At 39.1% G+C, this 576,716-nt stretch overlaps 13 protein-coding genes, 1 long non-coding RNA gene and 1 other non-coding gene across 57 annotated transcripts in view; 7 read left to right on the forward strand and 8 right to left on the reverse strand.

The window, feature by feature from the left end:
* Nucleotides 1-6,599: 6,599 nt before the first annotated feature.
* On the forward strand, nt 6,600-61,999 carry FNBP1L (formin binding protein 1 like). Of its 4 annotated transcripts, none has more exons than XM_038143810.1 (17): nt 6,600-6,821; nt 33,829-33,944; nt 40,523-40,576; nt 42,039-42,186; nt 42,599-42,661; nt 43,927-44,031; nt 45,283-45,411; nt 46,988-47,134; nt 47,869-48,072; nt 50,393-50,551; nt 54,005-54,019; nt 56,065-56,174; nt 56,771-56,903; nt 57,357-57,451; nt 57,949-58,097; nt 58,479-58,637; nt 59,678-61,999. In XM_038143810.1, exons 1-17 carry the CDS (start codon nt 6,798-6,800, stop codon nt 59,683-59,685), a joined length of 1,818 nt encoding a protein of 605 aa, XP_037999738.1. In that variant the 5' UTR covers nt 6,600-6,797; the 3' UTR covers nt 59,686-61,999. The 4 variants fall into 4 exon arrangements, with proteins under 4 accessions (XP_037999738.1, XP_037999737.1, XP_037999739.1 ...); XM_038143812.1 differs by lacking the exons at nt 6,600-6,821; nt 59,678-61,999 and adding exons at nt 7,158-8,149; nt 41,508-41,775 and having other exon boundaries at nt 58,479-58,816; XM_038143809.1 differs by having other exon boundaries at nt 58,479-61,999.
* Nucleotides 62,000-62,443: 444 nt separating this feature from the next.
* Nucleotides 62,444-152,915, reverse strand: BCAR3 (BCAR3 adaptor protein, NSP family member). Of its 12 annotated transcripts, XM_038143795.1 has the most exons (15): nt 149,005-150,307; nt 144,428-145,326; nt 126,687-126,801; nt 125,635-125,749; nt 109,186-109,510; nt 97,549-97,588; nt 73,572-73,700; nt 72,040-72,482; nt 71,379-71,479; nt 68,975-69,609; nt 66,184-66,299; nt 65,486-65,657; nt 65,179-65,302; nt 64,088-64,300; nt 62,444-63,301 (listed from the first exon to the last, which is right to left on the reverse strand). In XM_038143795.1, exons 3-15 carry the CDS (start codon nt 126,771-126,773, stop codon nt 63,114-63,116), a joined length of 2,688 nt encoding a protein of 895 aa, XP_037999723.1. In that variant the 5' UTR covers nt 126,774-126,801; nt 144,428-145,326; nt 149,005-150,307; the 3' UTR covers nt 62,444-63,113. The 12 variants fall into 12 exon arrangements, with proteins under 12 accessions (XP_037999723.1, XP_037999725.1, XP_037999728.1 ...); XM_038143797.1 differs by lacking the exons at nt 144,428-145,326; nt 149,005-150,307 and adding an exon at nt 152,900-152,915; XM_038143800.1 differs by lacking the exons at nt 125,635-125,749; nt 126,687-126,801 and having other exon boundaries at nt 144,428-144,530; nt 145,046-145,326; nt 149,005-149,151.
* On the forward strand, nt 149,323-152,635 carry LOC119703684. The gene is made up of 2 exons (XR_005257686.1): nt 149,323-151,880; nt 152,286-152,635. It is a non-coding gene; the product is annotated as an uncharacterized LOC119703684 (long non-coding RNA).
* Nucleotides 152,721-152,806, forward strand: TRNAR-UCU. The gene is given in 2 exon segments: nt 152,721-152,757; nt 152,771-152,806. It is a non-coding gene; the product is annotated as a tRNA-Arg (tRNA).
* A 3,213-nt stretch (nt 152,916-156,128) lies between the features above and the next one.
* On the reverse strand, nt 156,129-164,770 carry DNTTIP2 (deoxynucleotidyltransferase terminal interacting protein 2). The gene is made up of 7 exons (XM_038143808.1): nt 164,210-164,770; nt 161,836-163,556; nt 160,213-160,351; nt 159,453-159,548; nt 158,914-159,078; nt 157,637-157,746; nt 156,129-156,281 (listed from the first exon to the last, which is right to left on the reverse strand). The coding sequence occupies exons 1-7, from the start codon at nt 164,309-164,311 to the stop codon at nt 156,188-156,190; spliced, it is 2,427 nt and encodes an 808-aa protein (XP_037999736.1). The 5' UTR covers nt 164,312-164,770; the 3' UTR covers nt 156,129-156,187.
* Nucleotides 164,771-166,479: 1,709 nt separating this feature from the next.
* On the reverse strand, nt 166,480-176,915 carry GCLM (glutamate-cysteine ligase modifier subunit). The gene is made up of 7 exons (XM_038143813.1): nt 176,598-176,915; nt 173,925-173,990; nt 172,276-172,360; nt 171,479-171,535; nt 170,018-170,220; nt 168,400-168,514; nt 166,480-166,656 (listed from the first exon to the last, which is right to left on the reverse strand). Exons 1-7 carry the CDS (start codon nt 176,715-176,717, stop codon nt 166,487-166,489), a joined length of 816 nt encoding a protein of 271 aa, XP_037999741.1. The 5' UTR covers nt 176,718-176,915; the 3' UTR covers nt 166,480-166,486.
* Nucleotides 175,720-201,546, forward strand: TECR (trans-2,3-enoyl-CoA reductase). Of its 6 annotated transcripts, none has more exons than XM_038143819.1 (14): nt 175,720-175,924; nt 184,386-184,504; nt 188,256-188,306; nt 188,788-188,839; nt 189,169-189,213; nt 190,550-190,653; nt 192,715-192,830; nt 192,939-193,044; nt 196,703-196,775; nt 196,867-196,910; nt 198,246-198,303; nt 198,812-198,900; nt 199,897-199,942; nt 200,038-201,546. In XM_038143819.1, exons 4-14 carry the CDS (start codon nt 188,824-188,826, stop codon nt 200,163-200,165), a joined length of 825 nt encoding a protein of 274 aa, XP_037999747.1. In that variant the 5' UTR covers nt 175,720-175,924; nt 184,386-184,504; nt 188,256-188,306; nt 188,788-188,823; the 3' UTR covers nt 200,166-201,546. The 6 variants fall into 6 exon arrangements, with proteins under 6 accessions (XP_037999747.1, XP_037999746.1, XP_037999743.1 ...); XM_038143820.1 differs by lacking the exon at nt 175,720-175,924 and adding an exon at nt 177,427-178,850; XM_038143818.1 differs by lacking the exon at nt 184,386-184,504.
* Nucleotides 201,223-270,280, reverse strand: ABCA4 (ATP binding cassette subfamily A member 4). 4 transcript variants are annotated; one of them, XM_038143783.1, is made up of 51 exons: nt 269,496-270,280; nt 264,610-264,746; nt 264,096-264,188; nt 261,553-261,646; nt 260,896-261,037; nt 258,727-258,866; nt 255,877-256,004; nt 251,381-251,578; nt 248,755-248,844; nt 248,131-248,371; nt 246,581-246,720; nt 245,357-245,473; nt 244,404-244,601; nt 241,051-241,256; nt 240,108-240,284; nt 237,481-237,703; nt 235,523-235,744; nt 233,945-234,149; nt 231,527-231,625; nt 230,352-230,576; nt 227,780-227,957; nt 226,345-226,476; nt 225,600-225,739; nt 224,501-224,638; nt 224,053-224,240; nt 223,000-223,090; nt 222,558-222,763; nt 222,077-222,125; nt 221,320-221,561; nt 220,766-220,890; nt 220,033-220,131; nt 218,816-219,005; nt 216,494-216,588; nt 215,558-215,590; nt 214,318-214,423; nt 214,152-214,226; nt 213,503-213,672; nt 212,383-212,560; nt 210,882-210,997; nt 210,062-210,209; nt 209,619-209,742; nt 208,769-208,898; nt 207,757-207,877; nt 207,527-207,589; nt 207,309-207,415; nt 206,239-206,380; nt 205,554-205,688; nt 204,274-204,377; nt 204,094-204,186; nt 203,494-203,743; nt 201,223-202,653 (listed from the first exon to the last, which is right to left on the reverse strand). In XM_038143783.1, exons 3-51 carry the CDS (start codon nt 264,159-264,161, stop codon nt 202,531-202,533), a joined length of 7,002 nt encoding a protein of 2,333 aa, XP_037999711.1. In that variant the 5' UTR covers nt 264,162-264,188; nt 264,610-264,746; nt 269,496-270,280; the 3' UTR covers nt 201,223-202,530. The 4 variants fall into 4 exon arrangements, with proteins under 4 accessions (XP_037999711.1, XP_037999713.1, XP_037999709.1 ...); XM_038143785.1 differs by lacking the exon at nt 269,496-270,280 and adding an exon at nt 269,280-269,485 and having other exon boundaries at nt 230,445-230,576; XM_038143781.1 differs by lacking the exon at nt 269,496-270,280 and adding an exon at nt 269,280-269,485.
* A 1,278-nt stretch (nt 270,281-271,558) lies between these two features.
* Nucleotides 271,559-321,686, reverse strand: ARHGAP29 (Rho GTPase activating protein 29). 9 transcript variants are annotated; one of them, XM_038143788.1, is made up of 23 exons: nt 321,560-321,686; nt 318,522-318,867; nt 297,796-297,939; nt 290,513-290,609; nt 290,084-290,156; nt 286,207-286,267; nt 285,574-285,711; nt 285,223-285,287; nt 284,671-284,781; nt 284,479-284,559; nt 283,995-284,183; nt 283,621-283,758; nt 282,165-282,355; nt 280,175-280,341; nt 279,527-279,652; nt 279,256-279,354; nt 277,574-277,737; nt 277,154-277,342; nt 276,875-277,012; nt 275,701-275,933; nt 274,627-274,933; nt 274,354-274,462; nt 271,559-273,411 (listed from the first exon to the last, which is right to left on the reverse strand). In XM_038143788.1, the coding sequence occupies exons 2-23, from the start codon at nt 318,781-318,783 to the stop codon at nt 272,513-272,515; spliced, it is 3,981 nt and encodes a 1,326-aa protein (XP_037999716.1). In that variant the 5' UTR covers nt 318,784-318,867; nt 321,560-321,686; the 3' UTR covers nt 271,559-272,512. The 9 variants fall into 9 exon arrangements, with proteins under 9 accessions (XP_037999716.1, XP_037999720.1, XP_037999718.1 ...); XM_038143792.1 differs by having other exon boundaries at nt 271,559-273,357; nt 279,527-279,655; XM_038143790.1 differs by having other exon boundaries at nt 271,560-273,411; nt 274,354-274,459.
* Nucleotides 321,687-346,168: 24,482 nt separating this feature from the next.
* Nucleotides 346,169-374,784, forward strand: ABCD3 (ATP binding cassette subfamily D member 3). 2 transcript variants are annotated; one of them, XM_038144610.1, is made up of 23 exons: nt 346,169-346,558; nt 356,347-356,383; nt 358,427-358,525; nt 359,977-360,065; nt 360,930-360,999; nt 361,753-361,850; nt 362,422-362,545; nt 363,466-363,522; nt 364,654-364,796; nt 365,127-365,196; nt 365,628-365,697; nt 365,821-365,918; nt 365,997-366,088; nt 366,556-366,644; nt 366,733-366,805; nt 367,791-367,854; nt 368,216-368,293; nt 368,383-368,448; nt 368,551-368,640; nt 368,885-369,004; nt 369,439-369,543; nt 370,881-370,937; nt 371,736-374,784. In XM_038144610.1, exons 1-23 carry the CDS (start codon nt 346,446-346,448, stop codon nt 371,811-371,813), a joined length of 1,980 nt encoding a protein of 659 aa, XP_038000538.1. In that variant the 5' UTR covers nt 346,169-346,445; the 3' UTR covers nt 371,814-374,784. The 2 variants fall into 2 exon arrangements, with proteins under 2 accessions (XP_038000538.1, XP_038000537.1); XM_038144609.1 differs by having other exon boundaries at nt 346,175-346,558; nt 358,424-358,525.
* A 4,501-nt stretch (nt 374,785-379,285) lies between these two features.
* F3 (coagulation factor III, tissue factor) lies at nt 379,286-389,945 on the reverse strand. Its single transcript, XM_038144620.1, is given in 7 exon segments — nt 379,286-384,425; nt 385,573-385,732; nt 385,844-386,025; nt 386,408-386,592; nt 388,408-388,522; nt 389,442-389,511; nt 389,513-389,945. Coding segments are annotated over 7 exon segments (1,143 nt in total). The 5' UTR covers nt 389,795-389,945; the 3' UTR covers nt 379,286-384,276.
* Nucleotides 389,946-390,031: 86 nt separating this feature from the next.
* On the forward strand, nt 390,032-481,812 carry SLC44A3 (solute carrier family 44 member 3). Of its 9 annotated transcripts, none has more exons than XM_038144615.1 (16): nt 390,032-390,162; nt 444,134-444,241; nt 445,933-446,075; nt 446,513-446,649; nt 448,100-448,193; nt 449,598-449,767; nt 450,296-450,385; nt 451,026-451,150; nt 452,831-453,017; nt 460,937-461,102; nt 465,689-465,845; nt 468,326-468,403; nt 477,669-477,806; nt 478,255-478,491; nt 480,281-480,379; nt 481,563-481,812. In XM_038144615.1, the coding sequence occupies exons 3-16, from the start codon at nt 445,933-445,935 to the stop codon at nt 481,566-481,568; spliced, it is 1,827 nt and encodes a 608-aa protein (XP_038000543.1). In that variant the 5' UTR covers nt 390,032-390,162; nt 444,134-444,241; the 3' UTR covers nt 481,569-481,812. The 9 variants fall into 9 exon arrangements, with proteins under 9 accessions (XP_038000543.1, XP_038000547.1, XP_038000539.1 ...); XM_038144619.1 differs by having other exon boundaries at nt 390,038-390,162; nt 444,134-444,191; XM_038144611.1 differs by lacking the exon at nt 390,032-390,162 and adding an exon at nt 443,728-443,783.
* A 2,964-nt stretch (nt 481,813-484,776) lies between these two features.
* CNN3 (calponin 3) lies at nt 484,777-508,512 on the reverse strand. 2 transcript variants are annotated; one of them, XM_038144621.1, is made up of 7 exons: nt 508,317-508,512; nt 489,745-489,866; nt 489,241-489,307; nt 487,897-488,034; nt 487,321-487,437; nt 486,451-486,597; nt 484,777-485,884 (listed from the first exon to the last, which is right to left on the reverse strand). In XM_038144621.1, the coding sequence occupies exons 1-7, from the start codon at nt 508,371-508,373 to the stop codon at nt 485,537-485,539; spliced, it is 996 nt and encodes a 331-aa protein (XP_038000549.1). In that variant the 5' UTR covers nt 508,374-508,512; the 3' UTR covers nt 484,777-485,536. The 2 variants fall into 2 exon arrangements, with proteins under 2 accessions (XP_038000549.1, XP_038000551.1); XM_038144623.1 differs by lacking the exon at nt 508,317-508,512 and adding an exon at nt 508,076-508,262.
* A 13,981-nt stretch (nt 508,513-522,493) lies between these two features.
* On the reverse strand, nt 522,494-550,472 carry ALG14 (ALG14 UDP-N-acetylglucosaminyltransferase subunit). Its single transcript, XM_038144821.1, has 4 exons — nt 542,788-550,472; nt 540,350-540,501; nt 535,882-536,004; nt 522,494-523,033 (listed from the first exon to the last, which is right to left on the reverse strand). The coding sequence occupies exons 1-4, from the start codon at nt 542,918-542,920 to the stop codon at nt 522,803-522,805; spliced, it is 639 nt and encodes a 212-aa protein (XP_038000749.1). The 5' UTR covers nt 542,921-550,472; the 3' UTR covers nt 522,494-522,802.
* Nucleotides 550,473-557,128: 6,656 nt separating this feature from the next.
* TLCD4 (TLC domain containing 4) overlaps nt 557,129-576,716 on the forward strand; it is a 20,794-nt gene continuing 1,206 nt past the window's right edge. Inside the window, exons 1-6 of one of the 3 annotated variants that reach the window (XM_038143963.1) lie at nt 557,129-557,377; nt 562,310-562,475; nt 567,035-567,124; nt 569,990-570,048; nt 571,890-571,984; nt 573,924-573,997. In XM_038143963.1, the coding sequence (XP_037999891.1) occupies nt 562,321-562,475; nt 567,035-567,124; nt 569,990-570,048; nt 571,890-571,984; nt 573,924-573,997 (473 nt within the window). In that variant the 5' untranslated portion in view covers nt 557,129-557,377; nt 562,310-562,320. Of the gene's footprint in view, nt 557,378-557,474; nt 557,769-559,942; nt 560,800-562,309; nt 562,476-567,034; nt 567,125-569,989; nt 570,049-571,889; nt 571,985-573,923; nt 573,998-576,716 lie in introns of those variants that run through there. The other 2 variants (XM_038143964.1, XM_038143965.1) reach the window with 2 other exon arrangements.

Below are 576,716 nucleotides of genomic sequence, written 5' to 3' on the forward strand. Positions count from 1 at the left end.
AAATTGAGTCAATTTTTTTATTTGGTGCTGAAAATAGTGCATTTTCTAAAGTGAAAAAAAAGACACAGAAAATAAGGACACAGTAACTTCTTTTTGTGGATTAGGTATTAAGGACACAAAGTAGCAACACAACCCTTACGTTCTGTGTCTTTAATTGTTTGAAGTTTATCAGCTGATGAGATCTGAACATAAGGAGAGTTCTCAAGATGGTGGTAAATCCAAAGGGGAAAGCCTTGGCTACTAGAGGATGAGTGTGTTGGGGATGGAAAAGAACAGTCTCAATAAGTTGTGTATATTCTTCCATTTGCATGTAACCTTGTCTCAAAGGGAAAAGCATACATAGACAAAGGGATGTGGAGGAAAAGTCTCTTACTAGGATGCAATTGGCTGTTGGATTTGATCTGCCTTTGAAATCCAAAGAGCAAGCACTGCGCTTTGTATTTTGTTAAATAGCGCTTCAAAGGTGTAATGTCACAAAACCAAAATTCTTTCATCATTAAGTGATTTCTTTATTTTTGGTTTTGTTCCTCTGGGATTATTTGAAAATTTCTACCATTAGTCTCTGATCAGAATCTAGCTTGGAACAAATAAAAATGATAAACTGAGTTGTAGCTATCTTTACTACTGTGATATGGAGACACAGAAATGTAAATAATTATTTGCTTAGTATAAATAAATCAGGATTTATTTCCTGATTCCTATTCTTTTAATGTGATTAATAGCGGGAAGGAAAGAGTTTTCTTTGACACGTGAATAACTTTTGAGTTTCCCTACAGATTGTGATCCTTTGGATTTTTTTCCATGCATCAGTTAAATGTGGTATAATGCAATGGACATCAACTTTCTTATGAAAGAAGGAGGAACCACCCCAGACATAAAATAAGGGAAGTACACGTGAAATTAAACCCCTGGCCACAGAAATGAAATCCTTTAAGGGAGAGAAGTGACGACCTGCATTTGCACGGAAGGTAGGACACTCGAGGGGTGTTGGCGCTCTCGGTTTCCCGTTAGTGTGACTCGCCGGCGTTCAGTGGGACCAGCGGCAGCAGCAGGCGCTGCGTGCCCAGGGCTGGCGCTGCCGGCAGGCGGCTGTCGAGCCCAGGACACGGCTTTGGGCTGTGTGTGCCCGAGCCGCTGGGGGTGACCCGAGCCGCTCAGTGCTGATCATGCGAGAGCCGGTTCTAAATTAAAACTCGCTAGGGAGATTAAACAGTAACTTAGCGTGCCGAGCGTAAGGCAGATTTTTCACTGCACATACATTTGTTTCTGATTGTAATTCAAAGTCAGAGGATAGTAAAATATTGCTTAGCAAGTCTTAAAATGGGTGGGGCTGATCCTTTGCTACACATTCATCCGCTATTCATTTTTCTACAGCTTGAATTAGTACCACGACAGTCTCCATCTTTCATTATTGATATGTATGTCATCCATACACTCTGCTTGAAAGCTGCTATTGATGCTATTGAACGGCAGTGACTGTTCAAGTTTTGGTTATTATCCAAAGGCTATAATCTTTATGCCTGCAGATAATATGGTAATGAAAAGAATTGAATATAGAATTCACCGTGGCCATACTTAACTCTGCACATTAGCTACACCTTGGTGTTATTTTAATTTAAAATAACGTGCACGGAAGGGGTTGGTGGGAGAATAGAGGAGAAATGAGTTAGGTGAACTGGAGGTAACAGAAATTAAGGTAGCAAAGCCATTTATGGTTATGCTTTGATATAATTTTGAAGGGATGCACAGTGGAAGCAAACGGATTTATACTATTCAAGCAGGCAATGAAAGCATTAGAGAGTTGAAAATCATATTTTAAAGTAATGATTTTTGTGTGTTCCCTGATATTTTGTAATTGTCCAGCCTCTGGGTTGGGATACAGTTTATGTTATCAAAAGGAAATGCTGAATTATCATGTGATAGTCTTGTTTCACTGGGAAAAAAAATAAATGGCTGTGAAATAAGGCTGTTTGTACTTATAATATTGCTAGTTGATGCTGATTGACAACACGTTTTCTCTGCTACATATGGCAAGGAAAGATGTGCTCTTGGTTATAGTGCAGGCAAAAAAAAGTGAGCACAGGATGTTTTGTAAAGGCAGATGGAAGTTCTCATTTTTCCTCCTATTTATAGCTGGTGTTTGTAGTGTCCTTTCAGTTCTGTTATCCAATTACTGTTGATGTATTTCTGTTTGCTGAGATGAGAGGGAAAAGAAAGGCTTGTTTCTTTCTTTTGCTATGTAAAATTCATTTCAGTACAGGAACTGGACAGGAAAAGATGGAGGGGTACAGTTCTTCCCTCAAAAATTCAGAAATAAGAGAAAAATTAGAATTAGGGCATTCCAAGCAGTGGCTGAATTTGCACTAATAAATGAAAATTTCCTTCTGCCTTGAAGCAGAAGGTCTAACTAATGTGGTCTAACTAATAAGTTTCCTGGTAATTTTCTGCTTTAAATAAAAAACAAATCAGTACTCAGAGTAAAACCTTAAGTTTATTTTGCCTAATAGTTGAAATATGAACTGAGTGGTAGTAAGTCTCTAGGCAGATGCTGAGCTCCCAACGCTTTGCATTCTGCTGGTTATGGTTAACCAGGCTCTGGGAGACACAGGAAGTCTGTGGGGAGCTGGCTACAAGCTGAAGTGTAAGGACATCCATTCTTTTGTCTCAAAGTGTTTCCTGAGCTGTGAAGTAATGATTACCCACTCACCACATGGAAGTGTTATGAACATCAATATTTTTTAAAATTAGAGCCCTTAGAGTGCTGGTGATGGAGGAAATACATGTGTAAAGGAAGGGGGGAGCTAAATTCTTTTGGTTTTGAAGCATTAAGAGATAATACAGTTTTTGCAACCCTTCTTATTTTTTGTGGAGTAAAAATCCAATTTTAATATGACAAAGAGACTGCTGGCTAGCAGAGAAAAGGATTAATGGCACCTCACACTGAGAGAGAGATATTTGGAAGTAATTTGTTTGGTCCTGCTGAGTTTTGTGGTAGTGGAAAGCTAAGCTGCTTCTGTCTTTAGAAAGTGCGCCCACAGGGAGTGCCAGACAGCTTTTCTGCCACTCTAAATTAATGATTGAGATTGTTTTTCTGCCAAGATAATATCCTTAGGTACACTTGGAAACTCAAGTAGATTCTGTTGAAAAGTGAACAGAATTAACAAAATACACAACTACTGTAATAATTAGAATTATATGGATTCAGTCCAAATGCATAATTGGGCAGTTTTCTTTTAAAATCTGCATTATTGAGTCAATGCGGGGGGAAACATCTAAATATAAAAGTAAATTTTCTGTCATCATCTGCCAGAAGCAGCTAGTGGTTTACAAGGATATTAGAACTATGCAATCTATCATAAAGCCTTTGCTGCTTGTAACATTACTTGAATATGTCTTTAATATGTTCTTGAGTCCCTTTGGTTGCATCCCCTCCTTCAAATGATGATTTTAAGGATGTGACTAGAAGAAAAAAATCTTTAGGATAATATTTGTTTACTTATTTCTAGGCTTAGGGTCAGTTGCATTCCCTGATAATGGAAACAATGTCACAATTCTAAGTGATTCATTTTACCGTTTCTGGTAGTATCCCGCAGAGATGTGGTAGACTCTTCCCCTTGTCTTACAGCTTGCTCATTTCACATCCTCAACTGCTAAACTGGAGGAGAGCTCAGGATTTATATGGGAATCTCCTAAAGCAAGAGTGTGCTTAAGCAGGAAAAGGGGTAACAGTGACTGATGTCAGATTTCTCATGAAGCTGAAGTGGTAAGTATTATGCTGCAAAGACCTCTGCTTTACCTTCAATCAATTAAAATTTGTTTCAGTCACATGGTCTTGAATTCCAAATCTTAAAATAATTTGTCTAAATGCTTTTTGTCTCTTAACTTCAAATACGTTACTTGTGTAGCTTATTGTGATCTATAATCTTTACTGACTGACTTTTAGTTAAGTAAGGGTGAAATGCACATCTCTGTGTACCTGATACATATATGTGCTTCTGTTTTTGGAAGAAATATGGGTTAAAAGCAAACTAGAAATCAGAAAGCTATTTTGAAAATAGTTGTGCCCATATTTAAATTCAAACACTAATAACACCACTGAAATATGTTGGGAAGAAATAGGCTTTGCACTTGACTTTTTGGAATCTCCTTCATCCTTTGAGGCAGACTTTGTACTAATTCTCTACAAAATGAGAATCACAATGCCTGCATAAACACTAGGTTGGTTCCCAGAAACAGTATGTTACTGTGTACAGTTTCTAATCAGCCTGACTTCCCAAGTCTAAGTGTTAACCTCCAAAGATGAATAATTAGCCAGACTGCAGCAGTGCTGCGCTGCAGTGATAGTCTCCTATTCTGGTGCTAGCTTGTTCAACGCCTGCTCAGGAGTATCTTTTGATTGCTCCTCTTTATCATGTGCATGTGCTCTTAAAAGGCAGGTACAGCCCAGAGCTGCTGTGCTAACACCTGTCCTATTTTAGAGTATTTCAGAGCAGCCTCTCAATCAGTTCTGGAGGTTGTGAAGTTACTCAGAATCTCTGGAACATCCTGCAGCCCCCGATGCTTGCTTTGCCTTTGGGTTTGTGAAGGTGTTTTTCAGGGAGAGCTGCCTGGAAAGAAGGAATCCTGTTTGTCCTGGGAAAACTTCTCTCATTGCTATATTAGGCTTTTTAAGCATTACTGAGTAGCTAAATATTGTATTAATGTATCCATGATATAGACTGCAGTTTGCTTCTCCTAAAATGTCAACAAATCATCAGAAAACATTTGATTTTGTTATATTGCTCCAAATAGAAAACAAATTCCAACTATTTACTCCTATTTGCAGAAATAGGAGTAATTAATTAATTCTTAAATTAGAGTTAAGTGAAAGAAATATCAATCATGTATCAATCAACCAACCATAAATATACATAGATAAATATATTTATATGATGCATTGAAACTCTATTGATGTATATTTAATGCAATGAAAGGCCAGTATTTAAATTTGAGTGTCAATTAAGTGCCTGATTTCCAAAGCTTCTGACTCCATAGATTTAGAACTTAGGATCAATTTTCCAGCAAATTAATTTCCAATACTTTATTGGGGCTTCCAAAGTTGAAAATTTTAGCTCAAAAGTTGTTTTTCTAGGGTTCATTTTTAGTTGTCTAAACTGAAACAATTGCAAATCTGAATTTTCCTGAAATAATCAGGAAGTGAAAAATCCTGCCAACAAATTTCAAATTCACATCAAGACTCTTGCCTCTAGTGTCTACTAAAGGTTCAGTGTACATTTGTTTCTCAAAGTGCCCCTTAAAAAAACAAAATAAAGTGCCATACCAGGCATCCAAGACCAAAGCTGCCCAAATTGTTGCATGCATTTATAAATCTTGGTTGGGACACAGTGCAGTATGGATTACTGTGTGATTAAAATTATTACATGTGCAGCAAGTTATAGGCATTAATTTACAAGAGATACATTGAAGGCATGTAAAATGAACAAATTCTTTTGATTTTTACTTAATTGTGTTTTGAACACATGTTCTTTCATTATATCATCTGATTATATTTTTTTAAGATTGTATAAAAATATGTGACAAGCTGGTAGCTAAACAAAAGGCTGATTGATCTTTCTAGCATTTAACAGACATAGGTTTTTTGCCAATTCTGGAAGCGATGTAAGTTGAGTGAATTTAAACAAGTAAACTATGAAAATGCTTAATAAATGTTTCTGCTTCATTACCCAAATCCTCAATATATGTTCTGCTTGCTAAATATTTTCAGCAATTAATACAATCTACCAAATGAGTTCATGTGCCAGACTTCAACTGTTTGTGCCCACATGTGGAGTCTCATCTTCAGAAACTAAAATGTGGAGGGTTCATGACTGGAAAATAGAACTAAACCTACATTGTGATGCCAAGGCACATTACCTGAAAGGGGACTTGGAAATCAAAAAATGATTGGATTTAAGTAATTTTTGTTTTATGCTATAGAGACTTAGCAGTATTTATTATTATTACATTGAATTTTTATCCCACCTTATAAAAATTATTTCTGAGGAAAAAAGGAGAGGAAAATTTAAAAATTCATGCCCTCAGAGGGGAATTTAATTCAGGTGGCTTTCAAAACATTTGCTTTCTATTAGTAGCTTTGTTACACTTTGGTGGAAAAAATAATCTTTGACAAGGATTTAACACCTGTCCTTTTGTAGTTGCTGAGGAAACTCCCTGTTGCAGTCAATACGATTCATCCAAGTACTCTATCAAAATGAGCTTTTTTTCCCTCAGTTGCCTACCTCACCTTCCCTAACATCTCAATTTGTGATTTACATACAGAGCTGTGATGTAAACAATACAAAAATCGTTGTTTACGTCTGTGTGTCGGCGCGGTGCCCGGTGAGGAGGGGGCGAGCGGGGACCCGGCCGCTGCCGGCCGTGACTCAGCGCTTTGGGGAGGCCTCGCAGCCGGCCGGGACAAAGCCCCGGGGCCTCGCCGTCGCCTCGTTAATGAGTAACGAGCGGGGCCGCTCCGGGCGCGACACCTTCGCCCCGCGGCCGCTCGGGGCTCCCGGGCCGCGCCGGCCGCTCCCGTCCCGGCCCCGCCGCTCCAGCCGGACCCGCCCCTCTCCCAGTCTCCTCCGCGGCTCCCCCTCCCGAGCCAGGCGGAGCTGGAGCTGGGAGCGACGTCGTTCCTCGCCGCCGCTTCTCCCCGGTGACCGAGGGCACCGGCGCCGCCTGGGGGGCCCCGTTCTCCGGCCGCCGCCCGACGCCTCATCCCCGCCTCTGCCGGAGCCGGCACTGCCCGCGGAGCAGCCATGAGCTGGGGCACGGAGCTGTGGGTGAGTCTCGGCTCGCCTCTCATTGTGTCTGAGATTCGCCGCCTTCCCTTGTCTGCTCGGGCGGCTGCCCCGGGGAGGCGCGGAGCGGCCGGAGCCGAGGCGCCGCGCTTTGTTCGGCGCAGGGGCGGCGGGCAGGGGCTCGGGGCGGGGCGGGGGTCCGGCGCTGGCGGAGGGCGGCGGCGCTGGGCCGGGGGCCGCGGCGGGGCGGCAGCGCCGCGTCCGGGGTGCGGTGCGCGCGCGCCGCCTGCGCGGCCATGGCGCTCCCCGGGGCGGCCCCTCGCCCTCCGCCCGCCCGGCGCGGTCACGGCGGGACGGGCGCTTTGTGTGCGGCCGGGGGAGCGCCGCGCTCGGGGCCCGGCGGCGCGGCCCTCACCGTGCTCCCGGCGCGGCTCGGGGCGGGGTCCCGGCGCGGCTCGGGCAGCGGCCCGCGCCGGGCAGCCTCGGGGCGGCGGCACAGCTGCTGCAACCCCGAAAAGCGCCGGGCTGCTCAGACGAGCAAAACGATTTCAGTTGCCGGCCCTAACTAGACGCAGCTACTGTAGCTTTGTCTCTGAGAGTACCGCAGAATATTGGCTAACCCCGCATTGTGTTCGTTTTAAATACGAAGAATTGGCAGTAACGAGACAGGCAGTTTCTGTCTCGCGGTAGGTCTTTTCTTAGAGCTCCCCTCTTCCCTCCGAAGGCTCTTTGGCCGTGCCGAGGACGGCAGAGAGGGGCTTGTCCCGGGGGAGTGCCGGAGCGAGGCACGGCGGTGTCTGCTCGCAGTGGCGGGCGGTTGGATCTCCTCTGCCAGCTTCCCTGCTGCCGGAGCTAACGCTGATCGTGGGAATGCTTAGGCATGGAAAAGAATAGTACCAAGGATTGTTTAACGTCCCCGCTTTAAACGCCGCCTGCCCTGCATTTATTTGCTTTTAAAGACTGTGAAGCAGAGACTTTTGTGCTAAGGAAAAAAAAAAATGCAGAAAGCTAAACGTTGCAGCTTCAAGTCTGGTCCCGGAACTCTTAATCTGGACCTAGCCTTACAGGTTTTTTCTTTTTTTTTTTTCTTTTTCTTTTTTTCTTCAGCGTTGAATTAAATACCTTTATCAGTGTTTTGTAGCGCAGGGCCATTAGTCTCCAGAGGAGCAAAGATCTGCTCCACGCCGAGACGAGTGGTTGCCCGAGGAGCCGGGGCAGCCGTGGCGCTGCGGGCGGCGTGGCTGGGTGGGGCGCGGGGACTGGGAGTGCCCGCGGAGCTCCTGAAGCCACCTGAATTAAGTTGTGTCTGATTATGCAAAATGAGGATGTAATAGCATCACGTGTACTACGCGGAGAAGCCTGATTTAAAGGTATTTAGGGGTTACTTTCGTGTTTTGCATAGTACCTTGTACTTTACTGGGATTTGTATTCACGATGAGAATTCAGAATACGCTTTTTAAGTACTGATGACGTGCTGTAGCAGGGCTGAAATCTAAAACTGTTGCGACTGTGGCAGTGAGGAGTAAGTAAAAGCTGTGATTTGTATTGGCCACACAAGAGTGTGTGTGCAGCTCATGCCTGTGTGAATTTCAGGTGAGGGGTGCATGTCACTTCAGAGGAGTGGGGTGAGCACTGACTGTAAGCACTCAAATGCATTGCTTTAGAAAAGCACATTTGCAGATGTGCTTACTCACATCTGCTCATTTTTGTAGCCTCTTAATTGTTGGGTTTTTTTTGGTTCTGCTTGTAAATGACAGTTGAAGGTTTTATACTCTGTCTTGTGGTCAGTTTTGTATGAAAGTGCTTGTCTTTGTCCTGTGTTTAAGAAACATATTCAAAAAGATGGATTTTGATCTCAGACTTCCTTTTAATGATAGCCATTTAACTCATGGTGTTTTGAAGCTAGCTGAAGTTTATTTTGACCTACTATATTTCTTTTCTCCTTAGTCACTAATTCTTATGCATTAGTTGGAAGAAATAATGCCAGAATTTTAAGCTAAAAGTTTTACAGCAATACTTTTATTTTAGCAAAATTTAATGTATTCTTTGCTTAATACCTGGAGATGACCTGCAACTCTACACTGAGGTAACTTCCTGCATAAAATGGTCTGTTTGTAACTATGTAACTAGACTTTGACAATGCAAGTTTTTGCTTTGTGGGGTACCTTAAAATTTTTTTAAAATTGAATTTAATCATACTTTAAAAAATCGACTTGAATTAAAGTGGTTTCTTAGTTGGAAGAATATTCAGTGCTTCACTTATTGTAAAAAGTATTAAACTTTAATTGTTGTAACAACTTGCACTGGGCAAGTAAAGATTACTTTTTGGAGATCTGGCACAAAATCAAATTCATTAAGAATTATCTTAAATCTAGGTTAAAAACACAAGGAAAAACAGTATTGTGGGTCTTTATCTGAACAAGATAAAAATAAATTCTTAGGCATATTTGTGTTCTGGTGTAGCAATTCCTCCATCATTCCCGAGCTGTTTAGTGTTTATTGATGGCAGCAGGGGCACGAGGTGTTCAGTCCCCGGGTGCAGAGAACTCTTCTGCTCAGGTTTTCTGGACACCTCATTGGGCCTAAAGCTCTCCTTCATTAGTGCTTTCAGCTCATAAAGAGGAATTTTTCAGGGTTAAGTTTGGTATCTAGATCATAATTTTAAAAAACATTTGCACTTACAATATATGCTTTGCTAATTCGTTGAAGCAAATTTGATGGTTCTGTATTAGGCTTTTTTAATATCTCCTTAACGCTGCCTTCTTACGTTGTATCTCTTCAGGCTGTTTTTTGATATTTTATGCTGATTCACAGTTCTGAGGATTTTTAAAATTTGTTCTGGAGTTTTATACTGTATGCTATTTTGGATACAGTAAAAACTGAGCATAGATGGATATAGAAACAAGTAAGGAGCCAGAAGAAAAAATGGGGGATAAAGAAAGCAACTCATGTCTGGTATTTATGAGGTAATTATTAAATACAGCAATTCTGTTATTGAAATTATACATATGCTAATTAAATGGTTACATCAGAGGCAGGACAAAGGAAAGATTTTCTTTGATTGGCCAGTATTTTCTAATTCTTTAAATTAGGTAGCTGTTTGTTTTTCAAGCATTTTTTTTTTTTAATGAGTACACCACCATCCTCTGGAGTGTGCATTGTACCAAATGTGTATGTCTTGATTAGACTAAAGCACATGGTGCTTTTCACTGTGTCTTGGCCAAAAAGCATGCTCATTGTTGTGTTTCTTTTGATAGCATTATATGAAATAATGTAAATTAATAATAACAAAATAAATGTCAAATCACATAGACCATCCTGTGATTAGAACTGTTTCATTCCACAACATTTTCTGTGCTGTGGGAAATGTGGCCTCCTTTTCTGCTTTCTTACTACAATAGAAAATTTTGATTATGCTTTGAAAGTAGTATTCAACAAATAGTTTTATTCTAATTGGTGTGTGAGTCTTTGTGGTCACTCTGTAGCAAGTTCCTTATGGTACAACCACACAGGACTCAAGATACTTTGGTGAACTGCTTTGCATAATATTCTCTGAAGGGTTAGAACAGAGTAGAGAGCACTGGCAAGTCTTGTCTAATTCAGTTGAAATAGATTTTAATATTGGGTGCCAAATTTTCCTATCTCTGATATACAATTCCTTCGTAGATAACGTTTGTAAAGCAGTAATCGTCTGAAGAAAGGTGGCACAAGAAAGTAATCACAAAATAGCATTGCTGCACTTCATTAGTAATAGAAAATTGCTCCTGTTTATTTAGATACAGATACTTTTCAGAATTAACTTTTTGGAGTTTGTCATGCTTTTTTCAAATGCTGCACCCTTATGTTCACCTCATGAGCAGAAGGGTTTATACATTGAAGTTGTTAGATTTGCATTTTTGCTTTATAAAGTGCCCTGACTTCTGTCACACTGTGCGGCAGTATCCAAGGCAAGAATAGATAGATGGGACTAAAATTGGGGTGGGGTTTAGTAACTTTAAATATTTGGAAATAAAAATGATAGATTATGATATGTTTAAGAATCTTCTCAGCATGAGCATCTCTTCAGTGTGTATGTTTCTTACATCTGGAGTTCTTTTTGTGGTGGGCGTGAAGTGTACAAATAGCATTAACATACAATATTTAAAAAATACATCTGGCTATTGCCATCTTGGGTTATTGTGCTGTTAAATCAAATATGTAGTGCATTTGCTTTGATGCTAAAGGCTTACTAAGCTTTGGAGACTGGAGTGTAGCTGATAATGAAGTTCTTGGTGTAATGAGAGGAGACAGTGTGATTGGCACTCTGAAGTGGCTTCTTTGGAAATTAATTAAAGAGTTTGTGCTGTCTCTTTAAAAAAAAAACCAACCAGGAAGGATATTTTTTAACTTTGGATGCACGTTCTGTTGTTCCAACCCCTGTGAACTCCTTAATAGCAGTTGGCAGAAAAAGAGTTTGAATACCATGTCAGAACATTTTCAGTCTGTAGAACCAGTCTAGCCATCTGTTTCTCACCTCTTGATAAATATTTAAAACAGAAATTTTGCTGAGGGCTTTTTGTGCTGAGATTTCATGATTAAAAAGAAATGGCTATAGAAGATTTAATGATACTATTGTTGTGAGCTCCTTGGGGCCAGAAGCACACCATCTTTTATAATTAAGAAACCACTGGCACTGTAGAGTAGTATTTTAGAAATTAGTTATGTTGGACCAAAGAAAGATCAAAGTATATTTGGTGATGTGCTCTTTTTAATCTTTCTTTAAACAAAATTCATTCTGTGCATAAACGGAAGTTCTGTTATTAAAAATATTAAATAACTTGGTTGCATCAGTAGTTTTTCAAAAGCTGTTAAAAATTTCTTATGCTTTCAGTCCTGCTTTCAGACATTGTTTCCTTCTTGCTTTAAAATCTTAGTCTTTTTGTAAAAAAAAATCATGTGGTGATGTTGTCTAATCTTAAAAGTTGTCAAGTGTAATTATATTTGAAAAACATCCACAGAATGTAAATATGAAAGAGTTAGCTTCAAAAAGTAGCTATGATGTAGCATACTTCTGTTGTAGTAATTTATTGTATTTTTGTTCACTAGATTAGAAAATTTATTTTTAGCTAAATGGAAGTTTTTTTTTTGAAGCAAAAAAAGTTTTTCTCTTGAAACTGAGAAACCTTTCTGAACTGTTAATGTGGATGTGGTTTGTAGTTAGTAGCATTGTTAATACACATGAAAAACCACTGTAAATAATGCTAAATATCAAGTCATATCCCATATGGAAGTTCTTACGTGCTTTTGCATCTTAATATTTTGTAAGCTTACTTTCCAGTGTGCTAACATACACTCTGTTAAAGACAATACTCTATTTAACAGGGGGACGTTTGAGAGATGGAACGTGGATTTTTTTTTCGTCCCAATTTCTCCATCAACTTGAGGCAAAGATTGCAAACAGTACTCTGTATAGATTCTCTTCAGTGGGTACTCTTGCTGCTGTGGCCTGCCAATGTGTGCAAGGAATGTGTCTTGTGGCTGAAGTATAAGATTACAGTGTTTTCCAGATGCATGGGATGGTTACACGTTTCCCCTGTGTTGGGTGACATGCTGGATAAAATGCCTGATCGCTGGGAGGTTCCAGTCTTTCACAAGCAGTGTTGTGTGGCTTACCTCAGCCTTGGGAAGACCTGAGATTTCCAGCTAGAAAGTTATGTAAGGACCAAATATTTGGTTATTGAAAGTGTAGTTACTTTTGGCTTCGGTGTGAAAACAATTGTACTGAGTTCTAGTTGGAAATGTTTGTCCATATTTTTCCAGCAATTGTCTAGTTCATAAACATCTGACCTTTTTACTGTTTTTTCCAGGAAGGGGTGTGTCATAGTCATGAGACTCTATCAGTTTGGATTTGATGTTGATCACAATTTGAGAACGCGTACATGTGTCTTTGACTGTCTGTTTAGAAAGTGGGGTGTTTTGAGTTTTGAAAGCTTTCTCATCTGATATCTGTTAAAAAGGCATGTGATTTTATTTATGGCCCCACTTGTTTATGTACTTGGAAGTGTATATGCTTTTCAGTGAAGCTTGTACAAACATACGTGGGACTCTACTAATCTGGAAATTCTGAACACTGGAAAAGTATTGCTGTCTTGTAAAAGATGTATGCAGTATCCTTGTTGATAGTACAAAATCTGAGAGTTGCCTGTATCAAGATTTTAAAAGCTGCAGCTCTCATTTGATTTCCTGAGTGAGAATAGCAAAAAGGTTGTTGGAGACTGCAGGATCTTTATCTCAGCCAAGCTGAGGATTTCTTTAAAATGTGAATCTGTCAAAATAGTGATCTTTGGAATGGCAAATCCCTCAGAATTTGTGATGGAAAAAATCATGGGAAGATAAAAGTCTGTTGGCAATGTGCTCATGAGCTGAGGGTTGCCCCAGGAGGTATGATTGGTGCTTTCAGCTGTTTGCAGGTAAATGCTGGAAGAGAGAAGGTTTGTTGTTATTGCTTGTGTAGTCACTGATGCTGTAGACATGTACTGATATCTAAAAGTTAATTAGTGTTGTATTTATGTTAGTTCTTACGCTGGATTGATCTGGATGAGACCCTCATTTGTTAATGTAGCATCTTTAAATACTGTAGTCCTTACATTTGCAGAGCACTTTTTAGTGTTCATGGTAAAGCTAGTAATTGAGTAACATGGGGTGTTTTATTTTTTTGTGGAGGGGAAGTTATTTAATGCAATTCAGATTAAATTTTCATTGTTCATGCAACACGTGTGCATACTTTTTAAAGAACTGGAGTTTTTTTGGTAGAGAAAAGAATTCCCTGAAGTCCAGATATGTTCAGCTTTTTCCTTGTAATGGTGAACAAACTGTTCAGTGAAAGCTGAAATTCCAGTCAGATTGTTTCATTTTGCCCCTAGTGAGTTTACGTACCCCAGTCCCAGTGCTCTCTTGGCAGAAGGTTTAGAGGTTTGTCTTCAGATGTATGTCAGTGCTTCAGCTGGATGGGAAAAGAAGGGAAAAAAAAGTATTATACTAATGAAAGCCTTCTGGTTTTCATTAAAATGCAGACCCTCTGCACTGACTTTGTTTATGGAATTATCTGCAATAAGTTTCTGTGTTGCTGGGGTTTTTTTCAGCTACAAGTTCTAGTCTAAGAGGAGAGTGGAAAGAGTATTACATATAAGATTCACTAATACCTTTTCTTTTTTTTTTTTTTTTTCAGTCAGAACTTTGCTTCTGCTTTGTCATTTGCAATGAACAGGGCATTGGACTAATTAAACTGTTTTCTGGCATCATGCTTTGTGTATTTCCCTGTAGTTTTTATTACTGTTTCCATCTTTTGAAGGAGAAACACAGTCTTACTGGGAGCTAAAAAGCTAATATTGCAGGACCTGAATTTTTCTTGGGCTTTAATGTGGAACTCTTGTGTTGTCTTGGGGAAATAAACTTTTTTGATCCCTGTTAGCTTGGTTGTAAAATTTGATTATGCTTTGTTTGTTTTAATCAGATTAATGTCATAGCAATATTTGTAGAATACTTTACCATTTTTTATGTGTAGGGCTAATATGGTGTTTTAAAATGTTGAAGGTAACCTGTGCACTTTGATCCTGGTTTTGGAGGGGGTAGAGTTAATTTACTAAGTAATAGCTGGTACAGTTGCTGTGATTTGGATACTCACAAATGTTTGTTCCTGGGGCAGGTACCGTGTGAATCGCTTCTTCCTGGCTGGTACACAAGAAATAGTACAACATGCTTTTTTGTAGTTCCATATTAAGTAAATGATACTTTTTTGGCATCATACAATGAAATTACATCCACTGGATTTGAGTTTGGAGTTATTTAAGTACTAAAGAACTTCTGAAATATGACAGCAATTGCACTGGAGAGTTGAGAGGCAGCCTTAACTTTTGGCATACTTGAGGTAACCAGATGTGAGTGCAGGTGATGAAGATGGGTGTGCCTTTTGGATCTCCATCGGCAGTGTAAATCCTTTGTAAAGAGAGCATTTAATTGCTGGATTCTTTCTCATGATGGACGCCCAATTCGAGTGGGTGTGAAAACCTCACTTTGTATATTCTGGTTGGTGGAGTAATTGGAGGGTGTTTTCTTTGAATATGTGTATGCTTCTTGTACATTTTATTTTTACCCCAGATGCCTCATTTCTTTCAGAGGAGGTCAGTAATGTTTTACTTTTCTAGTACTGTCTTCAAATAAGCATTTAGTCTAGGTGGCATGGGGTTTTTTTGTGGCAGTGAGTGGGAAAATAATTGATGTGTGTGAACCCCAGACAAGACCTGTGCTCCAATGCAGTTGGCTGTCTCTACAGCAGGGGAATACTCTGGAGGAGGAAATTGTAATATTTTTAATATCCAACACTTTTTAATTAATACAATAATTGAATAAAGTGTTCCTCCTTCAGCTATCTGTTGTGGCATCTAATTGTCCTACATTTCCCCCCCGTATTTATGTGATACAAGTCACAATTGGAGGAATATTTAGGGTATTTGACATTTGTAATCAATCATGGGAGTGTATTTTATGTTTGTATTTACATAGGACCTAGTACTATTAGTCACAGAGTGTCCTTGTGTTGTGCAGCATTCTGCACAAACTCAGTATGAACAGCATCCTCAGTCCAGTTAACTTGGAGTTCCAGCAGGGGCTGGCTCACGCAGTGGTGGTGCCAGATGAGAGTTGTGTGAACCCCAGACCTGTTCAGCACAGTGGGCAGTGATCTCGGCTGCAGCCTCCTCGCTTTGGGTGAGCCTTGCAAGCACAGGGTAGCAGTGGGCGGACCTTTGTCATGTTTGCAGGGGATGAGCACCCAAACAGTCTAAGAGAATGCAGGAAATACTTGTTGAAAAGTACAAGGGAGTGTTGGTGTCTCAAGAGAAGCAAACAATAATCCTTTGGTATGATGAGGTAATAAGCGGGAATCAGCCAGCAATGCCCTTGGAAGTGAGGTTAAGAAGCTAATGCTTGATGTGATAGAGATAATGCACCCAGATAGTGCTGGGTGAAAAACATGTGGGTGAAAGGATAATCTCTCAGTACCAGAGAACAGGATGTGGTGTGGTGGAGAAATGAGATGGGTAGAGAATGCCTAAAGATTGCAGATATTGGAATGGCTAGAAAGAGACTGATTAACAATTTCTCCTTTTTCTTTTCTTTCTTTTTTTTAAACAAGTTTTAGGATGGACATAGATTTGAGATTCAGGAAAGAAGTCAAATAGGTGAAAGAAAGGTTAAAATTTGAGACTTTACTGGCTTATGCCTTTTACAGTAAAGTGCAGTAGCTGCAAAGATATGATGTGCATTATATACTTTTAAATGAAATGTTTTTTCTTAGTTTTTCCGTGAAAACAACTTCAAATTTGTGGTTAGTAAATGGAAAACTGTTTGGAGGTCCACTAAGGATGACTGATAAAACAGTTTTTGTTCTATGGAGTCAAATGTGGGTTCCCTCATGCCCCTACTGCCTACTTTATTTGGACCCTAATAATGCAGGTACTCATTTACATATTTAGTTTTACCAATGCTTGTTCATTTTATGAGCCAAGATCTCACAGGATCAGTGAAACTCATTAATGTGTGTGAGACTAAATACTGTATTATCAGGAAATTTTCTAAGCCTTGTTCTCTTTTTGAGAAAGGGAATATTTGCAAACTAGCTCTACCTTATTTAAATCAGCAACAATTACTGATGTTATTTTCTTTAATTTAATGGATCTTTTAAATTAGTTTGACTGCTGTGAACTGTGAGTTAGAAGAACAAGGATGTGTACTTGGATTTATGAATGGCAAAAATTTTATTTTCGGAGTATCTATAATTTATTTAAGGAAAAGCTTTATCTCAGTAAATGTGGTTTTTATTATCTGAGAAATTGGCTAAACAACACATGATGACATTCAAGATCTGTGCAATATGGTCAAGGTGTTAAAATTTTTTTGGAGGAGGGCAAGAAAAGGATGAACTTGTCTTGAAAAGTTCTCCAGCATGTTGTAATAAAATGGTAAAAACCGGACTGGAATATCTGGTTAAGTTTCGTGTCCAAGAAGATGGCGTGTTTAAAGAGGAAAAATTAATTTCTTGAAAATAAATAGTAATTTACCAGGAAAATCCAAATGTTTGGGATTTTTCTACATTATAGTAATGTGAGTAGAATTTAGACTGTACAGTTCCATGAAACTTAACTAGAAGTGTCACCATGTGAGGCAAGCTGAGCAGTTTTGTGAAGTATTCTGGCTCTGCATGATACTCAAATATTTACTCCTGCAGCAAGAGGTGTGGTGGTCTGATTAAGTGTTTAGGTTGAGATTGAGGAGACTGGGTTGTGGGTTATTTGTTTTGGTTTACCTTGATTGCTTCTTTGTTTTGTAAAAGTTGTGAGATCTTTTGTGTTATTTCTGCTAACGTTTTGCAATCACATAAACCAGGTCTTTTAACTTATCTCCCCACGTTTGAGACCCTGTTAATATTAAGACTTCTCTTTAATAGCAAGGGTAACTTCTTTCCAAAACAGCTTTTTAAGAAACACATTCACTTTGGTATTGGTGCTAGGGAGAATAATTAGCATCTTTCCAGGAACAGCGATGCAGTTCCTCCTGTGCTAGCCTAGCGCTTGAGAGATCCAAGTGGATTTCCCCAAGTTCCAGCTTTATGTTGTGCATTCTATGAGAGAAGCAGTGAGGTAAGAGTAGCTGAGTGCAACAAGAAGTTTTTATTGGAAGAGACATCCACTTAGTGGATTGGAATTGGAGTTTTGTAAAACCAGGGATTGTCTCTGTCTATTAAACTGCAGTAGGCGCAAACAAACGCGGTGTTAAGCAGAGTGTGCTACCTTCTCTTCCTGCTTGGATGTCTTAGCCCCCAGTGACTTCCAATTATTTATTATCCAATTTTATTTAGTTCTGCGGGGTTGTCATTCAGTTTCACCAAAATCTTAATAATCAAACTGAAATAATTTTCTTAAAAGAGTTAAAATAATCTTAAAGATGAGATGCCGGTGGTATTTAAGCTTAGTGATTCTTAGATGAATTGTTTTTCCATGTTCTGTCTGCTTTATACTTCAAGGCTGTAATTGTGGGCTGTGTAATGAATACATTTTGTCATCATTTGTAGAAAATCCCTTGCAATTTTTGAGAAAACATGTAATTGTCTTAAGGTGGTTGTGCTGAATGGCCAGGATTCATGCTTTTTACAATAATGAGGTAACCATGAAACATCAGTGCTCCAAACTCAAATTTCAACCTTGAGTTTTAATTCTGAAAGGAGAGCTTCTACAAATCTTTATGCACATATTAGGTGGGAATACTGCTGTTAGTTTATATGTACTGGATGCTGGGAAATGTGAATTTTAAGATCTTATATGTAAATGTTTCATATGATCTTGATAGACTATTTGTAGTACTTTGTATTTAGCATTTCAACTAGTAATCATGCAGGCATAATCAGACTGTAAGTCAAACCTGAAACTTGTGGCTTTCCTGACTGCTTTTCTTCATTATGTCATTGGAAAAGAGGTTTTTGCTGACTTGTGTTCATTTGTGGGAAGAGGATCATGCTCCCGTATCTCCCTAGTTAATCTTAACAGCTTGGATGTTGCCTGTTATCCTTTCAGGGCTGTTATCACTGACTGTGTTATGAAGACAGCATAGCTTTTCATAATATTGAAATACCTTTTCATAATGTTCTTCCTGTCCTTTCTTAATCAGTGTAAAGCAATGTTTCACGTGTTGTAGAGGGATTTTTGTGTTTTAAGGGAAATGGTGAATTTTAAAGCATTTCTTTAACAGCACTTTGCAGTGCTGATTTTTCATTTGTTTTCAGTTGATTTAAATTATCTCTAAGTGACACAGTATGTAGCTTAACCTCATTGTAAGAAATATTTTTAAAAATATTACTGTATTTTGCAGACTGATAAGAGCACTTGAAAAATATAACTAAAAATCTATGCATTCCTGCTGTAGTAGAGGGGTTTGAGGTTTTGCTTGTACTTGGATCCTTTATCTTTCAATAATTTCTGCCACTAAAGCTAATCCAATAGTAAATTTGTAGCAGGAAATGGCATCCTAACATCTTAAATGGCTTTCTTTTTTTACCATCAGATTCTGCTTGTCTTTGTTCTGAAAACAGTGTATTCTCATCTTAATTTGCTAGAGGCTCCTAACAATTTACTTGCTCCATTTTTAGTTTGTTTAGACTATCTTATGTATTTTTTATTCATGATCTTTCTTCCCTTTGGTGTTACAATTCATTCAGTTGCTTCAGCAGTATTAGTTTCTGTATTCTGCTTAGTATTAACTTCTATTTTATGAGGAAAAGACATGGATAAAGAGGATGACAAGTTAACAGTGAAGAACTACGTTTAGGCTAAGTTATTTGTAGGTCATCTTCTGTGGTACAGCATGCTTTCTGATGTGTGCACTTTTCTTCTGGGCTTTGTATGATGTGTGTTTATCACCTCTATAACATGGTACAAAACATCTGCAGCACTTGTAGAAGTGTTGCTGAAGGCTTTCATGTTAGTATTTCAGAAGGCTTTCATAGTCAATATTTCCATATGAGGAACCCTTTTCAGTAGCTGTCATTGCTGTAACTTTTTTGAGTGGAAACAATGGTAAATATGTTTTAGATAGTGCTTAAATGTGCAGTTTATGAGATTATCTTTTGACTTTAAGGATATATTAAAAGACATTTCTAGTAAAGCTGTATTTAATACCAGATGACACGAAAGGTAGAATTTCTTATCCAATTACATTCATCTGGCTGGAAACTGTTTACTGTTTCAGGTGAAAGTAGTTTATTTGAATTACATTTGGTGTGCTGTTGTCCTACATTAATATTAGGAATCCCAAGTTACATCTTGGAAAAACACCTTTAGTCAATATTTTCTCCTCAATTTTATGTGTCTGAATTCATGTCAGTATTTGCCTACTAGCTGTGCATTTACTGATGATGTGGCCCAGTTCAACTGCTACTCAGGATTCTGCTGTAGTTTCTGGGAATCTGCTTGTTTCTGTTAGAGTTCCTTACCTATTACACCTGCTTATTGCAAAAACCTATTACTAGTTTATACATTAGGGTTGTAAAAATTAGAAGAATTGTTTCCAAGATACATGAATTCAGAAATCAGAGATGACTGTGCAGATGTTGGGGTAAGTGTATTGTGTAGTCTCTCTAATTCTTTGTTCAAGTGGGGAAAACTTTTGCATCATGAGTGAAAAACATTTTAATTAGCATCTTAGTTGAGTTTGGAATCCTTGATGTGAAATGTTTGCAATAATCTTGAGCAACAAAATTCTGTGTCAATCAGATACATGGCTTAGTTAAAACGTATTATTGTTATCTCAGCATGATTTTAACATGGAAGTAAAACAAGTGGCACTCATGTTGGTGACAGCCATTTAAGGTGGGTGCTGAGAACTACAACAGTTTAGAGAACATTAAATTATTTCTAAATTGCTCTCGTGTTACTGTTGATTGTCTCTATGAAGTAACTAGTTGATACATTTGTTTGTATGAATGAGCTGGTTTGTGGAATACTAGAAATTTGAATGTTTATTTTGTGCTACTATGTATTCTTGAAAGGCATAAAAGTTTTTGATTGTATGTATGTAACCAGAAAAAAAAGAAACTTTAGTTTTATTATCAGGAGTGTACTCTAATTGCAGCAGGTTGATAGCAAATGAGTTTTTCCAGCCTAATGGACTAATGCCAAATGTGTGCCAGCCTCATGGACTAATGCCACTAGTTCAGGGCACATCTCATGTCAGTTGATTCATGCTTATATAGATGAAATCTAGTTTGAAAACTGAATTTTTAACAATTACAGTAAAACCAAGTCCAGTAGAACTTTGGGAACTCAAAAAAAAAAATAAAATTAAGTATAGGCTTTCATTTTACAATTTAGGAAATACCAAGAACTAACCCGTGTTCCATGACATTAACGTCAGGGTTATATTGTTTAAGTGATTTGGGCTCAAGTCTAATTCTCTGGATGATTCAGATGGGAAGGTCAAATTGTAAGCAATAATCATTCTCTTCTATATTTCTCTCCTTACAGAAGTCTTTCTAAACTGTACAAAGTTATTTTCAATTCACAGAAGAGTGAAGTTGCATCAGAGTTAAGAAACAGAAGAAATCTAGCATTCTGAAAAATTGCATTGAGAATGTAATTGCTAAAGTGCTGTTTCAGGGTACTGCTGAGAAGTTAATATAAAATATTCTCAACTTCTACTTTATCCAGTTTTGCTGCCTTTGTTTCAGTGTACTAATCTGCTTTGTAACTGGGTAGTGGATATTCTTAATCTTGATGTAAAATACTTCATGTATTTCAGTTTATCAGTTAAGTATTTTGCTTATGCTTTTTTATGATATGAAAACAAATGTTTTCACAATTAACCTTGGGATTTTTAATGCAATTTGTGCATTCTGCTCCCATAAAAGAGTAATAATTTTGCATATTCTTATAAAGCATTTTAGGACATCTGGGAAGTTAATCCTCTTTGTGACTGTTTTGTGATATGGTATGTGATACCATAAGAGGAGCACTCAAAATTTAGTGAAATATATTTTGATAAATGATCTTTTGAATGTTTTAAATATTTAGTATTTCTCTGAGGCTGATGGGGACTGTATAATCAAATAGTTTCCTTTCCAAATCATTCTCTTCGGGAAAAAAAAGTAGTCGACTGGTGAGTGTCTTTAATTTTCCATAGATGCTAAAGATGCACTGAATTCAGAATGCTGCTACACATTAATGAATTACATTTAATTTTAGTTTCATTAATTTTCTTTCTAAAAGATATGGACGGTTTTACACAATGATATGTAATGACATAAAAAATTAAAAAAGAGATAGCTGGGGAAAAGGCCCTTGTTATAATTTTTTCTACCACAAAATCATGGTGGTTTTTTGATTACAAGTTGGCATGCTTTAATCACTGATTTTTAAATGTTTTTGTTAAGATACTACTTGTCAAGGCTCCCCAGATATGAAACATCAATTTCAGCGTTTTATTAAATCAAGCCAGTAATGTTAAAAACAAAGCTGAAACTCCCATGTGCAATTAGACGGTTTCAGTTTTATACTCAATGTAATAAAAGATATAACAGTTTTATGCAGTATGAAAGAAACGGGTTTTGATTTTCTCATTATGTCATGTTTTATTCAATATTTGAGGCTGTTTGTCAAAATTTCTTTAGTGTTTCTTTGACAGTTCCTAGACCATTGCTTCTTTACAGAGTTTTATCCCGGTGTTGGCCTCTCCTCCCAGCTTTGTGTCACCAGCAAACATGCTGAGGAGGCATCTGCCCTCTCATGCAGCTCACTGGTAACTAAATATACATGAAATACTGGGCCCAGTTTTGACCCTCGAGGTCCAGTCACAGATAAAGTACTGAGATTTGGCACTTGTTCATCTATACTGTTCAGATCTCCACTGGATTTTAGTGTGAATACCCTTCTATTTTTATCAGTTTAGTCAGGAAGGAAATAACTGCTTCTGCTGAAGTACCTTTTAATTTCTACATTGACTATTCATTTGACTCTCAAAAAAAAATTTGCTCTCAAACAAGAAGTTGATGTGGTCTGGGGTCACTATTGCCAGTGTGACCCTGTGGTTCATGTTTATTTCTGTCCTGAATATGAGTACTGAATTGCTTCAGAAGTATGGACACTGATTATGCTGTAAATTTGCTGGCTTTCAGTGTGGAGCTCCTGAAGTGGCGCAGAATGTATTTATGCACTCCACAGTCTTTTTAATATGGTGGATTACAGAAACAGTATGAAAAATGAGCTGTTAAGAGATTGGACTTGGTAGACGTTTTGTAAAGAATGAGGAACCTAGCTATGATGGTTCAAAAGTGTGGGTTTTCTTCTCAGAACGCTGGAGTTTGTACTCAGCTTTTGTGTATGCAACTTCAGTGTTCAAATATGCTGTAATAGGGTTGTTTTACCTTTTTAAAATTGTAACTTTTTTAATGGAAGTGCACTTACGGTTAAATTACATCACTCTTCTTGTTTGCTTTGTAATTTAAGGAAAAATATCTTATTAACCAAGGGAAACAGTATGTGGTTTTGTGCTATTTGATTTATCAGAGGAAGTACATTTCTACTAGAAATAAAGGTTTTATGAATCATGTTATTCTTACAATACAGATTATGATTCCAAAGGCTGTGGTGAAATATAGGAGGATTTTACTGTGTATTTCTAGGCTCATATCTTGAAAACTCTGAGAGAAACTGATACACGGCACAATTGCATTACATTTTAATGTTATCTGAATCACAAAATCTTGAAAAATTCCACTGTTTTGAAGGTGCCAGTAATAACATCTGGTTTTAGTTTAAATTCTTTATTCAGTTATGTTAATGTTACTACAAATTTTCCCTCTATAACAATGAGTACAGTAGATTCCATTGCAAATAAAGGATGTGGGGGGTGGTGGTGGTTTTCATTTTGTTTTGAGTTTTTGGATTTGGGTGTTGTTTTGTTGATTCTGGGGTTTGTGTGTGTGTTCGGTTTTTCTGTCAGGATATTTATTTGTGTCTGAAATAATGTTCCAAAGAGTAGAGGAAGGCTCTAATTTACTGCCATGTTAATTTCTTCTTAAGTGTATGGATCTGGTTTTGTAATCAAGTTTGAAAAGTATTTACTGTTGTTAGCAAGATATTTGTGAAGGGAAAAAGATGTGGCTACTATAGTCTTTCTCTTGAACACTGAAGTGTATTTACAGGTGACACTGGAACGGGAAGTTCACTTTTCAGTAGGACTTGTTACAGAAAAATCTTGTTCATTGGGTTGACAGAACAAACAGCATATGGCAAATCAGTCAACAGCCTTCCAGTTCTGTAACTATTTACGTAACTGGTCCCATGATCTCTGGTTTTCTGAAGTCCTGAACAATGTCTGCTCCCTTTTAGTGGGGAGTGTGCTCAGAACAGCCCATGGTGATTAACTCTGTTAGTATTTGCAGCCCTTCCTACACCATAAAAGGCTAATGATTTAATTCAATAAAATTCAAGGGCTGATCAAAATACCTATGTATAGGAATCTTACTCTGAGTGGTTTAGAAGAGCAAATATTTGTTTACAAGCTATGAAGTTACAGTTTTGTCTTTTGAATATCAATAGCAACAAATGTAAGGTTTATGCCTTTGTTTTAAATCTGTCTGATGGGAGCTGGTAGTAACACTGGAACCTTCTCAGATTCCAGCTGCATTCACTATAGCTTCTGCATGTAGGAGGAAAGAGAAGTTGAGACAGTTTATCAGAGTTTTGTCTGGGTCTCTGTTTGGAGCTAAAAGATTCATGTTAGAAGAAGAACCACTATTTATTACTCCTGTACCAAGTTGTTGTAGGTTTACTGGGTATTGTAATTACAACTATTTTGAGAAATTACCTTAAAGTTAAGAGCAGGATATGTTTGTTATATTCTTGTGCTGTAAGTTTTATTTCATGAGCTTATTTTTCACTCCAGTTGCTGTGTAGAAATAGTGTCATGAAATGGGTTTTATAGGGAGCTGTTGACAAGAGTTTAAGATTCTAAATAATGTGCACATTCATTAAATACATATGAGGAAAGTTATAAGGAATATACCATGGATATATATACCTTGCTTTCTGTGTTAAAATGAAGTTCTACTGGTCATACTCAGTGCCTGGATTCTGTATAGATATTTTTACACTATATTTGCCCCCACTGTCAGAATCATAAACAATATGATTCAACCCATAGGTTCTTTTCTTTCTCACTCTACTATTGAGACAAAGCCTAAAGATGCATCTTTTAAGTGTGAAACACACGAACACTTGTCTGCGTTGGATTTCTCCACCGTATTTGCTAAACAGTTTATAACTTTTAAGTCAGTTGAAAATGGTATCCTACAGTCTACTTAATAGCTGAGCAGATAAATACAGGGAAGTGATATTTGGACGACAGGGAAGTTGCCATTCTCCCTTCTTTTTCACCTCCCCCATCTGGCAGAAAGTACTTCCTTGTTTTAAATTTGTATCAGGCATCTTGGCTTTTTGATGAGTTCAGAGCTGTGACCCTGTTACAGTTTTAAACTGTAGTAAAGTCTATAGAATAGCCTCTAACTAATATGCATTCTAATTTATTTTGAATGTCACATTTCAATTCAGTAAAACTCACTAAATAGTGCAGTGTAAGGTGGTATTGCAGCTGGACATGTTATAATACAGTTGGTACAGAGTTTTGTGTGCACATGCAGGTCTTCTTTCTGAATTTGTGATGTAGGGCATCTCAGTGTTTTGTAATATTCCATGTGCAAACCTTCTATCCTTCCCTATTGCTTTGCTTTGTAACATCGAGATTACTCCCTTCTTGACTTGAGTGCACTGTTCACTCCCTTAATGTCTGGAGAGGAAAAAAACAGTGCAGACTCTGCTTGTTAGATGCTATGCAGACTGGCCAGAGCAGGAATTTAACCCTTCACTGAAGAAGTTGTCAGTAGGTGAGATCCCTTTCTTGTTTGTACAAGTTTTGAAAAAACAGATCCTCCAGAATGCAAAACCAGATTGAGTCCCGTGTGCAAGAACTGGGGAGTGTCAGAGTTGCTTGCTCAGTCAGTCTCCTGTGGATGCATTTTTAATAATATTGTGGAAGTATCTGTAGTTGGTGGAGAGGCATTTAAAAGTTTTGAAAGGTTTCAGTAGTTTCATCAAGGGTTCTTTAATCATTAAAACTTTAAAACATTCACCTTGTACATAGAGTGTCAAGTCATATAATAATATTTTGTAACTGAAAAACTAAATGATTGTTTACACAGTTTTTCAAAAATAAGTCTTGCTGAGTGTTTTCCAAGGCAGATAATGTGTTCTTGCAGATTTTTAGGCTACAATTAATCATGCAGTAAATGTGCTGGTTTTGCACAGAACTTCTGCTTCACACGAGGCCTCACGTGGCTGTTGGTCATACAGCAAATTCCGTATTCTGCTACTTCATTGATTTATAGCCTCACTGCTTTATAATCTGTTATTCTAGTGTTACTGGAAAGATGGGATTTTCTCCAGATATTTCTTATAACAAGCAACAGCATCTCTAAGCATTGTACAAACAGTAGTAGCATTTTTTTACTGTGATGCATGATATTGCACTTACTTCATTTAGGGTTAAACATAGTCTTCCTGTCTCCTATTTCAAGTGACATAACTACGACTAAAATGTACTTATGCTTCAGTCTGTTTATTAACAACCTTTGGCCATTCCCAGAAGACTCAGGAAGTGCCTGTTTTCTGGCTTGGCTATGGTGAAAATAAGATTTCTTGGTGTTTAGGGGAATGGACATAATTATATCCTTTGTATATATGTAAGGCAAGTGTAATACTGTCCCTGTGTTAAGATGGCAACTATTTTAATCCAATAATGCTTGAAAATACATGGTTTGTGATCTGCTGTTCTCTTGGATAGTGATGTCTGAAAATGGTCTGTTTTAAGTTAGTGTGGGAATTAAGTGTAAAATAGAATGTGTTTCAGAATTAAGCGTTGGTTCAAATGCAGACAAAACTCAAGTATTCTAACAATCACTATTAAAAACATATGTGAAAAAAATCTGGTTAAGTTTCTTTTAAAAAAATTCTTCCTAATTAAAAGTTGAATGAAATTAAGGGGATGATTGAAAGCTAAGTGAATGGCTTCTGATCCAGTTTACAAAGTAGGATTTTCTGATCTATATTTTATGTATGCTTGTATTCTAGTGATACTTACTTCACATGAGTGTTTGTGTGTGTTTGTATTTTTCTCAAGTGGTGGTGGTAAGGGAGTCCTTACTGACTGCTTGGGACACCGTCCTTACCTCCTTCCTAGCTTGTAGGTAAAGATGTTACAGCAGATACACACTGACAGTGGGGAGCCTGTTCATTGACAAGCACAATGTGAAGAGGCTGTGATGGGTAGCAGAGAGGAAGGAGGCCTGGAAATGTGTTCTGGCTACTACACACTGTGTTGGTAGAACTTCCTGGGGAGGAAGATGCGTGGTGTGTTTAGGGAATAGCCCTCCCTGCAGTGTGTGGCAGGCTGTGGGACTACAGAGTGGGGTCATCTGAGTGGAGCAGAGAGCACTCCTGTAGCTACTGCACAGAAGTGATGTTTTCCTTACTTCAGTTTGCATCATGATGCAGTGAGGCAGATCTACTGTTCTAGTTCTTATGAATGTGACCATTTGTTAAGAATCTGAAGAATTCTGGAGATTATTCATTAATAGGGCACATAGGAGTGGTTGTTGAGATATCCTCTGTGGCAGCGTGTTCCTTTCCTCTCTTGTCTTGACGGTGATGTTCCTTGTCCCATTTGTGAACTCTTTCAATCAGTTTGCTCTGCTGGTAGGAAACTCTTGCTGGTAAAATCTAATGCTTAGTCCAGCTCTCATCCATTCAGTGGCATGGGTGAACTAGGGTGCACAGCTGTAATCTCTAATGTTTTTCAGCTGATCTCTTAATCTCTAGAAGCAGAACTTGATTCTTTTGTAATTATGGCTGCTCATTTAAAAAGCAGTCTAAAATGTTTCCACAAATATTCTGTCTGTGGCAGATTCCTGCTCTTTCCTGGAAACTAAATGCATCACACCTGTGAAGTTGTTAGGTCTCAAACAAGACATCCCCTCCAGCCAGACCTGACTTTCATCTAGAGTTTCCAAAGCAGTTTCTTTGCTGCTGGTCTGGGGACATGTTTATGGAGAAAAAGAGTCTTTGCTTTCTCTTCCTCAATTGCAGCTCTCCTTTTTTAGCTTTGCTTTAGAAAGCTGACTTACTGTGTGCATTATCTTACAGCGTGGCTGCATCTCCAGTGGTTCAGTACTTTTTTGAGCTTTTTGCTCACTTTATCCTGCAAATGTTTCTCTAATCATAGAAATTGACTTTTTGAAATTAAAGTTGACAGTGATACTGCTTTTCAAAAATATATACTAAAACTTAACAGGCAAATAGATTTTTCATACTGTGTTGATACTACAAATTTATTAATTCTTTATTAATCAGAGTAGTCTTTTGTACAGCTAAAAGTGATTTTTAAATTCCTATTGTTTTCCTTTTGCATATTAAGCACTACACATTTCTAGCAGAGTTGCTTTTTAAAATATTTTCAGGCTACAACATAGTGTACTGTTAATAGCAGTGTCTTAATTTTTGCAAGCAAAGTAGCTCCATGTCCTGAGGGCCAACCTACAAACTGTTGGCCCTCAACCTACAAACCTACAAACTGTTTTCTGAAATTCTTTTTAGGAATTATTCCTCTTTTCATGACTCAAAAAGGCTAGCAGATTTTCTTCATAGTATCCTGTACATAGGCCTGTACAATCAGTAGCGAACTTCTGTTTTAATATGAAACTAAAATGTGAAGTACTGTTTATGTGTATGAATGTGTAACTTCTTTTCCCATCTTTATCTGAGTGCTTCTGCTTTATTTCCAGTGTCACTATGCCTTTTGATGTTGCCATCCTGAACCTTCTAATTGATATTAATCTTGTAGTCTGTAAAATACTTAGCCTTTAAGTTTGCTCACAGCACATTTTTTCTCTCTCAACTGTAATACCTAGATTGTTTTCAGAGAGGAATGAGGTACAATTTACAGATTAGTCTGGAGCTACAATCCAGGACTTGTAGAAAGCAGAAAAGCAAAACACTTTCTTTTTTGTTCTTGATATAGAAACAGCTCTTTGTTCGTTTTCAGACGTGAAGCTAACAGGGTGTTTTGAAAAGATAAAGTACTGTTTAGCTGGAAGCAGCTTTTGTCTGCCTGGTTAGAAGAAGCACATTGCAGTTGCAAGAAAAAAGAAAGACTAGACCAAATTGATAATTATGAAAACAAACAGGCAGGAATACAGAGGAATGATAATCAGTTCAGACAGTAAAATAAAAGAGCTATTATCCAAAGATAGAAAAGGAAGCAGGAATGCATAAAGATAGAGACAAAAGTAGAAACCCAAAACAGACAGTGAAGATGTATCCACGAAGAGAAACTGAAATGTATTGTCAGAAGTAGATTAGTGTGACATGCTCTAATTAAAATACAATTTTCTAATTACCTTGTCCGGAAGACAAATAGGGAAAAGTATAGTATATTATACTGGTAAGTTGTCATTAATATATTCATTTATAATTATGGTTCCCATAACTTTTAATGTAGCACATCAGGTAGTTCTTTGTACAAACACTGCAAGATATTTATTTTGTTTTGTTTCATTTTTTGAAAGAAAGACATTTTCTTGGAGATACCTCCAAGTAAAACGGTGAATAATTCGATGGCCTTGATCATTATCTAAAAATAAAAAAATAAAACCCAAGCTGCATAATATTTCATAATTCAGCTATTTAATAAGAGTTTTATAAAATCTCAATATGTTAAATAGTCACTTAATAATGTTTTGTAACTTAAAATATTTAACTTTTTGAATAGAGTTGGGTGTTATGAAGCAGTCTGTTTTTCTTCTGCAGTGCTGCTCATGCAGGCAAAAAAAGACATTATGCAAAATTTAACCTATTATTTAAATTTATCCATAATTCAGGTTCATTTGATAAAGCCTTATGGGCATAAATGGAGTAAACAAGAACTGCTAAGATGGGTATTAAGTTAACTAATCACCCCCATTTTCTCACTTGGCTTTCTGTGGACTTATATTTTTGTGGTTAAGTAAGTCATGGCTTTTCCTAAGGTGATAATAAAATACAGTATTGGTGATAAGATAATAAAATACAAATGCACTGGGGCTTTTTTGATGCCAAGTGTTTTGATTTTTTTTTTCCCTGAACCAAGACCTGGTTGCTGCTTTTCCATGCTCTGAATACTGTCATAATACATATTTCCTTATACCAACCTGCATAAGGGTTAAGAATTTAGAGAGCAAAAGACAGGGTTGAGTTTTTAATCTCCCACTCACTGACTTGGAAGTTTAGACTGGCTGTGCAGCCTGGACAACAAAGAATTGGGAAAAAAAAAATCTCATCTTGAGCCAGTGTTTCAGAAGTGCAAATAAGATTACTTGGGTCCAACTGCAGACTAGAATTGTGGTCAGATAAAAGTATGGAAGTAATGATGAACAGTTGAGTCAATAGAGAATTAAATGATGGTAGAATAATTAATGCAAAGTATCCTCATTTCAAATAAAATGTTTTATTAAGTAGCTATTGCAGATGTAATTAATTGAGATAGGTTTCTAAAATTGTAAGTCAATGTACTTCAATGTTTAATGTGAGTCTTAAAACTTTCAGCTGTATTGTCTGGAGGTCAGTGAAATGGGAGACTAATTTGAAAGCAATTCAATGTTAATGCAGTTAGCTAGTTTACATACTGTAAAGGAATAAATTAGTGATTTTTTTTTTTACAGAATGATACCACAATCCTAGCTTTAAATGCAAGTAGAATTGCTTTCTGAAGTTCATGAAAGCTGGGAACGTTAACCCTGTAAAGATCTTAATCTTGTTGAATGCCTTTTATTTGAAACTCCCACACTAGTCCAGTGTCTGGACTGGTAGCTTTGGGAAGACTAAATGTCCAGTATTTATGCTGTAGCATGCTCATCCCTCTGAAGAGATCTCCCATGTTTTCCTTTTATTGGTTCTTAAGGCTTGTTTGGAGAAAAAACAAGTGTCAGTAAGAGGAGGAGGGCAAATCTCAAGTTCAACCCAGGAGAGTCTGTTGTGTCTTGGATGCAGGTTTGAGTCAGGTTCACTCTTGGCTTTGATGCTTCAGCTGCTATCTTTGTAAAGCTTCCTGGTATCTGCAAACACATGATAAGTTTAGAGCTGCAAACCTGGAGTGTTTATAACATTGATGTGTGGTTCCAGTAAATAATCTTGAAGTAAAATTTAGGTAGGTGACATTTGTTTGGAATAGTCTGTTTTGACCTACTACAAACTTCTTGTCAAGTGTCAGATTTGTTTGTTTGTAATGGAGAGGCTTTGGACTACGTTCCACTTTTGAGTGGGCAGTTTCTACATAGGGCAACCATCCATTAGCTGACCTTAATCACTTTAATAATAGTCAGCTGCAGTTTTAATAAAGTTTTTTACAAAAATTTTCTGCTCAGCTGGCAGGGGGTGTGGGCAGTTACTAGACAAACAGCAATATATATGCACTTGGAAATATTGTTGAGAGCATACTTCATTATCAAGCGTAGATAGCCAGATGTTGTAGGATGTGATTTTTTAAATAAAGTTTTGCTGATCTCTAGTTAATGCAGTTTTAATATTTCTTATAAAGGAGGTAGCCAAATTGCTATGCTGATGTATTTATTTTGAAATTACAGACTGAAATTTTATTGGAACTATTTGGTCTATTTTCTTGTCTGTACAGCATTGCCTGATTTTTCACAATTTTTTTTCCATTGAAGACTTCTGTTGTATCTCAGTGCATTAGTTTGATTTCCTTTGTAGCAGTCTGGAAGATTTGCTGTTTGTGTTCTGGTACAAAAAGGAAGCTTTTTGCTTTATCAAGGCCCAGAGCTCAAATGTGAGCTTCTGGAGAGAGAATGATAGTAAATAAGTAAATTTGTGACTCCCCTCTGGAAGCCTTTCTGGAAAGGCCAGGCCTTTTTGCTTATTTGCTGCTGTTGCCTTTATCTTTTGCTCATTTATCTCAGTGGCTTTACAGAACAGTGTAAGGTGATTCTTATGGCCGCAGACTTTCATTCACTGCTTTGTTGCTTATAGAGAATTTGAAAAACTGTGAAGCTTGTGGGATAATCCAACAAAGCTGTCTTTGCACAGAACATACTGTTTCTAGAATCACATGAAGAAGAGGAATTGAGGGGAAAAAAGAGTTTTTGTTATATGATTAGTGATGAAATCCTTGTAGTAAAGCATGATAGCTTGTCAAATGTAATTTTCATATTAACAGCAGATCTTGAAGGAAGTTTGAGCAGTAGAGTCCTTTTTTGTTTCAACAAAATATTTGGAAAGCCACTGTCTCTGGTTGCATGTTTGGAAACATAAGTAATGTGGTGTTCCCTAATGTTAATGAAACCTTAGCAGCAAATGAGAGCTTTGTGGTCTAAAGAGCTTAAGTAGGACAGCAAAGGCTTTGTTCTGCTGTGTGCTGAAGGAAGTCAGTTCTTTTTAATGGTATTAGGTATTGACTTCATGCCAGAAGCATCTTTTACAAACTACTTTTGGATGCTAGGTTAATCTTGTAAGAGTAGTTACACAAATGAGTGAAGTGTAAAAAAGAAAGGCTTCTTGAGATTGACGTGTTTTTACACATATTTACAAATGTGGTTTGATGCCATAGCCTGGTAGTTGTCTGCCTATTCCCCCACTCAAACCATGCATGTGCAGCTTCTCTAAAAGCAGTAGCAGAAATGTCACTTTATTTGGCATAAGCTATTTCGAGTGGAAATGTCCAGTTGGTGCAAAGTGCACATTATCAGAATAATGCAAGATACAGGCCATGGTTTCCCAAATACATTGAAATCTTGTCTTGAGTCCCTCTCCAACATCTCTTGGCTGTTTCTGTGGTGAAACGTCAGGGAAAGTGGTTGTGATTTTGGTGGCGAGAGTGCTGCAGAGGCTGGTGGTAGAACAGGATGGATGCTTTTCGTGGCAGTACTTGCATGCCATTGGACTGAAGTGTTCAAGGCACTAATGGCTGTGGTTGTTAGTCCATGGTGTAGGATACTGGGACCTGCAAGGCAGCATTTGAAAGCAACCTTAATCTTGTTACGTTATTTTTATTTTCATTGGTTATATAGCTGTATTCACCTGGTGTCTCTTTAAGTGAATATGTGTTCCCTGAGTCTTGCAGCATTTTAGGCATTTTTTGATTTAGCTGTAGATCATCCTACTGGATATTGAAATTGAACTTAAGTTGTTAGTGCTAAAACTCTACATCATTCATTACGTTCAGGCAAGCCACTGAGTGTGCAAGAGATAGCCTCTGATAAACAGCCTTCAGAGCTTTTTTTGTGCAAGTTAATTAAACTTTGAACTTAATTGCTTCCTTATATTTTTTTTCTTTTTATTTTGATTTTTAGTTTTTAAGTTTACTGTGAAATGTGTTTGGATTTAGCCTCTACAGGATGCAAACTTTGATGTTTCAGTTACTTGCTTTTTTGGATTACTAAATTACTGCTAATTTTAAATGCTATTGTAAGCTGAAAATCCTTGATTTTTTTCACTCTGGTGGGTTATTGTAACTTAAAATGCAAGTATGTGTTAGACAAAAAATATTTGCTAGGCAGTATTTTGTGCCTTTGTTTTCTCCTGCCTAATTGTTAACCCTCATATTTCCATTTGTTTTTTGACTTTCAGCTTGTGCTAATTAGTGTATCCTCCACCTATTGATCAGTACAGAGTGCGATGAAAGATTGGTTTTGAAGATGGTTTAATGTATTAAAAATTCCCCAAGTTGTTTTTCTTTTTTGGAAATGTAGTTTATTTTTTGTTGTTTCTTCTTTTTGTTTTGTGCCTTTAGTTTGCTATAACTTTCTGAATTACTAAGGACAGGTTTGCTTTCTTTGGAATCTCCTGTTAGAGCTGATCATGAGCTGTGTATATAGTTTTGATTTAATAAATGTTTTTGATATGCAGACTACTCCCAAATTTAGTCATGCTGCTAAAATTTGTTATTTTTCTTTCAGTAGGTAATCCTAAGAGTGAAAGTAATTTTTTGTATCCAAGCAAATTATAACTTACTGTGTTTCAAAGCTGCTAGACATTTCTTCTGTGAGCTGTCTCTTATTTATCTAATAGTGATCTTTGGTTGGGTCTGTTATCTTAGTGGAAAAGATGCACTTTTGAAATAAAGGGTGTTGAAAAGAAAGAAAGATTTGCATTGTGAAAATGATAAAAGGCTGCTTACAGCTTGATATGCAAGTATTTAGAGCTGTTTGTATAAAAGAGGCAGATCTGTTTGTGTGCATGAAACCTGCTGTTCTGGTATACATGGCTGACACATAAATACACATTTGACTGATTTATAACTTGAATGACTTCTACCCAGTAGCCAGCATTCCCTCAGAGCACAGCTTATAAATAAACGGTGTGTAAATCTGGTGCTGCCGTGGTTCTTAACTAATTCTGGGTTTTGTTTCCTTTTGTTTTTAAAGGATCAGTTTGATAACTTGGACAAGCATACACAGTGGGGCATTGACTTCTTGGAGAAATACGCAAAATTTGTAAAAGAAAGGATAGAAATTGAGCAAAACTATGCAAAACAACTGAGGTAAGGTTTTTTTTTTCCTTTGCAAGTGGATCTTAAAATTTACTTAAAATCACTGTATCACTTGGTGGGCAAATATGTAATGTTGTGATGAATGACTGTTTTTCATTTACAGAGTAAATTAGATCACTAGCTTTTTTTCACAACAGACTAGTCTAAAACTGAAAATTATCATTGGGTGTGCACTTGCTTGCTTGTTTTTGCCTTCTCTCCCACTCTTGTCTCCCACCCACCCTTCAGATCTTTGAACTAAAAAGGCTTAAGGCTTAAAATTAAAGATTCAAAACAAGGAAAACCATAGTGATTTTTCTGTACTGACTGTCAGCATTTTTGCTGTAAAGTGCATTGTCTGTATCTACACTTGAGAGTGTGTGTGTGCCTCTGCTACTAATTAATTTCTCATGTTGAACTGGCAAGAGCTACATTACATTGTGTTAAGAAATCTGATTGAAATAATTGAGTTGAACTTGAGAAAACAACAAGACCTTCCTGTCCTTAAAGCACACCCTTTCCATAGCAGGTCTTGTCCCTTTGGGTGAGACTGTAAGCCAGCCACCCTTTGTCTTACCTCTCTTCTGTAGCTGCCAAGTGAAACATCTTTTAGGCCCAATAAGAATTTCCCTTCAGGGATCATACAAGAAGAGAAATGGCTGCTTCAGAATAAAGTTATTTCTTCAGAATAAAGTAGGTTAATTTTTACTAACGGTGCACTTAGTGCTTGAAGAATAAAATTGAAAGTGAGACCCTCTTGTGAACTTGGCCTTCACTGCCATCTTTGCCTTCGCCTCATCTTTACTGTCCTGAATTCCTGTGGGGATTCAACTGAAGCTGCAAGCCTACCCTTGTCAGTCTGAAACTGATAGCAACTTCTCTCCTGTGGATTCTTCCATCATTTGCAAACCAGATTGTCACTAGATAGAGAGCTGAGAAATCCTTCCTCGTTAATACAGTAATGAGGTTCCCAGCTGAGGATATGGATGTTCTGTATCTGGGCTGCTCATTTCCTTTTTGATTTCTTTATCAGTTTCTTTTCATCCAGTTGTATATATTCACCTAACAAAATAACCCATTGTTTTACTGAAGGAATTTTTCCTTGGAAGGAAGAAAATAAATACCACTTTTCCAAAGCTATTATAGAAGAACTTGAGGAGGTAAAGGAAAGTGGGAAGCATGCACAGCACAGTTTGCAGCCCTGTTTTGATTTGTTTTCAGTTGTCTGCTAAAAAATAGAGATCTATTTTATTTCTACAGATCTCTATCAAGATATTTTTCTTAAATAGTATTAACAAATGCCATTTTACTTAATTTTATTTAAAGGTTCATTCCACAGCTAGCAAGATGAGACACCACATTATTACTTCAGGATTTGACTAAAAATAGGAAATTTTCTCTGTTCAGCATTTTACTCTGGGTAAAACTATTGATTTTTCTCGAAGTGTCTTTCAAAAATGAAAGAGTTTTGTCAAGTACCCCTTCTGTCAGAGGACTGGAGTGACTGTCCCTGTGCAGTAAGTATGACAGTTCTGGGAAGCACAGGTCTTGCTGCACACATGTTATACAGTGCATGCATGCACTTCCTGCCTGCTTCCCACCAGGGTCTGGACAGCACACACATCAGAGGGTGACTGATTTTCTGCCAGTAGACCAGTTCATGAGTTTCTCTTTGATATTCTTGCATATATATTGTTTGGAGGAGCCTTTACTCTTTAGTAATGAACTGTCTCATGATAACAACTTGATTTCAGCCATCGTTGCTCCTGAGGACACTCGCTGTTTTTAATTATGTAACATAGTGATGAGGCCCAGGGGAGATTGAGATCAAGCAAAATTGTCACCTTCATAAGAGTTAGCCAGCCTGCATCTTGCTCTTGGGAAGTTCTGAGAGAGAAGATCATGTGGGACGGACTGTGGTAATTTTAATATTGGCAGCATATGGCCTGTGAGATAGACATTAATATCTCTAATGAAAATTTATAGTATATCACTGTTTCTTCCTTTTGTAATGGAAAACAATCTGAAAAGGAGTGTTTGAGACTCTTTTCATGATGAACTTTATTACTGAGATTAATACTGGTCTTGGTTAGTAGAGTATAAACAGTACAGCAAGTGGTCACCTCTTGGTAGTTCTGTGGCTCTCTTAGTACTTGGATGGGAGACCAAGGAAAGCCAAGTTTAGTCAGGACATACAGCTAGTGGTGGTATTTTTTTACTGTCTTGATTTTAGTGTGGACCATGAACATCCTGTTGAGATCATTGATGGATCTTATTCTCATAGACTTAAACCCAAGGATGAAAGCTTGAGTGAACTTTTCGTAACTGTTTTCACTTACTAGAGTCAGTGTCCTGGCAGAAATTCACATTCACTTTGTGTATACCCTTGGCATTTTGAAACCTTTATTTTTCTTTATACTGTCACAACTTAGTGATGAGCCTTTCCCAGGTGCAACAGCCCTTCCAGGTCTTTCTTCTAGGAGAGGGCAGGTGATGCATGTACAGCATGTGAGGGGCTGTTTGAGCTCCTCATATAGTCTTACTGTATGCAGGTATTGCATCTCATGGTTACAAGTAATTCCAGAAGTGATAACTTTTCCAAGTGCTGGTTTTAGGTTACAAATAATTCTTTACTATTCTTCTTTGATACTGAAAAAAATACAAGAAAAATTGGGGAATCCTCAAATGTCTGTGGGGGGAAAAAAGACACCCTAGACAGCTTGTCTTGTCTTTACCTGCAACATAATGTGTTCTGAAACAAAAAATGAAGTGTAATTTGATTTTGTTTGAGCTAACTCAAAAGGAAAATCTAGGGTTTTGTGTGGTGTAGGTCTCAGCTAATGTATTGTGTTACCACAAAGTTTGTGAAGGTTTTTAGAGGCTGTTACTGAGTTACAGGGATGTGAATCTAGACAAAGATATTGCAGGGTACCTTAACACATTCCATTTTCATGATATGACTGTTTAATTTGTTTTTATTTTGTAATTGGAAAAAATGAGATTTAGTATGTGCCAAACTACTGGGCTCTAGACTGAATATTTAAATTGAATTCTCAGATGCTGTTTTTGACCAGCATTCTTTCTTAAAAGGGGCAATGTGAAGGTCTGTTTTGTTCCACATCATTACACACAAAATAATTCTGGAGGTTCACTCCCTTTTAATCCTGTCTAAAGCATTATGACACTCGAGCAGACAGAGGAGTTCCACTTTCTGTGATGTTAGGCAGAAATACAAGTTTTACCTGCAGCTGGGAATGAAACTGCCTAACAAAATAACCCATATAAAATAAAATTCCTGAATATGGTCAGCTTCTTTATTGTTGGTTTAAAGCAGATAGCTATGATTGTTCCTAAGCTGTTTGTTGCCCATTAAAATTGTGCATTGTGATCTCTGGAGATACCGGGTTACTCTGATCAAATCTGTTTTTCATGTTCCTTCTGCATACTGTTGTGTTTAAGTGATATTTTTATAAATACAGTATGAATATATGCATCTGTCTAGTTAAACTGAAACAGTTTCCACATTTTTATGTGCATAATCTTGGAAAGATTTTTGAAAATAGGTGTAAGCTCAAATACAAAGCCGGCTACACAGATTATCACCACGTGTGATCATTTCTCAAAAATCTCTTCCTTTGATTGGAGCTGAGATTTTACACTGCTCGTTACTATTCAAATATGGTTTTGGCAGGGTTTTTTTAATAGTCCTGTTGCTATAAACTAAACATGTGATTTCTTAATGGTTCCAAGGATATTCAGCTTTGTGAACTCAAAGTCCAGGTTACACTTTTTTTTAAGATTGATTGCTCCAGTGTTTCTGATGAGATGTTACTAAACACAGTTATTGTTACTGTTTTCACCCAGTCCATGATACTGATGTGCAGTCACTGAAGACATCAGAATTGTATAGAAACCAATACTTTACATATAAATAGGAAATGCTTTTAAGTACTTACTGCAATTTTAGCTACTTATAAAAGCAAAAAAAGTTTGTGACCAGGCTCATTTGTAATATGATATAGGGGCTGTAGTGATTTAGTATAAGCAGATACCATGGTACCTGAGCTGCTTCCTTAATAGAAATTGTGCTGTGCTGATGCTGCTGCTTCTGTTCTTTATGTGCTGTATTAATTGACCGAAGAAAATTTAGTTTTGAGTTGAAAAAACCAGTTTTTAACACATCTGTAAAATTTTGTGTAGATGTTCTATGTACGTGACCTTAAGTAATTTTTATCAGCTGAAGTGCTTTTTGAAACTTCTGCCTAGGTGATTGAGGTGGTACTTCTCTTAAAAATCGGGTTCCTGTCTCACTGGTGTTGACCTGAGACCAATTTATACCAAGAAGTGGGGTTAATAAAATTGCAGGAGCAGCACAATTGGATGTGGTTATTCCTGTGTAAAATCTGCTTCCAGATGGCTGGCTGTAAGAGTGTGATAGAAGCCATCAAAACTTTCCTACCAAAGAGAATTAAAGTGTCATCAGCTGCACTTTTCATAGGAAGCAAAGGTTAATTCTATAGATGTTTTTCTGTTCTGATGATCAGCAGTTATTTGTACAATTTTCTTATAAACTAGTCCAGATCCATATCTGAATTCTGAGAATTAGGCATGGATTTAGACTGAAATGTCAGAGGATGTTATGCCCCCTTATAAGTGTCAGCTGACTCCTCTTTGAAAGAACACTTCACTCCTCAAATCCATGCTCATACTGGCTGCTTGTCAACCTGTGCTTTTCAACAATTCAAATTTAATATCTCTGTTTTGATTAGGGGTTGGTATTCACTTATTGGAAAAGCTATCTATTCATAATTATTCACATGAACACTGTCTTTTTCTTTGACCTTTAAAATCTGCATTTGCTTGCATTTCTTATTTATTGCCATTGATTACTGTACCTTGTGCTGTTAAATCCTGATCACAGTGTCTCAAACCTGTGTGTTCCTTTGATCCAAAGGTAGATGGGATTGACTAATGAATCTGGCAGTTATTAGGAGAAGGGATTATATGATATTTATGTCTTTCTAGAAATAGTAAACAATTGCAATAAAGAGTGAAACCAGAACAAAAATCAGCATGGTAGTAAATAGTCTGTATTTATGACCCTTCCCTCCTGCTGTTTTTAAACTGTATGGCTTTAGTAAGTAATTTATTTTCTCATTTTTAACAGCTCTGAAAATCTTCCCTTGAAAAGGCTCATGCATGGTTGCTTAGCTACAGCATTGTATGTGTATTATGCATTTCACCTTCTGAATAAAAATAAGATGAATTTTAGGAATTTCCTATTCATTAATAAGCACTGAGGAACAAAGCAGAAATGTAAGAGAAAATGGAACACAGGAAATTTACTTAGTGAATTTTTTTTTCCTATTTTGTTATGCATTTTCCTAAAAATGTCTGCATTTAATCCCTACCAAGTAGAATGTTACAATAGGCAGTGGGTTCTGGGGATAGAGAGAAGAGATTCTTACTTGAACTTCAATAAGCAGGTTCCTATAAACTGTATAGATAATTTTTTATTAAAGAGTCAGTGATTATTCTCTTTCTTAGTACATATTGATATACAAAGGACCTGACTTTCTTATAATAGTTGTTTGGTTTTTTTTGTTGTAGTCTCAGAGGGTATAAAAATAGGCAAAAGATCCAAGTTTACTATTTCCACACCAACTCCCTGCTCATATTCTGGTGTATACTTTGTGACTGGACATAATTTCACTTTGTGGGCTTTTGTACCATAGAGATGACTTCCAGATAAGTGGATTTGAGAAGTTGTACAGGGTTATTTTAGATGAAAGAAGAATTAGCACCTTTGTTTTAATGGTAAGGTAGTTCATAATTGTAACAACTAAAGTCACGGAGAGAGAGTGAGGTGAAATACATAACATGCATGCCAGATTTTTTTCTCCTAGAATCTTCTCTTAACTCCTCCATTCCTTTTTTTCCTGCATTCTATGATAAGCAGGTCATTTAATATCAATGTTTTCAAAAATTGGACTGTAATAATGTGCTAAGTGCTGGTCCTGTGGATTCTAGAGATTTGCTTGGTCTCTAAAATCTGGGTATTTGCAATGCTGATGGTAGGACAAAGTGTAAAATCTCTTTTCTGAAAAGACATGTTGCCTCTCCTGTGCTGGACAAATTCTTATTAAAGATCTGGAAAAACTGTGGTTAAAATCTTTGACCTGAATCTACGCTCAGAGCTCCCTTCAGGAGTGGAGCTCTGTGCTGGTGGCGCGGCACACAGGGTGCACTGTCTGTGTGACACAGTGGTCGTGCGTTGGCCTTGTCCTCGTCTGCTGCTGCCTTCTGCATGCAGGAATGGGATGTTAAATAACAAACTCTTCCTTTCCTTGTCTAGTCGCTGCAGTAGAAGTTTGAAAATATTTGCAAATTGCTCTAGGTCAGAGTGGTGTAAAACTTTGATAATACTGTACATTTCAGCCTTGTGTTATCTAAAGGACCCTTATAAGCTGACAGAGGGAATAGATTTGTTCATAGAACATTAAACAGAAACAATTTGCTCATGCAGTTTTCTATGTGTGACTTCTCAAAAGAGATTATAAAATACGATCTTTTTTGTTCTTCTTTAATAGAAATCTGGTTAAGAAGTACTGCCCTAAACGCTCACCAAAAGATGAGGAACCCAGGTAAAAATGTCCATTTCAAGTTCTGTATGTAAAAAGTGAAAACTAACAGTATATGCTGTCCTTTTATGGATTTTTTTCAAGATAAAATATTTAATTGGTGATGATAACAAAAGAATTGTGCTTGGCTTCTTACAGTTCTGCTATAATTCTCAAGCATGTTTACTTCTATTGGTATTTAAATGTAGTAGACATGGCAGGCTGTACTTGCTCGCTTCCAAAATAATCTTTAGGTAACTTAAATTTTGAAAGCAGAAGTCTAGCTTACTATGTACAGACTAGTATTGTTTTTTAAAGAAAAGCATGTGTGTGTCCTTAGGCTTTAGTTTTTTGCTTAGTAATAGAGATTTTCAGTGCATTTTTATGGCAATACAAATGTAGCTATGCATCTCTATAGTGAGACATGAGTGTACACAAATTGTCATGTTATGGGCAAGAGGAGCTCTTAAAATGCTGACTTGCTTTGACTCCGAAGACAAAATAAGTGGATGTCTGCTGGTGGAGGAATACTTTGTGCTAAACAACTTTATTTATCAGAAGTGTGCTTGTTTTGCTGTCCATTCCATAGCCATTTAAAAATTTATTTGAAAAAGCACTGTACTTTTTTTCTTTAGGGGTAAGTCTTAGGAAATAAAACAAGTGGACAAGTTTCAGGTTGCAGCCAGAGCACATTCTGTGCAGAGTGCCTGAGAATTCACAGTAGGATTTCCTCTAGCTCTTTTAACTATGTAAAGATTCTGGACCTGAGGGAATAGGCTTTCCAGTGCTAGAGTGGCATTTGAAATTCCCAAAAGCCAAGCCTATGGAGATGGCAGTATTCCACAATTAAAAGAGAGAAAGATGTATATTTTAATGTGGTGCCTGTTTTTTTTTTCCTTTCTTCCCTTCCACACACATTTTCTACCCTTTGCCCCTCCTCTTCCCCCCTTTTTAGTGCCAGCCATAGTGGCACCTTACTTCCAGCCAAGAGGTGGGCAGGCAAACAGGCAGCTGTCTCCAGAGCTGATAGCAAACTTGTTCTGTAGAATCCATCGGCATGCATAGGAGTGGGATGATTGGCATGTTCCACCCTCGAGACTACCAAGCACATCATCTCTGCAGCAAGCTCAGCCTCCGAGCCTAGGGACGTATGTATCCCTTCCCGAGCTCAGGCCCCTCCCGGGGCAGCTTAGGAGATACCACTATACCACAGGGCTTGCCAGGTAGTATTCTTCTTCTTTCTTTTCCATCCACAAACCCCATGTTCTTGTGAAACGTTTTTGAAGAGACGTTGCAACATATAGTACATGCTAGGCTTAACATAGGCTTTCCCAGCTTGTGTTGCTACTCTAACTCAATTAGCATTAAAACAAGGTTTATTGTCAAATGTCTATGATTTTTTTATTTAATCAGGAGTACAGACTATATTGAAATAAGTACATTTTAAAAAGCTGTCTAACTTTTGTGTGTGTGTGCTTTCTGTCAGGTTTACTTCGTGTATTGCCTTTTTTAACATCCTCAACGAGCTGAATGACTATGCAGGACAGCGAGAAGTAGTTGCAGAAGAAATGGGACACAGAGTGTATGGAGAATTGATGAGATATTCTCATGATCTGAAAACTGAGAGAAAAATGGTAATTTCTGTGGTTTTAAATTTGAAAATAGCATATCAAGATGTATGTCTTTTAGTGAACCGATCTATTTGTTTACCCATTTTGATGAACATGGCAATACATAGGTTTTGTGATACATTTATAAAACACATTTAAGGTTTTTCTATAATATATAATGTTATATACTATAATACAGTTATTAAACCTAAAAATTATTATATTGGGAAGACAGGGTTTGCTAGTAACTTTTTTTTTTTCCAATGTACCACAGTATCTGTGATACAAGTCTTTCATGTTAAGTAGTGTCTTCCAAAGAGTATGGGTAGCTTGTGGAAGATACTGTACATCATAGGCTGTCAGCTAGGGCAGGGACTAATTAATGGCAATAATACTAAAAATATAAGCAAATTTAATTTATTTGTGGTGTTTTTAGCATCTTCAGGAAGGGCGAAAGGCTCAGCAGTATCTGGACATGTGCTGGAAACAGATGGATAATGTGAGTTTGTGTTTGGATTTTATTCCTGTTGAACTTAAATAAGATATACTGGCTGTAAGTAGAATTGTTTTCATCTGTCTTGCTTAGATTTAATACTTAGGTATATTACTGAATGTCCCAGTAGTTTAGTAACATAATACAGTTCAATGTATTTATAGTTCCCTGATTAAAAAAATCTCCTGTGAACAGCTTCTGTGTTTATGTTTGAGAGAAGCCTTGGGTTTTGTCCAGCATAACTAGCATAAAGGAATCTGGTTTTAACATGGGTACAGACTTTGGTTGCTTCTCCTTGGGCTACTAAAAATGATAGTTTATTTATATGAAGATGAAATCTAAAGTCACTGAATTTGACTTTAGCTTGAGGGCTTGTTCCAAGGTATATTCAAGAATACCACTATAGACTATTGTATTTTCAGGAGATGGAATTACTGTTTAACAGATAAATGCAGGAAGTGAATGTCTCTAGGACAGACTATAAGCTTCTTTTTCTTGAAACAAATGCTTTTAAAGATAAGAAAATATAAAATTCAACCAAGTCCGTTCAAGATGCATTCTGATATTCTGTTGTCTTGTCTTAAAAAAATTATTATACCTTTGATTCAGATTATTGTGAAGCAGTGCTAGAGAAGTGAATTTCTGTTTTGTTCTTGTGGTCCCAGATGAGCAGGGTCTTGCTTCCCTGTCATGTCAGAGTTTAATTCATCATCAGAGGATCAGAACAGAAGCATATGTGGTAGCTTTAGATGTTATCTCTTCACCAAGATAGTTTGCACAGCTCAGCTCAAGCAATACAGTGCTTTACATTTACCTGAGTGCAGAGTCAGTCTTTTAAATATATTTAGATGCCTTTAAGGGACACACTAACCTCAGTTGCCTGACTTTGCTGTGAAGCAGGAGCTCAGTGTCTCAGTTGCAGTTTCTCTCTAGAGATGTGAACTTCTGCAATAATTTTTCTACAGCAGTTGTCTTGACAACAGCCACATATAGAGAACATCAAGTATATTGAATGCTGTTGTCTGTGCTACCTACAGCTGTGCCACTTGACATGAATACTGATGATGATTGTAGTGTAGATACGTCCTTCAGACTGCCTTCAAAATAATTTAGTTGACCTAGTTGCTGTGCTAACAATGTGTGCTCCTTTAAAGGGACTTAATGAATTTAAGATACTTAAATGGAAGCTTTGATATTTAGAATTCAGAATTAATGTACAAAACCAAATGGGAGTAGTGGCTGTTGAAGCAGTAAATTTGTGCCTTTTGTAGAGCAAAAAGAAATTTGAGAGAGAATGCAGAGAGGCAGAGAAGGCACAGCAAAGCTATGAACGACTGGACAATGACACTAATGCGACAAAGGCTGATGTTGAGAAGGTAAGGGTGTGGTGGCTTTTCTTTACTTTATTATCAGTTGTATTTCATGTACATGTTAATCATCAGTACTGAAACAATATTCATTGAATGTGTAACATTGTGTATAAAATAGCCTTACTTGTTACCTGCAAAATCAAAGTTCCAGTGTAAGACGTGTAAGACAGCACATGAAAGGAGGGTGCTTCAGAATCAGAATGGTTTGGTTGGAATGGACCTTGAGGACTCCCCTGCCATGGGCAGGGAAGCTTCCACTAGACCAGGTTGCTCAGAGCCCCATCCAACCTGGCCTTGAACACTGCCAGGGATGGGGCATCCACAGCTGCTCTGGGCAGCCTGTTCCAGTGCCTCACCAACCTCATAGTGAAGAATTTTTTCCTAATGTTGAATCTGAACCTGCCCTCTATGAGTTTAAAATCATTCCCCCTTGCCCAATCACTACCTGCCCTTGTGAAAAGTCCCTCTCCAGCTCTCTTTAGGTACTGGAAGGGGCTCTGAAGTGTCCCCAGAGCCTTTGCTTCTCCAGGCTGAAAATCTCCACATCTCAGCCTGTCTTTATAGGAGAGATGCTCCAGTCCTCTGATGATCTTTATGTCCTCCTTTGGACTCTTCCCAGCAGGTTCATTTCCTTCCTGTGCTGAGGGCGCTCCAGGTGGCGTCTCAGGAGGACTGAGCAGAGGGGCAGAGGCAGCTCCCTTGACCTGCTGGCCATCCTGCTTTTGGTGGCTGTTCTTTAGGGAAAAGCCCAGGATAGGGTTGGCTTTGTGGGCTGTGAGTGCACATTGCAAGGGCGCCCAGGTCCTTCTCCTCAGGGCTGCTCTCAGTCCATTCTCTCCCAGCCTGTGCTAGTGCTTGGGATCACTCCAACTCACAGGCAGGACCTGGCACTTGGCCTTGTTAAAGTTCATGAGAGTCCCTCTGGATGGCTGTGCTGACTGTCTGCCTTGAACTGGCAGCTGTCTGCTCTTTGGTACCTTGTGGTTTGTAGGATCAGTCGCTTCTGTGGGTTTTAGGATACACATTTAAGCAGTCTGGCTAAGGGAGCTACAGTGATCATTGCTTTCTCTGTATGTAACAAATGAGGTTTTGGAGTGTCAGTATATGTCAAGTCTCACATTCTTTATGTTTTAGTTATAAGGATGTTGGTTTTTATGACTTGTGATTACTGTTCTTGCACAGTTGATAAAATAACATAATGCTGTGTGTCATTGAGGAGTACAAGGCATGTTTAACCTGGTAACACTTCCCTACTAGGCTAAGCAGCAGTTAAACCTGCGCACACACATGGCTGATGAGAACAAAAATGAATATGCTGCACAACTACAGAATTTTAATGGAGAACAGCACAAACACTACTACATTGTCATTCCTCAGATTTACAAGGTAAAAGAATTAATAGATAAAGTATGTCTAATCCTTTTCTAAAGAAGAAGTAGACTTTAAAATAAAAACTCTGTTTTTTGGATGTTAGTGGATCATTTTATCAAGAAATTACCATAATCTTGAGACAACTTGTGTTTTTTCATGAGACTGCTTAGCATACTAATGCTTAGATTTCTAAGTAAAATGCTTGGTTTTGTTTTCTCTAAGTTTTTTATACTTTGTCGACTCTTTGTTTAAGTATTTCTGAAAGGGTCTGGAACTGATACTGAGACAGGGAGTGAGGAAATGGAAGGTGGAACACTGGGCTTATTTGAAGGTATTCAACGTAAATATGCTTGATATTTTCCAGCAGCACAGGTCAGTTCGCATTTAAAAAAAAAATCCTTACTTGAAGGTCTAGAATTCACAGGAGAAAATTACCTTGGCTTATTAAAGAATTTTCTAATATTTTAACTGTTGAGCAGCACCACAGTAGGTCTGACTTTACCCACTGATCCAAGAACTGCAGTCAGCTCCCAGGAGAAACAGGTTGATCACTTTTGTAGCTTGTACCAGACTTTTGCTTTACTGCCTTTATTTCTCCAGGGTTAAGATCCATTATCATTGTAAGATATTACTCATATTTTTTGAACTCTACAGTAAGAGCAGAAAGGCCTAGTCCTGTTTTCTCTTGGGACTACACTTTTATTACCTCATTGCAAGTGTTTGGTGACATGCTATGGGAAAACCTTGGAGAAGGGTTGAGCACATCTAGGTGGTTGTTTTGTCTTGGTGAGACAAAATTGAATATTGTTTGAGACATCTGCCTCAGTGTAGATAGAGGAAAGATCCAACTTCTTACCCAGTTTTTGACAACTATTGGTATATGTTTTACTGATTTTTGGTTTCGTTTGGGGTGTTTTCCACATTCAGGTGAAAAGCCCAGAGCTGTTATCTTAAGAATATTTCTCTTGAATTTATTCTTTTCTTTGTTCTGTTCCAGTAAACTTTGATTGCAAATCTTATGTAATGGTATTCTTCTCTTTATTTTCTTGCACACTGCTAAAGGAAATGGTTTGTATTTCAAATCAGAGTGTCTAAACTGCAGATAATTTTAATTGTTCTTACTTTTCCTATATTTTAAACAATTGGTATTGCTTGGAAGGTATAATAATAAAAGCAACATGGATATCTTTAACGCCAGAGAGGAATTGCTTGGAACTAGAAGGAGAGTGAGGAGATGTAGAAATCAGTAAAATTTCTTCACTGTGGTTTTCATTTTTGCATAAAACAAATACTTCAAACAGTTGCCTGTAAACACAGTGTTTACATGTGCTTTATAAAAGAAAAAGTCCCATCCACGAGATGATTTTTAGAAATCAAAGAGCATGAAGTCTTCATAACTATTGTACTGGGCATCCTAAGACTGTGTCTGAAAGGACTTTTAAGTTCTGGTTTTTTAAGCAAATAAAAATACTGAGACAGCATAGAAATTCTGTCTCACACTGTGGTGACCACAGTAACTGCATATGTCAGGGTTGAGGAGGAAAAAAATCAGCAAATGAAATCTTTATTTTATCTTTCTTTGCACTTGCAGCAACTTCAAGAAATGGATGAAAGAAGAACTATCAAACTTAGTGAATGTTACAAAGGCTTTGCTGACTCTGAGCGCAAGGTTATTCCGATTATCTCAAAATGCTTAGAAGGGATGATCCTTGCAGCAAAATCAGTTGATGAACATAGAGTAAGTAGAACTGAGTAACTTTTTAAAGTGTGAGCAATTTAACTGCTACAGAAGCTGTGAAGAGGGGAAGGACTGACTTAGCTTGTACAGTTATCTTTCTGTTGGCAAATATTTGCTTCATAAGTGTTGTGACTTCCATTTCAGCAGGAGGGACCGCTTCTGCTGTTGTTGTCTGCTCTCTTTCTGCTTTATTGATTTACTGTAATCTGAATATCTCTGACACATTCTCATTGGGTGTGATTTTGGACACATTATTTTGGTTATTCTGAAATATCCTGCAAGACCATGGTCAGTATTTTCCCCTGCTTGTGTCATTAAAACCTATAAAGGGTGTTAAGTTAACAAAGTATTCATTCTGTGTCCTGCTTGACTGTAGCAGGTTCTGTCCTATTTTATCTTACTACATCTGGTTTCTTAGTTCTGTCTTCATTTCAGTGCCAATGTTAAAAGATTAAAAGGTGGAAAGTAGTTTGGCCCTGTTTTAAATTTGTGGTAACCCTTGGGAAGTATTTGCTGGGATATTCTGAATAGCAGAGTATGCTTTGCTATACACTCAGGGACACTGCTGAGATAAAAGAATGTTATTATCTTCACTTGCTCTATCCAAAAGTGTGTGTTTTGAGCTCACTCTTACCTTCTGTGCATCTCTGCAATTAAATGGAAAATTTGTCTCCATTTTTTCTCTCTGGTTCTTGATGGGTTTGCTTTTTAAACTCCCAATGTCCTGTTTTTAGGACTCTCAACTAGTGATAGACTGCTTCAAATCTGGGTTTGAGCCTCCTGGAGATTTTCCATTTGAAGACTACAGTCAGAATATTTACAGAACTATCTCTGATGGAACCATCAGTACACCAAAGCAAGAGGGAATGAGAATTGATACAAAAACTACAGTTGGCAAGGCTAAAGGAAAGCTGTGGCTATTTGGAAAGAAACCAAAGGTAACAATTAAGAAATTACTATTTGGAAAATTAAAATTTGAACATTGAGAGTGCATGGAAGCAGCAACTAATGTAGTTTTAAAAAATCTTCCCCTTGCCTGCCCATGTCTTTTAAAGTATGTGTAAGGAGATCAGAAGGTTTCAGTAGGTTTGAATACTTACCATGTTAAAAATCAAGTTGTCACTGGGGAAGTTTTTCAGTTTTTTTCCAGTAATTTGTGTCTGGGAGCATTTTTAATAGTTATTTGAGAAAAGTAGCTTTCCATGACTGTAATGTTTCTAAGATTCTGTAAAGACTTTCTGTGGTTGAATAGGAAAGGTATTAATTGTGAATGTAAAAATAAGGAGAGGGGAGAGTGTGCTTTGGAATTGGGCAGACTTCAGATCTGTTTGTTATGGCACAAAAAGCAACCTCCTTCTAAATGTCACATTTAGATGTAGAAGTATAGGTTTTTATTACACCTGCTGCAAGTTTTGAAAACTCCTGAGGTTTCTCTGAAAACATGAAAGTTTTTCTGTCACTGGTAAAATATGCAGTGGAAGCTCCATAAAGGCAAATGTCCTAGAAGAAATATTACTAGGAAATAGGTAAAAATATTGCAATGCTCAAGAAAAAATTGAAAGCATTGAAATTACTGGTTTGTTTTCTTATGAGTTACAATTAACACTTTCTGTGCAAGATGCCTTCGTGGATCAACAGAAGATGGTAGTACATGTATTAGCTAAATAAATGAATGGAGCATGTACATATTTAAATTTATTTATCTTTATTTAATACTGGAGCATATCAGTGAGCTGTTTTAATGATTCACACAAATTTTTGTGAGGTTATTTTAAATGCTCCAAGCCAGTTTCTGTCATTTATTACAGGAAACTATTCTTAGGCCTTCTTAATGGTAGAATTTATTTTCCAGTTGATAGTATTCTGAGAAAGTAGGTCTTTACAGAAAGGAAGGATACAGCTGATTCTTTATTCCATCCTCAGTATATTACTTAACTCCAGCTGTGTGTTAAAACTGATTGCTTACTTCTCATGCAATATAATTAATGATTCATAGCATGCATTAATACATGGACATATATACTGCATTTGTCTGCAGAGGTGGGTGAGATTAGGCCTGTTCTGAAATTAGATCACAATTGCCAGTTTGACCGCAAGACATCTTTCTGAGAGTTTGGAGAGTTATGTAAATGTGCACTGGCTTCAGCCTGGACCTTGGCTTTTACTGTAGTTGTAAGAAATCCCTTAGTGTGAGGACAGCTGAAATAAGCTGACAAGACTCTCCCTACTCTTTCTTCTCCCCAGTTCACTCACTGTGTGTAGCACTCAGGGAGTCAGCCTTACTGCTTTCTCTATGGAGTCACAGGTGTGACGTGTGTGTGTATATACTACATTCATCTCTTCCCTGAGGACCTGGATGAAATGAAAGATTTTGTCCCTGATTTTCACTTGCTTTTGGGGAGGATGGAGGAGCGCTCTACAAAATAGATGCTGGAAGCAAAATATTTACTGAAAGATACATATTTAATTCCAAATACTATTCACAGGTTTTAAAATATATTCTTAAATTATCTATTATACAATCAGCTGGTTTACTACAGCTAGGGTATTCATGGGGGTCTTTGGACCTTCATTTAGCTGAAACTATGGCTGGTCTTGACTTCCAGGTATTTCTTTATCTGTTTTTAATGTCAAAGACATAAAAGCCTTTTGTAAAGGGAATGAGTTGTGTAGCAGTGGAAATAGAGGAAAATTGACTGGGCAAGAATAGCAGAGGTATCAGAGACAAAAAATGAGAGAAGCAATTTGAAAAAAAGGGGAGGAGGTTCTTGGGGTGATATTAAGAATGCCATGCAGCCATTGTGGCAGTCCAGCTTGACTGCAGAATTTGAGAGCACTTTTTGTTTTAGTCATTCTCCATAGATGTACCAGATAATTCTGGTTTGGCTAACCTGGTAGGGTACCTCAATATGTAGGAGGAAGTAGCAAGCAGGAATGCTTGAGCTTCCAGGATGATTATAACTAAATTGGCAATAGCAGAGCTGTTTTAAGAAAAGAGGGAGCTTTGGGATCTTGTTAGGATCTTGGGGCAGTGTTGAGGCTAAAGCTTCCTTCCTTCTCTGCAGCAACCCATAACTCTGAAGATTAATTAATGGCAGAAACCTTTTAAACCAAATACAGTTGTAGTATAAATGTGTCTGAAACGTTACAACCTGTTTCTGTGTTGGATGGAAATTTTATTTTTGTAAGACAGAATTTTCATTTTAAAATCACTTTGAACATTTGGCTTATTTATTGCTTTCTTTATTTCCACATTAGCCACAATCCCCACCCCTAACCCCTACTAGTTTATACACATCCAGTACTCCTAATGGGTCCCAGTATCCCATATTCTCCATTGAACCAGTGCATTATTGCATGAGTGACATAAAAACAGGGAAGCCCAGAATTCCTTCTTTCAGAAGCCTCAAAAGAGGGGTAAGTTTGATAACAAGTTGAAAATGCATGATGGGCTATGAGCAGTGTGTTTGTGATGTGGCTTTTCTAATGCTCTTCACCCTCATTATAAGGCTTACTTAGTTAAAAGTAACACTTCAGCCATGAGGTCACTTTTAGGATACTTTGTTTCATACTATTCAGAAGTTACCAACAGATTGAAAAGAAATTAAAATAGAAATATTCTTTATCGCATTTGAAATGCTCATACCTAAAAAAAGGTGTTATAAAGAGGGTGCTCAGCATGTGTTTGATACCTTTTTTCATTGTTGTTCACATTCACAAATGTTTTCCTACCATCATGTAACATATTTTTGCAGTAATTAATCATTGGATGTACAGTGACCACAAAAATCATCTGACAGATGCGATGTCTTATTTGCTGACTTTGAAAATAGTGGAAGTCGATTATGAGACACTGAACTAAGAAGGGGGAATTCAGTTCCTTTGGTGCATCAAATGCTATAGCTTATGGTGATGGCAGATTTTGAAATACTGATTATTCAAAAACATTACAGCATTAATGTGTTTTCGGATTAATTAGTTGCTCTTGTTTGTCCTAGTTTCTTTTGGGTAGAATTATTGAAAAAATTACTACCAAATGCCACAGAGACTTATCGATAAATTTACTAATACAGTGGCATATTCTGCAAATAGAATTTGTCTGGAAGCCAGTGGAAGGCAAATATGAAGTGGTTTCCTAGCAACATTTATGGTGCTAGTGATAAATGTACTGGCATTTTCCTGTTATGTCAGAAAAGCACAGGCTGCCCAGTTTATGTTGTTTACTGGTATTTATTCATCCAAATAAAAAGGTAATTGGATGCATTTGATTGTATATAATGAATATTTTTTTGGTATTTCAAGACTATAAAAACTTGCTATCTCATGTGCATCAAGAGTGGTTGACTGTTGTTGACATACTGTGGAGATCAAGGTACAACAATGCTCTGTTGCAGTAAAGGTACAATTTAGAGGCTCCCTCGTCATTGTGAAGCAGAATGAGTTACAGTTAAAACTTTATTTATCTTCAGGTCATGTTGTGGCATCTAATTTCAGGTCCCTAGATACCTTGGAAAGAGCCTTTCTAGCACTGCCATTTTTTAGAAAATACTTCATTGCTCTAAGTCTGTATGGTGGGCACATCTCCTTTCCCTTCGGAGTCATTAGATCATAATTTGGTCTGGTTGTGAAGGTAGTGCCTCTTCTTTTACTCAGTGAGGAGCTGCCTGGATTAGGTAGTTGTTGGAATGGCACAGGCCTGGATTGCACTTTGATTTTGTTGATCACTAGAAGCATTGACCCCTGCCTCACAAATCATCACCTTGTACTAGCAGTAGTTCTGGAACCTCTTTCGAAGGGAAAGATCCTCTAACTACTACAGAGTGCTAATGGAAAATGAAACTATATCTTTACTGATTTTTAAATACATTCTTTGTGTTCTAAAATTGAATAAATATTTTCTTTAATGTAAATTTATTAATTCTTTAACATTAGGAAGCTTCACTAGGGTCCTACAGATCTAGACTCACTCCAACGTGCCATAATATTAAAGACTTCATCTCTGTAAAATCTTCAAGAATGAGCATTTAATTTACATATATTCTGAATTTGCTTGCAAGCATTTTAACAAACACCACATTATTGCATATTTTTAAAGTCTTTTGAATTTAAATGTATTCTGGACTAGTAATAGATTTTTTTTGAATGTCATTGGTCAGTCTTATCTTTATAATATACAAAGATTAAATGCTTAATAGTATATGATGCTGTTTCCCAAGTGTTTTTTCCCTGGAAAATTATTTCCAAGTGGTGCTGAGATGCAGAAATACTAAACCATAGAATCATAGGAAGGTTTGGTTTGGAAGGGACCTCAAAGATCGTGTCATTCCAACCCCCTGCCATGGGCAGGGAAGCTTCCACTAGACCAGGTTGCTCAGAGCCCCATCCAGCCTGGCCCTGAACCTGCCAGGGATGGGGCATCCACAGCTGCTCTGGGCAGCCTGTTCCAGTGCCTCACCACCCTCTGAATATAGAATTTCTTTCTAACATCTAATCTAAACCTGTCTTCTTTCAGTTAAAAAATGTTCCCCTCTGTCCTGTGACCATCTGCCCACGTGAAATGGTACTCAGTTTGCTTCTGCTGAGCTTTATCCCAGAGCTGGCATCGATCAGCCAGTGAAGCATCCTGGTCATTTTAACATGCCCTGTACAAGATCTCACTCAAGGTGCTGGAGATCACAGACCCGGTGTCCCTCCACTCTGTGCTTCACACAGTTCATTTTCCTGTCATTTTCCAGAGCAAGAGCAGCAAACAGTAGCTGTAGAGTAGGTTATTGAAAGAAGGTGTAAGCCACTGTAGCTTTCTGTGTTAGTGCTGCTGGTACCTCCTGCTGCTTCTCCTTTGGAATCTTAACAATTCCAGACAGTGTTAGTGCTTATGAGAGGTCTGTGCTTGATGCCACTTAGTACATAAAATATCTGCATTATCAGCAGTGATCTGTAAACCTTAACAGAGTTTTATTGGAAGACTCTTTCTGAAGGGAACAGGAAGTTTGTTTGTGTCATTTTGCACCTCTGGACTTCGAGATTCCTACCAGAGTATCGTTTGTAAAGGTGCTTTACTTCTCTCATTGCTAGAAATTCTAATGTCATGCATGTGCCCCAAGCAGCAGCCTCAAAAATTGCTCAGGGTCAAAAGTGAAGTTGAGATATCTAAGTTGCTTGGTGTTTCTCTGGAAAGGGTTGTCCAAATCATTAAAAGCATGGTAGAGCTTCAAAGTGCTGTGAATGTTAAAGCCAAGATTCAGCTCCTGGCACCCATGTTTTGCTTCTTCTAAGGATAAAGTCCTTATTCTTTAAATGTATTTATTTTTATCTGGACTAAAACAATTTTAGATAACAACAATGACCCAAAAGCTGTTTTCAGAAAGTAAAATTACTTCTGGACTTTAAAAATGTCTTTGTTTAGTCTAGATATGCTGTGATAATAAACGAAATACATTGCAAAAACTACATTTGTAAGAGTGATTGCAGAGAATTTTGAGCTATCATTAACAAATTTTTTGTATATGGCTGATCAGTCCATCATCATCAAATTCTGCTATTTTGTGTAATGTTGGCTCTGTGTGTGTTTCTTTTCCTACAACAGAAGGCTCAGCCCTTTATTCAGAACGTCAAAATTCAAAAGTTTAATGAAGTTGTGTGTTAAAATTTTGTAAGTAAAAAGTACCCATTATCACCTAGTATTTTTAATCAGTAATTATTAAAGCAATTATTTTCTTGTGCTTATAGTAAAATGTATTTTTTATAAATGAAAAAGTCAATCCTTAAGTGATTTTTAAAAATACATTTTTAGGCATTAGTCACTTTTGTAACTGGTCATTGCATGTAAATAATTTCCCGTTTCTTTCTGTTTTCAAATGAACTGTGCAGTGGTCGGTGAAGATGGTAAGCCCGTGTGCTGATCTGTCTGCTGTACTTCTGCTAAAATAGCATGAATATAATCTTCTGAGAGTGTTTCCATATCATAACTGCTTTAAGTCAGGTGCTGAAATACATCTCCAGATTTCCACTCATATGCACAGTCTTCTAAATCATCCATGCTTAATGTAAGGCAATTAAACTTGTGATCTGGGTGCAACCAAATCTGCAGTTTTGGACTTTTAGAGTTGACCAGAATTCACAAGTTGGTCATGATGTAAATACTTGGTGATTTTTCTTTGTTAGGAAAATTGTTTAAGCAGCATAAAATATGTATATGAAAAGATTATAAAATTTGTGTAAAGAGAAAATACTGACTACTACACTCCTTTGAATTTGGAAGAAAAATTTGCAGGGGAGGACCTTTATGCTTAGAAATACAGGAAACTGTTACAATAAATAAAATCGTGCCTTAATCAATATTGTATTGCAGGGTAAATCAGCAAAAATTCACAAAAAGACCTCTGTTCTTCTGATTCCTTTTTAGGATACTCTGGTTTAAACCAACCTGTAAGGAAGAATGATAGAGAGGACATGATTGTATTTTTGTTTCTTTGTAGTGTATTCCACTTAGCAGTGTTTTCTTGGGAGACTTTCTGAAGGGAATAGGAAGTTTGTTTATGACATTTTTCATCTCTGGACTTTGAGACTATACAAAGTGTGTATTCTTCTTCCTCCAGAAAGAAAACACTTGTTTTATTTTGAAAACATCCTATATTGATTTTCCTTCTTTTATCATGTCTTGTATTCCCTTCTTAATAAGTCATGAGATCGATTTTACAAGTGCAGAAAAGTTGAGGGGCTACGAAGATCTTAAGAGGAGGTGTTGGAAACTTGGCATCTGAGTCTAAGGCTTGTGTCAAAATCTGAACAGTCAAGTTTCTGTAAACTTCCTTCTTGACAAAAGAAATGCTGGCCAGTTTGGTTTGCCTCCATGGAGGGTTACTGGAATGGCAAGCGGGTTTCTTGGGTGAAAACCAACTTCCTTAGGCAAATGGGATCACAAAAAAACAACAAAAAAACAACAAACCAAACCTTTGGTAAGACATGTACCGTATTTCCTTCTTAACACTGTCAGTGTCTGTCACCCTGAGGGGAAGAGTTTTCACAACAAACTTGCAAGATACATAAAAATCTCTTCCCGTGCATTTCATACCCAGGCCCTTCTATCCTGCTTATTATAATCTTAGTACAAGTTTGCCAGCAAGTTTGCAGGTTTGGGTTCATGACAGTAGGTGGTCTTAAATTTGCTGGTTTATGATTTTTTTTAAAGTTTGGGAAGTAAGAGGGTTTTTTCCCCTCCCTGAAGTTTTTTGGTTGTTGGGGGTTTTTTTTGTGGTTTTTTTTTTTCTGTAAAAAAAGTGACTTGGAATATTTGAGTAAGTTCTGAGTCAAATAAACAAATTTAAGTAATAATTTTGATATTACAAAGGTTTTTTCTGTGCTCTGTGAACCAGTTTTACTTGAGGTAAAATTCATCAGAACTTTGTAAATTTTAATATGTTTTCTAGGATTGCTAAAGTTCTGGAAGAGAACTAAAATGGTGCTTTGGAGCAAAGATCCAAAATACATTATTTTTCTTTTGATACCATCCAAATGACTACAGAACACAGCCCAGAGAAACAAACAATTTTTATATATGTATATAATTATTACATACACATCTTAGATTTTTGTTCCGACTCAAAGTATTCTGTCCTTTCTTAATCTTCTTTAAGTGCAGTGGATGTAAGAGGAGGTATATGACTTCAGAAAAATAAAGTCTAGAAATTTTCAGTTACCTCTGTGAGCCAACTGCTACAGAAGGCAGAAAGCACCTTGACTGAGTGACTCCACTCTGGCAGCGAGAACGTGCATTTATTCTGTGCAGTCTTTTGTAGAGCTGTCTGTCAAGTAGAGTTTTTAAGAAGGTCCATCTGCTTCCAGTGAGCACTGTCCATGTGTGGGTATGTCAGTTCAGCTGCCCAGACCTGTGCGTGTGGTAGCTTGCTTCATAGTGTTTCTGCTTGCAGGGCCCTGCACTAGAAGATTTCAGCCATCTCCCTCCTGAACAAAGACGCAAGAAACTGCAGCAGAGAATTGATGAACTTAACAGAGAGCTACAGAAGGAAACTGACCAAAAGTGAGTGCATTTTCTGGGGGGTTCTGTCATGGTTTTCTCTCTGTTTTTTTTGACATCCTCTACCTAAGCCAACAGTGCTCAAAAGCTAGGAGACAGGCTATTCATAAACCTTTTAAAATTCATAGTTTATTGTACGTAGGTTCTGTTAATATTGCTTCCTCCTGCTTTACTGTAATACTCATTTTGATTCTAATACTGCATAGGGAGCATTGGCTCTAAAATTGTGTGTTAGAAGATGTGTGCATTAAAATTGTGTGTTAAAAGTTGAGCAAGATAGTGGCAACTTCGTGCTTTAAGAACAGAATATGACCAGTATTTAGGAAATTGTATTTAACAAACAGCATGGAAAACAGTACTGAGAATGGACAGGTAAGAGTCAACAGCTGGAGACCTTTTGTGCCTGTGCACAAGACAAGAAAGGAGGCAGAGGGCTAAGATGATAGAATGGGAGAAGGATTTAGGTATGATGTGAGAACAGCAGTTCCTCGTTGCTGTACTTGATATCAAATCACAGTTCAGGATCTCATACACATTATTTTAGCTTTAATGAATCAATACTGCTATATTAATTATTGTAATGGTTTGTATGTTTGTAGAGATGCCCTCATCAAGATGAAGGATGTTTATGAAAAAAATCCGCAGATGGGTGATCCAAGCAGTTTGCAACCAAAATTAACTGAGACTATGAGCAATATGGACCGTCTTCGGATGGAAATACACAAGAATGAGGTTAGATTCTAAAACAGTTTCTTGGAAAATGTAACTGATTGGTACAATTGTACTTTGCCTTACAAATTTTAAATACAGCACCCAGAAAAACTACTTGATTGAAGAACAGACGTCCTGATACAATTTTTTGTGGGGTGCGGTATTTTCAAGTATGTTCATCTAGCCAGAATAAAGATGTACAATAGTAAAGATGTAAACTGTTCAGAAGAATATATTATTACTCACTTATTCTGAAATTTACATGTAATTAAAGATTTTTTCCTTAGCCTAGTATGGAGCGTAGGCTAAGCATAAACGATAGGCTCATGCTTTGTGTGAAGTAATCATGAGACTTGACATCTGACCGCAATCTCTGTGCGGCTGTGAGCTGTCTGCAGTTCAATGCATTTGTTAAATGTGTTGGTTTAGAATCAGTTTTTCTTTGACACCCATATTTGCCTTTTTTCCCCCAAGGCCTGGCTCTCTGAAGTTGAAGGTAAAGTAGCAGCCAGAAGCGACAGGCGGCACAGCAGCGACATCAACCACCTTGTCACCCAGGGCCGAGAGAGGTCACTATTCTGTCTCTACTGCTTTAGATCCTGTGCTAGAGTCTGTACAGCTCTCTTTAGATTACAGGAGTGATGGGTGTTACTTACCCTCCTCGAGTGGATAAATTTCCTTTCCTTCTAAAGGAAAATCTTAACTGGTTCTGACTTCTAAAGGTCTCTTCCTGCCATTCCGGTAACATATAAAAATAGTCTAATTGAAACACCTCCTCATTAAATAGCAGTGTCTTTTAAACCTGTCTTATTCCATTGCATAAGGCTCACTAGTTTTCCTTGTTCTGTGGAGACAGGTATGTCAAATTTATGTTTGTCTCTCAAGTAGAATTCAGTCTAAGCTTTTGCTAGAGTTTTTTCAGTAAATCACTTCTGACAGGGTGCTAACTGCTAATAGGAATTCCAAAGCAATATCCGTGACCTGCCCTTTCTGTGATGCACAGATGTTGTAAGTTTTGGAGCTAAGAACTCCTCAGAGTCCTCATGCTCCCATCATTGCATTGTAGCCCCGAAGGGAGTTACACGGATGATGCCAACCAGGAAGTTCGTGGCCCACCACAGCAACACGCTCACCCCAATGAGTTTGATGATGAGTTTGAAGATGATGATCCATTACCAGCTATAGGGCATTGCAAGGCAATATATCCCTTTGATGGTAAGGTTAACCACATGCACTGACATTCTTCGACTGTGAGGCATGGATGATTTGTTATAAAGACAGGTAAAATGATTTAAAACAAATTACATGTGTGAGTAACTAACTGCTTAAAAGATCAGTGATGATACTTTATAAATTACTTTAATTCATGAGCAGTACTTGTGCTGTTTTAAGATAAATATTAGCACAGCTATTGGAAAATATTCAGCTTTACAAATTGGGACTGTGTTTTTTTCTAAGTCTGTTTGGCCATATGTTCTCTTGCACAGATTTTTCATGCTTCCTGTTTGTATAAAATTTGGAAACTATGCCTTGGGAAAAAGATGACTTGAAATTCTGTCTGAACAGTAAGATTTCTTTGCCTCTTGTTCTTCCCAGGTCATAATGAAGGCACCCTAGCAATGAAAGAAGGGGAAATTTTGTACATTATTGAGGAGGACAAAGGAGATGGGTGGACAAGAGCTCGAAGACAAAATGGAGAGGAAGGCTATGTGCCAACATCATATATAGATGTAACGCTAGAGAAAAACAGCAAAGGTGCAGTAACCTATATCTAACAGTAAAACGGGCAGCTCTCAGTTGTACATTCCCCAGGGAAAATAGTGGAAAAATTGTAAGTTATACAGGCTCATGGAAAGAATTACAGAATCAGAAGTCAGCAATGATCTGTTGTTTGCATGGGGAGTTAGCTCTTTTAGAGATGACCACATTAAATTATGCATCTTACACTGGTCTGTAATTTTGACCAATGTCTTCTGCTTTCCTGCTTTACAAAGCACTAAATCCAATTCAGCTATTGAACTGAAAAAGACCAAGATTCCTCCTTGTTCTGTGGAATTCTTAGTTTTTATAGAGAACTGAAAAAATACTTAACTTTTAAAGATCTCTAAGATTTACTGTTCCCACTTTCATGACTTAAACCGTATTCTTAAAACAGAGATATTTTTCCTCTAATAACTAACTGAACTCAGTTACTGAAAATTATTAATTTCCTTCCTTAGCAAATACTTGGCAGCTTTCACTTCTTAAACAGGAAAATGTTTTCTGATTCTGAAAGTTCAACAAAAATACTCAGGAAAAAACATTACGCTTAAGAAGGACAGAAAGTCCACTGACCTGTCTCCTTCCTTTTCAGTACTTGTAATGTAGAATGTTCTGTATTGGACATGATGTCATTGTTTTAACTCTAGATACCTTGAACAAACAAAAAAAGATCACATGTAATGCTTGATGTCTTACTGGAAACTCTCTGCTCCTGATAAGGGAATGATTTTATATTCTTAATCTGTGCCTGTAAACTAAGTCTTTGAATTGTATTGTCTTTAGTCTGAAGACAGTGTCTTAAATGTACAGTAATTCTCCTCATTGTTAAATCACTGAGGATTGGAAACTGCATTGCACAACTTGACTACTGGGGGAAAAAAAGCTGATTTTGTATTTCTAATGAGAGTTTTGTGGAATTAAGTAGAAGGCTAACGTTTAGCCACTGAGAATGGCCTGTTAGAACTGAGCACGCTTCTCTGTCTTCTAAAGGCCTTCAGTAACTTTGTTCTTTTCTTTTTCCTCTTGGACTGCAGGTTCCTGAAGCGGGTTTCTGAGAAAATGGGCGAGATCTTGAAGGAGGTTACATGCAGCTGCTGGGGGGGTGGGGGTGGGGAGGGGAGGGGTACTAGACTGGGAGGCCCAAGGGACAAGCTAGTTGCATGAATGCATGCAGACATACATTTAGTAGTCACTAACATCTTAGCATCTCCATATATAGGTAAGGATGTATTACAAAATCTTCAATTTGTGCAGGAAAATAGAGTTCCATTACCAGAGCAAAAAGGCTACTGCTCCTAAAATTGCTTTATTTTCGGTATCTGAGGTTGTCCCAGGTGCACAAACTATATTTTAGCTTGTGCTAAATTTTGATTTTCTCAATGATGCTCATTTCCAACTCACTTTATTGGCAGTCATTTAGAGCCCTGTGTCAGTTATCAGTCTGCCTGTGCCACCTCCATGCTCGCCGTTAACCTCCTCCTGCATGCCTAGGACAGTCAGGCATGTTCTGTGTAACACTTTGCCATCATTGCTCATCTTGTTTTGTAACAAATCATTTTCTTTAAATATCTTCAGCACTAGAGTTTCATCCCAGTATCCATGTATGCTGCTATAACAATACCACTGCAACCATCATTACATTCCAGATGTTTGGCATAACTGATAAGCGACCGTAAGGTATTTTATTAATTTGGGGGAACAATGCATCTCAGCTCTAGCCTACAATGCAATCAAGAGAAACTCCTAGAACTGTGGTCCACCTTCAGCCCTTCAGTAACCTGTTGTGAGCACTGACAGCCTGGAGCACAACCAGAGGATTCACCACTGCAAGTTAATGACTGTTTTCAGAAGTCAACCACTTGCCATTCAACTGCTGCCTTAAACTAGAGTGCCTAAATCTGTTGTTTGCCAACACTACCACTTACAGTATCCCACAAAGGGCTTTGTGTCTCAGCTCTTTTCACAGTGCTGCAGCTGCTGAGGTAGCCACGGTAGGTGTTTTCTAGAGCTCTACTTTACTGGAGACATGGTGCATCCATGAATTTTATACATTGAAATGTGTATCTCTTCATTTGACTTAAATATTTTTTTAAAAGATTTTTATGGAAACTGTCTTTTAGTTTTTCACTTATGACGTTCCAATTTCAATTACTGCAGTGCTAGTCCATTTCCAGGTGATGATGCTTCATTGTATGGACCAGGTGACATTGAGTGATACTTCGTAATGATCTTTGTGCACTTTTACTTGTAAACAATTGAAATTTGGATATGTTTATACGTGTAAATATAGTTGTCTGCAGTGCCCCTATTGCTTATGTTGTCTTGCCTCCCATTTGTGGTTCTATTAATAAATACATCATATCTGATTGATTAGGGTGATAAGAATTAGACTAGAGATGTTGGGGGGAGGGATACTTACATCAACACAAGCTTGTCAGCTTAGCCACCTGCTGTTTGGCAGTGTATTATGGAATAATAATTAAAACATCCTGTTTTTCTGGGGTCTGAAGCAACAGGTGGATGCAGCAGTGCTGGATTCTTTTTCATTTCAGTGTTATTAGGAAGTGTACTACCAGTAAAACTGAATTTGAGTGAATTGTGTAGAGGTTTATTCCTTTCGTTATGTATACCACTATTACACAGCTTGACCTAGTGTATTATGGGGCCTATTAAACTCTAAAGTTTAGATTTTTGGAGCTTGTATACAGGGTTATTTATATAATAATGTGACATTACTCAATACTGACAAAACTACTTAGGTAGTTTTTTGGGTTTGGGCTTTTTGGGGGGGGTTGTTGGGATTGGAGTTTTTTTTTCTTTTCTTTCTTTTTTTTTTTTTTTAAATTTAGTACTTTTTTATTTTGGAGAAAACTCAGTGATCCTTGTGGGTCCCTTCCAACCCAGCATATTCTGTGATTCTGTAATTCTGTGAAGAGAAAGAAATGTGATCTGTGTATTTTCTGGTTAAGGGCCTGTGGTCTGCCTGGCTGACAGCCTTGGAGGTCAGTAATAACACTTCCTGGTAAAAGACTAAATGTTCTTTTCACACTACTGTTTGTTTTTCTGAAACCAGGATTTGCTTCCTTTGGAGGCAGGTTGCTTTCAAGAGGGATAGTGCAACTTGTATGAGGGTTATTAAACATAGGAAAAAGCATTTGTACTTGCACAGCTTATAAATCACTTACTCTAAAATTCTGAACGTGACTTGTCTTAAAGAATCAGACATTTTCCAGTAATTTTTTAATCCTTTTTGTGCACATGTTGATTTCCTAAATGTTAAATGCTTTGTTTAAAAATAGTGTTCTCTGTTGAGAATATTTTCATGGAATAAAAAAATCTTTTCATGGTCTACGTAATTAGCTTCCCCCTTTGTTTTCTGTTAAGACTGACAGGCACATGTTCAGTATGAGGTCTGTAAAGTCTTGTTCTGGACGTAAAAACCTCTGTAGCTGTGATTGTAGCTAGGAGGAACAGATCTGGTGTTGGTTTTGTCATCAGCCTACTCCAGTGCTCTAAGTAACATCTCACTCCAGAAATAGGCTTACCAACAACAAGCACTTGCAGCTCTGACTTAAATATTGTTCAATATCTCAGGACAACCCTTTGTCACCAGTTCTGTATATAACAAAGCGGGATTTGCTGCTAAGACTCTTTGTATAATGAACTGTGTGCATGCTGATTTGCTATAAAAAAAGTGGTAACACCTTATGCTTTGTCTTTATCCAAGGAAAAAGTACTTACCAAAGTGATTCACCTCAGTAAATGAAGCAAGTTTAATACATACATACACCCACATTTACTCATGTCTGAAAGCATTTTAATTAGCTGGATTGTTTGTTCTTGCCATTTCATCATTCCTTCCTGGCAGCATAGCTGTTGTGCAGGCCCCAGCGAAAGCTGAAGTACTACAGAGGCTGTCTTAAAAACCGGGGAAGTTGTCCCAGCACATACACAGACTGCTTTCATAGGCACAGTGAAGTCTGAGCCTTCTGGTTACAGATAAAAGATCATTTCTGCAACTTGTAGTGTTTCTGTAATTTGTAAATATGCAAATTATTTTCCATAAAGAGACACTTCACAATTCTATCTACAATGGTTTTTATATTCACTAAAGGAATATTATACAACAAATTTTCTGCCATGTCAGATAATTAATCTATCATTTTATTTACACTATTTGCTTCATCTTAATATTAAGATGCCAATGCCCTTACTCCTTGGCATCATTAAAACATTGCAACTTTGGGGAAATAAAGGGATAACCTAACCGCTTAGAGGGATCAGTAAATGACTTGGTGACACAGTAAATAAATAATTTGTTTAGAAATCAGTAGTTTTAAAACAAGTGTGCATTGTGCAGATAAAAGTTCTAAACATCTTGTGAAATGCAAGAAGTTTGTGCAGTATCAAATTGCCATAAGAATGCTAAGGTTATTTCAAGTATATCACTTAAATAGCGTTTCCAGAGTCTTATATACTTAATTGTTCCACCAGCTTCACGGGAGGAGGTTCCAGTTTTCGGGAAAGTGCAGTTAAGATCCGGCTAAATTTCTCATATCTTTCACTTTGATTAACTTGTGCTCCTTTGCTGCCCCAGAGCAGTCTCATTTGAAATTCTGTCTTGAAGATTTCACTCAGCTCTTCATCTGGCTGGAAACCTAGTAGGTAAGAAGAATCCCACAGTATCACCACCAGGCAAATTTTTTTATTCTGTTGAAATGGCTTTTAAACTGTCGTCTCTCCAAATAAGCTGTAGTGCACTGGGTTCTGTTTGCACAATGATTTTAACAAGCTCATAAAACAGTGAAAAAAACCTTTCCAGATTTGACATTCTAGTAACCCTGATGGCTCTAAGGACACTGGGATAGGCTAGCTGTGCTCAGTTCTAATGTCTAGAACTGTCATTGTAGTCAGACCTTAAATATAATTACTGATGCTGCCTGCAGAAATTACTGTGTTTCTCCCCACTCCCTTAACTTTTCCACTGCAAGTTTGAACAGTAAAGTCACATTGTTAACATGCTGCTGCTTTCTGGCCGTAAGTGGTCACAATCTCAGTGCTGCAACTTGCACTGTTGTAAAGACTCTTAGGGTCGTATTTTAATTGTAATAATCAGAGTAGGAATTTTATATTGTACAGAAGACAGGAAGTGATCCTCAGTCTGTACTGTACTTCTGTTCAGTTGCCAGAAGGGTCAGCATATTGAGTCATGAGAACTTTGAGTATGTTTAGCAAAAATGCTTGCTGGAGAGCTGTAGTGATGAGTAATTGACTGTGTGCTTTTAAACAATATTAATGTTGTCCTCAGACTGAATTTCCTGCAGGACATTTACTGCTCTCTCAGCTCCTGCCAAAGAGGAGAAGAATTTCTCTCTCTGACATGCAGGGGCACGTGGGCAGGCACACAGCTCCAGCTGGTGTGGCAGTGCAGCAGCCTCTCCTACCTTGCAGCAGCTGCTCTGCCGTCAGGCGGAAGGTCTCGGCGTGCTGGGCGATCAGGCGAGCTGTGCCCAAGTGCCTGAGCATTATTTCACCACTTTGGTCACTGCTTTCCCACAGCTCCATGCCTTCAAAAACAACAGCTTGGCGCTCCATCAAGGTAACAAGAGGCATCAGCAGTGGCACTGTTATGTTGTTCTGTGGAGCACTGATAGTTTCTGGAATAGAGTAATGATCATCCATCTCGTATCATCAGACATTATTGTTAATTGAAGAAGGTACTGTAACTGCAGTGTCCTTTTTTAAGTTGGAACTACTATTTGTCTTCCATCTTTCAAATGGAGGACAAATAGCCTTCAAAAACCTTACCTTAAATATACCTGTCATACCAAGTTCCAGTGAACTGGTTGGGGAAGAAGATCAACACCAACTGGTGTTGGAAAGCTGCAGTTGCTAGAGGGGAAAGTTCTGCTGAATTACTAGACAGTGGCAGAGATTTTAAACGTTTTCAAAATTGGTCATTCCAATTAAAAAATACCCAAGCAGCTAAAAAGTTTTCACTGTCTAGCTGTTCTCTTGGAGAAATGTTCTGAGAAATTGTTTTCTCTGCCTTGTGTCCCTCTAGAAACTAGAGCTACAGTGAATCTGCCACAGGGGCACCTAATCTGACCAGAATTACCTAACCCATTCTTTTTATTTGAGGATTCATCCTCTGATCTAATAGACAAAGCTAATAAGAAGCAAAATCTGCCAGAGGAGAGATTTTTTTTTCCCTGGGTTTTTTTTTTTTTTTTTTTTTTTTTTTTTTTTTTTTGGGAAGATGATGCAATGTTTCAGTTTCTGCTCAACACACAGGAAGTAGGGATGTGGGAAGAATGTTATATTCTGCAGGGATACAGGCAACACAAACACATACTGATGTTTGGCTGGCAGACTCTTTGCTTCTGTTCATAATCATATGGCATTATACAAGTTTACATAATTTTAAGGTACAATGCACAGCTATGGAAAGAGCAGCTGCCTTATCTCCCCACACAGGAAATCAGTAAGGAGAGGGTTAAAATGCCAAGTAGAAACCCGTGTCACTCATACTCACTAGTCCACTCATCTTGTCCTTCATGCAAAGCTTTGCAAGATGGTTTCAGCTGTTTTTCATACATAATGGCAGTCTGGGTATAACAGTGTCTTAGAGCCGTCCAGGTTTGTTCTAATCTACTGACCTGTTTGTGCAAAACAGAGAATAGCCATTATCGGGTCCACAGCAGGAAAAGTACACTGCTAGTCACAAAGTCATGGAGGAGTCATGAAGACTATTCTGATCTTCTCTCTAGTCTTGAAGAAATTGCTCAAATTAAATAAGCCATCAAACAACTCCACATTTTGGAACATAAATAGATTTTTACCTGTGGCATTTCCAGTGCTTTCATAATGGCAGAAAATCCATATAAATCCCCTAGTGACTCCTTCAGCTCCACAGCAACTTGGATGATCCTGTTTAGTGTTGCTGCTCGATCTTCTACATTTCCTGTGCAACCCAAGATGTCAACAGCTATTCCTATTGCCATGGTATTGTGCCTGTAAGTGAAACAATTCATGCAACCAGTTACGAATTATTAAATTTACATGTGTTCAAAGATCAGTTCAAAGGTGAATTTTTATCTCTGTGTTCCCCCTTAACTTGTGCAGAGGTTTTTCAGAAACCTTTGCTAATAATTTTTTACTTTGTTAGATCCTCTAGCCTCTTCCCACATGCAGAAGAATACTAACCTTTCAGTCTCCTCCACACACACTTACAAGCTCAGATAGATTACAGGTCCCCTGAATTTTAATTTCCTTCAGTCTGTAAAGGACAGCTGATGGCATTCAGCTGGTGCTGCTTTCAACACCTTTCACCTTTCCCTCTACTACATGGGACAGTTGCCTTATGACCTTAAGGAATCCTTTCCTAATCAAAACGAATGTACATACCATCCCAGAAATAATCTGTACATGTGAATTCAGGAAACATGCAGGAGAGCATTCTTGAAGGAAATGAGGACAGTGCAGCCATGCTTTGAGCTTCTGGCCGTCTGCCCTGGCAGTGAGGAACAGGAACACTTACCTCTCAATCAGGTCAAGGCGCAGCTGATGTCCGTAAGGCAAGGTGATCAGTTCAAGACCAGAGTTCCCTCCCATATTCCTCCTCATCTCTTCAGAAACTTCTACTATCCTTGCCACCTGTCAAGTGCAAAAAACTCTGCATGAGTTTTAAAACTAACATTAAAAAAACCCCAAAAAACTCTAGCCACAGAGAATTCTCCATGTAAGTGCATGGCATACAGAGCTAAGTGTACAGCATGCAACATTGTAATACAGGCATTTAACCTATGCATGTTCAGTGCCTTACACAAAAAAGCCAAGGAAATATTTTTTTTAAAATGATACAGCCATCAGAAAACATAAAAGGTGTAACCAAAATGCTTTACCAAACTCCATCCTCTGCTTCCAGAAAGGAATTACTATGCAGGTTCCAGGAAATGCAGTGCACTCTCAGCCTGATCCTTGTCAGAGAGGCACTGTTCTTTGCCTTAAGGACATACACGCTTGCTTTGCCTTTTTCCTTTCTAAAAAAACTACTGCCCAGAACATTTTTGGTTACACCACAGGGTCCTAAAGATGAATTAGATTCATAAAAGTTCGTAAAGATGAATTAGAAAAAGGACTAAGAAGGACACAATGTTGAGTAGCTAAGGAAGTCAGTGTGTGAAAGCTGACACCCTTACCAATTTGTCTTTGCCTTTTAAACATATTGTATTAGCTACTGGTTATCTCAACAGCAATTATAATTGCTAATAATAAGCAAAACCACATGAATATGATGGTGTAGGATTCTCTGCTGGTTTAAGGCCTGTAAACATATTTACTAACCAATCTGCCTGCAATATTCTGGTTATCACCCATCAGCAGGCTTTTTTTGGCTACGAAACAATGAAAGTGATCTGGGCTGCACAACAAGCCTCGCCAGTACAAAACAGCACTGTAGAAAAACCTGTTTCACTTCTAGAGAAGCAGGAGTGATGTGAAGCCCCTGGAGACACTGATTGCTAGTCCATCACAGGTATGCAAGTGGCAAACACTCACCTCATCACCATATGGGGGATTCTTTATTTGAAATGTCATTATTTAAAAGGCAAACTGAACTACTGATGACACACAGGATACATGAACTTTAGCTTGGGATCTCAGTACCAAGCATTCATTCTGGCCCAATTCACAGGCCAATCTCATTGCATCATGCAGTTCTTATCAGAGCAGTCTATGCAACAAGTTGCCAGGAAATGACAGGCATTGGCTCAGCACTTGGAGGTGAACATCAAACAGACTTCTCTACTTGTCCCAGCTAGTTACTGTTCCTGCTCCAAAATCCAAAAATCTGTTTATGCAAAGCCCTCCAATGACTCTTAATTAATTCCAGCAGGCTACTTGGTGCCTTAGCTCCATTGCAAAGTTTACAGTATTTAAAATAAGGAGTCTAATAATGAGCTAATTGAATATTATATACATACATATAAACTCACTACTTCTCTAAGGCATGCATATATCCTATGCCTTTAAGCAACATACTCTTTAACAATATTTAAAGATAAATTAGGGTGGGCGGGCAGAAGGAAAAAGTGAATTTTGAAACTAAAATGTTAGAGAATGCTGTTAATATTCTTGGAACCACAGTAACGAAATCTCAATCTACCACTTCTGAGAAGAGTGAGGAGTTGTGGAACTGAGTTCTTCTGAGTCACCTTGTCTGCATGAAGCCTCACTTAGCAGCAGCCAGCAGTGCTACTGAGGAAGGCAAAAGCTGTGTTTGCTGTTGGCAGGCCCCCAGCAGCTGGCAGGACTCACACACTCGGCTGCTCCAGGGAACTGCCCCCTCCTCAGACCTTCAGAGTCCATCAGTGCAGCAGCACCAGCAGAGTGCTACTGCTGTGCTGCTTCTGGAGCATCACCACTCCCACTTCCCTTCCTGTCTGCAGTGGAGCTGCCCGGTAAGTAGCCATGTGTTTCACTTCTCAAGCTCTTCTTAAAAAGACTAAAACTGCCAAAGCCCAACAAAGCTTGGGGGTTAGATACCCACCACAGCATTTGGTTGCTGTAGCTGCTCTGCAGCAGGTACAGCACTCAGTCACACCAGCAAAGTCATGCAGATTTTAATGCAGTTACATTTCTTTAATTACACAAAGTCATCATCTCATTAGGAGATGGTTCTCCTGTCTTCCTGATCCATTAGCTGATCTGGCAGCTGACCAAAAGTCTACAATGTGAAAAACAGTTCTTTGTGGGTTTTTACATCTTTCTGAGCAATTCCACCAGCACAATTCTCTCACAGGAGAGAAGAGCACAAGTCCTGCTCGCTATTTTCCCACACCACCTACCCAGCTGCAAGAGAGGAACTCAGACAAAGATTAAAAGAGCAGCTGGTTTTAGAAGTTAAATATTTAATTCCACTGAACATTGTATGTAATAACCATGTGGCAACCAGGTAATGTCTGCCTGCTCTTTGCCCTAACCAGCAATTTCCTGTTAGCAGCTCTCCCCACAGTGCTTTACAGCACAGAGAGCTCTTCCTCCAATACAGGAGAAAGGCTGAATCACAGCTATGCAGCAACTGACAGGATTTAAAAGACATAGGGAACTTCAAGAACTTGAATCTACAGTCAAGCATGATGAGAGAGCTTTAGTCCAAAGAGTTTGTGAATATTCTTATTCTTCAAATGGAAAACAAACACTCTAAAAATTCCTGCAAGCAATACAAACATTACATTAGCTGCAAATCTTCCCATCATTCTGTTCAGATCAGTCCTTTAAAAAGTCTAAATTGGCACAACATCAAATAAAATACATGATTTTTTTTTTACCTTGCAGTCCATTCTAAGAATATGCTGTGCAATAATCTTTGGGTTATTGTTGGTGAAGAGCTCCTTAACTCTTCTTAACATGGATGTTTCCAATGGCTTGTTTTCAGGAGGAAGTAGTTTGGATTCAAAATCATTCGGTTTAAAACTAGACACTGTCTCATAAACAGGTGCAGAAAAGATGCTGTCTTCTTCAGCCACCTGAACTGAAGCTTCTAAAGGATCTGCAGGGTTCATTGCAGGATCATCATCAAGGATCAAATAGCTTGTTTCAGAGTTCCTGAATGCTGCCCTCTCCTTTCGTGTCAGATGTTCCACATAGCTGTTTTTCTGACACAAGGGTTGTTTTGCTGCTGTAGGATGTCTGTCAGGGTTTAGTTCACAGTAGTGTCCTTCAGAGCTGTGGGAAGCCAAAGGAGAATCTGGGGGCTTCATCAGGGGGGCTTTGCTGGGTTTAGGTGGAGGCTTTGGACAGAGCTGACTGTCTGATCCTCTAAGAGCTTCCCCTAGCTGTGACTCTGAGGTGACTTTCTGAACAATTGTGGGGCTTAGAGATGGTTCACTGCCTGTTCTAAATGCAGGTGAACTTGGACAGGAGTTTGCATCTGCTTCAGGTAATCGAGATGGATGTCTTGAACCTGCAGGGGAAAACAGTGTTTTAGAAGGCCAAAATACATACAATTCCTGGTGCCCGTGCCAGGGTTATCTCCTAATGCTATTTCCTAAGGATAATATTGACAGATCATGTCAATTATTTGCTGGCAAAATTGTGTATTTTGAGGAATAACCTAGCCAGCAAATTGCATTCGCTTGCTGATCCTCCCAAAATCCCAAATACATGGAACAGCTGCGCCATAGTATTATTCTGTGGTAATGCTGACAATACTTCCAGTCCCTGCTGCATACATAGGCTATCCTGTCAGAGCTGGATGGCCTCCATGGCTTGGAATAGGAGGTTTCTTTGTAACCTGATCTAAGCTATAAAAACAGCAACTTCCAGCTGTATCACATAAAAGATGAGTCATTTCTGAGAATGACAAGTTTGAGATGAAAGCACAACTTCCCAAAGTCAAGCCTGAACCTGAACTAAGGTATGGAAGGAATGAACTTCAGAAATGCTAATCTTTTAGTGAAACAGAGCTAGTTTGAAGAGCTGGATCCATATACTTCTGTGTATTTATGCCTCATCCTGTAGCTGCTGCATATGCAAACCTCATCCAGCATCTGATTTGGGATTGAGTCCTGTGTCAGACATTCCCAATCTGCAATTCTTGGTGCATTTGCTGGTATTTACAGCAAAGTGGCCAGTTGCATCGTGTGGGTGTTACTGCTTGGTAACAGATATAAAACAAAAACTCCAAATCACAGGCTGTCACCACCATTCAGCAATATGATAACAGGACCTGCTCAAAAGGTCCTATGACAAAATGCATAGCAGAACTCTTCAGGCTGTTGTAGTACCAAAATAAAAGTATCTGCAGCTATGGATTGGAATAATCAATTCAAATAGAGGGACAGAAACTTGCCTTATAAATGTCTGTCCATCCCACTGTTAAAACACAAGAGCACACTCTTTCTATCAAAATACAGTCTCACTGTACAAATATTTAATATTCTCTTTGTCATGAGAACTCTTCCTACAATAGGCATGAAGAATTTTAACAGTACCATATTCAAAACAAGCAGCCTTGGAAGTCAATACTAGTTTGTCCACAAGGGAAGAGATGCATTATTGCAAGCTTCTATACACAAGTGTGTTAGTATGGAAACAACTGCTTAAACCTTTGAAGAATGTGAGGAATAAAATGCCCCAAGTGTTGTGACACCCTGGATCCCTTGCTTAGGATGACAGTGGCCATAGAACCAGACAGCAGCAAAAGGAATAAAAAGCAAAAGGATGGAGGGTAGAGAGACTGAGGGAGATGAAAGAACAGAACTGAGTACAAAAGCCATGGCAGTGTTTTTCTTCTAGTGAGGAACATAACCTCATCTGCATAGTTTACCCTGAGAAAAAGTGGTTACCAGAATTTCTATGAAACACCACTTCTACTTAAAAATGTTTTGTCAGAAAGACATGAATGAAACAAGTCAGTTCTTGTCAAGCAAAAGTGAGGAAACGTAATACCATAAAAAAAGGTATTAATGCCAACCACAGCTGTCATTTTTTTGGTGTGGAAGCCTGCGGAGTTGCATGCTAAGGTTCTCAATTATCTGGTGCATAGTAAATAAAAATCCTGTTCCAGTGACTTGAAGAGAAGCAGTGTGTTAACACAGCTTACAGTGGCCATTAAATATAATGTATTTACAGTACTCAGAACATTCAGCAGTCTCACTTCGGTCTGAAGAGTAACAGGCCACCTAGACACACACCGATTCTAAGTATGAAACTTCTAATTACAAAACATACCTATTAGCAGATAGCTCTCTGACTGGTGAGCCTTTAAAGGGAATCTTTTCTCCAGCACATGATCCAAACTAGCTGGCTGGCTACCACTTTTTTCTTTGTTTCTAGGATAAACAAAAATGCAAACAAAAACATATCACTTAAACATAGCACTTAAAATACAGGTCTAACTGCCAGAATATATCATAACCAGTGCAAGGATCATTAGCTTTCCATAAGCTTGGGCAGCTTATGATAATAAAAGGTACTTCATTTATTCATAAACTGCTGTTGTAGTGGCAGTGAAATGGGCTATCCTATGTGTCACCCTGCAGCATTTATGAAGGTATTTCCTTTCTAATGGATACTGAAATTAGCATCCATTATCCCACACTTGGAGTTTTTATTTCAGGAGTCAACTATGGAAAAACAGACTTCTCTGGAGCAGTAGCAAGATGTTATTTTAATCCTTTGGTCAGGATTTGCCAAGTCACTGCAGTGCTGTTGTGCTTCCAGAGTCTACATTTGCTCTCACTTTGTGGATTTGCTGATCCTTTGCTAAAAATCAGCAAACCCTTATGCCTAGTATTCCATCTCAAATCAGAGTGAAAACTCACATCACCTCCACCAGGAGCTGATACACTTACTCCATTTCCTTTCCATAAGGACAGCAAAATTAAGGTACCTCAGAAGATTTCCTCTGGTTATGCTCTGCTCTGGGGACTGCATGCTGGATATTCCAAGACTCAGCCTTTTTGAACTTTCCATTTTTCCTCCAGGGGTGCTTGGCTCTTTTTGTTGGACTGGAGTTACACCATATTTTTCTTCTAGACACCTGAGAGGCACAGTCCTGTTGATAGGCTGAAAAATAATGGCTCCACTCTGCTTTGATATTGGTGTGCGGTTCCCAACGTAGTATCTGACTAAGCCAGGGACAGTGTCAAAACTTTCCAGTTCAAACTGATACTGAACACGACAGTAGGCTTCATTGAGTCTTAGAACTGTTTTGTTGATTTTAAAATGCTGGGGGGTATTTTTCCACTGACAGGTAAGAACAAAGTTCCCAGGACTGGAGAGAGAATCCCTAATCAGAAAATCTCCATCTCTCTGAACTAGGCCTTCTGCCACCTTTGAGGAAAAAGAATTACATAAAAAAATTATTTTCAGAATCAGAAAACAATACATTACAACAAAATATTCTTAAACACAGGGATTAATTTGGCTACTCTGTGAGAATACACAAAGTCACAAATACAAAGCAAAGCATGAAGTGTGGTAGAAGAATTATGTCTCCAATTCCTAATTAAAAGCTCATCCCACAACAAAAATCTGAAAGGGCTTCTTGGAGGGAGCCAGCAGCCAGAAGCTGACCCACTTTTGCATGTGCATTTCTTCCAGTTTGCTAATAGAAAATAAGGCATGAAGGGAAAGCAGTGACCCAGGATTTTAAGTTTAAAGCATCTGAATGTAGTCACACTGAAGTTTAGAAGCCATTAATACCAGATCCTGGATTCTGCCTTTTCATTGTTACCTTATATGACAGAAGCTTTCATTTTTTTATTCTTTGTGAGCACTGCATGTAAATACTACTGATTAGGAAGAATCAGAGACACCCTGTTTTTCTGTTTGGAGTTAGTCCTCTCATGAGATAAAAAGGACGCCAAGAACCACGAGTGGCAGCTGAGCCGGCCCTGCCCCGGGGCTCAGGGAAGCCCGCAGGGGGAGCTCCAGCGGCTCTGGAAGCTCCGACCCAACCTCAGCCTTACCATGGCTGTAACTGCGACTGCAAGGACCAAAATGTAAGTGACTGAATCGATTTTGCTGCAGTTTTTTCTTCCTCTCCCCCAAGTTCCAAGCGCAATAAAGGAAATAAATAACATTTTAACTTTCATTAAGAATACTGAACCAAATTATTGTCAGTGTTCTCTGAACAGTATGTGATCATAGTATTCTTATACAGAGCTTAAATTCCATTTCCAGATTTACTCAGTGCACAAAAATCCTGAAATAGACCCCCGCCAAAAAGACCCCCCCAGGGTCTGCTCTGAATCCTTCCTCTGCCTCATTTTATGCCGAGCTGTGACAAATACCATAGCTTTCATACAAATAGGCTTTATGTTCCAACGAAATTAATTCAGAGATGTGTACAGCACATCAGTGAAATTCTGCTTGTCTGTAAAAGCTCAAAGCACACTTGGCAGAGCAAGGAGCACGTACCTGCCGGGGAATACGTCCGTGGTACCAGGCATGGCTACGCAAGTCTTCACTACTCAGCTGCAGCTCTTCCTCTAACTCCTTCTTCAGCTTTTCCGGGCTGTTGTCCATAACTTGCCTCTCCCTAGAAAACTGCAATAAAAGATTAAAAGCTTCAACTGTGCCAAGTTTAGTGATTAACATTTTACCTGGGTTATAACTTCCATCATATGACCTGCACTGGAATGCAGGTGCTGCTTTCAGCAGGCTGGCATGGCTTTGCTCTCCAGATTGTGTTTGCAAAGCCCAGCATTCTGTGAGATAACATGTGATTGTTCTACACCGCACGGAACGGAGCAAAGTGTTCTGCCTGTGCACCAAACTAATAACGACACACCTACAAAGTCACTTCTCTTACTTCCTCTTTCCAATAAGAATTCTAACTATATCCAAAAAAATGGAGCCGGACCCAAATGCCCTGCTCCACTATTCTTCCTGTTTAAACTTCCATTTTAAATTCAGATTCTTTCCCAGCAGCCCCCTTTGAACCCATCTAGTTAAGTACATTCCAAATGCATCAAGACAGGCTAAGCTGGACACATTTAGTTGTTCAATATTTCTGTTGCCAAAGAACCCATTTGCCAAAGTAAAAGTGCAATCTTAAAGGGCTTACTCCTAATGGTCATTAAATCTCCAAATCCAAGATGCTCCCTTCCTAAAGGACAAAAGCTCTTGTTGCCCCTTAGCACTAAAGGCATGAGTTTTGCTTGAAGGTATCTCCATCACCATTATATAGCTACTACACAATTTTCTGGAAAATTTGTCTTCATTTCTTTTTGGAGCACAGCTTTCATGCTGGCCCACTCTGGCTGGCTAATCCTTATGGATGCAGTGCTGCTAACAGTGAGGTGCAGGATCTTCTCTGGAGTAGCCACATTCTCTTTCATAAGCACTCAGAGGAGGGAGTACCTTGAACTTCCTTTCATTCTCCAAGGGCTGGGACTCCAGCCCATCTTTGTTGTGCTGAAAAGTTTCAAAAGCCTGAGAACACATTCGACACTGATCAAAGAATCAGAGTATACCCTCTCTACAGAGAAAGACCATTAAAAAAAAAAGAAAAAAAGAGGAATAAGGAGAGAGAGAGGGGGCCTCCAGCAAAATGCAGCGTTTTGCTCCTGTGCATTATGGATTTTTTTCTGAGGCCTGGATATGAGCCAAAGCTCATGGGTTCCTTTAACTGACACACTGATTCAAATGAGGAACACATGCATTATTTAAAAAAGAGCTGGGAAGGCTTGCCCACCAATTCCTGTTCTTTCCACGAATTTCTTCTTCACAGTGAATACTCACAGCACCTAACCGTGGGAGCAGGTGGCACACATTTAACACTTCTTTCAACGACCCTCCCTGCAATTTCAGGCAGACTGAATTACAACAGATTACCAGACAGCAGATTTTTGGTGGAATAATGCCAGAGGAGGCATCCTGCTGCCAAGATAATTTAAACATGCTGGGAGCCCAGAGAAATTCTGAGATAAATTATTCTCTCTGCTTTTCTCAGAGAAAACTAAGGCTTCTCTTAGGCAAACACTAGTAGCTAACATAGAAAGGCAGAAGATAAAAATAAGCTGGTAAAGAATCACTTTTCACCTTAGCTTCCTTTCTGTGAGCCAGAATAGGGTGTTATTTGTCCATACAAACCTGGTTCAGAATGGACAAGCACTTTCAACAAGGAGCAAATTCTTTGTGCTTTTGTACATTAAGGTTTTGCATCGACTCCTTCCAAGCTTTATGAGAAGACTGTGCAGAAAGAAACCATGCTGCTAGAGAAAGAAGACTTTCACTGAAAGGGCTCATTCATAAACCCATGTACAACATCAAGAGGTGAAGTTACTGAATGTTCAAGGAATCACAGAAGAGGCCTGGTGAGGACTGAAGTCCAAAAGCATATTGAAGTGTCAAAACATAGTCAGGGAAGGCCAAAAATGCCCCCTCCACTCCAACCCCTTGTGACCTATCAGACCAGCACAGGTGAAGGACCTCTGACACACACCTATCACTTGTATTTCCCAACTCAAATGGCTGGGAACGCATTTAAAGCTGACTGGCAATGATTCTAAAATTACCAGCCCTTTCACCACCATGTCTTAGAGAATGATAGCAAGTATTGTAGCATCTACATAAGCTGTAGGTAGAGTGAAGAGCACACAAACTGAGCTGAGGCTTTTCAAAAGCAACTTTTCCCCTGACTGCACAAGGAAGTGGCTGGGGAACTTTTAAAATACCCCCTCCAGGGTAAACAAAAACATCCAGCTGCAATGGTGTAACAAGATCTTGAAGTCAGATCTGAGAGGAACTACTACTTTAATATGAATCATATTTAAGGTTTCAAAAGATGCTTTTGATTGAATGGAGATCTTAAAGAACCCAAAGCTACTACAGAAATTGTTATCATCTTTCCAAAAGCATCTCGCTGTATCTCAGTGGTAGGCAGAGTTACTGAAATTAGAACAGACTATGGGATACAAAGGCAATTTGCTTAGGAGAGTTATACTTTTAGCCCACAAAAAGAACTATTAGGATGAAGAACCAAAGACCCATATATGATGAAATGGACTAGTTTCATCCATGCTACTGACATGAGTTATCTTAAAAACACCAGGATGATCTACTTAGAGATACATATTAATTACATATACAGCATAGAAACCTAGCATTTCTTCTAGTGGTTGAATGGATTTTTCATCGCTCAAATGAAGTTAATGAGACATATATTGAACTTGAACTACATCTAACAACACAGCAAGAAAAATATTTAAGGCACCCAAACCAACTAAATTGTTAACATTCATAATTACTGGTTTGTTAAAAACCCTCTCCACTATCATCTACCACATGGAATATACTCTGATTGCCAGAGAGGTTGGACATCTGCTGAGATGAAGCAAACATGCTTAAATAACCTTTGTGCAACTCAGAACTTAGTGAAAGAACTCCAGTGGCTAGCAGAAATCCCAGCAGACACAAGAGAAAAACTGCCTAGGTAAGCAAGTTCAGTAATAGCATGTCTTCCTGGACAGTTTTTTATTCACTGAGAGTGATTTCTTACAGAACTTAGTAAAAGAGAACGGTGACTGATGAACTGTCTGTAATCTCACCAGCCAACACCTTTCTATGCTACACTCTACACCCAAGGCCTCTGCTCTGCAAGAATCTCTGCATACACTGAACTCCACATCATGCAAGACTCAAAAATCACTCCAGGCACAGCCTGTGCAAGCATGTGAGCCCGTAAATAAAGAAGAGGATGGGCTTACAACAATTATTAGCCATGCCAGTGGGGTTTCTTTCAAAAGAAAAGGTGACTTATTCCACATAGCATGATGCAGATGCTTCAGCCTCATTTCCCAACAGCACCCAAATAGCACCCAATGGGCAGCAATGGTAGGCTGTAAATTTGCACTAACTTTATAGTGACAAACTTCACTTAGTACCATCTCCCTGTTTTATTTCTTTGCCTAAGACACCTTGTTGGCTCCTACTCCATGACAGAAAGAAAGCTGAACTTACATCTGCAACTAGATAGCGTAGTGGAAGGTAAAAAGAAATTTTAAAATAATCTAGGGAAAAATGGAAGACTTCCATGTATTTTGCAACAAAACATGATTGAAGCAACACAGGGAAGCTTCCAGCTTAAATACTTTGAGATCTTTAACAGTAACAACCCTGTCAGATATCCCTGGAATAAAAAAGCAAATCAAGTCAGCAGTCACTGTTTTCAAATACAGATGCTTTTCCTGGCCTACAAAGAACTCCCTGTCAGTGTGTGCTTTCCAGAACTGTTTGTTCACAGTTTAGTTGCATTGTTTCCAGTCCTGGTGCTATTTTAAGATATTTCTGCCATGCTGTGCTTTTGTGAACAGACCTGTTTTGTGAACAGGTCCTTAAAATAAAAATACATAACTACCTAGTATAACTAGGTAGTATAACTACCAATATTATCACCCTCTGGCAAAAACCCTCAAGCCTACTTACATACGCTGTGGAAAACCTAGAGAGCCAAGACTTTAGAAGGAGGGAAAAAATTTCAGTCAATAGTTATGAACTAAGAAACCCCTTGGCAGTTTATTATATTTCACAAAGGATTTCTACTTCAGGGCCATTAATCTAATAGCAAACTGTGCTTACAGATGTAACAAGCTGTCCTTAATGTTACATATTACTTTTTTTTTTCCCAGGCATATGCAAATCTAGCATACCAAAACCTGGAAAATATCAAAGTTTAAGGAAACAAAACATCAAACTATGATCTCATTTAGGGTAAATTGGAAGAGGACTTTACTTACCTACCACAATATCCTCTGCCTCTGAAATTTGTCAATGTATTTGAATGGCAATTTCTCACAATAATCTGCTGCTTATGTATCCAAGGGGTTACTTTCATGTGAGTGTTTGGCACTCTTTGAAGGCAACTCGCTATACCAAGCTCTTGTGTCAACCATCCTAATGGAATTTTTCACATTAGATTGTGCTGAATAATCTGCTGTATGGGCTGGTAGTAAACAAAGAGAAGTCCCACAGTAATTTCTGTATTGATATTAATTAATTCCTCTCTAAGGGGATGATGTGTTTGGTTTATTTATTTATTAATTTATTATTTATGTGTTTTGGGTTTTTTGTTTGGTTGTGGATTTTTTTCTTCTTCTTTTTTTTTTTTCCCTAAAATAATTTGATTTATGAGGGAAAGGCTTTTAATTTTAGACACCGTTTGGAAGTGGTCCAAAATCTGTCATGCTAGAGCCCCTCATTCAGCTCAGATGAAGCCAAAAGTCACATCATCTCTCTCTGTATCCCTCTGGCAAAGTATTATTTACGCAAAGCACAGCCAAGGTCTGTTACGGGTACAAGACTAAAGGGGGCCACATTCCCATCCAGTCTTAATTACTTCCTGGTGCTTTACACAGCTCTGCCAGGTGACAATTAAATGAGCCCAACAGGCAACCTTGGAACCACCTGATTTCCTGTTGCCTTGAAGGTTTCAAGAAAAAAAGAAAAAGAAATGGTTATTAGGGATAAATGAGAACAGCTTTGTGAAAACTGAAGTGTGGTCTGAGGAAGAAAGTCAAGTCCATACCTTTCCCAAAATTTTAGTACTTTATTTAAAGTTTTAATAAATGTACTGAATCCATCTAAACCAAACACATTTAAGATTTCTCGTCAATCCACCTTTTCTCCAACACTGGAGGCCTGCTATGTTTGCTTAAGTATGCCATGAATGCTGAACTGTGACTTTCTGACTGGGTAAAATCACTGGGCCCTACAGATCCTCCAAACAAATGAGGAGATGGGAGAAACTTTGTGATTAATGAAAAACTTAAATTTTGTGAGATTTACGTAGCTTTTAGCCAAGTGGATAATTTAACAGAAAGACCAATCGACAGAAAATATGAAGGGGACACTGGGGCAAGAACAGGAAACACCAGGAGGGAAGACAATCGTATGAAACAAGAAAGAAGGGAGAGGACACACAGACACTGGACACCAAGAACATCTGGAAAAGTGAAAAAGAAGGAAATGTCTCTAATTCCAAGCCACTAGAGAGCAGTCAACTTGTTCATACAGAAAATTAACATTTTATTGTCAAAGTTCCAATTCTGGATCAATGTAATTCACTGGCTGCAGAGATCCTTTCAGTCTTGAATCAGTCTTTAATCCTGTGCCCTTGTGATCCTAACCAGACTGCCTGTCCCTATGAATACAAACATTTAAAAATATACAATTACATGAATTTATAAGGAGTACAATGTATATAATTTCACTTATAACTCTACTAACTGGCCACCAAACACAACACACTTGCACTGAGCATTTACATGTAGAACCAAATGCTCCAATATTGTTCAAAAACATTCTTGTCAGTCTTATTTTCTCCTGTACAGAAAAGCAGCATCATTGGCCAAGGCCTTACAAAACAAAAACAGACGGTGATTTCTGAATAGCTTTTGTTTGAGAAAGAACTAACTGGAAAAAGGGAATTTCTAAACACAGGAATCCATTTTCTGATTGACTTGGAAATTGAACCAAAGCTGGTGAAACATTCTTCACAGAGGCAGCTTTCTCTAACCTTCCAGAGGGCACAAAGTTCACACAGGACTACAGCAAGTGCGGTGTTAAGTAAGAGGAGGTACAGAATGGGTGACTCAGAGATGAATAAATACAGGACAATGACAATTTTGAAGCCACCAGGTTTCTGCATGCTTCTTTAAGTAACTGGTGACAACTTTTGAGGTCACTGATGAAAAGATAACAAATTGTCCTGAAAACTTTCCCCAGGACTGCAATGGCTGTTTACAAATCAAATAAACTCCATCATGTGCATGTTCTCGCTCTGCTGCTATGAACAACAGAAGATGCCTGCATTCACAGGAAGGCAAATTTTTCCTGGTTTTGGCTGTTATAGAGTTAATTTCTTCTCAGGAGCTGGTACAGCGCAGTGTTTTGGATTCAGTATGAGAACAATGCTGATAACACACTGATGTTTTGATTGTTGCTAAGTCATGTCTATCCTAAGTTAAGGACTTTCTTTGTGTCTCATGCTGTGCCAGTGAGGAGGTGCACAAAAAGCTGGGAGGGAGCACTGACATGTCAGGCGACCTAAATCGGCCAAAGGGATACTGCACACCACAGAACATCATGGCCATTATGTAAAATGGGGAATTACCTTGAATCAGGGCTGACAGGAGTTCAGGGACAGGGTCTGACATCAGTCAGTGGGTGGTGAACAACTGTATTGTGCATCACTTGGGTTTTTTTCCTCTTTCATTATTATTATTCACTAGTATTACTATATTTTACTTCATTTCAATTAATAAACTGTTCTTTTGTCAACTTAGAAGCTTTAGTTCTGATTCTCCTCTCCATTCTGCTGGGGTGGGGTGGGTGAGTGGCTGTGTGGTGCACAGCTGTCAGCTGGGCTCATGACAACTAATAAGCAAGATACTTATTTAGAATGAGGGAACTAAAAAAAGTCCTTTAGTGCAAAGATCAGTTTAATGTTAAGTGAAGGTAACGGGAAAACTTAATTCTAGTGGATTCAACAACCATTTTCCAGTACACCACCACACTTATAAAAAATCCTGATATTTCTATATAACCACATTCAGAGCTAGGAGAGCTTCATTTCTGGAATCAGACCCTGAGAAGTCCTGAGTTGAATGTTAGTCAAATCATAATTCCCCACTCAGTGACCCTAGAGATTTGCATTTCCAAACGTAAATTATGTTCGCAGTTATGTAAGGGTTTTTTTTTGTTTTGTTTTAATCTGAGACATACCTAAATAATAGGTACTACCAAGAAATTAAATGCATAAATACCTACTGAAGAATATTCCATTCCCATCAAACAGAAGTCACTAACAGAGCACCAGTGGACCCTGTGCTACATATTTATGATAGAAGATAATCAAACGTCTACTGCAGGGTAACTATAAAATTACCATGGGAAATTGAAAAGAATTTTATAAGACTCATCAAAACTCAAACTCAGCAACAAGACAATGGGAAATCAGAGTTCAGGGAGCTATACAAAATTTCACATAATTTTGAGCAGTCAGTGTTTTCACATCTGCCCCACTCCAACAATAACAAATCTAACATTGAAACGGCAGAGCAATAACACTGAGTGGTGATTACATGTAACTCACGTGTTATCAAACCCAGCTGCCTCCACACACATGCTGAAACTGGATATACAGAGCCTGAGGATGCCAGTGAACAGATTTAGATCACTGCACACTGAAGAAATATTAATTAAGATCTACTATCTATAAAAAGTGTTAGCAATTCACCCAAGATAAGAGATGGCACTAGCAGTAAGGAGCTGCTTATGGCAGGCTTCTTACGCACGTCACATTCACAGCATTAGTACATTACTCACTGATGTGCTACATCATCGTGCTGGAAGTTATAAACTTGGCAGCCCTGATAACTGGAGTGGCTTTCCCCTTTTGTGGAGCTTCAGCTGAGGGTGAATCATAGCAGAGAATTAAGAATGAAAATACTTGAACTTCAAGGCCCTTCCCCCTCTGATCATGACAACCATACCAACTAGTACTAAAAAAACCCTGTCTTGTGACGAAGTTGATTTCATTAATTTAGATTTTTTAAATCACTATTTATCACTGATTTAGTCTTACTTTACTTCTCCTCTTCCCAAAAAATGCAAATTTAAAGAAAAATATTTTGGCTTGGAAGTGGCACAAGTCACAATTTAGTATTTTCTCTTCGCTCTCTTCTTTTTTAAACACAAACAGGAGCCCGCTTGCCTTGAAGTTTGTCTATTTCCCTCAGTGTAAGAGCTGACCTTAAAAGTAAATAGCTATAAAAAAACAAATGGGATCATTAAAGGTACTGACACATGATGACTGAAGAATGAGTTGATCCAAGTTCAGATGTTCTGCACTGATCATTATATTTTCTATTAATGCATGGGAAAATAAACCAAATATCTGCTGTTGAGACCTCAGTTTCACACACTAAAATGAGTGCTCAAATGCTGTACTGCTTCCTGTGCTTTGCTGGGACACAACAAGGCATCTCTGAGATTGGCCACACACTGCTTTCAATTAAATTGGATAACATAATGAATTTATCTCAATGCAGAAGAAAGTCTGAATCTCTCAGAGTAGTTGAGAACTTCAGCGTGTTTATTTATGGGTCAACTTGGTATTTCATGACACCTGTAATTACTATTAAAACCAAGAATTAACTTTATCTAATTACACAAACTGATTTTGCCTGATTTTTTTAATTAAAAAAATAATTATGAAAAAAATTAAAAGCTGATGACTTCATTTCATGCTATCTTACTGTTCCCAGCATCCTAGGCCCTTTAGCATTTCACAGAATCCAAACCATTGGGCCTCAAGGTTCAGACCTTACTTGATTTGACCCCCAGCTGTTTCCACACCTACAGCCACTTTCTCTTGAGCAAACGCACCCAGTTCCCCACCATCCAAACTTCAAATAGCAGTTCATCAAATTTAACTACTGCTAAATCTGCTTGCTGGAACACATGCATTCTAATCTATTTTAAATGCTGCAAATCTCTTTAAATAGAACATTATTTTTGACAGATCCCAACTGTAATTTGTTTTTACATAAAAGGCTTTATTTTTCACCCTCCATACAGCAAACACTATTAATGTTTCAGTTTCTCTAGAGACTATATGGATTAGACTAAATGGAAAGTTGCCATGACAACAGCACCGTTATTTTAGGTATTAGAAATTCATGCCAAGTTAAATAAAGGGCATATGCCTGGTCAAGAACAAGTTTTCTAACTGCTCTGACAGACAACAACAAACCCCAATGTCATTTAAAAAGTTCTAGAACTGGAGAATTAAGCCTTAAAACAAGAATGAAAATCAATTACAGCACAATAGAGCATCTTCAGCATTTTACTGTGATGATCATTGCTGACATATGTCCCAGGCAGAAGAAGCCAATCTGACCAGAATCACTTTTTCAGAGTGCCCAAAAGACTGAGCCCCTCACCCCACTTTCAGAAATGGACAGTTATAAGGCTACATCACTGAAGGTAAGAGAAGGGGACAGCTATTCCCAACTTTTAAGTGATTCCATCAAAGTTTGAAAGCCATGGCCAGAAGACAGCAACCTTCACATCCTTCTTCACTGCAAGTGCTCCATGGTGTTAAAGAACAATTCACATGGTAATCTTAAATAAAAAGATTTAAAAGTGTAACTCACAGATCATCAAAAGTAGTTAGATGTCCCACATGACTACACTTCCCAAGTCACTGAGACACTTCTGTTACTGTGACTCAAAATTATTATAAAGGCTTTTCCTGTACTTACAGTGCCTATGGAGCATTTTTGCATAAAGTAAATTATGTCCTTGCTCATGGCAGGAGGATTGCATTAGATGACCTTCAAAGACTACTTCCAACCCGAATCTTCCTAGGAGTATATGATTTTGTGTATCTTGCAATTAAAAAACATCTAAAATATAAGGACAAATCTAAAACTGTCTGAAGCATTTAAGAAATACCTGCAATCCTGAGCACAATTACCTGTGTTTTCCTCACATATGTGAAAAAAGTTAGGGAACCAGATGGTCTGATCAGTTAAACTCTGAAAAGTTGAAAATTTGCTAAAATCCTCCTCAGCAAGTCTCTTACAAGGGCATTTTTACTTAGTCCCTAAACATAAAGACAGCCAGCTTCAGACTCACAAAACAGCAAGTTGTTCAAGCTTCTCTGAGACAACAGTGAATTGTAAAGGTGTTCTTTAAAAAGAGAAACACTTTGTACCCAACCACGCTATAAAAACAAACACGTGTAAACAAAAACTGACTAGCACACACTGCAGTTGAAAAAGAGCACCTACCTTGACTCTGATAATAGACTTACGATGATAAAAGCAGCAAAGTGCTGCAATCAGCATTTGAAAAACATTATAATCCTTCGGCATTTTCAGTTCTGCTGCCTGTGGTTCCTCAAGACTGAAGATAAACAGTCACTACTAGCAGTGCTCTGAGGTTCAGCAAGCTCTTCAGTGTCACCACTGCCTACCGGTGCTGCTACACCCCCCTACTCACGTATCAGTCTGGGACACTTTCCACAGCTGAAGCTGATACCATCAATTCAGGGACCGCTGGCACGCTGGCTTCCAGCACGCCATACAGAGAGTGCCAGAATCCTCATGTGATCTGTTCCACTCACCAGTGAAATCCTAGCTCCTCTATCTTGGTACCCCCTGCCTCAGAGATGCGTTTAAGGCATCAGCACGAGCCAAACTTCTCTTCTTGATGAGTTACAATACCTGACTGTCTCCCAGCACTGATAAAGGATTAATCAGTTGCTCCAGCTCAATCATGCAACATCTCTGCCTGCATCATCAATTATACACACATAAAAGAAAAAAAAAAAAGAGGAAAAGCAGTTGATTACTGTTTGACAACTGTAAGAACTGAGCTTTGGCAACCAAGGGAAATGGTAAATCTGTTTATTTTTAATTAGGAAGCTTCTGGCAGACAGTCCTTGAAAAAAATGGCAAGAAACCAACCCTGTAAACATTGTCAGCGTCATTGTCAGGTAACCAAGGTACCTTCAGTATTTAAAACTCTCAGTGGACAGCTTTATCTTGGTGATAGTCCCATGGCATTGTGCAAACTGCCTGAGAAAGAAAGAACTCAATTCATGAACACGTCTGAGCTGGCAACGTAAAAGTAAGCACCACAACAAAATAAAAAGCAGCAGTTTTATTTATGCCTGTGATTCCATTCTCTTGGACAGCACAGTCCATAGCTTACTGACCAGTCAGCAAACTGCTCATCAGCAAAGAATCTGCCTGACATACCTCGAGGCTCTCTCAAGAACCAGGGCAAAAAAAGAGGCAAACAACTTGGGTAATTGTAACTGTAAGAGACAAGACACCACCTCCATAGCAGCCTAGTTGAGATCTGGTGAAAGGAAACCAAATGGACTAGACTGAGGAGTACAAGACAGCCTGTAACACTTAAGAATAAGAAACTTTGAAGAGATCAATTACTACTTGGGTGGTACCAAAAATTATGGAAGTCACAGATATTTCAGATCTCGGATTAAGAATAAATTAATCCCAAGGAGTGGTTAAAATGAATAGTTACTTGTCTTTTTCATCCGCAACAAGTATATTACATAATTAGAAGGACTCACATTAAATACTTACTGATGGCCTCAGGTATTACTTGCAAGGTGCCTCTCACCTAATAACAGAGTACTTCCTTCCCACACTGACTGAACAATGGCAAGTGCCCTCAGTGCCTGCATCCAGCAGTAGAACTGGTGCACAAACCAAGCAGCAGCACTGAGAAAAGACATAAAATGTGCACTGCCTTTCAAGGAAAATGGGATGGAGTGCCTATCTGAAAAGAAGAGGAAACCTCAGTGTTGATAACAAGGAAACGGAAGTGTGATGTGTAAAGTTCTCTTACCTATCTGATCATGGAAGGCTTGCAGGTACCTACCACCGGGTTAAGCACCAAGCCCAGAATGCTCATAAAGGCAGCCAGACTACTTGGCCTTGAATGTGTAGGAGATGTTATGCCAGAGACTCTTCTGAGAAAAGGAAAACAACACAGGAATAAAAGAACAGAACATTAAATGGACTGCTAAGTAATAAAGCTGGCAAGAAAAAAGACTGACCAGAAAAGAAGCTGAAAATACTGACTTTGAAGATGAAGTCCTGCTTAAAAGTACTCAAGCAATGAATAAGTAGATAATATGACAGGAATGTGAAAGTACCCTCCATTTCTTTTTGCACTGTGCTGCAGTGTATTTTAATTTACTTTGAGTTATTTTTCCACTTTAGGAACTCCACAGGATTGCTTTAGCAGGTAGCTAGAGAAGAAAAGATTAAAAGATACCCTGCAAAACTTCAAACAAAAAAGCCTCAACTGTGATGCCTCTTTCTTGACTGAAATTTTCTGGTACTGTGGCAGGACATCTCATAAAGGATTATATTTTTAAATAATATTAATCAAAAGTTCTCATAGTAACACCCTAATCCAATTTTAACACTGGAAGGGCAGGCAGGAGGGATGATAAAAAGGGAAATGAAATTGAAGACATCAGTCAAGGTGTTTTTGCTTTCCAGTGCTGGCAAGACAGTATTAGTATCACATACTAAGGTTTCACTTGCAAGACCATGAACAGAAACTATCAAGACAAGCAACACAAACAGTAGGTGACAAGAAGGGCCCTGAGGATGACTTAGCTATTTTGGCAGCAGAAACAACTGACTTAGCAGTGCAAATAAGGTGGACCACTTCTGCTCTGAAAAGAATTAGAAGTTCCAAAGAGGAGTTCTCTGTGGGGTTGGGGAAAAAAAGGACAGGAATACTATGACCCATCAATGTGTAAACCTACACTGAAATTTGAACAAAGGTTCTCATCCATCACCAAGAATAAAACCCCCCACATTTTCATAAAAAAGGAGGATTGGTGTGGCAGGTCTAATAGAAATGGTAACTGCCAGTTCCTTATTTCCTGTCTGCAATGAAATAAAGAATCAAAAATTATGTATGTTGAGAGAATGCCAGAAAAAATGAACCCTAAAAACAAATACTGTACAATTCCATACAGCAGCTGCTGATGCTTTTTATCAACAGTGTAACTGATAGGAAAAAGGATACTTTATTAAATAGTAAATTTTAAATGTTTTAAAAATTAAATTAATGGGAATTTTATTTTTATTAAGATTAGTATAACTTCTGTCTAGATAGCTCAATGAATGGATGACAACCTTTGCAAGACACTGTGATTCAGAAGTATGAAAATTAATCTCAAAGAGTACGTGAGAAACCTCTGGGTGATAGAGTATGGTATGTCCTGCACTGATGGCTATCATGACTGAGGACAGCCTTCAGGCTGCTCCAGTTATGCTTCATACATAGGTAAGGATTTGCATTTTTAAATATTGACTCAGAGAAAGAAAGGATGGCTTAGTCACATATTCACTCCCCTGGCCTTCAATTTTTTGCTTTTACTTTGGGTCCTTGGACTCTGCACGTGAGAAACAAACCTGTTTATGGTACTTTAGAAACATCAAATACAATCCTTTTGCTAAGTCATCTACTGATGTATTTTAAATGCCCTCCAGCACCAAAAGGTTAACAATCAGCTTTATTTCTTTGTTTTCAAAGATTCTTCCTAGAATCTTAAATTGTCTGATAATCCCTTCATCATTTCTGTGGATGACTGGCTAGATTATGTTTCATAATTTTGATAACCAAGCTTAATAACAAAGGATTTTTAAGTTCTTAAAATCCATGGCCACATGAGTTCAAGGACACTTGAACATATATTCTGTATTGAGCTCCTAACAGCCCATTAGGAACAGAAATTAAGGAGTCTCTGCTAACCCCATCTGTTATTACAAGGCCTCTAAAGTTATTTAGGATAGTTTCATGGTATAATTTAAATTACCCAGTGTTCCCTTGACACACCTACACTGTGTCCAGCTTGCTCACAGCACATTGCATATGCAGGAGTTTGAGGTGCTCACACAGGATAGTGTGAACCAGCTCACAGGGAATCTTCTTAGGCTGCTTTAATCATACTGGTCAAACAAGAAAAAACCAAAATGGCTTCAAGATTTTAAGTGGCTCAAGTAAAGCAACCACACTCCTTGAAAATATAAATGCTTGAAAACTCACAAGCAGTCTGAAGTTACCAAAACAGTCTCCAGAGCTACAAGAGGTTATTTTGAACCAAGTATCAGTCATGGTCATGGGAGTGCTCAGAATTCACACACAGAATTATGATGATTGTGATTTCATATTAGAGAAAGAGAAATAATTTCAGACTAAATTAGATGAGGGAATTGTTGGCCAGCCACTTTGCTTTGCACTGCTCTATTCATTTAAGCATTCAAATCAGCCTAACAATATTCAGTAAAACACATGTAATGCTTTACATTTCACTGCACTAAATGGAAGTAAACAATGCAGGCAGGAAGCCAGCTGTAAATGAAAGAAGCACTGTACAAGGGTCAAGAGCACAAATCTGATTAGATCCAGCCCAGAGCCAGCCCTGAGCACTGCTGCTGAACGAGTGACGTCCCACGGACATGTCCCCATTACACAGGGCATGACCTATGGTCTAAGTGCCTATGGCTACAAAATGGCAGCTCTGGGGTTGTAGTAAAGAAAACAGGAAAAAAATTTGAAAGAAAAAACCCAAAGAAAATAAAGTAACTTAAATCCTCAGTTGAAACATTTTTCATTTAATACATGAGAGTTTTTGCCAAAACTAATTGTTTGTTCTTTTTAATGTAAGGAAAAGTCAGTAAACGAGGGACAACTGATAAAGAATTTGTCCATGCAAACATCTTCACAATGCCCACTCCCAGTCAGTTTTAGCAGTAAGTCCTAAAGATATGGCACATCACCTCTAACAAAGCTCAGGGGGCAGATGCCTTCATATACAGGTAGGGCCCAACTTTACAGCTGAACACTTATTAAAGTGTAGAATAAGTGGAAGAAAGGGGATAACAACACTGTCAGAAGGCTTTTTATCTGTTCCTTACTCAAATGTCTACAGGCACATAAAGTCCCATCTCCCAGCTCATGTCCTACCATTCCTGTCTCAATTCTTAACAGAACTGACTCTTTCATGTTCTCTGAGATAACCTCACTTCCTGCACGCTGCTGTTGGTGCAGCGTCTGGTCATAAATCAACAGATAGAGCTGCAGCTGTAATTACCCTTGTTTGCATTGCAAGGTGTGGTGTGGGAGAGGTCAGCTTAATTTCTTCCTCCTTTCTATCGTGGTTCCGTGAGGCAGTCTCAGAAATACACTGTAGTTGTACAGGAATAGTGAGAAAACAGCATTTGCATCTATTTAGTTTACACTGCTGCTTGAATAAATCTCTTTGAAAATCTGCCTTGTATAAAAACCCAGGTCTGCAGGTACAAGAAATAAATGCCCCACCTGCTTATGAGCTTCCTACTAGGTCTTAATTTGCACTTTGAGACATCCAAATGCCTTTGAGATTCAGATGTTTTAGTAATAAAAGATAAAATTTTTTCAAAGTAATCTGGCAGTAGGTCTGTCTTTCCTAGTAGACACCTCCCTATGATGAATCCACCAGCAGGTTTAATTGAGCCTACCAAAAACTAGCACAAGTATTCTTGAGCTCCACCTACTGTCTGCCAACCCACGTACAAACATGAAATAATTTTGTAACGCCTCACCTATTCCTTCAATTTGTTCCTTGGATTGGGAAAAAAAAAATTATGAAAAGGCGTGAATTTCCTTTTCTTTCAGAATTAGTTCACAGTATATGGGTAACACCATCTTCTCTTTTCTGCTGACTTAGCTGTCATTAGTCTAACTAACTTTGTTGGCTAGCATACCAGAGTTGTCTTGCATATAAAAATAAGGCATTAAGACAATTGTTAACTTCAGACTTCTGTATTTGAAAGTCTCCCCAGTCCTGTCAGAGTTAAGTGCTTGTTTGTGTGAGATTTAAACCAGTTCTAAATTTAACAGAAAGATGAGAAAAATGTGTTACTTCTCCAGGGTAAGCAGACACCTTTAAAATATCAGCTAATTATCTAAAACTCCTGAATAGCCTAAAATAATTCCCTTTTATACAGAGGATGTATATTTTGGATGTGCAGCACTCAAAAAGAAAACTTACAAGTCACTTGGGCTCTGTCACAGCTTGGCTTTTCAAAAGTCTTTCAATGTTTTACCAACAAAAGGATTTGAGGACATGGAGGCAAATGACCTCTAGGTATTCTAGACAAGCAACATAACATTATGCTCCATTATTTGTGCAGATGTTTATTTTCTACAAATACGCGACATACAAAAATGTCAGGCCAACCTGCTCCTTTGACAGCACACAGCAGTAGATGTGAAATGCTCCAATGCTCCTCCTGCTGCCCTCTCTGCAGGCTAAACTGTATGTCAGTGTGTCTTCAAGACAGACACACACAATGGACTAGCCTTATTTTAAAAATTATCTGTAAACACAGCTCTGAGAGATGAGGAACTTTACCTCTCTAGGCTTTATCAGTAAGAAGACCTAAAATGCTTAATGAAAAAAAAAATCATCATCATCATCATCTGCTCTCCACACATTATATACTCACTCCCCCTTGTGGCTCATGAGCTTACAGACAGTGAAAGATCAACAGTCAGGTGTTGCATGGAGTTAAATATAAACAACTGACAGCTTTTGCTATTAGTCCATCTCCAAAACGATGAAAACTATAAACCAGGCCCCTTTTTAACCCTCTTTCTTTAAAAAGTAAATGCACATCACCACCTACCCATATTTGCTTTTACTGACACACACATTTTAACTTGGGTATATTATCAAAAGACCAGGGTGGATGGGGCCCTGAGAAATACGGTGAAAGATGTGAAAGATGCCCCTGCACAAGGCAGGGCATTGTAGCTAGGGGTCTTCTGAGGTCCCTGCTAACCCAAACCATTCTGTGATAACTCTCAGCATTTGAGAGCCACTGGGATTAATATTTTGGAGAAAACTGGTAATTATTTTAAAAACAAGTTTCACAAGATCACTAGAGATAAAATAGGACCCATTTTCTTGTACCCCAGGACTTCTATCCCATGTTTCAGATTCAGACCTTTCCAGTTTATGTTTCTCATCTATAAATAAGACCTGTAGTAGTCACTGATCCTCTAACAAAGGTATTGAAAAGTTCAACTAAGTAGCTACTGCCACCAGTGTTACTATTGGTGCCAAGGAAATTAGAGCAAAGTAATTTTATAGTTTTCAACTCAAATATCAGTGCATGTAGTGGTTTTTGAGGACTCTAGACCAGATGTCACTTGAGAGTTAATGAGTAATAACAGAAGAAGTAGAATACAGACATTAACTGGGTCAAATCCATGGTAGGATAACATGTAAGATTAACCATTAACATGCACAGAGAGGATGCTTGCTGCTCTAAGAATTTTCAGCATTTTATATTTACTAAAGCACCCTCAGCATTACAGAAGATGCTCCCATAAGCAAAATACAATAAACTCAATTTCAGCATCAGGAGAGGGGAATGTACTGCTAAAAGACTTCATAATGAAGGCCAGAATAATCAGAAAGCCACTATCCACTTGACTCAATCAATATAAGGATTGTCATTCAAAAAGAAAAAAATATTCCTTCTCACAGTACACTAACTTCCCTCACCCCGATCCACAAAACCCCAAAAAACCAAGAGAACCCACAAACCCCACCAACCACAGAAAAACCCAGATCTCAGAGCTAACCAGGACATTCAGGAATTGGGGGCTGGGAAAGAGCAAATAGCTCCTAACAGGAACAGGCTAACTTGGGGTTTACTGCTCTAGGGAAACATGAACTAGGACAGTAGACTGAAAGTGCATTGTCTTGCAGAGCTGCAGAGTCATACTTCTTGCATAATTTACTGCAAGCACAGCTCACATTTTATTCATCACTTTGCAGCCAATACATAACAGAACTGCTGACTCAACCTTATTTTCAGAGACTAGCTTGTTGGTCAAACAAAATTCAACATGAGAAAATACTGAAACTTGGGTGTTATATGACACCACTAATTATGAGTACCTGTATTATACCAAATAAGATAAGTTTTCTTTAACTCTAAATGAACAGGGTAAGATTCCCACCATGATTTCAGGGTAATGAAATACTTTATAGCTGCTGAATTTCAACAACCTATATAGCTCCTTAATTACTTTTTAAAATTTTTTTCCTGGGCTGATGAAATTGTTTTAGGAACAATTATCATACATACTTAAAGAAACAGTTGCCCCTTTTAAGCAGAGAGAGGGCAGACACAGTAAAAAACAAGCCTAGTATAAGGCTGAAAAAAAAGTTTCTACCACCTGAAATTTTACTATCACCAGAACAGGACTAAAAGACAAGGTTCTTTGTCCAACTTATTGCAACAGTGCAAACTTATTCCACCAGAAAATTAAATATAGTTTATGAATAGAAGACAGAGGAACAAAACCAATCAAAAAACCTCAAACCAAACCTGCCCCCTTCAAAACAAACAAACAAACAAAAAACAAACCCAAAACCAACAAAAAAACCAAAACCCCCAAAACCAAACCCCTATGTGCAAAATATCATATTTAGGAAAAAATTTTCCACAATAACAATTAAAAGATCATTAGACTAATCTAGTTTGTGAGGTAGAGCAGATCATTTTGGGATCATAAGGAATCTCTTTTGTTGGAAGTTTTGGACAAATCAGAACATCTATTCTGACGATCTCAGGGACACCCTGACCAAAAGAAAAAAAAAAAAAAAAAAAAAAAAGGTCAACTTTCCTCTAGGACCTACTTCTATAAGGTAATGACAGTGAGGAGGGGAAAAAATCCACACCCCCCCCTCCAGTTCTGTGCCTCTTGAGAAAAGGCAATCAACTCCCAACAGTCAGGCTCCTATGAGAGTTACACAGAAATTATTATGAAATGTGATTTGAATAACCATGACTTGATTAAAAATATCCAGTCAAGTGCTCTTTTCCAGCAGAGGGCAGTGCACAACCAGCAACCACCCCTCAAAAATCAAACCGAAGGTTTCATTGAGACTGAAAATTACATGTATTTAACATTAGATTGGCTCTAACAGAATCTTTTATGTCTGAATCACACAGCTTACATACAAGAGGCAACTGCTGTGGAATGTTTGTGAAGCTTCGGTTCCTGCTATGCAGAGAAACATAAAAAAAGAGGAAATGTGTCTGTCGGAAGCCTTACTGACATCACTGATGATCTCTGAGTCAGATGACAAATCCGTAGTGACAGAGATGTGTAAAGTCCAAGTTGGCTACATGGGTATACTGCTTGTCTCCTCAAAAAACCCATTCCACCTGATAACTGCACCCTCTGTGATACTGTTGTCCTTGCTGCAGTTGCAAAACGTGTGGAACAGTCCTTAAACCACCCTACGGACTCAAAAAGAACCTCCTGATCATGTGGTGCCTTAGTTCAGGCATTCCTCCCGGCTCTGCTACTTGCTGCTGTCAGCCAAGGCAGAAACCCAACAAACTTTCTGCTCACAAGCCCCAGCTCGCATCTCAACAGGCAAGTCTCTGCAGGATGTGATACACAGCAGAGCTGCAAGGCACTGCACTTGGCAAGCTTTCCAGGGAGGTGGGGATTTCTCTGATATATTTCCATGTCTAAAAAAAACCTGCTTGCAAGGAAATTTCACTGTCATCAGGAAAAATTATTTCCCAAACTGTGGCTACTTGTCATGCTGACACAGATTTTTTTTCCTAAACTTTCATACACACATATAAACTTTACTTTTGATCACCCTCTCACCATAGTATCTTTAGCCAGTAGAATTGTGAGACTCAAACACCCATGCCTATATTGGATTGGCATCCACAATATTAGGAATCTGTGCAATTAACTATACAAACTTCATCAATAAATCTCACAACTTGACCTAATTTCCCTGAAGTTGAATTAAATCCACAAAATTGTCTTATTTTGCAAAGCTATAGATAATGATAACACACTGGAATTTCATCAGAATTTTATTTTCAGTTGCACTAACCAAATCCATGATGAATGACAGTAATTTCTATCACAATCTGCTTTCTAACAAAATCAAGGAAGAGTAAAAATAGAGGGAAAAATTAATGCTGTGGGGCTGAGACAAACAAGAATCCTTCAACAGAGCTCCACAAAAAACCCTTTTTGTGCAGCTGGAACTTCCTTAAATCAGCAACCGTTTTTTTCCAGTCTGAATTTAAATATAAACTTCCCTCATGACCATGCTGAGCAGACAGTCATAAATTTTGTACATTTTCCACTAATGGAATAAATAAGTCCAAAACTTCAGGCCATAATAATATTTATCAACTCACTGCTGATATGTATTTCTGTAATTATTAAGTACTATTTCCAGAGGAAATGCTTGAAAGGTTTCCCTGACAGGAAGAGAGAAATCTCTCTTTTTTTCTTTTCACCCTGATATAGCTTCAATGATTACAGCACAGATTTCTATAAAAGGATCCTGAAGTATTTATAGTGAATAGGAATGGGACAGAAAGCTATCTTTGGTTCACATGAATTTGATCAAAATGACTCATAAAAAGTTCTCTGACACAGTCTAATCTGCCAGCACTTGATTCTTTCTCCCTTACTGCAGGAATCTGTTCTGTGGATGTGCAGACTCAGGGTGTGGGAAGAACCTGCAGAGGCTACCAATGGATCTATTATTTGGTTCATAAAACTTGTAAAAATCTCACAGAATGTACAACGTGCTATTGTGTCCCTGAATCTCTTTCATGAATCGGGTAGCAGCCTGACTCAAAGCAGTCTGGCCTGTTTTCACTTCCACCATAAAAGGGTTTTTTTTGAAAGAGCCATTTAACTGTGACCATGGTTTCAGCAGCACTGTGAATACAAAGGAAGAGTTGAAGCCATATGGACACTTCAGTATACTCAGACTCCAGCAAATCAGTACATTTTTCATCCCCCCGTCAGAACTTGCTTTTGCATAATCAGCTCTCTTTATATACTGAATGAACTAATACATCAACATTCAAGATGTAGTAAACTGCAACTTGTGAGCAATGTAATTTAAAGAATTAGAAACCACAATTCATCTGTAGAGAACATTCTCTTAAAAATATTTATAATCAGTATTTTCTGTCTGGTATCTTGAGCAGAATAAAACAGCAGAAAAAACAGTTTATTTTGCCTTTCCTCTGGTCAGAGTATTTCTGAATACAAGGATTTATTTATACTACTTTCAGTCACCAGATTTCAGCAAGTAAAGGTTTGTTAAAAAGGAAAGTGCTACACTCAGCTCGGAAGTTTACCATCTGTCTGCTTGTAGTCACTACAGCCACAACAGACTTGATGACGTTCTCCTCACTGTGAGCCAGCACACAACCAAAACCAGCACACCAGTCTGAGCCCAGGTCTTTCTGTAAAACTGCTTTTTAAACCTAGCTGGTTTGAAACTAGCTGCTTGTCTTGAAGAAGAGTAGGTGTGACGGTATAGCCTGATAAAGTGGATCAGTTATGAGAATGGCACTTATTTGAATTATCAATATAGCCACCTCCAATTAGGGTGTCAGGAGCAACAGGACTGGGGCTGCTCCCCAGGGGAACACTGAGAGCACAGGGTGGGCAATGTGCTCACAGCAAGGTGCAGATCCACAGCACCCAGACCCAACCAAGGTGAGCAGATGATGACACCAACAGGTCCTATCATATTCCACAGAGCCTCAGGCAAGAGAGGAAGCAGGCCAGGTATAGAGTCTGTCCTGGGCTTCCCCCACAGCAGTAGGAAACAGGACTGGGGCAGAAACACTCTCTGAACAACTGAGGCAGGGTCTGAAGGCCTGGCCTCATGCAGCCTTCAGTGCCGTGGGTGTGGGTGGAGATCCCAAGTGAGGCTGCCAGGGACACCTGAGAACAATTAATGTCCTCAGGGCCCTGACACAGTACAATTTACTTGGGACTGTAACTCTTGGGTAGAATTGCCAGCAGCCAAACTACCCTAACAAAACTTAAATTTGTGCCACGTATTACTTTCAAGATAATGCAATTCTTTAAAGGCAAATGAATCCAAAGTCTCTCCTCTCTTTCCAGCTTGAATAGCAACATGAGAGAAACAAGAATCAGTATCAAGACTTAACAATTACCATGTACAATTAGTTCCAGTGTGAGTTATGTATGAGTGACACATCACTCCTGCTTCATACTCAAGTTTATATGTGTTTTCATTCAGTAAATCAACCCTTCTCTGTTGAGAGACAACACTAACTATATTTTTCTGTGCACTAGAAAATATAAATGTGCTACTCAGAACTTTCATATCCTGAACCAGCAAAATATGACTCCCAAAAGTGCTCTTGCTGTTTTCTCCCTCTTCTCTTACTATCTCTTTTTCAATTTAAGGTATTCTTTTACCACTTAAGCAACATCTGTCAAAGCCTACCTGGCTAGCTCAAACTACATATGTACAGATTACACACCAAAGAGACTTGTGCAAATGGCAAGGGTGGTATAAACATGCTGCAGAAATCTATTTTTTCTGCTTGAGAAGGTTAGTGTTCAACAGTTTATACCTGTCACCATTTGAGGATCTGAAAAATTTATCAACATTAAGATAACAGTTACATTATGGTAAGTTACAGAAAACAATGAACTTGCTAAAACAGAAGCCAACAAAAGGAGTCCAAGATCCTGTTGGTATGAATTCACCCACAATTTTAACAGTTAAGGTTAACTGATAAAAAAAAGTTAGAGGTAACTGATGAGAGACTTCCTTTATTTACGATTGACTGATTTCTGTGTAAGAACACATTTTTAGCAGCAGTTTTATTAGCAACCCAGACTTTTACAGACAAAAAAAATGTTTTGGGGAGTTATATTTATAAGAAAGACTTTTCTGCATATTTTTTGAAGTTGTAGTTTGACAGTTCTTGTCTAGAATTCCTTTTAATAAAACGACTGAACTAGGATCCAAACTTGAAGTTCACTAAAGGCAGGGATATAGACAGGAAAACTGAAAAAGGAAGGGGAAGAGAAGGGATTGGTAACCCTTGTGTTCTCCCTTATAAGTCTCTTTTCCCCAGGCTTTCCTCCTCAACATCAAAGTTTTAATAACTAAGCTTAGCACCACTGCTGTTGACAAGAGTCCAAGACAAGCTTCTACCAGGAAAGTTGAAAAGACCAGAAACCACATTTATAATACAGAACTTGCTGAAACAAGACAAGACACATATTGATGAACTGGCACATGATACCTCTGCCTTCTACTCAGTCACATTATTAAAACTGTTGCAGTGTACTCAGTACAGCACAGTGCGAGACAGTAAATTAAATACAGCAATTAACATGTCCACCACTTCATTGCCTCTGGCATCCTCTCTTCCACAGTGCTCTTGAGAAGGCTTTTGACCTTCTCTTCCCTACCATATCCCAACTTCAGGCTAGGATTGAGGCCAGGGACCTCCCAACACTGAACTACCTGTTCAGAGCAGAAATACAGCAGCTGTTCTGAGAATCTCCTGTGGCAGCCACTTCTTGGAGCAGAAATTAATTTTTACCTGTAATTTTAGTAAGTATAGTGCTAAAACTGTAAACCTAAATTTGACATTTTTATTATGTTTTCAGATGTGTTTCTTTACTTCCCCAGAAATCCATAAGCAAAAAATACAACTTTTAATCTGCTAACCAAAGTATGAATTTAGGCAGTCATCATGTAACTGTAAAGAAACCCCATATAAAAATGCAAGCTACACCCAAAGTACAATGCCCACAAGTATTTCACTGAAGTTGTAAGAAAACAGTCTGACTGTTCATATTTAAATTCATATTTAGCTTCTCTGTACCAAAAGACAGACAGCTGCACTATTTACCTACAAGTAATTGCGAATGCTCTGTCAATACTGGGTATAGACCAAATAAAATATTTTGAGGGAAGGAAACAGTACCTTACCTTAACATATTCCAGCATAGGATCCAGAATATTCTGATCTCTGTAAGGAAATGGTACCAGGAGAGAAGGACAGAGAAAAAAAAAAACAAACAAAAAAATGGTAAGTCCAAATATAACCTCATACTGAAGAGATGCATTAACATGAGCAATATGCTACTTGGTTCACATTAAAATCCTTGTTGAAACTTGTGTGTTAAAGCTTTATAGCCTATGCTATCTCATTTTAACAAATATATAAATCACTGGTTTCTTCTAGAAGGACATGTAGTGGAGCCAATAGTACTTAATTTGAGAAATAAAGTTAATGATACCATTTTAAGCAAATTAAAAAAACCAACTTGACATTTCAACAGATGGCTGGAATACTTACTTGCCACCCAAAATATCTGAAGTAAATTTAAAAGAGAGCTCTCCCAATTGCTTTTGAATTTATTTCTTTGCTTTTATGTTTTCCCATTTAAGCTACTGCCTCTGATAGCACTGGGAGGGCACTGCTTACAGGAAGTAGAAAGTACTACATTCACTTTCTATATATACAAAGAAGAAGTTCTCAAAATAATAATAATTTCAGCATCACAATTATCTGAACATCAGATAGTCAGGTCATTGCCCTAATCCTTTGATACTCAAGTTTTAGTGTGGTTCCTTAACAGCTTTTAATCCAGAATACCAGAATACTGAGCCTCCCCCATAAAATGATGGTGCTCAATTGTTCAGGCTGTATCATGTGTTTCATATTATCTCAGTATTTATCAAGGGTCAAATTGCATTCTCAACTGATGTTTTAAAAAGCTGGACTCAATGGAAATAGAATTTGGACCATTTGAAACTTTTTCCTATGCAATATACAAAGAAGGATCAGCTTGATAACTGTATGAGCATGTACAAGCATAGCAGACAACAAGGGGTGAAGCATAGAGGAAAAAGAAAAAAAGCTTTGAAACACAAGAGATGTTTTCCTTCTCAATACTTTTAAATTTGACTGGGAAAAAAAATCCCATTTTTAATCAGTGCAGCAAAATCATTAAGCATGCCCGATTTCTTCTCCCATTCAAATGATCTGTGGGAAGTTGTTCCAGTACCAAATGCTACTGAAAAACTTTTCAGTTTAGTTCTTCACCTGCCTGTGGAATCTTTCAGGACAAAGGGTCTACCAGCACAGCATATGCAACACACTCTGAAAGAACAAACACACTTACTCTGGCAGCAAACATGTCTTGTTATGGTCTGCACTCCTGCAGACCAGCCTTCCTACTGACTCCACTGTTCCTTTCCACCTTCTGCTACCAGGCAAACCTTCTCTGGGACAGATCAAGCCAAAGCAAAATGAAAGAGGTAGAAAAGCTTCAAGACAAAACAGTTTATTTACTGGTATATAAAGCAGGACATGCAGAAGAGAGGAGAGGAAGTAGTGACCTGCATTCCTTTCAGCATCCACGTGACAAAAGTGCTTTGAAAATGTTTGGCTTTGGGAAATGGATGGTGTAACAAGTATCTGCACAAGAACTGTAGTATTTAATCTGGTAAGCAGATAATGTATGAAATGTACAAAACCCTGCCATTCATCCTGAGTCATACAGAAAGATGTTTATGTTGGAGCGCTGTTCATCTCAGGTACCTGTCTCCAAGCTGATCTACTCTCTCTTGCCCATCTTCCCTTGTTCATCTCGGTGCAAATTTTATGAAGTTATTTTCCAGGAATGGTAAACTTTCATTGATGTGCAGTGACTAATAGTAAAGATCAACTACTGCATTTTCCTGTCATCTGACTCCACCCCAATACTATGACATTACATACAGAAAACCAGATTAAGCAGTTAGCCCAAATAACTAGAAGGCAACCAAACCGAACTAACTCCTGAATCTCAGTTAGCAATGATGTTTCTTTATGCCATGGGCTACCAGTGAAGGGCATCTATGTTGTCATGAAGTTACGAAAAATATAAAGTATGTTTTTTCTTTCCATTTTCCCTCTCAAAGAATCTTAAAAAAATATGAACCCACATTCTCACTTATTATATTAGAAGATCTGTAGAAAAAAAATTTAATACTTTCAGATGACTAACAGATCAGAAGAAAGAGAGTAGGAGGTTCTACCATCTCTCAGAATCAATTTAACTGGAGGTTAGTTTCAATAATATTTTCTTATCTTTCATCAGATTTTATTACCTTTCAAATAATGCTAATGTTTGTCTTCATAAAAAGCTCAGACTTACAGCTGTATTCATTTGCACCTGTTTACCTACAATATTTATGTATTAGAGTCTGCACATAAGTCAACCAGTCCTGTGTAAACTGTGGGTTCACAGTTTTATTGTTATTGGATTTTATTATGCATTTTGGTTTCCTAATAATCAGATAAGACCTACTTCCACTCAGATAAAAAGCCTATTTAATACAGAATGATGTCCCAGGAACAGAGAAGTCATCAGAAGACTCAAGCTGAGGTAAGTATGCAGTAGGACACTTGGCTTCATGCTCTTTCTGCACCCATTCTGCCACAGAAAGGAATTTGAGAGGGATGCAAGCAGATTCCTACATCTATTTTGGGTATTGCTATTGCTGCCACCTCTTGCTATCACCTCATTTCATGACAAAACAGAACCTCTTTCCAGCATGTTTTTACTTATAGGAACAAAAAAGAAGAAAAAAAGCACCTGACTTGCTACATGCAATTAAGCCATTCTCCTGAGTAGTGTAAATCCTCTGTTGCCTCCACACACACAAGGTCTGTGTGGAAACTGTGGAAGCAAAAACACTCCTCCAGTAATATCTGACCAGAATCTTAGCCCTCATGATTCTGAGGCTTTTCCTAGCCAAAAACACATTCTCTCTAGAGACTGACATCTGACAACCCCTTTTTCAATGCTGGCTAATCTTGCAGACATACAACCCTTTAATCTGTCCCTGGTAGTCCGTGGAAATGATCTCAATTTCTTTTTACTCCATTTTCAAGATTCTTATCAAGATTCTTATGTGCTTTTTTTCATGTATGGGTTTCTTGCTGTTACAGCCAAGAAAATACACAGAGCTTGCAAACAAGGGTGGTGCTTCAGCTAACCCAGAAAAAGATGAAGGCAAGAAAACAAAAAACATGAAGTTGCTCTTTTGCTTCCCTCTTCTTCTCCCCATAGCAACATTTGCTGCAACAATGAAGAGTTTGTCATTGGTGTCATACTGGTTGGCATTGACTGTCTATGAGCAAGGAGTGATACATTTGACCACTATGAGAAACAACATAACTTCCCAGAAAATAGGAATTACCATTGTACAAGGACCCCTTCAAAATATAACTTGAGCTGACTGAGATGAGAAAAGGGGACAGAATTCAGTTGTTATTGGATGCTATTTCTCTACTTCCCAGCGCATCTGAATGATAGCCACATGTGTGGGGAGAATGAAAAGATCTTTTTTTCATGGTGAAGTTGTCACCATAAACAGTCACTGGCTAAAACGAAGGAAAAAAAATCACTATAAGCAACTTGAATCTTACTTCTGGTATGGCAAACTAAACACTGTCATACTGCCAGCTTCAAATCCTGCGTGGATTTGAAGACAATGAGCAACCAAACACGAAAACTGGGTAAAGAAAACCTTAACATCCTGGTAACTAGTCACTCTTCTAAAATATTTGATAAAAGTCTTACATACTCACAATCAATGCTGGAATTGAAAAGCTGATTCCTGGCGTTCAATCCCAACATCCATTATTCAGTTTAGTGAGTGCTAGAGAATAGCCAGCATCTCAGTAACTCAGACATCATCTGTTTCTCAAACTCTGCAGTTTGTCCAATAGTTCTCTATAGCTCTGCTTCAATAAAAAGTCTTTAAGCAGATATGCTGTAATCTTTAGCTGTTTGATTATATGAAAACCTCCACCTTTCTAACAGTGTACATTACCTCCTCTCATTCTTGGTGCCATAAAAAATCCTGCAAACCTTTACACACTAAGCTATAGGAAGCATCTGCATTTTCCAGGCCCTTGGCATCCTCACAGAACAATTATAAATTAGCTGTGATAAGTTTAACAAAATTTAAGCGCAGACAGAACAGTATCATCAAGTTGCCTAAATCCTCCCTATCATTCAACTCCTATATAAATATTCCTGCAGTGGTAGAAACTGCTGATTGGCCCTGAGTCAGCTTTGAGCTATTTCATGCTTTTATAACTGTGGGAAAAACATGGGGACACATTGCCAGTATTTGATACATGAAAATATATTTGCCCATTTATTTTAAAGTGACTTTTCCTGGGGACATTTTCAAAAGCATCTCCTTTCTACCCCACTGAAAGAGAAATAATGAGAACTATCTTCTCAATAGTTCCAACATCAATGGTGCCAATGCCAAATCTGAGTAAAGACAATAGAGGTTCAAAGGGAGCCTGAGACCCTGAAAATGTACCAAGCTGTTGCATGGCTGCTAACACAGACAGCACTGCTGTTAAGCGACCAGATGGATCACATGCCTTCTTCACTTTGTGTCTTTGAAATCTCTCCATCTCTGTAGATTTTTGACATACACACTACTTAAGTATGAAGGTGCAAGTTGGAGCATGCTGGACATGGCGTGTTTCAGTGTATGTAGCAGAGACAGATTTTATTTGTACTGCAAACTAGAGTAAAAGATCCACTGATTTTATCCCCCAGCAGCTTCTGCTTCACACACGCACTTCTGCTGCATTCCTAAGGGCATTCCGCCCTTCTGCCTACAGCTGCACAGCACCATGGACATGACTCACTCAAACACCAGTGGAAACAAGTGCAAACTGCTATGACTAACTGTGTGATGACCTGCAGCTCACACAAGAACAGCAGGGACCCAGTAATTAAAACTCCAGAAGAGATCCAATGTACTTAATTTCCTTGAATTAAATAAAATCTCAATCCTATTTGTTCAGAATGCCCAAGCAGAGAGAATATTGCAGCACTTTACTTTTACCACCTCAATCTGCATTCCTGCAACTTGCTCCTGTTTACCTACTGCAGCAGAAAAATTTACACAACTTTTTCTATTTTTTCCAGAAGAATTTCTGTTTCTGCATCACACACCAGTCTCTACAGCCTGGTCAAAAGCTCAGACTAGCCACCTCCATTCTTTTTCCTCTATTTTCCTTAACATTTAGGCCCACCACAGCCAAAACTCTGTCCTTCAAAGCCCTTCTTAAATCTTTTATCCCAAGACCTAGTCTATGAAAGTAATGGTTGGGCAGCAAGACTATTGCTTATCCAAAACAGACACTGTAACTACAAACTGGTTTATATATGTGCTGTTTCCTGTTGACTTATATCTTCAGCCGGTAGTTCTTTACAGTGAGTGTTTCAGTTGCTGTGCAGTTATCCTGAATCCAGCGTGACAAAATTTTAATATAACCTTAGAAAAGATAACCTTTTAATATAACCTTACAAAATGAATGCGTATATTCCAAAAAAACCCGCTGACAAATGTTCAGTAGAATCAGAGTCTCCATTAATTAATCTGAAGTGCATCTAATTCTGGGTACATTTTTTTCACAAAGTATGGTTTTCCACCTGGCTAAGATGTCTTTCAGGAATGTGTATTTGGACTGAAGCATAGGAATGCTAATACTATTAGCATTCTTTGGCACTGAAGAGGAGGATAGTGGGAGGGAGAATTGTCCTCCCTGTCTGTTCCCTTAGCCCACTAACAAAGCTCACCACATCAGATGCCTTTCTGCATTGAATATGGCAAGTAAGCATTAGGGATATGCTCCCCTATGTAACATTTAACTACTATTTAGAGCATAAAAGGGACAGAAATGAAACCAAATGCTCACATATGAACAGGAGGCAGGATGAGGAAGCAATATAGCACTTGGTACAATTGAATAGGGCACTCCATAACACTTACAAAAGAGACCAGCAAACAGCAGAGCCAGGGAAGGAACTTTGGGTGTGATGGAAGGAGAAATTCAAGAAACTTTCCACTACCATATGGTGTCCTCTGCTCAAAGAAGAATCAGCCAGAAAAAATAAAAGTTTTCAGGAAGTTTTTGAAAAACAACACTGACCAATTGTGATAGGGGCTTTGAGGGATTTGGGCTCAAGTTTACCTGGCAAGTTGTTCATTAACAATAAGGTCGTGATCCCACAATTAATTTCAAATGATGATACAACTGTGTTCATCCCATAAGGAACTTCAGCTCCGCTGCTCAGAAGCTGAAGGACTGTGATTAAGTTAATCTTTACTGGAGAGATGGTCCCTCTTTTTGAAACATTTCATCCTGTTTTCCTCATTTCCCTCTCTGAAGATCCCACATGGGCAGATTTCCAAAAGCGCCATAAAGATCAAGAAGTGACGCTTTGGTTCTGCAGGTCTATGTCCACCAAGCAAAGAAAGAGGATGTGAGCATCAAATGGGAACAAAGGGGTGAAGCAGAACTTCACAACACAATAATCTGAACCCAACAATGGACAGAAGGGCTAAAAAGAAAACGTAGACAAGTCAAAACAGAATGAACCCCTAGAGTTAAAGGATAAGAGGATTTGATACTGAATGTAAGCAGATAACATTAGCTATTCTCTGCTTATCCAACACAGCATTCCTTCTACCCCAAACATCTCCCAGCTTTAGTGGGTAGCTCTGCTCCACCTCTGAGACAGCAGAGATCTGCAGGGGCACATGTGAACAGGACACAACAAGAGAAAAAACGGGAAAATCTGTGACAAAAAGCATGAAATATTGGCAACATCTAAGGAATTCTTCCATTTGAAAAACCTGCGCATGGAAGAAGTCAATGAGATATTCACTAGCCCCAAATTCAACACACTTGTGTTACTCTTATTAAAGAAACACAACCACATACAAACATTTTGGTTCAGGTTTTTTTAAAAACAAAACTCATACTAAGATCAGGCACTACACCAAAACTATAACTATTTTTAATTTCAAAATTCTGTGCATTTATAAAAATTCCTCCCCACCTTATCCTAAAATTTAAAAGGGAACCAAGATATTGGTTTTCTTTCTGGTAATCTTGCAAATATTTTCCTACTTGACTACATTGCATTTATAAACCAAAAAAAACCAGTATTACTCACTTTACTCTCCACAGGAAACATATAAAAGACTTATTTTACTTGATATATTAAAACCTTGATAAAAATTATTTTTAATTTTCAAAGTGCACTGAATCATTCAAGTGTACATACAGTATTAATATTAAAAAGTAGCACAAATTCAAATTAAAATTATCCAACAAATCATGTTTTCAAAATCACTAGAAAAAAATAAATGCTGTCCAAATACCTGATCCACCCCATTCTCCAAATCCAAAGAAAAGCAGAATTTGCAGCATCTGGGGAAGCAAACTGCAAATTCTGACAAGGATAAAGCAAATTCCTGAATAGTGTTCTCCTCACCAAGCACAGCCTTGCCACAGCCTTGCCAACTCTTTTCCTTTATAATTCAACTGTCAGTTCAAGGCCTTGAGCAGACCTATCTATTGAGGAAATACCACTAAGAGAACAGGAGTAGTTTTGGGAACACAGAATTCAGTCATTCATGGCTTTATACGGCACGACCAACACCTTGCCAACTTCCAAATGTTCTGCCCTCGAAGGACAAGGGCAAGCACTGTAGAGAACAGTGAGCCTGCTTAGCTTTATGCTGGTGAAGTTACTCTGTTAATGTCAGTGGTATTAGTCAGGGTTAAAATTGAACATATTTTTTTTTTTCCTTGATAGTTAGATGCAACAAGTATGTGAGGATCATGCAGCCAAACATGCAGAGCCTTGAAGACCAGAAATTCAGAAGAGAACAGAACATCCTAAACAACCAGATAAACTAATCTACTCTACTCTCTGCTACAGCAGTACAAAGTCCAGTGCTAGATGAGAGCACTTCATCTGAAATAGCTGACGTAGAAAAACAAGAGGAAAAAAAAAGTCTGCTGACCAGTACTCAAAATAAGAGACTGAAGTCTGGCTAAATATGCAGTCACACACACTTACTATACTTTCAGAACTACAGAAAATAAGGACATTCTTTGCACCTGTGTGTAGATAATTGGGGCCAGTCTATAAAATGCACTTTAGTTTACAGGCTATTTATCACATTTTGATCTTTTGCAATAAGGTTCAATGAGCATTGGAAGACATTAAGAGCTACTGGTCTGCTCATTTCCTTAGTGAAACAATCAAGCTAATAAAAATCCTTTCTTCCATGGCTCCCCACACCTGCCAGATTTATTTATTTTTTCTTTAACATGCTTGAACCATGCAAAAAAATGGATATGGATAATTCACACTTGATATCGTGGCAGTGTTAAAAAAAGCTGCTATGCCTTGACTACCTACAAAAATGAATTGTTTGTAGCCACATCAATAAAAGCAGTAGTGTTTTAAGTATAATCACAATCAGGACTTACAGCATAGCCAGGAATTTACTGGACATGAGAACAGAAAATTAAAACAGAAGCAAAGAAAAAAACAATAAAATTATAGCTCTGTAGTTACATCTCAACACTTCAAATTCATACACAGTTAAAACTAAAGCTTCAAAAACAGGGAAAAAATCGAATTCTCACCATTTGGTAGGTCAGACCCTCTCATGAATAGTGATAAAACAAAGCACCCAGGGCATTATACATAATTTAGAGAAATGCACCAAGTATTTTGATTCCAAGCCAGTTTGAACAATACATTCCTACTGTTTATCAGTAACTCCATTTTTTAAATGTCTGTGTAGACAAAGAATGGAATTTGAACAAAATATTTTCTTTACAAGTCTCAGCAAATGAAATGGCTACTGCAAACAGGGCTAGTAAACAAAAATTAAACCAGCACATACTCACAAACGTCCTGCATAATGTGAAACAGCCAGTGTAAATTAATATCAACTTTGTTTTAAAGCTTTAATTAGCACAAAAACTTAGAGGGATCATTTCTGGCAGATGGTGTGCTTCAACACTTCCTAGGGGTAGGCTCAGCAGAGGGAAGATAGTGATTAAATGCAAATGTGTGGCCACACAGTTTCTCCCAAAATATCCAAATCTCTATTCTAAAGTGTCCTACACTACACATACAGGGCAAAGGCAAAATTAATTTTTCTTTCTTTCAAATACTAAATTTCTAAGTGGACACTAAGGCTTTTGAAATACTAAGGGCTTTAAAAAAAGGCAAACTGCACAAAAAAAATTAATAAACTTATTTCTAAGACATTGTGTCTAGCTTTGATTTTATTGCTGTGCTAAATTAAATTAAATCCATCCTAAAACTGACATTAAATTCTTTCAAAGCATCATGGCCATCAACAGCATCAACTTTGTGCAAATCCAGATCCTATTTCTGACCTCTTAACAATTTACAATTTCACACTGCAGCTGTTATTAAACTGAATTTCACTTAATTTTGTCACAAACCCTGTTTATTTCAACAGGAATACAGGCTATTTGCAGGCAATAGAGGAATTACTGGTACTGAAAAAGGAGTATCTTTTCTCTTCTTCACTGTCTTTTAACTGATTGTGAAGATCTCATCTTTATTAGCCTGACTCACTGACAACACAATGTTGAACCCATCACACCACTTGCATTACTTCTCTCCCCAAAAACAACCTCAGAACCTGTTTGGCAGTGGGGTATCAAAGATACATTTCTTTCTCACAGTGTTCTGTGATTCTTGTATCTTGCAACAGTACTAACCTCAACTCCAACCTCAACTGCAGAAAAAAATCTTCAGAATATGCCTCATGCCCTCTCTCCTCTTCTTTCCCTGCTGTGTAGTTTGGCTTACCAATAAAGCAACAACTGTCAGCATGAGAGGACAAGAGGAGATGGCCTCAACTTGTACCAAGGGAGCTTTAGATTATTAGTAATAAATTTATTAGGAATTTTTTTTCCCCACCAAAAGGACTGTAAAGCATTGTAAAAGACTGCCCAGAGAAGTGATGGAGTTAGCATTCCTGAAAGTGTTCAAAAAACATTTGGATATGACACTTGAGGACATCACAGTGGTGAATGTGGAGGTGATGAGTTTAGGGACAGAACATACTATAGCTGTCAGCTGACAGACAGTCCAAGAAGCAATCCCTTGTTCTGCTCTCTCCTGCAATCACATTGCCTCATGAAACAGACAGCATGGTATCAATACTGGAATCTAGTTTTGCTCTGGGATATCTGCATGTCTTTGCCCTATTCCGTCTTCTTTATAATGTCTCAGAAATTCCTTCCATCTATACAATGAGATAACATTCAAGTATGCTTGTATCAGAGCCAGTAGCAGACCCACAGAGATAACTACTGGTTAACCCAAGACTACCTAAGTACTGTTGACATCCAACTGAAATGGCACAGATTGTCAAAAAGGGCCTTGAACAGCTGCTTTATCACCACACTCAAACTTACTGTGACAGTGATAACCCTGCACTGCTTTTAGGTCCTGTTTATTTGAGGGACATTTGGCTGCATTCATGAAAAAGCATGAAAATGCCTACAAGTCTGCTAAACTGTAATGTCACTCATGAAGGACCATAACCACCTCAATGCAGTGGAAATTTTGGGTTTACTGATGGCAGCCACAAGACACAGGCCAAAAAAATGCTACTGGTTCTAGCAACAGATGGGAATTTGAACAATTTTCCTTCAAGTAAAGGTATCATAATACAAGGCACAGATAAATTAACAAAGATAATAAGTCAAAGGGAAATTACAATTAAGCTTTATTTTGGTTTAATTATCAATGTCAGATAATAAAGAACATTATTTCCAAGACACTCTAAAACTCAGATGTCAGCTTTCTCAAGAAGGTAGAAACTTTTTTTCCCCTTGAACTAACTATCTATGAACAACTATACTATGAGATGTACATTCACAAACCAAGAAGAGAACACATTCTTATTGCATTGAAAATTGACAAGATAATTTCTCCAAGTTATCAGAAGAACTCCATTAGGGAATGACACAATTCATTATTATTTGCCTATTCTCACCAATTTGGCTTACCTTTTGTTTCACAAGATAATGTGATGTCTATTTATATATTAAAGAGAGTATTACTCACTTTGAATTATTAAAATGTTATCATAGTTATGTTCTTTAAGTTAGAATTAATCAGTGATGATAATAGGTTCCCAAAAGAAAGGCTAGCTAAAAGAGTAGGGATCTTTCTCAAGCGCTTTGCATATGTTAACCAAAAAATCAGGTAGGAATAATAAACGGGGATAATTTGTCATTAGCTCAGTGTACATTGGGTTCCACCAAGTTTTCAGAAGAAGGTTTACACGTAGCTCAAGATTTGAGGCAACTGGAACACCACTCTCCTTTTCCTCAGCCCTCCATCCATATTACATTGAATACAAATCAAAACCAAGTTTGAACAGTTATGACTTCTTGTCTAAAATTGCTCTGTTACAACAAAGCAAAGCAATCAGTAACTTAAAAAAATTCCTCCATGGGAACAGTACACACAATATTATACCTTTTAAACATGCAAAGGAAAGACACAATCATTAAAAATTATTTAGGTCTTCCATTGAGACCGAAATTGAATACTAGGGAGAAAACCTAACTTAGTTATAATTAACAGCTGTACCTATGACTGGGCCTTTAGAGGCCTAGAAGAACATGTAATAATCCCTACACAACTAATATATGTAAATTAAAGTTTTGCAACATACCTGGCATGGAGTTCGCTGCTCTTTCCATTTTCTGGAGGGTACTCTTCTATGATGTCCTGTACAAAAGGTGGCTGCTGCCATGCTCTGGTGTAAGGCAAGGTTCCCATGTGGCTGAACATATCGCAAGACCTAGAGGGAACTGCTCCCTTCTTCTTCCTGGGCAGAGTGCCATGGATAGAGATGCCTTGGAAGGAGTTTGAGCGATGCTCAATTGGTGAAGGTTTTGTGCTCAAAAGATCCATGGAAGAAGCTAATGAGAACTGGTGGTTCACTGGGCCATTTCTGGGAAGACTTGAAAATTTTCCCGCAGCTATCATTTTTGGTTCTGGAAAAACAAAACCAAGATTTCTTACTGTATATCAATCATCAAAGCCCTTAAAGGAAGTTAAATAACTAACTAATGACTAACAAAGGTATCTGAAACTGAACTTTTGCTTTGCATTGAGGCAGTCAGTTACCTCAAGACCCAGTCACGCTGCTGCCAATGCACTTCAAGCACACATGTATGTAACTTTATATATGTTAAAAGTCACAACCAAAAGCAACCAGTCTGGACAGGCATGCAATAGCAGGCCGTGAACATTTCCCCATTTTCATCCACCATGTTCCTCTTTTTTGCTTTTTCACATCCTCTGTAGACTGAGACATCAACTTGAATTACTGACAACAAACAAAATTTTAAGAATATTTGTCAAAAAATAATGGACACTACAGCTTGGTTTGGAAGAATATGTTTTTAAACCCAGTAGCTGGCACACTGTGAAGAAAAACCTGTTGGTAAGGAGTCTTGCTCAAGTAATAAATCTAGCAGATAACTGGTCACATATTTCTAACAGGCTGTAAACTAAACGGCTCTACCCAAGAGATAAGGGCAGGAGCAGATTACTGGAATTCTCTTCTTCAGCATGCCCAGCCTGCTAGCTCAAATTGCTGTTGACACAGAGATTTGCATAGCTGTCAGTACACAGAGATTTGAATAGCTGTCAGTCTCTGGCACAATCAATTGCAGTTTGCCATACAATACAGGTTTTTCTGTTAGTGTGAGCAAAAAGCTTTGTGAGACAAATACTTCGGGCTCATCAACAAATTACAGTCCTATTCTCAAAAAAATGCTGCCCTGTGCTCAGTTTATAGTGTTGTACTGCAGAAGACAGACTGCTGCCTTATCCTATGCAGTTGTATTGGCCTGCAAAAGCCACTCTATGGAACATACCACCAGACCTAAAGGGCAACCAGCCCTGCATTATTTAACCTAGGTGTTCATCAGCCAGGTGCTTCCCATAGAAACTGGAACAGCCACAGATGCTGCAGAGATTGATATGAATTCAGAAAGCAGAAATGCTTCTGGAAATAACAGTTATGGACAGGGGGAATCTGTTCTGACCTCGGTCAGAAGTTCCATACTGAAAAATAAGATGAGCACCCTGAAGGCCCAGCAGCCTGGAAGTCAGCAGCTCACAGCTGCACAAGAATTCCTCCTGTTTTGGGGAATGCACAGGTGTTGCAATGAAAGCAGAGGTGCCTCTAGAGTCCTCCCACCCCCTTCTCCAGCCTTAGCATCATAGCTACCATCAAAATGTTTCTGCATTGAAGCTACTGTTACTTCTACTCAGAGGTTATAGTAACAGGCTTACTTTTACAGTAATGCTAAAGCTGATATCAAAGTATGTGAAAATTCGGCTTTTTCCTGTCAGCTGCACTGCAGAGATTCACCAGCTGGACAAGACTGGTGACTTGAACAGACTTCAACAACAAATCCCTTTCCCAATTCTCCTGTATTGAAAGTCCTACAATAAATACTTAGTAACTAATTATTTATTTTTTTTTACCCTTTAGTTTGCCAGAGCACAGGTACTATGCACTATAGTAGAAAAGTGTCTGGAAATAGCACTTCTGCCTAGGGACAATCTGTTTGACTCTGGTCCCATCTCTTGATGAAAAGAGTAGAAATTATCTGAGGTGTTAGCAAAGAACTGACATTTTTTGTCATCCAGATCCAAATAAAATACAAAATCCTAAAGAAAACGAAACACATTCTCACAAAAATTCTGCCATAAATTATCACACTGATGTGATGTGAAATACTAAATCATCTCTCCATTTATGATGTGGCTGAAGGACAGAGTTTCTGCTAGTTTTGGCAAGCACTAAAACTATCACATAATTATTTTCACAATAATTGCTGTAAAGTTAGCTTTGCATTACAACTGTTCCAAGCAGAAGAAGTGGCCCAAAGATGTAAAGCTCTAAAATGCAAATGCTTACTACAAGCCTGCAACCTCCTCTAGCTAAAGCTAACTGACTGAGCTTGTTTCTTGTAAATTCAGCTTCATTATTAGAACAGAATTATATAAATTACCTCCAATAATTGGGGGGAAAGGCTTCTTATAATTCACACAATCATTTGAAACTCAACTTTGTGTATTCACTGTAGAAAAGCAAGAAACCCTGTTTATGGAGTCTGAAAAACTAGAAGCTAGCTGGCTCATATTGTACAAATCTTGTTGTTCTCTTTTCAGGGCCTGCTGAGAGTCTGTATTTAATTATTGTATTTTCTTATTGGTTTATATCCAGGGAGAGAGTTTTCCTTAGCCTTTCCTGTAAGGTTCCCGTGGCTAGGCCGAAATGGAACAACACATTACCTGCAAGCAAGTGTCAAATCCAAGCTGTAATTAGTGTAAGCATAGAAAGCTTTGATTTAATAACTGATGAGTCCACACTTCATGTTTGAGGATCCACAAAGAAAGGTGAGAATTCACTCTCCTAACCCAATCATCCCAAGGTAATTCTTACAGCAACCCCGTAGGTTTTCAATCCAACAGTCTGAGAGTTTTCAACAAATTAATGACCCCCCTGATGTACAGCATTTTCTATTTCACCCGTACTCCTAAGAAGCCCTCAAGAATCCAAACCAAACTCCCAGAGTTGACCTAATAGTTGCTTCTTTTTAGTAGTACTCACATGACTTACAAATTCAAAACCTAATCCTCAAATTCATACCTGAGTATTGTTTTGAGGATTCATGGTAGAGTTCCACAGTTAGTACAAAAATACCTATGTTCAAGAACTTGCAATACACGTAGCCAGAAGTATGTGTGCAGCTTTGATAAAATTTCTAACAATCCTCCCTACAAAACCTCTCTAAAAAAACCCTCAAAAAATCCCAAACAAACAAAAAACCTCATAAAACAAAACCCAAACAAATAAAAAAACCCAACCCAAACAAAAAAAATCCCAAACAAAACTGAGAACAACAGGTCTGCTAGCTTCCACTACACATTTATCTGCTTGCCCATGTGCTGCTGTACTAGATAGTCTTCATAAATATTAACAGAGAACTACAGCAACCAGCTCAGCAACAAAAGTCCTGCCAAACCGTCCATCCAGTTTTCTTGTATTGAATATAAACACTGGAAAGTGGAAGCCTCTTCAGCTGAAGACTCTGGAATGCCTCAAATACTTTAGTATATGATTCAAAGAATGTTTGACTTTACCAGATATAGAAACCCTGAAAATTTTACTCCCTAAGAGACAGTGTGCCTTGAACATTGGCCATTATGCAATCAACAACAGAAATAGTAGAAATTGTAACAGAACAATGGCTCAAAAGGAACTGAAATTTAATTGTACACATTCTGATTTGTCAAAATGCAGCAACTAACAAAACAGAACACTTTGGAAGCCATGCAAATTTCTCCTAACTAGGTGTAAACAAGATGGACTTGTGCCAATATAATGTTAAAAATGGCAAATGAATTTGCATTTATACGCAGAGGGGCACTTCTCTTTCTTCAGTTTGTAATTTGGAAGAATATATGGGAACAGAATTGTTAGGAGTCACATGGTGAATTCAGAGAAGTTGAAAGCATGAAAGGTTTCCAGGTAACTTCTGACAGGTTCTACTTTTTTGTTATGAATGAGGGTGAGCAAATACAAATGAAGAGGCTTCTCAAATCAACATGGCATTTAAGATAACAGTAGGAGATTTGACATAAAATAAAATACATATCTGGTGGACAAGTCCAAACAGCTGGGATTTGGTTTCTTCACATCGTTGCTCAAAACAAAAATAACCATGAACAATGAAACAAGTAACTTTCAGTTCCCTAAAACAACACACTAAATATCCTTCTGCTTCCGACCGGTTTGAACCGGATGCAAATCCAAATTTTCTGGCTCAGCTTGTCCTCATGAAATCTTTCTGATGTTCACACAGTTTGAGGAAGTGTTCTGATGGTTCATTCAAAATGATTCAGGTATAGGATCAAGTGCCCCTTACATACCACAACATAACACAACCAATGGCAGTGGCTTCTACTTTTTTGTTTCAATATATTGGAGGAAGAGAAGTGAAGGAAAGGGAACTCTTCAGTTCAGCCTCAGAGATGCATGAATGGCACAGCAAACAGTTCAAGGCTGTATATACTCGTGTTAGTGGAAACTTCATAAAAGGAAACAGAAAAACAATTTCAGAATTCCAAATCAAACTCTCAAACTACTTCAAAATTCAGAGTTAGATCTAAATCAGTTTTGGACGTTAAAAGACCCACATTTTCCTCACAGTCTTCTTGACCTAGCATTTGGGTGATTCTCTTTCATAGATCAAAATCACTGGAGTTTATACCTGGTGTTATCACCAATCTTTACCGTTATATATGCTATGAAGCTAAGAGGGCTTGACCATGATTTAAGATATTCATCTGTGTGTTCTCAGGTATTTAAAAGATGGAGTCAACTTTTGTGAAAACTCTATGTACTTTTGCCACATCAAATCTCTTCACAAATTCTTCCCACCATCTCCCATCCCTCCCTTGAAATCAGCAACAATAAATTTCAACAAGTGGAAGATCCATCACTCTCTTCTCCCAGCTAAGTTACTTGGCATATTTGCACGCACTATGCAGATGCGCACAGAAAAAAAGGGAAGCAAATATCCTTAATGGTGAAGAAAGTCAAGGCCAGGACAAAAAGGCAGATGAATTTCCCCAGATTTTTTTATTTTGTGTGTGCAATAAGAAAATAAGGGGAAAAGAAAAAGCATGACTTAAAAGCCTGTAAAGTTAACATACCATAGGAATAAACACAATCAAAACTGTAGCCATTATAAATTCAATATGGGTTTCATGTTGTCTCCCTAGAAGCAGTGTAGCATTCTTCATTATTGCAACAGAAAGGATTTCTGCTCCCCAAAATGGCTTAGAAGCAGCTTTCTGCAACCTGTATTTTCTGCTTTTGTAATGAAAAAGAAAAACTGATGCACTAGCTTGTCTAGCAAACATGTCACAAGACTTTGAGAAAAATATTAAGGTTCAAGAACCTACAGCCTGCTATGATACAGAGACATGGATTGAGAAAGCACATGCAGTAGTTCAAAGGCTTTAAGCTACTATCAGAAAAAAACATGAGTCTGTCAAACATCAAACATCCCCACAAGATTAGTCAGGTCACTGCTTCCAAAGGGTCTTGAAGTGCTATCACAATGCTCATGCTCGCCTTCTCTCTCTTTATATATGCCACACAATTTCCACCCTCCCCCTTGAGCTGTATATTTAAAATGTTATTTTTTACTATTATTCTTGTGCAACAGCAAACACACAGCCCAGGATAAATTATTTTTGAAATGTCTTTTTTTTCAAGATGAGAGAAACAGATAAACCCCATACTTCTCTTTGTGAATTTTCACATGTAGAATGCCTTTATATCTATAAAAATGCCAAGAAAAAGTGATCACTGAAGATGATTCAATAATAAGTACAGCTTTCTTCATTTGGCCATGAAATTATCTCTGAAATGCAAGTGCCCAATCAGTTAGCTCAGTAATCCTGAACAATATGAAACCTTGACTTGAAATAAACCTTCTCTCCCCATTCTGCTGGCAGAAACAGAGAACTTTACCAAGGTTACAGTCAAATCTAAGGGTTTTTTTAGGCAATGCTTCAAAAATACAACCTTTTGTTCCTCCTCTGATAAAGGAAGCAATTTATTTTGACTGCTCCTCTGTTCCCACAAAAAAAAAAAAAAGAAAAAAAAAGAAAAAAAAAAAAAGAACAACCCACTTCAAATGAAAAACCTTTTCAGCATTACTATTTCGAACTAACACAGCCTTTCAGAAATCACAAATTTGGAAAGAAGTGCTTTTGCGCCCTCTCCTCTTCAAAAGACAGGGGGAAAAAAAGGACACAGCGTTTCTTTTCTCTCTACTCTGAGAAGTATCTCGGTATCCCGAGTACACACCAGTGTTTTATACTTATTTAACAGCTTTCCACGGGATCGATTCCCACAAAACCTAAGCACTTGGATCCAACGTCTCGGTAGTCACTGTCACAGCTACGGCATTTCCAGCACCCCGCAGGCCAGCCCTGCCCTGCCCTGCTCCCGCGCCCCCTGCCCTGACAGCGGTGCGGGGACACAGGGACACCCGCACACACTCACGCACAAATCCAACTCTGCATCCTCTGCCCGACAGGTCAACGCAGTCCCCGCAGTTACCGGGTCTGACCACTGCTGCTTCTCCCCGGGCTTTCAGCGGATCGGCGAGAGCGTCCGTCCTGGCCAGGCGACCTCCCGGCAGCGAGAGCCGCCCGGGCCCCTCCCTCGGGGCCGCGGAACCGGAGCGGGCAGCCGGGCAGCTGCGAGGGGTGGCCGGAGGCCGGACCCGCAACAACAGCGGCGCGGAGCTGCCAGAAAACGAGCCGGGACGTTCTGGGAGAGCCCAAGGTCCGGCCGCGCCGCGGCAGGAGCCGGCACGTAGCCAGCACCAGCCCGCCCCAAAGAAGCGCAGTTCGCGATTACTTAAGGGTGACTCAACCGGAGCCTTCCCGAGCGCCTTATCGCTCGCTGCCCGGTCCCCGACAGCCCGGCCCCGGTCCGTGCCTCTGCCGCCCGCCCCACGAGCCCCTCGCGGGCGCCCCTCACCTGGGGCGGGAGGCGGCTCCGGCCCCGGGCGCTGCGCGGCGGCTCCGGCCACACCCTCCGGGCCGCTCGGGCTGAGTCTCGCCGAGCCCCCGGCGCAACAGCCCCCCCCAGGCCGTGACCTGCCCATGCCCTTTTCCATGGATTTTAACGACTTGGCCTCCATAATTTCGTCTCTCAAATTAGCGCTACAGCAAAAATTAACAGTTAGCTAAACCCACCCGGTTCACGGACGATCCAGAGCCTATTACGTACTTCACACACACAATTTGCTTGAGTTGGTAGGCGCCCCCCTCGTCCTACCAAGCCGCTTGAAGTTATTTGTGCAACAGGTTGGTGGGATAAAACGCATCTTCTACAACACAGGGTCAAATAGCTGTACAGAATCGGGAGCTACGCCAGAACAGTCGGTCACTTACCCTCCTTTTGCAAAGTGTACCTTCAAAACAACGCGATAATTATAGATACAACCCTCATTCTCAACTAATTATCTCAAGCACCTTCAGCTGTACCATTGCCTCAGCCACAGGGCTTTTGCTTCAGTACAAACCAAGGCACACTCAGCTGACTTTTGAAGCACGGTCTCGATCAGTTTAACACAGTATTTGTCTCTTTCCCATTGGCTCAGTCCTTCAGGCTGCCTGGCCAACATTTCTCTGGTTTTACCACAGTTGTTCCAGTTTTTTCAGTTTCAATTTCCAGTGTATCAGAATTCATAGGATTTCATTTTTCAAACCTATTCACTGTTATTCTTTTTGCATTAGCTTTCCAGAGGTAAATGCTCTTCTGCCTAACCAAATATTTAATTGATTTTGACATTAAACATTTGATCCCTACTGGTAGTATGGTGGTTCTGTTTTGGGAGATCCTCTTCATGCACTATATTCATTTCCCTCTAATGTTCAATCCTTTCATTCTCTTTCTCCATTTTTACCAGGACTAGCTTTAATAATTTGCTTCTGATGTATCTACTTCAGAGCCTGACTACATAATGTTGCTGATATCTAAATGATAAATGCAATTAAGGATCAGATTATTTATGTTCCAAGACCTCTGCATATTACCAAGCCAATAATCAAAAATAAATGAAATTTTGGTCTTCTCACACTGAGTTAAACATCCAATAGTGACAGCAGCAGGATTAAAATTCCACACGATGTCTTACCACAGTGACATCTCTGGGTACTGGGTAGAATTTGGACATCTGCTTCTCTATAATCTAACATTTTATACATTGTCCATAAAACTGAATTTTTCAATCTCAGCTATCTGAAATATCTCACAGCAACTGATTTTTTTTTTTTTTTTTTGGATGAAGCAATTCAAACCAGAAAAAAACGTCATTTGGAGCGTAGCTAGAGTTTAAGAAACATTTAGCTGATCAAGACAAGATTCTTTAGCCATCACATAAATTGCTGAAATAGGTGTTGGGAGATAAAAATTCTTGGGAAAGTCTAGGAATTTTCATAGATATGAGCAGAATGTTTCCATAAGAAAGCTCAAATAAAATGAATTTTAGCGTAAAATAAGAGAAAGGAAAATAAAGGCAGAGAGTACTGCTCCAATATTCAGTAAGGGACAGAGACAGAAGATTAGAAAATTAAATTTATCGAGTACACTAAGGTAAAGGAGGCTCAGTAGCATTTCTGACTGGTGTTCCCCTTCCCATAGCAACACCAGTCCCTTAAGGGCAGGCATGAGCAGTAGGGAAGCATTATCAGTGTTGGTGTTGCCACACACTTTTTACAACAACTTCCAAAACAGAAAAGTTGAGGTAAATGTGAAACACAACAGCTTTCAAAAAGATGTTCCAGCACCAGTGAATGGATAAGTCAATACTTGTGGCATGCTGACAGACTGACTTCTATATTTTCCTCTCCACAAATTACAATAAATTACAGCATCCTATTGACACAGAACAGACCCTTGAAGTTAAGATCTAAATTCAAACTAATTTCACATAAAACAAGGCTTAACTGCACACCAAAACCTCACTCTGTTCTTCTGTACATTGTTTTTCCCCAAATCCTTTGTCATTTGAGCTACTGATCAACTAGGAAAACTGCAAAATCTTCACTAGCTGATGGCACTTGGAGTTTGTCTTGCTGGTTGTGAAAAGTATTGAGGATAGAGAGGTACCAGAAAGGTTTCAGGCACAGTAACAGATTCCAGGACTTCACTCGCACGAGTAGCAATCTGTGGAGATTTCCCATAGAATATTCCTTCCATTCATAATCTTTCTTCAAAACATACTTGAGAGAGGGAAGAGGAAAGAACCAAAGAACACTAGACTGTGATCTCATGTTGGACACCAAAATGCCTCACCAATACATCCAGTGCAAGAAAAATGGCATTAGGGTGAGAATACAGAAAGAGCAGTTGAGATATGTGGATTCCATGTTCAGTTTTAGTATTCTGACCCACCTACTTCCTGTATGACATATACTAACATTTTTGTAACATACATCACAGTGGTAATTCTTTTTCACAGGGAAAACTGTATAGTACTCTATCAGCTTATCAAGTGGAAGATGCTACAGAAGTGCAAACTGTTATTTTCCTCATTGAATAATGGAAAATGTCTTGCTCCTCTATCTAAACCACACGTTCCACAGTTCAGGTGAAAGACATTTCAAACTGTGCCAAAACCTCTGATCTGTTAGCACATAACATGGTCTCCACTGGCTGATTCTAATCACTCAGGAAATTTTTAGGCACTGTAGTTACATAGGAAGTAGTCACGCTTGTCATTTTTTCTATGACTAAGAACCAGAAAAGGGGCAGTAACTTCCTTAGGAGCATGACTGTGTGCTAAGTAATGGGATTGTAGCTGGGCAGCCCTGCCTAAACTGTGATTACTCTTACTTGCATGAGTCATTACATTCTTTTCCTAAAGTTTTATTTTGTCTTCAGGTGAAATTCAAAATTGGTCTTTGTCTTCACATTTAACAATTTACACAACCCATCCTTGCACATACTTGATGCAAAGCTGTTAAAGAGAATTTGCCTACAGGATGCAAGAAGGAAAAATTCACAGGACTGCCTACAATAGCTCCACTGGTTATGAGTTACTCCACATTAAACTGCATTAAATTCCTCATTGCAAAGCTTTTGTTGTTCTCATACTTTCTATCTACTTTGGAAATGAGTTCACTGAGCTGTGGGATGAAGTCTGGAAGCATCAATGTCATGAAAGGAGCACAGCACCTCTGTCAAGCCCTCCCCATCAGCATTCCATTTTAACCTGCCATACCCTGAGCCATCTGTTAATCTATATGGCATCACGCTGTCTCTGTATCACCTTGCCACTGACAAGCACTGAAGCATTGTCCTTGGTGACACCAGCCTGAGGGAGGCTGAGAAAGCAGCAGTGTGCTGGCCGTTGCTGGCCACACATCACACATTGCTGGGGCTCTCCATGGCCACCCTTGACTTCTGCTTTCTGAAGGAGAGGAGTATGTACAGGTGCATCTTTTCACCTGCAAAGAAATCCAAAAAAGCAGCTAACTGAACAGATAAGTGCAGAGGAACACAACTGGGACACAGGTCCCAAGACCTGTGCTGCTATAGCTTGCATGCTTTAATTATGCCAAGAGCTGGCATAAGAGTACTTGCCAGTTCTTGAGACCACTTTCGAATGTGCTTGGCTTACAGAAACAAAGGAAACAATGGGACACAAGAAGTGGATTCACTGGAAAATTTCAATTTGACCTTAAATGTCAGAATTCCAGTCTTCCTCAAATAGCCAGGAGAAAACGCATTTACTCCAAAAGCACTGTTCTGCAGCTGCAGTGATAAAATGCAGAAGTAACTACACATGATGAGGACATGGCACCTGTGGATTGCTCACACAGCAGTTCACGTAGATGCCCTGATAAACACAATTCAAAGCAAGTTGCTAGTACAGACTTGTCTTAGAATAAAAAGGACCCAAATAAACAAAATGCTACACTCAAGCCCTCCCCACAGATGCCACATAGAAAAAGTAATTATCATAGCTGTTGGCTAGGAAATTAAGTTTATTTGCTGGTAATTTTCAAATTAGTCAAAGATATCAGGGCAAATAAAAATGACAATATGAATTGAAAAATGCTCCAGCACTTGGAATATGACAATATTTATTTTGAAAAACTATGAGCTATGGCAACTGTGTTTTCCAATGTCCTCCCTGGCTGCCAACTGAAACGGCAAGTTTAGTCAGCACCTCTCCAGACGTCCATAATAAAACTATCAACATGATCTCTTGCTATTTGATCTGTCTTATGTCTGGAGACACAAGGTCCTTCAGAAAGTCCCAAAGAGTTACTTGTTAGGAGTTGGTGTTCAGAACCCTGGCAATCCCCAGCCTCAGAAAAGCTTGCAAGCAGACACATCCCATAGCTGATCATTCTGCAAACAATGTTATAGTACAGCAAGAGAGTTTGAAGAGTTATATAAATTCATTGTCAGATATAATACAAGAAAACTATAATCTTGAACAAAAAATAATCTGTAATTTAAAAAAATATTACAAATAAACCACACAGATTCTGTGGCAATAATACGTAGTGTCCCTTTCCCCCTCTTTCAATTTGGTATTGAAAATCATGTGAAGCAACTTGTGTTGGCATTCAAAAGTTTGAAATACACTGGTAAAATGGCTCTAAATCCAGTTTTCTTTTATTGACTAGTTTTGGTAAATGCGGAAAGAAGCTGGACAAGGTCTTATGGGTCCCATTTTTCCAGAGGGTCTGTTTTCCTCTCTTTGCTTTTAGCAGTGGTGGAACTGTTACTGGGGATGTCAGACTTATTCCAAGTTTCTGTTTCTCCATGTTTCTGTAAAAAGTCTCAAATACAGGGGAATTACCAGCCTCTCTTTGCCTGTGACAGATGTTTTTCATTTCAAACATAACTGACATAGAGGCAAGGATAAACAGAGTGTGAGAGAGCACCAGTAAGCAAATTTGGAACTTCCAGTAAATGAAATGGTACTGTCAGAGGTGTTTGTTAACAACTCTGTAACAGCATTTACATTGCTGACTTTCTCAAACAGAGAAAGTAAAAAACTCCAAATCCTTGTGTCTCTCCGTGAGAGCAAAACAGACCACACAGGTAGCAATGCCACCTCTATCATGCAGATCAAAGTAGCTTCCTCTCCCTCTGTTGGCAAAGTTACCAGCATGCTTTAGCGTGAGGTTGGAATCTGACAGGTTGACACTACATAGCACTGCCCCAAAGCACTCTGCCTGCATTTGTAGTGTTTCAAAGAGCAAAAGCATCAGAATGTGTAGAAGAACTTTATCTGAGGTGACAGAGGGAAGATATTTGCAGCTGGCAATGCCAAACGAGTCATTGCTTTGCGCTAACTATAATGGTCACCTAATAAAAACACAGGAGAGAGTGCCTCAGTTATTTTACACCTTTCTTGAAGATGGCATTCTCTATTTATATTATCCCAAGCACAATTCAGGCTCTGTAGTGCTTGCTCAGGTTTCTTCTTAATACCACAGAACTAAGGTCCTCCATGTAATGACAAGAAATCACTTAATATTTAACTTCATACCACTGAAGCATAGCAAGAAATACAACATAGCAGAAACAGTTATCTAAGAATTTAAATGCAAAATCTAAAAGCAGAATATTATGCAATATTAATTGCACCCAATCTAATTCAGGTTTTGCATATTATTTTATGTTTATCTACCATAAATTATGTCAATGCATATATTTTATTTACATGCAGTAAAGCTGGCCTTTTTTATATGATAAAAAATTATAGTAGATTTTAAATTAGTAGATTTAAAAAAATTTAGTAGATCTAAACCTTTATCCTATTAAAACTCCCTGTATAAGAAAACCTGTACAGGACAAAAAGGAAATATTCATTTTACCTTTTTCCACTCAGAGAAAAACACTCCAAGATGTTAATGAAATCACATGAGGCCATAAAATGCTATTATTTGGAATTCATCTCAGTAAAAGAAGTTACTGGAAAAACAAAGTTCTTTCTCTTAGAACACCTCCTTAAAAATACTTAGCACTTAGCTTTCTCCATTTCTTTCCACTCATAACTTAACCAGTGATGTATAGAAACATACATCACGAATATATGGAAATGTATACAAATATTTTAATAGTCAAATAATATGAAGCTTTCAAATATAATGCTGTATTTAAATTCATGTCTTTAAAGGGAAAAAGGAAAGATCTTCCATGTCTGGCAATATCCAAGGCCTTTTTTTCATTGTATCAAAATAGACATTTTCATTTATGTGTTTACATTTCCCTCTTTATCAGTACGGTTTCTACTGGACTGAAGCAGCTGGTCACATCATGGTGGGTTTCCTCAACACATTTGAAGCACGATTTATTTGTTTACTATAGGTCATAAGAAGTCATAATAGAATCACCCTCCCATAGACTTCGGTACACTATGGTAAATGAGATGAAATACAACAAACATAAAACAATATGGTTAAATAACACCCTGGCCCAGTCCCACATAGCATAACCCCTGCTTTAGTTGTATTAGAGGATACTGAGAAAACCCTGGTTCCTTCCAGAAGCACTACCATACAAGTGCTGGGCTGTGGCTTTCAGGATGTGTCTTGAACTGCTGATTGTTGCAGGACTCACTGCAATGCTTCATGCTCGGGGAAGGAAGACCTTTTAACTAATACAGGAGTCAGATTGCACCTGATTTGTCACCAATTTTTGTCATACCGCAAGAAACTTCTTCTGGAGGGGGATATGTAATTTCCTGGCTTTTCTAAGATGCCACACAAGTATTTCAAAAAGGCGCTAGATAGCCACTGAGAACATTCCTGTAAGCACAGGCCATGTTTTTTTGCTTGTCTTAGAAGTGCTAGTACCCAATTTTTGGATGCATCTTGATTCCACACTGTAACAAGCCCAGGCATGTAGCAGGCCTCTACAGATCAAAAATATCAGAGCCCCATTATTCAAATTACTGATCCACTATTAAATTTATTCTGCTGAGCTGAAGTGTTGTAACAATTTTGAATATTTATTTTCCTGTTGATTAGCTAATGCCACTCAAAAATCAGTTGTCCTACTCACTTCCCTATCACTGACTGCCATAAAGATGGCATAAAAGCATCAAGCCAGTGAACTTTGTATTGTGTACTCTGCCTAATTCAACAGATATGTGATCATGTGCACATGTTTCATCCAGCTCTAATGTGTTGCTGGGCATTATGTCAACGCACAGATTTTGGTATTAATTACTGCGGAAACACAGCCCAAGTAGCTAGAGTTAGACAGGATGAATCCAAATGGAATCTAAATGCACTGAGACATGTCCTGGTCAAAGTAGTTTCAGAATCAAGATCTTTTAGAAAACAGAAAATATTTTCACAAATACTCCCAAAATTTAATGTCACTTTTAACCCTGTGCAAATGCTTACTTATTAAAGTGACTTATCACTTGAAGCACTCTCTGGAAACTGTTGAACCAGCACCAAATACAATGCTGTTGTTTAGAGCTCAAAATAACAGCAAACAGAGAAGACAGCCTTTGCTCTGATCCAGTAAGTACATTAGTAGGACATTAGCATTTATTTACTAGAATAGAAAATTTTAGAAGTTTTCTCTAATGTCTGACTACAGCAAAGTTCTGGAAAATGAGCATTTCAGTGTAACTGATTAGGCACTTTGCTCCTAGACACAGCATTCTGTCAAAGACAGACACAAAACAAAACCGTGTCATAACAGGCTGGAGACCAGATAACAACCATTAGTCCCTACTGTGAAAACAAACCAGTCTGCACTCATGTATGACTGACTGAACTGATCTGTTTTCAACCTTCCCAGAAATCCTTAATACAATAGGCAAAGCAATTGAGGATGTAAATATCTTTGTGTAAACAGAACTTAGAGATTAATGTGTCTGTATTTTTTTCAAGCACATAATTAAATTATAAATTTAATTATCATTTTCCAAAACCCAACAGTGAATGGAGACATTGCTCAAGATAAATGCCCATAAAAATATGAACCAGCACTAATTTTACTAGAATTTAGCTTAAAGAGTTCTAGCAATTAACTGCCAAAAGAAAAAAACAAAACCAAAATGGCATTATGCTGTCACTTGACAAAATCTGTGTCTGAAGGGGAAAAAAAAAATATATATATATACACACACCATTTTAAAAGGAAAAAATTTGACTCAAATTCATATTCACTGAAGTCATCAGCAATACATCAAGATTTGATGTAGGGTTAACACATGTGAAGCTGAACAATCATGAGCTGGGACATTCTGTTGAGTTGAATGAAATGTTGCATAACTATCTACAAATCAATTTACCATGTCAATGACAGTTTTAAAAGTGAGTTTCCCCCTGAAAAACAGTGCTACATTGACAACTGTAATGCATTCCACACTTCAGTACCTGAAAAGATTATGAAACACCGTCCCAATGCACACAAAACCAGATACCAATTGAAACACATCCAGTTTCACTGCAATCATCAACTGAAATAATTTCCTAATCTGTTCACAGTAGCAGTTACAAAAAGTCATATTTACATCCATATTTTAAGACAGTCAAACCTATGAGCTGTAGAAGTTGTGTAATCTTAAACAATAAGAAGTTGTGTAAATCAATATTGAACTTGTCAGAAAACATTGAGGAAATAGAGTGACCTACTTGTACACAATCAGTTCTAGTTCCTTCAGAGAACTTCAGTAGCTAAACACATTTTATGAATACTCAATTTCTACAGATGGTCCAAAAGTCTTATCTTGACCCAGAGAATGTAGCAGCAGGACTGTTAGCCAAGTAACTAAGTGCTTCACATTAAATTTGCCTTTGGCAGTGATCTGAAGAATTATTGGACAGAATCTATGTCCTCATTATCTTGTGCACAATTCTCAAAATACCCAGTACAACAAGTCATAGCTGAATAACTTCTCACTATACCCTTCCACTCAGACTAGAATGTCTTACAGGGCTTGTTCCAACTCTCATGAATTTGAGTTGCATTTTGATACTGAGCTGATAAAAACAAGAAGTGATGCAGTGATCAAGTCTTAATTCACGGCAAATCTCCCTAATGGAAAAGAAGGGTCAGAACTGTGCAAGCACTCATCCTCCCCTCAGCAGGGATGAGGTGGGATGTACACAAATGAGCTTGGTTTAGACCTTCTGATATGATCTTTCCAAATGAGGAAGATATTTGTGACACAGACTTCCGTCAATTATGGTATGTTACCATTACTGTGTTTTGTTAAGATGAAGACTGTGAGAGCAATAGAAACCAAAATAAAAGTGAAGCCTTTTCTAAATGACAACTTTTATAAAAAATACAGGGCGTATTATTTTGTAAATCCATGTCAAAATATGAATGTTTGATTTTTGTTAAACTAATGTTCAACAGTTCCTCTTATTGTCTGTGTAAAGTCCCCCAGTGATCTGCATTCAGAGCAGTATCACAGGCTGAATCAGGGTATTTGTTTATCATCCTTTGGGACAGAGAAGCTCTGGCTGCCTTAGCTCATTCCTTGGTCTTTAGGATACAACACGGAACTCTTACCTCTCTTTTGTTTTACCTCCTGAAGCAGCAGGATATTGGAAATGAGGTGTGTTCGGTGGCCTTGATTTTCAATCCCCAGTTTTCTAAGATCAACTTCTGTAAGATGGAATAAGTCCTGTGGCAAATGCCAGAGTAAGGAAAATATTATACCATTAATACAGGAGAATTCAAGTGTCTTTCAGATATGTTTGCTGTTTCTCGTACCATAGGTTACATAACAGCAAATGTAAGTGTATTTATATTTTATATGAAGGCCCCTTGTCATGATAAGGTACGTCATTGTAAGGAATGAGGCATTTTTTTTTTTAAAACATTTATTCCTTATCTCTCAGTTTTTTCTCAAAACAACTCTGGTCAGCTTAGCTGCAGAATTCCTGAAAACCAGGACTCCTTTGAGTTAAAAAAAAAAAAAAACAAAACCAAAAGTGCTAATATTCCAATTGCATTAATTAATGAAGGAAGATAAATCTCAGCATGAACTGATAGGAATAATGATTTTAGAAAGGAAGGTTTTGTATAATGGAGAGGATATTCACTGTGATACTGTTTTGAAGAACAAGAATTTCCATATAATGCATTTGAGTAATCAAACCTGATCTGTTCTCTTTAATCCACTTTTTCTCCAAAAATTCATTACTATTTTACTTTCAAAATAAGCTGCTGAATAACTCCAGCCATTATTTATAAGGCAGTACAGAATTTCAATTTGATGTGTTGAATTCACGTGTCAGCAGAAATGATTTTTCAGCTTCAGCAGTGACAGAGGGTCCCACTGCTTTTCTCAAAGACTCAACATCGCCCAAACCCCAAAATCATCCTCCAAGAAAGACAACGAAGGACTGCAAATGCAATATACCTGCTCTTCAGACTTCAGCAAAAAGTTTGTAAGAAGGAACACAACTAAGATTGTTGATAACTCCAATACTGAACAGCAGATGCTTATGGTAACACAATAGAAGCTTTTATAGGCACATTTTGGTTGGGGTTTCTTTAGAAGCTTTAAAGATCTTAACAGATTCTCAAGAATTTTATTGAAAAAGGACAATTCTCACCTCTATACCATCATATTGTTCAAAGAGTGTGCAATATTCTGCAAGACCAAGCTGGGCCAGCCAGTTAGAAATGGGTAGATACTTCATTATCTATTCCTTTCCAATGCCTATGACTCTGAAAAACAAAACCAAGTTACAAATAACATTGCTAAGGAATGTTAAACTGAATTCAGAAAGTGCTTCATAAATGCAAGTTCCGCTATTATGGCCCTTTTTTGGCTGCATGGTAAGAGGTAGCTATCTGTGCATTAAGATTTTTACCTTTAATTCACTGTTTCATTGTAATCCTCATACAAGCAGGGAATGTTGAATACTGTATTTTGTTTAGTTCTTGCAGCTGAATTAATCTTTTAGAAGATGAATCAACAGAGTCACTTGATACTGTAGTATCAATTAAAATATACTCAGCCTTTGTATTCAAAGAATGTTTCTCAATACTCGTTCAGTGATAATGTCATTCTTCTTACATGTGTGAGACATGAAGAAGGACATAAAATGAAGAGGAATAGCAAAAGGAACAATGTTTTCTGTAAGAATATGAAAGGTTTGAATGAAACTGCATTCTCTGTAAGACAGTCAAAATGACTAAGATTCTGTGGTGGGTTTTTGTCCAAGGTGGGAACAGAGCTAAAGTCAACATGTTACAGAATATTTCTAAGGAAAAAAACAACTGGAAGTTGTTCTCATTACGACATTTGAATTTGAGTTATCTGTAAATTAAAATATTTTTTATTACTTTTTTTCCCCAGCTGCTAAGATGAAATAAAATATAGACATTAAGATGGGCATATGATGGACATCAGAAGATAAAAGACATAAAATACTCTCCTGCTATCACTGCTCCATGTAAGCAGTTATGCAAGATCTGTGCAGACAAATACTTAAGCTTCCAAGAATTGCTGTGTTTCTGAAGACATGTCTATGTGCAAGTTTGAGCATAGCCTAAATCAATTCAAGGATGCCCAATTCTAAGTCTATAACTTGCTGTCTGAACATTTTTTGTCCGAACACTGATGTTAGAAGCAGGAAATGCTCATGTTCAGACACCTAGTGCAGAGAGTTGTATATTTATGTTATGTTATTTCATTTTATTTTTAGTTGAAGATCCTTCATCTATACTTGAGAAGAAGTAGTTGCTCATTAGCTCTGGATAAACCAACTATAATTATGACTTTTCAGCTACAAACCACCCATTCTAAGACATCTGCTTACTCCGAACACACAGGAAGTCGCCCCAAAGGCTGACATGTTACGGTCAGCAAAGAGTCAGTGTTGCTTTCTGTGAGATGGGGAAAGCCATTTAGCATTTTCATAATTCTTGGAACACCAGAAAAGCTTTGATGTATTTTTTTTTAAATTATTTTTAAATAAAAACGGCAAAGGTAAAAATACTGTTCTGCAGAAAGGTAGGCCATGGTAGCAGTATTTGTGTCAGTGGACAATACATTCCTAGAAATGTTTTTAAAAGCATTTCAGTTAGAACAGCAACAGTTAGCAATATATATAATTTTTTGGACCAGACATTGTTTTGGAAGTCCCTGTGAATTTTGCCTCAGTACTCAACCTTGAAAAAAAGTCAAAATGGTTGCGCTTCAGAGACACATACACAGTTACACTGTGGAAGCTGTAATTCTGGAATTTGTCACTTCACAGTCTGTTAAAGAACAAACATGCTAATTTGCAAGTCACATTGCGAATTCCCTCTATTATTCATTGGAATACTGTGTTATAGGATTTGCTTTATTGCAGTTTTTTCATTATTGTGAAAATATTGTAGGCTATGGATAATGAGTATACATGTAAAGAACTAAAGAACTGTGGCATTCCAGTAACTAAGAGTATTTTGTGGAGTAATATTGACCAGAAAATCAACACATTTAATCGACACACCACAAAAGAATTTCCTTGAGGAATGTGGAAGCCACAGAGAACATTCTTATGTGAGGCGAGGACGAGCTCAGCCACTGACATCTTTCATTTATGGCTTGCTTTAAACAGGTACTTTCAGATTGCAAGATCGTCAGCATGAAGGGCATATGATTCTCAGAGAGATAAAAGGAAAACCACAGCTGGTTGGCTAAAACATAAATAAAATCAGGGACAAATACCTCTTTTCTGGTTCATACATTTTAAAGTAAGACTCCAAATTTGTTGTCATAGAGGACCTTTTTTCAACACTGTTTAACAACTCCAGGAAGAATATATTTTTTAAGACTACATATTTTTTATTTAATTGTGAATACTTAGGATTCCATATTAATACATAACAATTTAAAAATCTACAGCAATTGCTAGAAGTCATCACACTTATCATCCCAGAACAAAGAAGAATTTTGCATGAAAGGAATCCTAGAATTTCCACAGAGCAGCATTCTCTTTAACAATACAGTGATAAACAGTGGCTATCTAATCTTACTTGGCCAGCTGCATTTGCTGTTATTAATTTATACCAAAAAAACCCACAAACCAACAAATGAATGCAAACCGAAATACTAATACCCCTATTTTCCAAACCCCCCATACAAAGCAAAATTCATACCCTTGTATGATAAGATACTAAGAAATACAAGATGCATTGCTTTCAAATATACTGCAATTACACCTTTCAATGGGATTATTTTGGCATTATTATGGCACACTTTTACATGCTCTTAAGTCTTTGCTAACACCTTGGTAGACTTATCCTTTTTGTTTTAATGAAAATTTTGTTTCTACAACTGAAGGACAAAAAATTTCCCTTTCTCTCACAAGGCAACTAAGTGCCTTTCTGCTCTTTCTGCCAATGGTAGTTTTGGTGAATAAACTCAAATAACTCTTATTTAACCAATGTTCATTGGATGCAGGGTACAGTCTAGTGGTCAGGACTCAAGATATATTCATAGCCTTTATGAAGGTTAAGAATAAAATGGAATTGCAAAACAAATTGTAAAACCCACTAAATATATCATTATGGGATGTGATTGTAGGAAGAGGGAGTTTCCTATTATTCTACTTTTACATTATTTCTTTTTATCTCTGAAAACAGGATTAACTTTTCCTTAAGGCAGGTAATGACAACATTTTTAAGAGGCAAAATGTGATAATGAACACACTGGCAAAGTGTGTGGCAGATTTTGGGCACATATCTTTTCCCTACTAAGAAATTAATATCCTTCCTTTCCAGGGAAAGGAAGGGAAGAAAAATAAAAATGACAGCATGTATTGCAGAGAAACACAAGATCTCTGTTCTATTTATCTAGTCTAAAAATGTCAGTTCCTGTACATCTAAGGACCTGCAAAAAGAGATCATCATAGGTTTTGTCAGGTCACCAGATTTTTTGGATAGAACCACTAAGGCTACATGACCTGCTTCAATTTATCAGTTATTATTCTGTTATTACTTAACAAGCTCAAGAGTGAAGTTATTCTGGACTCCTCACATGGACAGTCTTGCAGAACTATCCACATAATTTATACTATTTCAGGGGTTTTCACATAAAAAGAAACAATTTCAATCCCACCTAGGTTTGTATCATTCTGTTTCTGAACACCACCTGTTCAGAGGCTTTTATGAAATCAAGTTACTGCTAAAAGGTTATGAACTGAGCAATAATGGGAGATTCCTAGCACAGCTCTCTGATCTACTGAGCTGAACTTTTGCTTTCCTGCATTCTCTCTCACAGTTGCAATCATGCATATTGGGGCACATGTGATGCAAATGCACAGAGAAAGGAGTTTTATATGTAGATTTTAAATCCAGTAGTTCACACTATAATGCTTCACTAGACTGATAAGTCATTGGTTCTTTCCTCTATCACAGTATGCCAGAAACATTAAAAGATGCTGCTACTGATGTTGCCTTGTTATACTGCAAACACAAGGTATGTAATATGGAATATCAGATTCTTACTTCAGCTGTGGTTTTGTCAAATTAGCATCACTAATTTTTAAAAAGTGTGTATGACAAAGGCACCACGATTGAGTAACTCCAAATCACAGTGTGATTATAGTAAGTATTCCAGGCACAGTAATTCATGCTCCTTTTTCAGTCTCCCTTTGGGATTCCAGCAGTAATAGGACAAGGATCAAGCCACATATCATGGTATAATCCTGTCCCCAACAAAATTACTCATGTGAGTCAGCAGAGCCAGCAATTTCATCTCATCTGGAAAGTAATTTCCCTTATTGTGCCTTTTCAATTTCAGCAAAATTGACTTGGATTGTATTTCCAAATTAAAACTATCCTCCTGCTGTGACAGAATAATTTATTAGTATAAATTGATTTTTTGGACATTTGCCCAAGTAAGTTTGCTTAAGGTTTTTAATCACTTGAACTTGGCATGGTTTCCTAACTTGAATATAAGGCCCATCAGTTTTGTTTTCTGATAGATTCTGATGTACTTCCACTTCAGATGTACCTTTATCTTTTTCTGTCATTAATGAAATCAACAAACCCTCTACATAACAGCCTCAATAAAACTGAGTTTTCCATGTAACATCATGCACACCTCAGGTCCTGTGTTGTGGCACTGAGTAATAACATTGAGCAAAGGTCTGTCCCCTTTGCTGATCACAACTATTTGTGCTTAACTAAGTAATTCATTCAGGAATGTTGCATTGTAATGCATGTTCAAGTGGCAAGAAATTTCTGCCACTTGCGAGGCAGTTTCTGAATGCTGCAGAATGAAAAATTTTTAAAAAATTAAAAATTGGAAGTGGCCATGAAGCTTGTGATGTCACATCTCCGAGATCTTACCACCTTAGTACATAAAAAAACTACCTCTTCTTTGGCAGACCAGGTCATAATTCTATTTCTTCTTTCTCTTCTTTAAACAATTTGCCAAGTGTAAGACATGCTGTAAGTAGTACAGTTAATTTTCGAAAATACACAGATTTACAATTTAAGACAGTAAATCTATGGAAAAATCTCAAACGATAACTGCTTTATAAAAGGAATACTAAAGGCAGAGTGGGAAAGCCAGAAGGTATCAGTCAATGACCCCAAAGCTTGCTTCATCTCCAAAGAAGTGTTAATATCTTATTGAGAAAAGTAACCTTCTTCCCTGAGATTTGTTTCTACAGTAATGGTAATTTGCCATAACTTCCATGATACTTGTTCTAGCCTACTGCCTTAAATAAATTTTGCAGTTAAGAATTGGACAAGGTTCTCCTAACCTAATAGAGTTATAGGCTGGTAATGCACTTACTAAAGTCTGTAATAAAGCCAAGTCCATCTTTTCTGCTAACAAAAAGGGAAGGGCACCCACAAGATGGGACAAGAGACAAAAGCAGCAGAAATACCCGAAAAGCAATCCACCAGCAGAATCAAAGAGTCAGACACTGATCAAACAAATACTGGTGCTGTGCACTGGTCAGTCCAGAGAAAGCACTTATTGGGCCAAAGACTGTGGCTAAAAGGAATTGGAAACTAGGACCAAAAATTCCTTCCTCTCTGTATTCAGAGGAACAGAACTTGGTACGTTGCACATAAACTGGATGGCATCACAGATAAGTGATCTCCATTCTTTTTTTCACATAGGAACAATATGCAAAACCTTGATGTTTTGGTTAACTCTGCATGAAAAGCAATTATAGGAGAGAATTACTCATTGTGTAATAATTAGTACATCCAGATTCCCACTCTAGACTTACATGAAAAGACATCTTACAAACAAAGAACTACCTAAATAAGAAGTTTCATAGGTGGGAATGTGACCTATGTAGAAACTGTATATGTACAGGGTATCAAGGGTGAAGAGGGAAAAAGAAAGCATAAGAACATAATGTAAAAAATGGCTTATGTTCTTACAGTGATGATGGTGTGACAAAATGAAGCAAAGAAATAAAATTATCAAAGTAGTACCTCTGATAAATCCCTGTTATAACATGTAAAAAATACACAAGGAAATGATGAAAGAAGACGTGAGAGAGACTTGACCTGATAGAGAAATTTTCCCAGGAAAGGGGGCTGTTAAGTCAACTCAGATGCCTTCTTTCCTTCACTGTGCATCCACAAAAAAGCTTGTGGGCCACAAAGCAAGCAATGGCAAGGAGCTGCTTATACAGCAAAAGTGAAAATTTGAGACATTAAGCATCCAGTCAAATCCTGCTACAGGATTCCTCTGCCATCCAGAACAGACTCTGCATGCAAAACGTATCCTGGACTAAAATAAAGCAACCGAGGCACATATTTCCCTACTTTGGCCAACTGTGTTCTGGAAGCAACTCCAGTAAAAAGATTGGTAATTCTCTAGGGAGTGGCAGCACTCTGTCACTGTAGCGTTTTGATTCAGTGCAAAACTCAGGTCCCTTGAACAGGAGAAATGATAAAGCTGCATGGAAAATTTCAGTTCTGGTTTGCAATACCTAAGAGGTTTAAAAATCTGAGGGTTTTGTTTTTTGTTTTTTTTTTCTCTAGAACAATCTGAAAGTCTTTAAGCATACCAAGTTGATGCATTCTTAAACAGTCCCTTTCTCTCTTAATGAAAGGACAGGCTTGATTAAGTCTCTATCTCTTTATCCCATGGGAGTGTATGCAGAAGCTGTATTGCTGAAAAGTGACCAAAACACACATTTTATTAGAATCATATTTCACGATTTGTTGAAAAGAGATGAGTACAGGAAAACGGTAACAGAAACAAGGCAAAACTATGTACCACCAAATATACCACTATCTTGCAACACTTCATTTGCAAACAGATCAAAACAAGCACTTAAATTCAAGCAGTGGCTCTATTACTTTGAATTTAAACTACAAATGAAAGAATGTCCCACCAAAACTTCTAAACCACCACATTTTAAAGTCATAATCAGTATTTACAACTTAAGTTTTAAACAAAAAACGATATTTAAAAACCCCTAAGACTGTGTACATATAAGATTTAACTTTTACTCTTCTTTCCTCTTTCTTGGAATTTCTTGGCATTTCATTTAAAGCTTTTCCCCTGTGACTATTACAACATAATTTAAGACTCTGAAATTCTCAAAGTTCTATGGAAAACTTGAAATTAAAAATAAATTGTAATCTTTCAGAAATATATTTAATTTTTGCCATAATGTAAATGACAAACATAAGTTTGCTTGTAGGATAACATAAGCTGCAAGCTTCTTTTCATATTTATATTGCCACAAATTAGCAGTTTGTGTACTACAAGCCAGGTAGACATAGGTGAACTTTATAGATTGTTTATAGTTACGTTGTGAACTATCACCTTTTCATCAAATGAGTTAAATTAAAGCACAGATCTGATAATCTTGTAGGGTAAGGATATGATGACAACTCCTCCTAGTGGAAGCACATCTGACACAACAAAATTCAGAAAAATACAGATTTCCTAGGTATCATGCCAGGTTTTTGCTGGTACTAGCTAGCTCTGCACTTTTTCTACCCTTTACTGAATTAAACGAAGCCTCATCCAGCTTTTCAGTACAACAGAAAAACATCTATGGGCTTTTAAGGAAGATGAAAATCATTGCACTTTAAAGCTTGCTGTTACACTGGTATAATGTGGTTTCTACACATAGCTGAGAATCAGATTTCAAATTAATCTATAGCAATCTTTTACTGTAGGACTATGTGTCACCACCATCTCCTAAAACTGTGGGTGAGACTGATGTAAACTAACTTACATTTATGGTGAACAATGAAGCTCTGCTGATTTACTGCTGCTGGGAGTGTAGGTCGCTGTGGCTCCTTTTTGTTTCCTCTTTCACTCATACTTTGTTTCGACAGTGCCAGGAATGATTTCCATGTGAATGAGTTCCCTACACTTATCTGAATAGACTACTCTGTTCACCCAATTCCATCTCCAAGGCTCAGACTGTCACAGACATTACACATGCTGTTCAGCCAGAACCTAGAGGAGTGGTTTTACCAGAATAGCTCAGAGCAGACAGGGCAATTAGGGGTATGCAGTATCACATAATATGCTGAACAGCGATCAGTACTCTAATTCATTTATTTTAGTCCATGATTTGCTTCATGTTTTCTTGTTCAAATTGTTATAAGTCAAATATATTTTTGGTGAAATTTTGAGAAATTGCTGTGAAGGATGTAAGGATGTTGGATTCTTTGAAAAGAAACTATTAGCATAAATATTGTTGGCAGTCTAGGCACTGAAGGGGTACTTCTAACATGGATTTTTATGTCAATCTAATATTTAGCAAATCTGTTGCAGACTACAGAGAAACAAATACAAAACATTACTCAACTTATATATGCTGTTCTGGGCACTGTTTGTGTAAAGATAAATAGTCTACAAAGTACCAATCAGGAGTTAAATACATACCGACTCAGCAACTCAGCAACCACACAGCAGATTTTCATGCCAGTCATCTCACAAAAAGTGCCACAGATATCAAGCTACTTTATCGTTATGTTAGACTTCAAATCAGGTATTTTTAGTTGGTGGGATGTCAATGTTATCACCAGTAGCTTACAAGAAACAACTAAGACAGTGGTTCATCATTCTTTATGTACAGCTTATGGAAGGCATAGACTAACCACCTCATTTATTTTCCTTACATAGAGGAGTGTAACTTTCTCCATTTCGTAACATTAACATAGTCTTAATTATTAAGCCAAAGTTCTAAAACAGAAGCAGCAGTTTTTCACACAATCTTATTCAATTGGGACCATGATGTCACTCATGTCCTGGGTAGCAAAAGGATAAAGGAGTTTAAAAGATGATCTTTGCAGATAAAACAACAAATAAAAATTATTTAAAACAAAGACAGACACAATCAAAATTTTTGAAAATTCTTACAGGATTACTTACTAACAGCTGTGGGAGTAAATATTCCTGTATACTTATGTTCTTACAACAGTTCTATAAGCAAAAGTTTGTCCTAGGAAGAGACTTTTGGTCCAATTCATGCAAATGTTTTTACATTGCACACAGAATGTCGATGTGGCACAAAGCTGCTCCACTAGTAGAAATTAGTTCAAACAATTTTGAAAGTGTCATTTTGCTCTTGCAGATTTTAACAATACTTGGCCCAGTGTATGAGCAGAATCCTAACTCTATCTCTACAGCCAGATTAGTCATTGTACATTCTCCTGCCTTTGGTCTAAAGTTAAAATGCATCTACTGTGTATGTTTTTTGATTCCTAGAAATGACAAATGTTTGTGCTTAATGCAGGTGATATGCCAGCAATCAGGTGATCAAGTATTAATGAACTCAGCACGTCACCAGAAAAGACTAGTACAAATCTCCAAATACATTCAGTACAAGCAACTTAGCAGATCTTTTGAAGGCTACAGCTAATTGTAACAGTATTTATGTGATCAAACTCAAATGAATAAACAGAACTAAGATAATCAAACACTTTAAACAGAAAATATTAGTCACTACTGTCTAGTAAATCTTTCTTCTTTCTGTGTGTCTCTGTGGTCTTTTGTAGCTAGATGGGAGTTCATTCTACCTGCACAAGCAGTGTCTTAGTTCAATGCTGAAACTGAGCCAGTATTCACTGTTGAAAAGACTCCACAGCTGCTTCTCAGCTTGAACAGCCAGAGCCTATAATGCACCCAACAGTAACAGACTGAAAATACATATGCCATATAATCAGAAATCTGATTAAAGCTAGCATGCTAAGCTCTCTGTGGGGAGAAGGGATGAAGAAAAAAGGAGTTTACATCTGTGATTCTATGCTAAAATTTTACTGTGGACTGATCCAATGTCAACATTCTAGTCCTGCTTCTTTCAATTCCTCAGCCATATCAACCCAGAAGTTCCTCAGCTCCATTGTACCAAGTCTACCATTTGTGTGATCAGATGCTAAGCTGGATACATGAAATGGTCCAGAACCATTGAAAAGGTATAGAAAACCTCTGAAAAAAAATCCACATATTTTTTAAAATATTCTTTTTATTTGCCTTCTGCAGTTTGAAACTTTATGGCTAACTTAGGTCTATCTTTCAAGAAATTCTAAAAATTTGTGTTCTATAAATAACACAGTTTCTTTTTCTTTAAAGGTTAAGATATTCACATGATTAATTAAGTCTAGGATTTGAGTGCTGTCTAATCTACCAAAACTGATTTGTGATAAGAATCAAACTGGCAGCAGAAATAACAAAGAAATACATCACAGGTGTGTTTGCTAAATCACGACCAACAGACAAATATGCTCTCAAGTTGTGCTTCATTCTCAACCCACATGGCAGTTTTTGCACTGTAACAAAAGGAAGGACTATGGTGGCACTTCTCACATACCCCAGTGCTAAATTAATCTTCTTGGCTTAAGATACTGGCAAATGTGGTTTGACCAAGCCAAGCTGATTTTGCATTGAAACTGATTAGAACAAAAAGTTTTGTTTATATCAGCTTGGTTTCTCCTTTTCTGCAAGAGTTTAGTAGTCCTGACCCTTTTTACTCTGCAAGCTGCCTTTGCTGTTGTGTATATGTATTTTCCTGCTTGGCTGCTCTAAACTCCTGAACTGTGTAGTTAACAATAGGATTTGTCTTCTCCTTCCCACTCTCTGCCTCTCGCTCCTCCTCATTAGTCTGGTACTCCAAGCCACAAAGTCATGCCTGGTACATTTTCCTATCTATGCACTCATTTTTGTTGACTTTTATTTTACAACAAAGTGATAAGAACTGTTTAGGGGTTAGGAAGAGAACATAATATGCTAGTTGCTAACTCCAGGTTCAAAAAGCTGCATGATAAGCAATAAAAAATTAATTTTGAAATTAAAAATAATTTAGTTTTAAATTCAACACCCTCAGAAAGTAAAAACATGTGCTGATTTGTTTCTTTTTAATCAACCCATAATTTAAAAGGAAAAGTAGTGTATTTCCTGAAGATGATATAGAATTTCATCTTAGAAATAGAAACCATAGAATCATTTGGTTGGAAAAGACCTTTAAGATAATCAAGATGAAATAAACAGGTTTAATAAATAAACTATTGTATTCAATGAGAATGATTCTGTAAGGTACTGGGCACAAAGCTGAAAAAAAATGAAATTTTAATATAAATGTTAATTTCAGATTGGTGTTTTCTCTGTTTTCTAAATGGAATGTCCTTGTATACATGGCAGTTAGGGCTAGAATTCACAATACTACATAACCTGCACTGAGACAACTAGCAATAAAAAAATGGCTGAGTATCACTAAAATGTGGGCTAAAAATTGTAATACACAGGAAGCTGCTTTATGGAGAGCTCAGCCATAAAGGAAAAGATGTTCACAACCTCATTAACTTTCTTAGTAAGTCAATCTGTCTGTAAGAGTCAGACAGATCCTTTACTTACATGTGATTGTATATGCAAAAAGCAATAACTCGGTTTGTAGCACACCTTTGGATCCAAACAGCTAACAAGTTTAAATGTTAACATACTTGGGTTCCAGTTGGAGAAAACACTAGTAGCAAGTCAGGAATTTCTTTGAATCATCTGAGCTTACATGCAAAAATGCTACTAGTGGTTTTTTTTTTTAATGCAGAGCAAGTCTCATAAAGAGAGAACTACTTCCTTTCCCTTTGAAGATATGGTACAGGCAGTGCCAGGAGTACTAGAGACAGATAAAAAGCACCACAGGTAGATAAAACAAAATGCTGAGCCAGTCTAAACTTGCAATGCCAATTCAAATTTGTTCAGAGTATTTTTGATTAATTTTGTGGTAGCAGGCCTAATTCCTTACCAAATCTGTCTACATACCAGTTTTATTGGCATTTCTGCAGATAGCACAAAGGATTTCTTTCTAGTCCCTTCCTGTTTCCCTCCTACTCTGTGATGCAATGTTACTGCATTCAAACCATGAAACATCCTTAATAAGTGGAGGCTGGATTCTACTGATATCTCAGTCATCCCCACTGAGCTTTCCTTACCTGCTGACTTCTGTTGTGCAGAGTTCCTCACAACAAGCTCCTACTGGCACTCTGCTGTGCACTGACCGTCTTCCTCAGAAGCTCTCCAGCCTTGCATCACCATTTCCTGCAACGATTTGCTCCAAGAACAGCTCAAGTGCAGAGACAGGATGATCCAGACTGCTGAAGTGCAGGACACCTTCCAGTAGAACTTTGTTTCTCAAGTGTAACTTAGAGGATCTCAGCTAAGGTTCAGAGCAAAGCTGATTGCTTCAGCCAAGCCCTTAATTTGCAGCAATATCAGAACACCTGGTCAGTGACACAGGTGTATCTTAGTTTGGGTTAAAATCCTAATGCATTGCAGCTGAAGCACGGGGCTCCTGCCTGTAGTATTACTTTGCCTTTGGTTGTGTTGGCTGTAATCCTGCAATTACCAGATAAACTCATCACAAATTTTATAGTGTATCATGTGCAACCTGAAAGGAGAGCTTCAGTGCTTTAAAGCATTGGAGTTTAACTTATTAAATGTTTCCTCTGCCTGAAGCTTTATGTATTCACATTAGAAGACCAAAAGACAAAGACGGCTTAGTTACAACTCTCTGCATTACTAACAGCAGCTCTTCCTTGATATATTTCCCTTCATTTAATACCTCACCTATTTTAAAGATATTCTTGGTGTTTACAATACAGAACTAAATCTGTGTGCAAAAATAACACAGACTTGCACATCAGCAGTAGTATTCCACAAAATGGAACTAAACCAGAACCAGCTTCTCTCTTGTCCTGGAGGTCTTGCTCAATAGCAGGCTTTCCAAGCAAGCCTGCATTAGGCTTGCTGCAGAAAGAGGGTCTGATCTCTGCTGGAACAGGAGGGTAAGCGAGTTTCAAGACTGACAGCATTGTACTGTAAAACCTGCAGTTCATTAGCACAAATACCTATGTTAGTTTTAAAAGTCACACTGATAAATCTAGAAATTTGATGAAGGACGTGCACCAATCTGTAACACAGTAGTCATTGTACTAAACTGTATAGTTGAGAGAACTATGTTAAAGTCTCTCAAGTACTTTAAGCTAAAATATGAAGAAATATCCATTCGATACTTAACATTATATGGAAATGTTCTGCTCTCAGTTCTAATGACATGGCTGGGCATGGGTGTACAGAACTTGCACACAGAAAACAGCAGAACATCTGTCAAGAGCATTGCACTTATTGATGGTCCCCAAACTTCATGAGCAAAGTAATATGATTCGTTTCCTAGAACATTTTTTAAATTTTTATTGCAGTTTTTTTGAAGTTGTTCTCTCTCTTGGTAAAACTAAACCACTCTATTTTATCCTGCTCTTCAAGCTATCTTGTCCTTTACCTTTTCACTTTTCCTCTTACACTTTCATGGACTCCACTTCTAGAGAATCCTTCTAGAAGTATTTTCAAAAAGTAGGAAGTAAACTCGGTATTAATAAGAAAGATACAGACAGGTAAATGTGAGACACAGTAAAGAGGAAGAAAAGCAGTAGCTAAAACCAGTCAGATGAAAAGACATTGAGAAAATTTAAAGTTGAAGTAAGGAGGGAGAGTAAAGAGAATGGAGAACAGGAATCTAACACCAAAATAAATAGCTGAAAGCCTGCAGTAAAACATGATTAGAGAAAAAGCTGACACGTGAGAATGACTAAAATTTTCCTTGTTTGTTTTTTTTTTTCCTTACTGTTACATGAGCAATAGTGCAGTTTCACTAGTGCAAGAGTCTGTAAACATGTTAATAGCTTTAGAAGTAGATCAAGAGTTGCCTAGTTAATAGGTTTCTATTTTCTAAGTACATAATTTTTCTCTCCATTAATAAAAAAAATTCCATAGCTGAATTGCATCAGTTGGTATGTTGTCTTCTGACTGAATTCCTGTAAAGTGATGCTGTCCTCAAGGCATTTTTTCTTAATAGGTTTATTTTGGCAAGTCTTAAGGGAAAATTAACAGCAGAGGTATGCAATTTGAAAAAATTGTTAATATTCTGAAAAGTTGTGATGTAGGGTAAGAAAAAACCACTAATGTTGGGGAATTGTAATGAAAAAATCCCAAATTATCTTATAGTAAGTAATAATTTCCTTAACTTGGATATCAAGACAGATACATTCAATAATAGTACTTTTCTTCTTAAATGGTAACTGCCTGCATACAAAGTGAGGGTTTTTTTGTTTTTTTTTTTTTTTTTTTTTTCTGTAAAGACTAAACTAAACAACAAACTCCCCACGCCCCAGTAAACCCAACCAAAACAATCCACAGTGCTTTCCAGTCTACTACAGCTTTTATGTCAGTGTTATGACAAGGTATCAGCTGGCTCTAATTTCAACTGTTTGAGACAAGGACAGTACAACAAGAGACAAACCAATCTGAAAAAAAGTGCATGGAGGAAGTGAAATAAAGTTACTCAAAATAGAGGTATTTTTTCTTATTCTAATATATAATATGTTCATGATGGAGAACTTCAGAAGCAGAAGCATACAATATCCTGTAAATCTTAGTTACTCTTCAAAACCATAATTAGGCTCTATAGCTGAGAAAATAGTTATGCAGCAGGGAACTGCTACAGCAAGATAATTATGGGGGGATTAAAGTTGAAAGTGAGAGCACTAGACATTCTTTTCTAGCAAAATAGTTCAAATCCCAAGTGAGACAGTAGGATAAATGAGCCAGAGGGCCTCCATTCATTCTCCAGCAAATGACACATCACAAAAGATCCATACATTATGCCAGGAAAATACTCAGCAAGAATGAGAAGCCTTGGAAACAGAAATTCTTGACTTAGAGTCTGGTTGAAGGTCACTGCTCTAACACTGCACAGTTCACATATTTGCATTTGATATATTGATATGTAAAGGAATTTCTGAGTTGTTTATGTTCTTTTAGTTCTGCAAATGATCCAAAGATTGAGACAAATATTAATCTTTTCATCTTCAGAGGTTGGTGGAAGGGAACTAAAAGAAAAAGAAATACTTCACATTATTGAAGGAGCCACTAAAACTATACAGATGAACTGGTTTGTAATTTCTGTGTAAAGGAAAACAGAGTTGGATTTTAAGTTTTTGGTTTTTCACACCAGAGCTAAAGATTGATAAACATACATCCAATCTGTTTGTTAAGATCCTGTTTAATGATTTCAGAAAATTCCTGTTACCTAATTAAAGATGATGAACTGATGTTTACTGATTTGCTAGCCCCCTGCTTGACTTCAAAATAAACCTATGCTACATTGATTTTTTATTAGTCCATGATGCTTAAATCAAATGAGATTAGACACAGTTAAGAAAGCAGCACTAAACTGAAGACACTACTGCATCAAATAAAGTGACAGGCTTTTCATTAAAAATATACAGAAAAGATTCCAGCAGTGACTAGATTATTTTCCTTTTTTTCAGAAACCCTTTTATATGACAAAAAAGAGTACTTAGCCTGGCATCTAATTATTATTCAAATCCTATAATCCATTGCAAAGGATTACGCAATCCTTGCACAGTTTGTTAGTGCCATTTACTGCAGGTACCAATAGTGCACTGAGATGGGAAACTTCAGTGCAATAAATCAGATGCGTGAGTGTCCAAACACTGGCACTGGTGATTGCAATCAGCAGCTGGGACGCACAGAAAAAGTTATAGGGATTAAATTAATGGCTTGTTTTAAGAAGTTTAGATTAGCAGTTTGCTGTTTGAACTCAGTTAATTACTGCATGTGGCCAAAGAGGAAGACACAAATAAGTATTTGCTCTTTTACAAACATTTGACTGAATGCACACGCACACAGCAGACACTAATGTGATCCACCGTTACAATGATTGTGAGCTGTTGAGTGATTTTCCTGGACTCCAATCAGACAAATACTGCCTGAGAGTATTCTTTAGCCAGATACATGTATCTTTCTCTAGCTGGTTGATGAACTACACCCAACTAGAAACACAATGCGGTGATTCTGCGGTAGGGACTGTAAGGTACGGCATGCTTCATCCTTTGAAAGCAAAACCCACCTAAAAATATGTATTTCAGAGTATCTTATAATTTCACCATCCAAGCAACAAAGGCACAACATCTCCTTTCTTGAAATCAAATTTGTAACCTCATGAAGCACACCTGCCTCTATCAATAGTACTGGCACTTTGGTTCTTGTTTTGCAGCACACTGGCTGCAAGACTGAGGAATGATCTTGAAGTGTAGGACACACATGGATCCTTAAAGCTTCAGCTCAGACAAAAACATCACCTAAATAAGGGAATGGTAAAATAATTGCACCGTAAGGGTCTTGCATATGAATAATTAATGCATTTCAAAGTTCTTGCTATCTGCTTCCTTTGCTGATAGCATGGCACATAGAAATAAAAACCAGTCTCTGACCCCGGCATATAGAACTAAAGCCAGCACAAGCAAGACAAGAACACGACATGAATTACATAAATTGCTGTTGTAGCTAAGTTTATTTGCATACTGAAACATCTTTCTTTGATGGTGCCAGCTGCTGGTGAGAAGAATGTGTTTGGTGTCATTGTAAGAACACCTAGAAAGAGGGCTATTCTGATATTACAGTATCACAGAGGTAAATATGCAAACAAGAAAAGGCTGGGAGAGAACAAAACCACCATGTTTAGAAAAAGTATACTATGCATATAACACTATTTTACCAGCATTTCGGCACCTCTTGTGTTGACTGGTGCTCAGAGTTAAAATTCTGAGAAAAAACCTATTCTAATTTTACCAACTATGAAGACACTCCTCAAGTACATAAATAAAGAATCTTTAGAATCTTACTATTCTAAAGCACAAAATTGTAAAGCACAAAATCATTTAAAACCAAGAAATATGCCAAGGCACTAGAACCCAATCCATATCATTCAATAGCAAGAAACTTCTGTCTGAATAGCTACAAAACCCTTGTGGTTTTGATAGTTTGGTGAAAGAGTTACTTCTTAAATATCTCTTTAAATCATATATCCTTAAAGGGTCTTTGTTTTCAGTTATGTATTATCCTAAAATTAATTTTTTACTTAGGTAATACTGAAATGAAACTCTCCTTTTACTAGGTATCATCCCTCACAAAGAAGTTGGTGCTTGTGTCATGACTGCAACATTTTTCCAAGAGCTGAAACAAGTACAGTCATGTGCACTGAGCTCTGAGCAGTGCTGCTGAGGAAGAGAGCAGACATTACCCTGCTGGGTATTGCAGCTGCTGTTTTCCCCAGCCTTTTCTGCCATCCTCCAGCAGTATTAGATCACAGACATTTACATGCGAAGTTGTCTATGTAGCACGTTTCAGATTTTTTCAATCCCTGTGATTGCATCTTTTTATTTGATAGTTAAGCTGACATAAACCTATCAATTACAAAGTAAAAATGTTTCTAATATATCCCTGTATTTTTCTTCAGGATTCTCCCTTATTTTTTCAAAGTCAACTGAAAAGATATGTGAAAATCAGATTAATCTTATCTTCTAAATAATTTAGATTGATAAATTCGCAAAAAAAAAAAAAAAGCAAATTCATAACTCTGAAAAAATTAAAATTGCCCTGAAGATAATGCAACATGAGAAGAAAGTTTCCTTGTATTACTTAACATGAAAATAGTTGATGCATACAATTTTTATAAAAAATATAAACCATCTAAAATATTATAAATGTTTCTCTCTCGAAGTATTACAACATTACAAAAAATATTTTAATCTAATTCTCTTTGGATTTACCCCTCACTATTTTATATTCACAGTTACTTTAATTCAGAATTTTAAAAATCACTACTAGCATACTGAGCAATAACTGTCACAATTAAGATCCAAAATTTAAATCTTTCCAGGTTTTAAACCCACAAAAAGTTGATTTGGAAACATCTGCTAACATAATTATTTGTTACTAACACCAAGCACTGTTTCTAACAGCAAGACTGTACAGGTTAATAAACAGACATACAACAGTTCTTACCATAGCAGGAGGCTATCATGGTCTACTGTGTGCTCTTAAAATGCAAAAGCTTCTTGACAAAAGACACACCTTGAGAAGTTCTGTGCCCAATCAGCAGTCAGACCTGCCCAGGAGACAGCAGCTGATGAATCACAGTGACGATAACTGAGCAGAGAGGTTGGATTTTCCCCCCCCTAAATCAAGGAGAAGTTGAATACTGTGTTGAGTAAACTTTTTCACACTTTAATTTTAATTATTATTTTTACTTTTCTACTAGGTGAAAAATGTGTCATCTATTTGCCAATGAGCCATTATGAAATACAGAAGTTCCTGCTTTCAGCTGAGAGTTTTGCAGGCTACTTCTTAAAAAATATTTCTTATTAAAAAATTGTTGTAAAAAGTTTATTTATAAACTGGAAGAAAGAAGAAAATCCAAACATCACCACCCCACCCTGCCCCCAACAAAATTAATTAATTCATGTCCATGTAAAACTGTGTGCAAGCTCAAAAACATCCTCCATCAGTCCAGAGTCACACTATATTTTGTAATGTATTAGTAGTAGTAGTATTAGCATTAATGATGATGATGATGATATGGAAGTTACGTAAAAGTTCCAGTTAGGATCACTCCCCACCCACCGAGGCTGTATATCTGCCCTGAAAACATTGGTGCTCTCAAAGCCCAGACGTGTAACTGCATCAGTGTGCGGCTCTTCCTGCAAGGGTTGCTTGCTCCCAGAGTGCTGATGCTGCCGGGATGAGGGATCAGTGACGGCGCTGTGCTGATGCTGCCTGGCGGTCAGGCTCTGCTGTGACACATCTCCCGTGGCTGCAGGACACAGCCAGCTGGAGGAGAGGGGCCCACAGGTGGCTCTCACTCCATACCGCTCATTGCACTGACTATGTGTCCTTGTCTTCATCTAAAAGCACAACAAACAGCCCTTAAGTGAATTGACTTTCTGTTTGACAGTGGACGTGAGAAATAGAATTGTCCTAAGAAAATCCCATGAGAGCTCAAAAAACCAAAATGTCAGATGCCCTTTCCCTGGACATGATCTGCCCAGTGTGCTGAGCTCTGATTTGGGACCTGCTCAATACTAGACAACTCAGCATCTGGAAGGAAATAAAACTACCTACACTATCCTTTTCCTTTACAGTGTTAGCCACAACAAATGGTATTTTAAGCAATACTTTATAGTCTGTCTTCCTTACTGGGACCTTAACAAACCCATATCTCATGATGCAAATCAACAGGTCACTAATTTGCTTTTAGATATAACACAAAGGAAGAGAGGTATCACATCAGAAGTGTTAAAATTCATGAGCTGAAAATGAATGATTCTGCCATTTAGGTAATTAAAGTTAAACTGTATATGGCTTGCAGCTGTAAATTCCCACATTGGATGTACATGACACAAGCTTTGCTAACACAGAGAAAGCAAAAAAAAAAAATCTGAATTTCTGATTTTCTGAAGAAGGAAATTTCTGATTTTCTGAAGAAGGAAACTAATACACGTGGGGAACTGATTTCATCATGTTCTATCATGTTTTAGCTGCACACTCACTCTAAACCCATTCTACACTGCAGAAGTGAAGACCCTGAGAAAGCAATCTCTACCCAAAGCCAACTCCTTAACAAAATTTTCAACACTACTCTGATTCTCCATAATCCAGGTCTTTATGTTTCCCCTTTGCCTTCTTTTTTCTCACTTACACTCTCAGCTTTTCTAAGGATTCTAAAGTAACTTCTCTACCAGATTCCATTATTCCATTTTAACCCAGTGTTAAAGTTACTTGTCCAGCCTGCCTAGAGATACAATTTCTCACATTTTCATCAAATGCTATTTCATTCTTTCCCATTCTTATTGGTAACACAAAACACACAACTGTCTCTAGTAGATAACTGCTTTGCTGTCAAACAAGATGCAAATCTTTCAGTCAAAAAGCACAAGGCCTCTATGTAACAAATACCAATTACATAGCAATTAATACCAAATACAAAAAGGGCCTATTTCCATTCCAAACTACCTGTGAATAAGATCAGTCCTTGAAGGTAAATTCAGAAGCCATATTCTCCTTTTTAGAAAGACAAAGGAATATCTTGTCATCACAGCACTAACAAAAGCAAGTGATAATTTTGTAGCAAGTTTATAGAAAAAAAGGCCACTTGTATTGGAACCTGATTGGAATGTCCCTGACCCTCTATCTGGGTGCAAATATCTCCCCTAATCTCTGTAATTTTGGATGGGAGCTGTGATGGTACTTCTTTTGGCTCTTTCATACTATTTTCCTAGATTTCAAACCCTAGTGATTGCAAACTTAGGTATTTACAAAATTAACTACAGTCATACATTGTAATAACAATAACAAACAACAACAACAACAATACATTATCTCTGTGGAGGGTGTGGCAAAAAATAAGGGGTCTTGTTAGCAGTGATTCCTATGATTTCCAGACATCACTGACTGTGTAAGCTGCTTGTTTCCCTTCACTGCAGCAATGACTGGTACCTATTACTAATTTGAATAAACCAAGATACACCTCTATGAAAGTATATCATGATTCTGAACACAGGAAATCAATTTTGTGTGCTAAGTCAATGCTTACTGCCTGCCAGCAGTTTGGAAATGAAAGTAAACCCCCCAGAAGAACAAAGGACATTCTTTTACTTCAATGCTAGATTTGAAGAGAATTCACTGCTGATTTAGAGTGGCAGAGCTAACGCTGCACATTCATCACAAAGAAGCCTTTTGTCTGCTCTGTCTGCACAGAAGACTCTTTGATGTGCAGCTTTTTGTTTCTTCATACTGTAACTTCTGCTGGGTGATAAGTTGCATTACCTTCAATGACCGGTTTTATGACACAAAAATTGGAAGGAGAATATGGAGCAAAGACTATGCAAGGATTAGCTATAAAAATCACTTGCTAGTTCAGTGTGCTTCCATCATGGCTGTTAAAAGAGGGGAAAAGTTCTACTGATAGATTACAAAAATGCAGAGTCTGAGTTTGGTGTTCTGCTTTGGCCTTAGTGCAAGATTGCAACACGGCATTCACTTACACAATATCTAAATGACTTCCAAAACAAATTTACTGTGCTTACAGACACAAAGCTTTTTTTTTTTTTTTTTACATTTGTCAGTCTTGAAGCACTGATCAAACTAATACTAGAGCATACCAGTATAAGATGCAGCTGCCTATTCATGTAGTCATTTCAACAAAGATTCTCAAGAAGAAATTTTAATGTACTTGGTTTATGAACTAACTTTGCTGTTTTCACTTTCTTTTCATACATCTATTATCTTCAACACATGGTAAATTAAGTCTTCCAGCTGCAATATGAATTAGCCAGACTTTAACTTGGCCAGTATGATAGTAAATCTGGGTCAAATAATGAGCATAGTCTATTGCAACTAGCAATAAATTTGGCAGATCAACAGTTCTGAAAATAGTAGTCTAACTGCATTACATAATCACACTCATTATACAATTTTATGGATGGAAAATAAGAAAAATAAAGATTGGAGTAGAACTCCAGATAGTTAAGTCAGAGCTGAGCTGGCTCTGCTAGGGACTGGCAGACATATTTGACCAAGTCATTTAACCATGAGTCAGTCTACCTACAACTGGAATTGTAGGAATTGTTGGGAATTCTGCAATCAATCTTCTTTTATAAAACCATTTTATATCATCAAATTTTAAGAGGTTAGCGATTACTAAGAAAGTAATAACTAAAGCACACATTTCAGGTAACTGCTATTCTATTTCTAATGACATCTTTGTTTTCCAACTGTGCACAAACTTCAAATTCCTTCTACTTTTTCCCATACTGTGAGCATTTATGTACTGGCACTTAGTATAGGCCCTCAGTTCTGCTGCTTTCACAGAGGAAGAGTGAGATCCTCCCGTATCTTAAGGACCCCTCTTCACTGACCCTGCATCATCACTTCTCTCTAAATTACAATAACCCTCTTCTTTCCTGTCCCGGCCTCTTCTGTGCACTGAAAGGACCTGGGCCCTTGTAACCTTCACCCTCAGCCGCACAGCTTCACTGTCCCTCCTGGTGTGTCCTTGATGCCCATACAGACTCAGAAAGGAGCAAAAGTCTAAGGACCGGACAAGCCTTGAAAGTCTCCCTGCAGTGTCCTGGATCCTGGCACTCAGCAAACATCCCAAAACATCACATCAATGTAGCAGATGAATGTTTCCAGTCCCTACAGAGGGGAATCTCCAGTCCCTATCAGCTGTCTTTTACTCTTCTTATTGATGTTTGGCTGAGGTTCACCTGGCTCCAATGCCTCCCACAATGGTCCTTGCTCATCCTCATCTTTTCCCAGGGCACCACATTTGTCCTGTGGTTGCACTTCTGCAGGCAGAGAAGTAGCCTTCTCTTCTATTGCCAAAAGTAACAATGCTCTCCATCTCACTTCTGTTGATCTCTCCTTTCTTTCCTGATGGTACAAAGCCTCCTGTCACAGTTCCTTTTCCTCAGTTAGCTCCTTAGCTCCTGTGCATCCCTGATCTACACTCTCGTAGCAATTATATCAGAAAAAAAGCCCTGAGGTCTTCTCTTAATATAAAAATAATTTCAGATTTCTACCTGTGTACAAGAGAATGCTCATTTTCACAAGAAGTCACTCTGATCTTTCCATAATTTATGAGATTGGAAGAGATTTGTTTCCCTTTTGGTAGATAGCATGCAGGAGTATGAGAGGCCTAAGACAGCAGTGATGTCCTTCTAGTGATATCTGTTCAAAGGAGACAGAGAATCCACAGGTAACTCCTTTGCAGCAGAGGTGCTTGATGATCCTTGATTGTGTGTGTGAACCAAGATCTGCTAAGCATCCTCTCTGCACAACTGTGCCGATGCAGGGTCTGGTGCTCAGTCACACTTCCTTCACACTTGGAGTAAAAGAATAGGAGCAAGAAAGGTGAAGAATGTGCTCAAACAGTTAAAAGGCTATGGATACTGATTGAAGAGTTGTCAATTCCATAGAAATATCAGGGAGCTAAAATCCTGCAGCTGGATATCACCGTACAAGAAAATGTGAATGGCTTGCCTTACCATGCTTCAGGGCCAAGACAAACCCAGGGTTAGAATTTGGGAGTTCTGCCAAGATGAAAAAACCAGATCAAATTAACAACAGAATTTTCAGACACTGAAAACATTGAAATTGTCTTGAAATAGACTCCCACCTCTCTGTAAATCAGATGTACTCCACTTTCGGCCAGAGGCACTAGCTGGGACTTCTCCTGTTGCAGTGCTCTGAGAGATGCCATATGACTGCTCAGGTTTGGCACTATCAGGGAGCACTCTCACTCTTGAAGTAAATGGCGTTGCAGCACCTGGTCTGTTAATAGAACTACACAGAATTAACACATGATAACCCCCTGGAGAGATGATTTGGCATGACTGATCATGTGCCCCCAGCTTCTCAAAGGCAATGCTCTGGGGAATTTCTCCTGTCTACCCAAACATATTCAAGAGGACAGAACGTGTACTAGGCCAACAACAGCCAAAAATAAGAGAATTGAAAGAGGTTCTTAACAGCTTCCTGCTGGCAGCCTGACAAGCAAATTCTCCAATACCCCAACAGTCACATGGCAATTACAGCCTTCCCTGAGGAAAATCCAAAGATGCAGAAGCATCTACAATGCAGAGCATTTATCTTCACCTTAAGAAAATAAATTTTAAAAAATGAATCAAATGGAGTCAATTAGCAAAAGAAACCCTCCCTGAAAGAGCTCTTTCCAGTATCCTCAGACATTGTGCATCCCAGCATTTCTTCCTGGCAGTTTGAAGAGTGCTTTCTCCTGCTGCACTACACAGATGAATCATTAGAGCAGTAGGGTTGTAATAATACTCCCTGAAATGTAGAGATGGTGTAAGGGTCCTATTTAGGTAATTTATACATCACATATCTATACTCTGACTTCTTTCAACAAGTGTATTAATCACACTTGTTCTTGGAGAGGGGTGTGGTACTCCCAACAAACATCCGTGGGAGCCCTACAAATTTGGAAATTGCCATTTTAATTCATTTAAAGCTCAAATCTTACCAAAAGTACTTGGATATATAGTACATAGCACTGCAGTACATTAACAGAAGTTAATGTTGAAAACAATGTTTTAAAAAGTCTCTCAAAGATGACTTTAATTTCACAAATAATGTTTAGATTTGTTTTAATCAATAGAAGACTGCTATATGATGATAATAATTTTTGCCTCCGTTGATTCATTTCCTGTCTTGTGTCAAGGTATTCCTACCTCAGTTTCTCCACCCTTTAAAAATTAGCAAAACGGCACGTTGTTGAGCTCAGCAAAATTTCTCTGAGTGCCAGTAACTAAACCCAGCACAACTCTATTCCAAGTAATTTCTGCTTCTTGATAAAGAACATGAAGTTGAAGAGGAGCTGAAATGAAAGCCAGCTTGCAACTGAAGTGGACTTCAGACAGTCCCAGAAGAGGGAAAGTCCAAAGGACTGATCTGGGTACGCACGCCAGCAAAGGTTAATCAGATCGCTCGTTTTTGCCTCTGAGCACATTCCGTAAGTTCATGACCCGTGGGCTGCCCAGTTTCTCATGCAGTAGCTCCATCTGCTGTCCAAACGCAAAGGTGGACTTTGCACCGGGACTACATTTACTGAATAAAAAAGCAAAATCACTTGAATATTTTGAAACATTTTCTGGGAAAATTCCAAACGTTTCCCTAGTCAGTCCTCCCGCATGAATGGAACCAGCCTTTATCTACCTTTATAAACCAACTATCCACAACGAAAATATGAGATTCTCAGAACCAGTCTTGTGACATAAAACAATAGTTCTTCACCACCTGCAGCCACTCAGTGCCATGCTGTCCAAAGGTGCCACACTACCAGGTCACACTGGTGAGGCACCAGCACTCACTGCACCCCACAATGAACATGCCCAGGTGTCCACAAACTACAAGATGTTTACAGTGATTCTTAGTTACTTACAAGAGGTTTATTTGAATTGCACAAACATAAATTTAAGCTTATTCTGAAGATCAACTCAGCTCTTAGAAACAAGACTTCTGTTTGTTTTCTGCAGTACAGGGCTTTAAGCAGTCAAATTTTTCATATTGCATTCCTTTACCAGGAGCACTATGATGAGTTCTGGCCATAATAGAACAATTGTGGCAAGACCCAGAGCTTGCAAATTCAACTAGACCTGCTCTGAATCTTGTACAGCTTAGTGATTCTTGGTTTGTTTACAAATGTTCTGGCTCAACAACAGTCTGTTAAGCTTGGGGGTTGTACTCCCAGTTTGGTATTTGCTGTAACTGCTGAACCCTTCCAGCAACCTCCTTTTCTGGGCAGCATTGCAGGAGCTATTCAGTCATCAGGCAGCTCGAGAGCTCTGGCTCACTGCTGGCCACAGGCACAGCAGCCGGCTGGCTCCCTGGGAAGCACAGGACACACTGCCCGAGTCACCTCGGTTATTCATCACACTCGGTATCTCGGCCCTGGCTGCAAATACCTCGGCGATTGTGGATCCGATTATTTTACATCAGTGTGATTAGCTTCCTTGTTCCTCAGATTTTAGGACGTGCTTATTTATATGTTTTCCTCCACTGTTATGGATACCTGTACTTGTAAATTACGATCAAGTGCAGCTCGAGAGTGTCAAAGCGTTACTGCACAGGCCTCAGTGCCCGGAGCCCTCGTGGGGCCGGGGCCGCAGCCCCGCGCCCCTCCCGAGCAGCGGGCCACAGGCTCCACTGCCAGGTTAAAGAAACAATACCTCCTACTCTCGTCTCTTGGGGTTTATGTTATGCCTATTCATTGTTTTAAAAATAGTATCACGGACTTATTTCAGGCTAGAATTACAGCTTTTATGGAAAAAATATTCTCTTTCAGAATCCATGGGGGAGGGCGGTGCCACCGAGCATTTACGGACGTCTGGAGGAAGAGTTCCTCAATACAAGGCCAATTGTGGATTACAATTATATCCCTCGAGCACAAGGATCAATACTGGAAACGCCAGAGTGGGATAACAACAAATATTTTATAGTGATCACTGATGAAATCGGTCTTCCGTAAGAAATGAGGACCCAGCCCTGTGGCGAGCGCCGCACAGGAAGCCGTGTGTCCCACCCGGGCTGCGGGCAGCGCTCAGGCGGCACGCACGGGCTGCCGCGAGACTCGTTTGCGCAGCACCATGTACGGCTAACCCTGTTCATGCTGCTTAAGAAAAATAAAATTTAAAAGATGACGAAAAAGCTGAAACATTCGGGGCTAGCGCGTGACGGCGCGCGCAGGCTCTATGGCCGGGGTACGGAGATTCCAACAGGTGGCTCCGTGGCGCAATGGATAGCGCATTGGACTTCTAGAGGGTTGAAGGGATTCAAAGGTTCCGGGTTCGAGTCCCGGCGGAGTCGTGTCTTCTCTTTTTATTTATTTTTTTTTAAATTTCCCCCGCCCCCTGCGCCTTTTGGGCAGAAATCTTTCCCGCGCGCTCCCCTGCCCCTTACCTCACGGCCGCAGGTATCTGGTAACGCCGGCCTGGCCCTTCTCCCGTCAGCGAGGCTCTCCGGGCCTGGCGGTCTGGGGAACGCTGGAAGCGGGCGGCGACAGCCGCCATCGACCGGACCTGCCGTGTCCGCTCGGCCCGGCGACAAATCACCGCCAGCGAGAAGGCGGAGCAGCAGAAGGGCTCCGCTCTCCTTCTCCTGCCGGCCCCGCCGCCCTCAGCTGCGGGAGAAGGGCCCCGCTCTCCTTCTCCTGCCGGCCCCGCCGCCCTCAGCTGCGGGAGAAGGGCTCCGCTCTCCTTCTCCTGCCGGCCCCGCCGCCCTCAGCAGCGGGAGAAGGGCTCCGCTCTCCTTCTCCTGCCGGCCCCGCCGCCCTCAGCTGCGGGAGAAGGGCTCCGCTCTCCTTCTCCTGCCGGCCCCGCCGCCCTCAGCAGCGGGAGAAGGGCTCCGCTCTCCTTCTCCTGCCGGCCCCGCCGCCCTCAGCTGCGGGAGAAGGGCTCCGCTCTCCTTCTCCTGCCGGCCCCGCCGCCCTCAGCAGCGGGAGAAGGGCTCCGCTCCTGCTCCCCTGGCCCGAGCTCCGTCAGAGCGGTCAGAACCGACAACCAGCGCCGTGGGGCCGCTACGCTTCCAGGACTGTCTGCGAAAGTAATTTTACTTGAAAAACCAAGACTTCGTCTTTCCTGGAGGCACTTCAGTTACGATAGGTCACCGTGATACATTTCTGGTTACTTTCAAATAACGAAACAAGCCCACAAACTGCACAAACCAGAATTAACACAGTATTTTCTGACTTACCAACAGATAGGAGATGAAGAGCCATTTTAATTACAGCAATCAATTTAGGTGGTAAAACAAAACAATAGCAGCAATAAACAAAGCACCTTGATTTTGCTCAGCATGGAATAAATTCATCTGATTCATTATTCCTGAGTTATTAAATTTGTGGGGTTTTCTTGATAAATTATTTTAATCCTGCAGGTGTGACTTTTCCAACTGTAATTCTGCTTATTTAAAAGCAATAAAGGAAAAATGGGAAAATGAACCACACCATCAGGCACATTAACCACCAGTCTGTAAAGGTGGAATTACAAATTAGCACAAATATTTCTGCCATTAAAAGAAAATACTATTTATAATTGATAGGCAGAGCTTCATGCTTTTTATGTGTTTCCAGAGTAATCTAATAACCACAGGCAATCACATGGTGCATTTGGGTTTTAATCTCTCCAGCACCTTCACCTTTATGTCAATTTCGAAGCCCGTCTGTCTGCTTTAACATAAACTGGAGGCTAAGGAAAGGTGCTCTGTTCAGCGCCTCACCTGACAGGCTGAGGCAGCAGCTCAGGCACAGCTGGGAGTGCCACCCTGCAGCCCCGGGAACACAGCACATCTCACCCCATCTGCACACAACACCGGCACTTGCTGGGCACAGGGTGGGGCAAAACAGAAGGGATTAGAAGAATCAAAGGAAAGGATATAGAACACAAGCCAAATCTCTTTCTAGCTGCGCTGCACATGAAGTAACTGCTGTAGCTGTTGAGCAGCCTGAGCAACAGGCACGGTTGCTTGCCGTGTAACACCACAGCTTGCATTTCTCTCTTAAAGTCTTTCAAACTTGCATGCTACTTTTCCAAAGTTGCCTTTTGAACACCCCAGGATGCAAAAGAATGATATCTACTGTGGTGTCTTGTTTTCTTCTCAGTGTTCAGTATTAATTTTTTTGTGCTTCCATGTCTCAGCTGGAGAACAAGACACCATAGTTGTTTTTATTGGCTTTTTATGATTTACTGGGAATTGAGATATTGGCATAAATATCATTTCTTAAAATAGCCTGTGCATATTAACTGAGACCTGGGGACTTGTACTTGGTTTAATATTTCCCAATGAATTCACTTTACTCTGACACCATTCATCTCCAGGCCGTGAAGACTTTTTAAGGACTCTAGATTCCTGTCTGTTTCTGGTAGTAAAACATTATGAACATTGGAATGATATAAAACACCCCAAAGGATCTGAAGAAAATTTCTTTCAAGCATCAGTTGTTGGTTAATACATACCACAATGCTCATTTCAGCATAAATAACTAATCCTTAAAAAAACTTATTCTCAGTAGAAAACTTGACAGTTAAACATTAGTTAAGAACACAGTTAAGTACTTCTTGCTTAAGATCTGTAACCTTTAATATTCAGTGTTCTTGTGGTGAGGAAACAATCAACCACTGGTCCTCTGATAGTGACTTCTACATCCTAATCACCCAATTCACCTAAGACAATGTAGTGCCAGTTTAATTTCTTCTATTATCCATCTTTTCTGTTACCTCAGGGCACTACCCAAGTTACACTAATTGTAACAGCAATAGTGACCAGGTCGTTCAAAACCAACCAAACACTGCAGCAGTTCTGACACTCACGAAAGCAACGGTCGTGAACCGTCACTGAAGGGGAACGGAGCCAATGACATCTGTGGCTCTGCAATGGCAGCAGAGGCCTTCCAGACTCACTCTGTTTGTTCACCATAAGCTATTCCAGGTCAGCTAACAGACAATCTGCACAACACACCCTACATAATGGATGTCAATGTTATTTCAAAAAATATCATTAGACAATAATTAAATGGTAAAAATTAATAAAAGCAAAATATGATTGTTAAAAATCTGACATATAAGTAGTACTTATTTATTAAATAATATGTAATTTGTCTCTTCTAAATAATATATATATTATAATGTATACACACATAAATATAAAAATGTTTGTGTAGGCATTGAGTTTCAGGACATTCTCTATACCATTATGGTCGGTGTTGAAATAAACCCTTCACAACCAAACCATTTATCAATACTTTCCATTACAGTTTTGGCCAGCAGCACCTCTGACAAGTCATGGAAAAATATATTCTAGCACACAATATGTGCCAAGATGAATTACACATATAACTTTAAACTGAATTTACTAATTAATTGATGTGGAGTCAGAGCCTGAGAAGACCACAATCTGTGAAGCTGAATTTTTTACTCAGATTTAATAATATGTTTTTATATCATTATCTCTTTACATAAATATTAATTAAAATAAATAGCCATTTTAAAATCTAAATTAGTTTAAATTGAGATATCTGATAATTTGCTAAAGTTTCCTAGCTTTATTCTCATGGCAAGAATTTCCCTAAACCTCAATTTGCACATGACCTGCAATCTTAAAAGAAACCAAACAAAACACCACAACCAAAGCATTCTGTAAGAAAGTTTTATAACAAACAAGTTGTTCCAGCTTGGTATTTTTCTTCAATTCTTAATTGTGAAATTTCTTCTTCTTCCGATTCCTCTTCCCTGCTGCAAAAGCTGCTTTTTCACTCATGATCTCCTGATACTTCTTTTTATTATATCTGAACAAAATAGATAATTTACTTTTAAGCATGGCAAACCAAAGTTCAGGAAAAGATAACATGGACAGTACTCTATGCACATTATTTGCCAAACTGAGTTTTCTTATCTTTTCTGAATCAGTTGCTTCGATTTATACACTTATGCATAAGTAAAAGGAAATCAGCAGGTAGATTAATGATAAAAATTATAAATGCAGGTAAATTTGCTTTGGAAGTAAATTCTGTTGAATTTTGTAATTAATTTTGGTGGGGGGGGGCAGGTCTTCATTACATATGCAGTCACATTTTGGACAGTTGGCTGAAACACTGCTACTGCTCACAAGGGGAAGACAACCATTTCCACAATACCAAGAAGAAACTATACCCACTTTTACAGTGCTTTCTCACCACACTCAAGCTAATAAACCTTACTCTAATCCAGATGGAAAACAGATGAGGTGAATACTAAACAACGAGCAGGGTAATTGCTGAATGTGAGCTCCTCTAACAGACTCCTGTGTATCTGCACCGATGCGTACCACAGACACTGCACACTGAGTAGAGCTGAGCCTTTAAATGCAACATCAAAATCTGACAAATATCTGCACTAATGCTGAAGTATATGATTAAAGTCCTTAATTAGCCACAACATAAATTAATTGATCAAATTTAAAATATATTCATTTTTAAAACTACTTGCTAATGAATACATAATAAATCAGGTCAAACCAGAGAACTATTTAAGAAGTAGATACAGTAACTTGCCTTCCCAACATTAAATTTACAAGTCTGACAAAATTAACTCTATAATCCCAAATCATGCACCACTTCAAAGAAAACATGTCATTGTGTGAAAAGAGAAGTGAATATTAACATCATGTAATAACCAATACCAAAATGGACCAACTAAATTATCTACTCCAAAAACTGTACGCTATGCAGACATTAATTAATCCAATCATAATGTTCAAGGAAGTCTTCTAGCACGATTTTGATCCCGTGACAGGTGGCAGACTGACATATTTATAAAAAGAAATAATATCAACATTCACAGAATTACAGGCTGCTCTTTTCTGTCAATTATGCCAAGAAAAAATAATCAGTCTTTAAGAGTGGCTGCCAATAGTGATGGCTGAAGTTGAATAAAATCCTTAAATGAAGATGAAATATACATTATCTCAGTCTAATTATCCCCTTAGATAAAGGTACCTTAGACCTTCTAAATTGCAGTACTGTGGAAATGCTAAAAGACTAAAAATTTTTCTTTGAAGTATAAAAAACCACCCTACAAGCTGAATAAAACAAAAAAGGCTACAGAGTTAAAAATACTCCTCTTTTACAAGGGATATTAGAATTACAGGACTACTTTTAAATACCTTCTGAACTCTGAATCTGCAAGCAGCTCCTCCACAATTGTTCTCTTCCTCTGTTTCTTAGGGATTCGACTGTGGTAAAAGTCTATGGGAGAATCAACTACAGTTCCAACCTAGGAAACAAAAATGAAAACATTCTTACTGTACATGAACTGCAAGATGTTAATTATTTTGCCCTTTTTTTTTTCAAATCCCCAGCAACAAGTATGAAGACACCTACAGAGCAGATGAGAATGACAGCTGCTTAATAGAAGTGCAAAAAACCAAAATAAATAAGTCATATTTTGTATGCAGAGTTCCTTTTGGTCTCCTTGCATAGTGCAGAGAGGAAGGCCTGAGCTTTAAGACCGTACAGTTTTCAATGCTGGACTGCTGTATCAACACTTTAATTCATTACAGCTCTTAACTTTTAAACATTTTAAACATAAGGGAAAGGAAACCTTTATGACCACCTTAAACCTCTTTGGGTCTCTCATCCTGGTGGTTTTGCTAGATGATTACACAGCTGCTATATCAGGGCTATATCAGCGCTACACAGCCCTAATACAAGGGCTTCATCCTGAAATGCATCACATTTTTTCCAAGCAGCACGTCAGTCAGCTCTCATGGTTCAGGTCAGCAGTAAAGATACACACAGTACATGTTTCACGCAGTGAAAATGAACCTGCCTGGATCTAATTATGTGGAACACTTCAGTCTAAGTTTCTCTAATTTCAGAACATACAACACCCTGAACACTTCAGAGTAAAGTGGTAATATTTTGAGAAATGAAAACGTTTCCGCAAGCATGCTAACTATTCAGTTTCTGGAGGCCTATTTCCACAGCTTGCACAGTAATTTCTTTATTCATACAAACAATTTCAAAGCTGAAAGCTACAAGCAGCAAGAATTTCAGCTTATCACAAAGGCAGCTGTCTCCATTTAAACTGTATTAGCTAGTAAGAAAATAAAAGCCGGTTATTTTCTGCACACTTTTACAAAGGCCGATACTCCAAAAAAAGCAGTGAAAATCTAGTCCTCTGAGGGTTCAAAATACGGATTCAGTAAGATATTTGTTCACTTCTATGAGATCAGCCAAAGCTAAAAACATAAACAGCATATATACATATGTAACATGAAGTTAAATAGTTGCCAACTCCAGCCAAGTAATCAAAACACATTAATAATTAAGATATGAAATTAAATTAACATAGAAGCTACCTACAAAAGAGGCATTATTAGGTATCCTTAAACAGCTGTTCAAAACTTTAGCAGTACGATGCCTTCTGCTGCTTCCTTACCTGGAAGTACTTGGGGAGACCATCTCTGTCGTTCTTCTTATAGAAATGCTTAGGGTCCAACGAAGCTCTCATCTTCAAAACTTTGAGATCATTTTTCAGTTCACTTGTGATTTCTGGGGCTTTCATACCAAACCAGCCATCACCTGTTGTTTTCTCTCGCTCTGCCTAGGGTGCAATACCAAGAACAATGAATTTGCATTCAGTAATTAGGATGGGACAGAAAAGGGAACTCCTCCCTACAAAAGACAGATAAAGCATTTAGAATGTAAATATCTACCCCTGAAACACATACTTTATGACTATTATAAGGGAGGTTATCAGCACTGCATCAATGACAGATTTGTACTGCCCATATAACCATTCACTTCTCTATGCTTGTGACTGAAAGGATGACTTCTCACAGGACAGCTCAAAGAAGACACTAGACTGCAGTTCATCACTCCATTTCCAGTGAGGCCTGGATATGCACAGGGTCCCAGCATGCAGCTTTCTACCCCAGCTTGTTTCATTATTTGAGGCATTACCAGCTCTTCACTTACCCTGCGCTGTTTCTTTAGCTGGTGAAGTGATTCCCTGTAGGGTGGGACACATTCCTTTCTTTCAAAGTCTGGAGTTATTACACTCTTCTGCAAGAGCTGTAGGAAATTTTTTGAACATTAGAGAGCCACCTCACTAATACAAATTTTACAGCTTAACTGTATTTACAGAACCTACTGAAGCAATCATGCAGAATCTAAGCAAGCATTCTAATGCAATACACAAGCAGTAAGGATCTTCAAAACAGAATACTGGATGACAACAGAAAGCAGTTGACTTGCCCTGAAGGAAGTGAAACAGCAAATCCTCTGGAGTAAAGAAGACTACCATGGATGAGCCAAGGAAAAGTCTCAACAAAAATAACCCTTTACTTCAAAGGGTGCTTTTGAAAAAAACCTGCTAAGTTCATACTAGGATATAGAATTTTATTTACTGAAATTCATTCTGGCTATAGACTAAATATCTTGTCAGCAGACCTTAAGCTTGTGTATCATTAGGCAAAACTGCAGGTATAATCAACTTTAGCTTATTTTACAAGGTAATGCTAGAATTTGCACTGTTTTTCAGTTTCTGGAAAGTCAGGTATATTTAAACTTTCACTATTAAAACCAAATGTAAAACCCCACCCTGGTCAAAAAGAATGTAAGTTCTTAATGAACCATGAAAAGGATACTTCTTTAAAATCAAACAAACCAACCTTCTTAGATTACCATCTTTGTGTTACTATAGTCACAGATAACTGAGTAACTGTAAACATGTTACCTGGTCTTTCTTCTTCTTCTCCTTCAGTGGTTCAATTGCACTCGATCTAGGCTTCTGATTTTTTGCATCAAAACTGATATATAAACCTCCAAGCTTCTTGATATTCAAACCAGGGTCTATGCTACTGGAAAGATGTAAACTAAAGAAGAAATAGTTAATTATCAGAACATTGTAACATGCATGCAGCTAAACCTTCTACTGTCCTCTGATGAATATGAACAGAAACATTTTTTTTCTTATTCTTCCCAATTAGGTTCAGTTCTGCAATGATTTTAAGTCTTGTTATCTAGATTATGTAATTTTGAAATCACAGGTGCAAGGGAATTCATGCCATTATATGAAATAAGACTTATTGTTAAAAAACACCTGTGGAATCACTTCCACACATCTTTCATATAAACTCTAATGCTGGACTCTCATCTTAAATATTGTTATCTTCTGTATAACTGAATTCCTTAATTTGCTTAACCTTGCTAGAAGAACTCATGACTAGCATCCTTCTATACACTGACAAGCTTGCTAGCTAAAGAGAAAAAACCCCAAACATATTGGTAGTAAAAATACTATAAGTCTTAGTGAGAAGAATGAAGAAAATAGAATTCATTGTAGGAACGTTTAAGTCCTTGTCTGCATGGCCATACGAGGCACAAAGTCATTAAACTTGGATAAGAAAGTGGTTGGATGGTTGCATCCAGAGGGTCGTGGTCAATGGCTCAGAGCCCTGATGGTTCTAGGAAATGTCAAGGTTAGTATGGTCACATTTCTTTCACTGCTTCATTCGGGCAGCCTGTGGAATGTATCCACAAACAATGTACCATGGCTGGTTCTGATGACAAGAACGTTTAAAAGCTCTAAACTACAACGTAGAAAAGATGGTAATATCTAAAGAGGTACAACAGGTATTTCCTATAGCTTGAATGCTTATTAATACAAGCTCTTTAACAGCTTTCTATCAAACTGGCTGATCTTGTAAGCCTTTACACTGAATGCTTGGCTAAACTTTCTTAGCTAAGACTTCTGATCTACCTGAAGGTTTTTACTCGATTAAGACTTATTTATCCAACCTAAACGAGTTTTATGCTTTAAACACAAGAAGGGATTTTAGCAGCAGCTCGACTACAAGAATTCAAGAAGTATCACTCCACCTAAATTGTTCTGATTCCATGCTAGGTTTCACCTAGTCACCATCCACAGTTCAGCAACAACTGACATATAAAATTACATGCAACTGTTTAAAAAGCATTATCTAATCGGGCAATGTGTAAGGAATTTACTGGACCTTTCATTATCTACATTCCAAGTAGGAAAAAAAACTAACAAAACTGTGACCTGAATAACCAATTCAGTCAGCATAATCAGTTTCACATTGTTTTTTAAGCTGAATACATACAAGGCGTCCAGATGCCAAAATTTCAGAGTTCTGTTCCTACTATATTCAAAACTGAAAAAAAATCCCAAGATCTAAATTTATGGACAATATTAATATTTTATAATATGTGCAACACCATTTTCTGCAGCAACATGACGTATGTGGTAAGACTAGTCCCTTATTTATTTTGCACTTAATGTGCATATTCTTAAATGAAATGCAGATTCTTTAGCTATTCCTAGCAAGATACTTACATGTCAACCTTATTTTTCAACAGATCATCATCTTCATCCTTTTCGTCTTCATCTATCAATTCCTCTTCATCCTCTTCCAAATCTGATTCTTTATCTTTTTCACTTCCTTCATGCTTACTTTTAGCATCACTGTCTTGGTCTACATCATCCAGATAATACTTCTGGCTGGAACTCATGCCAGGCTCAGTATCAATGGCAAAAAGACCTTCGACATGCAGTGAACTGCTTTTTAAAGATTTTTTGAAGGAAGGAGTTTTCTCATCTGACTTTTTATAACACAGATTCTCATCAACTTTATCTATGTCTGCCACATCACTATTTTCAGAGTCATCACTTTCACTGTTGCTCAGAAACAATGCAAGAGAGTTATTACCACTGCTTGGTTTCTCACTGCTGTGGGGTACCTCATATTCTTCTGTTTGGTTGTCACCACTGTCTGCATCAATTTTAAGCATCCTGCTCTTACCAATGCTTTCAGTTGTCTGGGCATCAGCCATGTCCACTGATGGGCTGCTGACTTCACTTGCTTGCTTACTCTTCCTTAATTTATCATCACACGAGATAGACTGTTGTGCATCTGCCTCAGCATCTGCTCTTTCACATTCTGTAATTTTTTTACTTTCATTTGGTGTTACTTGTCCTTGGAATTCTAGAAATTGTTTGGGACTCATGCAGTCAGTCAAAGAAACAGACACATGCTCTAATTTTTCCCTCCTTGCAAGTATTTTACTGTGATCTTCTTGTATTTGGCCACATATTGCTTCTGAATGGTCTATCTCAATAGACTGTGAATTTTTTTTTGTTTTTTTCACAGGTGATTTATTGTCACTTTGTTTTGTTTTTGTAAGACTGGATGCTACATCATCTAAAATCTCTTCTTTTGTGTCTTCACTCCAGGTTGCATTAGCACATTTGCTTTTAGGTGAACTGGGTTCTTTATTACCATCAATGAGGGTGGAAGCATTTTCCACGGCATTGACAAGTTCTGCAGTAGGCCTAGAATCAGAAATTATGATGGGATCAGATTTCATAGTGTGCTCAATTAAATTCTCATCTTCTGAAACAAATCCATTTTTTTTCTCAGTCTGCTTTGTATTTTCTGCTTGTGATTTAATTTGCATGCTCCTAGTAATTCGTTTTGGAGTGGCACATGGTTCCACAAGAGAACTCAGGCAACATGATTCTGCATCAGAAGTATTTTCACTCTGGGTTTCAGGAACTCTATGTGGCTGCAATTTCTTTTTACTTTGTCTACTCCTTGTACTTGTGGGAAGCATCTGGACACCAGAAACAGCAGAGGAACAAGACTCAGCTTCAGAGACATCATCTTCATCCAGAATCCTACTTAACTTATTTACAAAAGCTCTACTGTCATGTCTTTTTTTGTCAGCAGAATCTGGTTGATAAGGAATTACAATTTGTCGCCTCCGTGTTATTCTTACAAACAAAGGTGTCTGGAGACCAGACACAGAAGAGCAGTTTGATTCTGCTTCTGACACATCACCATCAGCTTGTGGTTCAGCAACTGATTGTGCTGACGGAACAGTGGCGTTCTCATTCCTAGTGATCTGCATCTCTGAGCTATCACTGACATCTGATTTCATTTCTGCACGTTCCAACTCTTCAAACTGACATTCCTGAATCACCTCTGGCTTACGAACTGATTTAGTTCTTCTAGTCATTCTCCTAGTCACAGGAGTACTAATTCCAGCAGATCCCACCTAGAAAAGGAGTAAAAGAATATATGGTATTGACAGATAAAATAACTGCATAAAAAGAATGCTATAAAAATTGCTAACAATCTTTTTAAACAAATCTACTTAAACTCACAACACACATCTCCGTGTGGAAGAAGCCTTAACAAACCATCCCTTGCTTATCTCTACTGTATTTTGGTCAGGACAGGAGAAGAAACACACATATCCTTTAAGAAATATAAACAAGTATCTCCTAATTCAAAAAAGTTCTGTCAAGTTGTCAGGGGAAGCAAATCCAGAAAAAAAGTTCAGAAATATTCAAAGACTTCCTCAACTATAAACCACTAAATAATACCAACTATCAAAATGTGCCCCAAAATGGTGTCTAAACCAATTTTAGGTTTACGATCAAGCTGGCCTCTCAGCAATCGCAAAACTAGGTATGATCTGCTAAGTATTACTCTAAGTGACAGAAGAATGCTAAAACATCCGTCATGCAGCGTAAAACAAGCCTACCTTTAACTGCCAAAGCTAAACGGCCCAATGACCTCCGGGGGCTGCAGGGCACGGCCACGGCGGCCGGGCGCACCGCCACCGCCCCTCCGCGCTCCGCGGCCGCGCTCCGTGCGGAGGCTGCACCGCCCGCCCCGCCCCGCCCCGCTCCCGGCTGCGCTCACCTCCGCCGCACCGGCGGGATCGGCAGTGCCGGGGCTGCCGCCGCCGCCCGCCCGCGGGCCCTGCTCCCGGCGCCGCGCCGCCGCCCGCCTGGTGTTCACCATGTTGCCGCCGCGCCCGCCCCTTCCTCCCGGCCCTGCTTCCTTCCTGCCGGCCGCCCTTCCGGGCCCCGCGGCGGAAAGAGGGCTCCGGGGCCGCCCCGCCGCGCCGCTCCAGGACGCGCGCCACGACGGGGCCGAGTCGCGGGGTGCAGGCACTTGGGAAAGTATAATATGCCGCACTAAAATGCCTACGGGAGTTTCAAATTTTAGTTAAACTTTCAGGTTTCTCATGGAAGGAAATCCCCTCTCACCCATCTTGATGCAAACCAAACGGATGAGATAATGTGGTAATTTGATTAAGTGTTACGCTATTGGTGACTCTAGAAATGCCACGTCTTTAAAGGTACTTTTCTACAGCAAACAAACTATCAGCAGTTTATAGACAGGAAATAAATCATTCCATTAGAGCAGCCTTTACATTGGTTTAGCACAGTTCCTGTTTTGTAGCATTTCAATATAAAAAACTGAGCACACATGCAAGTCTGATAAGATACAGATTCAGTCAAATACAGAGCTTACAGGTAGTGGTTAAATCATAAGCACACAACACAGAGCTAGTAGGGAAGTTTAAAATTAAACTCATGTAATTTTGAACTCTGATGCACACTGGCCCAACATAAAAAAGAAACCACTACATTTTTATTAAGAGAAAAACATCCAAACTTTTATTGATGCATTACTAGTTTCAAGTCCCTGTTTCTCTCATTTGTCAAAAGAACTGAAGAAGCCAAGAAAATTTCCTGCTATTTGCCACTACAAAAACAATATCTGAGGACTAACTTGAATCATTAAACGTAGTGGAATGGATTATAGAAAGCTGATACTCCAGACACTACCTACAGGCATTCAAATTCCACCTGCTGCCTATATGAAGAATTTGAAAGATGTTGGTGAAAATTCATTCTCTTGAGTCCAAATCTCAAAACATGTACAACAAAGTTAATGACTACTACCAGTATGAGGCCATGCCCCTGTCTGAAATCAAAATGTAATTTACTGTTTTAGACACTTGGTATCAAAGTTCCTGCTAAACTACAAGTTGAACTTTAGGTATGTATTCTCATTTAAAGGCCAAGGAAAGGAAAAGGCCTTTTTGACAGAAGGACTACATGAAACCAAAAGCCTTGCCTTAGCTGCAGCGATCTCTCTGGGATTAAAAAACAATGTGCTAAGCTGATGCCAGTCAGAAAGATACCTAACTTCAGGCTAAGCCTCGCTTCATCTTTCCTGAGTGGCACTTGAGCAACAGGCTTGCCAGGCAACCGCCCAAGAAGTAATTCATTTTAGTGAACAGCATCAGCATTTACTGTCTATTCTGCTTGGCTAATTGCTTGTGTAGTTCACAAGTATCAAAAAAACCCAAGCCACAGTTGAGGAGGAGACAGGCACAATTTTTGATTACCAGATTTCTTCATAGCTTGTTTTCAAATCTTATTTTAAACATTCACTATTAATACATTTTCTATTTCAAACAGCAAAAATGCCATCACACTTGTGCGAACACTAAATGAAGCATATTGAGGCACAAAGAAGCCAGAAGGAATTCAAGTAACAATCAGAAAGTAATTTGGAAGATGCATTTTCTTCTAAATCATAGGGATCTTTTCCACTCTATTAAAAATAAATCAGTTTTCCCATGCCCACAAATTAAACATCTGACTTGTCTATATATACATATCAAGTAATGAGATAACAGCTTAATTTTTGGGCATACTGAATCATTAAAAAATGACAATTTTCTATAAAAGCTAGTCCTTGAATGCTTGAAATGTATATTCACCAGGTAAGTATGATTTAAGAGAAATTTGTTTTTTAAAAAAACAAAAATATATGTTTCTCCATGCTACCTAATGGCAGCTAAAATATAATGATAATTTTTACAGTGAACTGGTCATAAAAAGAAAATTATTTTAAACTGTTACTCTATAGATAACTTCAATAAAAAAGCCCCAAAATATTTCATATTTTGAATGAACCCATCAATAGTTAAGAAAAATAGTGTTAGAACATTACAGACACTCCTACTGACATCACACTGAATAATTACAACTTTTGGTAGTTCATTATAAATGCTGTAAAAATCTTTCTATGAAAAATGCAATGTTCCCCCATCCCAAAGAAATTTAAACAGCCTTTACAAAAAAAAAAACAAAAACAAAACAACAAAAAAGCAGTGTTTTAAGATGCATTTCTTTTAGCTTGTATGATATAGCCTTTGGACTTGATAATTCCTCTGCTTTTAACAATGACTGAATACCGCAGAAGCCATAAAGGAATCCACTTGTTGGCTTTCACATTCTGGATGCTTTCCTGGAGAACTTCTTGGAAACTTGCTTCACAAAGTAATTCTAAAGTTAAAAAGGGATATTTGTGCTTAAAACAATATCATGTAAACAGCTGCAAAAAGCAAGACTTAGTAAGAAAGGCCTTTTCCTACAGTCAAGATCTTAAGTGGTACCATACACCCCTGAGATCCACTCTTCCAGAATGCATTTAGGGTAAAAACAGCTGAATATTACAAAATAAATCTCCAGGACACTTTTTTGCAACATTGAGTATTTCTCACAAAACCAACTGAGACTCTGGAATATCAAAATTGAGTTGATCAGCAGAGTCATTAGTGGGAGAAAAAAAAAATTGTATTTGAGAAGCTAGCTAGACAACCCAGAGGTGAGTAAAGCATAGGGCTGAAATCAGCAAAGTAGCGAGCATTCAGAGTTACCTCTGCAGCCACTGTAAAGCCAACATTCACAGTATCTCCCATAATGGGGTTCATAATAACCATAAGCCCAGAAAGCTTTAAGAAAAATGGGCTTAAATGCCACCAAACAAGATAAGAAGGCAAGTACAAATCTTCCTAGTTTCCTCTGGAATGTTCATCAGAAGAACAATGTCTTTGGTGAGGAGTGCTCACCAAAAATAGTCTCGATACTCTTCAGCTGACTATTACAGAAAAGTTAGGCTGAGCAAACAACACATAAAGGAATCACACTTGTGCTGTTTTCTACCAAATCATCTTCTTAATTTCATGACTTTCAGTAGATACTATTTATTAAAATGCAAGTTGCATTTGAACTTAGGAGGACATGGAAATTGAATGGAAATTGTCAGATTGAATGGAAATTCATCTTGCATGCTGCCAGAGCAGGGATAAATTCCTGCTCAGGCACTGATGGAATTCATTAGTTGTAACAGTGGTACTATGAAGTGCATCCTGCATAAGAAATGCTTCACATACTTTTTTTCTTTGGGATCAAAAGGAAAGAAAGGATAAAGAAGGAAAAGTATCATCATGAATAATTAGTCATGACCAAGAATGTAGGGAAGGACTTAACCAAATATTGTTTAAGACTTTTTATTATTCCAACAAGGTGTTAAGGTGTCCGACACTCTGTACGGTGTTCTTAAGTGAAGAAGAATGATGATGTTTGAGAGAAGGGAATGTTATATCCCAGAATATTTTAGAGAACTGGTAACTCAGTTATACAGCTCAAAGGAAAGCCTCCAATTTCTTCATTCATTTAGCAAATAAATCACTGCATTTAAAAGTGAAGAATTTACAACTCTTTTTGTAATATAATGTAACTCTTTTTGTTATTTTAAGCAGTCAAGACTTTGAAAGAATCCTACTTAAAGCATAGTAATTTTACAGATGTAGTATTACCAAACAACTCAAAAATCAATGGGCCATTAACATTTTTATGTAATCTATTTCACAAATTCCAGGCAAGTACACTTTCATTTGTCATTTACTGGCCTTCAGCAATACATTTAATTCTATATTTTGTAGAAATAAACATAGTACAAATTGCTTAGTAAGTTGTTCTTCTATTTATTTTATTTTCTCTGATTAGAAGTATTTCAATAAATTATCCAAGTCTGCAAGACTGTTTCAAGAAGGGGTGGGGGGCAGGGGAGGAAGCAACAGCAGTAACTTAAGAGAAATATTTTATAAAAGAGAAACTTTTAGAATCCTTGGTTCAGACCTCCTGATGTAACAAACTTTGAAGTTCAGGAAAAGGTTATTCCTGATTTTCTATTGAATAAATGCATTTAAAAGTCTTCTGTCAACTTAATCAGCGAAGTCTTACCTTTGGGATCATTGTGAGTTAGCAGCTGTATGTCACATTCTTTTGCAAATGCTGTGAGATCAGGTGGCATCACACAACAGGAAGCTAGGTTCACCTGATTACTACTTGGTTTCACCTGAGTAACAAAATATTTTTATAAGAGAAAAATACCAATGTACTTATATTAGCTGTTTCCCTCATGCCTTCTATTACAACAGAAATTTTGCTTTGAACAATTTGTCTTTGACCATTGTTTTGAAGTCTGAGCAAGGCTAATTAATTCTGCATGAATAATTAATATAGGCAGCTGCAATACCTGCAATTTACTGCAGCACATAGCCCAAAACAGGAGTAGGATCTAACTTCAGGTGCTTCCATAGCAAGATGAGTGCTAACTCACTGCACTCTGGCTTTCTGTCTGCTGTGCTCCCAAAACAGCAGCAGCTTTATTTCCCGCCCATCTCTAGTAAAAGCATTATAGGGATGTTAGTTGGAAAAAGACTTCAAATTTAAAAATCCAAACCCATTTTTGTCAGGGATATATTAATTTGCAATATTCCATGCCTTCAGGCAAGTGCTTGATTCAGATCAAGTTAAAAGGGATGTTTTCCCACTGACTTTCTCCTCACAAACTGCATTCATGATCACCATACAGGTTGTCATTAAATCCTGCAATTGCTCTCTCTCAGTGTACATAAAACACCGAGGGTCACAAAGATGATCAAATGAGTGGAGCACCTCTCCTATGGGAACAGGCTGGGAGAGCTGGGATTGTGCAGCCTGGAGAAAAGAAGGCTCCAGAGAGACCTAAGCGTCTCTTCCAGTACCTTAAACGGGCTACAAAAGAGCTGGAGAGGGATTTTTTGCAAGTGCATAGGGTGATAAGACAAGGGGAATAACTTTAGACTGACAAGGCAGGCTTAGCTTAGGTAGTAGGATGAAATTCTTCAATGTGAGGGTGCTGAGACACACAAAAGTGCTGGATGGCTGCCCCATCTCTGGAAGTGTTCAAGGCGAGGTTGGATGGGGCTTTCAGCAACCTAGTCTACTGGAAAGTGTCCCTGCCCATGACAGGAGGCTTGGAACTAAATGACCTTTCAACCCATTTTATGGTGCTATGAACTAGTCACTCTGGAGAGCAAGGCCTTGTGCCATTTCACTCAGAGCCTGTCTTCCTCTCTACATTTACGCTTACCATTAAAACATCATTTTTCCAAGGGGAAATACTTCCCTTTGTAACACAGCTTAAAGTGAAAACAGCTACGTTTGCAGAGTCACTGGAATAAATCTGAAGGTTTAAGAGTACTGTTGGTACTCCTTCCTAAGTATTAAAGAATCCAAAACTTTCAGTTCTTCAATCCTCAAACCTTCAGTACTTCAAAGAACCTGCTTCTGAATAGATCCGTGATTCCTAGCTGTTGCTGGTCAGTACATGAGAACACTGAACAAACAACAGTCATATTTGAGCCTCCTCCACCTTGAACATTATGACCATACACAAAATGTGGAAAATAACAGGGCTAATTATTATTTTATGTAAAAAACCATTTATAACAGAAGTTTGTAACAATGTGTCAGCCCACAAAGCAAGCAGTTACTCTGTCCTAAGAAATGCTATGAGTAGAAAGTTGGCTCTCACCTGTGCCCACAGATACAGCTGCTCTAACAGTGTTTTATCTAGGTCGGAGGTACCAATGGCAACAATCTTTTTGTTTTGAACTAGATTTTCAAGTTCTTTCCAATAAGGTTGCAAATATTCCAAGGAGAGGTTAGTTCCATCTTCGACAGGAGTTGGGGCAATAATGACTGAGTCTAACTGAGCGACTCCGAGGGCAGAACACGCTGAGGAAAAAGAACAGACACTGCAAAATCTTTTGTCAGATACGAACATAAACAGCGTGACTATTCAAATTTAGCAAAAACCACACCTCCTGCTTCACTCTGCTAGCTCTCCATTCACCATTTGAAACTCTTGAGTGTATCTGAGGTCAAGAATAGTAACACAACCTTTTCAGCAAAGATTCAAGAATACAGGTGAAGACCGAGATTCAGCTGTGGGTCTTGGGAAAGCGAAAAACAAAACCAACAGAAAATGGATGAAAGCATGAAGCTTTTTCCTCCTTTTTTAGTATTAAAACTGTATTTTTCTCTGAAGACACTGATGACAAATACGTCTCTATTTCTTCACTCTCAATTTCTTTTAAAATTTGTAGCTTTCATTCTGAACTAGAACTTAAGTACAGGACATGGGTTGGGAAAACTATTTGATATGTGTGAGGAGTTAAACTAAAAGCACAACAAATACAGAGACCTAATTTGCCAGAGAAAAGTGCAAGTCTTGGAGTCTCACTGAGCTTTAGGAAAAATGTAAGTCATGAGGCCTCTTTAGCACAGCAAACAGAGAAGAACTACTGAGCTAAAGTAATTATTTTCTTCAAGAGGTGGAGTCCATTATTATATGTTTGACAAAAAAATTACAATAAATAAGCTATTAACTGGGGTATCAATAGAGAATAATGGTATCTGGCCTTTTCTTCTATGGTCACCCCTTAAAACAAACAAACTTCCAAAATAGTAAAGTTCATTGCTGCTCACAATTACTGCTTCATAAGGCCAACACAACTTCATGCAGAGACACTGTATGGCATTTTCAGTAAAACCTAACTATTTCACCAGCTACTTGCAGCACTATTTTATTTCCCAAATAATCTCTGAAAGACTATGCAGTCAGTAGCAAATTTCATAATGTTAAACACAACTAACAAGAACTGGTAAGAATGGCTGTATCACTGCTATTAAAACATCACATGCTATTTACTTTTAAACAAGTTTTGTGCGGAAGAATAGAAACTTGCTCCTGCTTGTAGCGAGGAATCAGATTTGAGTTTGTGGATCCAAGGTCACAGTGATGCATTTAATAAGTTTACTGACTGAGCTGCTGTGCAAATAGACTTGATTAACTAAGTCTCTCTAAATGTGAAACCAGGATATACTTGTGACAATGACTAAATACACCTCTTAGAAATAACATTAGAACTTTTTCCATCTAAGGTCTACAGTAAAAAAGAAATCCTAACTTAAGTTTGAGTTCCACACTTACCCAGGTCAACTGCATCTCTGATCGATGAAGAATTTGATCCAACGATGAAAAGCTTTGCTATTTTCAAACAAACCGGAATCAGTAACTAAACAAGCCAGGTATTACTAATATACAGCCCTTTACCTTTGCTATACACACTATTAATGAGGTTTTGGGGAAAAGATTTTTAAAATATACACCAATTGCTTAAAAATTGGAAAAAAACACAGTTTTTTTGAAAGGTGACTGCCCAGTAAAGCCACCAGTCTCTTAAATGTTGATGTTGTTGTGCAGTCTCAGAACAAGAAATCATCTAGTTAGATGATGCAGTAAGCTGTAAAGCATCAAGGCATGAAGTAATTACAGTAACAACCTGTATAAGAACCCCAAATATAATAGTACAAACAGACTTCTTCACAACTTACTGAGACTCAAAATGTACTAGTGATAGTTTGGACTGCCTCCTTCAAGTTCATCATATTCAACCTGGAAAAATTATGCAAATAAATGTGCTTCCAATGCTATTTCTTAATTCCAGTATTATCTGTAGTGTTTTGCTTCAAAAATGTCAGACTCACAAAACACATTTAAAATATCTTGAGGTGATGTAAGTTAAACTAGAAAAATGCTGAGCTGCTTGAAGTTCTGAAATGCGAATTCAAGACTTTCTTAAACAATTTTTAAGAACAACAGTGTGCAATAGTGTAATTTGATTCTGCAATTATAAAAGAGAGTAAAAAAACCCCATCTATGAATATCCTATTAATGACAGCATATTAAACCTTTCCATGACACTGGATTTTTGACTATATTCTTACCTGATACTTTCAACTCATCCCTTTCTTCAGGATTTATTTTTTCTATAGCTTGAGCTACAGAACACTCCAGAACCTCCAGTGTTTCCTGTAGTAAGTACATGAGACTTAGGAGCAATGTCAAGAGGAGACAGTAAGCTCCTGAAGAATGTTTTTAAGTAATTTGAAAAAAAAAAAACAAAACCAAAAAGCAAAAGCAAGTGCCTTACTGCAGTTGGACACAAAAATAGTAGAAAAATGCAAAGACAGAAAGCAAGTAACCCAAGGCTTCTTGATCACTGAGGGGACGTCAATCAAAATAATGAACATTTATAAAAGGCGCTATATGACCCTAATACAGAAAATACAAATTACTGATTAGAACTATTGGAACAAGATTCAGTCGTTGTGATTTTTATGATGTGAAAAGAATGCTGTGCCAATTCAAAGGAACTTGTTTTAAAAAAGCCTCATGACCAGCTGAAAAGAACCCCATCAGAATTGGAAGGTTTGAGTTTTGGATGGGAACATCTTTGCATAAGAATATTTTGCCATTTCAGATGCTTATGAAAAACCTACAGTGAAAATGCTGTAAAATACTGATTTAAGACAGTAATTATTTCACCCCCTGACCTCATTTAGGATTAGGCTGGCATCTCATGTCAGCTGGCACAAGGTGACTTGCTTAAGTTTTACCTACATCAGACTTTGTATTATAGGCACATCCAACACTGCCCCAAGCAAAAATGCTTTGCTAATTTTTGCTGTGCTACCAAAAGATTCTCAAGTGAGCCTTTGAGTTACTCCATTCAGTCAGCATTTTAAACAAAACTTAAGCAATCGTTAGTTCTTCAATGACTCAGCAATAACTGCCTCACACACTTCAGTTTGGAACATAACAATGTGCAGCTGCTGCCCCCATTATACAAGAACTGGCAACAAAACCCAAGAAAACAATCAGGAAAGTTTTTTTAGATTTTTTTGTTGTTGTTATTGTTTTGTTTTTTGGGTACCTTTTTATTTTCCTGAAACACGCTAATATTTCACAGAACAAAAAATAAATTTAGTGGGGACCTATTACTGTTTTGTTGCATTTCAGAAGCAAAAGTGAAAGAGAAGCAGGCAAATACACAAAGATCTTCATGTCAGATGTTCATGTCTGCAGCTTTAAATCTTATGTGGAAATCTTTAGCTCTTAAGGGAAAAATTGCCACTTCTGCATTTTCAGAAATATTTCTGAGGAAACAGATGCTTCAGAGCTCCCCTCTAAATGGGAAGGCCTTCAGCCATCTGTGATCTCCATAGCTCAGAGAATCCTCCACTGAGTTTTAACAAGCACGCTAGCAAACTTCTAAGGTACACAGATTTTATTTACTTTTACTTGCCCCCATAATTAATTTAAAATCTTACAGACCACTGCTTTTACTTTGCCAAGAACTGTCCTATCTGCCATCAACAGGATTCTCTCTTTACATCGATATTTCTTAACCTCTCAAAATTTACTAAACGCTACGGGAAGAAGAGGAGTTAAGAAAGGTATCCTTCAAGGTATCTGGAGCTGCAGATACTTTTACAGCAATTTAATAATTATTGCAAGTTTTAGAAGTGTAACCAACTCTCTATGTCTTTGGCTTTACAAGTAACATGGATAAGATGCATAGCACCTCTCCTACCTGATTTTGGTCTTGGCTGATCTTTGAGCTCCACTCAGTCAGTGTTTTCTGGATGCAATCCCGCACCTACAAAACATTTTTTCATGTTGAAGCGTGGGTATGTTCCAGCCACACACAAACACAACAGTACAGAGAAGTGCAGGACAGAGTGCACAGCTGAACTAATGACAACACCCAGCAGAAGATTCTTCCTTCACAGCTTCTAGATGAAACTTGCTCAAACTAGTTTACTCACATATTTTTCTCTCCTCTTCCACAGAGTTCTAGCAGTAATACAAGTACTGTACTTTAGTTATTTCTCAGACCAATGCCATCTTAAAAGGAAAGTACAATGCAAGAACTAAGACATGGCGTGGTTTGAGGTTTTTTTTGGGTTTGTGTGGTTTTTTGTGCAGAAATTCCTAAGTTACAAAGTAGTCAGATAAGAGCATAAGTGCCATGACACTGTAGAAATGAGACTTTACAATCAACCACTGAATACTCATTGTATTAATAACTTCTCTTTTTAAGATGCATACAACCCTTCCCATTTACTGCCAACCTTCTCCACTAAGCAAAACCACTAATGCTGTTAAGTCCTTCATCATTGTAGGGGGAACCTACAGATCCTACGCCACACCTGCATTTTTCCTTCATCCACAGATGCAAAATAAACTCAACTAAGATTCTGATCATGGATTTTCTTGAACATAGTAAGACAGAACTATTAAATCAGCTAACTAATTTCATACAGTACCAGTGCTGCAGCTGTAGCAGTGCTGTAGCTTCCCTCTGATCCATCCCAGGAGTTAAGCACAGGTACTGTCTGACTGCCACCTGCCACAGGTAGGAGCACTTCCACCAGCTGCTGCTTCCCTTTCCACAGTGTAGTTTATAACTGTGTGCATACCTACTTTGTGCACCAGCAGCCATTTCCTACGACACCTAACTCAGAGAGCTCTAATACCATGCACAAACTAGAAATCAACATCACTGCCTGGTATCAGACACAATACAGGAACAATACTTTGTGAACAGAAATACTATACAATCCTTCCATCATTTAAAACAGTATAAAAACCTCTGGATGCAAAAGGCAAGAACTGACCACCCCAGTAAATAGCCAAGCACAATAACCCTTTAATAAAATAACTCTTAATACTATTTTGATACAATCTATATGCTTATCTTTTCCTTTCTGAGGGCAAGTGAGACTGTACTAAATTTTTATACGCTGCTGCTTTGCAGCTGTCACAGGACATATTTCTATTGTGGTTCCTATTCCCCCGCCTCTGACTCCAAAGCACACCACTCCCCTGCCCTCAGGCCATGAGGAAAGCGCAGTGTATTCCACTGCTTTGATCCGCTTTACCAAACACAGCTGCATCTCCTAATGCTGGCATTCACCGTTTGCAAAATTTTAGCTTACATTCTGCCACTGAGAACTACTACACCAAAGAGAGCAGTTAAAAGCTGATCGTAAATGATCGCATTTATTTGCCTTTGGAAGTACACCAACTCTGGAAGGCCAGTGGATTCCTCTGTAAACAAGTGAATTTTAGTACCTTAACTATTAGTTATGCACACTGGCCACTCATCACTTAACAGCCCTCCAGAAACTACCCACACAAGGGTGCCCATCATGACACAGCTATGTCTTTGCTACAGAATCCAGCCCTATTTCACACAGATCACAGAATGTTTAATAAGCAACCAGGCCAAATAAAACGTTATGTGGTCACGTTATGACCACATGACAGCTAAACAAGAGTATGATGAATTTTTCCTTCTTGTTACATCATCCTCCCTGCCACCTTTCTTCCACTTTTGCATGATTAATATGCAACCAACCAACTTCTAGGTTATCACTAGTGTCGCTACATAGCAATAATCAGCCAAACACATAGTTTTTCTCATTACTAAGTGACCATTCTGACATTACTGTGTCATGATGAAACAGGAAATATGGTGGTTCTGAAGTACATGGACACAGGATCTCCAGACATTTTATGAGAACTGTTGTAAGTATTGACACACACTGCTAAAGGCAATACTTTTAAGGTGATGATTAAGAAGCTCTTTTCAACTTCTTAACAAAGAATGACAGCTCTCTGCTTCAAAGAAGACAACTGCTACTTTTCCCAAGATCTGTCTCTATGAAGAAATTAAATTACCTTCATGTTAGAAAAGAGAATTTTCATCATCTGTCGTGCAAGCTCATATCTACGCATATTTTAGTCTTACTAGAGACGTATAAGGGATCCCCTTTGCCATTACAGACAGCACTTCAATTTGTAAGTGTTTTAATCCTTCATTCCCGGGATCAGAAGGCTGGGCTCGCTCCTTCCCAGGGCAAAGTGCTTCCGGGGGCCCCGACCTCCCAAACAGGGTAGAACACAACGAACGGACGAAAGGAAACAAGGAAAACTCTGCTTTGCCATTCCCATCTCGCGCCTCCCGAGGGCACCGGCAGGCGGATGGCTCGGCAGCCGAAGCCCCTCCTCGCCGTGACGGGCACCGGGCCAGCCGAGCGCGGTCGGAACGAGTCCCGCTCGGAGGCGGCTGGGACCGCCCGGGGAGCGGCGCCCAGCGCTCTCCCAGCCGCCAGCCCGCCCGCGGCTCGGCCCGGGCCCCTCGCCCCAGGGCGGGCCTCCGCCGAGGCGCCCCGAAGGGAAGCGCCGGCTCGCCCCTCACCTCCTCGCCGGGGGTGGCCGGGCACTTCTTGCGGAGGCAGCCCCAGTTGAGCAGGTTGCCGGTCTGCAGGGTGAGCGTGCCGGCGCGCTCCAGCAGGGCACGGGCGCCCTCCGTCCCCATGGCGCTGCTCAGGCGGTGGCCGGCGGGCTCTCCGCGACACCTACGGCCCCGGCTAGCGCCGAGCCGGCCGTGACTCAGCACCGGCACCGGGGCGAGGGGCGGCGCGGGGACAATGGGCGGCGGGGCGGGCCCGGCGCGGGAGCGGCACGGAACGGAGCGCGCCCCGCCTCGCGCTGCCTCAGGGCGCGGGGCCGCCGCGGGCATGCGCCCCCTGGCGGCGGCCGGGCCGCAGCACGCCGGGCGGGGCCTCCGGGGGCGGGGCATCTGGGGGCGGGGTTATGGCTCCGCGGGGCGGGGCGATGGCTCCGGGGGCGGGGCCGGGCTCCGGGCGCGTCGCGCCGCGGCAGGGCCGGGGCCGTGTCCCTGTGTGGCCGCGGAACCCGGACCCGGTGTCGCGCCCAAAGGGCTACCCAAGGTACACGTGGCGCTGCCCGGTAGTAGCGGCCCGGGTTCGGTAACACCCCCCGAGCCGCGGCCGCGCCGGGCTGTGGCTGCTGTGCAGGCTCAGTAAATGAGAGGAACCATGTGAATTGTGCTCATGGCCGTTCCAGTAACAGGTAGACATTGGCAGACACCGAGCTAAAAGGCCCAGAAAAGGCATCCAAATGCTTGCCCCTTCTGGCTGTGTTTGCATTTGGGTGAAACAATGTCAGGGCAGCACTCCAGTTTTACACCTGCTGGTTCCAGTGAAGACACACCAGGTAAATCCTGAAGGATTGTGGTTTGGGGGGTATCTTATAAGATGAGGAGATTTCTGGAACACCACACTGTGACCATAAGCCTTCTGTACTTCAGAGTTGAGGGAGATGGCTTTTTCCTTCTGTAACTCCTGTTAAAGGGAACAGTGAGCCACAAATTCTAATTTTGCAGTCAGCTTGGGAATTTGAATTGTGTTTCTAATAGATTTTTCTTCCTCAAGCTGTATTGTGCTAGTAGAGGGAACCGATTTGCATAACTTCTGTCAGTCTGAAGCACTGCCTGATTGCTTTCTGGTACAGAAGGTTAGTTTAAATGTTCTTTATAGTTGTGATCTGATTAATTTTTCATGTTGGGAAATGTTTTCCTGATTCTGTATGGTTACCGAGCATGTGGAAATGAAATGTACTGAAAGAAATGCCAGCCTATTTGGAGAAGCAATACTTTTGTTTCCATTTTCTTTAGCATAAAAATCCAGAATGTCTAACCTGGCCCAAACGTTAATTCTCCAGTCTGGGGGTTAGCTTGTGAAGCAGTGTAGGTTTCTGTATTTGCCCATATTTACACTAATAATGAATAATGTCCTGTTAGGGCTTTCTGGCTTTCCAGTAGAGGCCTTTCCTTTTGGTGAAATTTATTATTTGATATTTCAGTAGCTTTGATGGTTATAGATCTGTGCAAGAAGGTTAAACTTGGAGATAGCAGAAGGTTTTCAAACAGTGTACAGCATAAATCTTTCTGTCTAATGGAAATTTACAACACTGAAAAAGCAATGTTCCTTTGTAGCCTGGTAGATTTTGTTGATATTTAATTACCTTAGCTCTTAAAGAAAAGATATCACGTAATGAAGACTGGGTGGAGGAAAAACAGTGTCAGGTCTGTAGTACTTTATACCACGCATGTAATCCTCAGCGGTGGCAGGAACTCATTTCAGGAAAGAAGGGATCTCAGCAGAGTTCTGTTGTCAGTCCAATCCCTCCTGAAACATCAGGTAAACTATCAAAAAAAAAAAAAATCAGTTGCATTTTTCGAGTTATCTCATTAAGATACTTAAGCTCTTTAAAAAGAAAAATATTTCCTGCAGTAATTCTCAAAGAAAAATAAATCACCCTTCTGAATGAAATGTCACTCCCGGCGGCCGGTTGTTCTTCTCCAGCAGTTTTTGAACACCGGGAGCTGCAGAACTTGGCGTGCGCGAGGTGCCGGCGGTCCCGCACTGCTGCGGCTGCCCGGGGCAGCGGCGCCGGCTCGGCAGGCAGCGCTGCCAGCAGCCGCCCACCGGCACGGCCGGGCAGCGGCCCCGGCCCGGGCGGGGCGGGGGGTCCGGGCGCCGCCTGATTGGCCGCAGCGCGGGGCCCCGCGGAAGGTGCCGCGGGCGGCGGCGGGGGCGGCGCGGCGGGTGCCCGCAGAATGGGCGGCAGAGCCGGCTTCTTCGAGGTGGGTGCGGGCGGCGCCGCGGGCGGGGGGCGGCCAAGGCGAGGCGAGCCCGGGCCAGGTCCCGCAGCATCCTGCCGCCGGCGGACGGGGCCGTCCGGGATCCCGGCGGGCTCCTTTCTCCTTCCCCTCCATCTGCATTGAAGCGCCGGGGAGCCGGAGCCACCCGCTCCCGAGTCTGCCGAGGGAAGTGACCGCCGCCGGAGCCGGGCAGAGGGGCCCGGAGGGGCACGCTGCTCCCCGGGGGTTTCACCGGGGCGAGGGAGCAAAAGCGGCTGCCGCTCGCCCCGTCCTCTCCTTCCCCGGGCACGTTCCCCTCGCCGTTCCCGATCCCCGCGTCCCCGGTGTTCCTCGGACGCGTTCCCGGAGAGCGGGGCGGGGGGAATCCCCGGGCTCCCGGCGCGCTCTCGGCGGTCCGCGGAGGCGCCGGATCATCGGCTCTGAGCTTCTCGCGGGTCCTGCCTAGGGCAGCACCGCGGGCAGCCTGCGCTGGCTCTGGCAGCGCGTCCCAGCCCTACGGAGAGAGCGAGAGCCAGGAATGTTCTCGGCAGCTTCTGTCCCCAACTTGTCCGAAAGCCCCGTGGCCAGCCGCTGGGCACCTCGCCGGCAGCCGTCCCGCGCAGCCTTCGGCCCGCTGCAGGCGCGGGCGGCAGCGCCCTGGGCCGGCTCGGCTCGGCTGGGCGGCAGGGAGAGGACGGGCGAGTTGGTGCCCTGGCCGAGAGGACGGCTCCCGGCGCGGCGCCCACTGCCCGGCGGATACGGGCGAGGGCCCTCTGCTAGCACGGAGCGCTCGATCTTGAGTGGGGAATGAAAAATAGCCGGGCGGAGTTTAGTACAGTCAGCTCCTTGCGCGTACAGAAAGCGCACAGTAACGTGCACCTGGGGAGCTTCAAGGGTAACATCTCATCCACTTACATAAACACCACACCGACTCTTTGCTAGAATTAGTTAGGCTAGCTGATACAAAAAATCTAAAGAGCGGCTTGTATTACAAAAACAGGTCTGTACAAGCTAAATTACAACAATCCCGAATGTGTTTCTGCGGGCTTATACTTGGGTTTCTCAATCACGATTTACCTAAAAAAAAAAAGCACAGGGGAAGGAATGTTCCTCCTCCTATGCAATTACAAAGCAGTTATTGTTATAACACAAGTAGAATCCAAAGTAATCTGAAAATCATCTACTCCTTAGTAACTCACCATGAGTTACTAAAAGTTCAGGTTTTACTTTTCAAAGCTATAAAAATGATCCAGACATCACAATTCAGCAAAATAAACTGCCTATAGCTCTTGTGGGTGTGAGGTAGGCGCCCGCACTGTGCTTTTTCCTCAGCAGTGTTGACTTCCCAGGATTGTTTTAAGAAAAACAACCAAGCTTTTACTGCCTCATGGATTTCTACCAGTGAGGTAGAACTCAAGCTGTTGTAGGATCCAAATGCAGGAGCAAGCACATGTGTAATACCCTTCTGATTGCCCTTAGTCGCTTCAGGTTTGCTCTTCTGCCTCAGACTTATTTGAACTCCTGAAGACCACTAGTTACTAGAAGACCTCAAAAGCATGGACATCATTATTGTTACCTGATTTTGCAGATGGGGAAACACACAAAAGTTGAATGACCTGCTCAGTCTCGCTAGACAGGACAATAGCAGGAGATCCAGGTCTTTGGAGTCCTAAATCAAGGTCCTGTGTTTAAGCAACACTAAAGCAAACTCAGCATGATTCATAAATTTACATGTCAGCCTTGTATATCTTAGTCCTTTTCTTTTTATAGCAGATAATGGGTGGAAACAGATTCACCCAGCTCATCCCGTGTGTGAGCTGTGTCAGGGGTAGGATGTGGACAAAGACTGCCTAAGTAGCACTAGCACTGCAGTTCCCTATTGTTTTCTACACTGTTCTCCCTGATTTGTTTTCTGTTACAAATTCATTGACTTTGAATCCTGAATTGCATTGCCCTACCACACATTCAAAGCTGAGCTATGTAAAGAGAGAAGGTGAGTGTCCCAACTTCTCTCAGTAGTTCCTGGGGAGGGCAGGCAGAATCTCTACTGTTGTTATAAACTTTAGGGTTCCCTCTTTGAGGAACTGTATAAATTTGTACTTTCCCCTAAACATTTATAAACCATTTACCCTTTACTGTTCTTCAGTGGTGCTTCCTGATAAGAATCACAAATCACTTCACAATCACCAAACTGTCATGTTTACTTCAGATTGGTTTGTTTTCTACTTTCACCTCATTTTTTTAATCACTAATAGTTCAGAAGAAGCTTCTCAAGGACAACTATAAATAAATATGCATATACTTGAAAATACTGCACCTGATAATTTGAGGAGATTCAACTCCAAAGACTGAGAGATGTATGACAGAGACTTGAATCTAGATTGATGTTCTTTAGGAGTGCTCAGTTCTCTAAGTTGCATAGAGAGCAACTCTTCTGACCTATTTGAGGTTTGTTTCAGAGCTTATGATACTGTTTATCCTAACAGAGCCTCTTTTCCTCCTTTCCATCTGAGTGATGTCTATGTGATGTGCTTAGATGTAAATGTCTCCAGTAGAGCTCTGAAGTTAGACTAATGAATTGTACTATTTCTTTTTACTTGACAGCCTTAGGTCTTCAAAAGCATTTAATATAAAGAAAATAGTATGGTGTTCTGACTTCCTAGAGGAAAGATCCTTGAACAAATATATTCACACTGTAGAAAAGTTGCGTCACAAGAGCCACAGTTGTACTTTTGCTTCCTTAATTAGTTTGGATGGCAAGTGCCTTTTGTGAGCAGCGATGCCCAAAAATGTTTTGGAATCTTCACTCCCTGATGATAGATTGAACTGACATGTGCAGTACAGTCTAACAGCAATAATGTACTGGCCCCCCTTGTTGGCATTTAAAGTTCCCTCCCTCTTCTGTCTGTGATGAAAACCCTCTGAATGTAAGGGGGTGGCGACTGCTGTCTGGCTGGCATGGCTGAGATGTCACAGCTCCTGTTACAAAGGCTTCTCCCTCTCAGAGCCATGCTGTCTAAAGCCTCATCAAGTAAGAGCACTGAGAGCAAGTGCTAAAAGCAGGATTGCAGAACATTGCAAGATGCTGTATCCTCCAAGAATTGCCAGAAAGTCAAGGCCACGTATGAGATATTTGAACAGTCATTTAAAGGCACAACTGAAAATTTCCCTGCTGTTTGAAGACATCTGCTCTGTTTTCACAAGTAACACTAAAGATTATTATCAAAGAAAGAGATGAGATGACAGGGCAAACATTATCCCTTACTCTTCTAACACCACTTTTCCCCGCACTTACCAACACTTCAACATTCAGTTGCGCTGCTTTACTTAGAAGACAGCAATTTGTCTTTTTTCCTCTCTGAAGCTTGAAAGAGAAACTTAATTTTGTATAGGAGAAGATGATAGTAAAACATTCATTGGCAGGGAGTACCTGGAGCTACTCAGAATTTGAAGGCTACATTTGAAATTAAAAGTCTTGTATTAGGAAAAATATGGGCTACTTTGAAGTATATTTCCAGAAACCACCAGTTTTGTAAGTTCACCTGTCTGTAGAAGTTCTCTAAAATTCCCAGGGTTTCCAGTATTCCTGCGCTATCAAAAGACAGCAGACCCATCCTTGATGCTGCTAGGTAAAAAAACAAAGGAAAAAAACCTCTTCAATTTCTTCAATTCGATGTCAAAAGCATACACTGTATGTACATTTTGACATCCCTACAGAAAATTGTGCACAAAGAGTAGTAATGAAACTAGAAATACTGAAGTTTGATAATGCAAACACAGTGCTGATACAAAGATATGATTGTGATTTCACAAAGAATTTGTGTAACTCTTCTACCTGAATCTTGCCATTGTAGAAAATAACCATGAACTAAAGCCCCAAGGCAGTGAATATTCTCTTGCACAAGGAAAAGGCTATGCAGTGGTGTTGGAAAACCTGGATGTCTACTTAGCGTTGAGTCAAAGCTGGCTCAGGTTCTCAGATGGAGGCACTCCAATGTGCTTCATAGTGACAGTGATACTCAGTGAATGATGTGACTTTTCAGTATGCCTGGGAAATTGGCAACATGCAGCTCTGTGTTAGCCAGCCTAAGTAAATATGCACTGAGTCAGAATTAACTGATGGAGGTTCCTTTTCATCTTGTGTATCCTGCAAGATCTCATAGCAGTAAAAGCTGAAAAGTTTTCCTAGATTTTCAAGAGCCAGAATTCTCTGTGAAGGCCTTAACGACTTTTCTTTTCTTGAGAAAGAAATCAGCCTCCCACCCCAAGTGAATAGACCTTCCTTTTCCTTCCTGACTGTTCTTATGCTGATTCATTTTATCTCTGTCAATTATATAAATGAATCCATGTCTTTCTGAAGGATGAGTGTTTGTAGCTTTACCTGTTATCATCCTTAGGCCCAGGTCCACAAAGCAACTTGGGTTTTGCAGTGTTTTTGGGTTAGGCACCCAGCTCCAAGGTCAGATAGGATAATTTGGTCAGGGTATCCAAGTTTACTTCAACTGTTATCTCTTTACTGTGTGGTATCCCAGAAGGCATCTGCTGTAGAGAAATACTGAACAGAATTGCAATGGAAGGGAGCAGTGATAAAAGGAGCCCACAGAGGCAGAAATTCAGGCTTTCTCTTTGGTAGGAGACAGCCCTTTTCACTGAATTCCTCTCCTGCCTGTACTTTTTGGTCCGCCTGTGGGAGAAATGGGGAATGGCAAAATACATTCCAAAGCAATTTTCCCACTTCCTGGCAGTGTGTCTAACTATTACATGTAAAGTATGAAGAACTAGATCATCTCCTTTGGTGACAGTTTAGTTTCATTCAGAAAGAATCTAAATGCTGTGCATTGTGCTGATGTTGGGATAAAGATGCTTACTGGATCAATATCCTTGGGGGTTTAGATGAGAGCATGTCTAACTAGCAAATCAGAAACAGGTGGAAGAAATAAAAATGCAGTATGAGTGTCAGCACAGGGGAAACACTGGATTGCAGAGGAGCAGAACTTAGGAAGCTGAGGAGTAAATACCTAGAGTATCTCTTGTGAATCTGTAGATGTTAGACATCTAAATTAATTCTACAAAAGTGAAAATTCATTTTAGAAAACCCTTTGAGTATGGGCATCACTGTATGTCTTTATACTCAGTGAAATAATGCAATAAGATTCTAGTCTCATGAAATATGAGCCGTTGCTTCAGAGGTAAGGATTTGTTTAGGTGGACTTAGAGAATAAGGTTTAGCACTCCACGGGTAAGATGATGAAATTTTGCTTTGTGAACATTTGCCTTGGTTCTGATTTGGGATTTTTTCCCATAGCATGTAGCTAAGCTGTGAGACTCCCTGCCTCAGGACTGTTTACACAGGTTTAAAAGGCAAATGGATAAACTAGTTGAATAAAGAAATCCATGAAAAATTATTAAATACATAGGCAGCACTTCTGATGCAGGAGACTCAAAATCACTGTGTCTGTCTCTTCCTTTTCCCTCAGTCACTACATTCTTGCCCTGTTTTATTACTTTTTCTGAGTCACCTGCTGCTGGCTGTTTCAGAAACCAATTCTAGGAGGATCCTTAGACCCATCCTCTGCTACAGTTTGTACCTTTTGGTTCAAGAGAAGCTTCAGACTGAGAGTCAATTGTAAAGCAGCAGCACAAACAGAATTTTCAGTGTAAGTACACTGACAGCAATCTCCCTTTGGCTTAACTCTTGACTTGAAGAAAGCTATTCTTGATACACCCTAGAGTGAGATCATACTAAGGCATGCTTACTCCTTTTAGGAACAACACAGTCTACCAGAAAAGTCAAAGGAGCTAGAGAAAATGAATAATGCTATAGGAAAAATGTTTAGAAGTATTCAGTTTGCCCCACTTAGGACTGTGGCAACCACTGGCTTGGTTTTTTAGAGTTAAATTCAAAGAAACTAATTTATGTAAGCATTCTAACAGTTCAGGGAGAATTCATTCTGTGTTGCTCTTTCTCAGACTGGTTGGTTCCTATACTGTGAAATAAGCTTGCTTTTTTTTTTTTAACTGAGTAATTTAAAAATAAATCAATACAATATATGCTTATGTCAGTGCTTATAAAGTCTCACTCAAGTTTACTCAATCTGCTGATTACAAATGGTTTCAAATTAAATTTCTAAGATGCACAAACATGATAAATGTGTCAGTATTTCCATAATAGTTATCACATTATTTTTGAAGATCTGTTGTTCCTTTAGCACTTTAGCTATGGTTTTAAATTGCAGGAATTCAAGTGAACTATATTTTTGTAATCCTATTACGAGACACAACATCTTAAAAACTCTTTTTAAACACTTTGCTCAGCTGTTTTTCCCTTATGAATACTTTTATTTTCTGAATAAAAATTTAACAGCTGAATATACTTTTCTCTGCTTATGTTGTGTATTGATTATTCTTTGCCCTCAACCTGTTTGCGTTCTAAACATTAATAATCAAGATTTTTTTCTTTTATTAATGACCCTATTGATCTTTAATCCTTATGCAATTGAAGAAATTTGTCTTCTAATCAAAGATATATATTTGTAGTCAATTATAAAAGAATTTTTACCATCTTGCACAAATCTGCCTATTGATTAAGTTCTACTCTAAGTCTCAGAGAAGCTGTAGTTTAAAATGTCTTTAAAAATTCACCAAATAAATGGACTGTAAGTCTTAGTGCACTAATGCAGGCCAACAGTTGGGGTCCTATTGTGCTAAATGCTTTGAAAACACAATGAAATTGAAGTTCTCTGAGCCAAACAATTTATGTTTAAAAGAGATGATACCCATCAGTAAGTGTTCCAAGAACAGATTGCCGGATGTCTAAAAACTGTTGCCAACCAATGCATTAACTGCCTTGGTGCTGTGCCTCAAGGCTGGAAACACTGTGTTCAGTGCTAGGGTGCTTCATGGGATTGGCCAGGATGTTCAGGAACTACCATTTCTTGCTTTGGATCAGGCTTTTCTGTTCTTTGTGCAAGGAACACCTACACTGGGGGATGTTCTGATAAATCTAAGAGATGTGATAGAGGAAACAGTCACCTTGCTTTCACTCTGCTGCTGCACAATTTGCTGTGGACTGGAGTAGAATCTAAAGCTGTGTTCTGGCATCTATCTTTCTAAAAAGGGAAAGAATGTTTGATATTTGCTTAGATCTTGAAAGTAATTGAAAGTAAATTAAATGTTTGAAGTGGAAAAAAAAAGAAAAAAAGAAACATGGAGCAATTTAGGTTGCAGGAGCCTTGTGGAAATCATGCAGTCAAACTCCTGCTCAAAGCAGATACAGCCAGATCAAATGGCATTGGGTCTTGTCCAGTCCAGTTGTAAATGTCTCCAGGAATGGAGATTTCACATCCTCTCTAAGCAACTTCTCATATTTGGCCTAGCTCATGGTGAAAAAAAATTCCTTTTGTCTGGATTTTCTTCTATTGCACCCAGCACATTCCCTCTCACCATTATTTCTGTGCACCTCCAAGAAGAGTCTGGATCCATCATCTCTATAGGCTTCCTTTAGGTATTCGCATGGACCAGTATAGGCAAGTATGACAGTTTGGCGTTTGAAAGAATTGTGCTGGAACAGAACCAAATAACAGTGGAATCAAGCTTTGTTTGTTTGTTTTCCACACTGATTCTAAAGATTGACAGAGACTTCTGTGCAGCCACTCCCTTGAAAACCACAGAGCAAAAGAAAAACTCTGTAATTTTCATTCTGGTCTTGTGCCTAGCAAGAATAACCCAGCTAAAATACCTTAGGTGGCAGAAAGATATTTAAACCACTGTAATTGACCTAGAGAATATCTTTCTAATACAGCCACTGGATGCCATAGATAAAAACTGCCCCGGGGGGATTCTGATAGAATATATATATATATATATATATATATATATATATTTGGGTTGGGTATGGAATGGGAAGGACACTACTAAAAGTGTAGGCACTGCTGCATTCTGCAGGGCAGCCCAATGGTATTCATTGACAAAAGAACTTTGACATACACCAAAGGTTTCAATAGTCCTTGTAGCAGCTTGGCATCAGAAGGGACAAAAAGTGGTGTGCAGCCCCCTCTCTGCCCTGTACTTGTTCTGTGGACTGCAAGTGTCAGAATGATGTATTTCAAGAATAGTCTTCTGGGAAAGGAATCCACTTCATTTGCTTTCCCATGGAGATTTCACACAAACAGACACTAAAACTGGAAATGTATGTTATTTTAAATATAAAAAATCAAGGGAAAACATATCCTAACAATCCATCACATATTTGTTACATATCACAAAGGAGGAACACCACTTATCTCCCTCAATGTCCCAGTCAGAGCTTACAATGCACAGGCAGAAAACACCATGGCATTAGTGTTCCTTGTGGAGATCAGATTTGGTAGGTGTGACTGGAGCTGAAGTGCTCCATTGCTGTGCCAAAAGAAAACCCTTTGGGACAAGTGAAACAAGGAAATAAGATACTCCAACCAAGTGATCTCTTCAAAGCAACCCTCTGAGAAAGATACTGGACTGTGACTCCTATTTTTAGTGAGGAATCATATTTAAAGTCTAATATTAATCCATTCTCTTGGCCAGTTAATACCAAACATAATTAATGCTAGATGTTTATATAAAAATCTCAACAACTGCAATGAGGTTTAGGGAGCTGCTGCAACTGGGCTTTGAAATATCTGGGGACTTTTCTGCTTGGCTGTTGATCAAATCATAACATTTTGCCAAACTGCCATTTGATCATGGAAATAAACTGCTCTTTCCTTTTCAGAGCTGTAGCTAAACCTGTGCTTGGAATATAAAATGCTAATGTGCAATTAATAAAACAAGTGATTGAAGAGGCAAGAGTTACACTAACTATTCCTATAACAAATGTTTAAGTGTTTGTGAAGCCCAGACATTTAGCTGCATTTGTTCATTATGTCCACCAATATTTTCCGCTCTCCTTGCAATTAAAATATTCTGGAAACAATGCACAATAATCTTCAACCTTTATGTACTCAGAATATTTGGTTATATTCATATATATATTTAAATTTTTTTCTCAAACTCTTTCTAATTTTACAAATCATAAATTACTGTTCCTTACTGATTCCTGTGAAACTTCTCTACCCCTTACTTGTTCCACTTGCTCTAGCATAAGAAAATACCCAAGATCACTTTTTTGATCAAACACTTAGCTACTTCTGCTACTGAATATATCCAAGAAGACAATTCATTTGGATTTTTTTTTCCAAGTTGAGTGCTTTTGGAAACTGGTGATTGGAGCTATCTCTTGAGAACATAAAGAAGGTTTTTAACTCAATTCACAGATCAGAGAAAAACAGTGTCCCACTCTGAGAGTCACATTAATTATGAATTTGGGAATCAGCAAAGAGTTTACTTATTATTTAGCCAATAATGATTAATTATCATTTTGTGTCCTCTCAGGTGGAAATCCTTGATTGGGAGACAAAGAAACAGCTATGCTTCCTAGATAAGGTAAAACAAAAATCTGCTTAAAAGACTTAAAAGGTGACTTTTAAAGAAATTAATAACTTTTCTTGAGTAAATATGGTGTTTATGAAGGGTATTTAATCTCCTTTCCTTGGCCACTTGCAATGATTATGCAAACTTCATACTGACTATAGTGTATTTCAACCTTTTTCCAGAAGAAGCATTTGGGCAAAAACTAAGTTGCTTTACTAAGAGGGTGCCAGTTGTTTGGTACTCAGAAGCCATCAAATTGTCACTGCTGTAATAGTAACTCTTGATCACTCCTAGAGAAGCTGCCTCTGAAACAGGTGTCAAAAATTGTCCTGCCTTTTTCCTGTCAGTTCTTTGAATCCTTCATGCCAAGGCTAGACATCTCTAAGAAATAGTTACATTGTCTAAGTCATATTTCTATTTGGCTTTATAGTCTTACACCTAGTATTGTCATTCAAAACATGCATCTTATATTTATAATATTTTTGTTGCCTAGGTGGAACCAAATGCTACAATTAGAGAGATCAGATTGATGTTCCATAAATTATGTGAGTATAACTTCTGCAGCAGCTCACATCATATCAGAATATCCAGTACATAAATAGGAAAAAATTACATAATTGAAACATAATATACACACACATAATGCTGACAACCTGCACATGAATGTGATCACAGTGAGATTTCAGTAAAATTATTTTATCCTATCCTGATACAGCTTTGTATTTTTTTCTGCTGCATAATTATCACCTATATTAGTGTTGAATAAATACTGTTAAAAACCTTTAAACAAAGCTCATGTTGTATTGCGTTCGTTATAGTAGTGGGTGATCTAAACTGAACATTGTGTATCACACAACTCTGTATGGTCTTACAGATCCTCGGTGGTACCCAGCAAGGCAGTCAATAAAACTTGATCCAAGTAAGTACTTGGGAGGTCTGGAGTAATTAAACTGAGCAAGGCCCTGGCATGAAAGGTGTACTTAAGGGTACTGGCACTCAAAAATCTGTTTCCAGCTATGTTAATTAGGACTGAAAGCTGAAAAGAATCCAGAACACATACAATTCTTTGGAAGGAAACACAGTTACACCCTGGTGCTTGGTGATTAACTCAGGAGTTTGCACATTGTTCCAATGCACTTTCTAAGTACTGAGCACTGTTGCTTTTCAGAGAGGCAGCACAGGATCTAGCTATTCACTGTCCTTAGCTGCAGTCAAATGATCTCCGTGGTGATGCTCAACTGGGAGCACCAAAAAAGGCTGCGGGTTTGAGCTATCAATTCACATAATCCTCTGTTCTCAGGCAGGAATTACAGTTCTTTTGAGGGAAGCTAATGGAGAACACATTGCTGTGGACATAGCAATTGCTGACAAAGCTGATGGCAGCTGGCTGACTTCATTAATACACTTGTAGGTATTGCTACTAGAAGCCTCTTACATGGCCTGAGTCCACAAAAGAAAGTCTAATTGCCAAACCGTGTTAATTCATTTTAGCTAAAATATAACACTTTCTTCCTTTGCTTTCATTAAGGATAAGTTTATTTAAACAATCCCTTAGAAATATGCTGGTGAAGATTTGCTCATTGTGTAAAATCTACCCATGGAAAACAGATGTATGATTATCTTGTTTCCTTCTTTGAAGGTCTCCCTTGTCAGATTCCTCTATGAATTTACGTTGTGAGACTTGCCTTGAGAAAATGCTGGCCTTCTGGAGATTCCTCCAAAGCCAGGCATTAAAAGCTCAAGTGCAGTGGAATCACCTTGTAGCTTGGTTGTTTGGGAAAAGAAAGGCAATGAAAATTTCTATAGAAGAGTTTTCCAAACACTTAGCTTATCCTATCTTATAGCTTATCTTAGAAGATAGCTTATCCTATCTTCTGTTTATCTGATGACGAGCAATGACAAGAGTGGGAGAGAGAGAGGTGCAGCTGACTAGGAGGTCAGGGAACTGTCATAAAGGGCATTGCCCCATCAACAGATCCTGCTGTTGGCAGTGATGAAGAAAGTCTACTAGACTAGGCAGGCACATAGGATTGAGAATTCTTTTTAACTGTCTTGGTTTGAATAGAGTATCCAGGCTTATATGTGATTACAGGGATAAATAAAAATTAAGTGTAAATATTCTTGTCTGTTTAATGAGATTCCAAAAAACCCACATCATATCAAGGAGCTGCATAGATAAAGCACCATATAAAGCTATTATGCTTCCAAAGTGGACTTCAATGTCACTAAGATGTAATTACTTCTTTCCTTCTCAGAAGGAAAGTCCCTGAGGGATGAAGAAATCCTGCAGCACCTCCCTGTTGGCACAACTGCTACCTTATACTTTAAAGATTTAGGGCCACAGATAGGATGGACTACGGTGAGCTCTGCTTCAAGTTTGAGCCATTTTAATGGCTAGCTTTCCACAGTTAATCCTTACATCACTTTTTGTTTCTCTCCAATATTTCTGCATGACGTCTGCTCTGATAGTGGATGCAGGCAATGAATCCTCATTGCTTCAGTTCATTTAATCAGGGAAAGCAGTAACAGATTGAATGCCTATTTAGTTCCCTGGGAGAGCAGCAGTGGAAAACCTGCTGCAGGGTAGGTTGGCTCTACAGAACTAAAATGCAGATTGTCAAATGGATGTCTACTGCAAAATCATTAGGAACTGGGTATATAAATGCCTTTGGCAATCTGCTCCACAGGACCTGTGTAATTTCTGACAAAATTAGGATTATACTCCAATGAGTTTGTCCTGCAAAGAGGCATGGGAGGAACTTCACATGTCAGCACTTGAAGTGACTTCAGCAAGAAAATGCATAAAATTAAGATTAGTTGCTGTCTGCATGTGACTGTGTCCCAGGATCCCGGTGACAGGCTAATGACAGCTGACAATTTCTGCAATATTAGCAGCCATCCACAAAGACCTTGCATATTTACTGTCTTAGCTCAAATGCAAATTTTATCACAACTCACTTGGCAGGCAACACAGCGCTGCTGTGTATGCAGTGAGGTGACCAAGGACCCTTCTAGCTCTCCAGAAGGTCCTTGCTGCACAGTATTACACTAGTTCCAATAAACAGCATGATGTCAAGGGAAAAGTACCTCGTAATTTAAAGGCATATTTACCATTTATTAGCTATGAGATATTAATAAAACCTTGTGTTGATTACAAATAGCAAAGACAATGTTAATAGGAGATAAAATTTTAAAAGTCAAATATGTTTTGCAAGACTGAGTCTTCACATCTTTACTGTGGATGCAATGGTGATAAATCAAGCAGCTATTACTCAATCCAAAAAACCAGGAAGACAGACAAAAACTTCTAATGGCAGTGTAGACTTCAAGACACAGGTGCATTAATATCCACCAAAATATCACAGGGCAGAGTAACCCCAGGCTTCTACCATTTCATAATCTTTTGTTCTCCCTGCCCTTCAAGCTACTTCATTCAAATATAAACCAACAAGTACTTTAGTATTATCAAATCAAAAAGATGAACTTCTCATCTACAAGCAAACCTGATCTTCACCAGAGAACATGCTGATCGTAACAGAAATCAATAACCCAACTTTTCTGAGTATCAAAACAACCCTAAACACAGGGTTTGTTTGGGTTTATTTTTGTTTGCTTTCTTTAGTTGTTGGGTTTTTGTTTGTTTGTGACAAAAGTACAATCAATTTCCCTTCTTTCTCTGTAAGTGAGGTATGGGCCTACCTTCCTTACTTATAGATGGGTGGAAAATTCAGCTGTCAATATTTGATCCAAGGTTAACTTCAATTTAAAGTGATTTTCCTAAGAAATACACAACTATCTGAATGAAATCAAGTTAGAGAAATAGCTTCTCTGGTTTCCTCTCTTTTTTTCCTTTCTTTTTATTTTCCTTTCTTTTTATTTTCCTTCTAGTATTCCAATTAAAGCTTGTTTGAACATAGAATGAAATTATTGTTTCCCAGGACAACTGCTGTGCTAACTGTTCACACAGATGGGGTCACTGTGAATACTTACAAGCTGTGTTTCCAGTTTAAACAAAATTCATTCAGTAGAAGCAGAGCTCCTATTTCTCAAGACAAATTCTTCACCAAATTTCATTTTAAACCAAAATAAAGCAACAGCTTTTGAGTGCAAGAGAAGGGTGAGAGCTGCATAAATGTAACATGCATGCATATTTGTCATGATCTCTGGGCTGCCATTGTTATCTTTTCATACCCACACTCTGTCTGCTGCACTGGCAATGGCTGTTTGAATGCAACTGAGACAAATAATTGCAAAATACTTATGTGCATGGCTACCAGTTTCATAGCCTGAGCCCAAACCTTCTACTCCCTCCCTGCCTCTCTTAGTGCCATCCTGGATGTGTGGAGGTGTTTATCACAAAGAGACCAGAGCAAAACCATCATCTAATTCAGCTGTCTAATGATTTTCTCTCTTTTTGCAGGTATTTTTGATAGAATATACAGGTCCATTGTTCATCTATTTTGTGTTTTATTTCCGCATGACTTTTGTCTATGGACTGGATGAGAGGTTTACATCAAGTCCACACCCAGTAGTTAAGTAAGTCTGTTTGCAGGCTTAGGCAGTATTTCTGTAGTCTTATTCCAAATGTCTTGCTACACATGGTTTTTTAAGCACTCTTAAATGCTTTTGTCTTGCTGTTTCTAGCTTGGCATGTATCTGCCATTCTTTCCACTACATCAAAAGGTTGATTGAAACAGTATTTGTTCATCGATTCTCCCGTGGGACTATGCCACTGAGGAATATTGTGAAGGTAAATTGTGCCAGAATCTATCCACAGCTGCCCTTACAAATCCAGCCTTTCCAGCCTGTGCTCTGCCTCTGCACCACAGACATTTTGGGTGGCTTTTGTAGCAATGCACAGCAAATCTCACCCATAAAGCTGCCCCAATGTCTTTCAGAAGATTTCTTAATGTCGCTATTGTATAACCCACATGCTGTCATACTATACTATGTCAATATTATAGAAGTCTCATTACTTTTTAGAATTTTAAACCTTCAGCATACCCTTCCTTTTCACTCAGCTAGGTCCTTGGGTGTGAATGTTTTAGTAACAAGTTGACTTTAAAGGTAGTACAGGCAGGCACAATGGTGGGAGAGCTGCTTTCTTTTTTTTAAAAAAATCAGTTTTTGTAACAGTCATTTTATATCTGCTTTGCCCCTGAAATTCTCTTTGTTGTTAAGGAACTGTTAATTTACCTTTGATCCAGTGCAAAGCAGCTCAGTTGTTCAGCATTTTCTTCTCCACAGGAGCATTCCCTAATGTCAACAGGGCTGCTGTGGCACAGGGCAGCTCTTGGGGTGCAGACTCCGTTCCCTGGGTGTCTGAGAAGTAGTACAGTGACTGCATGGTTATGCATAAGCTGTAGTTATTTTAAAAATGTTTGCAACAGAGAACACACTAGTAGTCAAAAGTACAACTTACTCTAAGGAAAACCACAGATTATCAACTGGAAAAGCATTTGGGAATTTTAACATTTGGGATTTGGGCAGTTCCTTGTAATTTGCACTATGGCAGTGATAATTGTAGCAGCTGAAGCTCTACCTTGTGGCTAACTCCTTAGAGCTGTCCAGTGGCTCTGGTCCTTCAGCTGATAGCTTTCAGGAAATGAGGGGCTATAGTGGAGCAGTGGCTCTCCAAAAGAATCCTCCCTAGAAATTTATTGTGCTTCCTGCAGCAAGAGTTGTTAAAGGGTTTGCAGATCTCATTCTTGACACAACAGATCTTGCAGATCTCTTGTTCTTGACACAACAGTAGCTAATGCATGCTAAACAGCAGATAAATGAGCAACTTTACCTTGAAAAAACATTCAGTATGATAACTGTTTTTCTCACTGCCATCTCTGACAACTACTTGTTCCTTTCAGACCATAGAAACTGTTGCTAAAATTGACATTTGTACCAGTCATTCTGATCACTTCCTCTTTTCCATTTTCTCAGGTTGGCACTTGCTTTCACCTGTAAAGTTGCTCACAGTTCTTATTCTACCTGTTTAGCAATGCTTGGGCTTGATTTGCTTTTATAATTTTATTGACCTTGGTGCTGTTACTCCAAAATTGTGGCAGTGTGAAAAACATCACACCTTTTTTTCCATTTTTCCATCACGTACTAGTGGTAGAAAAGGCTTCTTACTTTCAGGGTTTGATCACAGCACAGCAGATATAGATAGCTTCTTTTCTAAGTGCAGTGCAATGCCATGTGTACAGGAGATACTTCGGTCTCAATAAGCAGAAATCTGAGATGGGAATTGATGAGAGATGTGATTTTCATCCCTTTTCCCCCAATGGAACTAGGAATAAATTATGTCCTACAATGCAGCAGCTTCACCAAAAGCAGAGCACACTAACATAGTATAATTTTTTTCTAAGACGTGATTTTTCTAGGCATTGGAAAGGTAGAATACCTGATTCAATTAGAACATGTATTGTTGGGGACTGAGCCATGATACTTAATTTATTTCATTCTACTTCACTGAAATCCATTGCCATATGTTCCATCCTGTGCCAAGCCTTGAAGCTAGGAGAAGGTTTTCCTGAAGATGCCATTCCAAGATTACAAGAAACTGTTTCCTCCTAAGTTTGTAGAGCAGTCAGTAAATTGTAAGTGTCTGTTGAAGAAGCTGATTTTAGGGAGGAAGCAGTAGCTTATGGATAGGACACTACCTATACTGTCCCTCACTGGAATCATTCTTTTGGTTCTGCTGCATTTCCTGGGGGAAAATGAAGTCATCACAGGGAAGCTATTTATTTTTTCTGCTCATTCATCCCACCTGATTTGTAATTACTTGTTTATAATTTGCTTTTTTTCATCAGTTGTCTCTTTCACAATCTCAGAGCAAGGACATACTAAGTGGTTGTATTACAGCACACCCAAAAGGATAACCATTTTGTCTGAGGCCTCTGGGCACTGCAGTGGTTGAGTTAACCCTGAGAAGAAAGTGGAAATGCAACTGAATGTTTGATACAGCTGTTTGCAGCAGATGAGGGGGCACCAGCATTTTCAGAAAAATGCACCATCAGACACTGCAGTCAGCTAGTGCAGGTTGGAGACGCTGAGGTAATCACTTTTCCAGGGTATTATTGCTAGAAATGCAGTTCTGGTATATACAGGGGGAGAAGACTGCAAAATTCAAAGCAAAAAAAAAAAAAAAAAGTTAAACCAGGCAGGACAGCCTTGGATGGGATTTTTGCCTGCATGAGCAGGAAAGGAAGTGGTGAAGGAGAAAGCGGAAACACCTAGGAATGTCTAAGGTATAGGAACCTACTTGGGAGGCCAAGAAAAAGAAAGAGGACCAGAAAGAGTAGAGGACCTTTACCAGAAAGAGTAAGAGGATCAGAGTTTTGCTCAAAATTGAAAATAGGATGCAAGGAAAGATAAGGCAAATAAAAGAACAGAAGAAGTGGTGAAAGAAAGATAAAGAGCTCAGTTGTGGTCTTGCTGAAGTCTGGGTCATAAATAAACATACCCTGATATATCAAAAACTGAGGCACTAGGTTGGGTAAAAGAAGACTAAACTGATGAGAGGCAAAGGTATGAATTGTTGAGGATTAAAGTCTGCCTGCAAGAGAATGGCACCTAGAGGTTAGAGCACAGAGCAAAAAGAGGGCCTCCCTCCCACCTGCATATATATAAGGAGGGAGACAGTAGCATGTCACCAAGACACCAAAGCAGCAATGACTGCCAGAAAAAACCCCACAGGAGGCAGGGCTAAGGAGACCAAATAAGAGGTAAAGATTGTCACTGTAAGTAGTTTTTTCATGGATGAAGCCTATGAACAAGCACTGAGATTGGTCAGGAGTGTGTCAATACAGCCATTAGTGACAGCTGTGTTATCAGAGTTTAGAGACTGGAAATTGCACTGCAGAAACACAAGGACAGCAGAAAAAGGGACAAACTAGAGAAATCACAATGAAAGTGTAGAGGAAAGCATCAGGCAGGAAAAGTTAAAGCACGGGAAAGAAAGAAACTGATGGGGTGAAGAAGAGGACAGGAGATTGGGCAGTGCAAAATAATAAGCAGAGAAGAGAGGACAGTGCCCAAATCTGGTCTTACAGTCTCAGGGGTGAGCAAAACAAGTTTCTCTTGAACATACAGTCTGTATGCTCTTCAACTTTGCCCAATGGATTGCCAGACAAGATAATTTTGTTTTCAGTCATATGATCATACTTTCTAAAACTGTTTATAAACTTAACAGCTCTAAGATATTTTAGAGGAAATCTTAACTCTATTAGTACCATTTCCTTTCTTATTTCCTGTTACCTGCTCCCACCTACCACACTTAGTACTGCCATTCCTCGTTGTATTATCAGCAAGTTGAAGGATTGTCCTGATCCATTGTTATCAATAGTCCTTGCAGTGAATAATGGCCTAAAAGACTGTACTAAAACAAAGAAAAATTGCTTCTTTTTCAGAACTGCTTATATTATTGGGGATTTGCAGCTTGGCTTGCATATTACATCAATCATCCTCTTTACACTCCTCCTTGTAAGTAGAAGAACAACCATCAATGATTTAAGTATTTATGTATGTACTTCCTGTACTAGTACTAATGACATGCAAACTCTTTTTTTAATAGCTTATGGGAAAAAACAGATAAATTTTGCTGTGATCATGTTTCTGGTAGGTTTTTTGCTTTTTTCTATAAAATACTAAAATATCTTGCCTTGTTTCTTCTGTCATAAATGGAGAAGTGAGTAGGATAAACAGATACTTAGGACTAGGACATTTGGGACATACTACTAAAGCTGACCACTTGCACGCAAAACGCATAAATCCATCAGTTTTTAATGTGATTTTGTACACAAAGGAATGTTTTGATTCAGTGTCATTCCAAGTCTAGGATATTTATCTGCTGGGATGATCTCTCATAATCTTTAAGTTTGTGACCCTGTGTTTAAAAGCCAGTGAGTTTGTTTTGTGAACTGTTTATTGAGTATTAAGAATCACAACAGATCATAAACCTCAGAGAACTGGCCAACTAAGAGACTGTGTTGCTGATAATTTCCAGTGATAAAGTTTCATTTTGCTAAGCCTCAAAACCTGTTTATAGCTTTCCTTATGATTCAGAATTCTTCAGTCACTGTTCATTCTCACAATTCCTAGGAACACTTCATACATGCAGAAGCAAAGTCAGTGTAGGCAATAAAGATGTACCTCCATACAAAGACTTTTCCTATGTATGTGTAACTTGTTTAGAACATCAGCTACTCACTTGCTTTGACTGCAGGATCCCAAAGCAGCTTCCCAGGATGAAAATTCTATGAGGTCATAATCTATTCACATTTTATAGAGAAACTGAAAAGCACAGAGCAGGGAATAAACTCAGGACCACTAGTCATTTGCTAATAGTTATGCACTGCAGACACTGGAGACTGTCCATAATCATATAAATGGGTCATTTCAATACACTCTCTTCGTAATTGATTGGGGCAGCATTCCTTAAATCCAGTGAAGGAAGCTGGGTCAAATATATTTCATGATTCATATCAATTATACTCTAGAGAAGAAAAGATACTTAGAGACCAAACTGTACCTTCCTTGGGATTTTAATAACTTTTGAGAAACCAAGACTATGCAAATAATTTTTTTTGATGTTTTTAAAGGCATAAGAATGACCAAAAAGTAAAGCAAGTATCCCCTGAGTTCACTTCTATCCCCTGTGGTTTATTTAGATTTCAAGGGGATTATGTAAGTAATAAATTTGCTGCTTTGGACATGAAGTCCACAAGTTCCTGAAGAATATCATGAAGATATAACAGAATATAATATGGACTCATATTTGAATGGAGATGTTTCATCCTTCTGACAGTAGTCTTACTTAAGGATATTTATTATGTTTATAATAGATTATTTTCCTTTACTTAAATATTGTAACGAATCCCAGGAAATAACAAAAGAAAGAAAAACAAATAGAAGGGAAGAACATTTTTAACTCTGTCATACTTTTTCTTGCAGCTGTGTGAAGCTGGAAATTTTTCCATTCATGTTGCACTCAGTGACCTCCAGAGAAATGGTAAAAACCGCATCATCATTTTTCAGTTTTGTGCAGCCATTCAGTACTTCCTTCAGTTACCCTGCTTCAGGAAAGACCTGATCCTGGGGGGTGTTGATACTGTCAGCTGACTGCTGTGGGAGCACAAGTTGTTCAGCACTGTAAAGACTGGATTCTAAGGGAAATCAGACAGTGCAAGGACTCTGACATCACACTGTTGAACAGCACTTCTTATCTTACTGTAATCTTTATTGTTTTGGGCTGGGTTGTGTTGGGAGCAGTTACATTGGTTATACTGCCAGTGCAAAAGGAAACAATGCTGCTACAAGCTATGTTTTGGTGAGCAAGGGAAAGTTCCCTCACAGGTATCCCACTCCTCTTGTGAGGCCAGAGGACATCCTGTCTTCCTACATCCTGTTTGTCCCTCTGACAGTCATGAGATACAGAAGTAGGCAGAGCTGGGTTGTCTTTACAGGAAACAATATATTTAGGAGTATGAATATTTTGTGATTTGTTTTCTAATCTATAGGATCCAAAACCTGTAAGATCCCATATCCAACAAAGAATCCTTTCACATGGCTGTTTTTCTTTGTATCTTGCCCTAACTATACATATGAGGTATGTATTTTCAAACAAGATGTTCAGATTTTAGTTTTGCTGAATATATTTTTGTTTCTTTTAGAATATTTTACATGGAAGAAACCTCTGAAACCGTTTAGCTCAGTACATTTCCCCTCCTTCCCTAGACCCCATGAAATCAGGTTGTGGGCAAGAATTTATCTGCTCTTCCTCCCCTCCCTCGGGTCAGTACTGATGTGACTAACCTTACACAGACAGCCCTGACCCTGGGCCAGTACTTCTGTGTGGCTGCTAGACAAGACACGCACTGTAAAGCAGGGCAAATTCTGCAGCCAGGAACAGGGAGATTGTCACTGAACACGTGTTGCAATGAGGGGATGGAGGTGTCTGGTGGATTTATAATGTAAGAGACTAGAAATATCACTGTAGGCAGGAAGATATTTGGTCAGACAAATAAAAGATACTGTGACAGAGAAAATAAGCCAAGTCTTCTTCCCCTTTTTAAGTTATGCAATCACTTGTGTTGGTGGTGACTGGTTTAGAAACTTTAATCAGTTTATAATTTCATATTCCTTAATCAGGAGCTAACTCCTTACTGAGTTCAAAAGCAGATAAAGTCAGTGCAATTCAGTGTAACATGCATTCTTGCACAGAAGGACAGTGTCAGGTTTGAAATTCAGTGGAGATCAACAAATGTTAATGAGAACAGCACTGGGCCTTGGACTATAGGAAGTTACCATTGCTAATAGTGATGGAGGTCTGATGAATACAAATTAGGCAGAGAAACAGGAAGGACACTGTTCTAATGCTTTAAAGTTTGTCATTGTAATAGCTGTGGAAGCAAATATGAAGGTTTTGTTTGTGATTATAAGGCACTGTTCACCTTTTTGACTAAAGGTCATTAACAGTAGAAATTGATCTGGCTGACCTTGATTTTTTTATTTACCTGTACTAGGACAAGGTTATTTTGATCAATAGAGACATAAATGCAAATGCTGTCACCAGAACTATTTTAAATTTCCTTGGCCAAAACAGGTGGGGACCTGGATCAGTTTCACTATCATGACTCAGTGTGTTCCAGGTGAGTAATGTTTTGGTACTTCAACCTGAAGTGATGTCAGCAGCAAGAGCATGTTTTTAATCTGATAATGAAATGTATCTTTTTTTTCCTTCCAGTGGGACTGTTCACCTTGCTTTGCTTCATTCAGATGACAGTCTGGGCAAAGGATAAACACTGCACCTACTTAAGAGAATTCAAGGATTATCCAAGTCATAGAATGCCAATTATTCCCTTTTTGTTGTAAGAAAAGAAGGCTCAATTTTAATATTGCACAGAACTTCAAGAAGAAAAACCTCATAAATGTCCTGCCAAATAAATGAATTAATTAAAAGGATTTTGGTGCATGTTGAATCTCCACTGCTAAGGGAAATTGTATGCACTTGAAAGCTACACTTCCTTACATTCAAGAATTCTCAACTCAGAAGCACCTTAAAAGATAAGGCTTCGTTGCACAGCTGCAAGAAAATGTTCCTGCAGTTCACTGTAACCTGACTTAGATTTTTCTGTACTAGTCTGTTTAGATTGATGGATCAGAGCTCCTGAGAAGTCTGTGCTGAAAAGCAGCTCCAAATTTAGCAGTGGCATTCTGCAAGACAGAAGTAGACTGGAAGGAGGACACACCAGCTAACTACAGAGCTCAGTTCAGCCAGCACGGCCAGCTGGCCTCAGGACAGTTGCATGATCTGCCTTCTCTGACTTGAAGAAAGTGTGCTGCCTGGAGGCAGGTGCTTTGTAACAGATAACATTACCAAAGAATATCAGTGGTTCCTGGAATAAAGAAATAGGCCATATCTCAAACACCTGTTTTGGGTCTAACACCTAATTTGCCAAAAGAATCTTAAGTAAGAAATATTTGTAGTATTTGGGAATGTAATATCCTGTGCTGGGGTTTTTGTTTGTTTTTGGTCTTCTTGATTAGTAGTTGCATACTAGTAAATAAGATTCAGAAGTAATCTAACGTATGCCATATCTTTGATATCTGGCCTGTTTTGATAGAACATCTCCTTATGATACTAATTGACCTTTTACCCAGCATTTTACATCAGGCTTCTCTCAGTAGCTTTTAATACACATTTTAAATACATGAAGTGACTGCTAGTCCTTGGAATGCTCTTCCTATTTTCAGAGCCAGGGAGAAAAATCAGCTTCATTTTGGACTTCCTGTGTTTTCTTTGTCACAGGATGTTCTGTGGGACTTAGTTGGGTTTTGTGTAAATCTAGTTTAAAAAGGCTTTTGAAATCTATCTGAATGACATTTTAAAGAAGCTATTTTAGAATATGAAGAGAATGCATAGATACTGTTTTGTTTCATAATTAATTTATTTATCTATAATAGATGTATAGAAAGATTTTTGAAACTATTTGTAAGGGTGAAATATGCAATAAAATCTATTTTAAAACCAGTTGAAATAATTATGGCAAAAAGAGAAGGCTACAGCTGGTTGCTGAAGTTTCATAATATTTTGTACAGTAAAAAGCAAGAGTGTCCTTATAAAAAAAATCTACATCAATTGAAGAAAAAATCTTTCAAAGCAAAAAAACATGACCCAGATTTTAATTCTGTATAACATATCTTAGACAAGATTTCTTAGAAATGATTAGATCTCATAGATAACTGAAGCAATACATTATTATGAATTTGTTTTCGGTATTGTTTTTCCACTAGTTAAACTGTGAACCAGAAAAAAAGAACTGAATGTCAAATGATTTCCCACTGAGTGCAGTGTGGAGTACAAGCAGGTTGAATTTTTTCTTCTGAGGAGGTAGAAAGCACATACCCTATTCACAATTTACACCCACTTAATGTCCAGTCGCAGGAAAGAATAAAAAATTGGTCCTGTTTAGTAACAAAGAGACCTTTCCATGTCTCTGCAAGAAAACAGAGCTTTTGGCAGATTTGGTCATACTCTCTTTCTTTTTAATCTCCATTTTGACATTTGGCCTCTCTTTGAGGCAACTTGAAGATGAGTATGAGATCATTTTAATTAATTTTTTTTAAAGAGCAAGTCTCTTGTCTGGGTCTGAGCTCTGAATTAATTCTTTCCATTCTTGCTGAGACAACCGTCTGTTTTCACTGGCAGCCTGGTGAGACAGTGAAGCAGTCTCCCAGGACTAGCCCCATCAGCCAGCACTGTTCTGACCTTGATAGTCCCATGCACTCAGCACAGCAGGAATCTGCTTCTAAGCTGGGCAATGCTCTCAGCCTTGGGATCTGTCTGCTGATTCGCAGCAGCTGACATAAGGGTTAAAGAAGAAAAACCTGCCAGCCTGAAAGTACCAGCTAGACAACCCATCTTTGCTGTTATTTATATGTCAACAAGGAGGAATGAGACTTCTCTTCTTGTATCTTAAAATGGACTTCGCGTTAGAGGAAGATTTTATTCTGTAATAATGACCTGCCTTTCCTTTGACACCCTCAGCATGTTGTGTTACTGGTAGAGCAGTAGAAGTTGGCTGTTGCTAGGGCTCTTGTAGCACAGTGCTCAGAAAGGTGCAAAAAAAATCAGTGCAATACTGAGTGTGCAAACTTTTGTTTTAGCCTTGCTCTGCTCTGGTATGGCACATGCTTGCAGTGTGCACACACTAAGCCTGGAGGCTGCAGGAGCAGTCTATGCAACTGCCTGCTGCTGCAGAGCTGGGGACACCCTGGCTTCTCGGCTGGCTCCAGCTGCACGTGGATGCAAAGGCATTTCCTCATCCTCCATCTGCTGTTTAGCAAAGTTCACAAAAACCTGTGTAAGGAAAGCAGAAAAAGTCACCATGTCTTCAACTGAGATGAGTAGTGGAATGACTGCTCTGCAGGAAACAGACAGAAAGGGGAATCCACAGACATCAACTGAACTGAGACACTGCATTATCAGCTGAGATCATGAGTTCCTCCTTTATTTTGATAAACTTCCTTGCAACTTCCTTCCTTTGGATGCACTTGCTTGCAAGTAAAATCCTACTTCTTCTTAAGAAGGAAATGGCTTCAGCCAGGTTTGCACAACATGAGTTTGGTTGTGATAAGAAAGAGGAGACGGAATATTTTAGTAGGAAGCTGAAAGGCTGCCAGGAATGCCTCTCTAGCAATCCCACCGAAAACAGCTTTGCATATGTGGACCCTTTGTTACTTAGGAAAGCAGACAGATGGGGCCAATACCCTCTGGCAAGTGGGTGTTTTCAAAACTCCCCATAGACTTCCCAGGTTTTGTGTGTCTAATTGCTTCTCACAGTATCTTTGACATAACACAGTCCAAACTTCTTATTTAAAATAAAATGCTATTCTCTCTTACTCCAAATTGCTGACCTTGCTCAGACTGCTCCTCCTGAAGGAATGGGTTGTGTGAATTCTCTCATATGGGAAATGCTGTCTTACTAGCTTTCACATGGCACCTATTCACACAGGGAATAAGTTACTGATTCATACTGATACACCCTCCTTGATGAGAGGCCTGGGAATCTTGCCTGAGAGAGAGGTGTGAGATAATTCTCTAAACAGTTTGGTCCTTCAGTTGTTTGGCTACATCCCCATTATGTTGCCTAATTCTCTCCAGACAGGCTTTCTCATGGATGTTTTACTTTTTACTCACCTGATCTAATGTTGTTTGAGACACAGAATATTCTTCAATATGCAAATTTTCCTTATTGGAGATTATTAATCGAAAAATCTTAGCCAGAGAGGAAGAGCAAATCTGATACTGCAGCATGTTGTAGTGTTTCTCTCTTTGTAAACTCCCTGGGAAGTTGATGCGTATGAATTTCTCAGCAGGACCAGGATCTGGAGGCAGCCCAGACTTTGGAGCTTTGATTTTCAGAGTGACAATGTAGCCATCTCCAAACCTGGGAAGGACATGTGGATTTAGGAATTGGGTGAAGAGGTTGTTTCATCATTCAGGAAGGAAATTAAGTTTTCTGCAGCTAGGAAAACAATAACAGTATCTGAAAGATATTGCATAAGATCCAGCTTTTTAGGAAGCCCTGTATTTGTGTTGCAGAAGTGGTATGTAGCATAAGAGAGTTGAAATGAGATCTTGAAATCTTGAAATGAAATGGTCAGATTGTCTAATATACAACAGAGCTGCACCCAGAAATAGGTGTGGTTAACCATTGAATTGCTTGTATTAAGAATAGTACATGTCACATACACTAAATTTTCCCATTAAAAACAACTATAAAAATAGGCTACTTACTTATATTTTAGCTCCTGAATTGTGCCTAGGCATTTGAAGGTACCTTGTACCATGATGGCTAAACGAGTACAGAGGGCTTCACATTCTTCCATACTTTCAAAACAGAGAAGAGATATTTGAGATAAAAGCCAACAGATGTACTTAGTCTGCTTTCAGATTCTGAATTCAAACTGTTTTTACCTGTGTGAGGTTAGAACCACGGCTCGCCCATCTCTGAGCACACCAACAATAGAGTCCCACAGGAGGCGCCGGGACTGAGGGTCCATCCCCGTAGTCGGTTCATCCTGTAATGGAAATATTAAGGCAATCAGAGTCAGATAGAACATGGAAAATCTATTTAGAATCAGGTCATTTTTTGAACCATAGCATGTGATTGTTTCTCTACAGTAATCTGTGTCTTGAGAAAGCACATAGACCTTGAGAAGCATAGGAGTGAGTGGGTACCAATGGACTTGGCACAAAGCAGTAAGGAAACAAGACCACAGACTACAGGTGAGAATACAGTACTGTGTGTGTAGGGCACAGCTACAGGGCAGGGAGTGCCTTTTCTGGGCAACAGTCAGCTCTCAGCAGGTCGTCTTACTTTCATAAACATATAGGACATTGTTCAATCCAAGAAATCAGTGAAGTCATTCTGATTTACACCACCTAAGGATTTGAACCTACATTAGTCAGCCAACCCACTAAGTAACAAAAAGTGTAAACAAAATTAGGATAGAAAAATTTTCATTGAACGTCTTGTCTTAAATGATGAGAAAATATTTTATCTGGCTGTTTACTACAGGTAGAATACATGTAAATGCATATTAAATGGTACAAGGAACCAGGCTACTAATATGTATTAAAACACTACTTCACAGACAAGTAAAAGTAAAAGTGATTGTGTCTAAAAGTCATAGACATTCAAATTAAGGCGGTAGAATATAGTCTAAATAAAGAATTTCTGTAGTAATTTCATGTTGAATTTCCCTTTAGATATGCAATTATCTGACCACTTACTTTATTTGGCAAGAACTACATTTCAGCATTCGTATAGTTTTGTATAAATTTGTATCATTTATTCCAAAGATATTAAAGGCTGAAAAAGGGTAGGCATCTTCCTTTGTTCTACTGGATCAAGCAGCCAGGTGGATATGTTGGAAGATCATCTTTTACATCAGTGGCTACACTCTGACAAGAAAAGGCAGACTGAAACTAAACATCAGTTTAAATTCAGATTTTTGTGGATTATAGATTTTATCTCAACACATTCTTTTTTGAAAATCTTTTGTAATCACCTGGGGTCTGTTAGAAACATAGTTACACATACCAGACTATGCCTGAAATTTATTCAGAATTACACTGAAATAGCTGTAAGTTGAGGGCAGAAAGGTGCTTTCAAGGACTTTGTAGCTCTTTAGCATGTAGTGTTCTGAGATGTTATATTGAACTACCCAGGGCTGTGTTTCCATGACACTTACTAGCAAGACGAGTGGTGGGCAGCCTATCAGGGCAATGGCAGTGGAGAGCTTGCGCTTGTTGCCACCACTGTAGGTCCCTGCCAGGTGGTCTGCGTACATAGGAAGTCCCAGCTTCTCGATGCCCCATTCAGCAACCTGTGAGAAAAACCATCTGTTTCACACAGCAGCGAATGCAGAACAGACAGGACTGCTGATACATCCCTCTTCTGGTAGAAACATGACAGTCCCATGGGCTTTAGCACAATCACTTTAGAACTGGGCCAGGGAAGTACAAAGTATGATGACGAGGGGCATTCTAACTAGGTGAAGGAAAGCCGGCTGTAGACTTCTATCTGTACAAGAATTTAGATTACTTTCTTCTGGAATCTTCTTCATGTTTTCTTCCCTATACATACACAACTTTAAAGGCAAGACCAAAACAGCAACCAGTGCCATTCTGAGCCACAGCAATCACATCTTTAGCCTTCCACTGTTGGTGCCACAAATTTGCAAGTACCATTCCTGCCTGGGAACCTGCATTTGATAGTGTGGTCTTGTAACTTAACTATCCAAATGACAGGAATCACACCCAGGACTTCAATACACAGAATAACAACCACACGGGAAATTCTGTCCCTTAGCATGTTAAGAGCACCAATAATTATTACAAATATCACTGTAATTATCAAAAGAAAGAGTACTTTACCCTCTTGATTTCTTCTGCTGGAACCCCCCGCAAGCGTGCATATAAATACAGGTGCTCTCGTCCTGTGAGCAGGTCATCAATGGCATCAAACTGAGGGCAGTATCCCATGTTTTGATGGACATCAGAAATGTGGGTCAATATACTGGAGAAACAAAGAAAAGAGTTGTAGTTCTGTAATATTAGCTCTAAGACAGAGAAGAGCACTTTGATAAAAATCCTTATTTTCTGGGGCAACAACTCTTGTAAGAGGAGAATTGATTCTAACATGCTACGAAAATATCTGTTCATAAGAGCAAGGAGTATATTGTTGTCTTAAGTCAGCTCAGTCCTGGTTAAGAGTGTAAGCCCATTTTCTCTCACCCATTTTCTTGTTAAAGTATAGACTAACTAACAAGAAGTTCTTTAAACAGCCACTCAGGTTTATTATTTTTTTGAAAACAGTGTTTATATGTAGAAAAGAAAGAAGCAGTTATTTCAGCTCAGATAATGGTCACTAGCAACTGATAGGCAGGATACAAGGCTAACACTTCAATGGTAGTAGGAAAAGTACAAAATCACAGAATGGGTGTGGCTGGAAGGGGGCTCTGGAGGTTATCTTGTCCCCTGACCCTGCCTGGGCAGAGTCACCTAGAACAGGCTGACCAGCACCATGTCCTGGCAACAAAAGAGTTATTGTTCAAATCACATCAAGGGACAAAGAATCAAATCCCAACTACACCTAACTAGCCAAGGGACAGAACCTGGAAGTAATAGCTTATGACATTATGCCAGCACTGTCTAAACAAAGATGCTAGAAACAGCCAGAGAAAAGTCCCACAGCTCAGCTCAAAGTACCCTGTGGGATGGGTTATCTTATATTTGGGAACTCTTGCCACTAGATATGATTGCCTTATCCCACTGTTAGCATTACTACAAGTTAGCCACAGATTTTACAAGTGTTGAAGGTATCAAATGCAATTGTGTGTTACCTGTGGTCTCGGTGCCATAGAGCTGCTGGATCATTGAGAGTGTGATCTGGACAGTTCTATGCTGGTAAATGGACTGTCACAGGGATTTTTTAAGGTACTTACCTACTGCCAGCCACTACAGCATCTCCAGATGTCACATCAGTATCTCCAGTCAGCATTTTGAATGTTGTTGTTTTGCCAGCACCATTCACTCCCAAAAGGCCAAAGCACTAAATTGCAAAATTTATCATATTCTTTAATATTTCCAGCTTGCAAATCAGTAGGGGCATAAAATCGGAACTGATCCATGGAATGTAATCCAGTGTTATTGAACAACCTACCTCTCCGGGACGGATGCCAACACAGAGTCTGTCCACTGCAGGCTTGCGTTGACCTGCATAAATCTATATTGATGGGGGGAGGAAAAAAAAAAGGAAAGTTCCTATTTCAAGACATCTACAGAAAGGAAAATCATCAGAATTTTTAGTTTAGTTTAATACTATTGGGATGAGGCAACTTTAGAACTGAGACAAGAGTAACTATTTTTTTTTCACTCTTCTCAAAATACTACCTTGGTCAGTTCTTGTAATTGTAAGATATCTGTTTTGTTTCCTCCATTCATAATTCTTTTTCTTTCTTCTGCAACATCCTCATCTTCATTAATAATAGGTGACATGGCAGTCTCAGCAAACCTAGAAAAACCCAAGATACTGGGTCGCCCTGAGTTCAGTTAGAATAACAATGTGAAACAATGGCTAATCTGCTGCCAAAAATGTGACTGGTGGAAGCAGTGGGGTTGAAACTTCACAATTGGCTGGAGTACTCCTGCTGTTGGGAGAAGCCCTGACTTTTAAAGTTAATGTCTAGGTACTAAAAAGGGAGGAAATGGCTGCTCAAAAGATCATGCCTTGTCAGTCACTGATATGAGATTAACCTGCCCCTTAGCCACAGCTTTCACTATTTGGCTACTCTTAGTAGCTAGTGATGGTCCTTAGAAGTTTTGAGTAGATCTCTCTGCAAGACAGTATTTTTATAGTTGCAGCAATTAGTACTTTTGTGGGCAATCTTGAACAGGAGTGAATGACCCACTCACAGCTAGTAGGTAGCTCTTTTCATCAAGGGAGAGGCACATGTGTAAAGCAGAGAGGGGGAGTTCACACAGTGTCCAGGATACAGCTGTCCTGTGCAACAGACTAGGATTGCTGTCTTGGGATGCCAGAACAGTAGCTCATAGTACTAGCTAGTGCCTAGCCTGACTGAGGACACTACAAACTTTCCAGGTAATTTTATAATCTCACTATTACAGTGTCTTAAGCGAAAAAATGACATTAAAATCTTAATTCAAGAAAACGAATTTCTTTAATAAAATATTCTTAAATCCTCTTAAGATAATGCAGATTTGTAAATACTTTTTTGGATCAGGATATCAATAAATTAAGATAAGATTGGGTAAGTAAATAGAGAAGAAAAAAGCCATAAATTTAGAGAAAAATTAAGAACAAAAAGAAGAAAAGAGGGACATAGAGAATAACAAAGATAATCATCCTTTTAATAAGGAACAGTAATAGAACTTTTAGACATACCATCTTGTGGAGAACAAACGGTGCTGCATAAAGAGATTCAGAAAGAAGAACACAAGTCCTTGGAGAGCCATGGCAACCAGGTTCTTTCCAACAAAGTCCCACTGAAAGGGATCAGAAACATGCTCCTCACCTTTGGAGAAAGAGCACCAGAAAGGAATATGAAATACTGCTGAAAAACCCCACTACTCAGAACAAAAAGCATAATCATCATGAATTACTTTACTTTATTTGCTCATGATCAGGCAATAGTTCTAATTTTTCAGTCTTACAAAAAGTCTTAACAAAATGCCTTCCAAGTTCAGCTGCTGCATGGGAGTAAAAATAATCTCTCTGGATACACACTAATTTGGAGATCATTACATGAAACTTGCATGGATTATGTGAAAAGACACACATTTTCTGAATTAAAACAGATGAGCTCTGTTGTATGACTATTCTTTTAATAAGTTGTCAGATATCAAAGACAACCATATCCCAAGAGAGTGCATTTGAAGAACAACAGTCACTTTAAACATTAGCTGAGGTATTCAAATGAAATGAAAAAATAAATCCTCCTGTAGTGATTTAGGGTCTCCCAAACAAAGGATAAAAAGACAGCAGAGTCTGACACTGAACAAATGGGTTCATTTCCAATGCAGATTACTGGTTGGGCTGCAGAGCTCTGGCAGCACTATCAGAAGCTGTGATTCCTTTGGAGAAGGTGAACTTTCATACTTCTCATCCATCTGATGATGGAAAAGGTAAAAAATCTAACTCAGAATTTTCTGAGTTAATCCTTCCAAACATCTCATCCAAGGTCAGGACATGTGACACTGCCATAACTAACTTATTTCTTATTAGCTTTACTTACCAAACCTCGCATATACTTCAGTCACAGCTTGGTTCATGGCCAAGTCGATGAGTCCACGGCCCAAACAAAAATGTGGGAGGACAAGCAGTACATTTTTCAATGTTTTATTAAACTTCAGCAAAGACTGTAAGAAACAGAAACAACAAAAGCTGTTTAAACCAGATCTGTTTAAGAAAATATAGCAATATAAGTGAAAAGTTCTTTGTCATGTCAGAGAAACTGAATGTTCTCTTTTCTTAAAAGAAAAAAACCAGAGTATTTTAAATAATAAATTCAACTAATATCTCTAATATTTGCCTGTGATGGTATTTGGTGACTGATTTCTCCCAGTCCTTAACTCATGAAGCCTTCATTATTTTTCTCTCCCCTGTCCAGCTGTGGAGAAGTGAGACAGAGGCCTTGGAGGTGCCTGGCATCCAGCAGAATTACAAAACATTACTTACCGGATTATTTTCAAATAATTCCAGGATGAATGTAATGGCACTGCTGTTGATTCCCACAAAGAGATTAATACAGGACAATGCAACATAAGCAGTGCTGGGGATACTGAAGAAAGAAGAAGCAGGGTACATCATGGGAATTACTGCCCATCTGCATGCAAGAAACAGAAAAATCTGTGATAAATTCTCAGTATTCTCATGTCAGCTGGCCTAAAGAAAACACAAAGTTAAGCTTTCTTCCCATCCCAACTGTAACAAAAGGGTGTAACCAACCACTAACCCACCACAGTATTTTCTCCCTGGTTACTACATAAGATTTTTTTCTGCTTAGTCATTTTTTGCTATCAAAATGCAGGGCAGAAGACACTGCTAAAATTGAGAAAACTTAATGCCTGCAAGGTTGCTATCACCCCAGTATCTTTGCACATTTCAATGAATTTTACACCAAGAAGAAGAAACAAAGAAATGCTGAATGCTGAAAGATACTTTAGTATTGACTGCGAATGCAGCAAATGAACAACCACTAAATTCCTACACAATGTACAAGGAAGAAATCAGTAAACTGAACAAATATATTTTCCTGTACAGGTCACATTTGATACTTAAAAATGCAAAGCAGGCAGTGACAAAAGAATCTCTTTTGCAGCATGTAGCCAGACAGAGCATGTAAATATCCCAGAGAAGAACCTAGTTTTAACCTGGTTTGGATCCACTCAGTTCTATTCTTCAAAGCTGAGTTCCACTAAGTACTGAGCTAAGCAACATGAAATTATTTCCATGTGAAATACAGAGCCCACCTGCAGCAATAACCTTGAACACTCACCCATAGAGGAGCAGCAAGGCAACGAGCACAGGGAGATTGGTTGGGGAGGTGTATGCTTTCTTCTTGAATCCAGCAAATATAGCCACAACCATCCCAGCACTCAGTGCATAATTCACCTGCCAGCACAGGGGGAAGACCAATGTGTGAGACCTGAGAAGGGCTGCAAACATATCCAGATCACATCATTCCAAAAGGAATTTATATTGTGGAACATCAGAATTTGAGTTACACTAGTCACACTGAATTTTTTGGATCAACAGGTCCCTGGAAATGCGGGGCCTTAGTACTAAATGTTTTTCTAAGACATCTTTTATCAAAAATATAACATCTTGTTATTCCTTAGATTATGATTTGTGAATCCATTATTTCATAGTCTGGTTGCCAGGCTTCCCCAAAAAAGTGGCCATGCAAGGGAAGTACAGTTTCTGGTGATGCAAACAAAGGCTGTGTAGGATGGAAGAGGTTGACACTTGAACCACATTCCTGAGAAGAGGCTAAAGTGAGTATGCTTGGCCACTGCTCGCTTTCTCTGTTCAGTACTAGCAGCACTACTCTACTGCAGTGCACGGAATTGCCCATGCAGAATGGAAGGCAGCATTTCCCTGAACTGCTAACACCACTTCATGCCTTTGCATCATGCTGTCAAAGGCAACAGCCATGCAGAATTCCTATCAAGGAAGCTGCTGTGAACAGCAGGGAACAAGAACTCTGGGACCTGCTTCTTTCCCTCATTTACTAAAATAATACTTTGCTTTATCTTTTCCTGAGAGAACACCTTCCAAATCCTGAAGAGTTTTGTGCTTTTCTAATATTGATTTTCTTTTTAATTCTTTCAATTCCATGTTCATTCCTTTCTTACTGCATAATTCCTTGGCTGCTTTCTTGGTTGCAAAAGCATGGCCAGAGAACCAGCCCTTGTTGTGCCTCAGCCAGCAAAAGAATATTTTCTTTTATGACAAAGTGGCTGGAGGGAAGCTGGGCCCTGTCTAAGCAAGTCTGCACCTGTGGTATAAATCTTTTTGGAATAACACAGTGATCCTGATAGGGTGACCTAAATGAATGTGCCATTTTAGACACCCAGGAGTATTTTGTCAGGCCTACAGATACTGTTCCCACTGTGAATCTTTCCCACTTAGATTTCTTGAATATTGAAATATGTTTTGGGTCTTTTAGAGGACAGGAGTGACTAGCACCAGGCAACGAGGCTTTTCCCTGCTGTAGTAAGTTGTACTTCATTATAGATATTCAATTGTAAGGGCTAGAAATCTTAAGACTATAAAAAATACAGCTTCATTAGGTGACTGAGTTGTGCACCTGAATTAATTTCTGCATCTGTAATTAGTTCAGAGGCCAGATCCTTAGCATGGTCTCAGAGAAACACTTAAGAGAAATGAATGATTTGCAATGCTTAGAATCACCTTCACTTAATTCACTGATTTGCCCTCAGCTCATGCACACCCAGTGTAGTCAGAGGCTGTCAGTCAGACCAGCAGTTACTTACTATGTCCCACATGAAGTTAGTTAGCCAATAGGTAACAGGGCTCACACCACTGACAAACTGGAGATGTTTGGCTTTTGTTACACGTTCTTGGATCAGGTATAAAACAAAACTGGCTGGTATAAAGGACATGGCAAAAATCACACAGATGGCAACAACAGCATCCACTGAAGTGGTCAGTCTACAACAGAGCACAAGAAGGGAGTGTGAGCAAGGGAATGGATGCAATGCAACACTATATTAGTATTTGGGGACTCTGGAAGCTGCTTTCAGGTCTAGAAGCAGCAAGGCTGTTTTTAAGTAGAAGACTTCTCCAGTTTCAAAATGTGCTAGTGTATTTTTCCACGATGTTATGAGGACTGTAGCTAACAAATATGGCACCATTCCCTCATCTTTTACTTGCTTTATATATCTCCGTTTGACAGACCTTCCTGTGTAGGACATCTCAAACCAGACATTTAGGCGCAACAGCCAAAGTGCTCTGGAAGCAGGGAAAAGAGAAACTTAAAAAGGCAAGTTGGAGACAGTGAGATGAAGCACAGATTTTGCCTTTGTGCTACAATGCAAAGGTTTCAGTTTCATTGAACTATGAACTTAATAGAAGAGTGGAAAATCTTGTCTTTTTAGGGATGTCTTTTCCAAGAAATTATGACTTTCAGATTTGGGAATACACCAATGCTACTACATGCCATTGAAAAATCTACCTGCTCGCTGTCCTTGGCACCAAGAGAGTGGGTTGTCAACTACTTGACCTGTAGTCAATTATGGACAAGTTCTCATTCCATTTTTTATTAAATGTTTTATTTCAGAAGTAAATGTATTGGCTTTGAAGCACAAACAAAAATTTCAGAATCTTTGTGCTTGGGAATCAACAGAAACATGCGATAATGTACATCCAATGCTCATAGCTCCTGTGTGGGATAGGAATGAAATCTCATGTGAATGTAACGAGACATGAATAGATTCTTGCTTAGAATAAAACTTCAGGGAAGGGCCTCCACATTCTCACATTCTGTCAGTTGAACTCTTTCTCCTCAGAGTGTGAGCATGCTGGAAGTAGCAAGTTGCCAGGAGGGGGTTGGGGTGGGGGTAAAAGCCAGAAGCAGAGCACAAGCAGACTTACACAGTGACTTCAGAGAGTTGCTCCTTGGTGAGGTTCAGAGGATGGTTTATAGCAGTGATCCCATGTTCCTCAGGGTCTTGGCCAGTCCTAAGATTAGCTCTGAGGATTGCATTATTGGCTACATTGAGGAAACTAACCATAGCATGCCAGCCTTTATTGTTAAACCACACCTAAAAGATTCAGAAATCACAGATTAATTTTTCAGTTACTGTCTCCATTGAGCTACAGGAGAAAATCTGGCTGCCTTTTGTCTACTTTGGTGGGCACTGTCAGCAGGGGTGAATCCAGCACCAGGAATACATAGCTCCTAGGCACAGTCCTGCAGGAGGAGCTCACATACTATGCTTTTAAAAGCATTGGACAACTACTGTCAGGGGATTTTAGAGAAGTATATTTTAAGATTTAGTGTACTACTCAAAGTATTTAGGACAGCAAGCCGTACTAAGAACATGATTTTAAAAAATCTCACATATGAAATATTATGAATAAGAATTACCTACAGTATGGGATATAACGTTAATACCAAGTTATTTCTAAAGTATAGCATTTCAACTCTTCTTGCATCTGGGAATACCACCAGCAATATTCTCATAATTTGAAGTCTATGTCAAGAAAGACTGTGAGTTAGCAGACTAATTCCAGCAAATACCTTAATATTATCTTCAGTTTCCATGTATTTAAGGAAATTAGGGATTTCTTTAGCAGCAGCCAGTGAAGTTTGTCCCTGAAACAAAATGAAAAAGTGAAATGCTGCAGTAACCATGCTTTAATAAGGGGACAAAAACCAACCAACCAAAATTTAAAATCTTGCTTACTCCTGTCACATTCATCATTCGGCCAAGATCACTTAAAAAATTGACAATTTGATCTCCAGAAACATGAAGGACTGGAAGCCTTCCTCCTATAGAGATTCCTCCATATCTAGTAAAGAGAAAAATATAATCAATAATTCATATTACATACCCATAACTGTATGTAATGGAAAAAAAACCACTTAAAAAAGATCCCCACTTAATGCAAGTTTAATTTTTATACATCAAATATTTAATGTATTACAATTTCTACTCATTTTCTAACAATGTGTATTAGGTCTTTTAGGGCTTACAAGTAATAGATGCTCTGTAAGTTTCTGAGAGGCTTATGCCAGGATCCTAAGAAAATTATTTAGAGAGAAGGAGAAAACAAAACCATGATTTCTACAGAACAAAATCTTTACATCAAGGTAATTGCCATATAATGGTTTAGACAGCACGAAGGACTAAGGACCGCACAGACCTCCATTGAAATTTCAGATGCTCTGAGAGGAGCAGGCATTCGCCAATGTCAGTACCAGCCAGTGCATAATGGTAGATACTACTGCACAAGAAAAACTGAAGTCTAATCTCATAGAAAGCAATGCTTGCACATGAAGCAGATATTTTGCGAAGAAAGGCAGTCATACTGCTGGTGAAAAATGAAATAAGTATGTGCTTCAGGCTAACCAGTTTCTTTCAAAGCTTAGTAACTGCAGAGTAGACATCACACACTGGGGTTAGCTGTTGTCTCTACCTAAAGAAGAGGACTAGTGGGATCTGGTTTCTAACTTCTGCTCATGTACAGAGCAGGCATGAGGAAATGTGGTTGTTACTTCTGTATTTGATAGGCTGGTGTGTGGGTTTCATCCCACTCAGGTCCTTTTATTGGAGGGTTTCTATTTTTTCTGTGGCACTAAAAGAGCTGTGTCACAGCAGTAGTACAATATACTGTACTATTGTGTCAAACCTTTTCACCACATGGTGCCCACTGGTTTGACTCCTGTAGGAAATAAAGCTCTGACAGCTCCATTGTGAGCCTCTTGCCTTCATCTCCTACAGGGAGTTCAAACGAATATAACCCCTTGTCTTTATAAGACCCTTCCTGATCCCCAGCCTATTTCCCACTGAAGCCATGTCTTTGTTTTACAATTTCTGCCAAAATTCCCCTTGTCCGTTTGCAGAAACATTGTGAGGCTCCCTGGTTAAACAGAAATTCATTGTTCCTTTATTTACTACCTTAATCTGTGAATTGTTTTCTTACCTCTGCTCATTGACCCAGTATTTACTCTTCAAGCTGAAACAGACAAAGAGAACCCCTCTCAATGCACAGAACCAAAGTCAACGATATGTTAGGCTGAAATAAAAATTAAAGTTGAATTCCTATACTTTGCAGACCTCCAGTCTGCTGGTTATTACTTTGAGTTGTGGGTTGGCAGGACTTTTGGTATTCCTTGCAGTGTGTTTTTGGCTATTTGTTTTCTGACATGATTCATCTTCAACTCATACAGAGATAAGCAAGATTCCTAAAGTGACACATACTGGGCTATTCTAATCCATAATTAATTGATTTTAAAAGATGTATCTAAAGCAATTATGACACATGCTAAGGGGAATCAGTCAAAGGCAGTCAGCACATAGCTAATATAAAGGGGATTTTTAAGAACTCTGCTAGGAACTGAAAAAGTAGCAAGACCTGAATCAGAGATAATAGGCCATGGGCACTGCTCAGCTAATTACCACACAGGCCAGCTGAGGAGCTATCAGTAGGATGGATGTATCCGTGTAAACTGTCCTTTGGCTGCTCTTTAGCACTTCTGGGAAGCAAGTGATAATTAACTCAGGCAGATAGTCACATTAGCGTGGCTACAGTTCTTCAGGGAGACAAAGTAATATCTCCGCAAGGCAGTTCACCAGAGCTGTGCAGAGGCACCATTTTTGTCACCATTAACACGGCATTCCATCAGCACCAACACTTAGCTCTGCCTATAAAGGAGTACCTGATTATACAAATAGTTACAATTGAAAATATTTAACTCCCCTAAAATCAGACTCTTCTAGTCTTCTATCAGAATGTGGACATGGTGCTCAAATCTACATAATACTGTGGTAAATCAGGTGTTCTGTCATTATCAAATGAGAATTTCATCACCAGGTAGAAAATACCACACGTGAAAAAGAAATAGAGATTCATCCCTACCTTCCTTTTATCAAAGTGGGATATGTTTTCACCAGAAAATCTGAAATATTTCTGTGGGTCATATCTTGAAGAATTTCTGTGCTGCGTTGCACTCTCTGGCAAGAAACAAAAACCTAATCAATCACAATGAAGTTCAGAGTGTCTTAAGCTATTAAGTATTTGTCAGGAAAAGAGAAAAAGTCATTTTGGTTCAGAGAAAATGCTCAGGTTCATGGCATCACTGACAGAGAGTGGGTCAATCACCCGAGGGTCATTTCTAGCTTAAACATCCTTACTTTACTAAGACCTTAGAAGAAATCAATAAGTTTGTGATGATGCAACACGAAACAGTTGCATGTCACTCTGAAAAAGGTCTTTGCAACTAAGGTCAGGGCTGTTCAAGGCTTTTTCTTCAATCTGAAAGTAGGAAACTTCAAATCAACAGAGGCTCCAGTCAAAAAACCCAACCAAACAAAAAAAAAAAAAAAAAAAAGGTTGTTTCCTATGATTTAGCAACTTTAGGTAAAAATTAATATGAAAAGTTCACCTTCACTAGCCCATTAGATAGTTTGAAGGATTTTTTTTAAGTATGAAAATGATACCACATGATAGCTTTTTGAGTATTTACAAGTATTGCTGTGAAATACAAGACCTCACACTTCTGAGTTTATCCCAAGGTAGAATATATTTTAAGAGGTTCCTGGGCAGCTTCAGATGGCAAAGCTTGCAACCTGAAATCATCTGATAATTGCCTAGAAAGTAAGTCTAAGGAACTTTCCAGAAGTTCCTGCACTTGTCCAGAGAGAGTATGACACACAAGACACATTAGAGACATCCAGCTGATTCTAGATGGGAAGACTGGTAACATCTCCACAGTGCCTTCATTATTTGAGTTATCTATGCTTAAACATAATTCTGTTGACAATTATTTACACCGTGGCTTTCCTGGAGACTCAAGTGAACTGTTTCTTTCTGACAAGTTATACAGAACTATCATATCCTGCAAAATTATCAGGATACTATTATAATAAATACATTTGTTTAGAGGACTAGAATCCCTGCAAACAAAAAAAAAATTGCATCTTGGAATTGAAGTTTTAGACTAAAGGTCTCTGAAATACATTAGCATGCAATCAGCAAAATTCAACTTTGTCTGTTGGACAAAGATTACTAAGAAATCAGAAATAACTTGGGATGCTGTAAGGTATAGAACCTTTATCAACTTTTTTTCTTAATAAACAGGAATTCTACAGATATTTAAAACAACTTTGTTTTGTGAACAGTGATAGAGAAATCAAGGCAAGCTGAATAAGTGTTTTCAAGAAGTTGTGCCATGGAAAGTGGCATAGTCACCATCCCTGGAGCGTTCAAAAATGTTGAGATGCAGCACATGGGGATGGAATTCAGTGGTGAAGATGGCAGTGATGGGTTAACACCTGGACTTGACCTTAGAGGTGTTTTTTAACATAATGATTCTCTGACTCTATGAAAATTAAAAACATTTTAGTAATTTTGCTAGTGTGTTCAGCCTGGCACACAGGAATATTAAAGATGAACAGTGTGCAAGGTGAGACATTAAATTAGCAAGCTACGACTCTGAGAGTGGCTGCAATTCTGTTTTACTTCTTAGAAAAACATTTATTAAATGCAAACACTGACAAGCTGTAATTTTACTTTGCTCTTCAAAAGAGCAAGCACATTTTATAAAGGGCACTACTATGATCATTCATTGATAGGAGAGGAGGGAATGTAGATCAGTTTTTCTCCATACAGCATCAGTGGTTATTAAATTACTCATCTTCATGCACATGGATACAAATATTCATTTTGCTAGCTTAAAACATTTCTGATAGAAATGGAACTGAAAGACATGCAAAAATAATAATTTGGAGTTCACTGAATATTAATTTTCCCGTTTTAATGAGAGGACTGCACTCCACTTTTTTGAAATTGTGACATTTTTCCTTTCTTTTCTTTCCTCTTTCTCTCTCCTGCCATTCCCTCCTTTAAAGAAAGACAACCTTCTAAATAGAATTGTTCGGTGGAGCAAAAGAAAATATTTTTTTAAATTATGGGACAAATCGCTCAAATTTTTGTGATTTTCTTCTACATGAAAAGTTTGCAATTTGGATGAAAACAGTAATCAACATTAATTTAAATGAGCAAGCTTTTCCCAAACCTCTGAAACTGAATTCCGAATTCCAGCAAGTCTTGCCCTCTTGGAAAAGAATGTATTCAACTTCTTCCATTTATATTAGTATGGCAAGGTACTTAGACACTGATCCCTTTTCCAGCACTTGCCATGAAACTTTTCTACAAAGATTTATGGCACAAGGACACAACCTGTGGTGGTGGGAGGCCTCCTGCACCTGCAGGACATTCTGGCAGCATAGTGAGTTTCTTGTGAGTGCTGCACTTGCAGGAAGGTGATGGATTTTCGGGGCTCCACTCTTGGCTCAGCAGGAGGCTGCTTAGGTTAGGATGGACAGCAGGTGTGTTCCAGGCAGTTGGCATGTTATTGCATGGGTAGTTCCTGTGGAGAGGTACAGAGCTTCAAGCTGTGCAGAGATAACAGTCCACAAGAACTCACAAATCCCCAAAATCACAATGCCCTAAGCAGCTATTCCCCCCTCAGCCCTCGTCCTGCAAGTTTTGAATAAGAACAACATTTTAGAGAATAGTAAGAACAACATTTTAGAGAATTTGGTACATATTAATATAATCCTCCACATCTCTGCCAAGTTTACTGCCTTTAGCTTGCAGATAGGACACTGAAGAAACAAGGGGATTGTGTTTGATTCCTTAGTACTGGAAATCTGCAGTGAACATATCTTTGTGAAGAAGCTATCATTTTCCTTTCTCATGCAGTATCTTTTCTTTTTCTAAAGTTTCCTCTTTGTTTCTGCTATACCAGGTAGTGGAGAGGAACGGGAGAAGAGAAGACAACCAGGAGGATCAAATTGCTGCAAATCATGGCTAGGAAAGAGTCAGGAGAAAGGGAACAAATGTCAAAGCATAGCAAGCCAGTGACAAATGGCTCCAAAGCAGGACTCACAGAGTAAGCAGATAGGACAACAAAAGCTGGAGCTCTACTAATGTTGCCCTCACTTCAGAATGAGAACAGTTTCAAATCATAGACACTGTCCTATTGCCACTTCACAATCTGATTGCTGAAGTTGTTGCTTCCAAACACACCAATGGGAACTGAAAGAACCTGAAGGGACTCTGACATGGAAAGGGCCAGGGAAGCTGAGAAGATCCAGGCCTGAGGTTACTGGCATACTGACATAAATTTCAAGGTTGCTTAACTCTCAATGCCAAGCTGCATGAGCTGGTTCCTAGTCAGTTACATTGAGCACTGTGAATCATTCTTAATCCAGTGGCAGTGTTATCTTGCTGTTTGTTTGTTACTTTAGACCCAATATTCGATAAAGCAAACAACACATCTGAAGCACTGGCTCTTGTGAAGAGTCAAACAAATACATTCTTGTTACACTACTCAAGTTCCACTAGATGTATCATGCTAGGATCTCATTCAAGAGAAATAGCTAACAACTTACAAAAGAGGCTGATTCTTCATACAGCGAATTCCAAATCCTGGTTTATTCAAGAAAGCATGAGTAAGGGAGACCATCTGCTCATTGCCAGGACGTTCATTGCTAAGGGAATAAGACAGGACTTACTTTATAAAATATTTTTTCAAACTATTGCACTGCAATACACATAGTAACTAGGGAGGACAACCATATGGCAGTACCAACTGCCCCCGTTCAAATGCGGATAATTCAATTGTTTTATTTATGTATATAAAAACCCAGAATGTTCTAAGGTGGTTGACAGGCTATGGTTCTTTTCTCCTAATACTAAAGCTGACTTTTGACAAAGTCCAATAGCAGCATTCTTCAAAAAAGGCTTGAATCCTTATTGCTATTCTCTCAGTGCTGTCAAAGTCAGTAAGCAGAAGATGAAAAACAAATTCTGCATTTTCCTTTGCAGAGGCCTGGATCACCTGTTAGTTAGGATATGAACTTTGTAAGTGTTGAGGTCCTGAAATCAGGTAGGAAGAGGAGAATACCGAAGTTAGAAAGATATTTGAAAGACTATTTGTTAGATGTATTAGCAGTTGTATTCTCCAGGTGCACCAATTTCAAGCCATTTTAAATCTGTTGATTCCAGTGATGTGAATATTTTCTTACATCACACAGAATGAGAAAAAAACCGGGCCCCATGATGCTAAACTCTAGGGAGAAAAAGGTGTATGTGTGACAAATGTACCTTAAGTGTTCCTCTTACCTGAAGAAAGTAAACTGTTGTCCATAGATCCAAGGGTGTAATGTTAAGGCGGGATATTCTCCAAATGGAGGAATAATGACTGTAAGTACTAGAGACAGCAACACAAAACTAGCAGGGAGAACAACCTGCAGGGAACACAAAAACTTCACATTAGGTTATTCTGTAAACATTGCAGAGTGACACTGTACACACCCCATAATATATGTAAACAAAGTAAGGACAGTAGGAGCACTCAGATCCAATCTGGTTTAACTCCTGAACATCAACAATTTAATTTCCAGTGCTTTTGCTTAAAATTCTCATTGTCGTAGAACTGCATGACATTAAAAATAAAACACTGGGCTAGTAGTGATAGAATCATGAACTTGGTGCAGTTGGTAGGTTCCATTCAGAAAGAAATAAAAGAAGAGGCAAAAGAGTTGGAATCATAACTGCACTGTTACCCATTTGCAGCACCTCTACTGCTTTCCCTTGGAAAAGGGCCATCATTGCTGGAAAGACAGTGTTGAGAATGTTGTGGGAAAGAACCTAGAACAACATGAGTCAGTCAATACCTGCGCTAGGAAGTCCTTGTGGCTGCGGGAGGCATGGTGGAAGCGTTTGATGAGCAGTGCTTTGATCTGCTGATGTACAAGCTGAAAGCCTTTATACTGTCGGGACCCCTTGCCTTCATTTTGATCTCCTGGTCTGCCTACTGGCATTCGAGAAGTGTCATTCATTTTCAGGGCCGTTTGTTCAGCTGCTTTGCTCTCAGCAGGAGTTTTGTCAAGAGCAGAACCATTTTCTTGAGTATTTCCTAGGTTGAGATGAGAAGCATCAGAGAAGACACTTTATCTTCCATACATGAAGTAGCACAGGCATTTTAATGAGATTTTACCAACCATATATATCCTATCTCCACATTGCTTTAATTACAACTGTTGCACCGTGGTTGTATTTAGTGACATATAGGTTAACTCTCCCCTTACCCAGCAGGAGGAACAATTGAATCATCTATGTAGTTTATGGAATATCAGTCAGCAAAGTACTTTTTATACAACTACTAAAACCATTGACATCTGGGTGCTTGACACTCCACTTTTATTTGCATAGTTAAGAACCTCATCCAATCTAAATACAAGTCTTTCTGCTGACTTAATCTTTATTTTTCAGGCATCATGTCAGGCCCTAAAACCAGATATTTGCTGACCAAATTTATTTTGTCAAGAGCACATAAAAGACTGAAAGTTCTGAAACTCCTCTTTATAGTGTGTTCAGCATAAAAAGCAGTCACAAGAACAGTTAATCAAATATGGATCTGTGGATCTATACCTGTTTTTTGCATTTCAGTGTCAGCTTCTGCTGTGACCTTTAGGAAAACCTGCCATAGAGAAATACATTTTCTGGTTAGGAAAAGAATAGCTACCATAACCTGACCTTCAGAACACAATACATCATACTTCAATACAAAAGAAGAAAATTTGGATACCTTTTCAGTACTTCATATTATTATCAATAATCAGAGCTCTCTTAAGAAATACCTCAGAAAATAAATGAATGATCAAAGATACCAAAAAAAAAGGGATGCATTTCAGGCTAACGGGTCAGGCTCCACAAGGCTACAATGAATTAAGGGTTGGATCCTTTCTCTAGGCCCTTCTCAAAGATTTTCTGAATGTGCCACAGCTTATGGGACTAGATTTTGAAGGACATTTTGGGAATTAGAAATTAACTGTATAAGAACAGGAATAGTCTCAGTAAACATTTTGGGTGCTTATGGTGAGGTCAGCAGTTATTTTAATCTCTCTGTTACCTCTTCAAGTGGTGTGTCTGAAACTCCAAAACTGCTGAGTCCCAGGTCATCCAATGTTTCTTCCAGTTCTCTGAAGAGACTGGCATAAGATCGTTGTTTAAAATTTTTATTGGGCAAAAGATAAATGAGTTCCTGACCAATGCTTTCAATTAATTTTGCTTCTGGGATATGATGGTGGATTACTTCTGCTAGCTCATTTAGATCTCCTGTGAAAAGTCAAAAGAGTGTTCATGGTCAAAGAGTGTTCATATATACACAAAAACGGGTCAATGGTAAGCAAAACCACAAAGAACCCTTATCAAATTCACATTACAATAGAATAAAAATGTTAGACACAAGGACCAAACAAGTGGGCCTTGGCAGCATTGATCTTTGAGACAAGATTGCAGCATAACAGGAGACATAGCTATGTGCTGGAATGCTGAACCATCCTGCTTCTTACCATCCAGTTCCAGCTCTGGAGCTCCTTCTTCACCCCTGTGCACACAGCTGGAGCAGGAGCAGGAGCACTGAGATCCACAGCTACAAAATGACTAGCACGGACAAGCAAGAGATAAAAAGATTAAAGTGCTTCACATACACTCAAAACAGGATGTAAAGGCTGTCAATATTTGAACAGCTTGAGTCAATGAAAAATATGTCATATCCAGAGCATCTTGAACGTACTATACCGAAAATCATCCAGAGTGGATTAAGCAATGCAGAAAACATAAATCTATCTGCATAAATCAACTCAAAACTGCATACAAGGTACCTGGGGGAATGCAATCAGCAGGGGCCATGAGTGTTCAGATTGTGTTGCTACCAGGACTGGAAGCTGTATGTCAACAGAAAGCACCCAGAACCCTACTTTCCAAGCTGTGAGAGACTGGTTTAGCTATGGATGAATGTAGACTTTTCTGGTGTCTGAGCTACTTACCAGACTACCTGATATTTAAAATCAGTGTACTGCAAAAGCAAGAATCAGAAAGATCTGTATATGGACAAAGACAACTTGAGAGCTGGAGTTGTTCAGCCTGGAGAAGGGAAGGCTCCAGGGAGACCTTAGAGACCCTCCAGCACCTAAAGAGGGCTACAAATGAACTGGATAGGGACTTCTTAAAGCATGTAGCAATAGGACAAGGGGGAATGGCTTTAAACTGAAAAGGAGTAGATTTCGATTAGATATTAGGAGGAAATTCTACACTGTGAGGACACTGGAACAGGTTGCCCAGAGATGCTGTGGATGCCCCACCCTGGAAGTGTTCAAGGCCAGGTTGGATGGGGTTTGAGCAACCTGGTCTAGTGGAAAGTGTCCCTACCCACAGCATGGGGGTTGGAACTAGATGTTCCTTAAGGTCCCTTCCAACCCAAACCATAGTAATATGATATTCATAATTATACAATCATATGATTAACTGCAGTTTTGTGCATAGTGTCAAGCAGCACTAAAGTGCTTTTTACCTTGGTGCAGTGCAAGTGTTACTCAGATGACATGTACTACATTCATACTTACTGTAGCCCTTCCCATTTTTGTGGTTCTCATTTTGCGAACAAGGGTGAGATAAAAGCCAGAGCCAAAAGAGTTCTTTAGGAATACAGGAGAGCCTGAGCAGAAGAGTTTCCCTTGGGATATGATGGCTACTCTGTCTCCAAGGATGTCTGCCTCATCCATATGATGGGTTGACAGGATAATAGTTCTGCCTAGAAGGAACAAGGAGGAATATTCAAGGCATGAACTCTCTCCGGAACTCAAAACTGTGTTTAGCTTTTTGGCAATTATTTCTCTGCACCAAAGCCAGTCCCAGGTTTGCAACAACCATTCTGTTCAAAGAATCTTGTTTGCTTGTATTCATATCCCACTACTCATGACAGTTTACACAGTAGGCACATACTGCATCTATGACAAGTTTAAAAAAATCCCACCAAAAAAATCAAACTGTTTCTACTCTCAAATCTCTTACCTGGGCGATATTTCAGCAGAAGATCCCAGATAGATCGCCTGGAATATGGATCAACTCCAGAAGTGGGCTCATCCAAGACTACCACTTTTGCATCACCCACAAAAGCAATAGCAACACACAGTTTCCTTTGCATTCCACCTACCAGAGGACAAACATATCCAGGAGCGTAAGATGAGTTATATAAGTCATAGGGATGTAAGTAAAATTGCTTTTTGGTGTGGGGATAAACTGCTACAAATAAAATTAAACCCATCCTAAGACACATTTCTACAAAGATAAATTAATAGTAATTTTTTTTTGAAATTCAAACCAGGTTATATATATATATATATATATATATATACCATATATTTTCCATCTACACATTGCATTTTCTGCTTCTTGCCAGAAACAAAAGCAGGAAGATATGAGGTTTTCATGTTCTTTTGTGAAACTAACCAACTTTTTTTTTTTAGAGTTACAATCAGGACAAAGTAGTATAAGACCAGATAGCTGTTTATTCAAATCAGCCTTTAAATCTGAAAGTGAGAGTTATTCAAATACACTATGTGCATTTGTACCTTCAGAATGGAAGAAACTACTCCTACCAAATAATACAGTACTATGGAGCACTGATCCATACAGTGGGGAAGAATGATAGTATAGTATTTCATTTGCCTTGAAATAATAGGTTTTATTCTGTTTTTTTTTTTTTTTTTTTTTACATTAACCACTTTTTTATACACATATTTATTTAAAACTAATAGCTGCAAGTATATTTTAATTTTTTGTATATTTATAAGACATAGAAGCTTTAGGGACAGGTTGTGCCAGCTTTACTACTTGTACAGTCCTATTTACTCTCTGAAAAGAAAGCATTCCCCCAGTGCACATTGATGTGTCAGAATATGGCCTCAAATATGTAACTCGACCAATAATTGCCCAAAGGCCAGGTAGGATGGGGCTATAACAACCTAGTCTAGCAGAAGGTGATACTGGCTATGAGAAGGGGTTGGAACCAGATAATCTTTAACATCCCTTCCAACCCAAACCATTCCATGATTCCATGAGAGACAAAGAAAAGGCAGCAGGACAAAACATAGAAAATTCCTGTGGGCACCTGACAAATTCTGAGCTTCTTCATTTCTTTTATGGGTGAGGCCCATGTCTTCCAGCATTGTTTCCAGCTCTTGCTCAGCTTCTTCCCTGGATCTTCCTTTCAGTTGAGAATAAAACAAGATGTGCTCTGCTACAGTAAGGCTGTGACAGCAGACAGAAAGGCAAAAAGGCACATTAAATGAATAAACTGTTTTTATTCCCAAGCAGCAATAAGTTCATTCTAGCTTTATCTTGCTAAAGGAAGAGAGATTGCATTACCCTAAAAGATCTTCTTTGGGATCAACACACTTCACTTGGAGGTCATAGTCTCTTTCTTTGCCTTTTCAAAGCAGAACCTGCTACTAAAGGAACAGGTATAGCAGGCATCAAACCATCCATTTACGGGAATAAAATGGAAGAGAGGCTGCTGTTGAGATGAACACAAACTAATGGAAGTGAAGCTGGAAATCACCAGAGAAGGTAGTAAGCGGTTGAGTGGTAGTAAGAAATGGGCAAAAAGTATCCTGCTACTGCACTGTCAATCTCGATTTTTTTGCTTTAGTGGTCTTAAATTATAGTGCATGAACCTCCAGGATAACTCCTGCTAGCCTACACTACCGAAGAAAACACCAGGAGCAGTGTTATTTTCCTAAGAAACTTTGTTCCCAGTGAAATGATGCAGGAGATGCTCCTGCTTTGGCTTGGGGGATTCTCACACATACAGACTGGGATGCTTTTCCTTGAAGCCAGCATGGAGTGACACTTACTGATTGAACAGGATGTTGTGCTGAGGGCACATCCCTAATCTGTGCCGAATGGAGTCCATGTGAGTCTGGATGTCCAGGCCACCAACCAGCACAGTTCCAGATGTGGGAGGGAAGAGGCCTGTCAGTATCGACCTGGGAAAACAAAATGAGGAAATGCCCCCTCTCCTATCTCTCAGTGCTAGATAAGGAAGCTACATTACATAATTCCACTAGATGGAGCATGATGACTTCTTACCACAGGCCTTGATGAAACCACCCCAGTGAAAAGCATGTATGTAAGTACTCTTTACCTGCTACAGAGAATCTGATGGATCTGCTAATGTCATTTTTGATACAACTGTCTATATGGCTCTGGCTTCCATCATGAAACTGTTTTAGCTCAGCATGTTATATCACCGTTACACATAAATGGGTCTAAAATGCAGCTCAGTAGGATGAAAGAAGAATAATGGTTTGAGATCCCTGGCCATGCTGACTCATGCCCTAAACATTTATTTTCTGTAAACTAGAAGACCAAATGTCATGCTGTAAATGGGTGGCATCTCTTAATAGATTTGGATGATTAGTGGATTTTTCCATTTAAAAAAGTTCAAAGCAATAAAAATTTTTGTTTTTATTAGAAGAATAAACCCCCTCAAGTTTACAAAACATTTCAGCAGATTAGGATGCTCTTCTTTTGGGTTGAACATATTCCTTGTGAAACAATTAAAAAATTATAAGGCAATTTAAAGTGCCTGTTGAAATAGAAGTGTTTTAATTGAAAAACCCTAAAGTATTCTGCTGAGAAAAGTAATAATGAAACACATTCAATTCTTTCAACATTTGGTGAACTTGTCACAGATTTATAAAAGGTTTTGTTTACCAGTGAATCCTATTTTGCCAAATAAGGTTCTGTACAAAGGAAATTAAACATCCTTGAAGTCCAGCTTATGGGGATGCTTGGTTTCTAGGACTAGAGGAACATTTTAATCTGGACACGGATCTTGCATGCGTGTAGCCATTTTATTTAAAGAGGGCCTATATTTTATACTTCTTTGAACACAGACCAATAGATGTGACTGACCTAGAGCCAGTCAGAGAAACCAAGAACATGTGGAATGAAGTAGCTTGCAAATTTTTTCGTTTAGCCAGAAGATCCTTCTCTTTCTTCACCTATGGTAGTTTAGCCATGGGAAATGAATTCTGGGGAAGGTAATTGCTTTCTTTTCTCTGGACTTTCACTTGTTTGTGTCATGCATGATTTCCCTCCCAGGGCTTTAGCTAATCCAGAATACCTCCTTTATGCCTAGAGCCAGAATTTCCCTGTCTGGAAAAGGCCTAATGCCGTGTGTCAGGCCAGCTACAGGGGTGGTACAGAGACAAGGGAAGAGTGAAAAGACTGCCCCAGCAATAGAGCACTGCCCTAGATTTGCTTCTTCTAAAAGAAGAGACTTACATGGTAGTTGTCTTTCCTGCTCCATTGTGACCAAGGAAGGCTGTGATCTGACCCTCATAAAAAGTAATATTTATCCCATCTACTGCTGGTTTGGGCCTGTTCGCAAAAATCTTCACCAGGTTCTGAATGCACACTCCTGGAATCAATCCTGTTGGCTCGGGCTCAAAGAAGGTATTTACTTGAAAGGCAAGAAATCAAAAATGAAAAGATATTAAAAGCACCTGTTTTAATCCTAGTTCTGATGATGACAACACATCAGTAAATGCAGAAGCAATAGCACATACCCAGTATAATACAGCATTGTGTTCCAGGGCCAGATTCTCCAAGTAACACCAGTACAAAACTAAGGCCAGATTTCTAATTGCAGTGGAATTTATTTAGATTCACCCTCATATCTATGACAGGAGAAGCAGAGCCCAGAATTGTGGTTGTCTGTGGAGAGGTAACCCATTGGGCCAGGGGAAACTGAACATGCTTTCTGTTCTCATTGCGTAGCAGGAAGATTATTTGGAATTGTTTTCTGGAAATACTTAGATAGGCAGAGAGATTACATTAAACAAGCAGCAGGTTGCCTTTCTAGCTGGGCTGAAATCTGCCACTCAAATAATCTGCCCAGCTGTGCATTCTTTGACCATGATGCTTAAAAATACTCCCCCAAACACAAACAAAACACAACAACAAAAAAAAGTTGCCTTTAATCCTGGTAGGTGAAATTTACCCCATTGCTGAGAACAGGTCAGGATTTAGATTGTACCTAACATGAGCACTACATGAGATGGCTTTCTCTCAGGATTAAAAATGCATTATTGCAAATAGCACCATCAAGACATTTTATTGCACCAGCTTCTAGACAAAACAAACTTCCTTTGAAGTAAATTAAGCCCTTGGGCAATGTGAATTATGGGAGTTGAGAAGCTGAAACTAAAGACCCTGTCCACTTTTGTTTACACGGAATGCTTTAGGCTTTGTAGAAGGCTTATTTTGCAATTGCAGTTTACTTAAATTGTTCAGTACCCAGCAGGCCTGTGTGGAGAGCAGCCAATGAATGCAAGCTGGGCAAAACCAGCCCCACATCCATCATTAGCTTGTGTGGCTGTCATTATTGTCACTGGCAGGACTCAGGAAAAAGTTCCAAATTTGTTGTACATGAGAGAACAGCTGCAGTGATCAATATAGAATGGGTAGCGCAATTTTAGATAAAATCATGTTTATGAATAACTTTTCTCTTGACTTGTGAAAAAAATCAAGGTTTCCATTTACCTTGCTGGGACAAATACAAACATCTCTGTATTCACAAAAGCTCACATGGAGTCTGGCTAGATAGTTACCCATATACTGGCAATTGAGGCACCTTCCTTGGTTTTATATGTGTCATAACCTCGTCTGCAAGACTCACTGACAAGTTATGAGGCAAATTCTCTGATGCTCTCCCCCAGTATCTGCTTTGCATCACCTGAAGGACACTGGTGGCAGGTTGAGATCCCTTTTTTTGTGATTCATATTTCTCCATTTTGATCCTATATCCTCATTGTCATTGAACTATACTAGGTCTGCTCTTGGCTTCTCCTCATGCCTCCCAGTTCCTGGGTGGCTGAAAGGGAAGACAGGTTTTTTTTTGCAATGACAGAAAAGGCAGAAAGCCCTTCCTTTGTGGCCGTGGAGCAGCTGGAACCTGGGAGCTAAGGAGTAAAGCACCAAAAAGATAAGGCAGTACTAGGAGAAGATTGGCTGAAATAACCTTTAACCTCTGCCTGTCTTTTTCCTTTGAAGTCCTGCTCTGTTTCCATTTACCCTGAATGCATGTTTTCAGTGCCTACGTGAGGAGCTCTGCTGACCCCACTTTTATCTCTTGCTTTTCAAGAGAGCCAGAAAGGGCTCAGAGCAGCCTGTAGCAGTTACTTGTGCTACAGAATCCACATGCATTCCTCTGAGCATCTCATACAGAAAACTCCTCCAGCTCACCACAAAAGAAGACATTGGGACTTGAAAACAAGACAGGTCATTAAGGAATTCTTAGGTGATGGTTAATGTCAGCATCAGAAAAGGCTGCAGACAGACACACAGAGTACTTCAGATAAATCCCTTTGAAACCAGCCTTTTCCTACTGATGCAAAACACACTAAAGATAGGCAAAAAAAAAAACCAAAAAAACCAACAACAGGGGAGGGACTAAGAGGGAAGAACATTCCCCTCAGCATATTTTTACTGAAGTCATGGCTCTGTTTAATTTTAAAGAGTCAATGTATGTGGCTCTGAGGCTTCCCTCAGCAAGAAAACTAACTTGCCAAAGAAACGGCCTGCACTTGTATGATAAAAAAAAGTAGTTAAGGAGCTCTTCAGGAAGTCAGCTGTCTTAAGTACAGTGGCTAAAATATTCTAAGGGGTGAAGAATGTAGAGGAATAAATAAGAGTTGATGTCTCTCTCATGCTTAGCTCTGGCAGTTACATGCTATCACCTACTGGGCACCTACTAGCTCTTGTAGCTTGGCTCCAATCACTGCTATGTCTAGTTTGGTACGAAGTACAATGAGTACAGTATCTCAGAAGTACTGAGGTTACTCTCTCTCCTTACTATTAATTTCATCTTTGTCCTGGACATCTGTCTTAGGCTTCCCCTGCTCGCCGGGTTCTTTTTCTCGTTTGTGTTTACATTGTTTGTTTTTACCATCCTTCTTCCCCTGGCCGTCACTCTTTTCTTCTGTTTTTTCAGGTTCTTCAGATTTATTTGAGTTGCTTTCATTTTTTTCCCCTTCCGTGGTCTTCTGATCCACACAACCTTCTGACTCTGGACTTTTTTCTATATAAACCAAAAGTAATCAAGATTTAATTAACAAAAATTTAATATCCCTAGAGGTATTTTGAGGAAAAGGAAATAGTCCTAAGCCTTGAGCTTTTCAAGGGCTTTGTAGAAGAGAGGATGAAATAACAATCAGCACAATCAGACTACTTGAGATAATAGTAGAATAATTTAGATCAGAAATTACTTCTAAAGACTTCCTGTTCAATCCTCAAAAAATATGGCCAATTCAGATCATGGCAACTATCTCCAAACATAGAGATTTCACAACCTTTCTGAACAACCTGTTACAGTGTTCTAACTACCCTTCTAATAATTACTTTTTTCCTTATATTGAATCTGAATTCCTGTTTTCCAGCTTATATCCACTGCCTCTCATCCTTCCACTAGACACATCTGAGAAGTCCAGCTCTTTTGAACTTTCTCTCTTCAGGCTGAGCAGACCCAGCTCTCTCCACATCTTGTATGTGACATGCTCCAGCTCCTAATCAACTTGCTGGCTCTTTACTAAACTTATTCACGTTGGTACAAGGGTGTCACAGATTATGATCTTGCTTAGAAGCAGAAAGTAAACAGACTTAAATTAGTGTCAAACTATATAGAAAATAGTCAGGTTTAGAAAACGAGGGAACCTCAGTGTAAGATTAACATTTCATTGATGTTATGCTGAGCAGTAAGAACTCCTTGAATGTCTCAAAAGGTGCTGGTTACCGAGTGAGGATTTGATACTGTTTGCTAAGCCAGGACTTAAAGGCTCTCAGATGGAACAGTGACTCACCTCTAATGACTCTAATGATAGCACACTCCAAGTTCAAAGGCACTTGCCAAGACTCCCAGTGTATGGCATTCTCTCACCCTTGTAGCAGGCCAGATAATGGAAATATTATGCAGTCACCTTTAAGCAGATCAATGAAGTTATTTCTAAAAAACAAAGTTTTAAAAGAACTCACCATCAGCAGTTGCTGTTTTCTCAGCTTCTGGGCTTCTGGAGCCAAGCCAATAGGATTCCAGCACAGGGAAATACCAAGGCTGTGGTAGCCCATAGTCCCCTAAAATAAGTAGGTAAAGTGCACTTCATAACCCCATTCTGCAGTAGGTACAAATTAATCTAAGCAAAGTCTAATTATAAACACTTGCAGTCCTCATGTTGCATATCAGAATGTCAAACCACGTACCAAGTAGCTGACAGAACAGATTTTGTTAACAGTTTGGTTTTTTTTTTTTCTTTTGGGCAGCAGTAAAATATTCAGAAAATGTGATGTGACTTGCCTTACCTTGTCTTAAGTAGAAAGCAGTTTAATTGCAGAATGAAGCTATCCCCTGAATCCTTACCAACCAGGCAGCAGCTCACTGCTTAAGGTGGGATCCTAGCCTCACCCAAGGACTTTCTTTTAATGCCCACTTAACACTTGAGGCTTGACACGACTGAAACGCTTTTTAGATTTACACTTATTACCCTGGGGCTGAATTTACAACTGGTAATGAGAAAAGACACTCTGACTGTTACTACAGCATGCCGCCTTTCAGGAAAAGTGACAACAGTGTAATCCTCTTCTTAAACAAAAATGGGCTTTTTTAGTTACAGGTTTATTCAGTTTGGCTGAGAGACTGCACAGTAACATTACCAGTTCTTTGCAGGTCAGACCAGACTTACTGGAAGTCAACACTGCTTTCCTGGATCATATTGATTTATAGAATGTAGAGATTTGAGCTTCTATGTTTCAAACTGGCATCTTTGTGAACCAAGATGTTATTGGCCTTGTGTTATTTATTCAAAACATGCAAGGGGATCTGTGATACTCATGAAAAGATGGTCAGTTTTATTAATTGAAAACCACTGCTGATGAAAGTGTCTGCTTACTTCTGAATTAAGAGAAACTACCTGTGTTTCAGCCAACCACTGGTACTCCTATTAATGCACAGAAATGCTCTGTCTCCATTCACAAACAGTTTGCCTTGTTATGGACGGGATTATTCCCCTCTGAAACTGGTGGCTAAAACAACAGCTTCTCATTCAGGATTAATGCAAACCCAAGTGAAATTTGTTATGGAGCAGAATGCTCGAATAGCCAAAGGGCCATTGTGCCAATGGGTGGCTGGTTTCAGAGCAGACTTGAGCAGGACTAGAACCATAGGGTTCAAGGAATTATCCAGGAAACTCCTGTAATAACCTCAAATAATACAGCATTGATTTGGCAGGGCTGCATATGTGTGACAGAGAAATGCTATGAGAAATTCTACAGAAACAGAGCAGCATAAAGACAAGACAGAGCAAATATTGGGAGCAAGTGAAGCTCCTAACTAGAAGCCCTGAAAGATGCTACTTTTGTGTAAAGTGCTGACAGAAAAAAATTTGATTTTTATCTATGAATGAAGAAATTTGTTTAGTTCCTGCTGTGTTCGTACAAATAGTCAATTGTCCATTCTTCTTTAAACAAACAGAGTTGCAGAAGAAAAAGAAAAAGAAAAAGAAAAAGAAAAAGAAAAAGAAAAAGAAAAAGAAAAAGAAAAAGAAAAAGAAAAAGAAAAAGAAAAAGAAAAAGAAAAAGAAAAAGAAAAAGAAAAAGAAAAAGAAAAAGAAAAAGAAAAAGAGCCATCTGACAAGAACACCTTCTGGAACTGCAGTTCACATGCAGGAGTAAAAAACTGATGAAAAGAAAGCTCACTTGCTTGTACAGCATAAGAGTTGGCAGTTATTATATTGTAACAATATTCAATATGAAGCAAGATAACCATTTAAGCTAGAAGGACAAATTGTTTTTTCACACTGAAGGTTCCAGAATTTTGTAATTGAAAACAAAGAAAATCCTTTTGTGACTTTTGTACTAGAATCATGATTTCCATTTAGAAATAAAATAAATCCACACAGGAACTTTCACAACTGCCAATGACACAGCATGTGTCTTAGGAAACAGTACCATCCTTTAAGAAACAGTTTGCATAATGTGGCCAAAGTATATATGGGAATTAGAAAATCTAATCTATTGTCAAATCTATATTTTTAAAAATTTAAAATGTCACTAGAAATGGTTGAAACTCTACAAAAGAAAAGTATCTACACAAATTGGATTTTAACAGATGATGTTTTTGTAGATTTATTTTCTATTTAAATTATAAAACAGGACTAGAAATCACATCCTCCTTTTTACTCTTCCTTCTTCATTCTTTTCAGGAATAAAAGAGGAGAGACAAAAAAAAGAGAGAAAAGTGGAAGTCCTTAATAAACCAGTAGTGCTAAACTGGGTAAGAATCATAGTCTACAAGGTCAAACACCCTGTTTGTGCCACTGAAATACGCAGAGACTGATGATACTAACACAGTTTGCAACAACTACCACTATTATGTATGAATATAAGAAACTGGTGTACCTGGAAAAACGTTATCAAGATACCAAGAAAGTATTCCATAGAGAAAAGCATCAAAAATCATCATGTTAATGGAAAAAAGAAAACTATATTCATCTCCTTCCAAGGGACTGGTTCCGATGTTACCCCACTGTAGGCCAAGACCTTGCTCTTCATAGCGTGACAAGTATTCCGTACCAAACCCAAAAGCTACTTGAGAAAGCAAACTCTGGAATAAAGGAAAAAAAGATATTCAGCCCTGACAAGGGGACACTTTGCAAAAAAACCCAAAAACAAATAAGCAAAAAAAAACCCACCACAAGAAGAAAACAAAAAACCTGAAACAAACCAAAAAACCCCTCTTACTTTTAGGGACTGGACTTTAAAACTTGTGTAACAAATGACATGAGAAAAGTTGTTTCACTTTTATATTGGCCTGTAATGTTTAATTTTCTGCAATTCTAAGCAGTATTTAGCTATAATAGATTGACTTCAACCTTGGCTGTACTTTCTTTAACTACTAGGAAACTCTCACAGATTGGTTTTTTTCTTCATTAATGTCTGTTTGGAAAATACTGTAGGTGCATCTAGAAGTTTACAGTGTACACCTTTGATTATCGAGGTGAAACAAAGTATTTCCTGAGTGTATGAGGCAGGGCCACTATGAGTAAGATGACAGAAAGTACACCAGATGATCAGGATATGGAAAACTACAACTGCTTCCCCTGTCATTCTGCTAGCTGATTCTAACACAACAATCTAATAAACCAGTAGTTTATACTTAGTTTATAACTTTATACACTTAGTTGCAGCTTTGGAAGTGTTTTGTTTTCTTTTTCCTTATATTTACTAGTGCAAGAAGAGAAGACAGCTCCTTTACCTATGCTGTTAGAATGCTTGATAAAAATGGGGAGACTGGACTCAAAACACCCTCCCTCCTTCCTGACTCACTGGGCAACACAAAATCAATCTGAGTAATTTTATAAGATCATGGTTCAATCTCAGAAAAACAGCAAGAAGTTTCCAGCTCCCCTGACTTGTTAAGTATCTTACCTAAAATGGAAAAGAACCAACAAGGAAGCACCGCATAGAGAATGTCTACAACTCATTAGATGAAAAGTATTTCTCAGAACTTTGGCACTGGGGTTCAATTCCTAACTTTATGGTTCAGGCAAAGAAGTAATGTGAACCTGAGGTCTTCTTATGCTTAGACAATAGGGTGTTAAGTTAAGGTTATATCACATGAGATAGATAACTGTTCCCATTTTGTGAACTGTCTTAATATTTATTAAACATACCAGAAGTTAGATTTGACTTACAAGGAAATATTCAAAACATATAAAACATTTTAGTGGGCTAACTTCCTGGAATTCAAAACATTAAAAACAATGTATTGGATTTTCTAAAAGCTATGAAGATATCTCTTGAACTAGGCCTGCTAAAGGCTTCCACACCTGCAATCCTTAATTATTTAAGAGAGATTTAGAGGTCTCCCTGCCTAAGTCAAAAGAGACCAGAGGAAGAGGTGTGCAATACTTTGTGATTCACATATGGACTGTGAGAAGGGGAGCAGAGATGCCATGGAACCAGTGAAAGGCTTACTGCTAGGATCTTCAGATTAGCAGTCAGACGGTCTTGCCAGACAAAGCAGACGATGTGGGGCAGGTACAAGGTGAAGTAGATGACTCCACTGCAGGCAGCTGCCAGATTTGCTTTGGAGAAGAAGGTGCTGAACAAGAAACACTGCATGATGGTGGCTGTGGTGAATGTCAGTAGGAACAGAAAGAACAGAAGTGGATTGCTGTAATGTAGCACTTGTCCATGCTGTAAGCAAAAGGAAAACAGAAAAATTTACAAGTACTGCTGCTTTCTGCTAGCAGGAAAGGTCAGAATTGCTATCAACATGTAAAGAGTAATAAGCCAGTCTTTCTTACCTAATATGCCTTCTAACTCTCCCAGTTTCAACAACTGAGGTCATTACAATAACAAATCCTTCATCTAACTTTATCCCTGCTCTTGGATTGTGACTTCAGGTTAGTACAACAGAATGAACAAAATTCATAACTGACTGAAAATAGATATTCTGTCCCTGTCTTAACAAGTTAATGATTCCAATCAAGATCTGCCCCCTTGGAAACTCATGCATTTTAAATAAAACTATATGAAATATTACAATAAACTTTTGTTTATCTCTTCACACCCCTCAATCCACTTGCTTGATGTACAGAAAAGACAACCTAAGGAAGTGTTACAAAACACATCTTTAAAAACACCACAATAAAACCACAGACAAATTATAAAGCTTCTGCACCTGGATGTTATTCAAACAGAAGCATATCACATCTGAGGAATCCAAGTGCAGTTTCTCAGAGATCCTTGTGTATTAACTGACCCACTGGGTGAACTTTTATTGGCCTTTCTTCATTAGAGCTTTTGTGGATTAAATGCTCTCTCTCTCAAGAAGAACAGGGACTGCTGCCAATTATCCATGTAGTCTTTAAAACCAATGTTGAGACCTATTTATTAGGTCAATAATGCTCAAATAGGTCTTTCAGGCTATAAATAGGTCTCAGCATGGTTGTAACATCCCACTGGAACTTAGAGACTGATTTCTTTATCAACATGGATGTAATGTCTCATAAGAATGTATTTACCAAGGTGCCTCACACTGACATAGTGAAATATGGGAAAGAAAGTGAATTACAGGTACAAACACATTCCTCTCTGATAATAATTACCTCCTGATTTTTAATTAAACCAGTGTACCAAATAAAGTGAGCTTTCTCTATCCACCCAAGCTGCAATGGAAACACCAGGAGCTACAACAACTCATCCGGACATGCTGGTAAGATAGAGCAGCTTGAACCCTAACTATGTATTTATACCAATACCAGCTCCACACATCAGAAAAGATGCAAGGGCATTCTTCCTTATCAAAATGCTATACATTTATATGATAAAATATAGCAGCAAGCAATATAAAGCTTGGTTCTCAGGTAGTTGAGACAAAAGGCAGTCCTCAGAGACAACACCTGAACTGTCCTGAAAAGTTATAAAAATTACAGTAATTCTGAATCACTGGAGCAAAAGGTGGGGGTTTTTTTAGGTTTTCCTGAAAGTTCTGTTCTTGCAGTCTCTTTTTCCATTGAAACAATTGCACACTTTCTAAGCAGACAAGCACTGGATATTAACAATTAATGACATGTAGTGAATTACAAGTTAAAATTCTGCAAATTTTTATCTCTTTGATTTAAAACAACACTTATTATTTATTGGGAGATCTGCATCTGCCTACAGAAAATACAACACACAGAGTAACCAGCCTGATGTATTTTCTACGAGGGATCCCACAATAAATCTTTACTTGCGCATTTATTGTTCTGTCTCTGCCAAGTGCTGATGCTGTTATGAAGTCTGCTTAGAAGAATGTGCCCGCTACGTGCTGTGGTCAGAACAGGCCTCCACCATCCACATCTCCCTGTCAATGGCTACTATTCTTTCTCAACAGCAAACTGGTATCAGGAGTGCAAAAACAAGAGTTTGAGAGTAGCAATCCTTACCATAATCAGAGCTGTGAGGAGGAATGTGCTCACAGCCATCACGGAAAAGCTGTCTAGGAACCAAGTGCACCAAATCACGCCATTGGTTATGCTCCTGTTCTTCATAGCCTCTTTCAGACGCATTTCTTTCTCCAGCACTATACTCTTCACAGTCATGGAGACTGAATATATCCAAGCTAGCACCATGAAGATGGGAAAGGCGCGGTTTAAGGTGATCATGAAGCTACCAAAGCAAGAAGGAATCAATTAAATTCAGGTAAAACAGAAATATTAGATGAAAAGCAAAAAGGAAAAGGACGGGGGAAGAGTGTATTACTTAAATACAGAACTGTAAATTCTCAGTCCAAACATCAATAGCATGTCACTAGTAAACCTCACAAGCACCCTAAATATTAATAAAGTAATGGTTTCTGCATTCCCATGAGACAGATGAATGTTATTTCTATTTTACAAAGAGGTTCTAAGGGTTATTGAAGGCTACAAAATATTTGGTGCCTCATGAAAATACATCTCTCTTCACAGTGAACTTCCATAATGCTTTTCCTGTGATCTACAAAGAATATTTTAAGACATATGCTAATGTTAACAAGTTGTGAGTGTCACTGCCTTTCTGCTCCAAAGATTCACTGACAAGCCAAATAAACAAATTAGTCATTAAATGCATCATAAGCTGCCAGCAAGGCTGCTGAAATTCTTACAAACCATGAGTCAGGGTATTGGATCTGGCCTGAGATAGAGTTAACTTTCCTCATAGCAGCCCTCACAGTGCTGGAGTTTGCATGGATAGCTAGAAAGGTGTTGAGAATGCACCAGTGTTTTGCCTACTGCTGAGCAGTGCTGGCACAGCATCTGAGCTGTCTCTCCAGCATTCCCACTTCACCACTAGGCAAAGGGGTGGGCAGAATCTTGGGAGGGGACACGACCAGTACAGCTGATCCAAACTGACCAAAGGGATATTCCATATTGTGTCTGCTCAGATATAAAATCTAAGAAAAAGGAGGAGAAAGTGGGGACTATTTGATATTTACAACATTTGTCTTCCAAAGCAACTGCTATGCATGCTGAATCCCTGTTTTCCAGGAAGCAGCTGGACATTGCTGGACGGGAAACAGTGAATGAAACTTTGGGTTATTTTTTGTTTTAGCTTTAGTAAAGAGCCTTATCTTGACCTATGAGTTGTTTTCCATCTTAATTTCTTCTCCCCTCTTGCTGAAGAGAAGGGTGATAGAGAGCCTTGGTGGGCACCTGGCAAGCAGTCACGGCCAACTCACCACAGCCCTTGGCATGCAATGTGGGCTGAGCCAGAGCAGTTTTCTATTAAGCACACTATGGTTACAGGAGTCATTAAGCAAGGTCCTGTGCAGGACACAGTTTGTCAGCTGCACTGTTTATCCCTTCATTTTGCTGAGTCTGGGCACACGTTAACATAAACAATGTCTCCCTGGCATTGATGGCCTTGCTGTGCTGGGGGAGTTATCTTGTGAAGAAGATGAGGAAATACATCTCCCTCTCCCTAGTTAGGATCGATGTGGATGGTTTTATTATTCAGGCTCCCAGGGTACTTGTTCATCCTTATGTGAGCTGTTTAATACTACTAATTAACACTGCTATGTATTATGGGGTTTGGGGAATCCAGTGTTGATTGTTTAAAGGCCAAACGCTCAGAGTTGCTAAAGGCAAGGAGCAAAAAGTCTTCAGCTTCTTAAGTCTGGGCCCTATAGAACTATGTTTGTGCCATATGCTATCAAAGCTACATCAGTTTCAAAACAAAGGGAAAATCTTCACTTTTTCACCAAAAAATTCCTGAAAAGCAATCTGGTCTGAAAAAAGAAACCCATGATTTTGTCTTATGGCCTGGGGCACCCCGAGTTTTGTCTGTTGATTGATACATGTAACCAGCACTAGGCCATGCACAGCACAGCCTACAAGAGTGCATTTGCCTCCCTTGGGCAGGATCTCTGCAGAGGCCATCACTGAGTTTGGATACCAGCCCTGAACTGCATGTGGCTACTGCAGGCTTCAGAGAACTTTTGCACAGATGGGGTTTCTGCCTCTGCAGTATTCTCAGTGGAGAAGAAACAGACAGCAGGCTTGCCATGGTGATGTTTTGTCAGACCAACATATAATGAGTGATGGGAATGACAGGTCAATCTCTGTGTCTGCAATTTGCTTTTATCAGAAGTAGTAGCATTTGCCTGCACAAATCACACTGACAGAACTATGAAAAGATTTCTCTAATGCCTTTTTTTTTTTTTTTCATGAAAAGTGTACCAGGACAACTGCAGTATCACAGACTGCAGCAGCGGAGCAGGCACGCCGTGAACAGGGAAGAAAATTGGAAGAAAACTGCTGCTTTTAAGGGACTAGTGTATTGAGTTCATTTTAGGCCTGGACACTGGATGAAACAAAAGCCAGGGATTAGAGGTAGAATCATAGCAAAGGTAGCTTGTGGAGTCTGGGTTATGACAGAATAATGAAAAAACAAATTAATTCATTTGTGTCTCAATTACTCTTGCATTTATGCCTTAGGGCATTCATAACTTAGGGTTAATTCTGGTGCTTGAGAATCTTAAACCGTCCAGCAATCCAAGTATTCAATAGAATTAAGACAAACTGCTTTTACTCACACATCATCCACAAAACATGGATATGGCATTTGCTGCAGATAAATTCCCAATGGCACTTCAGTGCTGGTCTGGGTCTTTATAATTCCATGCTCAATCATGTCCTGGAGATATGCAAAGCCTCCCCAGATATAACGTAAATCATCAACAGGATCAGCTCTTGGACCAGGATCCCAGTACCTCAAAAGAAAATTCACATGGAAACCATTTGGGTAAGCAGTGACTTTAGGGAAGGGTTGTGGGGCAAATTAATTAATTAATTAATTAATCATAGCAACTGAAATTGTAGGGACACTGCCTGGAGCTGCCTTTTCTAGACTTTGGTCTATCAGACCATATTGCTTAAGAAAGTGGAAAGTACTTTTTTTCCCCTTTCATTTTCTCTGCACTGACTTGGAATAGCAATTTTGACCTAAAATGTACATAAATTAGTCCTGTAGCAGAATAACTGTTCCAGGATAGAAATAACTGTATTTGGAATTGCAACTACCAGAGATCATTATATTCTTCTGTAGACAATCCTGAGAAATGATATCCCTTTAAGTGAGTCTATTTGGTAGGAACTTGAGGAGGAACAGCAGAGAAGCTCTGCTGTCCAGGTAGAGGAGAGCTGAGTCACAATCCATGCAGGACTTCCTTGTCTGTCTTTCCCAATGGTAGGGCCATCTATAAACTGAAGCAGGTTACTGAACAGATTCTGAGCAGAGTCATCCCTTTGCCTTGTATTCCTGCACCTACCCACTGCTTGGTACGCTGCTTGTCACAAGAGTGATACCATTTATCTCCAGTTAGTACCTGGTAACTGGAAATGGATTCTGCGCTGCACTGCACAGTAACTATTAACAAATGCAGCTGGATTTTACATATGTATCCAACACAGGTTCTAACACCCTTTTTCCCTCATATTTATGTTATGGCAGGCAAGAACTCACTTTCAGGTAAATACCTGTCTTTGATTTTGTTTGTTTTCTCCACTGCATCTATGTCCATTCGGATCTTGTATGTCACATGTGGTGGGAGACTGCTGGCTGTAGGTTCTAAGTCTGAAAAAACCACAGCAGCCCATAATTTGTTTTCCTCCAGCAGATAAAGGGCTTGACGAGTCAGCTGAGTTTCATCAAGATAACCTTCAAATTTATCCAAGGTCAAACACTACAAATAATTACAAAGATAAAACTTGCATGGGATTAAAATACTAAGAGGTATACGTTAAAGCAAACACCAGTGGTTGAAAACAGAAAAGGAAAATAGGTTCAACTGAAACTGTTGTTATTTTCAGCTTTATGATGAAACTATTAAAAGTTGACTCCCTCCTCCCTTCTTCAGCCCAGGAAGTGCCTGAGTGAATTCTAGACAGCTAAAGGATGACTGATCTGTAAGAAAAGAACATTGGCTGTGGACTTCAGATGAAAAGCACTTTGTCAAGTGAAGCACTAGGAAAAGTCAGAGCATACATTTAAATTTAAATGTCTCTTAGGTATTTCAACATTTATTCCTATGTAACACTAGACAAGTAACTGATTTATCTAACTGGTCATATTATGTCCTTGCTGAATTCTGACATGTGATTTACCTGCTGACTTAAGTTAATATGTCATTTTTATTGGCTATCTCAATAGAAAAAGTATTCTTTCTTAGTCTCTGTCAGTACTACAAACTGTATTCTTATCAATGCATATTCAAGACAAAAATTCATCTAAACTTAAGTTCTTTATGTTCCTCCATTTAGGTCCTACTTGGCAGGCATTATAAAACAAAGATTGTGAATGCTATAAACTTTAGCTTTAGTTGTCTGTAAAATTACAGATTTATGCTCACATATTAAGCTTCTGCCCCTCAGAACTGGCAAAATATTAACAGAGCGTAGAAGTATTTAAACCCTGATTGACTGGAAAGATACTTACTGAGTTCTTTTGCTTCATAAAATTCCAACAGGCTAACTTGTTTGATCTTATCTCCTCGATCACTTCTTGCAAGCCAATAATTAAAAATTAGTCTACATCAAAGGGCTCATACTGGTACTTGTTATTTAATCTTAAAGACTCCTTTACTTAACCTTTCCCTGTAAGAAATCATGCTATGTTTCCCTTAAACTTGTACTATCACAGCTGAATGGGATCTATATGGAAAAATATTTTTTAAGCACAATAGAACAGTGCTTAAATTGATAACACTATTTTGTGGCTTTATTCTTCCTAGTGTTTGTAGGTGTTCATTTTCCCTTTTGCTTCAGAAATATGTAGAATTTCATATCAGAAAGCAAAATAAGGCAGAAAACTGTGCATGTCAGAAGAGAAATAAAATCAGACTGATGGCTCATGTTGCATTAATTTTTTTGGGAGACATTTATCCCACATGGTATTAACTGAATTTAGGAATTCAGTTTAGTTCTTGCAAAAGTGGCAGTGTGTGCAAAGGAAACCCCTCCTGTGGAACTGTATCTTTGCAGGGTCTGGAGGATTATTTGTTGTTTCTTTATCAGAAGGAATTATTTTCAAGATACTTATTTCAGCTGCAGAAGAACTCAGACAGTTCTCCAGGGGAATCTGTGAGAATGATACTGGCAAAGTACTGACAGCAACTGAACTCGTCTAGATTTTCACTGCAGAACAGACACCCCTGGAGTGGGCTGAGGAGCAGCATAGGCTCTTATCCAGGGGTCCAGTAAAGAAAGTTGCAAGTGTTCAAAACACAAATGCTTATAGATCTTCTCCATGAGTAGAGTGAAATCAAATCTTGTATAAGAACACAGGGCAAGATCGGAGTGTTGCAATAATTCACACAGTTTGAAAGTGAGAAGACATTTTATATAGTAATCTATGAGCCAAAGATAGAATTTGTTTCTCTTAACATGAATTGCATTCAAAACAAAGGCTGTATGCTCTACCTAGGCTTTTCTTTTCCCCCAGTGAATTTGAACTCAATTTGTGTCTTCACAAATGTCACTATATATCAAAATTAATTTATCAACTACTTGGGGAAATTTATTTCAAATCTACTCCCAGTAATTATTTAACAATTTCAAACAGTCCAATGAAAATGGGAAAACAAAAACCAAAATCAAAATAATAACAGGTTTGAAAGATAAAACCAGAGAATAATAAACATAAAGAAGTGACTGTGTAGGTTGCTGTTCTGCGGCCTAAGGTAATCAAAGGGAAGAACAGGAAATTCTTGGGGTGGTGAGGAGGAGCAGCCACTGCATAATTTGTGAGATTCTCAGCTGCATCACAGTTTGCAGCAGAGACCTGGAGTTGCCAAAGACAGGTGCTGGCAACACACCTGTCCTTATTGCATCCTATGGTGGTAAGGAGCAGGCTATTCCCCAGAGGGAGCTATTTGTTGCCATTGTGTCTGGCACAGTGGGAAAACATTCTCAAGTGCTAACAACTCCGTGTAAACAGCAGACTTTAAAGAATAAGCTCATTACAAAGAACATTGGGACACAAAGATCTATTATCAGGTACAGTAACTGTTCTGATATTACTGATGTTACAGCACTGACCTGCTGCACACAAATATTTCGCTCAGTTTGACAAGAAATAATTCTGCTAACGTGATACAAAAAGATCATTAAATGAATCAGCAGAGCTTTGTGCAAAGCCTTTATTGTTCCTTCTTGTACTAGCTGTAGGAAGGCAGATAAACTTTCGGTTCCTGCCTTCTTGTAGGGGACAAATGGTCTTTTAGACCGAACTGGATTGAAATTAGGAGTAAGGCTTAGTCTTGTTGCCTATAACTGTGCTAATATTTTACCTCAGAAGGTACCACTGAAAACAGCTTGCTAGAGAAGAGAGGTACAGATTGCAGGAAAGAAACAGACATCTTGTCAGAAGTAACCACAGAACAAGTGGAAACTTCCTCATTGGTTTCAATGGAATTTTGATCAGGTACTTAAAAACCTGCAAGGGGACTTACCAAAGAACTGTTAGTTTCTCTGCTCCTGACCTTACTGAAATTAGTGGCCTGTTGGTTATTAATACTTACAAAAAATCAATTCTTTGAGGTTTTGCATTCACTTTCTGCCTCTCAGCATTGAAATGTGTTCAGACATTCAACCAGCATTTTGAGTAAACCATTTGAAGACCATCAAATTGAACTTTTTCAATAATAAGTATTCATGCACTTGTGCCACTGAATTATTCTAAACACATGGTTTTAAGAATGAGATTCAGCTTAAAACAAACAAAGATTTCATGATTTTAACTTTTTTGTCGGTTACTACAGACCCCAGTACTGCCTAACTGGTTTTAAGATATCCTCTACAACTATTCCCTGAAGGAGCAGGGTTAAATTTACCTCCAAATACTGACTGAGCAAACGCAGAACTTGGTCTACAGCGCTGAAGATGTTCCGCCAGTCAAAGTCCACCATTCCCTTCTCCCGGCTCCCCGAAGATCCATTGTGCAGAAAGTTGATTATGTGTTCTGCGGTGAAGCCTTCTGCACCCATCTGGCTGTTCAGAAAGTCCCTCACTGTAGGGTGCTTCAGAGAGTCCTGAAGAAAAATATGACAGCTTTGCCACAATGATTGTCTTTCCATGCCCTGTTTAGCTAGAAAGGTTTCCATTTCCATACACATAAATAAGGACAAAAGGCTATGCTAAAGAATCAATATTACAAATGGGTTATTGCCTAACTGGATGTCTGATCTGAATAATGGATGAAAACAAATTTTTCCTTGACTATTTATTACATTCTTTCCTTATAAGCAAGAGGATAAATGTTATAAATGCCTAATACAATACAGAAAAATGAGAAAACCAAATGTTTTTTTTCTAGTATGGGCTGCTTTCTAAACTTTAACTACAGGTAGTAATTCCAGCTGATCAAAGTCAAATCTAAATGATGCAGAGGTAAGCAATTTCCCAAAATAAATTTCTGTCTGGCCCAGAAAAATATGGTCTTACTGTCTTCTTTGCCTATACAGAATTAAAGAAAATCAAATTGTCTGTTCTTGAAAGACATTTTGGGGAGTCAGGGAAGCAGCAATTGCTGCCTTTATTAAGAAGTCATTAGCCAGATTCTTGACTGCCTGGATCTGAGGTTTTGCCACAGGGATGCTGTAATGCATCTATGACTCGCCTTCAACCAAGCCCAGCAGCCAACAGCCTTAAAGGCCACAGCTTCTTGCCACAAAGGCTGTGCTTCTGGCCAAACCTTTCAAATTAATTGTCTTCTCCATTAATAAAAATAAAAGATGGTGAAAGGCTGCTCTTACTGAGGATCTTTGATAAGTTATAACATACATACACGGATCATATTCATTTGCAGGCTGTTTTGAAAGAAGTACCACAGCTGAGGTCCTACTTCCTCCCAAGCTTTGGTCAACAATTGGAGGCGTTCAAGCTCCTCAAAAGTGAAGTTTGCCTGATGAAAAAAAAAACCCAGAAAAGAATGTTAGAAATCTAAGGAGATAGACAGAATTTATGATCTATCCATGATCTGGTGACAGGGCAACCTCTAAATGTCTACAGCTTAGACAGCTGTAGTTTTTACCTTCAAAACTTATCCAACGTGTTCAAATAGCAGAAATTTTAATAACCATTAAAAAAAGAATCTGAAAATCCAGCCAGAATCAAAGTCATTTAGGATAAAATTCTGTGGTATATGTAATGGAAAAAACAATTGCACATTAAGCCTAGTTAATTTGAATTCCTTTAAATACTCCGATTTTCAGTAGAATTATTTAGAATTTTCCCCTTGACTATCTCTCTCCATTAAGAACTAAAAAGGAAGACGATGATGTGAGTAGATGAATGAATGGAAGGTACCTGGAAAAGACAGATACTCCCATAGCTACACCATCAAGACCCGAAATGCTGAGCTGCTGTAAATCTGATGTTTTTCTGTGTGAAATCTGAGCAGCAGTTCTGTGCCTTGTACAGATCTCTAGAGTAGTGACTTGCTGGTTATGAGGTGGCCAAAACCTGGGTCATATGCAACCTTGATTTAACTGCTCTGATTAATTTCACCCAGATTCAAGCATTTTGCTGAAGACTCCAGGTTCCATCCTATTTTAATGAAGCAAAAATTCTTTATGCATTCAAAAGATAAAATAATAAACCATGATGTTGCTATTGGTTTGCAATATCTCAGTGTTAGTTCTCAATAAGCTTATCTAAGTCTCACAGTTGCTCCATTTAAATATTTACTGGCACAGAGCTGCTCATGTTCCTACCTCTGTAAAATAAATATTACTATGCTTACTAGTGTAAATGTGGAATCATGCCAACAAAAAGTTGCTTGGGTGAGCTGGAAAAACCATGAAGCATGGACCAAGATGGGATGAATCGGTGAAGACCTGTCTCCTGTATTTTAAACAGAGTACCTGTCCTTCCTCTGAGGACCATCAGAACAAATGGAATTTTGAGAAGAAATCTGATTAGGCCGACTGTCTCTGGCGACTGTTTTTCAAAAGATGTTTCTTGGGATACAATTTTTTAGAAATATACATTTTTGTATTTCAGAACTTACATTTTTTACAATTTCCCGTACAGAAGGTGAATCAGGAGCAAAGAGAATTTTTCCCATCAGCAGGGGCTTCACAGCACGCCAGGCTATTTTGGTTAAAGGGTTTGATTCCAAGTTCTGGATCAATGCATTACAAAAGGGTGCTAAAGACAGAAAGAAAGACAGTCTTTATGTAACCCTACTCAAATCCTATCACACATAACATCCTGCAGAGCTTTTTAGTGGCAGTACAGACAGCTTGAATCTGAATTAATTAAAACACATTCTACAATGCAGAAGTACAATGACTGAACGGACAGAAAGACTATTAAGTAGATATTGGAGTTGTAAAATATGCTATGGAAATTGGAAAAGTAAACATAATTTGAAATTTGTTGTTATTTACATGGCATTTCAAATGGAAGGAAATGTGACAGCTCAGAACTCACTGAGCAGTTTGAGCTTTATTTGCTTTACTCCTAATTACTTAGCCCCTTTGTATTGTAGCTGATACTAATACAAAGCTGATCCTGTGGGCTTAGATGTTGAACTCTGGAACAGTTCAGAACTGGATCCTACAATAATTTAAAATTAAACATTTTAATGTAAATATTTTTATCTTATCCCTGCACTATGAAGTAATTAGTTTGCTCAGACAGCATACAATTAATTTGTTTCCTGGTTGAAGAGATGGAGTACTGGGCCTCTTTGGAAGTCTCAGACAAAAGTAGATCCAAGTATTGACACAAACAGCAAAAGGTAGGAGTCTCTGTATGCAAACTGCCTATCTGTACTTTATCACCATGCAATCATATCTATCACAGCAGAAGGGGCACAGAACTACCAGCTATAACATGAGTGGTAGTACAGAAAAAACTGCTGGTGAGCTCAGTGTAGAAAAAAAACTAACTAGCAAACAGAAGGGGACATAATAAAAAGACAAAATAACAAATGGTAAAAAATTGGTTCTTTGCATTATATCTATTACAATAGGAAGAAATAAATAGTGAGTAATAAAAGCAACAAAAATTGGTAAATTGAAATATTTTCCATATAAAATGTAATCATGCTGTAGAACATTACTGCTACAAAACAGATGTACTTTTATGCAGGAAGATAACAGCCACCATGTATCAAATTGACTATTATTGGAAAGGAGAGATTGTTAAATTCCTGTGGCCCAGGCCATCAAACAAGTTAGGAGAAAAAATAAAATTTAGAAAAATACTTTGGAGAAAAGTAATTCCAGAATGCCATACTGTTTTTTTCTGAACCTTCTTCAGGGACATCTTGCTCTTCCTGATATCAGTAGCATTTAATAGAAGATAAAACAGAGGAACAGGCTTAATTATGATCATGCCTCTGACTATGCCTCCATATTAAAAACAAATGGGCATTTCTGTCAGTTGTCAAGTCCTGGGCTTCTCTGCTTCCAGCTATGAAGTATGGAGTAAAATATTTCACCTGGCTCTAATTTCCTAAATCAACTGCTTATTTATAAAAGCAATATTCTATGCTAGTACTTGAACATAAGGTGCACCTGTTGAGAGTTTCTTAATGGTGGGAAAACTTACTGGTTGTATTATCATAAAGATAATCAGATTTCTTCCTTGTTGAGTCAATCCCCAGGAAAGCTTTGTAGTTGTTATCTTCATACCAGTTGAAGGAAAGCACTCTGGATCCACCTCCTTCTGGGTAGCCACAGAAAAGATCTGACAGGGAACTCACCAAGTGGCCTAAGGATTCTGGCCTTCCATCTTGTACAAATGGTTGCAGAACCCTCAAAAGGTCCTGAACACTTGACTTCCTGGCCAGCTGCAGTAAGACAAGACTTGGTTAAATGCAGCCCCCAAAGCAAGTAAATATCTGGTGAGGTCGCAGTTGTGCCCAGATGGTAAAGTGTGAATGCAGCCAGAAACTCATCCATTCCTCTACTCTGCCCTGGCCATAGGCACCATTTTCAGTTCTTGTTCTTTCATATCTTTTCTGAAGAAAAGAATACACTTCAGAATTTCCAATGCTTATGTCTACATTTATTTTGTAATGAGAGAAGAATGAATTTTTAAGGAATCAGCTCTTCCCCAACAAGTCTATTTTCTTTCTGGTAAAGCGGGTAACTGGAACATAAAAACAACAAAGGAAAAAAAGGACTATGAGCTATGCAGAAAAGTGATGCAATCTATTATTAGACCACTTACCTTTTGCACTGCTTGGGAGACATTAGACAGCACCCTCCCCCAAGCCTTCAGGTCAGCACCTGGTGAGTTTCTGTCCAACACAGTGGGAAGCTGTGAAGACATGAAAAATAGGGACAACCTTCTACATGACAACAGTTAAAACAATGAGAAGAAAATCCAAATGGCATCTCTGTAGCTCAAATTCTTTGAGTTATTTGGAACAATATCTTATAAGCCTGTCTTATGGGTCCACAAATCCAGTACCCATGTGCAAGACACACAGAAGCCTGTGTGAATGTTCTTTCTAATACAAGGCTGAAACAAACAGAGGCCACTTAAATATATCTTGGGATTTGTTCTGTTCATCTAAGCCCACCATGACAAAACATGCAAAAATGGAGGAGGTATGCAGTAACTGGGACATTTGAGAAGCTGCTTCTCACAGAGGCTAATTCTTCCAGTGAGATATACAGACTCTTGGTAACTTCCAAATTTAGCTAAGGTTTGATACAGAAGCCCGCATTTGCCATGGAGGTAAATAATTTGTAGAACTTTATACTTTGGAAACTTCCTGATTTTGGACAGTCTGGTCCGCACTGTTTGTCAAACCCAAGAGAAACCATTACTTTCCCAGGCTTCTGCAGACTGACCAAACTGTCTTTTCAGTAGAAGTTAACATTTTATTTATCAATGACTTAAAAGAAACAGGTGACACCATGGTATGCTGTCACATACCACTTTGTTTGCATCACTGCATGCATCCTTCTTTGTCAGCTGTCTAAAGAATCACATATGCACTTGGACCCAACACTCTTGAGGCTTTCTCAGGAATTTCTTCTGTTATGACAATAAAATACAAAGCTGGACTTGTAGATAGCTAGGCTGTGATATTTGTTAGACAAGCCCCTAAAAAGCCTTCCCCAAAAACGCCTACACACCCTGCTGATTGCCTGCCATTCCCTTCAGTCAGTAGGTGGTTAGGAAAGCAGAAGACAGCTGCACTGTGTAGGTACCTGGCAGGGAATCACAAAGGCGAGAGTTTTTATGGAAAGCTCATGTTAGAGTGTTCTGATCTGTCACTTGACATTCAGGCAGGAAGAATACATGCAGGGCTTCAAAATACAGTTTTCCTTGTCCCCTAAGGGGAGCCAGTCTGTGCAAAGATTACACAGGGTTCTTGGAGCACCTGCCTTAACTTGGTCCTTTTGAAACTCTGAGGAACAAGAATTGTAAACCTGTAAAAAAAGCTGGGCAGTACATTTTGAATATTCACTTGAAGACCTCAAATACTGAAAATCTATTTTAGAAATACTGTAGTGTTAATTCTCTGCTACTTCCAGCAAGCATAAGATATATGAAAACATAAGACAATATATTTTTAGGAATGGAAAACAGGGTCTCTCAGAAGCTGACCATAAATCTTTATCAGGGTTGGAAAAATCACATGGGCACAATGACTGACTGTCAATGCTACAATAATCAAACAGTGTTTTGCTGGTATGTCAATTGCAGCTCCTGGCATCCTCTGTTCCCAGTTCTGGGAAAATCAGAGCTGAACAAAATCCATGTTAAATTAATCACAGTGCTACATTGCTGTGGCAGAAGAGCCTGACCAATACTTCCTATGCAACTTGAGGAGGTTTTCATATATCCTGCCTTCTCCTATAAAGCCAACTGACAATGTGATGGTTTCATGACATTACATTACAAGTTGAAAAACAGCAAATTAAATTCAGCGTTGAAAAATGCAAAGCATGATCATAGGGAAAACAAATATGAAAGATATATACACAGTGATGGACATTTAAGTTTGCTATCATGAGGAAAGAGACCTTGGAGCCTTTATTAATAGTTCTCTGAAAGCATCACCTCAATGTGATGTTCAGCGCACTGTTCAGGGTTAATACAAATGAAATACTAGAAGAATATGCCATATTATAATTATCTGATATAATTTTTATTTTATTCTATATTTTAAAGTAATAATATTAATCTATGTTTATACATATGTATAGAGTGGCATAATATCTCATACAAAACCAAGTCTGCAGAAGTGGTTAATTCATAGCAAGGTTACAGTAGAAACAGGAACACAAAGAAGGGCAAAGAAAATGAACAGAAGGAAAAGTTTCTATAGAAAGAGTGATGAAAGCACAACTTCCTAGCTTGGCTGGTTTGGGTTTTTTAAAAATGGCTCACATGGCTACACCAACTCAAGATGCATCATGACTTTGCAGAATAAAATTCTGTCATGCTGGGAAGAACAAAGACAGAATGGGCTGCATTTGGTATTTTCAGAATCCTCATGATTCCCTGTAGGTTTTCCACACACTGTGTTGCTACACAGACTGGAAAGACCAGATAATATTTCAACACAAACTTTGATTTAAAAACTACATTTGAATCTCTTAGTTCTTCTGTATTGTGAATTTCATCTGTTTCGTTCCAAAATATACTCAGAACTATCTGGTGTCCTGCCGGTGGTAGATTAACAATCACACATCCATAACCTTACATTTGCAGAAGTAAATAAAGTAAAACCACTTGGAAAATTGATTACAAAAAAAAATAATTCTTGAAGAGCAATGTTCTATAAGGGAAAAAAAAAAAGACAATATAAGGCAGGGTTAATTGTGTTGATACTTACCAGCCGAAACAGCTTAAAGAAATCAACGTTTGCATACAGGGCATCTTCTACTCTTTGCAGACTGTCCTGGGACAGGGCACACATGGCCTTGTGTACAGAAGGGAGACCTCTTCGGCTGCTGAAGATAATAAAGCGGTCCAGGAGCACCTCACTGCAAGCAATGTCCTTCAGAGTCAAGCTAGGGACACCATAGGCAAACTGCAAACAAAACCAATGTTTTACTTACTATTATGAAACTTGCATACTGCTCAGGAACAATTAAAAATTTATCAAAAGTGGACGGTTTGATATCAGCCCCTGCTAATATTTTAATGAATGGCAGAGATGTGGTCAGGTGAAGCATCAACCCTTGAATCACCTTCACTTGATGTTATGCTAGATCACCTTGCCTTCAGACACAATTTTGTCTTCTCATTAGCAAGTTTTCCTTTCATTGCAAAAGTCCCCGTGAGTCATCTTCCCTTTCTCACTGTCATCTAAGCACACCTGAAGCCATGCCACCCATCCTTGTGGTTAAGGAGGAATAGCTGCAGCTTGCTTGAAATAATTTTCTCAGGACCAAATGATGGTACTACATCACTCTACCTTTTATGTTCAGGCTAGTTATATTTTTGCTGTTACTTTTTCTAAGGAAAAGAAAAGCCAATACCTCTCATTCTCAACCTTGATTTACCTCAGGATTCTATTTCAGTTATGACTATTCCACTACAGTGCTTCCCACAGTCATTATTCACTGTCACTCTGCATAGGCACATAGCCAGGATTTACAAAGCCATTTTACATTAAATCACACCCATTTACTGATTACCACTTCTAACATAAACATGGAACAGAAAAAGCCCAAATTTTTTATCTTTAGTGATCATTAAATGGGAACGCATTAGTTTAGAGTTAAACCAAGGTAAATGCAGAATAACTCTATAGAAATGAGTAGATTTACATGGGGTTTACATTGCTGTTATGGAATTTTTGTAGTCTATGAATAAATTCTACTTACTTTACAATATACAGAGTACATGGAAATATAACAAAAAGTAGTCCTGGAAATTGTTTATAGGCTAATGTTCCCATCCTCTGTCCGTCTCCTTTCACAGTGCAAATTCAAGGAAAATACTGCTCAGAACACTGTGATGACTGTAAATGCATACTGTGTTTGAGATGAACACAGACTTTCAGACAAGCAAGAACTATGCACTGAGACAATATCATTAGACTAAATTAATTTAATAAAAAATTATTAAATTTGTTATTTGAAATTGTCAAAATCTACCCAGGAAGAAATCTACCCTGGAATGCTCAGCGTTCCAGTCTTTAAGACATATGGATTGAAAAAACATACCACACCTATACCACGTTAGACATAGATGCATATTTATTTCTTATCTAAGCAAATTAGGAAATTCATCATTATCAAAATTTTATATGTACAAATCTCCTATAGTTAGCAGCTACCACTTGTTTGGTGGTGCCTGTAAAGAGAATATTTAAAAACACAGAGGAATGAGAAAAAAATGAGTTTAGTTGCTCTGGAGAGTGGATTCAAAGTAGACTGAGGAGTTTTTCATTAAGTGCTTCATCTGTCAGAAGCTATCAACCACAGTGCAAGTTGGCTCTGGAAAGTCACCATCCAGAATATGAAAGGCAGAGGCAGAGAAGTCTAGAATAACATTGTATTTTATCTGCCATGACTGCCCTGAGCTTCAGCTTATGGAGCAGCAGTTGACAAAAAAAAGAAAGGCCTCTGAATTACACACAAATTGTATTTTGGAATTATGATGCAAAAAAGGGATGTGAATTTCTAGAATTATCTGAGAGGCACTATCATCACTACAGCTGTACTGCTATAAAGGCATTGTTAACACAAGTTTGACAGTGTGGAGAAAGGCAGAACGCAAAAGAAGGAATTCAACTGACAGATCCAGCCTGTCTTGCAAAAAACCTCCAAAACCACACACCCCTGCTCTCCCTCAAATTGGAACATTTGAATTGGAATTAAGTTAGTTTACGTCAGTGAAATAATTTGCATATTTGCTGGGTCACTTATGTCCTGGGGATGTGTGTGGTAGGAACAGCATTTTTTAACCATGCACGCCTCATTTGGCGTGGTCCTCATCAGGCAGTGTCAACTGCAATGAAACTGGGCTGCACAGGGAGGCAGGCTGGGAACCTTGATTTGACTTGTGAAATGAGGATCATTACAAAGAATAAACACAGAAAAAAAAAGAGTTGTTATTTACAAACTGTAACTGCATTTCAGTAAGGTTCATGAACAGATGGGATTAGAAAAACATCAAACCTCCACCCTTCCAATTTTTCCGGTAGGCTGTGCTGCTGCCAGTCTTTCCTGAACTTCTTATTGTTGTGTTTTAACATCAGTTTCTTATCTTTATCTTAGAATGACTCAAAAATGCAGCCCCTCAGACGGAAACTTCAATACTTTTTTTTTTTTAATCAATGTGTCACTGTTTAGCCAAAGCTGGCAAGATGAAGACCAAATTATTTTTTCAGCTAGTTGGCTGTTTGATCAGGTTTAGCTTTCAGCTCTGTGTGTCATTTCCTGACTCCCAGGCGGCTCAGACCTAGATCTCCAGCCAGCTGTTGGCAACAGTCAGGCTTTTGTAAACAAGTTGCTTTCAGGTTGATCAGCTCTGTGCCATCAGCAGCAGAGGGAAGGGGTGTACAGAAATAAGCAGGCTAACAGAGGGCAGAGCAGCATGAAGAACTGGAGGTGAGCTATCACAGTTGAGGATTAAGACAACCATGGATCTAGGGTCTAGTCATGGCTCTGAAACTTCCACCTTAACCATGCATAAGGCTGGCCCAAGCAACTTGCTTATCAAGAAGGGCTATTGGAATGAAGCAAATTATCTCCAAGAGAAAATACAGTGTTCAATTCCTACTGAAAATAATTCTCTTACTGCGTCTTTAAAATTATGAGATTGGTTTTTCGGCATCATTTTCACCTGAAAGAAGTATTCACAGCACTTTCTTTCCTCATAGCTGTAAATCAGCTCTGGGAAGATGATCTTGTATCCCTGTAATTACTGCTAAGAAGGAAACTGCATAGAGGGCAGCAAAAGTGGTATTTAACACCAGATCTCCTCCAGCTTCCTCTAACCAATGCTCAATTTCTTCAATTTCCAGCAAAAGGAGAACTACAGCACACAAAACACAGCAGAAAGACACCATATTCCAGCAGGTTTCAAGAATTATTTTTTTGATGATGGTGTTGAAAACTTCAGTCCTGCATACACTGGCAAGCAGAATTTTTAGCAGTAGATGAATGAATGCCACTGGGGAGCTAATAGAGTCTAACACAGCAGCACTCAATTCTCCTGACACAGCAGACCTCTGGTGCAGAAGAGGTATGGGATTAACAGGGAAAGGGAAACCCAGCAGGATATCTGTATGTATTGTCCTTGTCACAGGCAGCAAGGAAGCAAATTTTCAACATCTCAGCTGACATGGAAGTGTTAAAATGCATAGGATGTATCAATTTACACTGGCTTTGGTATGATTTTGTGGTATTCCTTCAACATAAAGTGAGGACAGGGGAGGGCTTCCCCAGGTACCAATCAAGAATACAGCAAATAAGTAATCTGGCTACTGGTCGCACCAGCTGGAACCTGTGATGCACAAAAGGAACTGCATGAAATATCATGAATGCCCTCCCTCTTTCTGCCCACACAGTTTCAGAATTCGCATTTTATGTGGCAGTGAAAGAGAGGAATTGTGTCTTTCAGCCTCAATTATTCACTTGCTTCCACCCACACTAATGCAGTGTAGAAATCGTTCCAGAATTCCAATTCAGCAACACTCATTCATTAATATAGCATTCCTCAGAGAGCTCCCAGCCATCATGCAGAAGCATATACAGCACGTACATGTAGAAGCAAAGCCTGGACTTGGTCAAACATGGTTCCCTGCTTGGCTGCTTCAGGAGGGATTTGACCTGCGCTTTTCACTCTGAATTTTCTGTGCAGATCTATTTTTCAATCAGAATCTAAGAAAGTGGGTCTGCTTCTCCACTTTCACCTATTCCTGTGAGACAATACCAAAAAGCTACCATGCTGACATTAGGACAGACAATTTAAATTATAAACTAAGAACCTCCAATAGTTCTTCTCTCATCAGGACTATTATCTCAAAAGGATGCACAGCTTCCTTATGTTCTTGAGTGAAGTCTTCAGTCATGGGGATGGATGCAGTATTTGCCAGTACTGTTTCTTGATGCTCATTATTTGGGTGCAACAAGAGGATTTTGCTGTTTATTTCATGATTTATTAATATTTAATGTATACTCAAAGTGTTTTTTAAAGACAAACCAAACATCTCTTCCTCTAGATTCACAAAAAACAAATGTAGAAACTGTACAAACGACCAATAAGGCATCAGTTATTCTGGGCCCAAGGCCTTCACTGAGGCTACTTTGCACATAGAGCCAGGAGATTGGTTCCTCACAGATAAGGACCCAGTAGCTGTTAAGCTCTACCCACCTGTTCAGGGCGCACTTGAGCATTAATAAGCTGGTAAACAACAAAATCTGTGAGGCCAACATTTTCTAGCAAGAAGGAAGTGAGGGTCTCCCCATCTTTCAAAATGTCTAGAATTCGTATTCCTCTTCCTGGATGAAAAAAGAATGCACAGATCAGTGAGATAGCAAACAAAGGAAGTTAAAGAACAGCTCATATCCTGGCTTAAACCTGCAAAAAGAATGTGCTTTGGCTCTTATACCTAGTTGTGACCAACTGGGGCTAAAATTATTTTTGCAATTCAAAATCATTTTAATCCTTTGTTGGGAAATGATAATCAGAAAATGCTGAGTGTTCTGGCTCTGCATATCTGATCTCTCAAAGATGTTTCAGACTAGGGCCACAGCAATGGACACATTGAAAGCAGCACTGACTGCATTTGAAAGTGTCTGATTTTTTCTGATGCAACGCTTTATTTTAAAGGTTTAGATTCAAGTATGCTACTGTTCTTAGTGTCATTTCTTCTGAGCCTTGTGTAAATAACTTCAGTCAACCCTTCACATTTACACTAATTTATCACTTGTTGTCAATCAATTTTAATTAGTTAACTTTATTCTCTAGCACTGCAAAAGTACCCTTGAAAATCTTCCATGAGAAAAAACTCAATTTCTTTGCAGAAGCATAAAGTGTAGCTTATGCTTCATATTAAAGTAGATTAACAACTACTCTTCAGGCAAACCAGTGAGACCACCCACTGTTAAATTAGACACATGTAAGATGTTAAATTAGTCACATGTAAGAGACCACCAATTTCCCTGCTACTGTCTGTAACAATGCTCAAAATACTGCTGCTCCTAAAGTCAGACAGTTCCAATCTTTTAAAATTTGTCTCTGTTATAAATCTTATCAGTGAGAACTCTGCCTCAACATGGTGCAAGAGAAAAGCTTGGAAACTTAATGCTGCTCATGTTCACAGAATATTTATTATAATTGTATTAAATTATACTTTTATTAAAGACACCTCACACAGCATCCACAGACTTTGGTAAAGAATGCTTGAATAGCTCTAATTCTTCTAGTCTTTAGAACAGGCAATGGAAACTGACAGGAGCAGTGTGCATCCTACTGACATAGATAGGGAATGTAACTTTAGACATTTCTAATAAACATGCACTCCATTCTGTGAACTGAGTCTTATCAGAGTTTGCCAACTAACTTCCACAATTCCATCTGCACTAAGCATTTTGGCCTGAGGCTACAGGGTCTGAGAACTTCTTCAATTGTTTCTCCACATATTTATTCAAGCAGTAAACACTGAAAACAATAGCAGGGGTCTGTCCCTCATATTCTTACTGATGCCTTTCCTGGCATCCAGGCAGTGTGGAGGAAAAAGCACACCACAAGAGAACATCTCATCAAAAGTGTCAGAGCAAAGGGAGACTGGGACAAGGAAGGAGGACTCAAGAGGCAGGTCTGATTTCAGGAATCAGAAGAAGGGTCTATCACAACTCAGATATTTGCAAATTTTTCTTTGCTCAACTTTGCAGCTATTTGATTAAGATTTTTACTTAAAAGCAATAGTAGTAAGCTATAAACAGACAACTTAAATAGCCAATCTTTCAGTAACTTTTGCCGTATGAAGAAAGATGGTAATTCATATTTTATTAGTCAAGCTTCAGAACTGACTTTTTTACTGTTTATATAATAGGAAATTCCAAAATTCTATTTTTTAAAAAGTAAAACACATTTAAAGCCTCTGTAGATTCTGAAGGAGCATTAATGTTTATGTCACAGGATTTGTGGGAATGTACTCTGTATTTCATGAGTAAAGCTGATATGGAATGCAAAGGCAACTTCCTAAACCATGGGGTGTGGCCCCTTAGCAATACATAGCAAACCCATGGCATGACACGCTTTTCCTCCCCTCTAAATAGTCATGTTTGATTTCTATGGCTGGGTACAAACAACAGCTCAGATTATACTCGAGTTCTTGTTTACATTCTGGGGCATTTGGTTGTCTCCCTGTTATTTACACTGAGATAATCTCTTTTTTACTTCTAGTTATAAATCCCTGATAGACTAGTGGACCATGTGTATCAGATGGTTTATACACATCCTGTTAAAAATCTAAGGAGAGTGACTAATTTTAATAAGAATGCTATTCCTGTGACAAAGGATTTGAGAATGGGACAGATCAATTCACAAAGCCGGACCATTTTTATGTCTTTAGTTTTAGGAGTACCTTTTCAAATTCTATACTTCAAGTCCAAAAAATTTACAATTATACCATTCCCTATTTCCCCCAGGACTGTGTTTTGAGTTTGGCAAGTTGCTTTAAATAAAAGTTAATGCAATGAATTCACAATTCTGTTTCTAAGTGTTCAATGCTTTCTCTTTCTAAACATATCATGAAGAGTTTCCTTCTTCACTGTTTCAAACCTGTTTTGGCTATGACTGTGACAAAGTACCTCTAAGCACTTCTCTGGGTTATGCTCCTGGCATATATTCAGACATGTTCCTAATTTTCCATTCCTCTGTATCTTCCAGTGAACTTTCTCACTGCTTCTGCTTTTACTTTAATAATAATTAGTGGCATTTCTTAAGCCATGTTTTACTTTGTGTGGTGAGATATCCATATTTTTTGAGTTTTGTCTACTGTTATTTAAGATGGTTGTAGAAGGAGATGACTGCCTCTCTCCTTTCCCTTAAATGACAGGTGTTTGTCACTGAACAGATTTTAACTTACCCTAACAGTAAGCAGAGCAACAGCTACAAGTGAAATATATTATAATTCTGCCAGCCTCCAAAGTAACTACTATCCAACTCTCAGAAGGAAAAATTAAATAGTCTAAAGGATATAGACACAACAATTACCTGCAATTCTTTCAGGATTCGTTCTCATTGTTTCCATAAACTGAGTCATAATGATCAGTTCTTCCCAGATTCTTCCAAGGTCATGGATTTCAGGAGTTTCCAGTAAAAGCTCCTGAACATCTTTATATACCCTTGCAAGGCTGAAAGGAGAAATAATGAAGAAACAGTAATTTAGGAGTGATGACTCTTGAGAACCTTTCAAGTCAAAATACCCCAAAACCGAGGAGAGGAGAGGAGAGGAGAGGGAGAGGAGAAGGGAAAAAGAAAAAGAAAAAGAAAAAGAAAAAGAAAAAGAAAAAGAAAAAGAAAAAGAAAAAGAAAAAGAAAAAGAAAAAGAAAAAGAAAAAGAAAAAGAAAAAGAAAAAGAAAAAGAAAAAGAAAAAGAAAAAGAAAAAGAAAAAGAAAAAGAAAAAGAAAAAGTTGACTGTCTGTATTAGGGATGAGGAAAAAAACCAAGATGTTTTGTCCTCAGTTTCAGGTAGTCTGGGGTTCAGTTAGATTTGAAAGTCCACAGAAGTTTTAAGAGGGCTACTGGTGCTGCAAAAGATTGGCTATTCATACATTTTTCCTTAAGCCATGCTGGGCTTTCTGGGGACACAGGACCTTCCTCAGACAACTTGTATCTCACAGCTATAGTGCAAATCTGCCCTGGCTTTAGCCCAGGCCCAGCTCCAGCACTTGAATGGGACACTCTGGGCATATGCTCAACCTAGCAAGTGACATGGAATCATTCACAAACAGAAACATCCTTCCCTTCACACATCAGTCCCCTCCAATTTTTTAGGTCCCTCCAGAATATTTCTTCTAGGAGGAGCAGGGAAACACAAGTAACAAATGGTCACAGGCAGCTGTTCAACTACTGGTTCTGGGTTAGAACATGCAGATCAAGCAAGGATGCAACCAGATCCTCTGTTTATGAACAAGCATAAGAAATTCTTACTATCAGGTAAGGCCATTACACTTCTTTAACAGTATTATGTTTTGCCATGCATGCAATAGTGTATCTCAGTCCACATGACTCATTTTAGCTTACAGGAAACAACAAACAGGAAGGACCAAATTATTTCACGGAACACAATGAATTTACTTCTGCTGTAGTGCACTGGATTCACTGGGACTGACAAAGTGACAGTTTGCTCTGTAACAAGCAACCTAGAAAAGCTAGAATGTACCGAGACCAGAATCCTCTAGCTTCACTGTGTGTTTGACTGTACTCGCCCAAAAATGTTCAGCTGACTATTTTAAATCCTGTTCATTGAACAAAAGGTCAAAAGGTTAGTTAAGTCCACAGTACAGACTTTCACATGACAGGGGCTTCAATGGCCTTCACATTATTAGCTCATGAATTTCAATCATTGGATGCTCCAAAGTGAACTTTGCAACAGAGAGATTTGGAGCATTTTTTATATTTAGGCTGACAGGGTTTTTGTCACTCTAAGGGTCCTTGTCTGCTATACTTTCTTTCATGACTCAGCTGTAACAAACAATGTAATAAAACACTCCTACAGCCCTTTTTCAGCAAGAGTCTGGAAATCTCCCATCCTCCTATTTTGCAAACAAGCTTAGTATCTGAAGGTTATGTGCTGATTAAAGTCTCACAAGTATATAGCCAAAACAGGTGCTACATAAGAAGCGGCAGCGCAGGTTCTTATTTGCTGCTGCTTCATCAGACCTCTCATTCAGAAGGGACAACTCTAGTGATGAGAAAAGAAGACTTAGGTATTCCATGCTCTTTTATCAAAAAGGTTTGTCCCAAGACATTCAGTAAGCAGGTTCTTACGGATTTTACTAAGTGAACACATGTTCCCTAGAGACTTGCACTGAAGTCTCACTCTAAAAGTGCTAAAACTACCACTGTGAGCTCTGTTTCAACTTTGTTGACCATTGTTAGCATGAAACCAAAGTGCTAAAACTGAAAATTTCTGTCTTCCACTGTTTGCACCCTGGTGTATTATTATCTTCCCTGTTCATTCACGCCACAGAACAATTCTTTAAAATATTCCTTGGTGTGGTGAGAGACCTTTCTAAGCAAGGTGAGGATACTCCAGCCTTTCTCCCTGCATAATTCGTGCCCATGACTGCCCAATAGGCGCCCAGAGCAAGCTATTCGCAGTTCCCTGGCAGCCCTGTACTGCTGTAACCCAGTCTCACACATACAGCTCTGCTTACATGGAATTTTTGTAGTTGGACACGACACCTGGACCCTCTCCATGGGTTGGGCTGCGGAAACAGGGATTGTTCATGTTACAGAAGATGCCATGTAACCATGGCAGTGTTCCTGCTGATGGCATTGCCTTGTTTGGGAAGTGACCTAGAGTATTGAAACACAAAATAGAAATTGTTAGGTGTCTTTTCTAATGCAGCCTTTGTGACTATAAACACGATGAGTTGGCTCTCTACAGAAGAAATGCAATAGGAATCACACAGGTTTATCCTTAACTGAGAAAAAAGAAGTAACCAATATAAACAATATGGCTATTTTCAACAGAAACTGATTCTGAGTAATGTGAAGGCCTTTTTAAATAGGTAGTGAGGTAGTACTTTCTCAGTAACGGAATTATGGAAATCCAAAAGTAGATAGCACCTTGAGACCCCAGGTAAGTCTGACCAGAAAGCATCTCACAGGAAAACTAGACATTTTTTCTATGTCTTCACTGCTAGAGTTTACACTACATGGCTACGAATAATTAAGCTACTTGAACTGAAGTCTGTTCTTTCACCACTGGACAGTAACACCCTACAAACAGGTCCCAATACCTCTGTCTGAGAACACCTGGCCATTACCTATAACAAGTCAGATCATGATAACATCTGAAACATTCTTACATTCATGTTGGCGATACAGTGGATTAGCTTTCCTCAGCCAGACAAGTGCAAGAAACAATAACAGAGGCCATAAAAGCTCCACTAGAAAACGAAGCTGGAAAAAAAGGAAAAAAAGGAAATTAAAAATAAATCTTACAAATTGACCACCATAGAGTCACTAAGTGACTAAAAGCATCAGACCTCCCCTCAGAGCAGCAGAAAAGCCCAGTGCAGCACGTGCCCGTGGCTATCCATTGCCTTTTACACCATTTGAGCAGGAAACCCAAAAGAGGATTTCATCAAAATGCCATGAAGCATCACTATTAACTCAGTGCTCAGTAGCTTCTCCACCTCTTCTGAACAAATATCTAAACATCCTGACTGAGGTAAAAAGAGGCAGGAGGTAGTGCATGGTGCTACAACCAAGATTAGATATAAGCGACAGAAAGATTATTTTAATCCACACTTTGACACTGCTGGGCTCATTAGCAGGCTGTCAGTACACTGTGCTTACCCAAAAGTAAAAGACTGCAGCATAAGCTTTACATACTTTGACCTTTACTTTTGCTTCTTTTTGTCATTATTCATTTCAATGCTATTAATTTCCCAATACCTCTAGAAATGTATGTATTAAGATCAAACACCTTATTCAATAACACAGAAGACCCCATCAAAGGCCACTTTATTGCCCAGACCTTTCAATACACTTAGAACAGTCACTGGCTCACTTGTCATGTCAGAAAATCAAGGGCACTGCTTTACCACAGAGCAACATCCTGCCTGGTTTTGAGTCTGTTTCCTCCACTCCTGTGTTTCAGTTTGTTTTACTGCCTCTGTGTGTTTTGGCAGAGGTTTGAAACTACAATCCTTTGATCTTGTAACACAGGCCTTGGGCTCTGAGGAACAGCAATGGGATTTTTGTGTCCAGACACATGGCACTTTTTGCTCCTCCTTGTAACAGCCAGGACAAAATATCTTCAGAACCAGGGTTGTAGCACATGCACAGGAAAGCTGTCCTTGTTTCTTTACCTTTGCTCCCTCCTCCCCAAACAGGTACCAAATACATAATAATAATGCACATAGCAGCAGAGCCAAAGACAAGATGGGTTACACATGAATGTTGTTTCAGGCAAAAGGCACTCCACAGCATAATTAAGAACAGGTTTTTTGGAGCTGCCCTGTTTTTCCACTATAATTTTTTCTAACAGCTTTACTTAAGCACAACATATTCTTACAGCAAAAGGGTAGAAATCTTTACACCAGGCAACAATTTTCTATTTCACAGTTTTCCTCTTTCTTGCCTTTCTAAAATAGAACAATAACAAAAAACTCACCCACCACCACCTAGGAAGTTATGCATGCCTGATCTTTTTAAAAGCAGACAAAATCTTACCAGCAGCAAAGGGCAAATGACACACTTATTAGAGAGGGAAACCTGGCAGCTGTTGTGCACAGCTCCGAATACCCTTCCCAGCAGGGTCCACAAGATCTGATCAACATCTACTGCCATCCATTTGGGACAAGCACTAAACACTGAAATGCAGAGGGGTAAGAACCGGCAAGACTCCTTGGTCCACCTTTGCTGCACACTTAATCTGTGTTAATGCTCAGATGTTGATTCTTCATCCCCAGGAAATACAAAATCCTCAGACTTGAATTTGGTAGCTCCTTTCTGTCTGAGTTTACTAGTTTGGAAAAGATTGAAGTCCGAAGCCCAATGGAAGCTTTCTTTCAACTTGGTATACAATGTGTTGTGTGGTAAGGACGGACCAGTGCTGTCAGACCTCTGACTTTTTCCTGTGGACCTTATCCAGAGGACAAAAAAGTATCTCAGAATTCACTAGAAGTATCAGAAAGCAGCCCATAATCCTGCAGAACCACATGATAAATAGCCAGAAATCCCAGAAACATGCACAGAGAAATGTAATATCCAGACAGAGCTGTAATGGAGCAAGCACAGTTATAGGACCATATAAATGTGAGAAGCTTAAATTGGCTATGGATCAACTGTTGACTCTGCAATGAAGTCTTGCTGTAAGACAAACTATCATAAGATCTAAGAGGATTTGAAAGCACTTAAAATACTTCTGGTTTTTGCTTTACTTATGTCATTCAGCCATACTAAAAAAAGATACAATCTGTGTGAACTGTAAGGTCCTAACTAGAATCACATCTAAGAGCAGCTAAGTGTGAAGAGCAAATCTAAAATTAGGAACCAAACCCTCCTGAGCTGAATGATGTCATTATGTTTGTTAACAACAGATCTTTTTATGTGAAAATATATAAATATTACTAACCACAGTTCTTGTACACCATACTATTTTTCAAAGAAAATCCCAACACAGCTATTCTATGTTTGGTCTGTAAAGAGCAGCTTTGCAAACTGCACTAGACAAGATGCCAGACAGCAGGCTCCTACAAAGATCACATGTGATTCTTTGAGGGACTTGAGAGTTTTACATGCTGATAAATGTACCAGTGGAGTGTATGGTTGAAACCAGTGGAGTGCATGGCTCAAAATCCAGTGGAGTGCACGGTTCAAAATCCAAACACTAATACTTTACCTTTTGTCTTTTCCGAAGGGTCCAGTTCTTCCAGAGTAGAAGTCTGACTTGCCTAAAGAAGTTCATTCTTCTGCATCAATACTTCTGGTTAACCTGTGGCAAAGGATGCATTGCCATTTCTCAGCTGACATCAGAAACAGACCTTAGAGCAAAATAACAGCTTTCTCTTCTTATTTTAAGATTATGTTATCACAGAGATCGGTTCCTTTCATTGTCTGCACCATTTAATTTTGCACTTGATACACTATCATGCATGAAAAATCGTGAGTTTCCTCTGTTTGGAGGCTACTTCCTGTGACACATTTATCAGCACTGAAAAGCAGTAGAGAGGAAGAACATTTCTTTAGAATAAAAAAAAGTTAAGAACACTGAATCTGGCTATTAACTCGGACTTGCATGTAACGAAGGCAGTTAATTGTTGCATCATTTATTACAACAAATCTTTTTTACTACTTTAAGTAGAACAAAACACTATAATAAAATAGCACAGTAGAACCATGATAAAGAATAGTACCTAGTAATAATGTGTGGAGAACTCCATTTGGTCTGAGGAGGTACATGAACTTCTGGAATGATAAGTCATGATGGAGATCTATCTTCACTCTTCACAGGCAGCACCCTGCTCATAAAATCAGTGTTGGCTTGGGATGGCTACAATCAGAAAGAGAGAAGCACTGAAAGAAATTCCATTTCCAAAAAAGGAGTGTATTTACATATATAACAGCACCCTCCTAAAATCAGAAAAATACCACTACACTTAAGAACTGAGTGAACACTGAATTCCCTTTAGATTTTCATCTGTAAAGGGCATCTGAAACAGCAATGCAGCAAAACCTCCTACCAGTGCTCATGCTGGGCGATGACTCTATATAAGCACTATCAGAGCTTCCCTGTGTTTGTTCTTCCAAGTAGAAACTGAACAACAATCCAGCCTTCATTATTTTAAAAAAAAATTTAAAAGCATGTGGCAGTGCTTGCCTTTTTCTTTCCCCTTCACAGGGCTTTGGGGACACCTTTGAAAATCCTCCACAAAACTGCTTCACTGAATTTAACACTCCCTAGATTTTCCCGTACCCGCTGCAGCTCCGACAGCAGAGCACTGCACTCTGCTTCTTCCCCAGCACCATCGCTGGGCCGCTGCACACAGGTGCCATCTAAACCACCCACCTGAACCTGGCTTCTGGCACAAAGGGTAACAAAGCACAGGATCAGGCCATCCCTATGTGCTGAAAGGTGAGCCAGCAGGGAAGAAGACCAGCCTTGGCTGAACAGGGCACTTTCACTGGAAGTCAGGGAAAAACAGAGAGTTTCTGACCTTTGGAAGAAGGGGCAGCCAACTCAGGAAGAGTGCAAGGACGTTGTTGGGTCATGTAGAGAGAAAATTAGAATGGCAAAAGCTCAGCTAGAACTCAAACTGACAACTGCTGTGAAAAATAATAAAAAGTGTTTTTATAAATGCATTAACAACAAAAAGAGGGCCAAAGGAAATCTCCATCCTTTATTGCATGCAGAGAGAAGCATTATAACCAAGGATGAGAAAAAGGCCTTGGTATTTAATGCCTCCCTTGCCTCAGTCTTCAACACAAAGATTGGTTACCCTCAGGGCAACCACTCCCCTGAGCTGGCAGACAGGGATGGGGAGCAGAAAATCTCCCCTGCAATCTATTAGGACATAGTTAGTGACCTGCTGTGCCACTCAGACACGCACAAGTCTATGAAGTAGGATGGGATCCATTCAGAAGTACTGAAGGAAGTGGCAAAAGAGCTTGCCAAGCCTCTCTCCATAAATTATCATCTGTCCTGGTAAACCAGGGAGGTCCCAGATGACTGGAGATTGGCTAGTGTGACAACCATTTGCCAAATGGTCATAATGATCCCAGGCAGTGCTATGGACTGGGGGAAGAGTGTCTGGAAAGCTGCCCAGTGGGAAAAAGCCTGGGAGGGCTGGTTGACAGCAGCTGAACACGAGCCAGGTGTGCCCAGGTGGCCAAGGAGGGCAGTGGCATCCTGGCCTGCATCAGGAATAGCGTGGCCAGCAGGAGCAGGGCAGTGATTGTGCCGCTGTACTCGGCACTGGTGAGGCCACACCTGGAGAGCTGTGCCCAGCTGTGGGCCCGTCACCTCAGGGGAGACACTGAGGGGCTGGGGTGAGTCCGGAGAAGGGCAGCAGAGCTGGGGAAGGGGCTGGAGAGCGAGTCCTGTGCGGAGTGGCTGAAGGAGCTGGGGTTTAGTCTGGAGAGGAGGAGGCTCAGGGGAGAATTTATCATTCCCTACAACTGCCCACAAGGAGGGTTTAACAAGATGGGGGTTGGCCTCTTCTCCCAGGCAAACAGTGATAGGACAAGAGGGCATGGCCTCAAGCTATGCCAGGGAAGGTTCAGGCTGGACATGGGGAGGAATTTTTTTCACTGAAAGGGTTGCTCAGGGAGGTGGTGGAGTCACTGTCCCTGGAAGTGTTCAAGAAATGACTGAACATGGCACTTAGTGCTATGATTTAGCTGATGTGGTCTTTTTGGTCAAAAGGTGGACCCTATCTTGGACATCCTTTCTAACCTCAATGATTCTATTCTATGGTTCTATGGCAACCTCCTCTTTTACAAGTGGCTTTGATCTAATTTCTGTTGAGCACATGTTCATATCACGGGTAAGACAGAGCCTGCTTCAATCTAGACAGAGAAACAAAGCTTCATAAAGCCACAGATAGAAGTTAACTCTGACTAATGGCAGTGCAAAGCAGAGAAACCAGCAATGTTGCTGCTTCTCAGCTGCAGACAGGATTTAAGCCCTACCACAATGCGTGAGGCAAACAGATAATTTAATTGTTTTATCCAGCAAACAAACATTTTACCTCTGAAATCCTAAGGCAAGTTATTTTAAGAAAATGGATCTCTTTTTGCTGTCCACATGTTTTCAGAGACAGCTCTAACAGATTAAATTAATCTCTCCTAATTAGATTTTTTACATCACAATTGGATGATGGTAGGGGATATTTTGCTTTCTGTGGTCAACTACATCTGCTGCTCCTGTGACCCATTTCTGCTTTTTAGCTTTACAAAGGGATCTCCAGAAGTAAACAGAGAAAGCTTATGCAGGGCCTATCACTTTACATGGGAGGGTAAAATACAGTTCAGCTTATGGAGCACACTGCACAATTCCACTATAGCTCTACCCACAGGCATCACTAGGTCTTAGCTATTTCCTAAAGATCTGTAGTTTGTTACCAGCAACAACAAATCATGAGACATTACACTTAAATATCAGACCATGAAGAAAGCAGTAAATGGAAATAGATGTTTGGTGACAGTTCTTGCATTATGCCTACAGCAGATATCTCATAATATGAGAGTTCCCTGTGATACGCTTCATGAGCGCCTACATGCAACACATGGGGTCACATGGCATGTGTGTTGTGATATCCCCTTACCTCACACACATATACCATAGTTTTAACAGATGCTTTAAATATCAGAATTTTATTTTCTCATTTCCAGGCTTATTCCTGACTTGTGGCTAAAAAATTAAGTCTGATTAAATGGTATTTGTCCAGCAAATTATAAAAACATCCCCAGTAATCTCTCCAGTATCACAAGCAAATATTTCTGTAAAATAAGGAGAATTTAAAAATTACCTGAAAAGATAGCTTTGCAAATATTCACACTTCGGTGTATTGGATGTGCTCATGGGCCAGCATTTCTAATGTTCAACAATGCCTTCCAGCACCCAAACCATTTCATAATCTGTGAGACATTTTTGTACATGTAGAGATGTCCCTCGCATAGGCTCACCAGAAAGTTAACACAATTAATGCTAACCCAATTTTGCCTAGCCTAACTGTAGGAGTGGGTGAGTATAAATGTATCCTATATCAATAAACAGATCTATCTACGTGTATGGAAGGAAAATGACACAAACACAGGTTGGGGTTTTCTGACTTGAGGTAAATTTTGCATCTAATTATCCCAAACTACTGGGGAAAACCCAAGCTGAAGCTTTTTAGGTGTTTCCTATGTATTTCAGAGGCCTCTCTCTGAAATAAGGAGTAACCTGAAAGACAAGAATGGGGACTTCTGTCAGACCAGGATCAAATGCTAAAACATCAGAGAGACTAAGAAAAGGCCCCGTGGAACTTCTATTTGAAAGATGCATTTCTGTGAATCAGAGACAATCACTATCAGACTCTTCCATGTCAAACACAGAGAAATGTGGAATCTTAAAGAGATTCCATTCTTATGCAAACCCAGCAGCGAGCTAATCACCCCAATCTGTGGATAAACAAGTACAAAACAGTAGAAACACGTGGCGTACTTTCTACTTCTGGTGTAATTCAGCTCACTTCTTATAAACACTGTTCTGCCATCCAGCTGCATAAGGCCTGAGGAGCAAGGATTTTCCTAGCATTCACCTTCCTCAAACACCTAACATTTTGGAAGATTTAGGATAGCTTTTTCTTCTACCTGTGAACACTTTCCAAGGGCCCTTTGGATCTCTACATTAGAAAAAGAATTCCCCTCTCCCTATGAATATAAACAGGCATGCAGCTAGAACATTTTATTCAGAAAGGCTTGTCTCCAAAGAGTCCTCCTGTAAGACTTCTGTGAATATTCTAAATAACACTGTAAATATCAGACATTCCCTGCCCCTCCATCCCCCCCCACCACCCCCCTTTACTCATGGGAAGCTGAAACATTGGGTTTGCTCAATTTTCCCAACATAATATGTGTATGTTGACCAGTGGGACGGTCCAACAAGAGCAGCTCTACAGTGAAACCGTGGGTGCTGAGGACCAAGGACCCATCACTATTTGCCTAAGGGTTACTTCAGATGAGCTCCAGGCACAAACTGAAGGTGCATTAGCAGCTGCAGCACATCAGGTACGGTGCAGAAGCACACATTCCAGTTTAGGTTCACCCAAACAGAACTAACTGTGTGCTCTGAGACCGCTCTGTATGGTGAGCTGCAGTGGTATGTAGCAAAGTCACTCAAAAAGCACAAACATGCTCTGAGCTAGGTTACCAGCATTACCATACGTGCACTGCCTTCTCAGAGCGTTTCGTGTCAGCTCCCAGATTAGCTCCATTAGGCCTCTGCTACACGGAAGCTAAAGATTTCATGGATTTGCAAGCAAAACACAGACCTCTTACACAGAAGCAACAAAAACCTTGAAAACTTACCACAAAAGCTTACCTCATCTGTGAGAACTGCTGAAAGAGAAAGGTTTCTGAAGGAATGTTCAGCTTGGCAGCAAAGAAACACATATCTTAGATGCAGTTAGCAGTCGCAGAATAACACTGCTCAGTTGTAAGGAGATTGTTTTAATCCCCTGCTTGATACAGAACAGCTCCATCTGCGAGTTTAAGGACTCATGAATAAAAATCCTCCCAAATATCCAATATGACCTACCCAAGCACAATCAAGCCTGTACCAGGATGTTAATATTTCTGTGTTTCTTCATATCTGAACAAACCCCTTGTTTGAGAAGATGGTTTCAGAAGGGTAGTTCTGGTAGCATCAGAGGCCCTACTAAACAAACAGATGTCATGACTAATTAGGTCAGCGACTTACAGAAGTCGGTACTCTGCCAAAGCTTTAAGAGGGATGAGGCAGTGCATTACCACTTCAGAAAATGCAATTACCAAACAAATCTGACAGCAAGAGGTTTCCTGCCCAGCGTTCAAGCTGCCGAGCTCTGGCATTTCGCATGATCCACCTGTGGCAGGTGGGTAGGATGGCTACACTTCCATTGGAGGGAAACCATTTTAAAGCAAGACAGAGGAAAATCTGCATCTGAACCAAAAGAAACAACAGGGGCCAACCGAAACTTTTCCCGTTCCAAAGGAAACCAAGTCTTTTCCACTAGGCGTAAGGCTCCGCTGCCGCGGCCGCCTCCTCATCCCCTCAGGCGGCCGCCGGACCCCGCGCCCTCACGGGGCGGGTGAGCCCTCAGCGTACGGGCCCGAACACAGCAGGGCCGTAACGCCACCGTGCAAACGTTTACGAAAATTGACAAATGAAGTCACAAAGTGACCCCGCAGCCGCCGCCTCCAGCCTGCCCCGCCGGCCCCGCTGCCCCCGGGCTGGACGGCAGGCTCGGGAAGAACCCCCGGCCCCACTCCGCAGCCACTGCTGCGCTGCAGCCACGCCGGGCAGCAGGGTCATAACACACAATAGGCTCCAGAGGCTTCCATTTCCAAAGCCGTGCCCTTGCTACTTCGTTTGTATTACATAAAAACAGCTGAAGGCATTATAAAGCGTAAAACATCTTTTGCAATGGACGTTTTCCCTGAAATAACATGGGTTTGTAAAACACCTAGAGATCCCCACCAGGCACCGGGCCCTGCTCAGCCCGCTCCCGGCCCAGCCCGCTGGCACCTGCGGTGCTGTGGGAAACACCTTAAAATGAGCAGAAACCTTCAAAACTAGCAAAATATGGAAGGAGGTGTTACATAAAAAAGGAGTATGGCAAGAGCTAGTAGTAACTGGTATTATGACTTGATTAAGAAACGTTTGTCTGCTTCTCAGGGGTCAGTATTCACTGATGTGATTCTCTATCTCAGGAGCCTGCTCTGGGGAGTACTAGAGACCTCCATCCCAGTAGCTGAAGAGCTTTATTAAATTAAGAAATTATTAAATTGAGAAGTTTAATTTCTTAAGCCTTTACCATATCCCGTGTTAGACATGCTGAAACAAATACAGCAAGACAATAAATTTAATGATAATTCACAGATTATTTTGCGGTCCTAATCAATATTGATCCTTTCACAACTGTGCTATGAGGTTATGCTACACTGTCTTTAATGATTCATTAACCAATTGTGTGGGGTATATATAGTCCACTCCTCCACTGTCAAAGTACAACAAACTCCCATCTACGTCAAGAAGCCTTTCCACGTATTTTGTTCTGCAACTCCCAACACCAGTCTGGGCAGACAGCAGCATCTGGGACTTTCAGCTCCTCTGTAATAAGAGGCAGCTCCCCAAAGAAACAATCTCAAGCATGACCAGAACCATCCAGTGATAGGATAGCCTTTGCGAAGAATTCAAGTCCTGTTTCTGTGGAAATGCAACAAGGAATCAAAGTCCAGCATTGTGAGCTCTAGAAAGAAAAATCAGACTATATCCACCAGAGTGTGGGATTTTATCTGTGGTGTTTTAAGAAGATTAATACACCAGTACCTTTGCCAAAGTCCAGTGTATTTCCTGTTGCAAAACAGGAAAGTGATTCTTTGTCTTTGCCATCCTTTGAGAGTCATCTTGGTGCTTACATCAACTGTAAACAACTTACATCAACTTAAAACAACTGTAGTCTATAGTATGCAAGAAAGGGTCATGTTAATTGTAATCCCATAAAGAAAAGCGTGCCACCCCCTAGTGCCAGAAGACAGTTGTAGGAGAGTACTACACTACTGCAAAGGCCAAACATCTGTATTTTAATAAGTTAGAAGAAATCCAGATAGAGAAGCCATAGAGTCACTGAAATGTTAACACATTAATATATTGTAAAGCAAATATAACACAGTGTACACATAAAAAACATTTCATACAAAGTGAAAACCATTAGATGCACCTACTAATGCTGATTTTTGGTTATTTTTATCTGTTTCACAGAAACTTGGAAACTAAGCTCTTCATTTCAGTTACACCAGGTTAAGTGGTAAAACTGATCTATAGCAAGCAAATCACTGCCTTGTCATTCACCTGGGAAAGACAACACCAGGGCAACTGAGTGTGTCCAGAAAGGCACCCAAGTGAAATAGGCTGTGCACATTTGCCCCGCTCACTAAGCTATACAAGAGTCCAGATGTGAATTGACTGCTGCTTCTGAATAGTAAAGCTCAGTAAGTGCATCCTTGCTGTACAAAAAAAAATTAAAGTGACAACGGAAAACTGGCAACAGATAACCATGTCTGCCTAAAATATACACATATGATACATAACTATTGCCATGCTGGCCAGTATGTAAGCCTGTTCAAGAGCAAAGCTTTAATTGCACAGATTAGAAAAATGAACAAATGCTTTTACAGAGCAAAGCACAAGCTTTGGTTTATGCTTAGACAGTGAACATTAAACCTTCCATTTTTATTATAACATCTATTAAGAAAAATAGCTGTTTCTCTATGAATAAGCACTCCATTCCACACAATGAAATGAAGCTCAATGTCTTATTCAATGAACCCATGTGTCTAGACTGGGAATGTAATACATCTTTATTGAAAGCTACTGAACTACAAAAAGTTTGACTTTTTAAAGTCACAATTCCCCAGGCCTCCCCCCATTTTTAAAATGCTGCATATATAAAAATAACTCCAATATGGCACAAAAGTGGGATTCTCAAGGGAAGGCAAAGGATAAAGGGGCAAAGGGAAGCCTCCACTGGGCAACATCAAGAAATTGCATATAGTCCAAGAGGAATTTGCACCCTATACAAAATGAGCTTCCCTGTGCTCCAGTTCTTGGATCCTTTTTGGTCTCAGTCTGTGGTAAGCAGGCTTCAGATCTGTGGAGTGAATGTCCTCTGAGCTAGATTTCTGTTCGTTTGTGTTTTGTTCAGCATCACCTGACGGAAGTGCAGAGCTCCTAGCCAGTTTCACAGTATTATCCTGGGGGAGCACGGAGCTAGCACTGGTGGGTGCACAAGCTTTAGCAGAAGAACCATCTCCATTTTCTTTTGATTTGTTAGAAGGTGGTTTATAAAATGTCCCTGGGGGTGGCTGCAATGTTCTTGGTGCCCTAAAGGCAGCAACAGGATTAACATCAGGACCATTCTCTTCTGCTGCTGTCCTTCCTGACCCGACAACAGAATATGGCTTATTAGGAAGATTGGCTTTAGCTGAATTGTTACCAATGCTGCATGATGATGATAAAGCACCTGCAGTTCCACTCTCGAGTGCTCGGATCTCCTGGGGCACGTTAGTCACGATCATTGCTGTCCTTGCTGTGATATCATACTGTTTGTACTGCTTGTCCCAAGTTTTTCGCAGCATCTGGGTGTCATAACAAGGCAGTCTGCAGCAGGTATCAACAGCAGGGAGGGCCTTCACCTCTGAGACTTCTTCAATAGTAGGGCTTCTGCCCAGCTTCTCTGAACTTATTGCCCCTGCATTTCGTGAATTTCTTTCATTCAAAACACATGGAGGAAGTATTCGGTCTACAGGCAGGCTGACAGGGCGAGACGCTGGCTTTGTCCTTGGAGCCCGCAATGGAACTTTGGCAAGCTGACGGTTGGGTTTTACAGCAACTAGGCTAATTTGACAGGGGTCTTCACCTAGAGAAAGGAATGGATCGTTGTCTTTCTCTGTAGCTGGACTCACAACATCACCTAGAAACCCAAAAAGATGTGACTGGATCTTTTCACCAAGAGAAATCAGCAAGACTTCAATAACCCATTGCTAGTTCGTACTTTAATGGGATAGCTTGTATACTACTAGCAAAGGCCTACTCTAACCAAATGTAAGCATTTCACTAGCAGTAAAACACAAACTGTACAGCTCTAACCAAAGAGAAAACAAAGAGACACTTCACTTTTTGGCTGGTGCTTTGCCATCCCCGAATATTTTTAGTTTTACTGTGTTTCAGGATGTCGCACTGTTGGTGTACAGGACATGACTGAAGCAGTAACATCAGATGAAAATCAGTACAATTAAAAGGGAGTATGTATAGTTACTCCTAAATGAAGTACGTTAAATCATACCTACATTAAACTAAACCCCTGTAGTAGCATAGGCAGATAAACAGAGAAAAAATTCAGAGTTAGAATAAGGTTAAAGGCAAACCTGAGGTTTTTTAAGCAAAAATACTGATATCCAAAATGCTCTGATGATTCTGTCAGACAATTACTCTTTCCAGAGCCTTCTGGTGTAGTTCCAGTGAGTGGCAATGATACGTATTTTGGGGGAACAGTGGTCAAAATACATAAATTGCTGGCTATTAGCTTATAGCATTGTAGGGGACTTCAGAAATCAACATTCACAGCATAATTAGGACTTTTTTTGTTTGCTTTCTTTAAAACAAGGGAGAAACCAAACCACTGTTATGCTCCTTTACCAAATACTTTAAGCTCTGATTCCATAAACACAGATTTCTTAAAAGCCTTTAGAAAGATTTAATTTTCTCTTCTTATTACAAAAATAAACAGTGTATCAAACAGTGATGAACAGGTTTTATCACTTCCTTCTGTCTATACTGCAGAGCTTCATGCACTATAATCTAAAGCATCCAGGGCTTCTTATTTACCCACACCCAGATGTAACAGCATACTAACCAGTTACAGATATATCTGCTTCTTCTTTTGTATTCCTGCTATTCTTCGATTCAAAAAAGATTGCAGCTGTTTCTGAAGCTCTTTCACATGGAACTATTTGAATACCCTGCTAACAAAAGTCAGAGCAGAAGTACATGAGAACTCAACAAAACAGGCACTCCTTATCAAAAACCCCACAAAGACTTATTAGAAATGTGCTCTGGAATGCTCCAGAATTTAACACAGAAGTTAATGTAGCACAGGTAACATTGTGGCAGCAAAAGAGTCACTCACTTCCTTTACAGCAACAAACGATTTCCTCTGCTGCTGTGGCTCCCTCTCATCTGCTGATAAAGCAACTCTGACCGTACCAGCTGTTTCTTCAGCATGACAAGTGCTCAGAAGTGGTTTCAATGAGACATCAAATATCTTTTCATAGTATGTTATGAGCAGCTCCACTACCCGGGCCTGATAAGGGTAGTCCACAAGTGATGACAAAGAAACTGTAGCATCGGTTTGACGGGGTCTGATCAGAGTTGGGCCAAATATTATGCCAAGGTTGCTGGCTGACATTTTATTTTCATCGCACTGTTCTGTAACTCTGCACAAAGAGGGGGAAAAAAACCAAACCAAAAGAAATCCTCAAGTGTTAAAGGGTTTTATTACTTCAGAAATATTTTTGATATTAAAATCTTATGTCTAAAGAGGGTAAGACAATAAAAAACAGAGTGGGTTTGGTAGGCAGGCAGAATCTTCAGTGCAGACCACATTTAACAGTGGTCTGAACTTCTCACACAGGGTGTTTTTATGTCCTATTTGTTAAAGTTATTTGTGGCTATTTGGCATTTCTGGGGTTGGGGAAAAGAATGTCTCTCATTCTAAGTAATAACACAGCTATAGCCCAGTATTAGCCATTTTTATAGGCAATCATCAGTTTAGTACATCATCATACATACCACCATTTGGAGGACAAGGAAGTAAAATGTGACTGAAGAATGGTTATTAAGAGGCATGATACAACTTTCAATTTTCTGTTAATAGCCATCAAATCACTGCCCTATCTTTGTTACATCACAATTTAAATCTTATTTAGATCCCTGCATGTGACACTAATTACTACTGACCCCAATGCTAGCAGAGAATCAAAAATAATGGAGACCAATGCTTTCCCTGCTTTATTTCCCTTTCATATTCTTCTTTCACTTGGGAATTCATTACATGGAAAAAACTCCAGCAACAGAACAGTGTCTTCAAAGGCATATGTGACTTCTTCCTCAACAGTCACCAAAAAGGTACAAGAGATTCCTAGCATGCAGCATGTAGCAGTTAGGTTTTCAACATCAGTTTGCATTTAAAGTATTTTCTTACCTGTGAAGGTGTCCAATAAGGTACTGAAGAGTGTTATAGTTTGGTACAGGCAGTTGTTTCAGAAGATCTTTAATTTTAATGATGATCCTGTTCAGTTCAATACAGAGTGACTGTCTTGTCTTTGCTTTGGGGCTAGCTTGTTTAGCATCCAACTCCTCATTAGCGTTTTGACTTTCTTTTGCAAGTCCAATGAACTCATTGTAAAGCCGAAACAAAATCAAGGGCTCTGGAAGCTGAAGAAATACGAACATTTCAGAAACATACTTAAACCTGAATTTTAACTATATCCTTGCTGGTTTTTTTCAACTTTTTATGGTCTAGCATATTTTCTTAGATGATGACATTGTTTAATCCTTGTTCATTAGCTCAATCCCCAACTTTCCTTTTTCCAATCCGCACCTTTTTCCAGAAATCATTTGCTAACCCTCTCCTACAACTGCTCCAGGACTGAGCATTTTATTGAAATAAGATTTCTAGAAAAGAAGTTGATTTCAAAATCATTTAGTGGTGATGATCATAGAATTGGAATGTTCATCACTCACAGCCAGTGTGAGGAAGAGGACAGGACCATCCAGCTAAAGATTATTCCTTTCAGGGCTAACATGTTTTCAGAGTGACTCAATAATTTCACTGGGCTACATCACAGCTTCATTTTTTCACATACATATTGAAACTGTTTTAGAAAATTAAATCATGAAGCTTTAAAGCTCTATTTTAGAAGAAAAAGATGGATAATCCCTTCATAATGAACACATCATGACCACTATGAGTGTTTCATGATGTTTTTGTTAGCAGGTATTAACAGGAATATATCAGCATCTGTCTGCATTAAGAGGCAAGAACATGGGAATCTTTTAAACTCCACATAAGACAATCAAATTCACTAATCAGAAAGGTTTTAGAAATTAAACTCTACTATGAGTAGACAAACAAAAGCTTGTTATGCATATGGGGCTAAAGAAAGCCACACTTTCCATGTAGAATACATATTGTAGTCCCAGCACTATTCCCAGCCCTTGTCAGGTTCCATGTAAATAAAGAAGCCATTGCAGTTATACAAGGCACTTGTTTAATTGCTGCTGTAGGAGTGCTGAAAAGGAGTAGTTGTTTTGTACTGTACTGAAGAAATATACTACAGCACTTTGGTTTTCCATCTGACTTCTCAATTCCATACCTGGCGGAGATACAGCTTGAGAACATTGCTAATGTCATGTGCATAGAGTTCTGAGAGCTCGACCAAATCCTTTCCATTTTCAAAAGCTTGACAAAGCTTTTCAACTCTTGACTTGGCTCCATTCACACGATAGATGCCCTAAAATTAAAAGATGAGCACAACTCTATTTCAATTTGAATGGAACTTGTAAAACACAGATGATACTGACAGAATTTAAATCTAAAGAGAATTTTTTTTTAAGATTCTGTCAAACTTAAGCATGAACAAACTCGAGCATACCTTGACATTCAGTGCTCTGCTTTCAATTTCTGACGTACACTTTTTGATGATGAAAGGAATGCCATCAGGAATATTTTTAGCAGCTTGGGCAAATTCCACTCCAAATAAGTGAAGCCTTCCATGAAGCTTTTTGTGCCCACATTGAATAGCTAAAGTCTCTAAACATTTTTTATGGCATGCAAGTGAACACTACAGGAGAAGAAACAAAAAAGCACATAGCTTGATATAATCTGACACCATAAGAAATACTTCTGCTTCTCACCCCATGTGTAAGCAATACAAAAAATCTGTTAGTATGGTGTGCCTCTGCTTTAAGTTCATGGTGGTGATATGAGACACAAATGCCAGTTTTTATACAGAAACAGAACTCCCAACTTTACATAAATCCCAAGCAGCAATTAAAACTGATTTTCAACTTACCTCTTCACACTCAGCTCCATGAAATACTACTAGGCCGTCACATTCTCTGCATTTAGATGGAGCTCTCAGCTTCCGGAGTTTGTGTGTTTGTGCTGCTTTGGACATATTAGCATTTCTAAAAGGTCCTGGAGAATTTGCAGTTTCAGATGTGAGATCATTTAAACCTGAAGAGAATTTCCCTGTTATAGTCATTTTAGTATCTACTACTGGGGTGGTAGTTACTCTGATTTTTTAGAATTGTGCTGCAGAACAGGTCTATAAGTCATGGCAGCTATCAAAGTAATCAAGTCAATCACAAGGAGGCAACACTACGTTCCATTTCACATAACATAGACATTAACTATCAAACAATCCTATGTAAAAGCAGAATCAAACAATCATTTTTGCCTTATTAATATTGAATTTTCTCCTGTATTGTGGCAATGTGAAAATATTAGGACATTTAATTCCAAGTGCCCTGCATTTCAGGCAAAAATTCATGGAAGTTTAATTTTATACATTTTGAAATCCTGTACTAAAGGATGAAAGACAACTTGTTTTGGCCTTTAGCGTTTCTGAAATGCTTAAAAAAAGGAATATTTTGCAGCAAGGAAGAATTAACAAATACTCATGACAGCAGCCTCATAAAAATAAATTTAAAGAAAAAAATCACTGATTCTGAGTTTCCTGTAACAACATGAAATATTTTCTAGAGGATTCTAAAACTAAAAAGAATAGCAACTGATCCCTTTTGTGTCCAATTATTTTCAGGCAATTTACTTAAAATGCTATCAATAACTCTGTGTACCAAACCCTTTTGTTTTATAGGTAACTTAAAATTATCACATTCAGTTAACTGCCCAGAAAGCTTCTTAAATACTCAAGCACTGATTAAACAATACCGCTCTAAGTGAAAGCTTGCATTCAGTAACACATTGCCATGCTTTAAGTCTAGATCTGAATTAATGCTGCTTACCACAGGTTCATTCCTAGAAGGCAAAGTATACATTTAGGAAATAAGGGCTAAGTTAAAAATTTCCTAAGGGCTTTACTGAGCAAGTGCCACAAATATTTCAAAATTAGTTTGTAAGTACTGTAGACACACAATAGAACTGTTTCTGATAATCCAGTTATTCGGGTTTCAATGCCTGTGGCAACACTGTCGTTATACAGTCAAAATTTATTTGAAAATTAGAAATGGCCTGGACAAATCTGGGACAGACATTACTGAACTCATTTATCTTAGCTGAAAAGGTGAAAATCTCAGTTACTACCCTAAATATTTGGTTCCACTTTTTTTCCAATTTTCCACTTATCAACTCTACGTATTTATGCATTTCATATCCAAGTTTAGAAGTGATCTCACATAACTCAGTATGGAGCTAAATTTAAATGCAAATGTCTGGAGGGAATGGTTAGTGGATCATTTGCTTTACCTCAAGAGGGTGACAACACTAGAAATGTTCTATGGCTGTCCATACAGTAACCTAAAAATATAAAGGCAATTCTGCACCACTTCACTAAAATGACTTGAACATTATTCTTCATCTCTCAACCTGACGTGGATGCATGTTGCATTGAAAAACAATGCTATTGGCAATCACACCTTGTTAAAGCACTTTTCTTAAAAATATTAGAAAGAAAAGCCACACACTGTAACAAAAAGCATCTTCTGGAGACATCAGGTACAGAAACAACATTACCACAGTCTGAAGGAGATGGTGGCTCTCTTTCATCAAGATCATCTGCAGATGACATAGTCCCAGTGGAAGGTGTTCGGGGAAGTCGTCTTTTAAAATCCCCTAGCAGATGAGAAAAATTTTCAGGAAGTTGTAAGTATCAGTCCGACCCAACTGTTAATTTTTCATTATATGCTCTGCTCAATACTTGTTTATTTAACAATGATGTTTTCACTAATACGAAACAGTGCAGGGAAAAGACTTCGGGTTAGTATAGCAGTGAGGGCAGCTGTACCTGGGCTGGCAGATGGAGAATCCATGGATCGGGACTCACTGCTCCCCCCTGCACTTTCAGAGTCACTGCACATTCCTCCACTCTGGTTGCCAACTGACCATGATCTGAACGGCGGTGGCCCTCGCACTGCTTTCGAACAGAAAGTTCACAAATTCCCAATGTCAAAGACAAAATTTACTTTTTTTAAGCTGAAAACTAATTATGAGTACATTCAAAATAGGAAAATTTGCACAAGTTACACGAACATGCAATATAGTGAAAAAAACCCAGGGCATATATTCCTGTAAAAGCTTCAGGAGCTAAGAAAATTCATTTCAGCAACTTGACAATTGTGCTTTTGCAGAGGACCTGCAATCCACATGGAATTTACAAAACTAATGGATTTTCAATCCATTTCAATTGCTGGAGTTTCAATTGAAAGAGTTTAGTCCACTGAGTTTGACAGTACTTGCTGTTTGAATTGTATCTCACCTTTCTTGCCAAAGGATCTAGGATCAGGCAGTTTTCCATTTGTCCTTATTACGCTCAAGTGCATAATGTTTTATAGGCTTTGAATTTTATAATACATTTTTAATCTTTCAGCGTTACATTTTAAAAAATGTTTATTTATTTAAAGACTGAGCTCCAAAAGAAATATAGAAGAACTACCTGGAATATCTGTGTTGCTGGAAGATCTCTTCTCTCTAACCTTTTGTGAACGATGATAAACTGGGCTTCCCACATCATCTAATGTCTGAGCAGGGAAATCTCCTGAACACTGAGATAAGTTACCGTGGGATGTATGGACACTGTTTGTTGATTGCTTACTAAAAACCCTTCAGAAAGAAAAAAAGTAATTTGAAGAATGAATAAGACAGAAATTAATGATAAATAATGCATTTTTTTAATCCCTGGGCAAAAAAATGCTACATTTAATTACTATTCATGAACATACATTTTTGACATGTCATTCTCATAATTAAATTTAATTCCAAAATTAAACAATAAAAATATTAAAAGAGTGGCCATTTATTTTCAATTAAGTATGTGAGATTTCCCAGTGCTTTCTCTCTGCCCAGAGAGAATCAGCTTTTCCACATCTTCATGTATTATAAACATTATCTTACAGACTTTGAAAAAACAGCCTATCTGTTCATCTGAAGGCAAGAATAATCAGAAGCCATTGTATTCTATGATTATGCTTTCCCCTCCAAAAGATTCTCTGACCAGCCATCAGGACCATCCACCTAGAAACACACAGGTGTTCACATACTGTGCTTTTTAAATGCACAGAAAATGTGTTGAAGCTGCCAGAGTGTCAGTCCATTTTGAAAATCCACTCTCAGTGTAAGAACAGAATAATGTTAACAGTAATTAACATAAAATGCTGAAGCACCCTGGGGATAAAACAGCCTGCTGGCCAAGTTCAGCAGTCAGGAAGCTGTCCCTTAATCAGTTCTACCCTATCAAGCTTAAGGGAAACAGAGACTGAAACACGTTCAAATTTGCATTTGTTCAAGGAACAGTCCCTTAAATTAATGCAGAATCAAACAATAAAAAATGATCAAGTACTTGAAGAATCACAAGGCTGTGACAAAGAAAATAAAAGGTGGGCAAAGGAGGAGAAAAAACATGCTCCTATAAATGTCAAGCAGTAAATAGCTGTGAGAGCACACAAAGTGTTGGAAATTTCACGCTCATCAGTTTCTCAGGGAGCTACACAGTTAAACCCCCCAAAGTCAAAGTTTATGAGTATAGCCTAAATCAGTCTTAAAAGGCAGGAAATTTACAGACAAGAATTAAGAGTCTCAGCTTTAACTTTGAATTTCCTGCCTTTTGTTGGTAGAAGTCTGACTCAAGCATTTGGTTTTTTGTATTTAGTTTCCTTTTGAAAAACGATGACGACGCTTTCCTGTAGAACTGTGAAACACACAGATTGAAATGGATATTCTGGTGCTTTAGTGCCAAGATGACCATTTTACAACAAATTAAAGGTGAAAAAGCATTTGGCATGCTGACACAAGGAGCTGTCTTTATCTTCAAGTCTTTACTTCCACATTAACTGGATCTTTCATAGTTTAATAATAAAAATTCTATTTCATAGAGGTTGGAAAAAAATAATTAAGTTATAACATGTCCCTGCAAATGGACTCTGAGCTTTTTTTAGGCACATAGCATGAGATACAAATCGAGACACACTTCCTGCCAAAAATGTTGCCAAATGTAAACAGTATGAAAGAAGCTACTGTATGTAGCAGCAAGGCTTGTAGAAGAGGAAAACTACCTCTTGAGACTTCCTAAGTTACTGATTTTCAAGTACTACTGCCACACAATCCTACCAAGTCCAAAATTTACATTTTTCATATTAACCAATATCTACATTAAAATAGTAAAAAGTCAAGTCTTGCACAACATTTGTCAATGTTTTAGCAAGTATTATTGCATGAAATGGCATTCTGCCTTAGAATTCAGAGGCAGAATTTAATGTCAAAATTATATATAAACTACCATCTAAAAGATGAGACAAAGATAATAGTGAAGCATGGTGAAGCACCAGGATTACTTTAGTTCCTCCAAAAATATTGTTTTATTGTTAAACACATATGCCTAAGTGTTGGATTTTAAACCAAGAAGTTGCCACCTGTACTTTGGCACTTACCCATCAACCTGGGAACTCTGGGTTTCAAAACAACCTGATTCAACAGGAACACCATCCTTTGGCAAGCTTTTCACAAACTCTGAATACTGCTGACCAGGGTCATAGAGTTTGGCACTCTCACAGAGGGACTGGCAGTTAACTGGCAGAGATACAACCTGAGCATGCTGCAGCTGGAACAGGTTAACTGTTGCCTGTTGGGAGAAAGATTTTCATTATTTGTAGATCCTTTACTAAATATTTCACTTACACTTTGCTCAACTCAAATGAATACCCTAGCGGAAGATTATTTCAACAATAAGACTAGAAAATAGTAACATGGTACTTTTTACAGTCAACTTTCAGGAGACTTGCACAAGCTTCATCTGTAATAGAGACATGAATATTTCCCTCCTCTCTGGGTTACTGAATCCTCCCACTAGCAAAGGCAATTCCAATTGCTTCTCACTTTGGGTTGATCAAGATAAACAACAAGGGCTTTTGCTATCAGAAAGACTTTTTTCATGTTCTGGAGTGAATATTAGTCATCACTACAATAATGAAGTAGCTGGAATTCCAAACCCAGGTGAGCTCCATATTGTCTTGTCCCAGCAGACAGATTAAGTGAACACTTTCTTCATTAAATTACCTAACACTTCTAAAAGATTTTATCACATGCCAGAGACCAGAAAAGGGTGACACTGTTAACTGCTTCGTCAACTTTTGGGTTGCAAAGCAGTCTGCAATTTAAATATACTTGAACTGACAAGTCTGTCTATACTTTCTACTGTTCTTATGGGTTGGTTTTAGGGTTGCTTGTCGAGCAGGGTTAAGTTTCATATTTTATTTTCCCTCCCTGTGCTGGCATTAAATTTTCATTTTCTCATCTAAACAAACAAACAGAAAAAAACTAAACAAAAACCCCCAAACATCTCTTGGCATAATGAGTTCTTACATTCTTCAAGCTTTTTTATTTTTGAAACTGTTCATGTCATTTGCAGTTTTGACCATCACTTCCCTATTACACCAATAAATTAGTACATTCTACTAGTCACAATGGATACTGCAGTAACTGAGACTGCCAGCAAGGCTGAAGTGTGTTAATATCCATGCTGGGCTTGATCCAAACGTCTTAGCTAATGCACTAATCAAAGCAAAGAAAGCTGTACTCTTAAGCAACAGAGGAACACAACTGCCATCAAAATTTTGAAGAGATATTTTATAAGGACTGTGTAGTCAGCTGTTGCTTGCAAGGCAACAGCTCATGAAACACCCAGAAACATTCAAGACCCCCCCACACGTTGTTTTTTTAAACTCCTACTAGAAAGAGAACACAGATTAAAAGTTTTCCTTCTTTTTCTGTTGGCATGACATCTGTCCTTTGAAAACTTTCTATTTAAAATGGGGCTTAGGGGGCCTTCTCTTCGTTCTAACAATATATAAATATCCGTGCAAAATGTATTTTGAAGACCATGCTTACAGCTTTAAGAGTAAGATCACACTGGTAAATAAGCTCCCGAAGCTGTGTTAAAACATCACTTTTAAAGCTTTCCAAATAATTTCTTTTTTCTTCAACCTCTGCCATGCTTGCTTTATAGTGTTCATTGGCTTCTTCGGCCTAAAGAAAACACAAGTATAGAGAGCTGATGGATTACAGGCCTTGATACCAGAAGCAATAAAAAACTCCACTCAATATGCTCGTATTTGAGATTCCCTTTTAAGATAAAAACCCAAAGGAACATAGCATGATTAAAATTAAAAATGTGAACTCAACTCACTCAAATACCTTCCTTGGGAAAGCATGAGTAAAACCAGTATAGATTGACTTTAAAAGCAAGGAACAAACCCCTTTACCTTTTGAAGAGCTTCCTCTTCTAGCCTTCGTTTTTTCTCAATTTGCTTGCTGAAATCTTTCACAAAGCTTCCACTTGAGCTAAGCTGTTCCTCCTCAGCACGAGCAGTACAGGACTTTGCCTTTTCATACTCATCCTGACGCTGTGTATACAGCAACTTGGCTTTTCTGAGAGCAGCTTCCAGCTCTTGCTGCAGAATGCAGCCAAAGAAAAAGGAGAAGAATAAACAACATTAATTTTTCTGTTATTTAATGTGATGTTTAAAGAGACTTCTGCACAGGTCTGTAAGCTGCAATACCAAGTACATTGACATTCAAAGATAACCTCTTACAAATGCCAGACTGCCATGAAATTGACAGTTACATCTACTTTCATCAAGCCCTAGAGACTATATGTGAATGTAAGAGCAGAACAGGCTAGTTTGAAAGTTTCATCCTTTTGAAGAATTCTAGACTGAACAGTTAAGACACGAAAGAATTACCAACCATTTTTTTCTGTTCTCGTTGCCAAAGGTCCTTGATATCTTTCCTTTGTCTATCCAACTCATTTTTCCTTCCAAGAAGAGGCTAGATTGGAAATATTAACAGAGTACATTAAAGGCATATGGGCTGGAAGTTTGTTTTTTTTGAATATTCTGTAAAATTATATATAGTTTTGTCTTTTTTTTTTAAGCATACCTGCACAAACTTGTTAGACTGGAGAGCAGCAGCTGTTTGTTGCCAAAGTTGACTGTTCTCGATATCATTTTGAAAAGCATTAATGAATATTGACTGGAATGGCATATAATCCTAAAATTACACAAAACATGTTCTTAGGTAAGACAGATATGTAATGTCATTCTAAATGTCTGTATAACTGAACTATTTAGTAAATTATTTACTAAGCTAGTATGAATGTCAGGTATGAATGTAGAAAATTACTAATTTCTCATCTGTGATTAATTTTACTAGGAAAAAGGTCTACAAGTCTGAATCACAAAGCATACAAAGTATTAGTCAGAAAAAAGAATATTGTGGATCTGCATAATCAACAAAAATAATATTATATATACAAATTTCCATTACATCTCTCCATTTTTTAAATGAAGATCTTTTTAACCACTGCTTTATTGTATAAATCAACTCTGTATCAGCTTAAAAATCCATTCCTCAACACCAGAGTTTTACTCCTGGGCAAGCCATCCAATAAAGATTTAAGACTAAAATAAAGCCCCTAAGGTATACACTCACCTGGTGTCCAACAACAGCTTTAGCAGTTTCAGCCATTTTTGCTAAGTTTTTAGCACACTCCAGTTCTGTTAAAAAAATTTCACGTTATTGTTTATATTATAACACAACAACAGTTATAACACATGCTAAATGCTTTTTACAGTCTTCCTTTAACAAACAGACTACAGAGGGGACCACCTTCACTTTGTTACAGGCCTTTAATTGTAGGAAATGCATGATAGCTCTGTCCACATCAGCGGAACAGCTACTAATTTAGAAATCACATTATTGACAGTCTGCAGCACAGAGGCCTGACAACAGATTTAATTTCATCATGACAAAGCTGATTAAATGCCAGAAAGAGCCACTCACCCAAGCTAAGCTTTTTTTCTACCCATGCGACTACATCCTTGGTATATTTTGACCATGCTTTAGCATAGGACAGAGCCGACTCAATTCCACTGTCATTTCTTAGGAGCATGCTATCAACCTCCTCTGCTCGAAGATGTCCTGCAAATAAAGCATCCAACACAAAGCAGTGATTTTTAGACATGACCACACACTGAGAGCAAAGCCAGTATTAGCCAACTGTGAATGCTTAAGCAGCTCTGATCTTGAGTTCGTCTTTAATGCTAGTTGACTCTAAACAGGACTGACAGAGGTTTTAGAACAAATTAAAGGGTCATAGTATTTTATCTGGAGTAGTCATATGGTCAGCATAACTTTCTTCAAGAAAGTGACCCAACAAAACACCAATTGTATGACAACACACAGAAGGCGCTTCAGGCTTTAGTTCTCCCCCACCCCAGCCAAAAGAAAAAGCAGCCTGGGTTGGTTATTTACAAAAGAATGAAACCTTGGCAATAATTTTTTTTTTCCACAGTGAAGTTGTAAAGGCAGCATAGGTGTAAAAAAGTGACCAAGCAACTTACTTAGGACATTTTTAGGCGAAAAAACCCCACAGATTACAAAACTGTGTTTATCAATGTTAAATGAATGGCCTACCTTGAATATCATCCCTTTCATGCAGTGAACCCCCAGACTCCACAGAAAGATTCTCAAAAGACTGGTGTACAAGAAACAAAACATTAAGTTAGCAAAGAAAATCTCTCATTGGAAGTGAAAGCTGACAACATAAATGGCATTATCTGCCTTTTTTTTTTTCACAGATAGAGCAGATAAAGCAAACTGCAACATCACTCCCTCTCATCTAAGGCACAACATTTTTTAAACCCCCATTGCTGGCAAATGAAAAAGAATAAATAGCAAGGAATCATTATATACCTTTACATCAACAATCTTGAAAGTCTGTGATGAAAGAGTTAAATATCAACTAGATTTGTTAAACAATTAAGTGAGCTCCAGCTTTTCTTAAATCCCTACCTATCTTTTAAAAACCTTTTCACACAGACTTAATGCCAGATACATAAAACAGACACAATTCTACAAGCCATTATAATCCTGTATTTCTTCCTCAAGGGAATAAAGTTTTTTGTAAATTACTTGCAGGTGGTGCACTGTAGGCACAACAGCTGACTAGTAACACTTGCTAATGAAGCCCTGAAAATCAGTAAAACCTGACAGAACGTAATCCAATAATAAAAGGAATTTAGCACATCACGTCATCCCTACCTTTGTCCTCATTGCATTTTGCTACCCCTTGAATTGTGCAAGTCGAATTATTTGTAAGACTGTGCTGTAGACCTGACTACTCAACAAATTTAAATGAATAAAAAGTTTACTTTGTAACAACTACCCCCTTAAAAACCAAACCAAAACAAAGTCAGACATCAAACCCTGCATAATATTAAATGGATAAACTACTTCTGAAAACTTTGAAGCACAAAGCAGACAGAAAACAACAGCTAAGAAATAGCTGCAAAGCGTCCTTAAGCTTTGCAAGAACAGCTTATTTCCATTTAGACTTTGGCACTGGTTTATTTTCAGACATTCACTAAAATAGAGCACAGTTATCAATGATACAAGTAGTTTTGGTTTATTGGTGTTTTTTAATGTAAATGAAAATTGATCATAAATCACACAGAAATCTCTCAAGAAACATTGTTTGCTTCACAGCAGAAGCAGCTTTTCCAAAGACCAAATCATCCAAGGTATTAATCATTAATGACATCAAACAGAATCAAAGACCCTAAAGACCTGCTTTTTTACTATTACAGTGTCTAACACAAGAGTTTCAACAAAATGGAAGGGCTTTTCCAGAACAAGTAGGAAGTCTATCCAAAGCTGTCCCCAACTAAACTGGTAAAAAAACTCTAAAATCTGAATTTAGCAATGGATCAATATTTGGTTGCAGAAAAAGCTTGAACATTCCTAGATTTAGTTCAGATTTTATATAAACTATTACTGTCTTCAAGATTTAAAAGATGTTAGGGGAGGAAAAAATAATAATTAGAAAACCTCCATACTTAATATTAACTTGATGCACTTTTAAGTTCTGGTCCTAAATTTTTTTTTCCCATTTCTATAAGACCTAAATCATTGCAGTCCTGAAAACTGTTCACTCCTTTCCAGTAAATCAGGAGCACTAGTTAATGCAGCTAATCAAAGGTCACTCATTCTTTCACATTCACCCACTGCAAATATGAAATATCAAATTTTAGAAGCAAGCATGAACAAATGCCTTTATCTATGTCCTACAACTTATCAGAAGGTGATCCATCCATACAGCTTGCCCCCCCTTAAGCAACCCAATGACTCATCCCAGTAGTCCTAGCAAAAGTTAAACCCCTGACTTTCATTTCCAACTTCAACCTGTCTCTTCTGCCCTTTTTTCCCCTCATTACCCAACTCTCACCCTAACACAGGCAAATCTCTCCACACACTTTGAAAATTTTATCCTTCTTCTTTATTATGCTCTCAGATCTGCATCAAATAGCATTCAAATAGCTTGTTGAGTAATGAAAGGTCAGACATGTCTGTCTGGTCTCTTCCAGTATACTTTAAAGTGCTTTTGTTTTTAATTTAAAAATATCTTTGCTTCCACCTTGTACATCTGGTTGAACTACAAGAGCTAAAATGTGAACAATTACATTTGCTAAGAGGGGGTACATATCATACATATCATTTAACTTAAGCTTCCAAGTGGAATGCCTAAAGTAAAGAATGTAGACTCCCCTGCAGTCAAGAGAAGCAAGATCAGCTCTGCCCACCCCCCTCCTTGGAGCCATCCTCATCAGCTTAATTAGGGAGGTCCCTAACTAAAGAGGCAATTAAAATATTTCTCCTTAATCAACCCTCAGAGTATTTACATGTTAAATTCTACCAAAATGTTATGCTCTGTTTAAAATACAGCTAGCTGCTATGATCACTGAACACACACAACTACAGAAATAGTTAAACAGCTATTAAATATTTTGCATTTAACTCCTGTTAACACTCAACTCCTAGCTGGCCTCCAAATTCCTCTCTGAATTGTAAATCAAAGTGAAATGATTCACCTGTTAAATATGTATTTATTTGCCTAAATGAAAATGCAATTCAGACAGATTTCTCAGAAACTGAAGTATGTTACCCTACCTGCTCCAAAATGTGTAATTGCTCACCTTCATATTAGGAAAAACATGAGATACTACAAAATCAAGGTTTTAAACAGAAGCTGATTTCTGAAGCATCTAGAATGGAATTCCTTCTTCATTTCACTATATTCAAATTTCCCCTTGGCCTTCCCCTCAATCCCCATGTTCAGAAAAGGGATCTTTTAAGACAATCAATCATTCACTTCACAATACAATATATAAGACCATCTGATTCCACAAGCACATATTTTTGGAATGCAAAACCATTTCAAGATTAAAATGTTGGCAAATTCAGCAATTTCTTTCTGCTGGTGAACCAATTAGATAAATCAGTACTTCTTCAAATAATCTCATTTAATTTATATGAGATGCTGGGTTCTATGCTATTTTATTTCCTATTTTTTATCAGTGACCTAAATTTAAGTTTGCTGGAACCATTTTCTGAGTAGCCTACTTTTCCTCCACATTGTTTATGAAGATAAGCTTTGTAGCAGCTACAGAAGTAGAATTTGTGTGATAACACACATGAGAAAAAGATGGATTATCAAACATAGTAAAAGTTTGACAAGACTGTTCAGCTGTAGCTGCATGGCTTGCTGCACACAAGCCTGTGTGAAGAAATGCTAAGTCTTAAGTGTGTTTCAACAAAGCCTTTAAAAAAACACATAATCTAACCTTTTTAACCTTGCTGCAACTTAGCTTGTAATACACACTAATTATCAACTGTATTTTCCTTGCATGTAACTCTTAAATTTGTTTCATTTACCTGAAAGTCTGCTTCTCAATACACAAAAATTCAAAACAGAACTTGGTACAGAGCATTTTTCCATCATAGCTTCAGAGTGTTTAAAGGGAAGTTTAAAATGTTAGCGGTTTTCTTTATCTATAAGCTGACAGCTCTTCTAGTGAATTGTTGCTGAAACAGTTACAACACAAAGTGGGCTTTGAAAGAAGAAAAGGTAATTTCGTCATAAATATGAGTCTTTAAAAGCCAAAATGAAGTCCTTAACCCTTTGGTTTCCAGGTTTAACAGGTAATTGTCTAACTACTTCAGTGAGCAATCATTCAAGTATCTTTCTTTCCCCCATTTATTTTCACTTAACCAATTTAGAAATCTTAAAAACAATGGCAGCAGATAGCCCTGTCAAGTGATCGCTATCATTTAGAATTGAGAATACATTCAAGTATTTAAAACGTTGAATACACATTTTTCCTGGGTTGAAATCTTGTTTTAAAACACAGATGACTCCTAGCGTCCCAGCCCAACAATGCAGAGAGTTTCAGTGGAACTGTAGTCTCCTTTAACAGATATCATTTTATGCTCCAAGAGACCGTGTTTAGCCTACCCGACTTCTCCGAGATACAGGAAGTCCCAATGACGAGCCATTGTCTACATCTCCCATAAGGAAGTCTGAAACACTGCCAGAAAAACAAAGAATTGTGTTACTTCATTACTTTGCCTCACCAAGCAATTCTGTACCACTGAATTCAGAAATTCAGATGGTGTTACTAAGTCCTTTAAAAGCTCTGCAAACCATTTTTAGTAGACATCTTATATACTCTGCAATTTCTATACCATCCTAGATTTCCTTATTAAGGAAAAAACCAAACTGACAAAAACCCCAAACAGTAAAATTGTTCTAGACGTAGCTAATTTAAATTACTTTATCAGAAAATAGTTGTCCAAAAGAAAACTAAAGCTTTTGTTATTGTTGTGTCTTAATTTGATTCGGCTCCATTGAGTTCTTTAAAAACTCTTCTGGATTCCAACTTACACGTTTCCAAAGGTGAATGCCAATGTTTCAATAGAAGAAAATATTTCACCGAAGAGTTCTCTCTTATTTTCTTCATTAACCTCTTTGAAGTTCACCGCTTACAAAAGAAAAAAAAGAAAAAAAGAAAAGTAAACCAAAGGGTGAGAGGCGGAGTCAATTAAGCAAGTTTACCAGGCCTAGAGACAAATTTTATACACAAAGTCTCCTGCAGAACATGCAACACTGTGCTTTTCTGAATAATTGAAAAAACATGGTTTTAAAGAAGATTAGTAAGAAAGTAAACACTAAAGGGAAAAAATTAACACAATCCAGATGCTTCCCACAATGAAACCAGATTACTCTTGCACTTCCTGTATCTTCCCACTTAAGGAGCAGCTTTGTGTGGAAATGTTGGTAATGCATGAACAAAAAGTAATTTACCAACCAGAGTCAAATCACACAGCAACAGCAGCACCACAAAGCAGCTCACAAATGCAGTCAGATATTGGAACAGCTGTTTCTTTTCTGGTTAGAAATTTCAGAATTCCGAACATGAGCAGGAGTTTGTGGGGGTGCCCCCTCAAGCGAACGCAATCCAAAACACAGCATTTCTGGCTTGAGCACAGGCAAGCAGAAAGTTATCAAAAGGTGTGTCCACTGCAAAACCCTTCAATTATTAGCTCCGCAGTCTGGCAAAAGCCCCTCAGTTTTTCCTGTTAAAAGTGGGGAAGAAACTCAGCATAACTATTGGTGGTCCCAAAAAAGAAAAAGAGCGTTGCTGGACAAATTAGATGGTTTGAACTGGTGATCAAGTACTTAACTACTCAACACAGCGTTTAGCACTCCTATGACAAGCTGGAATAATGAGACAAGAAGAATGATTCATCCAGAGTTTCTATTAACAACTACTAAACAAGAAGACAGAGGGAGAAAGGACAAGACAAAAAGCACGACCATTTTTGTCTGGTTTCAACTTAACTCCTTTATCAATGGTGACTGGGAGATTTTTTGTAGAAAAGCTGCATACATTCCTTTGAGCTGAAGCTGTATCCTCTGGAGGGAAGTTTTTCCCAGAATTACATTGTGAGAAATGACAACTTCACATTAGTATTCTTTTTAAGTTTTCTTTTTTTTTAAGTTTATTTTTTTAAGCAATGCAATATTCCTAATTCTCTAGATGCCTAAGTCACACATGCTCACACCTATTTTAGAGGTACTGCAATGACACACATACAGGTACTCAACTCACATCACTTTTTGCAAAATCTAACAAGGTTAGTTGGTCTTCCTTACATTTCAAGTACAAATAGAATACAACAACTTGTAGAAGTAGTAACAATAAAATAATGTTAAAATGTTGCCCATTCTATACAAATTTTCTCAGCAAATTAAGAGGCTTTAATCTTAAAAAGTATTCAAACTTCCTGCCAGGTGCCTAAATACTAATGGGTAGCAAACAAAGAAAGTACAGTAGTCTGCTCCCCCATTAGACTTCCTTTGTGAAAGGAAAAGTTTTTTACCAGTAAAGTAACACAGTTAAATCCATTTCTTTTTACACAGTATGTCAAAAGACTCGATCAACATTTTAAAACAACTATTTCTATACAAAGCCGTTACAGAAAATACATATTCTTCTCATGGGCCATTTTTACAATTACTTGCAAATACAAAATAATGTAATAAGCCTACAGCAATTCTCGCATATTATAATAACATCACCAGTCTCTGTTGACACGGTTCACTACTAAATTACAGCTTCTCCTACCTCTTCGTTCAGCTACACTTTGTAATTACAAAAAAAAAAAAAAAAAAAGCCTCTGGCATCTTTGTTTGAAATGAGATTCGATAAAGCTCCACAGATTTCTGGGGTTTTTTTAAATAACTTCATAAATAGCAGTGGACTTTTTTTTTTTTTTTAATTCAGGTTAGTTGAAAACCTTAGCTTTCCAGAAATAATGTTGCGCATAAGTCTAAACTTTGCATTCCAAATCATTAAGCAACAACAGTCACAAGGAGACCTATTGATTACCAGTCCCTAATGACTGGAAAAATCATTTAAGAGCCGCCATGAAATGCAAACTGCTTCAAAATTAGAAGGAATTAGCAAAAACTGTCTATGTATTCAAAGGACTTACCATGGAAACATTTGTATATCCATTAGCCACACTGTCTTCAGAGAGAGAGCACTTCTTTCACTTAGCTAACAAGACATTAATATAGAGAGCCTTTCCCTAAAGAAATGCCGTCTGTTTCACTCTGCCTTCCTGTTCCAGGAAGAGTTTTGTTAAGCTTTGCACTTTATATGCCAGAGAAATCCTTTCTTTTCAGGATCCATCACAAAAGGAATAAAAAAATCTCAAATTTTTCAGATTTCCTTCTTTTCACTTCTCCCAAAACAGGTTAGTCTAATCTCTTAGTAATTCAGTAGAATACCACCAGCTTTTTTCTAGCTTACCACCACTGGAATGCTGATGTACTTAACGTCAACTTTAAACCACGCACTCTCTTTCCCCAGGACATCCTGACTGCACACAATAGCTACTGACAACAATGAACTGTGGTAATCTTGCCATGTCTGGAAATGACAGCTATCTATCTATAGTTCTACAGATTTCAAAGCACGAATACAACTAGACAACTCTTTTAAGCAAGATTTCAGATGACACATAATGAACTTTAAAAAAAAGCACATGACAGTGGTACTTTAAATCTAGTACCAGAAATGCAAGCCTAGCTTGCAGTGGATCTCTATTCCTAAAACTGTCTTCAAACTGAGGTGGGTTTGGCAACCTCATTAAAATGCTGCAGTACGCTGCAGTTTCAGCTCTTGGGTCATGCCATCAAAACTTTTTCAAATCAAGCACAGATCAGGCTGGGGAACCCAAAACAGCCATGAAGGTTTTGGAAGTGAGAATCCCAGAAGTTGAAGCGTTGCCTGAGGACATTTGAGCAATGCTTCTAAAAACGATGAAGGAAAGGCTGCCAGCTGTGGAGATGGAAGGGCAAGCAGGGCCTTTAGAAGGTGATGGAGAGCTCCCAGTGAACTCACAGGCACACAGCCCATGGGACACAGCCATGCCGGAGGCAGCATCAAGCCTGCTCCCCACACACACGTGCAGGACTGACAGCAGCAAAGCTGCCTTGCCAGCTCTGCAGAGGCTGGACAAGCTCACAGAATTTGCTCTTTGCAGGTCAGTTTACTCATACATGATAGATACATATGATAGCATCACCATGTATTTTTTTAGACAGGAATACATCCTCAATCCATGCTCCACTAGCTAACTTATAAGAAGTAAGCAACCAGCCAACTTCTTAGAACTGAGCACCTTTGCAACCAGTTTTGTCTTTAAACTCACAACAATGCTTTCAAAAACCTTTCAGAACTATGTCAAAAACAAAACAACCACCCAAGCAAACAAAAAACCCAACAGGGACCAAAAGACCACTCCCTGTCTGAAAACAAAGACTTGTAATACTTCTTGTTATTACCTCTCTTCTTCAAAAGTATGTAAAATAAATGGGGAGAGGAGCATAAGTAAAAAGAGCAATAGTATGGAGATTGGAAATAGGCAGAAGAATATTCTTGTATTCTAAAGAAGATCAGCAGGCTGTCCAAGCCCCACTGTTCTACTTTGGTTCTTAGTGCCATATCATTTTGCCAGCCTGTACTTACTACCAGGTTTGGCAGCCTCCTCATCTTGAGCTGGATGCCAACAAGACAATTTCAAGGAACTGTTTCCTACTCCTTCCATAATAAATTTTGTTCTGAGTGAACATCACAGATACACCTACAAAACTGAATTACTTCAGTTCAGTTTTTTATTTCTTGTTTGAGGTATTTCTTTGTGATGCAGAATTACTACAAAAAAGCCCGTGCTTAAATAGGAAACTTCTACAAGACAAGTGTAATTTTCATCTTTACCAGGAATCAGTATTCATTCTAGTGATTGAGTAAAAGGACGTAATTAAGAGCAGAAGAAGAGTACAAGAGTGCTTGAATTCAGCATGGGATCAGGAGAACCATGTACTCTGGGGCCATCAACTATTTAAAGGCACTGAGTGGAAAAAAAACAGCTACAAATATGATGCTGTGCCAGAATGGGAAGTGACTTACAGAAATGGGAGCCTAAACAGGTTCCAAGCAAGATGCTTTGGTAAGTCTCAATTCTTCGAGGTCAAGTGAGGTGCCATTTAAAAGACATTTTTCATGAAGCAGTCAAGTAGGCATGGATAAGTAGTATAGTCCAAAGAGGCCCAGCGAGGCATGTCATGTCCAAGATATAACCAGAGAAATCAAATGTGTCATGTCCCACTCTTCTCACCGCCATCTTCCCTCAACCTCAGTCCAAAACCGCACGAGTCTGACAAACCTGTATGCCAAGCATGATTCTCCCTAGCACAATTCAGGTAACATGTTACAGCTAGTTTTTCCTTCAATCTATCTAAAAAGAAAAGCATTGAACATCCAAAGGAGAATGAGGGGCACATTCGTATCATTCCCATTGAAGGTCCTAAAAAGCTTCCCAAGAAGCTTGAAAGAGGGTCACACGCACTCTAATTTTTGTTAGCCTTTGAAATATTCACACTTGCAGTAATCTAAAGGAGGGTAGTCCATCTGCACTGGACATTATGTTTAAAGCACAGCGCAACTTGTCATAGTTATGAGAACATAAGACACTAAGACTTCACGAGTCACTAAGGTTCCGAAGTTATTGTAACTGATTTAATGAAGAGCAAAAAGCATTTGTTTGTTATAATAGCAGTATGTCCCTATATGAAGTTCCAAAGAAAAACTGGATTTGAAACTGACATTATGCAAAGACTCAAAAACCAGGAGGTGGAATCACGTGTAAATCTCAGCTTGTTTCTATTTCATCCTGTCCTAAATAAACATCAGAATTTTTCCATGTCAGGTTAATTTTCTTCCTAGTCATAAATCCAACTACAGAGTGCTTCCATGTCTTTTTATAGTTCTGTCCTCCAATGACAAGAAACAGATGATTCACATGAACTTTTCATAATGTCACATTAACAAAGACAGGGAAGCCAGAGGAAAAAGGATACTGGATATGTTCTACCAGCTCCTCACATTCTTGTAGCTTCCTGTTTATTCAAAAGCTGCATTACCTCTGGTGAAATAACCACAGCTGAAAACATGTGAATGCATGTGTTACACACAGGTCAAAGTAAGCAAATCTGAGGTCTGATATGCTTATAATCGCCACAATGTGCTGTATTTTTATTTCCTCTTTCTCATAACCAGCTGTCCTACACTTCAGTTTGAATATAAACTTGGAGCAGTATGATCTTCAGAAAAAGAACAGCTGTAAAAACCAAACAGGTGCTAAAGGCAAACTGCCTTCACATTCACCATAGATTATGTTGGGGGGAGGCAGTCTGTTTTCATACAGCAAAGGCTTTGCTGTTCCCAGAGAAGTAGGACTGAAGTACCAGTCACAGAGTCCTGAAGTCTTGAATCTCCCCATTTCCATCTCCAGAGGTGTCACAAATACAGTATGTGTCTGAGCAAACACTGACAGGCATTACCAAAATCTTTGTATCAAAGTACTTGTTTGTATCAATGGCTACAAATATTGAGGCAGTACTGTTTGTTTTCAGCTCTTGTAAATGACAGTTCAACCCCTAAAGAAGATTTTCAGATAGCTACTAAACTTTATCCAAGTCTTTTTTTTCCCCTTTTCAGTTTTAAGAGCTGGTTTTCTTCTTTTGAGAGGTAGGGGCTGACTCATTCCTCCAGGAGATTGCAGGAAACCAGTCACCTGAGTGAAAGCTGAGCTCAAGTGCCCAGAGAGCTGCAGAGTCAGTTGCACTGACATGATCCTGCTTTAGACTTCTGTGGATTTTACATTTCATGCTGTTAAGCTTGAGAGCAGTTTTAAAACAATATGATATGATTTACTTGCATACAATAGGTCACTTTTCGTACCACAGGTCACTTTCCTTCAACATTTCTTAAATAAGTTGAACATTGTCCTGTGACCACTGAAATTAGGGCTGAGTAGAGGATATACAGTCATCTCAGCACAGCACTTAAGCACAGAAACAGCTTGCTGGAGGTGGAAGAATTATGTTCACTAAACAATTAACATGCTCACTACCACTGTATGTGTGTACTTAACTCTATCCATGATCAACAAGCCAACAGCACTACAAGGGATACCCCCTGTGTTTCTGCTGTAATGTACAAACCCCTAAAGCAAGTTCAGAGGTTATAGTCCTGTCCCATGATCGTTTGTAATACAGGTACAGAATGATAGGAAACTCTATGTGTAACGTGAAGAAAATGAGAAGTAGTCTGCTACTACCTGCCAAGATCAAACAAACTGGCAAAAACATATATCAGTAGGAAGAATCCATAAGAAGCTTGGAAGAATCCAGTATATAGGAATCAGGAAGCTAAACACATTAGCATTTTAACTGATATTCCCACTTTACTGAATCAACAATACATTTCAGACATTCTACGATAAATAGGAAACAAGAGGGAAGGCCTAGACAAAGAAGAAAAACCAAACTATGTGTCTCTGAAGGAAGATATCCTACATGATTTAACACAGGCAAGAGGCAGAGATTTAACCCTACTCAAAGCTGGCTCCACAGTAATATACCAGACTCCAGAGTAGGAAGAGCTGCAGTCAAAGGTTACACAGAGAAGGAACAGAGAAGGTCTCTGGGGCTGGAGCAATTGAGTGCGTCACTATCTGCATTTGTCTGGCATGCTGAGAACTGCAGTAGCAAAGATCAACAACAGAAAGTATTAACATGTCTGCAACACGTTCTTGTTGCTGTTGACACCTTTATTGACACATGGCTGCAATGCACTTGTGGAATTTATAACTCTTCAGCTACGCACATTTGGATTGCTCAGAGATTTATTTCTTCACCTGATATAAATACAATACCACCCCTACAGATTCACAAACGTAGGCAAAGATTCTTGGCAAATCTCAAAGTAGATAAATGCCAGGTTTATTACTGTGTGATATTACTCTGTGATACTCAGGTAAAGAAAAGCTTAATGTCAAAGGCTTGTGCTTTTAGAATTCAATGCGGGTTTGCACTTAGCTTCCTATAAGCAGAATTTTATCACATCAATGAGAGAACAAGCTGCTTAATATCACTCTTCACTTAGGGAAGGCATTTTTTAAAAGAAGTATTACAGTATTATGCTTAAAAAAACCCCGGTTTCTTCTGTATATGTAGAATTCTATCTATAACTCCCAGACAATCAAGTCACTAATTACAATTTTCCATAAATATGAAAGGTGGTAATTCCTTACCTTTTACTTTTGCAATAACTGTTCCTGCAGCACTAAGAATATCAACTGAGTTTAGAGTCTGATGTTTATTTATCACTGCTTTTAAAACACGTAGTAACTCCCCCAGGCGTTCATGTACTACTTGATGCAGGCCATCATGATTTTCTGAAAAAAGTAAAGGGAGAAACTCCGTTAAAACAGTGAATTAACACCTAGTCACATTACAAAACACTTGGATAGTATTCAACTGCATGGAATTCTAGGCTATATTGAAGCTGAGCCTACTTAAAATAAAGAAATTGTTAAAATCATAGAGTTATAATAGCAGCTGCCAATAGTAAACTTGCAATATTGTACATCATTTACACAAACTTACTTCTCACAAAAAGTGAAGCAAGTATACTTTTAAAAAAGGGGGGGAATCCTATAACTATACCCTAAGGTTTCCAAATTAAAGCATCATTTTTTCTCATGTCATTTCATCAACCACCATTTTGATAATTACATATATGAAAAAAGGTATCAACAAAAGCAGATTTTGATCATTCATTAAGTAATTCTTCCTCTGATACAAATTCAACACCATGTATGTATGTTTGTAAATTAAAGTTTCTGGCAAATGTTGGTTAGTTTTTAATTAAAGTATCAGCAAAATCTTAAGCATTTTTGGTATATAAGCAAAGATCTACAAAGATCTGTCTTTATGCATGTCAGTCCTGATAAGCAAGTTGAACATTTAAATTAGGCCAAATCAGAAAAACTCTCAAACACACTCCAAGATGGTGATGCTCTTTATAGCACATGCCTCTTGCTATGTGCCTCTAAATCCCAACCTCATCTAAGTTTTTTACAAAATACTTATTGTTGCATCCACAGCACAGGTTAAAGCATAATCTGTTCTGTTCCAGGAGAGGTGCTGGTGAATGGAATTAAAGGTTCTCATGTGCTAGAGTGCTGCGTTGCAAGTTGTGGTAAAAAGCTTTCAAATTCAGGAAAGTCTAGCTTATGAAAAAGAAAAAGGGGATCTAATAGAAGCTGACTCACTTCCCCACCGAGCAGGGCAATTCTGTGTTGTCTGTGGCCATGATAACAAACAGGTCAATACAGACAATCACAGTACAGTGCAAATTGATCCAGTGCTGCCCAGAGAATAGTTTCAACACAGAGCCATTTTTTCTGGTGACAAGACATTATATTTGGGCTAGAGGCACCTACATTTTTCTGAGGAATCCACACAGTACAACATGACACATCAGTACAGTAGATCACTGCTGTCAGGTGTGCAGGTGGGGAGGCCACACACAAATTTTATATGTATCAGGTACAATAGCAAGTCTCCTAAGGACCACTGTGCTTCAGGCTTTATTCCCCTACATACCACATATCAGGAGAATTTTTTTCAACTCAGACTAGCTTATACATTGTCAAAGGAATAAACCGTGACTCAGGAAGTAGACAAAGGTAAAGACTATCTACCATTCACAGGCACTTTTCCTGCTGGAAGGGACAAGCAAGCTCTATCTGTAACAGGACACACAAAAGTCTAGGAAAATCCGTCTTACTCAGCAGTAAATTAGGAAAGTTCTAAGTAACTTGTTAAAAAAAAAAAAAAGACCACCCAGTTGTGGCTTTATCTTCATTTACACCTTCATATAATGATTTTTAACTGACTCAATCACAGCTAAGGCAAAAAAATGTCAAAAGCCTGGTATTCAACATGGCCGTGATTCAGTGCATCCACATTAGCAGCAGAGGTCATTTATGACAAACACACATTGATGTGAAGGCATACTATAGCTCAGAGTTCAGAACTTTGAGGGGAAAGCAATCCAAGCTTGAAGTGGTTTCCATGAAAGCAACAACAGCAGAAGCTGTGACCTTGCATAAGAAATTATTTATAAGGAATATCAAAGAAGATGAGCAAATTTAAAAAGGCATGAAAATACCAAATAGAATCAATTGCTTCTCCATGTCTTTCAATTCTATGTAACACACCTCAGACGATTAAAGTGAGCAAGCAGGAGCTTAAAAACAGAAAAGAGTGATTCTTCATGTAAGAGACCTGTGGAATTTCTTGCCAAACCACAACATCGACACAAGAAGTTTACATGGAAACAAGGGGAGCTGGACAAGTTAGGTTTCCCTGTGAGTTACGAATGAGTCAATAAATGCCCTGGTGGGTCTGGCCACGAGTTCTGGCCTGTGCTTTGCACAGCAGTGGCTGCTGCTGCTGCTTAGAGCCCAGACCAGACTGGCTGCTCTCAGTAGTGCAGTTCCCAAGCATCCACGACTGCTGCATCACAGCTGCTCTGACACACAAAACATAACTGATGCCTCTAAATTAACTTAAATCCTTTTGAACCTGCCTTCACAACTTCTCATTCAACTATTCCACACTTTATTCTACTGAACTACCAAGCATTGTACTAAACCAATGTAACTTGCAACAGCGCCAGAATTCTACTAAGCAAAAACAGTTGACAGCATATGACCAACTTCTCATTTTTACTTTTCTCTAGCTATTCAATTTTGGCAATTATCAGAGCTCATACAATGGGTCAGACACAGCTTTAGCCTAAGCCAGTATGGCCATTCCCTCCTTCTAAAACTCAGAAAAATTTTATAGCTGTCAAAATGAAAACTAATAATTTTAATGGTCCCTTCAGGCTTTAATCCATCATTTGTACTCCATCAATGCAAGAATAAATGGTGTTAGAAGTTCCGGGCACACTCAGTGATGAAAATGAAAACCAGCAAAGTTGTACTGATGCCCACAAACTCAAAGTGGATCAGACAACACAGAAAATATATCTTAAAATTATAGTAACATGTTATCTTCAGGAATTAGGATATTAATAGTTAGAGGTAATTCAAATTAGTTCTTTTAAAAATATGTCAACTGTGTAGACATTAAGTTTTGAAATTCTTATGGAGGTAGTCCTTGCAGTTCATATCTTATCTCTTCTTACAGATCTCCAGAGGTAGACAAATATTCCACAATCTTTGATCAGAACTAATTATTTTTATTGGCAGGGTTGGGATGGATGTGTTTGTATGAAGGTATTTGAAAACTATATACCAGAAACATCCCCATCAGCCATCTCTGTCTAACCAGGATACACGCAGCCCTCACATGAAGGGCATCAATATTGTGGTCAATGGACTAGAGATGGTCAGCACAAGGGCACCCTTTGACCAGAACTGCATCTCTTGCCTAGTCAAAATGACAATGGTGTCCCCGCCTTTAGACACAAAGGTGCTCACTCGTGTCTGGAGAGAAGAGCTCCTAATTATGTGATCAGAACACCTATACCCTATAGCCATATCCTTTTGGCAACGTGGGGGTAGATTTTTGGACCCCTCATAATCAGGGAGGGGAAACAAGGCCATAAAGCAGCTCCACCAATCTACAGATTATTGTCAGCTTGAGAGTGCTCAGGAAAGAGTATAACACAGACACGCATCAGACAGCATGATTTATTCTTGGGACTTCAATGTGACTCACAACTGCAGACTTGTCATTATAAGTCAAAAAAAGTCTCTTAGGGCTCTGTATGTGTTAAGTGAAGACAAAAATAACACCACTCGAAAGACTAATTAAAGCAAAATTGATCCCAAAATGCAGTTTCACACTATTACAATTTGATAATATATCTTGCCAGAACAATAGAGCTGGGGGAGAAAGGCAAAATAAGTGAGAAGGGGAAAAATGAAAGAAAAATCTTAAAGCAGACATAAGCCCCTTCTAGTCTGAAACAGAAGTAATAAGCTTCAAAGGGAAATGCTAATGGCAAACAACCACTGAGCTGAATTAAATGTTTATCATACCATCCAGGAGAACACTACCACTAAAATAATGCACTGAAGCAGGAGATTAATTATTTGTGCTCTCAAAAGCAAAGGTCTGGCTACACCCAACTGAGATGTCTTTGTATTCCATCACTGTATCATTTGTTTACAAAATATCTGAAACACTGTTTTTGTGCCTCCAGAAGACAAAAGGTCTGTGACAAGTGGTGCTTGGGGAGAGGTGGGGGCAGAAGCCATCAGGAACCACAACCACACTGCATTCACAATAACTGAGACCAAACAGACACTAAACCAGAGATTTCCTGCACAGGACAGATTTAGAAACCTCAGGTAGCAAAACAGCCTAAATATGCCAGATGAACAGAAAGAGAGTTTTAATGGTAAGAAGTCTTATAAAGGCTGAGATCAAACAGTAGAACAAATACAGTGAAAGAAATGCACAAGGAAATGTGTCTCAATGAGTTCCTGCAGCAATTCAATCTTAACTGAAGTACTCACAAAAAGTATTTACTTTCAGTTTTTCTTCTGTCCCTTGTACTGCTGTACACATTCATTGATGCACATGAAGTCAGCAGGAAATTCTCCACCAATGGATGATGCCATATTGTTTTAAAACCTCTCTCAAGCTTAACAGCATGAAATGCAAAATCCACAGAAGTCTAAAGCAGGATCATGCCAGTGATCCTGCAACACTCAGAGGCACTCTCTGGGCACTTGAGCTCAGCTGTTCACTCAGGTGACTGGTTTCCTGCAATCTCTTGGAGGAATGAGTCAGCCCCCTACCTTTAAAGGAGAAAACCAGCTCTTAAAACTGAAAAAGGGGAAAAAAAAAAGGCTTGGATAGAGTTTAGTAGCTATCTGAAAATCTTCTTTCACTAGGGGTTGAACTGTCATTTACAAGAGCTGAAAACAAACTCTTCCCAAATGAATGCATACTCTGTAGGAGAGGTGGAGAGAGAATAACAGGGTGAAAAAGCATGTATTCAAAGCTGACAAGTCTAATATACAAGAATGACAGTACAAAGCAGCTGGAAAGTCTGTTTGCCAAGCCATCACAGTAGTACACTATTGTCACTGGCATCCCAGTCCTCAATGGTTTTGGTCACCACTATTTTATAACTCCTCACACATCTTTAATGTAAAAGTATAATCTACCTATTTTCTAATTTTACATATTTCTCAAAGGGAAGCATTTGTTTAGTAAGTTACTAAGCAATAATGTCCTTACCGCTATGGACTCTATTCATGCAAAACAAAATCAAATTTGCTCATCAAGCTTGTCAGCAGCAGTCACCCTCCCTGCCAAGTCAGGGCTGGTCACAATACACACAGTGGAGAAAGGCACTGCTGTGTCAGTTGGCTGGCATTCTTTCGTCTGACCTGATTTATTATTGGCCCAAACACTTCTGAAGTTGTTTATGTCAACAAATGTTTGCCAGGATAAGTTTAAATACAGACTAACAGTCTTTCCTTCACTACACTGCTCTTCAGACCCATACAGGAGATGTACATTCAGTTCCCCTTACTGCTTCTCCACAGAGAATATTAAGGCCTTTTAATAGCAGCAGACTCTCTACTACTCAATTTCCACCAGTCCCAAAAGAAGGGAAACCACTGATACAACTATTGTTTTGCTGTGGCTAAAAGTTTGTTTAGAACCGAAGTTGGTCTGACTAAAAAAGACAGGGTAGCAGTCTAGATAAAACAACTGAAAAGTAACACATCCCTGCAAAATTCGAGTCAGAATGAACGCGAGACTGTCAAAGCAGATATTCTAGCTCAGAACACGTAATAAATCCAGCTTCCCATTAGAGCTTTTTACAATTAGGAAGATGCAATTAGTTCTGTTGTGCATTCAGATATTTTCAAGAACATTACACAGTGTGAACAACATGCTGTGCATGCCCTCCACAGCCACCAGTTTATATACACAGAGCAGTCTATTTGAACTGGGGGAAGTCTACAGAAACTCACCTCACTCGTCAAAATCTTACCATGAACAAGGTAACTTGGAGTTTTGCACAAATATCTGCTGCATCTACCTTCATAAACACACTATGCCTTCACTATGATCAGAATCTACAGAGAACTCACTCTGGACATTTCCAGTAGAATAAATGCAGCTGATGAGAAGCCCTAAATGCTCATGGTAGCCATCACCCTACTAGGTCTAGTCCTCATTTTGGGAACTCCCTTTGTAAATCTGTTCTCCTGGGATCAGCTGAAGTGTGTGTACTTCACCTCTCCTTCAACTGAAATATAATAATCCGAATTCCAATTTTAGGCACCATTTCACATCTTCTCCATGAATCCTAACCTCTTTCAGGATAAACAAGCCAGCCAAAGAATCTTGCAGGATGGTGGTGAGAACAAGCACACAAACTCGGAGCCAATTTCCCCAATACCTGGATCCAGAACTTTTTATTCAAGTTTCACCTTACAGAATGCAAACAGTCAGCTTCTCATCACTTTCAGTCTTTGAAGGATTCAGAAGAAAGAAGCTTGAGTAACCAACATTTCAATATTCAAGACCAATATCTTGGCTAAGAGATCATTCACTCTATTAAAAATCTCAAGTAAATTATATCCTGTTTCTATTACACTATGCAGAAGGATTACATGGTGTCACTACTTATGCCACCTAGGGCAGGGGAAAAAAATCAGCATTGGAATGAAGCTGATCCAAAGTAAAACAGATTTTATCTAAAATCTCATTATTATCATCTTTATTTGTGTCCATATTGCATACTGGTACACTGTCAGCACTCAGGTCTGAACCTGATCCAGACTATGAGACTTCCCAGTGAGCATCACAGAGTAGGCAAAACAATCACACAATAATGAACTGTGTGGAAATCATCTAATTCCTACATCTGCAGTTTGGCAAACAGTCCCAGATTAAACCATCATTTTCTTTTTGCCCGCTATCTCTGTCAGCCCCATTCTAACATGATTAACAGCCTGGCATATTTGTTTGATCTAACAGAGTTCACTACCACATTCAAAAGACCACAAGAATTAATCAAACACACAGTGAAAGCAAGTTTTACTCTGATTGTGGTTTGACCATAGCAAAGTTACCTATGTCCCTGCACTCTGGTCTACCATCAAAGCAGCTTTTTTGGGGCAGTAAACATACGAGTTAGACATAATTTTCATTGATTGTATGGATATAAAATGAACAAAACTTCTTCCTTTAATGGTGGTAGAGATATTTGTTGGTGGTCATAGTCCAGGAGCGATGAGAAAGCAACAGTCTTAGCTATCATATTTCTTCCTTTATTTGGCTACATGCTGCAGATGTAAGGAAGGAAACATTTTAATTCACTGAAAAACTCACTCAGAGAATTCCTGTAAGAATTATTCTTGCAAAATCTCTAGCAAGGCTGGAAGCTGCAGAAGGGTTTGGTAGAGTCATCACCTTTCTACCCTGTGCACAATACAGAATAAGAAGCTACCTACCCATCCCTCTGTCAAGAAACATAGTATTGAAGCTTCCAAATGAGCAAGATAGCCAGTCCCAGTCTTTTTGTTCATCAGTATCATGGCAACCCCTGTTGTCATGGCATCATTAAAACACACCACACTAAATTCATAGTCTTTAGCAGCATGTGCTCCAACCAATGTTCTAACTACATCATAGGGCAGCAAAAAATTACAATTTATGGGAAATAATCAGTTAAGAAATTATTTCAATGAGGAAAATCTAGGGACACGTGAAGTTTGATTAGAAATGAGGAAAACAAAGTAATAAAAATAGCAACCCAAATGCCTATATTTAAAATAAAAGCATTAGAGTTTTGTAAGGGGTTTTTTTGAGAAGAGCAATGTTGACCCAGTTCAGTGAGAATGCATTGAGACTTCCTGCAAACAGCTCATTGAATACAGTACTGAAAGTAGCACTGTTTGATTCCAGTTATTCCACACAAATGATGCTTTTGTAATACAAGAAAGCATTTAATATTTGGAAAGTTAATTGTCTATTTACTATTAAACTACTAAGTTAATTCTTAAAGTCAGGTTGCACAAATTTAGGGTAAAATAAGAAAGCACCTGGTACATACCTCTTTTTTAATTTTAAGGGTAAAAGTTTTGACTTTACTCTTTGAAATGAACACCCTGTATATGCAAGCTTGCAATTTTTGCAGAAAAAATATCCCTGGATAGAACACAAAACTATCCCCCATTAGTTAATGCTTCCAGGTTAAGTTTTCTAGCATGATGACTTTTTGCTATATAACACAAATGGCTAAATAACCCTTTCAAACTTGTCATTTCCTATTAGGGACGGGCTAAAATACAGCAACCTATCCACTCAGATTCAACCACTAACCATACTGATCAGCCTCTGATGTGACCTTGAGCTGTGTTGGTTTTTGTTTTTCATTAAACTAGGCTAACATTTCTACCCCATTTTAGTTGTGGACCAATTCTGTAGCTGTGAAGTCAAAACTTTTGAAAAACGTCCTTCTTGACTACATATATAGAGCAAACGCAGACTAAATGAATTTTCAGAAAATAAACTTACAAAAATAAAGATGTCTTAAAACAATCTTTTCAAACATCAATAAAAGAGGTGTATATACAAAATATATCAGAATAATCAAAATCTTATAATTCTGCTTCCACTGAAAGCAGTTACATGTTTTCCTTTTGTTTGTTTGCCAACTGACATGAGCAGAAAAGTTGTTACTTCACATTTGTCTCACACTTAGATTCATAGATGAATTCCTCATTTGTTCAAATGGGGAAGCCTTTCAGAAAAAAAAAACCTACCACAATGCAGTTTTTAATCTATTTCAATATGCTGTACACTACATGCCTTTAACTTTTTTATTCTACTAGCCTTGAGATCCTAGTCAACTAGCCCAGATGTGTTCAGCCACACAGTTTAATCTTTAGAATACATTAATCTTTTATTAAACCAAAATTTAGAGACCAGAAACCAGTAATGACTGAAAATTGCTAGTGTTTCCTTACTTACCTGTTTCTGACAAATGGGAGTGAAAACACTACATGGTCCTTTTAGTCACTGTTCATTTCCCTGAATCTTCCCAGAGATTAAGCATAAATCTAGGTGAGGATAATGCTTCAGAAGTTCAGGGCAAATTTTAAGTTAAAATTGTAAATTGTCAAGTCGACATAAGGCTATATTCTTTAGTATGAATACATTAGTAATAAATCTCATCAGTCACAGTTCACAAAAAAATCATATCCATTGGGACAGGCAACCATACATCTAGTAGTGACTAGTTACTTATTTCTTATTCAAGGATATTTCACTAAAACTTAGTCAAACAGTCACCAGACTGAACAGCTGCCAATGGAAGACACTGTTAAAATAAAATGAGAACTCTTATGCTCTAAGCAACTATGTTCCTTGCATACTGGTTCAAGTTCTGAGAGTATATGAAGTAATATTCACTCAACATTTACAGCACAAATTTTACTAAAAAAGAACAAATCACAAAATGGAAGAATCTCCAGCAAGTTGATCATATCATATCAAACTGGCACACAGAAAGAATAGTGTGAAAGTCATGGTTTATTAATTCTAAATAAAATTAATTTAACCTTTGGTAATCAACAACAAGAGATTATCAAACAATACTTAACCTTTAACTCATGTTCAATTCAGTCTAAAATGCTGATGCCTGCTCCTTCCACTTTAAGCCTAAGCCACTGACTGAGGGAAGAAGCTATGTTACTGCTGCCTGCCCACCTAGTTTTCAAAAGACCACACAAAGCCAGGATTAGAAAATCATATGGTGTTAAACAAGAGGTGCGTTATCTGTGCATTTATTTTAAAGGATTTTTTAAACACAGCTATGGACTGCTATAGCATGTGACAGTAGTCCATTTCTGGTTTGTTGATTAAAAGAAAAAAAAAGTTGCACTTTAAAATCAACTTAGATTTAAAGTTGTATTCAAGTCCCTAAAGCAGCAGCTGGCAACATTAGTTGTCTAGAAAACTGGTGAACATAAAGGATTAAGGATTATTTGAAGTTCCTTCACTGATGTCCTGCTGAAACAACCACCCAAGAGAGTAAAACCTGACTGCATAACTCACAAACAGGTGACAGAGCCATTTGAATGGTCCAAAGGAAACACTTCTAAAATCTTCCCATTTCTAAACTCAGGAGCAGTCAATCTCCATTTAAATATAATGCTTTGATATCAGTTAATTCACACCAAAGCATTTTTGAAGATCTTTGTATAAAGAGAAAACATGGTAACATTATCATTAAGGCAGCAACTTATGTCGCACTTGCACTTCCCAAAAAACCAGTAACTCACTGTACATCTCACCATTAATTTTTAACAGAGTAGTATTTCTTCATAAATACCTTGCAACAGAAAGGTGAGAAACACAGCAGAAATCATTTGCTTTGTGGTTCTGGATTTACCCATCTGTTTCTCCCTAGTACCACTTAAGTTGTCATTCCAGGCAGTCAATGCTAGATCAAAAATTTATATGCTTCAGACTTATTGCTTTCTTTCCAAATTAAGTTCCCAGGTACCTTCTCTAAAATCTCATGTCTAGCCATCATCTGAAGCCAGCTACAGCTAGAAGGAGTTCTCCACTGCTTGCTGAATTTGTTTGCTTGTCCTTAACACAAGGGCTTAAACATGAATACCAGAAAGCATTTAATCTGACCACTCTGCAGTCTGAATCCAACTGTTAGCTTCCCCTCCACCACTGGCATCAGCTATTTATCACAGTCACTTTCTCAAAGCCCTTCACAAACTGTCTTCACTCAACTATCACAATTCATGTGTGCTCCTAAGCTTTCAGATAAACAATTTGCAGCTTAGTCAACACAGAACAAAGCATATAGAACTACCCCTCAAAAAAGCTGCCTCCCGCAACTGCTCTTCTGTTGGGAGTGGGTAACCTACTTGTGAGCTGAGACCATACTGACTGCCAATCTTCAGCGCTCTGCACCTCCACCACTTCAGTGATTCCAGTAAACACTTTTTCCCCCACTTGTTGTCAGCACTAGACAACTTCTGGACAGACCTTTTAGTTCCATAGTTGTGGTAGGACAAAATAACTTACATACCCTGTACACAATATATGAATTAAATAAAAACTCCACAGGAGAAACAAACAAAAAACGCCACAGAAAAGCATTCTACTAAATAATCCATTCATACCACTATAAACACTAAAATAGAAAGATAAATCTGTGAACACTGAGCAGTCTTTAAGCTAATGCTTCAGGAATACCATGTCCATAACTATTTCAGTGACATCTGAGCTTAAAAGTAGATCTGAGACTATAGCTGTAGTTCATAATTAGAACATTAACTGAGATGTTACATTCCTTCACAACACAGAGCCCTAAAACAATCACACCTGCATAAACTGGGAAAATTTAAATACAATACTTAGAGAAGAATTTGGAAATGCTAAGTGTAATGTCAAGTCCTAAAGATATCAGAGCCTCTTCCTGAAAAGGCATGAAGGTGCTTTAATTCCATTGTACAAATATACTTCCTGCAACTTACTGATCTACAATCCTGCAATTGACATTTTCCATTGTTTTTTTCATTTTAATGCATCTTTGGTGAAACTTCTTCACTAGGTCTTTCCCATCTTGCAGACTTCTAAAACCAGGAAAAGACTGAGATATTACAAGATTTAGAAGAGCACCTGAACCCCTCCAAAATAAGAACCTCCCCTTCCCTTCAACAGGTATGTGTAGCAAGCTCCACAATCCCAGGGTCATTCTGTGTCTCACAGACAAGTAGCACTAACAGAATTTGTACCAACACCATGAACTGCTTCAACACCCACCTGCAGGCCATGAACCAAAGTTATACACAGCAGAGAGAATCAGCATATTTGAAAAAGGGGACATGTTATATTACTAAAATAGCTTAAATATCTGAAGTAGTTCCATAATGACAAAGAAAATAAGACTGAAGATATAAGTTTTGTTAACTTAAGATTGAAACTGGTTTATCAACTAAAAATAACTGTAATTGGCAACTAAGAATTCCTACATACTTTTAAAAATTAGTCCAAGAAATTATTCAAGCAATAAAGGAGAAAAAAAATGGGGAAAAGGAAAGAATCCTTTGCTCAGCCTCAGCAAAAGAAAACTCTTCAAGTCCTAGGTTTTGCATTTACACTGTTCTGTAACAAATGCCATTAAGATGAAAGTTTAACTCACACAAGTATTTTCTACAGCCTTACATGAGTCACGTCCGTCTTCCATAAAAAGGGGCATTTTAGGCAGACAAAGGAATAAGCCCCCATAAAATCCCTATTTTCCTGAGGAAAGGGAAACAGCTATGTACGAAAATCAAGGTCCAAGCTCTGTATCAAATCTCCCACCCTGCCATGCTGTTCTAACTCTAATCCATTACCAAGGCATTAGCTCTAACAATCAAATCACTAGAACTGGCAGATTAGATGAAAATTTGCTCAGAATTAAGCAATGAGTCAGCTTCAGTTCTGGGACCTAGCTACATAAATAGGAAGAACAAACACTTCCAAGAAAACTGGTGGAAAAGGAATGGTTTAGTCCACGAAACCTTCATGAAGTCAAGATCATTAAGATGACAATTAGAACTGTTAACTCTATGCTGTCAGACATACAACAATTATTTGTATTGATGTTCTTCTTCTATGTTGCAACTTTGATAAATCGATGCATGAGCAAAATGAGAAAACTGAATCTTTTTGTGGATCTGCTATAATACATTTTGCCAAGAGTGGGAAACTCATTTATGGCAAGTGTTTTTTGGTTTGTTTTTAAACACAAGAGCTCCTACATGTACATGGGAATTGCTGTTTAGAACATAAGACTTAGACTGAATATGGGTCAATTCTTATCTTTCAGATGTTATGACAGAGCTCTTTGAGAGATACAAGTTCTTTTTTGGTTCAACTGTTCCTGCTCCTTAAGCTGTAAACTATATTACAAGGATTTTTGTTGTTGCAAGGCCTAGCTTTACTTCCAAAAATTAAAATACTACTATTCATCCTCTTCCCCACTAGTGACCTTTCATCTTGCTGATTTTGTAATTTCAGTTCCATTTGTCTAAGTTGCTGTGATGGAAAGGGAAGCTAATTCTAATTAACACTCCAGCCAAGGCTCTAAGTGTTTTGAGCTCCTTTTGTACATCAGAAGTGTGAAAAGGAGTAATGAAGTCTTTCATTGTATTACATTTTTTTGCACTTCAGAAGCAACGTAAGAATGAAAAATGCCTGCGCTCTCTTATAAATAGCTCAGAGTTTTCCTAAAGAAAGATATGCTAATTATTTAAGTCAACCAAAATATCTGACTGCACACAAGGCTTGATTTTACATTTTAAACACTCACGAGCCTTCAAGACACTCCCCCCTCCTGACTGCTGATCTTAGACACTATAGCAACAAGTGAACATTTGTTCTGAAGGAATGTGGAGTATGCAACTGGGGGAGGGGTAGTACTATCAGCCACAAGCTTATCTCCTGGTCCACTAAGTTATTATTTAACTTCTATCTTCTCTGAAACTGAAGAAACAGCATTTACTATCCAACATTAGCAACCAGCATTTAACAGGCAGCTTACACTTTGACTAAGAATAACACAGATTTGCTTGAACTCAACTTCAAGAGGAGGCTGGTTTTTTCCTCTTGTTCAGAATAGTGGAAACAGAGGAATTGTTCCATGACTGCAGATGAATTAAGCAGTGCACTACCATTGCAAACTTGCAAAACCCAACAAAATACCCAGCTCCTCTGGCTCTGCTCACAGCACCTGAAAGTGCTGAAAGTGCAAGACTCCCTGACTAAAGCCTGCAGCCAGCAGACTCAGAAAACAGGAGGCTTGGGCAAAACAGACTGTGGGATGATCTGGAGTGAAATGAAAAGAAAGGTGGGGAGTTTGCTCTCCCAGATAAATTGCAACGTTCCTGGGGAAAACCTATGGTTCATAACTATGCCTGTCTCCCATAAACTGACTGTAAATATCCTTTTTTTGCACTGCTATGGGTTTGCCTTCATCCAGGCTCTACATCACACTTTCTCTGCCTAGCTTCTCAACTCCGAGGAAACTGGACAGGACCATGACTGAGGGCCAGGGATCTCAGTGTATTCTGTCCAAGAGAGGGACCAGAAAATGACAGTGCGAAAGTGAAGGAAGCATGGGAAAATGACCAGGAGGTGTCTGGCTTGCTGTGGTCCTACAGATACACTAAAAGAAGCAGTTTGTCTAATTTTCTTTCCTCTGAGTTTTGCCATTAAAAAACCCAGGAAAACCTCTTAAAAGAAGTCACTACTATTACCTTTCAGCTCTTAGCAATAGTTTTACTTGTTAAAGAAAATTTAAGGAACTATTTACTTTGTTCTTATCCTTGTTTATATCCTTCACATCTTTTAGCTTGAAAGACTATTTCAGATTTGTGAAAGGACAATTTCAATTTCAGATTGATAGAACTTCTACTTAGCAGTGACTACTACTTGGAGGTATGTGAAAGGGTATACTAAGGAATTTCCAGGTCAGAGAGACTGGAAGCAGCTATGACTGTGCGTGTAAGAAGCAGGTTTCAGAAAGGCAAGTTTAGAAGATGATTGTCAAATGCAAGTGTGCCAAAAGCTCAGTGCTAAGGCGACTGGTTAATTTGTCATCTACAAAGGGCATCCTCTGCTTGCTATTCCCCCCACCAGCACCCCACCTTTAATACATCCCTGTCAAACTTAGCATTCAATAAAGGAGACAAAAGAATTGATACAGGTTTTAGCAGTGTGTGCTGTGATGCCAGACTGGAGGGCCACACCAACTCTAGTGAGAGTCTCACAGAATTGTTCCACTTTAACCTCCGGCCTCTTGTTCTTTTGCCAGCCACCTTCTAAAAAAACTAGTTCCTTTCTTCCTAAGACTAGTTTTCAGGTAGATCTGCCCCCAAAACTCAGATTGCTATGAGGCCACCAGAGAACTACCACTACTGTTGAACTACTGTTTTTCAAGGAGAAACAGCGAGATCACAGCAGCTCATGTAGAAGTTTCTTTGCAAACTGCTGTGGAAATAGACTATCAGCATGTTTAAAACAAAATCCCAAACATAACAAGCTTTATAGTAAGAAAACAGCAGGTTTAGATGCATCTGGAGGATTTTAAACAGTTACAGAACTGTATCAACAATAAGCTGCTGATGGAGAGGGGAAAATAAAGGCAATTTCTGCAGGAGCACATCAGAAGTTATTCCTTGCAGCTGCCCTGGTTTAGTCCTGCCCTCCCTGCTACTGAGACTCAAACAGGCACTTCTGCTAACTTTGCCATGGGAGCCATAACATCCAAAGCAGCAAATACAAGTTGTCAGAATTCACCTTTTAACATCTAATTTGGTTCAGCAAGAGGATGAACAATCTTACTGCAGGCAAATGTATTTTTAAAATGCAGTTAGTTCCTTGTGGATCAAGTTTGAATAGAGTTACAAAGTACAAAAACTATATATTTTAATAATAAATCACAAAATTATTCTTCAGATACTCCAAGCATATTACACTTTGACAGATTCTGGAAGTGATAAAACTTAAAATTCCGCTTTAGACTATTTCTCAACATCCTCAACTATTTTTAATTCTGTAATATTATTTATTAGCTACTAGGCAGTTTGTTTTCCTTCTTTTTTGTTCTACATGGAATAAAAGAAACAATGTGCTACACATTACATGGATTCCTCTTATTTCTAGCAATTCTCAAAGGTCATTTAATAACTCACAAGTAGGTTGTTTACACATCTGATAATCACTGTGTTTTCACAGTTCCCAAAAGTTAGCTGCCCTGACAGCATTTTCCTTTCCCTTCTCTCATAAAAGTTTTTTATTTATCAAACAAAACACTACCCCAGCAGAAAACCAGCACCATCTTCCACAAAAACTAGTCCAACTGCCCTCAAATCAAAACAAATATAAAAAACTCTCACAAATGTTGCTTCCAGAAACTGCTGCAAGTAAATACTTTATCAGATCCTTGTTTAGAGCAGTTTGCCCACCTACCAAGCATTAATAGTATAAGGTGTCATTAGACAGGTAAATACATCTAGTTTAAGGTGTATCAAAGACAACACCTTTCACTGAGAAACATCAAAATTGGAATAAAGAACAAACAGCAAAATTACACCTAGTATTAAAAATTATCATAAATTCAATCTGTAATCTTCACTGCAGTAACTAATGAGCTTCAGATTTCCCTAGCAAAACAGGACAAACTGACTTTCAAGAACGCTGCCTCAGAAAAAAGACAGTAGCATTTTAGACTATAAGAAAATAAGGAAATAAAGAATGAAATGCTAAAAATACTGCAGTGCCTTAATCATACTAAAAATAGGGACAATATACATTATCAAGCCAGGAAGGGCTGAAGAGAAATCACTCACCTTTGAGCCTCAGGCACCACATTCAGTAAATGGCTTCTGGCTTTTAGTGTAGTACGTGATTAACACCAATCTCTGTGGTGCTAAAAGAAGGTTTTGAAGTTACTAGAGATTACAAGTTCCTCATTTTGAGGAAACTATTTACCTTGAGACACCTTTAGAATTGTCCCACTGGGGTGAATACCTTATCCTGCAAAAACAACAACCTGATAGGTTTCAAGTTAGGTAGCATTCCTGATGGGTTTGAAAGTATTGGTGCTACTGTAAGGAGAATGCAAACATTCCTGACCAGGCCATCCCACTTCAGCAGTACTTTTGCCTCTGCTTCAGTTTAAAAAAAACAAACAACAACAAAACAAAACCACCAAACAGAAACCAAAGCCACAAAAAACCCAACCCAACAAAAACAAACAAAAAACAAACCCCAAATAAAAAAGTCTATCCAATTCTAAAAAAATCAAGACACATTCTGATCCTCAGAGAAATCTGTAATGAAAGATAATAGCTTTATCTTGCTACTCTGGTTCTAAGATACCTGGGAAAACAGAGTATATTAATATTTTAGAATGAACTACAATTTACATGTGTTGAAGATAGGATGAAATTGAAGAAAAAGTTTTTGCTCATTAAAAGGATGCAGAATTACCCACATGAAGAACACAACACCACACTTTGATGATTACTTCAAAGTTTGTGATAAAGTAAGCAAAAATTCCAAAATATATTCTAAAGTACAATCAAGACGACTACATATTAAAATGTAATTATGCTTGCACTTTTAAACCACATGCAAATTTTACCCTTAGAGCTATTCATAATGAAACACAGTATTTCCCACAGTCTCAAGGGCAGACCTTATGGTATATACTATATTCCTAAAAAAAAAAAGTATCAGATGTCACAAAACTAATAGCTAAGTACCTTCAGAGTAGGGAAACAGGAATGCTTTCTCCCTCTCTAATGTAATACAAGCAAAAGCTGCAATGTACTGTTTAAAGATTAAATACTTCATTTCAGTTCATAATTAGAAGATATTTTACTGTGTCCTAAATATTCTTCTGCGTGGTCTTTTTAAACCTGAGAAAATGAATCTCATCTGAGCAAAGACCACACAGTAGCATCATTTACTTGAAGCAACAGTAAAATTTATTATATGCAGTAAAAGCTTGGACTGTAGTCACCAATCTCATACATAAACACCTATTAAACAGATTCTCAACTTTGAATATCAATGCAGTAAGCAATGTTTTTTTGAACTGATAGATTCTCTAATACAAATTTGTAAGAGTTAGGTCCTGCACGTTTGGGACAAGAACTAACCTCTTCAAGTTACAGGATTTACCTTCAATATACCTCACACACTTCAAAATCTTTAATACTTTCAATACTGTGGTCAGGTTTTTAAGCCCTCAGCAGGTCCCCATGGGAAGCAAACAACTTCTCAGTTCCTAAAACTGCTTATACCATAGGAAGTTACTTCTCTTATCTTGAGTGCCACAATTCTGAAAATCAGAGAGTGGCTCCAGCCTTTATACTGTACTTCCCTGTGTGTCCTACCTTTGCTAAAAGGGGTGTAGTTGAAGGCAACAATAAGGTTCTCACACTCTCAGCCAATAGCTGAAATGTTACTGTTGGAACTCAAAGCACAGAGAAAACTCACCAGCTTGCAAGCCATTATGTCACAACAGTTTGTTCTTGGGATGAACATTAGAACAGAAAGAAGTAAGCCTGGGGCACATCAGGAAAACAATGCCACCCATAAAACTGAACAGTCAAACGAACAGCACAAATTATATAAAATTATCTGAGTTTTCTGGGTACTAACTCAACATACACTCTCAGGCCTGGCCTTCCAGGCAGGAATTGCTAGGGAATTGTTTTCATTTTCTTCTTATCAGAAAAAAAAAAGAAGACTTGTTTTGAGACTTCTCAATAAATTTAAATTATCTCTAACTACATAAAGTACAAATTCTACAACTGAAGACAACTTTCCAGTTCAAACACAAAAACACAGCGACAACAACTGTCCTTACTAGTACTAGCCACATGACACTCTTGCTCATGTGGAAATGTAGCTGAAGACTGGACCAAGAGACTGATGCACTAACTGCATCAGTTGCACAAACCACCACTACAATGTCAGCCTGGCATCAAGCAGAATCAAATAGAAAATGTGTGAAACAGCACTGGATTCACTGACCTAGGTTCAAAAAATGCCCAGAGCTCTCCTTTAGTGAAGACAATGGGAAAGTATCTGATCTTGTAGTGATCCCCAGATTGGATCTCTAATAACAGAATGTTACATCCAATGAGTACAAGGCCTAAAGAACAGCAAGAACTGAAGGGTATGGAACATATGGTACTTCACTCAACACAAGAGACAACTGCACTCCCTCATGTCCAAACAGCTGTCAAACTTTTAAACTCTACACTTACATTCAGAGTGTTTTGTTTGCTGGTTTGGGGTGCTTTGCTTGGTTGGTTGTTGGTTTAGGTTTCCCTTTGCTGATGGGTATCAAAAATTTATTCAGCATTATGACAATAAGACTACTGTAAGAAATGAAATCATGTTAGCATAAGGAATGCAAAGAGAAGTAGCCTTGAAATCTATGGAACGTTTCATTTACCTAATACTTCCTTCAAGAGATTTCAACTTATTCTTCATGTGACAAATCGACTTGCATTGGTACCGTAACAAAACACAGTTCAACTCTGTAATCCCAAGGCATTTATGCTCTAGTTTAGACACAAACACATGTTATAACCCAAAATCTCTTCGATTTGTCATCCAAGATTGGATCATCAGATGAATGTTAAGTGAACCACAGGTAACTGCTGGGCTCTTCTATGATAGCTCAGGTACCACAAACAGGGAGCACAAGCATCAGTCAGTGTGAATGACACTGAAGGCACACACCCTTGGCAATCAGCTGCCAACCACTGCAGGACCCCGGCAGCAGAATGGGGACAACGGGAGCCGCATGGTCAAGCCTGAAGCTACTGTGCATCAGGAGTTTAGGCAAATCTGCCACAGAGGCAACACAACAACTAACAGTTGATGCAGAAGCTGAGGGAACAGTGGTTAGAAGCTGAAAGACCTACAGGAGTCTCTAGGCCTGCTTACCAAGCAAATATAAACACTCATCGATGCAACCCTTCCAAAAAGGAGGAAATTCATTTCCTATCCCTGCAGCTGATTCCACCTTCAAATAATTGATGTAACTAATTTCAGGATGGTGGTAAGTTGCAAGCATTGCAAACCACAATTTTATGCGCATCTTGGTAAGTTTTTGTTAGTTTTTGGACAGACAGTTGTGAACATTTCCAAACATTAGAAAATGCAAACCAAACTATGAAGCTTCTAGGAGGCTGTCTCCAGCCAGCAGTAAGCATGGCCAGCATTACAGAGCTCACTGTATTATGGGGATGAAGGTCAAAAAAGAAAACTCCCAAGTATGGAAGAGAAACATCTTTCCTTTATAAATTATAACTCCTTTAAATGGACAACACAGTTTCACAAATTAATTCTATACTGTATTATAAAATAAGATGACAACTCCTGCTTTCCATGTTAAGTTTTTTGGATCTTTTGGGCTCAAAATTTTAAACTGACAAGTAGTTAACTACTGCTGCATGGCAATGGGAACACTTCAGTGTTTTGACAGTCCTTTCCTACAGGATGCTCACTTCATTCTAGTAAGCACCAGACAGCCAACCTCACAAATAATTCTGTTCATCCTGGGTGCTCAGCAAAAACTATGAGGACATAAAAGTGATCACTAGTGTCAAATTATTGCTCTTCTAAGAATTGTTGACACATTTTAGCAGCAGTATTTCAGCTGTATGCACACTCACTTGAACACAGAGATGACTGCAAATGTTCAACACCCAGGACATCTTACACAAAACTGCTCGGGGTGTCAGTTCAGATATTAATCTCACAAAGTTCAGATAAAAGCTTTCCTGCTGATGACTAAAACTGGACTACTGGTATTACCTCGAAAGGAACAGGAACACAATAACACACACCTCCTGCCAGCAAACAAGAAAATTTGCAGTTTCCACCTGCTGGCAGAAGATAGTAAATACTTCTCTTGCAAAGGAAGACTGTAGTTATTCTACCTTAAAACACAAACTACTAGTGTGGAAGACTTTCAAAAATCAAATCAGCCTAGAAAACTGAAATATAACCAAAATAGTAACAGAATTGTTTGGAAATAAAAAAACCATTCAGTGGTTAAAAACCATTTGAGTGGTTAAAAAACTAATCAGTCGATGATCTCACAAATTTAAGCATCAGCCTAGAAAGCCCGTTAGGAGCTTATTTTCCCTTGTTATGATTATGAAACAGACTGCACTGTTCTGGTGAGGAAATGCAGAACCCAAACTAAAAACCATCACTTCCTGTAATCACCATGCTGGGGGTGGGGAGGGAAGAGGAAGGGAGGATAAATGGTGAAGGTAAAGGGCAGGGGGAAACAACCACAGCAAACATGAGTTAAAACACACAAATGGAGTTGTTAAGAGCTTCAGAAAAATCTAAGAATGAAGAACAACTGACACACCTTCTGAAAGAAAGGCTTCCTTCAAATATAGTAGCACATCTGCAAATTTTCTGACATCGTTCACCAGTTGCATGATATATTCTGGATCCACAACAGGATTATCATAGCAGTCAGAGTTGGAGCTAATGCTGCTCAGAGAGCTGCTCTTGGTGCTGCGCCCCATTCCCCAGTTCCCTGCAGTGGAGATGGTGAAGAAGTTGGAGGTAGACAGGCGGGCTAATCCCAAACCACGCTTGTTACTTCCGCCGTTCTGCCGCAACATCCCAGCAGCCGCTGTGCTTGGAGAGCTCCCGCAGTCAACACTCACTGTCACTTGATGGCCATTGGACAAGCCAAAGGTGAAACCCTTGAAAAATCGGGGAGGGAGAAGAAGGTGGAAGAGAAGGAAAAATGCTGATTAGTATAGAATTATATGTGAAGCAATGCTTTTGTACCGACAACATCCAAGACTTCTTTCAAGATGATACTGCTTTACATAAAAATACTAAACTGAGTATTATAAAGGCTTCGACTATTTGAAGTTATTTAAATTTGTACAGAAGATAGACTGTTGCATAAAAAAAAAATCAATGGCGTGCCAAAATTATTTCAAAAGCTAATCATGATGCATGCTTACTTCATGAGAAGTTTCTTCCATGAATATTTAGAAATCGCATTCTCTACATTTACCAAGACCTATTCTTTACCATGAAATGTTACTTCAACTGAATACAATCACAAAAACACTTGATGTGATACAGACTATGATCGATATCCCCTCTTGCATGAACCACCAAGCTGTATTCAGCATCCTGTCTCTTAAGATAATTCCTCCTATTAGATCAAGGCTGTGTATTTTCTTCATACAGTGTGCCACTCAAGAAACCATGGCCTATCAGTTTGTCCCAGAAAGGAAAATATCCTCAAAGAAGTTATCTGGGCTTTTCAGCCTGTTACCTATTACTGTGAAAGCCAATCAAAAGAAAGACATAAAAAGATGAAGAAAATGAAAAAATATTTTAGTATCAAAGTTTATCGGCAAGTCTCAGTGCAGTTATCTTGAACGACGTTGCTTTGCTCTGAAAGTTCCACCATAAAAATTAATAAATATGGGGGAGTATAAACTAAGACATTATCTGTGTTCCCTTCCTTTAGGAAAAAAAAAAACCAAACCAGAAAGCTACTGAAAATTTTGTCATGTCAGGTTAAGCGATTCATTTCACAGCAAACTGCAGGTGGCAGAGTCAGGTACACTTCCAGCAGCTCCCACAACGCCTGCTGTTGTTCTCTCAACACCAGGAGAAATTCCCAGTGTTTACACTATAGCGTAAACCCCACAGGGGAAAAAACCCCAAAAACCAATTGGAACACAACAGCTAAAAAGCTTATGTGGGTTGCAGACACATCTGCAGCAAATCTTCAAATTCAATTACTTTACCTAAAAATAAAAGTTGTTAAAAACTAAAAAATACAGGTTGAAACGGGTTCTCCTGCATATGTTTATATTTGGCTAGACCAACTGAAGTAGGAGCACCTTTACCACTTTGAACACTCCCTCTATGAATTTCAATAGGCATTACTCTAATGCACTTCAATTATTTTTCCATTATTTCTGCTTTATTTCTGTTTGCAGTTTAAAAATATCAGAGGAAACGTGGTCGAAGCAGTTGTTTTAGTAATTAATGTGCAAGCCTTCCAGGGAGCGTGTGCAGGGGGGAGAGGGAAGAAAACTTCAGAATTTAACACAAATTAACTGCTCTAATTTCTGTTTACTGCTTAAAGTCAGTATGTACAAGAACATTCATCACACTATACAAATAATGCAGATAATTAAGCAATTCCAAACACCTCAAGTAGATTGAAGTGAGGTTTACATTAAACATAGTGTTTAAGCAAGTTTCTTCTGTTCCCACATATAATTCTCATGGCTACAAAGCTACTTTGCAATTCTGCCTTGCAATTAGAGGCAAAACATAACCTTCTCTCCTCTTAACAAGTGTGATATCTATTTATATCGAGAAAGATTTTCATATGATTTAAAAGACATGCCTCTTTTAAGTCTGGCCAGCTTCAGAGTCAACTTTTTAAGTAGCATGATGTGTTAGACCTGTTCCAGTGGCAAGTCCATGCTTTTAAAGCTGTGTTATTTTAGAAATGTTGCCTTTTCTTGGTACAAGCAGTACAATAATGCCGCCACTCTGAAAATTTTAAAAGTGATGACAAAGTGTTTCTAAGCGGGGAAAACTTGCGAAAACCAAAACCGAGCAGCTTAGCACAAGAGGCACCTTTTCCTCGTAAATATTAGCCCTTACGTCTGTTCCTCCTGTGTTACAAGGCAGATGGGGAACGTTTCCCTCCCAGAACACATGCCTTTCATTACTGAGAAGTGTTTCATATTTCTTCAGGAGACTGGCTTTGAAAGCGAAAAGCATCCACCAGCTTTGTTATAAACGCCTCCAGACTCCTTTGGCTCACAGCGAGCCATTGCCCGTCCCGACGGAAGAAAGATGGAAAACTAAAGCGCCAGATATTTCAAAAATTTGCTCTCCCAGCACAATCTCCCCGGTAGGGAGGGGAAGAAAGGGAAAAAAAAGAAAAAAAAAAACCAAGCAAGAAAGAAAAGAGAGAAGGGGCCACGTCGCTGGCGGGCCGAGGGCAGGGCCGCTCCCGGTGCCCCGGGCGGGGGTCGGCGCTCCGCCCTGCCCCCGCCGCGCATTCCCGGCGCCCCGCGGCCGCCCCGGCCCGCACGGCCCCGCGGCGGGCGCGCACTCCCCGCGGCCGCGGCAGGTACCGGGCAGGGGCCGCCACAGGCGCGGGGCACGGCGGAGGGGGGCGCGTGGGGAAGCGCCCGGCCCCGCTCCAGGGAACCTCCGGGAGCGGCGGTGGGGGTCGCCGGGGCCAAACCCGCACCGGGAGGGGGCCGCCGCGCTGCTCCAGCCGCCCCCGTCCCCCCGGCGGCTCACCGGCGCCCTGCCCTACGCTCGCCCACGGCTCCTCCCGGCGGCGACGGGCGACGCCCCCCCTCCTCCCGCCGCAGCGTTCCCGCGGCCGGCGCTTACCGGAGAGCGGCGGCCGAGCGCAGGCAGCAGCCGGGCCGCCGCGGGCCCCTCGCGCGGCCGCCCCGCTGCCCATGGAGCGCCCTCCCCTCACCGAGCCCCGCTCGCCGCCGCCGCCCCCGGCCCCGCCCGCGCTCCGCCATTGGCCGCGTGGTGCGGGGGCGGGGCTACCGCGGGACGCGCCCCCCGAGCTCCGCGAGCGCCGGTGCGCGGGAGCGGCGCGCGGGGCGCGGCAGGTGCGGCGCGCGGAGCCGGCGGCAGGAGCGGCAGCAGCGCGAGGCGGCGGCGGGAAGGGAGCGCGCAGCAGCGAGTGCCGTGCGCACAGCGCGCCTCACGGGCAGGAAAAGCCCAAAGTCAGGCGACGTGGTGTTTAGCAAACAAGCTCTGCTTTTAAGCGATTTGGCCGACAAGAAACACAAACACCGTGGCAAAGCGCAGAATAAATTTCTCATGCTCAGCCTCCCACGCTTCGTGTTCCTGGATTCAGTTTATCATTAATTGTACAGCTTCCAGTATTGTTGTGAGTGAGTAACGTGTGCGTGCACACACACACACTTTCTGCTATACTCAGCCCACTTTTATTCCTGCGTGAGCTCTGTTGGCTACTTATTGAAAATGAAAGCAGTAACAAAATTACTATATAACCTCAGATTATATCCCCAGCATGGCTGTGGATTCAGCTACGCAGACAGTCCAAATTTTGACATAATTTATCTTCAGAATCTAGTCGCATGTGCAGATACACAACTGCAGATAGTTCCATGTGCAGATATATGCACTTTTTCTGGTTAAGAGGAAAGAGAAGTTGGAAAAGCAGAAATTTGCATCCTCATACAGAGACTCAGATAGTTCCCAGCAACACCACGACCTTTAGACCTGAGTACAGACTTCTGTTACATCATCTCACAGGGCTTGATGGCAGCAGTAGTTTTTCCATCTTCTAGAGGCAGGACTACAAACCCACACTTTATTTCTTGTTATGAAAAGGCCATTTAAATTCAGCAGTCTTAGATCCAATGCTCAAGGTCTGGAATAGGACTTACTTTCAAAAATGTATCAAAGCCCCCAGCATCAAATTCCTAGCTCAGTTCCTAAACCCTTGCAGTTTCAGGCTTTACATCTTCAATTTCCCCATCCTTGCTCCAGCCTCCTTCCCCAGCCACTCCCATGCAGGATTTTGTGTTAGAGCACCAATCTTCTCATTTCTTCATCCTTCCTTTTCATATTTGCCATTATTTATTCTACTGGAAGAATTTTATTAAATTTCTTTTGGAATTCATAAAACCTGAAACTAAACAACTAAACTAAAACAAGTTGTGACATTTCTTATCTCTCGTGTCAATGTTAAGCACTGTTCAAAAACTTTTCTTCACCTTGAAAATTCGAAATAACATGTGATGTAAATTCAGAAATCCAGTGTTATAAATTCTTCAAATCTTCTAAGCATGGGAAAAAAAAGTAAAAAAGAAAACAATACCCTAACCTTCAAAAGGATTTTGATCATTCAGGTAATCGATACTATAAATGTCAAAATCAGGCCAGAATAAACAATTGTAAACTAATTTAATGTGAAAACAAGGAAGTGTGGTAGGGAATGTGGGTTAAATAGTACAATCAATGATCACATCATGAGAAAAAGAAAGGTTTATTGTGGGAAAAGTCATTGAAACCATTAGATAAGTGGTCAAAAACAATAAAAAAGATAAACAAGAAATTCCACCTATACTTACCAATAGATAGAATACAAAGCAGTGGATACTATTTGGTGAGCCAAACCATTGTTCAAAAGAAAAGTCTATAGCTACAGCAGATTCTCTCTTCCTTACAGATGCTCTTTTTGAAAATAGAAGTGACTTTATCTTGCCATAAAGACACTATTCCCAGGCGCATTTCAGAAAACACTAGGAAGAATAAACTCAGCTGTTCCAAGTACGTATATACTCTACTGAAGTAGACATAAACTTCATATGCTCCAACCCCTCCATAGTCCTGTCTCTCTCATGCCAGCTCCCCCATTAGCAAACCTGGGTTCATACAAGAGTTCAGCAAATTTATTGGTGAATTGTTTATTTGCCAAAAAAAAACCCCAAAAATACCCAACATCTGTTCTAGATGTGAAATTGAAAGTGATAAAGAAATAGAAGTACTAGGATTATATGCTTTTTATGCTTTTATGCTTTGAAATATTTTTTGCAGTTACTTTTGATTTAAAACATAAAAGTGTTCCACATTGTGGGAGGCCTAGCTTCAAACATCTTTTGAAAAAAGGGTTTGAGCCCACATGCTGCATTATGGGACTGTTAAGTGAAGTTTTGGGTTTTCCTCAAAGTAAAACAACAAACAATTTTCCTTTTGCATTTTCCTTCTTCAGAGCTTTTTTTCCTCCCCATTTTCAGCTTTATTGCCAAATTGAATACAGATCATCTGCACTCCCCCGAATCAAATCTAGCACAAACCAGCTGCAACCATCTCTCACACTGTACAGTGTTGACTGCCTCTCAAACTGCCTTGGAAAATATCAGATGAAAGAGAAATGGAAATAATAGATCTACCTTCAAGAAAATACACCTCGCATAAAAGGCCAGGTGTACATCACAACTGTTTGCTGCAACTGGGAAGAGGATTAAGGGTCTGACAGCTGCTGTATGTTGGTCACCCTTAACTAGCCCCCACAGCAATGCCCCTCTTTAGCCAAGTATAGTCTACAGCACCACTAATGCAGGCTTCAGGGCACTATCAGAAGTCGAGCAGGTGAAATGCTGCTTAAAGTATTTTTTTTTTTTCTGCACTTTATCCAACTATCCTAGTTTACTGTGAACGAACTATTAGGAAAATTATTAGGCAAATACTGAAGACTGGGGCAATAAGAGGCCAGTGTCTCAACAATGTAGTCCCCAAGAAGAGACACAAAAATTGAATTTGTTTTCATTAAAAATGCTCAATATTCATGAGAGCAGCCAGTGAAATGTCCAACTCTGTAAGAGCCACTTCTATGATTCTTTTAACATGTTTTTTTTGTTGTTTTTTTTCCTGATAGAGCATGTGCACACAGTGAAAAAAAAAAAAGCTACAGCATATCTCTGTTACATTTAAACAAGACAAACCAACAAAACCCCCAAACTCCACGTCCTGGTTTGTTCCTTACTTTACTCACACAGAAGTGTCTTTGAAATCCAAAGAAATACCTGCCTGATGAAAGCTGCTCTACATTGCAGCCTCCAATCACTGTTTAGAGAAGAAACATCTCTAGATAGCAGCATTCATGTAACTAGAACTGGGAAAGTAACTTCTGTTAAGAAATCAGTTTCAAAATACTGTCTCTATTCTATCTATGTGCAGAAGTGCCAGATTTTCTAGACTAGTTGGAAGACCTAAACTATGAGCAGATAGGTAACTGCAATTAATAAGTATTCAGTACAGAGCTGGATATTTGCTACAATTGTTACCTGCCACATCTGCAAGTGAAGCAGCAAAGAAACCCAACTCTGGCCCCATGCTGAGCAGCTCTTTAAATAATTTTTAACTAATTACTTTGAGAGGTAACTTGGTAGAAGTTTCTACCTTCTGCTTGCATTCAAACAAGAAACATTCTGCTCTCGAGAAGTATTTCCATAAACCATTTCTTTTCAATAATTTATATATAGGCTCCTGAAAAAGGCCAACACAATCTGTATATCAGAAAATTATTAAAGACTCAGCTTCTGTTTAGAGAAACAATGTGACATTTTTAGTAAAATAAAACCTGCCCACTGCTAAATTTTAAGTGAACTGTTATTGAAGAACAGCTGGAACTCAAACCTGAAAATTATTTGTTTAAAGTCTTGGAAAATTCAAAAAATTGTTCCCCCGGCCCTACTGCATCTACTGACGGTTTATAAAAGAATTTGTTTTTTCTCTCACAAGATCTTTTTGGTTGTAATAAATACCACCCACCTGCCTGAGAACCCATCAAGATAAAAGATTCATGCACACTTCCTAGAACACCCTACATTTCAGTCAGTCAGCAGATGCCCTTAGGGGAGCTATGTGGGTGAAACTACAGCAGCCACTATGGACTGGTATGAACCTGCAGAGCCAACTGATAGAGAACAGGAGCACCCCATTTCCTGCAGATGTGCCACTCACACAGGGATCAGCCATCCCTCTCTTCTCAGTACTAGTCTTCAAGGCAGACCACGAAGATTAGCAAGGGAAATTAAATTCATAACTTTAGCATGTACTAAATAATGACATTTTTATTTAATGGCTCATTGTAATTCACCCCCAAGATAATCCCTCCATGCTTTTTAATGTGATGAACGAGGTCTCTTTCTATGGGAGATATTCACTCAATCACCTCTGCCCTTTCTAATAGCCCTCCTCTCCACTAATCTCTCCTCTATTTCACAATTATTATCTGGTTTTTCTCTCAGACAATCTAGCTGTTTTTTTAGCTTAATGCAGAGCAGTTATTATCAGACCTGATGCCCCAAACTGTTGACTTTTTCTTTTCAGTTACATCAACTGACCTAATTTAAAACTCCTTCCCCGGTCTTCCCTCTTTTATATGGCATCCTGCCCTGCTCTAGACCCTAAACTGTTCCTCAAACATTATGCAAAGCCGGAAGCACAATGAGAGAAATGCAACTGGACACAGAGCAACTCCATTTGCTAATCCTGCTGGGAAAAGGATTGCCGCTGGCATATACAGCACCTTATTTCCAAATTTTTAACAAGCAGTTTCTTAAGAAACTTCCACCTTAACTAGCAATTGCCAAGGACAACAGTGGGTGGTGAGGAATGAAAGGAAAGACTGCACGAAGGGAACGACTTCCAGAATGTTCGCAGCTTGCCAAACACTCTATTAACCAACAGTAATTACGGCAGGGCGACACAACACTCGCTGCTGCTGCTGTGGGAGTCAGGAGGCCTGAAGCTACCACCCTGGCTCAGTTAGCCCCACCTGCCCTACCAGTACCAGCAGGATTTAAGGCAGAGAAAGCCCAACAATTAAGGGTTAGCAGGGAAACAGCCTGTTTCTACAGGGACCGGGAGGTTTGGCTGGGAACTCCTTGTAGGTGGTATCCTGCCAAAGGCTGTCAGCCGGGCGGCTCCTGCTCTGCTGTGCTCTGGGCAGCAGGGCTGCAGCCCCAGCTGGGAGAGGGGGTAAGCACGGCTCTCGCTGCTGGATTTGCCTTGCAGGAGAAGGGGCTTGTGGTGCAGCTTCTGTCGGCTTTGGGATTCGAATTAAGGGCTGGAAGTCGATGACAGGATACAGTGTTTCCCAGTTTCTGGAAGCCCTCAGGGCAAGAGGCCTGCTGGGGGCTGAGGGGACTCCTGCTGTCGCTGGGTCTCTGTCTCACTGCTCTGGAGCGCACAAAGTCCTTCTGCAAGCACGGGCTACTGCTGCTCTCAGCCTCAAAGCAAAAATTCATTTGTATGTTCTTGACAGTATTTAGTACTTAAAGAATTTGATAAATCAGGTTAAAAAAAAGTGTGGCTAGAAACTTTTGCTTCCCCCGAATTTGACTAATTATTAACACAACAGTAAATCAATTCAAATGTAGCAATAAACCCCTTAATCTTCAGTAGTTTCAGAACTATTTTTAACATACATTCCATTTTTTCCTCTAACAATAGTTCTCTGCCTGGGAGAACAGTGTATTTCAGGTTGGGAGAGCACGTAAGGTCCTCAAGTAGCAATCAAATGCACTACATGTGATTAAGTGGTTTCTACTTCCAGATCTATGCTTTTGCCTCTTCCTTTCTTCTCCCGCCTCTGATGTTGTGTCATGATTGTTTCAATCCAGCCCTGACAAAATTATCTAGGTTAAAAGAACCCCTATGGTTAAAGGTCGTGCAGTTCACTCAGATCATTTTGCCAAGAGAGGGAGTACAGCCTTCCTGGAAGGTGGCAAACCCCAGTGTACTAGTTTGTGATGGGGTAGGGAGCTGTAACCTCACAACCTGCTTAAGGGGAAGCTGGAATGGTTTTTCTCATTGTGGCTCAGGGTTTTCTGTGCTAGTCTTACGGACTGTACTTGGCTTCCATATGCAGTTTTGTTGCCAGAGAACATATTTTTATGTTGGAGCCTAGACAAATAAAAGAGAGATTCAGCTAAAGATCAGCACTGCTGATACCTTGGCTGTTATGCAGCTTGTTCAGGAAGAAACTGTTTCAGATTCAGTTTTTATGACAATATATATGTTTGAGATACAATGATGTATGTTTGCTGTGAACAAGTGAACACTGTTTAATGAGTGTAATTAAAGCATAAAGCTGACCGATATTGGCTGGTAAGGACAACTGAGCTACTCGTGGTGAAATTGAACTGTTGTGCCTGTGTGTTGTTACAAGTTTATCTGAACTGCAGCTAGAGCTGAGTGCTTGGATATGGTGAGGGAAAGGTGATGAGCTGCATTCTCCTGTGTATTACTAACAGGCACTATTTGGTACTTCAGGACTAAAAAGGACTGGGAAATAAAGGTTATTCTCCTTGCCACAGAGCAAGATATACTTTACCCTTTACTAAAGTTCATAATTAAGCTCTATGCTAAAGTAGAGCTACGTGATTATTATTCTTTCTAACTATAAAAGCAGCATCTGGCCATAATATTAACAAGGCTAGGAAAACATAATCCAGCCATAATGGCTGGATCTCAAGCTTTACTGAATTTCCTATGCTGGTCAAATTACCTGAGGAAGTATTTTTTGTACAAGGAGCTCATTCAGTAGTTTTCATCCTGGACATTGTAACCTGTATATCTCGGTCAGGTTCTTTCTAACATCTCCTTACCAAATTTAATATTACAGTCTGCTTTGTGATACAGTCATTTTAATCACCTGTATTAAGGGAGGTCTTTAAAATGACATTGAACTTTATTGAACACTGGTGTGCATATAGATGCTAGAGGGTATAATATTGTTCAATGAAGTTGCTGAAGTGATTATAATGTGTTCATAGGTTTTGAAAGTACAGTGCTATTGCCAGTGTCTTCTGTGTCAGTGAATGCAGATCATTCTCCTGTGGCAATATTGTCATGAGAATTCTGTGGCATGTCTCTAGACTAGCATCAGGAAAGGGCTCTACTCCTAGTCCTGTATAACAATTTGCTTAATTGTGGTTGGTATTTCTCAGCTACAAAAATCTGGTTGCCTCCATCAATGACAATTATGAATGCTCCTTGATCATGAAGATGAGTTTCAGACGGAATTTCTGGGAGAAGACTTTCTACTCCAACCAACCTTTTCCACCTATCGGTATTTCCTTGCTTTTAAAATATCAGCTCTTCACTCAAGTGATGTAATTACAAACAGAGGAAAGAAACATCTGCCATGTAGTTGTGAGACTTCTCCATGCAAACAGATCTTGTACGAATAAATAGAAATATAGAAAAGATACAGGCATGGGCCCTTTAAAGACAAGGTACTAAATGCCTCTGAGTCTGCTGATCCTTGAACTACTGTACAAAAGCTTCAGTAAAAATAGTGAACTCTGTGCAGTTTCTGATGGAATGATTGTAGATGCCTGGTCCCAAGGCACAATTCTTGAGTGGCTCTCAGCCTTGGTGCAGCACCTGAAATCCTGAAGGGAATTTCCTATTGACCTTAACTGCTCTTTGCCCAGGGCACAGGTTGCTCAGCTGTCCTAAAATGAGGCTCCTAAATCTTCCTGTTCATAATACAGGGAGTGTAGGTGCCTAATGCAGAATTACCTGTAGGCCAGGGCCTGAGACACCAAGAGCTATAGTTCATCAGTCTCTCACTGGACTTGTCTCAGAAATTTCTAATCCAACACCAACAGTGGTCTGTCTGTTTTGTTTTGTTTTCTGGTTTTCCTTTAAATAGTAATGATGAATCTGATTAGCTGCAAGGCAGCAGATGCTATGGTAATATGATATTTGAATAACAGACTTGAAAACAGACTCTGGACTGGTTCCATACAACATGTTATTTAATATTGTATAACATTTTCTTGTGCAATGGAAGCAATGCTTTCTGCTCTTTCAGAAACTCTCTACTGAATAATATGTACAAAATCAGGACCATTATATATATATATATATATATATATATATATATATATATATATATATATATATATAAACCTGAAAAAATAACATTGTATCTAAAAGAGCAGCATATCTTTTGAAATATGATACTAATCAGAGAAGGATTAAAGTAATAGGACTGATCTATTTCTGTCATTTTACCTAGGTAAAATAACCCAATGTGATACAGATATAGGCTAACAAAATGTACGAATATCTGTTACTTTTGATTATGTATATAGCATAAAAATATAGAATACAATTCACTGCATTGAAAAATCACAGTATTTTAAATTTTTATTCAAGAAAAGCCATAAATGTTCACATTTACTGATAGCTATTCAAAAGGAGTTTATTTTTAGCAAATATTGTTTACAATTTTGTAGTTTTAATGAGAAATCCAAACTATATGTAACTAGAAGACTGTAGTATCAAATACAAATAAATAACCCTACTTGTTTGTGTCTAAGTTATGACTGGTTCATTGGCATGTTAGCAGCATGGTACTGTGGTTGATAACAGCAAGAATGAGAAACCCAAGTTGGTAGGTTTGCAGACCCAGTGAATGGAAAGGTTGCTAATACTGCCTGAGCTATGGCAGAAAGCACTCTGAGTGGAGACCCTCCTCAGCTTTCTCCTGAATAAATTGTCTTGGTAGGAACACGTGAGGATGCCCTGTGAGTTCCCCTGCTTGTCCCATGATTCACAAAGAGGGGGTCCCACTTAAGATGGGATGCCTCTGTGAGGAGACTCAGCCCTTGTGTCAAGGCAGGATGACTGCAGGTGGAGTCCTTGTGCTTTGGCAGACACTGCTGACAGCTGACCTTGGAAGAGCAGTCCCAGTAGGTAAAAGCCTACAGAGATGAAAATTCCATTCTTCTACAACCTGAGGACTTTACCAAAGGCAGGCCACAAACCGGAGCTGGTTCCTTCCTCGCCACCCTGACCCCGTTCTGTGGAACAGCTTTGGAGACTCTGCTCATCAGACAGAGAGCCTCCAGTGCCAGATGCAGCCACGCAGCAGCATATAATCAACAAAGCCACACTGGCAATCTTCAGCGTAGGAATGTGACTCCAGTGTTGCTGGAGCATTTGCCATCTAATTTCAGTAACTTCTCCCAACCAGTAGAAAAATGCCTGAGACAGGCTTGGCTGCCAAACATTACAGGCTTTGAAGTCTGATGGCAGGTAAAAGCTGTATGTCAGTGACCTACTAAAACATCAAAAGGTATGTCAGAGAATGGTCTTGCAGGGCTCAAGCTGGAAAGCTAAAAGAAAATCCTCAGAGATAATATTAAGGGACTTCAAAGGTAGGAGGTATGCAGAAGTCCAACAAGATTGGTCAAAATCAGACAGAGAGACAAAAAATTTCTCTGATGAGTAGAAGTTGGAAAGGAAATATAAGGGAGAAATATGTACTGCTTCTTATGGTCACATGTACACATACTGTACAAGAAACAGCTATCTTGTCTTCAAAGTGAATGTATCACTATGCTCAGAATATAGGCATACATAGTTAATGCCTCAAAAAGGAGACTAATAACAGATACCCACCCTTTTCTTCTATACTCACATATCTAAAGGTACTGTAGAATAGGATTTCTTTTTTTATAACATTATTTATCACAGTGTAACAAGTATGTAACAGTGAAAGATACAAACATTAAAGATCAGGTCCTAATCTTACAGACTCCAACCCGTGGGACCTAGCATACTCAAAAGTAAAGGCATTAATGTAAGAAATAAATTAAGCTATAGATTAAGCTCAATACTATAAGGGATTTTTAATAATCTCTGTTACTTTATCTCTCAAGCAAGGATTTTTCAGTAGTAAAAACCTGAGAACATAGAGTTTATGTAGGTAAGGCTTCAAAAGAGAAATGACCAGGCTGTGTAAGACCAAGAGTCCAGTAGAACCAGTGTCTGGCTTCTCATAATAGCCATGAATGGATGCTTGAGAAACATATGAAACACTGGACAGGAATATTTTCCTGAGCTTCCAGCCATTTGCAGCTGAGAAACTTCCTGAACCAAGCATGACTTCTGTATCTAGCAATTCTCAGTGAATTCCTCTCCCACAAACTCCTGTAATCCTCTCCAGAAACTCCATTTTTAGCAAACACATTCTGTAGCAGTGGGTGTTCCCAGCTTTACAAACAGACACTGCAAAGAATCACTCATTTTTAAAATTTTCTTTGCTTGTTTTGATATCTGAGAGTCAAATCTACTGTACTGAGATTCAGTCTGGGTTTCTGAATCTGGCTCCTGCCACAAAACCTGTTCTGGGAAGACAGGCTTTATCAGAACAAGCTGCAGGAACAGATTTTCCATCAATGCCACTGTGCAACAACTGAAACGAACTGGAAAAGAGAAGGAAATAGCAGCACCATATGATCTTGAACATCAAAATGACCACAGGAAGACATGTTCAAAATGCATTAGAGCACACTTGTGTATGCTTTTTGTGGTTTACCATGGTGCCAGAGTGCACAGGGCTGTAGTTAAAATTCCACTGATTTTTTTTTGCCCTCTTTGTGAAGTTCTGTTTTCAATTTTCAGTGTGCAGCAGCAGAGTTACCAAATATGGGAGAATCTGTGACCACTCTGAACCTATATCTCTGCATTGGGAATGCATAACATAAATGCATTTCTTTTTAAATTACTTTTTCCTTGTTATTTCAGTGGTAAAGCACTGATTTCCTGTAGCCTCCAACATGGACACAGAAGCTTATAGGCAAATGATAAGGTAGATCAGATTGTTCCTGCTTTTCATCCACACAATTAAAAAAAGAGAAAGAAGCTGTAAAAAGGAATGTTGTTCAATATACATGGTACAGTAAGTGTAAGGGTTAAGCTGTTCAGATCACCTGCTTCACATGCAGCATAACTTTTTTTTTTAACCCCTTCAGGAAGAAAATAAACAGTTCTCTTATCCCTAGGGAGGTAGCAAGCCCTAACAAGGAAAAGCAGGACACATTCCTTTCTTCCTTCCTTTACAACCAATCACTGAATTGCTCCCAACACATTCCAGATCTGGTAGGATAGCTTAATTGTCTTCACCTGGAGGCCACTGCCTGAGTTCCTGTCAGTTAATGTAGCACCTGGGGAGTGAGGCACTGTGATTCCTTTCTGATGAAAGTGGGTTAAGCACACAGCCCCATGGCCATAAGCAGTTTCATGGGTTCATTTGCATAGGAAGATTTATGAGTTTCTTGGGTGTAACTGTGCCGATAGAAGTTTGAGTCTGTAAGTGTCATCAAACATAATTCCTCCCTAAAGACTTAGAACAGATATGAGAAAGATGAGGAACTGTTTATTGTAATAAGTTGTGGTTATGAGTGAAATCTTTAATTGCTTCCTTACAATGAAGGTCTGCATGGAGGAGGGAATGTTGCTGGTTTGCTTTCACTGGTGGATAAATAGGGAAATTTCCGTAACAATTCATGATCAGGTGAGCAGGGTTATTCCACAAGGCAGCTGACATTTTGCAAAGCTATTGAGACAATAATTCTTGTCACAAAATCTTGTCAACCAGTATTCTGGGTCATAATTTCTCATTTTCATAGTTACCATTCCCACAGAATGCCAAGAGCAGTGTCCAGTTTCAAATCAGTACTACTAAATCAGTAGTAAAACAACAAGTTTATCTGTTTTTCCAAATGAGTAGCTAGACAATCAGACTAGAAAAATAAAAATACCTAAGTGTATGGACTCAAACCACAGTTTGCCATTGTTATGCACTTGTTCTATTTCTACCATATTTTATGGAGTATTTTGTAATAAGCTTTAAAACCTCACTTGTGTTGTCTGATTCTTATCCAAGTGAAGTGAAATATTAACAGTAATTCTGGAATAGAATTGAAAACAGCATTTTGCCTGACAATATTTTGACAGCTTGATGAAATACCAGGAAGTTTGATAAGACAGCACCTTATCACAATATTGCCTAGACAGAATTAATTTCAACAGACTACAATAAAAGTCAGAACAAACCAGTGATAGCTCATCATTCATATGTCCACTGCAGAAATGAAAGAAAGAGTAAGCAAGACCAGAAGGCCTCTAAGGCTTGAAAATCATGATGAACAAAGTAAGTAAAAATGTGCAATACCACAACCAGGCTGATAAGCAAGAGAGTTATTAGCAATTCTATTTTCACCTGAGTGACAGAGGTGTCTTAGTCATATACAGGGCTCCTACTAGAGAGAAGTTAATGATATAATTTTATTCTTAAGCTCAAAAGATACATTTCTGTGATACACAACAAAAAGCATCTGACAATGTTAATTCACTTTGATTTTCTCTCACACATCACTCTCCAGATACATCAACCACTTAGTTATATGGACATTCTTAGGAACTTATTTTTTCTTCATTTAAAGAACCTTACCATAGCACAGGAAAGGAATGGAATATCTGTTTCTCAGGTCTCTTGTACAAATTTGCTTTTCCACTGCTCCCATAACTACTGAAACATTACCCAAAGTAGACCAACAGTGACTTAGACTGGCTTAACCACTATGACAACAGAAGGAATATGCTCATTTAATACACATTTGGTAAATCAAATGAAAAGAGATATGTAAATTAATAGCTCAATAGTTGGGCTACTAAAATTATTTCTGCACAATGTGTTTTACAGATATGCCATAAGATCGAAGTTGGGAAGGCAAAGAGACCTCTGCTGTTTCACCAGTGGAAAGCCTGTGCTTAGCGCACAGTACCCCCAGATATGTACACGAGATTTAGGGATGAAGATCAGATGTGTACAGATAAAGAAAATACCCCACCTGTAGAATTTAAATTATCGGTCCAGAGCACAGCATACACAGACATTGCTGTTCATAAAGTGTGTATCACCATTTCCTTTAGCTCTGGGGTTTTCACAGCGCTGTAAGCGGGGCTGAGTCCCGGCCAAAGCTAACGCTGTGGCACCATCCTGTGGCACACCTGGCACCTGCACAACTCCAACTGCTCCTCCAGCGGCTGTCACCTGCCCGTGACTGTTCCACCAGAATGCTCTGGAGCTCGAGTTCCATGGCCCTTGCTGTGGCTCAGTATCACACTGGCTACTCTAGTAAAGTTTCACTTTGTTCTTGAGAAAATGGTTTGAAGGGAAGGGAGTTTTCCCTACCATTCTAAAATTGATCCAAATACACTCCTCAATCTACAGCTAGTATGATATAAACAAATAAAATACAGATTTGGGAGATAGGTATTTGAAGAAGAACTACTGAGATAAGTTGAAACTATTAATTCCAAAATTCTGAAACAAACTAGAATAAAACTGTGGGATCAGTTTGGTGGGAAATATTTCCAACAACGTCAGGGTGGTATATAACTTGAGAACCAGCAATAGAGTATCTCACTGTAAAAAGGAGGGAAAGGACAGAAATTACTCATGTCTGAAAAGCCCCTGAATTTCGATTGAGTTGTCTAGGGCAAATAATTTAGGGCAAATAGTGAAGTGTTGAATAATCAGAGTAGGCAAGATTATATTTGATTTTCTAGACAAACACAATGTTGTCACACAATATGACTGAAGTGAACATTAATAAAACACATGGTGCTACTCAGAAATTTATTAATCAAGTTGGAAAAGTTGATATTTTAATAAGTATTATAGTACAGGGAAGAACTGAGTAAAAGAGGTCAGGTACAGAATGATTTTTAATGGTGAATCCAATGTAGTCATTAATGATGTGACACAAATGTTACCAGTGCTCTATTGACAAAATAAATTAGAAGATATCATTAATATAATGTAGAAAAAATCGTTGATTCCAAGAAATTGAGGCATGAAATGGAATGAAGTTCTACAAGACACACTATAACATCATACTTCTGAAGAATAAAAATTACGTAGCTTTAAAGCAAAGCTTAGAGCACTTTGATCCTTATTCTCACATTTGCCTCACTTTTCTAAAAGCTCACTTGTGATTTGTTATTTTACTGAAATGCAGCAAATTCAAAGAGCACAAGTGAAAATATCCTCAAAATATTGCCACTATGTTCACTGTGAAATTGCATTTTGTGTTCAAAAGGCAGGTGACAAATTTAGAATTTTTGGAGAACCTTAAGTTAGTTTGGATTATTGTGCAAAAAGATTGGAAGATGAATTAAATTATTTTAAACCAGTGAGGTACTGCTTATGTGACTACAATTCAATCAAATAAACTTGCAGACTAAGACTTGCTACTATGTACGGGAGGTTCCAATATCCACCTCTAGAACTTCCAAGGAAACACTATTATAACTTTAAATTACATTTGTAAACCTCCCTCCTTTTCTCTTTCCTCCTTCTCCAGACTTTTGTTGCTCATTTTAACATCTCTTCTGAGATTTCAATTACTACTTTGCTTCCCTCCTTCACCCATTTTAGGAGTCAGTGTTCTGCTTTCCCTAAGATCCTACATGATTCAGGCATGTGATCTTTTCCTCACAGATATTCTCTTCTCAGAGCAGAGAGAGCACCAGCTATGGTTGTGCTACATAAGCCTTATTTCCATTAGGAAAAAAAGCTTCGTTTTTTTCTTATTGAGAAGACCTTGGAAAAAACAGAGACATACGTTTCTTAAAATGTGAAGGTCCTCCTGCAATTGGAACAATTCTTTTAGCTGTGAGATGGCACAGAAGATGAGCCTGTTGGTGAAACAGCAATTTCAGAGATACCTGAAGTAAACTTTGCAAAATGTGCCTGTAAGAGCTACTCAGTACTTGCATGTCTTGATCTCTTGCCTACTTTTAGCAATTTTATTCACCCTCCTTCCCTGCTAGACTGCAGGGTTTCTTGGGCTGGAAGGTATTTCAACAATACAGTCCAGACAACACAATTGCTCTGCTTCTCATTTACCCAGGTAATCATGTGAGTCAAGCCCTATGATTTACAATTCCAGATTACAAAAGGAAATATACAACAATCTTAAAAACTAGGACACAGGTGTTTCTGAAGGTCAAATATTTGGCCCAACTAAGTTTAACCAAATAATTAGGAGAATTAAGTTTGTATTTCATTTTATACTTAGTTATACACAACTTAGTTATACACAACTACTAGAGGTTTGGTCCATAAAGTATTTGGTTACTTCTGCTGCCTGTTTATGCTATTCCCACCAAGTTAGTGTGAAATAAACCGGCGTGTGAACATTCAGTACATTAACAAACTGTGATAATAACAAGGAAACGTGTTTTTACTTGTGGTAAAAAGTCAGTCTCATTTCAGATAACAGTGCAATTGGCAGCTGAGTTTTGAATAGGAATGATGTAATTTGGATGATTATTTACTTCATATTTAAGCTGTGTATCTTCTATTTATATGTTCTGCATTAAGATGGACTGTCTGAGTTCAGTCCTGTTGAGCTGGAGTGAAGAATCCTGCTCTACCTTATAAACTGTGCCTTAGCTGGCAGGCAGAGAGGATGAGCTTTCAGCTGTGGCTTAGGGTGTAGCTCCCTATAGGAAGGAACAGAGAATTTTCTCACGTTGTTTAGAGACACGCAACTTTATCCCTTAAGGCTGAAGAGTAATGTTTTTCTTCCTTCTGCTAGAATGAGATAAAACTTCACTATTTATGTTTTCTTATGAAAGTAAAAAAAAAAAAAAAATCTGTACCAAAAAAGGAATAAGTGTGTCTGTGAATCTCTGCATGATATAGATATAGATATAGATACTCATATATATATATACATATGCACAGATATGTATATCTATATACCTACAGAAACTTCCACCTTTTTTTTTAAAACTTATACAACTCTGGCCTGTATAGTATTAAAGCAACTATCGTAGTGGGTATCACATTTGTACAGTTATATCCATCACATCACCCACTAAATTCAGTTTAAAATGTTAAATTCCACTGGACATGAGTTGGACTAAAAATTCCTGTTAGCAGTAAGATGTAATATTAATATATCAGTATTAAAAAATTGTTAGCATATCTTAGTAGCAATATGTAATATTAGTAAATAGTTGTATTAGTAGTAACATGTATTAGTATCATTCTTTCTTAAAACAAAGGTAATATAATTTCTTTAAAAAAAAAAAAAGAAGAAAAAAAAAGGTAGAATAACAGCAGCCTCTTTCCACATATATTCATGAAGAGGAGCTTCATATTTCTTTAAAACTTCACTATTTTCTTAAGATTCTTCAGGGGTCTGGTTTTTTGCCTCTTCCTCGTCTGTTATTGATCTTATTCTTATTTAACAAAAGTCCACTTTTTCACATTTCTGAATTTTACTCCTCAAATTACACATTTTGTTACCTATTGTACAACATAATAGGAAGGTATCTCGGATTCCTGCTTGCTCCATGCAATTAAGAGGTTTATTATGTTAATAATAACAACCTTGTTTCCCTGGCCTTCTTTGCTCCTCTCATTCTATACCCTCTTTGCTAAAGACCATCTTGATGACCCCAAAGGTATACTCCAGTCTTTTTTTGTTATGATTCTATGAACTTTAATTAACACTGAGAACTAAAGTAGAACACATTTCTGCAAGTACCTTTCTGGTACACTTCACGATAAACACTCCGAAAACGGGGAAAAATGCAACTGTAGGCCAACTTTGAATGTGTCAGATAACTTACACTGAGGCAGCACCCTACAGTGATTCTGTGACAGAATCAGTAGTAGTTCAGATAATCTTATTAGCATTTATCTGCCTCAGCTGGAGAATTGTCAGTCTTTCCATCATCTCCTGCCTCATATGTAATAGATGACAGAGCAGGCCTGTAGGCAACAGCCTACTTACTTATCCAATTAGAATCCAGCACAGGTTCATGCAAGAAGGCAACGGGGGCTGTTCAGTCTGGAGAAAAGGCTGAGAAGAGACCTTTTTACGCTCTGCAACTGCCTGAAAGAAGGTTGTAGCAAGGTGTGTGTTGGTCTCCTCTCCCAAATACCAAGTGATAGGATGAGAGCAAATGGCCTCACATTTCACCAGGTGAGGTTTAGATTAGATATTACAAAAAATTTCTTAACTTAAAGGGCTGTCAAGCTTTGGAAGAGGCTGCCCAGAGAAGTGGTTAAGTTACCATTTCTGCAGGTATTTAAAAGCTTATAAAATCTACATGAGTGTATATATATATATATGTATCTATACACACATTTATAAAAAATTATAAAATACAGATGTGGCACTTAGGGACATGGTTGAGTGGTGGACTTAGCTGGGTTAATGCTGGACTTGATCCTAAAGGTCTTTTGCAACCCAAATGGTTCTATGATTCTAAGAACTGAACTTGAACTCTGTCAAATAATTCTCCTACCATGTTTCCCCCATCTCCTCCACCACAAATTGGTAGCTCAGGTAGCACTGGCTTCTGGTCCAGCCCACTCCATCTCACACCTCATTAAGTTGCCTTCTTTCATCCTTCTTCTTCTCCAGGCAATTGGCTCTAAATCCCTCCTTTCTGTTTTGCTCAGTAGTTCTAAATGTCATCTTCTTGTTTTGCAACACATATCTACTCAGCTTTTCTTGTCTAATCATTTAATTCCCTCCCAATGCCAGAATCATTGTCCAACCCATGTAATCTCCTTGTCCAACTGGTCTCCAGGTCCTCCTTCCTCTGCCTTCCTAACCCAACATGGCTCAGATTCCTTTCCTCAATATCATCTTGTCAAGCCACTCCAGTTTCTGTACTCCTTCTTCACTGATTTCTCGTCAAGCCATTTCTTTCTCTTCCACTCAGTCTTGCCTCATTTTAATGCATTCCTTTCATTCCTAAGGTGATTTTATCTGTTTGCATTCACATCAGTAGGATAATTCTGAAAGTCAAAAACTGTTACTATGCTCAATCACTATTTCAAACTGCATTTTGGCACAAAAAACCCATTGCATAAAAAGCCTCAGAGCCTGCACAGTGCTTGATCAACAACAGGTTGCTCAGCCTGTATGGAGAAAGGTTGCAGAGATGTGAATAACATGACCTGTAAGGTTGGCCAGTCTGAGCTGGGAGGAAACAGATGCTGCACGCTTGCTTTAGAGTGTGGTGCAAGTTGCTTTAGAGTGTGGTGCAGGTTGCTGAGCTGTGGCAGCTGTGAGGGACATGAACATAACACATGATGGGATCTCCAGCACCGCTGGTAGCCTAAGGCCAAGAACTGTTACAGAAGGCATACAAATCTATTTCTGAAAAGCCAGTAATTTGTCAGTGTGAAGGAACAAATGAAAAACTTACTCATTATTGCTACATGAATATCATATATGACCTGTTGTTAGTGTATAAAAACAGACCATTAGGCTCCTAGAATGTTCAGTGTCTCTGACATGGTTAATCAGAAGGGCTGCTATAATAATTGCCAACTTGTGAAATAAAGGGTGGAGACAAGACTTCAGTTTTAGAAATCCATGTCAAGTTATGACACTGCTCCTTCTTTGTCTACCTTTCTTCAGCTGGTGAGTGTGTAGCAAAATGGTAATTGAGCCTGAGTGTTACTAAATGCAAAGTATTGCATACAGAGGAGAAATTCTAATTTTACTTTAATTCTCAAAAAGATCTGAACTATACTGATACAAAACAATGCTTAAGGACTACTGTGTTTACCAAGGACAGAACTTTATTGGGGATCATGCACTTAATACTAAATAGTTTGAAACTTCCTGTAATAAGAGGAAGTAGGAGACAAGTTTCCAGGAATATGCCAATAGGGAGAAGAGTTCTGTGGAGTGTAAAACTGGACCCTCACTACTGATACTAAGCAAATAGATCTGCAGATAGAATGTATTAAAATCCTTGTTCTATTAGTATTCTTTCTACATTACCAATGTTAAAAACAATTTATATTTGTTCAAAGAACATGTCATCATGACATGTATTTGTGGTCATAGCTCCTGGAAAACAGGAAGATGGGTCTGCTGAAGTTACTATGGTTTAAACCTAATGTCTGATACCTTATGACCAAATACAAGAGAGAGAGAGGATTCCCTTTTTGAACAATTTTATGAATTTAAGCTCCATCCCCTGAAATAAGAAGGAACCCTGATATAAACAGTGATGATGACACAGCTTTCCAAAAGCTTTCATATAAGTTAGTGTCTGCCAAACTCAATTCTGTTGCAAACCATGGTGATAAAATACAATGATCTAAAAGCTTGTTATATTTTCTTAATATACTGAAAAACCCATATTTTCCCATTGCTTCATTCTGGGAAATAACTGGATCACATTGGCATGACATCTTGTCATGCCATCATTAAATAATTTGATATCTAAGCTGAGACAGAAAATTTATGCAAATTTTCAGTTTGCATCATTATAAGTCAGCAAATACATTAAAGAACAAAGATATAATCAGCTGAGAAGCACTATTTATAAGGGAATTATGAGGCAATCTCAATAAAAGAATTAGAGATCTCTATGAAAGAGATATTAGTTGTAAACCTATTTTAAATGCCTTTCTTTAAATTACTGAATTCAGATATCAAACTTGACAGCTTAACTTTGCAAAGATCCATGATACTGTTCAGGAAGGCCTTTTCCATAAAATGTTCCTTAAGGATTTCTTTCAGTTTTCTCACTTTTGGATGATAAATGGAACAATTTTTAAACCAAGCATTATTCTAGGTATGCTAAGGAAGTTAGCATGAATGACATCTGGTCTTCTATTTATTATGTATCTAATAAAACATAAAACAATACAATATTTGAGATAAGCTAGAAATAAATATTGAGCAGTGAAATAGCTTGGCTTTCAGATCACCAAAAGCTATCAAGATCAAGCTGAGCTCTGATCCACTTCAGAACAAGCTAAACAGGAACATCTAGTTTCAGTTTCCATTTTTCTACCCACTCACCTAGTCCTAACAAGGTAGGCAAGAGAAGCTCAAAATCATAACTGAAACTGTTCATAAATGCAGAGTACTGTATTTTGGAGGAAAATCTAATTCTGTACTTTACACAGATTGTCTAACTAAACTGACTCACAAAAGGAATATCAGCATTCTAAGCATCAATGCGAACAGCTGAGTGTAAATGTCAAAGTCAGAAGCCAGCTAACAACAAAAGCAAATAAAAACAGTAAGGAAAATAAAACTGAGTTCTTAGTACAAATCAGGGGTTTTCTCTCTCTGCAGTACCAGTGTGTTTCCTGGACCAGCAGAATATGAGTGTTTATGCTTACTAACATGAAAAATTACAATGGGTGTCAAACACCATACTTTAGATTGAAATAATTGTGTGCTTGAAGTCAGAGTAAAATCCACTAAGAAAGCAAATATGTGGAGTCTATACTGTCTCTAAGAGCATCTGGTACTATTCACATACAGAAAGAAGACCAGATAATTTCAGAGTCTGGTATAATAACAGTAATTCCTGTAGGAATTTTCACCCAGACTTATAAATTTATGAGCTCTGCTTATAAAAAGAAATCTGCTGTCTTTTATATTGGAAAGGCATGAGTTATCAAGCAGAGGCAAGAGCTGCTTGTACAGAGGCTAGATCACAGTCACATAAAAAAATCCAAGTATATAAAGCAAAAATACAGACAGAAATCAAGGAATTGCACAAAGTAGACTTGTGTGTAGCAATTAAGCACTTGTGGGTTACAATGTCAGTTAATAAGGATTAGGAAAAGTACCCTTATCAGTGGGAAAGTGAAGTAGTAATGGCACAGAAGGTTTGCAAACATCAATTTAAAAGCCAATGCTCTGTATATCTTAGCTTTTTTTTTCTACACACCCCTTATCTTCTGCCCATGCTACTCCCAGATTTTACTCACTGCTCAGAAAAACTACCTTCTCACATCTAAAGTTCCTGTAACATCCCAATCATCTAAGAGGCATGCAGTGGGTGGGTAAGAGAAGGGCAAGAACAAGAAGAGAAAATAGGAGGTACAAAGAAATGGAAGCTTGTCTTCTCTCTGTGTTCTGTAGATCAAAGAAAGTTTATGTCCATTTCAATTTCACCCTGTAGGCCCCACTCTGAAGATCAAACCTGCATTATAATCAGCATTGGAGGCTTATGGGTTTTGACTGGTTGATACCAGATCTACACTACTTCACCTGCACTGGAGCTTGAATTTCTACGAAGTGACTAAACATATAATGATACCAGCTGGCAGACATGAGTTGTATTAATAAGGCTTAATAAGATTATTGAGCATAATCTGCATAATTATTCATATACATCCATTTGCACATATATTAATTGATACATGATATAATGTAGCACAACTTCAGATGAAGAACCTCCTTCTGTGAAACATCAAGCAACAAACTTAATACCCTGTTGTAGCACTTCAGCTGAATGACAAAACCTTATCACTTAGTGCTGATGACTGCATTAACAGAACAGTTTAATTATTTCCCTGCAAACCATGCCAGATTCTACTACTAAGTGATATATCTAGGAGATAACACAGATTTCACAAAAGAGACCACATCAATCCCTGGAACTTTCCTTCTTGCTCCACTAGTTATTAAGTTTTCTTAATACCACCGACTTTACTTAAAATTTAAGAAGTTAACAATCCACCTGAATTTATATACATTTGCTTAAAATTAAGCAAATGTAAGTCTGCAGAATGGAATCCAGCGCTACACAAATCACCTTCAAACTTAATGAACTTGTATGACACAGTCTGCATCTTTGAGTTTACCTTAGCTTACATAAATCTTATTTTTCTGCCATCTTTCACAACATTTGTAAAGTGCACTCTGTGGTAGTTATATGTTACATTGGACCTACAATAAACAACATGATTTTTCATTTAATTATTAGATGACATGTTGTTCTCAGAATATAGCTGGGTGTTGTATGCCAAGTGCCAACAGCAAATAATACAGGTTCTTCCTGTTCTGAGAGAAACCAAATGGGAGCATCTTCTTATTTGTTAACCTAGACTCCATTAAGTAAAATGTATTCACATAACTATTAGTGGGACAAATATTCACTCCACAGTAATTTCTTATATTTCTGACTTTGACTTCTTAAAACTCAAGCATCTAAAATCAAGAGTAGCTGAGGATGTGAACTGAAAATCTGAACTGTTTAGCAATATTGTTGCTGCTTATTATTATTATTAGACTTTGTTTTTTAAATTGGGAAATAGGAGAACTGCTTAGGCAGATACCATTGCTTAACACTTCAGACACAGGAGTCCAGCTTAACGCTGCCTGTTACGAGGTCTCCTGATGTCCATTAGAGAGATTTAAGATTTCAGTAGTAAACACACATTTTTCTTCCTACAGTCTTCAGTCTTCCAGAGTGCACTTTCTCATTTAAACAGCTTGCTTGCTATGGATGTTCCTGCTTACCTAGTAAGAAGTTTGAACGATACCATGGACTATATTAAAAAGATGGTTGCTAATTTGACCTTGCTTTATCAGAGAAACTACACACAGAACTATTAGTAGTTCTAATAGTAAAAGAACTGCTACTCTTGTTCCTTCCAAGCTACCTTTCCACCTCTAGCTTTTACATTTGAGATACATTTGAATTAACATTGCTCTTATTTGTTACTTTGGAAAACCCTCACAGTTGACTTGTACCAAGAATATCAAGAAAGCAATACGGCTGCAATGTATAAAGTATTGAAATGCAGCAGATATCAAACTGAAGGGAAAAAAAGGAGCTTTTGTCACAAAAACATTTGATCAGGGTGGGTGACTTCATCAAGGATATGCTTAGCTGTGCTGTTAGAAACTGATGAAATAATGGATCAATAAAAATCTCATGTTTTGAACTAAGTGCCCATTTGTCAGTCATGATTTAAAAGTTATTCTGTTAAAAAAGCAACTTCCAAGAGTTGAGGCAGTGGAAAACAAAGTGGAGGTCTGGATGCATGAGACAAGTTTCTCAGAAAATGATAGTCATGTGTGAAATTATTTCAGGAAAAGTTAGAAGAGAAATAAAATATGTACTGGGTCATGGTATTGGCTGGTGTTAGAAAGTGGGCTAAGGACACTGAGCAGACAAACAGCAGAACACCAGTCACACGGACATGCAAACAACAAAGGTCAGCATGGCCCCAACTGATGGACAGTTCAGGGAAACAAAGTTAGGCTGTACTTCTCTGGAAGGGTACAACCAACCTAAGCTTAAAGAGAGAAGAGGACTTGTAAAGAAAAGCAGACAGTATCATAACATTCCTGATCTCTGCACTGATATTGAGATTAAAAGTACCAGCAACACTGTACTACAAAGATTCATAAACCTGAAAATTTGCAGAAATTTTCCTTTTTGCAATTATTTTAATATAAGAAGTTTATTTTGATACCAAAAGTACCTATTTTTTAGGTACCTCTTTTTTAGTACCTAGTCTCAAAGTATCCAAGATTTTAAAAACCAAGGTATTTTCACATTCACCTTATAAAACATGAATAAATTAATGCTGGGTGATTCTGCTATATACTGAGGATCTGAAATACTTCAAATAGTTGACAATTCCTCCCACCCACACCAAAACCATTAATGTACAGCATATATTTTAAAGCAGTGAAATTATTGATATGTCTAAGGTGTCAGAACAAGTGGCAGAGAACTAGGTTCAACAGTTGTGACCCTAATGCTTTTAAAAAATGCTAACAATTTGAGAGTTTCAGACTTCAGCTTTTACACCAAAACACAAACTTGCTCTAAAATGCCTGGTGATACCAAGGATAGGAAAAGGGAGCAAGGAAGAAGAGTATATGTGGTGATTCAGAATGAAGAACCAGGGATTACCTCTCAAACTGCAGCTTCAGACCTCCTACTCCAGGCAGAAATAGGAATACCTGATAAATGGACTGACCTACGTGCACACTGTTGTGCTACAGTAAAAAAAGCACAACATTCACACGCACACACACACACACACATATATATATATATATATATATTTAAAAGCCTGTATGAGAACATTTTTCAAGACTAAAAAGAAATACATTGATTCCCCCTGCATTTTGATCTGCATTTAAGTTTAATCAGAGAAATAGTTTTGTCATTTCAGTGCTAACCATGGCACCACTATAGGCTTTCAATATATGACCAACCAGTTCCCACAGAAAGTAGACACACTTCATAAACATTATCAGGCATCTTTCTGAGGGATATGACCACAGGGGAAGATCCAGTGTAAATACAGTTATGCTGGCATGGTAGTTTTTGCTGGTGTAGCTCAACATGCCAATCTGTTATTAACTCTGCTGGAAAAAGCACCTGTGCGAGTATAACTGGTTTTCGTGGGACAAGGCTAGCTGGTATCTCCTGCTGTACCTGGCACGGCTCTACTCTTTATGGGGATTATTTTCCTGTACTTACACAGGCGACAACTCATTCCACCCTGTGCCTGACAGCCAATCTTGGCAGCTCCTCTCACGGCACTAACAAAAAAAAAAAAAAAAAAAGGAAAAGACAAAGTGTGGCAAAACCTACATGAAAGTTCCCCTGAATTTTAAAAACGTTTTCATTTCTTAAATTTTATTTTTATTCCATCGCTACCACATTTACTAGAGGTATCTAGCCCACCCTCAGGAATCACACTGCGCCCTACACAAAGAGCCCCGGGCGAGTGGATGACCGGAGCCCGCTCGGCAGGAGGAGGTGCCTGGAAAATTAACCCGCGGGCCGCGGGGGAGGCTCGGCCTCAGCCGCTCAGCCCGACCTCCGGGCGAGAGCGGCCGGCGACAGGCCCGGCCCCGCCGGCGCGGGAGGAAACGCCCCTTCCTCCCCTCGCCGTCGGGCGGCGGGTCCGCCCGCTGCCAGGGGCTGCCGGGGAGCGGTAATTGCCGTCCCGGCGTTGCACAACCCGCTCCCGGCGCGGCGCGGCCCGTCCTGCCGGCGGCGCGGGGCCGGGCGGCGCCGCCCCCTCCCGGCATCCCTCGCTCGGCTGCTCGGCTCGGCTGCGCTCGGTCGGCGGCTCCGCGCTGCTCTCGCCATGGCCGCCTACAGCAAGTTCCTCACCGCGCGGCACTCCGCCATCGCCGGGGCCGCCGCCGCCTGCGCGCTGCTCTGCCTGCTCAGCAAGCGGCGGGCGGCCGCGCAGCACGGGTGAGCGCGGGGCCGGGCCGGGCCGCGGGGCGGGAGGGGCCGGGCGAGCCGCGGGGCCGGCGCCGGGAGGCCGAAGCAGCGGCAGCCGTGCTCGCCCTCACGGCCCTGGGCCCGGCGGAAGGGCAGTCGCGCCCCTGTGCCGCACACGGGGCGCTGCCACCGCTGCCATCTGCTCGGGAGGCGGCTCCTGGGCGCGGGGGGCAGCCTGCTTCTCCCCACGCCTTCCCCGGCGTGAGGTCGGCGCCTCTCTTATGAGCATCCAGCCACCGCCGCCTTGTTACCCAAATTATGTTGGCTTTTTCTATTTTCCGGACTAGGAACGAGTATTGACACTTGACTTCTAGGGATGACCGTTTCTGCATAGGCGATTAATGGACTCAGCTGTTGTTTGAATGCTGCCGTGTGACAATAAGATACACGGGCAGCGGTGTCAGAGGGGCCGAATGTGGTGATAGTCTCTGTGAGGTTGCCTTACAGGTATATGGTTCTAGGGTGTGTATTCGTAATGCCTTACAAAGCTCTGGTGTTGCAAAGTGTGGCAGAGGAAGAATGCATCACAGGCTCAGCGCTTTCACGGTTTTACTGTATTTGTGATTGTAAGTTGTTAACCGTATGCTTAAGACCTGATATATTGCAATATTACAGTGCCTACAGGTGTCTTGTAGGCACTACAAAATTATACTGAAATGGACTTACTCAACAGACTTAAGCAATAACATACCTGAGATTAAGCAAGGATCCAGTTTTATTTTGCCTAAGTCCACTCATGCACAGTATCTGTAGGAGTTTCATGAAGTTGGGTAACTGTCACACAAGAGGGCAGACATTGATACCCCGCTGACAAGTCATGCATTTGCTACCTTACATTTCTTCTTGCATGAGAGTTAAAACAAGATCCTGAGCTATGGCTGCGAGTTACTCTTCTATCAAACTCATAGGGAGGGGTGATTTTTTCAAATATCTTTGCCTAAGTTAGTGAAATACCACTTTAAAAAGAGCAGAAAAGCTCTATGGAAGGGCACAAAAATGATGAGCTCAGATTTTCATGCCTAGTATAGTGGTATTTGTAAAAAATGCTGGGCCATGCTGATGTTCCATGAGCAGCTATGTGTTAAGTCAGTCCAAGAGTATTCTTTTAAAGTGAATCTCATTTGTCCATGCTTACCTTGCTCTGCCTTCATTGAGGAATGATCTTGGAGCACACAAACCAGGTTTCATTCCAATGAGAGCACGTCTTCAAACATAGATGCAGGTCCAGTATAGTTTTGAAGTGCGTTTAATATTTTCCCACTGTTAGTAGCATTCATTTGATAGAAGCAGGCTAGAACTTGTCCAGGGTAATCTCCCTATACCTGAAATAGATATTATATGGGTTGTCCCCATTAAACTGTTTTGCTTTCATGTCTTAAGATGTTGGTCTGCAGGACTTGACAATGGCAATGCATGCATTATCTTGAGGGTCTGTGGAAAGTGGTAGCCTAAATGCGAAGACTCTTTGGAATGTGTCTTTCCAGTGTGGATCTTCAATTTTGCTGGATATAGTAATAAAAATCTGAGGTATTCATATATATTATTAGGTGGACCAAACATTATTACAAGATTAGTGGGAATTGGGAAGATGATTTATGAATTACATTCCAGCTAATTCAACAGATGCATGGGCTTGTGAGAGCCTGACTTGATCTGTCCCTTCTGCTCTCTCTGTACTGCAGTCTTTGTGATACCTTGTCCTTTACTTCTGTAATCTCTTTAGTCATTTTGCATTCTTGAATTTATTAGAAATGCAGTTGCCAAAGTGCCATGCTTACAAACTTGATTTTTCGCTTGTGTGTATGTATGGTTTTACACTTTTGAGTCCCTCCACAGCTTAGGTCTTATTTACTGCTGGTACTATGTTGTGGCCATGGATTCCAAACTCTAACATCCAACATTCGGTTGTTTCAATAATAGCTGTGCTGCTGCTTGAATGCTATTTTGAGGATGGTTTTTGCCCACTGGTCTTCGTTCTTTTCTCCATGTTTCCCTGTGAGGCAAACCTTGCCAGGAGCCTTACAGAATGCTACCTATCAAGACTAGGCAGTAGGTAAGCTACATTGCCATCACCAGCCTAGACAAAAGCATCTGGTTATTACCATTGCTTCATCCTCCTTTAGTCTCATTAGTTCATATATCATTCATTTCTTCATGCTTTGTTGCTAATGTAAATTGTAGAATACTTTTGAAAAGGATTGTCTTTGTGCCAAATCTTTATGTTTTCAGCATTCTTGTGCTGGTGTATGATGTTGCCATATAGTAACAAGTGCACAACCTTTGGAAATCTGCAGGGCCTAGTGTATCCTTGAACATCTGTGTTGTATATCTCTGACTCTCTGGGAAGAGGAAGAAGTTGTTGAGGCATGGCTGTCCTAAATTTTTGTACTTACTCCTAGGGTGAAGAATTTCACTTGGCACTCTAGATAGTCTGGAAGAGGACTGGTAGTGTATCTGCTGCTTGAGGTTAACTGACTAAAATCCGTGAGGTGATTTAGTTTTGTGTGTGTTAATTCTTTTGTTACCCTTGGTGTATAGTGCCTGAAAATGTTATGCCATGTTAGTGTGAGGTGAATTTCAGCTTCTTGTATTCTGGAAGGTGAAATTCTAGCTTTGAGCTTTGTAAGGGCAAAGGTAAATGTTGCAGACCTGAATATAACCAGCAGAACGCTGGGCTTAACATTCGGGTGAATCATTGAAGTGTTATAGTGCAACTGTGAACTTTACCTGCAAAACTTCTTCCTTCCTCACATAGTTTCAGAATACATACTTTGTGTTCAAAATAACATTTCACATTTTCCTACTGTTTCATGTATTTCTGGAGTAACTGCCATTTTTTCTGTTTGCTTTTGTGTGCTTTTTAAAGTTTTGCTGGAATGTCAGCAGTAGGTCTGCTGCTGGAACTTGGAAAGTAAAATAACATACAAATTGAGAAAAAGGAAATAATCTTTTAGCAAATCAGATTTGTTTGAATGTGTAACAAGAAAGTTATGTGACAGGCTTGTCATGTTGTATGTGGGTTTTTTTTTATAGAATAACCAGTTATAGGCATGATAGCAGGAAGGAGAGGTAGCAACTTTCACCTACTTTTCTGCTGTCAAACAATAGGGGCAAAGTTCAGTACAACTCCTATAAAGTAGTAATGTATGAATAATTAAGCTGTATGTGTTATGCCAACCTGCCTTACTAGGTCAAAGATCACTTAATTAGTACTGCCTGGATTAGTCACAGATGTTTTCTTCCAGAGGTGTTACGCTGCTCATTGATTTTACAGAACTGAGAGGTGGTGTCACTTGCAATTTACAATGCAATATTAGTACACTATTCTGAAATCTTCCAAAGTAGAGTGATGTAGAACTGTTGGTTTGTAGTAACTTGCTAGTTTTCCATCTTACTTCCTTGGAGTAAAACATGGAGAAAAATACATTGGCTCTTTTTCAAAGTTGCTCTCAAAAAGTCTGTTTCCTTACAAAAGCTTTGTGTCCTCTTGGAAAGGGGGAAAGTTGTGGTATCTAAATGCAATTATAACTTCAATTGTAGTATTTGGGGTTTTTTAGAGTAATGAGAAGTTCTTTGAGAAATTACATTATCCTGGGTTTATAATGCAGGAAAAAAAAGTCTGTTTATTCTCTTTCCCTAATCTTGCCTCAGACAAGAAGCTACAGAGCATTTGCTTAAGATATGATTGCTTCAGAATTAAAACCTTAAGGGGTGTTACATAAAGGAGCTGGATATTTTTCATTATCCCTCTAATAAGAATTTTTCCTGAGTATCCATGTAGTTTAAAATAAAGTACTTACACAAGTAGAGAATGAGCTTGGCTTACTTTCAAAAAGAAGATATTTAACTCATACAACTTTCTGCTGGAAGGAGGGACTGAAAGAAGTAATAGAAGGTAGTTAGGGTAAAGAGTTTGAAACTGCAAGATTAGGGAAAGGGAATAAACGGTTTAGAGTAATAGGAAGGCATTTGTAGTGAATGAGAAGGGGACAAAATATTTTAGAATCTGCTCGTAGGGCTTTTCCTATCACCTGTCTGCATTCAGTAGAATCCAAGAAGATGCTAAGATGTGGACACAATTTAATATAAACTGAACGAACTTCTGAAAGCCCTGTGATGGCATCCCACCTCTGAGGAAAAAATGAATAAAGCAAGAGTAGTGTGTGCATGGGGCCTTAGAAGTTAGGCAAGCCTAAAGTGAGGGCAAAGCTCATTGAGTGGAGGGTGGCTGAGTTGCAGACAGTGTATATCAAATAGGGTTTTGCACAGTTCATCTTGGGTGACCTTAACCTATGCTCCTGCCTGTCTCTGTGCTCCTCAGCCATTGTCTGCTGACAGAGTGGCAGCACATGTCACTCACTCAGTAGATGTCACTGATTGTGTTCTCGGCTGCACAGCCTGTGAACATGCAGTGGCAGTGACAGTGTTGCAATCAGAGGCGACAGACACATGCCCAAATGTTCGGAGGTGCTTTCAAACATAAAATAGGAGTTTAGGTGTAGCAAGTGGTAGTTGTAGCTTGAAAACAGATGGTGCATTTTTATTCAGTTTGTGTATATTTAGAATGTTCTTTTCTCTGGTTAGTTTGTGTAATTTCTCTAGATTCTGAATGTGCTTGGGTGGGCTTTGCCAGTGTACTTCAAATGGAGGGACCTGTTCTAGTTGAGTCATGACTGTTTGATAGGAAGGGTGAAATTACATTGCTGCAGATTAATAGACTGCTTTTGTGTATGTAAAAGCCTTAAAGGGAACCTGTGTTACTTGGAGGAAAGGTGGTAGGTAACAAAAACAACTTAATGCCAAATACAGTGAAGTAAATTTATCCAGATGTGAATGAGACTGTCCAGTCTACTGCTTGCAGTAAGTGCACTAGCATTGAGGGGGAAAAAAAAAGACTAAATATGCAGATAGATTACTAGAAAATACACTGAAAATGCAGTCTTGTAGAAAAACCTGCCTGGGGCTCAGGAAACCTGAATTCAGCTGGAGGGTATGGAGACAGGAGAAACCAGATGACTCAGCCCTAATCCTAGCATTTAGACTGCCTTTGTTTGGGGCCTGGCTAGCTAATTAGTGGTTTCTCTCTTAATTAAGTTGCATAAAATGCTTGCTGTCTAAGGCAAGATCTAGTGTAAATGTGTGTGACTGTGTATAATTTTTTTAATTATTTAAAAATTTTTAGGAAACTAGCTAGAAGTCTTTTTCCACTGTTATCCATGAAGGAGATCTGCAGCCACAGCTCAGGCCCAAGCACAGCTTAAGACAAAATTAATAGTACTGAGGTTTTTCTTACATGTAAGATATGTTATTGAGATGCATTCTTCTACTGAAACTTAGAATTTCCTCTCCATCAGTTCTGCTTTATCTTCTCATAGGTTTGTAGAAACCTTTTGAGCTTTAGCATTGCAGAGCTCCTGTTTGCAGTAACATAGCTCTCTGTGACCTTCTGAGTCCCCTTCTTGCTTGCCTGAATACATTCCTCTCACATTATTTTTGGTTATGCTGCAACTAGCCGCCAATCTAGAGCCAAGAAAGTTCTGTTCTTGGTTTCTGTGTGTGCTCAGAGTATACTGTGTAAATGGGCATGCTTTTGGACTGTGCCCAGGCTTCTGAGTAGGGCTGCTGCCCTTGACCTGAAATAACTGTGCTGTTGCTCTCTACCCCTCTGTGTGAGATATGCACTATGAAACTCTGCCTGCCTGTTAGCTACACCAGACTTTTCTCACTATAGCTGTTGTTTCTTCACACTGTTGCATTGCATCTTTATTCATTTGAATTTTATTCTCTCATTACAATGTCTTAGTGACTCCACAACTAACCTGCTGCACAAATAATCACGAACTATTGCAAAATTGTTTATTTTGTGTGATTTTTGGAAGCTGTGAAATCTGCACAGTGCCATTCCGACATGTAAGGTCTGCAGGATACAAAGATTGCCTAGAGGTAACAACTCTTTGAAATGCTACACTTAATCCTAAACCAGATACTCTTTCTTTGCACTGTGTTGAGCAGATGCAAGTCATGCTAACTCCACAGAAGGAAGGTATCATGATGTGAAATTTGTAGGGTTTTTTCCAGTTAAGGACAGTGTAACACTTTAAAGCCCTTACTTTCTCATAGTGTGGCATTAAACAGCAAGTCTTGCTTATCACTCTCTTCATCTGCAATTCCCTGTTGGGCTAAGCTCAGTGTAGATTGCTTCCTCTGAACTTTGTTCTGGATGGATGCAGATATTTCTAAAGACAGTAATCTTTTAACTTTTTCCTGTTTGCTAGTAAAAACCACAAAACTAGTGTGCCTGAGAGCTTTCAGTAAGAAGACTCAGGCCTCTTGAAGGCTTTTCACAATTTCTCAAATCACTTTCTTCTTCAGTAGTATTGAGAATGATTCTGTTTGAGTAATCAATATTATTGCATGTTTCTTTAGAGAGAATAGCCTCACTGGTATGTAAATAGAGTCAAAAGTGCTCTGACCAGTACTTATTTTGAGACTGGAATTGCATGATTTCTCCCTCCCCACTATGCTACCATACTGCCCTTGAAGTTGGATCAGCTGTCAAATGCCTATACAGAGTCCTGAAACTCCATTAGTTTCTTTAAAGCATCTTGCTGGTATGGGCTGATCATGTTTCTCAGTGTAGGAGAAAGGTATTTTGTTGTATTGCCTCCTGCCTACTGTGTAATTACTTATTTACTTATCTTTAGAGAGTTGCTATTCAGTTACCATGCACGTATGAATGACAAGTTTGCTGTAGTTGTGTCATCCCAGGTACTGCTGATGCCTTTCTTTGCTTTTTATTATCTGTGTTTGCTGTAAAAGCCCTGTGCAGTTAAATAAGGGGTAGCAGGCTACATCTGAAATGCTGCTTTTCCTGAAACTTCTCAGGTGATGTGTGTTCCATTATACCTCTAGACTCCTTATGGTCTTAAAAAATTTTACACATTGAATTCAGACTGCTTTGTTGAGGGCTTTGTGCAGTTAGAGCTTGAAAATATATGGTGACAAGTTCCACTGGTTTTGACTCACTATTAGATATGTTTTACTATTGTATTTTTTCTTATTTTTTTTATATACGTTTTCTGGATAACCCTTTTCAAAAACCTTTTCCTTGTTACCCCCCTTGTCTGTGAGGGCACCAAGGAACAATGACTCTGTACCAGGGGAGTTACTTGCAGTGGAGAACTTGGCCAGCCTGTAGCACTTACCTTTCTCCACCACTGAGCCTTGTGATGCTCCAGCATTATGTAAATGAGAGGTCTGGAATAATGGAGAGCTTGAATCTCTTCCAAGTGTTAGAGCTCTCTGCTGCAACCAGATAGTCTTGCTGTATTCTTGCTGACTAATTGAGAATGTTACTTAGTCTTTAAATTCATTGAGAATGCAACCACCATTCTCACAAAAAAGTTCTACAGTAGTACTGTGGAGTCTGGAGTAGTGCCAATAGGTATTGGACCGGAAAGGTTTTATTCCAGGCAGAACTATGGCAGAGTCTTTATTTGCAGATAATATGAGAGCTATGTTGGCACATTTAATTTTTTTTCTTCTAGACCTCATATGTAAGATTGTTTCCATTGTTTTTGAAGTATTAGTCTTGTTTTGAGCTTGCACAATTTTTTTTTTATAAAAAGGAGAACAGAACGCTGTTAAAGCTCTTTTTTTTATTAGATTTTAAATTTACAAATGCTTCATTTTTATCCTAAACTTTATAACTACAAATGCTAATTAAATGTGAGTTTATTATTAAATGTAAGATCCTGATTTCTGAACACTCCTTCTTTCTCTTTAATGGATAATCAATTTCAGCTCAGTAACTTTGGCTCAATTTCTCTCAACAGCTGCTGTAGGAAAAATGTATCAATAAATACATCAAAGATATTCAACTAACTGACAGAATAATTCTGGGCCTTATCTACCTAGTAGATTACTCTATTAATATATTCACTTCTGATCCTTTTAAAGCTGAAATAGTTGTGTGTTATGAGTGTTGTGACTTCAAACACTGGCAGAACTTGAAGCAGTAAAGCTTATAGGAATCATTACAGCATATATGGAAGAGCAGCATGCTTTCATCTTACCTTATGACAAGTCATGAATCATCTAGAGAAATAACCACACAGTTTGATCACTACTTATTCATGCTTAAGAATACTACTTTCCTCCTACTGCCAAACCAAATGTGATTGGACTGATCCATATTCAAGTTTTTAAAATATAAGTCAACCTTTTCTACTTTGTAAAATTACAAGATTGAGAAGTTTCTTGTACCAGAAATACATTGCTCTTGCATCACCAGGATGTAGTCTCCAACTAGATTGTTTCTTAGACTTTACACCCTGTTACAATTTCCACAGATGTACTTCCCTCACAACCTGATTAAATGTTATATCTCTGCTGAACGTTTATCATTTCTCTCCCAATCTGGCCCCTGCTGCCCTTCATATTCATTCTTTGTTTTGTCCTTTACACAAGTAGTCTTACAAGATTTTTATCTTCTCTCAGACTTCCGTCTCTGTTACCTTTAATTAAGTTCTTGTTGAACTGGTGGATCTCCCTTCTTGCTTTCATGGTTTCCTCCTTCCCTTCTTTTCTCATGTTCCTCTGCTACCTTGCCTCTTTCTTTCATAGTAATTAAGTTATTTCTTTTTATTGGTCAGTGACATTCATTGATCTTTCTAATCATCATAAATTAAAATAGGCACAGTTTCATTCTAGATATTTTCTTGGCAGAGCTTTAAAACACAAGTGTGAAATGGTGCTGTTGATGAAGTTGTGGGATAGCTGGTTGTGTGGCAGTCTGCTCCTGTTTTGGTGTTGTAGACTGAAGGAGTTTCTGTTTTCTTGTAGTGTCCTAGGTTCTGCCTTGGAAGTGTATGAATGTTGTAGTTTTAAAGCAGCCTGCTCTCAGTGTTATAATATCATGGTTAAGAAAGTTGTGGTTTAATATGGTTGGTGGCTACTTCTAAACTACATAAATTTTCCAAACAGCTTCATGTGCTTGTCTGATGCTTGAGTGTTCCAAAAGGAAGAAAGACAAACTATAACTGCCTTACTGGTCAGCTTTCCTTTCTTGAAAGTAGAGGCAAAAGAATAGCGTAGTGCTTTTCAATGTTTGTTTAACACCAGTTGAAAAGTATTTTTCTACTAACTGTTCTGTAAAATGCAGAGGAAGGAAAATAGACTAAAAACTAACTCCCCTTTTAATGGGCATCTTTGCAGGAACTTGATTTAATAGGAGCTGGCTTTTTTCCCCCTGTAGCACATGTTTATAAATAATCTCTCTGTGTAGTAAATGTGTTATTTTTGAAGTCAAATGCAATGCAAAACAAATCTGGTTAGCTTATGTAGATAGTGTGAAACATCAAAGTTGGGTTGCTTGGATTGCTGGATCTGCGTTCTTATAGTTCTCATTTGTGGTCAGTGGAATCATGTAGCCATGCTTGTAAAGTATTTGTGAGAAACAGAAAAACCCTTGGAGTTCAGATACAGAGCCAAGGTAAAGCAGAACTTGGAGATGAAAGGGTGAGACTTGGTCTTCCTACGTGAAACTGGTTGCTGGAATGAGTAGGGTTTCACTGGAATTACAAATGCTGTATAAGAGCAGCACATAGGTTTGACATAGGAGGTAGCCCTGCTGCATTGCTCTGAAAGAAATAGGTAGGAATATAACCCAAAGGTTTCTTCTCTGTCTTTTGTGTATAGACATCAAGACAAAGAAAAGTGTGTTAATAACAAATACTTTTTTTTTATTTTCTCTGCAGTAAAAGAAGTGGAAAACAAGCATTGCAGAATAATGAGGTAATTCTTCATGTCAAATGTTCTTTAATAATTTTAAATAAACGTTTAAATAAACCTGATTTTTAAAACTTTAAGTCCTAGTTTAATCTTGGCTATGGTGCAAGTGCAGTTTAAATTATACTCTCAGATTTGCATTGGTGAAACAAATGGAAGAATCAGGTTAATTACAAGAGGTTGAAGTTTGACTCCATAATGATGGATTCTTGATGTGCACAATGTCCTTGTATCTCTTATTGCCCTATGAATTTGTAAGGACCAGTGTTGTAAGATTTTCTTTATAGATAGAAACGAACAGCTGTGTTCAGATTTTGTATAACTTGTGTATATTTTTTATGTAAAAGAAAAATGTATGGAACAAGGTGTTGAGTCTCACAGTTTCTAAATTAGAAACTACTTCAAACATCTGGTAGGAGGTTTGTCATTTCCCTGATTTTTTTATGTGTCTGTTAATTCAGTTCTTTGAAAGGGATATACTAAATCTCTTTAAGCTAAGATTTTTGATTCATAGTCAATAAAATATGACTGACCAAAAGGCAGAGTCTGTGATTCTAGTGTTACAATGGTATGAATAGATTCCATGTACTTTCATCTTCACTGAAAACTTAAAAATAAAAGGCTTGCACTGGATAAATAGAAGGGTGTATTGCAAGCATTGTGTTAGCCTCTAACACATCTTGACTGTATTATCTACCATAAGCAATTATCTTTTAGATAGGTATACCTATTTGTAAAAACCTTAAAAACCTTAACTACCTTTTTTTAAAATTCCTACCCATCTTGAATACAGTTATGCTGAATGGGACTAACAACCTAAGGGAAAAAAAAACTTCTAGGCAAGAAGATACTGGAATGAATGCATGTGCAAGACCCAAGTATAGAAATGGAGAGGGGCTGAATGAAGGGGAAGAACAGGTTCAACTCACAAATGTTTAGTCATTTGGAAATGTGGCTATCAGACATTTTGTTAGTAATTTCTGTTACAGGAAAGCAATTATGTATGTAGGATCATGCTTCATTAGGACTGGACAGTAGTCTTAGTTTGGATTTCTTGGATTTTTGTGTAAATAATTTTTAATTAAAGTGTTGTAATCATCTACTGCATAGCATTGTATCTGGCTAGAATTTTTATTTGTAGTTTGTGTTCACATAAATTTTTGAAAAGAATGGGACTATTGTTGACTTCATGTGTGAAAAACAGGTGCAGGCTTCTTCACAGAGCATTCAGAGTAGATCTTTTTCAGGTTTCCTGTCTACCTTGTAATATTGATATAGGCATTCACATCAGCCTTGGGTAGCAAAGGTAGCAGGATTATGTTGATTAGATGAGACTTGTTCAAAGTACACTTATGCCCTTTTGGTGTGTTGTCAGGACTGAATTCTTCTGTCATGTCCTTATGTGAAAGAAAAGAAAAGAAACCTGGACTATTAGCTTTTAAAAAGTATTCAGGTTAGTCAGGACAGAAGATAGAGTTATATGGAGTGAACAAATTAAACTGACTCAAAAGGTGTTTGGGTGTGGGATGGGAGGGCTTTTAAGACTGGTAGATATACCTAAGTAGGAGTGTGTTGCACCATTTTGTAGAACTAAAGAAATTAAAAATTCTGGTTTTACTTGAAGCAAGTTTAGGCTGTACAGTCAAAGAGTTTAAACCATTGATTGTCTGGACAAATAAAGAAAGGCATCTTTAAAAATACTGGCTGATAGTGTCTTTTAGAGACAAGCAATGTTAAGAAATGTTTGCATTACAACTTGCACTTGCATGTACTTTAGTGCTGTGGTCTGCATTGTTTGTTTATCATCTTTAACACAGAATTTAAATAAAAAGTATTTTATATCATGGCAGCTACTTCCTATTGCAGTTTGTTTTGATAGCTCCCAATTCCTTATTTAACTTGTCTGAACAAGTCTTAAGTTGGCAGAAAATATTGAAAATTCTGCAGAAGGAAGGTAGCTGTAAATGACTTGGGTAGGGAAAACATCACATCCACAGTTCAGTAATACAAAAAATTCTCACTTTTCTTGTTTTGCTCTGTGTGCAGCAGAAAGAGGGAAAGAAGGAGCGAGCAATGGTGGACAGAGTATTTATTGCACGAATATGTCGAATCCTGAAAATAATGGTCCCTAGAACACTTTGCAAAGAGGTAAGCATTGCCTGCAGTAACAAATAAAGAAATAAACCTGGAGTCAAGTCTCTTTTGAAATTACATCAGAATCTATTACTTAAATAGTACTAAATTGTGCTATGTATTTTAAAATAGCAACATAATAATATAACAACTGAGCATAACGTAGACTTTTATATCACTAAAGGTTCTGTATTCAATTACAAGATAGGCCATTTACTGTCAGCTGATAACTACTGTTGTAGCATAATTTTTAAAAGGCATCTGGGTTTGTCTCGTACAAGGCAGTACACGTCTGTGTGCAAATCCTACCTGTCTTTAAATAGGATGCAGTTCATTCATTATTTTGATTTAGTAACTTATAGCTAGCCCGACCTGTATTAGAAAATGAATTTGTCAAAAGTTCTCTTCAGCATCATTTCAGGAAAGCTATGCAATTAGAAATCAGTGCCTCCATCTTTCTCAGGCTTTCCAGGACACTTCTAAAAGAAAAAAAGATCCAAAGCACTCGTTGAGCTCGGAACTTACGCAATGAACTGTAACAACTTAACCATACATAGGGCACAAGAGCAGTAAATTGTGATGTCCAGAGCATAGGGAACAGGGAATTTCAGCAGCCCAACTGCAAAAAGGAGGTGCATAGAAGGTAGAAGCATGGATGGAAATGCCTATGAGAGTGCTCACAGAGTTAGCCTTTATCAGCTTGAAAAGGTCAGGGCCATTAGAAGAGGTTACGGATAATCCCCAAAAAACTCAAATCTTTCTCCCATATTTGAAAACAAGTTTACCCGTCAGCCTCACCATATTCCTGGCAAGACTGTGAGTAAAACTTCCTGTAACCTAACTCTGGCCACAAAAGGGACAAAAAAGTAATTGCAAGCAACCTGGATTTACCAATGACAGATCATGCCTTACTAACCTGATTGCTGTCAGTGATGAGAGAACTGGCTGTGTGGATAAGGGAAGAACAGAGGATATAGAATACTTCGATATCAGGTCTCCCTTAATGCCCTGACAGCCAAACTGAATTGGCTGGATGAGTGGACAGTGAAGTGCACAGGAAACTGTCTGCGCTGTTGGTCTGACTGGTGACTGGTTACTAGTAGCCCTGTTTTGAGTAGGGAGTTGAAGATGAGATGATGTTCAGAGGTCTCTTGCAACCTTAGGCAGAAAGGTGTTTCAGAATAGCAGTAACTTCTTTATTCCTTCAATCCTCCATCTTATAATGTGTGTCCAGTATATGTATCAACCAAATGCAGCTTTTAAAAAGGCAAACTTTCACCGTAAAAATGTAGTCAGTACTTTATTTAAGGTACTGTACAATAATGTGTTTCCAGCAAAGTAAGTAGATATTACATGAGCTAGGGCAGCAGGGTAATACTTTTCTGTTAGATACAGTTGGATAACTTACTGAAAAAATGGTGAATTTTAGCCATTATTTAACTGTTACATTTCTGTGGTTGTACCAGACAGGTTATTTGCTGCTTATTGCTGTGATGCTGGTAGTCCGAACTTACTGTGATATTTGGATGATTCAAAATGGAACAGTCATTGAAAGGTACCTGTACATTTGTTATTTTTAAACATTCTCTCATGTGTTTAACAGGGAAAGTTGTCTATCAGAATACACATTTGGACATTTTATAGCTTGCTTGTTTAAAACTGGTGTAGTTGCAATTTGGGGAGAGACCACTGTATTTTATAAAATATATTAAATTATTTTTCTTCATCAATAAAATTATTTGATTAAATTAATATTTTTAAACTATTTATTAAATATTCATTTGGTAACATTTTTTACACTGAAGACTCTAAATCATGTTGATCTGAATGTCCATGAAGGTACTTCAGAATTGGGGTTTTTTTGTCTTAGACTTAAGGCATGTTGTGTGGCTATTAGGACTTCTATTTCTTCCCACTGAACTGTTTGCTCTTTAGATTGATAAAAACAATACTTTGGGTCTTAGAAAGTTAGAAAGTAGTTTTTAGACTTCTGATTATTCTTGCTGGTCTTGTTGCTAATTGAAGCAAGTCACAATGTGCCTTGAGCTGTGACTTCAAAATGATACTGTGTTTGAGGAGAGACATTTGGTGCTTTGTAGAATGGAAGGACTGCTTTGTTTCTCTTGTGAGAGTCTGTGAAAGCAGAGAAGGGAAAGAACTGGTATTCTGTGACCATGAATTTTTGAACCCTTGATGTGGGCAGTTCCAGAGGAGCAGACAGGAGATAACTGCTCAGTCTGCCACTTGCCACTTAGCTTAAACGAGCGTGTCAGACTGGATCCTACAGCTAATGCTACAGGTTTCCATGATGATTTTGTTTCCTTTGTGTGGTCCCCTGAGAATTTATCCACTTGAGACATGCAAATTTATACTTTGTTGTTTCTCTTGTAACTGACTCTTAGCTGGTGGTCATTTACAGTGCTATCATTGGCCGCAGCAGGAAAGATTTCAAGAAATACTTGTTCAACTTCATTGCTGCAATGCCTGCTGTAAGTGCTTTTCTTGTGCTGACCTATTAGTGGAACATATTTTAAATGTAAATTAAAATTTTGAAGAATAGATCTCAAAGGAGTGTCTTAAAACCTATGGAAATTAGTTGTTTTACATACAGGTCTGTATAAAAACACATTTAATTTTCTGCCTCCAGTGTGTGGGACTATCAGAATATTTCCTTACTGGTAGCAACTAATTTTTTAACAGATATGTTCAGGTTTCCAGGTTAGTTTTGTTGACTGCAGTTTTGACTATAGGTTTGGGATTCTTTTGGCACCGTTGAAGATGAAGATTTCTTTTAGATTTTAATTTTTATATTTCTTACATTTTTCATGGATTTGTTATGCTTTCTTCCCACGCTTTAACTTTCCTTCAGCTTATTGACATCTCTGATTTGCACCAGATAGAAATAATTGTTGCTATTTGGTTTGCAATCAATTTTAAAACTAGTTGACAGATTTAAGGCAGTGGCTGTAAAATGGTGGCTCTTTTCTAGAGCTTATCAGAAGAGCTGAAAATATGTAATATGCATGTATTTTAGCTTAAGAGGTGAGATGCACTGGGACCTGGAAACAGAAACCTAAGCAGTGGTCCTGTAGACACTGTCTAATTGGTCCAAGGTGTGTTTATGGCATTATTGACTTTAAGGGGAGAATTGACCTGATTTAAAGTGTTTACACAATTTATGCTGCACATTGATCTAAGTATATTTGCTCTTGTTAGTTAAATATTATTGTCTCTTATTTTAGATCTCTTTAGTGAATAACTTCCTGAAGTATGGTCTAAATGAACTGAAGCTCTGCTTCCGAGTAAGACTTACCAGATATCTCTATGAAGAATATCTTAAGTAAGTAGCACCTTGTCTACAGATTTTATAAGTTGATTCAAGTAATTTTAAGTACATAGTAAGAAGGTTGCAGTTAACTTGCAGTTGAGGGTGGGTGGCTTATCCAGGTCGTGTATGCCATAGATACAAAGACATAAAGTTGGCTCAACTGGGGGACAAAATGCACTGCACTTCTTCCATGACTGGGTCAGATTCCAAAGTACTTCAGATGCCTTCATATAGTGAAGACTGAATTGGATGCATGAGCTTGAGTAGCTCCTTCTGGACTGAATTTTGGTTGTCAGATGTGCTATAGTAGAGTGTGTGAGGGTTTTCTAAGTTGAATAGCAGCACAGCGTGAGCCTGAGTTTCAGCTTCAGCTCAGACATCCTGGAGCCTAAATGCCTAAACTATCCTGCAGCATTTAATGTGGATTTAGTCAGTTAAAAGCACAAGATACGTTGATTCCATACAGTAATTTAATGTTTGTCCCACTTAGCATCTCAGTTGTATGAAGCAAGGGTGTTCCAGTTATTTCAGATCCCAGGTAATGATTTTTTTTCCCTGCCACTTAGCAATTGTTTTGTTTCAGAGCTTATACGTACTACAAAATGGGAAATCTGGACAACAGAATAGCTAATCCAGATCAACTCCTTACACAGGACGTGGAAAAATTCTGTAATAGTGTAGTGGACCTGTACTCAAACCTTAGCAAGGTAAGTCTTCTGAGAGAGAACTTTGAATAGTAGCTGTAGACATTTAGGATGGGGTTGTCAGCTCACAACAATTGCTTGGAGTATGGTACTAAAAAAATTGTTTATGATGCTATATTGTTTCACACTCTTTCTGGCTTTGCTGACCAAAGCAAGTTGTTATAATTTGTATTAAATTTTCTTTTAAAGAGCATACAGCATTCTTTTGCAGGTGAACGATGATGACTTTGCTCTCTCAGGTAGATAGTTTTCAGAAGAAAAGCAATGGCTAGCTCTCAGTTACACACAAATATTTTTATGTGTAGGGAGGTGTGGTTGAATAAGCTTTTCCCTGTTTCTGGTGTGAGTTTTAAGGTGATTGGGTAGTGAATGAGAATACCGTTGACATTTTTAGACTAAATTTTTTGATGCTATTTGTTTTATGCAAGCTAAGTGTAAGTAAACTACAAGTTACTTTGTTCAAAGCCTTCTGACTACAAAACCTGTAGTTCAGCTGTTTTAGCTTGGCGAGGGAGGTTGTAGAACTTTGGGATGTTCCTCCTCTCAGGTACATAGCCAAATGTATGGCATTGTCTTTTCATTCAGTATTTCTCATAATTACTTCAGTTAAATTATTATCGGTTCTAGTCCACCTTTGATAAGTGAGCAGAGTGTCATTACAGACCTAAAATAGCAAAGTGCTCTTTTCATATGGTATATATTCATGATGTTTTGATGTTCAATTCTAGAGCTAGTGTTTTCAGGAAGAAGTCATGTGGCTGAGAATCCTGTTGTCTGAGCTTTTAGTTTGCATAATATACCTATTATTAGCCAGTATTTTAGTACAGAGCTGTAACTGTTCTTGGGGTGGTACATGGCTTCTGGACCATTTTATATTGGTTTTGTGTTTGTGTTCTAAAGCTTTTTTCCTATGCTTCTTACAGCCCTTCTTGGATATAGTTTTGTACATCTTCAAGCTAACAAGTGCAATAGGAGCACAGGTAAATTGAGTGGATTTTTTAGAACTATAAGCACATTTTCCTTTCTTTAGTTATAGCCTTGTACCTGTTCGGAATCTGAGGAAAACTCTAGGTGGTAGTTGTGGATTCCTACATTATTTGAAGGGCTATACTGAAAATAGGCATTTACACTTAATTTTTGTGTGCTTTAGCACCCTCTATTTTGAGGCAAGCAAAATAAAAGCCAGTATTTTCAGGCATTTGATCAACAATTTGAAGAACCAAGAAAGTTCTTTATTTTCTTCTAGTATTTATTTGGAAACCCTATTTAGTACAACACCCTTTTAACTGTTTATGTCTTGTGTGAATTGCATTTGAAGGTGAAAGTAAGTTCTCTGTTTCTGTGCAGCCTCTGTGAAGGGGAACCATTTCTTGCACTGAGCTGTAAGACTCAATAAGCTGAAAAATTGCAGAATTAATTCTTCAAATTAGTGAAATGATGCATTATCAAAAATGTTCAGGAGTTGAAAAGGAGTAGCTGTGGGTCACATGGTGCAAGTTTTGTTGAGACAGACTTGCAGTAAGGCTTAACTGAACCTTGGTAACTGTCAGTCTCAGATGTCTTTGTTTTACTCTCTGTAGTAGTTATTATGTGCAATTTATGCCAAATTCAGCTTCTGCCATTCCATGCTTCAGTGGTATTTAATCATCCGTCCTTCATCTATGGAAACTTAGGATCCAGGACTGCTTGAGAGACCAGGAAACATGTATAGCAGACAATGGGATTGAAATGCTGACTGCTGTGTGACGCTTCAGCAAATGTACAGAAAAAGAAGTAGGCAGAAAGGACGGAGAAGAAATGAGAGGGTACCAGTAAATCATTAATGAAGTAAGCTAGGACAGTAGGGGACAGGTCACACTGGGTGGTGATAAAAACCTGAATACAAGGCTGGGGTGGGAAGGACATCTAGGGACAGAGTATTAGTAAAATTAGTGAAGTAGTATCTACAACACCAAAGAAGATGACATGAAGGGAATTGCAAATGTAATTGCATTGGCAACATAGGCCCGTAGGAGGTGAGAACTAAGGGATTCATGCTTTCTGGGCACTTTGCATACAGATACTGTCATTTGACACCACCTAAGCTTTTATTCTTTTTTTGATATTCACAGGGTCCAGCTAGCATGATGGCATACTTGATTATTTCAGGGTTTTTCCTTACACGTTTAAGGAGACCAATTGGCAAGATGACTATTATAGAACAAAAGTATGAAGGGGAGTACAGATATGTCAACTCACGGCTCATTACTAACAGGTATACACTTGCTTGGCTGCTGAGATACGAGTGACTGTACTGTGGGGTAAATGGAAGTTGTGTGTTAAAATATACTTGGGAAGTGTGATGTTATCAGGTCTGAGCCAAGTGTTTGCATCTTTATGTACTGTAAAGTAATTTGTATGTGCATAATATTCCATAGTCATGACTGAGGTATGATAATTGTGTTCTACACAATTGTGTTGTGAAAAAGTGCAAGCCCTTATTTCATAAAGTAACTGAAAGTGCTATATTCCCATATTTTATGGCTTTTTCAAAGACTGTCTTTAACAAAATGAAGTTGCATTATTTTTATTTGTTTCTTTTTAGTGAGGAAATTGCTTTTTATAATGGAAACTTGAGAGAAAAACAGACTATTCACAAGACTTTCCGTAAGCTGGTAAGCCTCTTTTATTTCTTAAAACATTTTAAGCAAAACTTAATTCTATCGTGATGATTATTGACATGTGCTCATAAAAAGTGACTTACAGTGGCTTGATGTTTTTGCTTCTACTTTCATTTGATTAAAAAATTGGCTGGTAGGCTATAAGCACAACAGCAGTTTCTGTTAGAATGGCCTTTCTTTTGCCACTTACCTCCTTGTCACCCACCACAATTACTGTTCTCCCTATTTAGTTTCATGTGTAGGTTGTTTTGGTCACAAATGGGAGTCTTTGCCAGCAGGGACTCTTGGGCAGTGCTTACCACACTTAGAGGCATGCTAATGTATCTGAGGTACTGAAAAATAATTGTTTGGAACCAAATGTCTAATGAAAGATAGTAAAACAGCTGCTGATAGAGTTTGAACTTCTTTCTTCTGTATCTTACCAGGTGGAACACTTGCATAATTTCATCCTGTTCCGGTTCTCTATGGGTTTCATTGATACTATCATTGCCAAATGTAAGTTTGTGTCAAGTGCTAATGGATTCCTATAAATAACAAAACAAACTTTTTACATAAGAAGTCTTTTTTTTCTTATTGTTTTAATTAATGTGCAGCTTAATATTTATTCTTAAACTGCAGACCTTGCCACTGTGGTTGGCTACCTGGTTGTTAGTCGTCCATTTTTGAACCTGGATGATCCCCGTCATCAGAATAGCACTCATGCAGAGCTTTTGGAGGTAAATAGACCAGAATTAAAAGAACCTCTAGATTTTAAATTTTGTTAGTCCACGTAAAGAAACTTTCTTCTACTCTAGGATTACTACCAAAGTGGAAGAATGCTACTGAGAATGTCTCAAGCTTTGGGCAGAATAGTCCTAGCAGGCCGTGAAATGACAAGATTGGCTGGGTAAGCTTAATAGTAAGAATTTTTCTCATCTCAGTTTCAGAAACTGATTGTAGAATTAAAATAAGCTTATGTGCTTTGTTCCTTGCAGCATGCTAAAAATTCAGTAATTAAAAACATTTTATGCTGAAAACACATCTGAAGATGTGCTAATTATGTCCACTAGAAATTTCATGTCTTGATAGTGCTAGCATGCAGTTTGAATGTATAGTTGAAACCTTGTGAAATGCTCTTAAGTAAATTATGTATTGATTATTTGCCAGACTTTTTTTTTACATTGTAAGAAGTAAAATTTGACTATTACAGAATAAGGAAAAGGAACTTGTAATATATAGTGCATATTAGACAACCTGGTGCAAGTCTAAAACATAAACATTCTGCTTCTGTGCTGGATTGAATAACTTTGTCATTTTAGCAGTTTGATGGAGTGCTTATTAGACCTTTTGTGAATTTTTTTTCCTTTTTTAAAGTTTCACAGCTCGAATCACTGAATTAATGCAGGTTCTGAAGGACTTGAACAGCGGCAAATATCAGCGTACAATGATATCACAAGAAAAAGGTAGATATAATATGCACAGGTGATATAATATGCAATAAATCATCTCTGTGTAACATTTCAGTCACTAATACATTTTTCTTTATTTAAGATGGAGATAAAAAGCAGCCTTTGTCTTTGATACCTGGATCTGGAGAAATTATCAACACTGATAACCTTATCAAGTATGTTTGTGAAGTTTCCACAAGTTCAATATTTTTAAATGCCAGTCTTTCTCTCTGCGACCATTAATAGAGGGCTGAATACCTGTTATTACAATTTGCAGTTCCTGTTGAACTTTAGTTTATTTATTAGTAATCCCACCTCACACCCACTCAGCATTTCTGTTCTGTAAGCCAATCCTTATCCTCTCATATTAGCAGAAGACGTAATCTGCTCTCTGAACTTGGGATTTTTGGTAACATTTCTACTGTCCTTTAGAATATGACTTCTCAGACCATCTTGTTTCCTCTTAGAAATATATTAGTTATGGATTTTATTCTATTATATTATTTAACTGTAAAAATCAAGGGCAAGTCTGTATTCATGTGCAAAATACTTGCTTTTACTTCTGCATGCTTAGAAATTTCGTTGATGTACTTGTACTTGATATTCCTACATTCTTTGCAGTCTGAGGAATGTAGCATTGACATAGTACTAGTACTTGAAGGCAGAAAATACAGCCAGTTAAAAGATCAAATAATCTCCATCTGGACACTGTGGAAAGCAGATAGGCAAGTAAAGGGGAAAGATAGGAAGGAAGGGGAAAAAGAGATGATATAGCTGTTTTTATTCATTTAAAAACAGGCAAGGGGGAGGTGAGCAGAGCAGTCATTCATTTCATGTTGTAGAACTAGTGAGATACACTTCACTACTAGGTTTAAAATGTCACGCATCCTTAAATGTAGGTTTATATCCACAAGATGTTTTGGAGACCAAAGGCTTAGAGGGATTCAAAAAACAAATACAGGGGATAAAACCAAGCATGTAGATGTAGATGTTTAAAAGTTAGGGTTCCAAGAACTTCCTTAGCTGTTCATAGCTGGAAGCTGGGAGAGTGAATGAAGTACTGGTGAGGTGTTTCTCAGTGCCTTAAATCTCTCAATTATTAAAGTATTGGCATGTTTTAGACAACTGGTTTTAATTTTTTTAACTTTGCAATACATACAGGTTTGATCATGTTCCATTGGTGACACCTAATGGAGATATTTTGATTGAAGACCTTAACTTTGAGGTAAGTTCTTTAGTATCATAGGAAACAATATTAATTTAAAATTTTCAAGGGAAGATGATAGCTTCGAAGGTCATCCTGTTTATAATAAAAGTACAAACAAATTATCATGTTAGTTTATTGCCTTCTTTTTTTTAACTATTTTACCCAAAAAAGTTTTTATTGTTACAAGTTCGTTTTCCTCCAGCTGCAGTTAGTGCTAAACCAATTGGGGAAAAAGTCCTAATTTTTGCTGGAAATTGCTAATTGTAATGTCAGAAAGTTGTGTACAAGCATGTGATGATACCAGATTGTCCTATTGATTGTAGAAACTTTCAGCAATACTTTCTCATTACCATTTTATGTGTTGGCTTTGTAATTTTAGGTTCGATCTGGTGCAAATGTGCTGATTTGTGGGCCAAATGGGTGTGGGAAGAGCTCCCTGTTCCGTGTTCTTGGTGAGGTAAGGGAATTTTATAAAACAGGGGAGAATGCAAAGCACGGTTGTGATTGGACTTTTTTTGTCAAGTTTTAATGTTTTTCCTTTTGCAGTTGTGGCCTTTGTTTGGTGGGCGTTTAACAAAACCTGTAAGAGGAAAGTTGTTCTATGTTCCTCAGGTGAGACCAAGTACTTTACTCGACAATAATGTTCTCTTTCTTTGTACTTTGACTATGTTTAGAAATATTTGACATATCTTTTTGGTTCTAATTGTATCTCAGAGACCATACATGACTCTTGGAACTCTCAGAGATCAGGTTATATATCCAGATACTTTGGAAGATCAGAAAAAGAAAGGGATTTCTGACCAGGTAATGATAATTAGTTCATTAACCCTTTGTCTTGCTCAGGATGGCTAATGCTTCCAATTCAGAAATACTGAAACTGCTATGAAAAGCACTGCATTCAATAGGACTTTATTATTTACCAGGGTTGATAATGTTGTGGTATAATCCTTTATAGCTTTTGTTATGGTATCATCCTTTATAGCTTTTTTCAACCACTTGTCTTTTAAGCTCATGTAAGGTTGATTTGTCATTCCTGTTTCCATAAAAGGTGCTGAAGGAGTACTTGGATAATGTCCAGCTGGGTCCAATCTTGGAACGTGAAGGAGGCTGGGATAGTGTTCAGGACTGGATGGATGTACTCAGCGGGGGAGAAAAACAGAGAATGGCAGTATGTCTCAAAATGCTTAACAAATACAGAACATTAGCTTACAGTTCAGATTTTATTTTTTACTTTTTTATTTATTGAATATTAGTATTTGGCTTAGAAGAAACCCCCAAAATGTGAAATACCTAAATACTGAGAGAATAACTGGAAATAGTGGGGTTTGTACTCAAAATTTAAAAGGAAATACTGGCTTTTAAACATCCTTTCACCGTGTCTTGTGCTCTCATTGTATAAACAGAATTTCTAAACTAATTGTCTTGAATAAAAAAGTATAAGATAATGTACAACTTTTGGATTTTCAGGTTTCAGTGGGTACCAACTTAATTCCCTTTCCATGGTAGTTTTTTGGACACTAAGTCTTAGTTTAACTTCTAACACTGCACCATTGCTGGTAGTTCTGTATCCACAGTATCCTTTTTTTTTGGCTTGCATTCCAGATGGCAAGGCTATTCTATCACAAACCCCAGTTTGCAATTCTGGATGAGTGCACCAGTGCTGTTAGTGTGGATGTAGAGGGCTACATTTACAGCCACTGCCGAAAGGTGAGCTCTTTGTTTCTGGAATTATCTCTCTGTACCTTAACAAGAAACCTAAAATGGTACAAGGTTCACTCTTCCTTATACCTAGTGCAGACTAAAAATTAAAAAAAAAATCTGGAAAAAAGCTTAGAGGGGCATACAACTTTATGCATACTAGAATTTAGTAATCGTTTTGTAGTCCCAGGATAGTTTAGATGTACATGTAGCCTCTATGATCTACAGAGAGCTCTTTCCATCTGGAGAAGTAAGGTTACTTAGCAGTTAATGTCTTAGAATGTCAAGTAGCACTAAATACCCTAAAATTATAGCTTGCTTTCTTGTTCAAAAGGCTTCTTTTGGCCAGGGTGACAGAAGTGAAAGGTTGTAAGTTAACATTTCCATCTATTTTGAGATATGAAAAGCCAAGCACTATAGGAAGATATGATGATATAGCTTTGTGTTTCCTTGTCCTCTTAAACTCACCATTTCAGATTCTCTGTAGTGCCATTTGAAATCAATAACATTCAATTTCATACCCTAGTCTGGGAAAGAAAGGGCTTGAAATGACCTTAGTTATTGAGTAGCAGTATTCCAGAATGATAATGGAGCAAACCTGTACAGCCACTGAAATATTTGCTTGAAACTAAAGGAGCCCTCTGGAGTAGTGAATGGACATTAGGTGAGGACTCTGCAGGAGAAGGAGCATTACTTCATAAACTGATTTTACCACATTGGTATCAATGCCCTGACAATTTTTAAAGCCTATTTTCCATATGCTTCTTATTCTATAAACATGAACATTCATTTGTGCTTGCCAAGTGGCTAGTGCATGTTGCTGAAAAAATAGAATTCCTGGTTAGGCTGTCCTTGCAGAAAGAAAAAATGTTATCTTACTTTATTATCAGAGTCATTTTGTCCTTGCTCCTACTGTTGGGGATGAATAGTTGGCCAAGTTGAAAGGAAACAAAGGAAGGTTATTCACTTTAAATTGTCACTCTAAATGTGTAATTGATTACTGCTTTTGTGGTTTTGGGATTTGTTTTGTTGTTAAAATTCCTTTATTCACCAGCTTTATTGTTTTACCTGCCTCTTGCCTTGCCTCTTTTACTCAGTTAGTTCTATGTTTGACGAATCTTTAGGAGCAAAAGAATAGTGAAATCAATTAAAAATTATAAATCCCTCCTGATTGCTTCTCCCGCCCCTCAAAATCTTGTCATAAAACTATGCATGCATAGTGTTAATAATAGTCTGTAAGCTTGTGGTTATGAATTTAAGATCTTCATCTGATACAATACTGAAAAATTAATAACACCTTAGCTATGAGAAGAATTAACTGTGTTGTGGGTGTTTTTGTCATATAGGTTGGCATCACTCTCTTCACTGTTTCCCACAGGAAGTCACTCTGGAAACATCATGATGTATGTAATCTTAGCTTTATTAAGAATATTTCTGGGGTTTGTTGACTGACTGTTGGAAATTGACTTGGTGATTTGAGGTGTTATCATTTTACATCCTAATAGGACATGTTCTGTTTGGGTTTCTATAAGGTTTTGCTTTTCATAATCTCATTTTACTCTTTGAAATATTCTCATGCTTTTAGTTATGAAAGAATGCTATCCAAAAATTTTAAATGTATCTATAAAATATGAGAGGCTTGCTTAAGTCTTCTTTCTTAGACTCAAAAAAATCCTTAAACTAGAATTCAGTAAACAGCATGGATTTTTTTGCTTTCATTATATCTGATACATTTATGCTTTAAGAAAAATAAGTCTTTAAGATGTGGACTTTCTTATTGCAAACTAAGATTTTACTGTTCTTTTTATGAAGACAGACTGTACCTGTGGATAAAAATACTGAATTCATACAGGGGGATGAATCTGTGCCCTACAAAACCCAAGAGAACAGTGTTAAGTCTAGATATGGCTGTTAGCAGACTGATGTAAGATATGCAAAAATACAGTTTAACATTTTTACAGCGGCAGGTGAATTTAATGATGTGTGAGGTGAGAGCAGCTTACCCTCTGAGTTTAAGTTTACCCTCTAAAACTTTTTAAACCTTTTTTAAAGATTTTTAAATATTGTATTTTCAAAATTATATTTAAAAATATATATAATATATTTAAATATATATATTTAAATTATATTTTAAATATCATTTATTTAGGTCTTTATAGAGCTGGTAATTTTTAGTTAATAACATATGTTGGTTTTTTCAGTTCTACTTGCATATGGATGGCCGAGGAAACTATGAGTTCAAGAAAATAACCGAAGACACAGTTGAATTTGGATCTTAAATCATGAACCAAACTGCTAGAGATTGATTACAGGAAATGTGTAGAATGTCAGACAATGTACCATAAAATTACTCAGCTTGTTAAGCATTTACTATTATGTAGGATATTGCTAATTGTGTATATGTTGGTGTAATTATTGATACATACTAAGAATGTCCTTATTCTTGTGGTTTAAAAACCTGCCTAAATTAAATTGGGCTTAAATTAGTGTAACCTGATTCATCCTGGGATGCAAACCATTTGAAATCGGCTGATTTGACTTTTGTAGACCTTCTTTCCCTTCGGTGAAAAGCCCTGTTAAAATTAGGGTTGCTACCTCTCTTGTTCCTGCAAAGCAGTCTTGGATTTTTGCTCTGTTCTATGCATGTTTCAGAGAGATCACGCACGGTGCAGGACATTGTCCCATCTTCAGATCTGTGCCCTGTTCAATGAAAGAGCCTTTTCCTTGTCCAAGCCTTGTGATGTAGCCAATGTGCCCTTGCTGAAAAAGGATGAACTGAAGCTAAAAGACAAAACGAATTCCTTCTGGTGTTTAAAAAAAAAAAATTAAGGTTGTTCTTTGCTGGGATTTGGATTTATCTTTAACATCTGTCTGTCCATGCAGTTCTCTCTACAGCTCAGCTCCCATTCTCTCCCAATTTAGCAAAAGCTTCATCCGTCTTCCAGCCTGACTCTCCTTTTTCTGTCAAAGAAATATTGTGGTAATCAAGAGTTGAGAGGAGGTTGAGGGAGGAAAGGACTGACCCACAAGAAAAAGTGGGAGGGAAAGAAAAGTGATGATCCTTGTATCAAAGAAGCTTGTGAATGTTTTTAGGTCTGAAGAAATGAATGACTCCCACAAGAAGGAACAGAGAAAAGACTGTGGGTCCAGTCATTTGTCAAATCAGTAGAGGCTATAATGAGCTCAAAAATGTTAATCTGTGAAATAGCAGACAGTTGTCCTGTGTTCAGTCCTGTAATACAGCAGTTACTTTTTCCAAGTTCCTCCTTTTCTCCCTCTTCAAAAAAATCTGATGATCCTATAGTTTAAGCTGCCCTTCATGTCTGAATTTGAAGGCAAGTTATAATGGTACTCTCCGTTAGGTCTTCTGGACTGTGAAGCCTGAAACAATGCTTTCATTCTTCATGTTTATTCTCTTATTGTCATGATGTTTCTTGATTTCCGTTACAAATTATTTACTAGATTCTCTGTGTTTTGTGAGGTTCTCCAGTCCTTGCTGGTTTTCTTGTTCCAGCTTCCAAATCCCCTCAAAGGAACCAAATTATTACAGTAGTTTACTGTAGTTGTTTTTTCCATACTGATGATTACTGTGGTTGTCATTTGACTTTGACAAGCATAAATGCAGCAAGGTCAGGGAATAGGAAGGTATAATTCAAAGTGAATTGCTGTTTAGGCTTTAAAACAAAAAAATACAATACCTGTTGTACAGTGAAGGTCTAGTAGTTTTTTAGTGTTCCATGTAAGATATAATATAGGAATGCACTACATGAAGGCATGCATAAAATATGCAATACATCTGTACTTTGTGCATCTTTTATCAAGGGTTTACATTTTAAAAAGCCCCTACTTTTTATAAAATGAATATGTACTTGGATGCACTGCTGTTTGTTAATTTTTACCCAGTTTAATTAGGAAATTTCTTTCATGTTGAAATTGCTACCTGTTAATATTTTTCCTTTTATCATAGTTCTTGCCCCAGCCTGTCAGTATTCTTTCAAAGTACTCAAATGCAAACAGCTATCCCGGTACAAGAATCTGTGACCAGTGGAATATGAGTATAATGCATCAATGAAGATCATAAAAGTTTCTCTCTGAAGTACAGTATATTCCAGAGAATAAGGTACCAGAATAATTTTTGTGCTTGTTTTACAGGAAGGCAGATAGGTGCCTGATTTCACTAATCTCTTGGTTCTGTTCATTCAGGTTCTCACATCAGCTATAACGTAGCAGGTAGCAGCATGCTGTGTGTGAGGTCGTAGTCTTTCAAAGTGTGACCATGGAAATAGGGATGCCAAATAGGTTGGTGTGGGACGGTTTTTTGGTTTGGGGTTTTTTTTGTCAAAGTTCTCAGCACAAATGCAACTTCTCTTGGAAGGGATGTTTTAGTAGCCTTTTAGAGAGACAAAGGAAAAATTCTCTAAACTGAGAAAGATGCTATGATCTTTGTGATTAGGGCAGTCTCTTGCAGTGGAGTAGTGAACTTGGGATACTTTAATGTGTTTTTAATGCTAACAAGTAAAACCATACACAGCACACTTACATTGCCCCCAGCAGCCAATCCCAATTGTACTTTACAATTTTACTGGATGTAACAGAATTTTGTGTAATCTTGTATTTATTTTTAAAACTAACAGCAAGCAAACAAAAAAATCCATCTCCAAAACCAAGGAGGAATAGGTTTGCCTTTAGGTGCTATGAAGTTTGTTGAAACTGAGGATGCTGGTATCTCCTTTAGGCCAGGACTTGGTGTTTCTAAATATACTAGAAGGAAAAAAAAAAATTCTTCTGTGCTTGATTGTGAGGGAGGCTTATAAAGAAAATATAAAAAAGAATGATATTTTAGAATTATATTCTTGAAAGGCCTTACATTAAAGTGTTTGAGATAGACTTGATCTAATGAGAGATTGTAAAAAAATCTAATGAAAATGATCGAAGTCTCAGTTCTGTTGCAGAATTGCACTGTGATAATGTATTTTAGTTATGTTTCTTTAATAGCACAAGTCGGAGGTTCATGAAATGGAATTCTGAACTACCTTAATAGACAACATACTGATAAATACTTTCAGTCTCAAATTGCTGGTGCTTTGAAGATGGTACTGGGAATAGTCAGATGGCTGCATTTCAACGGTGGGAAACATTCCTGTGTGTAAATACTGTAAAGTGTTTTGGAGGGGGAAATGGCGCTATGTAAATGTAAGACATTAAGTGCCTCTGAAATAATAATAATAAAAAATCTAAAGATAAACTATATCTAGGCTTTTCATGTTTCTTAATGATGTGATTAAGAATTCTGTAATAATACAGTAAATGCATATGCAACAAATGCCGAGTTGTTCAGTGAGCCAATTGTCTTTGTGTTCAGCTTTCAAAATCTGCAGTGCTGTCTGAAATTTGCCCTGGAATCAGCCAGGTGATGCTATCCAGTTTAGGCTTAACCAAGTGCATGAGCTCAGTTCTTGAAGACACGTGCTTAGAGCAATGGGATTATAGATGCACTTATCTGCTTTGAGTCTGCACTGAGATTGGCTCAGTTGGCTGTAGCGTGGTGCTAATAACCTCCGAGCCATTGACCTAAGAGCTGGACTTGATCCTTGTGGGTCCCTTCCAGCTCGCAATATTCTGTGATCCTGGCCTCTCCTTTGTCTCCTGACCACTTCTTTTCCCTTTGTTGATTTTAGAAGAGCCTGAAAAAGATTAACATGATATCAGTATGTAATTCTTGTGACTGCTTAATCTTTGTACTTTGAGGATAATAAGTTAATCTTTTTCCACATTTATTGTATTTGTAATTTTTAATTGTTTTCCTTTGTCGTGGTAGACATACCAGCTATCAGGATACTTGAAACACAGTAGTGTAAAAGTGCAGCCAAGATATGCTTGAATTGACTGATCTTTAAGTGATCAGTGTTTTCTGATGCTAACAAGTACAGATTTTTTCTTTTCTTAACTGAGATTAGTTGTGCAACAAGTGTAAAGCACTCTTAAAGGGTAGACTTCCCTTTGAAGGAAAATGTCTCAACCAAGAATGCAGTCTTACAAGTCAAAGTGTTGTTCAATTAGGTTGATGAGTTAGAGGAGGAAATAACGAATTTCTGTGTTGTGGAGGGGACATTTAATACATAAATTAATTTTTTCGATACATTAAGGTAGAAGTTAAAAATCCGTTATTAAAATTTAAATTTAACTGCTGTTGGTGCCATCAGATGTCCATAGAAACATCTATGGTAATGATCATCTGAAATCCCACTGCAAAAAATAGTGGGGTGAAAAGGTTGCCCAGGTTTTATAGAGAAAATAAACCACAACTTTTATCTGTCAAGAAAATCAACACAAGGCTGCTGTTCAAAGCAGTTATTTCTATGTATAGCATGCTTCTTTACTAGGTGTACACAGCGAGACGGTTTGTGCAAGTCTTTTTCCTGACCATGGAAAGATGTTTCTTGATTTTACTAACCAGGGTTTTCCCTTCACATGTTGTTGTTCAAGGCTCTTACCAGTGGTCTGGACACAGTCAGGTTTTTATTATGAGGCCTGAAACTTCACTGGGAAGTTGAGAGTGGCTGTGCACATTGCAGGTCCCTATGTTTGCTATATGTTCTGATGAAATCCATCCTGTCATGTGTACTCAGAGGATGAAACTGGTTTTATTCAACCCAAACCATTCTATCATTCATCTTGAAACAGAAATATAGCCAAGTTAGGTTATTATGAAAGCAGCTTGTCTTTCATGTTAAAAACCTTAGAAAAAATGTTATCTTCAAAGCCTTCTTTGAACTTCTGCATAATTTTCTTTCCTTGAATTCAAAAGCAGAGTCAGGTGACAAGTAGCCTGGAACTTCACAGACATAAGCTGTTTTAAGGGAGTAATTTGGAAAATACAGTAAATTCAGGGATTAAATAGGAGTAATGTGCCTAAGCAAATTCCTTGGGGATTGACTTGGGAAACTGAAGACATTTTGCCAGTAATCCTGCAATGAATGCTACAATGCAAGAATAATCATCCAGTTGGCATTTTAAAATGGGAGAGAAGGGAAGCTTGGACACTATTTATGTGGACTATATCTTTCACAAGCCAGGCTTAATCACAATCTCATACAGTGCTTAGAAACCTCTCTCTTAGTGACCTTTGGCAAGTCTGAACCATAAAGATTGAACACAATTGCTTTTACTGGTGAAAGGAGCACATTTGTTTTAATGCCCAGCCCTGTTCCCTGCTCTGCTTGTCCACAAACCAACATCCTTCGTTTCCCACCCATCCCTCATTTTGGGAAACTAGTGGCATCTACACATGATGCTGAACCAAAATAGAACAGAACTGGAAAAATGAGGTCAATTCTGTCTAGACAAAAAAGAAAATGCTGAGACTGGTTTACTTGGGTAGAAATAGGGAACTCCACCTATGTGACTAAGCAAATTTTCTCCATTAAAGTAACTTAAGAGTTTGGTCCGAATCAAAGCTAATTTTTTAAGGTTGATTATTGAAAGTCTGGGGGAGGCTGCTCTGAAAGACAATCCATGTGTGCAATTGAAGAGGCATTCTATGTAACCAAATATACCCTGATCTCCTTATCCTGAGTGGTTTAGTGCAAGTAGGTCCTAAAAAACAATTGACTACTTTTAATCAATATGAATCATGACAAAAGTAAAGGTGCTCCCCAAAATAAGCTAATGTTTCTTTATTTACTTAATTGTAGTATTTTACAAAAGCAACAGATAAACACAGCTATGTCAGAAACCACTAAGGGGTAGCACACTGAAAGATGAAGTATCTATAGGGGGGGTTAATGTTTTGGGAAAAAATAATGGTTAAAAAGCAAAGCATGTGTGCCAGAACCTTCTTAAAACTTGGATGCAATATTATATATTGCAACATGACTTCTCTGAAAAGCCAGGAACCATGTGCAAAAACTTTTTGGAGCGTAGTAGGGAATTAAGGGCCAATGTCAAATCACCAATGCTAACTAGATTAAGAAAAAAAAAACTTTCAATCTTTTTCAATTATGAAAATAGTTGTGTTGGAACTTTAGTAGGGCTGTGTCTGACAGACAGTAGTAGTTCCTGCAGGCACCATGTATTTTGTTGTCTCTGAATTTGTTCTGTAGGGACCTGCTTGAGAGACAGGTACTGAAGAGCAGCCTCTCAGCTGGGACCTGTTTTGACTTCTTGTGCCTATCACTGGCTGTTGAGTGGAAAGTCATTTTTTTCAAAGATGTTTTGAGGTTGCTTTTTCAAGACGGGCTCAGCAGAACTCAAAGCACATGTGGCCCAAAATAGCCCTGGTTTCAAACACAGCTGCCTTCCAGCTATTCCTACCCGTGCTTTTCCTTGCCCCTGGAACAGCGTGTTATCATAGTTCCAAACATAGCTTGTACTTCAGCATAATTCACAGGGCTTCTACAGCTCAATTTATGACATGTGCAGCAGCAGTAAAACATTTTCTAGTACTTCTAGAAGAATACAGTTCTTTCTGTAAGGTACTTAGTCTGTTCCTCCAAAAGTTCAAAGAGCAATAAGAGGACTCTGTTTTCTGTTTGAAGGATACTGAGGAAAGAAAGTTTAGTAAGAAGCTTAACAGTCAGCATGAAAATCTAATTCTGAGCTATTCCTAAGTTTCTGAGACTAAAGAAGTTTGTCAGGAAAAGGGAGTATGGTTTTGTGCAGGCTTCAACACCAACTTGCAAACAGTAGGTGAGTACTGATGGATTGTTAACTGGGGCCTTGTTTCCAGCAATGTTTGAATATTGGACAACACAGGGTATATTGCAGTCCAAGATTCCTGGAGAAGCTGTCAGAAGCACTGTATAGGACCTGGAAGGTATTCAGGAGAAGAGAGCTGTTCCTGCCCTTAATATCAGGCCTTATTGAGCTGTTCAGTCTCTCTGTTCCTTTTCATTACTAGAAAAGAGAGGAATCTAATACATTTCTCATGCCCTTTTCCTCCAAATTTTGGTGAAATCTGGATTCAAACTGGATCTCAGTGTGTAGAAACATTTGGATTGTTAATGTGCTGATTATGCCCTTTTTTACCACTTGGTGTCACCTTTTGTAGGCGCAGGAAGCCCAGAAAGCAGACAGATGGCAGAATTCCTGCTGTGCAGATGGCTTACAGTAGAAGCTGTACGTGCGGGGCCGCTGCTCCCATGGGTGGCTGCGGGGGAGGGACGGGGTGACGGTCCCACCGCAGTGACTCCTGCAGCACTGACACACGGCTGTGGTAGCACCCTCGGTGCTCTCTGGAAGCAAGTGGTCATGTACGAATCAAGTGGAAAGCTGGGAAATCAGACTGAGTATTATCTCTGTGGAGATGTACATATTTGGGGTGAATGGATGGTAAAGTATGAAGGCAACAGAGGGAAAACTTTTTGTGTTAATCAAGGGTGCACTCTTTAAAATGAAAAAACTCAAGTAACAAACCCACATTTTTCCCTGGAATAATGAGTGTTTCCTATTGGAGTAGGTTTGAAAATCTCACTTGTCACTCTAGCTCTTCTAGTACACTAGCTGTTTAATTGAGTTGTGTAATTACTGAATAACTAATTAAAGTATTACCATGTTATCTCACTGGAAAAATATTTCTCTGTTGAAAGGAAGGTGAGTTTCAATTAAGCTTCTTTTAATGAAATATTTTTTTGAATTTAACAATGTTAGTACTTTGCTAGTTAAATATTTCTTGAAGTCATAAGGTAGAAAACTTGAAAATAAAAGTAAGAAAATGCATCAGGGAGTATAAATGATATCTGGAACTGTAAAGTTCATTATAATAACTTTATTGCTATTTTAAACAAGACACTAAAAAAAATGACATATAAATTTAATTAGCTGCAATGAGGTACTTGGAGCAGTGCTAGTGAATGTTCTGGAAGTTACTGTCTCAATAATACTGACCAAGGGGAGCTGTAGAAGGTAAAAAAATAATGCTTCCATGCTATTAATATGTTTTTGATTGTGATTAAGGGATATGGATTTATTCAGATCCTATACTTTGATTAAATTGCCTACCTGTCTGAAGAAATAAGGCAGTGGGTTCATCTCTCATGAAAAATAACTAATGGGAATGAGTAGGGGATGGAGGAGAGGAAGGGAAACATCAACAAAGGAGCCAGGGGAAGTCAGGAGCAGAAGAATTTCAAGCTTCTTACAGGAGCCAGTGACACAAATGTCACTTTTGACAAGATGAGAAACAGGCACAACCTCTTCAGCTGGACGTCTGAGACAGCCTGGCTGTGAAACCCTGGAGGCAGTCAAGGTGGCTGCATGTTTATAACCAGGTACTGGCAGGTTTTACTGGAAGAAACCACCCCTGAGGGAAATTTTGCTGTGAGCTTGGCTAATTCAGCTACAGTTAGAGGCTGAGGAGTTACAGGGAAAGATGTTCTTTCTGGGTCCTTTGGGGGGATGCTGCAAGAGGCTCCGTGGGTTGAATGAGAGCCTGTGCCAGAAGAAGCAGAAGGATCTCGTGGTGGGAAGGTTTCTCATCCTATGTTGTAAGGAAGAGATCTGCAGCACATCTTTATGTCCTGAGCTTTGCTAAAAGTTCTGCTGTAGAGCCCTGGAGGATGCACACATCAAATACAGGAAGGGCAGCTCTCTGTGGCAGTTTGTCTTCGTAAGGGACAGACTGGGCGTAGACTGTGAGGGAACATATGCCATGGTGAGTAACACCACACCTAAAGTTGTAGAAAGATTTTCAGCTGACCAGTTCCTGCTTCTGTCCTGTCCAGCAGGTTGTTCTTTTCCTGTCATTCTCAAACATGTGCACCAGGACAAACATAGACTATAGAAAGCATGGTTAGTTGTATGTGGATAAATTCTGTGTAATTAGAAGATTATTCAATTGACTCTTGGGTCTGATAATGTGTATTACAAGATTCTGAAACTGTGGCAATCACTACTAACCTGCAAAATAATCAGCTTTACAAAACTGAACCGACAGGGTAATCTATCACAGCTGTTTATTCTCACTTCATGCAGAAAACTCTTTGTCCTGAGTTGCCACATAACTAGTGATCCAAGTTAAGCTCATAATCACATTCTTATCATTACATGCCTCTCAGCAGCAGCATTCTCACACTGGAAAGCTGAGTCTGCTAGAAATAGCTAAGCTGTTTGCTGCCATATCCATCATACACTTATGAAGTCCTCTACAGTTGTTAATTTTAAGCAATGGCAGTAATTTTATTGTCTGTGTTGCTGTTAGGGCTGACAGAGAAGTAGCAGAACAGCATCAGCCTTTATTTGCTTGTGTGAAGAAGAGTGTGGTTTTAAAGCAGGCTTGTTAAAGTGTGCAGTGTTACACATTCACTTGTACAAGGAGAGGACACAAATACTGTGTAAGGGAACTATGCAAATGTATTTATCCACTTGAAATAGTTGGATCCATTTTTCAGAGGACAGAGCAAAGTGGAACAGGGGAATAGGGAGCATCAGTAGGAACATGCTTGTTTACAGAAACCTGCTTAGAAGAGGAGCCAGGGAACTTAGGTGCATAGGAAAAGCCTTCCCTTTCTCATCTCCATTCTCTGTGTGTCTGGCTTCATCTTAAATCCAAACAGTGCTGAAGTAGCCATATGTGTGGGCCTAGTCTTTCTTCCTAGTAACAACACCTTTATTGGTATAACAACTTCTGCCCAACCCAATACTCTGAGAAAGTCTCTGCATAAAACATTTTGTGTGGGTTCAGCCCAAGGAATAGAACTTACAGAAGTTTGCAATTAAGAAATCCCTTTCTCAGCTGTCTCCACAAACAGAAAACACCCTCTTTGAAATAGGATCTGTGAGCCCCATGACTCTGGTTACTCAGCATTGTTGGATGATAACATACTGCAGCTAGGAAACAGAAGTGCTTCAGGCGTCCAGAACTCGTGCAGTCAGGGGTCTCTCTTTTACCATTTAAGGCACTTGTTTGCATTTCTGTGGGTGTCTCTTCTCCCCTCCTTCCCTCCCCCCATATTCAGAACAAATCCAGGATCTCTTAAAGTAATGAAGTATGACTTATAGCATCATTCTGTGTAGTTTATGACAAGCAACTGCATGATCTAATTTAATAAATGCTATGCTGTAATTACAGGCTTTCCTTTTCCTATTAGCTCTTCCTTTTTTCTGAGTCTGGCACTGAATGAAGCTGAGGAAGCAGAGTGCCTTGGGGAAGGGAAGTAATGATGACAACTTTGGAATGTTTTTGACTCCCACGAGCTCTCATGGTTTTGATTGCTTTTGTAAGATTCCTTCTCCATACAAGGCTTATGTATCAGTAGGAAATGCATTAAGCATTTATTGCTCAACATGAAGTAAACACGGTTTTGGGGGGGAATTCTGGTGTTTTTCTTTCCTCTGTAAAAAGAGGAATTAAAGACCCAAGAAAACCCCCCATAAACCACACTAACACATTCCCAGGAGTTTTAACCCATACACAGATGGTAGCTATAGCACAGCAGGGATGAAAAATAAAATTCTGTACAAATTGTTAGATTGGGATATTAATTTTGTAAGGTATTCCTTCTCATGAATAAAATGAGTATCTTCTTTTAAGACACGTATAAAATATTGAGATCCACTGCCAGTTAGTTCCAACTACAAGGTGATTTTTTTTCTATTCTCTTGAGTTTCTGTGTTTACCACCACCATTAACAGTTCTCAGTAGCACAAGCCCAAGTACCAGCAGCAGTGTGGGAATGGAAGGAGAAGATGTGAATGTAAACCCTGACTAATTGCTCCTGTAAGTGGACAGCAGAAATGTGACTCGGGACTCTTCAAAACCTCCAATTTGTGAACAGTGGATTCTCCTAGTTTTATCCTTGCAGGTGCCCTGGTAGTCTGCTTTATACGCTTGTTAGGTTGTGGCAGCTTGCCTATACTGCTGTCCCAAAATAAGTTTCCTAAATGGATATTTAATTTAGTTCTGGGATGAATACTGTACATTGTTTTGAAAAGAAAAAGAAAGACTTTCCAGTCACCTTTATTTCACTAGAAAAGTATAAATTACCATCATAAACACAGATAACACCAGTATAAAAATTAGATTCTCATTTGTAAAATAAATACTAAAAGTCAAAGCAACAGCTATCTCCAAATCCCATCACCAAGAGGATTTGAATTTACACCACAGAAACCATTCTTCAACTGTTAATTAAAAATTATGTTCAAAAGGCAGTAAATACTACTACCTATTCAGTGCTTGCTGAAGTGAGTTACTACTGACTCAAAGCCTGTAAAGTATTTGTTCTAAAACTTAGTTGGAACTATCAGACTTTCCTGTCTATATAACTGTAGGTGTAGTGTAACTGGATATACTTTCCAGATAAATAGCAAGTACCTGCTTCAATAGTGTTTCTTACAAGTTGCCAGTGCAGTAGTTTCAGTATGTTTACCTTTGTCTGCATCCAAAGATAAACAGACCAAGTTAATATTATCCAAGAAGTGCAAAAATAATAGTAGCTATTTTGTCGCATCTGAACTAACAGATTATTTCACCAGTTAATATTGTTAAAAGGCAGATAAATACAGAGTTTGTTTCAAAGAAACATAAAAGTATTTCTTTTAGTTAGGTAAAGGACACCTATTTTTCAAAAGTAGTGTTTTTTCCCCTCACAAGTACCGTAAATCTTCTGGCTCAATAAGGCCATACTGATCAAGTTAGAAGTACCTCTAGTTCAGAATCCTGTTTGACAGGACAATAGAAGGGACTTGGGAACAGTCTAAGAAAAATCTCTCTGCAAAGAGACCTTGGCAATTCAGAGATGGGCAATCACCAGCCACAGGAAGTTCTGCAAGGGAAAGTGCTGGGCTTGGCACCTGGCATGGGGCAACCCTGGATGGACAGACAGACTGGGGAGTGAGAGGCTGCACAGCAGAAAGGGGCCTGGGGGAATCTATCAAGGGAAAGCTGAACATGAGCCAGCAGTGCCCTGGCAGCCAGGAGGGATGTCCCTGTCCTGGGGACATCAGGGACAGCATCACAGCCAGGCAAGGGAGGGGATTGTCCCGCTCTGCTCTGAGCTGGGGCGGCCTCACCTCGAGTGCTGGGGGCAGTTCTGGGTGCCACAATACAAAAAAGACATTGAGCTGTTAGAGAGGGTCCAAAGGAGGGTAACAAGGATGGTGAAGGCTCCAGAAGGGAAGCTGTATGAGGAGTGCCTGAGGTCACTTGATCTGTTCAGCCTGGAGAAAAGGAAGACACTTCAACAACTTTGCCAAAGGAAGCAGAGGGGCAGGTGCCAATCTCTTCACTCTTGTGACCAGTGACAGGACTCAAAAAACCAGCATGAAGCTGAGTCAGGGAAGGTTTCAGTTGGGTACCAGGGAAAAGATTTTCACCCAGAGGTTGAAAGTCTGGGCACTGGAACAGGCTCCCCAGGGAAGTGGTCAAAGCAGCAGCCTGGCAGAGGTCAAGAAGCTGTTAGACAACACTCTCAAGCACAGGGTGTGACTTGTGGAATGGTGCTGTGCTGGGCCAGGAGTTGGACTCGGTCCTGATAGATGCCTTCCAACTTGGCACATTCTATAATTCTGTGATTGTAACAGATCACCAGAATGCTCTTCCAGCCTCTGGCCACTAATCACACAGGGCTTCCTGATATCTGGATTTTTCGTCTGTACTGTCTAGTGGATTTTTTAATCCACATAAAGTTTGGGCTTCAGAATTCCTGTTTCAGAAAGCCTAAAAGGCTCCACTCAATTACCCAATTTTGTTGTTGGGGCTTTTTCTGCTTTGACTCTGCCACTAGTGTCTGCAATACGTTTTCCTTAGACACCATTAAGCAGCTCCTTTTCTCTCACAGCTCTTGCTTTCTTTGCTTTCTTGCGTTTACACAGAACCACTGGAAGGGCAATGGCAAGAGTGATGACTGCAACTGCTATCACTGCTAAGATGATAAAGACTTCTGTTCCATATTCTGTAGGGCAAAAAAAAAAAAATCCAAGATTCAGTTATCAGAACCCACAATGTCACAGGGCTACAAACTCTTAGCACTGATTCCACTGAATGAAAAAATGCTTTCTATATATTAGTCTCACAGAAGTGGAGTCACTTCAATGTGAACTGAATACATTTCAACATGAACTTGTTGAACTGAAGTAAAGTTTTATTCTACCTGGTTCACCCTAGGTTTTAATCTAGTTTGGTTAGTGCACTAAAGTACCATGCTAACACCATAAGAATAAGTCAAACCATTCCCCCTGCCTGTTCATTAGATTTTCTCTTGGACAGAAATATTCTAGGTTACAAGCTAGAAAACACCAAGAGAAGATTTTTCTATTTAAATTTTAATGGAATTGCAATTTATCACTTTTGTGGTAAATTCTCTGGATAAGAAAGCTAATTTGAGTTCATTTGCCATTTTGGAAGAGTTTTTCTAGAGTGCAAATATTCTTAGTCGGGGAGAAGAAAGATACAGTACAGCAACAGTGATATTATTTAAGTAATATTGATGACTATATATTGAAGAAAGTGTTATCCAAATGGCTAGTCTGAAATGGCTGGCTGATTCACCTACACTTGCTAACTTATTTACCAGCAAAGAAGTCTAACTGCCAACCTCTGACCTCGGAACAGGAAAGAAAGTCTTATTCTAATCATCTGCTTTTGGCATAACTAAAGGTCAGTTCATACTACAAGTAAATGGATATGCAGGTTTCCAGCACCTCTATGTTTTAGAGCTAATCCTTCAAGCACTTACTATGGCACCTGCTATTGGAAGGATCTGAGGAAAACAACTGGAAACAAAAATGAGGCTGAGGGCTAGTGACGACATCTAGAACCTCAGACACCAGTCATCAACTCAGACATTTTAAACAAAACAGTTGGGCAAAACCCTAAAACCAGCTCCAACTAACTAAAGATGCTAGACTCCTACTTAAAGTGAGTTCTTCCCATGAATTTCCATGTTCCAACTGCGTATTCTAATTTACATAGTAAATAGTTTATTTCATTGCAGGCACCAGAATTTAAATATGTGTGTTTTCTGTTAGAATATTAATTTGTTAGAATATTATTTTGTTAGAATATTAAAGACTGAGTGACAAACCTCACCTGATACTTACCATCTAAGATATTCCTTCCTACACTGGTACAGTGCGTCTTGCTTTCTTGGCCATTACGATTTTCTCTGCGAGAGGGAATGATTCCTTGGACATAGAAGCAATAGTTCTTTCCACTGTCAACACTAACTTCAAAATTATGGCTTTTCGTTGTTACATCTTTCTGTAAAGGAAAAAAATATTTCAAGTGTCAACTCTGAAGGTAGCACAGAAATTGTGTAACTATAGAGATTGTAACAATTATTACAGAACAAAAACTAGAGTTAGACCTTACCTTTCCAGAACTTTGATCTTTCCAGTAATAGAGTTTGTATTCCAGGTCATGCTGGAAAATATCTTGAATAGTCAGAAAGCTGCCATCAGGAGATCTATATGGTGTAAGTGGATCTTCGAACGCGACATTCAGTTTGGAACCATTTTGTGAATAATCCTTTATCTCTGGTTTTCCAATAACAGCTAAACAAAGACTTTTAGAATTAAAAAACTGACATCATCATTTATATATGACATGCTCTTCTTCATTACCTTCCCTTCTCAAATCTATTACAAGTTTACAAAGCTAGTGAAGGCCTAGATTGTAAACAATTATCCTCACCTAGTACGTAATATTAACTAAATGGTCTACTCAGTGCAGTGAGAAACAAATGGTAACTAAAATCTTTCACCCTCCCCTCCAACAGGGAAAGCTGTATCCCTGAATACCTTCTTTTCTGATATCAGCAGGGTTACTGTAAGAATCTATAGAAAAAACCTTTAAGCTCAATCTAAACCTTGTTTAAATCAACAGAAGTAATCTTGAAAATAAATTTAGTAAGATTAAATTGGCAATCCTACTTACTCTGGATATAAGGTGTAAATTTCTCAGAGACTGTAAAAGGTGGCTCTTCAAAGTTATCCATCTCTGCAGGCTTTACAGACAGTATGTGTGCTGTATAGGTCTCCTTTACATTCCTGAGTGCATCAGTAACATCACACTCTGTTTCTGATGTCAGTATGCATTTTCTCTTCACATCAGACGTCTGTCTGAAAAGAGCAAGAAGGCAGTGTCAACACTTTTGAACCAGACGTATTATATGTTTAGATAATACTTTTCCCCTCAAACTGTATAGATTTCCCTCATCCACTAGAACAGCCTTGCAGGCTAAAAGGGGTAGAGAAAACCTCAAAAGCCACTATCCTGTACAGCTGGATTTCACAATTCAAAGCAGAATTAAGTTTGATCAAGTATGATCAATATTAATTACAGAAATGTGCTATAGGACACATTTGGTTTTGTGTCTATGCAAATGCCACTAAGAACCAGACAGTAGCAGCAAATTTCAATGCAGAATTACAATTTAAAAACACTGACAAAAGGCATGAACCATGCACTTCTCTTGATTTTTAAATGATAGAAAGCAGGTATTTACTTGCGAAATAGCAATGAGACTATGAAAAATGTTAATTTCTCATTTTACTTCCTCACAAGAAGGAACGAAAAAACAGATTAGATATTACTGCTTCAATTCTTTTCCCTCTTTTTGCTGGTGAATTAAGGACAATTGGTGAATTAAGCAAAAATTATGTGATCTCAGCTGGAAGAATGAGTGTTGAATATTAATATTTGAATATTAACAAAGTATTTTTTTCTCAAAGTAGATCAAGTTTCCTTGTTTAGAGTCAGCTGAACTCCCTTCTCACTTCATCAGATTTCTTTTGTCACAGATCAGTGAGGGATAGTGCCACAAGAAATGCACTGAAAAGGGATAGAGGTTTGACCTTTTTGATGAACAAATGTACTCTGTAAATATACATACACAAGAGAGCAAACATTTAATACCACTTCCTCATAACAGCAACTTCACTTAAAAGAATGCGTCTGCTGCAGAACTACACCTGATTCTGTACTGTATCTTGGGCAAACAGATTTCAGTTTTTTGCAAGCAAAATGTCTGGAAAGAAACTCCAGATTCAAAAATTTCATAAAATGTGTTCTGCTAAGTGTGTGCTTTTAAGTCCATTAATCTAATCACTCCTAAAGAATGAAAAAGAACATTAAGCCATTACACTGGTATTTCACTTTTTAGTCATGAGAGAACACTCGTTTTTATGCCACTTTTAGAGACAGTACCACTTTTTTACAGTACCACTTTTTCATTAATATGTAGGAAGTTTGATGATGCATTTTCCCTTTAGGGCACGTTTAATAATGCTCTATGTATTAAAATGGGAGCTGAAACCAGTGCAGATTTATTACTGAACTTCATGGAAAATTTTGTGCAGTTCTGAAAAAAGTATTAGGCACTTCACATAAGCTGGCCAGGTTTTATGTCCTCAATATTTTACAGCTTACATAAAACATGGTATCTTGACAGAGGTAGATGAACAGAAGTAATTTTCAATATTACTCAGCAAGACAAAATTATTAATTACTGTGATTCACCAATTAGAATAAAATGCAGACTCATTTATTAGACACTTCCCAAGACTGAAGACACAAGTCCAGACACCTTGAAAGACATAAAAAGGTGAAGTTCTGTCTAATACGTGGTTTGTTAGGTTGAGTATCAACTCCTTCAAAGTATCCTGGCTGGCTCTCTCGAGTGGCACCGAACCCCAGAACTGAAATACTGATCTAAAGCTCATCTCTCCAGTTCTTAAGTGGGTAAAACCAGAAGTCTAAACCTGATATTTTTATAGTTGGACACTAAGAAATATTAACACCTGGGTTGGCAGTTTTCCTAAATACTAATGTTTGGGTGTTTTTGTTGTTACATTCACATTCAGAGATATTCAAACACGCTATTTTCATTTTCTTCAATTGTCATTAATGAACATATCATAGTGTTATCTACTTACCCATGTATTTCTACAGTATAGAAGTAGCCTGATGGTTTTGGTTGCCACTGTAGTATAGTTTTAAAATTGATTGAAGACCAAGTTATATTGACTGCTGTTGCTAGGTCTTGATAGCCTTTAAATACAGAAAAGCATGCCATCAGTCATATTACATATAATTCCTCTTTCTCTGCAGTCATTGTTCAGTTAAATGAAGCAGTTGCCATTAATTGCAACTTGGAAACGTTTTTTTGGGGAAAAAAGGCTCAGTCCTGCCCTTAGGAAAGGACTGATCATCTTACTAAAGGAATGTGTCCTGGCAGAAGTGAAGAATGAGAGGACAATTATTTTCTGTCTTGTAACTCTGAAATTGATGAATTATTTTGGAGTTCTGTTTAATGCCCCCTTTTTGATCCAAGACCCCTGCAGACGATACAAAAGCTTGGACATTCATGAGAACGTTCAAGCACTGAACAAATGAGGCATAGTTCGAAATCACCTCTAGTTGTATCTGCTGCAGAAAGCGTTAGCTCCTGGATTCCTATTTACATATTTTGGAAAGAAAAAGTCTCTTTAAAAATCAGTGGTTACCCTACACACCTACAGTATCTGAAAGAGGCCACCCTGGGATGAGCTCGTGTTCCCCTCAAGCACATTTTTGGCCAGCCACAGCTGCTTCGGGGAAATGCCTAGGATGGGAAGCCGGATGGGAAAACCCCTCGCAACCCCGTAACCGCTGGAAACCCCTCGACAAGCTCGGAGCTGGGAACAACGGGAGGAAACCTCGCGACTTCACTGCAACTGCCCATCCCCGAGGCCGTCCCCGCTCCCAGCACGGCCGCGGCCAGTGAGGAACCCGCAGCGGCGACCAGTCCCCGGCAGCCGGGCGGCGGAGGCTGTGCAGGGTCCAGCGCCGCTGTCCCTGCCCGCCAGCGCGGGGCGGCTCTCCTCGGACTCCCTCAGGGACGTCCCGTCCTGGGGCTCCGAGGGACCGATCGCCGGCGCCGATCCCTCCCATCCCGCCCCGTCAGCCCGTCCCGCGGGCCGTCACTCACCGGCGGTCTGGTGCCACAGCAGCGCGCCGAGCAGCAGCGCCTGTGGCGGGGCTGCGGAGCGCAGCATCCTGGGCGCGCTGAGGGAGCTGCGGCGGACGGCCTCCGCCGGCGTATATGTGGCCAGGCAGAGCAGAGGCGGGACCGAGGCCTCGCCCCCGGGGCCGCCCAGCGGCGGCGAGGGGACAGAGGGCGGCGGGAGCGCACGGGCACCGCCGGTTGAGCAAGAACAGCGGGGGATCTTCGAGGAAAGGGAGGGGAGGGGCGCTGAGGGACGGACGTGTCCCGCGGGCTGCAGCCCCGCCACCGCATCCCCCGGCGCGGACCGAGCTGGACGTGAGGGCACACCTGGACATGCCTGAGGTCCGTGTCCCTCTGCCTATTTGGTGTCATCAGGCACTTGTACCACGCCTCTCTTCTCCTCTTGGAATTCTGGTGAAACTGTACACCACTGGATAGCCAACTTCATCCTCTGCAAACCTTTAGCTGGCTGTCGAGGAACACCCCAGCTCGGAAGTGGCTGCTCTGTGGGGCAGCTGATCATGCAGAAGCGATGTTGGGTTAATTAACTTTGATCCCGTGCATTCTGAAGGGCTGAATATGTGAGTCCTTCCCTCAGCACACAGGACATTGGACACAACCGCTCAGCTAGATCACATCCGCTATCTCCTCACACAGCACATAGTGAACCCTGTCAAGGCTCATCGGCCACACCGGACAGAAAGTAAGTTTCAGGTGTTCAGGGCTTACTACTTCACCTCTCCTATAAGCCAGGGGCTTGTTAACCCTTTTCCTATAAGGTCACATTGAAAAGGTATGCCATTTTCAGAGGAGCAGGAATTTCTGACAGAAGGTGTTCCGAATCTCAGGCTTCGCTGAGGCGCAGGCTCCTGGGCTGAGCGTGGCGATCGTGGTGTCCTGTAGGGCCTTTACCCAGGCGGGGGTTGTGGCTCTGTGTAATACTTAAGCCCTAGAGGAAGCTGTGCTCGCAGGAGCTCAGGGCTTGGCCGCAGGAAGGTGGGAAACAGACCATGCAGTAGAACCTGTGTCGTAATTCAGGGGCACATACGCATTTACAGTCTTAGACTGACTTCTTTTTATTTCGATGCTGACTTGGTACAATGTACATGGAACATGTAGGTAAGAGAAGAAGACTAATGGAGAAGTTGAATATTTCATTACCTTTAATTTTCATGATTGACACATGTAGGGATGTGTTTTGTTTGATTAATATGGCTATTGTTTGATTTGTAATCTCCTTGTGCTGCCCTTTGGTTTCCAGCTCTTCTCCCAGAACTTCCTTTACTCCTTCTGGCAGGAAATGTCTTTCTCTCCCTAAGAAAACTGCCTTCTTGAGAAACTTCTCTGTCAATTCAGCATTTCTCTAAACTGTCCTTTTCCCTTGGGATTCTTCATTGGTGGAGGTTTGAATGCCCGCCTTGTATGTTATCTCTAGTTCTCCTGATTCGTTGAATTCTGTATCCAGTCCTGCGACCCTCCCCCGGTATATAAGCTACTGTCTGCCCCGAGTTCGGGGTCCTGGAGAAGCAGAAAGGGGAGCGGTAACATCAAATAAAAGTACCCCAGGATCTGTGACTGCTGCTTCTGTTTTTGCGCTGTGCCTTCCCTGGCAGCTGGGAGACCAGCGGAGCAGAGAGGGGCTGTGGCAGCCTGGCACCACCTAGCCAGGCAGAGCTACAGGGTGGCGCCCAACGTGTGGCTTGACGCCACGACCCTGAGATTAAGACTTTCATGCTCTACCGACTGAGCTAGCCGGGCAAAGCTACAGACACATACTTGTCTGCAAGCAATCAGCTCTCTCTCATAATGCAAAATAAATGCATGTGGAACAAATTACAATATCCATTCAACCAGAGTCTGCATCAGAATTCATATAATTCCAAGGCACACCTAAACCCTTGATTTTTCAGTTATTGGCATACCTTCATTAAAATCCAGCCATACACCTTCTCATTTTCCTGCTTTGTTTTTGATCAAATTTCAGCACTGTCTGTATGTAGTTGTATGCCAACATTACCTCAGCCAAAAATATTGCCTGCTTTTAACTTGGTGTAGAATACAGATCTTGTGGTGTTTCTAGCTTTTCAGGATGGTGACCTTATAAGATCACAGTTGAGGACTTTCAAAGGACTTTAAAAAGAGAAACAATACATCCATGTTTAAAGAAAGAGATGCTTATATGAAACTTTAAAATCACTTTTAGGCTTTAATTCCACTTGATTGCATGTAGTTCTGTCACAAAAGATGGAAAGTGGGTCAGCAGTGGTTTCCAGTTTTTATGCAGGGGATCTCAGGATCCCCTTCTCTTGCCTATTCCTTCTTATTCGCATCTCTTCTGTTGAGTACTCCCACACTTGAGAGAGGTGAAGAACCATCCAGACCTTGTCCAGACTAACCAATGTGACCACTGCTACCTTACTCCAGTTTCCAGCAAAGTATTTCAGTGTTCACTAACAGTAGGCTCTTAGATGTTCTCCTCCTTGCTGCAGCATGAGAGAAGGACGACACCAGTTTGGCAGAGTTGATCAGGTTGGCATGGCAAGGGCGTGATGGAAAAGGGAGAAGCACTGAGGTGAGGAGTGGCTGCTGCCACCTCTGGTCTTCTTTCTCTTCTTTGGCCAGGAGCAGATTTGACCACAGAGCCAGGCACCAACCAGCGTGGGAGAGGAGAGGAACCTCACACAGCCTTACATGGGCTGAAGCCTCTGAAGTCTGCTCAGCAGCGAGTGACTTCACTGTGATATTCTGGTCACATTTTCTGCCCACTTTATGGTACTTCAACAGCTCATTTAACACAGAAAATTTGTGCCTTTTTTCAAACATACATTGCTACATGCGGGCAAGCCTTCTGGTGACGTAAAGCTCTGGCAATTTGTCTGGAAACTTAGTATTTGACTCCCAGAGTGGAATGCCAAAATGTAGGCATTGTCTCTGTACATGTCTCTAACCCATTTAGTCATCCTGTGCTCGTGTAGAATCAGCTGAGAAAAAATTAATTCCTAAGCCGAAGTACATATTTTCTAGTATAGGCACCTAAAGCAAGTCAAATGAATCGATTTCAGTGTTGAAATAAATGGAACATTTCTATTGATGGAGACGAAGATCTTGCTGGGACTGTTTAGAATATGTTGGAGACATGCAAGAGTGCAAGCCTGGCTGCACAACTTAGTTTAGATGACCTCTTCCACTCTGTGACGTCTTCAGTCTGATGAATTGGGTGGAATCATGGTTGTTACCCTTTTGGAGGGTTTGCCAGAATGCAAGTTCTATAGATTTTCTTTCCTTGATGTGTTTGCTATGGAACCAATTGATTATGGGAAAAGCGAGGAGGAAAGCAAAACTAAATCTGTGAAACTCCATTCTTTTTTAAAGAGGTGCATGCATTTGTTTTTACTGTATGACATGCCAAGTCTCTAAACTGGTTTGCTGAGAGAGAGCTACAAATAATTACTTGCTTAGCAAAGCAATTGCCACATCATGTTTTCTGTACAGTCATATATAATTATTGAAGTGAAATGCCTCAGGTGACATCAGTGACAGATTGGTTTCTTTACGCTGGTGGTTTTGCAAGACTGTAAGTAAAATTTTGTAATAGTTATTAATGTTTTGAAATTTTCTAGTGCTATAAAATGTTCATCAGACTCTGCTAACATCAAAGTCAGCAATATCATCATATCTGATAGTGTAAAATTTACTTGTGTGAGCAGGATTTGAAATCACTGAGAACTTTTTCCACAATTAAATTGCTCCTGATATTTATCTTAAATTTAAATATTTGCTTAATTTTTCTTAGTGACCAATATGATTGGGTAAATAATGTAATTATACAATTAATTATATTTCATTAGAAACTCCAGAAGTTTAGGTAACAACCTGCAATTTGGTACCTGCTTCCATAAATATCTTAGCATTTCTCTTGCAGACCTGCTTTATCAAATACTGTGTTATTAATGCATTCAGAAACTCACAAATACCACTGAGAAACAGTATTTGTAATTACAAGGAATTGTATAATGTTGCAAGTTACTAAGTTCCCTTTTTGATGCACAGAAACTCAATTAGTATAGTCTCCCTTTGGTGAGCAGAGTCATTGAACCAGTGTAATGGAGTCAAGAATCAACTTTTATACCTAAAAGTAGCTGTGTTTATCCCTGAAATCTCCATACCAATGAAAGTCCCAGTATCAAGAATTCCTTGTGAATCCTGATTTTCTTATTATCTAAACTATTAGAAACTATTCTGTGATTCTAAAGCTACCTTGTGATTTTATAAAATCACGTGTAGCTTTACAGAAAACAGTAGAGTTTCACTGGGGTAAAACTAGTTAAAAATTAAAATCCAGTTCTGACATTAGTGAATCTTCCTTTCACTTGTTGAAAAAAAGTAAAGAATTAACAAATTTGATAGAAAAACTGAAACTCGCAAAAGATATTTCTTACAGGGGAATCACAGGTACAATATTAATTTCTTGTTGATAGTAGAAATCCTGAAGCGAATATTTGCATGTTTTTTCTGATATTCTGCTTTCAAAATTTGTGTTTTTACACGTTGGCCATACACACATCTCTTCACATGTCCTTATCATATGGGTATGTTAGAAAAAGACACTAGCACAGGAACAAATCTCCTGGGAGTCTTTGGGTCTGGATGGGCTCAGTGTGGAAATGATGCCTGCTTGGGAGGCAGGACAGGCATCCCAGCGAGGGAGGCTTTGAGCCTTTTCCACTCCGAAAATTCTTGTTAACATCGCTTGGGTGTTAGCTCCAAATTCCTGTTTCTCACTCACAGAATGATATGTTGTTGTGGTGTGATGTCATAGTTTGCCTCAGATACCCCGGGTTTCTCCCTGAAGATTCCTTCCCCAGGTGTGTCAATCACCTCTCCCTTCCCCACTCCGACCCCTGCCGAGCACTGACTGTCAATCCTGGAATTCCAGAAGGGCATCGAGTGATTGGGCAAGTTCAAAAGATGCCCTACCTCTGGGGGGCATTGGGCCATCCAGCTGTCCTTTGTCCCTTGGGACCTGCTCTCCCGTACCTGGTTGGTGGGTTTCCTCTCCGTCCCCTCCCCCTCTGCCCCAGGTAAAAGGGCAAGCAGACTACGCGGCCAGCAGCTCTGTTGGAGTTGTTAGATTCAGAGGCCTGCGGGCCAGAATAAAAACTCTGGATAAAAACCCTCCATCTGAACTGACTCCTTTCCTTCACCTCGCCTTAGGGCTTCTCCGTCAGAGGGAACCTGAGGAGCAGACCTCTGCGAGAGGAAAACTCCATCCCGCTGCTACCGGGGCTCTGGCATGCCTGGATTTGTCCTCCCGTGCCCAATTGCACCAGCTAGCTAGCCAACAGTGTCTCTGGGGTGAAACAACTGAGTCGCTGCTATTTGGTTCAGACGCAGGGCCAGCAAGCCAAAGCACGTCCCTTCAGCAATATCGGTAATATTCCAATAATGTGTGATGAGTTCATTGCCCTTTTCAAAATCTTGTCTTGCAGCACTATTTCATGAAAAAGAATTTGACCAACCTATTTGGTGCATTTTATTTCTGTGATCGTCAGTGATCACAGTGCCTTGGGGTAAATAAGATCACATAAATGAAAATTTAAACCACGCTTTGATTGATTTGGTGAGCGGAGGATTTCCGAAAGCGAGTGGCTACAGCAATAGCGCAGCTGTGCTTTGAGGAGTGCCAGAGTCCTGGGAACAGCTGGGTTTGTTTACTAGTGACTCTCTCCTGCTACAGGACAAGCAATTACAAAAGTAGTAATAAATGTCACTGGAGCACAACAGAAACTGGATATAGAGACACGAAATGGTATTGGTTCCTTCCATGCCCAGAGGCTTTAATTTAGCCAAACCAAAGTGTCACAAGATTGAATCTGTTGACTGACACCCTGATGCAGTCTGTTCTTCCCTTTATTCCAGGTGTTCCATCCCAGCTGTGAACTATCCTCTTGGGGTATTTAGCTTACCCTGGTATATCTTAATGACATAAAATAATCTTGCACTTCCTATGCATCTCCCCCATAAGATTTATTTTTCTCAAGTGTTATTAGACACAAGTGCTTATTTAGGTTTTCTTCTCGTGCTTGACTTTGTGAGGAAGATACAAAACTGGAAAAAAACCCAAAAAGCAACATAAATATTAAATAAAAACAAATAAAGCTTATTTTAAAAGAGACAAGTACATTAAAAGTAGCCTCCTTTCTTTTCATATTGAATCCAGTCTCAGCTCATGACTCTTTATATTTCAGCACTGAAATGAATCCATTTTACTAGACAGTTATTTATAATTCTTAGTAAAACTTACTGCCCTTTCTTATAGAGTGTTAAAAAATATGGACATATTAATATTAGATGTGGCATATATAACTTCTCAGTGAAGGTAGTGCTAGTCAAATTCAGTGTTCTTTAAAAATATTTAGTATGAGCACACCTTGAAGGTTAGGCAATTATATGGGTAAAGTAAACAAAGCTTCAGTTTGAACAAATGTGGTCTCTAGGCTGCCATTAAACCTGCTCTTAGGAATTGTGAGAGAAGAAAAGATAAACAGCACTCCATTTGACTTTTCTATTGTAATGTTTAATCTTCGTGTAAAATGGCTCTTTCTTTTGGAGAAATTTGATACAACAAAACCCCTGTTCTGTACTAACAGCAAAATTAAATTTAGTTTCTTTCATATCCTGCATCTCTGTTCTTTGCCATTACATTACTTTGTTGATGTTGCCTTTTTTGCTGAGGTGGGAGTCAGTAGATTAAAGATAATTGAAAAATGGATCAGATTAGCTATTGGAGAATAAATCTGAGCTTGATAATGGGACATAATCAGCCTGCTACGCCAATAGAACACTATCCAAATGCTACAAGAACTATCTATTTAACTTGACATAATTGCTCACAGCTTACTGAATAATTAAATTTCACTGTAAAGTGACATTTAAAAAAGCTATACAGCAATGTAAACAAGACATAGTATCTACTGAAATTAGTATACTTGTGCCCCCACTGTTAGACTTGAAATTTTATTTTCAAGGAACAAAGCAAGTATTAAGATACATAAAAGGCTAATGCAGCATGATTTTAGCTGGGTTCATCATCATGACAAGAAAGAGTGAATTTTACTTCACTGTAAAATGTGAAGCATTTTACTGTGAGATAAAGAGGGATATCATTCTTACTGTCCTTTGATGCCAGTTAGTGTTGATAAAATACTGGCAGAGATCATATCACTTACTAGACATTTTCTGCTGCTTTGTGCTACATGTCAACTCAAATAATAAGTCAGTGTAAACAACTTAAAATTTTAGCCCTGACAAAAAATACCTGCAAAGGGGTATTACTGCTGCTAATCAGTTTCCTGTCTGTCTAGTACAAAGGGAAAGAAACATCCTAGATCTGATTCAACAAGGTCTGAAGGAGTTTTCTCAAGTACCTCTACACTGTTTTTTACAGACATTGTCTGTCTTTGAATGCAAGAACAATTTTAACTCAGCCAGTTTAAGGGCAAGATGACTGCAGCATAAACTGGTGCTAGCTAAGGCATTACATTCCTGTGTGTGGAGCAATGCTCCCGTAGCAGCCAGTACCAGGGGCACAGAGGGCACAGAGTGCACTTCTGGAGTGGTTTGTAGCAAAGGGCCGAATGCTGAACCCTGAAAGTCTCAAGGATTTAAAAACAACCGTGTCATTATATTTTGTATTTTGGTGTGTTAGGAGTTAATTAGGAGTCTCGTAAAGCTTGAATGCTGGCATCCCAAACTGCTGCCTTTGAACATGCAGCTGATGGATTAGTGGTGCTTAGAGCTTTGTGAGTGTATTTGAAAAGAATGTAAAGTACATAGAGGAAATATGTTCTTACATTGAGTGTTTTCCCTAGAACAAAGAAAAACTACAAATTAACAACATTGATCGATTATTAGCAGAATGTGTACTCCCAGCTTATTTTATTAACAGCTAGATAGTCTAGGATTTTAAGTTTGAAAAACTGATTTTAGTCCAGTTATCCTGTTATTTCTCCATGATATTTAACTTCAAAATAACATCAGCCCAGCTTTTGTTTCCTGGTATCTGTCTCCATTATCTAAACCACACTGACTCCTGCTGATACCCACAGGAGCATCTTGGACTATGTACCTCTTCCCCCCACCTCCGGATTTGGTTCCAAACAGTGTGATTGGTATCTGATTGGTACAACAGTTGTTAGAATAGAAAGAAAAGCACCTTTTAAATGAAGAGTAAACACTCCTTTGCAATCTAAGACATCTAGAAAGTCAAAGCCATCCTCCTGTAAGGTTCTAGTTACAAACTTAGGCTCCTTGGTGCTTTGGAGAAGCAGTAGTAAAAAGTATGTTTCCTGGTGGCCGGTACCCAGGTTAGTGCAAACTCTGAAGTACTATTGCTTTTCCACATGCTGCATATTTTAGCACTTAAAGGAGTTTTATAAACTCAAAGCTAACTCACATTTAGGAAACAAACCCAGAACTATACACATTTAAAATAGGATAATGTAGCATAAGACATAGGAAAAATGGAAATTCTTATTAGATTAAAGTTATCTACTCATTTTTTCCTACAAAACACAGTCCTGTCCCCTAGGTTCATGCTTTTCCCCACAATCTTTCATAGGCTGCAGTAAACTTGAAGAGTTCATTTAGGTCCTTAGGAAAAAAAAATTAAATCATTTGGAGAATTGTCTTTAAATTAATTTCCTGATCTTCTCAGCAGTCTTCTATTCTCTGCTTTTATTGCAGGCTCCTCCTCTCCTTCATTCTTTTTCTTCTTCTCTTTTTAGCAGAACATGATTTACAAGACACAAATAGGACTGCTAGACTTGTTTATCTCCTTTTCTAACTTCTCAGGAAACCAATAATGCTAATGTTCAAAACGTATGCAAAGCAGGGATAGTCTTCCCCTGTCAATTAGTGCAATAAACACAAGAAGGGAAAAGTAAATAGACCGAGGTTAAGTCTGATAATAATGCGGAAGCACACTGACATTCACTCAGGTATATAGACACAGCGCAGTGTGTCTCGTGCTGAATCACATACCTGCATGTCCAGAAGTTATTCTTGTTGGAGGTAGCTCCCATTTTCTAGTGCAAGTCCTAGATGCAGGGGGAAAAACAGACTGTACAACTTGCATAGTTTCTGCATAGAAGATGTCTTTGTGCTGATAAGGGTCAGGGTGTGCATTGGGTCTCAACTCAATCACAACTCTCTGTGCAGGCAGCACATTAGTTTTTGAAAGATATAGAAATATTTGCAAAGATTTAGCTAGATATAAGTAGCTTTGCCCTTGTTTGTGAATAATCTGTAGCATCTGTGCTGATGTTTTCCTTTATTAAATACAATATTGTGCAATATTGCAAAACACTGCAGGCAGATAACTGTGCACTGATTAATTAACAGCCCCAAGAATAGTAAAGAATCTTTGGACCCACTGGTGCAGTCCTTGTTAGTGTGTCTATTTTCCTGTGTTTTTTGTTTCATGATCAGCCCTGATAAATTTTCCTGAAATGCTTTAGAAAAAAGAAGCCTGTATTATCATCTAGATTACCCAATTTCAATAATAAATATTCCTTTATTTTGTTAATAACTTTTTTTGAGTTTTAGGATCTTTAAAGTATTTCAATTAAACCTGAAGTCTGGCTAAGCAAACAAAATCTTGAACTGCGTATTTCAGATGTTTCACAGGATGCTTTCCCTCTCTATCTCCTCTTATTCTGAGAAGCAGGCTTGACACAAGTACCTCTTGACAAACAGCAGAGGCTTGAGCTGAGATCGTATCACCTTGGAATTTTAAAATCTCAGGAGGAGTTTGAACTCGAGGTGTTACCTTTTCATGTACTGCCAGGCAGAGACAGAGTTCAGTGAGAGAGGGGGAATTCCAGAGCTAGAGGCCAGAGTTCACTGAATTTCAGCTTCCAAACTCTTTTAATATAGTATTTAACTTCTTACTGCACAATTCTGCTTGAATCCAGAATTTGCTATCTTAAGTCCAAAGCTATGTCCCCAGAATCTGAAAGATTGTATCCAATTTTTCTGTTCTTCTGGCTTCAGTATTTCTGAATACTTTATAAATTCTTGTCCAAACTTCAAACTTGTTCAAAGTTCAGTGTTTATTCTTTGTTACTTGTTTGAAAAGACCAGATGAATTAATTGGGAAGTCATGTGTAGTGGTGTGCAAAATACATAACAGTTTTGATATAGATATATATATATAGAGATATATATATCTCAACAGTTATATATATTTACAGTTATATAACAGTTATATATAGCAGTTATATGTATATAATATATATATAACAACAGTTTTTTATATACATATATATATATATATAAAACTAATTTTGATTCTTAGCAAGACTTTTGAATTTAGCATGCACTGAGAGTTTTCTTTCATTGATTGTGTTAACTCTTAAGCCTTCTTACGATAAAGATTATTCTCTTCTCTGGGAAAGAAGGTTGGGAGCACTAAGATCTGGAACTCAAACACTTTCAGAATATAAATGCAGCCTTCTTTGCCCGTGAATTGACTAATGCATTGCTCAGTGATTCACTTGAACTAGTGTGCTACTTGAAAGGAAGAATGGGGTCAGACACTTTTTTGGACTAAGCCTTGATGACACAGGAGAAATTCAAAGTAAAAAGAAACTGACAGAAGTATGCAGGGAAACATTTTCTTGCTGCCAGGAAAGAAACAGTCAAGTTTTGTTCTGCCTCTTTGGATATTTTGCCAGCAATCAGCAGTGCAGACTCCCTTTTGAGAAAGGCAGGCAGGGGACCAGCTTTTATTGGTCTCTTTTGCTACCTCCCCCTTCACTGTCTCCTGTAACTTGCATTCATAACTTGGTCTAATTTAATTCTGAAGGAAAACTCTGTTTTTAAGGAGGAAAATTGCAGCTAGAAATGCTCTTAAGCTAAACTGTCACTCCAGCTGGTGTCCAAAACAGCGCCATATTTTGCCTTGATCACTTGACAAATATGGCATGTTTTCCACATTTCCATAGTTGTTGCCCAGCAACAATTCCCCTATTAGTTGTGGGTTTTAACTGCCTTCACCCAGCTAGGTTCTCCATCTCCTCTCAGGTTGTTCCACCAACCCTCCCAGTTCGATCTCTGTCAGTAGCAAAGGGGCAAGTAACAGAGACTGTTAAGTGCAATGGAAATATTGTTAACATTATGTTATTTTTGTATTCTTAACTTTATTTATCCTTCAGAAGAGTAGTCCCAGATGAAATATTTTATAAGCACTTGCTTTCAGAGACAGGGGTAATTATTATAGGAAAAAAATGCCAAATATATGTTTATGTATGTTTTTTATATATTTTTATAGTTATCTTTTTTACCTGGTTTTTTTCTGGTATAGCTTACTCGTGCCAGGTAAGTGAACTGACCTATAACAGCAATATGGCTAGAGTGTGCAGAGAACTATACAGAAATCCTTTGATCAAGAAAATTACACTGGTTTAACTGTATTATAAAAAATTTCATCATAAATCCAGCTTCACAGTCAAAATATTTGTCTCTTCAGAGGCTTATTTTTCTCTTAACAACACTTTTTAATTGCAAAAAATATATTTGAACTGGATATACTCAGAGACCCAACTCCAACTTGTAAGTATTTTTGTCATCTGTCTTGGAATTATTCTGCGATGTATGATGGCCTTCTTTGTTTTGTTTTGAGTGTCTTTGATTTGAAGACTAATGACCCAACCTTTACTAATTTTTACTTTAGACAACTGGCTGAATGCTAAACTGTTTACTACTGAGGCAGATCAAAAACTACCTTCCATTAGTAAAGAAGCATTAGTTCTCTCTAGATCTGAGAGAAGTTGCCTGAAGATTTTTCAGTTATAACCTAGATTTATAATTTGATGGTATGAAGTTCATAACACGTCTGAACCTGTAGAACCTGGAATGTTTAGATCATTTAGTTCTAATTAACATGCATTTATTTGTAATCTTTGTGTAGTTGTGCAACTCTATTAAAAGCACACATATTCTAATTTTGTTTACACTGTCTGTATAGTAGTTTAAGCTTTATGGGTTCAGTTTGATGATAGAAAGGAGAGGAAAATCAAGTTCCAAGTCTATGAGATTTAGATGTGTAAGACCTGCATTTGTCAGCAATAGTATCTGCCTTGTTAGCAGGCTTAAAGCAGACATATATAGGTTTTAGTGTTTCCTTCTCCAGACCAGTACCTCTGTGTCAAGGGATCATCTGCTAATGTTGTCTTCTGACAGCCAGCTCAGTGGATATCACATCACACCTGCTTTAAATTTGCCAACAAAACTTTTCTACTTATATCTACAGTTAAAATGTTAGAGCGTGATCATTTCCATAGAGGAAATAGCTGCACTCCCAACTGCTAACCCTTGTGGGGTGGCAGGGTATGACCATACAGCACAGTGGATCTCACAGACTTTCCAAGTCTCATGTTGTCCTGTGTGTCACTGTGATTACACAAAAATACACAAACCTGCCTGTGCATTTTCATGTTTGGTATGACCAGTAAGGATGCACTGCTACAAGCGAAAAGGAAGGAAACTTTGTTCTCGTTTAATATGGGCTTAATTATGAATCTGCATTTACTTTGGGATAGAACCTGACCCAAGAACCAGCTCTTTTCTGTTTCCCAAGTGGGTACCTATATTAACATAGATTGCACTGAGATATTGCTAAGTACCACTTTCAGCTTGACAGAGGAGCTTTGTGCAAAACATCCATTTCAAATGTCGTGATATTGAATCTCTGAAATTCTACAGCACATATTTTAATGTATTTGAAGAACCAAATTATCTTGCTTTATTCTTCTCAGACTCTAGCCAACACCAGTAATCAGCACCCAAACTGTGTAAATTGTAAATAGGGTTTTGTTTCAAAACTCTGATGTTTTTTGCTTGTCATTTGGTCTTTATTTGAGGCCAAGTGAACTTTCCCTTTTTGTGCCATTTTTGGAGCTGCAGTGTTGCTTGATGTACTTCCTCATGTGCAGCAGCAGGTGAAAAGTGCACGAGAGAGACAGGATTTCTGAAGAAGAGGATGTTACATCAGAAAAAGGGAAGTTTGGAAATTGTAGCTTTTCAGTGCATTAAGACACTCTTTGTCATACCTTAATGCAATGCTGGATCCTAATTTAACATGATTTATGCAATTCCTGTTACCATTCCCTCGTGTAATCAACATGCTCTCAGAAACAGTCGAGCATATGCAAACTGCCTATTACTAAGTTTTGATTATGGAATTTATAACTTTGATTTGGTGGTGTCATCACCTGCTTTTTAATGTATAAATGGCTCTACAAGCAGTGAGACATAGAAGAAATGGTTGTGAAAATTAGCAAAAAAGTGTATCTAGCTGATTCAGCTTGAACTATTTTATTTTTTGCTTTTCTATGAAGAGAAATAGAAGCAGGCCATGAAGTCACAGGAATTTTTTATATGTGTTGTATTGGTGACAGTCATTGATTTGAGGCGTGATTTTATTCCTTCCTTATTTTTACTTCTGTTTACTACTAGTACTCCTTTTTCTCTTCCCTTAAAAAGGCAGTTGTTAAAAGACAAAAAAAGGGCAGGTCCCCATGAAGAACACCTTCATTTATATGGGTATTTCCAGACATAAAAATAAACTGATACAATTCAAAGGCATGAATTCCCAGGAATATCCAAAAGTGACATTATCCACATGTGTGACCAATATTATTTAGCTGAAGACTGCCAAGGCCAAACTAGTCATTCTCCTTTTAGCAGCGCTGTGAATACAGAGCTAAGAGCTTGAATTCTGATTTGCTTTGCTTTTAGTGATGGTTCATGTCATTGTATTTATCCCACTGCTTTTGGTCTTGCACTCTTCTCCAGACTCACGCTCAATTAACAATGTTACTAGCACAGGACCTTCAAAACCTGGAAGCTGAGCTCATGACTGACTAGTTCTGTACCTACAGTACAAGGGATACAGGGAAACCAGCCATTTTTCATAAGTTCTTTTGCTAAGAATTCTTGATTTTGAGACAATTTTTTTTAAAATCACTGTGCTAAGTATATTAATTTCTAAGAGCTTAAAAATCTTTATGTAATATGACTTGTAAAACTCAACCCATTAATTCAGCTTTATTATAGCATACAGTTTTGAAAAACAAACTTCAAAATGAGACAAAAAGAACTCAAAGGAGAATACCATCACTGGGAATTTTAACTCAGGAATGTGACCCCCTTATTAAAAAACCCACATTAAACTGAGAAATGTGCAAGAAATTTCAGAATATAATCCACCCAAATAATTAATTCTTGCATGTTTTTAATATTATATGAAATCAGCTGGGACAGTTTTTTGCAATTACAGCAAGCCTTTAGAGGAAACAAGACTTGCGTTAAAACGAGCATCATGTTTTCTCTTGTTGAGCACTTGATCTCCTAGATTTTCTAGGAATCTTAAGGCATGACATACAAACTGCAGAAGCTGTGAAGGGAGCATCTTGTGTGCAAATGGAATGATGGATCTGACCCAGCTTTTGCTGACTGCTCTTTCTCAGCATTCCTACTGCTGTGGCATGCTGTAGGACTTCACATCACTGGCAAATTTTCTTAGCTCCAAATCTGCTCTGCATTTAACATTTTTCTTTTTTTCGTTTGATTTGAGGCTTTTTGGTAAAGAATGCCTATCCTCTAGCACTCTCCTCACCCTCAACTTACAGTTAAAATATTAGGACTCAGTCATGCCAATACAAGTTTTCTTGCTTCACTGACTGAAATGACACAAACTTAAATTCAGTGGTAACCTCAAAAATTTCACAGTATTAGGGAATCTCTCCAGCCAATACTGCAGTTATAAGGCTTTTGATTACTTCTGATAAATCTAAATGTTATCTAGGGTAATTTGCTTCCTGAGTGACATTTGTAATTCCAGTCTTGATGTCTATAAAATTGAAAACAAAAATTTTCATGACTCTAACAGAAATTGTGTGTCTGTAGTAAGACAGCCAATTGACCCATGTGATCAAAGTAGGCTGAATTCCAAGGAATTCCTGATCACCTGAGATAAAATACTAAAGCAGTATGACAAAACAATGAGATTGTGTCTCACTACACAGCAAGACAAACAGACGAATAGGAAATGTTTCATCTTAGTAAAACAGAGAAATCATATTTATTTAATGTATTGCTGATTGGGATTCATAACTCCAGTGAGACACTTCTGGGTGTGTATTGTTATAGCAAATACACACATTCCGCTGAAGAGATTAAAGCTCTTGGCACTAGTAAAGAAAGTGATCAAGGTGGCATTTATTGCTTAATGCCGTGTGTTTGCTGCATCTGTTCAGAGGTACTACCTTACCCTTGAGTAACACTTGCAACAGACACTCTGGAGATAAGTGTGGGTGGGTGCAGGGAGCGGGTGTCTCTCCAGTCTTGCTTCATGGCTCGCACAAGGACATGTCGCAAAGCAAGTATGGGACTGAAGAACATTCTTTTCCAGTGAACAAATAATAAAGTACTCCAGACAGAATAGGGCTTGTCAAATCCAACTACTCCAGCTTCCCTCACCTTAGGGGACAAGATGAGAAGTAAGCGCTAGTTTCAGTCTTGAAAAGACTGTGCAACCGATGGTGTGGTGAGAGCTGCTTGATAAAATGCAGCAAAGTCGCACCCTCAAACAGGCCTCTATGTAAATTGTACCGTCTAGCCCAAAATGCCTGGCTGCAGTTTGATAACTTAGGTTCCTTTTAGATTTTATTTCCTGGTGGTTTGTTTGTCATGCAGCTGTCTCAGCATGTCTTTGCCTCTCTTTCTTCAGAATAATGTGTTTTGTTGCTTGCTTTGGCACTGATCTCCATAGTCAGTGGTATAATTTTTCTCCATATTGTTATTTATTTTTTCTTGTATGTATTGCAATTGCTGTAGCTGGTCATGTGTGTACCCTTCCCCAGAATGATTTTTGCACTGGGATGAGGGTGGGAGCAGGAGATATAGCCACATTGGGGTTTAAAAAGCCTGTCTTTTAATTGATTTTCTTATACACAGTCTATAGTATTGGTAACTCAGATAAACAGTAGATACTATTTAGTCATCTTCATCGTGGTATGTAAACATAAGCAGTCACACCTGCTTATACACCAAATAATCAAGTAGCAAGTAGTATGTAAGTAATGTAGTAATGTAGTATCTAAGTGTCTCACCTCTCCTTGAAGTACTTGAGAGAACCTGATAAAGACAGATAAAGAGTTAAAGAGAAACACCAATTAATCTGATGATTACTGAAGCATTTGAATTACAACTAAGGCTGGTAAAAAGGAGTTAAATGGAACTTATCCTGAAATAGGCTTTCTATCAGCAATTCAGAACTTGACTAGACTAATTGTGACAAGAAAGGACTTAATGTAATCCTGCTCTTGGTTTAATTCCTAATGTTGCCTTTGTCTGCAGCACTTCATGAATTACCTTTCAGCTTCAAGTATTCAAATATTCCCTATTCATCAGCATAGCCTAATTGTGATCACAGACACTGAAGTTTATTAATGACAACACTTCAAAGGCACATATTGGAAGTCTAACAAATGAGATTTTGTTATAACACCACTTTTCACTTGATTCATAATATAATTTTAATCCTATGTATATTTTCCCTAAAAGCTTTTACAAAAAGCAACAATAAAAGTATATTTGCTATGACTATAAGCTCGTGATGAATATGCTGCTATACAATGTTAGTGTACTGGGATTTATATCAAAGAAAAGTTGGAACACAGAGCTGTGGGAATTTGTGACACCTGATTGCAGATACAAAATCATGTAATCTTTCATAAAATGCTTAATTATTTGAGGAACATTTAGTTTGGAATTTTTTTTCTCACTCTAACACTGTTCTGAAGTGTGACTAATAGTAACTTAATTCCTTTGAGAATCAGCCTAAGAGTACTGATAGTCACCTTGTACTCATTGGCTCTTGTACTCAAATTTGGATTTAACCTGAATAGCTTTTTTTAAGCTCGTCATTGTTTTGTCTCTGTGCACATGGCACAGAGATCATAGTTTGGGAGTTTCCATGTGCTACTTTTATAAACAAGGTAAGCTCTCTGAGGTTTTGTTGTCAGCTGGGATCTCTGATCCCCTGGTCAAACTATTAGCTCTGTTTAGCACTTGTGGAACCTTCAGCTCTCCAGCCATTAATGTGGGTGATGACCTGCACAAAGCCACTGATAATTCTATGCTGGAAATAACTCTTCTCATGCATCAACGTGTCACACATATCTCAACCAGACTGGAACAGTCTGAGAGTCTTAGAGTCTGCTTGCCATTCTGGGATAAGTGACTATCCTAGGGCTTTTGCATCCTACAGTTTATTTCCAATAGGCCCTCTTTTGTGCCCAAAGACTGGGCATTTTGTGGGGCAAGGATAATTAAATATCTGTTGGTGATTATGATTGTTTGTTTATTTTTACGGGTGTTTCTTTTTTCTTTTTTTTTTTTTTTTGTCTACTTTAAAATCTTACAAAAGATTAAGGTAGGACTTAATGACCAGTACTTGTCAATTTACCATTTTATGTAGACATAGTGAAACTATAGTGAAACCCAATAAGTTTGCTAAAACTGTTAAAAAGAAGTGAGATCTATTGTATTGCTTTGTCATAACATATTTTTTACCTTGTTTACTATACATTACCTGAACTCAGAACAACATTTCTGGAGTTAAAAGCCAGTGTTTCTTACAAGGTAACTACAACATAGAGTACATAGAAAACTGTGACCCTCTTCAATCTAATTTGGGTATCTTCAATTGCTGTTGAAATGCAGCGTCTAATTGAATGAAAAATGAAGAACAAATATGTGTTTAAAATGAAGTGGATCAGGACGGATGTGAGTAACAATTCTCAATGTACCACAGTTATGAGGATTAGAGAATATGCACGTGGTTTGTCTTTATACTTTTAACTTTAAGTGTTGAGATTAGGACTTTTACCTCAATCCCCTTTCAGTCAATGGAGATAGAACACCCCTGTGCTTTCAATGGTCCTCCAGAGCAGCCCAACTTAATTTTAATGGTTATACAGGCAGATGAAAGAGAGAAGGCTCATAATTTAGGCTAAAGTTGAATGCAAATTAATCTAAATACGCACATCTGTTAAATCCACTGGTTGGTACTGTAGTATTGGCTTTGTAATATAAGGCAGGGCAGAGGAGGAGTGAGTTATGATTGCTAATTTTTGTGTGCAATCAACAAACTTGGCTAGACCTGTAAGGCATGTAGAAAAGAGTGTGATAAGAATTCAGAAGTTTGGTCTGAAGCTTTCAATGTCAAAATTCAAATACATAGGTCTTTATAAAATAGATGAATTGTATCTACAGCAAAGAAGGAACTTATTTAGGAAAGATACAAGAAGATACTATCACTATATTGCTAGAGTTGCATTTGTCTTGGAGTAGTATTTATTGATACTCTCTTAGGTATTCTGGGGAATGTCCATAGAAATTACCTGGAGAGCAGACAGAACATAACATGAACGCATTTGAAACTAAAAGGGACTAGTTCTTTTTTCTTAGAATTTGCAGTTTGCAATCTGCCATCACTGGGAAAATTACATCACTTCAGAAATGAGGGAAAGAGAAAAAATTGCAAGAAGTTTCAGGAAGTTTGCACGGAAAACAGCTCTTGCTTTTCTTGTGCTGACGTGACACTGTGAGTGTGGTCCTTCTGCAGGGAAATTGGTTTAATTAGGAACTTTTTCATTTCAGGCAGTGAGGAACACACGCTAGAAGATTTCTTTACTAATGATGTCAACTGATTATACTTATGGCTATGAAAAGCACTCTGGAAATGCTGAAATTGTTTTTCAAGCATCTTAGGTAGACTTGCTGCAACATGCAGTCTGCTATAAGGGCAATTGTTCTAGACATAATTCTCTACTGTAAGTGGTGAATACTCTACTGTAACTGCTATATTGCATTGTCTAATGATGAGGAGAGACTCAAGACAAAATTTCACTGACTCCTCAGTCTTGGAATATACTAAGAGAGAGGGGTAGTAATAAAAAGTGAAGTGAAATAGAAATGGGGCTGTGGATATGACTACATGTGCTAAGTGGACTGGGGTTAAGTGCAGCAAGTCACACGCAGCTGCTGTCTAGTGAGCACAGTGGGCTCAGAGCAGAGGAAACAAAACCAGGGGATTTAGCAACTGCACAAAAACCTCCTCAGCTACTGAACTTGTGACCCTGCAGCTTACACTGGACAACTTTATTTTGGTGATTTAATGTAGCAAAGAGAGAAATTTGTTCAAATATTTAAATTAAAAATGTCAAGATATCTTTTTTTTAAACTCTACTAACACTGGGAGAAGGAGGCTTGTTGAGAGAGGTTAGTATGCCTGTAATACTGATCAATTTTTCCTCTAATTAAAAAATCTGATGCCTTCGAAGTTATTTTCTAAACAAATAGATATTCAAACTTTTTGATTTTTCCACTTGAAAATAGTAATATTGCTGAAGGAATATGCTGATCCTCAGATTCCTTTGTTTACAATTAGAAAATAGGTTCTTACATGAAGTGTAAACTGTGCAACTGCATACATTATACAAAGGCAGTGATGAGACTGCCTGTGAGCACTGAGAGTGCTTCCTCTGGGGTTAGCTCTCCAAGGCCAAACGGAAGAGAATAATTTGCTTTCCTGAAAATGATGTCATAGGGATGGCCAGATCAGTGAAGTCACATCTCCAAACATAAGAACTATCAGTTTGACATGTAGATTTCTAAATGGGGAAGATTGCACAATTTCTTCAGAAATATGCAAATACGTCTTCATTTAAGTAGCAATCTTATCCTTTCTTGCAGTATTCTGTCACATAAAAGCAAAGTATGCAAAAATATTTCAAGATTTTGAAATTTATTTTTTTTTTTAATTTCCCCAATTTCAAAGCATCACCAGAGTAAAAAAATGACATAAAATCTAAATTGGTTATTTCCCCATATCATTATCATCTTGATCCCCAGACAAAATAAATTCATGGTAGTTCCATTGTATTCTGCAGTTATAAAACTTCACATGAGCTGAAAATTTAATTAAATATTTTAAATTTTAAATGTCTCTAGAATTTTTAAATGGTCTGTAGTTGTGTAGTCCTTTGAAGTTCTTGTTGTAAAAACAATGTTATTAAAACATTGGCCACTATTTCTCTTTAGACCTTCTAACTGTCTGAAAAACTTGTAATTACTGCTGCTAATACATAAGGTATTATGTATTAACATAATGCATAATATAAATGTATAAGGAAAAATACTAAAAAAAAGTTTAAATCAAAACACAGAGAATTTTAGTAAAATAGATAGATTTATTTACCTATGAGTGAACAGATGGATATTAAATGGAGAATTACTTCAGCCAAGTCAATTTAGTTTTGCCACAGCCCTATTTACTTACGTGTTTTGACATAAACACTTGGTGTCACAATTTTGACAGATAAACAGCCAGGAAATTAATAATACAAAATAGTAATTTTCTGCCAGCTTAGCTCCTAGAGTTGACTCATCATGGATCAGAGCATGGTACCACCATACATCTAAAACATTTTGATACTGCACTAGAGGCACAATTAATGCAAGTGATTACAAGAGAAATAATTGTAGTCCTTCCTTCCAGCCAAAGAGTAAAGGAAAGAAGAACAAAGCATTATGTTTTGTAATACCTTCTGTCTCTTTCCTGGCTAGACAGATGAACTGATTTGAGTCATAGAATCAGAAAAATAATGATCTCTTCCAATTGTTTTACTTTCTCTAATTACTCAATTATCCCAATTGTTTTTAGTCACTATCCAGTGTCACTTTTAGAAACAATGAGCAATAAATGGACAGTTGAACTGTTTCCTTTTAGTGTAATAAAAATAATTAGTATAATAACAAAAAATTTCAAATAGAAAACTATGCCTTCCTTTGATAGTAACTTAAATTGACAATAACTTCTACTTGTTTACTTGTTGATATGAAGAACAAAAAACAGCTGCTGCTAACCTAAAAGAAACTGCCTGCAGAAGAGGTGGCTGTTTTAAGTCACAGAGGCACTTATGATGCCAGATAGTGCTTGAAAATTAAAGCTAGACAATCTAGAGATCAGGAATAAGATGCAATTTTTCAATAGCCACTGCAAAGGAAAACATTAATATTAATATGGGATTTTTAATGTTTGAGATTATTCAAAATGGCAAAATATCTTTATTATGCAGATGCTATTACTCAGACACTTCCTTAAGCTGCAAGTTTAAAACCTCTAGGATTGGTCCAGGCTGCTTCCTTCATAGAAATGGCTTTAGGTACACTTCTAATATTAATTAATCTCAGATAAATGGAAAAAAATATCTGATCATGCATCTTTGCATCTTTTCTATGCATCTAATGAAACCTGTGTTGTTTGGGCAAAGGTGTCATATACAAATAACAAAGCTTCACAGTTTATGGGAAAATCACTCAAAATGTTGTAGAAAGGCAGAGTGTAAAAACAACTTATGTTGTTGAAAACTTCATGACAAATACTAAGATCTTGGAAATGTAATTTAGTAGTTAGTCTATTTTAATCAGGAATACTAAGAGTAAAAGGCTTAGTCCTGAGCTAATACGCCTCAACAAGTCAGTGAATTAGAGTTGTAATGCCCTATGGCATCCCAGCTGTTTGCTGTGGTAAAGCCCATAAAGCTATAGGCTTTCATCAGTACCTCTTTTTCCTCAGAGTTTCTCTCTTCTCTAAATAGGGGTCATTTGTTCAGTCTTGGGCAGCCTGAATCCCACCAACCAAGAGGAAGGACAAGTCATTGGAAATCTTCTCTTTGCACCATCCTTAAGAGAGAGACCAAGAGGAAGGACAAGTCATTGGAAATCTCTTTGCACCATCTTTAAGAGAGAGACCAAGAGGAAGGACAAGTCATTGGAAATCTTCTCTTTGCACCATCCTTAAGAGAGAGCTTAAGGCCTGATTATGCTTTGCTGCCTTCTTTCTGCTCATTTTTCCTCTACACTTTGGGAAATGTCCCAGTGCATGTTTCTGTGCCTTCTCATAGGTGGGTACAGTTTGTTCCTTTTGCGTAACTGCTTCTGTGGAATGCTCCTTGACCTCTGATGGGTTTCGTTGACCCATACAGATGAACTCACATCAGTTCATTTTTCAAGGGAGTATCCATTCCAGCTGCATTTGAAGTTGTTTGCTGTATCAGGTTCCTGTACTGATGACTGATGTATGTATTGACATATTAAATGCCACTCCTCTTGGCACGATCAGGTTTCTTGTCCTTGGCCACATTAAATCTTTGTGTAACTCTGCTGTTGAAAATCTCTGGAGTGAATGTATCACAACATGTCCTGTTCACAAGGAGCTCTTCCAATTACTTAATTTCTGCTGAAATTACTCATTGTGGCTTTAGTTCTTGTTTGTGCTACTACATCTCTCCTAAGATCAAGTGTGCTTCATTACAGTAAGCAGAAATAGATGGAATTAATTTTTTCTTCTCGTAGCCTGTGCAGTGGCAAGGTGGAAAAAAGAGAAAAGCACCAACTATAACAAAACCCCCACACTATCAATTTTTGTATTCCTGTGATCAAATTGGCTCTTCAAGGGCAACAAGGCTCAGAGCTGGCACAGTATTAGGAGGAGACCAAATCTGGGTGTTAGCAGTCCAGCTGATGTTGTTTTGTATTACTGAAGACAAAGTCTTCAATTTTTAAACTGAAATACAATTTGCTTCTCTTTTATTCGAAAGTGATCAAGATCTAAAAGAAAGCTATAGTAAAAGGAGCCAAAGTGGCTTCACTGTAAAAATGAAATCGAATAAACACATGCCGATTTCAAAACTTTTATAAAATGCATTTTCATTTTCCTGATTAAATAAATTACTTCACATTTTATGCTATTACAAAGAATATAAGGTGAAAACTCTCTTATCCTCAGATATGAATTCATGGAGAAGATTTTTGACAGTGCTTTCCTGTAAACCTCTTCAATGATCAGTCTGTAGAGATACTTCCTTTTCACTCTGCTGTGAGTTTGACTTTTCGTGCCAGAATTTCCATTTCTCATTTCCTTCTTTTATCATTGCACCACAGAATGAATGGTGAGAGGCTGATTGCACGAAAAAAAAAAAAAGGTCTGGAATTTATTATTAATACTTAGAAAAATTTTTTCATGTTTGTGAGCTTAGTAATGCGGTGGAATTATCTTGAATATTGTTACATATGCAGCAGCTCAGAATTCCTGGGGCACTGGTTTATTAAGGGAAGGACAAGATGGCTCTTCTTCAGGGGGTTGACAAATCCACTTTGACTGGTAGAGTCTGTAGTCTTATCTTTTCAGTAAGCCATAGAATATCCTTCTGGGTATAAAAAATAGGAAAACACAATATTGAGCTGTGCTAGTCAGAAATGTGAGGAGGACCTGAGGCCCTTCCATGCCATATCTGCCTTTTCCTTTAAGATAGGTTGTACATCAATAGAATTGTATATCACTGGGTATACAAATAACAAACCAGAAAAGTGTAAATCTGTAATAATAGAAAAACACGGTTCTGCTGTGTTTTGCTCCTGGAGACTCCATATCAGCAAAAATACAGTTGGCCTTTTTGGTAACAGGACTATTCTAGAACTTGTCTGTAAAACCACTGTAGATATCTGGTCTGCAGGACCAACTGAATAGGTCTGCTCCTACCTTGCATTATTAAAGCTGCCTTCTACCCATCACTGGTCGTACTGCAGCAGGTGAATCCCCTACTCACAGCAGCCTCCTGGTCTACCCTTGTCTTGACTTACTGTCTCCCTCTCGCTGCCCTGGGCTGTACCCCAGCAGCTTTTCCACTCTGAGCGTGCCCAGCTGCTGTCAGGATGAAACACTCTCCTTTCCCAGGCAAACAGGCAGCTGTTCTTCATCTGGTCACAGGACTTGTTTAACAGAATGCTCAATATGCCTCTCCTGAAGTGAACCCAGAATTCAGATGTTACTGCCCTGGAAGCCCTGCTATCTTTTTGGCATTGAATGTAGTTCATAAGCACGGCCAGCAGATACCCCAGTGTTAAGGGGAAAAGTCTGATTTTGCATGCTCCTGTGTCTAGGCATGGCTGGAATGGGAATAATGGAGCCTTCTTAGCAAAAACATTACGTTATGAAGGGGGATTTGGGGCCTATACAGCTGTCTTTCAAACTATGGCATTACTATAAACTAGCTTGGCAACACCCCTGAACAGAACAGTGGGGAGCAACGACTAACACCTCTGCCTATAAGGAAATGGACTGGAAATTAGTCTGCCTGAAAGGTTAGAAGCTGCTGGCTTTTCTTATTACATTATAGCAGAGGATTATTGGGCAACTTGGATATTTCATTGAAAGAGTGAGCAGCTGAGAAGAAAAGCACATCTGAACAAACAGAGGATTGCACAGCTGGATCCTTTAAGACAAGGATCCAAACTGTAGCTTTAAGTTACTTGCCTCTTCTGTGAAGTTCAGTTTTGATCCTGGTAGGAAGTGACTGATCAAAAGTAGAACTGGTATAGGGGATATAATTTGCATCAACAGCAAGGAAATAAATAAAGTCAGGAGATGTTATGACTGACCTCACTGATGTCATTGGCATCCTCAATCCTGAGTGACTTTCTGTCTCAGATGCTATAATAACATTCTCATTATCTTGTTTACTGAAACAAATGGAATCATTCATGAAGCTACAGTTTTCCTTTCTAATTCAGCATTTAAAATTTCAGGATTAAAATGCTTCAAAGCCAACAGTAGAGGACAAGAAGTGTCCTGGCAACATAGAAAACATGCTGGCAATGGCAAAGTGCTGAACTGTTAAAACTGTCACAGGTATGGGGCTTTTTTCATACTAAGATGTTGTCACATGAAGGGTAATTTCCTGCTTTTCAAATTCCTAGTCAGGACTGTCTCACACCAAGGGGTGTGCCTGCTAGCTCTTTTCTGGAAATGATAGTTGTGTGCAACTACATTGAAAACTGATCCTGAAAACAGTGTGGCCCACAGACATTTCATGTTCCCCATTGTCTGGCTGCCAGTGCCCCTGAAGAACTTCAGTGAACATTGTAAGTGTAGCAGCTTTTGCTGACTGTGGAACCAGGGTAGAAAAATACATTGGTGTTTCTTTTTTGTTGATAAAAGTTTGCTAGGCTTGTTCTCAACAGGAGCATTGAAGGAAACTGAAAAATAGGTATTAGGTTTTTGGACTGCAGCACTAAATCTGAAAGTGTTTGAAGTACAAGTTTTCCTGGTAGTTACAATCAGGCCATTCTAGAAGCAGCTTTGTGTAGGTTCCTATTAAGAGAGAAAGAGGTAGGTTAAAAAAGAATGGGAGAAATCAAGGACTGTCGGGGGAAGAGAGAGGTGGCTCATGAACGCTTAGGAGTAGGGATGAAATTCTGCTAAGAGGGGAAGTACTCAAAAGGAGACACAGTAAAGGAGTAGAAGAAACACTGAATGGAATGGACAAGAGAGACTGGAGTGCAGAGAGAATCATCCTAGAACCTAGAGACTAGAGGGGAGAAGATGAACAGGAGTCCAGCTGAACAGCCCTAATCAGCAAAAGGGCAAGAATATGCAGAGTATAAATGTAAAAAAATTGTTAAGCACTGAAGGGGATTTATGAACTCTGGCATATTTCTGTGTTCCACATAAGGCCCAAATCCAAAAAACAAGGCCACCATTGTCCAGCATCTCATGTCTCCTTCCTCCACACAGTCTCATCTATACAACTTTTTATAGCTGAGGCATCTTTTTACAGCTGGTGTGAAGGCACCACACTGAGGTCTTGATGTTCATGAGGATAATTAGGCATTTTGGAAAAAAAATAGAAATTGTATAGAGAGGGATAGTGTATGATCAGATGAACTTATGTATGTATATGGTATAGATAAAGATATTTTTAGCTATCCCCCAGTTTTTACAATGAGATATTACCATGATCTTTCAAAAATTTACACCACAGACTGGGTGAAGGAGCTCTTCAGGAGAACTGAAAAATATACTTATATAGGGGTATAATTAAAGTATCGTAAAGCACACGACTGATATAAAATACATTAGAGAGTACAGGCTTTGGGAAAGTAGTTTTTTTACCTTCTGCATTTTATCTGTAGTTACTACTACATAGAGCTAAAATCTATAAGCCATGTATTGGTACTTCTTCCAATGGGGGTTGTTCCCCATTTTGAAGGGTATTTTTACTTGGATTATGCAGACTCTGACTATAATATGAAGCAGAAAGTGGAATGAAGGTTTCATAGAATCCCAGAATATGCTGAGTTGAAAGGGACCCATTACAACCATTGAGTCTAACACCTGGCCCTGTGCAGGACACTCCAAGAGTGTCTGAGAGCGTTGTCCAGGTGCTTCTTGAGCTCTGTTGGGCTGGAGCTGTGACCACTGCTCTGGGGAGCCTGTTCCAGTGCTGAGCCACCCGTGGGGAGAAGAACCTTTTCCTGATACCAACCTAAACCTCCCCTGACACAACTTCAGGCCATTGTCTTGGGTTCTGTCACTGGTCAAGAAAGTGAAGAGATCAGTGTCTGCCCCTCTGCTCCCCCTCGTGAGGGTGCTGAATACCACAATGCTGTCTCCCCTCAGTCTCCTTCTCTAGGCTGAACCTATGACTCTGTTTATTCTCAAAAATCTTTATTATTCTCATTAAGTGAAAAGATAAAGACTCAATAATCTTTCATAACAAACTAAATTAAGCCATGTCACTGGAGACTGCTGATAGCTGATTTTTTAGTTCATATGTTTAAAACTCTACAACACTTGATCCCTGCAAGCCTTTTCCTCGTTGTACATCTGCAAGTTTTGGATTACTTAACTTTTTATTGTGTTTTAATCATGCAAAACCATCTCAGAAAAATGTGCTGAGGGCCCAGCCAGGGCAATACCTAATAAGGCATTTCATAGCAGTTCCAACATGTGTCACAGAACACAGCTGTGAGCACAGAGTGCTTTCCAATCATCACAGTATGTGAGTCAAATCTGCAATGCCATGGGAGAGGAGCTGCTTCTTAGTATGTGTATCAAATTAAAAGGGATTTCAGAGAAACTGTCCTCTAAAAATGGAGTTCTTTGTCACTATGAAGATCATTTTAGAAGTTTCATTTGTGCAAAACCAAAAACCATACAGAAAATTCAAACTGATGTTTAAACATTAGCAAAATATATTCAGATATTTTGTTATGCTACCTGTCTAGGAAAATACTTTTTCTTACTTAAAAACCAAAGGGAATGAAGAGATGTCTGAATTTTTCTAAACCTGAGGGTTTAATTTAAACAAATTGAAACCAAATAATGTATAGTTCCATAATAACACATTTTGGTTTAGTCAACCGGAATTGAAATGCCACTGACTTGGATTTTCTGCTTTTAATTGGAGGCAAGCCATTCGTTAAACTTTTTAGTTTACAGACGACCTTTCCCCTTCCCCCTCCTTCAGTGCATTCATTATATGTATGGCAATCAAATAGATTAAGTTTTAAAGAGGCACAAATAACCTATACCCTTAAGGTGCCTGTTAACTGAGGTGGTTGATTCAGCCATTAGTGTGGGGTCAGCTGCCCAATTCAGACCTCAGTTAGTACATCTCCAAAATATGTGAAGAATTTGAGACTGGAATTTAAGTTTCAGTCCCTTTCAAATTCACAGCTTTTCAGAAAAGTGAGGAAGGAATCATGCCCTACAGGGTGAAAAGAACACTTTGGAATTGGAAACCGCTGAAGTTAACGTTAGTCTTTTTCCAGTTATTTCTTCAATGAGCTCTAGATGTGACCATTTCGTAGTCTTTTGTCTATGAAATTTTTCACAGTTTTCTGGTGAAACCACAGTATAACAGAAATGTGATGTCATTGGCAACACACTGAGAATAATGCAGTAAGCACAGGGTTAGGAGAGGCTCCTTTCTGCTGTTTTAAGAACCATTCCCAGCAGAAACCATGGGAATCTGATATGGAAACCAGAGTGCTTTCTGCAGAACTATAATTATTAACAGATTTTTGCAATAAAGAATACATGTGGCAAGTTCCAAAAGAAGACAGACTTGGCAAAGGGCTGAAACTTTGACTAGAAATTGTTACCATCTCCTTCCTACCATTGCCTCCCACACCAACCACTAAAAGCTAAATTTCTTTGTGGGAGCTCAGGGCAGCAAATCCAGTTGTTTCGGGTTTTTGGGGGGTTTTTTGTTTGTTTTTTTTGGGAACTACTTGATATACTTGCATTTTTGTAAGTTTTAACAAGTGCTATTTGAACCAGCCATGTGTTCAAGTTGTTGCTAATTCCTTGGGAAGAGCCCCCTCTGAAAGTGATAAATTTAGGCTGATAAATTTAGCTGGTTTAAAAAAAAAAAAAAAAAAAGGTAGGAATTAGACTATTTATAGCTCTAGTGACTAAGCATATAGACAGCAATAGTCATATGTGAAAGGAATCTCATTATGTGAGGCCAAAGGCAGTTTTCAGAGCACATCTGTAGGCCATTGGGTCATGCCTATCCTTTCCAGAAAGAAGAGCTGCTTTCCTAAAAATTGCATGAGGCCTTGTTTCAGAAATGAAAGTTATGTTATTTGATTGCTATCCACTTAGGATGCTTTGTCTATCTGGCAGCACAGAGTTTAAGGATGGGGCTTACTTCTTTTAAAAAAAGGTTTAGAACTGAGTGAATGTTTATATGCTCCTAAAATAGAGTACAAATTAATATTGCATTTATAGCATAAAGTCAATAGATGTTGCAGCTCTTGATGTGTGCCTGTTAGAGATAATCTATTAGAGATTAATAGATTCTAAAAAATTGATTATTTTGGTTTTGTAACACCAGAGGAAGACATGGAATGTGAGATTTCCATTCCTTTCCATTAATCTGACTAGGTTTTTACTGCTTTAGCTTTTTCGTTTTAGTTGGATCTGCTACATCTTATTTTGAAAGGCCAAGTGGAACAAATTATGTAAGAAATAATGTTTCTTCCAACTCTGAATGAAGGCCTTATAAAAAAGCAATAGTAGGAATGGTCCTCAATTTTCTATCAGATAGGTTTTCACTAGTAAACTATGATTTATTTAAATGTGTAATTGGCAAAGAATACATACATACATACATACATACATACATCATATATATATATATATATATATATTTTAGAGGGCTCGTGATACCATGCAGTACCTTGCTAGAGAGCCTTGTCTGCTTCCTTTCTAACTCATTCAGCTTGCTGCTGTGGAGCCTTGGCTTTCACAACTTCACTTCTGGGGAATATCTGCAATCTGTTTCAGGACTGGAGATTGCTAAACTGCCAAGAATGTCTTACTGGTTTTAGTTCCCAAGCATGAACATCCTCCTACAGGTGTGGTTCTAAGGATGTCTTGGTCCCTGGGACTCAACTTCTCAGCTGATCATGCTTTCATAGGGGTGAAAAACCATAGCCAACCCTGCATTCTAGTTTGATCCATCATAAAAGCAGCATGCACTTCCCAGTATTTCTTCTGGGTATTCTGTTTTTCTTTGGTTCTTTTAGGTGTACAATAGAAATGGCAGGAACATCCATCGAGTCACAATGCTTAGCTCTCAAAATTAGGAGGGAAAGAAAGTTATCTTTCCACTTAATTTCTTTTTTCTTGCTTTTGAATTCTAGATGGTGTAGGTGGAGTTCGAATTCTGCTTACACAAAAAAGTAAAGCTTGTAGACAAAAGATGTACTTCTATTTTACTCCTTTTGAACAGTTCCATTTAAACTGCTAGACAGGTTCTACCGCAAAATTCCTGTGTTTTTGTATCGTGAAACAGATTAGAATGATAAACTGGAGTTTGTGTTTTAGCATGGGTATAATTCTGTATCTTAAAGGGGAAGAAAAAAAGGGCAGAAATTAGTTTGCTTTCAGATTCTTCCTTCGAAAGGTTGAAATGTATTACTTTATTAAATATATTTTGCAAAGAAAGTGTTACAATCTTTTGCCGTAAGCCCTCTGGAAACTCTAAGCAGCTCTAAGATGAAGTTAATGTCTCCTGTATGCGCATTTCTGTTGCACAGGTATTTTATACAAACCTGTATAACTTTCCTTCTTATCACATGAAATGGCGAAGATTTTATTACTCTAATCATCATCATCTGCAAACAATATGCTGAAGGAAAAGAATGCCAGGGTTGCATTCCATTGCTGTTTAAGGCCTCTGAGCACTATTCCAACCAAAATACTGTCAGACAACCCAGTTCTATTATGTATGTATTCATTGGAATAAGGAATAAGTTCACATTGTGCCACTGAACTCCACAGTCTATTCAAAATTGCTTAGTAGTAAATTAAAAAGCAGTAGAATGGCAAGAAATACAAAACATTAAGTAAATTTTACCTATGGCAAAGAAAGTACAAGCATCTCTTGAAAGCATTATGTACAAGTTTTTCTCAGTGTGTTTATACTGACTGCATTACACACATACAGTAAAGGAAGAATTAATTATGTCAGCCACCAAGTAGCAACCAAAATCCCACAGGAGTAAGAGCACCATTTAGAAGCACCTACCTAGAGAGTAAACTCTAAATGCTCTATAATTGGCTTTGTGTCTTGCAAGTGCATCTATACAGGTCTTCTCTACACCACAGTGCTACTCTCTGCTTTCACATTGTGGGCAAATCACATAATGGTTTCATGTTCATTGAAACCGTCCCAAAAAGTTCCTTTGTTGCTTAATAAAACAGGAGATTCCAGTGAAAATATTACCTGACCTAAAGAGGGCTTATCCTAATTCTTGATGAAATGGAGTTTAATTCTTCAGGCTTTGCCTCATGTGTTTTGTCTATTCATGCCTGAATCGACATTTAGCCAAGTTGACGTGGAGACTCCTGGGCAGTTTGCACATTCTGCAAAAGTTCTGCTCCGCCCATGAAATTGTTGTTAGAGGCTGTCAAGGTGTATCACCTGCCTGGAAATCAGTTTCTAAAATATTACTGGGACTCTCTCTTAACAGGAGAAGGAACCTGTCAGGGCCTAGAACGTGCAGCGAGTAGCTCTGAATACTGGCATCCACGCTGTTTGCCGGTGTCATTGTGGCTGTATAATGTGATGTCTTCCTGGACTCTTCTAGTGTTTCATCCATCCAGGAAGCTGAGTAAACATTAGATCTGGGTACTGCATTTACTACCAAAGACAAAAGAACAAACAGACCCTCTGATCATATTCCCAGAAGGACTCCAGTATTTTGCTGGGCAGCCTTCCACACAGTCATTCAAATGGTGAAAAGCCCAAAGAACATATTGTTTGTTTTTGGGTGCTTTCAATTCCCTGTCCTGTGTTGGGGATTTTCATCCCCAGGAAACCTCAAAATAAGGGAATCCAATCAACCATCTGCTGAACAGCATGTGCAAAACACAAGGTTTTCTGACCTTGGACAAAATCTGTCCTAATTCCAGAGAGTCTCACGCAGTCACAGAAGGTTTGCAGGAGTAGTCTGCTTCCAAGATATTTCCCCAGGGCTTTGGTATTACACTGCACTCCAAGGCTTTTATTTCTCCCCTCAGGTTCCTTTTGGCTACAGACATCTTCCTGCTGTCTCTCCCTCCTGTTTTCAGCAGGATACTGGTTAAAGATCAACAAGCGAGAGTCAGAAGGACAGTATTTTTCCATTGAATGTTCCAAGACTCTTTTCAGGAGCCAGGCCCATGGAGCCCAGATTTAGGTCTTACTGGCTACCACAGTTGCTTAGTCACAGTTGTCTTCCTATGCATAGGCTAGAAATGTACATCATCACAGTGGCAACCAACATACACACAGCATTATCTAGTGGATCTTCCCCAGGCTCTGAAATACAGAATGAAATGCCACACAAAGAGGCAGCCTCCGATTTTGTCAACTCCTGATAACAAGACAAAAAAAGACTTCTCTTTTCATCCATGTTCCTCTTGAAACTGGTAAGTCTTCATGTTGCCTGACAACACTTAGGATAACTTAAGCCAAACTGTGCTAAAAAACATTAACATTTGGGTTTGCACTCTACAAGATGCTTTGCTCTCCCAACTTTCAGTTGGTAGCTCAGTACCATTTTCAAGTAATTTTTCATCAGATATTTTGCCTTCTGTAGCTGAAATACAAACCTCTAGTGGGTCCAGGTTCTATCTCAAAGATACATTGCTTCCCCATTACCACCTCTTCAGGATCCCTGTGTTCCCACAGCCGTGTTGTTCCTGTTTTCCACTGCAGTCAGGTAACCCAGCCCAAGCAACGTTCGTCACAGCTCCAACAGAAAACCTTTCTGCCCTTATTGCTAGTCAGATCAGAAAGAATAAAGTGATTCAGCTGGCTGCATGAAAAAAAGTAAATAATCTTCTTAGGCCAGTCTGGGGTCTAATAAGAAGGGAATAAGCCTCAGTGCCTGCCCCTGTATCCAGCACCTCTTGCACTGCTACTGCTGTAGGTGATGGTGGCCATCCCTGAGAGCCAGGACCTTAGCCAGCACTGGGCAGTGTCTCTGTGCAGCTCCTGTCCCATCAGCCTCTCCACTCTATCACATTTGGAGAGGTCCCATATGCCCTGCTGAAATTCTCACAGTTGCAGTGCTCTGGTTACTAAGCTTTTCATGTGCGAAGGAAATGTTTTAAAATCTCAGGTGTTCACACATTTAAACGTGGGCATCACTGTATAAACTTTTGCTTGTTAAAGACAGGTCTCCCATATATACTATATAGGTAAATAAGCAATAAAAACTATCTAGTAATGAAAAAAATGATGATAGATGGCTCAAGTCACATGCATTAACTGCAGTCTACTGTAACAGTTCCAAATATCAAAAAGGGGTTCTGTCTTTCCCAAAATAGAGTTGTCCATGAGTACAAACTTTAAACAACTGATTGCATAATTTTGAGCATAAAAATGGATTCTTAGTCAAAAGAAAAATTCTATTTTGCTTATTTAATTATCAGTCTTATTAATATTTACATAGATACACATAATTTAATATGTAAATATCCAAACTATTCCTTAAAAAGAATAGTAAATGTGTGCCTTAGTAAATGTGCATTTATTTCCATGGGTTTCACCAATTCAGTTGTTGCTTGTGTTAATTTTTAGTGTGTGTAGGTGAGTACATGTTTAGAGCAATACACCAAATTCAGAGATTCACACAGACCCGTTGAACACAGTTGGCGTTTCTTGTTTCCAAAAAATAGTTTTCAATTTTCCCAGGACATTCTACCTCCTCCTTGCAGAATGGTTTGGCCACGATTTCTAGTTGTGAGTCAGATGTTCTTCCTTTTCCATAGCCTCCCACTTTTGTATCAATCTTTTCCAGATTCACAGAGCAGAGAAATAAAAAGCATTTGAGAACTGAGTGATGTAATGAAATATTCTGAATTTTAAAAAATAATAATCTTTTATTATTATAATATAATATAATTTGCAGATTGAAAGTGTACAACTACCAGAAAGCAAATACCAGATATTTTTTGATATGAAGAGATTTTCTTTCTGTAAATATGAATTTTAGTTTAATAACTTTCCAGTCATTTTCTTGGCATAGATTTTAAGCCACAAATGAGACACTTAATTAATGTTTTTTTTCTATTCCCTATCACACAGAATTCCAGTTTAAAAAAAAAAAAAAAAAGTTACTCTAATGACTCCCTTGCATCAGATTTGAGGAGCCAGCACTGAAGCCAGATGAAAGTTTCTTTTCCCACACTGGTGAAAGCAAAAGCTTCATTACAGACAAATTATTATGGCAGAATGTGTTTCCCCTAATATTCCCCTAATACAGTAAGTGTTTGGATAAAAGAAAGCTGAACAAAGCAAATTGGTCCCTTCTGCTGGCTATAGCACCAGCACTCCTTATTAACCCAGCTAGTCCAACCACAGTTAGGTAGATCCAATTGGTACCAGGAAGGCACTGATCTATTGCATCTTTATTGCAAAAAGAAACCAGATAAGTAATGAGGAGAAAGTGCACTAGCAGAAACTTTTGAAAAAGGAGGGGGTTGACATCCAGTGACATATTTTTCAATTTCTTAAAATATGTCATCCAAATAGAGACTTGTAAATAGGTAAGTGGACTGATAAACTTGCAGAAAAAAATAGTGTGGCTTCTGACCTGCTCTCCTGTTTCTGTTCTATTGAGGAACTCTGAAAGCTCTTCTTTCAGAAACACAAAAAGCAACAGCGAGCAGTGGAGAGCATGACACTGCCTCAGGGTGCCAAGCCCCACCAACAGGCTAATGAGAGACATCTGTCCCAAATTAAATAAACATGCTAGAAATGAATGAAGGCAGATGTTTTTAAAAGTCAAATATATGGCTGAAAATCTTTCCAAACTCATAGGAACTTTGCTCTTAATGTGTGATTCCTGTGTACTCAAAACTCTGCCAGAGACCTCCCACTCCACAGTCTGTTCCAAGACCCTACAGGAAGACAATAAATACTGAATTTCTGATTCTTCCAGAGTATTTGGAAATAGCAAATTTCAAAACAAAGTCTATTGTAAAAGCTGTGATGTATTTATACAGAAAGATCTCTTATTTATTTATTTGGGAACATGTATGAAACAACTCTCTAACCTTGCTTTGGTATATAGCCTACTTTTATTATGCCAAAGGAAATACAAGTCCCAAGTCCAGGTGAGCTGGGGCTGATGAGCTCTAGGTACCTGCATTGCTTACGACAGATTTGGTAACATTTCCTTCCGGTCAGGCACGTGTTTGTGTGAAAGATAAATCATGGAACATCATGGCACCCTGGCTGGCAGCTTACCCTGCTGCAAGGTGTCAGGGGGTGGGCAGTGGGCATGGGCTGGGCAGGCATAGCTGTGCTTGTGTCCAGGGAGTCTGGATACACAGTTCTGTTATAAAGACCCGCTCATGTTTAAACCACTATATAAGCAAAGCTGTCAAAGTGTAGTCTAAATATGTGGGTTACTGTTTATACATAACAGATGCCACTTCAGGAGAAGTCAACATAATTCCCACCAACAAATCCTGTGCACAAAGACCGCAAAAACAGATTCAAGCCTTCAAAGTCAACAAGACTAGACCTTCTCAAAAGAAACCTCCAAGCTGAGAGTTCTCTGTATCTATGACATTTTCATTGGCAAAAATGTGCTGGATGACTCCGGTTATCACAATATTGCACAGATATCTTGTAAGTAGCCAGGCTCCAGGATGTCTAACATGTAGATAGTTTCAAGCACTACCTGAAATAATGCTCAGAAATGAACAAAGATAAAAACGCCATGCATTCTTTATGGTTTGCATCATCAGGCAAACAGACATATCTTACACCATCATTACTAAACCACATTGTTTAAAAATTCAGTAGCTTAGGAAAGAGTACTTTAAATATTGTAATCTCAATTTTCAGAGGCCATAACTGAGGAAAACTAATCCATATTAGTATCATGTTAGTTGTACTATCTCATACCGTACTTGCACATGCTACAAAAAGGGTTTAATAGCCTAAACCACAGACTTAGGATGTCTGACCAGCATCAAAACCCAAGGCATTGAAATTCTCTGAAAAATACTGTGCTCGTGTTATTTCTATTGCAAGTAAAAGCAAATGTGACTGTCAGAAATGCTTTGGGGACAATAATCACTTTTCACAAAGGGATGGTCAGGATTTCAAAATCTTGGTAGGTTCCAAGAGTTTAAAGATACCGTTAAATACCTGCTCTGCATTCAAAACCATCCCCAAGTTTGAAGTTTTTAGCTGTCCCTGCCTCTGAACCCAAACTAGAGATCTTCAAGTAGTTCAGCACTGTAGTGATTACTGATAATTTCCATAAAGGACTTCCTCCCTGTGGTAGTGTACAGTAGGGAATGGTGAGATGTAAGGGGATTCAGTATTCTTTCCCTACTACTGGACCACTCATAAGAAGCCTGTGTTTATATTTGCTCTTAGATTCCAAGGTATTTTGGAGAGAGCAAACCAAAGTAATTATACTAACAACACTATCATTTTTTCAACTGGAAAACACTATCAAAGGAAGGTAGAAATCTAGGTGGTACTGTCTTTTATCCTCAGAAAAGGAAATGGGGTCATGGGGAGCCTTGGTCAAAGACACCTGCAAACTTTATCTGTCAGCTCTGCTGACAGCTATGATGCTTTTGTTTGTATGTACAAACACATATATCTTTATATTGCTGTAAGGATAGGTCATATTCATTTCCATATTAGCTCACCTTAAAAGTAGCTGTGAGAAACATGATCTTTTCTCACAGTTGCGTAAAATGTCCCATGAAATAGAAATACTATTTGATTTAATGTAGTGACACATCAAAGCAAGTAGCATAAAGTCATGTGCATAATAAGCAAAGCTTCTGGGTCAGTGGAGAAAAGCCTTTGGCAAAGAGATTGAAATCAACAAGTATATATTGATGGGGAGATTAGAGAGAGTTTCTCTTGCATAAGAGACAATGGCTAAATGTTATATGACTTGAAAAGTTCCTCTATTAAAATACAAAACTGTGTTCTCTTATTTTCACCGCTGAATACATCCCAGATTTAGCTGCTGTTTCATATTTTAATACTTGAGATTTCACTACCTTTTTTTGATAAATATTAGAAAGTTAGGTTCATATTTTTATAAACCCATTCCCGTATGTTTAGATGTTATCTACTAGATAATATATGATCCATAGCCTCCACATCTTTAATCATGAAACTGTTTAACCAACACAAGAAAAAAGACCTGGAAGATCACTGATTGTGCAAATTCTTTTTGTTACAGTAAGATCTGTCTCTGAGGTTAACATCCTATCATCTCTCTGTTCTAGTGTCCTAAAATAAATGCTGTGGTCGTGCCAATATTCATTCACAAATCTGTATGAACAGATTTTTAAAATCCTAACTTTCCCTTTACTGTGCTTTATCAACTGGGATAGGAATCTGAGGTTCAAAAGGAATGCAGAACTAAGATATGGTATGATTTTAGTAAGATAAATAGAGAGCAGCCTCTCCCTTTTGATTTCACTGTTATTTTTCCACATAAAGTTTTATTTTCCATGACACAAAATTAATTATTTTGGTGTTTATTCTGTCTTCTTACCTGTTGGCATTAGACTCTAAAATGTGTCTCTAATGCAGTTTGGTTGTACAATCCTTTTTGTGTACGATCTTATATGCAGGTTGTAGGACATATTAACTGTAACATTCAGAAATACCATATTTTGGGTCATGTATAGAGCAGTGTGTGTTTGTATTGAGATTTATGTATATCTATATCTATATCTATATCTATATCTATATCTATATCTATATCTATATAATTTTTATGTATATCTATAATCTATGTCTATATCTATGTGTACATACACTTGCCACATACATATGTGTATATGTAAATATGCATGCACCACCCAAGGGAAAAAGCTCAATTAGGAATTACCTCTTCTTTCTAAAGAAGGGTTACTGCTCAGTGCTAAGGAATGTAACAGTCCTATTCATAGCAATTTCTGACACAGCGTTTAGCATAACCATACACAGACATAACAAGCAAAAAACTGGAAAATATTTGTGTGGTTATTAAGTGCTAATAAAGCTGATAACGAGCACAACTGCCACAGACATTATGCAACATGGAATAGTGAGGTCTGTTTATAAAGGATGTGGTTTGCATGAGTTGGAGTAGAATTTTTTTGAGGGATAGCATTACTCAGCAACTTTCATATCTTGGAGTCAAGTCTTTCATTTCTCTGGGGGTTTTAGATGCTAAATTTTAGCTTGTCATAGGGAGTATATAATTCATGTTTGTTTTTTAAATTAGGGAAAGGACATCTTTTGGAGACAGAAAAGGCATAATAGTAATAAAAGGTATTATCATCATCATCAACAACAATAATGATGCCATGAACTCTTTAATTTCTGTAGTTGAAAATGATTTAGAAATGTAATGTCCCATGGAAGATGAGCTATTAAAAGCAACCCTTCAACTAAGTAGATGGAAAAGGGTAACAAGGAAAGAATGACAAGTTGCTCAATCAACTTTGCCACAACAAAAATATATTATCAGGCTGCAGTCTCCTGCCTTGCTCTGTGGTGCACTGAAGACAGTTTTTGGACCCTCAGACATGTTTTTGCCACTTGACACACATCACTGTAGACAGCAACCCATGTTTTGCCAAGTGTTTCCAGGAAGGATCATGGGACAGAACATGTTACTGCTTGCTCACTCTGCTCTGTGAGTTCTTGCTTTCTCCTTCCTCTTTATCATTGTGTGGGCACAGAACCAAGGTCTGAGCATTTCGACATTCCGTAGCCTCTCGGCTGTGCTGTTCCATGTTCTCACCACGCCCTGGCTGCCACGCCTGGGCCGGCCCTGTCCCTGGCCATTGGCATTGCTGGGCCTGGCAGCCGTCCCTCGAGCTCATCCAGCGCCTGTGCTGCAGGACTCCTGATGGGGAATGGCTTCTCTGTAGCCCTGCCAGAGACTCGCTGGAATTCTGGCCCATCCTGGTGGCTCTCCTCAGCCCCAAGCCCCACACCCCCTTGCCTGCCATGAGCTGCACCTCCTCATTATGCTCAAGGTTCATTCCCATGTTCCTCCCTTGCCCCAGGTCTCACTCCTTTGTCCCTGCCTGGCCCCTGGAACCCTGCCCTGCCAGCTGCCTTCTTACTACACCTGGTTCAAATCATCCTCCCAGCCCCTAAGCTTTACCCCACCATATTCACTCTGCTTCCAAACCAGCACGAGGTCACAGCTCCTCAGCGCTGCCCTGCCTGTCATACTGCCTCTCTCAGCCCGAAGCTCTGTGCTGCACCCACGCTTGTACCACACCTCCTACCAGCACTTGGTTCCGTGTCTCCCGTCTGCCTTTCCACAAACTGTGAGCTCAGTCCCACTGTCCTATTTCACTACTGCTTGGTAGCACATAAAAAACTCAATGCAGATACTGTCCAAACCTCACTAATTTGTGGTTTATTCTCTTACGATGAACACTGAGTTTATGCTTTACTAAGTGTAGAAATCTATTTGTTAATCTGTCAGATAGGCATGAAATGAAATTAAATGAAATGCAGGAAAAGATTTCAAGTAATGCAATGCTCAGATGGTTCCTGGGATGGCAGATTTCTGCACTGAACTGCTGTGACCCACTCCCTATAGCTTCTGTAGCTAATTCACGTGATTAACTGTTTTCCAAATTTTACTTTTTATAGCCTGATCTTCTTAGACTTTGACTGAGTCCACTGAGAATTGTGGTTATCATTATTCCTAAGCTACAAAAACTCTTAAGCTACAAGAGATTTATCTTCCTGAAGTTCTTCCTATCATTATGTCATTAAGTAAATTTGACATATTTTTCTTTTTTCTTTCCTTTTTTTCCTGTCTGCTTAAGTAAATGAAAGTGTGAAGAATAAAGTTCTTTCTGGTTTCAGATTTGACATCAAAACCAAGAGAGTGCTCATATATTATCTAAGCATATACATTTTTGATCATCAGAAGAAAACAAAAACATCTTATTTCTGGTGATAGGATCTCATCTTGTTTTGACATATCCTTATGTTACTTTAAATTACTTATTTAGAATTAGCATTGCCAAATCAATTATTAGGGTCTGAAGTGCAGTCCCATTGGTGTCTCAATCCTTCTTAATAAATAGCTACAGTTAGAGTCTTAAAAATAAGATGCAAATCCACATCTCCTTCAAATTTTGAGACTCAGTTGGCAGAGGAGAGTTTCAGTTAAGTCTTAGGCTATACAGACTTTGAGAGATAGTAAATCAAATATCTTTATTTTACAAAAGCATACCTGGAGTGAACATTTCAATCTTGCTTATAGTGTTTTATTAGTGCATTGAGAACATTTTCTTATTAACAGAATTGTTTAATGAACATTTAACTCTTATAATACTTGGGCTTCAGACATACTAAAACAATGTAGATCCATATCAACTCACCCAGTAATGCAAAAACAAGAATAGAGAACACCATCACTGAAATGTATTTTCATCGCACTGAAATATTGACATTTTCATAGAGTTCTGGAAAAAATAAGAACCAGAATGCCAAAGTACTGCATTTTTACATCATCAGAAAAAAATCCCCCACATTGAAATATTCATGATTCTAAAACATTAATATCCATTTGCTTACATTTCAAATTGATTCAGTATGATCAGTATTTCTTTCAATTTCTTCAGAGAGATGGAGTTTGAGGAGTTTTCATGTCCCCATTTCCTGCATTGTCTAGTAAAACATTTCAGTAAAAAAACTTATTAAAATGCAGCATGAAGATTTCAAAGAGCGTCGTCCTTTGCAAGTTCCATCAGTTGCATCCTGCAGAAAACAGGACTGGCTCTGATGCCAGGCATGAATCTGCAGCATCTGCAGTGAACTGAGTGCCATCAAGGCTGGTTATAAACACGTGTTATTAGTTTGGAAAGACATTTTTGCCTTTGCAAGATAAATACAACCTCTCAGAAACCAGCACTACTTACATATGATTCCTCAAGCCTCGCTTCTCATACTGTGTTCAGATAGCAGTGTCCTGCAACTGGCAAAGCAGACAATGGTTGTGATCATCCTTAGTGTGTGTCTGGAAAGAGGACTCATCTTGTGTTAGCACCACCTCCCCCATCTGAGACATCTTCTGTGTCCTGTTAAGTTAGTCAAGTCAATATTGCTACGACTTTTTCAGGACTCTATGCATAATGTGATACAAACATTTTGTATTTACTGCTACTAATCATTCATCAAATTGTTATTTTTGGCAGTCACGGTCTGCTCAGAGGAATAAACACTTTCATTAAATTGAAAAAGGCTGGACTCTGTGTAGTATAAATGAAGGAGAGTTACTTATGTCTCTTGTTTCCATTTTTATGGGGTTACTTTATGTTAATTTGAAGCCATCATCAGGGAAGACTGTTTGGAGCAGCTGCTCCCTAAAGTATACTCTTTAGAGATGATTGTCAAGTAAATGTTTTGTAATGCAAAGATACTGCATAGCTCCTTCCTGCATTGTTTACAGACTTTCAGCTCCATCAACTTCAGAAATTTTTACACTGTTTTCTACATCAGTCGACAGCTAACTGACAGGGAAAGATGATCACTGACCACTTAAGGAATGGAATAGCACTGGAACAGCAAATAGTAGAATAGGAAAGAAGACTACTAGGCTAATGCTACGGACCATAAACAATCCATAGTATAATGACAGACTAACATTTTTAATACCAAAGAGATATCCTGCAAAATTGCCAAATCCTTGATCAGATCACCTTGGTCAACACTGATCCACATTCAACTGTTCATGTCTGGCATCCTCTTAAAGCTTTAGAACAGGACAATTAGCACAGCAAATACATTTTATACAGTTTGGGAAATGTATGCTCAGTTAGATTACCCAGAGTTACTAGATTTTGGACCAGATGCTACATTTTCAAAGCACAATGGCTTGGAGGAGCTGGAGTACAATGAATCTTTCTGTTCCCTTCCAGAGGAAAAGTAAGGTTCTGGAATATATTCTGGGGCTCCTTCTCTGCCTCATAAGGACCCTTGCAACAGGAAAAACGTTGCTCTTGTGCTGTGCCCCTCCACTGCAGGGATGAACACACTATTTAGTCTAGATTGGTGTTGGCTGCCTTTTCTGGTAAGGTGGCTGCTTCACTGCAGTGGGGAAAAGCCATTATACAACCCACTTGGAATTTCAAGGGAAGATAAACAAGTTCTAATTGTTTGAGTAAGCACACTGTTATTTATTGCTTTACAATATTATAGCTGTTATATTAGCTGTTCTACACATATTGATGAAAAATACAGGGAATATAGACATAATGTGACTTTGAGCCTGTAGGAGCCTGTGGGCAGTCTGTGTCTGCTGGGAAGCACTGACACAACTCTGCTAACTGCACATGCTGCTGTGTACGTGTGAGATGGACAGAGGAATAATCTTTTTGCAGTAATTTTGCATTTTGCATCCTGTTGTCTTGCTGACCTACAGTGGTGCCTCTCAGTAACAGGCTGATTACTGCCTGCCTAGGGTTCAACTGGAAGTACAGGCATACACACAAGATTTATTTTTTATACTTTACTACTTATATTTGTCCACTTCAACTCTTATTACAACAGGCTAAAGTCAATTTAAATTTTTATAAAAATTCCAGCCTGGCAGTTCCAGAGACATTTATGGTCTGTACAATAGGCTGTAACTACAGGGCTACTCTAATTTAGACCACCTGAACTCTGCAAGCCCCATTTGATGGGGCTGTGAAGCAGAGTGAGTCAGTCTCTAACACTCATTTTCCCTTTATCTACTTTTAATTTGCTTTCTCTTTTTCAATATTGGTGTAATGGGCTAAAAAAAGGATTAAATAAACCACAAAAGGAGTATATTAGAGGAAAAAAAAAAAAGGAATGTGTTGCATGTTCTATTTTCAGTCTTCCTTATATTGCTTCCTTTCAGAAACCAAGTAATGACTCTGTCCATCTTTCATTCTATCTGGGCCACTCATTTCTATGAATCAGAGCACAGATGGACAATTTTGCACTGTCTGCTTATCTGTCCATTGTCTGCTCATGTATCCACCCCTCCTTACTGCTCTTTAGCTGTTCACATTCATGCTGAAGGTTCACAATATTGTGATATAACAATTTACATTTTAGTTTGATATAACAATTCACGTTTTAGTTTAGAGAACTGTACAAGGTACATGTGGCCTTGTAGCCAGCTGGAACCAACTGGTTTTTCATGTTTGCTTTCAGGAATGCCCTCTAAATATCTGGTCACCTGTATCCTCACAGAGCCATTTCTTTCAGGTTAAATGTATGGTCCCAGCATACCTGTAAACAGGCCTATATATCCCTGGAGAAGATGTGGCAAGTGGGTAGGCCTGAGTCAAAATAAATCTAGGCATCAGTTATTATGTTTAATATAGTTTTTAACTATCAGTTATTCAACTACTTTAAACTATTTTTAACTGTTAGACCTGGTCATCAGTGAAGAGGAAAAAAGTTTAAAAAATTTATTAGTTGAAAAAGACAACATAAAAAATTAAAACAGAAATTAGCCAGTGTCATTTCATAAACAGAAGAAAGAGCTGAATCAGTCATAGGAATCATTATTCAATTAGTTTCATTTTAGGAGGAAAATGTATACAGAGTAAGTACTGTAACGGAGGTGAGTGTCTCAGCAGCTGTTACCATGTGCTCTGTGCTCTGAGAACATCAAAGCCTGGATGGCATCAGTAACTAACAGCATGGCTGATTCAAAGTCCCAGAATAAATAGGCACCAACTACAGAAAACAGGGACACTGTGACTCTCTCCTTCCATCCCTGGAGAGGTCCAGTCATGAGGTGTGACAGCTGCAGAATTAATTTGTTGAGACATCAGGAAGAGCAGCAAATATTAGCAACCAGAGTATATTCTTCCACATCTCCCTTTCTCCTTTATCACAATGAGAAATGACAGATGAGAATCATATTGAATACCTGCTTGTACTTTTGTCCCAAAACCTTTCTGTTCCATTGTTTAATGTTTCCTAATCCTTCTGAACGTTTTTAATAGACAGGGAGGATTTAGTCCATTTCTATATTTTGCCACTGAAATAATAACTAGGAGTGAGACTCATGAGATTTCTGAATTCATTCTGTCTATAATATTCATTCTTACTTGTAAGAACAAATAAAAATCACAGGAGATTGTCTGAGAAACTTTGCTGTCTACACTTCTAAAGTCTGTTTTCTCCCTGATTACTCAAGCACTTAATATCATTGTCCTGAGGCACTTCTCTCCTCTCTCTCCCTCCTTAACTTTTCTGTTACAGGAGCTTTTGCTTCTGACCGTGGAATTTTTGAGACATTGGTTGTTTTGTTTTCTCTGTATCACTAAATTTGCTGTATTACACCTAGCCCTCTTTGCAACATGATATATAGAGATGGAATCCAAAGAAAAAATGGACAACTGCCTTAAAAAATTAGCCTCTTTAACCACTATTAAAAAGCTACTGATCACTAGTAGACAGGAAGTGAGATTTAGACATGGGGATTTCTAAATTTTAATAACTTGCAACAAACTTGAGTATGAGCAAGGAGGAAGTTCCTTCCAGTTACCAAAGTTACAGATACTTTAAAAAATCCAAATTCTTGTAGAATAATGAAATACCATGGGTTCTCACGGAAAAGCCTGAAAAGCAAGTTGCAACATGAAAGATGTGACTAGTGGCTTGATTTACAAACATATTTGCAGAAGAGTTTTTAAAATAAGATATAAAGGAACACAACACCATGTTTGGAAGTTAAGTATCCCTACTCTTCCAGTTTTAATTAAAGGTTTTACAGCATTCCACAGCAACACAAACTGAAACACAGAATACAGCTTGTTAATATGGGTAAGAAAACTTACAGCTACTTCCAACAGATCTGATCAGATCTGTTTAACAGGCTACCTCCATGGCATGTTGTTATACAATCACCGAAACACTATTTACTTTGGCCCCCAGTATATGTTTCATAACACTCTTAGAAGAGCGTGATAAGTAATGCAGACCGCACATGCTAAAATTCTGTGGGTTATGCCTCTTTCTCTTTTTAAAGTATCAGATACACATTGAATATATACTTCTCTGGGACCAGTGAGAATGGAAATTGCATTATTCTATGGAAAGATGACATAAAAAACTATTGTTCATTGCTGACTTTCAAAATAATTCAAAGAAATCTGGATCCAACTGTGACTTCTGATGATGTGGGTGTTGAAACTTCTTTGCAGATAGCTGGTTCCTGAGGGAAACATATCACAGTTGAATGTTTTTATTAAGATTACATTATCAAAAATAAAAATACTTTGGTTTTGGTGACTACTACTGCAGTAAGAAAGGAATTTTTTAATTTTTAAAAAATAAATCAGGTGGAAATGTACACTGGCCACTAGTTTTAAAATTTCATTAGTCTTGTTACACGAGTACTATCATAATTGCAACTTATATGCAACATATGTATTTTTCTCCTTACACTGGATGTGGTGCACAGCAGACCACAATCAGATTAATTCAATAAACAAAGCCATGTGTGGCAAAGTCAGCATGCTTTTATACATAGATTGGAGAGTGCTTTAGGAGATTAGATAAACACAATCCTGCCAGTTTACCAAGCAAGAGGCAGGACTGAGGCAGAGAGGGCTGGAAATACTTGCTGGACAGCAGAAAGTCAGGCACAGAAGGAAGGGAGAACTATCTAAAGGACATAGCCATACATTTAACCCAAACCTTGTGTAAATTCTGCCTGAAAGAATGAGCAAACAAATTTCTACAAATGAGTAATCATATGGGGCCTAGTGTGAGTGCAGGTTTCTGGTGTGTCCTGGTGTGTTCTGGTGTTTCTGGTGTGAGCTTTCAAATAATCCATTTTGAGCCATGCCAGCCAGACCACTACAATCCATGTGTTTCTATGGGTTCAAAGAGAAGCCAAAAAGACACTAGAATCACCGTTTGCCTCTAACTCTCCTAGAACAGTTACATACTCAAAGCAATCCATTTCTAAATAGTTTCTAATATGACATTTATTTTCTGAGCCAAGTGTTGACAGAAAGCTGGATTACTTTTAATTGACTTTAGACAAGGAAACTGAAGTGTAAAGTTCACATATCAACAAGGTGAAGAGAAGCAAACTCTATGAATAAGAGTTTGCATGACTAGCCCATAGATGTTTGTTTTGTCTTATTCCTTTACTGGTACACAGGAAGGGCCATGGGAATTCCCAGACACATCCACATCCTTTGGGTTATGCACTTTCCTAGTTAGTGTGATCAGCAACATGATGTTGTGCAAATATGTTACGTGGACAGGAAATTGTCAGTTTGACAACTCCATATCAGTTTGACAACTCCAAATTTTAGTCACTAGAAAGAGGGCACATCAACATCCTTTTTTCAAAATATCTTTCCATTTTTAAACACGCAATGATTGCTGCAAAATCTTGCTTCCTCAAATAGCTGCTCGAAGAAGTTTTTACCTTCCATTGAGTGTTTTTGTATCAAATATTGCCTAATAGTTTTCTTCACTGTAATGACACACAGTAACTAGGACAAATGTTTGCAACAGCTAGTAGAATGCTAATTCTTTTTTACTGTATGAATGCTATCAAAGCATAGTAGCTATACCATGACTTAACCCATAATGTGACAGAGTAGGAATAGTGTTGTTCTATCATTTAATCACAACAGCCCTGAGTAACAGCCCTCAGTTTATGTGCAAAGATTAAAATAAATCAAAACTGCAATAATATCTAGACATTTATGTACATTTTGCTTTACATGGGTCTCAGTGTAAGACTGTATCCTATTTTACCTAACACCATGAAAACACTTCTCACAATAAGATTGCTTATAACAAGCATTATGAACAGAGTGATGAGTTGTTATTGCAGAAGGAGAATTGTTACTTGAAAAGAAGTCTCAAAAGAATGCAGTTCTTTAATCTTAGTAATGGAAAAAATGTTAACTCTAGTGACGATCCTACAAGATTAGTTAATATTGGTCTTCCTACTATTAAAGGAAAACTGTTTCTTCTTTCACTTAAAATGATTGATGGAAACATTGACACAAAGTGATTACATATTGTATTAAACTATATCTTGATACTGGAAGTACCAGCAGGCAATGGATGAGAGCCGAGTAGGGCTGGCCAATGACACGGAGCTCCATGCTTCTGATTTTAGAATCCAGCTGCTCTGCCTAGCTGAACTTCATGCACATGTGCAGGATAAAATTTTGTAAGAAAGTTTGATATGTAACATGTAACAATATTCTTTTCAGATAATGGTAAAAATTAAATATAATGGAAAGAACTTTGGATTTCAGGATTCCTCTCTCTGAAAAAGTTGTTTACAATATTAGATTCCAAGAATTCTTAATAGAGTATGAATTATTTCTCTAGCCATTTCACATTTAATTAGGTTTTGCAGAACTGGACCACAATTCTTAGGAAATATTTCAGCTATTGCACTCTTATCCTATGTGTGCTTCTAAGAATGACTGCAGAATTTCTATGAGTTAGAGCTACTCATCTGAGAGAGTGCTGATTCAATGCCACTTTAATGGAGATGAATAAACTGTTTACGTAAGTCATGCCATCTCATAGTCTGTAACACCACCAGTGGCTGCTGCACCCATTACTGCATTCCACCCACTGTTGATTTTTCTTCTCATGACTAATTAAGACAAAACATAAATTGAGCAGGTAATTTATGAGAAGTCTCTGTAAAAAAATGAAGGTAAACCAAAGGTAGTATAAAGAGTAGGTCAGATAAATAGCAGACATCTGTGGGCCATTACCTGACTCAATGTGACTGGCCACATAGTGATTTTATAGATGTGCTATTCAAACATCAGTGTTTAGAGAGCTTTGACAAGGGAGCCTATTGGCACTAAGTAAATAGATAATCACCTTTCCTCCTGCTCTCAACAGGCTGTGCAAAGAAGGGTGTTCAGTATTCCCTTTTCAGGCAATGAAAATATTTAAGCCTTTTTAACATGCATTGCAGTGGAATTTCGGATCCTGTCTAGTTGTATAAAATTTATGCAGAAACACATAATTGCCCATGAACACTCTTTTCCTGGAACTCCTGACTAAAATAATGATTATTCTCATGTAAAGTAATTGTAGTAATTGGCCACACTGTGCAGTGAATATAAGGAAATCTACAAATGGACTACTAACTTGAGTAGATTCTGTGCTGGCTGCCTGTGCAACTGTTGTATTACATTTGAATAAACTAGATGGTCTAATGCCTTCTCTAAATAAAACCTGTGTTACTTTAAGGAAGAAAAACCAGGATAATATATGCTGCTGCCCCAGCCTCACTAGACATTGGCAGGCTTTGTTTTAAAAAGACAACTAATTAATACAGAGAGAATCTTACCTGCTGTCAAACCTTAGTACAATGAACATCTAGACGCAATAAATCTATGAAGTTAGGCTGTTTCCACTAGAAGAACCGGTGAAAGGCAGTGCCCGGAAAGTCCAAAACTAAAAGCCTCAACAAATGGCCCTTGAGCCTCTCAGCAGACACTGTAGCTGAGCATGTGCGGTCCCTGGGTTTGCCATGGGGAGCTGTAAGGCGCTGCTGCGGCAAAGCGCCGCTGACAGAACTGCCCGAGAGTGACATCCAGTGGGAGATGCACGGGGCAGCCGCTCCTGCACTCGCGGCGCTTTGAAAGCTCTACAGTCCAAGCTGTCTCTCTGGATTCAACACCATTATTTTTCTCTGGCAAGCACTCAGTAGCTGATTCCATTATTGTAAATTGTCCTTACAAGAACTAAACTATCAGTGAAGCATCTTGTGCTTGCAGAAAAGACTTCCCTCTAGTCGTTGTAATGATTCTGCTACTTATCTTAGTGTTGATAAAAACCACATTTCCCTGGTCCCCACCCAACTAATGAAAACATCTCATTGTTTTCATTCAGAACTAAACCTGACTCTGCAGGTCACAGATATTTCTGCATACTCCATGTGGTCCAGATTGGAGCCTTTTGCAATCCTATTTGATTTGGGTTTATCCTAGATTATTCCATTCTCTTTGCTGCTCTCTAGAATATATTCCATCCTTCCTGCCATTTACACATCTTACAGAGCAAACCATCCTTTCCCAACCTTACAAATCCACAGCTTTCACTTCTCAATTCCTCTGAAACTCAAGCAATTCCCTCCCCTGGTTTTTGAGGGGATGTTTTGAAGAGCAGTGTTACTTGTCTCTTCTTTCTATTGAGACTCAGATGTACTGGCATGTCTGCTCTTTGAGAGACAGAGAGGGACACGAACGGCCCTCTGAAACACAGAAGTTGTTCCAGTTCAAGCTCTTTCACCTTACGCTATCCACGCCACTTACGGTCAGAACCCTGGGCACATTGTAATTCTGATTTCCCACAAACGTACAGGTCCAGCCTTGTCTGGCTTGGTAGGTAATGTACCCTGTGATCCTGAAACATTGATTCTCTTGCACCTTGAAATGAGTCACCTCTAAAGTTTGTTATCAAGTTCAACTCAGCAAACACTTTTCTGGGGTCAGGCTGCGCTCTAGCTTGTGTATTGTGTATTGAAAGGGCTCTTTGTGCAGCTCTCTGCATGCTTGTGTGGCAAGTGGAACAAATTAACTTTACCCATTCCTTGAATGATTCATATGTTTGGCAAATCACAGGAGGGATGGTGGTTTGCAGCAGTAATCTAAAACTATAGAGACAGTAAGATGTGTACACTCCGTTCTTCTAGACTGCTGGCTAATCTACTCAATAATCATTATCCTGAAATAAAAATAGAGCTTCTCAATGCACTGGAAATACCCAGAAGAATTTGGTTATTCATTTGGTTATTATTTTTTTAAATTCAAGTGAGAAGGCTGAGAAGTAAAACATCTCAAAAATCATCAAATTACTAGAAAAAATATTGCTTATTTTATCTTTTGTGCATTTTCATAATTATATGAAGGATTGCACTCTTTAGATGCATTGGACAGAAGTCTGCCAGTGGATCCAGTGGAGCAGTAACAGTACAGGCAGCCTGATCAGAAATTTGGCTGGGAACTATGGGTTGATAGCCAGGCCTGAGTCTGTCAGGGCACTCTGGCACTCTCAGGCCAACACTGAGGATATTTGCTGACAGGAGAAGGAAGGTGATACTCTGCTTGTGAAAGGGAGTGGTGGCAGACCCAGATTCTTTTGATCATTCTCCACAGTCTTAATCTTTTAAGTACCTTCAGGACTTGTGCTATGGCTTGTTTATGCCCACACAGCTTTCACTATCTACTGTCTTCTTCCCTGGCCAGCTTTATGCCTCCCCATACCAGTTCTAGCCTCCCTTAGCTCTCAGGTTCCTACTTTTTTCAATATTGGCCTCCTTTTTTCAGCAATTTCCTCCTATCTTAGTATCATTCACATCCAGCTTCACCCTTCCCTGAAATCCTGCATGCTGTCCTTTGCATGCCAGTCCTCCCTCCACCTCCTCTCTCTGGCAGCCATTCCCCTACTGTCCTAGACTTCCATTTCACTTCTGTTTCTGGTGTCTTTGCTGAGCTCTACTGGCAGACAGTCCAGTCTGTTACTGTGGCTCAACAGAGGCATAATGGCCCACTGTCTACAGCCTTAGGTTAAACGCTTTCATTATACTGACTTTTTGAATCCCTAATCCTTCTCAGAGACCTGCTAGGTCCTGCTTTCCTTATCAACCAAAGTATTCCTTATCAGCTCCAGAAAGCTATTTAGCAGCAATAGGATGAATGTGCCATTTGTCCATTGTGCCTGCTCTCCATCAGGACAATCACTGATGTGAAGGTGAAACAGTGAAAGTACATGCCCAGACTGCCTCAGCCAGGCCCTGGGTACACCATGCAGGCACAGCCTACAGATCCTTTAGCTATGAAGCTCATCAAGTTGACTGAGCATACACCATGATTTATCAAAGTGGTCTGGGTAAATATGAATGAATTTCCTCAAATATGAGAAAAAGCTAGAAGCATTTCTTTCTCCTTGTTCATTAAAAATCTCGGATCCAAATAATGTGTAAGAATTTCTTTACTACTGTCCAAGAAGGGATACCATATTGTGTGGTCCTTTAATTTCATTCTTAAAAGGGAGTGAATAATATATACTGATGTTTTCCAAAAATCTTCAGCACCTGCCATGAGAAATTTCATAATGAATGGTTTAAGAGTGATGAGGTCATAAACACCTGCTGTAAGAATGCAAACCTGGCCAGCAGCTGGAGCATAATAGGAGGCATTATGTTCAGTTTCTGGGTGTTACAGTTCAGGATTTTCCAAGCATGGCTACCTACAGAGAACAGTGCCTGTCTGCTAAGCTGTTGTACATAAGCAAGATCATTTGAAAGTGATGGAAATTCTGCTCAGCTGCACCTTCTCTAATTAGGCAGAAAATGTTTGCTTTTAAGCTGAGTTTCTCAGTTGCTGTGTCCTGTTATTAAAGTAATTGGTCTCTGTTCCTTGTCTGACCCAGAAGGGGATACAGATAGGCATAGTCATCTCACTTAACCAGTCTAGCAAGGAACTGTCATGTTTTCATTTAGCACCTTCCTCTCCCAGTCCACATTCCTGCTCCAGTTTTAATCAGGTAAGTTTCTTGGTAAGAAAGTTGAGCCCTAAGTGTAGGCAGCACCAGGATTCATTCTCAGTGAATAAACTACACTCATAAGAAATAATTAGAACTTTGTTATTAAAGCTTGGAGTCAGGAAGCTTGATTTCATATTTGATTTTTTTCTGTATATTCTGTGTGACTTCATGAAAAACAGAGAGTTGAAAAATGCCCAAGAGTTTACACTGCTGCTCATCTCTGTTGCTGATGCTGGTAAACAAGTCTGAAGATGGTTAACATGTAAAGCATCCTTTAAAAACTACAAATAGTCTCAGAAGTTTAAATGTTAATCTCCCTTGTTGTGGTTCCCCCACTGCAACTCACCAAGCAGGTTGAATGGTTAGAAAATTTAAAAATGTCTTAAAACTCAAATAAATTACTGTGACTTCCTGGGTACCCCAAGACTGTAAATATTTTCTTTTCCTTTACAAGAAATGTTACATTCTTGAGAGATCAGTGCAAACTTATGAGTGACTGTGGATCCTCATGATACCAATCTCCCATGGAAGTGGCTGTAGTTCGATACAAGAGTGAAATGAAGATATTTATTTTATAAAGTCAGCATCTTGTCCATGTAAACCAGGGGACTGAGACCAAAGGCTCCAACATGGGCTTCTCACCAGAGAAAGACAGCACAAGCCAGTGGCCAGACACTGCTGTGGCCAAGTCAATAGTGCTCACAAAGAAGGACCAGTTCCCTAATCCAATACTCTTTCTCCAGAATTCATTTTCATCTCATTTCTATTTCAGCACTACAAAATACTTTTAACGCTCTCTGCTCCTCACAGAGTGCTCGAATGACTCAGCTGCAGAACCAGGCTCTATCCTGTGAAAGTGGTAAGACAGAAAAAATCGATTTTTTGGGCAATTTTTGGCAGGATTGGACAAATAACAAGTGAGAGGTTTTGGTACTACACTTTAGGGGGTGGGTGTTTAAATCTGTTATCCAATCTGAGCCTTGTTTCCTGGTATTTTCTTCAACTGCAGCATGAGGATCCTCATTTGTGAATACTGGCTCACCATGGTGTGAGGCTTTGTGCATCCATCACAAAGGCTGAGCTGGACCTCGTAACTGGGAGCCGAGCCCCACCTAGTGACACAGGATAAAAGTACTCAGCTGCTACTAAGTAGAAAAAATGTTTTATTTGATCATGTTTGAAGTTCAGGGGGAAAAAAAACTTAGTACAATTAAAATATTTCATTTACAATTTTTTAAAATCCTATTCTAATTGTGAGTGATTTTCTAGCATTTTAAGATAATTGCTCCTAGTCTAGCTGAAGAAATAAAATAACCTTGATTGATACTGCTCAGTAAAATCAGGCCTCTACTGCTGACTCCAATTTTTTTTTTACATGAACTTCAGTTACCTGGATTCTGGAGTTTATTAAAAAATATTTGTACCATTTGCTGTTTTTCTCTATTCACAGTAAGTGTGGAACACAAAACTTAAAGAGGATCCTTCAAAAAGTGCCAGACCAACAGCAAAATATTAGCATGTGATGACAGCAAGTCATCAGATTCTAATACAGGCCTTCATTACCAGCATTGTTCTTCAAGATTATTTTTCTTAATCAGATGATGATTCTGTCTCAGAATACTTTTTGTCCAATTTTGGTTAGTTTTCTTGATATAATAAAAAAATGAAGTTATCTTATAAAAAAAGATTAAGTTTCCTGTGAAATTTCACATTTGCATTTCAAGGGAAAATTACTTTTCCCACATATTTTTAAAGTGCAACAGCACAAAGTGAAGGAAAAACTATTTTCTCTATTTACGTTTTATAAGCACAAAACTACTCCTTCGGTTTTAGAATATTATTTTAATTTTCATCAAAATTCTGAAAACTCCCAAAAATTGATGAATAATGAACATAAAAGACAGAATGCTGATAAAGACAAGAACTGTGAGCTGGCTGGAAACCAAATGGTTAATAAATCCTTTGTAAGACAGTTTTTAGAACTCTTTCCTGCTGTGTTTCTTCAGAATCACTTCTTGGGAGGGTGTGGGGGTGGAGGTGTGTGTAAATTTAAATCAGAATTGTAGCAGGTTCTGTCAAAACAGTTTAAATGTCAATTTCAGAAACATGGTATGACTTACCCTTTTGGAAAAATGTAGTTATTTCCAGTCAGCTTAGAAGGACTCAAATGTTCTGGGGCAGAGATTCACTCCTTTTTATAAAAGCCCAGTTTCTGATATTGCCTATTTACTTCCATCTATGCTAGCTTGTCACCAAGGTTTTACACTGCATTTTCTCCAGAGAACTGGAATACATCGGCTTTGTTTTGCTTTCTTTCTCTAGACAAGACTAGCCTAGTGCTCTGTATCCTATACAAGATGGACCAATTCCTAAACAGTTTTGCAAAACAGCTCCCATTTAGTTTAATTTTATTGCAATTGCAGATGTTGTGTTACTTCTTAAAGAGGATATTTATTTGTTCCACTGACTGTTAGGAGGAGGACAAAACCATACTTTTAACATCCTTCCAATTTGTAATTTTCTCTAGGTTATTGAGCTGAATTTTATGAACATAAAGATAAATCGGTATCAGGGACAGCACTGATAAAACATGTTGTTAAAAGTGGCTAATAATTCTAACATTCCTCAGTCATCTGAGTTACGAGGATTGACATAAATTGGTGTTATTCCTGTTGTTGCAGGTTATTCCTGTGCATGCAAAATGCATATGGACATAGATGAGAGTATGTATAGTATAATGCAGCATGTCAGTGCAACGTAACTGTATAAACAACAGCCCAACAGAAGCCGAAAAGGATCTATGACTGGCTGTGTATTGATCATGCAGCCGGAACAGCCGAACGGGTACCAGCGTCAGTGGCTTTACAGGACGAAACAGCCCCCATTTTGTGCCGGCAGTAACAAATCTTCAGCTATTCCCAGAAATAAGCTAACGGAGGGTGAAATATAAACCTCCCACCCTGTCTGGGGGCCCTGTATAAACCAGCGGCTGTGGAGGAGCTGCGGGAACCCCCAAACGCCTCTCCCAGGAGCGGAGCGCTCCGGGGCAGCGATGCCGCTCCCTCCCTCCCGCCGGTGCAGCGGCCCCGCGGCTCCGGGCAGAGCCCGGCCACAGCGGCGGGCGGAGCTGCCACCGCCCGGCCCGGCCCGGCCCCGCGGCGCTGGAGCCGAGCCCCGGGCAGCCTCGCCCCGCCGAGCCGGCTGCGCCCCGGGCCCGCCCGCCGCCCCCGCGGAGCGCGGCCCGGCACGGCACGGCGCGGCGAGCGCGGGCATGGAGCGGAGCGCGGCCCGGCGGCAGGTGAGCGCGGGCGTGGAGCGGAGCGGGGCCCGGCGGCAGGTGAGCGCGGGCATGGAGCGGAGCGCGGCCCGGCGGCAGGCGAGCGCGGGGCCCGGCGGCAGGTGAGCGCGGGCGTGGAGCGGAGCGCGGCCCGGCAGCAGGTGAGCGCGGGCCCGAGCGCGCCCGGGACAGCGGCGGGCGGGCGGCACTGAGCGGGCAGCGCGCCTCGCTGCGCAGCAGCTGCCAGGAGTTCCGCACTGAGGGGCGAAGTTACGCGCTTGCTGAAATCTCCGCCCTTTGGAACTTGAGTTAATTTCACAGGAAGTTTGTTCTGTTCTTTTCTTGGACTTTTTTTTTTTTTTTCTATTTAGGACTCTGGAGATAGTGTTTCTGAACTACGGGAATGGAGACCAGCCATTTACAGAAAGTGTACGGACACTCTCTGGCTGCTCCTCTTCTGTCTTTTCTGGGCCGGTTTGGTGAGCACTCACAGTTTGTTTGTTTGTTTCCTGGAAGGACAAATCAGGTCCAAAGTTAATGGGGCTCTGCATGGTGTTACACTAAATCGAAACTGAAATTGTCACGGGCACAGGTCCCCAGGTTTGCCGAGGGACAGAGCTTAACCTTTGCGGTGGTGCAGTGCTTTATGGCGGTGTCAGTCACACTTCCAAGTTCTGCCCATATGCTTTAAATACCATGTATACACTGGGCTCCGTTATTTAGAATTCACTTTTTTTGTAAGTCAATCCAGTTTCTGACCGGGCTCTTTGTTCTACTTATTCATTGTAGCCTTGCTATCTTGCAACATGTGTCCATCTGATGCTATATTAAGTCACTATCTTAGAACAGCGTGCCAGCTTTTGGGAGAAAGCTTTGTCTTTCTCTGAAGTGGGAATGGGATTTTTAATTATACATCTCAGTCTACTCAGGATTCTCATAAATACACTTTTTAATTCCATGCATAGTAACTTCTTAAATGGGAGCTGATGCAAAATATTGCCTGCATATTTTGAATACTACACAAATGGATGGTGAACTTTGTGAGCAGGATAGGGGCTTTTTACCTCTGTCTAATGCTTACTGCTTTGATCAGTGGAGGGGATGCCACAAATTAAACCTGTCAAATGGTAAGGATTTAGGATTTTTGTTTGGTTTCTCCCACTGCTTTTATTGCTCACTTTCTATGAAATAGCTTATTGCTTGCTTATATTTGTTTTCTGGTGTTTGATCTTATTTTAAAAATATTTAAGAGAATGTAATTACACTAATTTGTTCACATAGTGAAAAAAATTGAAATCACATTAATAGCTCTGTGGAAATGGGTATCATGGCCATGTGCCCCTGCAGCTATTACTCTGTTACTTAACAATATTTATTGCTTTTATCCAGCATTCTGCACTTAAAGATAAAAAAATCACTTATACAGTGGACCTATAAGGCCCATATTTAGAGGGCATTTTCACCTTGAACCAGAATTTTGACTGAGGATTGCTGCTACTTGGCCAGCAGAGGTACTTAGCTCCCTCTGGAGTTTACAGGAAGATGATCTACTGGAACTTTGATCTGATAGCAGAACAACAAAAAGGTCAGGGCAGTGTCAACTAAGTGCACAGTGTGGCTTTCTCCAGGTTTTTCACGTGTGTTAAAGAGTGCTCTTTCCTGAAGTTTCAGGTAATCTCCAGTTAAAATATATTTTGCATTTAAAAATACTTCTGATTACATTCACTAGCAGCATCAAGGGCCCATCATGGCAGCAGTTCTATTGTCCAGGTGTGTCTTGAAGGTCACCCTGTCACATGAGATGCAGTGAGCACACGAAAAATCACCATTTGAGTGATCTTGCCCAGTGACACACATGAACATTGCTAGGAACAGTGTTCAGCACCTTAGTAATGCTTTCCTCCTATTTTAATCAGGACCTCTATCTTCCTTCTCCTGTGTTATTCTGCTTAATTTATATAATTTCAACAATAGATGAAGGAAAGCTCTAAGGAAGCAATAGAGCTGAACTTGCCCATGTGACTTGCTCTGGCCTTGTGCAGAGGGGTGAATTTTAGATTTAACTGTTCGCAACCAGAAGGCAAAAATGTGTGACTTAAAATTAATATTTATTGTTGGGAAGGAAAAGCTATGGTAGCATGCTTTCACATTTAAAAAAATATTTTAACAGATGTTTATAAGTGGCTATGCTGTGGTGGCTGGTGCTGCAGAAAGACTTGTGCTTGGATATGACAGCTTTGGCAACATATGTGGTCGGAAGAACACTCCTGTAGAAGGGGCAAATCTTTCTGGATTGGACATGACTAATAAAAAGTAAGTACATGAGATAATGTCTAAATAAAGAGTTTGAGAACTTAGTAAAATATACATCTTCTAGTTGTCAGTCATATACATCTGTGTAACTATACACTGTTGTATTGAAAGGCAAAAAAGATGAGAATAGTGCAGAAGAGTGAGTGAAATTAAAAAGTTAAGACAGAATTTGAAAATGTGTTGCATTGCTATGCCTTATGCAGCTGTGTCTTAAAGAGGATCTTAAATGGGACATCAGACAGACAGACAGTCATTCTAGATGGCAAATCTTTCTACTTAAGGATGTTGCACATTGAAGTTCCCAGTCATTCCACTTACTCCTTTGGAAAAAGTGTCACTTGCTTTGTAGCACTTTAAAAAAAGAAGGTTCAAAATTTAAACTTATGAAAAACCAAGAAAGCTTGTTGTTTGAGAAGAGGCTCTTTTTTTCTTTCTAGGTATGTGTTCTTTCTGAATTCATGCAGCCTGGAAACAGAAAGCCTCAAAATCAATTCACTTTCCTTGTGCGTGTCAAGTTGTCCACAACAGCAACTCAACTCTTTTGAAGATCTACAGAGTTTTGCAAGGAATAATGGTGTGCCACAGGGAATATGAGTACCTCAGTGTATCTGTAGAACAGTTGAGCAGCTTCCACTTTGTTTTTGTTATTACTCTTACTCTAGGGAGTCATATCTTACCACTAAGTTCCTGAACAGTTCATGGTAACAAAAAATAAAATGTCTTGTTTCTGCTTCATTTCAAACCCATAGTCTCTAGAAATGTTACAGCTCTCCGATGCAAATTAGAAAGTTGTTCATTAATTCCTTCACAGTGCTGAGATTATGTAGCGGAAAACTGACTGTTGATAAGGAACTAGTGAAGTTTGGTGGAGGTGCCAGTAGGTGACCAGAGTTCATATGTTGTTTGTGACTCTTGTCCAACTGGTTCCTTTAAATGTAATTAAAACTATGGTGCAATTATTAATTCCATGAAGATGCAAGTGGATTTATCCCTCTAGACATCAGATCCCAATGTTTGCTATTCCATTTTGTAGTTTAACTCCTGCTGGAAACTAAGTACCACACAGCCACTCACTTCCCAGCAAAACCAGGACACACCTTGAAATTTTATTTGATTCTGGTGTCCAGGATGAAAGTGCTGTCAGAAATAGCTGTTGTGAGAAAGAACCTCCTGTTTATTCATATCCAACATGTAAATAAAATAACCTGTAGCCTAAGCCTTATTTAATGGGGTGTAGATAAACTTCAGACCATATGAATATTAATAGCTATTATTGTTGGAGGTCAGTATCCCATTCTTTTTTTTTTTTGTTTTGTTTTGCTGTTTTACTTGGCAGGTATTGCTATTTAAATTGACAATATTTGTTTTAATTTAATTTTGGGGTAGTTTGACATAATTTTGTATCTGCAGAAAGCTGTAAATGCCTGTGAGATTATATAATATTTTCAGTTTAACTAAACATAATTGCATCAAGTTCCAGCTAAAACTGCTTGCATATTTATGTCAAGGCAAGGAGAAGTCTTGCGTTTTGAATGGCTTGGATGTACCCAGGCTTTCTTTCCCAGAAGTGCTGTTTAATGGAGCAGAGTACCAGGAAATATTTCACCCAGATCCCAGCACAAGTCAGGTTTCTGGATACAGATATATTGTATTCTAACTCAGGAGGGCCTAGTTCTATTGTAGCTGCCATCATTTCAGGTTTTCCTCTAGTCCTAGTGAGCAGGGATTAATAGCCAGGTATGGCACTAGGGAGCAAACAGTGTGCCTGCCCTCCAGGAACATAAGTGGTAACTGTAGCTAAGTTGAGAAGGCAAAAGATTCTGCAGAGATTGGTTTAGATTTACTCAACTACCTAATTTGCTATTCACATTCTCACTGGAATATCAGGGATAAAAATGGCCTGCTAAGGGATCAAACAAGAAATGCAAACAAAACTTAGCTGTTAATGTGGTTTTTCTCTCAATTTTTTACTGATCTTAAGTTACTTTTTTCTCTTTTTTTTTTCTTTTTCTATTCTTTCTTAGGTTCTTTCCTCTGTGTTTACAACCTGAATGTTTCCAGTTACACACTAAATCCAAAGGCAGCTCAGCTGTGTCCCACACTGCCAGTTCCACCAAGGTAAGAATGACTGGGTACTTTACGACCTCCTTCAGTCCAAACAGCTTCTTATGGATTATTACTTTCTAACATGTTTTATTTGGCTTGATGCTTCACAGTCAGGATGGTTTTGCTTTGTTTATTTATTTTTGTCCGTGTATCCTTACAAGTTCTTTTATGTGCCTGTGAACATGCCAGTGTCCTGTCCCACAGAATAAACAAGGACTGCATTCCTTCCATTCCTCCACCCTTTATTCCTCTACCCTTCCATTCCTCTTCCTTTTCCAAATTAGGAAAAAGCACTCCATATGAGGAACAGCTTAGCTCCTGCGCAGATTTTGCTTCCTCCCTCAATGCCAAGGATGTGGTCTTTGGCCTTGCTTCTTCTCCTGAGCCCAGAAATTTCCTTCAGAATAATTTTATAGCCAGATGGCTTGAAGCACGGATCTGTGGATGTTGCTTGCTGTCTTTGTCAAATCTGGCATTTGTGAGTCAAAATTCTTAAACCCATGATTTTAAGTTCCACTGTGTCATGAAAATACAGCAGAGAATTGGAATCTCTGTATTTGCAGAGCTAATTCATCTGCTCTGAACAGCAGAAAATAGAAGGGCAATGTAGAGAGAGCAGGAGACATGTAAAAACATTGCATACAGTGGATCAAAGGACAGCATGTAAATTGATGGGAAAATATGGCATGTTTCACTTATTTCCTCAACTTTCTAGACCTTTTTTAGTTTGTCAAGCAACTCAGCAAAGTTATTCATGCACAGTAATAGTACATGGTAGAAGCAACACTAGTTATTAGTTAAATTTTTAGCTGTTGATAACAAAGCCTCTCCTTTTCAGGTATGAATATGCCATTGATTAGTGAGTAGGGCAGCACTCCCTAAGTGGGACAGTAAATATATGCAAGAAGCTTGGCTGGGAGTGCCAAATAATCTTGTATAAATATTTGGTGCCATTAACTGTACCTTGCAAATATTGTTTCGGTGTGGCTTTTAGAATGCTTAAATATCTTAAAAACAATATGAAGTGTTTGTGATCTAGAATTATCTACAACAGCATAGGTTACAGCTATGTTAGCATGAGCTTCGTTTTTACATAAATACATGGGAGCAAAGCAGGTGAAGCCAGACTAGAATGGGAATAGGAGCTGTGTGCTGATGGTGATAGTTAATGAGAGAGTTGTTAATTTCTTTCCCCAGGCTGATCTTGAATGGATCTGTTCTGGTGTAGTGTTCCTTAACAGTGTAATGCCTGTATCACTGTACCAGCATAGATTCATTTATTTTGCAGATTATACATAAAACTACTCTTTATAACAGAATGCTCTCTGTGGAGAATGGCAGGATGGATCTCTATGGATTTTAAACTGTTTGTCCAGTATTTAATATTTTTTACCACTTTTGTTTTCAACCTTTCAGTAAATCCTTTCCATTATTTAATCGCTGTGTTCCACAAAATCCTGAATGCTATTCCAAATATGCATCTGTCCTAATAAGTATGGTTAATGAAATGGATGTTTTTCATCGAATTCTGAGTGGAATATTGGCAGAAAGAGATACTGTGATAGGACTGAGTGTCCTTGCACTAGGTAAGGTTATAAATAAAAAGTGAATAATGATATTCAATTAGAAGGTTTAAATGTTTCTTATAAGTCTATATGTTTAATTCAAAAGTGGACTTTTTTCATATTTTTTGGGCACAGTTACTTTTTAAGGAAGAGTGATCAGATTTTATCAGGAGGCATTTAATAGACTGGTGAAATGCAGATCTCTATCAGATTCTGTGTTCCATGTCATGGTTATATACCTCATTTTGGGGGATTGTAAGAAGCTGTTGATGAAAAAGATGCCATCAGCATGAGTACTTGAACTTTACTCTTAGATAAAATGTTTCTAAAAAGGTAATATTTCCCATGGTGAAATATATCAGCTATAAGTTTCTTATTATTTAAGTTAGACATAACTGTGTGCTTTAAATGTTAAAAAGGAAAAGGTTGCCAGCTTTATTAAATGCTGTTGCTATTGAGATTACTGTTTAAAAATAAAAGCCAAAATTCTACAAGAACCTTAAATTTATATTTAAAATAACACTCAAACTTACTTCATGTATTTTTCAGCCTTCTCTTTGATACTGGTTTTAGCCTTCAGGTTCATTCAGACCCTCTTCATCCATACTCTGATTGCACTGGTTGTATTTGGGTTGTTGTGTAAGTATATTTACTGTTTCGCTGTACCGAAGGATTAGCAGCTGAACAAACAGCTATCCTTTATTTCCTTTATTTCCATCCTCAGTAACCTTCAGCTTACCACAGTCATTTCCAAGCTGAGGCCTGCTTGCCTTTTGGTGCCAAGGTCTGGCTGTGCTGTTCCAGCTGCTGAGTGTTAGGATGATGGTGATGTTTATTGTTTTTATAGATGCCTAGAAACAACATTTATTTTGGCAGATGAATGCAGTTATGAAAATGCTACTGTTTCAAAGAATGCTTAGTGAACTCTTACACTGCCTGCTTTAGGAAGGGAGAACCATAGGAATGTGTCTGGCTAAAGCTTGTCATTCCATGAAAGTTAGCCTTGTATCTCCACAATGAAATTACATGCCTGAGCTTTAGGATAACTGCAAGAAATCCAAATGTTCTGCTGCGGTTTTGCCTCAGACTTACAGGCCATTATTGGAAGTTACTCTGTGCTCACTGATCCTGTGCCTCACTTTGGTGACTGGCAGGATTCCCGAGCCCTGGGGGATGGTGGGGAGAGCAGGAGACTGGGAAGGGAGGGCAGGCAGGCATCAGCCTGCCAGCAACAGCGTGCCCTGCCCACCCTCATGCTGCTCTGCTCTGCTCTGCTCAGTTGTCTCAGGTGTTCTCTGGTGGCTCCATTACGACTACAGGAATGACCCCAGCACTGAACTGGAAACAGAAAAGGAAAATGTAAAGTTCCTACTTGGATATGCCATCTTCTCAACAATCATCACTGTAAGTAGCATTTTGCCCTAAGCAGTGGCAGAGGCTGTAACTTGAAAACTTGAACTACAGTGGTTCTGCAACAATAAAAAAAATTCATAATTCTTTTCAAATTGGAAAATGAGAATAAATTCTAGATCTTCTTACATTCATTCACAAATAATCATAAAATAATAGAATAGTTTGGGCTGGAAGGGACTTAAAGGTCCCTAGTTCCAAACAGATTTTTAGGCCTCCATCAAAACTACAAAAATAATTTTAAATATTCATTGTGAAACTTGTTTTTCAGCCTTGTCATACTTCAAACCTGTACAAACTGTGTTAGCGTTGTGGGTGTAAAAATGCCAGGATTGTGTTCCATGCCCATTTTGTGCTGCATCAGCTCACTGGAGAATCATGTTGAATACACACAGGGGCACTGGCTGAGTATGGACATGAGATCTGTGGATACATCCCCTCCCCGTCAGCAGGAGAAAGGGGTGGCAGCTCTTTGAGACAATGAAAGGGGCAGTGAAATGCAGGCAGCAGTGTCTAGACCTCAAGTTATGGGGTTAAATTCTGTTTTTCTCTCACTGACCTTGTTTTACAACAGAAAATCTGAGTGTGGCTTGCTTGCAACTTCTGAAGAGAGTTTTTTCACTCTGATGTTGCAATGTCAAAAGGAGCCATTTCTCAATTTGAGGGTGCAGTCAATTTGTACTTCATGAGACATTTGTCAAAGCAGTTGTCCTGTTGTCTTAGAGATGAGTAAGATCCATATGGGATTTGCCAGATATGAACAGTCTGGCAGTTTACAGTGACAAATATAAATGTGTCACAGATCAGATTTTTTTTATATCCTCTATAAGTTATGACCTTTTTACAACTGCTGATACCAAAAAGGTAAGAAAGTTTCTTTGAATGCTTGTGTGTTCCAGTACAACGGACTGTTGTTTGCAGAGCTGTGGGAGCTCCCACTGCTGCAGGTTATGCTTCTCTTCAGAGCTGGTGGCTTCTTTCCAGAGCAGGCAAGAGAACTAGTGAAGGAACTGCCACTGGTTGTATTTATTGCTTTAAAGATTCCAACCTCCCTTTTAATTGCTGTTCATAGTTCCTTGTCACATACAAAGAATTGGGGATATTGTGGAATTTTTGACTTGGGGTTTTGTTATTGGTGGGTTGGATTTTTTACTTTGGGAAGACAATTTATTTAAATAAGTTTTCATTTTATGTCTGCTTTACTCCTATACATACATAGCTCAGAAACTAGTTTGGTTGTGGACTGCAGGAAAGGACAGGTTCTCCTACCATTGTGGAAGTGAACAGTGGCAAGCTGACCTCAGTAGAAAGAAAGTTTAAAAGTTCATGACATGCAGGGAATGTGAAAGCAATGTGTAGTGTGTAATGTATGTTTATGTTTGCTATAAAGCAAAACAGACAGTTTCCATTAGAGGAATTAAAGTCTTATGAACCCTATTTTGTTCAAAAAAACCCCAGCAACAGCTATTGTAGGAAAATGGATTTTAATCCACAGGCTCTTTGAGAACACAGGCAGTGTCTTGGAAGGACTTTCTAATGCATAGTAAGATTGTATAAATTGCTTTGTTGTCATGTCTTTGTGAAATCTGTATCCTCTGATCCCACATTTGACAACTCTGATAATTTTCTTGAGGTAAAACCCTTAACAATTTGTCTTTTTATTTCCTGAAACAGGTTGTTCTGCTCTCCCTTATATTGGTACTAAGAAAGAGGCTTCAGTTCTCTGTACAGCTCTTTCAAATCGTTGGCAAAACCATTGGCAGAATTCCTTTTCTCCTGTTCCAGCCCCTCTGGACTTTTCTGATTCTCATTGTGTTCTGGGTATTTTGGGTTGCTGTACTGCTTAGCTTAGGAACTGCAGGTAAGCATATGCTTTTCATGTTTTTGACTGCTATCCATTTCCTAAATTCTCTTCTTATATGTGAGACCTCTTGGTGTTGGCATACAAAATGTGTGCTAGCATTGTTACACAGCTGAGTTTCTTTTTCTTTTTCTTTTTCTTTTTCTTTTTCTTTTTCTTTTTCTTTTTCTTTTTCTTTTTCTTTTTCTTTTTCTTTTTCTTTTTTTGTTGGAGTCTTTTACATTAGCCTTTTGTTTCCATATGTGGACTTGAGTTTTTGTCCTTTCTCATTTATTTGTTAATAGATGGTTGTAGGTACAGTATATGTTTGGTGTACTTAAATGAATAAAGTAACAGGAAGGAGGACCCAGCTTTTAATACAAATGTTACAAAATGAGGATGTTCATCTCCTCTGACTGAACAATGTTGAATTGTCACAGAGGCTTTGGAACAGTAGTTCAGTGACAATTGCAGTGACATTGCTTTGGAACAGTAGTTCAGTGACAATTGCTATCATTTGGACTAGTACTTGGATTAATCCAGTGGTTCTTGCAGTTGCAGAGGAGGTGCTCTCTGGAAAGTCAAGCACTGTGAAAGATCTGGCAGAACAGGTTTTAGTATGGAAATGGTGTTCCTGAGGGATATTTCCCTGTAAGATCTGTCACTGATTGAACCAGGGTAATTTGGATGCTGTTCCTTGGCCCAGCACCGTGCCATCCAAGTTAAAGAGAGGTTGTGCTTCTGAGGAACATCACTCAAAGAAGTGAAGCTAAACTCTGTGTAGCTCTGGGGGTAACTCCTCATGTACACATCAGCCCCTGTCCATGAAAAGCATTAGGATTTGGGGGCTGGTAGTTTTTAATTTTAAATTTATAGGGCCACTGTTAGGAGCCAATTGCTTTCCTTTGGGTCAAAGCTGATACAGAATCAATGTGGACAGAGATCATTGTTTATGGGTTTTCTCTTTTCACAGACTTGGCAGTGATTTCTGTGTGGAAAACCAAATGCAGCCTAATTCTTCAAATGCTTGGGCGTTACTGTTTTACTTTGTGTTTCCACCATTGCTTGAGACCGTGGCTGCAGTAACTCCTTAGGACAGACTTGCAGATCCCTACTAGGCCAGGAAAGCCTCCAGCCTTGCCATGGCTGAGCCCATGTGGCAAAGCCAGCTGTATTCGCTACCTCTGTGGATCAGATACCTCACTCCTCTTCCATCACGCCTCCTTCCATCTCAGTTCATTCTGGCTCTTTGCAAGGCCCAATTCACTTCTAACATGAGATGCTGTCTGAGTCCATGATGGCATTGCAAATCACACCCATTGCTTATGCTAGCCTGGGATCTGTTTCCTTCCAGCTTTCATTGGAGAGCCATGCAGATTTGGCAGTCCCTGTTTCTGCTGCCTGGAGTAGCTCATGTCTGTCAGGAATGGCTGCTTGGAGCAGCTGCTGACCTGCTTCTCCTGCAAAAGGGTCAGATCTAGCATGGCCACATGTCTGAGCTGCAGTCTCTTTGTGAATTGTTTCTCCTCACTAAATAGTCAAGCTGATGCCCTTTGCTTCAGATGTCATGCATATTCCTCCTCCACTGCTTTGAGTTAGATTTTCCCAATATGGAAGCAGCATTGTGTGCTGGACACAGTTCTGTGGTTTTTGTTTTTCTGCAAAATCTTTATGCCATTTATGTATGGATCAGCCAGGCAGCAGTAATTTTGAAACTGGCCTTGTGGGATACCTTATCCCTGCTTCAGACCAGGCTTTATAGAAAGGAACATCTCCTGAGCTATCAATCAACTGTTCATTTCATGTACTTGCTTGGATCAGATACAATTTAAGATAAACATTAACTTTAGTAATAGGACAATAGAGTTCATTATAACACATAAATTTTCTAAATATATAATTACCAAGAACTATGAGAGCAAATATTACATCCTTGGTGTTAAATCAAGCTGACTTGATCTTAATATGCACACATAGCGATGTAAAGCTTGCCCTTACTATATCTACATTTAGAAAGTGCCAGCTGAGTCTGTTGTATTCAAAAGCTTTTGGAAATGCAGCAGTCATTAAAGAACTAGAAATATTTTAGCTCATGTGACAGAAAAAACTTGATTGTATGACCAGGATGGGAAACTATTTGGTATTTTCTGGATGCTTTTACAGACTTTGCAGGAAAATAGTGACTTGCACATTATATCCAAAAGCAAATTCCACATATATTCACAGAGGAGTAAAACCCAATCAAAACTACTTTTGAGAGGCTTTTAATGCTTTTTCCGTGTTGTGCCATTTTCCTTCATTGGTTATATTCTGTGTTTCCTGCTAGGCATTTTCATTCAACTTTTTTTCTTTTCCTCTGCCTTCTTGGAGAGTAGGATTCAAAGAGTTTATGACCTGCTGTTACATTCATAGTGCAGCACACGACTCCTGACTCAAAGGTATTTTATGTTTTGTCTTCTCTCTAGCTTAATAGGAATTCTGATATTTCCAGCAAGTGGTGCAAACAGTACAGAGGACAGCATAAACTTACTGCACAGCAGAGTGATGAGAAAGTTTCAGTTTTGAAAGAATTGAATTTTCTCAGATTTGGCATAAGAAGGGAAGGTCAATATATTGCTTTTGTGAGCAACCTAGTAAAACATAGGTTTCGATGGAGCTATTCTGGCAGGGTATTTTAGTGCAGATGTCAGTCCTTATGAGATCTTCCTGTTAGAAGCATGTCAATGTTGAGAAGAGCACGTGTTCATTTTATAAATGACCCAAATCACTTCTCAGTTAAAACCCGAGCATGGCTGCAGTCGGGCAGGGGCCGCTCTGTGTCGGGCGGTGTCTCTGGCTGGCTTGGGCGCTGCGCGTCCCCGCCGTGTCCGTGCTGGAGCTCTGGGGGCCGCTGTCCGCCCCTGCCCCGCAGCAGCGCCCGCGCCCGCCAGGGGGCGCCGCAGCCCGCGGGGAGCGCCTCAGGCCCGCCCGGCGGGGGAGCGGCTCCGGAGAGCCGGGGGGAACAAAGGGCGGCTCGGCCCGCCGTGCTCCGGGCACGGCCAGCGCTGCGCCTGGGCCGCCGTGCCCCGGGACACGGCCCGCGCGGTGTCCGAGCCCGCCGTGCTCCGGGACACGGCCCGCGCAGTGTCTGAGCCGGCCCGCGGACTGAGCGCACGGACAGCTCCGTGTCAGCAGGATTGCTGTTTGGATTTCCAGTCCCTTACTCTACCTCAGATGTGCTTTGTGATTCAAATCTTGGACGACTAAACGAGCACTAAACGAGATTTGGTATTGTGAATATTCCATGAGGTTGTCGCTCGAATTTTCAACCCAAATATGAGTTCTCTGAAATGCTGTCTGTTAAAGCAGCTCACCATCAGATAAGCTGGGGGTCGTTCTGCTGCTCTAGGATGACATACCCACATATCCTGTAATGACAAATGCATACAGTACTATACGGTTAATAACGCACTGACAGGACGCCTTTGTATTATTTATTATTCCACTTCCTGCAAGTGGAAGATGTTTCTTTTTATTTTGAGTTTTGGGAACTTTTTGCACCACTTGAGAGTAGTTCTCTGAAGATCTCCAAAGATATGCTTTCTCTTACAGAGCAATTTGTTTTCTTCATTGACAAATAGTTGCCTGTCTAGGATTCAGCTTGTAAAATACAGGTGGTGATTTTCTTGGGTTTGACACGTTGACGTTTTCTTCTCACAAATATGTTTTCGGGAGCTGTGCAGGCTGTATTTTAAATGCAAATAGACCAAGAAAGCTGAAAGAAATGAAATGTTTACGAAGACGCTAGTCTTTTGTCTGATACAGAGAGATGGGTAAATGAAATTGGCTTGCTGCTGTGCTGCACCTCTTCTTAACATTTTCTTTGAATCTTCACTAGTTATATAATATTTATGGTGTCTCTGCATCTTAACGGTTCTGGAGCACTTGATCCTCATTTCAGCTGTGGCACACCTGATCATTATGCCACCACGTAGGCACCTTATTTACATCTCCTCCAAAAGTTAGTGTTACTGTGAGAAAAAAATCCTAACTTCTTGGGAGCTGTAGAAAGCTATAACCTGCACTTGAAAGGTACTTATGCACATGACTGATTTGAAACACATGGATAATCCTATTAAAATCAGTGGGTCTACTTATGCATTTTAGGGTAGGCACCTGCCTAAGTACCTCGGTAATTCAGAATCTGTAAGAGCAGCAGAGACTGAGTGAATTCCAGACCTAGAAAACTAGGAGAAATGCCAAGGCTTCATGAGACTTTAGGTAGCACAAGCAATGGCACCAGTTAGAACCATTAGCTGGCTAGGAATGGAATTCAGCTGTTCTTTGGAAAAGCTGATATGTCTTAGGGTTATTGAGTTTTATTGTTTGATAATGTGTGGGTATTTCACTGCAGAACTGAAGTGGCCATGTGGCACAGCAGAGAATGTGTTTCAGCTTTCCAGAGTGCAGGAGCTGTGAGGTCCACATGCTGTAAATATTGTGAATATAGGATGAGAAGGTGGTGTGATTTTTTTTTGTGTAATGAAGGTGCATCCTACAGGCAAGTGAGCAGCCGAACTGCCACATAAAGCTGTGCGACAGCAAAATGAGCAATAAAAATGTATTTCCTGCAGGGGCCTTGGCATTCCAATTACAGTCAGGTAGCTTACCTATAAATACCTTTACATGAAAAAGCACAAAATAAGATAACACAATAGATTGTGTTGCAGGAAGCGCTAAGATTCAGTGTATGATTCCAGAACCTTTCCTCACAGTGGGAGGGGCACAGCATATTTTCACGTTAACAGGAACTGATAAACAAGCTCTCAGTATTTTCTTGTCAGTGGCTCTTTGTTTGTGATAAGGAAATTGCTGGACTAGACTTCCCAGGAATTTTTGTCTCTTACAACAGCCTGTTGCTGCAGGCATCCGCAAAGCCTCAGAGCAGCAGCTGCTGAATAAGGACATCTGACCTAAGTCTGGCAGTCCCAAAGTGTAGCTGAAGGTACCGCACACAGCCACCCTGACTGGTGTCCCATTGCCCGGCTGTGCTGGCTGCCAGGGCAGCGCTGGGCTGGAGTCCCACCGGGAAATTCTCCTGGGTTCTGCTGCAAACACTTGGCCCGTCTGCATTGTTAACATCACTTCTTTTGAAGTATTGGCAGCAGATCAACACTTGTACTGATCAAAGGCTTCCAGATTTGGTGATTCAGATGTAGGGACTTTGGTTCTTTACTGAGCTGTTAATGTCATCGCTAAGAGTGTATGATACACTGGGAAGATTTGTTATTGTGTCCTTGGAGAAAAATATTCTGTTGACAGATTAAACTGTATTTCAAGGCTTTGTTGAAAAAGTTGAGTTTGTATGAGCAGATAGATCATAGTACAATGATGAGGAAAATGGCATATGCTTTTCTTGACAGGTTATCTATGACAGATTTAAAGATCTGAGATACTGATACAGAAAAATAGCCTTGCATATAGTTCTGCAAAATCAGGCACGTGTGGTAGGCCTGGAAGACAGGAAATCAGACAGAGATGTTTATATCATTAAACAGATTTTTGTGAAATAACAAGACTAGTTTACCATACCTGATCAGCAAAGTGATCAAAGGTGAAGTCACAGGTGGCTCTGCCTGATTTCTGTGCAGCTGAGCCCAGCACTGTGCACGTGTACAAGTACAAGGTTGTCCAGGAAAGACAAAGCCGTTACTGTTATTACTGCAGGTGGTTATTTCAGTAGGCTGGTAAAAAGCAAACAGGATTAGCTTGCCATATGAACATTTATCAGTCTTCATGACAACACTACTGAAACAAAGCCTAAACAGGTCTGTTTTGGAAAAAGAAATGTTCAGGTGGATTGTGTGGTGGAAAATGTCCTTAATTCTGCAACCAAATGGTGTAATGTCTTTGCATGAAAATGGAGAGGTAGGACACCTTGTGTCTCACTGACATCTTGTTTGTTCAAGTTCCCTTAGTGAAGGCTGAAGGCTATGGATAATGAGTGTATTTGGCTAGTTCTCGCTGCAGAAAAAGGCAGTCTAGAGCCTCTGGAAGAAATATGGGAAATGAAAAATCTCTTGAATTTATAATTATATGGTGCCTCACTTATTTTAATGACTTAAGTAAATGATTATATCCTCAAAAACTCACCTTAAAAAACCCTCACTTTTGTAAACTTAAAATCAGTGAGGCACAGGATGGGGAGGAATGAGGGAGAGTTTGTGAGAAGAGATCTGAGTAGTAGCTTTTTCAAACCATCAAATATCTTGCACTTCACAGAATTAAAATTCATTTGAATATATTGGAAGCACTGCATCATTTCTATGAATGACCAACCGAACAGCACTGGAGAGAGCTTGCCTGTTCAGCCAATATTGGTAGCCTCTCAGAAAAGAAAATATCTAGAACATATGTCTGTATTTATGTACCCATGTAGCATTTTTTTTATCTTTCAGAGAACTTTAAAGTAATGTTGCAGTGCTACTATGGGGTAGATGGATATTTTTCTTAATTTACAGACTAAAAGACCTTGCTTCTGAAAACTTAAAAAACGCTTGTCTAAACCTGCTGGTATTGCTGAAACAAATCCTTACTGTTTCTACTTTTAGTTATTCTTGAATAAGAAGTCTGTGGCTGTAGAAAAACAGGCCAGAAAGGAACCATTTCCTAGATAGCTTTGTATATGTGGTGGTTTTGAACTTGAATGTGGTGTGTTGTCCTGTAAGAGAACACAGAGTCATAGAATCATTTAGCTTGGAAAAAACCTTTAAGATCATCAAGTCCAGCTGTAAAGCTAACACTGCCAAGTCCACAAAATGAATACATGAAGTATTAAAGCTTAAGTTATATTGCTGTTTGAGCAGTAATAGCCAATTCTGTCTCACTTGTAATTTTTTTTCATGGAGTTGGAATAAGAAACTACCCACCTCCAGAGATTGTTTTATTTGGTGAACGTGTTTCTCTTTAAGGTTAGTAGACTTAAGGCTTGGTAAAATAAAAATAAATAAATAAAATAGCATGTTAGGAACCTAGAGACCTTTTACTAGGATCAAATTGTCCTAATGCCTTTATCCCCTGACTACCCTTCAGAGTCAAGTGCCACAAATAGGATTGCACAGAAAAAAGGTCTGATTGTTGAGGAATCTGAGTGGCCCCCACCTTTTGTGAAAAGCCATCTATGAATACGGAATACATTCTTTGTTGGTAACAGAAGTGGAAGGAATGTTTTTAGCTTGGATAAGTTAATTTATCCATGCTCCTAGATACAGTAGTAGCATTGGAGCATGTCCATATGGATGTCTGCTTTTTTCCTCCCAGAGAGCCTGCATTTATCTGCCTTTGTACCTATTTTGCACAAAGATTGCAAAGTGTAGAGAACAGAAGACTAATGGCCATGGCTCTGATTATTAATAGCAATTAAAATATTTGTTTTGTTTTGCTGCAACAGTATGTTATGTATCCTTAATATTTTCTGCAATCTTTCTCTTATGCTTCTTACTAAAAAAAAAAAAAAAAACCAAAAAACTAAAGCATTTCATAACCATGCATTTATTTCAAATTTGAATAAAGAAAATGAAGATTTCATTTACTTCTGAACTATTTGATTACTCAAGTCTAAAGTAATGTCTTCTCAGATATCTCTATTAATATGTAGCTTTCCTTTTTCCTTTATTGGTAGCTGTGTCTCAATCCCAATTTAAACACAATCTTTTGCTTTTTGTGAGATTTTCTTTTCCAAAATCCAAGTTGAATTATAAAATGTTGTTTCTCTAACTTTGTTAGAATGGACAGAATTAAATAGCATCGAATTTATTTTTTTTTTTGTAACTTTACTGAAGAGAAGTTAAGAGACCATGCACAGAAGCACTTCCATGTCCTTCTTTGTCCCTGTCCCCTTTTCTCCTTTCCCCCCTTGTCTGGCATGTTATAATAACACAACGGTGTAATCCCAACTTCAGGTACTGCACAGTCCACTTCGGGAGGACAAGTAGAATACAGAGCTCTGTCTGGAATTTGCTACATGGCATGGTATCATTTCGTTGGCCTTATCTGGACTAGTGAATTCATTCTTGCCTGTCAGCAAATGGTGATTGCTGGGGCAGTGGTTACTTGTTATTTCAACAGGTGAGTGCAGAATTGCCCCTGATAGTTTTGGGGATTTCCCAGCATTTGCTTTCAATCTTTTTCTGGGAAAAATAGTCCAAATTAGACTGCAATTTATGTCAATATTGGGAATTCAATTTACTATAAAATAATATTGCTTTTTGTAAGATCTTGAGTAAGATTTTACAATTTGCATGATATTAACGTAGCTCACCCCTGCTGCTGGAGATGCTGGGCCAAACTGGGCCTTGATCTTGGAACTCTGTTGGCTCTGGGGGAATTACCATTCGGAAAGCACAGGCTGCATTGCGCCCTTTGCCAGGAGACTGCGTTAGCTCCAAATGAGAAGCAGTATATTGTTCCTTGGTAATTTCATGTATTCATGGGCAGTTTGACCATTGCATTTTGGTCAATACATCACATTTTTGGTGCAATACACCACATAAATCCCCAGGGCAAAGGCACCGTCCGTATCTTGTTGGTGCAGAGCAGGGAAGCACCTGTAGAAACTGCTGTGGTGACATTTACTGCTCTGCTAGGGGCTTCCGCTTTCCAGCTATTTTTTACTGCAGCAGGAACTGGCTGACGAGTACAGAAGGTTCCTGCTCCCAATTGTATTGGTATCATTTTGTACAATACCATTAAGCTCTCCTCTTGCTTGCCAGGTGACCTGTACTGTGTTGAGAAGGCTGTGTTTGCCAGGGCAAATGCAACTTTTCTCTGGTGGTAATCCCTTGTCCCGGCCTGTAGGCTGTCAGTACAGGTCCACAGAGATGCAGAGCAATGCAGGAATGGAGAGAGGGTGGTTAGCTGCAGGAGCAGCAACACCAGCAAGGGCAAGGGTTATCTTGAGCTGCTCCAGCAACTCTGAGTTTGTCTGCTGTGTGTTTTTAATGTATTCCCTGGGGCTGCATCATAAAGGCATGTCACAAGAGTTTGTTTATGGGATCTTACAGACAGGCTTTCTTCTTGTCCTGTGAGTGCTCCGAGGAAATGGCACGGCCTTCCCATGCGGAAATCTCCTTCCACAGCACACTCAGCAATGCGCTGCACGGCCAGCAACCGTGGCTGAGTTGCAAATGGGGTAGGCAGGGGGCCATTCTACCTGGATTAGCTTTACAGGATACGAATATTTGGCCTGTAATACCATGACTGAAAATGGATTTGGCCTTCTTTTATTTTAAATTAAATATGAATACATAAAATATTTCATTAATTTAATAAAAATAACTAGATTTTCTTGCTTAATGATTAAATTTTACAACTCGTGGAAAGGGCTTGGTCTTTTAAAAAGCCTTTTTTGTTACAATTGGTGTTTTACATGAGGGCTTCTTCTCACCTTGATGTGCTTAGGTGTTACGTATCTATTTACCTTTGCAGGGAGATGAGCTTTTCCCCCTCTCTGGGAGCAAAGGAAGGTGTTACGGTAACTCAGTCCATCACAGGCATCACGGTTCTGTCCATGTCTGAGCTTCTTTCGTAGCTCCAGTGCACATATAGCACTGCACAGATTTGAAATTAAGGATTGGGGTTATCTACCTGACTAAGGTGTTGAGTACCACAGTTTTCAAGAGAAGTGAAATACATATCTCTCCCAGTAAATCACAAATGAAGGTTTATGTTGCACCAAAGTCATTGAGAGATTAACTAGAACAAGCTTTTAAAGGCTTCCTCTTCAAATATATCTGCAATATTTATGGCCATCCTTTGCCCTACTTGCATACTTGACCTAGAAAAGCTACCATCATGTATGTAGTCAGACCTGTTCCTTGTGGCTTTGAGATAAGGTAAAAGTGCAGTACAGTCTGTTTGGTCTCTGTTAGTCTCATAATGTCTGTTTTGTTACAAATCTTGTAATTTATTATGCTTGTTTAAAACTGAGGTTCATATTTACTTGAGGAATAGAAGATTCATTCCTTAACATTTCTGAAGTATTTTATACTAAAGTTATTTTTAAACAGTCTTTGGAATTGGTGAGACGTAAGTGAAGAAAACTGTAAGCATAGCTCTTAAGAGAATTTTAAAGAAATTAAGAAATACCCTTTTCTCCCACTCAAATGTCTATGTCTGTTGGGTGTGTCAGGATGACATTTTTTTCTTGTCACAAAAAATGTTTTTCAAATGAAAGCAAAGATGCATGTGTGATCACTTGATTCAAGGAACTTAGTGTTAAAGAAAGACACTGAGTGTCACAAGGCTCACAAGTAAATGAAGGTAATTGACAGTAGTGAAGAAATAAAATTATTAAAAGATAATGTGGTATTGAATACAGCTCCACAGGAGTTTGGAATAGTAGTGTTGCATGTAAATCAAACAATCTCATGATACATAAAACAGAAATACCACAGAGGAAAAGCAAGCTATGGCTCTATTCAGTCTTATAACCAATCAGGCAGATTTCCAGATTTCCCTGAGACTTTGTGCACGTGCACTGGAGTTCACACGCACAGAATCCACTGCATAATGATTGTATGCTTGTGCTAAAGCCGCTTCAGGATTGCAGCCACGTAATGCACAAAGGTGGGTGAAACTTCAGCCTTGGCAGCAATGGGAGTAGGTTGGAGCCAATCTTGAGCTTGTTTACAGTCATAACCATCACCTGTTGCTGTGTTTAGCCTCTTTCTTGTTTCCTACTCTGAACCAGAATTACAAGGAAAATCTGTTCTTTTCCTAATCTGTTTGGAGGCAAAGCAAAATCCTTGTCACACCTTGTTCTTTCCTTTGCTAGGAAAAGGAGCTGTGGAAAAACATCCAAATATGTAAAAATTTATCTAAACTAAGCTTTAAATATTTTTTTTAAATTCCTGTTCATTATTTAGTCATGTTAAAATGTTCATTATTTAGTCATGTTAAAAATATCAAAACCCTTTTTCATTTTTCTCTTCAGTAACAAGTACATTATTAACACAGGAATAAATTTTCTTCTTTTTGTGTTTCTTATCACTATTATCATGTAATAATTTGTATTCTGAGATCAAACTAACACTGTCATATGTAAGGAAGTGTTTTGGGGAGAAAAAAACAATGGCTCAATATGAACAGAATAATTAATCCACACTACAATGCATGTGTTTCTAACACAGAAACCTGATGACTCTAAAAAAACCCCAAGCTGCCTTATTCAGTATAAAATTCCACTATCCCCCAGCTGTTCCCCTGGTTTTAAGGCAAAAATAATAAATGTAGCAACTGCTTTGTTGGAATTTCCTATTTCAAATAATGTGGTATATTCACATGTTTAAATACAACTTTTCCACTGCAAAGTTTTTTGTGTTTTGAATGAACTGCAGTGATACCTTCAGGATTCTTGCAGAACTATAATCCCACTCCTGAATATAGTGTGTATGATTTAAATCCTTGCTGAAGTGAGAATTTAATAAAATTATAATTTTAGAGCTTCTTAGCCCAAACCAGTCATTCTCTTATTAGTGTCTTTTTATTTTTTAATTTCTTGTGCAAACTGCTGATTTTTCAAGATAAGAGAGGTTTTGAAGAAATCAGCTCTGAAAACAGGGCTGCTTATTTATGATATTATGTTTGATCTTTATGTAGCTACTTAGTCAAACTGCTGCTGGCTTTGTTGCCTAACTAAATATTTCAGGGTTGGGCCAGTTGCTTAGGAGTTACTTTATGGAAGGTCTAATTATGATTATTGATCCATATGGGGTTTTTTTTATTCTATGAAACATTTTTAAATGTACTTAGAGTGTTAATCTAGTTGAATATTTTTTCAGCGTTTGACAAGGGGTGAGGGAATCTCTTCAAGTTGATTTTCTGAGGTTTATATAAATTCTTGAGAGCTGTGTCATATTACTGTCTGTAAATGACTGACATTAAACTGACCTTTATAAAGGAAGCAAAGTAATAAAACTTGTATTCAGGCATATTTTTTGTCTTTGCTTTCTGATTTGGCAGACATTATTTTTCCAAAACAATACAGGTTAGTGTGCACTAGAACTACAAGTTATTTTAGTTCAGATTATAATCCTAAACATATAGTATGATATTGCTTTTTTCCTGTATTCATTTTGAAAAGAAAACCTTTTCTGTGGTGAAAAAAAGAATGAATTTTTTTTAATTTAAAACCAAATTTGGCCAAATTGCAATTATAAAAGTAGATAGTAGCTCTCAGTTTTATATGTGAGAACTGGTGATTTTATTTTCTAGTTTTAATTTTACCACTAAAGAAGAAATAGTGGATTAATTCCCTCAGACTAAAATCTTGCAGAACCAAGAAGAGTTAAATAAAAGATTGCAGAGAATAAGAGAAGTGACGGAAACTGGAAAGAGGTGTTCAAGTAGTATTCTCAGATATTGTTCACTCACTTCTTCTATTTTCCATTGTAGTTTTTTTCCTAGATATTTTTCCATTCCAGAAAATAGTAATTTCTTAAGAATTAAACTAGCCCAGAAGTTATAAATATGCCTGCTTTTCTTTGGACTAAGGTGAACATTCAGATGAAGTCAGTAGAAAAACTGGAGTAGTTCAATTAGGAAAGGAGGTAACAGCTTAATTCTTAAAATTTCCAAATACTGAAAAGACATAATGCCTCTCTTCTTAAATAAGTCGCTAAAGCGTTTTTAAAATTGTTTGTTTCTCTTTCTAGAAATAAAAATAACCCACCACCTCACCCAGTCCTGTCTTCCATATCAGTTCTTTTCTGCTACCATCTAGGAACTGCTGTAAAAGGCTCATTTCTAATCACAATACTGAGAATACCAAGGATTGTTCTCTTGTACCTTTACAATATCCTAAACCAAAAGGTAGGTAAATACTTTTGTAACGCTATAAAAATAGTAGTTTAAAGATGAGATCATGGGGCAAAGAAGTGAAGAATATATTTCTTGCTTAAAAATAGATGGTATTGCTATTACTGTCTATTATTAATAGATGGATTTTATATTTTATCATGTTTTCTTCATTAGGAAAGCTTTTTTCTCCCAACTCAGATATCAATGCTTCCTTTTTATTCTCAAGCCTGATAATTTTAAAAGCAGACAATACCAATATGAAACTCACCTTTATTTCATGTTTTTATACAAAGGTTTTTCTGAAGCATAAAGAAAAAATCGGTAGACTGCTGTATTAAAACTTTTTGCATTCTTTTTTTAAGAAGCCGGAGTAAGAATACTATTGTTAGATTTAAAATCTGTTATAGAAAATACTTCATCTGCCTTGTAATATGCTTCTATAGAAAGAATGTATGGAATAAGAACTGTTCCTGGGAGTTCTAGTATCCAAGACACATCTTCTAAGACACAAAAATCATAGATCTGGGCTGTTTTGAATATGTTTTGCCTTCTTTTTTCCTTTCATGCATCTCCACATCTATTATCTTCTGCTGGAAGCACACCACTGTAGGTAATTCTGGCACTTTTGCAAGGAGGGAGGACTGTTACAAATGCACAGTTCTGATTTTAGGAGAAGATTTAAGAAAAGGTTTTAAATGTAGGTCTTTTCCTCTAGGGTTTACATTGGCCTTGAAGTATGTTATGTATAGTTATGACAGGCTATTTACTATGTGGCGTGTGTTGGCTATAGGTTATAAATGCTTAAATAAAAACTCCTTGTAATAAAACACTTGAAAGGTTTATGGATTTATGTTGCTTTCGTATGAAAGTTTTGGTTATAAAACTTTGTGAGTTGTGTTAACTAAGAACATTGTATGAAGACAGTAGGTGGGATGACTTAGAATATTTTCTGCCTTTAGAGAAAGCAGGGTAAGTGGGCTTGCTTGTTACATGGTCTTGTAATTTGAATGACTGTAGATTTAAATAGCAAAGAAAGATTATTTGTGTCTGCAGCACTGTGCTGCAGGCTCCTTTTGGTCCAGCTTTTGTCCCAAGCATTCAGTGACATGACCCACAGCTGTAGCTGCTGCTAAGGAGACTGGAAAGTGCTCTGGCCAGCTCATGTGCTCAGTCCTGGGAAGGATCCCCCCAAGGGTAACCTTGCTCCTTTGCATGCCAGAAAGGACAGGCTATGGCCCCTCTCACTGAGGGCCAGAGTAGTTGGACTAAAGGATGGAGAAGTGACCCTGCATTCTTGTAGAGCTCACACAGACTTCCCCACCCTTGCAAAAAATGTTGCTGTTCTCTATGAACAGAGAAGAAGTCAGGGGCGTGCGAGCTTGCAGGTAAATTTACAGATTTTTCTATACAGCAGTCTTCAAGTAGAATCAGAGAGGAGATTGCAGGTGAGATCACTTGCTGTAGGCTTTTAACAAACTGAGATAACATAGCTTTAGTAAAATCATCTCTCCAGCAATACATAGCAAGAGTAAATTATTCTTTGTCAGGAGTTTGCATGTACAGTCACCATTTTGAAGGACTTATTTCTGGAATATTTTCATGAACCTTTTTGGAAAAATTTGGGAGGTTTGTGGTTTCTGCTTGAACAATAGCAGCTGTTGGGACTTGAGTTTTCTATAGTGACTGGAAGATCTCTGCTTTCCAAAACAAGATAAAAACATTCTGACCTCTGGAAAAATAAGATTGAAAAGACTGAGTATCCCTGAACAGGATTTCCTTTTGTTGAGAAAAACAGGCACTTAATTTTGGAAGGCTATTCTGGATACCAAGGTGTCTTGTTCTTATCTTGCATCATCTCCATGATGAGCTGTTCTGAGCTCATGATGTGATGGGGGAGCATGGAACAAACCTTAAGCTTTACTGCTCAGTTTTTGCTATGAAATTAATACAGCTCAGTGGTCTATGAATAGCCGGTTCTAATACAAGATTTTTCTTCCTGACCTGAAAAATAAATGTAATGCTCTGAGTCAAAACACATGTATGTTCATATAAGCCCTTCTACCCATTCTTTTATTTTTGTTCAATAGGGTACCGGTCATTTCAGAGCTGTGAAAGGTTTTTGATAATCGGGTTAAAAATCTGTCTCTGTACTCCCTGATCACTGAGAAGTGCTTTAAGGATTACTGACTTGCCTGCCTGTTTTTCTCCCCAGGTAGCTGTTAGCTCACAAAGCTGCTTGCAGCACATATTTTCTTTTCCCAGAGAAGAATCTTCCATCCACAGGAAGTAAAAAAAAAAGCACAGCTCTGCAGTCATTAATATTGAACAGTCTGAATTAAAAACTATTCCTAAAATCCTAATGGAAATATCTGCTGCCTAAGTGAAAACTTCATTAGAAGAGTCAGTCACCTGTAAAGGAAGTTTTTTTAGAATGGTGGTTTTGTTTGAGGCTAATTATGTGTCCAATAACCAATCGTTTCATTTTATTGCAGAAGAATGCAAAGCCCCTGTTCAGCTGCTGTTTCTGCTGGGCTTGCTTCCAGAAAAGTTGCTTAAGATACTTTAACCAGGTATGCTGTCATCTCTGTCCCTCAGCCTCGTCTGGGTACCATGGTTGGTGCCTGACCCTTAGCATGGCTAAAAATGGCTTAGCATGGTATGCAGGCCAAAGTTTCCTGCTGGCCTAAATTAAACACACAAAAAAGCTTCTAAGTTCTTGGTGCGAAGAAACAGGGAATTGAGAAATATGCAAGGTGCTAGATTTTAGAAAACTTATTGATACAGCTTGAGATAGCCAGCCCTTTCAGAGGGCCACTTGCTATTTCTGTGGGTAAGAATACTTAACATTTTGTTGAGTTGTGACTCAACAAAAACAGACTCCTGAAACACAGAGTCAGGTAGGAGGAAGCAATGAAGAATTAGGAAACATACCTGGAGATGTGACATTAACTAGTTACAGTGTTTTCCACCTGAAAGTCCTGAATAAAGAAACTTAAATTCCTAGTGATTGCCAGTATCAGTAGATCTGGAAATACAAACCATGATGATAGCAGTAAAAGATGTTTTAATTGGAAATGGATGGTTTCTGACACACAGCAGTTTTACAGATACTTGACACTTCCTTTTACCTTCACAATTCTTTTCTCCAAATGCATTCCACATTTACATATATATTAGTAAATAGTTAGTTTTTGTCTTTGTCATTGCTTTGTCTTTGTCTCTGGGAGCTGTGATATTCCTAATGTGAAAGGGAATCATATGTTCATGCTGATTCCACCCTCTGAATGCTGAGCTCTTAGTTCTCGTTGCTGAGGGTAGTAGTGAAGTAAACAAGACAATTCTGATAAAGGGTCTGACTTCTCCTCTTAAGTAGGTGCATAAACTAGGTTTAGTCTTGGACAGTTATTAAGAGAAAGTTTTCAATTTAGTTCACCATAGATTAAATACTTGTGCAGTGAAATTTCTGAATTTTCCAGGCTTACATTTTCTAGGTAGGTCTTCTAGTCAGTGACTTGGTGAGGAATATCAGAGTTCATTTTGCCTCCAGGCTTTCCATTTGTAGTCACCCTTTCCCCTTGGTTTGGTTTCCTGCCTTTCAAAGAGATATCCAACATCCTAGTGTTTACTTTCTCCAGCTGTTGTCTGCTATGTGTTTGTTAAAAGAATTAATTACTGTAATGTTCTTCCTTTTGTTTCAGAAGGTTGTATTGTAGCTCTTTTCCCCTTTAAAGATTTCCTGTTTCCTATTCTATTGTTGGCAGATATCTGGTTTTATATGAGTTGTGGTTTTTAATTTAATGATCATCATAAAGTGTTCACTTTTGTTTTGTTTTTTGAATATATTTTTAGCAAAGGTGATGGTTGTCCACATGTTTCAAATCCAGGGCAATTTGGGCAATAATTTGAGAAGAAAAAAAGCAAGAACAGACTGCAAGATTTTAATAGAACTTCTGTCTGTACGAAATTTAAACATTGGTCTTGAGTTATTGCATCTCATTGAGTAATTTGTGGATCTAATTATTTATTTAATTTTCCTCCCTATAACTAATCGTTTCAAGGCTATTTATTTAATTTTTTTTTACTATGATTGAAAGTCTTAGTCTTTGATTCTGTAAAATCTGCGGCCATATGTAGAAGAGAAAAGAAAAAAAAAAGGAAAAAAATGTCTGCAGTTTTAAGCAGCTTTGACATATTTCTTGATTAACAGAAGTAGTGAGCTCTTAAGAGCTCCTATTGAGATTGGTGAAGGCTGCTGGGAGCAACGTAGAAATTTCCCACATATGTTGTTCCCAAAGATCTGAGAGTAGGACTTGGGAGGGAGGGGTTAAAAAATTGTACCTGTGTTTCTAACATTTTCTTAAAGAAGTATTCTTTAAGTTCAGATTTTGATTTTTTTGTAACCTAAAATGTGGAACAGCTGTTGTAAAAGTTGGTCCAAAGATCAGTGTGTACATTAGCATTCCTTACTATTTACTCTTCTTTTGCTTTTTATTCTAGCATTATTTTCACTTTAATGAAAAGCATATAATTACCCGAAGCTCTAAAAAACCCCAAAAATAGAAGATCCAATCACTTCTGCACTATTTTCTTCAACCTGTTGTTAAACTGCTTAGGTAATTTAAATTCTTTCTGTTCCTTCATTCACAAGTTTAATCAGGATTAAACAGTACTTTGTTTTCCCTCTGAGAACTTGGCAGATGAGAAACAGGTGCTGGGGAAAGTAACCCTGGTGAAAGAATGCAAGCTTCTTTCTTCCCATGAGGAATCAACCAAGTGCTCTATTATGTTATCTAAGGGTACTGCATCTGATATTTAATACTGACTTTAATAGTTGCATGCATCCCTGAAGTGACTCATTCTCTGCCGGCTCAGTTACATTTTGCTCAGCTCTCCTGGAAGTAAAGTGGAACAAGCCAAAGAGTTACCCTGTCATCTTCCCATCATGACAGAGTGCTGTGCTAGATGCTGGCAATTGTCATATTTGCAGGGAGGGGTGTTGGAGGAGTGGTAATGTAAGCTCAGTGTCCCGTGCAGATTGCAATATGGACAATTACATTCAGCCTTCCTAAATTTCTTTTGGATTTGCAACTGGATCCTGTGCTAAACTGTGGTGTAGTGTTGCTATGTGCTGTAAAACAGTTCACTCCTTAAGCTGTTCCACTTCAGTCATGGGCAAAGTGATTCATGTGTGTGTATAATCCATTAGCAACAATTGTAAAGCACTCAGGGTTCTGTGGCTGAAAAGTGCTTTCTGAATATAAAGTCACTATCCTTACTTGACAGTTCTGTTTGCCAACACTTGTCAGAATTACCACAGATTTTTCATCTGGCTCTGATGGTTTCAGTATGTTCCAGATAAACATATCCAATCATCTCAAGTAAATCTAGGAGATTGAAATTTTTCTTCTGTAAAAAGAATATACTGGCTTTTAATGTGATTTGGGAATTACAATGTCTGTGTCTTTCCTGCTTTCTTAAGTTGTAATGGCAGTCTTAACTTTAGATACATTGAAGTGCTCCCTTTGCAGCCTTGTGGCAGTGACTTTTAAGAAACAATACAACAGGATAGTTTTGCTTTTCTGTGTCTGCTTTAGGTCCATCTGCAGCCAGTTGGCAAAGTGACTCCTCCAAAGTACAGTGCCTGGGTTTCTGAAGGGGGTGCTGAGCAGGGTGTGGTTTCTGTGTTCATCAGCATGGTTGCTGCAATGCAGCCTTCTGGGCTGTCAGTGAATTCAGCAGGGTGTGAGCCCCATTTCCTGGGACAGAGACCCTTCCTGGGGACTAAAAACCAGCAATTTTTCCAGTGTAATAAACCAAAATCAAGTCTGTCTAATGGCTGTATATCCATAACAGTTGGTCGTCTCTTAAACTTTGGATGGAAGCCTATCAGGAGGTTTCAGTTAAATGCCTTGTGGAGAATTCACCTAGATAAAACCAAAATTTATGCATGTTATTGTAAAGCACAGTTCTCTCCATGCCAAACACATTGTGCCTCACTCCATCAAGTACTTCTTTTTTCTCCCAAAAACAATAATGCATTTTAATATTACTGGCAATATTGCTTCTAGATATAGAGCTAAGTTTTCAATCCTCTTGAAAATACAAGGATAAAATGTTCTTCTACGCTGAAATAATATTTTAAATAAGTTTATCTCCCCTCTACAGACTTTATGTATATGATAATAGGAAACAAAAATCTTTAGGTCTTAACTCGTTCTGTAGGTTGAACCATGTAGGAAATGGAGTTGAACAAAGTTGACTAATTCTTACTTTGATACCTTTCTCTTCTTCCCTATCCCATTAAGAAGAAACAAAAGGGGGAAAAAGAGAGAGAAAGAGAAAATAAAAGGCAGTTAAGCAAGTGACAGGTAAATCTGTGCTTTTAAGCAGAGAAATTTATGAACAACTCTCTGGAAATCTTCAGTTTGATTTATTTCAGAAATCTCAAACAAGGACATTTTCTCACTAAGTGCAGAAGCACTGAAAGCAACCCGAATAATGATGTAATCATCATGCAATGGGCACATAAAGCAGGATCCTTTTGCTCCAACCCTGTTATGGAAATGGAGCCCACATGTAACACTGTGATGCAGCAGGAAAGGACACCCAACTACCCTCCAAGAAGAAAGCTGTGTTGCTCCTACCCACTGGATGACAGCCATGGAGGGAGTAGGTAACACAGAGAGTATGAAGCAAGGAAACCTGAAAATTTTCTCCAGTAAGTCCAGACTGAAAATATAAGGTGGAATGGAAATAAATGAAAGTTGTTCTTTTTGGACTGCTTGGGAAAATTCAGGAGGTTATTGAAGGTTTCTTACAGATAGTAATTAGCCTAGGAGCAAAAAATAACCATTTCTGTATTATCTGTGTGCTTATTGATTAGAAGTGGAGGAGAAAAATATTCTCCATGTGTTTGTCAGCCACAGGACAATAGCCTTTTTTTAACAAGGCTGCAGGAAGCTCAGAGTCAGTCCTGGAAGCTACGAGATGAAACACTTGCACTGGAAAGAAGGGGATAAATGCCGTTGTACAAGTTGCTGCTTATGTGCTCAGGCTTATCTCATGGAGGGGACTGGAATATCCTGTGACAAATGAAGGGTAAGAGCAAGACCATTAACCATCTATGAGACAGCAGGGAGGGGAAAAGCCTGACAGGATCAGCAGAAAAATAGAGTAGATATAAATTGTTCATGAATAAATGTTGTCTGGAATGGAAGGTTCCTAAGGACCAGTGGTACAACTGTCTGGAGCAGCTCCAAATGTAAGGCCCGGGAGAGGGGAAGTCCTGAGTGATTTAAAGAAGGGGTTTTCCACTTAAGAGAAGATTTGCTTAATATGTTAATCTGAAATAGGCACTGGGGTGGCTGAAAGTCCCTTCCAGGGACCTTATATGTCCTCATCTCTTCAGTGGGGCTTCACCAGGCCCATCTTGCTCTCATTTCCGACCATTTGAGAGTCATGATACAACTCTCTCACCAGACCACTAACTGCTGCACAGCAGCCACACTAATTGCCTCTTGCTACCAATGGATTTTGTTTTCTGAAGGGCTTCCATTGGCATCAGTGACACTTGCAAGCTAAGACACTTTCAGGTCCAGCCTGAGCTGCACTGCACTGTGCTGGGGGTAGCTGATCAGGGCAGCCCCCAAGAGAGTTGGCAGCAATAAGATCAGATGGGGTTGAAAACACCAGCAGAGCAGAAAAAGCTGAACTGGGATGAGAGATCAGCATGTCTCCTTCTTCCTTTTTAAGAAGATTCTGTTGCTATGGCAATTTTCTCTTCCCCAGGCTCATTTTATGAAAGCAAGCCGTAGAATGGAGGTCTGAATTCAGCTGTTACACAAAGTAGCAATTATTCTCAACAACTGGGGAACTTACAGCCTGGATCCGAGCCACAGCGCCTTTCTCATGAAACTACCAGGTCACTTCTTCCAAGACCTTTGACATTCTGTGTTGTGAAGCACAGAAGGATATATTCTTTAAATAGATTTTTTTTTTTGAATACTGTGGTATTTGGAAATATGTAAACATTCACATTCCCTATTTATTCATCCTGACACTGAGAAATCAGTGTCTAGTTCCCAGGCCCCAAGCCAGAAGAGGCTTGTGTTCTTCAGAGAGGTGGTGATATGAGATCAACTTGCTGGTTGGAAGGATAAGTGCTGATCCCAATCCACTATCCCCTGTGCTTTCAATGCTATCAATGCCACCATTACTTGCTTGTCACCAGAGCAGAGACTACCATTGTAAAAGATCAGTTCATTAGGCAAAGATAAAAATATAAGAGTTATAATGTGTATATAACGATCAGACTGAATCTCTCTAGCTCAGTATCCCATCTTCAGCAGTGACTGTGAGCAAATGCTAAGGTAGAACAAAAGGGTATTTCCCTGCCTCTGTGCTGTTTCTGAATCTGTTTTCAGCCTAGGGACTTCTTGAGCTGTGTGTTTTCTGTGTGTTTCATAACTCTCAGCAGATTCCTTTTCCCTGAAATTCCCCGTCTCTGTTGAGCTCGTGTGAACTTTTAGAAGCTAAAGCATCCTTTGCCCAGCAGTCCACAGTTTACAGATTTATGGTGAGAAGGAATACCGTCTGTTTTCAAATTTGGCTCCTTCTTCTTCATACAGTCCTGCCCCTGCCTGGCCTTTGTTCTGGAAGAAACAGTGAGCCATCCTAGCCTACACAGCCTCTCTGCATTTCTCATGAGTCGGCAGCCCTCTTGCTGCATCCTCCTTCAGTCATGTCTTTTCCAGACAGAAGAACCTCACGTTCCCCAGACAGAAGACATTCCATGCCTTTTGGATCATTCCTGCTGCCCTTCTCCCAAACATTTTCAAATCCACTAAAGCTTTTGTGCATGGAAAAATATATTCTGTAGAAACACATATTTAAATAACCTGTTTCTAAATGTTAGCAAGTTCTTAACTGGCCATGGTCTACCGTCTTAGCCTTCACAACAATCTTGAATTTGAAAGGCTTTGGATTATTGCACATATCCTACAATTTTAACCTTAATGGGATATATAAGCTTTTTAGTTCAAAGTCCAAAATTATTTGCAAACATAGGCAATAACTTGCGTGTGTTAGGTGTTCCTTGATGAGTAAGAATGAAAATCACTTGAGCTCATTTTTGTGCAATGCTGAGTTGCATGGAAATGTATGTTAGCTTAAATGTTTGATGTGTTTTGTTAGTGAGAACAGGTAGATTTCTATGTGGCTGGATGGGATCAGGGCATGGAGTCTGTATGGGAAACTTGAAAATTGTGAGGCAAGTGTATGGAAAAAGATTCTAGGCTGAATAAGAAACCCTTCAAATATTTTTTTTCCTCAGAAATGTATTTTTTGCTAAAAGGTAGAGATCACTTGGCTGAATCTTCCAATTGTGCTGGTAATATTCTTGCTTCACATATGTCTGACTAGTTTTGTAGCCTTCAGCAGTTCATTAATTTCTGTCTCTCTCCTGTTCATTCCAGAATGTTAGATTATTACCTGTCTGCCTTTATTTCTTGAGTATTATCATTAGGTAATACTTACATTATTTGTTTAAGCTGTAACTGCTATAAATGCCATTTTTTATCAGCTGGTTTGTAGCACAACAAATGCCTGTTCAGGTGGTGTACTGTGTCCAGCATCATTTTCAGTCTTTCCAAGGTAACCATTCTAGTTAATAAATATCAGAAATTCTTTTCATTGCACATTCTTTGAATACCAAAGGGGGTATTTCAAGAGTGCAAGCAAATGGGTATTTATTTTAAGTTTGGAAACAATGTTTGTACAAGCTCACGTGCTTTTTCAACATTCTTTTTTATTTTTAAAACACTTTTTTGCAATTTATAATGAATACAAAATTTCTGTTTAATTTATTGGCAAAATTTATACTGACCTCACCAGATCAGGATCTGCTCTGTGAATTCAGTTCTTAAGGAACAAAAACAAACTTAGAAAACACTTTTCTACTTTGTGTCTCAGTTCCCTGTCTGTTTAATGGGAATGATGAAAGAGACTGAACTCACAGCATGTTATAAAGAGAAATCTGTCCATGTCTGAAATACGCAGTGACAGCTATGGGTGGCAGACAGAGGCAGTGTGATGTGAGGCCATCTCTGCTGTGTCCTGGGCCAGCAGGGCTGGCACTGGCAGTTCTCCTGCCGCCACATCCTGGGCTGTTCTGATGTGATGGCATCCTGCCAGGAAGGGAACACCCTCAGGATAAATGAAAGTTAGCAAAGACAGCGTTTTTTCCTATTTAGGAATGGAGTGAGCTTGCTTGTTTAAACATATTTTTATGCAGATACTCTATGACTTTCTGTAGAGTTCACTGTTGTGTCTGATGTTTTCATGGAATAGGCAATAGATCCATAGTCTTTATTTATAATTTTTCCATCTGTGGATGTATTTTCTAATATGTAAGTTCAGTATTTACAGAATGTCAATGGTTTTTTCTTTACTATCAGAGGAAAAAAAACTATTTTTTATATAAATAATATCCACAATAAAGAGGCGGAAACTCTTTGATTGCATTTAACCTTCCTTCCTTCCTCCCTTCCTCCCTTCCTTCCCTTCCTTCCCTTCCTTCCCTTCTTTCCCTTCCTTCTTTCTCTCATACAATGTCATAGCTTTGCTATCCTACAAAAACTGCTCAGAGGTAAAACTGAACTCTACAGAAATAAATTCTCTTTGCTTCAGATATCTGAAATTGTTTTATATTTTGAATTGTAAGTAAGAAAAACCAGATTTTTGAATATGAAGGGTTTTCAGTAGGCCACTATAATTCGCTTTCAGTAAACCCCTTATGGGCTTGTTTTTTTTCACTTCCAGATGAAGCAGAAAGCAATTGTAAGGACCACGTACATGTTCAGGTTTTTTAATTCCTTCAAAACAGTAACCCCTTGCACACTGCAGCTCTTACTGACCATATCAGATGTGACTAAAGTTTTTGTGGTGTAATCTGCCTTCTCATAATTTGAGTAAAGGGAAACTACTCATAAGAATTGCTGGTAAAGCCCAGAATAGGTTTCATGTATCATGAGTGCTGCTTTTCTTAGCTGGTATTTTGGACATAGTTTCAAAACCTTGCTGAGGAGTTCCATAAATGGAACATACATGTAATTTATGCATAAGTGCAAAAATAATCAAATCCATGAAGGTAAATATTGTATCCTCCCCACCTGTCCAGGCAAGTTTCCACCAAGCAATATAATGTAAAATTCTCAATACATTGAAAAACTGGGAGTGCCCCAATTATCTGTTGTCCTGAGTGGGGTAGGGCACACGATATAGTCACTGGTCTAGTCCAAAATCCTTCACAAAAAGGTTTGTTTAATGGCTATGACTGTAAGCTTGAATTTCACTAAAGTTTTTGAAAAAGCCATGTATAAAAGCTTTAAACTCATCAACCTTTAATGACCCAGTAAATACATAACTTCATTTTTTCCACTTACATAGCTGGCGAGCAATGTAAGAGATAGATAGCCAGGAAGTTTGGACAGTGTGACTCCAGGTGTTCTCTGGTAATTGTGTCATATTGATTCACAAATTTTGGGGTTGAGAACTTCAGTGTTTTAAAATAAACTGGATAAATGTGGTTTCAGAAATTTATTTAGTCACTATCGTAACATTTGCTAATGGTGGAAATTATGTAGAAAAACTCTTTGAATTTAGAAGCATGACTATTATAGTAATTTAAAATAAAATTGCCATAGTATACAAAATAACTCTTTATATTCATAAAGTCAGTAATTCCAAATAGAGTTTAAGGCTTTGTGTTTTGCTGAGGTAAGATCTAGATTATGAGTCTTTCCTCTCTCACTGCATTATTTTCTTATGTCATTTCAGCATGCATACACAACTACAGCCATAAATGGGACAAATTTTTGTACATCAGCAAAGGATGCTGTCTGTATTTTGGCAAGGAATTCTGCTAAACTTGCATCCATTAGCTGCTTTGGAGATTTTCTCCTATTTTTAGGAAAGGTAAGAGTAAATAAAAATATTGTTTCTGTAAAAATGAAGTGAAAAATCAGGTTTGATTATCTTCTCATATACCTAAAGTAAATAAAGTTCATATTTGTTAAATTCAGTGTTGTCAATGCTATAAAATAAGCTTGGGAGAGAAGAATATCTGAGGAATTTACGATGGCAGTGTCCTTGGACCCACTCTGGCAGTTTCAATTACATCAAGTCTTTGGTAAATACATGGCAAGAGGTTTCCTCTGCCCTATGGTATTTACACATGGAATTGAACACAAAGTATCACAACTATGTGATGCTGGAAATTGCTTAGCTATCTCCCAGATGGGATGTGCTCTTAAAATACTGGCTGTAATGTATTTGCCTCAGGGTTTGGGGGGATTTTTTTTTTAATGAGAAATGTTTCTGCGTGATTAATGAGGCTGCACTTCTCTCTTGCTGCCCTTTACAGGTGTTTGTTGTATGCTTCACTGTTTTTGGAGGATTGATGGCATTTAACTACCACCGGGAGTTGCAAGCTTGGGTAGTTCCTCTGTTGCTGGTTGGATTTTTTGCCTACCTGATGTCCCACAGCTTTCTGTCTGTGTTTGAAGTGACAGCAGATGCCACGTTCCTTTGCTTTGCTATTGATATGGAAACAAATGATGGAACTGCAGAGAAGCCATACTTTGTGGATCAGGAGCTGCTGGTAAATCCCACTGATTACAGCAAAGATATTTGAGACATTCTAAGCTTTTAAGCACTTTTTCTTTCCCCAAGACCTAGTAATCTGAACCCACATCCCATGCTATTTCCTTTCCAACACCTTAGAACAGGACAGACTCAGGGATACAAGTACATTAATTTATAAAATTTATAAGTAAATGGTTCCCTGTGACTCCTGTGTCTTAGCTATAACCTGCCGCCTTTTTTTAGGTCATATTCTGTAAGTAATCACTGACTATTTAGGCCTAATTAGATATATCTTCAATATATTGTTGGTAATTAAGAGATATAAATAAATAGATGAGTTTGCTGCAGAAATTGATCCATGGGGTGCCCTAAGATTAATGCTTATATTTCTTGTGACTCACTGAACACTGATGAGAAAAAATTAACAAGTAGCAGGTCAGGGATCCATTCCACATCTTACAGATGCTGTAGTTCTGAACATATTTCATGCAAATCTGAGTTGCTCTGCTTCATACCTTTACAGATTCTTTTGCCAAAACATTGTCTTCTATCTCTCAATTAAACTCTTCTGCCTCTGGACAGGTTGTTCTGCATCTTTACCCTTGTAATTACTGTATTGTATTACCTTCAGTACTTAGCTAATAGTGATGTAGTGTTATAACTGAAGCCTTTGAATATATATGTGTCATCCCTTCCAATTAAGGGAATATCTGAAGATGCAGATACTTTTTTCCTTTTGTGCTCTTTTTGACACTTCTGTCTTTTCCTTCACAAACTACACAACAAGAGAAAACCTTAGCAATCCATTAAAACAAATAACCAGCAGCCAGAGTAGCTCATATGACACAAATGTTCAGGATGGATTTCTTCAGGACAATGTCAGAACTGTTTTGGAGTTTTGGTTATTATTTATTTTTTTAACGCTGCTGTTAAGAGTTTCTGTAATATTCATAGAATTTTGTTGAGAACAACAGCACAACAAAAAGGCAGCCTAAAGATAGACTTAACCCTTTGTACAGAAGAAAGCAGATATATATTCTTTGGCTTTGGTTCAGAATAATACTTAAGCACATTGCCTGGCTAGGAATATAAAACCAAATGGAAAACTCTGAAGCCTTGACCTCTGTTCTTCCCTCTCAGTTTTGCCAGATTCTAAGATACTTCTTAAGCCAATTTTCCTTCATGAAACAGAGGCTCTCCTTTCTCCACTTCCAAACTTTGTGGTAGTTTCTCTTTAACTCTGCTCTAAATTCTGTGTAATTAGCCATGCCCTAGAGCTGTGGGTGAAGAGAGGATTTCCCACAGGGACAAGGAGTCTTCCAAGCAGGACAGGCTCTATACCCTTCTATGGAAAAACTGTGGGCAGCACATCCAAACTCCTCCTCACTGTATGATCAAGAGTAAGTTTGCTAACACAGACAAGAATTTGGAGTTTCCCAACACATGAAGGCATTTGACTTGTCTGTGTTACAATCAGGTTACAAACATGCCGGGGGTGGAAGGGAGGCTCTGTGGCCCTCAGGACAATATGCAGCAGTGGGCGGAGAGCCGGGGGAGGGATTTCATACAGCTGGAAACCTCATTCCTGCAGTACGAGATGTAACAGAGATTTTTGATTCATCTTTCTCAGTTGCATTCATGACTTTTGCTGCCTCTGCAGTCCCTCACAGTATCTCTCAGTGTCATCCAGCCAGGAACCAGCTACAGTTTCTTAGCCCTAGGCTAATTATCTTCCTTCACCAGGTATTTTTATTAGCATAATGGTTTCCTTTCACAGACGATCTCACCCTGGTTTTTGCTTTTAGACCTTTGTGAGTCAGAGTAACAAGGTAACAGAAGGGCGAAAACACAGAAACACAAGACCATTCCAGGATAATGAAGATGGGACAGAGCTCCAGCCTATGGTGAGACAGGAGCGTGGGATATGTATTTACCTGCCAGCTAATGTGTTTGCCTTTATGTTCCAAGAAGGCATGGAGGTTATCACGCATCTCCTGACATCTCACAGCAACCAGCATGCTGTATCCAGTATCCTGTTCTTCTATTTGCCTCCTCTTCTATTTTGCCTCCTCTATTTCCTCCTCTAGAAACCCTCTGCTAGTGCAAAATAAATGGATCAAATAATTATTCTATTTTTTCTTCACATTCCCCACTGTGCCCAGAAGAAGAAGAGAAAGTTTGGACAGTGCCAGAGGGGTGGGAGATAAATCATATTCAGATAGTCTTTCACCTGCCTGCTGTATCAAAGTCAGAAGAGTGGCAGGCTGCTTAATTTCATGCTGAAGTTCCAGACCTCTAAAACCAGAGTTTAGAGTCCTTTCCTCTCCCCCTCTCCCCCTCACCCCCTTCCTCTCTCCTCTCCTCTCCTCTCCTCTCCTCTCCTCTCCTCTCCTCTCCTCTCCTCTCCTCTCCTCTCCTCTCCTCTCCTCTCCTCTCCTCTCCTCTCCTCTCCTCTCCTCTCCTCTCCTCTCCTCTCCTCCTTTATCAGTATACATATTTATTTATTCTGTTTTATGATGGGGTAACAAAGCTGACATGCCAGAAGGGAGTGTTTCCCCACACCCAGGCTTGGGAAAGTCCTCAGAGTCAACATTCACTCACTGACATCTGAAAAAATACTGCAAATTGCCCAACCTGATAAGCTGCCCCAGCAAGTTCAGAATCAGGACTGATTTTCCCCAAGCATTGTGGGGGCCAAGCTAGGGCTGCTAGAGGAAGATTCTGCAAGAACAGCTCCTCTGGCATTTACACTTGCTGGTACTACTACAAGTCCTCTGCTGTCACAGCTACTTAAACAAGTGTAACAGATGTTGGTGATTTTTCTTGATCTGCTTTCAAAAGGTACCAGGCTCTAGTGACCTCTCACACAATTCTGTTTTCATTGTTTGGGTCAGTTATTGCATTCTTCAGTAATTTTTTGCCAAGCACAGAAACCCAGAGGCTGGCTGGGTGGGTGTTATTCCCTGCAAGAAGATTGTGGATTTGAGATACAAAAGAACCTTAATAGTTTTCCCAGTTTACTCTTACAACATTTAAATGCAGAAACAGTGCTACATATTATTTTACTCCTTTTTTCTCTCTTTGTAGACTTGAATGCGAAGTACACCAGGAGGTGTGGAAGCAAAGCAGCAATAGCAAAAACGGTGATACCAGTAAAGGTTACCAATAGCCCAGGACAAAGTATTAGCTCCCTAAATCTGTTGTATCTTCTGCACTGGTAAAATGACACACAATCTGTTTGCATGAATAAAATGTTTTGTGTGTCATCACATCTGATTTTTATTACTACATTTGTTATGATGGTCTGAAAGTTGATAATAAACTCACTCTTTGTAAATGCCTGTGTTGTCAGACTAAATTAGCAAGTCAGAAAGGTCATGGAGCTAACATGACTTTTTCAGGTTTCGCTGGGAATGCCGTGCCAGTCATCCCTAGAACAGTAAATGCAGAAACATTTGTAGAGGAGGTGCTCTGAGATGACTGTGTCTTGATTCATTCTGCATATCTGAACAGCCAATTAAGGAACAGACTAAGCTCACTGATGGAAATTACTCTTGATAGAAGTTCTCTGTAGTCAAGATAATTAGCGGTTATGAGGTAGGTATCTTTCTTTTAATTATACTATTTTGGGAATGGTTTTTACAAGTTTGTAGCATAAACTGTCCAGCTCCTCTCCAAAGGGCAGAGGAGGAATAGTCCTTCCTTCTTTCCTTCCTTCCTTCTTTCTGCAATTGCAAAGATGCAGCAGAAAAATTTGCATCTGTGTTTAGAGCCTGACAAAGTAGCAGATGACCGAGATAAAATAACAGGATAGACATGAGATAAAAATGCTATAAATAATACTTTATAGAAATGTTAGCTGTAACATAGGTGTGAAATACATCGTGGAGGAAATGGAGCAACTGTCAGGGCTCTAGTCAGAAGAGGAACATAAGTGTAGACACTTTTAAAAAAATTAACTTGGTAACAGTCTGCCAGCCCTTTCTTGTGAGCAATTTTAAAGCTTATTTACCACCTGGCTCCTGACTGTAATACACTTTGTAGGCTCCACCTGGTTCTGAGTATGGAGTAGTTTCAGATTTTACTCAGTGGCACATTTCATTCTCTCTGTTCAAATTTTATTTGAGGAGAGGTTTGTGGTGGGGAAAATGATGCCAGCAAGGGATTTCAGTGAAGTATTAATATAGGAAGTGAGACGTCACTGCAGGTAAGTGACTCAGAACTGTCTTAATTAATAGATTGATAAAACCTTGATTAGTCATAGCTTGGAGACGATGTACAGAAAAGCTCACTGATGCCTGAATAAGAAATCCATTTCATTTACATACTGTATCTAGCCTCCTGCTGTTGAAAAGAGACTAGTTATCTGGAAATACTAAGAGATACTTGCTTTTTATGCATAATTTAATTAACTTCAGTCACTTTAATATGAGCCACTTCAAGAAGTTGAATATAGGATAAATTATGAAAAAAGGGAAAGAAATCGATTAATTACTTTCTGCCTAGCAAGATGATAATGAAGATGATAATATACTGGCTGTGACTCACCACCTCTCCTTTCTCCTTATTTTAATCTATACCCTTGGATACTTTTTGTGCTCAGCTTGTGGATGCTGTGGGAACTTCTGAAAAGTCCTGAATAAGCAATAGCTCTCTAACCATGAAGAAATGTGCAGATATGGTACTTACAAAAGGGCAAAACTTTTCCTCTGCCATGGGTGTGCCAAGATTGCTTCCAAGAAGCAGTGTCTTTACAATATAAACATGATATTTATCAATTTACAAAGTATAAGAGGTTTGCTTTGAAGTTAAAAAAACCTAGTTCTTATTACACATTCAGGGTTTTTTTCCTGTTTGTATTTGGTATTCACACTGCAAGTTTTGGCCTTTGAACTCTGTTGGAAAAAAGGGAGGGCAATTTTTATCTATGTCCTTGTTTTCAGAAAATCCCTAGATGACCTTCAGAGGTCCCTTCCAATCTCAACAGCTCTGTAGTTCTGCTCATTGCAATTATGATGCAGGGTCATTGCCTTCACTGCAGCTCCAGGGTGGAGAAAGGATTCATACACTTCCTACAAATTCTGGGTTAACTTTTCAAGAAGGAAGGTACTGAAAAATGCCAGTTAGGCTGTATTTGAGTGTATGCTGTTTAAGGAATACTGTATTGTCCTTAGTCCAGAAATTACATTATAAAACAAGTTTTAAGAACTGTGTGCATTTCAGCATTCATTACAACAGTTTTAAATCATTAAATACTACTATTTTGAAAGGGGAGAAACTTTTTTAAATCATTAAATACTACTATTTTGAAAGTGTCATTCAGGAAGAGCAGGTCTTAACAGATCTGTTGCTAATAATTCTCTTGCCTCAGATGCAGGGCTTGGATCAGTGACCTCTAGAGAGCCTTTCTAATTTAAATTCTGTAAAATAAATAAGCTTAAGACTTACACAACAAATAGGTCAGCTGAAAGTCAGATCACCACATCACATTCAAAGATGACAGAAACAAAGGGAGCACGCACAAACAGAGCTGAATCCTCTGATACTCCCTTTGAGATAGTTCCAGTTTTGAGAAAAAAATCCTTCATAAATCCAGAACTTGCAAATGTAAAAAAAGAGTTAATATGTGAATGTAGTACGTTTAAACTGCAGTGAACACTTTTAAGATAACCTTTAATTATTTTACAGAAGTTAGAAACTGCAACATTGGCCCCCATTGACACATGCTCTTTTTCCTCCTTTTAAAAAGTGCATGTAAGTTAGTGTAACTTCTCTGCACTCCATGCTGAGGAAGAAAGCATCCTTCATTTAGGAATAAAGCTCTGCTTACAGTAACTGACTACCTGGGATTGCAGGTACTCAGCAGGCACAGACTGTGTGTGTCTTTACAGAATCTAAAGCAACAGTGTTTTGCATTCTCCAAGCGATGGTATAAAGGCAACAGGCAGAAGCAGAGGTAACAGTAAATATGTGTGATCCTTGTTTGCCCTGAGAAAATGGCAGGGATTTAGTGAACAGCTAAGGATCTCTGGTCATAACCTCAGAGTCATGAAGAGGGGAAGTGAACCCAGCTGTGAAGGACCTACATTCCTCTCCTATTAAGTCAGTGACACTCATTCCTGAGAGATTTTTACAAGATAGTTAGATTAAATCCCATGGAAAAAAATGAACTCAAACTGCACCAGAATGGAGTTCTACATTACCCTTAAAATAGGCAAAGGTGATGCTTATCTGGGAATAATTCTTAAGCCATCTAATCTTTAAGACTGGTAGCATAACAAATGAGACAAGATCATCTACATACCTTTAAGAAAAAAATATTTATTTATAAAAATACAATGGGATCAGTTTCAGAAGTGTGGCAATAAATACAGTTCAAGGAAGAAAAAAGCATTTCTACATGGATATATTATGGCACAATAAAAGGCAAATGCACCATCAATCATGGAACTTCTGTTGGCTCAAGACTTTGTACAAGCTCCCTTTTTAGTAAGACAACTATTTCTAAGTTTGGTCAGTGTTGATAATGGAATGAATACACAATCACGAATGCACACTTATGTCTAATGCAGGACTTAACATTAGCAAACAACACCTTAAAAACATAGCAATGATATTAAATCACTAATGAGATATCTTAAATTTAATTGGCAAAGACCACATGTAACTTTAAGCATGAGATTCTTTTATCTCCTCCGGAGAAAAGCTGTAAATATGTAAAATGAAGGCTTAACTTGGTATGTAAAAATCTACTTAAGTAGAGATTGTGAGAATGCATAGCTCCTTACGAAACAACCTGGCTGTATGAGAGCACTCCCCCTTTCACAGTATTCCTTTTACTTCATATGCAGTTATTGTTTATGCTGTAGACTACAACTGTTACAGCACTAAAGGCAACTAGACAGGGAAAGGGCAGAGAAAGGAGAAAGGAATGTATGTAAGGCAGTATTTCTTTAGGTACATTAAGCGTAGTGTGTAGGAAAGACAGGTAACAATTCCACAAGGCTAGTTTCGTTCTTACTGAATAAAATAATCCACTAATACTGAACTTTCGTGCAAAGCTAGTAATCAATGCCCTGGTCACTGTACTGGCCATGGTAATCTCTTTGATAGTCATCTTGGTACTCTCCGTGGTAGTCATCCGGGTACTCTGCCTGATAATCGCTATCGCTGATTTCTGACCCGTTAGTTCCTGTTCCTTGGCTGCCGTTATGAATGACAGGTTCTGTGGGTGCAGCACAGTACTTGGGGTCATACACTTGCCGTCCAAGCCCATACACACTCATTCCCTTCTGTGAAGCTACTTTGTTGGTACCCATTTGTAATGAAATAGTTGAGTTATCCACAGGCTGTAATATGTGCTTCTGATCGTAGATGTCTCTCCTGGTACCTGGTGCCAGCATACCAGCCTAGTAAAACAGGATTGTAGAGGTTCAGTAAGAAGGTCAAGAGCTGTGATTACTAGATTTATGATTTCAACTAGTATGCCTCACTGAAAGTGCTGAAAAATAGGAATTAAAATATAACAAAACACAGTGCAGTAACATCTGTTCACTAATAGGTGAGTCACAGAAGAAAGTCCCTGAGGAAAGGTCCAGTTTATGTTCTTTGGAAAGAATATACTAAGCATTCTGACTAAGGTAGTGCCAGTAAACAATTTCTTTTTTGCCTCTGTCTAGTTAACACTTATAATGAAGTTACTGTTTTCTCCTGGTATTACACTGCCAGCAGGAAATTCTAGAAGCACCTAGGGACATCTAGAAGGGACATTTTTATGCCTTAAGACACTCAGCACAGAACACACTGGTTAAGATAAGAGATTCAAGTTCCTCAATTACTGCATAAGAGCACAGCTGAACTGTACCCACTCACTGCTGCCTGTTAAAACTCTGCTACTGGGCACCACTCCAGGATGTCCAGTCCCACTGGGCTGAGGGCAGTGTCCATCCTGCACATCACACACACTCCTGCTTACCTGACTGGCTCCTTTGTTAGTGCCCATCTGTAGGCTAATCGTTGTCTGGTCAAATGGCTTATCAGTTTGCATTTTTGGATCATAGAGGTGTCTTCTAGTTCCATAAGCAGTCATGCCTGCCTGACTGGCACACTTGTTGGTGCCCATCTTTATTGGGGGAGGGAAGAAGTGGACAGAAGAAATTATTTGTATTTGTACATTAAGCATGGTCTAAGGAAAAAAATATGTTTGGTAACTGTGATGGCTGACAAAAAAAAAGTAATTTCAGTGCTTGTTTTCCTCATGTAGTTTGACCACTACCTGTAATATATTACCCTTTCTCCTTTCAAAAGTTTCAAAGGGAAAAATAAAGGAAATTGTCATCCTAAGGCCCAGCTGCATTGCAATTGGAATGGATGTATGCCTCAAAATATAAAAGGTACCTTTTACCTTGGACAGTAATGATTCTTTTATACCACCACAATTTCTCTACCACAGCAATTTAAAGATTTTACTTTGGTTTTTATGATTACTAAGCAAAGAGGAGAGAAAAAACAAGTTTCTACCATACAAAGAACTTGAACTATCCAAAGACTCCTACTTTATAACCACCTTAAAAGAAAGATATGATGCTGCTAATATTAGCTGTTCCTTTCCTCCTTATCACTCTTACAGCAGACTTAAAACAAACAAACGAACCTTCCAGGCAGTGACTTGTGCTTATAAAGCCAATCAACTGCTCACAAGAATTAAAACCTCATTCCTCCTTCCATGATAAGAATATATTGTTATTCTGCACCTGGTTTTGCATAAACAACGTCCCAGTCACACAAAGCAAGAAAGTTGTTCTCAAATGTAACAAATTACTGCAAACTTGAATTTCATACTTACCTGCAGGCCAATTACACTTTGACCAGCTTTTAGTTTTCCTGCATCAAAACTTCGTGCTTGTTTCTCTGCATATTTGACACCAATATCAATTGTAGTATGAAAACCTTTAGTTTTTGCCTATTTTGGGAGAGGGAAAATAGAATATTCAGTGTTTGAAGGGTATTTTCTGTCTCCACTCTAAGCCTGGGCTGCCACGTGCAGGTCTGTCTCCATGAGACTGTGTGTCAGGGCTCAGAGAAGGTACCAGTTCCCCACACCATCTGAAGGCAGCACTCCAAAGCTACCCGAGTCAAAAGGATATTCTGCAGGGATTAGTGTTCTCCTGTGGGCCTGCCCTGTTCTGTGTATGCACATGGAAGCAGTCAGGAACCCTCACTCTGAACTCTAAGCCTTCCCTGGGGCAGGTGGAAGCACACAGCTCTCTGAAGTGCAACCTCAGCACTTCAGACTCTCACTACTGTCTGTCCTCTCCTGACAGGCTGGATGCTGTTTTCTGTCTGCTGTTTACATGGGCTGTAAGGGTGCATCTGAACTGGCATGTGGATTTGAGCCAACTCCAGAGGTATAAATACTCACCAGACCTGCCAGTGCCACTAGAGTAGTCTGTACTTGAGTCATATTTCCATTTTCAAAAAGATCATTTGCTTCAAAAATGTCATGTGGCTTCATACCGTAGACTTGGATGGCCTTGATAAAATTCCCAATGTTCTCCAGCTAAATAGAAACAAAAAAGCCAGTTTTCCACAGTGTTTCAGATCAGAAATTAAGTAATTTTAAAGCCTTCTGGTGTTGGTTGGTTGGTTTGTTTGTTTTTCTCAAGCTCTTTGCCTCATACAAACTGGACTAAACAGTTGGCATGGTTAAGAGTGACTGGTGGGAAGTTTTGTTAGTTTTAATACTGACTTCAGAAATCAGACTATGAGGTTATCCAGCCTGGCACTCCTCCACCAGTGAGTACCATATACTTTGTTAGAGTGGGCTTTGATAAGACTTGTCTCAACTGTCTGTCCCTTCCAAGAGAAATTCTAATCTAAAACCTGCTTCAAAATTAGAAAATCTGACATAGTATCCATGCTATTTGACTTCAGCAACTGATAATTTTGAATAAAATAAAACCAAAACTATGTGGATGGGATCCTTGTATGGACTGAAGGCATTATCTTGCTCACCTCCTGGGACAAATAAGCCTTAGGGTTTATTAGCACTTTTTAGCACTATGTGCTGTAGAAATTGGAAAGCAATGCGGAACACAAAGAGTAAGGACTGAATCTCTCCTTTCCTTCTGAAGTCTTAAGAGGTATTAAAACTTTAAAAACAAAAATCCTCACCCATATTTAGAAGTGTTCAATGCCAAGAAAACAAGGAGGCTGACATAACAGCATTAAGCTAGACCCAGCAACAGCAAAGGCAGTAACTCTACCCAGCAACCCTTCCAATGCTTGTTGCATCCTCTCCAGACACCTTCTCAGGAGGATACTTCAAACAGAGATGTCTAGGTACAGGCAGGCTGTTGACTTAATACCTTGCAGCACTGCTTGGATGGAAAACTCGGTTGTGATTCAGTAAAAAGAAAACTTTGTTGTTGTTTTTTTTTAAACTGGGAAAAGGCCTTGCTATAGGGCTCTAGATTGTTCTTTCACCTTCACCTGACACTTCCCTGAGCAGCTAAAGCACTGCTATTAACAACAGGTACTCAACTGCCATTGATGAACCACCTCAGCTGTAGCTGCACTCTGGTAAACACTGTTCATGTCTGCAGCATCCTCAACTCCTGGATATGTATCATATGTAAACTTGGTGCTACTAAGATTTAAGATGTACCATTTTCAGAGCAAATTTGTTAATACAGAACAAAAGTACTGTTTGGGGGTTCAAGGGGTTAGAGGTGTAGTTCTGAGGTTGTTGGTTTTTTTGTTTTACCTGGTGCCAATTTAGTTTTGATTGATTAATTTTCTTCACTGATCCTGGCTGCAGCTTATTTATAAGCCTGGGGAGGTGAAAAAGAGGGAAATGCTTAAACAGTAAATCTCATCCTTATACCATCGGTGCAGGCATTACATAATACTTTCACTCATGCTTTATTAGTTGCATTAGTTTCATCAAAATGGTTAATTTCTTGGTTCATACAGTGGACTAGCTCAGTTCTCAGGTCTCACAAGTCTAACAGACTGTAAGAATTTTTCTGTGTATAGAAACGAGCTACGTCATTAAATTTAGAAACACTTAGAAATCTTAGCTGAAATATAAAGGAGATTTAAGTGTTCATTTTTCCAACAGTTTCCAAGAAGTTGTCTCCCACCCTACAGTCAGCTATCTTTGACTGTAATTGTTGACATCTTTTCAAGAGGAATCTTCAGTAAGACCCTTCTTAGTTCCTTGAAAGTAGAAAACTCCTAAAAATAAGGTAACTTAATAAATGCTTACTCGCATAAGATTATGCCATCTTTTAATCCCAGTTGAAAGTTTGCACCAATACTCAGCCCTGTAACCTCTTCTATCCAGTTACGCAGATCTTCTTCTATCTGGGGGTCATATTTCAGGGCAATCTGTAACACAAGCAGCCATAAAGTTACTTCAGGAGAGAAATCTCCAACTCTTCCCCACCCCAGTTCCTCTCAGAGTATGCTATAGCTGTCAGCCAGTAATTTTATTACTGGGTTTTTAAACTGTATTTTATACATCAGAGTACAGATACTTTATCCCTTTAACTATAATTTTCATGGCTTTACTAAAGGTCTGTTTGGAAAAAGCACTTTTAAGCATGTTGCAGTTTTTCTTTCAGTAAGAATTCCTGGAGCTCCTGCAAAGTCTTTTGACAGCTACAGAGGAATGATTTTTGAAAAAATATAGGACTCAAGTTATACTTTGGCAGGAAGTAAGGAAGGGAAATAGTATATTCTGAATTGTTGTGCCATCAGTACTACTGCTCACGTGTAAACTTCTACATGAGAAATTTTAACATAATAGATCTGAAGTTATTCAGCTGAAGATTACAGTGGGTTTGCTTTTATAGCTAGTTTATGATTAATGGAGATGACCTAGTAAGTTTTTTCCTTGTTGCTACAACATTAAGTTATCTCACTGGGGATTCTGGGGGCTGTGTCTGTGTCTTGGTTTATTGTTAACCTTTTTTAGTATCCCTGCTATTTCTTTTCTCTTTGACCTTCCTGGAAGACTCTTTTGGAATAAACTGTGATCTTGTATTTTAATTGCAAAGGAAGAAAACCTGCAATAATCTTTGAAGTTTAAGGCATCAAGCAGAGGCCTAGAGTTGTTAGAAAGATGACTTAAAAATTCATTTTCCAGTTCAGGCTTCACGACTCTGTGTGTAAGTTTATGCACCAGTCACTAGATATCAATCAATGTGAAAGGAATGCTTCAAAGTAGTGAACTTCAACACCACCAGCTGCCAACAGCATCCGTGTTCTTTCACTCTGCCCTTTGTTCCCCTCCCCTGAATGCACCACAAAGCAGCTCCAACTTCCTTCAGGCTAAACTGTCACCTTTGCAATCCTTTTCAATACTGGCAAGGTGGAGAAAATGGATTCCATCACTGAAATCATCACTACATTTTCTGCAAACAAAGTAAGTTATCTGAGCACAAGATTGTGTGGGATAAACAACCTGCACTGGTGCAGAGGCTGGCAGCACTTCCACCTTCACTAGCTGTCCTGCATGGGTCAGTGAGCAGGGTGGGAAGTGAGGGAGCTACTGTGACAAACCTGACAGGCCAGCACAGAATGTACCTGCAGGATTTCTAATGTGCAGAAAGTCAGCTCAGCTACACCAGTCGCTTACAAACAAGAAACTCGTGCACAGCCATTCACGTTAGATCAAAATGTACACCTGAGACTTTTTACATATAGTTTTAAGATTTCAGCCAAGAAAGGCCAGCTATGAGCAGCTATATTTATACTGAAGGAGATTATAATTCCAACATATCTGAATTACTTGGAGAGAGGCAATTGCTACATTTTGGCTAGCATTAGTAATCCCTGACTCCAAACTGACCAAACTACAATTTACAGTACTCTGTTCCCTATTTTTCTTCTAAGGGGAATGGAAAATTCTTGTATCTCTGGCTTTACTTCAAAACCTTGTCTGAGTAATACTTATTTTCCTTAGACTATTTGTAATAGTAGTGCTATGGTGCCTTAGCTACAGATCAGGATAATGGACTAACCCATTCCTACATTCAGATCTTGACTAAGGCATAAAATTTTGTACAGCATTCTGTACAAGATGACAAGGAAAATATCATGACTTTATTTTTTAATCACACCTTTTAGATATTAGATAAGATTTGAAGCAGACTAGAAAAGCTAACTGAAGGTCACAGCTTCAAAGGACATGGCTGTGGTCTCATCTCGTGGGTGGCAGATAGTCCCCCTTGCAATCTCTTAAATTTAGCACAGCAGGAGCACAACCACATTCATTTCTAGTGATGGTAATAATAGCAAGGAATGGGTAACTTCTTGAAAATGGTGAATGATGAAGTCAACTGTCATCTTTCTCCTTCCCAACCTGGTGATTAGCTTGCAAATAACTTTTCATGGATATTTTTATTTCCTATGAAAGCAAAGCTTATGTGATCACAGCCTTAATTTGTCTCCCCAGTAACATCTGGCAGAACCCAACTAGCTTGCTCAACATGACAGAAAAGAAGCAGTTTTGGACAGAATTGAGCCAGTTAGATTTTGTATGAAAATAAATATATGTGCAAGGGAGAAAGATACCAAAACATCTTCCCCAAAAGACTAAACTGTAGCATTGTTCTTGCACTTTAGAGAACCTACTGAAATCTTGCAAAAGTGACCTCACCCACAAACCCCTAAGTTACGTGTACAGGCAAGACATACAGTGTATAATTTATTTCTGTACCCAATTCAAGTGAAGGAACAGGATTTATAGAAAGGCCAGAACTTTCCATTCTGATACTCCAGTTAGAAGACAGCAGATAATTTGGGCTGGTCATTTGTATGCTGACAGCTCATACTGTGATAAAATCACCATTCCAGCATGCATGTGGGTACAGAGCAGGGCTTGAGCTGATGTCCTCCACAATTCTTTAGTTACAAACATAATGAACATTGTGCTTTCTGAAAATTTAGGCAGTTTCAGTGTAGCTTAAAGACAGTGTTAGCCATCTTGCAGTTGAAATCATCTGGAATAGAACTGGACTTGTGTTTCTACCACTTAACTTAAACTCTGGTGAAAAAAAAGAAAGGAAATTAAATTTGTGATCATACCACCAAGAGACATAGTTTAAAGATTAATCTTTTCCCGCCCAATATGAAAAAAAAAAAAGTAAATACAGAAGCCAGTTAGAGTGAGAACCCTAAAGACTTCTGCAAGCGTGGCTATTTTAATCTTTCTTGGCAAGCAAAAGAAAAAAAAGTCAGAAATTTTCCTCATTTAATAGTAAGTGCATTCCATATGTGAGATTACAACTGAAATGAATTATTAAATTGCTGACCCTGTTGCTTGGGGACCATAGAAGTAATCAGGTGGAATTTTATCACTTCTGAAGGATATTTACTTTATGTTGGAGTACTTTACCACGTTTCAAATCTTGAGTTTTTCAAGAGGTTTTAAATTGCCTTGGGGTATCACTACAGTGGTTATCTAGAGACAGGAAGTAAAAAACACTTATACACATGAGGAGAGTTCTTATTGCCACTAAAACTATTACTTTTGTTCTGATTTTTGAGCTGGTGGGAAACTAAGTTACAAAAAGTAAAAATTGGTGCTAGTTTCTCTGCAAATTATATTCAATCTACCTGAAAACCTAGAGATGTGGAATCTTTCAAATCAGGCTTTAAACATGTGAGAAGAAGGGATTAAACAGGGAGAGTGACAGGTCAGATACTACCAGAAATAAGGCATTATGCTTATTCTGAATTCTTAGCTCTTCTATTCCCAATGGCACAACCAGAAGTTATGTAACACTCTTACTGAATATTTCATATTTTCCACATGTGGATATCAGAGATGTTCCAGTTTTCCTTTGATTGCTATCTATGAGGTGAAGCCAGAGGCCTTGATATGAATGTAAAAAAATTATGTCTTTTTCCACTACTACTAATCAAAAATATGCCAGCATTTGATCCTTTATAAATACTGAACCTTCATGGAAGATACCTAAATCTTACAAGTCTACAGCAAAAGAAAATATTGTCTACTGAAGATGAAAGCAGTAGCTAAGCAGCTTCATTCAAAGTATCATCAGTGCCATCCATGAAAAAACCCCTACAGTTTCAGAATACTGCAGAAATGATTCAATTGTAGCGATGGATATAAGATTTTACAGAAGTTTAATATAAGATAGCAGGAATCCAACTGTTCATTTCTTTCTTCTGACAAATGTAGAAAGATACATAAAGTTGTTGATGTTGCTCTTTCTGTTGATGCTTCAGTGATACAGGTTCAATAGCAATAACTTTGAAAGGAAACTAATGTTTACACAGGTGGTCAAAATTATAGGTGATCCGAGGTTGTGGAAGGAAAAGGCTGGCTGTTACTTGCCTATGACACACTGATAGCCATGTGTTTATGCCAAGGTATGCTTCAGGCTAGAATCCTTGGGTTAAATTTGATTCCTCTGGCAACTTCACACTTGATCCTCACACCTAGTTCTGTTCAGGTAGGACCTTCCTATTTGAGAGATCTTGGAGTGTAAAAATCCTCCCTCCATGTGTAGTGCAGGGACAGTAACAATCATCACTGTTTTTATCAAGCTCATGAATTCCTGGAAGCTAGCAAAGTTCTGCTGGCCAACTTTAATGATCTGTCTGTGCCCCTTGAAGTTACTCAGTGAGCCTGTAGCATGTTTCGTTTGAGTGATGATGTTAACCAGTACTTCACACCATAACTGATATCATATGGACTTTGACTTGTCCTTTTATACTAATCTTTTCCAAATTACACAGTACACACTGTACGCTAAGGGCTCCGTGGATGCCAAATCTCCAGTTTGAGAGTTCAGCTGGCTGCATTGCTGCTACTCTGGAAAATTACTGTAACAGAATCTCAAGGAAGAGTTTAAGCACACTGCACTACTTTTTACACTGGGACTAGCAAATCTTACCATGCTAAAAAGCAGGTATAAAAGATAAAACTTTTGAAGTTAAACATCCTATCGTAACAGCTTACACTTCTTAGTTCTGATGAAATTCCTGATTAAAGCTGCAGGCTTCCTGCCCTCCCAAGCAGGAGTCAAAGGTTTAATATGCAGCACACTAAACTTAAAGTACTAGTAAGCATTTGAAAAAAACTGCACTCTCGTCATAGGTTTCAACCAAAAAAAGCATGTGCTTGTTAAAGTACATCACCAACTCTTTTACAGGAACTGTGTTTGTTGACAAAACTTTAGATGTATATAAAACTACAGCAAAGTAGGTTGTACATTTTGGTTTTCCAAGGTAAACAAAGTACAGGGCCATATACAGGGCCATGTACAGCAAGAGAAATAACCAAGACTTCACTCCAAGATAAGGTAGCATAGGAAGATGTCACATATATTCTTTTTCACCAAAGTGGAAAGAAAAATAGATAGAGACCTAAGTTTTGGATTTTAATGTTCTTCATAGGGAGAAATTTGGTATGGCCCATATTTTTGCTTAAAGTGACACAAAATTGCTAACTTTTCAATTAAAAAAAAAAGACTGAGTAGAGAAAGCTTACTGGATTTTTAGTAAGTATAGGAGCATATTCATCTTGTACAGAATTTATTCCATGTTTAGCCAGGGGTTTTAATACTATTATTACTTTTACACATCTAGATCATGAACTACTGAAAGCGAATAAAAACAACAAATTAAAAACTCCGGGTTTTAAGACCTAAGCTTGTACAGTTTCAATTTTAAGCAGCAATATCAGCTTTTCAATCTTTATTAATTCAGAACTGTCTGAATGAAATTGAATTGCTGTGGTTTCAGTGTCGTCTTTGCAAACATCCTTTGCATTGAAATAAGCACTACCTTCAGCAGGGATTTGTCCTGCTGAGGCCAAAGATACCAATGCTGATACCTCTTTTTCATTTGCTTGGCACTAGTTTGTGATGAAATATTTTCCCTCCCCCTTTTAAGGGTTTATGATGGCATGGGGAAAGATGAAAGCAAAATTCTCTCCTGGTATCAAGGCAGAAAAAGCTCTTGACAGCCCTTACTGCTCAGAAGTGGGAGTCAGGCAGACCACAGCCAGTCCCAAATTGTTATCCAGAATTCCTGTTCATCACCTGCTGTTCTAGAACACACTTTTGAATCACCTATCTAAAATATACACAGATAAATACCTGGGAGAAGAAAAGTGTTAAGAGCTTAGTGGCTATGTGAATAACCAAGAAAAAGGCACAAAGAGTAAATTCCTCCTATTAGAGGGACAAGGATTTTTTAATTATACAAGCAAGCTAGAACTTTCTGGTTCAAATTCTATGGTGTAAACAGATTACATACCTGATCTTCAGCTTCAGAGGTGACGGAGTGGCAAGGACATAATCACTGATTATTAAGTCTTAGCATAAATAAATAGCACACTCTCACACTCTGAAAGTTGAGACAGGGAACCCAAGACTGGAAAAATAGAAAGTTTTGGTTTTTACTGAAAGAGGGTAGGAAGATGAGGTGACAGGGTACCAAGGTGATTGTCAAGGGAAGCTTGCCATTTGAAGTACCAACCCAGTGAGTGCTCATCATGAGGACAAATTAAAATTTCCTGTTAATTTCATGTATTTTGACCTGCATTGCATGCAAAAGCAAATGTCATAGGAGGCAGATTTGTGCCCAAGAACCCCAAATGTAACAGGAATGTGACAATGCAGATGAAAACCAAAGAGGAAAGTACTTCAAAAACTCCAAGCCACCAATCAGTATGCCCTGGTAGTTGAAGATGCATTTTTTTCTGTCATTATGGACTGTTGTACAGAAAGGCAGAGAACACTGCATTCACATTACCACTGGAAGATCTCACTACATCCCAAAGTGCTACTCAGCAGAAAAATTTTACAGCTGTATTCATTTTGTTTAATATTCAACCTTTTTTTTTAAATGTGTAGTGTAACTGATACCCTGCCAACATCTCACTGTTTTCTCTGTAAATCAAAATTTAGGCTACAATCTTTAAAGAAGAGATGGATGAGCATTAATCCAAAATTCCTGGCACTCTTCCCATAGGCACCAGTTTAAACGCTGGGAAGTGAGAACAAACCATGCCTCAAAGTTTCCAAATCATCTTACAAGCACAGATACCTGCAGTCGTGCATGGTGCTTGTTGCCAGATCAGCTGGCTGGAAGAACTGAGTGTTCTACTCCCTGGCTGTCCAGTAAGATTTTATGACATTTTGCAAGTTATTCAAGAAGCCAGTGCTACCATCTCTTCCCCCAGAGTGCACCAACAACTCAGACACACGCCTGCCCTTGGACTGAATGCTGCTTCCTTCTCGTACTCAGCAGCTACTGCAACACCCTCACTTCTTCTCACATGTTGTCAGTTTTTCTTGCACTTTTTGCTCTCATCATCTTTTGCCAAAGTCACAATTTTCTGGCTTGTAACTTCAGTTCTCCTTAGCCATCAGCTTCTACTATAGCACCTCCTGGTCATGCCACCATACTTTATACTTCTTGGTATGGAGTTCTTTTTCTCTGTTTATTTAGTCTGTATATTGCTGAACTATTTATATTCCTTCAGAGAACATGGTCCCAGTAACATCCACTATCTATTATTTTAGATAAACCTCTGATTATTTTTGTTTCAAAAATCCACTGGGATATGAAATTTTCTCAGCTAAGCCACGGCTGATCCAACCCAATAGACAAAAGCCTGTTAGTCCCTGATGGGAAGGGAATTCTCCTTGCTTTGAAGCCCAGCCCCAGTATGACTGATATGACACAGCAAATCTGGACAGGCTCTGACATCATGAGCAGCAATGTCTCCTGAGACAACACACTGAGTGCTGCATGGAAAATCCTGGTAACCTGACAGACCTCAGTGATGCCTAGTTAATGTTCTTTTGTGGGGGAAAGGAAAAAAATCATACAGAACAATCTGGTGCATAAACAGAAAAAAAAATTCCAAAGCATCTGAAAACTATTTTGTTTTTCCAGTAGTAACCCAGGAAGCATCTCTTGAGACAACTGTTACTGTAACTCTGGTGGAACAGTAGTTCTCAAAGCCTAGAAGGAGCCTGCAAACATAAGCAGTAACATCAATGATCACTCAGTCTTTCTCAGAATACTTTTCTAATCTATTGCTACTACAGAAGCCCAGGAAATTAGACATTCTTTCAAGTTTATTCACTTTTATCCCCAATAAAATGGCTTTCAAATATGTAATTTTACAAACAAACTGTACTGTGACTTGGTAGCCCTTCCCCAAGGCCCAACTATGCTGACAAGTCTTTCAAATTTTCCTCTCAAACAGGACTGCAGAGTCTGATTATTTCATTCTCTCTCAACACCTTTCTTTTTCTCTGCAAATCCTCTTCACTTACCAAACCAGAGCAATTATGTTCTATTGCAGCAAGCAGTTAACTGGTAACTCAAACACACCTCCCAGAAAAGTTGGCTAAAGAAAGCTGAAGTCTGTCACTTCAAGTGTTGCTATAAAAGTTACTCAAAATGCACATTCTCTCTGCCTCTCCAGCAAAATGGCAGGCCGTGCTGCATTTTCTCAGCACTTTTTCCAAAGGCAAACCTCAAGGCTCTCCTCTTACAGCTCTAATTTGCCCTCACTCAGTAAGCTCAGGTAGTTGGTTCCTCGCTGCTGGCTGTGATGCCAGGCACAGCTGTGACTGGGACATGCCCAGCTGACAGGGCAGCTGCTGAGGTAACAGCATTTCCCAGTTAATTTGGCTCACTGCTTCCCACCCACGCTCTGAGAGCACTTGGTCACCTGTCAGCCTGCACCCATTTAACTCCTTCAACTCATAGGAGCTGAACAGGCTCACTGAGGTGTCTGTGACAGGTATTCATGAAGAAAACACAGATTCCTCTCATTCTTACCATCCTTGTACATAATCATTCAATCTGGCTTTGATTTTTTGTAATTTAGGTGAAAGACATGATTTCTTGAGAACTTCCTTAGCTGCTTCCAGCTACTAAGAGCTGCCTGGATTTATCTTTCATAAAGGTAGTAGATCAAAGTCTTTCAGTTCACTCATAGCATGTTTTTCTGGTTGAGGTAATTTTCCCCTTTGCTAGCTTTCTGAGCAGATGCACAAGTAGTGCAGATTTCACACCCTAAGCATTAGAAGACCTTGTCTATCAACAGCTTCATACTCTTGTTTTACTTTACCACCAGCAAAAATATTGCAAGAATGAACTTGGCACAAAGAATGAAAGACAATGATAATCTGCTGCTCTGGCCCTTTACCTCACCCCCTCCTGGGTATATCTCTGACCAATTAAAGTTCAGTAGGTGATGCACAAGGTTGATTATAATCCAGGAAACATTCAAAAATATTTTGGATTTGGCCACCCAGACAAGTTGTGCTTTAACCAGATAAAAAGCATTATAACAATATTTTTATAAAGGATGATGACCATAAACGTTAGAAAATGTTTATTTAATTTTCTAATAATATATGTCTTAAGAACAAAGTCTAAGAAAAGACAAAGTGAAAAAAATTACAATTACATGAACTTGTAGCTCAATCTTTTATTTAAAGCAGTTTTAGTAATGTACAAATCAAGCCATAAGCCTGTTACGATGGATGTTATGAGTAAAGAAGAAAGTACAAGTGAGAAAGCAGAAAAGACAGTCAAACTCCAAAGCAGGGGACTCTGATTCAATATCCTGTAGAAACTTTTAAAGCACTATTTGTCAGCAATCCAACACAAGCAGAAAGAGCAGGTGGCACTGCTGGGGGTGGGTAGGAGATGCACATACACACTGCATCCAAAACTCAAGATGCCAAGTTGTGGTGTCACTATGCCGCACTCCTGAATTGAGATTAGGTTTGAAATACCCACCCAGAACAATGTATGGGCAAGGCTGTGCTGCAAATGACTGTGAGAAGTCTCCATCCTCAACAATTTAAGGTTCCATTATTGTTCTGCAGAACAAAATGCTCAGATGCACTGATTGAACTTTAACTTTGTTAGTTATATTTTGTTCCAATTCTATTCCACCCACTCAAAGACCAGTGCTTTATTGCTGATATTTAATCTCAAAATTGTTGTTTACTTTTTTATTAAAACCAGCTAGGTTGTTTCAAATAGAAGTAGCTTTCCCTATCAAAGACATTTTCATACCATCATTTATTAACGATAAAGACTGCCATCAAGACAGACCATAGTAAAAAGGCATTAGTCTTTATTTTCTTCAAAAATTACTTGTACTTCTTATTTGTATAGGGCATGATTAATACAACAATGTCAGCAAGGTGAGGGAACAGCTTCTTGCAAAATTAAGCAAAGAGCATTTAGTCTTAGCACACCAGATACGTGCCTGAACTACACAAGCTTCACTGACTTAACACAGTACTGACTTGCAATTATGATATATAATGAACTTCTAATTGATCCCCTGCAGTGTTATGAAGTGAACCAAAGCAGTGGCAGCTCAGGCTGGTCATGCAGTGGGAATCTCAGCACGAGCTGCAGTACAGGTCCTGCTCCAACACATCCTTCTCCTTGGTGTGTTCTGCCCATGCTCAACGCAGAAGGGAAATACTCTGCTGGGGTCCATGTCAGCAGCAAGGCAGGAGCTGCTTTTCATCATGAACATTTAAATATAACCAAATCCCTTCCAAATGCATGTGTATTTGATGCCTTACCTTATTCTGTGAAGGCTTCTAGTATACAGCCAACTGATTATTGACAACAGAATAATACTTTTTAATTCAATTATTCTTACTCAAGCAAAACCAGGGATACTAAGATAATGCTGTCTATAAATAAGAGACTGTAGCAGCAAAATATAAGCAGGAAAGCAATATAATGGCAGAGCTTTCTTAGCAGGAAAGCAAAGTATGGTTTTTGCAATAGTAATGTCCTGTTTTATTCTTGGGAAAAGCCATGGTAAAAACATGCAATCAGGGCAAGAAGATTTGTTTGAATCCATCTGTAATTCAGACAGCTACGATTTTCAGTAGATCAGATTCCATCTTCATGCAAGCATTTCAAAAGAGCAACAAAGTGCAGAAATATTTAGGCAAATAATTGGTGTTCAGGTCGTGTGTGTAAGCACAAGCCACATATTGATTCACTTCACCGTACCTCTCAAGGATTACTCAGTAACCAAAAGGTTGTCTAAATAAAAGTCTGCCTAAATAAAGTCCTCACGAAAAATCCTGTGTTAACCCCAGAATAGAGGGTTGAGTCTTGGAAGGGAAGCAGCAAAGCACTGAATGGTTGAAGTCTGGTTTCCCCGAGTGAACAAGTATCAGTGACCAGGGTGAGCTCAGGCTCCCAAGGCTTACCGCCTGCTTGGCCCAGCTGCTGGGACCAGGCAAGGCTTTGGGGACAGTCCAAGCAGGGCACTGGACCGTGGCTGTGACAGCAGCACTTCATCCTCGCTGCAGTGGCCTTCCCTTGCTGCCAGCTCCTCCAGGGGCACCGACGCCTGCCAGCCTTTGCCAGTCACACATCAGGAATAGCATCCACTTTGGGTAAGAGAGAGTTTTGTACAAGCACAGGATGTTTAATTATGTTTCCCCTCTAAATATCTACTAAAATCTGCACTGGTTTGAGGAGGAGGAGGGGTGGAAAAAAAAGGCAGGGAGGGGGGTGAGTGTGGGTGGGAAGAGGGAAGGGTTATTGCAGCTTTAAAAAAAAAAAAGTCCCAAACATAGAACCACCCATCTGAAGAAGGTCAAAACTGTTTTTGAAAAAATCCCTGTCATTCAACCCCACTAAACAGAAACAATGACATAAGTTACTATGAGGCATTACTGCAGAACCAAATGTATTTACTCAAAAGAAAGTACTTGCTGCTGAACATAGCTATACAAGTTAACTGCTGTTTAGACTCAGATACTTACAAAAAGCATTTTTAAGCAAGAGTCCCTCTTAAAGAAAAAAAGAAGGATTTTCACATGATCTCACTTAGAAAAAATCTGTTTCAAATTGCCCTACGTGTCCTGGCCTGGAGCCCATTTTTACTGAAGGCCTTTCCTGTACAGTTCCATAGGGGATGGGAATCTCTACAAAGTTTGCCTTAAAAGGACGTGTCAGATGCCCAGTGTATACCGTGTTATGCAGCTACAGAAGCTGACAATTCTGAGTACAAAGAAGTTTCTATCCTTTATTCTCCAAGGCAAATTATAAACTATTTGCAGGCAAGAAAAAGCATCCAAATTAATGTTCTGTCAAAAAAAAAGACAAGGTGAGACAAAAATCACTGATGTGCTGTTGTCCCACAAGAATGAGTGCATCCATCCATCCATCTTCTATGGGTATTGACTCAGCAACAGAACTGTAATAAGTATTTTTCTCCAAATTTTAAACTATGTCTAACTCTGAAACCACACAAAGAACACATTCATTTGTAAATTTTAAACAAGCAAGCATTACTGTAATGCAAATCATAGTTTTTATTTTCTGAGGCTGCTAATCCCATTTAATTGTCACGACTGTCAAGTTCTATTTGCTTTCTTCAGAAGTGTTCTAGTCATAGGAGGTACACTGTGAGCTTGCATTCAAAGGATGCAAAATACTTATCTCATATCCTTAAAAATTAACCTTAGCAAGTTTTATGATTTTCTAACACCAGTGTAAGATTAACTAAAAGTTTATTAATCCATCATAAATAAGGTCACTGTAACACATCTTATACATGGACAGAAAATGCTTTAAATTTGAAAGTGCAGCCACAGGGTGCTCACTAAGGTTAAACACACCAGAAGTTTCAGCAAACAGCCTTACTTTTCGTTTACTGGTGCCCATGCCTCGATGCTCATGAGGCAGCAGTAGCTAATCCTGGCTATGCTATGCCATTCATCACCTGCTTCCTAGAAAGAAGGGTGCAAGATGAGAGGCAGAACTGGAAATGACACCCCCCCAGCCAGGGCTTAGCACAGGCAGTGACACCTGCCCGCAGTGCCAGCATGGCCTGCGCTGCTTCACGCCTTGGGTGTGAGGAGTCCCAAAGGCAAGTGTCAGCCTGGCAATGAACTGTAAAGATTTACTGGGCACTGAAACCATTGGGCAAAGACAGCCAACTCCTGTGCCAGTGGTTCACAGCAACAACTGCCAGATGGCCCTGGGGCAGTCCCTTTCGCACATCTGTCTGATCTACCCCAGGGCTCCTGAGCTGTGACACTGGGGACAGAGCAGATCTACCAGGTGGGGCTGTGCAAGGGCTCCTAAAGGTGAGTCTCGTTGTTTGTGGGCTCAGGCAAGCTGCTGGCAAAAGGAATGTTTCTATGGCAAAGCACTTGCTTTTGTTCACGGCAAGAGATGTATCCTTGCTATGACCTGTCCACCCAATGCTAGGAAGGCTCCATCCCCATCAGTCTGTACCTCTTAGGAGGGCTACTTCTTACTGCTGTAGTGTGAATGCTTCTCTTGAAGTAGCCACAGAACTGGAAACTCATACTTGATCATGCCTAACAGAACAGCCTTGTCCTGAGATTGTAACAGTGAAAGCGGTAAATGGATTAGACACATCAAAGTAGACACACTGAGATAGACAGTAAAGGATGAAGATGAGTGGAAACACTGTAGTTAAGATTCTCCACTGCTGGATTACCTTTTTTGTTTAACAATAACAAAAAAATCTAATTAATCTGCATTAATACCAATTCTCAGTGGTATGAGCACTCTTCACACACAGGACCTAACACTAGGAGAATACAAATTAGTAAGTTACTACAGCTTAATAAAGCCAGTGATTCACAGGGTTCCTTTAAAAAAAATCCTTTGCAAAATTCCCAGCAAGAGGCTACAGTCACGTTTCAGCAACTGAGGTGGCAAACACGTTCTCAAAAGCACAGGAGCACCTTCCCAGCAAAGGCACACGGCGTGACTGGGAAATGCAGGGCAGCAGGGCCACCTTCAAGCAAGAGCTGTTGAACACAATAAACTGACATTTAATACTGCCAGTCAAAGTGAAACTAAGCATCAGAAACAAGTAACCAGCAGAGAAATTGTAAACAAATTGGAGAAGTCTCATAAATTGGTTGCTGATACATTAAAAAAATCCACCTTAAAACTAACTGACAAAATAGATGGTTTCCTTTTTTATATCACTAATGTGTTTTTTGTGATGCATGTTTATTGTGCCAAACATCAATTGATTGCAAGTTTAGCTGTGGAATTATTCCACGGTCATATTTAGGTTTCATGGAGAGTTTTGCTATCTAATGATCTATTTTGCTATTTAATTATCAAAACTGTACCATTAAGTACAAAGTTAAGAAGTTCACTTGAACTGCAGATCTGTTACCAAGGCCTGGATCCAGCTCAAAGAAATTCACAGTTCTTTGGAAAAAATACAAAATTTGGACACAAAGAGGAAAGTTTTAGTGCTTTCCACAGTGAAACTGATATTTAGCTAGGAAATGTTAACGTCAAGAGCCATGATCAACTATGAGAAACCAATAATTAATTGGAGCAAACTAAAGTTTAATGCTTGCTCCTGTGATTCTTCTGCCATTTTCTCTGAAATTCCCTTTTCAGTATACATTTCTATGACAATATTTATAAGAACACCAAAATATTAGATTTTTTTTATTTATTCCCCATGCAACAAAATGATGATTTGTGTCATGCAAATGGTCATGCAGGCTGATTTTATTTTAAACTAAACATCTGAACTGAATTCAAAACTTGCAAATGAAAGATATTACGTCTTTAAAAAAGTTACACAGATGTCTACATACAAGAGAATAGGAATGCAAAGATCTTATACTGTCATTTATGATGACAGAAAATATTCTCCTCTGCTCTTAAAGCCTAAGTTTTCACTGCTTTTATCCAGTACAGTCTCAAGTTTTATCACATAACTTCAGACAACATTGATACAAATGCACTTTTATCAGCAGCAAACATTCTTACCTAGGGTTCACAAAATTCAGTGAGCAAACCTAAAGATTTGTTAAAGGAAAATAGTCTAGAGGAAACACAGAACGGTAAAGCAAATATATGGTAGGAAGAGTTGTATTTTAAGCATGGAAAAGGGTATTATTTCTGTTTTAAATGGGGGGCCTAACAGTTAAACCACAGACAGCCAAAACTTATCTCACTATTAAATCACTAGTTTAAAAATCTGAAAGATAATGATTTTAATCTGGTTCCCAGATAAAAATATTTATTTAAAAAAGAGTAATATCTGGGCTAAGCAATTAAATCTCTTTATTTGGCCTGTAGCAGGTAAAATAGATGACAAGAATTTTCTCCTCAGCAATTTCAAGAGGAACACAATAATCATACCTAGGACTGGTTTGCATTATTCACCACAGACTGCAATTCTTTTTCATTAATCTGTATTTGCCCTCAAGAAGGAAAGCAGGAAACACTACTGCCCTCCTGCACACTTGCAAAACAGGGAGATATTTTGTTTACAGGCTTCATTTGTCTAACAGCCTTCACTTTATAAAGTTTGTTTCCCTTCCTGTTCCATTTCATTAAGGCTTGACCTTTCAGGGTGGCAGCTGCAGGGCTGGGATAACGCTGCAGTTACTCTGCTGCCTTTAGAAAGTTTGGAAAATGGTACTGCCCAGTGAAAGCCTCCTGACCCAGGGATGGCTCAGAGGGAAAGTCAGGGACATGCAACAGCCAAATGCTATGCAAAATTTAACTCCCCACACAAACCACACTCCTGCACACCCTCACTTTCTTATGAAGATGAAACTGGCACTGTACCAAACACAAGAGGAGGGGGAAGATAAATGCCTGCCTAATACAAATAACACTTCCATGGGAAGGGTGGAGCCACTAGGAAGCAGCTGAATGGACTGGAACCTCTCCTCCTGCTGCCCAATATTCCTGTTTGCTCCACACCTTCTGCAGCAAGACAATGGAGCATAAATCAGAGACAAACATAAAATCGAGTTTGCAGCTTTATCTAATTGCAGCGCCGCCTCATGCTATGTGAACCTCACATACTGCACAAATTCCCCCATTGCTCAAGAAGAAAATTATTTCTTGCCTGCAGAAGAAACCATCCATTTCAATCAGTGTAAAGGGCTCCCCACTGAATATTTGTTTTGGATCAATTATCTTCTGTGATCTCAAGTAAACAGGGAATCGGCTTCAAAGGGATTGCACTAGTTTGACTACCTACACATTTCTCATGCAGCCAAGTTTCCTTACAGCTGGGAACCAGTACACAAAATCCATGCTTTCTCTGCAGGAATGAGGAAAAGAGATCCCTAACAGAGACCAGACACCATATTCGTGTGAACTAAGGTAAGGAGCAAAACATACGAAGGGTGGAGCCTCAAAACAACAACAACAAAAAAACCCCAAAACTCCCAAAACAAAGAAAAAAAACCAAAACCAAAACCAGCCCCACCCCAAACTAGACATAAATTTTAAGCTTAGAGACTGAATCCTGACCTCAATTAAATTCTTAAAAAGCATCAGGACATGTTATATTCATCTATTCAAATACCATGGCAAACAAGAGGTCTCTCTGAACACTAATACAATGTCAAATGGGCAAATAAAGAGCAAAAACCAAAACCAAGGGATTTTTTTATCCAGCACAGCTGGACCCTCAGGCAGAATAGCTATGAAGCTGTCTGTTTACTGCAGAAAAACACTGCTTGGAGATCAGCACTGAAAATTTCAAACAAGGGTATTTTACAGTAACTATCATTCAAGCAGGGAGGTTCTACAGCTACTTACAAACATTACCTCAACAGCACATTAAAAAACCCATAACACAATAGTCTGCACAAAGGCCAGTATTTTAGGAAGTGTGATTATAATTGGCAGCAAAAATTGAGACTCCAAGAGCTGGAATTCTTCAAATGCTATTTCTTCAAAATCTCCATGAGACAGAAAAATCTGGGAAAAAGAATTTTTGATCTTTACAGAGACATTATCTGCTGGTCCTCTGGAATTACAGATAAACAGACACACATCTAACCCACAAACCCAAGCAAGAGACCAGACTGGAGGTACACGATATACCTGTGTATAACACAATTGCTTTGAAATTTGATCTCCAACAATGAGAACAACATTCTAAAAGCTCAAAGCTACATCTCTTCTGGATATTTTGTTCATTGGAGGCTCTTTTTGTTTGCTTGGGTTTTTTGAAAGGAGACAAGTTAATCTGCCTTTGGTGCACTTGAATTGTTTTCTATGGCACTGCTGCACTGACATTTTCAAAGAACGCAGCAGAAACCTAAAAACAAGTAAACTGGAGCTGCCCCTAAACATCCATCTCTCTGCAATACTTGCACTGAAGGCAGAGAATGCGAGCAAAACAAAACTCAGCAAGATGAAGTAGAAGGCCCTTTGCATAAAGGTGTGAATTACACCAGTTTCAAACCCTCTGCTAATGCACCGGCTTGGAACAGTTTCTCAGGAGGCCCAAAGGAAGCTGATGGCAATAAGAAACTGAAAGAAAGAACAAAGAACGTCTTCCCATCTTGTCCCCATTAAGGGATCACTGTTAAACCTACATCACTTTGTCAGTGATCTTTAAAGTAGAAGAGCATCTACTTCCTTCCTAATTTAAATGCAATACTACACAACACGTTTTAGTCTTTTTTAGGTTTGGGCTGTTTGTTGGGAGTTTTTTTCAGTGTGTAATGGTGTAGATAAATCACTAAGTTTAGATGCTGGAAGCAACCACTCTGGAAGACATTTGGTTATATGATGTCATCAAACTTTGCAGCAGAACCCACAACCATCCTGAGAAAGCCAATAAAGAAAAATACCAAAGCAGAATGTTATTTTGTAAAGCATAAATTACAATGTTTAAAGTAACTGCTTTTCTTCCTGCTCTCCTTTCTACTCAGCTACAAGTCAAACAGGATCTGGGGATCTGCTGAAGCCTGAAACCAGACATGCGTGTGAAACAACCGTTTATTAAAGAGCAAGTTAAGATTTTAAGCCTGTGAATAAAGACACCGAGCACCAACTTATACCCGCTTGTTTAGCGATGTAATTTTTATTGCAAATGTTTTCCTTCTTATTAGGCAATTGTTCGCTGCAAGGTAGCAGCCGGTCCAACAGGACAACGTGAGACACCTTTTGTTCCTAAGAGAAAAACCTCAGCAAAGCCGCGCACAACCGGCGCCCGCCGCTCCGGCCGCGGGGCCCGGCTGCTGTCAGCGCCGCCTTTCCTGCCGCTTTCAAGCGGAGCCCCGGCGGGGCGGCGGCCGCCGTTCTCCCGGCGCGGCTGTCCGCTGGCGGGGCTCCCCGCGGGGCGCGGGTCCGCGCGCATCCGCGCCGCCTTTGTGCGCCCCCGCGGGCGGGGCGGGGCGGGGCGGGGCGGGCGGACAATGCGCGCCTGTGCGGGCCCCGCGCCGATTGGCCGCGCGCCGCCCGTGCCCATGATGTCATGCGGATGGAATGCGCCGCGCGGGGGGCCGCGAGCCGCGCACCGCCCCGCGCACCGCCCCGCGCACCGCTCCGCGCGGCCCCCGCTGGGCGGGCCCGCCCGCGCCGCGCCGCGCCCGGCTCTGCCCGCCGGGGCTCGCCCGCCCGCCGCGCCGCCGGCTCCGGGACGGCTGCGGGTCCCAGCGCCGCGCCCCGCCCGATCTCGGCGGGCGGAGAAGGCACGAGCGGGATGTCCCGCGCCAGGGCTGCCGGCACGGGCAGGTGCAGCCCGGGCCGCGACGCGAATCGCGGCTCCGCACACGGGTCCGCCCGGCGCTGACAACTCTTCGGCGCCCGCAAGTTTTCTGAGCGGTGCCGCGAAGGGCAGCGCTGTCCCGGGCCGGCGGCGGGCGCATCCTTGCGCGCTTCCACCGCGCGGGGCGGGCGGGACCCCCGCCGGCAGCCGGAGGCAGCGGAGCCCCGCGTCGCGGAGCGCCCGGTCCCGTCCCGCCCCGCCGTCCCGGCGCAGACAAAGCCCGGCGAGCCCCGCGCCGCCCGTACCTTGTTCTTGACCTCGGCGGAGAGCCCGTAGGAGGGCCCCTTGTTGAAGTGGGTCATGTCGGCGGTCTCCCGCGGTCTGGGGGCGCTGATCGCAGGCGCTGGCGGCTCCGGGCTGAGACGAGAGTCCGCCCGCGGCCGCGGAAAGTTCTAGTCCCTCCCCTCCGGCCGGAGCCACGGCGCGCCAATCGGGGCGCGGGGCCGGGGCAGCCCCCCCGGCGGGCCGGGGAGGGGGCGCGGGGCCGCGGGGAGGGGCGCCCGCCCCGCCCGGGCCCGCCCCACCGCCGCCGCCGGGCGCCGCCCGGGGGTCCGGCCGGGGCGGGGAGCGCGGCGGAACGGGGGGACGTCAGCGGGAAGGAATCCGCCGGCACCGAGGGCTGCCGCCGCGGAATGCGCCATCGCCGCGGATTGCTACGGCCCGCGGCGGCCCCGGGGAAGGGGAGGGGGATCTCGGCGAGGGACCGGCGGCCGCCGTCCGGCGCTGCCCGGCTGCTCACGGGGGCCTCCCGCCCCCCGGGAACTGTCGCACGGGGTGGGCAGCCCCCGCCGCCCCGGCATGACGGCACTGAGGACGGGGAAGGCGGGAGCACCGCGGTGGCTCTGCGTTCGGGGCGATGCTCGCCCTCGGGCCTTTCCCGGGCGGTGCGGGACCGGCCGCCGGAGAGGAGGCCTCGGGGAGCCCGGGCGTAGTGGGACTGGCCGCGGGCACGGCTGGATGCTGGGGCAACCCTCGGCCGCTCGTGCAAACCGCTGTCTTGCGCTGTGCCGCGGCTGAGCTACTTGTGAAATTCTTTTAAAAGGTTAGAGTGTACGAAACTTGGACAACTCTAGGAAACGGAGTAAGAGGGAGGAAAGAGGCGCGCTAGTTGTCGAAGTGAGATGTAGCTGAGATGTAGCCGGACGACGGGCTCATGCTCGTCTCGCTCTCGTAGCTCCTCTGCACCATGTGCTCCTGGGCGCGGATCCCGCGGGAGCCGGCACCTCCGGAGTTCGGTGCGGGTCACCCCCTTCCTTCCCTTCGGCGTTAGGGCTCTAAAGGACAGCGCTGCGCTGTGTTAGTGGCCGCCGGGGAGCCGTGGGAGTCCCGTCCCTCTGTGGAAAGCACAGGGCACACACGAGGTTTGCGTGCTGGGCATACCAGCGGGATTACACCGTATGCAGCCCGGGGAGCGCTCGTTCCTGGCAGCCAGCGGTGGACCGCGGCTGGCATCGGCACTGAAGCCGCTCTGGAAAGAGAGTACACAGTGAACACTTGGTCCATTGAGTGAAGTCCTGACCCGAAAATACAGCAGTGTGTTTCCTTCAGTGTTAGAGTAACCCTAGGCACGCAAAGTAACCATTCAAATACGGTTAAATTTTACCAGATTTGAAAATAGAAATCATAAGGCGATCCATTGGTAGGACCAGTTGTATAAGGCGCAGCAGGCTGTAAGGCTGGCTGCTGGAGCTGCGGCCCACTTAGCCACCTACTTGGTATCCCTCTGAGAGAGCGGGTCTGTGCTTCGGTTCCATAGCAAAGTATCAGGACTACGTGGTCTTAACTCTGGCTGAAGCCAACGGGGCTCTTTCAAAAGACTTGTGGTGGGGCTGTAACAGTTCTGAGGAACTCGCAGGGCAGCCCGCAGGTTGTTTTGTGCTGTGGTGCTGTGGATCAGCTCAGCTCAAACCGCTTCTCCACTGCGCTGCCTCTAAGGAAAACAGCCAGGGCTGTTCCTAATTAAAGGAAGCAGAACTGCCTAAAGAACCCACTGGGAAAAGGAAACTGTGCAAGAGAAGCAGGAAACTGAAGAATGGGGTGAGGGAATGGCAGTTCACATAAACATAATGAAAGTTCATTAGTTTTTAGACATTCATGTTGGGATAAACTCATCTTTCATAACCTCAGAGAACATGTGATTTAGGGCTAGATTCAACATCCTCCAAAGTCCTTGGAAATGTTTCCATTGACTTAAGTGATGTTGGATCGGGACACTGTTTGTTAATGCCCTCAATCATTTTTGCTGCAATACACAGTGGCTTGGGAAGTTTGAGACATTTACAGTTGGTATGATTTTCTCAGCTCCATAAATTATATGTTTCATCAGTTTTGGAATAAAATGGTTCTGATTAGTAGCAGCCAAAAATATGGCCTACCATTTTCTTGCTGTACAATTAGGTTTAAATTATCCTCAAATAAATCCTGTAGTTTGTGGGGGTTTTACCTCATCTGAGCAGGGCACAAATACAATTTGTTGGTTTTTTTTCTGTTGATACTGAACATCTGATTAGAAAATTACCAATCTTTTGGGATGATTATTGCCTTTTATTCTGTGACCAGGAATATGCTCACACCTTGGAGGAAGAGGTTGTACAAGAAATATTTGAGTGTAGTTAAAATCACATTCTGTTTTGCATCACTCTGACAACACAAAGCAAATTTAAGCCCGTCCGTGCACTACAAAGCAGCTGGAGCATCCTGGGCAATCTGGCTCATTATGGGTAAATCTCTTATCTTTGTCCTATTTTTCCACATTTCTTATTACTAAGGCTGTTTGTATGGAAAGAGGATTTGTAGAAGAATTATTCCCCACCTGAAATCATGATCCTCTTTGTGACATTGTAATAACTTCTTCAGCCACCACACGTAATATCATAAACATGCACTGATGACTTCAGTTGGAAACTAGAGAAAAAGAGCTCTGAAGAGACTAAGGCTGTTTTCTTGGAAACATGGGCCTTACAAATATTCTTGCACATGAATTATTATAAGCATATGTGTAGTCCTGTTAAACTCCCTGAGTTTAAATTATCCCATGTGTAATTCCACCATAATCTATGGAATTAATGTGGCTCAATCAAACTTCTAAAACACATTTTATTTCTGTGTTCTGCTGACTGAAGACGTGCAAGGGGGCGACTGGTGAGTCCTAACAGTGGGGGTGAGCCCAGCCATCTCTGAGGTGGAGCATTGTCTCCTTCCCACCCATCTGATCCTGATAAAGGGCCTTGGTTTAATCAGCTAGCTCAGCTGAGGCGTGGGATGATTTCCCTAAAGGATAAAGGAGATAGTTTGGGAGAGCTAAGCTGCATACAGGAAGATAATTTGCCAGGAGGAGCTCCAAAGGGTGATCCATAAGGGAAGGAGGAATGTGCTGCTGGGTGCTGTGGCTGGGCTGAGGGAGAGGAATAGGGTTCTGAGCTGGGGAGAATGGTGGTACCGGCCACGGGGCTGGGTGGAAGCAGATGAAGAAATACACCACTGTGTGTGTGTGTGTTTGTGGTCATGGGTGTGATTTTTGCCTGGAGCACAGGAGTAGGTTCCTGGGTGGGAGCCACAGAGCCTGGAAGTACAGGAGCGCAGGGAAAATGAAAGCAGGAGTGGTGCTGCCCTGGTAGGGCAGGCAGTGACTGAGGGGAGGAGAGGCCCACGCTGGTCCATGGAGGGAGCTGGCCTGCAGGTAACTGGAGGGAGCTGGCTAAAAACAGTGCTGGCCACTAGCCTGGTGCTTGAGGAAGGGGAAAGATGCTCTGGAATTTCTGAGTTACAGCTGTGTTGTCTCCTAAGGATTAAGGAAAAAAATACCAGTGAGTGAGTGAGCTGACCTGGTGAGGCCAAAGGAAGGCTGGGCTGCTCTCTTCCCCTTTGATGTGCCTCAGCTGAGGCAAGGAGCTAACTAAGCCCTTTTGCAATTCTCTTGAATTTGGGGGAGTTTTTCTCAGGCTGCTATGTCAGTGTGCTAACTACTCCCAGTGTTGTGAAATGGCCTGTCCCAGGTAGGTAGGGACACTAACACTCAGTAATGTTTTAGCCTATGATTAAAATTATTAAAATTGCTGTAGGATAAATACAACTTGTGACTCCAGTAAGACTTGAATCTTACTGATGGTCAAGACCAAACATTAGCAGTAGCATTGAAACTGCAAAGAAAGAACTCTACAAAACAGCCTTAGTACTACCCAAAACTGTTCCTGATCTTTCATTTATTAGGATTTCTTTTCAAAATAATGCATGTCCTAGGTAAGTTGATATAATGTTTATTCATATGTTACCTCAAATATCTCCTTTAAAACCTTGCTGTGCTCATACTGCTACTTACTTTGGAACATTCTGGGGTGTGCAGCACTGCCCTTGGTACTTTGATTAAATGTGGTGTGCTGTATGTGTGCTGTATTGCTTCTCAACTACTTTACCAGACCCTTCTCATCCCATGAGAGATCCTCTTGCCTTGTAGAACAATTACAGACGCTAAGAGGTGTTCATAGCCCACTCCTCTTTCCTCTGTACCAGACTAGAGAAGACAGCATTTTCTCAACAGTCATTAATTCTACCTAAAAGTATCTTGCTAGTGTCTTAAAATCAACATCTGGAAAAACTAAGTACAGAGACTTCTTTCAAATACCACAAACTGAATCATGGGGCCAAATTCAGCCTTGATGGAATTATTATCTGATATCTGTGTTCTGTGTTTTCCCTGCATTGCTTGAGTAAATTCCCTTATATGGAGATGTTTTCTGAGATGCACATGATGCCAAAATGCTCAGAGAATCGCCTAGGACCAAGCCTAAAATACTGAAGTAGAAAAAAAAAATTCAAACCCAGACTTTTCTTGAAAATGTGTTGTTCAAATCCCTCTTTTGAGAAGGGAACTTCAGCATCAGTTCTGGCAGTATAATACTGGAGCCCAGGTCTTAATTTTGGGAAGACTCCCCTTTGTGATTAATTTTTAAGGACGTAAATTTTACTCATGTTCATGATAAAATAACTTGCTGAAGGGAAAGACTTATCTACATGTTTGTCTTTTTAGAGATTAAGCTGTATTTAAACAAAACCAATAAATTTAGTTTGTTAAAATATCTAAATGTTTCCTTCTTAATCCACCACTTTTTCATTGATTCTAGCACTGATGTCCTCCTCTGTCCCCGATACTTTTATGAGGATGGGGGGCATTGTTACCTGCTTGTGCTAGCTGTTCATAAATAAGCTTAAAGCTTAAAGAATTTCCTGCCTTTTTTAAAATTATTTTTATTTTAGGCTCATGACCTCCTCTTAAAATGTGATAGCTGCATTCTTATCAGTGGGGGTATAGCTTAAGAGCAGTTGAATGCTGAAGCACATTCCATAGTAATATAAGGAAAAAAATCAAATATAATTTACCTGCAACCTGATAACTGTTGGAGGTGCTGTGTTGTCACGTGCCTCTCCCTGCCCGGGTGAAAGCCTTGTTGCTGGTGTGGGTTTTTAACTTGCAAAAACCGCTGCACAAGCAGAAGGCAACAAAGGACATCAGATTGTTAGCTGTGCAACCCAAATGCCTGGCATATTTTACAGTTCTGTTCCTCAAGCACGGGAACAGCAGTGTGTTGGCTTGCAGCAGGTGGGTCAGAGTTTCCTTTCTCCCTCTTATTAGATGGCCTCACTTCCCCATCAGTGGGACCTAAACACTCGAGCCAGGTTGTGTCCCCAGCACGCAGGAGCTGAAGTGTGTGACTCCGTGTTAACAGCCATCAGTTTTATTCACAGTTATATTTACCAACAACCAAAGGAAATGCCTGCAGGGATAGCATGTGCTACCAGAACTGCTCCTTGCAAGGAAGACAAGATTTTGTGTGTTTTTCTTCTTTGTTGTATTTTATATGTATGAAGAAAAAAATCAACTCAGATCTCTTATCTCAACTTTAGGCAGACTTTGGTAGGAAAATAACTTGGCCCTGTAGTGTTTAAAAATGGCACAAAGATAGACTTAAGAGGGTGGCATTTTCTTTCTTAATTATTTTGCTTCTGACAGCTCTTCTTAAAACTTCCCATCAGTCACACTGTAGCTCCTGAAGTTCACCAGGCCACTTCCTTGGGAGCCTGGATGAGCCAAGGCTGGGACCAAGCAACCAGCACACACCAGGATTTCTCTTCCCCACGGCAGAGGAGTGAGGCACAGAGGATGAGCACACACACGCCTACTGCCACAGCTGTACTGAGCTGCAGTTCTCTACTGCCACAGCTGTACTGAGCTGCAGTTCTCTACTGCCACAGCTGTACTGAGCTGCAGTTCTCTACTGCCACAGCTGTATTGAGCTGCAGTTCTGTGAGGACAGAGGGAAAGGCCAAGCGGTTTCTCATGAGCTGCTGCCGGGGAACTGCTGCCCCGGGGGCAGAGGGAGCGCCCTGAGCCATGGGCACCTCTGCCCTGATGAGAAGGGGCTGCTGCCTCAAAATTATAAACACTGACTATTATGGACGTGTTCCACTCTTAAACTCTGAATGGATGGAAAAGGTAATGATATAACAGGTTAATTCCAATGCAGAATGACTTTGAAGCCTGGAACTTTCCTTATTTTTCTATGAAACTTCACAAGTCAGCCCTCTCTTTTGGAGGGGATGACTGCATGAGGGAAGCAAAGAAAGGGAGAAAACTGTAACTTTGTGGTATTTTGTGCTTCTGTAATTCTTGGCTTCTAGCTACCACTTTAACTTTTCATGTATACATACGAAATATAGATTTTCACATATATATTTTGAAGAAGCAATTTCTGTGTCTCCAGGATGCAGAAGAAGTTATTACATTTACTATTTGGCTGAAGCCTGCTCAGCATGATCCGAGATTGATTTCAACACTTTATCTCCCTTCCTGAACCTCCAAGCTTGATTTTTATGCCACGTGAGCCCAGTCTCCTTCCTTTTATTTCCTTAACAGGTCTGGACAAATTCACATCTTTCAAGGTCAGGTGTGTTAACACCAATTTTTTTCTTCATTCTCCATTGTGCTCCCAATAATAACCTCACAAGAGGATTGTTTCAAGACAGTACATGGTAACTTTTTTAATGCAACTTCATGTTGCATTATTCAAATGTATTAATTTGGTTGTGAAACACAAAATCATTACAATTGACCTGTGAACAGAACAGTTATTTGATGGTTAATGGCTTCATGCACACTTATTGGAACAAGACTATTCTTGAACACTGCTGATATTTTAAAAGGTTGGTTAATTATCCAGTAATAATAATCTTAATCCAGTCTTAATAATCAAAATGTTAATATAGGAAAAAGGAATAAAACCCTTCTCCTTGCTGCCTAGTTCCATGACTTCTTCCAATTTTAATTATCTCAGCAGTATTTTCTAAATGAGACTAGTTCCCTGTCAGAAATATTTTCCTCCTCTGACAAGGTATTCTCACAAGTTCAAGAAAATGTGCTGGGTTTTGCCTGTTAACTTTAGTTCATTATCCTTCTGTGAAATCTCACTGTAAAGTTATACTTAGAAATTAAGATTATTTCAAGAGCAAAACAATAGATAGCCAGTGATAGTCAGAGTGCTTTATAGGGTTGTTTGGGACAGGAATGGTGCAATGGAGCAGAGAGTGCTGAGTGCTGCACATGAGAGACTGGCTGAGACACAGTGGCATTTAGCCAGAGGCTGGCTACCATGGCATGGAAACTCAGTTATTACAATAGTTTGGATCCCAAATCTGTTTGAATAAGAGAGGTTTCAAATAATCCATGTCACTGCTAATGTACTTCAGTACATGTCAGAGGATGTGATTCAGACTTGGGGGAGAGAAGGGAATTAGGAATAGCTGATGCTCAGATAACTGAGACTGTACCAGAACACAGAATGCTGAGGTTTTTAGCCACTTTATCCCAGATCATTAATCTTGTCTATTTTATGCTCACATTGCATCCCGCAAAACTTCAGAATTTCCAGAAGATGTTGAGTGTGGGGGTTTTTGATGGTTTGGGTGGGTTTTTTTCTTGTTTATTTTGGCTTTGTGTTTTTTTGGTGCTATGAAAAAGTACTTTTCCCCCTTCTTTTTCTTTTTTTTTTCCTCCCAAACTGAAACAAAGATTTAATATTTTAAATAATTATTTGCTCAAGTTTTTAGTGCAAGCAATACATATTTTTTGAAACTCAGTGGTATTAATATGATGTACTTAGTGCATGCTAGGTGTGCTTGCTCAGTAGTAAATGCAGTATTGGGACGGTTCAGTTCTGTATCTGCAGTTCTCACATGTGTTGACCCAACTCCAAAAAGGGCTGTGGGAGGGAGTAGAAAGTACTGGTAAAGTTTACTTGTAAACACAAAGGAAAATCCTGGTCATGGGGGTTAAAGCTGCAAGTAAACAGATACAAAATAAAGTTATATCTGTGCTCTATAATAAACTTTCTTCAGAGGAAAAGCTTGGCAAAGGAGCATATCGAAGTGTTCATTACATCACAGCACAGTGCTGAACTGGTTAAATTCACTCTAACCAGTATAAAACATTAATTGCTTTGGCATAGATTGTGATTCTTCAATAAACCTGAAAAAATTTGGTGGGGGTGGGAGGTGTGTTAGGGGAGCAAGGTAGCAGTAATAATTGCTTTCCTCTCAGAATTACCTGTTCAGCTTTTCCAAAGTAATACTTTACATGGAAGCAGCTCTCTCTGTATTTCCTCAGCATTCCTATTCTACCCTCATTGTTATTCAAAGAAAAAGCTAGATGAAGATTTTCAAGAATTATCTCTCAGTCTGGAGTTTAATGACAAATATGTTTAGAATTGGGATGTGCTCTGTGCTTTGCTTGTCAGTGGTCATCTTCTATCTGAAAATGACAGAAGAGGGGAGATCCACCAGTCATTTTTGAAGGTATTTATTTTGTATCTAACTGCACTGAAAAAATCTTAGTGTGCCTTCTTATGAAGTTAGTTTTTAAAGGAATTATTACAACTATTAATGCAGAGCCACTAAGATATCGCTTAAGTGCTTCTTTACAAATACAGCTGCATTACTTTTAATATTCTGCTTTTCAGTGTGGATATGAAAAGCACATTTAACAGGAATTCCCAGCTGTCATGCCTGCTTTTTTTACAAATGGGTGCCTGCAAAAACAGGCCGTGTTTACTGCTGCTGAATAATAATTTCTGGATTTCATCTTGGCAGTGAATGTTGGGGAGATATCCTTTAAGCCACTGAATTGGAGGTTAGGACATTCATTTCAGTGTCAGCTGACATCCCAAGCTGGATCACAAATGAAAAGCAGCAGAGTTCAATTGCAGTGTTTAACAATAAAGCAGGAAACTCTAATTGCCAAGCTACTGGCAGCTGAAAGTTGAATTTACCGTAATGCTAACTGAGCAGATCTGACTGTTGATACAGCATTACAAATATCCACTCTTTCTTAAACCAAGGAGAGGGCTTTTGGATTTTAAGAACTTACTGTGCACTGATGAATGGAATGGGTAGGATTATGCACAGCAGCTTCACTGTAGGGTCTAAAATACTTCTTAAGTCACAATAATAATAAAAAAATACCGTAACTTTTTAATGGTCTCCTTTAAAAATTATTTGCTGCATAGTACAAGGACAATTTAATCTATCCAAGAATATTTTCTTTCTCTTCCTCTGAAGTTTATACTAAATCTCTCTGAGCACTTGCCTAAGCCCAGTACAGTCCAGGTCATCTCACTGCATAGTCATCAATACCTGACTTCTGTATTAAAAAACCCCACACCCCTAACATACTTCCTCAAGAAAAAAAAAAAAGGCACTCCAAACTGCAAATGAAACATTCTGGGTGGAACAGTGGACTAATGTCTGTGCTACTGTTCATTAATTAATTGGTTTACAATACACCTCTTTAATATGCATAATATCTTAATTGATAAAGTGTTATAAGCTTTTTAAACATTAAACATTCCTCAGAGAGACCCTCCTTTCCCTCATTATTATCTGTTAAATCTCATTACTCCTGCTCTGTCTCTTGTTAGAGAATAACAAACACATCAAACACCTTGTTTAGCTTTGTTCCTCAGGTACACACAAAGATAACACAAGGTATGTGTAAAATTCACATTATCAATCAACAAATGCATCTTTTTATAGATGCAAGCATGGTTAAAGCCTATCCTTAACACAGCTAAATGTGAGATTGCTTATTTCTGTTGCATGCATATTTATGTCAGACTAGTTAATGAACTGGATTATAAAACATGTTAAAAAATTTTGGGCAAGGGAATAAAATAGATAGAAGTAATTCTAAATGTGAAATTTTATACTCTGCAGAATAGTGACCTGAGCTAAATTAAGTATGTCAACAAAGGTCCATCTTCATATATCATGTGCCACTTTCATTTCCTTCTCCATTGCCACTGCAGCATGAAACAGCAATAAGAGCAAAAATGTCTAAAGCTCTTACTGTGAGTGCTACTGGTTTTCATGAACTCTTGTGCAAAATTCTGGTTCTTACCAAGCAGCTTACGCAAGATGACCTCTGCCTCTGAGTACTTCCTATTGATTTCAACAATACTGGTCATGAGACTACCATTAGGAAGTATCAGGAAGTATGGTCTTTGGAAAAAGTCAAATTCAAGTTTCAGAAAGGTCTAGGGCTCAGTTTGTGCTGTGAGCAGCCTGAGGGCTCAAAGCTTACTCTCCTAGATCCTCACCCAGCTCCTGGAACAAGCAGGAGTTTGTTGGCACAGCACGTGGTGCCAGCACAGGCCAGCCAAAGGAGAGGCCTGTCAGAGTACTGAGAGCCAGGCAGCTCCCTCAAACCCCCTGCAAAGGCAACACTAACGTGATTTGAAGGAGACACAAGCACTGTGCATGCAGTGTGTTTGAACAACCATGGAGACATCTACCAAGGGTCTGTTAGAACCCTTCATTTCCACTAAGCAGATGTAAGAGACACAGTTGCTAGAGAGAAATTATGACAGTGAGTCTTTTGTGCTTTTTCCCTGAAGTGTGGGGCAAACATGTCTTCAATTGGATGGTGCATCTTGGCACTAAACAAAGTAAAGTAACTCTGAATATTTAATATTTGTCAGCTAATGCATATCTAGATAAAACAATCTGATAAAGAAAATTCATTTAGAATTTGGCTTCCATACTAGGACTCAGAGAATGAGTTTCTGGATGCCTTCTGTTCTCTTTGAAAGTCTTTGCCAATTTTGATGATGATATTTCCATAAAGTCGTATTTATTTTCTTTAAGAATATACTTCTTCTTCATTTTGCTTCAAATGTATAAGATATTACGGTTTCCTCTTTTGGAGATGGAGAAAAAGAGGTAATGTATTTCACATCAAACATTCCTTGTATGTAATGCAAATGTGTTTGCCATAATATTAATGTTTAGGAGAAAAAATGAGACATAGCAAACCCCAAGAACCTAAACTTAAGGAATCCAGTCAGTGACCTTTAAGTCTTTAGCTAGACCCTGGGAGAGCTGTTTTCTGTTCTGTTCTGGGAGAGGAAGAATGCAGTTTTCCCCTAGAACAATAGACTGTTTGGTTGTACCTACCTTCTAAAAACAGAAGATAAGAAAGAGCTTCTCAATAACAAAATGCTAGTTTACTTTAGCTCCACTGTGCTTTTGGAGAGAACTAGAAGTTATTTGAGATAATCTTCTCAAGGAAAAGTCACTCTGGTTGATAGCCAAACTTCCTTTAGGAGAATTTGAGCCAAAGTCTTTTTTTCTGAACTATCTCCTATGACTGTGATGCAGTGTTTTGTTGAAGGCTTTGGTCAGTTAGACTGTGATCTTCCCATTTTGGTTCTGCCTGCTTCAGCTCTAGAGACTTTCTAATCCAAGTTTTCACTTGCTAGAACTAGTTATAAACTGCTGAAAAATAAATTTCCATAACTCAAGTAGGCACTTGAGCCAGTTAGGAAAATAGCAGTCCCAGGGAATGGGTACCATCCCACACCCTCATAGCCACCAATCTGCATTAAAAATGACTTTATATGTGCTATTTTAACCTGTGTTTCCCAGGTTTACCAGAGTAAATAACATGCTGTTGGGGGAACATAGGCTGAGATATTCTTGACTTTGCTCCCCTAGAAGGCAGCCAGTGAAGAAAAGTGGGAAAAGTCTTCCCAAATCCTTGAAAATGAGATCCTCCACATCAGATGGCCTGGAGCAATTCAGTTTTTCAGGACAGCTTCTTGTGAAGAAATCTACTGTTACCTTCAGAGTGTTTACATGGGAGGTGACAAGTCTGAACAAGCAAGTTCTTTCTTTTAGCAGTAGTCATTGCCATGCAGGTGACAGGTGAAAAAAATTCCTGGAACTCCACAGTGTTCAAAAGTTTATGAACCCGCAGTTGGGAAGCACACCAAAACCCCAAATCCTGCCGTGGGCAGGGCTCTGACGGAGTAACGGAGCAGCCAGGGATGCTTTTGCTGAGGTAAAACCCCGAGCGGGACGAGGCCTCCAGGGCCGCTCCCGCTCTGCTCGCAACAGAGGCAGCGCGGCCCGGCCGTGCTCGGGCAGGACAGGGCCTCGGCCCCGCCGCTGGGCCAGGCCTGTGCTGCGGCAAGGGCAGCGTTCACTGCCCTGCTCCTGCCAGCCTCCTCCAAACCCCAGCACACTGCTCTGCCATGGGCTGTGCTGCGGCAAGGGCAGCGTTCACTGCCCTGCTCCTGCCAGCCTCCTCCAAACCCCAGCACACTGCTCTGCCACGGCCTGTGCTGCGGCAAGGGCAGCGTTCACTGCTCTGCTCCTGCCAGCCTCCTCCAAACCCCAGCACACTGCTCTGCCACGGGCCATGCTGCAGCAAGGGCAGCATTCACTGCCCTGCTCCTGCCAGCCTCCTCCAAACCCCAGCACACTGCTCTGCCACGGGCCATGCTGCAGCAAGGGCAGCATTCACTGCCCTGCTCCTGCCAGCCTCCTCCAAACCCCAGCACACTAAGCCTGTGCTGTTGCCCCTTACCCAGAGCAGAGGAAGAGGCTGCCTCTGTCCCGTTCCCCTCTACTCTAGTTCCCTTGCAGAGCAGAAAGCACTGATCTAAAATAAACTACCATTAGCCATAATAGAGTCCAGTGTATCGCCAACTTATCAAACTATCTGCAACCGTGCAGAAAGTCATGATAAGATAGTCCTCACTTCGGTTCAGGGCAAAAAAGTCCTTGGACATCAGATTTACTTCAACCAAGTCATTTTCAAGGACCTCAGTATGTGCTGCACAAAGTCCTTCTCACATAGCCTTAACCTATTAACTGCTCTTTAATTTCAGACATAATCTTGGTTAAAACCCACAAAACTCCCTGTTCTCACATGTGACCACATCAAGGGACTCTACTTATGCTGAGGATTATTAAGCCTGTTGGACAGGTTGTAGCAGCCGGCTTCCCCACAGGGCCTTGCAATATCAGGACAGAAGTTTTGTGCGCAATGTTCTCTGATGATTTCTAATGGCTTTCTGCGTGAAGCCGCCTATTCCTCTGGACCCTTGTTTCCTAACAGCAGGACCCATTGTTCCTGTTGAGCTAAATTCCACCCCTGTTCCCCACCAGAATAGCTGCTGCAATGTTTTGACATCTGACGCTGAGGAAAAGCCTTCCCAGAGTCTCCTCTTTGGCAGCGTGAGCAGCTGCTGGGGCTTCACCAGAGTCAGGCTGTGCACTCTGGAGGGCGTTTCTCCTCTTCTTTGAGCTTTTCTCTTTGTTTATGTTTCTGTAGCCAGCCACATAGCTCTCTGTGTGTGCAGATGACAGATGTGTTTACATTGCCTTATAGGTGGGATAGTTGTGGAATTACACTTTGCCAGATGAATGTGAAATGCTGGAGTATGCTTTCAAACGCTTACTGCCAACAAGATACCTTTCAAAAGCTGTTCCAATGTATGGGATACCATTTTTCAGGGCAAAGTCTTAAGTATATATTGTACTGTTCAAAGTAAGGTGCTTAAAATGAGAAAACGGGATATACTGGAAGTCAAATTCACTGTATCAGGAAAAGAGGGAAACTCTGTTCTTTCCCTTATTGCTGATTTTTTTTTCTCTATTTCAGAGCTTGAACCAGTTCAATTTCCCCAACTGACAGTTTTGCTCTGTTTGATGTAGATTAGGCGAGTCTTTTTGCACATCAGCTTTGAAGAAAGTCTTAAATGGGTAAGTATTGTGCCTGTAGCATGACACTTGTCACCTTTTTATTCATCTTAAGAAGTGAGCAACAATTTTCAAAAGGTGCACAACAGATTATAAGGGCAGCTTTGACAAGACCAGAGGAAAAATGATACTGGTTTAATGCTCTGGGGGTTTTGGAAGACTGTAAAGTACAAACTGTCATGAAGCCAACTTAATATAACTGTTTCCTTTATACTCTAAGGATTCACAAGGGACTTCACCGCTAGCATAAAGGAATTAAAATCTGTTGTGCTAGAAAAAGACTTTGTTGCTTACAATTTTAAAAATGACACAAAGTTTCCTTACAGGAAATGTTACATTCATACAAATTCCCATATTTATTTGTAGACAAAAATTACCATTCACATAGCAGAAAAACTAGATGAAAACAGAGACAGGATAGACTTAGAGCCACTATGAGTTATTGGCAAACAGACCTACATGATAGCAATAAATAAAAATACACAAAAATTTTACTTAAATGTAGAGAAAACTTTATTGTCTCATTTTTAAGTACCAGCCTAATTTAGTAACAGGAATTCTTGAAAATAAATTACTACAGGAATGCAAATGAGGAGCTTGTAGAGTCTATTTCAGGTGAAGTTTAGCTTGTCTTCTGTTGTTACACAATTCGACCAAGATACACTGACTTGGGATATTTTTTCTTTAGATCAGGCCACTGAACAATGAAATAATCTGAGAAGTAGTAAAGAATCTTTCCAGACAAGGATAAAGTTTCCACACGGCAGATGCTCTCTACATACACAATAATTGTTCTCTTTATTCGTAGAAGGCCAAGAAGAAAAGCAGATAAACAGACAGGAACACATGTTCCTGGTCCATTGCACAATATCTAAAAGAGATGAAACACATTACAAAAGTAAGTAATGAGTTTTTTCATACAGTAAAGAATTAAGTGTATATTCATTTAACATTGCATTTACACAAAAAATATATTTCAAAAAATATTTTTAAAAACCCAGAAAAGGCAGGTGAATATGAAAAATAGGAGGGGCAAAAAACCCACATTATTTCAAAGTACCAAATAAAACCATATTCAAAATACCATATTTCTTTACATGTTATGAAGGAGGAAAAGACCTTTGAGATGGCACACTTATTTCTATGAAAGAAAAGTTTACAATTCCTTGACTCATGGGTATATAACCAAAACAAACTTCCACTCTCAGTCACAGCTTTGTGTTGTATCATTAAATCTGTGCACATAAAAAAGCCAATGAAATTTAATTAGTACTAAACCTGGGATCCAATTATAAATCTCTTGAACCTTGGCTTAAGTCAGCAAAACACTTAAGAGTTCATCAAAAATGTGTTGATGAATTAGGACCTTCACAAGAATCTATTACCTGATATGTGTGACTAGATTTTATTTTTTATTTTTAATAAACACTAGGAGACAGTTAAAAGCAAACAGAAGGAAGCTGTTGTAGTAAAAACATGTCATGTCCTTTGAGCAGAGATCTCAAATTCACTTATAAATGTTAACAATAAAATAAAGTATTCCTTTAATTTTAGACATTGTTCAACTGAAACAAAGATTTTTTTAAAAGTAAAAGGTTTAAACCAGCGTATATTAGCCACTCTCCTTGGTATCAAAATTGATTTCAGGCAAGAAATTTCTTACTAAACTTAAATACTACCATGTAATCAGCACTTTTCTGCACAGCTGGGGTTACATGGAAATAAAGAGTTCTTTTATAAAATTATGGCCCTATACCCCATAAACTCACTTTTTTTTTTGTTCCAAGTTCACCAGCTTGTGAAAGATATATTGGTGGGGGGAAAATCTGAATTTCTACTTCAGGGCTTAACAATTAGTTCAGAACATTTCATTTCCTGCTTCATGGCAAGATCCCACTGATAATCTGGTTAACAGCACCTTGCCTCAGCAAAAAGCAGCAACAGATTTGGTGCTACAGAGTTCCAAATTCTCTCAACTATTCTTTGCCTTGATTATAGCCCCAGAAGCCCAGCTTGGGGATGTGATGACTGTACTGCTGTGTTTTCTGACCAGAATCAACAGACTGTAATACTGTTTCTAAAAATGTTCTGATTTTACTGTTGATCTTAATTGAACTATTTATTAATGCAAGACTTTGCTGATGTTTTCTCAGAGTCCCTTACAAGTAACGTTCTGTATGCAGTTTTAATCTTGAAATTTTAGGGTGTCAACATCCCTAGATACTCGAATTTGAAACTTGCAACAATGTATTTATTTAGCATTATTTTTGTATTATATAGCTCAGAAGTTGAACACATCATCTTTGCATCCTAAAATTTTGAAATCAGAGAAGAATACTGTGGTTTCAAACTTCCTGCTGAACCTGATTTCAAGCACATCCATGCTGGGACCTTATATCCTGCTCTACAATCTACTGAGAATGCAGATCTGTTTTTTATACATTTGGCTTGGTGAGTAAGGACATACACCAACCACACATGCTGCCTTTTTGCATTTCAAAGAAACTTTTCCATATCTGTAAATTAAATAATGCATTTTGCCATATTTCCTGGGAAGTTTGATTAATTTGCATGAATTTTGGCTATGATGCTGGTACATGGCTACTGACATGTAACTTAAGGCATGTTTAGGTATCTCTATTTGTAATAACGTTTGTTTGTGTAGAGTAAATGTAGGCATACATTTAGGGAAACAATTTGTTCTCTTGTGACTGCAGGCAAAACCCACCAGCATCCCTGCAGAAGCTGGGCTGTTTCAGATAAGTGCATAAGAAGCACCTAAAGCCCCAAAAAATGATTTACTACTTATTATTTCTGTGAGTTGAATATATAGTCTAACTACTGATTTCCTATTCAAAATTCAGTTTTAAGGGAACAGACCAAAATGTGCACCACTGCTGAACAGAAACTCCACTTTCTCCTTCCTTAGTAGAGCTACCTGGAGTACACATACTGTTTTATCTTCACTGCTCCCTGGCCCTTTCTCCATTCTATTGCCATCCTGTCCCCTGTCCTTTCCTCAGTGCCATCATTTTCCATCAATTTGTCTGTACTCTACCCAATCCTCTGAGATATCTCGCACCCATCCTGTCTTTCCTAGTTTGTGATCACTGGTGTTCATCTCTCTTTGCATCCCTGTTCTCAGGCACCCTTCCAGCTGTCTTCCTTCTTGAATGGCTCTGCACTCTTTTAGCCTCCATCTGCTATGAAAGCTCAAACACAGTCCCTTACTTTCCACACAAAATATACCAGTTGTGGATAGACATAGGCAGGTAGCCATCCTACCAATCTACTGAGCCCAGAAGTTGAGAACTGCAGAACAGGTTTTAGAAAAAGCTGAATTTTTACAGTCATTGTCTTTATCAAGCCATAGCATTCATCCTACTTCCCCCCTTTATTAAGCAGGTCCAGTCCTTTTGGAATTTTGGTATTCTTGTGTCTAGATGCACACATAAAGGTAAATGCCACAATGAATTCCAAACTAACTGTACTCACAAAAGATCATGTAATGAAATAACACTAAATGGGTCTATTTATGAACCTCTATGTAGCTCTGAAGGCAACACTGAGCTCCTGTTATTACTTTGCTGAGGTACGAAACAGAAAGACAGCAATCAAAATTAAAATAATAATAAAATACCTCTCCTACATTCAGGTTTTGATATGATGCATTCAGTTCAAACTTTCAGTTTACACCTTCTGACTGTTTATAATTTGTAAGCTGCCTCTCAGATGCCCTTTGACCCACGGAAAAGTACTTGCATGAAGGAAAAAGGATTGGGAAAATGATGGACTTGGCACCTTTAAAAAAAACCACGGTCTGATCATAACTCGTCCTCTGCTCTTTCCCTTTCCACACATATGAGTTCAAACAGGACAAAGCAGATGTGGCTCTGTAGGATTTCTGTATGCAAAATGCTCATATAATACTCTGATTATAGATGATCCTATCCCAAAATGCTTGGATTTAGGAACTGGCCATGAAAAAGACTGTTACAAACCTGTTGAAGCCCACAAACAGATCCCTATCTAGACTGGTAGCTGTGATCTATAAATCAGAACTAAAAATTAACCTTCAGTTAACCTTCAGTACGTGTCTACAGGCATGTCCTGCTTAGAACTGGGGTAGTTGCAATTGCAGTGGCAATTCCTCTCCAAAAATCTGGTCTGACCAGTCCTATTTACTCTCTCTCACACTGCCAGCAGGAAGGGAGACCAGTGGTCCTTCTGCTTGGAGTCCAATATCATACACTCTTCAAGTGTCATCATACACTCTTCAAGTGTATTATGTACAGGGGAAACTTCTGAGAAAACAAATATGTACATTATAAAGAAGAGGAACCATTGCAGAAGGTGTAAGGTAGAAATGCTGCTGTTCAGCTCCTGCCTGTACACAAACTGGAAAGGATGATGGAAAGGAACTGAATCACCCACAGCCTTCCTCAAAGATGAGGAGATAAGCAGTCCTACTAGTAAATCTCAAAGCACTATTCAAAAGAAAATTTTGGAGAATGATTGATGTCTTACACCTTGAAAAGAGCAAGGCTCTTGCTTTTCCCCACCAGCAGAATACCAGTATCTCCCAGTGAAGCCCATGGCAATCACCAGTATGCTCTAGGAAGAGCAGGCATCTATTGGACAAGAAGGGACCAGGCCCTCTACAAGGTCAAGCAGCTGTTGAGGGTGTTTTCCTCAAGCATCTGTTTACAAACAGCATTTGTAAATGCTGTTTCCCTCAGAAATCTCTTTCCCTTTATCTGTTTCCCTCAGAATCTATTTACTTTAGCTACCAGGCTGCCTGTAGAATATTTGTGTTGCATGAGATATGTCTCTGAAAATCTCTGGGTTCAGTCTTCCTTAATGAGGCAGCAGAAAGGGGGAAAATGGGCACCAAAGACAATTTTTGTGTCACTTTTGTGACCTCTTGAGCTGCAATTGTCCAGTGACTTTCCTGGTCACTGGGGGTTCCTACTTTGTTGCCAAGAAGCTGTAAGGGATTGTTCCAGAAGCCAGTGCTACAGGTCTCTCTACACCATTCATATGCACCTCTAATGCAAGGAAATGTCCAGCTCCCTGTTAAATTGGCTCACTGGCTGCCTGGGCTCACAGCTAGGTCTATAAACTAAGTCCTACATACTAAAATTCTCTGCCAATTCAATTTTACGAAATTCTAAACAGTAAAATAAACGAACCAAGCTGTATATTAATGGAGGTTTAAAAGTAAAGGATCAACAACATTTACCTTCAGCAACTCTATAAATCTAATTTCCTATTAACCACTTTTATATAAAAATGGAATAGTTCTTGCCTTTGTGTTTCAGATATTTTCCACAGCTTTTGAAAGAAAATAAGCTAAGCCAGCAGTCTGGGAACACCGGGAACACTGGCACATGGCACCACTGCTGATAAAAGCTACTTTAGAGTTGGTGAATGCAGTACTGTAGCAGAGTGACATTTACCAGGGAAAACACTGAAAGCAGAGCTTGCAGCTTCACTGGGATTAAATGTCACTGGTCAACGCAAAAATGGGTAAAGCAGTAAACTTGCAGTTTTTCTCATAAGTACATAAACATACAATTGCTGCATATCTTTTAAAGAACAAGTGTTTACTTATGTTCCCAAAGTACACCAATCAAAAGGAGGACAGTGAGAGTCTCCCTCAATTTAGTAGAAAGTGGAAAACTAATTTGTGATTTGCTTTGCATAGGAAACTGGCAACACCTGCTGCTCTCCTTAATGACCTCAGCAGAGATTGGCCTTTTGTCACCTGGTCAAGAGCAGAAAAACTGCCCTGCTCGCTGGGGCTTGGTGGTGTGGGAATGTGCATGTGTGGGCTGAGGGTTGTGCTGCTTCCCAGGCATGGAGCCACCTTCTGCAGTACCTGTGGGACAGTGCCTGGGCCTCCTTTGTTCTGGTAATAGTCCCTACTCCACAGTGCTGAACACCTGGAGATCACACTAAGGGAATAGGTGGTGGTGGTGACAGACAGCTAAAAGAGGTAAAGGCAATGGAGTGATACAGAATGGACCAAATCTGGGTTAGCTGAATGATCCAAGCCTATGCAAGTCTTACCTTTTAACTGCTGTGCAATACCTACTTTTTAACAATGTAGGAAAAACCTATTAGATATTCCTATGTTATAGGAATAATGAATTCTTTTGTTCGTGTGGTTTTTGTTTTGATGGGGGAGGTGGTTGTTTCTGTGGCACAAGAAGAGAGAATCTGCAATGAATTAATTTGTATTCTGCTATGTAAATTACAGTATCTCATGAGCTCATCAGCCCTTGCTGGGTTTTAATATTCTATTACTATTTCAAAAACTTCACCCTCAAATACTTAAGCATGTTGATAGGGAGTGTTCTTATGGAAGCACTTGTTCTTTAGTATGTCTGAAAATCCAAGTTTTGAACATTGAGAAAAATTAGCTTAGAATTGTTAATACTTTTTACAGTTTAAAAAAGGCAGGAACCTTTTTCAACAATTCCTTATTATTGTTATTGATGGGGAGAAAGAAGAATTTCAGGTTCTGTTTGCACAATAGAAAGGTCATTAAACTACCAACTGGTTTATTCTTTTTGAAGAGTGAAGATCTTATCCAGTTCACTTTCCTCCACCACCTGCATATAACAGCAGCTAAAACTTCACACCCTCTTTTCTGTTTGAACTTACCTACAGAATGCAAGGCAGGACAAAAAAAAGCCAAAACTAGCTGTGTAGTCTGATGTAAATCAGGTAATTAAGGTAGAACTGAATTATACCTGGGTATACTTTTATCTTCTGCTGTCTAAATCACTTGAATCATCAGGGGTGCAAGAAGGTATCCTACAGGAACAGCTTGTGTTTGGGCTGGTCAGCAACTGTAGGTCGTAGCACTGCCATGAAAACCTTTCTTGTTCCCCTCTGGATTGGTACATTAGCTGTTATTATCATACAATACAGCCAGTAAGTGAGGTGCTCTTCAAAACAAGTGGAGACACGTGTGGTCCTACAGGCAGATTACCTAACCAGGATAAATAAGATTAGTGAATGCCAGAGTGAGAAAGAGAGAAGTGGAAGAGCAAGGACTCTAAATTAGTACACTACACAGCTGGGCTTCTATTTGTTTCTGAGTGTTACTTTCAGCATAGAATGAAATAGATTGGGAAGCATCACTTTTTATGCAACTCTCACTTTCTAAAGGTTTGGGACAGAAAAAGAAAAAAGAAAACCTACCTAGTAGATTTTTCTATGGGAGAAAAGGAGAGCTTCTGCAAAACCACTAGGAACTGGATGTAAGGTTTTAATCGTAACAGCACTAGGCATTATCACTTCTGCCTTCTAGGCCTGACCCAGAGCTACCAACCCACTGTCCTCAGGGGCAAGAGACAAGGGAAGAGGCCCAGCTGGTGTGATTTGCATCAGACTCTGAATACAAAGCAATGAGGGAAGCTCCCAGCCCCCGGATTTTAGAAGAGCTTAACTATGCATGTGGCTATTTGATACTGTAAAGACTTAAAACAGCTCAGGTCTGCTTGTGGGTATGCCCAGGGGCTTTACTGATTAAAAGAGAAGATATGACTGGGGTCATTAAGAGTGTCAGAAGTTAGGCAACAGCTTAGTGAGGAAGGTTCATTTGGATGCCTAAAGAAACATGCAGGCTTTAATTTTTTCTAAGGAGTCTAACCTTAGACACCATACCTAACTGCCCCTGTATGCCAGGTGACAGGTCTGTCATTGGGATTACAAGGTCTTTGGAGTGGTAGTTTTCATCAGCATACTTCCCAGCCTAGTTGCCAAATGTAAAATGAGAAGCATAGAATGATCAATTAAAAATAATAATAAATTACAGCTGTGAGACTGGTACTAAGGCTCAAGTCTGTGAAAACGTTAGTGTTGGTTATTAAAACATTACATGAACACCCAGGCTGTCAGTGGGACCAACAAAACATCCATTGAGTCTTTTGAGAAATTGTGGGAGATGGATAGGTTGGTTTAAAAAGAACAAGATTACCAAAGCAGATACAGGGTGGAGAATAAACTAACTCCCTACCTACATTACATTGTGGAGTGGGTATGTGGTTTTTTGCTGCTGACAAATTAGTAGGAAGTAGAGGAAATTTGACCTAGTGTAGATGAAAAAGTTGGTCATAAAAGAATTCAGTAAAAAACCAGTGCCCAGTAAATTAAATGGTAGTTAATGAACTACATCTTTAGCTACAACACTAGGTACTAGCTGGGTTTCAGCAAAGTCACCTTGGCTGAATCTGAACCTGACCACAGTCTCTTGGTCGCCATGAGAAATACCATCCAACCTTTTAGAGCCTCTTTACAAATATTTTTTATATCTCTTCATATAAAAAGTACTGCTTGTTCTAGTGGCCTAAGTTGAGCCTTTAATTGCAAATCTCAGTGTGTCTTTCATTAATCAGACATTTGTTTAACTTCAACTTGAAAGCAGTATTTTAGGTTAACTAAACATGATATTTAAATGTCCATAAAACATCTCTTGGGCTACTGCCTAATCACTGAAGTTGGTATAGCAAGAATGTGCATCAAATACCTGCCTTAAATATCTTCTCAGTGTAAAACCTAGAGGTGTTGGCACTCTGTCTCTGCATACCAGTGGTTAGATTTAGCAAGTCTGTTGTGCTTTATAACATACATGGAAGTGTGACCAGGGTGTTCATTAGGTTCATAATGACCCTGATAGCTGATGAGTTAAGACTCTTTTTTCGTCTAAAAATGCCTCCTTAAATCTAAGCTAAGACCTCAGTTCATCTTTACTGCTACTCCTGTCCTCCCTCTGAAAAGGAGTGTCTATAGGCAAGTCTAATTAACAGTCACAGAAAGGGCAGAGCTACAACAAAGCTTTGAACCAGCTGACTGGAATAGCTTCAGATGTTTATCTGTGCTCAGCACGGGGTAATTCTGCATTGGGGCTGCAGGGAAGCTGTACACAGTACACAAGGTAGGAGGGGCGGGTAAGACTCATTTTCATCAACACTGAGAAGTTAAGCAAATTTTGATGCCTTCACTTTGTTTTCTTTTTGGATGAAAAATTTTGTATTGCTGAAGTTCTTAATCCAGTGTTCTTACTCTTGCTTATTTTGACTGTTTTGATCCTAGAAGAAATTAGCAGATCAGACATATAGTCAGTCTGGTCCAAAGAACTATAAACACGGCGGAAAGATTCAGTGTGCAAAAGAATGCAGCAGATAGTCATAATATTGCATTACACAAAGATCACTTGTTATAAAATGAATAAAGAAAAAAATGCCACCACCCAGATTTTGTAGCTTTCCACAAAGTTCCAATTAGAACCATGATATAAGGGACAATAACTTACTATTTGTCAGAGTAATTTGTGAGAGTGTTATGAACTTAAGGCATTTTGGGCAGGGCACAAAGAATGGAAAATCTTAGCTAAATGAAATAATGATCTCCTTTCATTTAGCTTACTGTGCAAACACTTCTGTAACCAGAAGCTGCCTTAGTCAGTTTAACCAGTCAGGGGATCAGGCATGTGTGATGGGATGTGCAGTCACAAAAGAAGAGGTGATTGCTACAAGCATGATAAGCTGTGCAGGTTTCAGGCTTCTGGAAAGAAGTTTCATTCTCATTCTCTTGACAGCAGAACATGTACTTGTTGTGCAAATGTAAACTTACTACAGACTTCCCACAGGAAGGAGGCCCTAATGTGGGAGGACTGCCTTCTTAGCCTGATTTAACCCAGGTTTTTCCCAAATGGCAGTCATCTGAAAATATCTACTTATTTCTGGCTCTGTAGAGCCCTGAGGCAGTGGGAGCTGTTGAGAAGAGTCCCCAGAAAAGGAAAAAAAGTCTGGTCCTAAGGGTCCAGGATGTGCAATCTGCTAATGAATGGAGCTTTACGCAGCATTTCTGCACAACTGTAGGTGAAATTTAATTATATTAAAGGATAGCAAATCACTGACCCAATTACATAACCCATCTATGGCTGAAAAACCAGGACTGGATACAATATATTGCTGTGTGGTAGGTGAACAGCCTTCATTTTCAGTTTGGATTTCAGGTATGCCAGAATAAGGATGGTAATCATGATCCAGACAAATGGCTAGATCACCTAAAAACTTAGGTGCAGGGTTGGCAAACTGGCCCAAAGACAATGGTTCTGTAAGCAGCAAGAGAACTGAAGACCAGTTTCCTTTGAACTTCTATCTACTGACTGACTTCAAGCACATTAAAGGAAAGATGTAACTTTAGTCCTTCTTGTATATCAAATGATCTATGTAGGATGCAGTAATTTTCTTTATCTTTGGAAAAAATCTCTGTGCAGTTTGTGTAATTTTCTATAAATAAGAAAGATTTGCATCCTTTTCTAGATAATAGATCTCATAACGTCTTGTTCTAGTTTTATGTTTCTTTTTAGCCTTTCTCTCAATGAAGAAAACAGAAGTCTCTCTTCTCTGACCAGATGCCTGTTTTCATGGTAGGAATTTGCAATCTCTGAGGCTGCATGCTAAATCTGGCTGCAGCTGATGAAGCTTTTAAAAGCTTTTCTGGGGGAAGGTGGGTGTAAGCAGTGTGTGCTGGCACAAGCCTTTCTTTCCCTGGAATTTTAGGCCTCTGTATAAGAAGCCTATCTAAGGCAGATAGATGTTACACAAACTGCTCACCATAGATTCACCTGCAGAACACTCTGACACTTACATTTCTGTAATTCTTGGCTACAGAAACACAAGCCAATCATCACTTCTGACATCTTAATTGCTACTTGGCTTAATATCTCTAAAGGGACTTAACTTTGCAGAGTACAGATGTTCCTAACTCAGACATGGGCCTCCTGAAGATGATCTCAAGCTGAACAACTCAACTAACTTTTACATTTCTTAAACTCTCTGGAGGCCCACTTCAAGCATGGGTCAAGTCCTGCAAGACAGCAAGGATCTGCTGGAAGTTGTTCAGTTCTTTCTGAACTTACTATCTTGAAGAAGGTTAGATGGAACTGATTGCTCAGGCAAACTAATCCAAGAAGCTTTGCCAGATCAGTGTGAGACACAAAAGGGACTGAGTGCTCATCAAGTAAAGCACATATCAAGTGCTCATCAAGTAACTCCAGTGCAGCTGGGTTTGCTGTTTCCCTCTTGCAGCTATTTGCACTCCACAGACAGGCTTAGGTGGCATAACTACTGTATCTGTTCCAAATCTTGCCTTTGTGCACCCAATGGTTTTGGGCTCCCTTTGCAGTACCTTTCTTGTCCTGCATTTCTTGACAACTGCAACACTTCTGTGCTTCTCTAGCTTTAGGCTGCCTAGAGAAGAGTTCAGTCAATCCTCCATACATACACCTATTTCTGACAAGCCTGAAAGCAAGTGTAAGGGTTGGGGATCACTCATACATACAAATTACTTAGAAGCAACTCTGTCTTTCCCTCCTGCGGTTAAACAAAACCAGTGTCTAGACTGAAAATGTACAGCACCCATGAGCTCTCCTGTTTAAAAATATGAAGCTCTCAGCATAATGTAATACTGCGCTTGTTTCTAAACTCAGTTGTTGATTTCCATGACAAGAGTTATAGATGAACCTGTGAGTGACAGCATTTGTCCCAGCCTAGTTCTAGTTCTTTACATTACTAAGCATTACATTTTGCTTAGTGGCTGAGTAGAGTGAGTTTCAATTCACTGCAAACATTTTTGTGGAAAGGCAATTAAATACTACCAGTTGCTTCACATACCATACAGCCTTTTCACTGGCAATGTGAGGCATTTTAATCCCTGAAACAGTCTCCTTGGATAAGTATTCTAAAGTCTTTCCAGCTCTCTTGAGTTATTATATTTTACAGAATTCTTAAACTAAGATATACAAACAAGTAGAAGCAGTAGTATGTAAGCAACTTTCAAGTGGTACATGATTTGCCATAATGCCAGGAATGCTTCTGCCAGCTGCTATTTTGGTTGATAATAGCACCTGACAAAAAGTAATTGGGGTTTGCCTTCCCTTCCAGCTCTTTAACCATGGATAAGGACTCTTTGGATCTCATTTTGAGATGGGTTACTTTAAACACTGCAAAGGGCTTAAAGGCCTTGCTAAAACATATCCTTAATTTTACAAGCATAAGTGTTTTCCAAAGCGTTAGTCTTCTGATAGCTTATCACAGTTTATCAGTTCCAACACCATTTCTAATTACTCTACGTGTAAATCTCTCTGTCACTTTAAATTCCTTTGGTAAACAGAAAACATGGAATTAGATTAGTAACTTCCTGTTTCCTTTATTAAGCTATGCAGTGAGATTTTTCCAGTCAATTTCTTTTGCAATAGTTAAAAAAAAAATAACCTAATACAGTGGTGTAGCAAAGTGATTACTAAATAGTTACTCATATTTTTCTGTCTCCTCATGTCAACAAACTTGACTATTACCACTGCCCCATCAAAACCACTGTAGAAAGAATAGCATGCCACGTTCTCCCCTCTCCCAGTTTTTTCAGAATTTTCAGAAATTTTTCACAATAGGCTTGAAAAACAGCAACTGCAAAAAACCCTACTTCTGCTGTCTTGCACACTAAACTGTTTGAAAAGTCCAGCAAGTGAGAAGCTTTTGATCTGACAGGAACTGACCAGTACTATTGAAGCAAATGAGATCACATTACTCACAGCAGCCTCTCTAAACATTCAAAATACCACAAACATGAAAAAGCCTCTTTAGAATTAGCCATGCAGTTCACAGAGGGATTTTAAAATAGTTTCCTTACAAATATCCTCACAAATATGTCTCCTTACAAATACCTGTGTGTGTATAGATGCTACTACTAAATTATGAAAAATACTTTGTAACTGCACTACTTTTTACGTTTCATTTAAGCACTTTAAACCTCATAGAGCATTAATTTGAAGTTCTGCTGAACTAATACTTTTTTAAAAATCTTCAAGTTTAGATTACTGACTCCTTAAGATGACAACAACTCTAGCAAGAAGCCAGCTGTAACCAAATTTTTTCTTACAAAATTGTAAGACTTAAAGCTAGGGGACCAGTGCACTACCTTTTGTGTTAACACAAAACTTTCTTGACTGAATATCTCTATTGTAGTTCTACCATCCGACAACCCAACCCTGAATGCTTCTGACTTGTTTATGTGTGTATAATATTTTAAAATAAATGTAATTAGCATGAGAGTGCCATTTTCAGAACAGCTTGAAAAAGCTACTAAAGTGCTGAGGAGTTGCTACTTCAGCAGTGATGCTTTTTGTCATTAGATGAGATAATTAATGTCAGTCAGCCAAAGACTAAATAAATATGTATTGTAGCTCAGAAGTCCATGTAAGCACAAGAACTGAATCTGTATGTATTTGTGCTGGTCTGAACCTGTCTGTGCCAGACTGGTCATACCATTTTAGAAGCAAGTCCAGCCAACAGGATAACCAGGCTTTCAGGCATAGTTTGTGCTGCTGCAATCCTGAAGAGATATTATCAGGAAGCAGCAATCTTGTTTTTGCTAGCTCTACCAGCATAACAAGGGAGGGACTCTCTGAAGGTACTTGCAAACTTTGCGAGGGAAAACTGGTATTTGCTATTCTAATTCACCAGCAGTGCAACCTGTTCTCTCTTTCATGATGTGTTGCTGCTATATTTAATTTAAAATTAAAAATAGTTTTCCCGTGAATTGTAAACCTAAGCATACATATGAGACGCAGTCTGCATACGCCAAGTGCTTTTATGATGTGGATTAGCAAGTTCTCAATCAATTAAAATTTTCTTTACCTACCAAATCTGGTTTCCGTTTGTAGGTCAGAGGAAGAGAGTAAAGTATGGAGTACAGTGTTGTTAGCACAGAGGAGATCCAGGACTGTCTGACCTCCCGGCTTCTGGGAATGCGATCCAGGCTGAACTGGAAAAGAGCACGAGCAGCAGAGCTGTTACCTTCCTGACAATGCTGTGGCTTCTTCTTATTACATCTGTCTGTGCCAACCTTTTTTCTTCCTTTTCTTAGTCTAGTTTGGGAACGTTTGTGAATAAAAAGTATACAGTGAAGTACAAAGCTCAGAGAAAGGCCAGAACTGGGTAGCTATTGTTCGGTGCCGTCTCGGCTTCCCCCGAACGCCTCGCAAGCCGCAGAGGCAGCGCGGGCGAGGGCGGCACCTGCTGGGCACCGCCGCCTCCCGGACCGCACCGCCGCCTCCCGCCGCCCCCCGGACCGCACCGCCGCCCCCCGGACCGCACCGCCGCCTCCCGGACCGCACCGCCGCCTCCCGCCGCCTCCCGGACCGCACCGCCGCCCCCCGGACCGCACCGCCACCCCCCGCCGCCTCCCGGACCGCACCGCCGCCTCCCGCCGCCTCCCGGACCGCACCGCCGCCTCCCGCAGCTCCCGGGCATCCCCCTGCAGGAAACGTGCAGCTTTGCTCCACTGCTGTCCGCGGAGTGCCATGAAACACGCAAAAGCGAGTAACGCTACCTCTACATGAGTACTCAGCGGGTATTCAAAAGATAAGCGCGATGCATACGCAAAATGCAAAATATCGGCAATAACAGGAAAGTATCATTAAATAAAAAATAGGTAAAGAAGTAACTTTCTTGGTTCTTTCCCTAAATGAAGATTATTCACGGTGTGTAAGAGGTACCAAATTAATAAAGCAAGGATGATTCCTTTTGTCTTGAAACCCCGGGAGCAGGGAGCAGTTAGGCGGCCTGCTCTCCTTGCAGGTGCCTTTACCTCACTGGAGAGGAGCTGCACCTCAGAATTATTGCTATGGCAGGAGGCACTCCTGGTGCCAATGACATCCTGGACTGTTTAAATGAAAGACAGATGTAGTGGCTGCAGTGCAGAGTTCAGTGATGCTGACGTGGATAGTGGTTGTTACCTCACCTCACATGGGACACCAGATCACCTCCCTGCCACTCTGGAAGAACTTACATGGCGTGTGAGAAACTCTAAATACTGAAAATTGCCCAGTTACTTCATGTGCACGTTGCTAATTGTCATAGCTTAGTCCTGGTGATTTGTGTCACTGAAAGAGGATGTTAACAAAAGCTGTATGGTAAACACAAACTACAATTCCATCTTGAATAGCAGTAACTGGGACTATTTTTAATATATGAGGTGGAAAGAGTAAAAACAAACCCAACACTTGTAAATGCAGAATATTAATTTTCTCATCTGAGATTATCCTGTTTCATTGTGATATCTTTCTTCAATAGCTGTGATACTGGAAGGCATTAACAGATGTTACAAACTGATTTTTTTATGTTTTATTTGCAGGTGTTGAAACTCTGATTTCAGTACTCTGACAACAGAATATGGAAAAATAAACATACCCCCTGCTCCCTATTCAACAGGTTTCTGGTTATCACTGCCTCTGTTTCTCAAAGCTTTGGAAGAGTTTAGGTGATAAAAAGAAATGCTCTAAGAGGAGTTTAGACCCTTGTGTAGCACTCAGCCCTGGAAGAAATATGGGGATAATAAAGTGGTTTTAGGCAATCAGGGTCCAGTGGAACTATTCAGATGAACCTTCACTGTAAGAATGGCGTTAAAGAGCATTTGACAAAAAAACGGTAGGTGATTTTCATCATCATTAAAAAACCCACATAATTTCAGAAGAACTTGGCAGGGACTCCAAACAGTATCAAAGTAAGAATTTACTTAGAGATTTCAAGTAAAGATCAAGCTGATTTTATCTATCTTGTCTATTTTATCTATCTTTTCAAAAAACATGGTGGAAACTGCACATCAGTGTCTATGTCATATTAGGACTTCTGTCCACACATCAAACAACTCCTAGGTATTAAAATTAAAAACCAAACCTGGGGAGTTTTGTTGTTGTTTGTTTATTTAGAAGCCACTGCCAGATGCTTCTGTAATCCCAGCCTCTCCTCTCATTAAGTACTGTCAAAAAGTACATCCTGTATATTTTGCTGGAACACTGCATAGTATGTCTGACACCAGAAAAAGATTTCTCCCCTATCTACTATGGTGTCATATTGTTGCATCTTTTTTTTCTTTACATCTTTAACGCACTCAGAATCTTTTTTCTAATTTAAAAACAAATGTTCCAAACTGGCAAATCTGTAATGTAATTTCAAAACCAGTGATGTTGTCCTTTACCTAGTTAATGTTGTTTTGCAAGGATGCAAGGAAAAGCTGGTGGAAAACTGCAACTGCTGTGAATTATTATAATATTCTCAGCTGAACAGATGGCAATGCTTGCAGAGAAACTGAGCTTACATAATTCTTTTTCATTACGAGAAATAAGATTTCTTAGCATAGTACCTCTCATGAAATGGAAAGAACATATGGCCAGAAGAGGTTTATGTAAAGGTTAGTTAATCTGGTTGCTCATCGCAGACATGACCATGGGGCTATAGGAATTCATGTTCTTCTTTCTGCTGCTAGAGTATGTTGCAAGCAGCTGAAACAGGTTCTCCATGAGCATAGAAGGTTCCCTGAGTAACAGCTCTGGGGGCATCCATGTGGAATAGTTGTGGTTACGGAACAAAGAGGCCAGTGATAGCAGGACCAGAGACTTTTCATAGGTGGCATCTTTTTGTTCTTTTTTGAGAGGCTTAGTGGGTTGAGGTGCAGCATTTTTCTTCTTGTAAACAAGATGCTCATTCTGGCTTTCTTTCCTTCTCCCTGAATAGCTATTAGAACAGAGCTAGACCACAGATCAAAAAGAAGAATATTTGGAGGGGTGGGAAGGTGTGCGTGTTTAATTTTCTCTTACATCACTGGTTTTCTGTTACATCATTATTGTAATTTGTCTTCCATCTGGTCCCTAGTTCTGGAAAAATCTACTTCCTTAACAGGATGAGGAAGGCAATGACCATGTGTTAAAGCATTCAGACTTCTCCCTTTCACTTATGCAAAGCTTCAAGAAGCTACTAAGACATATTTTTAAATGTTTGATGATCTCCAGTGCCCCCAATAACAAAACATACACTGTGTGTGTGTGAAAGCACACTCTGAAATATAGCAAATATATGTTACAGGCATGTGATGTTTACTTTCCAAAATTTATCTTTCATTTTCACTCTAAATACTTTTGCTTAGTAGAAAGAGAATGGTCAAAGGAAAATGAGCATCTGTTATCCAGACATCAAACTTACATGCAGCCAAAAATGCTCCTCTGGCTTTCAGTGTTGAGGGAAAATATAACTACAGGATCTGTTAGTAGTTGGAGGGGTTATAAAAGAGAAGTAGCTTAGCAAGAATAACTAATCTCTGAAAACCACATAACCTTTAAATACTGAAAATATGTGTCTTTAAGAAATCTAATAATTTAGGGTTGGACATTCTTCAGGTAAGTGAATATGACTGTGTGAATGGCTATTTACCCAACAAGATGTCTCTGAACAGGAAATGCCTCTGGTCACTTTGTGAAACATCCATCCTTGGTGCACAATGAGACATGAAAGTTGCAGTAAACAAACTTAAAAATGTCATTCCTTAGTGAGCCTTAACAGCAGTTGCCTAACATGAACAGGGTTTATTCTGAAAATCATTGGTACTGAGTCCTAGTCTTTGTCCCAACAGCGCTGCTGAAAACAGTGGAAGTGCACCATATGAAATCAACACCATGCAAATAATTGATTTACTGTGTGTTGTACTATTTGCTCAAAAGGACCTAAATTTTTGTAGTCAGAACATTCATTTCCGTTGTACTTATTCCACTAAAACTTTCTACTAATTTCACTGGATGTCAGATCACACTTTAGGTCAGCAGTTATGCTGCTGTCTGTTAATCATACAGCAAACGAGCTGAAAGCAAGCAAACATCTGAGAAAAAAAAATAAACAAGATATTTTAATGTTTTTTTCATGAGTTTTAAGAGTTCAGCATTTGCTCAGGTCATCAGCCAGAAAACTGACATTCAGAGGCCTTGCATCCCTTTTAAACAAATATTTAACACTTTATTTTAAAAATACAACCAAGACACAGTCTAGAAACACACAAAGCCAATACAATTTAAATTAAGGTTGTCTTTGATAAAATATTTTTATATATAATTTCTTTCAAAAAAATGTTATGTGTCACTGAGAGGAATGCCAAACTAAAAAAAAAAAAAAAAAAAAAAAAAAAAATACCCTCTGCAATATTTTTGCCCCAGTATTCTTACAGCTACAAGTAACACTTCAGTGGCTAGCTGGTAAAAATGTCCTTTCAAAGAATTATTTCCAAATTGCCTTGAATTAGAATGTCAAGATCATTTATCTTACATGAGTATTTAACAAGTTACCTGGGACTTGGAGAATGTTTCAGCCCTTTTTTGTTCAAAAGAACGTATTTTAGCTTCACTCATCTTATCTGAGTCTGCCAAAACATAATGTCTAGGAGAGTATGACTCTGACAAACAGCTAAGTAACCTCAGGATTTCTGTTGTATGCCCACCTGTAAAACAAAACAAATTGCAATTAGTATGTGAAAATTTTCCTAACTTTGCATTTCTTCAGCTGAATTAGTCACTTTTCATTTTGAAGCATATGAGTATTACTACTACCAGTGAAAAAGTATCTTCTGAGGGTAAAGAATTCAGCTAGAGGATGGCGGAGACTGTTTATGTAACATGGAGGGAGCTCAGCTCCCAGGGAAACAGTATTGATGGAAGTTTTCCAGTGAAATCAGTATTGATGGAAGTTTTCCAGTGAAATGGCATTGAACCAGGGTCACACAGGAGTCTGATGTTTGTGTTTAATGTCCTGTACACGGTGCAGAACAACCGGGCACAGAGTGACACTGTGCTCTGCACTCAAAGGCCACCCCATGGGGCGATGGCCAAAATGCAGCTGGACAAGATCTGGCTCAGAGCTGCACCTTGGAAGCAGAACTGCCACTGACCCTGCCCTGTGCCCAGTGCTGTGACCTGCCAGAGCAGGGGTGTGCTAGCCCGGCTCACCACACCAAAACCAGCCAGGCAGCAGTGTCCCCCTGCAGCCACAGCAGTGACAGCCACAGCAGTGTCCCTCTGCAGCCACAGCAGTGTTACCCTGCAGCCACAGCAGTGACAGCCACAGCAGTGTCACCCTGCAGCCATGGCAGTGTCCCCCCGCAGCCACAGCAGTGACAGCCACAGCAGAGTAGCTGCTGGGTGCTGACAGAACAAACAGTCCTGCTTCAGGCACTGCTCTGAGCACTGCCCTTGAAGGGGCCTTCACAACCTTCCAACTGCAGGGTCACTCTGTCCCAGAGCTAAACTGGCACTGAACCAGGGAGAAGGGGAGGGTGTACATGCTGAGCTTTTTGGCAGCTGGGTTAATTTTTGTTTTGTTTTTTTTTTTTTTGTCATTTGAGTTTCCTGAAAAGTAGTTAGAGGGATATTGCTAGAGTGGAAGGGAGGGAGAAGGAAGATTGTGTGTGTAGGTGAAGTGGAGCAATGTCACCTTTTATCAATTGGACTGCATCAGACCAACATGAAACCAGACCCATAAATATATCATGTGTTTACTGGATGTGTTACTTTTCAGTCTGCTGGAAGTTGCAGACCAAAACCAGTAAACTGCATGTATTCCTCCTACCTCCTGCTGTTCAGTGTCACTGGGCTCCCAAGAGACCTTTGTTGCACAGGTGAAACACTCACAGCTGCTGAAGAACTGACAGAGAGGAGAGTTTGCACCAGTAGTGCGGCATTGCACTAGACTTTGCCACCTTTCCATACAATTTCATGTGGTATTTTTCAAATATGTTTGGAGATATTTTCTCCTGAGTGGTGTTTGTTAGGGTTTCACAAATTTTAATGCAATTAGCTGAGCACTCAAAGAAGAGCAGGAGACTTCTACTTAAAAGTCTCCAAGAATAGGCTTGAACCTTACGTGACTCTTTACTGAGATGTATAATTTCACCTGGGAAGCTTATGTACAGTGGAAGTATTCTTTTAATGCAGACTAAATAGATTCCAAAGGACTGAAGGAAAATACACACATTTCCAGCCCTAGGGGATGTAAAGATGACCTGAAGAATAATAAACCTGCCAGTCAAACTCAGATGCAGAATCTCAGGATTTATTACTCAATTAGTTGGTGTGCAAAAACCAAAGGGATACTGAGGTGCTGAAATCACAGCCGGCCCGTATTTGTCAACTGCAAATTTTCAAATAAATTTTTTGGAGGTAAATTAATTGCCCTTCAACTCTGATACAACAAGGTAACAAGGAGTAGCAGATGTGTACACCCCCTTTAGCGAGGGGCGACATTCTTGTCTGACGGATCCATGTGTGCCTCTTGTAAGTGGATCACAGCAACGTGGTTCGGGTAGATTGCAAAATGCCCCGTGTGAGGGGCGTGCCAGTCTCTGCCGTGCCCGGCATCGCCCTCAGCAATCTCCACTCGGGCCGAGCAGCTGCACAGGTCAGTCCTGCACCAGTGCTTTCGGTGCTTTCACCGTGACTTCGGTGAAACGCGTAACAATGACTCAAATCGAGAACCAAAACGCCCAAGGGCAGGCGGCGGCTCCGAGGACACCCGGCCCGGCCCGGGGGCACCACAGCAGCTGCCGTAGCGGGGCCCCGGCACGGGCTCCTGACACGCGCAACCGCGACTACAACTCCCGGCATGCACCAGGAATACGGGCGGCGGTACGCTAGCCGCTCGTCGCGCTGCATGCCGGGACTCGTAGTTCCAGGAATCTGGAGCGGCAGCTCTACGGCGCCACCCGCTCCCGCCAGCGGCAACCGCCACTCACCAGAGCCGGCCACCACCAGGACACTGAACGGAGGCGTCCGCCGACCGCGGTGCCTCCTATCCAGGAGCACCAGCGGGACAAGCAGTAAGGAGAGGAGGAGGAGCAGGAGCACGACGACGGGTAGCTCCTCCATGAGCGTCCTATGCCGCCTCTCGCGGAAGCGACAGTGGCACCTCCCCCGTATGGCGGCCGGCGCGGTTCAAAGCTCCGCGCCCTCTGAGCGCGGTGGTGGCTCCGGGGGTGGCTTGGGCCACGGGCGGGCGGGGCTCGGCGGGCCCGGGGCGCGGTGATGCGGCGTGAGCGGCTCCCGTGTGCCCGCCCGGTGCTCCCCGCGCCTCTGAGCACCCGCTGGCACCTGCGGCGCCCCAGCCGGCGTCCTGGAGCTGCGAAATACCGCCGTAAGCACGGGGGGAATGAGGGCCGGCGCTCTCAGGGCCCGCAGGCCGAGCTTGCCGGCTCTGGCACGGGCTGCAGCGGGAGTAGAGAGCCCTGCCGGCTTTAGCGCGGGCTGCAGCGGGAGCAGAGAGCCCTGCCGGCTCCAGCAGGGGCTGCAGCGGGAGCGGAGAGCCCTGCCGGCTCCAGCAGGGGCTGCAGCGGGAGCGGAGAGCCCTGCCGGCTCCAGCAGGGGCTGCAGCGGGAGCGGAGAGCCCTGCCGGCTCTAGCACGGGCTGCAGCGGGAGCGGAGAGCCCTGCCGGCTCCAGCAGGGGCTGCAGCGGGAGCGGAGAGCCCTGCCGGCTCTAGCACGGGCTGCAGCGGGAGCCGGCGGCTCCCTGGGCGCACGGATGGATTCCTGCGGGAGCATGATTGCTGTATGCACTGATACTGATCCAGGTATGTCTGCTTACATGCAGCTGTAATGTTACACAGCCTACAGTAATGCGTAAAATAAAGAATATTAACGTTTCACTGCCTGTCGTGGTTCTAGTTTTCATTCATGGTAATACTTAAGCTTTTGATTTCAGTAAGAAGCGTGGAGCAGCAGATCAGCACTCTTCCTGCCTCCGTCAGCATCCAGCATTTGTTGGGAGAAAGCGATGATTCAGCCCCTGGGCTAATCTCAGATGCGACGTGTGTTTGCTAGAAAGAGTAATATACTGCATTTTATGATTAGGAAAGAGTTTGTTCATCATTGTCCTTAAATTATCTGCCAGGGAGCAAGGCCCTCCTCTTGGCCAGTGAATCAGGAGCAGTGAACTCTGGAGCTTTATGGACAGGTTTGGTGCTACTGCTTTATGGGGTGAGTTGTCAAACACATGAAACGTGACAGCTGTACACTTGTACCTCAAGAGTACAACCACAATAGATCAAACACATTGCAATTCTGCATCTGCCTGCCATGGTTTCTCTGGCTGTTTTTTTTCCCTCTTACTCCTCATGAATGAATTGGACTTTTTGTGTCTCTGCCAGCCTTGGAAGCTTAATGTTTCTTTCTCATTTTTAACAAAAATATGCCAGTTGTGGATTCCAACGATTATTGTATGTCTTACAAGTAAAAGATACAAGCTCCACCAATCCTTTGCCATCTTAGGATCTGAAGTGAGTCTTTGTGATTCATGCTGCACAGCTCTACAGATTATGTTTTTTTCTTTATGTCACTGTAACATATAATTTTGCAGTTGCTTTAAGCAGAGAGTATTAAAAACAGTATTACTCTGGTGAGCTTGTCTTCCACCCAAATGCGTAACCTCACAAAAAGTATTTCACTGCCCAGGCATTATTGACATTTGGAAGCAACAAGGTTTTAATTAAAAGTTCTGTTGATGATGCATAAATTTCCTAAATTCATTTTGATTTCCACTTAATTAGCTACATAAAACTAATAAGTAGGGACAACAGAGGTGCAAGTCAATGACAGAAGAAAGTACCACAATACCTTTTCAGGACATAAACTGCTAGGCTAAAACAAGACAGTAACTTCTATAGACAGTTCAAATACTAATTTTGTCTATGGTCATCTTTTCCCCACTTGTAGTCTCTTCAATGAAAATAAATGGCATTGATGTAGAATTTATCCTAGTTGCCACAGCAGGTGTAGCTAGCAATTGTTTTATTTAAGGTGGGTTTTTTTTCAAGACTTTTCAAGATCTTTGCTCTTATTATTTCCTACCATAAATGTTAAAGAACTGCTTTCTAGGCATTTGATTCCAAGAAACAGTCCTGGAAACTCAGCAGTAGAGATTGATATAAAAAGCTTCAACTTCTTTTCTCTTTTTCGTGGTATTTATTCTGTATGTACATACTTCCTCTTCTAATATCTTCTTCTAATCCTTCTGTAAATGTATTTGGTGAAATTAATGAGAAACTGACACAAAACCAGAGAAGCTGGAAGGCATTTAAAAATAAGAGGAAAAAATTAGAGTGATGCAGACCTGTTCTTTGGAGTAGACAGTTTCTTGGATGCAAAGCAAAGGTTTTGACTTTCAAGGAGTCTAAAAATCTAAGCAGTGAGTTTGCCTCATAAACTCCTACAGCCAGTGCTTGAAGTCTGCTAACTCATTGTTAAATTTGCAAGAGAAGGGGATATAGTTTTCAAGTAGGATCCACAGAAGAAGGCAAGGCTTGAGGGAAGGTTTAGAATTTGGTAAGATTGGTTAAAATAACTAAAGACTGAGGCAACAGTCTGATACTTAGTTGCAATAAAGTTTTATGCTTTTCATTTGTGAAGACGGAGCAGAGCTCATGAAGATCCCTTTTGCAGTGTAACACTGCTAATCCTGCCTTTTCTCAGTAGGACTTAGGTGTATTTGTGTTTTTCATCATGGCAACTCCCTGCTCCCTTGATACCATGTTCTGGGCCTGGGAGACTTCAGTGCAATCACTGTTAGCAGTCCTGAAGAAAGCAGGTTGCTGTCTCCTCCTCCAGGTGTGTGCTGAACGCTTGGCCATAATTCCAGTCTGGGAAGTGCCTTGAGAAATCTTCATCTCAGCATCAGCAGTGCATAATTGCACAGTTAATATGAAATGCAAAGTTCAGCACAGCATGGCCGTGTTGGTTAAGTGAAGTGAAGCAGGTGAAGTACAGGGTTTCCATGAGGGAGGCAGTGATTAGTGGTGGATACTGCTGTCCAGTCTGCAAAATCACTGATACTGCGACTGAGTGACCTGTATGTCTGGGAGGAAGTGGTGCACTTGGTCTGAAAAGGCACTCGACAGAAAGTGATGCAGGTGCAGAGGCTGCCTCTGACACCTCTGTACTGATGCAGGAAGTTAGCTTGGAACTTTTCTGAAGGAGAAATGAACCACACTTATTCTAAATAATTGGTCGCTGTTGTCCAACTCTGTTACTCTTGAATAGGAAAAAATAGGAACAGTATTTTTTCCATGTACTACTTGTGAGACAGTGTTCCAAAGAAAGACGTGCTGCTCTCCTTGTAAATGTGAATATTCTCTGTGGAAGCCTCCTGGTACCTGGGGTGATGTCTCCTCTGAAATTTACGCTGCTGGGCACTAAAGGGAACTGAGCAAACTTGCTCTTTGTGTTTCAGGTTCTTTTGTCTCCCAACAGGAAAGGCTGTAATATGAATATAAATAAAACCATTTTTTCCCCTGAAATGAAATGTAGACAGCTTTGGCTATCTGGCAGTAATTCCCTTTCTGAGTTTCCCTGTAGGTGATCTACCTTTTAACTGTTAAACAAGAATCTTTCCATTCAACTGAAATACACCTTATGTTCATGATTTCTTAACTGCCACTATGAATACATGTCATGTTTGTTGTTTTGGTTTTTTTTTTTCTAATTATGGGTTCTAAAATTACACTGATGAACAAGAGTGAGTGTACTGTTCTTTTCTAAAATGAGGTCATTATTTCTCCTTTTGGCTTAGAGTGCAGCTTCACAAACAGTTGCATCAGCACTACTGATGAGTAAACTAGCAAAATAGTAGAAACAAGGAAAAGGACAGGAGTCACTTGGGCTGTGCTACTGGAAAAAAATGTAATGTGGAACCATTTATCATATTAAAGCTCAGTAACTTATTTAAATGTATCTAAATATTATTCTTAGCTTCTGCATGATATTTTCATAGAAGTGATTCATAAGAACAGATACGTTACACAAAGAAACTTGATTGATTTTTTTTGCTGGAAGCAATTATTTCATTGTACGTGCTTATGGTGTTTTTAGAAACACTGTGAGAAGTGTTATGCTTTTTTGATTAGACAAAACCTGAAGACTTCTAACTGAGTTCCTTAATATTATAAATGCAAACTGTATCTGGAAGACTCTAGAAGACCATTAACATCCTAAGTGTTATAACAAGTTCTGTGGTCAGGAAAGAAAGGTATTTTTAAATTAATCAGGGGAGTAGACCATTTGGGATCAACTGGAGACAAGCTACTGGCTGATCCCACTTGAAGGAAGAATTAGGATGTTATCAGAGCCAGTCTGTGGCAAGATTTGTCCCTTTAGAGAGCTGCTACTTTCAATTGCTTTGGGCCAAGTGCAGTTACACTTCCTTATGAGTCATTAGAATTAAAGGAATGTAATCTTAGAAGTCCTGATTTGTATTTGCAATCAATAACAGCTGTAATATTTATGTTAACATTACAATTAATGTTGTACTTCCTGGTATAAGGACACTTCTCATATATATTTGAGTCTCTTTTGTTTAGATATAAAAGTTCAGCACTTGCAAACACTTAAACAATGCTTGTGCTAAATACCAAAAAAGTGGAACAAAATTCCCCAAATAATAAGACTGATTCCATATTGAAAACTTTTAAAAATTTTTATTTTTTTCCCATTCACATTTGCTTTTCTTTACACTTTAATTTTCAGTGACAGACACCAAAGTGATTGTGAGTTTACAACAGCCCAATAAATAAGGTATCCTTCACTCCTACATTTTCCTCTTGTTGGCAATGTCAAGTTTTCTGAAAATAGTCTTTGGAACTGGGAGAGGAGGTTGTTTTTAGAAATTTGTTTGGGTCTAAATACCATGTACGAATTTAGAATCAAAGCAGCAATTTGTAAGGAGAATGTTTTTCTCTGACAGGCATGAGCCACAGTGCCAGGCAATGTTTCTTTAACCTGCTGCATGAGAGTGTGTCTGGAGGGCTGGTACGGTGCCTTTGATGACACACAGTGTTGTAACCATTTGGGTGCATTCTGAGTGTGCTTTTATGAAGCAGAAACTTTTGTAGTAGACAGCACTGAAATTACATAATGCAACTTGTTGTAATTATAGTGTGTTCAGGAGCAGTCCCTGTAATGTAATGTAAAATAATGCCCTTCTATCTGTTCAAAGGGCCAGGAGAAAGAGACTGCTGTTTCACTCCTTAAAAGTACTGAGTGGCCTGGAGGTCACTTGGGTGCCTCAGGCCACTTGGCCTGTAAAAATAAGGTCTTTTCTGAAAACATGCCTAAAAATAGATTTGAAGTCTATTTTTAATCTCCTGGAAATCTGTTTTCTGATCTGTAATGTTAAATGAAACTTGCAGGATACTTGGGGGTTAGGATGTAGGATTCTCTACCTATTCACTGATGCTTTTTGTCTGGGGTTTTCCTGAGCTTTCCATGGAAGCATCTGTAAGGAGGATGAAGAGAAATGTGCATTGCTTTAGCCTTTCCTGGGTTTCTGCTGTCACAAAACTTGACCACTGCTTGTGCAGGGTAATAGATGAGACCAAGCTATCAGCTTGTTTTGGGTGCACAGCTTTTCCTCTCTCAGACTGGAACCCAGGCAGCTGTGGGGCTGCTGCTGCTGTCACAGCTCTGGGTTTGAGTGCCCAGCCCTCAGCGTTCTTAGGCTTGAGGAAAGGGCATCTCATCCTTCTGTGTTCTCTCCCTCCTGTCCTTATGAGCATTCAAAATGCAGCAGAACTGACACCCTCCTCTGTAAGGAAACGCTGCTCAGTTGAAAGTGAAGACAGTTTTCTGAGCTGTTTAGGTTTCTAAAGGTCTAGCATTGAATTAATGCCATGCTGGACTGGAAATAACTGGTCATATTAAAAGAGAAGGGAAGATGTCTTCTGGTTTTGCTCTACACTGTCTTTCATATTCTTTCCTCCCATTTTTCTTCCATCTTTTATTCATGCGGTTGTGTTTAAAAAAATATAATCTGTTGACTGTTGTTTTGGGGATGATGCCAGGTATGGCTGTGGATTTAGGGATTTGATCGAGTACTGTTTAAGTCAATTGAATGTAATGACTCCACCAGCTCTCAGTGGAGATAAATTCGATTCTTTGCAGAGTTTGCAAGGGCTGCCAAAGGTATCTCAGTGTTTTAATTTCTGTATGTTTGTGTATAATACTTGCGAGACAAAATATTACGATTTCAAAATGTGAAATTATTTCTTTTTTTCTATCTGTTTAGTTAAAATATGTAAGATATCAACCATAGCAAACCCTGTTAGCTGACACAGTCTAAAGTCCAGCTATTGCCAACATAATTTGCCCTCTGCACTGTACTTTACCAGTCTTTAATTATGTGATAAGATTTAAAAACAGATACACCTCACATTTTTTTCATCAACCGCAGGTGATGTGTAACACTTTTCTCTCTGTGTTTGACAGTACAAGAAAAGAATGTCCTTGCCTTTATTAGTTTTAATGAATGTTAGGAAATTATAAACCATTTGCATTAGTTACTGTGGATTTAATGCGTTGGTAAGGTGTCAAGAGAGTTAGTTGGTCGACTCCAGTGCCTCTGAATTAAACAGTGATAATGAGACAATTGCTTAGAGTTAAGTTATGGTGTTAATTATTTAGCTGACTTTTGATTAATATATTACTGAAAAGAAAATACTTTATACATGTGGAAACACGAGTTTTATGTCAGCTTCCAATATCAGCTTCCAATTTACTAACACGGACTAAAACAAATAAATAATAGAAATAATTTCCAAAAAGAAACCTTATATGTGATTTCATACTCTTTTTAGAATACTTTGAAGAAAAAATATGTTGTCTTTTTGATTGTATGTTTGTGCTGGAGGACTGGTACAATTGTATATACAAGCAATTGTTAAGTAGCTAATAGTCAAGCCAAGAGCTTGTATAAGTCTTGATGATGATGATGATTATTATCATTACTATTATTTAATTGACGAATTGTTTGTAACTGCAATCACCTTTAAAGAGTACTGTACACAGAAAAGAAAAAACAGGTTTGTTGCAAGTGAAACTGAAGAGTTCGTGTGTGTGGAGTACAGTGTGGCCAGAACTCACCTGACTTGGCACTGCAGAATGTGGCATTGGACCGGAATGTTTTTGTCTGTGTATGTGCACTGCAGTTGTCCAACATACCTTTAATTGTAAAGCTTCCACTTTCAGTGGTGAGACTCCTGTTTCCACTGGAGCATAATTTCCAAACAGAAGAAGAGGATATCACCAGAGCACTCCAGATGTGTAATGTCCCTTATTCAGCAAATCAGATAACAGGTGCTGAAATGCTGGCTCTTTGAGCAGTCCCAGTAGAGTTATTACAGAAAAATGCGTATGTTTACAACAAAATAAAAGGAAATGGGCAACACTGAAAAAAACCACAACCAAGATGTTCTAATTTATGTATATCACAATGCATTTTTCCTGCAATTTATTCAGTTAGACAATATATTTGGTGCAATTCACAAAGTGACTTTTCAAATCCACTTCTAATGTTTGCATGATACATTTTCATGGTGAAACTCTTCCACCTGAGCATTTTTTATCTGTCTCTCTATCTACCTACCTGTCTCTCTATCTCTCTTTCTCTCTATCTCTCTATATATCTCAGATATAGAATTTGAATTAATTTTGTATTTCTTTATATTTAGATATTCTTGAGTTTTGTAGTCAATATTTTTCTAATATTTGTCTAATCAGTAAGGTACTGTGTTGAATAGTGTCATTGGAAGTAGAAGCCTAAACAAAATTCCTCACTTGATTTGAAAGACAAGCTGTCTTTCTGTACTTTAGCACTGCTGTATTTAATGTAGTTTCATGTCTTGTTGTATGTTTTTACCAGAACTGCTGTCTTAAATCTTAGATTTGAAAGAACACTATAGAGCATGATATCCTTCCTATGACTAGAATTGTACAAAGGAAGATGTCGGTATGAATTAATGTACAGAACAAGGCCTTGGGAGGGGAATCACTACAGCTCCTGATATCAATGCAGACTAACAATTAAACCCTTGGTAAGAATCTATAATAGTGCCAATGCAAAATTAGAAAATAATCATAGTATTAACAACTAGCAGTGCTAAAAGTGGGGGCTTGCTAGAATTCATTATTAGTAATAAAGTAAAAATGAATAATACATTCTGGACCTCCTAAACTGACAAAATTAAGACATAAATTATGTTTACTTTTGAAACAATGTGTGACACCACTTTAATATCTATCCCCAAATATGAAATTTAAAAGTTTTAATATTTAGGAAATATAAATTTTAAAGTCGTGTTCTCTGAAAAAAAAATATTACAAATACTATTGACTATTGCTTTTGAGAACTATGTGGAAAACAATTTCTTGCTTTCTTATTCAGTTTTTAAAATTAGATTTCAACCCCATTTAGAGATATATAAAGTGAGTATGGATCAGGTTTTATTGTTTCCTTGTGTCATCAAGCAATTTTCCTTCCTTGTTTCCTCAAGGCTTTCACAGATCAACAGAGGATCAAAAAAATCACTAAACATGATAGAAAGTTTTTTGAAAAATCTGAAAAAATTGACAAAGCGTTCAGAGGGAATTATATTGTCTGAAGAAGCTACTTGACCTGTTCAGGCTAACACATCTGCCATTAAAATATCCTTACCAACCATTCTTTCCATGCTGTGGAAAGCTGAAGGAGGCACAGTGACACGCTGTGCAGCTGCTATGGCGTGTGCCAAAGTTCAGACTGAGCTAAGCGAGGCTTAGAAGCTGTCTTGAGCAGGCAGATGAGTGATGCCATCCAAAGCACGTGCTCTGTCTTTTTACCTGAAAGTCTGATGCTATCACATAAAACAAAATACCTTGTATCAACAAGCACTGTTTTGTTCTGCACTTGAATTATGCTGATTTTAATTACCAGTCAGAACATTAAAACCCGGATTGCTTGCTGACCCTCTGCATGTTGAATTATTGGGAAACATTTTGTTTGGTTTTAGCACTGCTTGGCACCAGTTTTATTCTTTCCAATTCTATGCCATTACAAAGTACATATTTTTCAATTTTATGCTGTTCTGACATCATAAAATTCTAGTCACTACCCTGTTCTACAGTGCCTTTGTTGCTAAGAGCCTCAACTCGCAAAGCAAAAGGAAATATGTGCATGTGAAGAAAAGAATTGGGTGTTATTTCAAAATTCCTCCTGCTGTTTGTGGTGTGCTTCATGTTGGAGATTAGGGAACCAAGAAGTTTTCTAAATCTGAGCTCTCTGGCTTAAGCCTTTGGGAACGAAACACTTTCTCTAGACCTTTCTGGTTTGCAGGTCCCAAAGATGCACCCAGTTACTGCTTTGTTTACTAAAGAGCCAAGGACACATTTAACAAAGCTGCAGTACTGCCTCCATTATACTCCTTTGTGCAGGCACATCAGAGGAAGAAAATGCATGGAGGAATGTGAAGGACACTGAAGGAAGCCAGGGGAGGATAACTGTGGGGACGAAGAAAATAAAGTGACAGGAAAGGAAAAGGTGATAGTAAAATAGAATATAAAGTAGAAGAGGGGGAAAAATAGGGGAGACAGTGACCTGGAAAAGAAAAAGAGAGATGGCTCTCCTGAGAATTCTGTGGATAATACTCAGCACATCTGTCTTAATGTGGTTTGATGTCTTGTCATAATGCTGATGTGGTGCACCCGTGTAGGGTTTTCTAGTGCAGCATAGTAAGCTCACAATGTGCTGTTTTACCGGTCCTCAGTAGCTTCTGGACAGTGATAATCAGGAGAATAATACCAATGGAGAGGGTAATGCTGCAGGTGAGGTGTAAATAGATGAAAGAGGCAGCGTGTGATGAGAGACACAAATGGAGAAGACAGAAAAACTGGAAGAAACTGAAGAAGGGACAGGAAGAGTACGTGAACAGACAGCTTTCCAGAAACAAGCCTTTGTTCTCTTATGGATGGTAAGTACTACTGGCAGAAATGCCCTCTCAAATGGGAGGCGACAGGAGCTGGGAAAGTTAAACTCACTGACCTCAGATGAAAAATGGAGCGTGTGTTTAGAGAGAGTAAACTAAAGCAGGGAAGGGAAGGAACGTTACTACCTAAAAATGTGGTAGGATATGTTACAGTAACCTGTGCTGGAAAGGTGTGACACTCGTTCTGCAGCGCTCACCTGAGTAGGTGTAGCACAGTGTGCATCAATTCATAAAATGTGTCTGCTGTTTGGAAAGCCAAGATAACACTTTCCCTTCAGGGAAGCATACAGCTCAGCCACTGTTAACTGGGTACCTGCAGGGTGTCAAAAAAGCCCAAAGCATACAGATTTGTTCTTTGGTCTATGCAAATTTTTTTTTTTTTTTGAGAGAGAGGATTTTTTAGAAATGGAGATTTTTTTTTTTTCCGTTTGTTTCCATTCACCATTTTCCTGCTATTTTTCAGTGTTTTTTTTGACCAAAACCAAATTCAGATCCTTTCTTTTCAGTCTCCTCTTTTCAGGCTTGAGCTTTCTGAATTAAATGCTACAATATTAGCTGCCTGCAGTTCTTGTGATTGGACTCCATGGGTGGCCCAAGTAATTTTCAGACAATGGAGCTGGTTCTTTTCTCACTCACACCACTGTTACTCTTGATTCACAGTGTTGTGAAAGAAGAGTTGTGCTTGATCTTTCATATGTTCTTTAATCTCCATGATATTTTTGTTTACGTGTATAATTGATTTTCTGGGAATATATCCTGCTGCTGACAGGTAGACCTAGGAACTTCCTAAGACAGAAATAAATGTAAGCATTTTTTAGGTCACTGAATTCAATCCACTGCTTCTACAATACCATGTTATATAATTTCTTTCATAAACTGCTCAGGTTTTAAACATTCATTAAGATCTATTCTTACTACAGTGGGTAAAGGTTAGTTACATCCTGTGTAAATTTAAAGGCACAACTGAAATAATCTTCAAATGCTCTAAAAGTATTTTTCTTTCTCACCTATGTCTCACTTTTCAGTACAGCAACCATGACAAGGCTTCATTCTTGGCAGAAGGAGGCTCTGCCCTGGGAAAGCACGATTCTGAAATTACAGGCATACTTTGGAAAGGTTACTGTGTATTTTTCTTTTATGGTCACATCCCTCTTGCAGATTTTAGTGGGAGCAGTCATCTGACAACAAATTTTTACCATACCTGAAGTGCCAGTCTGAAAGTAATTCCAGAATGAGAAGGGTACAGAACAGGTGTGTACAACTCAGCTGAGGATAAATTACTGTAGACTTTGACTACTTATTTTGGACTGCCTTCCAATTACTGCCCTGTTGTAACAAATCCCATCCATTTTATCCAAATTTGCTCTTCATTTATGGGATTAATGGGTATAGTTGACATGAAGTTGAAAATCATCAATATAATCAAGAAGCTTTATTGTAATTAAAGGATAGATGAAAAGCATAGCCCTATTTTTCTCTTACATAGTACAAATAAGATGATTCAGCAGAAGCCAACAGAATTATGCTGCTACCTGCATATGCTACTGTGATACCTCCCCATCCTCCCTACCTTTGCTATGCATATGTGTTGATATGGAATACACTGTTATTTTTTGCCTTGTGTTGCTAAGTCTCTGTTGTGCAGCTCACCTTAGCAAGCTCATTGCCAGCACTTCCCTTCTGTTCTGAAGCTTCACCTCAGAAGCTGCAGCTGTTACTGAGGAAAGTTCTTGGCAGTTGCTATTTAGCAGGGGCAATTTCAGTTTGCAGCGGCTGGAAGGTGATGGCTGCACATCACAAGGGAAGCAGGAAGAGGTGTATTAGTTGTGAAAGCCAGATTGTGGCCTCTGTACAGCAGCCAGGTGGCTGTGATATTGCTCTGGTGGCTCTTTATCCCACCCTATCTCATAGCTAGTTCTTTCTTCGCAAATATCCTTTGTCAAAAGTGTGAGAGGTACCCTGCTGTATGCTCATGTGGAGAGCAGTTGCCAGTCAGGAATCCTCAGTGCATCACCATTTTCACCTTTACAGTCAGCAGCTCTCAACCCAGCACATGTTATGGGGCTGTTGAAAGAGGCCATTGCCTCTGGTCACGATCTGCTGCGTGCTCAACAACGTGCTGATCTCAGGCCAAGAAGAGAGCAGCGAGGCAGGACAAACTTGTTTTTTTCACCCACGCAGCACACTGGGCCAGGAGAATTCTTTGGTAGGCTGTATGCTACACAGGCCTGATACAGAGGCCTGGGGAGAGTCTGATTTGTCTTCTAGATGCTTCCTAACCTGTAAGTGCATAATGGCAATGGGTTTTGAGGCTTAGAGCTTTGAGAAGTGGTCTTTGGCAGAGTTACCCATTCAGTTTATGACATTACCACTCTCAAGTGTCTATTTTACTCTGCTGTTAGTTATTACTATACTCTTACAGTGGAGACTCCAGGTCACAGGCTGGCACGTTAAAAGAATACCTACATTCATTGTTGTACTCTCCTAGAATGATCATGACCTCAGGCAGTTGAGAGAAATCACATCTTGAAACACAGCAGCGAAATCTACCACAGCTTTTTGTTCAGAGCTTTTGGCCTTTGCTTCTTAACCACGAGAGGAAAGAGTCCTTGCCAGTACCTGCAGGCCTGAGAACAACCATTCGTGCCTTTACTGCCACTGCAGGTCCTCTGTCACTCCAGAAGTCCACTGCCTGTCCATATGGAGTACTGGTGTCACAGCTGTTACAACTTAAAAGGGTATATGTAAAGAAACTTCGAAGTCACTGATACTGTATTAAGCAAAAAGTGAGGGCTGTTCTTTGCAAGGTGAATTAATGAAGAAAAAATTCTCTTGGAATTTTATGGTTTATGTGATCTTAAAAGTGGTTTATGATTCTACCATGGAGTTCTTAGGATTTGGTGGCTATTCTGATTCACTAAAAATTGAAGATGTAGTAGAAAATAGGTTGAAATATTCATTTATCTCAATGACATCGGAGTAAAATATGAAGTTTAATCTTAATTTCACTAAGAAATTAAGTGATTGCGTTGATAATGCGTTCATATGGTATTACTGTCTTTATTTGGATGCTGTCCATCTGTTTTTGAAATGGAAGGTGATTGGAAGCAGGAATGGGATCCCCTTCACTTGTCTGAGGACATCTCATAAAATTTTGTTAACAAAAATCAACTCAAAAGCTGGTCAGTCATAAGACACGAGTCCACAGGAAAGCAAACTTCAGTAGTTCCGATGTTTACACAAACAGCTGGTTGTTGGTTCGTGCCCAGCAATGGATTACGCCAACCTGGCTGGAAACAGTTAGAGATGCTGGCAGTGTGCCCTGCCCACCTCCCACAGGTTCCCACTTCTGCAGCAGGAATGGCTCAATGCCTCATTAATCAGCACCTGGGTTTCTGCATTTTGCAGATTGGCGCATTAAGGTGAGCCAACATCAGTTTCTGTTCAGGCTTAAGCCAGAGCATTCCTGCTATGGGAGATGTCTTGCAAGAGAGATCAGTGTACATAGTGGGGTAGATGACTTGTCAGCTGCAGCTTAAACTATAGGGTGAGATGTATATTAGTATCTTCATCGTGATTTTGTTAGAGGAGAATTTTTAATTTATTAATTAGAAATCATTAATGGAAATGTAAAGTTGAGGTGGTTTAGGATGTGGATGATAGCAGAAGAATGCCAAGAGGAACAGTCATGACCATTACATTTTCTAGTTGGTGAAAGACTATGTCTATGATAGATATCATATTTAATTTTGTCAGCATAAGTTTGCTTCTGTTTTTCAACACAGCAGCTCAAAAATGTAAAATAAAAAAATATGTCATAAATCACAGCATTGAACTTAATAAATTGCAAGTATTGGCAGTACCTGTTCCCTGTATGATGGGTGTGTTCCCCATAGCTCTGTGCTGTACAGTGCTCCCAAAGAGTGCATAAATGGATTCCTAGGGCACGAACGGTCACGTCAGCATTTTTCCCATGACACATTTCAGACAAACGGGCTGTGTAAGTGAAAGACACAGTGACTAAAATGTTGGAAGGTGAGGTGCTGTGTCTGACTGGTCTTTATCCTGCCCCAGCACAAACACCATGAACGTTCAGCGGCGTTCAGGGCCCCCGAGCCCACGGTGGCAGCTCGCAGGGTGCCGGTGCCAGCAGGGTGGCCGGCGGGCCCGCTGCCCGCGCGCTGTCACCGCGGCTGCGCTCGGGCCGCGCTGAGGAGCTGCTGGAGGGTCGCGGGCGGTTCCCGAGGGCGACCGAGCCCCGCTCGGCGCGGCCCTTCGCGGGGGCGGCTGCGGAGAGGGGGCGGCGGCCTCCAGCGCGGGGCGGGCGCAGGGAGGGTCCGGGGAAGCCGCGGCCCCTCGGAGGCGGCGAGCGGAGCCCGGCGGCAGGTGGCGGCGGCGGCTCGGCCCCTTTAAGGCTACGGCTGCCGTAACCCGATCCCCGCCGGAGCATCCTGCGCCCGGGAAGGGCTGTCGTGTCCCCGACGCGGGGAAGGAATGGAGGAGGAGGAGGCGGCAGCGCCGCAGCCCCCGTAACCCCGGTCCCAGGTGCGGCGGGCGGGGAGGGGAGGCGGTAGGGCGCTGAGAGGCCGGGGCTGGCGGGGCGGGGGCGGTGTGGCGGCGGTGCGGCCCCTTTCCCCCGCCCCGCGGGGCTGCGCGGAGCGGCCCCTTCCCTCCCTCAGCGCGGGGCGGCCCCGGGGGCCGAGGGCCGCAAGCCGCAGGCGGCGGCGCGGGGCGCGCTGACAGCGCAGGGTGCGGGGCCGCCTCCTCCCGCCGCCGCGGCCGGAGCGAGCGCGGAGGGTGCCCGCTGCCTGCCCGCTGCCTGCCCGCTCTTGGGCTCTCCTGCCGCTGATCCGCGCTCCTGCCCGCTGCCTGCCTGCCCGGCGGCCGCTCGGGGCCGGTGCGAACGGCGGGCGCCGCGGGTGACCGGGACGGCGAGGTAATGCCCGGCTCGGGGGCAGCGTCCCGCGGGGTCAGCCCGGGGGCTCTCCGCGCCCACCGAGTCTGGGCGGGTTCCCTCTTGGGGGCTTTGCTACTCTAGACCGCTTGCGGGGTTTGAGGAAATTCGGTAAATGGTATCGCAGCGGACACCTCATCCTGAGTACACTGCCTTTATAAGAATGCTTTATCTGCTGGTTGCTTTGATGTTCTAAGAGCAGAAAGCCGAGTGGAGTTTAGGGTGTGAATAGCCTTATACAGAAAAGGGAACGGCTTAAGTGTGAGTAGCTTGAATTTTGTTGTGTTTCTTCTTAATGCTGCTTACTGAGCAAATAAGATGTCAAACGAATAGGATCTACCATTCAGAACCAAGAGCACAGCAAAGCTCCAGCACTTCTTTTGTTACTGGGCTTATTATAAAATGTGGAAAGAGTCAGTAGTCCAGCGTTGCTCTCTGCAGATTGGTCTGACAAGTTTTCCAGCTATTGGATTTGGCTTTCAGTTTTAAGCGGATCAGGAGAGCACAGTATTTCATGCGATGTTCTGGTATCAATAGCAGCTTTACGGTGTAATCTTGTTTGGAAATTGATCCAACTCATCTTGAAATCCAGCCTCGAAGAAAGTAAGGGCTGTGGGCCTTAAACCTTCCACTGCGCCTTCTTACCATGTCTCGTTATACTGTTGCATTTCTTATTTTTATGATGTGGAAACAGTAAGAGGAGGAGAACGTAAATTCTAAATGCTTTTGATGGTACAACACTTGATAACTTTCCTGCTCCTTTATCCTCTTTCTTTAAGTGCCAACTTGTTTCTATCAGGAGCTCATAGTGTTATCGTATTGGGATGAATGGCTATTGCTTTTTGCTCTAAATTTCAAGTAGAAACAGAATTGCAGGAAAGCCACTGCATGTTATATAGCAAATGAAAACCAACATATTTTTAGCTCTTATGGAGTATGATGAAAAAAATCCCTGTGTTATTAACCTTTTTAAAGTTATTGGGTCAGTGGAATAATTTGAAATCACACTAGGCATGTAAGCAATACCTTGCTGAAAAAAATGTTAGTTTCAAGTGTTTGGTAATATTTGTTTACCTAAAGACTCCATTGAAAAGCTACAAGAGTGAAGTCCTGAGCATAGGTAGTTACTGTCTAACTGAATGTTTAGGGCAGTAATTTTGGGTAAGCAGGGCAAATGCTAATGGTGGAGAACCAACCTGTATATTGTAGTGTTTTTCCTGCATACAAAGTAGTTACACTAAACCTCCTCTCCAGCCAGCCTCCCATCAGCTCAAACCCTGTATCAGCTGACAGAACAGTAATCAATGACTATGCAGTTTGGGTGATAGAGTGTCTGCTCATACATAATCCACAAAGTTCCATATCTTGATCAGACTTTGCTGTACAGCTACAAGAAGGTGCTTGGGGAAAAAACCCCACAGTGTAGTTGAAGCTGTCTGGCTTACTAACTTTGGACTTTGTCAAGGGAAATTCTAATCAGAAGCTAATTGTGCTTGTTTTAAGTCAACAAGGACAATGCAACAAGCTGGTTAGGTTCAGCAATAAGAATAATTTTTCTTGTAAATGAAGAGAAAATCTGGTAAAAACCAGTAAATTTTCATGTTAAAAAGGATACGGTTGAAAACAACCTATAGATATGAGAAATAACAACCTATAGATATGGGACATTATTTATAGCTGAACACATGTGAAATGCTGTATTTAAAATATGACACTATTAATTGCTGAGTTAAAGCAAAAGACTATTCTGGACTTGGTAGTTACTATATTTAAACAGCATCTTGATAGGTGTATATGAAATCAGGCTTGCAAAACTTGAGCATCTGTGAGACCAACCAGGGAGGCTTAGTGATTAATTTTTTGTCTGCCTCTCTTCTTCTCTAAAACCATTGTACCATTCTCCTTCATGGGCATCATAGTTCTGCATTTGCTGAAAGTCAGGTCATGCACTTTCCATGCAAGTGCCTTTTTTAAAAATGAGTTCCCTTCACAGGCTCCTTAGGTGAGAGATTAGTCTTCTAATGCATTTCTTTCAAGGGATGTTTGCAAAGTTTGTTTAATTCCATAATCTCTACTAAAATGAACACCTATCAAAAGCTGAAACATTACTTACCTAATATAATCTTCTGGTACTAAGGAAACAAAACAAAGCATTGTTTTCTCTTGTCCAAGAGATTATGTCTGTGTCTTTGAAACTCAGAGATACTAGTGTAGTCACTGCAGATGAATAAAATGTGGCATCGTGAGAATTGCTATATTTTAGTCAAAAGGATGTAGTAGGTGTAGTTAATGGTCAGTGGTTTTGCTGTTTTTCTGAAGAGATTTGTACTTAACCTAGATTTTGGCTTCCTTCATTAAACTAACTCATAATTTCTTTTTCCTTACATTGTCCAAGAGAAGACTTGGTTGCTACAAATGAGATAATGTAATCACAAAGTTTTGTCCTTGGGGTTAGAATCTGGAACTGGACACTATACAGTGCTTCTCAGTGGGTTTTTAGATGCCAAATTGTTTTATTCCTTCAAATGGTAAGGCTTTAGAAAATTGAGCTTAACACCCATTGTCTCTGGTACTTTACACTATGTGAAAAGGAGATAAAGTTTGGTTTGTGTTTTGTGTCTTCTTGATCAGTGGAGGCAAATGGAGAAGTATGTGGAGAATCGAGAATACTGAATATTCAGGATTATAATTGAAATTGGAAGTTTTGATAGAGTAACATTAAAAAGTATGCAGGACTTACATGGTGCTGCACTAGAACAGGTCATCAGAAAACAACTGGAATCAATTAGTTTGATGCAATGCACTGCAGTGTGTGTACATAAAAATTATAGTTTGGATTAAAAATGCATGATGAACTGAATCACCCTCTGTGATTTGTGTTGCATAGCTGTCCCAGAGCATGCAAGCTGGATTCCTTTTGGGTTCAACTGAGCAGGAAGATAGGCCCTAGGAGCACATCAAATATGTTCCAAGAATTGTGGAGTTCCTAGGACAGAATTAAAGCTGGTCTGAAGTAAGCACTTGAAATCTACATGATAGAGGCAGGTTTCACTCAGCAAATCTGCTCTTATTTGTTCTGCATTCTGTTTTTTCTACCTGTAGCTCTGTGGGTACTAGTCAGAGGAAGTTTTATTGTCTTCAGTTCTGGGAGAATAAATAGAAAAGAAAGAGGTAGAGGGGGAAAAGTTTGGGACCATTGAACCTTCTACTTCTAAATCTATGAAGATGAAAGTATGTTTTTTCTGATGTATATGTTTCAATATACTCACCATTTACACCCCAAAGTGAGAATATTGTATTTAATTTTAAAAAAAGTTACTATTTTGTTATTATGGTGGACTTTTCCCTCTCTTTTTTCTTCCTGAACTTCAAGTTTCTTACCATCTGCAATGCAGATACAATTTCAAAGATCTAAGGCACGTTCACTCATTCTGTAATGCACATGAAAAAAAGGTGGACATAAATGTATTATGTCATTGTATTGCTTTGCTGACCATTAGGTTGCTGTAGTAACATCAAACTATGCTGTCCTAAAAGTCTTCATTTTGTTTTTAGATATTTTCTTACGTAAAACTAAAGTAACAGCAAGTTTTTTTATAGGTATTAAAATAGTTATTTAAATATTTGAAATGAAGGCCATTTGGCTTTTTTTTTCCCCTTTCCAGTTCAACTTAATATAAATTGAATTTTTTGGAGTTTGTACCTTTTGCCAGTCTTGGAGTGGTTTGGGGATGCATGTCAGAGGTTTGTGACATTCTGTGTTGCAAATATTGGCGACTGAGCAATAAACGGCTGAAGCATTTAGAGACCAGTTCTGTTTGGAATTGTTTTGGTATTTAGACCTCATGAAATAGCTGAACATCCAGCAGCTGAAAAGCCATTCAGCTCTGATGATAGAGGCTTTCCACTGAGCGTGAAGATGAGCGGAGGTTCGAGTTCCGTGGAGGAAGAAAGCTCCCATGCAATAGCCCACAGCCCGTCCCAAGGACGAGCTCTCGACTGAGTGCAGTGGGAATTGAGAGCTACTGTCTCTGCAAAGTGCACAGAGCTGCAGCGAGGCTACTGCTTCTCTGGGCTGACCCAAAAACCTCTCTTCTGTGCTTATCTGATTGCATTGTTGCATTTTGAACTCCTGTTGGCAGCAGTCAATCCGGCAATAATGAAACAAGTTTTAACTTTGGAGGTTCTTGGGGCAGGAGTGGAGGCTGCAGAGTTGGTGATTGGCCTGGTCAGTGGCCTTCACTGCCCTTTCTGTGTAGATAAAATACATGCAATTTTAGGCCACAAAAATGTATAATATGCAAATGTTAAAAAAAACCAAACCAAAACGAAAATGCAGCTTGTGTATCTAAAAGTTTGGGCATAATTTTATACTGTTAATTCTTAAGTAGGGACAATGAAAAGGTAGAAAGTTTGAGTGAATAATATTTCTGTTGATAATTGCTGTCAAAAACATTTTCTGTGTTTGCTTAAAATAATTAAATGGAGAATAGAGTGAAATTACCTTCTGCTTCTCTTCACAGGTTGAAGAACAATGGCTTCCTTCAGCAACCTGACTATTGGCATTGCTCTTGCCAGTTTTACTGTATTTCAGCTCCTTTTCCATGTTGTAAGTTCTTGGGTGTCAACACAAATAACACCTGGTTTTAACAGTCTCAGCCAAAAAAGGAAGATCGAATGGAATTCAAGGTAAAGTGTTCAAAACAACAACAGTAAAAGACTTACCTGAAATCATGGACACCTGAACCACCTGAGTGTGTATGTGTAAGACTGAAGAAAACCCTATTAGTTAAAGGCAAAGATCAGAGGGCTGGCTCTAGGCACTGGACAAATAATGCATGTGAAATGTTGAGACCCCTTCATGGAAACACAGCATTACTAACACTTGTACATTAAATGCTTTGTTAGACAGTGATGCCAGAGTAAAGGTCAGTACAAAGATAAAACAGTGACTGGTGAGAGGTAATAAACTGAAGAGATGCTCTGTGATGCTTCTAGTAAAGAGAAGAGATAAAAAAATTCCTTTCCAAACACATAAGAAAATCAAAACTACTGCAATTTATTCTAAATCCCAGTTTATCTCTGGCCATGCTTTTGGGAGCAAAGCAGTTTGTTTACCTGGTGCTAATACACTACAAACTGCTTTATATAGTTAAGGTTTTCCAAGGAATTTAATGACACTTTGGTGTAGTATTGAAAAGAATCAGATTCATGTGTGTTGTAGGGAAAGGAGACTGCAGGAGGAGGAGGGGAAGCTATGGCAGACGCAGGGGACGCATGCCAGAAGGAGTTGTGGAAACTCAGTCCAAAAACATTCCTCACTCTCTCTGTATTTCCACCAGTGGGATGGATCCACCTGCATTTCACTTGTCCCCTCACATACAGGACTTCAGAAACTTGTTTGACCCGTGAGTCTTTTAAGCCATAGTATGGCTTAAAAGAGATAGTAGAGATATGAGATACTTCTACTATCAATTACTATGAGATAGTAATTGAAAATGGGGTGATCAATGAGGTTTTATTTGCAACATACTGCTCTGAAAGGGTGTATATATATATATATATATATATATATATATATATATAGTACACAAGGTTCTCCAGTTGAAATGAATAGGTACAATATACCTTTGAGTAGCCTGTTACAACTTTAAAATATTTTTTCAGATGTTTCCCTAGTTTAAAGCTCAAAAATGTGTACTGTATGGTTGTCACTGCAGTCAAAATGCATTAGTTGCAGTTGTGTTCCTCCTTAGTGCTGTTTAGTATCAGGTGGATACAACAACTTTTAAACTTGTTTCCATTGTTTCAGGCAGCATTAGCAACTCAAATAGCCTTGCCCTTCCATTTGGCAAATGTCCACTTGCAGTGTTCTTAAAGGCACCATCTTGATTTCAGTTCCATCTTTGAATAATTCCCTATCTGCCAGAACAACTGTGTAGGATGCCAGTTCACAGTATCAGTGCAGCTTAGGTTTACCTCTCTGTTCCAATTAACAATGAGAGGCAGACAGGGAAAGTAAACTAAACTGTTCCCATGTGAAGCTGAGCTATTGTCTATAAGCCACATCAAATGGCCTTTGAATTGCATAATAGGCTTTATGAGAACTTACCCCATGCCTGGTAGCGCTATGCTGGTGTAGTGCTTTACATAATAACATGAATTGTTTTACACATCACAAGTGTGCTGGAAATCAGCTGTTCCATAATCTCTGGGCTACTTTGTTGTAAGGTGTTTAACTGCTCAACTTGATACAGGACCCCAGACTATGTCCTTTTTTACCTCTTTGCACATTTTTTTTTTCCTTGCAGTTGGTGGCAGGATGTAGATGTTAGCACAAAGATGGGTTGTGATCCCAGGCTTCATCCAGCTCAGGAGTTAGAAGGCATGAAATACAAAGCAGGGTTCATCAGAATCTTGTTGATGTTATAACTGAGGAGGGCATGAAGGGGAAGAAAGGCTAGCTGTGCTTGTGTTACTTCAGCTCTGCTAACCAAACACAGTGTTTTGTCAAACTGCCCTGTCACTCCAGTGTTTCACCAAAATGAAGAGAGGTCTCAAGGAGTATCTTGCAAGTTCAGAGAATGCAGAGGAGTATGTATTTATTCTGCAGAGGGCTCTGCAGGTAGAGACAGTTACTATGTCCCAGTAAAATCTGTTGGTTGAATTTGAATTATTTAAAAGTAGATGGTTATTTTGTCCTATATTGAACTGGTGTAGGGAGTGCACACACAAATGATTCTGTTGGCAGTGCTAAGGAAACTGGCACAGAGGATGGTTATGCATTTTTATCAGCTCAGCTGGGTCTGGAAGAGGGCATCTGCCTGAAATGAGCTGTAGCATTGAAAATATATTGTTACAGTTTGGAGGGCTTCGTAAGCAAGCATTTGAGCTGCAGCTCTTGACTGTTTTTTCCATGCTGTCAGTTTGTTCATTCTGACCTTCCAAGAATTATGAACCAATAAAGTAATTGCTTCTGGCATCTGAAGTATATGGACACTCAAATTGAGTTAAAAACTATATTTGGTCACGGATGTAGTATAACTCTTCAAGTTGTGCATATATTCCTGTCACCTCTCCTGTAATACATGCTTGTACTGCTATTAAGTAGTTGTGAAAAAAAAATATTCAATAATAAAGAAGCAAAGCTGCAACCTAGCATTGCAGCTTTTTTTTGTTTGCAACTTAATGAGGAGTTAAAGGATGCAAGCTTTGAAAAAAAATTCAAGGAAATGCACGGAGCTTGATAGCTTGACCTAGATTCCTTATTAAAATGGACTCTTGTACTATTTCCCTTTTTCTGCCCTGTCTATGGAGAAGCTTCAAAGTCCAGAGTTAAGGAGGAAATCTGCTGCCTTTTCTTTCCTTTCTTTTTTTTTTTTTTTTCTTTTATTTCACTCCCATCAAGTGTTCTACTTGTGTATAACTTGTATTCTAAACAGAAAGGTTCAGGTAAATGGCCTCTTCAAAGACAAATTACTAACTGTAAACTAATGAGCTATATTTTAGGACAAATTTTCCTTCTTATAGCATTATCCTCTCCTCAAGTTCAAAAATTCCAGGTGTTTCTCAGACACTAACAAAAAGGAAGAAAAGTTCCTATCTTTTTTAATCCCGTGTTACAAGACTAGACCTTTTAATTAAACTATTAATTATCGTTAAAATTCTGATAATTAAATTTTCTTTCTTTGTTAAAAGAAGAGAGGGCAGAAGTGCAGCCTCTGCTGTAATGATTATTAATTGTTCTCATCCAGTTTTTGACTACTCATACTAATCTCCATTCATTTTCTGGCACACTATTGAAAAAGCTGCTGAAAATACCACAGTGACATTCTTGAAACAAATTGTAAATACAGTCTCTTTTATGAATAGTTACAGAATCTTCTATTGCCAGTAGATAATAAACAACTCTGGAAATGGAGTAGGGATTATGACCTCTTTCTTTGCAAAGTCTTCTGCAGGAAGTAAGATGTTTTCTTCAAATCTTGCATGGTAGAGCTCAGATTCTTGAGAGTGCCTTAAGGACATCTACAATATTAATGACTTCCAAATACATGTATTCAATATATACAAAGACAAGTCTAATAACTGAGAGCATCTGTGCATTTTTATTTATATTGTTGGTGCTGGGAATATGGTGTAAAGTGTTTCCAATCATACAGCACTGAACTTAGTTCTCATCTTTCAAACAGTATCTCTGATTCCCTATAGATATTTTTTCACATCATTTTTTTTTTCTTTCTAGTTACTTTTGGAAAGTGAGAAAGCTGACAGTAGCTACACACTATTAGGTGCAGCTTATAGTTGTGTTAAACCCATGGCTAGAGCAGGAAGGTTACACATTTTGGACCCATGCCCATTGCATTGTTCTACCTTCCAAGAATACATGTGGACTGAAAGGGCAGGAGGGGCCCTGGCCTGTGTGCTGGCAGAAACCCTGCTGGGACTTCTGTAAATAGATATTTCTCTAAAAGTGCATGCTTGTTAGCATGCAGAGTTTATCTACACTGTGCATGCAGCCTGCAAACTGGAGACTGTTGTCTTTGGGGGAAAAATGTGTCTAGTACCCAGGTAGGGACAAGGCAACTTTGATTACTGTGACATTTATATTTCCCTTGTCTAATACAAAGCTGCTAATTGATATAAACCTGTAGCTGTTATGCCTTGGGTACTCAGCGACAACTAAGTTATGCAAGTTTTCTCTTTGAAAACCAGAATTTACTTCAAATGCACTAGAAATTCTATCCAAAGCTTAGGATTTTTCGTTTAATGCCACCCCTCCAAATCCAAACTAGACTTATTATGGGTCTTTTAATTTGGTGCCTGAAAGGAGAAACCTGCTGTTGCAGGACTCCTGGGCTAATCTGAGTATGAAATTGCATATACATTTTCCAGCAAATGGGACAATACATAAAACATTTGTTAGAGAGCTAGATGTCATACAGTCTTTAAGGATTCATTAATATATGGGATAATTTGAAGAAAACTTAGATCTCCCTTACTTTTAAGATTCACTTTGTATCTAATATCGTCAATCCCACTCCAATCTAATAGATTCCTTCTTCTTGACTGTTTTTTTCCCACCTGTCATTGTGTAAGGGGTTGGATGTAGCATAGAGAACAGATGATTGTCTCCCTCAGAAGCATCTGCAGGCAGTTGAGAATGCCTTTGGATACATCCTGCCTTAAGCACAGTATGGGAGGTTGTGAATGGCAGTACCTCCTTGTGACTGTGATCTCTTTTTCAGGACAGTGTCCACATTCCACGCCTTGGTGGTTGGAGGGTTTTGCCTTTACATTTTATTGTACGATGATGCTGTTAATGCTGACCATCTCTGGTAAGGCGTGTTACATATATGTTGTGGTTACACAATAAAAGAACATAATTGATAAGAAAAAAAAAAAGAATCCTGCAGTGTGTTAATTACTGAATGATTGTTTCATTTTCCATTAAAATATGCAGTCGTGATGTGTTCATTTTTATGTCTGTACTATTTAAAAATTTGATAAGTATTGTGTCACTATTACTGTCTTAGTTCAATGTGTCTCTGTGAAGTGGAATAGATAAAATACATGCAATTGATTTGAAATAGCATATTAAATTATTAAAGAATAAACTGTAACTATAAGTCAGTATGACTGAAACTCTGCTATTTACAGTAATAATTTTAAAGTGGAATTGAAAAGCTGTAGCAGATCTGGGTAGTGTATATCTGTGTGTAAGTTCTCCATTGAACCCTGCAAAGGGTTTGGGTTCAATGGAGAGAGAATGTGGTATTACAGTCAGGTAATGCCTGAAAATAGATACAGTAGATTGTAACAGAGACTGGAGCATTGGTAAGCTCCAGGGAAGCATCAGCGTTGTGTGTGACATTTTTTGATGGTCTAGGACTTCTCATAAAACTTTTCCTTTTTTTTCTGTATGTACTAGAGACTAACATAGATGATGTAGAAATTGTTTTTGTGGTGGTGAGAATCACATGGTAGAAAATGTGGAGGTGGTAGAGATCAGATAAGGAGAGGGAGAAGACGTAAATAAGTGGATTAAGTTGTAGCTTCATAGGAGAACAGGCTCCTTCCTATGACTGTTCACTTTGTAGTCATTACAGTTTTTCAAGTTTGATGTTTGATTAGCATTTTATATGACTCTGTATCTGCAAAGAAGTTTGAAGAAACTCAGTTGTATGGACTTTTGTTTGTTCTATCTGCCCGTGCATCTTCATGTGTAATTCATTTGCCACACATACCTTCTTAGCAATCACCAAAGAGAGTTCTTCCCATTTGCTTATTCAAGTCACTCCCTGTTTGTCACTCTGGGCTCTTGCTTGCATCAAAACTGGCCTGCAGACATCAGGGCTCATTGATTCCATTGCACCTTCTGTTCAAGGAGATAGGTCAGGAAATCTGCATATTTTAGACTAAATTCTAAGTTCTCCATTTATTGAGAATAATTTGGGATTCTGACATAGGCTCTTCTTGAAGGGATGTGACAGATGGACAGTGCAGCCATATATATGTTGTTGAAGTGTTGGTTTAGAAAGCCTAGAGGAGGTTTGATGCAAAGTAATCATTCTCTGGGGGGAAAAAAGGAGGGAAGTGAACCATTCCCTGTCCCATCCACTTAAGCCATGTCTATTATCAAGTAACCAGTTTCATATACTCAGTCCTTTGCATGTTCTCTGGAGAATATGAAGGCTCTTGAGCACAGGCTTAGTTGTAGTGATGATGTGCTGAAGTGTGTTGAGACCCCTGAGAAGTTTAATTACGATGCTGCTGCAGCTGGGAGCTCTAACATGAAGCCTTTTTGTAGAGTTCCTGCTAAAGTTAGGAGAACATATCTGTCTATACTCTATGTCTAAACCTAAAAAAGCACTCAGACCACAACATATGTAGCTCATGAAATCAAGTTTTGAAGCCATGGAAAAATGTTCCCATTTCAAGCTGTATTTAAAAGAACGTCTACAGCCAATCTTAACAGATGGAGTGAATTCCAGACTCTCCTAGTAATGATTTTTCTTCACCTAACAGCAGAATTCTGGTTTTGTGAGTCGTATTTTCCTGCAAGCTACCCTCTCACTGAGGGGAACAGTTAGTTTCGGACACTAAGAAAGCTTTACAATTTAGTGATCAGATTGTAATAATACAGGAAATCTCTTCCTACTGCTCCATTCCAATAGGATTAAGAAAAAATAGTTAAGTAATAGCATTTTACTGTGTTCTGGCTGAGGCAGACTTTATATTGGAGTTGGCTGTAAGCACAGTTAGGTTCCTTTTTTCTGGAAAGGTTTACAACAAGGATTGCTTTCACAGCTTGTCTTGAGCAGTCTGCATTGTATGGATCTGTTGACCTGTCACTTGAAGCTCAATTCATATTGACACAAAACATAGCTAGATTAGTTGCACAATTTAATTTAAAAATTAAGTTACAATCCTTGTGCCAAGGAAAAAAGACTTGCTTTCCAAACTCCTCAAAGTAAGAATGCATAGAGGACAGTGGGGAGAAGAACAAACATTGCTTGCTGTAACGTGGATGATTCCCTTTCTGGAGCTCTATTCACAAGTTTGGGTTTGTTGAACATTCTACAGGAACTGAAGCTGTGTGTGTGCTACTAAGAGCTTTGCTACTGAATGTTTGGCACCAAAAGGGAAGGGATAGAAGGTGTGGAAACTTCTCTGAAAAGCATTTCTGCTCCAAGGTTCTTTGGCTCCAGAGAACTGGCAAATAATTCCTTTCCTGTGTCCTTCTACTCTGTTTATCCCTATGAACATCCATCTGATTATGAATATGAAAAGCACCAGCTGAGCAAGATATTTTTGTCACCCTTACCAAACTTTTAGCATTGGCAGAACACAAAAATGGAGACACAGAGTGTCAGTTAAAGGGCTAAGAGACAGAGACTGGGCTGTTCTCTTTTATCCTCAGTTTCCTGAGATGCCAGCTCAGAGTATTTGCTGGGTTTCAGTTCAAATCTCTAGCAAGGCTCTTGGGGCTGAGGCAGGGGTTGATCCTGATTAGGGTTGTTAGTAGGTGTCTTCTGTTTGGGTGGAAAAGGAATTCACTTGTGATTAGAGCCCTTCTTAACTAGATTGCATAATCTCTTACTGATGAGCCAAGAATAATGTGCCCTGATGGGCACTGTGTTTGAGATGTGTATGTCCTTTGCAAATTAGGCTGTAACTATATATTTTTGGTGTGTTTACAGGGGTGACCCTTCAATTGTGAAGCTGAATATTGCTATTACCACAGGCTACCTCATTTCTGGTAATTATGCAACATGTACATAGCATGCATGACCTGTTTATTTATAGAGTCACTATACCTGTATGTTTATCCTGAGCCACTGTGGTGAAGATGTGGTAGGTGTATATAATACAGTTTCCACTGTGGCTTTTAAAATTGCTAATGGATTTGTGGGTTGTGGTGAAATCATGGGATCTTGCTAGCAGATGTGAAAGATGGAATATCTCCCCAAGCACTGAGGAAATACCACTGTGTGGCTTTGCTATGGTTTCATGTGCAACCACCATCTCCAGCTCAGTTTTGTCCTTTGTCCAGTTGGGAAGGTGTTAGAGCAGTGCTCTTCACCCTCTTCTTTGCGCCCACAACTCATATCTCTTCTATCATGTGTTTCTTCCTGTGACTTCAGAATGCTGACAGAAGAATTTTAGTAACCCCCAATACAAGCTGAGGCAAATGGATCCTGCCTGCCCATCTTTTAGTCTCTTTTAAGCAAAAATTCAGCCATGTATAAAACATGGCAATTATTTATTTTGTGTGTTACTTATTTCTATATATGTTTTATGTTCTTAATTTTTCTGTCAACTAAAATTGGCATGGGAATTTTGCTACAAAATGCTTTAGAGCTTTCTTTTATGTTGTGTGGGAATAATAATGGCTTATCAAAGCAAAAACTTGTGACTTGGACTATTTTCAGTGGAAACTTCTCATGTTAGGATGAAGTCTCTGATCAGGGACTGGGCCACAGACTTGATTATCTCACACTGGATTTCTCAACCCAGTGGAAGTCATAATCTGGTGATCAGCATATTCAGTTAAACTGTGCATTACTTAAAGTGTCTGGGGTTTTTCATAGCTTCAGCTGCCATGTTTAAATGAATCAGTATCTATTTTTGAATAATTATACATTAAACTTTCATTATGAATTAATGAATGTCTTTGAACAGGCATCTCAACCTGACCACTCATTCTCTCTCACTTCCCTATATAGTTGATGTTTAATTATTAATAGGAAGTGAGCAGCTATGTCAGATGATGTAGAGCCCTGCCTGAGGATAGCTAATATAAAAGAGATCAAGGCACACTCTGGACTTCAGAAAGGCACAGGGGTAAAGTCTTTGATTTGGAACCTTGGTCAATAATATTCCAGTCCAAAGTACTCATTTGCAGAAAGTAGGGACAGAAATTGCTTGTTCCAGTACAGAGAACAAGATCTTCTGACTTCTCAGACCATCATGGGAAAAGAAAGATTTTTTTTTTTAGGGGTTTTTTTTTGGTTTATTTTATGTTAAAACTTTCTTTTTAACACTAACTTGCTATGTCACTTTTGCAGTATTTAGAAAATTGGGATTTTATAAAACAAATATGCTTCTTATTCCAAATGCCTCTTGCAAAATAGTTCTGGTAAATGGTTCCAAATTTACTAATATACTTTACTTTTTGATTCAGAGGTTCTCTGTAATAGATCCCTGCATTTGTTGTGTGCATTTGTATGTTTGCTATGCCCCCTGAAGACCTGCCTTTTTTTTAATGTCATTTGTTCCAGATTTTTGGGGTCATAAGTGTGAGGTCACTATGAGATTCAGGATCCACTTTTTCCTTCAAAAATACTTTGTCTAAAGTTACTGCGTCTGTATTTCCATTGATGTGGAAAGTAAACTTTTATGGAAATTGTTGGGAGAATGCTGTTGCCTAATGCTTTGACTGAAGTCTTTAGGATGAAGATGTTCTCTTCAGACATCATTAATTCAGAGGGTTTCTACTGATGACGTATCTTGGTATATCTCTAAAATGTAGAGAAGCTATTCTGAGGTCAATGATTGTATAATAAATAGTTCTTTATAGTTATTTCTGTTCTCTTGTAGATCTGTTGCTTATTATTTTCTACTGGAAGGCAATTGGTGACAAATTTTTTGTAATACATCACTTGGCAGCTCTGTATGCTTACTATTTTGTACTGGTAAGTGCTGTATTTTCTTGTAACATAAGCAGATGAGATGAAATAAACATTACATTGAGCTTTTACAAAAGCTCATTACATTGAGCTTTTATAGATCTCACTTGCTTAATGTTAAAAAAAATTTCACTGGTTAATGAAAGGCATACTTAGACTTTGAATCGTTATTTTAAATGTTTTTTTTCAGTTATTTATGGTATATGCATGACTTTTCAATGTTACACTCCAACAAAAATGTGTAACTTGGTTGAAATTAAAAACTTTTCTCAATTTTTGCTATAAAGAGACTTTGACAGAAGGGCTTTTCATCTGATTATAGAACAGGGTTTTAAATAAAACCACAAGCTTGAATATTTAGTTGGAAAGTTAGACGGAAATGGTTTCAAGTGGTTATGTTCTGCTTCTGTCTCCCAGGTAACAAGTGACAGGATGGGGGGAAATGGCCACAAATTGTGCCAGGGGAGGTGTAGTTTGGACAGTGGGAAGAACTTCTACACTGAAAAGGTGGTCAGGCAAGCATTCAGGGAAGAGGTGGAATCATCATCCCTGGAAGTTTGAAAGGTGTATGGATGTGGCACTTGGGGATATGGTTTAGTGGTGAGCACACAGAGCACAGTTAATGGTCGGACGCGATCTTGGAGGTCTTTTCAACCTTAATGATGTCTTCCCTGCCTACTGTGTGAATCCCAGGCTTATAAGAGTGGGATTAAAAGTGTTGGGATGCCAGATTACTGTCAGATTTCCCATGTAATGGTTTAAAGGGGCTGAAGTACACTGTCAAGTAAATACTCTGGTTAAAGATAATAAATTTACTAATATTATCATGGATGAAAGTGAATTAGAGCTGAATATTAAATAAATGAAAATACCACTACCAAGGCTAATACTCCATGCAGAAAATTCATTAGCTGTTTCTGGAGGAAACAGAAAGCATAATGTTAGTGTGAGCTTCTTTAAAAGCATTTATTTCTATGTGGATGTAGCTCTGCCTGTGGATGCCATTGTGTTGCTCTCAGTCTGTTGTCTTCAGAGAAAGTTACCCCTAAGTATGTTATTTCCTAATTGCCTTTTGGGGATAGGAAAGAATTTGGTTAAACACACAGGTTTTCTCTTTGGTGTAGTACAAATTGACATGAAAAGCTTGAAGTGGTGGGTATTTGCTTGCTTGATGGGGGAAAGAGGAATCATGACACCCACTCCATAGGTTGTTCAGGGAACCTAAGGAAATTAAAAACCCCCAATCTTTTTATGTCTACATCTGCAAACAGCTGCTTGCCCAGCAACTGTGTAAGTGGATACTGTGTGTCACCTGGAGGAAGGAGCTCAGCTGGAGGGGATGTGATGTGGATGTGCCCCATTGAGGAGCTGTGCCTGACCCACGGGCAGGGCAGGGCAGGGACCTGGCAGAGCTGCTGGCAAGGGCCACCCCTGCCCTCTGCAGGAGGGAAGAAAGGACTTCCTGTGCCCTTCCTTGCTGTCAAATTAGAGCTGGGGATTCGTCTTCACTTTGCCAAAATATGCTCCTACAACAATGCAGGGAGATTTTTCTTCAGCATAAAGTGTTTCTCTTTGGGCTTGTTTAAACGTTGAAAAATCAAAAATGTTTATAATTCTTTCAGACAGTAATGCTATCATGGTAATTAGTAATCTATGACTACTTGTGCAAGTCTTCTCTAGTTAGCTTTTCATGGCCATTTAACTGTAGGTCTTATAGAGATCTGTTTGAAGTAAGAAGCTACTGATTGGAGATACCTGAAGGACAATTGCAGCTTTTGTGACAAAACTTGCTTTGAAAGTGCAGGAAAGGTGGCCACAGCTGGCAAACTCAGTTTGATTAAAGAAGTTGAGATGATGTATCATTTTGTGTGTACTTAAAGACTCAAATGACAATTTCACTTTTACATTGTTGATTTTTGTATGTCTGGTTTTTTTTGCTAACCAGAGCAAAGGTCTGCTGGCTTATTTTGGAAACTTCCGTCTCCTTGCAGAGTTCTCCACTCCTTTTGTCAATCAGCGGTAAGTGGTTAGGGAGGTTTTCCGTAGTTCTTTTAAAACTGAATCTGCATTACTATTTCTGTCACTTAGGAAGTCTTTTTATAGTTGTTGAATGTCTGCTGACAGGGAATTTATATATATTGAACCAAGGGTTACTATATGAAAGTCTTTTTTGCTATGAAAACGTTTTGCTGCTATAGCTGCAACAGTATAACTAATGTGTTCATCTCTGAATTCCTTTCTGGATTAGACCAGGCTTTGTATGAAATGCCAGCTTTTTATGAGAATACCAGACCAAAAATTCACAAATAAAACATTCTTAATTAACTTTTGTATATTCATTTATTTTTTTTATAATAAAGCCATCTTCAATATGGATGCTTTTAGTTTGAATCATGGACAGGGAAAAGAAGTAAGATAATATTGTCATCAGAATCCTAGAATGGAATTGCATTGCCCTGTATAATTTGAAGTTTATTTTCCAATATTCCACACACGTAGATCAATATTCATATATGCATATGAATATCTAGAATAATACAAATGTATATTCTTTATTTAGCTTCAAAAACAGTTCTGCAAGTTATTTTGAGCACCTAACTATATCTAAAATGGGTAATCTTCACACCTACGATTAGAGAAGAAAGGGGCTGAAGCTTCTCCTGCAGAGCTCAGGCTGCTGGTTCAAGTGTTTCTCCCTGATGTGCTGCTGTATCAGAAAAGGAGGCTGATAATGCCACATACTGCTGCAAGGGGAAAGCTGTCATTGGAGTTTCATGGTGCTGTGGGGATGGTGGCCTTGCCCCTTACTCTGTAGCCTTCAGGCCACAGCTGGGGGTAGGATTTGCCCCACAAAGACTTCACCTCAGGTGAGGGGCTTTGGTACAGAGCAGGGCTGCACTCTTCCCCTCTTCCTCCAATTTTTTGCAAGGTACAATGGGGACTTCCAGTGTATCAGATGCCTTTTTCTTAACCATGCTTTTGGGGTGTATTTCTGCTTTACTGCTTCTACAAGTGTGGCATCTGTTTGCTTTTCCAGATGTCTGGTAGAGAAAGGATAAGGCAAATAGAAACTGTATTCCTCCTACAGACAGGCTATTGGCCATTACTGCATTGTGACTGTAATCTTTGAGGTGTTTTATGACACCTCAGAGCTCTAACAAATAAAAAAGATTGTGCTATCGTCCCTTTTGAACATCAGTTTGGTAAACTCGAACTCACAGGAGGACAGGGTGGGATAATGGAGCTCTCCAGAGGCTGCTCTCCTCTGCCCCAGTGCAGTTGAGTGGGAGGTATCAGTGTGTTGTAGCCTGTGCTCTGTGTGCACAGAGAAACTAACGACTAAATCAACACTTCTTCAAACTTAATGACGAAAAAAGGGTTTATGTTGATATTCATACCCTAGTGAATGGCTGTTGTCCCAGCTTCTGTCCAGACAGGATGTCATCCTGGGTCCATATGGGTTCCTACACTGATGCTTACCTTTCAGACTGTGGCGTTAGAAAGAATTGTGGTACATCTGGCTAATAAAAGTAATTCATGTTATACTTTTAAAATGCCTATGGTGAGATTATGGGTCTTTGAATACTGACATTTAGCACTCTCTCAAAAAAGCAGAAATTGCTGCAGGAGATAATAAAGTCCCTTGCACTAAGAGATGTCATCTCATTAGTGCATGATTTTTTTTCCATTAAATTTGAAGTGAATCAGACCCTTAAGAGTAAGTAGTGGATAATGATAACGACTTACATTATGTTTCTTGTTTGCATTCTTAGCCTACCAAAAGAGCTCTTATTAAAATATAAAAAGATATTCTAATCTTAGAACTGTCTGTGTATTTCCTGTCTGTGTTGTTAGGGATCTCTAATTGGAGGTTGTCTCCATGCCAAGCATTTAGATCTTTTAATGTTGGTATCAGCATTTATGTAATTAATTCTGAACTGTGGCGGGTAAAATTGTAATGTAACTGTTATTTACAGACTTTTTTTTTTTATTTGCTGGGAAAGGGAAGTTGCTAAACAGATGCCAATTACCTATACTGGCACATTGCAGTATGTTAGAAATCCACTTTTTATATTAATTTTTGATTCTGCATTGTATACATCATTGAAAGTAAAAGCTTTGACTGTTAATCTGACCAAACATGTCAGGTCTTTCTCTTTGTGTCAGTAAGTGTTTCTATGGTGAGGCATCTTGCTTCCGGGCTGGAATGCCACCTCGAGTGCTTGGATTTTAATTGTCCTAGTTGCATGCTTAATGAATTTCTAGAATATTTCTGTTAGAGCTGGATGTCTGGAAAATCTTGTTAGTGTATTTATAATTACCTGGGTTGTAATCTGTAGGTCATTAAATTAAAAATTACTTTAAAAACCAGGTTTAGAACTGTTTTTTTGTTGAATCATTTTAGCCTTGCATCTTATTGGAGAAAAACTGATTATTTCAGTCTCTTCCCCATCCCCCATTATGAATACAGTGATTTAAGTTATTTTGCTCTGGTCTCACCTGCCATTGCCATGCAAATTTTACTCGTTTATTCTGGTTTAAGTGTGAACGACAAAGGATTAGAGAAGATTGTTGTTCTTTTTTCACCCCTCTGGCTCTGTGTGCTAGGCAATAGATAAGTTATGCCTGTCTACTATATCTAGTAATAAATATGCAAGAATTATTTTAAAGACCATTTATGATTCAGCAGTATGTGGAGAGGCAGTTTTTAGATTTATCTTTTTTCATTGTGTAACGT

The sequence above is a fragment of the Motacilla alba genome, chromosome 8 (assembly GCF_015832195.1).
Source record: "Motacilla alba alba isolate MOTALB_02 chromosome 8, Motacilla_alba_V1.0_pri, whole genome shotgun sequence".
Classification (NCBI taxonomy): Eukaryota; Metazoa; Chordata; class Aves; order Passeriformes; family Motacillidae; genus Motacilla; species Motacilla alba.

What these genes read in the sequence shown, in the direction of transcription:
- FNBP1L (XM_038143809.1), top strand. Translation starts at nt 6,798, where the DNA reads ATGAGCTGGGGCACGGAGCTGTGG. An exon ending in CCAAAAGATGAGGAACCCAG is followed by an intron (nt 40,577 to 42,038) that starts GTAAAAATGTCC and finishes GCTTTCTGTCAG; the next exon opens with GTTTACTTCGTGTATTGCCT. An exon ending in TGGAAATACACAAGAATGAG is followed by an intron (nt 56,904 to 57,356) that starts GTTAGATTCTAA and finishes TTTTCCCCCAAG; the next exon opens with GCCTGGCTCTCTGAAGTTGA.
- BCAR3 (XM_038143797.1), bottom strand. Translation starts at nt 126,773, where the DNA reads ATGAAGTATCTACCCATTTCTAACTGGCTGGCCCAGCTTGGTCTTGCA. An exon ending in AACAATATGATGGTATAGAG is followed by an intron (nt 125,750 to 126,686) that starts GTGAGAATTGTC and finishes CATTTGCCACAG; the next exon opens with GACTTATTCCATCTTACAGA. An exon ending in AGCAGCGAACTCCATGCCAG is followed by an intron (nt 97,589 to 109,185) that starts GTATGTTGCAAA and finishes ATTTCCTTACAG; the next exon opens with AGATCAGAATATTCTGGATC.
- DNTTIP2 (XM_038143808.1), bottom strand. Translation starts at nt 164,311, where the DNA reads ATGGTGAACACCAGGCGGGCGGCGGCGCGGCGCCGGGAGCAGGGCCCG. An exon ending in ATCCCGCCGGTGCGGCGGAG is followed by an intron (nt 163,557 to 164,209) that starts GTGAGCGCAGCC and finishes CTCCTTTTCTAG; the next exon opens with GTGGGATCTGCTGGAATTAG. An exon ending in GCAGATTCAGAGTTCAGAAG is followed by an intron (nt 156,282 to 157,636) that starts GTATTTAAAAGT and finishes TATTTTGTTCAG; the next exon opens with ATATAATAAAAAGAAGTATC.
- GCLM (XM_038143813.1), bottom strand. Translation starts at nt 176,717, where the DNA reads ATGGGGACGGAGGGCGCCCGTGCCCTGCTGGAGCGCGCCGGCACGCTC. An exon ending in CGGCCACCCCCGGCGAGGAG is followed by an intron (nt 173,991 to 176,597) that starts GTGAGGGGCGAG and finishes AATGTTTTGTAG; the next exon opens with GTGCGGGATTGCATCCAGAA. An exon ending in GGATGAGTTGAAAGTATCAG is followed by an intron (nt 171,536 to 172,275) that starts GTAAGAATATAG and finishes GTTTGAAAATAG; the next exon opens with CAAAGCTTTTCATCGTTGGA.
- TECR (XM_038143815.1), top strand. Translation starts at nt 177,323, where the DNA reads ATGCTTGCCCCTTCTGGCTGTGTTTGCATTTGGGTGAAACAATGTCAG. An exon ending in AGTCCACACCCAGTAGTTAA is followed by an intron (nt 192,831 to 192,938) that starts GTAAGTCTGTTT and finishes TGCTGTTTCTAG; the next exon opens with CTTGGCATGTATCTGCCATT. An exon ending in TTGCTGTGATCATGTTTCTG is followed by an intron (nt 196,911 to 198,245) that starts GTAGGTTTTTTG and finishes TTTTTCTTGCAG; the next exon opens with CTGTGTGAAGCTGGAAATTT.
- ABCA4 (XM_038143783.1), bottom strand. Translation starts at nt 264,161, where the DNA reads ATGAACTTCTTTAGGCAAGTCAGACTTCTACTCTGGAAGAACTGGACC. An exon ending in CTCAAGTGCGCCCTGAACAG is followed by an intron (nt 251,579 to 255,876) that starts GTGGGTAGAGCT and finishes TTTTGTTTGCAG; the next exon opens with TTTGCCTATGGTGTCCCTAG. An exon ending in ACAAGGACTTCCTAGCGCAG is followed by an intron (nt 220,891 to 221,319) that starts GTATTGACTGAC and finishes TGTTCCCTGCAG; the next exon opens with GTTGTTCTCCCTGCTAGTTT.
- ARHGAP29 (XM_038143786.1), bottom strand. Translation starts at nt 318,783, where the DNA reads ATGTTGCGGCAGAACGGCGGAAGTAACAAGCGTGGTTTGGGATTAGCC. An exon ending in TGAAAGGGATGATATTCAAG is followed by an intron (nt 285,712 to 286,206) that starts GTAGGCCATTCA and finishes CTTTATTTGCAG; the next exon opens with GACATCTTCGAGCAGAGGAG. An exon ending in AAGAGGAAGCTCTTCAAAAG is followed by an intron (nt 283,759 to 283,994) that starts GTAAAGGGGTTT and finishes TGTTTTCTTTAG; the next exon opens with GCCGAAGAAGCCAATGAACA.
- ABCD3 (XM_038144609.1), top strand. Translation starts at nt 346,446, where the DNA reads ATGGCCGCCTACAGCAAGTTCCTCACCGCGCGGCACTCCGCCATCGCC. An exon ending in TCATTGCTGCAATGCCTGCT is followed by an intron (nt 361,000 to 361,752) that starts GTAAGTGCTTTT and finishes CTCTTATTTTAG; the next exon opens with ATCTCTTTAGTGAATAACTT. An exon ending in AACACTGATAACCTTATCAA is followed by an intron (nt 366,806 to 367,790) that starts GTATGTTTGTGA and finishes CAATACATACAG; the next exon opens with GTTTGATCATGTTCCATTGG.
- SLC44A3 (XM_038144611.1), top strand. Translation starts at nt 443,757, where the DNA reads ATGGAGCGGAGCGCGGCCCGGCGGCAG. An exon ending in GTTACTTGTTATTTCAACAG is followed by an intron (nt 461,103 to 465,688) that starts GTGAGTGCAGAA and finishes TTCTCTTTCTAG; the next exon opens with AAATAAAAATAACCCACCAC. An exon ending in TTGTGGATCAGGAGCTGCTG is followed by an intron (nt 478,492 to 480,280) that starts GTAAATCCCACT and finishes TTTTGCTTTTAG; the next exon opens with ACCTTTGTGAGTCAGAGTAA.
- CNN3 (XM_038144623.1), bottom strand. Translation starts at nt 508,171, where the DNA reads ATGCGCCCGCCGCCGGCCCGGGACAGCGCTGCCCTTCGCGGCACCGCT. An exon ending in CAAAACTAAATTGGCACCAG is followed by an intron (nt 488,035 to 489,240) that starts GTAAAACAAAAA and finishes GTTTCTATTTAG; the next exon opens with CTGGAGAACATTGGGAATTT. An exon ending in AAAGTGTAATTGGCCTGCAG is followed by an intron (nt 486,598 to 487,320) that starts GTAAGTATGAAA and finishes CCCCCAATAAAG; the next exon opens with ATGGGCACCAACAAGTGTGC.
- ALG14 (XM_038144821.1), bottom strand. Translation starts at nt 542,920, where the DNA reads ATGGAGGAGCTACCCGTCGTCGTGCTCCTGCTCCTCCTCCTCTCCTTA. An exon ending in CCTGGTGGTGGCCGGCTCTG is followed by an intron (nt 540,502 to 542,787) that starts GTGAGTGGCGGT and finishes TTTGTTTTACAG; the next exon opens with GTGGGCATACAACAGAAATC. An exon ending in AAACATTCTCCAAGTCCCAG is followed by an intron (nt 536,005 to 540,349) that starts GTAACTTGTTAA and finishes GCTCTTTTCCAG; the next exon opens with TTCAGCCTGGATCGCATTCC.